General features: G+C 50.2%; 1 protein-coding gene and 1 non-coding gene across 3 annotated transcripts; one reads left to right on the forward strand and one right to left on the reverse strand.

The window, feature by feature from the left end:
• The first annotated feature begins 8,721 nt into the window (after window positions 1-8,721).
• On the forward strand, window positions 8,722-348,644 carry SLC39A11 (solute carrier family 39 member 11). Of its 2 annotated transcripts, none has more exons than XM_047081492.1 (10): window positions 8,722-8,816; window positions 12,371-12,489; window positions 17,157-17,195; window positions 53,547-53,705; window positions 109,721-109,862; window positions 204,550-204,720; window positions 282,055-282,124; window positions 342,660-342,758; window positions 345,714-345,872; window positions 346,912-348,644. In XM_047081492.1, exons 2-10 carry the CDS (start codon window positions 12,382-12,384, stop codon window positions 346,988-346,990), a joined length of 1,026 nt encoding a protein of 341 aa, XP_046937448.1. In that variant the 5' UTR covers window positions 8,722-8,816; window positions 12,371-12,381; the 3' UTR covers window positions 346,991-348,644. The 2 variants fall into 2 exon arrangements, with proteins under 2 accessions (XP_046937448.1, XP_046937449.1); XM_047081493.1 differs by having other exon boundaries at window positions 109,721-109,841.
• LOC124513633 (U6 spliceosomal RNA) lies at window positions 183,770-183,875 on the reverse strand. Its single transcript, XR_006962464.1, has one exon. It is a non-coding gene; the product is annotated as a U6 spliceosomal RNA (small nuclear RNA).
• Window positions 348,645-571,707: the final 223,063 nt, after the last annotated feature.

The raw sequence follows: 571,707 nt of genomic DNA on the forward strand, positions 1-571,707 counted from the left end.
CTGTGTCCAGATTTCCTTTCTATAGGGACACCAGTCACATCGGGTTAGAGGCCACCCTAATGATCACACCTTGACTTGATCACCTTCATAAAGACCCCATCTCCAAATAAGGTCCCATTCTGAGGGACTGGGGGTTAGGACTCCAACATGTGAATTTCGGGGGTGGAGGGAGACAGGACATTGGTCGATCGATAAGAGCCCCAACAGTGGAAGTTGAATTGGGAAGTCGGTCTACCTCCCTGTTAGGTTGAGAAAGTCCCCCTTAGCACAAAGAGATGACTTCCTCCCTCTCTCCTTCCCCCTTTTCTTTTCTTTTCTTTTCTTTTCTTTTCTTTTCGTTTCTTTCTCCCTTCCCCTTCCCTCTTTTTCTTTTCTTTCTTTCTTTCTGGCACAAAAGAACTCCTCAGCTATACTTGGTAAAGTGTTGGTGCCAGTTTTGTGGTCTGGCACTGTTTTGCTTTGGCAGTTTAATCAGAGAATCAACGTTCAGCATAGGAGGGACCTCAGAGGTCACCTGAGGTCCAGCTCTTACACTTGGCAGTTTCAGAGAGGAAAGAACTGGCCCAAGATTGCCCAGTGAGTTATTGGCAAAAGCAACAACAACAAAAAAACAAAACCAAACAAAGAAAAACTTGGAGCTCAAACAGCAGTGCCCCGATTCCTTGGAACCAGCCTGCGTGCTTCCTCCTTGATTTCTTGTGTCACTGCTGACACCTGTCAGGCCCTCAAGTCCAAGGGCACACCTGGCTTAAATGACAAATACCTCCCTTCGTGGCCACACGGGTGCTGTGGCGCACAAGCTCACAGAGCCAAAGGAGGGCTTTACTGAACAAGAACTCAGGTGTCTGAGAAGGTTCTTTGGCTAGGGGGGTGTTTTATTGGTTTTATTCACCTTTCACAGATGGTTTTTGGGAGAAATTTGAAGTGATGTGTTTAAGGATGAGTTAGGTTTCCCTACACTGATTTGTCATGGGGGGTGGGGTGGGAGGATTAGCGGGGGGAGGGGCAGGCATGGAAGAGACAGGAATCTTGGCCCATCTGGCAGAAAGGCTAGCGGGAAAATACGGCATGAATTCACTTAGGGATGGATCCTTCAGAAAAATGGAGAGCCTGGTCAGATGTCTGGGGAGCTGGTACCCGTCTGCCCAAGCAGCGAAGGGATGGGGAGGGTGGGGTCATCGTGTGTTTTTGCTAGGGGCAATTCCTGGCGCTTGGGGGCTTTCCCGCCTGCACGTGGTAGAAACGTTTGGACTCAGGGTGTATTGTTCCCTGGTGGCCGAGACAAAATGCCACAGCCTAGGGGACCTAAAACAACAGAAATGGATTCCCTCACAGTTCCGGAGGTCACAAAACCAGAAAATGAGCTGCAGGGCCACGCTCTCTGAAGGCCCTCGGGGAATCCTTCCTGGCCCCATCCAGCTGGTGGTGGCTCCTGGTCCCCCTTGGCTGTGGCCACATCACTGCGGGCTCTGCCTCCATCTTAACGTGGCTTTCTCGTCCCCGTGTCCTTGTCTTCGTTTCCCCTCTATCTCTTGTAAGTACGCGTGTCACTGGATGTAGCACCGCCTCGTTAATCCAGGATGACCTCTTCTCCAGACCTGCAAAGACCCTTTTCCCAAATAACGTCACATTCACGGGAACCAGGGGTTAGGATTTAAAGGTATCTTTTGGGGCGCCTGGGTGGCTTAGTCGGTTAAGCATCTGAGTCTTGATTTCAGCTCAGGTCATGATCTCATAGTTTGTAGGATCGAGCCCCGAGTGGGGCTCCGCGGTGACAGCACAGAGCTTGCTTGGGATTCTCTCCCTCTCTCTCTGCCCCTACCCTGTTCATGCATGCATTTGCATGCTTTCTTTCTCTCTAAATAAATAAATTTTTAAAAATTTTAAACGTTATCTTTGGGGGCAACCATTCAATGCACTACATGGGGCTTCTCGGATGACTCTGCACAGCACCCATGCATTTCCAGCCCCGGCCTTGCCCCCCCGCCCCCCAATCCGGTCTGATGGGACCTGGAGAGACTTGGAGGTGTGCTCCTCTCTCTGACTACGGACAGCTGAGAGACCACCTCCCCACCTTCTTGCCTTCTGCACGCGAGGGGGGTTCCCTTCCCACCATCCCATCTACTGTGGCTCCTGATTGGCTGGTCCTATGGACAGTTTGACAGTAGGAAACCACCGTCCTCTCTGGAAAGTTTCGTCCACCCCTCTCCTCGGGCCTCTATGAGCCTCAGCTAGTGAGATGACTTTAGTTTCTGCTCCTGCTTGGAGAGAGGAATAACGTTTATTGCAAGCCTGCCTCCCTCCCCATTCCCTGGGGCCTCTTAGGGTCTTTGCAAGCCCCCAAAGAACTCCTGCGTTTTGGGGTCTCATCCCACATTGCACCGAGCATATATTAAAATGCTCCCACATTCCATATTAAGTATGTTCTTTCCCCCACAAAATAATCAGGAAGATTTTTATAATTTTGCCTTGGAAATCATTTGGCTCCAGGCTGATTTAATTTATGATCGGCTGTGATTTCTTGGCCATTATTGTGCATACTTAGAAATTCTCCTGAAGTGAGAAAAGCTAACCTCTGATTGTTATTTGAATGTAATTAAATTTTTATGAACACCAAAGTCAACAATTAACAAGGTTTTATAGACATTTAAACACTTATGAATTTAAATTTCCAGGTTTTTTTTTCTTATTGAGCTAAAAATCTAATATTTTTTTCTTTTTAAAATTTTTTTTCCACGTTTATTTATTTTTGGGACAGAGAGAGACAGAGCATGAACGGGGGAGGGGCAGAGAGAGAGGGAGACACAGAATCAGAAACAGGCTCCAGGCTCTGAGCCATCAGCCCAGAGCCCGACGCGGGGCTCGAACTCATGGACCGCGAGATCGTGACCTGGCTGAAGTCGGACGCTTAACCGACTGCGCCACCCAGGCGCCCCATCTAATATTTTTTTCAATGCTTACCCATTTCATGGGCTGCTGGAAAACTTGGGGACCCCAGATACCGGTCCACTAGCTTCTGATGGCTAACATGGCCCTGCTCTTCCCTTGGCCTCGCCTCGTCCTTCCCGGAGTTTCTCCTTCCCAAGTCCCAGGCTTCTCCAGCAGGGTGTCCAGCCCCTCTCTGCAGTCTCCTGGGACTGCCCGTGTCCCCTCCCCAAGCCGCCTGACACCAGCACCTTGGACTGTCACTTATGTTTTCCCTCTGCCCTGAACGTCCTAGTTCCCAATCTCTCTGGGGACTTCTGTTCTTTGGATAACCCACCCTGGCCCAATTTCCTAATTTTGACATCATGACCTTCTTCAGTCTGGCCCCACCATCCCAGCTCCTGTGACAGGGCCAGCTTCATGGGCGTGAGACCGATTTGGGAGTGCAGGGTCTCGTGCTCAGAAAGGCTCTGCACTTGGTTTAATGCCCTGCTGTCACCATCTTGAGATTTCCTAATAATTTTATCTCCGAACTTGGGTTTTGTAAGCAAAATCTGCTGGGACCCTGGAGTCCTCAGTGAGCAGAGAGATGCAGAAGAAAAGAAGGGCTTTATTAGTTAGTCCTTTTTTTAATGTTTATTTTGGGGGGGGGGCAGAAAGAGAGGGAGACAGAGATCCAAAGCAGGCTCTGCGCTGACAGCTGCAAGCCTGATGCGGGGCTCGGTGTGGGCTTGATGTGGGGCTTGAACTCAGGAACCGTGAGATCATGACCTGAGCTGATGTCGGATGCTTAACTGACTGAGCCACCCAGGTGCCCCTTAATTAGTACTTTTTTTTTAAGCTTATTTATTTTATTTTGAGAGAGAGAGAGAGAGAGACAGCGCGAGATGGGGAGGGGCAGAGAGAGGGAGACACAGAATCCCATGCAGGCTCCAAGCTGCTAGTGCAGAGCCTGACGCAGGTGTTTGATCCCATGAAGCCCTGAGATCACGACCTGAGCCAAAGCCAAGAGTCTGACACTTAACTGACAGAGCTACCCAGGTGCCCCTTAGTGAGTATTTTCATGGCACTCTTCCGCCTACCTTTTGAATAAGTGGTCCCCTGTTTGCATTTTGTGCCAGGCCCTACAAATTGTGTAGTCTGTCCTGCCTAGTCATGACGGTGGGCAGGGGCCGAGTGTGGGTCCTGGTGGTTCACGGTGTCACCGGAGAAAGGCACCAGTGAATTCAGATGCTTCCAGGCAAACCCAAGTGTGTTAGTTTCCTTGGGCTGCAGAAACAGAGTACGGAAATCCTTGTCGTTTGAACCACCACAGATTTCTCATCTTATGATTCTGGATGTCAGAAGGGCCAACAGAAGGGCTAAGATCAAGGTACTGGCGGGGGCTGTGCTCCTTCCGGGGACTCTGGGGGCCAATCCATTTCCTTGCCTTTCTGGCTTCTCGAGGCCGCTGGCATCCCTTTGCCCTGACCTCTGTTCACATCCTCATGCCTCCTACCCTCCTTTGACTTTGCTGCCTCCGTCCCTTCCCTTGTGGGGACCCTTGTGATGACGCTCCGCCCACCCAGAGAACCCAGGGTAATCTCCCCCCCTCGAGCTCCTTTGCTCAACCGCAGCTGCAAATACCCTTTTTCAGTGGGAGGTCCCCATTCACGGGTTTCAGGGATGAGGAGGACGTGGGCCTCTTCTGCCTACCAGAGGAAGCTATTGGTTTTCCAGCTTAAATCTCTAAATATGCACCCAGGGCACATTAGGTTTTGTGGGTTCTGAAGTTTATACAATTTTAAGGGTCCTCTTTAAGAAAAAAATTAGAAATTTTTGATATTAAGATGAATATTACTTTAGTCTGAGGAAGAAATCACAAGACCTTAGATTGAGGCCCTTTTCTTCTGAGGCTTCTGGGCATTATCAGCAATGACATATGCCCTGGTCTGCTAGGTGGTAAACCTAGAACATTCTCCACTTCCTGCAACCTAGGTGCTCAGTTGATCTTGGAGTACCGGGGCCCCATAGAGTGTCTAGCATGGATCAGAGGCTTGTGAAATAGGCATTGAGTAAAGGCAGGCAGGCAGGAAGGAAGGAAGGAAGGAAGGAAAGAAAGAAAGAAAGAAGGAAGGGGAGGAGGAAGGAAGAAGGGAAGGAAGGAAAGAAGGAAGTTAAGAAAGAAGGAAGTTAGGAAAGGAAAGGAAAGAAAGAAAGAAGGGGAGGAGGAAGGAAGAAGGGAAGGAAGGAAAGAAAGAAGGAAGGAAGGAAGTTAGGAAAGGAAAGAAGGAAGTTAGGAAAGGAAGGAAGGAAAGAAAGAAGGAAGGAAGGAAAGAAGGAAGGGGAGGAGGAAGGAAGAAGGGAAGGAAGGAAGGAAAGAAAGAAGGAAAGAAGGAAGTTAGGAAAGGAAAGAAGGAAGTTAGGGAAGGAAGGAAGGAAAGAAAGAAGGAAGGGGAGGAGGAAGGAAGAAGGGAAGGAAGGAAGGAAAGAAAGAAGGAAAGAAGGAAGTTAGGAAAGGAAAGAAGTTAGGGAAGGAAGGAAGGAAAGAAAGAAGGAAGGAAGGAAAGAAAGAAGGAAGGGGAGGAGGAAGGAAGAAGGGAAGGAAAGAAAGAAGGAAAGAAAGAAGGAAGTTAGGAAAGGAAGGAAGGAAAGAGGGAAGGAAAGAAGGAAGAAGGAAGGAAGGAAGGAGGGAAGGAAGGAAGGAAGGAAGGAAGGAGAGACAGCCAAGAGATAATCATTCAGGTTGCCATGATGGGTGCTGGGCTGGGCGTTGGGTGATTCACTCCAGTCACTGTCTTAGGATGGGGAGCCTGAGGCTGGGAGGGTTTGGGAGGGGCTGGGGAATTTGTCCAAGGAAACTCATGTGCCAGGCTGAGATTCCTCTTGGCTGTCAGCTCTATGACCTCCTAAGAGAAATCAAGATCTCGGACAGCGAGGGAGGGAGAAGGGGAAGGGGGAAGAAGGGGTAGAGAAGGAAAGACCCAGGACCCACTGGGCTGGATCCCTTGTGCCCATCTCGTAGCTCTTCTCCACGTCCCCCAACCTGGGGTGTTTGGCTGCAGACACTGCCACTATCCCCACCCCCACCTCCACTCTGCCCCCATGCTGCGAGGGGGAGGCCCTGCCAGCTTGCTTCCCCAGGTCAAGCCACAGTAAAGGGCCACCATTCTGCTGCCCTGAGGCTCCTTTGCTGACTGTCAACATCACTTAGTTTTATGGCCTTTAGATACTCGGGAGGCAGCCCTCATAGCCTGCCTAACACCCGCCTCTCAGTGCCTGCTAGTGTGTGTGTGTGTGTGTGTGTGTTTACGGTTCACTGGGGGAAGGAAAGAAATTCTGAGATTTGTTTCTTGGGGGTCGGCCACCCAGCCTGAGATCAGCCCGAGGCTCTGCTGACCGGGGTGTTGATTTCGTCCTGCGAACCCTGTATGTCCGATGCAGGAAGAGTGCCCTCTCTGGAGTCAGCTGGGCTTGGGTTCCCACACTACCCTGTCAACCTGGGGTCCCGACAGAGCTTTCCTGAGACTCAGTCTCCTTATCTGTTAAATGGAGTGTCACAGCCCATTTGGGCTGCTGTCACCAACCACCACAGACTGGGTGGCTGATCCCCAAGAGGAACTGATCAGTCACAGATCTGGAAGCTGGAAATCCCAGATCAGGGGGTGCCAGCGTGGTGGGGCTGAGGGACCTGTTCTGGGTCGCGGACTCCTCATGTGTCTCCACACGGCGGAAGGGGGGGAGGGAGCTCTCTAGGGTCCTTTTTGTAAGGACACTAATCCCACGCAGGAAGGCTCCACTCATGAAATTCATATGTCTAACCCCCAATATGACTGCATTTGGAGATAGAGCATTTTGGAGGTAAGTAAGCTTAAATGAAGCCATAAGGGTGGGGGCCCTCATGCGATAGGATTGGTGGCCTTATAAGAAGAGGAAGGGAGAGAGAGAGATCTCTCTTCCTCCACCAGAGGACAGTGAGAAAGCAGCTATCTGCAAGCCGGGAAGATAGCTCTTACCAAGAACCAAATCTGCACCTTGATCTTGGACCGATCCTAGACTTCCTGTTTCTAGAACTGTGAGGCAATAAATGGCAGCTGTTGAAGCCAGCCCCTGCCCCACCCCCCAGCCCTTCCCTGATCGGTGGTATTTTCTTGAGTAAGACACCTGGTCTGGTTCTCTGTTGGGTCTGAGAATCTCCTGAGGGCAGAGAGCCCCTACGGTCACCAGGCCATCTCATTTCCTGACACGGTGCGCGAATGTGGTGCCACCCTCAATGGGGATGACAGCTTTTTACTGGACAAAAGATGCCAGCTCCTATTGAATCCTCTGGTGTGTGGCACTGTAGTTATGAACAGTTTTTCTGACCTGGTCACCCTCTGGTAGGTTCCTGAGACAAAATATAGGACACCCAGTTAAATCAGAATTTCTGGTAAACAACGAAGGTGAAATATGTTTTTAGCATACGTATGTCCCAAATATTGCACAGGACACACGCTAAAACACGATTTGTCTTTTATTATTTATTTATTTATTTATTTATTTATTTATTAACGTTTTATTTATTTTTGAGACAGGGAGAGGAGCATGAACAGGGGAGGGTCAGAGAGAGGGAGACACAGAATCTGAAACGGGCTCCAGGCTCTGAGCTGTCAGCACCGAGCCCGACATGGGGCTTGAACCCACGGACCGTGAGATCGTGACCTGAACCGAAGTCGGACGCTTAACCGACTGAGCCACCCAGGCGCCCCTATTTTTAAAAATTTGTAATTAAAAAATAATTTTTTTAACGTTTATTTATTTTTGACAGAGAGAGAGAGAGAGAGAGAGAGAGAGAGACAGAGCATGAGCTGGGGAGGGGCAGAGAGGGAGACACAAAATCCAAAGCAAGCTCCAGGCCCCCAGCCATCAGCACAGAGCCCGACGCGGGGCTTGAACTCACGGACCGCGAGATCATGACCTGAGCCGAAGTCGGACGCTCAACTGACTGAGCCACCCAGGAGCCCCCACGATTTGTCTTTTAACTGAAATTCACATTTAACTGGGCATCCTGTTTTTTTGTTTTGTTTTGTTTTTGTTTGTTTTTGTTTGAGAGAGCACAAGCAGGGAAGAAGGGCAGAGGGAGAGGGAGAGAGAATCCCAAGCAGGCTCCATGTTCGTTGCAGAGCTCGAGCCCACAACCCCTGGGATCATAACCTGAGCTGAAATCAGGAGTCGGGTGCTCAACCGACTGAGCCACCCAGGAGCTCCCCCCCCCCCCCACGCTGGTCTTTTCATAGAAGGCCTGGGAAGCAAAGCCCTTGACCTAGACCAATGGTTCTCAAAGCGTGGTCCCAGGACCAGCACATCAACAAATCTTAGTTCAGAACAGAAAATCTCGGTCCCGGCTCAGACTGGCAGAGCCAGAACCTCTTCAGGGTGCCTGCATTCTGTGTTTTGACATTTTCCCTGGTGATTCTGATGGGAGCTATAGATTGAGGGCCACTGATTCAGAGAACGATGTTAATACCAGGAGGTTCCTCTTCCCCCCCCTCCCCCCCCCCCCCACATCCGCTCACTCAGCTGCCAAGTGTAGTGACATAAATGATATCAGGGACGTTGCAAGGCGCTCTCTCCCCGTGGTGTCTGCGGCTTCATAGGAGACCGCAGAGGCTTGTACAAGCAGAATGTTCTCCGCTCGGCCTCGGGGCTCTGTTCCACCCGCCCCATCTGCTCCCGAGCCTGCAGAGGGCTGTGAACCAGAGAATTGATTCTTCAGGCGGGATCTGCCAGTCGCAGCCGGCGGGGAGGGGCCTGGCGGCTGGAGGGACACGTGTGCCGGGAGGGAAGCAGGAAGTGACTTCGGGAGAGGAGCCGGCCGAGCCAGCGGCAGCGGGGCTGATGGAAGTGGAGTGGGGGCTTGAGAGGGCACCGTAGTGAGTCAGCTCTTTCTCCCTTCAGCGCCTTGGTTGGGCCGGAGGCCCGGGGTCTGGGGCCCTCAGGAGAGTGTGGGACCTGGAAGGGCAAAATGGAGTTTGGAAGGCGGTGCCCTCCGGGGAGAGGAGGGGGTCGGGGGGAGAAGCCGGATGGCTGTGGCAGGTGGCAGAGGAGGGGAGGTGTGCCCGGAGCCCCCTCTGCCCCTGGCCGGGGTCGGCTGGAGGGTGTTGACCTGCCTTCCTTTGACAGTGGTTCACCGAATCCTCTTTGTTCGGCGGTTCATGGTGGGCGTGGGGGTGTGTGTGGGGGGTGTCCCTGGGGCCCTGGGGCCCTGGGGGGGGGGGAGCAGAGGCGGGGCAGTCAGTGTCCCCTCCCACTCATCCTGGGGAGCAGCACGGCCTTTTGAACCTGACTGGACATTTGGTGACGGTGCAGCCGGCCTGAGCATGTGCATTTGTAACCCTTCCCCGGGGTCACTGGCCCCCAGACCACACTTGGAGCAGTGAGGTATCAGAGAACTTTCCACAGTCCCATCCGCCCAAGCCTGAATCCCGTTGCTGGATTCAACTCGTGGAGCGAGTGTGTGTGTGTGTGTGTGTGTGTGTGTGTGTGTGTGTGTGTGTGCAGTTTCATTCAATGCTGTTCCCACCTCTCCAACATCATCAATACTTGAGGCCGGCTCTGGGAGGCAGGGCAACAGGTTAGCGAGGGAGAGAAAAGAAATCCTGTATCAGTCCGGGAGCCTCCTGTGCAGCTGGAGAAGAATGTGTGCACACATCTTTAAAGTTGGGGAGGGCAGAGAATAATCCTCCCTCTTGCAAATTAATCCACGTTTATGTATTAACATCCGGCCCACAAGGAAGTCTGAGCCCCATCGCGGGCGGTGCTGGGACTGGTGCCCCTGTTCCCAAGGTGCCACTTACTGGCCGACCTATTGGAGAAAACTTTTCGTTCACTTGGGACTCTGTGCCAGTCTTGCCAGTCCCTCCCTCGCAGGGCAGGGGAAGTCACTTTCAAGGCTCTGGGCCTCCTAGAAGTGCCAGGGTTAGAGCAATGCTTTCCATTTTAATGGGTGTGAGACTCCCTCACAGAACTTGATAAAATGCAGAGCTTTGTTTCAGCAAGTCCCGGTGGGGCCCAACGTCCTGCATTTCTAACTGGCTCCCGAGGGGGACCACCCTTGGAGCAGTGAGGATTTAAAACAGCACATGGAAGAAACTTCTCCCAGGGCCACCGGGTTTGCATTTTCAGTGGTAAATGCTGTGATTCTTGGGACGGAAAGGGCGTGCTTGGCCTTGCTGATCCTTTCCCTTCTATCTTGGGTGCTCAGGTAGGTGCAGACAGGCTGGGATAGTGCTGTCCCTCAAACCAGGCCCCCCCCCTGCCCCGCTCCCGGAACACCCAGAGCTCTCTTGGTGGCGAACCCACAAAGCCCACGTTGACTTTGGCCTGTTGGCAAATGTATGTGGTCTCCTCTTCTCTATAGCTGTTAAAAGGCACATTCAGTACTGAAAAAAAAAATTTGTGTTTATTTTTTTGTTTGTTTGTTATGACCTGTCTTAGATGATGAGTACTAAGGGGTGACAGCTGTGTGCCTTTCTTTGCAAACGCTGTTTTAAATTTTATCCACAAGCAGCCAGAAATAGAAGGTTGGGGGGGTAATGATCCAGATGTCTTGGTTGACAGAGAAACAGAAACCACTCATTTTAGGGGGACCTAACATGATGAAGTATGTAAATGGGTGGGTTTTTAAAAAAATATATTATTTTCTCTTTCTTGGGGGCACTCCCTTTCCTGAGTTTTTATTTTGACACGGTCTGAATCCATAGACGCTGTTTCTCTTAGAGGTTTCCTGGCAAGGGAGCTGGGCTTGGGCTCATCTGGGCTCACCTGGGGACCCGCAGCCTTCCTAGGTTGGAGTCCTATCCACGTTGCTGAGCCCCTTGGCATAAGGGCCTCGTCCACCCTCTGCCACGGTTTCCTTACGGGGTTAACAGAGTCAGCGTCTTTAGCTCTTGGTCCGCGCTCACAGAACTCTGGGACCTGGCTGGGCTGAGCCCCGTGGGGTCGTGTCCAGCCCTGTGGGAGCTGGAAGACCGGTGGGCAGTTGAATGAGCCCTTTGAGATGAGGCTGTGAGCCCTGATGTTTGTGTACCGGAACACGGGGCTTTTCAACAAATGGGTTTCTCTGCCTTGTAACTTTCCACAGCAAGACTCCGATCCCCTATCGTGTCAGAGCTAGAATTTAAAACGTGTTCAAGTCTAGAGGAGGTCCGCTGAGCGGAAACAAGAAGGAATGGTACTTCCCTTTCTTTCCTTGGTGGGCAGTAGTGTGAGTTCCGTTTCATTGGCGGTGTGCTCAGTTGACAGGGAAATGCTCCCTCTTCTAGCTCCCTCTCCTTGTCCTTGCTGAGTGTCCCATCAAGGTAAGCTGGCCCCTTTCTTTTGTTTTTAATTTTTTTTTCTTAATGTTTTTTATTTATTTTTGAGACAGAGAGAGACAGAGCATGAGCAGGGAAGGGGCAGAGAGAGAGAGGGAGACACAGAATTGGAAGCAGGCTCCAGGCTCTGAGCCATCAGTACAGAGCCCGATGCGGGGCTCGAACTCACAGACTGTGAGATCATGACCTGAGCCGAAGTCGGACGCTCAACCGACTGAGCCACCCAGGTGCCCCATAAGCTGGCCCCTTTCAATATGAGTGTTTTTTGGATGCCAGGAAGCCCCATTTCATAGGGGTGCCAGGTGTGAAAAGGTATCATCCCTGTTCTTAAGCAACTAATGATGTAAAAGATATAGGAGGCGAGTCCATACAAAGAAAGCACCGCAGGTGTGCATAGAGACAGGCGTGGAGAGGGGTCGAAGTTGGCGTTAGAAGGTGCTCTGGGTCTGCTGGCTGGAACGAGGGAAGGAAGGCATTCTGGGAGGGAACCTGATGAAGAGTGACTTGGAGGCAGGACGATCTGGGACTTGCCGAAGGTGCCACAAATGACTAGCTGAGCGGGAGTTTGGGGTGGGGGGGGTAGTGGCAAAAGAGTCGGTGGGGTATGCCCTTGGCAGGCCATGGGGAGCCATTGAAGGTTCGGTCAGGACTTAGGTGGGAGAGCTTCAAGAGGGAATCTGAGTTAGTCACCTGTATCTGGAGGAGACAGAACCGATGCTGGGCAAGGGCAGCCGGAGTAGGCAGGATATGGCAGAAGGCTGTAATCAGACCCTCCCCGTGCTCTCTTCCTCCCCGCTGAATAATCCACATTTTATGAACTATCTCCCCAATGTCCTAAGCTCTTCCGTGGGCTCCTCTGGCGTCTCCCTAGGCGTCCCCAGGTCTGTGCGTGCAGGGTTAGATGACTTCTGATACGTGTGGGGCTGGACGAAGAGGCCGGGTCTGTGCTGGGTCGTTGAGGCCGCTGAGGGATGGCGGGGCGGAAAGGTGCATAGCGCCAAGCCAGATCGTGGGCCGGCTCAGGTGGAGGGTGTCAGGACACCTTAGCACGTGCAGGTGTCCCTGAAAGGCGCCGCTGGTGGCTGACCCCCCTCTTGCTCCTCTGCACACAGCTGTATCCAGCATGCTCCAAGGCCACAACTCTGTGCTCCAGGCGTTGCTGGGGACCTTCTTCACCTGGGGGCTGACGGCAGCTGGGGCAGCTCTCGTGTTCATATTCTCTAGTGGACAGGTGAGTTGGCATCGCTTGGGTTCTGAAGTTTGCAGGGGGCGGGGCTCTTGGCAAGCTCTGAAACCACACAGGGCAGGTTTCCCCGGGTAAGGCCACTGGCCACGCCTCCTCACCTCTGTGGTCTTTCTAAGTCCTGTTTTTCCCTCCTCCTCTCCCTACCCGGCTTCCGCTCCCCTCCTGGTGTGAAGGGAGGAGGAAGGGAGCCCAGTTATTAAGCCTCCTTTAGCTCCTGCCTGGTTTCTAGCTTCCGGCTCGTTTCCTTCAGTCCTGGTGCAGGTGGTCAGTTTGGCGGGTTAGCCGTCCCGCCCTGTGTCCTTGAGCTAGCTGGGATGATTGAAAAGCCCTGGGGAAAGGAAGGGTATCTGTTCTGCTTCTCATTGATGGCCATCTTTTCATTCTCTCCCCGACCCTCTCTGGGATGGAGACACACAGACTTGTCTCCCCCTGCCCCCACAGACCCCCACCCCACCCCTCACCCTGTGCATCCTCTACCCCTGCCCCCGGCAACCTCACTCACCCTGGTGCCTCCACACCCCACCCCCACACACCCTGTGCACCCCTGTACCCCCACCCCCCACATTCTCCCACCCCTATACCCTACACTCCTCCTACATACCCCACACAGACTCCCCTACCCCTGCCCCTCCATGTGCACACCCACAATCCTCCCAGCCCACACCCTATCTCTCCATATGCCCCCACCCCACACATCCCATATACCCTCACGTACCCCACATGTATCACACAGCCCCCCCACTCCCACTCACCCCCCCCCCACGACACACACCACATACCCCTCCCCACTCCACAACCCCAGCCCACCTCATATACCTGAGATTCCCTCCTCTTCCCCAGCCCTTGACCCCCTCGGTCCATAGGCCTGGAGCGGTCAACCCATCTTTATCTTGAGGAATTGTCAAGTCCCCGCACCCTTCAGCAGGCTGCCTTAGAAACTGTAGGCGTGATAAGCGAGGGAGTGATTTAAGATCCATTTAAACATGCCGTGAGCCGGATCTGGAAAGGAAAACACAGCCTAGGAAGTTGGCAAGCCAGACGCTCTTGTGTTAGAGACCAGTAAGACGGGTGTTTGCTGTCAGGTAAGCTCTGACTTCCCCACCGCCCTCCCCCTCCTCTCCTCAGTGGGAGGTTTGGAGCCTATGAGACTTACAGCACCGGCATCCCAGCTTGCCCTTGGCAGGTAGTGAAACCTTTCAAAACCCAGTCCCTGAATGAGAGACACCCAGGTGGCAGAGGAGAGGGCCCAGGTCACCTCCTCCTCCTTCACGACAGTCACGCCAGGTTTTCTGGGGTCCCGTCTCTGTGCCCTTCTAGGGCAGGGCAGCCCGTGGTTGTAACTTCCGTAGTTACCCTGCGTTGAGGAGAGGTCTCGTCGCCCCCAGGCGTGCTGCCCTGCCGAGGGCTGAGTGAACGGCAGCACGACGGTGGATGGGGCCCCAGAGCCCCGTGTGGCCCGGGCCAACGCTCTGGGGGCACTTTGGGAGGGAACAGGTGCCTTCCCTTCTTCACCGACGTGCCCCCTTCTGCCGTGGAGCCTCAGAGCCCCTAATTTGTCTCGTGTTACTATAATCACCGAGGTCAGTAGGAGAAATTGCTGAAGACTTCTACTGTGTGGAGGCATGTTCCCCATGAACGTCACCACGTTTGGTGATTCACTAGAAGGACCCACAGCACCCAGAATATAGTTGTACTCATGGCTAAGGTTTAACATTGAAAGGATCAGCAGGAGAAGGATATAGGCGGAGTCTGGGGACATCCGTGCACAGGCCTTTGATGCTCCCTGCCTCCTGTGAGGGGCCCAACGAGGGCGTTCCTTCCCCCAGCAAGGAAAACGCAGTTAACACACGCGTGATGTGTCCGCCCGGGGCACCCTGTGGAGCCTCAGCCCCAAGGATTGTACCGGGGGTGCTCATGAAGGCAGTACGTGCTGCCGAAATTCCAGACTTGCGGAAGGAAAGCAGGTGTCCTGCATCCACGACCTTGTCTGGAAACCAGCATAGGCACCTTGACCCACCCTTACCAGGGAATGGAGGGGGCAGTTCAAGCACCACGTTCCCAGAAGCCAGCCAAGGACCAGCCTTGCAAGCAGGACCTTGCAAAGGTAGCAGGCGTGGGTGGGCTACAGGCACCCTTTCTGCACAGGCAGATTGCATGAAAAGTGGGGGGAGGCACGGCGTTGGGAGGCAAAGGTGGCCAGAGACAGGAGTTCACAGAGCTGTGCTCTGGTCCCCGCAGCAAACCTCAGCTTCCATTCGGCTAGGATGGGGGCCGCAGTGAGGGTCACCTGGGATAGTAGACACGCGGACGCTGCCCTCCACAGTTGCTCTCAAACGTCTCTTCGCTCAGGGGCGCCTGGATGGCTCAGTTGGTTAAATGTCTGACTTTGGCTCAGGTCATGATCTCACGGTTCGTGAGTTCGAGCCCCGCATTGGTCTCTGTGCTGGCATCTCGGAACCTGGGGCCTGCTTCAAATTCTGTGTCTCCCTTTCTCTCTGCTCCTCCCCCTCTCATGCTCTGTCTCTTTCTCTTTCAAAAATAGATAGACATTACAAAAAATTTAAAAAAAACGTTTCGCTCAAAATTTGTTTTCTTGCTTTAAAATATATTTTAATTGTAGGAAACTCATAACGTATGAAAAAACTTAAAGAAATAATAAAAAAGGTGCTTCTCAGAAAAAAAAAAAAAAACTCCAAGCCCTGAACCTGTTCATCCAGAGTTCAGTTATATTCGCGTATACATGAACTTACCCGTATCTGTCTCCTTACATGACAGGGATCAAATTTTATGTAATATTTTACAACTAGTTTTCCTCACTTGGTATCATAAACATTCTTCCTACATCCCTAAATGCTTTTTTGATTATTTTGATCACTTCGGTTACTTAACCGGGCGTGTAATACTCTGTTGTAAGGATGGTCTGCAGTTTATGTAGCCCTTCCCCAACTGTTATGTCTTTTCTCCTAATGTCTTTAGAAATACTTTTGTGATGAACATACACCTTTGAGCACCTAGCTGATTAGTTCCTTGAAGTAAATGTCTAAAAGTGGAAAAACTTAAAAAGTATAATTTTTCTCCTTTGAGGATCCAGATGAATGCTGATAGAATAATTTTTTTTACCTGACTTCTTTATTAGATCTGTCTGGTTTCATTAACTTATTTGGTTGGCCAACTTTGCTTATGTCATGGCACGCCTAGAGGAAAATGTCATTTGTATGGCTTCCTGGGGCCAAAACTTTCCGTCCACCTCCAGCCGCTCAGAGGTGGGAGAGGGCTGAGCGGTTGGGGTAATCACCTCAACCAGCCTGTAACGTGTTCACGGGGCTATAGATTATGTTCCTAACTTAGACTACAAAGTTAAACAAGTATTTTTAAATGGAAATATAAAATGCATATAGAAAAGCGCACATTTTGTTTTTATTTTTTTAACATTTATTTTTGAGGGAGAGAGAGCGAGCGAGCACGCACGCGTGTAAGTGGGGAGGGGCAGAGAGGAGGACAGAGGATCCAAAGCAGTCTCTGTGCCGACAGCAGCGAGCCCGATGTGGGGCTTGAACTCACGAACCATGGGAACCTGAGCCGAAGTCGACGTTCGACCGATTGAGCCTCCCAGGTGCCTCAAAAGGCGCCCATTTTATAAGTGTGCAGCTTGATGATTTTTCACGATCGCCTATAAAACTAGTACCCAGGTCAAGAACTAGAACAGCACCAGCCCCACAGCAGCCTTTCAGGATCCTTTCTAATCCCTACCCTCCCATCCCCAACCTCCACGGCCAAGAGCAATCCCTCTCCTAGCCTGGGCCCGTAGAGATTAGTTTTCTCTGTTTCCGTACATTATATAAATGGAGTAATCATATGGTATGCGCTCTTCTGCGTCTGGCTGATTCCACTCTGCTTATTTTCCAGTTTCCCCATGCCCCTGCCTGATTATGGGCTCCATTCATGCATATGTCGTGTGTGTTCTCATTGCCGTGTGGTATTCTGTTGTGTGAATACATCCTAATTGTTGCATCCGTGCTACTGTCGGTGGGGCGTTCGGGTAGTTTCTAGTTTTGGCTCTCACAAGTACTGCTGCTGAGAGCTTCTCTGGACACGTGTTCGGTGAGTCCAAGTAGGCGTTCCTGTTAGGTGATGATTTCACTACTCAGGGGCAGCACTGCTGGGTCGTAGGGTATGTTCATTTCCAGTTCGCTGGCTGCTGCCAGTTTGTTTTCCAAAGTGGTTGTGCCACTTTGTCCCTCCATCTGCAGCGTGGGAGAGTTCTGCTTGGTCCCCATGGTCCCTACCAACACTTACCAATTTCCATCTTTTAGGCCAGCTACTTACTAAAGGTTTACAGTTATCATTCACAGGAGAGCCAGGTAAAAGACAACACGTGGGTCAATGGAAGCCAAGCACCACTGAAAAAAACTCTGATTGGCTGTGGGATGGATGGAAGGCTAAAAACAAAAAACAAAAAACAAAAAACAAAACATCTTCCCCCTGGTTCTTGGCCCATTTGATAAAGGTTCCAATCCAGGCTTCTAGCTGGACAGGTTGACAAACTTAGGCACGGGCCAGTCTTTATTCGTGCGGCTCTCTTAGATCATATGGTTTCCTCTTATCCCCAGACTCATCCCTCAGACTCTGAAACATCTTGTTTATATTTTCAGAGGCGGATCTTGGATGGAAGTCTTGGCTTTGCTGCAGGGGTAAGTAGCGTGTCAGTAGGAGCGATGTAAAACGGAGACATGCTTATTCTAACATTTCTGTGCCAAGGGGGTCTTTCCAGTCTCTCTTCCTGCCACCTAGATGCATCTCTCTGGGCTCCAGGTGCTAATGGCCCCTTCGTATCTCTGCCCCTACTTACCGTCGAGCTTATTGAAATGCTCCCACCTCTCAGCGAGAGAGGACTGCTTGTAGGGCAGCTGTCTCAGGACTTGTGAAATGAGGTGGTTTTTAGGAAGGGCCTCCACGGCGCTAGTTAAATATCTTTTCTCTCTTTCCCTTCCCTTTAAAAGCCCTTTTTTAATTGACATCTCCAAACATGTAAAAAAAGTGGAGAGAATCCCAGGTAGCCATCATTCAGCTTCAAGCATTACCGATGTTTCGCTAATTTCATTTCTGCTGACTTCCCCCAACCTTCTTGAGAGGTTGGAATATTTTGTTAAAGCGAATCCAAGACATCGTGTAAATTCACCCGAAAGTTAAATCCCCATCTCTAACCGGATGGCTTGTTTCGTTTTGTTTTTTTTACAACATAATCCCCTCATCACACTTACCCAAATTAGCAACTCCTTGCTGTAAGTAACCTAACAGCAGATTTTCTCCCATTTTTTCTTAAAAAAAATTTTTTTTTGATGTTTTTATTTTATTTTTGAGACACGGAGCACGAGCTGGGGATGGGCAGAGAGAGGGAGACGGGGAACAAAGCGCGCTCTGGCGCTGACCGCAGAGAGCCTGAACCCACTTGCCTTAAGATCATGACCCAAGCCAAAGGTGGTCGCCTGGCCCACCGAGCCACCCAGGCGCCCCTCCTCCAGTTTTTCAAAGGGGTCATCGAATCAGCAGCTGAGCAAGATTTTCATATCGATTATATCTTTTAAGTGCCTTTTATTCTTAACAATCCCTTTTTTTCTTTCCTCACTCCAGTAGTTTGTTGGAGACACTGGGTCTTTTATATCCATAGAGTGTCCCACATGGTGAATTTGGCTGATGGCTTCCTCGGTGGGGGGCTGTGTACCTTGCTCCCCGGTTCCCCGATCTGTGAGCCGGGCGTTAGAGACTGGGGTTTGGGGAGTTCAGAGCCCCCTTCCCAGGCACGCGTATACAGTGGTGGGATGTTCCGGTTGTGTTCGTTACACCGGAAGTCCCGTACCACGTGGTTTTCTCTTCCGGGTGATCAGGATTTGGTTCCTTTGCCGCCTTTTTACTGTGATCTGCAAAAACTGGCCTGGGGGTGGGGTCTCCCAGAGGTCGCCTAAGTCAGCAGCCGTCAGACTGGGGTCGGTGTACCTTCCAGGGCACACAGAGGCCCTCCCGGTGGTGCACAGAGGCACGGAGAGTGTTCACGAAATCCGTTTCCAGGTCCTCAGCGGCCACAGGCTGTCTTTCCTGAAACCCACTCTGGTGAGGACACCCTGGCAGCCCGAGGTGCTCCTTGCCCAAGTCCCCTTCCGCGTTTGCCCTCTCCCACTTTACAAGATAGACGCACTCTTGCCATACTACACTGTCCCTAGGTGGCAAAATCTCCATGCATAAATGGGGGAACGCTTGCGATGTTGGTGCTGGAGTGGAGAAAGTGAGGCCTCTAATCACCGATCCCTGAGCATAAATCCTTAAGTGGTTCAGACATGTCTCGCCCTTTGACTGTGGATCTAATCAAATTGTTTGCAGAGCGATGCTTAAAAACCATTTTGGGATTTGGGGCCTGTAACTTGGATAAAATTCAGAGAACAAAATGACATTATTGTAACAAAGTATCTATTTTCTCCATCATTTATACGAACACATTTCCTCTTTGCTTATGTTTAAAAAAGAAAGAAAAAGGCAAGAAAAATAGAAACAAAATTGATTCCCAACTCTTAATCTAGTGATGACCACTTAATATTTGTCCATGGATGTATGAGTGAATGGAAAAAACAAGGGGGAGGCCTCATCCATGAAAATACACATTTCCAAAAAAAAATTATTTTTTAGTGTTTAGTAATTGTAAAACAGTGTATTATATTTTTGTTGTTAGAAATCTGTTCTCTACCACTAATCATTTTAATGGTAACTCAATCTGGGAAATTGTTACTTAAGCAGTTAGAGCCCTAAGTTCACGTGAATTTTCCTAAAAATTAAATTAAAATGTATATAGACATTTATATTACAAAGAAGTAGGATAAATAAATCATTAATAGACGTTCTAGCGTAAAACAGAAGTTGCTTTAGGGTAAAATTCTGTGGGGAAAGAGAATTGAAATTTGAGTCTGGGAGAAAAAGTAATGATATAAGTTTTGGGACTTTTCAAGAAGAGTTCGCTTTTTTGTGTGTTTAGGATGTAGCCTGTGAACCGAAGAGTACATAAAACATGAACATACAGTTTATATATATATGTTTATATATATATTTTAAGAGGATAAAATATTTGTCCGTGGATATATGAATGAATCACTAGAGTAAGAGTGGGAATCAAATCCCTATGCTGTTTAGATCCCAGTGGATATAATTAGTTGACTGATGAAACAGAAATCGATATTTATATGCCGGAAATGAGTTTGCACCTCTTGAAATTCAAGATGAAAACCTTTTAAATGTTAACTTTAAAAGGAGTGAGGGGTACCTAGTTTTTCAAAAATTCTTCTAGGGGTTACATAGATACAGAATTTGAAGAACTCTGTTCTGTACTGTCTTTCTGCTTTTGACTAGGCATTTGTGTCTCCTGTTCTAGGTGGCTCTTTTAGGGCAAAAGCCACTGTAAGGTTTATATAGCAAAAAGCAAAAAACAAAATGAAACAAGAAAGGGAACAAACAAGGAAAAGCAGAGAATAATAGTCTTCAGGACATGTAAGAATAAATTTGGTAGCATAATGAAACATGAAAATTTTAGATGTAATTTCCCCCCCCCCCCCAAAAAAAAATCATCAGGCCACTCTTTTGTGGTCATTTAAGTATGAGGATCTAAAATAAAATAGTTTTACTTCCGTTTTTTAATGTAGTTGTTAAAAAAAAAGATTCTAAAAATTATTTACGTGTGTGTGCTTTTTTCTTTTATTTTTTAAAGAAAATAGGATTTACTTTTCTGAAATTGACCTTGAGCTAGTTCCACAGGAGGAACTTCTGGAAAGTCACCAGATGCATGGAGGAAAGTAAAAGTGTGCTGTGGGAGACCGTTGAGACTCAAAACTCAGGAAATACCAGTGGCCTTGGTGACTAGTAATGGGTTCTCATAAATGCTTCCCCAAACTAGGGAGAAGGCAGTAGAGCCCAGGTGGCCTGAGCTGTAATAACCACTTGTACTAATCATGGGAATAATTTGTATTTAACACAGCCATTCTGTTGGCTAGGATAGTAGTTCTCAACTGGGGGGCGGTTTTACCCCCCGCTGCAGGGGGACATTTGGCATGTTCAGTTGTGACAACTGATATCTAGCGGGTAGGGGCCAGGGATGTTGCTAAATACCTTCCAGTGCACAGGACAGCCCCCCTCTCCTCCCCCCCCCCCCAAAGAATTACCCAGCCCAAAACGTCCGTGGTGCCACAGCAAGAAATCCCGGTCCAGAGCATTTTGATGTATCCTCTCTGGTCACAGAGTGGAATGTATAAAAATACAGATGTATTAGAAGTTAAAAAAAGAAGAAGAAGAAAATCATCCTGCCTCCCCCCCGCGCCCCCCCCCCCCCCTTGCTTCTCAGAGGTCACCGCTGTTAACCATGAGCAGCTCCTTGGAGAACTGTTTATTATGCACGTACAAAGTATCGGCATAAACATGCCACAGGGCTTGCTAGCCTTCAGCACGGCTCTGAGATGCTTTGAGTAAATATCTTGAAAAGGGAAAGCCAGCCATCAGTCGGTTGACTGGGGTCCCATTGTACTTTGCACAGATGTAACATGTTTTCAGATCAGCGGGATACATTTATGCATGTGTTGTATGTGCATTGACACCCGTCTCTGCTTTAATGCTGCAGTGATGTATCTATACAATATATAATTGTGCACCGAGAAAGGAGATTCCTGGGACAAAGGACGTGGTGTTTTAAATGTGCTTAGGGGTATATTTCACAGGTGGTTTTTTTCCCTCATTAGCAGGGCCTTGGAAGCATTAATCAGTTCTCCTTAAATGACTCTTCAGAGAACCCCATTTGCCTTCCGCCGCCCCCCACCGACTCCTGACTCCTAAAAAAGGTTTAGACTCTTTTAAGTCTTTCATAATCGTTGTCTTTTTCTTAGTACCCATGTCAGCCGTCACGTTTTGCCTGAGGTGTGAACTTAATGGGGAGAAATTTTACCGTTAAAAAAAAAAAAGGCAGAAAAAGAAACCTAGAGTATTACAGCATTAAAGCCGGAAGAGTTTTACAACTTAAAAAAAAAATTTTTTTTAATGTTTATTTTTGAGAGAGACAGAGAGAGATAGGGTGAGCGGGGGAGGGACAGAAAGAGAGGGAGACACAGAACCTGAAACAGGCTCCAGGCTCCGAGATGTCAGCACAGAGCCTGATGGGGGCTCGATCTCTCGAATTGTGAGGTCATGACGTGAGCCGAAGTTGGGATGCTTAACCAACTGAGCCTCTCAGGCGCCCCAAAGCTGGGAGAGATTGTAGATGGTTATAATAGCTAGTATTTATTGCACCTTTGTTGTTTACAAGGTGCTCTGCTGAGCACTTCGTGTCGACCATCTAATTTAATTTTCATAACGACTCCATGAGGTATGTAACATGTACTATTATTCACTCCCACTTTACAGCTGAGGAAATAGGCATAGCAAGTGTAAATGAATTGTTCCGGATCTCCCACGGTGAGCAGAGGCAGGATTTGAACACACAGTCTGACTCCAGAGCTTTCCCTCTTAAACCACAGTGCCTCCCGGCTGATGTCTGGTCCAATTGCCCCCCATGTAGAGGCAGGAAACAAATGCAGAGAGAAGAAATGACTTCTCTAGAATCGGAAATCACTAGGTAGGGGCAGAGCTAGGACCAAACTCAGCTGAGAAGTCAGGAGCTGCTGACATTTAGCTGTGTGACCTTGGGCAAGCTCCTTAGTGTTCCTGGACCTCAGTTGACTCTGCTCAGTTGACTGACATTGGGCTTGATGGTTTGTTAAGGGTTTCTTGGTTCTGTCCAGTTAAAGAGGCGGGTTCTGGCATGGGTTAGTGTATATCCTTTTCTCATAAGGCAATTGGGAAGCGTTCGTTCCACTTCACCTGTTCACTCACTCACTCACTTGTTCGATGGCGAATTTACACATGCAGTTGAAGATCTTTTCATCCGAATTGAGATGAGCAGTCGTCGTCCCGAAAGGTAAACATTTGGGGGAATTCGAAGAGGCCAAAACATCAAGGGTCACCATTCACCATTTTAATTTTCTTTGCTCTGGTTTTGATGTCTCTTTGGTGAGGTTGACATTCACTAGTAATCTCTGAATCAGTGTACATCCTCTCTCAAGGAAGACGTGCTTGTGTGGAATAAACAGGACCAGGAACCTGCAGAAGAGAAAGGCAGCCTCCCAATCAAGAAGCTTACTTGTAGGCAGGAAGAGGCAATTTAATATCTATTCTTTAATCCCATGGGGAGCTGGGTTCTCACGAAAGGCACGATTTTCTTAAGGAGGGTTTGGCTGAGTCTGTTTTTGTGCAGAACATGGTGAATAATATTTTCTCCAAATAACTGGCTCCCTGTTGGAAGTTAGTGATGCTCTCCGGTGACGGCCTCAGAGTCTGGAGGGACGAGGGTGACCAGCTGTTCTCCATTTCCATGGCGAAATGGATGGGCAGAATAGACTCAGTAGCATGAGGGATTCAGGGAGATTTCAGCCAGAGGCAGTGGAAAAGTGACCTGAGCCAAAGTCAGACGCTTGACCGACTGCACCACCCAGGTGGTGGTGATGTTTGTCCGTTTGAGGGCTGAGACTGTCCTCAGCCAAGAGGTGACGAGGTGTACTGGGTTGGCTTGATGGGACTTGGAGCCGTCTGCCCCGGGGGTCTCATGTGACCGGCTAACTGTGGCATGGTGTGTGGAGAAAACGGGGGGGGGGGGGGGAAGGGCGCCTCTCTAAGCAGGACCATTCACAGCCTCCCTCCAGGTTCTGTCACGATTGGCAAGGGGCCACCTGCCACTTCTTGCCTCCTCTGCCTCTTGCACGGGAATGCCGCGGGACACTGGCGCTCAATCTCGTAACCGAGGGCTTTGGACCCTTAAGGTTTGCGTGAAAAGCATGTTATTTGTAAAGGTCTCCCATGGCCAGTTTACAACGGGAAAACTTCTGTGTCTCCGCCGAATGTTTTCAAACCTTGCGAGGCACGAGCAGCAGACGCTGAAGGCACCGTGGGGGGCAAGCCTGACTTCCGGCTCGGCGCTCCTGGACCCCAAACCGTAGCGGTTCTGCTGGGCACGAGAGCGATGTGGTGACAGCTGTGTCCCCTGGCCCTCCCCTCACCTTCCGTGACATGTGCCGGCAGGATCAGGGCCTTCCTTCCCGGGACACATCCGGACCCTGACTCCAGGGGTGGCCGGGTGAGAGAGGAAGAAAGGAGGAAAGGGAAGAAGAACGTCCAGGAAGGAGACAGACCATCACTATTATTATTCGTGTGTCTTTCCTTTTCAATTTCATGCTTCAGATCTCCAGTGTCGTAAACAGTGTGGGGGAGGAAATGATACACGTTACCTCCCATCTGCACTGACATCTAGGTGGAAGAACCCACGTGTGTCGTCTCGTCCTGCTAAGCAGCTGGCCCGTGTGACTGTGGGGCCTGCCCAGAGTCGCCTGGATGCTTACCTCGCTTCCCTGCCTCGCCCGTCCTCTCTCCCTGCCTTTCCCGGGTGCTCAGGCTGTCTGTCCTCTCGCGGCCTGGGCACCTCTGCTTCCCCCTTGTTTCCTCTTCCTTTCCTTGCAGGCCTGGGCCCTGCAGGGATTGGGGCCAGGGCGTTCTCCTTGGGGAATACCTGCTCCTCTTTGTCTGGGGCATCCTTCCGTGTTCCGTGAAGGGGAGGGGCGAGTGTATGCAAGTGACCAGCAGCTTAAAAAAGGGCTTTGAGATTCCGTTTCAGTAGTCAGATGTGAGCGCTCCAAAGGCAGTAGCTCTTACACATCTGCCTGCAGGAGCAGGTAAACGTGTAATAGATATTCCTTAAGATGACTGGCTCAGTTTCACTCACTCATTCATGCATCCATTCATTCATTCAGCATTTATGGAGGATCTGTTGTATTTCCAGGCACTGTGCCGAGTGCTAAGGATTTGAAGGGGTGATAGGAGGTGGTCTCTGTCTTTAAGGAGGTTACGGTCTAGTTGTAGTGGAGAGGTGGGCACCCTGCCTGTTTTTGTCGGCAGAGATTTATTGGCACCCACCACGCCTGTCTGTCCGCATACTGTCTGCGGGGCTCGTGCATCATAATGCAGAGTGAGGAACTGCTCAAGGACCATATCGCCTGCAAACCCTGAAGTATTCACCGTCTGGCCCTTTGCAGAAGTTTGCCGACCCCTGATTTAGTGTTTACGGTGGGGTTTTCTGAGGCCTGTTGCAGTACAAACAGCCCGAGCAGATGTCCACAGCTCCGTGCTGTGAGGGGCTCGGGCTGGTGGTCTCAGAACGTCCCTGGAATGTCTGGTGTTCCTGAGCAGGTGATTTCCTGGGGGAGCTAGGTTTTGCGGGGCGCGGGGGGGGGGGTCCTCCCCAAGGAGGCCTGACCTTGGCTGATGAAATCGATGCTACTGCTGCCCCTTTGCTGGGGTGGGCCTTTGAAGAATCTTCAGGGGATAGCTTTGCAGGGCAGCACGGTGAATTATGTGGACCACTTTGCCCTCATCTTGTCACATAAGGCACACTGTGTTAGGACAGATGGCCAAGGACAAAAATGTGCGCTTTGAGATTGTGAACGAAAACTAGGTTTCCCAGCTCAGATCAACCTCAAGCTGGCAACCGTCCTCAGCACCCGTGGTCTAGCAGAGTGAGCTCACTTGGCCTCACATCCTCGGCAATTTAGTCCCAAGGAGCTTCTCTCTGGCTTTGGAGAAATTCCCTTCGTTCTGATGCAGTGGTTCCACTCGGGCTGCATGATAGAATCCTCTGGAAAGATTTAAAAAGCCCAGTGGCCTGGACACACCCTGGACTAACTACGTCTAAATCTCTGGGGCTGGGATAAGGCTTCAGTGGTTTCTCGAGCTCCCCAGGTGATCACAGCAGTGAGGACCCAGTCCGAATGGGGATGACGGTTTAATGAAGGATGGGCTGGTGTTTAGAAACAGCAGACTCCCTCCAGAAGCTCCAGGTAGCTGTGGGGCTAAGAGTCTGGCTTAACCCTGCGTGTGGGGCTGGGGCCGTGGTTACAGGGGCGCTGGGTGTGGAGGATGGGGCCTCGGAACCCGGACGGGGGCGCCCAGGGGGAGGCTGCTGCCGTGGCGGTCCACTGTGTGCCTGGCGGGTTGACTTTGATACCAGCCTGAGTTGGGAGGGGACAGGTGTACTCACACGTAGGTTTCCCAGTTGGTTAGGTGATACTGGTGTCCCAGCTGCCGGAATGAGAACTCTGGGCTCCCCGACACATGCAAAAGAAAGACGAGAGGCAGGATCTTGGCACCTTGGAGAACTTGAATGTGAGCGTAAATTCTCACCCGACGCACAGTCTTTGTTGGATCGCACGCTGTGTCTGAAAAAAATCTCAGTATGGGCAGGGCCTTCCGGGAGTCATCTAAGGTATCCCTGTGCCATCAGACAGGGCAATGTTTTGCCTAATCCAGACAGATGGTGGGGATGGGGCTTGTTCCCATAGACTTTTATGAAGCAAGTCTCCGCTTTTTTTTTTTTTTTTTTGTAACCTAATTGAGTGTTTAGCTAGCTTGTTAGAAACTTACCTAATCTAAATGTCTTCTGCAATTTAAATAAGAGAGAGTAGCTGACATCACCTTTCTTTGGCATCTTGGCACAAATCACATTACAAAGCATTTACTTAGGGTCAGTTCTTTTGCAAGATACTCCAAGTGCAAGGGGTCAAAGTCAATCTTGGTTAAGTCTTGTCCTGTGGCCTTAGCGTGCCAAGACCAAATCTCTACACGTGTTATTAACACAAGTGCTTTGTGCAAGGCCTGCCTTTGTGCAAGGATTGCTTCTGATTGCTTTTGAGTGTTGGCTCACTCACAGGAGGGGAGAAGAGCCGGTCATCAAAGCTTTGTCAAGCGCCTGTGCAGTTTTAGCGATGGCTCAGACATGTGTTCTGTTTGCAGAAGAACCATTTATTTTCTTCCTTCCTTAGGGAGTGGCTGCCCGGAAGGTGGGAGCAGGGAGAGGATGGGCCTCAGGCCAATCCATCCGCCATTTAGTGAGCACCTACTGTGTGGAAGGCATTGTGGGGGTACGTAAAGAAGCAAGATATAATCCCTCCCCGCAAGAGGCTAAGGCCGGCTGGGTTCCTGCAACCACGAGACAGGTCAGCATGTGGTTGTAGGAGGGTAATGTGTGCAAGGTGACAGGAAGCCTGGGGACAGGGAGGAGTTAGGGAGGACTGCTTCAAGGGTGAAAATGAAATTGGAAGAATATGTAGTTTGAGGATGGGCACGGAACGGGGAGGAAATGAATTCTGGGCAGAAAGAAGAGCATACTGGAAGCACGGGCATGGAAAACACAGGACTGTTGAAGGAATGGCGATTGGTTTGGCTGGAAGCTGCTGGCCGCAAGGTAGGTTGGGGCCTGGATATAAACAACCTGGGGCCCCGCGGAGGAGGGTTCGCGCTCTGTTCTCTAGATTGGTGGGGAGACCCTGGAGCTTTGAGGGAGGGGAGGTGACCGGAGTTGTAATTTCAGGAAGTGGGTTCTCTTGGAAGCAGATAGCACGGCAGCGGGAGGCAGGTTGGAGGCTCTGATGTTACTTCGGGTGGACTCCTGGACTCCTTAGAGGCCTCGAATCAGGCAGAGGCAGGGGAGTTGGGAAGGGAGAGAGCGAAGGTCAGTCCTGCTGGAGAACTGGGGACTTGGCAGTCCTTTGATTGCGAAGGTAGCCAAAGAAGTTCAAGCCCATCACAGGTACCGTGTTCCTGGGGCTCCTTCCCCTGGGGCAATCAGGGAGTTTGGTATCACCTCCTGGCTTAGGGGCTGAGGAGGGGGGGCTCTACCAGAAACAGGGAGGTGGAGTTTATATCAGGCTTTTCTCTTTTGAGTGGGTTTGTACTTTGGAATCTGTGTGGCAGGATGGTCTCCATGGCAACCAGCCACCTACACCTAGCTGTACTGATGGTGATGCTTCCTTCTGCTCACCGTGCTTTTGACTGAGAGTCACTGAGACACCCCCCCCCCAATAGTGGCTTAAACAAGAAAGACTCCTCTCATGAAGAAGAAATCCAGAGACTGTGGCTGGGAAGGTAGGTCCATGGAGTCCTGAGGGATCCAGGCTCCTTTTCTACTTGGTGATTTGCCCCAGAGGGAGGCATTTGCCTTTCTGGCCCAAGGTGGCTGCTGGAGCTCAGGGCATCACAGCTGCCTCCAGGCAGCAAAATGTCAGCCGGGAGGGAGATTCCCTGTAAGTCTTGCCTGACAGCTCCACTTGTAGCTCATTAGCCAGAACTTACCGGAAGACCCCATCTACCTGCAAGGAAGGCCAGGACACCCGGTCTTTCAGCCGTGCTGCAGTGTGCCCAGCTAAACAGTGGGATTGTGCTCCTAAAGGAGATGGGAGAATGGAAACTGCAGCAGGCAATTAGCACCCTCGGCCACACAGCCCATCACGGAGAGAACGTTGAGCATTGGATGCTATTCTTGATTTGCCTTCCCTGTGTTCATTTTGTATGTGGTTGTTCTTTCAAGTGAACTGGGTTATTTTTTTCTTTAGTTTCTTTCAAAACGGGGGAGTAAAAACATGAACTTGGCAAGAAATTCAAGTAGTACAAAGGGCATGCAGTAAAACATAAGTCCCTTCATGTCTGTCATCAGGAGGCCACGAATGACGGAAAACCTAACTCAGTCTGGCAAAGGACTGATGAAGGAAATGTGTTGGCCCGCGCATTTAAAATACCAGGCTCAGAACTGACCTTGGATAATACTGCCAGACTCTGTAGATCCAAGGACATCACTGGGGCCTGGGTTTCTCTGTCTCCTGGTCCTGTTTTTCCCTGTGTCTCCACTTTTGGGTACTGTATTGACATCCTCTCAGACTCACGTCTGTGGAGAGGAGGAGACCTTCTCCCCCAGCTTTAATGGCCCTTGGAATTGAGTTTCATGGGCAGGAAGTGACAGGCCTCACTTGGGTCGTGTCCTCTTCCCCGGACCCTAATTCCTGTTGCCATGGGGATGCGGTGTGTTAATTGGCCGGGCCTGGGCCACATGCCCACCCCTACTGGCCTCTTCCTCTTCCCCGTAGGTAAAAAGCAGAGACTAAAATTGATGAACAAGGAGGGGAGAGATGGTTCTTCTGAAGGAAAATGGAGGTATCCTTGCCCCAGTAGGTGTGATGGAGATTGGGTGGTCAATGTGCAGCAAACGTGCCCACATTCTTCAAGATACAGCAAACATCACCCACACTTCTTGTGCCAGTTAGAAACCACCCGAAAACATGGTGGCTTAAGTCAACAGCACTTTATCACTTCTTATGCTTCTGGATTGACTGGACTCCTCTGGGTGGTTCTTCTGGTCTTTCCTGGTGTCACTCATGGGGTCGGGGCATCTGGTGGCTCAGTGGGGCTGCGGGGTATAGGAGGACTTCACTCACAGTGGTGGAGACTCGGTGCTACCTGTTGTCTGGTCTCTGTCACGCACAGTGGCTCATGGGTCAGTGGTGCGGGTGGAAACTGTAAGGCCTTTGGAGGCCTGGTCTCAGGAATGTACACAAAATCACTGGTCGTGTTTTATTGGCCAAAGCAAGTTGCAAGGCCCGCCCAGATCGAGGGGGTGGGGAAATACTCCCTGGTCCTTGGTGACCACAACCTGCAAACTATCATGGCTCTGTGCTACCCTCTACCTCCTCGCTTTGCGGAGGTGATGCCTGTCGACAGTCTACCCTTCCAGGATCCACAGATCCTTTTTGTTGCCGGGTGCCATCTTGTTGTCATTTCTAGAAGTCCCGAGACCTCTCTCCTGGGTCTCCCTTTGTCCTGTTTTCTCCATCCTGCTTCTCAGCTTCTCTTTGGGTGTCACTCTCATCCAATGGGAGGAAATTCTGTCTTTCTAGGTTTCCATTCCATTCACAAACGAATACGCAAGGAAGGAATCTGAAGACCCCGTGAAACTTGATTCATGCTCTGGGGGCAGGAGAGAAGCAGAGCTTTTACAGGCCCAGATTAGTCATAGGTGTTCTGGTCTCCTGAGAGGAAGGAATTTGGGCTAAATTCTTAGGCAAGAGCCCCACTGTTCCGGAAGCAAGAATTAGCCGTTGGGTGAGGTGACATTCTGTGGCTAACAGTAATGTAATCGGTCTGGAATCTTTTCATATGGGGACACATGACCTTTTGAGAGTGGGTGTGTGTCCACAGTATGGAATTGGAAGGACCCGGGAGAAATACCAGTTCTTACATTCCGTGCTTCAGCATTGTTTGGTTTTGTTAACCTGTATGACTTTGATTTTTTTTTAAAGTTTATTTATTTTGAGAAAAGGGAGGAGGGGCAGAGAGAGGGCGTGGGAGAGGGGCTGAGAGAGAGAATCCACTGCCAGCGAGGAGCCTGATGTGGGACTCGAACCTACGAACCCCAAGATCATGACCTGAGCTAGAGTCGGACACTTAACTGACTAAGCCACCCAGGCGCCCCTGATTTTTTTTCTTAAAAAAAAAAAATTTTTTTTTAACATTTATTTATTTCTGAGACAGAGGCAGAGCATGAACAGGGGAAGGTCAGAGAGAGAGGGAGACACAAAATCCGAAAGAGGCTCCAGGCTCCGAGCTGTCAGCGCAGAGCCCGAGGCGGGGCTCGAACTCACGAACCGTGAGATCATGACCCGAAGTTGGATACCTAACCGGCTGAACCACCCAGGCGCCCCCTTTTTCCTTTTTTTTTAAAGGTCAAAAATTTCCCTTTCAAATTCAGGCATCAGTCTTATTCCCTCTTTGCAGGGGAATCTCTGCGTCATTTTGTGAACAGAATTTAAGAATATAAAGAGCATATTGCTGAGGGCAGGGTGGTGGAGTGAACGTCCATCCTGGTGTTTCTCTGATGGGCGTGTGGGTCGAGCGGCAGGACGGTTGCTGAACTGTGGATTTATCCCTCTTCTCACTCCCCCACTGCCCCCAAGCGTGGCGAGTGCAAGGAGACCAGAGAAGCTATAATCAGAGGCTGAGGACGCTCACTCCTGCCTTCTCCCAGGGCCCCTTGGAGAGTTTTGTCAGCCTCTGGCTCTCCTTCTACGATGCCTCCCATCCCAAGGAATGGGACCTCAGGAGTGCCTCCATCATACCTCCGATTTCCGAGGCAAGAGGAGCCTTCTTGGGCAGCTGATCCTGCTCGGTGATAAACAGTGCTGGGCTCAGACGGGGAGTCGGGAGCCCTGGGTCGCTTTTCTAGCTGAGCTGTTTACAGTCCCTGTGATTAGCAGCAAGTCTTGTAACCTCTGTGCATCTCGTGGCTCCGCCGAGACTGAAATCCTTCCCCTCCTACCTCGTGCAGAGAGTGGAAGGGAAAAATCAGGGCATGATAGTTTAATGCCTCTGTGCCCTCTGGAGCCAAGCGAGAACAAACTACCAGAGAGGCAGCCGCCTTACTAGCTTGCTGGTGGATGCTGCCCTTTGCTGTCCGGGTGCCCTGGCTTTTAATCCCACATCTGACTTTGGCCCAGGGCCACGATGAGCTGTTTCTCCACGCTTCGCCGAACAGCGGTGGGAATAGAACCGTCAGGCCCGATGGAGAGTCAGCTCCGGGAGGATTGTGCGTTTGACAAGCCAGTGAAGGGAAATGGAAGCCTTCACACTCACCTGTGCAGATTTTTTTTTTTTCTTTTTTTCTTTTTTTTTTTTTGGGAGCGTTTCTTTGGAAACGTCTTAACTTTCTGAAGCCCTGGACTTCTTGTGAAGAAATCAACCACGACAGCCCTGGGGCTAAGTGAGTGAGTGTTCCAGGAGGATAGAAAGGAAAACAAAAACAAAAGCATATCTATCAGACGCATAAGCAAGGGGAAAACGGGTTAGTATTGTATCGAAGAAGGAGGAAGGGACCCGGAATCGTTGCCTGTGCAAAAGCGTTAAGTAGATTACCCGTCTGAATTTGCGGAACCCTCTGTAATTACGCATGGAGAGGTCTGTGGGGTGGGGTGTGTCCATGAGCTGACTGCGGGGAGCACTTACATCTTACGGGCTCGTGAGTCCCAAATATTATCATCTGACAATGGTTTATTGCTTTATACTTTTCAAAGCATTTCCCCATCCATTACCTCAACCGACCCTCATAATAATCCTGTAGCTGTAGGCTTTCTTTTTTGCAAATAATAGATGAAGGGTGTGCCGTATCTCATGCTGGACTTTTCCGTGTGACCTGTTCCTGGGGTGCTGGGGGCAGTGGGGAAGAGAAGGGAGCCTCCGGTACCCTCCTGAGATCCCGCCAAGGTGTGCCAAGCACTGGGGGTAAAACAGAAAACAAAGCAACCCCGAATTCCTGCTCTCACGGGACTGCCGTTCTTGCAGAGAGAGTCACAGGCTACGCTCTACGCTAAAACATATAGGATGTCAGACAGAGGTGAGTGTGAATGAGAACAATAAAGGAAAGGAGGAGGATGGATACTGGGAGTCACGACTATTGCAGTTTTAAAAAGAATCAATCAGTGAAGATGCTAAGGAGGTGTTCCCGATGTGTGGAAGGCTCTCAGTCAAGTCTTTTGACGTATTGAACAAATAAACAAAGGCTCAAATGGATGGATGAATGGGTAGGCGGGTGGATGGATGCACAGATTGTGGGTGGATGGGTGAGTGGATGATGGATGGATAGACAGAAGAGGAAGGATGGGTCCTACCCCCGCCTCCCCCCGCCCCCCACCCCCTGCCTCCAGAGACCTGTGCTTCCTTCAGGAGCCTTACTGTGCCTCACTATTTTTATATTCCCTTGCCCCATTTCATGCATCAATGTGGTGCACCCTAAGTGGGACCTCACCTCATGTAAGACCCTGGTGAGGATGAGCCCCTCCCTGCTGGAGAGAACCAGCATCCCACCGGTTAGGAATAGGAGGGCTCCCGGTTCTGTGCAGGTTGGGTTGGGAGGTAAATTGTTGCTAACTGGTCAAGGGAGAATTTGCCTCTCGTTTACTCCTACTCAGCCTTGTCATCATGGACCTCATGTCCTAAGTCCTGGGAGCTTGCCTGCTCTGTCTTTCTGGGAGCCTGGTCTCTTCCACATCCTTGGCATGGAGACTTTGCTCCTCGAGGAACTGAGTGTCTCATTTCCCCCTTCTTAATTTCTTAACCCCTATCCAAGATGGCACTCAGTGCTCCTTGGCAAGCGTTTGTAGCTCTCTGCTTATTCTGTACGGTCCTTATCTCTAGATCCTAACTGCTTGTTCATTTCTCTTTCCTTAGTCCCAGACTGGAGGCACCTGGAAGGCAGGGGCTGTCCTTTCCACTGTTGAAACTTTGTCCCTAGTACAGAAACTCCAACATGGTTGGCACTCAAAAAAATATGTTTTTTTAGTGTATATTATTTTTGAGAGAGAGAGAGAGAGAGAGCGCGCGCGAATGGGGGAGATGCAGAGAGAGGGGACAGAGGATCCAAAGCGGGTTTTGTGCTGACAGCGGAGAGCCAGATGCAGGGCTCAAAGTTATGAACCCTGAGATCGTGACCTGAGCCGAAGTCAGATGCTCAAATGACTGACCCACCCAGGCTTTCCAGCATTCAAAAATATTTTTAATATAAGCATTGAATGAGTGTGGTGAGTGCATTAAAGGTTTTCCTTGGGGTTGGCTGCCTTTAGGGCCAGTTTCTCCAGACCTTCTGTGTGCACTGATGTACATCTCTGGAACATCAGGATGAAATCTCAAAATAGACAACGAGAAACCCTACCCTCTGGGTCTATAAGGAAATCGGTCTTTCTGATCCTTCCAACGAAGGAAGAAATTAATTGAATGTAAACTCATTACATCTCTGAAGCACTTTGAAAATTTCCCCATAATTTAATTACAGTGAACTTCTCAGGATGTAGTCATGCCAGGAAATGTCTCAAACTGTCAGTGGCGTGGGGTGAGGTAAGGGCAGGGGGATTGGGTACTGCGGGTGGGGCCTTATTTCTAGAGGACATGTGCTTTGGTATTATAACGAGCTATGGAGTCACCCTGGTTCGGTTTGATCCTGGTTTCTCTAATTAGTTAGTGTGAGCTGGGACTTTGTAAGCCTCAATTTCCTCATCTGTAAAACAGGTTATAACAGTGCTGTCTCCTTTACGGGGTTGTTGCACACACGAAATGAGTCAAAATATTTGAAGCTCTTAGCACAGTGATGGTCACGTAGTAAATCTTGATTAGTATTATCTTCTGTCAGGGGAAACGGGTGGAGGACACGCATGGAATTTGAAATTAGTAGAAGTTAGTGAACTTGGATATCAAGGTTTGGATCAGCTTTCTTTCAATATGTGACTCTCACATTACTGAGCATCCCTTAATCGCCCGCAGTTGATTATCTTACCTGTGCACACTCCTTCCTCCTTTCTTCCTGGCAGCACCGTCTTGGATGCTTTCTTTGTTCACGTATAACTTAAAAAAAAAAAAAAAAGGGGGATCATACCAGACATAATGTTTAAAAGCATGTTCTAGGGTGCTTGGGTGGCTCAGTCGGTTAAGCGTCCGACTTTGGCTCAGGTCATGATCTCACAGTTAATGGGTTTCAGCCCCGCATCGGGCTCTGTGCTGATGGCTCAGAGCCTGGAACCTGCTTCAAGTTCTGTGTGTGTGTGTGTGTGTGTGTCTCTCTCTCTCTCTTTGTCCCTCTCTGCCCCCTTAGAAATAAAATAAAAAAAATTAAAGTTTTTTTTAAAGCACGTTCTTTCACTTCATATATCCTGAACTTTTTTCATATTCTCTTGGATCACAAGAACTGCCCATGTTTGTTTTCACTTTTGATTGAGGTATGATGAAAACACACCCAACTGCACGCAGTAACTGGGATATTTTTAACCAATGACCTGTTGCTCATTTCAGTTGGACTTGAGGCTTTGAATCGTTGTTTACTTTTATCAGGGCAATAGATGTACGCAACTAGGAAGAGCAAATGTTCGTAAAAGGCTTATAAAGAAAAGGACAGCATTCCCTCCCCTGCCTCCCACGGCCCCTTCTCTTTCCTAAAAGTGACCGCTTTTGTCTGTTTCTTGAGAAATTTTCCCTCATATTTCTAAACAAATCTATTCTGCAATTTTTTTTTTTTTTTTGATTGGGAAACCAGTACCCTTCAGTCTGGTCATTGTTCTTTTTAGGTATCTTTAATAGTTTCCCCCGCTGGCCCTGTGTTCTCTCTCGATTAATCTTACTAGTTGGCCGTGGGGCCTCCTGGATGAACCTCTCGTTTTCCTCTCTTCTCTATTTTGTAATCTCTCTGCTGTTTTGTTCTGCACGGTGGGAAGTTTCATGGACCTTCAACTCCATAAAAGGAGCAAATGTTTTTTGTTGGTGTTTTCATAGTTTCAGTTTCTGAAAACTTTCTTGTTCTCCTTGTTTTTGTTTTTGTTTTGTTTTATTTGTTTTTTTCTTTTCCTTCCGGCGCCCTGTCCTTTTCAATGTTGTCTCCTTGAATTCCCGGGGTTCTCTCTAAGAGCCTTCTTTCTTCCTGTTTGGTTCCTGGGGTCGCCCGCGGGAGCATTTAAAGACAGTCTCCAGGGGCTCCTGGCTGGCTCAGTAGGTGGAGCCTGTGACTCTTGATCTCGGGGTTGTGAGTTCAAGCCCCACATTGGGTGTAGAGCTTACTTAATAAAAAAATAAGAATAAAATCAGTTTCCAGCTGGGTAAAGAAACCGTGCCTCGTAGTAGTACCAGCCAACATTTCGAGTGCCTCTCAGTAGTCCTTGCAACAGCCGGATGAGCGAGGGGCTGCCATTCCAGTCTTGCAGATGACAAAGCTGGGGCTTATGGAGGGGGATGGGACATGCCCAGGCCCTGTTGGGATTTGCCCTCAAGTCTGTGTGATTCTCGAGTCCTTGCCCTAAGCCTGGCGATACACGTTTCCCTGAGTTTTCTTTGATTACAGGGGAGGTCGAACATCTCATTAGTTCCTTGCACCCTTGGGCATTTCTTTGGTGACGAGCCAGTTATTTACAACCCTTGCCCCGTTTATGTCTCTAAGTTGTTATTTGCACTGGGGCTTCTGCAATCAGGCTTGAGTCTCCCCCCGATGCTAGTCCTCTCTGCACCTGCCACCTGTATACAGCAGCTTCCAGCCCAGGCCACCGGATGCCACTGTGGGCTCGTCACGGTCTCCTTGTCTGGGACATGCACTGATCCGCCCCTGCAGATCTCTAGCCGGTCACCTGATGGGCACCTCGCACTTGACAAGTTCAACCCAGGGCTCTCGACTGCTTTATTTCACTTCCTTCCCCATCCTGTGTTCCACATGTGCTCTCCCCTAGGTCTCCCCTCTCGGTCAAGGGCACCACCTTCCGTGAAGCTGCAGGGGCCCCAAACCGGGATGTCGCCTTGATTCCCATCTGCACTAGGTTGCATGATGTCACCATCCCCCCTCTCCGTCCCAATCTCTGTCCACCTAGAACCTGTGGGTATGGCTTTATTAGGAAATAGGGTCTTTGCAAATGTAATCAAGTTGAGATCATGCTGAATTAGGGTAAGCCCCAAATCCCATGTGACTGGTGTCCTTACGGGAAGAGACAAATGTGGACACGGGCTTAGAGACCCATGGGGAGAAGATGGCCATGTGATGGGAATGATTGTCTACAACCCAAGGCATGCCGAGGATGGCTCACAGCCCCGGAGGCCGGAAGAGGCAAGGAAGGTTTCTTCTCTAGGGGCTTCAGAGGGACCATGGCCTCGCAGAGTCTTTGATTTTGGATCCGTAGGCTCTAGAACCACGAGAGAATACAGCTCTGTTGTTTCCAAGCCCCTTGGTTTGTGGCATGTGGCTAGGCAGCCGCAGGAGACCCCTACGCTCTCTGTCACATGACCCTGCCCCATCCATTCCACCGACAAGCCCTGTCTCCCCCTCCAGAATACAGCCCAGACGTGACCATCATTCTTCACCATCTGGTCTGCACTGTGGTCATCTCACAGGTGTGCCGGAGTGGCCTCTCTGGCTCTCTGCCTCTGCTCCCGCCTCCCCGCCACCCTGTGTCTACACCCCTTCATCCGCTGCAGCCTGTGTGAGCTTCTGTAAATGCACATTTCAGCTCCACTGCACCTGCCGGAGAGTGAAATCCTAGCTGCCCCACGATCTGCGAGGACCCTGCCCTTCTCTCTCTCCTCTGGTACCCCTCCCTGCCTCAGTCACTATGCCTGAGTCTTCTTTTCTGTCCTTAAACTTGTTCTGACCTCAGGAACGTCTTCCCTTTACTTGGAACTGAATATCGGCCCCTCTGATCATTCAGATCTCATCTCAAATGTCCCCTCCCCAAAGAAGCCTTCCCTGACCACCCACGCAAAATAACTCCTCCCCGTCAGTGTCTGTCTCAGGGCAATGTTTTATTTCCTCTGTGTCATCCACTGTTCTCCGAATCTCTTATTTGTTTTCTTGGGTATTGTTTGTTGGCTCTTCCCAGAGAGAAAGCTCCTCCTGGGCAGAGTGTGCCTGTCTTGTGTATTACAGCCCTCAGTGCCCGACTCGTTAACTGTTCCCTGAATTAATTAATGCTGCCCCCAGAATTGTCTTCCTAAATCATATTTGAGATCCTTTCCCCTGCCCCTGAAGTTCTCCGTGGTTTCCTGTTTCTTACTGAATAAAGTTTAAACGTCTTGGCACGGTATTCCCGGCTCTCCTGGCCTGTTCCCATCTCCTTCCCGTGCTTCTCCCTATATGTGTGCTCTGCCTTGACCTTTGCTGTTGCCTGAACCTGCCCTACCACTCCTGGAATGCTGAGTTTCTGCTCTGATTTCCCAGCCCCAACCCGGGATCCCTCCGTGCGGACCTCCTTGGGTGCAATGCCTTCGGCCTCATGGTGTGTCGTCTTCTGCCAGATCCTTCTCTCCCAGCTCCCTGCTCACTGTCTCCCACAAATGCGAGGCACAGTTCTTTGTGCACACAGGCCCGTGAGCGCAAACGGACGCATCTCCATGTGTTATTGAAGTGGATTAAAACTTCGTGGGGCGCCTGGGTGGCTCACTCGGTTGAGCGACCGACTTCGGCTCAGGTCGTGATCTCGCGGGCTGTGAGTTCGAGCCCCGCTTCGGGCTCTGGGCGACAGCTTGGAGCTTGGAGCCTGCTTTGGATTCTGTCTCCCTCTCTCTCTGCCCCTCCCCCGTTCATGCTCTTTCTCTCTCTCTCTGTCAAGAATAAATAAACGTTTAAAAAAAATAAAACAAAAACAACTTGGTGATCTGGTGGCAAGGTTGAGGCTACTCTGGCTGCTGGGGACGCCTCCCCTTTGTCGTGTGTTTTACATGTGGCACCACCTGGGTACACAGCACATGCTTCATGCTTACATGTGTTGTGTTATGCACCTGCAGACACGTGTATATGCAGTTTTCAGGATGGGTAAATTGGGCTTCTGTCCCTGGGAACTCCAGAGTTTAGATCATAAGGCTTTGGTTTAAACTCTTCTCTCGGGGCGCCTGGGTGGCGCAGTCGGTTAAGCGACTTCAGCCAGGTCACGATCTCGCGGTCCGTGAGTTCGAGCCCCGCGTCAGGCTCTGGGCTGATGGCTCGGAGCCTGGAGCCTGTTTCCGATTCTGTGTCTCCTTCTCTCGCTGCCCCTCCCCCGTTCATGCTCTGTCTCTCTCTGTCCCAAAAATAAATAAACGTTGAAAAAAAAATTAAAACAAAAAACTCTTCTCTCAAATCCTTTGCTCTCATAATAGTAAAAATGGAGACATATAATGAGCATTATAACGCTTAGAGTTTTTAGGCCAGTTTTTGTGCTAAGCACTTAACATGCATTATTGCATTAATCCTTGTAGCAGTTACAGGAGATAAGCCCCACCTCAGGGACGGTGTTATGCTCTAGAGCAGGGACTCAAGAGCCACAGTGACTGGATTTGAATCTTGGCTCTGCCAGTTACTAACTGCATGCCCTTATCAATTACTTAAGTGCTCCGTGCCTCAGTTTCCCCAAATGTGGAATAGGGATAATAATAGCACCTAAATTTTTAAATGATTTTTTTTAATGTTTATTTCTGAGAGAGAGAGACAGACAGACAGACAGACAAAGTGCAAGTGGGGGATGGACAGACAGAGGGAGACACAGGATCTGAAGTAGGCTCCAGCTTCTGAGCTGTCAGCACAGAGCCTGATGCGGGGCTCAAACTCACAAACCACAAGATCATGACCTGAGCCAAAGTCGGACACTTAACCGACTGAGCCACCCAGGTGCCCCCTAAATTTTTAAAAGAATATATTCATTTGTTTATTTTTGAGAGGGAGGGGGCGGGCAGAGGGAGAGGGGAGACAGAATCCCAGGGAGGCTCCATCCTGTCAGCACAGAGCCCATTGAGGGGCTCGATCCCACAAACTGTGAGATTATGTCCTAAGCTGAAATCAAGAGTTAGTTGCTTAACTGACTGAGCCACCCAGGTGCCCCCCAATAGTATCTAGCTTTAAAAAAAATTTTTTTTATATGTTTATTTTTTTTGAGAGAGAGAGAGAACATGAGCAGGGGAGGGGCAGAGAGAGAGGGAGACACAGAATCCAAGCAGGTTCCAGGCTCCGAGCTGTTAAGACTATTAACTTTTAAAAAAAATTTTTTTTAAAAATGTTTTTATTTATGTTTGAGACAGAGAGGGACAGAGCACGAGCAGGGGAGGGGCAGAGAGAGGGGGAGACAGAATCCGAAGCGGGCTCCAGGCTCTGAGCTGTCAGCACAGAGCCCGACGCGGGGCTCAAACCCACAGACGGAGATCATGACCTGAGCCGAAGTCAGACCCTTAACAGACTGAGCCCCCCAGGTGCCATTATGGTCCCTAACTTTTCACCTGAGGAGGATTACAAAGGTTCCTGGGGCGGAGTCAATCTATAAATGTTGTTATGATCAATTCCATTTTACGTATGAGGGTCACTATTCCACTATTATTTCTGTTTTCTGTGTGAAGACATAGGAGCCCTGGAGAGATGAATCTCTTCCCCAGGTCTCCCAGGCTGGGAGCTTAGGTTTGAATCAGGAAGTCCGACTCCACAGTCATGCCTTCTGTCCATTATGCCGCACTGCCTTTCACCAAGAGGGAGGAAGACGGGAAAAGAGTGGACGGGTGGGGCTAGCCAGGGTTGCTAGACCACATAACACGTACCTATGTGAATTTGAATACCAGATAAATAAGAATTCTTTCATATAAGTGTGTCCCAAATGAAAAAATACTCACTGTTTACCTGAAACTCGGATTTGCCTGGGTACCCTATATTTTGGTTTGCTAAATCAGGAAACCTAATGGGGGGGCTCTTTCATTCTTCAGTCCCTTCCTTAAGATTGTGTCCCACCAGGGGAGGAAAGGGGAAAAAAAAAAAGATTGTGTCCCACCATTCCTGACCTGCTGTCCATTTCCCCGGGGTTGCTGCCACCATACTGATGGGGTGGTCCTTTGCACCCCCCAAGTGAGTTAGGGCAGGAAATGCGGAGAACCCATGTCGGCCTGAGTGGTAAAAATGAAATGTGATCTTGTTTGCAATAAAGCCTGGCATCTTTCTTTCTTGACCATGAAGATTGTGTCCCTAAGCCTTGCTGCTAATTTTCTTTGAGCCAGGAGAGGGGCACAGAGCCAGTGGCATAGTGGTTTCTTGCCACCGGTGAGGGAGAATAGTGAAGTCGAAGAAAATCTTCAACCAGATCTTTGAGTTTTTCTCGGCGTGACCACACAGCGGACTCTTCACTCCTCCGAATGTTGGCAGGGACTGCTTCCTCCGCAGCCAGACCTGGGACAGATTGATCAGTGTGAGTGAGTGGTGGTGTTGGGGTAGGGGAGGCTTGACCAACTGGTGTAGTCGTCCATCAACAGGCCGAAGGGAAGAGGGTGCTGATAAATTGGTGGCTGGGTGCCACGGAGAGGTTGCTTTGGGCAACGTCATGTTCTCGCTCTCTTGATGACCAGCTGGTGAAGAGGTCCAGTAAGGATGCCCTCCCCCTTTTTTAGTGTACATGGCATTAATGATTTTGGCAGGCCGAAGGATTCTGGGAGTCCTCCCTCATCTGGCTAGACTGAATCTGCTTTGAAAAGGCTGAGATAATTAGCATGCTTGCACCTGTCCATTATTCAGAATAACGGGTCGGTGGAAGAGGAATGGCAAGCTCAAACCAAAAGTCTAAATATTATTTGACTTTGGAACCTCGTGGTCTTGGGTGCGGCTGAGGTCATTGCCAGTAGGTGCCCCAGTCCCGGGGGGCATCTGACACGACGCAGTTGCTTGGTAAATGTTTGTTGAGCTGAGTTGTACTTGGAATAGGAACAGGAACGTAGGGTTGGAGCAGAACTGGGCTGGAGGGCTGACTTTTTCGGCTCTTTTCCCTCTGTTTGGGCAGGGCAAGTTAGAATTGGGTCGTTGGCCAGTAAATTGGAAGCCCAGATGTGCCTTGGGTGATTATTTTTGCTTTGCCCTCACCATGGAGACCTGTGGTCACTGAGAATGGATACTGAGAGGTCCTTTCGGGCATGATTAACGTATTTGCCTAATACTGCTGGCACTTCGTGTTTGATAATGGCCCGACTCCTAGCTCCGGGCATAGGCCTTGTCGGGTACTTGGTGATTGTGTTGGCCTATCCCCAGAGGGACCATGTTAGGGTGGACCCTAGACCCTGGAGACCCCATATACTGTTCATGGCACAAATGTGGCTCATCAAAATATGGGGGAGCCTCCCTAAGAGTCTTTAAAAAAGGAACATACGTCCAGATCTTACGGCGTCAGCCCAATGAGTTTTGATGGTTATATACACCTGTATAACCACCACCCAAAGGGAGGTTGAGAACATTTCTGTCACTCCAGGGAGAGCTTCTATTACCTACGCTAATTCTTCCTCTCTTCCCAGGCAATTACTTTATAATTTCCATCACCATATGGTTTTGCATATTCTTGAACTTAAGTGGTTGCATTTAAAAAATGCACAAGGAAAAAAAAATAAAAAAATAAAAATAAAACAGGGGCGCCTGGGTGGCCCAGTTGGCGGAGCATCAGACTCTTGATTTCTGCTCAAGTCATGATCCCAGGCTTGTGGGATCGAGCCCTGCATCAGGCTCCGCGTTGAGCATGGAGCCTGCTTGGGATCCTCTCTCCCTCTGTCTCTGCCCCTTCCTAGCTCGTGTGTGCTCTCTCTCTCTCTCTCTCTCTCAAAACAAACAAACAAATAAAATGAACAAGCCTATATATACAGTGTTGTCAGGTGTCCTTCACTCAGCGTAATGATCTTGAGATTCATACATGTTGTGATATCAGCGGTTTCCCCCCTTTTTATTGCTAAGGAATGTTTCATTTTATAAGTGTAGTGTTAAGAATGTATATCTATTCTCCCACTGATGGACATTGGGTTCTTTCGAGGTTTGGTCTACGAATAAAGCTGCTGTGAACATTCTTGTGTAAGTCTTTGTGTGGATGTATGTTTTCATTTTTCTTGGGACAGCTATCCAAGAGAGGAATTACCGGGTCGTAGGGTAGAATTTTTTTTTTTTTTTTAAGCTCGTATCTTGTCTCCTACTTTGGAGCGTGCATGCAAACTTGCAGGCCAAGACCTTGCCCATCATTTTCACCGAGTGGGTGTGGCTAACAAGAGTCAGGCCATTCAAGCCAGTCTGCATCAACTAATAACTGTAATTGAAGCGAAGTGTAAATTATTATAATTCTGAGTTGTTAGATTGAAGTCTGTAAAATCATATGAAGCTGGTATATTATGAGGGCTTTCTGATAAAAGAAAACTAAGTACAGATATGGCCCCTGTATCAATTTGATTCATGCTTGAGTCATGAGTACTAACCGACTTGCCAAGTTTGAGAGCTGACTCAATGCAGAATTCATGTGGCCAACCATCGTGGGGTCCTGGGGGGGTGGTGACTCAGTAGTCAGTGGGCCCGGCCAAGCTCATTCTGGAGGGTTCTGATCCCACAACCCTGGGATCGTGACCTGAGCCTAAATCAAGAGTCAGACACTCAACCGACGGAGCTACCCAGGCACCTCTTCCCTTTTTCATTAAGAGGGAAATTTTGTTCTGTGGCTTGGATTTTCTTCCAGTCTTCAAACTGTCTTTGCTATCATAAAATCAATGCTTAACTGCACTCATCATGCCAGACTATTCTGATCCTTAAGGAACTCTTCACAAATTCATTTATATGATTTCCAGAGCAGAAATCGTCTCAAAATGGGCACTTAAGCAGAAATGAAAAGGTTTGCCTGCTGTGGGCTAGGTGTTTAGCTGATTGTTTTTGATTATTCTATGCTGGTACCTCTGACACCAGAGGGAAATTAATAGCATTGCAAAGTATGGATCCCTGTGGCATTTTACACCATATTTTGAGAAAAAAAAAAAAAAAGCATCATATGGGTTTTGCTAGCTTTTGGAAACCGCAGAAGGGAAGTGGGTGATGTTAGTCTCCAGCAACGTGAGAAAGAGCTTGCAAACACATCTGCTGATTTTTAAATGTCTCCTGCAGCCCCTTTTGGCTCCCTGGTGTCCAGACTGTGATTAGGAGGCTTTGACAAAATCATGCCGTCTGGGGCAGGGGGTGTCTCATTATCATGCAGAAACATTTCTGGAAATTGAGTTTTTGTCCATAGGATCCTTTTCTCCCATTGGCTTTTTTTTTTTTCACTGTGACAGCAGGCTCTTCTATTATTAAAACTTTCAAAAATTGTATTATATATTTATTCATCACATTTACTTACATATTTATTTTAAAATGACATTGTCAATTTATTTTAAGATTGTCCCCCAAAGATATGTGCATGTGTAGTTTGAAAAGTTAAACTCTTGGGGCGCCTGGGTGGCTCAGTCGGTTGGGCTTCTGACTTAGGCTCAGGTGATGATCTCACAGTCCGTGGGTTTGAGCCGCGCATCGGGCTCTGGGCTGACAGCTCAGAGCATGGAATTCTGTGTCTCCCTCTCTCTCTGCCCCTCCCTCGCTTGCGCTCTCTCTCTGTCTCAAAAATAATAAAAACATTTTAAAAAATTAAAAAAAAAGGCAAGTTCTTCTACAGGGTTGATTAACAAAAAGCAGCGATCTGCAAACACTCCCCTCCCTCTTTCCTACGTCTCAGGGATGAGTGTCAGTGTTTATTTGCTTCCAAATTTCTCAGCTGCACACCTACTCGGCCACTGCTTGGCTTTTTCAGCCTCAAATGTAGCCAGTGACTTCCAGGTGTGGAAGATGAGAACCCGGTTTTCTTATCTCCACCTGCATCCAATGCTGTAGATATGTTGTATTTTTGGGGGGTTAGTTCAATAATCACAGCTTAATCATGGAATATTATTGAGCCATAAAAAGAATATAATTGTGACCCACACTGCAACATGGAGGAACCTCAAAAGCATTATGCTAAGTGAAATAATCCAGATGCAAAGGGCAAGATTGCACGTTTCCACTAACATGGAACACGTACGATAGGCAGATTCGTGGAGACGGAGAGTGGATTAGAGGTTATCAGGGGGCAGGGTGGGGGGAAGAGGACAGGAGAATGAGGAGTTACTGCTCAGTGTTTACAGAGTTTCTGTTTGGGGTGGAAAGTTTTAGAAATAGCGGTGATGGTTGTACAACACTGTGAATGTAATTAATACGGCTGAATTGTATAGACCTTTAATGTGGTAACTTTTATGTTACATATATTTTATCATAACAAGTAAGCAAATCACTTAATAAACAATATTGGTCAGTTTACATTAAGACTGTAAATATTCTTGGGGTGCCTGAATGACTCAGTCGGTTGAGCGTCCGACTTGGGCTCAGGTCATGATCTCACGGTTCCTGGGTTTGAGCCCCGCGTCAGGCTCTGTGCTGACAGCTCGGAGCCTGGAGCCTGCTTCGGATTCTGTGTCTCCCTCTCTCTCTGCCCCTCCCCAACTCACGCTCTGTCTCTCAAAAATGAATAAACATTAAAAAAAAAAAAAGTAAAAAAAAGACTGTAAATATTCTTCATGAATTTCCTTTCTTGTGCAGCTGTGTTTTCTAGCATTAGTAAAGGTCTTTTTTTCCCCTTTACTGGACACCAGGCTCCTGCCTAGAATCATAAGTCTGTCCTCCAGACATTAGCCAGGAGGTCTATGATTTTGCTCTTGCCTGGGAACCTTCTAGCCCCTGTTCTCCTTCGGGCTCTTGGCCCTGGGCCTGAACTGTAGCTCCTGACACAGGGTGCCAGGACGTAAAGTCTTCAGCCGGCTTCCCCCCTGACCTGTGCAGGAAATCTGGGGAGGCACAGTGCTCTGGAGAAGCCGCCCAGGGGGCGGGAGGTGGCCGGGGCTGGGGCAGGAGGGGGGCTGGAACGTGGGAGCACACTGGGCACTCCTGTTCCACAGGCTTTCACTTTCTCCTGTTTTCGGTGCGGTCCAGCCCCTAGCTGGGTGTGGAGTGGGGGTGGGGGTGTCCCCGAGTGTCTGGCAGGCCAGTTGCTTGGCCATATGAAGTTCAGGAAGAATCTGGGATCTGATGGCTTTCCAGCCTTTCCACCAGTCTTCTTTGCCACCCCATCTGCACCCCCATTTTGGATGGGTCTGGGCCCTTCCATCCCTGGGCTGCTCTGGGTTCTGTGGGGGGAACCACCTTAGGTCAGCCTTCTCAGGGTCTCTGTCAGTCCTTACGTGCCCCTCCTTTCCCTCTCCTTTCCTTTTTTGTGATCAAGATCCTTCCCGTCCCTATACTTTAAGTCCAGCGGGAATTCAGGAGCCAGCAGTCTGTGTTCGATCAGCCACCTGTAACCGAAAGTTCCACAATTTCAATTTCACGGTATTCCCAAATGGGCTAGGATTGACACACAGCAGCACGGTAAACATTGCTGTTTTAAACACAGTCAACACTGACAGTTACGTTTAGGGGGAAATCGTTCTCTGCTTAGACGTACTGAATAGGTGACATTGTGAATGTTACTGTTTCTGAGGAATTTCAGACATCTAGGGGATGGAATGGAGCTTTGGCGTTAAGAGCATGGCCTGGGTTTTAGATCCCAGCTCTGTGACTTCCTGCTGGGTGTCCTTGGGTGACTTACCCTCTCTGAGCCCCAAGGAGGGAGGCCGTAGGTTTCCCAGAGGTGAAGCTTGTGAGGCACACAGTCCCCTCCGGCTACCACGAGTAGTGCCTCCCCAGGCCGGTCATTTTGCTGACCCCACAAAGCAAACCGTGGGCCCTCTTGGCTTCAAGTCTTTGCTCGCACAGTTTACGATCCTTGGCTGCAGTGATCCCCCTCAATCTTCTCTCAGGCCTTGGTAACTGTTACTATTAATTTTTAATAAACTCTTTGGAAGTATTTTAGATTTTGAGAGAACATTCAAAAATAGCACAGGGAATTTCCGCAGACCCTTATCCAGTTTCCCCTAAACATCTTACATAACCACAGCGCATTTGTCTAGGCCAAGAAATTAACACTGGTACGTTACTCTTCCCTACACCCCAGACGTTCAGTTGGATTTCACTGTTTTTCCCGCTGATGACCTTCCTCTGTTCCCAGGATCCAGTCTGGGATGTATGTTGCATTTAGAGTGTCCTTGTTTTATTTTTTTTTCATTTTTTTTATTTTTATTTTTTTTATTTTTATTTTTGAGACAGAGAGAGACAGAGCATGAACGGGGGAGGGGCAGAGAGAGAGGGAGACACAGAATCGGAAACAGGCTCCAGGCTCCGAGCCATCAGCCCAGAGCCTGACGCGGGGCTCGAACTCACGGACCGCGAGATCGTGACCTGGCTGAAGTCGGACGCTTAACTGACTGCGCCACCCAGGCGCCCCCAGAGTGTCCTTGTTTTAAAGCGTAGTCTGTAAGGGAGGAAGGTGTGCCTCTCATTCAGAGCCCTACACGGAAAGCATAATGTACGTGGGCTTTGTTTTGAACCTGCCAGCTTTAGCTATGCTGCTAGGGGGGAAATTATCTTCTTGTTTGCCTCCCTCTAAGGCAGTCATGGGCTAAGGGTTTCAGTTTTTAAGGTTTATTTCGGTTTGTAAGGTCTGATGAATCTTGCAGAGAAAAACGTTCCACAAGATCATTTCTCCTGTTGATGAGTTGCCAAAGATTTCCCAGTGCTGCGTTTTCTTGGAGCAGCTTATATCCCAATGGTGGGGAATGGCCATGGGATCGATTACATTTGATTATTGCTAAAACCGATTCATCCCAGGCTGTCATCGTGGGATGCCTTGCCTGGGAATGAGGGAGGCACTAACTTTAACTTTGTCTTTACTCGGTAGCCCTTAGAATTTCTTAAAAGACCCCCAGGGGTCAGTGGAGGTGGGGGAGGGGTGGGGCTGACTTGATGTGGGAGGGTGCAGTCAGTTTTGTTACATCAGCTTGCTCTGGGGCTTTGGGAAAGCCACTGGATCCCTTCAGGTCTCTGTTTTCCCACCTGTCAAATGAAGCACTTGGACTGGGCAGCCTCCCGAAACCCCTTTCAACTCTGAGAGTGCAATTCTATCAGGAGATTGTATTCAATGGATTATCTGTGATGCTCTGAAAATTCTATACAATCTTCTTTCCACACCTAAGAAAAACTCCATTGCTTTAAACAGTGACTCATCCAGTGTTTGTCAAAGGACTGAAGACATTTGAGTATGAGCCTATATGGTACTTAATTTGGAAGGTAATTTAGGTAGTAGACTAACATTTAGGTAGTAGACTAAAAAATGAGTGTTGAATCACTTCCCGATTACGCCTTCTTTTGATTTCTCTGCTCCCCCATCGCTCCCCTTCACTAGCAGGGATAACAGAGGATTCATTTGGGCCATCCTGTATTGAAGAGCTGCTCTGCCCAGGACTGCCCGGGTCTGGGGTGCTAGGATACAGAGATGCTCACAGCGTGGCCCTAATCGTAGTCCCAGGGGAATATGGACACAAATAATGAATCCAGTGTGTTGGAAAGGGGCCACCCTGGAGGAAGGGTAGGCAGCGAGATGGGACCAAGCGGGGGAGCCTGCTGAGTGCAGGCAGACTCAGAGAAGAATCCGGCAACACCACTTTGACGCTTAACTTCCTGCCAGGAACTAGGTTGGTGTGGTGTATGCATCGGCTGGTGGAATTCTTTGAGACCATCTTGTTACGTAGTAGCATTGCCCCTGTGTTTCGTTTGCTCAGAACTGTGCTGCAGAGAGCTTAGGTTACTTGCTTAGGCTACCTCACTACCAAATGGCGGAGCCGACATTCAAATTTGAACCTGATTCTAAATCCTGTGTTTTCCTGTCCGTTGTATATGTGGACCCGGGTAAAGGGTGTTGGATGCTTGAAGAAAGGGCCATGAGAGGTAGGTCTTGTGTTTTGGCATTTTCGCTGATGAAAGTGCTTGGACCAAGGCAAGTTGGCTGGGGGTTTCAGCTCATAACCAGGGGCTGTAGGGCAAGATCATTGCACGAATGATCTAATGGTTAGGGCAAGCCCAACTGTTTTTGTTTTTGTTTTTGTTTTTAATTGAGACCAAATTTACATACCGTTAATCATTTTATAGTGCCCAAGTCAGTGGCATTTAGTATGTTCACAATGTTGTGCAACCACCACCTCTGGCTAGTTCCAAATATTTTCATCACCCCCAAGGACGGCCCTGTACCCATGAAACAGTTGCCTCCCCCCGCCCCCCCCCCCGCCACCCCTCCGCCCATTTCCTGTCCCCACCACCCCCTGTCCATCACTGATCTGTTTTGTGTTGAGGATTTACCTGTTCTGGATACTTTGTGTAAATGGAATCGTATATACTATGCGACCTTTCCTGTCTGGCCTCTTGTACTTTGCATAATTAATATTTTCAAAGTTCACCGATACCATAGTATGGACCTAGCGCTCCATTCCTTTTCAGGGCTGAAAAGCACTCCATCATCTCTTAAGGGACATCTGGGGCTGTTTCCATCTTTTGTCAGTGATGAACAAGGTGAACATCCACTTTTTTTTTTTTTTAACGTTTATTTATTTTTGGGACAGAGAGAGACAGAGCATGAATGGGGGAGGGGCAGAGAGAGAGGGAGACACAGAATCGGAAGCAGGCTCCAGGCTCCGAGCCATCAGCCCAGAGCCCGATGCGGAGCTGGAACTCACGGACCGCGAGATCGTGACCTGAGCTGAAGTCAGATGCTTAACCGACTGAGCCACCCAGGCGCCCCGAACATCCAGTTTTTTAAATCAAGTCTTGTCATCCATTCATTCATTCTTCCCTCTGTAGGGATCATGTTGAGGTCAGGATGGGGCTGAGACACCACAGGAGGCATGTCAAGAAGAGAGCCAGGGCGGGGCCACCCTTAGTCGTGGGGAGAAGGGCAGAGTACACACAGCTTCTCAAACATCAGCTGCCACGTTCAGGTTTCTGGACCCTGCAGTAGACCTACCAAACCAGCCAGGTATTTTAAAAAAATAAACAGGGGCGCCTGGGTGGCGCAGTCGGTTAAGCGTCCGACTTCAGCCAGGTCACGATCTCGTGGTCTGGGAGTTCGAGCCCCGCGTCGGGCTCTGTGCTGACGGCTCAGAGCCTGGAGCCTGTTTCCGATTCTGTGTCTCCCTCTCTCTCTGCCCCTCCCCCGTTCATGCTCCGTCTCTCTCTGTCCCAAAAATAAAATAAATAAATAAATAAATAAATAAACAAAAATAAAAAAAAAATACATTCAAAAGAATGTAGGGGCTCCTGGGTGGCTCAGTCGGTTAAGCGTTCTGACTTCAGCTCAGGTCATGATCTCACAGTCCGTGAGTTCGAACCCCGTGTCAGGCTCTGTGCCGACAGCTCAGAGCCTGGAGCCTGCTTCGGACTCTGTGACTCCCTCTCTCTCAGCCCCTCCGCCGCCCACACTCTCTCTCTCTCTCTGTCTCTCAAAAAATAGATAAATGTTAAAATACATTAAAAAGAATGTGTTTCCTCCTTAGCTCTTTTTTTGCAGGAGTTGTTGTTATCGAAATGCTCACTTCCTTGAGCTGCTTTGATCATTTAGCACAAAACTGGGCCACTTCGGCCGGTTTAGCAACCTCTGGCTTGGAGGATGGACTTCACAAAGCTTTCCCATAGCGCGTTTGATCGACTGGGTTTTATGTTTTCTTTTTGGCAGTAAAGAGGCAAACAAGGACTTTGGGGAACAGCGAGGTCCCTGCCGTGTACCCCAGAACCTGATTATGCACGCCTTTCGTAGACAAAGGTGGGAAGAGGAAGGTACCCATTGTCTGCTCCTCAGGCTTCTATCCCGTGTCTTCAGGGCTGGTGCTGCTAGACCCGTTTTTGCCTTTATAAGCAGGTTTGCATCAGTGGGAAGGCTTTCGGGATCTGTCATCTGGGGTCATAAAGGGACCGGCTGGCAAGGACTTTCCTGTGGAGCCCATTACCTGAAATCTTGAGCCCTCTCCTTGGCAACCTATCCCCTCCAGGCTCTGGTCCTTAGGGCTGAGAGTCCATCGGCATACGACTTCCTGCCTCTCTACAGCTAGTCAGTGTCACTACGTCCACATCAAAAAATGCTTAACATTTAAAGGAGCTTTTCTAGTATTGAGAGTTTCAGGCCAGCCAGCTACGTTGGGGGAATTACTAAATAGGACTTACCATACAGTCCAGCAGTGGCACTCCTCGGTATTTACCTGAACGAGCTGAAAAGTTACATCTACGCACAAACCTGCACGTGATGCTTAGAGCAGCTCTATTCATCATCGCCAAGACTTGGAAGCAACGAAGATACCCCTCTGCAGATGAATGCATAAATAAACGGTGTCCGTCCAGGCAATGGAATATTGTTCAGAGCCCAAAAGAAATGAGCTAGCAAGCCATGAAAAGACGTAGTGGGGGCGGGCACCTGGGTGGCTCAGTCAGTTGAGGGTCCGACTCTTGATTTCAGCTCAGGTCACAATTTCACCATCTGTGAGTTCCAGCCCCGCGTTGGGGTCCCCGCGGGCCGTGCGGAGCCTGCTTGGGATTCTCTGTCTCTCCCCTCGCCTGCTTGAATGCGCATGGGCTTGCCCTTTCTCTCTTTCAAAATAAATAAGCTTTTTTTTTTTTTTTTTTTAAAGAAGACACAGAGGAATCTTAAAAGCATATCACTAAGTGAAAGCAGCCAATCCAAAAAGGCTACACACTGTAGCGATTGATTCTGTCTGTATGACATTCTGGAAAAGGTATAACTGTGGAGATGGTAAAAGGATCAGGGGTCTCCAGGGGCTAGGAGGAGGGAAGGATGGATAGAGCACACGGAAGTTTTAGGGTCGTGAAACTACTCTCTCTGATACTGGAGGAGTGGATACTTGTCTTTATGTGTTTGTACAAACCCATAGAACGTACAGCTCCAAGACTGGTCTCAAATGTAAACTATGGGCTTTGGACGGTAATGGTGTATCAATATGGTGTAACAACTATGCCACTGAGGGGCGGGAGGTTGATAGTGGGGAGGTTGTGCAAGATGGCGGGGCGGGGGGGGGGCTTCTCTGTAATTTCTGCTCTATTTTTCTGTGAACCTGTAACTGCTCTAAAAAAAATTGTCATGCATGCCTTCATATGCTGTATTAGTTTCTTGTTGCTGCTGTGAGAAGCTACACAAATGTAGTGGCTTAAAGCAACACAAACATGCTATCTGAAAGTGCTGGAGGTCAGAGGTCATGAGCCCAAAATGGATACAGTCAAGGTGTTCTCCGGGGTGCATTCCTTCTGGAGGCTCTAGGGGAGAATCTGTTGCCTTGTCTTTTCCACTTTCTGGAGGCCGCCTGTATTTCTTGCTTCACGACCTTTTCTCCATCATCAAGCCAGCCCGACAGCATCTTCCAGTCCCTTACTGACAGTGACCTCTGCTTTTGTCATTACATCTTCCCTGTGACGCTTATTTTTTAAAATTATTTCATAATGTTGATTTATTTTTGAGACAGAGAGAGAGAGAAAAAGAGCGTGAGTGGGGGAGGGGCAGAGAGAGAGGGAGACACAGAACCTGAAACAGGCTCCAGGCGCTGAGCTGTCAGCACAGAGCCCGATGCGGGGCTCGAACTCACAAACTGTGACATCATGACCTGAGCCGAAGTCGGACCCTTAGCCGACTGAGCCACTCAGGCAACCCTGTGACTCCTCTTGTTGTCTCATGGAAACCCTGTGATCCCATTGGCTCCATCCAGATCATCCAGCATAACCTCCCCACATCAAGATCCTTAACTTGATCACAAGTACAGAGTCCCCTTTGCCATGTAAGGTGACATATTCACAGGTTTGGGGATTGGGATGTGGCTGTCTTCGGCGGGGTGGGGGGGAAGTCACCACATCTTTGTCTACCACATCTGCCCTTTAAATAACTTTTCTTTGGGCCTTGTGGTCGCTTGGGACAGGCAACCCAATACTATCTCACGACTGTTCTCTGGTCTTTTTTCTAGTTTATGTGGGTGGCAGGGATGGTGAGGAAAAGAAATGAAGGAAATCCAGTTGGGTCCCGTTGGGTATCTGGAAGGATGAAGAATAGTGATTCTCAAGGAGGGGTCCACCCGAATCATCTGGGCTGCTTTTCTGTTTAAAGCACCCCAGATTCTGGCATACGCCTGCCTTGAGGGGCACATCTCTTTTGCCCTGTACCTCGTGTCACTTGTCCGCGGGAACATTTTGTATTTCTCATCTGGAGGGGCAGAGGAAAGGTTGGCACACAGGGATGCTGAGGGATGGAAAGGAGCTAGGGCAGAGGGAGACGCACTTGGTGTGCAAGATGGGATGGGGAACCGAGGCTGAGGAAGTGCCCCCGACCCGTGGCATCGACAAGGATAGGGTGCAGGAGGGATTGAAGGATGAGACGAATGGCCTTCCTGGATGGTACCATTTTAGAGTTGCTGATGGTGGGGCTGTATGGAAGGCCCTGGAACGTGCAGGGAAAGAGGTTGCTGGACAGGTGCGTGCAGATCCTCCTTGGTGTGGAGTTCTCCACGAACAGCAGCTCTCAAAGGCTGTTGAATTCTAAAGCCATGAGACAACAGTCTGGGACGTGTTGGGCTGTGTCACGGAGAAGGAGCCCACAGGCTTCCTTGGACGATCTCATGGAACTGAACCGATGAGATATTTTCTTTCTTTCTGGAAGTTTCTGAGGCAGATACAATTTTCCGGGGGGTGGCCCTAAGACTTTTGCTAGGAGAATCGGGCCCGGGGCAATTGATCATGTGTGGATGATTGTTGGCAGAAGAGAAATTACTTTCTGCATGGGTTTATTCTTTATTGTTGCTTTTGTAATTCCTGGTTCTGTCACTCTGAGTGTTATTTTGGAGATGGGTGATGCAGGTTTTTTTTTTTTTTAAAGGCAAGGCATAATTAAATCATTTTTAGAAACCCATTCAACACTTTGCATGTCAGTGACGACTGTCATATGGTTACGATGGGTAGTGGGTGTATCTGCCAAGGAGATGTCACAGCATCTGTAAGAGTAAACAGCCATGTTTCGGTAAACACTGGAAAGTTTTATCAAATTGACCTCACTGAGGTTTTTTTGGGTTCAGCTTCATTTTTCTCTTTCCTTTCATGTTTCTGCCCTCATCGAGGTGATTAGGTCCTACTTTTCAGTTCAGGATCTGCCATTTATTGGCTGTGCGCCCTTGTGCAAATTCTTATTACTTCTAGATTCAATTTCTTTCTCTACAGATAGTAATAGAAAACAGCATCTGCCTCCCAGGTTGTGGCAATGATAGAATAAGGTATCAAAGATACATTTCCCTGGAAATAGCAGGCAGTCAATGAGTATTAGTTCCCTTCTTTCCTTTGAGAGATAACAAAGTTGGCAAGACTGAGCTGATATTGATCAGTGGTTGTCCTCAAATATTTCAAAGGGTGCCACGTGTCAAAGAGGAAGGATACCTTCTTTGGTGCCTCAGAGAGCAGACCTAGAAAGCTAACAGGTAAAAATGGAAGGGAGACAGACACGTGTGACACACATCTACTGTGACAACCAAAACTGTCTCTAGACATGGCCAAACGTCCCCTGGAAGGTACAGTTGCCCATGGGTGAGACCCACTGGATTAGAGGCTAGATGACAGCATCTAGGACTCCATTCTCCCAAGGTCAGCTCTAGTCTGCCCCATGTTTTGTTCCTATAGCACTCGTTCCAGGCATTCTGGTGGTGGCCTTTCGGTTTGAGATAGTACCTACCGTGGAAGACTGAAGGCCTAGCACATGTGTTGGGTTCAGTTCAAGTGCAACCAAAGTCTGCACTTGAAACACCTTCTGTGTGGTTGGTTTAATGGCTTATTGTTCACTGTGGTTTTGCAGGTCATGTTAGCGGCTTCTTACTGGTCTCTCCTGGCCCCGGCAGTGGAGATGGCCACGTCCTCTGGGGGTTTTGGTGCCTTTGCCTTCTTCCCTGTGGCCATCGGCTTCACTCTCGGAGCTGCGTTTGTCTACCTGGCTGACCTCCTGATGCCTCACCTGGTGAGTACCACTCTTCAGACTTGACATAGCCATTCATGTCTCTGTTGAGCAGCCAGTGATATTGAAATAGATATTTTAAGGCATTTAGGGCTTTTACCTAGAGGCACTGAATTGTGACTGGTTTTTTTTTCTCCCTAAAAGAAAATAAGCTCTTGGTAATATGACTAATCGTTCCCTTAGTTACATTTTGGTGAGTTCAGATTTTAAATGTCAGATTTCATTATAAATATAGAGTATAGCTGATGTCGTACTCTGTGGCACTGTGTATATGAGCGGACCTAGAAACCGGGAGAAGTGAGTGAATATGATCATGGTCTTGACCCTTAAGGAGCGTTCACTGTCATCAGGGAGATGACGACATACCCAACTCTAGCCTAAGACCATTGGCCAAGCGTCACATGGACGGGAGCTTATTTATAGGAGGATGAAGTGGGGACATTGGGTAGCAGGGCTCTGAGTTTGAATTCACTTCTGCCATTTGCTGGTTGTGTGTCCCTCAGCTCCAGTTTTCCTTCCTGTAGCTTGAAGATAACTCCCTTCAGGGGCTACAAAGTAAAAATTTAAAAATCTAGGGGCACCTGGGTGACTCAGTCGATTAAGGAGCCGACTTTAGCTCAGGTCATGATCTCATGGTCTGTGAGTTCGAGCCCCGCGTCGGGCTTTGGGCTGACAGCTCAGAGCCTGGAGCCTGCTTCAGATTCTGTGTCTCCCTCTCTCTCTGCTCCCCCTCTGTTCATGCTCTGTCTCTCTCTGTCTCAAAAATAAATAAACATTAAAAAAATGTTAAAAAAAATTTTTTTAATCTAAAAAGGCACCAGAATTGGGGGGTGGGGGTAGCCAGAGATGTTAGGCCTTTTTGGTAAACTAGGCCTGGTGGGTTGGGTTTGGGGGATGAGCGTCCACTTACTCATGCAGTAGCATGGTACGAACCACAGCCCGCCATCTGGCTGTGATCGCTGACAGAGAGAGCCAAGGTCAAGCCACGAGCTTGTAACTGAATGCCATTGGTTAAAACCAGGTAGTCTGCATATACTGTTGTCAGCGGAGAAAGGTCAGTGTCAGTAAGAACCCAGTAGGGGAACATACAGCCTCACCAGATGCTGTGTCCCAAGCAGCCCTAGAGGCAGGCAGAGGTCCTCCGTGAGATCTGAGCTAGTGCTTGAATTCTCCGCTCACCCAGAAAGAGAAGAGGAGGAGGAAGGACCCTATCGGGGAGAATGAGGTTGAAGGTTATTGCTTCTGTTGGATTCTGATGAGCTGGGATCAGGTCAGGCTCACAGGAGTCAGCTGGACATCTATCCCAAGAGGTACTCTGACATTGTCTTCCCTGCCTTCCTGTCCTCTTTCTTGCCTTAAATTCCTGACCGGAGAGAGAGAAGGACGGGTTCTTGGGAACCTGACCCTGGGGCTGGTGAGAAGCTGATTACTCATGTCCCAGAACGACCAGCCTCTGGACCAGAGAGCTGGATGTGATGGTTGGGTGGAGAGGCATGATATTGTCTTGGAGGAAAGACCGTGTATCATTTTTTTTTTTTTTTTTTTATCGAGAGCTTGAATGTCAGTGTCACTTTCTGCCCCCTGGACCCTTGGCTTCCTTGCTGTTCATTATGTTGCATGATAATGACTTTGAGAGGTCTCCTGTGTGGGCTGCCATATTCTGCTCTCAAATCCACCCTAGTCATGTGTGAACTTGCTGTTGGGATGTGTTCTACTGGCCCTGGCAGGAAGATCTGACAGCCAACGGCCTTAACTCTTGCAACAGCAGTCCAGGGGCTGGCTCAGCGGCTCTGCACAGCCCCCGCTGGGTCTCATTCTGCCCTTCCTACCTAGTCCCCACTGGGCTTCTAAGACAGTCTCTTGTAGAGGGCTCTTTGCACTCATGATGGGCCACTGCTCACTGGTACTGGGGGCGGGCAGGAGGTCCCCAGCTATATTTGATCAGCTGTCTGAACGTGGGGACTTTCTCTGGGCAGTGTAAATAGTCATTGGCTAATTTGCACCAGGCCGCAGCACATTTTTTTAACCTTTTGCTTGATGTCTGTTCTAATATATGCTTTGAATATGGAGAAGATCCCAGGGAAAAGTCTTGGACAGACTGCACAGAAAATTAGGAACGGCTTGGGAGTGGCGGCAGAACATCCAGGGAGAGAACTCGAAGGGGCTTGAGAAAGGACATAATAACCGTTAATGCTCAGAAGCTCGCTAATCAGCAGAAAGACCAGCCTGAGAGTAAACATCTGTTCTAGGGCAATAAATTAAAAAAAGTTTTTAATGGTTATTTATTTTTGAGGGAGAGGAGCGAGTGAGAGAGACAGAGCATGAATGGAGGAGGGGCAGAGAAGGAGACATAGAGTCTGAAGCAGGCTCCAGGCTCTGAGCCGTCAGCACGGAGCCCAACGCGGGGCTCGAACCCACGAACCGTGAGATCATGACCTGAGCTGAAGTCGGACGCTTCACCGACTGAGCCACCCAGGCAGGCGCCTGTGTTCTAGGACATTTTAAAAGAAATTAATTCTGGCCGTTGATAGGAGAAGGGGACTTTGCCCTGGAAGGTCTTATAAAAGGATAAGAATGATTTATAATTGCTATAGTCACCGAATACAGATGCTGCCATTGACGAGTGGTGCTTTGAAGCCCGACCCGCCATCGCTCTGAGACAGGACGAGGTTTCCTGGGTTTCACTGCTAATTTGCTTTCCAGACCCAGAAAGGGCAGCAGCTTGGATCTGTCGAAGATGCTTTCTGGAGTCTGAGTTCATGGGTTTGGACCTGGAGTCCAGGTGGTGGTCCCGCACTGATTGAGCGCCCCCAGGGAAGGTAGTGGTCTCAGGCAGCTGAGAAGGCAGTTTGGGAGCCCAGACTCTTGGGTTTATGGGAAGGAGATGGTTAGCAACCCACTCCGTTTCTGTTCATGCAGCCTTTCACATTTATCTGTTGCCCTTTTGCAGCCCAAGCAAAATATTGCTCATGAAAAGGGTTTTACTCCTAACAGCCTGTCAGGTTAACCCTGTTGTGGCTTTGTTAACTTCAGATACATCAAATCGCTCCCTGAACTGGGTATTTGTTTTCTTTTCTTTATCGGGAAGTAAAACAGAGAAAGCTCAGGCAGTAACTGTTCATGGGCAGTGAGCTCACAGAGGTTTACGGAGATTTTGCCAAATGGTGTCTTTGTTTTTTTAATTAAATTTATTTATTTTTGAGAGAGAGAGAGAGCGAGAACGCGAGCACAGGGCGGAGAGAGAGGGAGACAGAGAATCCCAAGCAGGCTCCGCACCGTCAGCACAGAGCCCGACAAGGGACTAGAACTCATGAACTGTGAGATCATGACCTGAGCTGAACTCAAGAGTCAGACACTTAATTAATTGCCTGAGCCACCCAGGTGCCCCTGCCAAATGGCGTCTTAATGGGAGAGGGGAGGAGGCTGGGGGTAGGCACACAGGTGCCACCTCCTAGACCTCAGGAAGAAGGCTGGCCAGAGGGGGCTGCTACATGTGACTGGGACCAGCCCAAGCCCAGGGCTCCCTTTGGAGGCCCCAGGGAGAGACAGAATGGATACTAAAGGGCTGTTTGCAGACATTGGCATTTTTATGATCTTTGCAGTTTTACTTCTATATGAAGGTAAGGATAGCAGCAGGTGGGAAGCCTTCACCTTGAATTTAAAGCAGTGATTTTCTACTGGTGGGTAGAAGGGTAGGGTTGGGAAGGACGGTAGGGTGTGTGTTTCCAAGGCCTCCTGTCTTTCTTTTTAATCCCATTACTATTACATCAATACAACACAAAAATCTCACCATAAGAACTAAAAAACAACAACAAAAAAACCTCATGTGAAATTCCCTTCATGCTATAGACTGTGTCCCCCTCTAATTCATGTGGCGAAATCCTAACCCCCAATGCGATGGTTTTAGGAGGTGGGGCCTTCTGGAGGCGATCAGGTCATGAGTGTGGTGCCCTTACAGTGGGCTCAGTGCCCTTATAAAGAGGTTGCCAAGAGCTCCTTGCCCCTCCTGTCAGGTGAGGACACATGGGGACACATGGACACAGTCTAGGAACAAGAAACCAGACACTGATTCTTCCAGCGCTTTGATGTGGGACTTCCCAGCCTCCAGAACTGTGAGAAATCCATTTTTGTTGCACATAAGCCACTCTGCTTATAGTCGTTTTTAAATAGGTTTTATTTTTTTAAGTAATCTCTACACCCAGCATGGGGCTTGAACCCACAACCCTGAGATCAAGAGCCATGCGCTCCACCGACTGAGCCAGCTGGGAGCTGCTCTTGTCATTTTTTATAGCAGCCTGAGTGGACTATGACATTTCCATCTTCCTGTCCTTTCCCAGACCAACCGTTGTTATTAGTTTAGGGGGTATCCTTCCAGATTTTTTTTTCTCTTTTCTTTCTGCAAGAAAATGAATTATGTTGTGTGTTTTAAACAGTGAAATAGAAACACGTTCCCCCTTTGCTTGTATCGCCCAGAGTGTGCTTTCAATCCGCTCTAGCGTGGTCCCAGCTCTGCCTCATTTAGAGCTCCCTTCTCTCGTGAATGTGTGTGCATGAAGTTTTATACCATTGGAAACTGTGCATTCTCTTGTGTGTTATTTAAAAAAAATTTTTTTTAATGTTTATTTATTTTTGAGAGAGAGAGAGACAGAGTGTGAGTGGGGGAGGAGCAGAGAGAGAGGGAGACACAGAATCTGAAGGAGGCTCCAGGCTCTGAGCTGTCAGCCCAGAGCCTGACGTGGGGCAGGAACTCATAGACTGCGAGATCGTGACCTGAGCTGAAATCGGCCGCTTAACCGACTGAGCCACCCAGGCGCCCCTCTTGTGTGTTATTTTTAAATTTGAAATGACTTTTATCTGCAGTCATTTTAATACCTGTGCAGCACCCCACCACCTAACTTGTATGTATGTAGTTTGCCGGGTGATTTCCCCATCATCTAGTAGCTAGATCCCTCCGTGCTATTACGTATGTATACATGTACATCTGGAAATGTAATTTTGTTTTGTGTTTTCTGAAAAACAAATGGTAACATACTGTCTATGTTGTTGCTACTTGCTTTTTTCAGCTTGCATTCTGTCTTGGCAGCCTTCTCCCTGGGAGCTGTGTGCTCCCCACCCCCTCCCTCCTCTCTCGTGAGGAGGCTGCCCGAAGACTGCAGGGGGAAGGGGAGCTGGTGGGAATCTGATTCCATCTGAGATCTCTCATCTGAGAGAGCCTGGCTGGTGGTCCTGCCCAGACAGGCTCGGGGGGCGGGGGGGGGCAGGTCAAGTTCATAAGCAGTGGGGGTCCTACCTTCTTCTCTGCCCCCTCTTTATCTCTGCCCCCAGTCTCTCTGTGTCCCCAGTCCTGTTAAGTGTCTCTTCGTGTTCTCTGTAATGGCAAGAAGATGGCTCTGCTGAAAACTTGAACGAGCAGCGTGTGCACATACTTGTAACACGCGTCCAACTTTTGCCGACGTCCACGTTGGTTGGCGGGAGTTGCTATGAGGGACCACCTATGACAAGTGTCTGGAAGTGACAGACGTTGCAGGAGGCGATTATTCCGTTCCCCTCCCCCCCCCCCAGGGAGGGTTCGGATGCTTTTCTTCTCCTTCACGGATTCTCTCCATCTTTTAGCATTCCGATTCTACCTCACCAAAGAAAGAACACCTTATAGAGAGAAGATGGGGGTGGGGCGGGGATGGCAAGACTCTCTTACAAAAAAAGGGGAACTGCCGTAGGAACCACCTGGGAGTCTGTAGCACAAGCCTGGCATCGTCCGATGAGCCCAACTAGCTCCGTAGCAAAGGTTGGCTCTCTGCCTCAGTTGCCAGTGCTTCCTTCTTTCTCCTACTTGGTTGGGCTGTGGCAGATGCAATTCTGTTTGACATTGGAAGGCGCATCCCAGGCTTGATCGGTTGTTGGCATCTTGGCTGGGCTGGGGAGAGCCCCCGGTGCAGGGGCTGGGGCGCGGGGTGGATGGGGCACCTCCAGTGTCTACAGAATCAGGTCAAAGAGGAAGGAGGTTTTGCACATGGGCACATTGCTTAACTTTCTGCGCTTCTGTGTCCATTTCCTAAGTGTGCCAGAACATAGTACAGACCAGGTGGCTTCGTCGACAGAAATGTATCTGCTTCCAACAGAAATGTATCTGCTTCCAACAGAAATGTATCTGCTTCCAGTTCTAGGGGCTGGAACTCCGGGATCAGGGTGTCTGCAGCGTGGGTTTCTTCTGTGTCTTCTCTCCTTGGCTCGGAGATGCTGTCTTGTCGCCGTGCCCTCACGTGGTCTCTCTTCTGAGCAGCTGCGTCCCTGGCATCTCCCTGTGTGTCCAAATTTCCTCTCATATGGACACCAGTCGGATCGGATCAGGGCCCCCCATCCTAACGGTCTTGTTTCTTTCTTAACGACCTCTTTCAAGACTCTGTCTCCAATTACGGTCCCATTGTGAGGCCCAGGGTTTAAGGCTTCAATGTAAGGATTTTAGGGGACGCAGTTCAGCCCATAACGAAGTTCCCTCAGTTTCTTTTGGTACTTACGGTACTAAGATTGAGAGGTGACTCGGGTAGGCAGACAGAGAGCTCATCCGTGGATGTCAGTGGAGGCCATCCGTTTAGGGGCTGGGTGTCTTGAACAAGAACCCGCTGCAGTCCTGCACCGGAATGGGCAGGCTGACTGAGCACGTACCCTGAGCAGCCAAGCCCACTAACCGGTACGCAGCACTAATGAATACTTTAGTTCATTAGTTCATTTAGTTCATTTAGTTCATTTAGTGGAGCCAACCCGTAAGGTAGCCAGCAACAGAAGCAACAGCGTGTGAGCCCTGGCTGGAGAGCACTGTGGAAAGGTGGTCTTTCGGAGGGCTTCCCTAACAGGGGTTTTGAGTCTTTTAAGGAACGGGCAGGAGATTGCATCGCCCTGGGGAGCTCTTGACGCACCGAAGCTGGAGGCCCTCCGGCACGCGGTATCTGGAGAGAGTGGCATTCAGGCCCCCCTGGGTCCCAAGGTGCAAGTGGGAGCCATACTTGGGCCTGCGATGCATTCTGCAGCCTCCAGCGACTTTCAGGAAGATGCTCGGGTGTCGATTTCGGTCCTGCCGGCGTGCACAGGGGCTGCAAGGGGCGTTGCAGCAGTCTAGCCTGGGGTGGTTGCTGCTGCTTGGAGAAAACCGCGGGTGTCGCCAGTGCGCAGTCTCGCGGTGCACGATTGGCCGTGGATACACGTACCGCCAACTCCCTCTCTTCCCCTCCGCTTGCCCCCCTCGCTTTCTGGGGTGGGTGGTGAATGCTGCAGAAAAATGCCTGTAGCTTTGCAGCCAGTGGCCCAGAGCACCGGGGACTGTGTGCTCCGGATTTTGACCAGAGGGCTCGGGGCCAACCTCCGTCAAGGCTGTGTCTTCCCAGAGGACCCTCGGTGGGTCTGGCATGAAAACATGCACGTGTGCGTGCACGGGGGCACACGTAAGCTGTCGCTCCGGTAGAGGCCATAGAGCACTGTGAAAGCAAGCGCTAAACGCTTCTCGTTTTTATAATAAACTTGAAGGGATTAAAAAAAATTTTTTTTAATGTTTATTATTATTATTATTATTATTATTATTATTAATTATTTTGAGCGAGAGACACAGTGTGAGCCGGGGAGGGGCAGAGAGAGAGGGAGACACAGAATCCCAAGCAGGCTCCAGGCTCCAAGCTGTCGGCACAGAGCCCGATGCGGGGCTCGAACTCACGGACCGTGAGATTATGACCTGAGCCAAAGTCGGACGCCCAACCGACTGAGCCACCCGGGCGCCCCATACACTGGCAGGGATTGATTCTTAAATGCAAACCCTTCCAGAACTTGCATTTGCTCTCCGTGCTTAGATTCCCTATTTTTTCCCATGAACTTGGGACTGAATACGTGTCTAGTCTAGCTGTTGAGCCCAGCTTATGGCACAGGGGATGGTGGCAGAGGGTTACAGGGCCGGAATTGGGTGCGCGTCTCTGTTAGCTCCTTCCTCCCACGGGTGGCAGCCTGTGTGTCTGTCACTCGCAGTGACATCCCTGGCGAGGCGCCTGGCGTGCCCTTCCCCAGCTTGGCAATCCGGCCACACCCCTGTTGTCCGGCTCCTCCGGGATGGGATCCGGGTGCCGATGGTAGGCCCCAGGGCTGGGGAGAGTCGAGCCCCAGGGCAGTCAGGGTTCTGGTGTCCGAGAAGAACAGAGGAGGGAACTGTGGGCACAGAGGTGTGGTCTGGCCAGTTCCTAGGACAGAGTCGGATGACAGCCGACTCTCCCCCTGTGGAGCCCCGGGGAGAAACGACAACGTATTTCTGTGGTAGCGGTGGTGTGGTGTTATACAGCACCCCCCTCCAGAAATGCTCTGTGCTGCCTGAAGTCTGCAGTTCCTTTCTCTGTCCTGTGTCTCAGGGGTGGCCGGAGGGGAAGGGACTTCATTCCTGTGTCGCAGGAGCACATCGGGGCTCCAGAATCACAGCCAATCCCCCCTGGAGCGTCCTTTTTCCAATCGGAGGACTTTCCTCACCTTGACCCGAGTAAGACAGAAGCGTTTCGACTCTAGCACAGAAGCTAAGTGACCATTACGAGCCCAGTGGCACTGGCAAACAGCTCAGAACACTGTTCTCTCCTGCTTACCCCACGGGATACCCTTTGTGTGTTCCTCCTCCGCGAAGCTTCCCTGACCACCCCGCGTCTTGGTTCCACTTGGCCCCTTCTCCCGTGTGGCCCTCGTCTTCCCTGTGCTGTGCTCATCTGTGGACCCGATCCCTTGGGGGCCTGAAGGCAGGAGCGTGGGTAAGGATGAGTCTGCTCTGGTCCCCTCTGTGTCCTCCACACCAGTCAGCACAGTGCCTGGCACATAGTAGGTCTCCAGGAGGCGTCTGATGGATGAGTAAATGAAGGTGTAGGGAAGATCGCAGGGGATCGTCTTTGTGAAAACTCCCTACAGCTTCCAAGTTTTAAAGGACTTTGTGCCCGTGAGTTATTTTCTGGAAGCGGATCCGTGCCCTCTGTGACTGGCCGCTTTCTTGGAAGAAAACAAACATGAGGCAGAGATAATTAAACGTGCAGGTGAAAAAACCAAAAACCGAATCTGAAATTTGAATCCGTTATACAGGTTTTCATGGCTGTACTTTCTTGGTGATGTTTGCCTAAAAAGGGGTATGATCAGGAAGTGTGTTAGAAGGGAGGTGGGAGGGGAGGTGGGAAGGAGCAGGGAAGTCGTCTTTGGTGCTTTAGAAAAAGACTAACACCTGAGCCTCCCTCTGGAGCCTCTGATCTAGATACCTAAAGCAACACATCCCCACAGAGGCTCCGATGTGCAGCTGATGTGGTGATGGCCGACTGAAGGCTACTCATAACTTGTTTTTTGTTCAGGTGTTTTTGAAAAAATTCACTGCACTTCAAATACCTTTCTCTTTCCCTTCTAAGCCAAGTTTTCCTATTGCAAAAGCCTCCGAAAAGAGGGACAGAAGGACTTTCTGCCGGTGATGAAGGGACAGTGTCAGGATGAAACGGGTCGCCATGAAACGGGTCCAGACTCGCCACAATCACCTGGGAGACCTTTTGGCACACGCTCCCCTTTACCACTGCCCTTACCACCTCCCCCTTACCACTACCCCCCTTACCACCTCCCCCGATTCTCCCAGCAGCCTTTTGCGAAAGCGGTCGCCTTGCTTCGTCTGACGCCCTGATCCTGACTCTGCTCACCACCCCGTCCATTTTGTCAGAAGCTGCTTGAATATCAAGCTTCCATATGGCGGTGCCATTACAGTTGGTGGCGTCCCAGGAGACCAGCTCGCTGAAGATGCCCGGAAGCTATTTAAGGCAGGACCTGTACGTAATGAGCCTGGGGACGCGCCAGCTAAAGCTAGGTTTTCTTGCTGAGAGAGTGCTAGTTCAACATCACAGTTGGGGGTAAAGGTGGGTTATTTATATTATATAATGATACTATATTTTGTGAAGGCATATTATATGCTGACGTAGAAGGATACTCCTCCCTAATGGCATTAGGTAATACTATGCCATTATATGTATTGTATCTTAATTCTATCTAACACCGCCATGCTCCCCACCCTAGTCTGCATTTCTAAGTGGGTATAAAGATTCTTTAGAGGCAACATGTTGTAGTGGAACAGGCATGGGCATTGAACCAAATCGCCCTGGATTCATAGGGCCGCCTGTCTTGCGACAGCTACTTATCTCTCTGAGCCTCAGTATCCTTATCTGTAGAATGGATAGAATCCTACCTGAGATGGTGGCAATAATGCTTACAGAGTACCTACCACACAGGTTGGCTGGCATACAGTAGGTGTTTAATAAATGTCAGTTCCCTTACATCAGGAAATGTGGAAGCTGTTGGGGATCCAGGCTTAGTAAAACGTGTGTGTGTGTGTGTGTGTGTGTGTGTGTGTGTGTGTGTGTGTGTTGGGGGAGATGTGTCTATGTGTTTGTGTATGCTTGCCGTCTTCAAAGGAGGAGGGTTTCATTGTGATGTTCATTGGTCTTGCCTCTGGGTTCTAGAAAGTGACATGTTCTCTCATAGATGTTTGGATATCCTATAAGCAGATGACCCCTCCTTTCTTCTATTGGGTTGAAAAGTTCTGCCCATAAAACTGGACCCTTAGGACCACAGCCCATCTTTGCCACTCCTGCTGTGGTATCTTTCTCTCAGATGGATTATTCAGAGGAAGAATGACCGGTGGCCACTCAGAGGCCAAAATGATTTGAGTAGGTTGAGGTGGAAACCTTCAACTTGCCTGATGCCTTCACTTTCCGTAACTAGATTTACCATACTCATGTAACAGGTTGCTAGCAGGTTGTGCCCCCGGTTTGACGTCTGGGTTGTCGCCAGGACTGAATTAGGCATTCCCCCCGGCCTCCAGCGTGTGAACCCCTAAACCCCAGGGTGATGGTATTCGGAGTGAGGTCTTTGGGGGATAATTAGGTTCAGATGAGGCCTCAAGGGTGGGGCCCTCAGTGGTGGGATTAGTGCTCTTCCGAGAAGCAGCACCAGAGAGCTTGATCTCTCTCTCTCTCTGCCACGTGGGGACGCAGGGTGGCTGCCTACCCCCCAGGAAGAAGGCTCCGTGGTGTATGTCTTCTCCATGCTGCCAAGCGGTTCTCCAACACCCACTGGGTACCCTACAATTCAACTCAGTTCTGACGCTATCTCCCTGGAGATATCTGTCTACCTGCCAGTGTCGTGATCGTCGAGCAGCCATAGATCGAGGTTCCCAATCCCTCCTCCTCAGATTTGATTAGTCGGCTGAAGCAGCTCACAGAGCTCAGGAAAACAGTTTGCACTTGACCCTTGAACAAAGCAGATGTTAGTGGTGCCAACCTCTCCCCCACATACATGCAGGCCCCATGTAACTTAAAAAAAGTTTTTTTTAATGTTTTTTATTTTTGAGAGAGACACACACACACACACACACACACACACACACACACAGAGGGTGGGCAGGAGCAGGGGATAGGCAGAGAGAGGGGGAGAGACAGAATCCGAAGCAGCCTCCAGGCCCTGAGCTGTCAGCACAGAGCCCGATGTGGGGCTCGAACTCATGGACTTTGAGGTCATGGCCTGAGCCAAAGTCGGAAGCTCAACAACGAAGCCACCCAGGCGGCCTTCCGTGTAACTTGTGAATCCTCCAAAACTTAACTGGTAATAGCACGCCTTCAGTGTTGACTGAAAGAAAGCCTTATTGATAATGCAAGCAGTTGATTAATCCGTACTTTGGATGCTGTATGTATTATGTGCTGCATTCTTCTAGTAAAGTAAGCTGGAGGGGAAAAAAAATATTAAGAAAACCATAAGGATGGGGCGCCTGGGTGGCTCCCATCGGTTGAGCTTCCGACTTCGGCTCAGGTCATGATCTCACAGTTCAGGGGTTCGAACCCCGTGTTGGGCTCTGTGCTGACAGCTCAGAGCCTGGAGCCTGCTTTGGATTTTGTGTCTGCTTCTCTTTCTGCTCCTACCCCGCTCACTCGCTCTCTCTCTCTCTCTCTCTCTCTCTCTCAAAAATAAGTAAATGTTAAAAAAATTAGAAAAGAAGAGAAAATCACAAGGAAGAAAAAATGCATTTACGGTGCCGTGCTCTGTCCACGGAAAAAAATCCGCCTATCATTGGACCCACACAACGCATGTTGTCCAAGGGTCAGCTGTACTTGTGAGATCGCTGGTCTGTTGAAAGACGATAAAACTCACAGCCAGATGGTACAGCAGTGCAGGGAAGGTACGGGAAGGTGCGGGGAGCTCCCCACACGTCAGCCCTCCGCGTCTCCCTGCCACCCTGGAAGCTCTCTGCATCTTGTGCCTTTGGGGTTTTATGGAGATCTCATTACAAGGGCACGGTTGATTAGGTCACCCATTCAACCTCCAGTCCCTGGCTGCTTCCCAGAGGTCAGGGGATGGGGCTGAAAGTTCCAGCCCTCTCTAGGTTGGTTCCCCTGGCAACCAGGTGCTTTCTAAAGGTCACCTCATTCACATAAACTCAGGTGTGTTGGAAAGAGGTTTGCCTTAATCCGCTCTTACAGCTTAGGACTTCCCAAGGGTATTTTTTTAAAGAGCTCCTGTGCCAGAAACAGGGACGAAGACCAGACACCGATTTCTTCTTACAAATCCCAGTATCACAAGGATCCTTGTCAGCACCCAATTCCGCGGGCACCCTGAGCTTGGACTCTCAGCCTCCAGAGCTGTGAGCAACAAATGTCTGTTGTTCAAGGCCCACAGCGTGTGTGGGGGGGGTTTTGTTAGGGCAGCGAAGACGGTGGTGGAGGCGATTGTCAGGGGCCTGGGGTGACCCAGCCCTTCTTCGCCCCTCGCAGGGGTCAGGGCCAGTTCCTACAGCCGCCTCAGCCCTGGCTCAGAGGTCCTGGCACCACCGTGTGTGTAGGACTCACCCCTTGAGATGAGGAGTCTGAGACCTTAAAATCATTGACTGATGGATCGATCGATTGATTGATTATGTTTTTAGGGTCTCTGAGACCTCAAATCTTCACTTGAGGGTAAATTTTGATTCCTTCTCATTTTCATTTCTCTCCTCTCTGGCGGCAAAAGAGCTACTCAACTCACACTGGCTTTCCTTAAGGCTAGGATTCTGTGTCACTCAGGGTCCAGTCTGGGAGAGAAACCACACTCGTCATTTGAACATAGAGACTTCACTATAAAGAGCTGCCGACTGGGTACAGAGTCGTTAGCCAGGGTAAAAAGAGGGCTCCAAGGCCTCAAAGGTGGTAGTTCTTACCACCTGGGGCTGAGGAAATCGAGGAAGAAGGCAGCATCATTAAAACTTAGAGGGGGGGCCCTCAGTGTCCAAGGAGGACGTGCCAGCAGGCTGGTGTTGATGTCGTGGGCTGGGGCCCGGTGAAGCTCGTTCCACAAGTACCGGGAAAAGTCCGGGTTGGATTTGGCCTACAGTACTGGAAGGAGTTGCCACTGCCGTGGCGGAGACGAGCTGCGGGAGGGGCAGCGGCCAGCAGACAGGAAGGAGCACGGCCCCTCTCAAGCCCTGTGAGGTTCCCTTTAGTCCCCTCACCGGCAGAAGCCACCGAAGAACGACTGGCGGGACCAAAATGTAGTTTGCAAGGCCTCAGCCCGAGGATTACAGAGGTGTAGAAGCAGACGCTCGGGCCGGTGGGGATTTCAGCCGGTGGCCGTTGGCCCGGGAACCCTGTGATCCTGTGTCTAAAAAGGACTGGGCCCATGGGTCAGGGTTCTGGGTTGTAAGCAACGGACACTGCTTCTGGCTGGCTGAACGGAAGTGGAGCTTGTAAGAGGCTACCGTGCCGCTCCCAGAATGTCGGCAAGAGAGGAGGGAAGCTGGAGAACGAGGCTCAGGGCTCAGATTTCGAGAGCACCACCCAAAACCAAGTCACCGCACTGCTCTGATGAGCAACGCACCGCTGGCCCCGGGGCAGCCCATGCGTCTACTTTGCCCCGCGCCCGAGTCTTGGCCAGATACACGACTTGATTACAGTGGCCGCTACTTTTGCATCAGCCAACACCAGAAGGACGGAGGAGGGATGGGGGGAGGGGGGAGATCCCCGCTCGATTTCACTGCCTTCTCAGGCAGCCCAGCGTGGGTGCTTTTGACTGGCGGAGCTCAGTCATGTGGCTGTGTCCCAGCTGCAGCTATGCCATCGTAAAACTGGGTGTCTGTAGGTTTTCAGGTCCTGTTATGGGAAGAGGTCTTCATTCTGTATCAACTGTCAGAAAGTGGGCAGTTCCCTACATACCACGGGGTTCAGATACAGCACAACCAAAATAAAAGAAATCCATCCACGGTCATGGGCAGTGTTCACCACAGTAGGGAGTGGGCTCCTGACTTCCAGTGGATTCTTCCAGAAGTGCACAATCCCCGACATGCTGAAATGGCTGAGAATTACCTCCTAGGAAGTGCTCATCACACACGTATCAACTTCCCTCTAAATGTAAGGGCTCGGGGCACCTGGCTGGCTCAGGCAGTTAAACGTCCGACTTCAGCTCAGGTCATGATCTCATGGTTTGTGGGTTCGAGCCCCATCGGGCTCTCTGCAGACAGCTCAGAGCCTGGAGCCTGCTTCCGATTCTGTGTCTCCCTTTCTCTCAGCCCCTACCCCACTCATGCTCTGACTCTGTCTCAAAAATAAATAAACATTTAAAAAAATAAAAAAAAATAAACATTAAAATATTTAAAAAGTATATGAAAAAAATAAATATAAGGGCTCAATAAAGCCTTGGTAATGAGAACCCTTTGATGGTTGAGGTTTCAAGGTGTTCAGCAGGTTTATCAATAATTAGCAGCCCAAGAGGGTCTTACCCGGCTGAGTGCTAAACACTACGAGATTCCTGGCTGGAAAGGGTCTCTTTGAGCCCTGCCTGGCTTTGATTCATTTCCCGGCAGGCCTGCGGAGTGGGAAGATCAGCCGTTCTTGCATTCCCGACAAAGGCAGGGCTGGGAGATGAGTACATTTTTGAGGATGGCAGGAGGCAATGAGAGACAGAAGGTGAGGAATGAAATTTGGATGATTGATCGCTCCAGAAGGGGACACCCGCGTTGTCATGAGGACCCTCGAATTCTCTTCCCTTGGCAGTATGCATCCCGGGATGCCAGGGCTCCAGCCGTTGGCCGGTGGCCTCCCCGAGGGAGATAGGGCTGTACTTGTGTTTGCAGACCTGTGCCTTCTATGAGTCACTATTGCCATTTTATCGTCTTGTCTTTCTCTGTGAGACCCCGAGCCACTTCTAACTCATGCCCCATTCCTACTGCACGTGGCGGAAAATGCTGCCTACCAGCTCTTGAAAAAATTGCTACTCTTCTCTAATTAACCCCTCACTGTGGTCATCGTCACAGAAATGTCATCAGTTCCTTTCTATCTCAGAGTCTGCGAATCCTGTGCAGGCTGGCTCTCCTTGCCTCTTCACTGAGATGCTTCAGCAGGGACCTCCCCGACCCTGACTTTTGCTTCCCTTCCCCACTCTGTTCCGTGCTCGATGGGATTGCATGAGTTTTTATCCGGGGGGGGGGGGGGAGCGGCTAATACCCCAACGCGGTCACATGTGTCAAGATCACACGTCGATGGCGTCTGGACTGGCAGACTTTTGCCCGTGTTTGTGGTCTCCCTTCCTGGGCCGTGACCTGGGCCGTGACTCTTCTGCCCCCACTTTTGTCCCTGCCCCCGACGGCCCTGTTCCCACCAGACCTTTTCCTTCTATGATTCATTTAGCGCCAAATTTTGGAACCAGGCATTTTGCTAGTGCCAGGGATCAAAAGCCTTATAATTATGTAAACAAGCAATTACAGTGCAGTAATTACTATAATGGGAAAGAGTATAAGGCGAGAGCACTGAGAGTGACTCAGTCTGCTTGAGGGATTCACAGAAGGCTCCTGGAGTTGGTACTTGTGTTTAGACTTGAGGATGAGGTTGGGATTTGTCAGGTAGATGGCCTTGATAGGAAGTGGGGTATGCGTTGCAGACACAGGTTCTGCGGGGGGTGCCTGGGGGGGGCTCAGTCGGTTGAGCGTCCGACTTCAGCTCAGGCCATGATCTCGCGGTTCGAGAGTTCGAGCCCCGCACCAGGCTCACTGCTGTCAGCCTGTCCGCGTGCAGAGGCTGCTTCGGATCCTCTGTCCCCCTCTCTCTGCCCCTCCCCTGCTTGCGCTCTCCCCCAAATAAATAAACCTTGAAAAAAAATAGCGATACACTGTAGCAGGCTCTTTGTTGCTGTGGTCCAAAGTGTACAGGAGCGTGAAACCTCAGCGCATACACACAACAGTCAATAAGGACTGATTTCCTCGCTGTCAGCAAAGCGTCTAAGTGGCAAGACTGCAGACGGGTGGGGTGGCTCTGCTCAAAAAGCCTGTTGTCTGCCTTCGCTCTGAGCCAGTCACCTGGCAGGGTGCAAAGTTGAGGGGCGGCTGTACTGGGTTGAATAGGAAACCCCAAATTCGTGTCTTTCCTAGAAACTCAGAATGTCACTCTCCTCGGAAATAGGGTCTCTTTGCAGATGTAATCAGTTAGGTAGAAGTCATGCTGGAGTAGGTTGGGCCCTGAGTCCAGTATGACTGATGTCCTTATAAGAAGAGGAAGAGACGGGCGCCTGGGGGGCTCAGTCAGTTAAGCGTCTGTCCGAGTGTCTGGCTCGGGTCATGATCTCGCGGTCCGTGAGTTCGAGCCCCACGTCGGGCTCTGTGCTGACAGCTCAGAGCCTGGAGCCTGCTTCGGGTTCTGGGTCTCCCTCTCTCTCTGCCCCTCCCCTACTCACCCTCTGTCTCTCTCTGTCTCTCAAAAATAAATAAACATTGAAAAAAAATTTATTATTTTTTTTTATTTAAAAAAAATTTTTTTTTCAACGTTTTTTATTTATTTTTGGGACAGAGAGAGACAGAGCGTGAACGGGGAAGGGGCAGAGAGAGAGGGAGACACAGAATCGGAAACAGGCTCCAGGCTCTGAGCCATCAGCCCAGAGCCCGACGCGGGGCTCGAACCCATGGACCGCGAGATCGTGACCAGGCTGAAGTCGGACGCTTAACCGACTACACCACCCAGGCGCCCCTGAAAAAAAATTAAAAAAAAGGAAGCATTTAAAATTTGATAACATTGAAAAAAAAACTTCTCTGTGACAAAAGACACCACCGAGTTATTAAAAACATTTTTTTAATGTTTATTTTTGAGAGAGAGAGAGAGAGAGAGAGAGAGAGGAACGACTGGGGGAGGGGCAGAGAGAGAGGGAGACACAGAATTTGAAGCAGGCTCCAGGCTCTGAGCGGTCAGCACAGAGCCTGATGTGGGGCTCAGATCCATGAACTGTGAGATGATGACCTGAGCTGAAGTTGGACACTTAGCCGACTTAGATATCCAGGCACCCTAAGATACCATCAGCTGAAAGCCGGTGAGATGTTTACGGTGCATATAACTGACAAAGTATTGGTGTCTAGCTTATATAAAAATCTGCAAATCGACAAGAAAAGGACAACCCATACTCAATAAAAAACGAACCAACTATTAGATTAGGAATTCAGAGAAGGAAGCCCTAAAGGACCAACAAATACATGAAAAGATGCTCCACATCCCTGGTAATTAGGGGAATGCAACTTACATTCTCATCCATTATATTTAACAAAAAATGAAAAAAGTTGGACAAAACTAAGTGTTAACCGAGGAAGATCTGGGCACATGGGAACTTGCATGTGCTGTTGGTAGGAGTGCAAATTGATTACAACCATCACAGTGAGTAGTTTGGAAATGTCTAGTAAAATCGAAGATTGCGCACATCCCGTGACCAGATAATTCCCATTTCAGGTCTGTGTTCTCTAAACGTTCTCACAAAGGTACACGAGGAGCCACGCATAGGAAGTTTCATTGCAGCATGTCTCATGATGGTGAAAAATTGGAAATAAAATACTAGTCATCTGAAGAATGGATAATGAAATTGCTGTAAATTCACAAGATGGGATGCTAAACAGCAGTTAAAATGCACGAGCCGCATCTATATATTGACATGGCTAAATGTCTCATGTTGAGCAGAAACCAAAAGTAAGTTGCAGAATGCTACATAAAGTGAAATAGTGTTTAAAATTTGAAATTATAGGGGTGCCTGGGTGGCTCAGTCACCTAAGTGACCTACTTCGGCTCAGATCATGATCTCACGGTTCGTGGGTTCGAGCCCCGCAACGGGCTCTGTGCTGACAGCTCGGAGCCTGGAGCCCGCTTCGGATTCTGTGTCTTCCTCTCTCTCTGCCCCTCCCCTGCTCACGCTCTGTCTCTCTGTCTCTCAGAAATAAATAAATGTTAGAAAAATTTAATGTTTGAAATTATATAAAATAACATTGTATATTTTTATGGGCCTATAGGAATATATAGGTGTGTCTATTATTTTTAAAAAAAATTTTTTTAACGTTTTATTTATTTTTGAGACAGGGAGAGACAGAGTGTGAACAGGGGAGGGTCAGAGAGAGGGAGACACAGAATCCGAAACAGGCTCCAGGCTCTGAGCTGTCAGCACAGAGCCCAACGCGGGGCTCGAACTCACGGACCATGAGATCGTGACCTGAGCCAAAATCGGCCGCTTAACCGATTGAGCCACCCAGGCGCCCCTAGGTGTGTCTATTAAAAGTGTAAAAACATGGCTATGAAAGGTACTCATGAGCTTGTCCAGAAATTTAATGCCTCTTAGTTGGGGGTGGTGGTGGAGGCAGCTCCAATTCTTTTTGCAAAATTTTATTTTAAAAATCTGAATCAACAGGGGCGCCTGGGTGGCTCAGTCGGTTAAGCGTCCAACTCTTGATTTTGGCTCAGGTTATGATCTCGTGGTTTGTGAGATCGAGCACCACATTGGGCTCTATTCTGATGGTACAGAGTCTGCTTGGGATTCTCTCTCTCCTTCCTTCTCTGCCCTTCCCCCACTCATGCTCACACTTTCTCAAAAAGAAATAAACTTAAAAAAAATTTTGAATCAACTATAGTAAAAGGTTTACCTTTGTTAAATTAAGGTAGGGAGTGCGTGGATTTCAATCTTGTTATTCTCTGTGCTTTTCTGCATCTCTGAAATAGTTCTTTAAGGAGCAGTGTTAAAACCTAAAGACAACATTGTAAATCATAAGAATAAATGACACTGAAGCGAAGGGGGAAACATTGTGTTCGACAGTGGATCGATCAGTGGGCTTCATGTTTTTACGTAATCTTTACCAACACGTCTCTCCCACATTTTGTAGTAATGGTCCCTGGCCTTTGGCGGTCATGTAATTCAAGTACTCTAAATTTTTGTGTGTGGGCTACAAAAAAATCTGCCAGATTTTGGTGTGAGAGAGAGTGCATGCGTGTGTCTGCAGGCATGCGTGTGTGTGTGTCCGTGCGTATGTATGTGTGTGCAGGTGCACGTCAGGGGAGGTGGAGGGTAATTACAAAATCCCAATATTAAAAGGAAGTAGGAAATGTCTACCTTGAATATATTCACACCATTGTACTTGAGCATCTCCTGTATTTTCTTCCTGGTCAGTTTTAGTGACAGTGATTACATTTCTAATTTTGATAACTACCGAGAATCAAGTTGCCCAAATTTGGGCAGGCTTTGAGTTTATAAAGTTTATTACCAATCGTAGTAATTTATCCGTAGTAGTCATCAAGGTCCTGCATTAGTGTGAATTTCAATGTTCTAACTTTGGAACCAAGGAGGACACGAGGGTAGCACACAGCATCAGTTCTTATCTTGTTTAATTAAGTTTTCAGCTTCCTGCTTGCCTTGAGATGGGGTATTTGTGATGTTACACTTGTCATGCAATGAGACGGATAAGCCATTTACAGTGTCATCTGCAAATAGTCTGATAATACGTGCGGCATTATCCATTTTTATGCTGGGTGATTTAGGATGAGTTCTCATCAAAAGAGAAAATTGCTCTGGTGATGAAGACAAAAGAAATTACTGGAGAACCTCTTAGAAGAACATTCATTGTCTCTTAGGTGACAGTAATGTCCCCCAAATAATTAAGTTTTATGATAATCCATATGTGAAGCCCTTTGCTGGAAGACCGGTATCCCAGGACTCGAATGCTGATGGATAGTCTATTGCAATGGTCTGTGTTTAATTTTCAAGGTGGGAATTCATTACTTTTCTCTTAATAAATGTGAAAGTCTACATCTTGAAACCGTGGAATAAGAAAAAGCTATCTTCACTCGTAGCCTGGCTTGAGCAGTAGAGGAGGTCAGGACGCATGGCAGACTGTCATTTTAAGTTAACATACTTCCCAAGTACAATGGTAATTTCCTAGAACAGTAGATGCCCTTTAAAAATTCTCTTAAAAGGCAAAAACAAAGATACCAGTCTGGATTGCTGAAAGGTAATCTATATCCTTAAGACATATCTCGCATATTCTTGTAAGCAGAATGATTTGACATAAATGGAATATTTATATGCTTGCTATTACCGAGTTAAAAGGCATGACAGTTCCTCCAGGCAATTTAAGAGAAGCTTGTACTGCCTGCTCCTTGTTCCTTGTTATCCCCGTAAAAATCACTTCATGGCAAATAAAAGGATTCAACAATTAGAGGAAAGGCAATACCAGAGTAAGGAAAACACTGTAAAAAGGAGCCAAGATCCAGCTGTGCTGTGGAATGCCAGCCTCTAGCAGTTAGTGATCACGGTCTGCTGTTCTCTTTGTTGTCGTTGCTTTGTTTTTCTTTTTGTTTATTGTGGTAAAAAAAAAAAACAAAACACAACACATAACGTGAAATTGCCCATCTTATTTTTAGGGTTCGGTACAGTAGCATGCAGTATGCTCACCTTATCGTGAAACTGATCTGCAGACCTTTTTCATCTTCCAGCTCTGAAACTGTATGCATTTAGCAGCGCCTCCCCGTTCTCTCCCTGCCCCCACCTCCAGCCCCCCGGGAACCACCCTCCTACTTCCTATTTCTATGAATTTGGCTACTTTAGATCTCCCGTGAGTGTGGAACCACATATAGTATTTGTCTGGCTTATTTCACTTAGGATAATGTCCTCAAGGTTCATCCAGGTTGTAGCTGGTGTCGGAATTCTCTTCTTCTTTCAGGCCGAGTAATATTCCACTGTATGGATATGCCACATTTAGTTTACCCTCCCATCTGCTGATGAATGTTTGGGCTGTTTCCACCTCTTGGCTATTGTGAGTAGTGCTGTTGTGAATGCGAGAGTGTTATTGACATCGAAGGGAAGGGGGAAACGATGTCTTTGACAGGGGATCAGCGGGCTCTCCTTCAGACCCTGCTTTTAATTCTTTTGAAACTCACAAAAGGTATTTCTGGGTCACATGGTGGTAGTTTTGTTTTTAATTCTTTAAGGAATTGCCGTGCTATTTTTCGTAGCAATGGTGCGATTTTACAGTTTCACCAACAGTGCGCAAGGTTTCCATTTTCTCCATAGCCTCACCAGCACCTGCCATTTTCTGTTTTGTTTTGTTTTATTTTGTTTTTGGTAGTAGCCGTCCTCAGTGTGAGATGACATATCCTTGTGGTTTTGTATTCCTCCGATGATTAGTGATGTTGAGCATCTTTTCTTCTGCTTGTTGGTCATTTGTATGTCATCTTTGGAGAAACGTGTATTCAGTTCAAATGTGTATTTGATTTTTGGGCTGGCTGTTTTCCTCTCTAGGCTTTTCAATGTAACTGACTTGGGGGAGACATTTTTTTTTCCAATATGGCACTTCCATTTTTAAAAGCGAAAATCATTGACGAGGTAGAATCTCCTGTAAAAAAAAAAAAAAAATTGACGGTTATAGTTAACCTTAAAAAAAGGCTTTGATTTCCTAAAATGAAAAATAGCTCTTGTTGCAAAATGAACACTTGGCTATTTAAAACAAAACACAGGTCTGGGGACTTTTTCATTTGTTTTAAGTCTGCTCAGCTAACAAAGAAACAGATCAGAAACTGGCTGCTACTTTTCATGGGAATCTCTTCTGGTTTAGGGACACCCCTTTTTTAAAGCAGAAAGCTGTAGTCATTGCAGTTGGGGATAGTAAATAGGTCATCCCTTAGTTTTTATCTGGGGCTAGATAGCACTTGCCGCGTGATTAGATACTAGGCACTGTTCTAAGGCCTGCCTGTGGGTTAACTCATTCAGTCCTTAATCCTATGAGCAAGGTTCTGTATTATTCCCATTTTACAGGTCGATGGAATCCCAGGGTTGAGGGGCCCTGGGAAGTTCCGTGGGCCAGTGCCTGGCGGGTGGCATCTCACACCTGACCCTTGGATATTCCGATTTAGGAGGCCTGAGGTGGGGCTCAGCTGCTTCTACTTCCAAAAAGCTTCACGGGGGCTCTTCGGACTGGGTCTGGGCCAGGTTTGAGAACCGGCCAAATGAGTCCGCCTCCCCAACGACCGTTTGGATCACTGCCCCGGCATCCCCTGCTAAAGGTTGTGCAGACACTGGATAGTTCCGCTTTCAGAGGTGGCTCCCAGGCCATCCTGCCTTCGGGGAACCTAGGGTCTCACTGGAGAGAACGTTAGTTCCTAGGTCTGCTTCGACATACTGGCACCCGTTGAGTGGCTTAGACAACCAAAATTTATCATTTCTGTGAGTTCTGGAGGCTAAAAGATGCGATTGAGGTGTTGGCACGGCCATCCTCCTTCCCTCTGGCAGTCCTTTGGGTTCTGATCGCATAACTGCCTTCTTCCCATGGCATTCCCCCCGTGTGCCCGTCTCTGTTTCTGTATCCACATTTCCCCTTTTAACAAGGACACAGTCATATCGGATCAGGGCCCACCCTAATGGTCGCATCTTAACTTGATCATCTGCCAAGCCCCTATTTCCAAATCAGGTCAAATTCACATGTACTGAGGGTTGGGACGATGATATCTCTTTTGGAGGACACTGTTCAACCCATAACAGGGAGGCAGGGCATACACAGCTTAGAGGCGTAGCAAATGCAGTGTTAAATGTCAGACATTGGTGTTGGCTGGGGCAAGTGCACGGGGTGGCGTGGAAATAAGAAGGGTTTGGATGGAAGTGAACATCTCAGATAAATACCACTTGACCAAGGGGTTAGAGCATCAGTCCTGTCAGCAGAGATGGGGACAGACTTCAGGGAGCGATGCTGTGACTCGTCCCTCCCTCCATGGGCACCTCTGCCTTTTCCTGTCCAGTCCCGGTGTGGCTCTCCCTCGAGGGCCCCATCAGCTCCAGCCGATCATGCCTGGTCCCCGGCGCCTGGTGGAGGGGCGTCGACCACGCTGAGTTGGATGAACTCCTTAGAAGGACTGCAGCCCTACATGAGTTACTGTGCTTGTACCCAGTCCCAGCCTGGGCCTCCCAGCAGCACCCTGATGCACTAATCAATGCAGGCAATATTAGAGGCAGAGACTTCTTTGTTCCTAACCAGAGAAAATCGATGCTAGAAGAGGGTTCTTGCTCCTGTGCACCATTTGCTGGACTTACTGGTCGGCAGAATCATTAGCTTGAGAAGCAAGTGAAATAGACTACGTTTCAGATAAATAATCGTCCTCCTCCTTATTTATTTAGGATTCTGTTTCGACGGGGAAGGTGGTGGATGAGTCAGGGGCCCATGAAGACACTTTGTGCCACAAAAGAGAAGCCACCAGATGCTGTGTGACTGTGCTTTCCTTGGCTCCCACAAAGGGCTTTGCCTCTCTGTGGTGGTGGTCTTCACGCTTTAGCTTCTGGGTCACCTGGATTACGGGCCCACCCCCAAGGTGCCTGGTTCCGGAGGTCTGGAAGGGGACCTGAGAATTTGCATTTCTGCCAAGTTCCTAGGTGTTGCTAGTGCTGGCCTAGGGACCCCACTTTGAAAATAGCTGCCTTCCTGAATAAAATCCAGGCTCTGTTCGTTGGCCCTGACTCAGTGGGGTTGTTTGAGTGACAGATGCTCTGAGTTTCTGTTCCCTGTAACACTCTGAATGCCTGTTGTCAGCTCACCCCACGTCACTTGTGTGTTAGTGCAAGTATTTATGCCAGTTACAGTTGTTGTAATCATTTCATTTAACCAAATATCACACAAACTGATGAAATACGAGGTAAGAAGGAAAAGAAGTTTGGATGACAGTTCAGTCGACTGCTGTGAACAGGTTTGCTAAGGTTGAATCACAGAATTTCCATTAAGTAAGGCACAGAAGAGACAGCTGTCAAAGACTGGGCAATGGTCCAAAATGTTGAGAACGACTCTGTTTTAAGATTTCCTCCCATGTGTTAAGTCCTTCCACCACTTTAAGGAAACCAGATATGAAGACTGTAAATGAAGTATTATGGGTAAGGTGTTTGCAGAATAGAGAAAGCCGAACTCAATCTATTAAGCTACATGCACTAAAATGGCCTCTGTGCTACATCATAGGGTGAACAGGTTAATGCACATTTATTTGCTTGAAATTGGAAGTTATTTTTGGGGGAGAGTCTTTCCTTCGTCCGCTTTAAAAATCAACCCACTAATAACCAGTTTTGGCTGCATGGGAAGAGAGACTATCTACCAGGTACGTTTAGGTCCACATGAAGAGGTCAGTGGTATAAGTTCCTGAGAATAGGATTACATGATGTTTTCTGAATTTTCCATCATTATAGGAATTCTCAAGTTGCTCTCCGTGGAGCCTGACCCGATTTACACTTTTACCAGCAATGTTTGAGAATGACTTTCCCCCACACCCTCATCATATGGGGTTTTTGCCTGCTTTTTGTTGACAGGGGTAGGTGAAAAGGGTACCTCGTGGAGTCCGAATGGGTATTTTTCTTCTTGTGAGTTAGCTTGAGCATGTTGCCGTATGTTCCAAAGACATTTCTATTTCCTTTTCTGTGAACTGTATCCTTCTCTTGTTTTTCTGTGCATTGTTCGTCTCATTTTGGAGTTGCTTATATACTGAGGAAATTATCTGTCATTGTTTCAATTGTTTTCTCTGTTCGTCTCTTACGACTTTGTTTATGGTACTTCTAGCTATGTAGATTTTCATTTAATTTATACTTGTTTGAACTTACCAGTTTTTCTTGAGGAGTGCCGAGTAAAGTTTTCCTCATTCCAGGATGATTAAAAATATCATCTTTTCTATCGCTTTTATTTCACTTTTTACATCTAAATAGTTGACCCATCCAGAATCCATTTTGACGTAAGAAGTGGGGTAGTGTTTAAGATACTTGTATTTCCAGACGTCTGCTAGAAGTCCTGATGCCTAATTTGTTGAATAAAGCACACCTTTTCTCCATTGATGTGAAATGCCAACTCTTTTGTTTATCAAATTAGAGAATATACTTACTGATTAATTTCTGGATGTTTTAGTTGTAAAGTGGATAACATACCAGTCATTAGCCTCGTGTAGCTACTTAGCACTTGAAATGTGGCCAGTCCAAATTAAGATGTGTTGCAAACGTAAAAGACGCACCAGATCTTGCAGATTTATAACATGTATAACATGTCAGTGATTTTCATATTGCTTACATGTTGGAGTGGTAACATTTTGCTGTTTCTTTTTACTGTGTTTGTTCTGGCTACTAGAAAGTTTAAAATTGCATTTGTGGCTCAGATTATGTTTTTACGGTGGAGCACTGCTTTAATCTTTTCTGTTCTATTCGTGTTCTGTGCTATTTCAATTATTGGAACTTTGTTTTATTACCTGTTAGACCCCCTACATCTCCATTCCTTTCCAGAGATTCTTTGTTGTTCTTCCAGCCCATTTTTCCATGTCAACTTCAGAGTCAGCCTTTTAGTTTCAAAAACATCCTCTAGGTATTTCTGTGGCGTTTGTTTCAAATTTATAGATTAATTTGAGCAGAAGTGGCAGCTTTAGGATGATGAGAGTTTCTGTCTAAGAACAAGGTGTGCCACTCCATTTGTTCAAAACATTGATTATGTCCCTTGGTAGTGCATTTTCTTTTGTTTCTATGGTAAATGAGATCTTTTCTTTCATAATACATTCTGTCTGGCTACTGTTGCATAGGAAAACTATTGATTTTTCCAAGCTGTTTGTACTAAACCACCAAACTGAATACTGTTATTGGTAGTAGTCGTTCCTTGATAATTCTCTGTTATGTATGTATGTATTATATGTTAATATATACATTATATATATTAATATATCCATAAATAGTGATGGCTTACTTCCCCCCCCCCAATTTTTATACCTTTTATGTCTCATTTCTTTCCATCTCTCTTCTCTCTTGTCTTATTACACCGATAACCCAGCTTTTAATTATCAGCTCTATTGTGCTGTTCCATTGGTTTATTTCTATCCTTTTTCTGCACTGCTATGCAGTGAAGGGTTCACATTTTATATTTAATGTTCGTGCTGTTCTTTGTGCCTCTTTCCTGAAGCATTAGCCTGAATGATGGGGTTGCGTGCCCGTGAACAGCAAAAAGCCTATGCATACATTGAAATTCTGGAAAATAGCCCAGTAATTCAGATTATTTGACACTGAAATTAGGGCGGAATGTGGGGAAGTTCATTAGCACAAGACACAAGACTTTTTTTTTTTTTTTTTTTTTTTAAGAATGAGATTGGTTTTATATTTGAGCAGCTCCCACATGAGCACTAATGTTCTTGTTGCTATATTGTTCTAAGAACATGCGGTCTAGTGGTTATGGCTGTTTCACCAGAAAGTCAAACTTGGAGAAGTAAGGGACTGTCTCCTCTGTGGGTTTACCTTTCATCCCCGGGCAGGGTAGAGAAGTAGAGGAGAGAGGGAAAATCTGAGTTCTCATGGAAGGTACAGACTCTCTGAGGAGACAAAAAACCACTTACCCAGAGGGTGAGAGGGCAGTTGGTGGCCTTAAAGAAGCCAGAGGGAGGAGGGGTTGTGTGCATCGCACATGAGTGTGTTGTGTGCTTGGTCATCTTCGAGCAGAGAAGGGGGGTGATGATGGCCAGGGGGCCAGGAAGAAGCACAAGTCTGGGGTGCCAAGAGGAGGAAAGGACTGGCCGGGTCTGGGGAGCGGTTCTCTTGAAGGAGAGGCGTCCTCCATGTGAGTGGGCCGGCCAGTTGAGGGCAGGGTTGGGGGTGGCGCCTCCTAGTGGCCAAGGCAAGAAAGGCACATCATGGGGGCATGGAACATGAGACCTCTTTTTGCTCTCACTGCAGCTGGAGGCCAATGTCAGTTATTAAGGGGGGAGCGGTGGTGAGATCCCATGGTCTTAGAACCAGAAGGGCCCCTGGAGTCTCTGCTGCTGTTCTCAATCCGTCCAGAAGCCTTCTTAACAGCATCCTTGGATGGAGAGCTGACCCCCCTCCTCCTACCCGCCGCTCCCGCCCCCGCCATGAGGTAACCGTTTCTCATGCAGTTCAGATTGTCAGAAAATTATCTTTTTACCCCAAAGTTGAGCGTCCTGTGAGCCAACAGTTTGGAAATCAGGTAATGTCAGACGAGATACCTGATTTTTGAGCCCTCTGATTTTTTGGCAACTTTGAGGCCGGCGTCTAGCCTGGCAGCGGTCGGCCGGAAGTGGGTGGCCGCTGCCCCGGCCCAGGTGAGATCTGAAGTCATCTCCCTCCCCCTCCCCTCCCCCCAGCTCTCAGCGTGAACACAGGTGTGCCTGGTAGGGCTTCTCACCTGGGCCCTGCCAGGCATTTGAGCTGTGACCCCCGGTTTTGATTTTGGGGGATGAATTCTATGCAGTGCTTGGAAGCAGAGAGCCTCCAGAATCTAATTTACCATCTTTTTTCAAAAAGATCAGACGGTCTTTTATTACTTGCGAACCCAGCTGGCTTTTCCTTTCCAACCTGTGTTGTGCGGTGCCATTTTCATGCCATTGCTCGTCTGATTTCTTCTGTCCCTGGACTCCTTCTGTGGCAGTCCTCTTTCTCTGACACCCAGCTTAAGCGACACTTCCAGAAAACCTCCAGTGACCTCAACTGTCTTCTGAACCTCCAACAGCATCTTTGTTTTTGTCCCCATCATGTAGCACTTTTCAGATACAGCTTTTGTTTTGTGCTCATTTGCATGCACGGGCTGCAGAGGGTGTTTTTTTTTTTTTTTTGTAATGCCTCTTTGTCTCCCCTACAACTGCAGTTTGGTGCTTTCAGAATGCTGGCTATTCAGCAGATATTTGATTATTGATTGGAAGCTCAAGGGGAGAAGACAAGGTTTGGAGCAGCTGCGGTGGGGGCACGAAGTTGAAGGCTGGATGAAGAATTGCCAAGACGTGTCTGGCGTCACTTGCTAAGCTTAGGGGACTCAGATCTCTCTGGGTGTGTTATTTTGTCCAGGAGCAACCTTTGGACTAGCAGTAGGCGCAGAGAAAGAGTGCACGGAGGGATGACGGGGTGGGGGGGGGGAAGAATGCACATTTTTAATGGATGCCCTTTGTGGCCAAGTGTGGCCAAACGCACAGGCAATTTTATTTAAACCTCAGAACCATGAGCAATATTCTCTCCTATTTTGCAATCACCGAAGCCTCAATTTGGAGAGGTTAATAACGTACCCAAGGCTGAACAGCTAGAATGTGGTGGGGCTGTGCATCGATCCCAGTGCTCTCTGACTCCAAAACCCCGAATCCTGCTTTCTCAGGACGGTGGGGACAATTGAGGGCTCATATCGGCGAGGCCAGCTTTGCAGAAGGCTGGGTGGCCGTGAGTCTAGCACAGAACTGCAAGAGGAGTGCTGAGAATGCCCTGTGTGGGGAGGGAGTCAGTGCAGACAACGTGAGGCCCAAGGACGAAGCTTAAAGGTAAAAATGACCCCCCCCCCGCAAAAAAAAGGTAAAAATGACCCAGTGGCCCCCGGTCGAACATTCTACCCAGTACAGAAATCTTGGCTTCACGTTAACAGATGGCCTCTGCTCTGGACAGTTCTGTGAACTGAAACCTACTCTTTCACAAGAGAGAATATTCTATATGGGGGCAATTTTAAGATGAAGGTAATCACTTAATTTCTCTGTTAGAATGAGACCAAGCAGTGGGACAAAGGGAGAAGGTGAGCAATAGATTCTGGAAAACTCTTTGGCTTCGGCGAGTAGGTTTTTCTCATGAGGCAAAGCCACATAAAAACTCTGTCACTTTTCCTAGGCACCGTGCTTACCCTCAGAGAGCTCTTTAGAGCTCTTTAATCACCAGATTCCCAAACAGGGATGCAGCCTTGAGTTGTGTTTCTGCTGAACATCCCAGTCTTGCTGGTGGAGGACCACTGGGAGGTCAGAGGAAATCTGATGCTCCGGAGAAGTAATTCTCTTTTCCTTTTCAATTCACGTGGGATCTTCTCTACAAGAAACACAAAAGAGACCTCCCAGCATCCTGTTTCTGTCCATGCTGCTGGCTTCAAGCTCTGTGGCTAAAGGTGGGACTCCATGTACTTATTGAGAAATAGAGGTTTGTAAGTACTTTGCCTCTTCGATTTGTTTCCCACCCCCTGGAGATTCTCCTGACTTTGGCAGTAACCTTTTTTACCACAGGCTTTCTGAGTCACTTGAGGGACAGAAGGCATTTTGCCAGTGGGAAAACATAGCTCAGGATGTGTCCATTGGAGACCTTCAAGGGCTTATAGCAGACTCATTAAAGCATTTGCAGAGAAAAAAGCCAAGAATGCAAAAGCATCCCAAATGCCAACCAGACTGAAGCCTCCTTGAGCTGAAGTGAATATGCTTGACCAATAAATCAGCCATTCGTCATGATTTTCTTTGACTGATCCTGGGCTTGATTATCAAGGGAGCAGTGGCACAGCCACTTTTGGAGTCCCCGGTTTTGTTTTCTTTTGTTTTGTTTTTTTAATTCTTGGATTCTTTTGGCAAAGACTCACCGGATTGCAACTTTGGAAAGGGAAAATAAGTCAAAAATGGGTTGTCAGATGCCCAGTGTGGGCAGAAAGGGATTTATTTAGTGCTGGTTCATATAGTGAAGGCGGACTTCTGAGATGATGGGTCTCAAAGCCTCAGTGAGGCGACGCTCCAGAAGCCTGTGCCGGGGACATTATCGCACCTGTACATCAAGAAGAGAGAGCTGGGGCGCCTGGGTGGCGCAGTCGGTTAAGCGTCCGACTTCAGCCAGGTCACGATCTCGCGGTCCGTGAGTTCGAGCCCCGCGTCAGGCTCTGGGCTGATGGCTCGGAGCCTGGAGCCTGTTTCCGATTCTGTGTCTCCCTCTCTCTCTGCCCCTCCCCCGTTCATGCTCTGTCTCTCTCTGTCCCAAAAATAAATAAACGTTGAAAAAAAAAAAAAAATTTTAAAAAAAAAAAAGAAGAGAGAGCTGTGCCTTATACCTCAAGGGCGGCGCAGGAAACAAGCTCATCAAAAACTCTTTTGGGATGGCTGTTGCTGAGATCACTAGGGATTCCTGGAGCAAACCCTTCTTTGAGGGCCCCCGGCAACATTGGTGGTCCTCTCTTCTTCCCGACACAGTGGTGGCCTCTCCCACCCATTTCCTGTTGCTTCAGGGTTAATGTTGGAGCCACAATCATGAGACTTACAGCCTCTTTTGTGGAGGGAGGTGGCGTGGTTGATGGTTATAGGAGTAGAGGTCTGGAATCAGATTGCTTGCTTTTGTTTCCCAGCTCCTCCAAGCTTTGCTGAGGGTCCAGCTCCCTGAGTCTGAGTTTCCCTATTGGAAAAATGAGGATAGAAACACAAGTTGTGAGACCTGGGTGGTTTCATCGGTTTGAGAGTCTGACTTCAGCTCAGGTCGTGATCTCACCGTTTGTTGGTTCGAGCCCCGCGTCGGGCTCCGCGCTGACATCTCGGAGCCTGGAGCCAGCTTCCGATTCTGTGTCTTCCTCTTTCTCTCTGCCCCTCCCCTACTTGTGCTCTCTCTCTCTCAAAAAAGAAAGGAAGGAAGGGAGGGAAGGAGGAAGGGAAGGGAAGGGAAGGGAAGGGAAGGGAAGGGAAGGGAAGGAAGGACAGAAGGAAAGAAGGAAAAAAGGAAGAAAAAGTGCCTTATGTTCAGTTAGTCTTAGCTGGTGTTATCTCAGTGAGACTCTTCTAAGAAAAATGACTGGCTTCTGATGTAAGCAGAGCTCTGTGTCCTGAGGTTTCAGGTTGCTAGCGCTTAACAAAATCCAACCCTTTACTGATCTTTACTTTTTAATTAATATCACTCTCCCTTTAACCTAAAGTATGGACCCGAATACCTGATTCTTCTTTGCTAAGATAGCTTGACATTTGAAAGGAATTTAACTATTCAGAGGACAACAGAGAAACAAATGAAAACCTAACAGCATCTAGCTTGCAGAGTGGGGTCCAGTCCCTCCAGCCACTGTGGAAAACAATATGGCGGTTCCTCAACAAGTTAAAAATGGAACTACCCTATGATCCAGCAATTGCACTACGATGTATTTACCCATAAGTTACAAAAATACTGATCTGAAGGGGCCCATGCACCCCAATGTTTGCAGCAACATTATGTACAACAGGCAGATTATGAAAAGAGCCCAAGTGTCCATCGACGGAGGAATGGGTAAAGAAGATGTGGTATATATACACAATGGAATATTACTTGGCCTTCAAAAAGAATGAAATCTTGCCATTTGCAACGACTTGGTTGGAGCGAGGGAGTACAGTGTAAAGTGAAATAAGTCAGAGAAAGACAAATACCACATGATTTCACTCAAATGTGGGATTTGAGAAGCAAAACAAATGAACATAGGGAGAAAAAAGGAGAGAGAGAGAGAGAGAGAGAGAGAGAGAGAAGCCAAGAAACAGACTTACTCTAGAGAACACATTGATGGTTGCCAGAGGGAAGGTAGGTAGGGAGATGGGTGAAATAGGGGATGGGGATTAAGGAATACACTTGTGATGAGCAGCGGGTGTATGGGAGTATTGAATGACTGTATTGTACACCTGAAACTAACATTAAACAGGAATTTAAAGAAAAACTTAAAAAAAAAAAGAGGTCCAGCCCCAGGACCTTGGGACCTACATTCTTGCAGATGGCCTGTGTGATATCTATGATCTGGTCCCAGAGCGGTAGCACAACCTTTCAGGCATTTTGCCTCTATTTTTTTCTTCCTCACTCCAGCTTTTCTCTCTGCAGGGGCCAATCAAGCTGTGGGACCCCAGAGCGTGAGGAACCCCCAGGGCACTTTCTCGGCCTGAGGATTCTCCTTCAGGTGCCAGACCTCAGAAGGCGTGGGTGCTGTTTGATGATAGAACGCGGCCCTCCCTTACACCTTTGTATTTCTTCCTGCTTAACTACCAAAAGACACTCGTGACCCCACAGTAGGAAGCCTCAACCTGGCGCATTTACATTTCTTCTTGAACTCTCTAGGTCCTCTGATGTGTTCAGTCTCTGCTCAGGGGGGCAGCCCCTGGTCCCTCCAGGTACGCTGGCTGCCATTTGCTCTCGTGTGGCGCTCCGGATGCACTCTGGCCGGGAGCCCAGTTAGGCGACAGCAGGACAGAGAAGGGGCTTCAGTTCCTAATGTGCTTTCTGGCCCTGCGTCTCCTTAGGGGTAGGAATACTTTGACAAGCAGATGGTTCCATCCCTCGCTCATCTTTAGACACGAGGCAGGCAGTCGAGTTGAGTAACTGTTATCATTAGGGGTGTCCTCAGGCTCTTCCAGCTCTCCTAGGGGTGCGTTTTGCTGTTTACACACTCATGTTGCCTGGCGGGTTCTTCCGGCCAGCCGTCGTTGGCTCAGGTGACGGTGACTTGAGCATTTCCCTGGGGTGAACCCCAGCGCCGTGATCACTCTGCCCAGAGCCCGGAGCCTCCTTCCGGGCCTGTAAGGTTTTCACTTTGAACGTCTCCGGAGACCCAGATGCTGGGGGAGCAGGTCCCGGGAAGCGGGCCTCCTCATCTTATCTTTAGTTATCACGTGTCTGGTGCGATGGCCACCCGCCTGAGGGCAAGAGCCAGACCCGACACCCCCTTGTGTGCCAGGGCTGAGGGCAGCGCCTTGTCCAGAGTCGGTGTGCAGTGAGCGTGGACGAGAGTGAAGATGAATTGTCACATGCAAGTGCCACTGGCTCTGTTCCCAAGAGGGCTGTTGAATCCATTCACTCCTTTCCATCTCCACTGCCAACATCCTGAGCCATCATTAGCTCCTTCCAGGGAGCCCCCTTGCAAAGGCCTCCCTGTAGGTCTCCCTGCTTCCACGGCCTGTGCCCCTGCTTAGTCTGTTCTCTGTACAGCAACCAGAAGACTCTAACACACGTAGATTGGCATGCTCCCAGCCCTGCCCCCGCCTAGAGCCCTCTGACTACTTTCCTTTGCGCTTAATACTAAGGACAGATGTGGGGCGCCTGGGGGGCTCAGTCGGTTGAGATCTGACTTTTGATTCCAGCTCAGGTCATGATCCCAGGGTGGTGGAATGGAGCCCCACATCGGGCTCCGCACTGAGGACAGGCACCTGTTAGTGTGCTCTTAGCCCAATTATCAGCCCCCAGCAGAGGGACTGACGACGGTAAATGCTCAGCGAATCTGATGATGGAAGGAAGGGCAGTTCAGATACGTGTTGTTCCTATGGTTTACAGTTGGAGGCCCAGGCCCCAGGATCTGAGGCTCAGCTGGGGTCTCTATGTGGTTTTGCCCACACCGCAGGCCAGAGGACGGCCTAGAAGCCTCCCAATGGGCCATTCCAGCCAGGAAGCCAGTGATGTTGGAGAACCCTGGGGACCGACACTCTGTTAGCTTTTCTCTGGTGGCCCCATGACTCACTGCTCATTTTCATTCCCACAGTTTTGCGGGTGGGGAGGCTCCCGGGGGCAAATGCTGATGGAGTCTATTTCCTGGGCACTTCTGCTCTCCGACACAGCTGGCTGGCCGATGGAGTTTTCCAGGGCGTCTCAGTTTATTGCTTTATTGAACGAAGGCATTCGTTCACTTGGGGAGCTGTTGCCCTTTGGATATTGCCACTAATGTGACTCTCATTTCCCCAAACTCATTGTTGCTGTGTAGGTTTCTATGACGGCTGTTTATTTTGTGTACGTTATATAAGGGGCTAGTGCCTCATGGTTATTTTCCACACGTCTTCCTGAGTCCCTTTCTCTGGGCACTGTGGGGCGCCGCCCTTTGCCTCTTTGTGTTCTGTGATGCTTTTGCAGGTGGTTAATCTAAACCTCGTTACTGGTTTGTCTCACGGGGCAAGGGGACGATTTCCTGCTGCCTCGTGATCTCCTAGATGGACTTTGTCCTGCAGGGACTAGGCCCCTAGGCCACACCTCTTTCCCTGTTGTTAGCTTTCTCTTGCCTGTCTAACAAATGACCACAAACTTGGTGGCTTTAGACAGCACCCATTTGTTAGCTCAGGGTTCTGTAGGTCTGAAGTCCAGGCCCACATGGCTGGGTTCTCTGCTGGTGTCTCATGGGCTAAAATCAAGATGGCGGCCAGCTGTGTTGTCATCTGGAGCCTGGAGTGCTCTTTCAAGCTCATTCCTGCAGGCAGAAGAGTGGGGTCTCCATTCCCTTGCTGGCCTTTGGCCAGGGGCTGCTTTCAGTTCCTTAAGGCCACTCAGGTTCCTCCTCACATGGCCTCCCACCTTCAGACCCACCTTGGCACCTCACCTCCTTCTCACCTTTGGATCTCTCCGACATCACCCCAGAAAGCTCTCTGTTCTGAGGGCTCCTGTGTCTAGAGGAGGCCCTTCAGGTCATCTCTCTTCTTAAGGAAAACTGGGCCATACACCTTACCACAGCCATGGGACTGAGAGCTCGTCTTAGGGGGATTAGGGCAGGACATCTTTGGGGGCCATTTTAGAAAATCTGCCTGCCACACCTGGCCCAGGAGTCGAAATGTATCATCCAGGGACCTAATAGAGAAACTTGCTTGCCTTCCTGCAAATTAAGGCCTTCTCCCCGCCATGTAGTTTTCTCAGCTGAGTTACTGCTCAGCAGAGAGCAGTAACTCTCTCAGTCAAGTTACCACCTGTGGTGTCCAGACTCCTGTGTTCATTTATAAGGGAGCTGTGACCTTGAAGTGAGGTCCTCAAAGTATGGTATGAGTACTCTGGGGACTCCTGGAGGTTCCTTGAGATCCTTTCAGGGGAAATGAGAGGTTAAAATAACCATCATCATCATCATTATCAGGGGAAATGAGAGGTAATAATAATAATAATAATAATAATAATAATAAATTGAGTCATGAAAAAGCAAGTTAACTTTTATAACAATACGAAGACTTTGCATTTGTTTCACTCTGATTCCCCTCAAAGAAGTCCTTGCTGATACCCGCTCTATTCTCCATACCTACCCTAGATTGACTGCCAGGACCTTTTCCCAAGAAATAATCTATTGTCCTTTATCCATTCTTAATTTTCTATCCTTGTTACAGCAGCTGAATGGATTCTTTGCCAAACATCCACTTACCCTATCTTCCTTTATAACAGAACTCCAATTTTGTTTGACCTCGTGATGAGCCGAGCTATAAAGCCTCAATCTGGCAGCCTTCCGTGGGGCTAGACCCAGGTGATGGGGTTGGCACAAGTCTTTTGGGAGGGCTTGCTTTCTCCTCTTCTCTTCACCCCTTCTCCTTCAACAATAGGGTAGCACCTGGGGTTGCGGGACACATGGCTAAGGGCACCAGGGTGGGAAGCCAGAAGGAGCCTGGTTCTTCCGGGCAGTGTGGGAACCACTGAACTGGCTGGATTGTTGACCCCCAGCCTTCTTGCAATGAGACAAGTAAGCCCTTTATCTGTTTAAGTCCCTGCGATAGCGTTTTGTTTCTTCTTTTTTTTAAAAAAAAAAAAAACTTTTTTGAGGGACACCTGGGTGGCGGTTAAGCATCTGACTTTGGAGGTGTCCGTGGTGGGGCACAAAGAGCTTAGTTGGAACCCTGTGTGGTCGCTCTCCAGGAAGGAGCCAGGTTGAAGGTGCTGGCCATGGCAACGCACAGCATCCTCTTCCTTCCTGCCCGACCTCCCACAGAGCCTGCCATTGACGTTTTGAGTTCTGGACAAAAAAAAAAGAATGTCCAACAGGAGGTCTGTCGAAAACCTGACCCTGGCAGAGAATGGGGTGGGTAGGAAGCCTGGCAACCAAATGTGATGGCTAGTGTGGTTTCCCTGGCTCAGACAGCATCCTGGTTCTGAAGTCAGCGCCACGTGGCCCCGCGCCGACTGTCCGTGGTTGATACGGTCTGGGAAGGGAGCCTCATAGACCCCAGAGAATAATCTGTATTTGGCAAATAGAGGAGAACAAACTCAGAAACAGCGACCTTTTCTTTTGAAGCTTCTCCGAGTGATGTAACGATGGAAAATAATTATTAAGTCTCCGTTGGCCCAGGGCCCCGAATGGAAACGGGCGAGGGTATCGATTAGCTCAATGGCTCTTTAAAGAGCTGGTGATATTTGCCCTCATGCCTCATAAGCAGGCAGCCTCTTTTCTGTCTCCGTACTTATTGGATTTTAGATGGCAACGCACACAAAATCCTGCTTTCACTGGGTAAATATTAGGCTTCTGGTCGGGTGGGGAGACAGCAGAGGGAATCTGTCAAATGGAAGGGTTGCGGGGAGCTGTCTATATTGTAGTGCCCAAACCCAGGCCTGCTGTGAACCCTCCCCCGCCTCCTTCTGTCCCCTGAGCCTCACCCTCACTTTCCTTAAGTGACAGGCCACCACGGCCGTCATCCACGGTGAAAGGAGAAAGCAGTGGCAGTAAGCACCACGACATGTCTTTTTCTCTTCTACCGCGGGACACGCCCTTACACGCTCACTTAGATCTGAGTGCGATTTTGTCGCAGCTACGCTGCGTACGTCTTCTTTCCCCTTCCTTGTGGTTTCCACCTCTAGGGCGGCCCCAGTCACAGTATTCCGTGTAATAATGAGGATGATGATAATCATAGCTGGTGGTAATCAGGGGCTTATTGCGTGCCACAGGTCCTGCTAAGCTCGTTACACAAATGTCTTTATTCTCCTTCTGGAAGAGAAGCTCCAGTCCCAGCAGGTTGGTTGAAAGCAGAACTTGGACCTGTGCACACTTGGCCCAAGGTCAGGATTTCAGCCCCTGTTTGCGAAACGTAGGTGCTTTGTAGATACGATCTCGACTCCCCAGACGGCTACCCTGGAGGTCTGCACAGCTTCTCTTCTTTAATTAAACAAATGACACCAGTTAGGTCTAGTGTGCCCAGTTATACCGGGTTGGGGGAGCCCCTTGAGGGAGCCCTGGGCTCCTGACCAGCAGCCCGTCTGGAGAGGTCCTCCTTCTGGGGAAGGAGGGGTCTGGCCCACGGGCGCGGTGCTCGCGCTCTGCCCCAGCCTTGGCTGCACGGGAGCTGCTCAGACACTCTGCTCGAGTCGAAGCCAAACCTTCCGGAACAGCTACTGATCACGAGGGCCGATGGAGGCCTCGCTCTTGTGATTTTAATGCCTGCTCTCCATCTGGATGGAAAATATACTTGCAGTCAGGAGGGGTTTGAGAATAAAGGGTGAGATTTTCATTAAAATTGGGGACGTTATGCCATTTCCTGTGGGAGACAGCACTGAACAGTCAACCCAAAGCTGCTTTCTGGCCACCTGAGAGAGAAACTGACTTTCAGAGATACGGAGGGGAAATGTGTGTGCGTGTGTGTGTGTGTGTGCGCGCGCGCGCGTGTGTGTGTTGGGCGAGGGATGGTGAATGCACACCTTGATTGTTTCTACCTCTGTAAGAGGCAATTGGCTTCTGAAAGTCTCATTTTATTTATTTGTATTTAAAAATTTTTTTAATGTTTTTTTTTTTCATTTATTTTGAGAGACAGGGAGGGAGGGAGACAACAAGTGGGGGTGGGACAGAGAAAGAGAATCCGAAACAGGCCCCCCAAGCAGGCGTCATACTGTCAACACACAGCCTGACGTGGGGCTCGATCCCACAAACCACGAGATCGTGACCCGAGCCGAAATCAAGAGTCAGACGCTTAACCCAACTAAGCCACCCAGGCGCTCCCAGAAGTCTCATTTTAACTCAGGCTCCCAGCTGTGCCCAAACCTCTTGTACACAATGGCCATAGTAAGCGGGAGCTACGGATCCCCGTTTTTCCGTCTCTCCCCTCCTGCCCCGCATGCTTTGGTAAGCAGAGATTGACGGAAAAGCATGAAATTCAAGACACGAGAGGTCTGGGTGATTCAGAGGCAGGGTACTCAGCCTCTTGGTGATGGATGGTGCTCCCCATCCAGCAGCCCAGGGGAGTCACTGAGTCCCAAGTCCCGCAGAGGTGGAGTGGGTGAGGAGACACAGTGGTGGGCCTGCTGGGCCCTGTGAGGAGAGCTTGAGGGAGTCCTTTCAGGAGAAATGACTTTCCACTGCGCTTTTTTTTTTTTTAATGTTTATTTATTTTTTCGGAGGGGTGGGGAGGAGCAGAGAGAGGGAGACAGAGGATCCGAAGCAGGCTCTGTGCTGTCAGTACAGAGCCCTATGGTAGGGCTCAAACTCACGAACTGCGAGATCATGACCTGAGCCAAAGTCAGACCCATAACCGACTGAGCCACCCAGGCGGCCCCTCTGCTTTGCTTTTGTTGGAGAGCCTTCCTCTTACCCTCTGGTGAGGTTAGGAGCCCAACATGACCCCAGGACTCACGGTCCTTTGATTCAGGCCCCCCTGGATTGCCATTCTCCCGGTTAATCCTCTGATTGCCTTTTAAATAGGCATAAAATGAGAGCCTTCTGGGGCAAATCCTGGTGTATTACAGTGGACCGAATTCTCTCTGTTGAGTTTTGCCCTCAGCAAGATGTCAAGGCTTGACTTTTCATGTAAATATTAAGTTGATGGGGCTGTTGTATATTTTCTTTTATTAGCGGCTTCCCTTCCCTGCCGCTCTGGCAATTCAACTGCATATACTCAGGATTCTCTTTGTTTGGGGCATAAAAGAGAAATCCTGTATTAGCATGGTGCGGCTGGTTCCTGAATGCACAGCTTCTGATGAAGGGCTTGTCGCCTGTAATAAACTCATGCTTCCTAGCCCAGATAAACGGTATTGGCGATGTAAAGGCAAGAAAGTTGCAGCCACAGGAAGCAGAAAGTCACAAGCTGGGCAGCAGGGTGTGGGGAACAGAGAATGTGGTCTGTTGGCATTTTTTCTCTAACCCCACAAAGGACTCTGACTTACTTAGTGATTCTTCTTATTTTTTTTTTAAGAAGCTGGCCTTTTAACTGTTGAGAGTGTAAAGGTCAAATGGTTGGGGACTTAAACAAATTTTTTTTGGGGGGGGACGCCTGGGTGGCTCAGGCCTGCATCTGACTTCCGCTTAGGTCATGATCTCACATGAGTTCGAGCCCCACGTAGGGCTCTGTGCTGACAGCTGGGAGCCTGCTTCAGACTCTGTCTGTCTGTCTGTCTCTCTTTTTCTGCCTCTACCCTGCTCGCACTCCATCTCTCTCAAAAATAAATAAACATTAAAAAATTTTTTCTCTCTCTCTGCCTCTACCCCGCTTGCACTCTGTCTCTCTCTCTCTCTCTCAAAAATAAATAAACACTAAAAAAATTAAAAAAAGAAGTAAACCATTGGCGCCCGAATGGTTTGGGACTTTTAAAAATCATTTGAGCGAAAGATAAATGCTCTGTAGATCCTGGGGAGCCCTGGCTCAAGTGTAGTAAGCTGGTGGTGCCGGGCACCCCTGGGGATCAGGCCCCAGGCTCTGGCAGGATCCATCCTTTTTAGGAGGAGGAGCCCCAGCAGCCGGAATGCAAGGCTTGGGGAGAATATGCTAGAGCCCATGGTATTCTGGGATGAACTCACCTCACTGTGGCCTCCTCGTGTCACACGTGCCCTGTGCGCTTCACGATCTTTACAAAATATTAAAGATTAGACCAACATCTGTTGTCTTTGATCACCAGCTATTCTCGGGATCCTCATTTCCCCAGAAACCGAGGGAGATGGGTTTGGTGCGTCTCCTTTTGGATAGTTCTTTCTGTATATTTACACGCATCTTTAAAATACCCATAGAAGATATAGTGTGTGTGTGTGTGTGTGTGTGTGTGTGTGTGTGTCTGAGAGAAGGAGAGAGAGGGAGAGGGATACACACACACACACACACACACAGGAAGGGGGCAGTGGAAGAAAGGGAGGAAGGAAGAGGGAGAGAGCCGATGAGAACACAGATGGCGAATTGCGCAGGCTCATATGCTCATGGTTCCCTGGCCGGAGCTCTGGAGCTCTGGAGATGCCCTGTTTTTTGTCCCAGGGGTTTGTTTTAGTGGACAGTTGCCACGGCCCATATCTTCTGTTCGTCTCACCCCGTCTCCCTCTCCCACATCGGACCCTCTAAGAAGTTAGAGCCCTCCCTGGGAAGCTCCTCCTCTGTGAGGCTGGATCCTGGTGGCCGCAACTGAAATCAGTTTGGTTGTGTCCTCCCTGGAAGCCGCTGGTTTTCCCATCCTTCCCTGAGGCCCCGCCCTGGTGTGGGGCTCCCTTAACACATCTAACCCTGAACCTTCCCTGTGGTCCGGCTCCCTGCGATAGCGTGCTTCCATAAACTGGGGGAATGTGTCCCAGGCAAAAGAAGAGCCGCCAGGAGGACTCTTCGGCCTCTCCCTTGGTGGCCCTGGCGTCCTGTGCTGACGTACAGGCTGTGCATTTCCGGTGGGGCAGTCGAGGTCTCTGGATGTGATCCCCTGCTCCTGCGTGGGGCTGCTGGGGGCCAGAACAACCCTGGCTTGGGAGGCCCGCCCCTCCAAAATATAATAAATAAAAGGTTTTTTCCCTTTTAGTTAGCCCTCTGGGAGGCCCAGGGTAGAATAATCCACCGTGGAGACTGGTTACATTCCTGCTCGAAGGGAAGGGCTGCGCTTGCAGAGCTGGTAGGGAGGGCTCAGGCACCAACAGCACAGGCTTGTGTGGTAGGCGGGGCCTCTGTGGATGTCACTTGTCCCACCCACCTGCACCCAAGGGCCGAGGCGGGTGGGCTGGTGGCAGGCGGGCGGATTTGACTCCCGGTTAGTGGGTTCCCTCCATGTGACCTTAAGCACTGCCAGTAGCCCTTCAGACCCTCGCCTAGTTCCTTCCACACGATTGTCCCGGACTTAGAAATGGGAGGGAAAGAGAACGTCAAATAACCAGCGTGCAAGGAGTCCGTCCAAACGGTTTCCTGCTCTGAGCCTTGCGCGGTCCGTGTTTACCTCCGCGGGGACACATTAATCAAGCCCCTCTTAATCAGTGCCCTCTTAATTCAATCGTGGACACATTCCCTCCCAGCTTGCCCCCTTAGCTCATGGGATTTGGGGGCAACAGCTAATATTCCAGATAAGCATTTGCTCCTACTCCTAGTGGCAAATCCCAACTCTGCTCTCCAGGTCCCCGGGGGAAACACGTTAATCTTGTCCTCTTGCGCCGCGCAGGTATGCAGGCTGCGGTTCCAGATCAGATAAGGGTGGAGGCAGAGGGCAGGGAGAGGGGCCTGAATCATAGTAGCTGCGCCCGGAGAAAAACAGCAACAACGGAGGGTGGAAAAGAACAGAGCAGGCAGAGGAGATCACTCCCTTTAGTCCAGGGGCCAGGACATAGTTAACCCTGCGTATTAACCCCTCTCCTTGATCCCACACTGCCTGATGAGGTCTCTCTCCAGCCCTCACTCGATGAAGCTGAGGCCGATTTGCCGGCCTCCTGCACCCACTCCGAGGGTGTGCGGTGGGAATAGCTCACACATCGTTCAACCTGCAGATACGTGTTGGAGAAACGCAGTCAACCCCTTTTGCCTCTTGATGAGTTTGTGTGTGTGTGTGTTTTTGTTTTTATTTTTATTTTTGGCAGACGGTTCTTTCCCCTGGTTGTCGGAGCTCTCCATGATGGATTGTTTTTCTAGTTTGGGAAGAGACATCTTGTGATTTTTCTCTTAAATTAGTCTACCTCTCCCAGGCACCTGTGGACACACCGACCCTTTGGTCTCCTTCCCGGGACGGCACTCTGATGTGGAGGCCAATTTCTGACTTCTGCCACGATATATTTGTTATCTGGGTCTTCCTGATAACAGGGACACACGCGTGCTCGCTCTCTCTCTCTCTCTCTCTCTCACACACACACACACACACACACACACACCCCGCTTTCTCACCTGTGCTTATTCATCTCAGCAGGGTGCTTTCTCTATAACAACAAGGTATGGTATCCCACTATAGCAGGTGTGTGACCTTCTGAAAATGCTGTCACCTTCAGAACATCCGTATCTGTCACCTGTGGTTATTTGCTCAGATTCCCTGTGTGGTAGGGAGGGCGTTGTTGCCCACAGATAATCCTCATGGGGGAAACGCCCCCTGCCTAAAAGCTCGTTGGGCTAGCTTGTGTGGGCATCCCGTCTTTCTCAGCCTGGAAGCCCAGGGAACCCATCCTCGGAAGGGCTGGGCATTCCACCTCTTGCCAGCCCTGTGGGTGTGGTGTTCCCGTGAGGAGACTTCGCCTGAGAAGGGACAGAAAGGCTATACCCTGTGCCGTTAGACCTGGCAGCCGCTGTCACCCTTGATGCCCTTTTGGATCTAAAGTCACTCCATTGTTGCCCTCTGCTGGGCTTGTCACCCCGATCTAGCTGGGCTCCACCTTGCAGCCAAGGGCTTCTTCCTCAAGAGGCACCATGTATATAAGTGGCTTGGCAAATTATGGGGAGGTGGGGGTGGAGAGATTATCCGTTCCATGGAGTGAGAGTAGATGTCTTTGTCTGGAATTAGACACTTGTAGATTTACCGAAGGTTGGGTGTAGGACAAGCCTTTGGCGTTATCCACTTCCAAGCCCCCTTGTTTCACAAGCAAGAGTTGATGTGTGTTGTTATCAGCAGCGCTTTCTTCCTGCTCAGGCTCCACAGCTCTTGGGGCGGCAATGACCGTGCCTCTCTCTGCAGCTTTCTGTGGTTGTCCGTCCTGGCTTCCGCCCTATACTTTCATCTTGATACCAACTTTTGTCGACCCTCGCTGGGATTTCTGTACCCCCTTCATCCTCACGCCTAAGTATCTCGTCCTGATGCTTAACTCTGAACATTGAACACACACACGATTCCTGCTTTCTCTTTTTCGTTTTAATAGGTTAATGATCTTATTGACGTTGTTAATGACGAAGAGTTTTATGCCCTTTTGCTGGTGTCCGAGGAGGGTTTGAGTGGCTTCAGTTGTATCCTTACCTCCCCCTGGAGGCCACTGGCTCCCAGCTGTGAGGTAGTTGATGGGAATTAGGAATCCAGCATGACCACGGACTCAAGCAAAACCAAGTGGCTCATCCCAGGACCAAACATGGCCTTATGAGCCCTGTGTTTATAACTTGAGGCTGATTTGTTCCCCTCAAACTAATTAGCATATCAGCACTGCCCTGCAGTGGCCCGGGACTGTCCTGGTTTGTTACTTAGCACTCTTAATTCGCTTTGTCCAAAGGTCAGCATTGTAGGGCTGACCCACAGGCTTGACTCACTCCTCTTCCCCGGACAAGCTCCGTTGCCCTTTGAAATCACTGCAGAGCTGTGCTAGGAAAACCAGCGTGCACCTCGAAGAGGCACCACTCTCCGGCTTGCCTTTGGACTTTCACGAGCCCCCCTTCCTCCACCAAAAAAAAAAAAAAAAAAGACTAAAAGTTGTGTTTTCCAGCTGTGCTGGTAGAAAGGTGAATATAATGCAGGGTGGATTCGTTATTACACATTCATTGTCCCTCATTTTTTTTTCTTCTGATTTTAAAAGAAATTAGAACATTTTCAGGGGCGCCTAAAAGTGGGCCACTGGGCACGGCACTTCCTGTGCCTAGTGGGTCAGTTGACCCTGGGGGACACTACAGATTTCTTCCCCTTCACAGCCAAGCCGAAGCCTCTGCCTCACAGAACCTCTGGAACACGCCGTCTTGCCATGGTTTGCTGAGTCTGAAGACTGTTCTGTGAGGTTGGGGTTTGACGGGAAGTTTGTGTTGCAGAGAATTGGTGGAACACTAGATCTTGCTCGTAACATATGGCTCCCGATTCAGGCATCGAAGGAGAAATTTAGACTCTAGAAATGTCAGGATGGACCTCTGAGGTGGTCCGTAAGGGCTGTGGGCTCTTATGGTGTGCACTCTGTAGAATCCCCACCCCTTTTTGGGATTTCATCCCTTTAGGTTCCTGCTCTGGTTATCCATCAGTTGATTTTGAGTTCATCAAAAGGGAGGTCACTCTGGGTGGGCCTGACCTAATCAGGTGAGCCCTTACAGGCGAGACTAGGCCCTGTCTGAGGTCAGAGGGATTATTGCCGTCCTTGAAGGAGTACGGCCATGCTGTGAATAGCCTGAGGTGGGGGCCGCACGGCAAACGTGAGGGTGGCATCGAGTCCCTGAGAGCGGCCCCCAGGTGGCAGCCAGCAAGTGAAAGGGGGACCTCGGTCCTTCATCAACCGGGAACTGAATTCTGCCAACAGCCGGTGCACTCGGAAGAGGGCCCCGAGCCTCAGATGAGATCACGGTTTTGATTTGCGCCCGGTGAGAGAGACCCTGAGCAGAGGACCCGGTTTGAACCGTGGACGCTGAGATAGGAAATGATGGTTGCTTTTAGCCCCCGAACGTGCGGTGATTTGTACAGCCGTGGCGGCCTCATACACACAGGCTGTGTGTCTGCCCTTGGTTGTTTGCTTTGGAAAAGAAAGAAAAGGGAAGATGTGGGTCTCCACGTCCCCATAGCAGGAAGCAGAAAATCATTCCCTCCAAGCAGGCTGCTTCAGAACCTTTTCAGCTGCCAAGTTTTCATCCAGCCCAGATACGTTGAATAATTAATTCTGCTCTAAGCAGAGTGATGCCTTGGATAAAGGCTGTTAAAAAAAAAAAAATCAAGTCTGTTCTTCAAAGGCAGAGCTTCTGTTTTGAAGTGGTTTGCGTGCCATTTGCACGCTATTTCCTTAGCACCAAAACGCACAGGGATTTCCATCCTCACGCGAAGAGCCCCCCTTCCCTCTCTGTCATCCTTGGAGTCACTAACCGCCTCCCGGATTCCACCCTTTCCAGCCTTTTCAGCCGGCTTCCTCTGGGCCGTATACTCTGGTCCCAGTTCCGTCTGGGAAGACGTGTGTCTCAGCCCTGGAGACACAATCATCAGGAGGTGACTGTTTTCAGAAACAGTTGGCGGCTTCAGACCCTGGCGGTCGAGCCCCCTGGGGGTCAGGTGCTGCTGAGCTGGTGGTGGTGCCTTCCCACACCCCGGGCCCCCGCCGTCGCCCTGTCCCCGCCTCCCCTACCAGGCTGCTCCCTGGCAGGCCGTGAGGAAATCGTGCTTTGCCCAAGTGGCTCCGGGGACAAACGCTGAAGCCGTGTTGAGGCCTCAACCCTGTTGCTTCCCTCCTGGTCTGTTGAAGCTGGTGCTTGTCCGTCCGATCCCCTGGACGGGTGGCTGACGGTTCAGTGGCCCCTGGCGTGGCGCTGAGGGCACCCTTGTCCCTTCTGATGACCACCTCTGTGTCTTGCTTTCCATGTGAGGCCATCTTTACCAGCAATAAGATTTCTAGGATTTTCTCTTGTTGCCTGGAGACGCGGTTTTCAGGTGGGGCCCTTACCCCGTAGAATCTCGCGTGAGTTTCCATCCGTCTACACCCGTGAAGTGAGTTTTCACGGGCCGTTGCATGTAGGTTCGTGGTTCCATAGCTCTGGGATTCTGCCAGGCCTGGAGAGAGAGCAGCACCAGTCGCCCCTGCGTGAACACCACACTCAGACAGCTCTCCCTGCTGGATGTGGCGGCAGAGACTTGGCACCTAGTGTGTGCGTGTGTTCACACACGTCCCACCCTTTGGGTCGATATCGGTGGAGTCACTTTTTTTTTAATGTTTATTTTATTTTTGAGAGAGAGAGAGAGAGAGAGAGAGAGAGAGAGAGAGAGAGACAGAGCATGAGCAGGGGAGGGGCAGAGAGAGGGAGACACAGAATCCGAAGCAGGCTCCAGGCTCCGAGCTGTCAGCACAGAGCCGGATGCGGGGCTCGAACTCGCAAACCGCGAGATCATGATCTGAGCTGAAGTCGGACGCTTAACTGACTGAGGCACCCAGGTGCCCCTTGGTGGGGTCACTTCTTGAAGTGTAGGTTGCCTTTAGTACATTCCTGGTTGACCGCAGCCTGGTGGTTGGGAGGACTAGCGAGATTTGGATTCAGAAGTTCCCGGTGCAAATCTCACACGTGCCTGTGACTCACTGTGATGTTAGGTAAGTTATTAGCTTTTATGACTTAGTTTCCTCAAATGTAAAATGGGGGTGCGTCAGTCAGCGTGGCACAAAGTACCACAAAGCAGCACAGACCGGGTAGCTTAAACAAAAGAATTCTATTGCCTCACAGTTCTGGAAGCTAGAAGTCCAAGGTGTTGGCCAGGTTGGTTCCTTCTGGGGGTCTCCAGGGAGGATCCATTCCAGGCCTGTCTCCATGGCATGTAGGTGGCTGTCTTGTCCCTGTCTTCACATTGTCTTCTCTGCAGGCGTGTCTGCGTCCAGATTCCCTCCTCTTGTAAGAACACCAGTCAGATTAGATTACAGCGCATCCTAATAACTTCATTTTAATTTAATTACCTCTTCAAAGATCTTATCTTCGAATAGGGTTCCATTCTGGGGTGCTGGGGGTTAGGATTTCCACACAGGAATTTTAGGGGTGAAGTTCAGCCCCTCACGGGGGTAATGATGCTATCTGTCGGTCTACATCACAAGAAGATACCGAGGATCCCATGTGATAATATAAGAGGGCATGTTAGGGGCGCCCGAGTGGCCTAGTCGGGTAAGCATCTAACTTCGGCTCAGGTCATGATCTCGTGGCCCGTGGGTTCGAGCCCCGCGTCGGGCTCTGTGCTGTCAGTGCCGAGCCCGCTTCAGATCTTCCACCCGCATCTTTCTCTGCCCCTCTCCTGCTCGCACGCACGCTCGCTCTCTCCCTCTCTCAAAAATAAAGAAAGAAACATTAAAAAAAGGGACATGTTAGAAGCTGAGCATGGTGTAGACAAGAGGCTCTGTACAAACAGAGTTGCTTTCTCTGACATTGGTTCCGGCAAGTCTGTCCCAGTAAGAGCTGCTGGATGGAGTCAGCTTTCCGGCTGCTATTCTAGAACTAGAAGCCTCTATCATCTGTACAGGGCTCCATGAAGTCATTTGGTCTGAGCTTGGCTCCAATGTGTAATCTGTCTGTTGAATCTGTGCTCAGCAATTAGCCCTCAACAGCCAACTCAGCACTGCCGAGTACCCACTCCATCGTCAACACGAACGCAGCCCCAGGCGCTGAAATCGAGCAGTAGGATTTGGTTATAAAAGAGTCACCCTGGTGATTCAGATTGTTGGCATTATTTGTTTCTGTAGATTATCATCTAAACGAAAATACAACATTAAAAATTTTTATTTTTGTTTTTTTTACATTTATTTATTTTTGAGAGGCAGAGAGAGACAGAGCACAAGTGGGGGAGGGGCAGAGAGAGAAGGAGACACCGAATCCGAAGCAGGCTCCAGGCTCCCGGCCGTCAGCACAGAGCCCCACGCGGGGCTCGAACTCACAGACCGTGAGATCGGGACCTGAGCCGAAGTCGGACGCTTAACTGACTGAGCCACCCAGGCGCTCCCAAAATTAAAAAACTTTCATATTAAACTTTTGGACCTCCGAGAACGTGTCCTTGGGTCCCCATCGGAGAAGCGCTGTTGTGTGCGAACAAGACTGAATTGTGGGTTTAATCCAGAGCAGTTGCGTATAGGCTAGATCCATGGAGGGCTGCGTGCCAGTTCACGGGCTCCCTGATGTCGGGTGCAACATTTTATGTGTCTGTGCACATGTGCTGTGGTAGACTGTGAAAATGGCCACAGAGTCCTCCCCCGCTGAACGTCCATACTCTGGCAACATGACACTGAATCCTCCCAGTAGGAGCTACGGTCGATTTGTCCACGCCTCCAGTGGTCACTGACTTGCTGTGGTCAATGGGGTGGGTGGTAGCAGATGGAATCCAGGCAGAGACTTGCATAGCGCTTGACGTTGGATGTCACCTTATCTTGCTGAAATCCTGAATTCACTGTATGAACGGGCCCAGTGTAGGCTGGCAGAGGATGACAGGCCACGTGGAGAAGGGCCCTGGTTTCCCAGCCAAGAGTCAGACGACTGCTGGCCGGCAGGCTGTGGACTGCCCGATGCATGTGCCGTCCTGGGCCATTCAACCCCTGGGCGAGCTGTGAGTCCAGGCGATACTGACTGAGCCTAGGCCGTTGACTGTAGACTTACAAGCAATAATAACTGTTGTTTTAAGCCGCTAAGTTTTGGGGTGTTTTGTTATCTAGCAATAAATGTCTGATACACATGCACTTCTTCTTTTTTTTTTTTTTTTTTCTGGGAAGAGTAATCTTGTCTTTTAGCAGATTTCTGGAGGGATCTGATATCCTTCTAAAGGAGAACATAGGTAAGAAAAAGTTGTATGAGAAAACCCAGCTGGGGGTTCTCAAACTGTTGAACAGCGAGAAAAGGCTCCTGTGTGTATTTGGGTGTATTTTAATGGGTGTATTTTCGTGAATTCTAGGACTAAACCTAGAAGTAGGTTAAGAGTGATGGATATTCACTGAGGATTAGAAAGAAAATACCTCATTATACATAGGTACTTGTATTCCTTTAGATTTGTATTATCGTTTTAAGGAAAAGTTCTATTTCGAGTTATAAGAAAACGCATCCTAGTTTGGAAAACTCCTCCAACCCCCCCTCTCTCGGTCAACCATGCTAGCAAAAGACCCAGCTCTTTGGAGCACAACCATACCGTCGCTTACCTGGGACAGCTATTGGAGGGCTCTCTTTGCAGGCTCTTGTAGAGCTGTGTCTGTGCAAAGCCGTGTGTTGCTTTAAAATCTGTTTTATATGATTAAATAGGCTTGATTACGAATAGTAATTTGGCATCAGAAATAGGAGAAGGTTTCGTCCCTAAAAAGATAGTCTGAGTAATAGCATATTTGCGTAGCTTAAATATAGCCAGAGGTCCGCAGTTAACTTCTGCCATCATGAAGCTTCGGGCCGAGGTCGTGGAGGAGAGAGGGAGAACGGCGGAAGGCATGGCCTTGGGTGGGTCATGGGCTTCAGAGTGGAAAGGTCTCCCCTTCGAGGCGAGAGAGCTGGGCTGCCCCGCTCTGAGCGTTCCTGCCAGGAAGAGGAATGGATTAGCCTTTGGGTGGCGGGTCCCAGGCCAGGCGGCTGCACATCCTCACGTGGCCTCGGGGCTGATATCGAAGACCTCATGCAGTCATCAAGAGGGCAGATGGGGGGAAGCCCTGCTTCGTGCTCTTAGCTAGAATGTCCTGAGTGCTCTGAAGTCTTTTCTCTCCCATTCTTCACGAATCCTTTCCCCTTCCCTTCTTTCTTTGTGTTGCATGTTATGCAACATTTCCCCTGCCCCCCCCCCTTGGAGATTTCGTAGTATTGTTCATCCCTTCCTGGAAATTAATGGGGTTAGTGAACACTGACGCTGAAGACACAGCTGCTGCTCTGAGAATCCCGTGGCTTTGACATAGCCAAGGACACCGAAAGTGACCGTGCGCACTTTGGTAACTGTTGTGACAGAAGCATGTGTGGGATGTCAGGGGAGCGCAGGGAGGGAGGCGTAGTGAATCCAAACTAGGCTGGGCCTATCTAGGAAGGCTTCGTGGAGGAGGGGGCTCAGTCTTCTTCAGCCAAGATTTTAAAAGTATTAAGCATCGAGTAATCAGAAGCTTGAAAACCTCCTCGCTGGCCACTGATTGGATGCCGTGCTGTTGCCATGGGGAGAGGGGACACAGGCTGAGTTAGAGGTGCAATCCTAGCGTGCTCGGGCAAGGTAAACCAGGAGGGACCAAGTCCTTCAAGCTGTGATTCTCCTTGTCTTTAAGGCTCCTGGTTATGACCCTTGATCCCTGAACACATTGGCAAACTGAGGTAAGAAAGATGACAGCGTCCTGCCTGAAAGAGACTGAGCGTCTACCCCACCCTGTGTCCCCGTGTCCCTGTTTGCTTGGAGGCCAGCCACTTGTCACCCTAAGCCAGCCAGCCCTAGGCAGCCAGGCTGCTGCCGGGCTCCCTGGGAGAGAAGGTCATCTATTATGTAAGTGTCATCCATATTCTGGCTAGTGATCAGGGGTGACATTTAATTTTTTTTCCATTATGTGGAATAATTTAAGATTGTGTTACGAGTGTCATTATTATTGCAATTTCCCGGTAATAAAAACAGCATCAATTATTTAATGTCACCTTGCGCGTCTGGGTTAAGTGGGGTTGATGGGAGCAGAGGCTGGGCGGGGGAGGAGGCCCAGCCCACGTGGGCTCCAGCTACCTTCCGAAACATCAGCTTGCCGTGAGTGCCGGTGGGGAGGGAGTGCGGCCCCTCTTGCGGTCCTCATCCCCCTTCTCCGCTGGGGCTGGGTGGCTGGCAGGGGCACCAGTAATCCTTTGACCTTTCCCTCCACCCTCCATTAGAGAGCACTGACCCGCGGGCAAACCTCAATTCAAGAGGCTGCACTCCATGGGGCTGGGGTGGCTTAGAGTCAGGACTCCCCCAGCCTGAATGAACATGGCAGGCAGCGCGCCCAGGAGAGTCAGAGGTCGGTCTGCTTTGCCCTCCCTGACGGTTATTAGTAGCAATGACATCCTAGTGGGAGAAGAACCAGGGACAGGTGGGCACGTTGAAGCAAACCCATCAAGCTTCTTACAGCGAGCTTTGGGGCTTGCAGACCTCTGGCTCCCCCATGTCACGTATCCATAGTTGTGCCCTGCCCGGGGGCTGCTGTTTGCTGTTACAGACTTTTTTGTCTGGACGTGACTACATGCTCTTGGCTACACTCTAGGCTTTTCCTTGTGGGACTGATTTCTCTGGGGCTCTAGAAACCTCAGGCTCGTGCCTGGGACAGCAAACCCTGATGAGTAGTCCCCGGATGGTATTTCTTAGAGGAGATATATGTATGATTCCTTGAAACCTGTGTGTTTTCTTTTTCTTTTATTTGAGAGAACTTGAGCAGGGGAGGGGCAGAGAGAGAGAGAGAGAGAGAGAGAGAGAGAGAATCCTAAGCAGGTTCCATGATCAGTGCAGAGCCTGACGCAGGCTTGATCTTACAACCATGAGATCATGACCTAGACGAAATCAAGAGTTGGACGCTTAACTGACTGAGCCACCCAGGCGCCCCAAAGCCTTTATGTTTCCATGTAAGGCATATTGTGGGGCTGCTTCCTTTCTCCCTCCCCCACTTTTATTTCATCCTTTCCTTTTCTCTCCATTCCTTCTCTTTTGCTTCTGGGAAGTGCTCATTATTCTCCAGGTCCTGCCCCTTTTGCACAGCCTTTCCAGAGTGAGTGGAAATTGTTGTGTTTGTTCTGGACCGGACACTCGCTCTGAGCCATTAACAACAACATTAGTAATAACAATAATAATTCTGTCACAAGAAGACAGTGATCTCAAGTTCCACGGCCCTTGATGGTGTTGCCTGGGGCCTCCCAGCAGCACCCACCCCTGCTTTCGGGACGAAACTGGATTTGGAGGGGCGTGTAGGGGTCGGGGAGGAGGGCAGGAGGAGGGCTTGGGGGAGGGGGTGGTGCAGAAGAAAATCAAGACTGGTGGCTTGGGAAGGGGCCTGTGTGTCTGGCACCTTGACATTTGGGAGCTGCAGGGTGACAGGGCAACCCCGAAGGGCCTGGAGTGCCAGGAGCCCGGCTGCAGCTGTCAGGGAGAGCAGGGGGACCCATCCCCGTCTGATGGACGGCTGAGCCGGCTGTCAGGGCTGCAGTGGAGAGCTGAGCAGCTTGCATTAGTCAAATGTCTGCCCTGGAAAGGATCATGCTCTCACCTTCCTGTCCTCGTGGGACCCTCAAGGATTGAGTAGGAAGCACAATTGGAAAAGCTTTGCAGAAGATTTAAAAAAGAAAGAAAAAGAAAGAAAGAAAGAAAGAAAGAAAGAAGAAGGAAGGAAAGAAAGAAAAAGAAAGAAAGAAAAGGGAAGGAAGGAGAGAAAGAAGGAAAGAAAGAAAAGAAGGAAAGAAAGAAAGAAAGAAAGAAAGAGAAAGAAAGAAAGAAAGAAAGAAAGAAAGAAAGAAAGAAAGAAAAGGGAAGGAAGGAGAGAAAGAAAGAAAGAAAAGAAGGAAGGAAGGAAAGAAAGAAAGAAAGAAGGAAAGGAAAGAAAGAAAAGGAAAGCCCCAGAAATGTAAGGACATGCTAACATCAAGTAAAGAGGGCTGTGTTCCCATCAGCAAAGCAAGAGGAGGATGCAGAGAAGGAATTTCTCACTGGGGTCACTCACATGCAGGCCAAGGCCTTCTGTGTTTAAGGCAGTGCTCCCTCCACCTGCAGTGTGAGTGCTCCAGGAGCAGACGGGGCTCTGCGGAGCGTGGGGGTGGGGGTGGGGGGCTGGCAGTGTCAGCCCTGCGGGACCGTCCCACAGATGCTTCCTGGCTTTCCCCCCACCTTCAGGGGCATTATGATAAAGCCACCAGAGCAGGGTCACCATCCCCCACTGGGACCATTCCTGGAAATTCCAAGGGATGTGTTTCTATTTCTGTTTTCCTCATCGGTGGTTGAGAATGGAGGGCAGGGACATTGAGAATCCCAGAAGGGAGTCTGGAAGGAGCCCCGGGAGGCCGGCCGGTGCCTGGGCTCAGAGGCATGTGGAGAGTGCTGCCGGGGCGTGGGTGTAGACGTCGTTCTTGGCTTCGCCCCGGATGCCCCCCGCGGCTCTCTGCTGCATGGCTCACCCCAGGCCTTCCGAGGCAAGGTGTGGGATGGGGCGCACCGGAGGAGGCTGGGGACAGGTGGAATATGCTGGGTCCTTGTCTCGCTTTTAGAAGGACAGCTTCTAAGTGAAGTTGGAGGGGGGATAAAATGGTAAACGCAGACGGCGGGGAAAGGGAACGCTTGCCTTGCCGTGTCTGGCCTGAAACACGGTCTCCAGAAATCCTGGCGGCTTCTTGCCTTAGTTTCCAGTCTTTGCACAAACGCCATGGTCTCGGAGAGGCCTCCCTCAGCATCTTGCCTGGAGGAGCACGCCGTCTGTAACAGTTTGCGACCAGCTGGTACACCTTCAGGTGCTGGGACAGAGCCCGGCTCACCCCGGGAACCCAGCGAGGACTCCGCTGTGCTAGGAACGCCGTGGGAACGGTTGGACCTCCTCTTTCTCCTTGTATTATCGCTTCCTGGCGCTCTGTTTTATATCCGGTATTAGTTTATTGTCTGTCTCCGGAAGGAGAGTGCCAAGATTCAGGAGCCCAGGGGGCTGGGCTACTTGGACCAGAACCTGGCACAGTTCTGGTATACAGTTGATGCTTAATAAGAGTTTGCCAGATGCCTGAAGGCGAGCGGCCTTCCAAGACAAAGTGGCAGAAGTCTTCCCTTCGCAGTGCAAAAGAGGGCCTGCGAGTTTCCGGCACCGCAAACAACATGGGGAGCTTTGGGGCCCTGCCCGTCCTAAGTTGTTCTTTTTTTTTTTTTTAATTAATTTATTTTTTTTAACGTTTATTTATTTTTGAGACAGAGAGAGACAGAGCACGGACGGGGGAGGGTCAGAGAGAGGGAGACACAGAATCTGAAACAGGCTCCAGGCTCTGAGCTGTCAGCACAGAGCCCGACGCGGGACTCGAACTCACGGACCTCGAGATCGTGACCTGAGCCGAAGTCGGCTGCTCAACCGACTGAGCCACACAGGCGCCCCTGTCCTAAGTTGTTCTAAAGCGTTCCCCAGCCTCCGCCTGTTGACGCTCGGCTAGATCACTCTTTGTTGGGGGGGCTGTCCTGGGCGGCACCCCCCTGGCTGCTGTCCGTTAGATGCCGGTACCACTCCTGTCCCCCACCCCACGCACACAGAGAAGAGCCCACTGCCAGTGTGCCCTGCCTGGGGGGCGAAATCACCGCGGTTGAAAACCACTGTTGTCGGCTACACCCAGCTCTGCCCAAGCTGCACCTTGCTAAATGGGCCAAGTAACCAGCCTCGAGCATCTGAACGCTGTGGCATTTCTGCGCAACGAAGCGGCTCTCTTTTCATCTGCTTTCCCCAGGTGCGCCTCAATCACGTCGTAAAAAGAAGGAAGACCAGGGCAGGAGAATCAGCCGACACAAGCTCGTAGCGACACGCGTCTTTCAGGGCTGCGGTGGTTCCTCGATGTCAGGGTGAGGTGTAGAATTGGAAATAATTAAAGCGTAGAAACAAACAAAGAGCTGTGACGATATGGCCCACGGCACAAGCACAGACACCAGCTGTCCCTCGGGGGTGCTGACAGGGGGTTTCAGCAGGGAGCGGGACTGGCCCTCTCGAAGTCCCTTCTGTCCCCATGATTCTGTCCATCTGTAGTGCCAGCCTTGACTGTGATATGCTGTGACAGGCTGCCTTGCTTTGTGCTTCTCCCAGTGACAGAGCCGGTGAGATCCTGTAGCCCCTAGGACTCCGTAAAGGGACCCGAGGACTCTAATGAGGGAAGCTCAGACACAGCCACGAGGCATTTTTGTTTCCCCTTTTAGAACAAGTTTCAAAAAAAAAAAGGTGGGGGGCGTCTGGGTGGCTCAGTCGGTTAAGCATCAAACTTAGGCTCAGGTCATGATCTCACGGTTTCTGAGTCCGAGCCCCGCATCGGGCTCTGTGCTGACAGCTCAGAGCCTGGAGCCTGCTTCGGATTCTGTGTTTCCCCTCTATCTCTGCCTCTCCCCTGCTCACGCTCTGTTTCTCCCTCTCTCTTTCTCTCTCACTCTCAAAAATAAACATTAAAAAAATAAAAAAAATTAAAAAGTCCAGGGGCATCTGGGTGGCTAGGTCTGTTAAACATCCAACTTCAGCTCAGGTCATGATCTCAACGGCTCGTGAGTTCCAGCCCCGCATCAGACTGTGTGCTGACAGCTTGGAGCCTGGAGCCTACTTCAGATTCTGTGTCTCTCTCTTTCTCTGACCCTCCCCCACTTATGCTCTGTGTCTCTCTCTCTCTCTCAAAAATAAACATTAATAAAATAAAATAAAATAAAATAAAATAAAATAAAATAAAATAAAACAAAACAAGGTTTAACGACTGTTGGCACCCTTATTAACGTGTATCATAGAGGGTGTTATAAATAAAATGATTAGAATAATATCGATGTATTGGACAAGTGGGAAGACATGAGGGAGGGCTTATGTTTTCATTTGCAACCATTAATTATAAAGAAATAATTGAATAAGCAATCTGAATTATTAGATTCTCTTTCTGATTCCTGGTCCACAGAAAACAGGAAGGTGCGTTTGTGTGTGTGTGTGTGTGTGTGTGAGACACAGTCAGCCATAACTTTGGTGAGATTCCTTCATGAAAAAAGCTTAAGCAAGAATTTTAGCAGTTGCTTGTAAATGGATGCATTTCACTGCATCATCAGCCTTCTCCTCTCCCATATCAGAGACACATATTTTAAATGGAAACTTCTGTTTGGAACTACGTTTGCCTGGGTTTCAAAAAATATCTGTGTTTTTTTTTTTTTTTTTTTGCCCATTGCGATGATTCTACTCCCCTTCCCTTAGCAACTAGCATCAACATGTTTGGATGAAAGTGGAGGATGAAAGCCATTTTGGGGGGGACTTACCCATCTTCCTCATTCCCGTCGAGATCTTACACATTGTAAACTGTCAGCAGGGTGGGGGGGGGGGTTCCGTGGATGGCTTTGGAAGAGAAGGTTGGCCCCATTATGGATTCATCGATCTGTTCCTACTCGAATATAGCCTCCATGAAAAGCTGTGACTTTGTCTTGTTCCCCAAGTCTGCACGAAGTTGGCGGTAAATAAGGTTTTGTTACATAAACAGGGGGCTCAAAATCCAGACTTTGCCTGATTGATGTAAAAACCGTCACATTAACTAGTTACAAAGCACAAGGGTGACATGGCTGTCTTAAGGTCTGTCTGGACTTCACACCAGATATGTTGGGTCCCCGGGACTGTCCCTGTTTCCTTCTTTTGAGGTGCTTTTGTTTGGCTCTCCTCTCCTTTTGATCTCATGAGAAACGTGAAGGTGGTCAGTTACCAAGAATGTTGACCTTATTCCAGAGCGAGGCTGCCATCTGAGAGAACCTGCCATATTGGCTTCTTTCGACAGTTCAGGAACGGAGCCCCTTGTGCCGTTGCCTGGCAGTGGTGAAGCGTGGGATGGGGCCCCATCTTTCCCAGTACGTGTTTTTCCCATTTCTAGGATCAGCATCGATCCTCCGACCCCAGAGTTTTTGTCACCCCGAAAGCCCCACGCCCAGAAAGTGAGTTGTCTTCCTTGTGAGCCGGCCTGGCCAGACATCTGGGTCTGGTGGTTTTGGTAGAGACCGGCCAGCTGCGTGGGCAGCTCTGAGCTGGAGGAGTCTGGGGGATGAAGGTCGTGGGGGTGTTACAGTGACATCACTGCTTCTTGTTTCAGGGTGCCGCAGAAGACCCCCCAACGGCCCTGGCACTGAACTTCGCCCCTGCGTTGATGAAGAAGTCTGACGCTGAGGGTCCCAGGCTGCTCTTCCCCGAGAGTGAACTTTCCATCCGGATAGGTAGAGCTGGGCTTCTTTCAGGCAAGCTCCCTGCAGACCCGGGGCTGAGTCAGGCAGGATAGGTGGGAAACGGCAGGTGTTCTGTCCATCCGAATTCCTCACCCCGCAGTTGCATGACGCTGAACTGGGGTCTGGCCCCATGCCTTCCTCTCTTGTCGTTCTCCAAACCACCTGCTTCCCGCACAGGAGCTCACAGTGCCTTTCCATCGTCTTTCCAGCTTGGCTGAGTGGGCAGGGACCTCTCTGATGGGGCAGGGCCGGTCTGGGTCACAGCATCTGGCGTTTGTCCCTCCGTCTCCCCATCCCTGACAGACCCTAAATGCTCCTTTCCACTCGTGTGACTTTCATTTTTCTTTTTTTTTTTTTTTTTTGATTCATCTGGGAAACTGTGGATGTTTCTCTCACTGATTCAGTTTGGAGCCAGAAAACTCTTAAGGTAGAGGGAATGCGCTCCCCGAGAGGGATCTCATCACAGTTCATAAATCCCCAGGGGGGAGGTGTGGAAGGGGCTGGTGCCCACTGACAAGGAGTGGAAGGTGCACGGGCAGAAGTACATTGGTTTCCGGTTTCGGGGTAAGACTGCCCCTCCTTGCCTCTTCTTTGCTCACTCACTCAGGGCATTTGGCCAATTTAAGGGTCCGTTAGCATGAGGAGAGGTGGATGCCTTTCTTTCCCTAGCCCCTGCCCTTCCCACTTCCTCTGTAGACCACGGACGTGCAAAAGACACCTCCTCCCCTGCACAGAGTTCTCTCTCTCTTTTTTTAATTTTTACTTTTTTTGGTGGGGGGGGGGTGGACAGAGAGAGAATCCCAAGCAGGCTCTGTACTGTCAGCACAGAGCCTGATGCGGGTCTCGATCTCATGAACTGTGAGATCATGACCTGAGCTGAAATCAGGAGTCGGATGCTTAACCGATTGAGCCACCCAGGCGCCCCCTGACGGAGTTCTCTCTTGAGTGAATTGGGCAGAAGCAGACTGGCTGGGTGATTCAAGGGAGAAAAGCCCTTTCACACTTCCGTGCTGGTATTTTAATTCAATCTTTTTGTCATGTGTAGGCTGCGACGAATCTCTAGACCTCAGGGGGAGTAAATGTTAGAGCGATGCTGGTTCTCCGATCTGTGTTCAGACTGTGCCCTGCATGAATTATTCATGGAGAACTCGAATATCTTCCCCACTCGGGTTGATCCTCTCTGCCTCTTACAGCTTCCTAGGGGGATGTAACCGGGAAGCGGAAACTCATCTAACATCAGCTCACGTAATAGAGGGCTTAGCACAGAAAAATCTGCCCCCTGCCTCCCATCACACGTGCCATTCGTAGTCCAATCAGAGCGACTCAGGTGTTGTCCACTGTTCCTTTTCTATCGGGGAGTCACGAACTGTCTGGAAACCGGATGGGGCACTGTCCTCCAGGAAAGCTTGTCACTTTTTGTGCCGAACCGTGGGAACACGTGTCAACTCTTACTGGCCATACCGGGCTAGCACTCCTGTGGACCCCTCTGAAGACTTTACAAAAGTCCTGATTCTGAGCCTTCTCTAGGATGAAAAAGTTGACCAGATTTTATTCTGTCCTATTTTTTTGGTTTTGTTTTGTCTTCAAGGCCACAGGGGGGAAGGTTCAGAGCGTGTCAGTGAAAACAGTGTCAGTCCCCTGTGCTAGACCTTGTCCAGTGGGGCCATGAGAACATAGAGCCAGCGGGAGTAGGCCGTGCAGGGGAGCCTCCTGGGACCGTGGGGTCTTCTTGGCAACCCAGGTTGAGTGGGGGTGGCAGCGGTGAGTGGGGGTGGCAGGCTGTGTGGGAGGGAGATGCAGTCCTATCCTCTGCTCAGGAACACCGAGGCCTGTTACCAGGCTACCTCCGGTCGCCATTGCTAACTGGTCAGACGCAAAGGCAAAGATCCCTTGCGGGGAGCACAAAGATGATTCGCCGAGACTGAGGGATCCCAGCCATCTCCAGAAAGGTCTCTCTTCGGCTCACTTGGACACGCCTGTGCATGTCAGGCAGTTGACAACCCTAAAACCGATAATGGCTATTTGCTGACTGGCCTCACGCAGATCAAGCCTGAATATGCATTATTTGTGCCATCTGGATGTGCCCTTAAGCTGGCTGTAAGTGCAACGTGGAGATCGGTTTAATGGGTGTTTAGTGAATAACATTAGCCTTTAAAAAATAATATTGGTGCCGCTGTTATAATGTCCCATAATTGGTTCAGCAAGAGGACAAGCCAGAGAAGCCACACTGTGGGAGAGAAGATTCAGCTATTCTGAGTGGTGGTGGCAACCCCACGGAGCCGGGGAAAGCATTTATGAGATACTTTTCCCATTTAGCTCCTGGTGCCTAATGTTTTACGATGGCAACTCTTCTCAAGGCTGGGGATATTTTGGGATTAGCTAGACCAGAAGTTCTTTTAAAACCATCAGTCAATCTCTCTCTCTTTCAATTCAGCTGTTTATTTCTCTCCCTCTCCAACTGGCTTTCTTTTAATTAAAAAAGTAATCACATGGATTAAAAACGGAGAAGTAATTTTTCTTCCAACTTCAACTCTTTTACGGTCCAGGCATCCATCTCACACACACACACACACACACTCTTTCTTGTGGGTCCTTTCAGAAATGGTACGTTCATACAGTTGTGCTTGGCTCATGGTTTCGAACCTTGTGTTTTTCACTAAGCAATACATTTTAGCCTTAGTTTCCTGGGATGCTCACAGATTCATGCCATTCATGTTATTGGCTATCATTTTACTTACTTAGTTCCCTCTTGATGGCCCTATAGGTTGTTTTCAGTCTTTTGCTTTTTTAAAGAATGTGGCAGAGAGCATTCCTATACGTATACCTCTGTGGGCAATTATGTTGTTGAGTAAATTCTAGAAATTAGGTTAGAGGTTCTGTATATCTGGGGTCCATGAATGGGCACCAAAGGGTTCATGTATCTCTTGACATTTCATACATAATAATAGGTGTTTTTAGAAGGCAAAACTCCAAAACATCCATCTTTCTTCAGGTGGTGCCATGACCCCGATGTTCATCTCGATCTTGGGTTTTTCTGCCTCAACCTTACCCATTCAGCTGCCCAGTGGGATTTTTATTATTATTATTTTTATTGGCACTCCTTCTAGGCTAAAGAAGGGTAGTAAAAAAGTGAATCAGTCCCTCCTTTTACTAATTGGTAGCTATCCATTTCAGTCTGTTGTTTGTTCTGAGGATGTTGAAACTCTTCAAGAGTGAGGTTTTCTGTTTGCTTGTTTGTTTTTCATTGATCCATTAACATAGCAGATGGAGAATTGTCTGTAATTCTGCGTTATCTGTGGAAGGAGCAGGAATGGGTATTATTTTCCAGTAGAGAAACAGACGGATTAAATTTGGGAAATTATTTAGTTACGACGTGGTACTTAATTTTCTGTAAACCTTTCCAAAGCTTATTGGAGAGGTAAGTGAATGGGGACTTGAGTCAGGCAAGCATAGGCTGTAAGAAACTCCAGTTAGAAACAGATTTTCCTTTAGTGTCCTGTTCTTTTATAATGGGAGAAATCACCAGGCAGGAATAATTCTACCTAGACAGCCTGGTAGATTCGAAGGCATGTTTTACAAAGCAAAACCAATGCAAACCTAATGTCAAGCGGGTTATAGGTTTGCCTGAGCTACTGTCACCAGCCCACCGGCACCCTTTATTTGTTTGCATTTTAGTCTAAAATGTCAAACTCCTTCTCGGTTATGCTACTGACTTGCTAGGTAGTACCCTCCTGTGGAGACAGAACTGATCTCGGGAGAGAGAATTCGCCCCTTCTGACTCAAGGTTCCCAAGTGCCTGATGCCCAGATTAGCACCTACCGGGCTGTCCGTTCACAACCGGGATGGAGTTCAGGTGTTCCCTGGTGTCCTTCTCCCTCCTCAGGAACCCTCATTTGTCCACTGGATATCATGCTGTCCTCTTTTAATCTTGAACTCTCCCGTTTTCCCAGTTAAGCATCATCCCTTAGATGCCTCTGGGAAAACACTGGACAACACCGCGGAACACGGAGCTGTCCAGCAACCGACAGTGTTTTATTCCTGCTCAAGTGTTTGCATTTTTTTTTTAACGTTTATTTATTTTTGAGACAGAGACAGAGCATGAACGGGGGGAGGGTCAGAGAGAGAGGGAGACACAGAATCTGAAACAGGTTCCAGGCTCTGAGCCGTCAGCACAGAGCCCGACGCGGGGCTTGAACTCCCGGACCGCGAGATCGTGACCTGAGCCGAAGTCGGCCGCCCAACCGACTGAGCCACCCAGGCGCCCCTCAAGTGTTTGCATTTTAACTGGGGACAGTCTCTCCAGGTGGATGATGAACCTGTTCGTTGGATTTCCACACTGGTTGGCCTTTGGAGGATTATACTTTTAGGTAGCTGTGGGGTACTAGGGGAGGGCTCTGTTCTCTTCCCCCTGTGCAGGGAGAAATCCCCTCTCGGAAGACAACTGCCTGTTCTCTCTCTGAGTACATCCATGTGTATTCAACTCCCAACTGCTAGATGTCCTTGGCAACGAAATTCCTTGTAGTAGCCTAATCCTAGGGAAGCAAAGAGGGCTTACTTAAACAGCTCCCAGGCTCCTGTGACAATCGCTTTTTCTTTATTCTGTATCTTCTGACTTTGAGTCTTCTTCAAAGGAGACGCTCCCTCTGTCACCAATACTTACAGGCAAATTCAGTAAACTGAAATCTATCAAGAGTCCGATGTAGCTCCTAGGAGAAATTCTGAGTGTTTCTTTGTAGTTAGGTCTCCAAAATAGCGTGGTTAGGGAAATCTCTGAGATGTTTGTTAGTGGTTTTGACTTTTTATCAGTAAGATCTCTAAAGCTGCAAGAATAACTTCACAGTTTTTCCCGTAAGTTTAATGTGCTGGCATGTGGTTTTAGCAGTTAGACACCTCACCTCCCCTGTAATTGGTTGGTTAGGGGACACTTCAAAGTCTTTTCCTGGCCTGAGAGTTGTCAGGGGCCTGGAAAATAGGCTGGCCCTGGCATTGTTACCTGCTTTCTGGACCAGGGCCTGCAACCTGGGTTTCTTCATTAAAAGGTTGGGAATGAACCAAACCTGTCAGCACATGGCAATAGCAATGTGCCACATCTTAATACAGGAAAATATGAAAGTATTTTGCAGAATGATGAAGAGCAAAGCATTCAACAAAAATAATTACCAGGAGCTCTCTGGCATCCTGGACGTTGAAGGAAATAAGGAAGTAATACAGAAATACCCTCTTGGAGGGGCTCCTGGGTGGCTCAGACGGTTAAGCGTCCGACTTCGGCTCAGGTCATGATCTCACGGTTCGGGGGTTCGAGCCCCGCATTGGGGGTCTGTGCTGACAGCTCAGAGCCTGGAGCTGCTTCGGATTCTGTGTCTCCCTCTCTCTCTGCCCCTTCCCTGCTCATGCTCTGTCTCTCTCTCTCTCTCTCTCTCAAAATAATAAATATTAAAAAAAAAAAAAAAAAGAAATACTCTGTTGGACAGGGCTCTGCGTGGGGGTATGAGTGACTGTTAGCATGTCCCAGCTCCTGGAGGCATTACCGGGTGGGTCCATTTTATAGATTCTTTTGCTTCTGAAGAGCGTTATGTTTCACCTGATAGTTAACACTCAAGTGTTGCTTAGCCTGTCTGTGCGCCTTCTTCTAAGGGAGGCAGTCAATTTGGGGAGCGCATTTTCACGAGGCTTAGAAGCAATAATGGCACTTGCTTAGACTTGTATAAATCTGCTCGGGCTGCCATAACAAAGAACCACAGACTGGGTGGCTGCAACAGCAGAAGTTTATTTTCTCCCTGTTCTGGAGACTGGAAGTCTGGGGTCAGGGTGTCTGTAGCACTGGTTTCCTCTGAGCCCTCTCTCCTTGGTTCGTAGGTGGCCGCTTTCTCCCCTGAGTCCTTCCCTCTCTGTGTGAGGTGTCCTTATCGCTTCCACCTAAATTGGATGAGAGCCCACCCTAATGACCTCATTTTAACCTAATTACCTCTTGAAAGATCCTGTCTCCGAATACAGTTACCTGCTGGGGTACACAGGTTAAGGCTTCAACAAAGGAATCTGAGGGGCACACCCTCAGCCCAAGGCGGCGCTTAACAATTTTTTTTTTTAAAGTCATCTTCCCATGGATGGTAACCAGTCTAAAGGAACGCCAGGTGGCAAACGTTTCTTTCTGTCTTTTAGATTCTCTGACGGTATTTCTGTCTCCTCATCTGTTAGACTCATAGCCGGATGGTCTGGGAACATAGAGAAAAGGGTACAAAAAAGAACTGAATGAATTTGAAAAGTTACTAGGAGTCAGCACCAAGAAAGAAAGTTAGGGGATTTTAAGTTTGATCTTGTTTTTTGTTTTTTGTTTTTTTTTTGTATTTTTTGAACGTTTATTTTATTTTTGAGAAAGAGAGTCAGAGAGAGAGAGCGCACAAGCGGTGGAGAGGCAGAGAGAGAGCTCCAGGCTCCGAGCTGTCAGCGCAGAACCTGATGCAGAGCTTGAACCCACGAACCGTGAGATCATGACCTGAGCTGAAGTCAGACACTTGACCCGCTGAGCCACGCGGGCGCCCCTAAGTCTCATCTAAGGCTGCTGGCGAGTGTGGCCACCTATGCCAATGAAGTTAAAGGGGTAGAACACAGCTACCCACTGCCGTCATCCCACGAAATGAGAGATGGCTTCGGGGGAGATCAATATTAATACACAAGTGGACGTGCAAACGTGCTCTCCTGACAGTATTCACCTGCTAGGGCCGCATACCGCAAACTGGGTAGCTTAAACAACAGAAATTTATACTCTCCTGGCTCCGGGGACCAGAAGTCTGAAATTCGTGTCATCGGCACCACACCCTCTCCGGAGGCTCTGAGGGAAGATCCTTCCTTGGCTCTCGTAACTTCTGGCGGCACTGGAGTTCCTTGGCTTGTGGCCGCACCGCGCCAGTCTCTGCTGCCATTGGCACCTGGCCTTGTTCCTCGTGTGTCTGCGTCTGATTCTCCATCTCCCATAAAGACCCCGGTTGCTGGCTTTAGGACCCACACTAATCCAGTATGGCCGCCTCTTAATGACATCTGTACTCACGCCTCTGTTTCCAAGGAAGGTCCCTTTCTGAGGTTCTGGGTGGACGTGAGTTTTGGGGGGACACTTTTCAACCCAGTGCACTGACCAGTCCCCGTTTGTGATCAGTCCGTGACCAGGCTCTGGGAACTCAATTAGCGTGGAGGGGCTTGTTTGTCAAGCAGAAGTGAGGGAGAGGGGAGAACACGAGAGGAGACGGGAGGAGGCTAATCCTGGCAGTAATAAAAACCCATTTAATTCATCAGGAGCCTTTGGAGCAGCTGCTGGGCTCTTTGTTTGAAATATTCATGAAGTGTCTACCGAGGAGTTAGGGATACAGTCTCCTTATGCAAAATTTAACATTTGCTGGGCTAGCAGGTTCTATCATATTTATAAGAGTTCTGACACATTCATTTCAGCTCATAAGTCTATTAAACTGGGAAATGCGTTTTTAATATGCTTTTGGGAAACAGACAAGTGGCTTGGGCAGTGCCAGCCCCCATTAGCATAGTCCTGCCAGGCTTTTATTACCCAGAGATGTAGGGGGCTGATGCCAAAGCCAGGCGACCTGGGCTCTCTCCATGTCTTTTTGTGTTTTGGTTTTCAGATGTTATTTTTTGCAGAAGCCCCTTAAGCTGGAGAAAGAAGCACAGGGTGACACCATCGTTTGTTTATTTATCGTTTTTCTTTTTGCTTGTTAGGGGAGGTGCCCGAGAAGGAATGGAAGCTGGTTGTGAGCCCATAGAACTGGGAAGTGCCACTCACTGAGACAGGCAGCCTTAGAGAAGGCAGGGGCTGATAGGGGATCATGAGGAGTAGGGTTTGAATCCATGTAAATCAACAACAATGACACTAGCATCTGGGATGGGGTCAGTGCAATCTTGCCTTAAAGAAAAGGAGTCTGTGATGAGCTCCATTCGACCTGGGCGTCCTTTGTTAGCACGCAGGGTCTGACCTCCTCTTTTTCAGGGGGTGCACACTGCAGTTCTGTTCTCCTTTCCTCTGTCTAGTGCATTTCCCTTCCTAGGGCCAGAGAAAGTAAATAGCGCCAAGTGTCTTAAAACTAATTCAGTTTGTCTCAACGAAACATGATTTCAAGGGTTGTGGCATTTTGGAGCTAGAGATACTAAGGGACGTGTCAATGTCTTCCAGTTGACGATCCCAGACAGAACTAACTCTCAGGACTCCTGGACTCCTTGATAATCCTCAACTAATTAATCATCAGCCAGTAGGGGAGGCAGAGGTGTTCACTGGAGATGGCAGGAGAGGATGTATAAGATGTCTTTTGCAGCTCTTAGACACGGAGGGTCAGACATCTGCTGTCTTTCCTAGCAGATGAGGCTCCCCTGGTGATTTCAAGGCACCGATCCTCAACAAACCTCAGTAAAGTTTGCTCAAGTCAGCCTTATTAGTAAACATTGATTATGTTCTTTCCAGTAGTGATGCTCCTGTTGTACATATAGAAACAATTAGGAGGGACACCTGGGTGGCTCACTGGTTGAGCGTCCGACTCGTGATTTCGGCTCAGGTCATGATCTCACAGTTTGTGGGATCAAGCCCCACATCAGGCTCTGTGCTAACGTTGTGGAACCTGCTTAAGATTCTCTATCTCCCTTCCTCTCTCTGCCCCCCACCCCCCACAACTTGCACTCTCTCTTTCAAAATAAATAAACAAACATTAAAAAAACAATTAGGAGGCACAAACCCTCAAGGAGATTCAAATCTTCTTGGAAGACAAATAGGCCATTTTAAATAGTTCAACAAAACATACGCAAGCTTCTGACAATCCCGTAAATGGGTCTTGAATATGTCCTTGGTGCTCCCCCACAGCACCCTTTGTTTTGAGCTATTTATTTTTAGATAAGGAGTGGGGTACAGTTTGAGGTTCAGCTTCTTTCGTATAGATGTTCAATTGTTGCAGCACTATGTGTGGGAAAGACCGACCTTCCCCTATTGAATAGACGTTGTGCTTTTGTAAAAAATTAATTGACCATATTGGTATGGGTCTGCGTTTGGACTCTGAGTTCTGCTTTAGTTTATGTGCCTATCCTTTTACCAGTATCACACTCTTAACTATGATAGGTTTATCATAAGTCTTGGAATCAGACATTATGCATCCTCCCACTTTGTTCTTTTTCAAACTTGTTTTGGTTATTCTAGCTCCTTTGCCTTTATATAATTTCAGAACCAGTTTGTTAAAATGTACAAAGAAATCCTGATGGGCTTTAGGCTGGGATTACATTGACTCTGTAAATCAATATGGGGAAAATTGACACCTTAATAATCTTCGTCTTCTATTTCATGAACATGGTATATCTTTCCATTTACTTACATTGTCTTTGACTTCTTTTGCAGTGTTTTGTGGTTTTCAGCATGTATATCCTATACCTATTTGGTTAGATTTATACCTAAATATTCCTTTTATGGTGCTATTACAAATGATACTGTATTTGAAATTTTGACTTCTAATTGTTCATTGCTAGCTCAGAAATATAATAGATGTTGTGTGTTAGTCTTGTTCCTGTAATCTGGCTGAACTCATTTATTAGTTCTGACAGTTTTTTTGGTAGATTCCTTGGGATTTTCTCTGTCCTGTCTGTGAATAGTGACCGTTTCATTAACTTCCAGCGAATCTGTATGCCTTTTATTTCTTTTTTTTGACTTACTTGCACTGGCTAAGGCTCCTAGTACGTTGTTGAATAGGAGTCATGAGAGGAGGCATTCTTGCCTTATTCCTAATCTTAGGGAGAAAGCATTCAGTCTTTCACTATTAAGTATGGTGTTGTCTATGGGTTTATGGTAGATGAAAGGCATACATATTTGAAAAGCCACCAGGTTCCTAAGAGATGTCAGAATACAGAAATGGTATAGAGCAGGCCAGAAAATAGGTTATATGGTGCAACTTGGTTTGGATTCTGACTCAGCCGTTGGGCAGCTACAAGACCTTGGGCAACCTTCATAACCTCCTTTTTACCCTCAGCTTCTCTATCTAAAATGGGGATCATGGTAATTACCGCATGGAGCTGCTATGTAGATGGACGTGGGTGATGCGTGTAAACTGCTTAGGACAGCACTCAGTGCTTTGTACGCCCTCAATGAATATTAGTCATCGTTATTCTATCTGGAAGGCAGGAAAAATGGCCCCAGAGCTCAGGGTGCCTGGATGTGGGATTTTTTTTGGCACAGACTAGGGAGATTTTGCTGCCCCTATTAAAAAGTACAGAAACGGGAGCCTGGGTGACTCTGTCAGTTAAGCATCTGCCTTCGGCTCAGGTCATGATCTTGTGATTCATGGGTTTGAGCCTCATGTCAGGCTCTGTGCTGACAGCTCGGAGCCTGGAGCCGACTTGAGATTCTGTGTCTCCCTCTCTCTCTGCCCCTCTCCTGCTTGTTCTCACTCTGTCTCTCTCTCTCTGTCTCTCTCTCTCTCAAAAACTAAATAAAAACATTAATTTTTTTTTTTAAAGTACAGAAAGCTTTCGGGGTTGTATGTGGATTCTCCAGTCATTGAGCACATCTGGGTCTGTAATACTCTCAAGGTGCTCAGACAGATGTACAGCATTTATATTTGGTCCAGTTTAGGGACAGAGGAGCCACCCTGGAAAAGAACAGATGATCCCTAAGCTGGAAGAAGAGGTTCCTCAAGGGGAAAAGAAAGCCCTAAGGAAATTAAAGGAGCATAAATGTATCGTTAAGGAAAAATACACCATAAGATAGATGTGAAACATTATAGAGAACCAGAAGGTGAGGAGGAGAGAACGTGTGTGTGTGTGTGTGTGTGTGTGTGTGTGTGTGTGTGGTGAAGAGCAAGGGGCTAGAGTCAGGGTGCGTGGTAGGTGTGGGAGTAACCTGGGCTCATGGTTCACTAGCATCAGAATGCACTTTGTCCATCTTTACTTTTTCTCTGCCCAGGACATAGAACAAGGTCTTAGATCAGAGAACGAAAGTTGATGGGATAAGCTTTGGAATTGTACAGAAGGCTGAGCTGCCCATCACTGGAAGGATTCAAGCACAGGCTAGGGGGCTAGTGGTCAGTGCATGTGCAGTGTGAAAGTTCGGGCCGAGTAACTTGCTGAGGCCCCCTTGCTGTTCCAGGATTGCTGGACCCTGAGCCTACCAAGAACAGCTGGGGGAGGCCTCCTCTGCCTGTCTGCCTCAGTGGACCTGAAAGTCTGGGACAACGGCTTCTGGTCTGAGATCCTGGAGTTTGCGCGTGGGAGCTTTGGCACAGGCTAACGGAAGCAGCATGGGTGTGGCCATCGGGGGCTGCAGGTGCCTTCTCTGGGCTCAGCTACGGGGCCTGCTGGGTGTTGCCATGGCAACCTCTCCCCTCCTTTCCCGCTGTCGACCAGTACCTCTGAGTGTGGTGAATCCCTTACTGACCCCTTGTGTGGTTTCATCTCGTCCCATCTCTTCCCTTGGTCTCTCCACCCCTCCTGGTGTCTCTCACTCACCTCCCTGCGTCTCACCGTCAGAACCTCTCTTTTTGTGCCCACACCCCTTCCCGTCCCATCTGTCAGGGGATCAGCCTGCCTGCCTTTCCTCCCCTCTCTCTGAGACAGCAGTGAATCTGCTAGCTTCTCCCTTGCTCCAACTGTGGGCAGCCCTTGGAGAAGCCTCTCGGTCTCTGTTGGGCCCGGTGGTGCCCCCGTGGCCCCAGAGTAGCGGTTCTGGGGTGCTGCAGCAGTCGGAAAAGCTCTTCAGAGACCCTTGCTTCCCTGTGTGTCTGGAGGTCCATGTGGGCAGATTCCACCCGCCCCTCTTTCTGGAGACTCAGATCTGGGTGAAGTTCTCCCCCAGGCCTTTGCTTTGGGTTGGCTTTGCAGAGCAAGAACCCATCAGCTACACTGCTAATTAAACTCAGCCAGGCGATCTGTTGTCAGGGTCCCTGCCTGCCATGCATTTGGGGCGGAACCCCATGAGAGTCTAGACACCCTTCAAGTTTATTATGGAGAACCAACCTCTCCTTGGAGGCATCATCTTTCTTAGCGTCTGTCTTGGTAATGATGCCTCAACCCGTCCATCATCCGGCCCAACTTGATTAGAGTTATTAACCACTTAGTGTCAAAATATCCTTTCTTCCTGTCTGTCTGCCACAGCCAGGGGATAAAGCTTTGCCATGTTAATTTTCTTTTTTTGCAGAGTCTTCTGATCCAACATTACTCCACCTGAGGAGTCTAATTGAACCATGCGTCTCCCCTTGGCGCTCTCCCCCTGTCTCGGCCTGGAAAAGAGCAGTTAGGGATAAGGGTAGATAGACTCTGTCCTGGCATCTAACGGGATCCTATTATCTGACCAAGACTTCAGGGCCGACTTTTGCTAGTGATTGGATTTCACAGTCCTGTCGCTCAGCCCAATTTTCAGCACTGGGCGAAGGGAGGGAAGCCTTCGAGGGCGCGCCGTTTAACAACAAAGGGAGGGGACCGGAAAGACTGCAACCAGGACGAGATTGAAACGGCTCTCCCAGAACTAACGAGCTGCTTCTGGCCTCCCCGCTGGCCTGCTGATGGGAAGTCGTGGGCTCCAAAAGCTTGTTTAAGATTCTGAATGCAGAAGGCTGGACCGAGGCAAGTTTTGATCATACGACCTGACCAGCAGAACAGGGCATTTTAACTGCAAACCTGGGCTCTGAAAGTCTGGTTAGGAGAGGGTAGCACGGGACTGTGGGGCTCTTGCTTTCCGTCCACCCTCTCTCCCCTTTTGTTCGGTGTGCAAAGGCCCCTGCAAAGGCAGAGGCATTTCAATATGCCATCGCATTGGGCACAGGGACACAGACAGCCCACACTGCTTCACCTGGGAAGGGACTCTTCACCACCGCGCATCGAACACCCTGATGTGTCTTATCTTCTCTGCACAATGTCTTCCTTGAACCGATTGGCAATTATCTTCTTTTTTTCTTTTTTTTTCTAATGTTTATTTATTTTGGGGGGGGGGAAGGGAGGGAGGGAGAACCCTGAGATCATGACTTGAGCCGAAGTCAGGCGCCCTGAGCCACCCAGACACCCTGGCAGTTATCTTCTTTGATCTGTAGGGAGCTTAACAGAAGCGAAATCCACAGTTTCCAAGGATTCCAAGACCCCCGGGACACCGCCGGAGGGGTTAGGAGGGGAAGTGAGTCGCCTGCTAGGACCAGCAAAGGGGACTGATGCCTGTTTTCCTACCCTTCAGAAACAGATACGCCTCTTAAAATGTCAAATTTCAGTATTTGAAAAATTGTAAATTAAATAGAAATGTTGGCTCAAAAGCAGGTAGCAATTCTTCTGAGGTTTCCGTGATGTCTGTCTAGATGCTCTGAAGTAGCTACTTACCTCTTACGTGGTGACCCTCGCATGGTGACCCCTTCCCCCACCCTAACCCACCTTCCTCAGAACATCTGTCTTGACTGTTTTGTGGGGAGGAGACCGCCCAAGCACCTGATGAAAAGCATACACTGTTGGGTTATTGGCATTTGGGGGTGGGATGGCTCTTTGTGGTACCACATTACGTGTTGCTTTGTGCCCTGGTCCCCAGCCACTCTATACCTGGAGTACCCCCTAGTCTGTGTGACAGTGGGGCAGAAGTGCCCCAGACATTTCCAACGGCTCCCTGCAGTGCTGTCTCCAAGGGAGCAGAAAAAAATAGGACAGGGTGGGTCTTGCACAAGGTTGCCAACTCAAAGAGTTTGAACTGTAGCCCAACCTCTGTTGCTGGAGCTGCCCAGAGGAAGGGGCGCCTTCCGAATGTACCGAGTGCTCTGTGGGCCACCTGCCGTCCTGCCCTCGCCCCTGACGAAGAACCCCTGCTGGAGACCCTCTCCCCAGAAAAAGCACACCTATATGGGTTCTCACACATTTTTACCTTCGATTTCTAGCACTTGGGGACTGGGCCAGCACGGTGCCTGGCACACACCGGGAGCTAAAGGCATGTCTGTCGACTGAGCAAAATAAAACCCATTTATGGTTCTATCTGGGGCCCAAAGACCCTTGGTGATGAGCCCCAGATGCATGCACTTCCCTCCCTTTGTATCACCTCCGTCTCCAGGGCATCGTGGTCTTGTAGTCATGCTTGACATGCAGACGGCGGGAAGTGGCGAAACGTCTAAGGATGTTCGGACCGCGAGACTGTATCAGACAGATGCAAAGAGGAGAGACACTGAAATCCAGCAGATAGGGAAGCTCAGTTTTTCCCCTTCGCAGCCACACCCTAGACTTTTTGGGTGTAACAACTATACTCTCTGCTTTCCCCCACCCACTGCCCTGTTTGGGCTCCTCTTTTCTTCCATCCCATTCTCATCTCCTATCCACACTTCTTAATGGGATGTTTTGGAATTGTGTGCTATTCTAGGAGCTTGGAGTAAGACTTCCTATTATTGTTTGTTTCTTTTTTTCTTTTTTCTTTTTTTAATGTTTATTTTTGAGAGAGAGAGAGAGAGCATGTGAGCAGGGGAAGGGCAGAGAGAGAGGGAGACACAGAATCGGAAGCAGGCTCCAGGCTCCGAGCTGTCAGCTCAGAGCCTGACGCAGGGCTCGAACCCGTGAGCTGCGAGATCATGACCTGAGCTGAAGTCGGATGCTTAACCAGCTGGGCCACCCAGGCACCCCTGTTTCTTTATTTTCCCACCAGGTTTCTGATGGGGTAGGAGTGGTCTTGGTATTGTAAAGATCCATTGTTTTCTTTTTCTTTCATAAGGCACTTGGATGTTTTTTTTTTCCCCCCATTAGTTCATTAAATTCATTCATTCCATGAAGCCAGCCACTCTGGCTAAGTCTAAGCCAGGAACTTGGTCTCTGCCTTCAAAGATTGTGGGAGAGGCAGATGCCTAAAAACAAGCCATTACACAGTAATTACAAATAGTCATACTGCAATTTTGATGCTTGATTTCTTTTATAGTCTCCGGAGGGTGGTTACATTGTCTAGGAAAGAACCCGATCATTAGACCTGGGATCCTTTTCTTTGCAGGAATTTTATCATTGTTTTTGGATCAATGAATGTTCAGGAGTACATCAAATTCAACCTTCTTGAGAATCACATGGTTTCTTCCTTTATCCACCCATGTTCTTTGGACTAAGGCATATGGTCCAGGATGATATTGCAGATACTTCCTTTCATTGATATTCTCTCTGTGTGTGTATAAAGGGGGAATGAGGGCTCCCCAGTGAGTGTGTGTGTGGATGTGTGCGTGTGTGTGCGCACACACACGTTTGCATGCATATGTGTGCATGTTGACATATTTACTTCCTGATAGAATCAAATATTGCTTCATGTAAGTGATGAAATTGCCTATTGATTTCATAGACTATTTAGACTCAATATACTTTGTTTCCTGAAACCTGATAGGAAAAGGAAAGGTAACTGCTCACCAGATGCATACTAACATGCTTGTGGAAAGGGGAACGCGGTTGCCGTGAGGGATTGGCATTCCCACTGGTTCTTGGCAATGAATGCTCACTTAAGAAATATGTGTGCTACTTTCCGTAAAGGTTTAAAATCACCAGGTTTTTTTTTTGTTTTTTTTTTTTAACGTTTTTATTTTTGAGACAGAGAGAGAGAGCATGAACGGGGGAGGGGCAGAGAGAGAGGGAGACACAGAATCGGAAGCAGGCTCCAGGCTCTGAGCCATCAGCCCAGAGCCCGACGCGGGACTCGAACTCACGGACCGCGAGATCGTGACCTGAGCTGAAGTCGGACGCTTGACCGACTGAGCCACCCAGGCGCCCCAGGTTTTTTTTTTTAAACGGTGTTTCTGAAACTCATGGGCTGCCTTCCATCATCTTTAATGAACATCACTAAGAGCCTCTTTAGAATGTGTGTTGAGACGTGTGTATACGAGAACACGGTGACAGGCTTGGGAATGTTTCGGCGAACACTGGTTCAGATCGGGGGTAGGGGCACCAGATAATGTCACCTGCAGGTCTGTGTGTTGGTTGCTGTTCAAATTGCGAAAAATGGTCCCTTCCATCCAGTGATTCGCATGCTGGCTCCCATGGGGCATTTATTTGCTACCAGAAGACTTTGAGGCTACTCTTCACCCCAGCCCCTTCTGCAGGCCCCCCCCCCCGGGAGCTGCGTCAGGAGCAAAATGAACCACTAGGGCCCGCGTGCCCCTGAGTGCCATTCTGAGGTGCTCAGTAATCCCCTTTTGGGTCGAAAGTAACAACTGATTACAAAGCAATAAAACCAATATGTGAACAAACACTATAGAACTCCTCTGAAGGGGAGAGTTTGGCCCCCTCCCCTCCGGAAGTGATCCCCAATTGATCCCAATTTGGGATGATGGCGTTTCTCCAAAGGCTCTTGGGAGTTCTTAGGAGGCTTCTCTGGGTTGATTTACAAGCCAAATTAAACAAAACAAAACAAAACAAAACGCTCCCTCCCCCCAAATCAGCCTGGTTTTGTTTTGGTTGGGCATGATTTTAGCAAAAAGGGCCTTCTCCAAACCGTTTCCTTCCCCCAGGACATTTAAAGTGATGATCCTAAAGTCAGAGGGGTTTGCGCTCCCTTGTCCCTGATGCTCTGCAGGGCTCCCAGGGGGCAGCATTCACTCGTGCCGGGTTTTCAGGACATTTTCTCATGTCTGTTCGGCCTTTGTGGCATTAGCTGGCCTCCTCCTGGTCTCTGGAGTTGTCGAGGTTGGTGAGAAGAGACAGAAGGACAAGTTCTAGGTATGATTTCTTGTCCAAAACATGGCTGGTTAAAAAAAAAAGTAGATTAAAAAAAAAATCATGGTTTGAACTCTTGTTTTCAGTATTATTAAGTTTCACCGCTCGATGACTCACAAAGATGAGGGCATCTGCTCAAAATTTGAAGAAGCATTTGTCTAGAGCAAACCGTGCTCTGGCGTCCTTCCCGGGGAAGATGAGGACATAAAGACCCGCGGGCCCACATGTGACCCCAGGCACATTCCTAGCGTGAGATTTGTGTACTGACAAGACTTCTAGCATCGGCTTCAGCTCTCTGAGTGTAATAGGCTGTACCTATTCAGCTCCGCCTTGTACCAAGCAGCTCTCCAACCTCAGAGGCTTGCAACCACAAAGGTGTATTTTGCTCCCAGGTTACGTGCAGGCCGCAGGTTGGCTCTTCTCCTTCTGGGTCCCCGCTGAGGAAGCATCCCCTGTCAGGACATGCCTGGTGTCATGGTGGAGGGGAAGAGTAGGAGAGCTAGTGGAAACCTGCCGTGCCTCGTAAGAATTCTCCTTGAGTGTGGTTTCATCTCCACTCACGCCCGTTGCCCAGCAAATCACATGGGAATGCCTGTCCTTGTGCAGGGAGGTGTACTTGACCTTTAGGGAGGCACCGCCAGTCCAGGTGGGATGGAAAAATCCTCTGTAGGGAAGAGCGGCATGAATAATTGTGCAGGTAATACCCTTTGCCACAGTCCTCCCTCTCGGTCACAAACAATCACTTTCGTTCGTCCTATACACAAAATAAATTCACTTCTGACCCAACGAAATGTGCCTTAAAATTCTCATCCAGTCATGGAATTGGCTGTGAATTTCAGGACCTTATGGTAAATTTCGGACATCTTCATCAGGTCTGGATCTAGCTGTTCTTGATCTGGAGACGCACCAACTAAAAACAGTTTCCTGTCCTCATGTCTGACGTGGTGGAACGGGAGCAGGTTGAAGCCTTCTGCTCGGAAGGAGGAAGGATGGCGGCCACATAGCCATCACTGATACATGGCAGTTCTGAAGTCCCACCAGACAGACATGTGAGGGTTCCCTACCCAGAGCATGGGGCATACTCCATGCGTGGGTCTGTTTCTGCGCCCTGCAGGAAGCTCCAGTGTTCTCCGTGGCCCCAGACTTTTCACTTCAGGAGATCTTCCTTCTTGACGATTCCCTTTGGGCACATCCAAAAAGACAAAAAAAAAATAGTAGAGCGTATCCCTTCCTTGGGGGCTAAGCAGCTTCCCTAGCCTGCTTCCCGCCTGTAGAATATTTGGGACTCCTAAAGTTGTTTCACGTGTTCAGTGGTCACCGTCTGTTCTGTGCCTGGGTAGTGGCACTTTTGGTGGCACAGCTCATTCTAAATCATTTTCAGTTTTCATTTTCACTTGATCTCAGTTATTCCATGGGCCAGTAGCCACACCCACATTTCTATGTGAGATAATCCTTTCCCAGACACACCCCGTCTCTAGGTTTAATTCTAGGCACTTGGAGCTCATCAAGTTTTGGTGAAACTGTGCCACTTACCACTCTTCCTGCAGACATTGCATCCAGGTAGAAGGATTTGCCGGGTGGGGGGTGGGGTGTATTTTAATCCATTTATAGGTCTTACCGTCGTGCCCTTGGTTTTGTGTGTGTCCTGAGGTTAGGTCTTAATCATCTTTCCTTCTGAGAGCATTTTTCTTTTTCTTTTTCTTTTTCTTTTTCTTTTTCTTTTTCTTTTTCTTTTTCTTTTTCTTTTTCTTCTTCTTTTTTTTTTCTTTATTAATATGAGATGAGAAAAAGTTGCAACTTCCAACTTTTTAAGTTCCAAGTTTTCTCGATTTTCTTTTCTTCTCTCCACCCTACTGGCGGTCAGCTAATACTTTTCTGACCTCTTCTCTTTCTTGTAGCACTTTGTCAAATGCATAATGACTAAAGCACGTTTTGTGCTTGATGAAGCAACATGTGCCTCAGTGGCTCACAGCGTGTGTAGGCTGCAGATGGGGTGTGGTTCTGCTCTGCATGAATTCTTTTTTTTTTAATTTTTTTTTTAGCGTTTAATTATTTTTGAGAGAGAGCAACAGAGAGCGAGTGGGAGAGGGCCAGAGACAGAAGGAGACACAGAATCCAAAGCAGGCTCCAGGCTCCGAGCTGTCAGCACAGAGCCCGATGTGGGGCTTGAACTCAGGAACCGAGATCATGACCTGAGCCGAAGTCAGATGCTTAATGGACTGAGCCACCCAGGTGCCCCACTCTGCATGAATTCTTATTCTGAAACTCAGGTGTGAGGGGCAGTCCCTGTTGGTCACACCTGGCGATCCCTCTTACACCGTCGGCCTGGATGCTGTGTACTTCACATCCAGTCCTGTTACCCAGGCGGCTCACATGGCCAGCCCTGACGATGGGGGAGGAAGGGAAGCGGAGACAGTCTAGAACTTCACATCACATGGCATTGAGCGGGGCTGTATAATTCTCCCTCAGCAAAGGGGAGGATTGAGTAATTGTGAATAAAAATTACAGTCTATGACCAGGCCTATTCGTTCAATATGAAACAAGAAGAAAGGTGAATGATGACACCAGAGCTTACGATGAAGTTCTACCCATCTCACCAAACAAGCAAAATTTGGGAGAGGGGGCAGTTTTGTGTTTTCTTGGAGAGATTTCTTTCTGGTGATGATTTTACTCACGGAGTTCCTAAAAACTCCTCGAGGGAGTGGCAGCACATTCATGGTGTTTTCATTCAGCGCAATGGGTGTTTTTTTCTTAAGACCTCTGTCTCCTCACCCTGGACGGTGCACTGCCCCACCCGACCTTCCAAGACTTTCCTTTATTAAGTCTTTGGTCATAGGGCTGTGTTTTAAGACTGACAAGGGATCAAACACCTTTTGTCTCTAACTCCCCTTTCCAACACAGAACTCTGTGTGCTCCCGATCGTGAAATCCCACTTAAATGGTTGTTTGTGGAAGCGAGAGGCGGCTGTAAAGTTGATGGGGAAAGAGACAGTTGGTGGAATAATACGTGTGAAACTCTGCTCTGGACATTTGGAGATTTGTTGGAACCATTGCTCTTGATGCAAAGCCAGGTGCTTCCGTAGGTCCTTTGATACCCAAATGATTACTTCTCCGTGTCACCCGGTGCCGTCAATCTCACAGGCCGTTCGTGTCCTGCACGTCCTTATAAGATCTCCTGTCTCTGTTGGGAGGTGGCAGGCCTCCGTTTATGGCTGGGAGGGTAGGGGGTTGAGGGACAAAAGGAAAAGGGAAGGGGCCCCTTATCGGTGGTGCTCTCCGGGCAGTTGGTGGACACAGAAGGCAAACAAGATTGTAGAAGCCAAAAGTCTGCAGGGGAGTATCCAGCCTCGGGTATCCGGCTGGCCCCTTTTATCTCGTTTTTACTAGCTTTGCTTCTCTTTACTTATGGGAATAATATGTGTTGCACTGGGACGTAGGTAAAAATGTAATAGGACTGGTGGTGATGTTTGACGTACTCCATAGTTTCCAGATTCGGAGACTCGCTCTCTTCTGTACTTGTAGCATCTCTGAAATTAGTATTTCTCTTCCACAACCAATGGCAGGTCAGAGTGGAACTGACATGCCGCATAAAATAAAGGTGTGTGTTCAAGTTGTCGTGTCCTAAGATTTGGTGAAATGCGGAAATAAGCACTTGATAAAGATTTAGTTCTTCTTTTTTTTTTTTTTTAAGTTGATTTATTTATTTCGAGAGAGACAGAGACCACGTGAGCAGGGGAGAACAGAGAGAGAGGAGAGGGAGACAGAATTCCAGGCAGGCTCTGCATTGGTAGCACAGAGCCTGACGCGGGGCTCAAACTCGTGAAACCAGGAGATCATGACCTGAGCTGACACCAAGAGTTGGACGTTTCACCCACTGAGCCACCCTTAGGTCTTAATAAAGAACGAAAAAGAAGTACAGATGTGTACGGAGGCCTCCTAAGTCATAGTGAGACGCTGGCTTTTGTGCTGAGGGTTCGAACAGGGTCTGACTGAAGTTTTAAGGGATCATCCTGGCTGTCCTGTTTGCTCTCACGCTGGTGTATCCCCTCCTACCCCCACTGTTTTCCTACCTACATACGTCTAAAATGGTTCCGGCGCTGTTTGGTGGGCAGAGAAATCCTAAGTTGATAAAACGATCCGTGAGAACTTGAAAATTGCCGTGCAGGCCAAATTTATTACTGCTGCTGTCTCTACCAAAATAGAAAATAACCCAAGCTCTGGCGTGTGGCCCATTTCTGGCCAGCATCATTCGGTACGGTGAAAATCTACAGCGGCACAAACATTTGAAGAGATCCTTGAAATTCATCGCGGCCAGATTTGTCCTTGTCAACTGAGCCCTCCGAAACCGAGTTTCAGCCAGACCTTGCATTCCCAGCAGGGCTCTGGGGTGAACCCCAGTGTCACAGACGCGGCCCTGGCCCCCGGTCACCCTTGAGGCTCGGTCTCCACCTCACACGGGGTCCTCATGGTCAGAGGACTCTGAACTTCTCTCCCTTAGGGTTGTCAGTTGCCGACCTTCTCTTGGTTTCTGGAAAGAAGATCCCCTTCTGGGTCCTTGGTGCGGCTTCTCATGGTTGCTGTGGACAGTGCACGTGTCTCCCTCTGTCTTTCTCCATTTTTATGCTCATGGTAAAGTGGTTTGCTCTTTATTTTTGTTTTTCCAGATAGCTTACCCATTTTCTGCCAATTTCTGTTCTACGCTGCTCCCCCTCCTTGTAAGAGTAAGGAGAGACTTCCTCTCCCTGCATTCCTCTCTTCCTTTTCATTTCTAGAGTGTAGAGCCTGGCACCTTGGGGAATGTGGAAACAGGCTGGGATGCGTGACATGGGGAAGGAGAGTCTGTGGAACCAGATCTGGAGGCAGGAACTGGGGTCCGAGCGCGCTTTATAAGGCTGGCCTGTCGTTGGGTCCGGGCCACTCCATAAGGTGACTGTGGCTGGATTATAAGCATATCACCGATACTGAATCTATTTGCCACCGTGCAGTGCATGCCAAGGGGAGACTTTGCGGGAAGTTGAGCTGAGTTGAGGGGGACGTTTCTTCCCTGATGCCAGTTGTTATCAACTCACCGAAGTTCTTCCCATGCACGTTTCCTGGGAGTGCCGTGGAGCCCTGGGGCTCTGGCTGAGGGTGGGGGGAATGCAGTGTGGCCCACGTGACCAACAGTGAGCCGGGGCCCTAGAGCCTGAGAACCGGTAACCTGTAGCCTCGGGCACACCAGGGTTCCCGTTTCGGCCTCACCCACCCAGTGCTATGTGGCTTTGGTAAGATAGTGTCTCTGGTCCTTGGTTTTCTCATCTGTAAGGTGGGTATGATAACATCCCCTTGCATGTTCACTGAGGATTAATTAAAGTGATGCGATACTGAATGGCTGCCCAGCGTTCGGTCCTCTGTTCGGCCGTAGCACAGATGGTATGAGGAAGCAGAGGAAGAGGGACCTGGGGGACATTTGCATTTGGACTGCCTGATGGCCCCTTGCCCTACAGCGGAACCAAGGCGGGGATGGCCTGGGGGTTTTGCCTTTGCGGCTTCTCTCCCTAGTTGTCTAAAGCGGCACCTGCTGGGTTGGTGAATAAGTGAGGCACTGGGCCAGGTGTACAATTAGATTAAAGAAATTTTTTTTTTAACGTTTATTTATTTTTGAGACAGAGAGAGACAGAGCATGAACGGGGGAGGGGCAGGGAGAGAGGGAGACACAGAATCGGAAGCAGGCTCCAGGCTCGAACTCACGGACCGCGAGATCGTGACCTGAGCTGACGTCGGACGCTTAACCGACTGAGCCACCCAGGCGCCCCCCAAAATTTTTTTTAATGCAATATTTTTGAAACTCCAAATGAATGCAAAAAGTCCACAATGAACAGAACGTCAAAATTTTAAATACAGATAGAGTTCGATAGTGTTAGAATTGGGGAGCTGAGTAAGGCAGGGCTATGTAAGTGCAGCGTCGGGTCCAGCTTTTTTAAAAAAGAAAATTTTTTTTCATGTTGATTTATTTTTGGGAGACAGAGCACCAGCGGGGGAGGGGCAGAGAAAGATGGAGACACAGAAGCCACAACAGGCTCCAGGCTCTGAGCCGTCAGCACAGAGCCTGATGTGGGGCTCGAACCCACAGAGGTGAGATCAGGACCTGAGCCCAAGTCGGACGCTCAGCCGACTGAGCCACCCAGGCGCCCTGGGTCCAGCTTTTATTTTCAAACTTTTGGTATTTTTTTTTCTATCATGGATTTAGAGAAATTTATTTTAATTTAATTTATTTTCTTAAATTATTATTATTTAAAAAAAATTTCTTTAATGTGTATTTATTTTGACAGAGAGAGAGACGGGGGGGGGAGCTGACTGGGGGAGGGGCAGAGAGATAGGAGAGAGAGAATCTCAAGCGGGCTCTGGACTGTCAACTTAGAGTCCGATGCAGGGCTCGATCTCATGAACAGTGAGATCATGATCTGAGCCGAATTCTAGAGTCGGGCATCAGTGCCTTAACCCGCTGAGCCACCCAGGTGCCCCAAGCGACAAGTCTTCTTAGATCCGTAAGGGAAGTGAGGTCACAGGCCAACCGCTGCCTCCCAAACTGTGGACAGAGGGACAGAGAGTCTAGCGGACCTCTGATCACGGGACTAGAAACCCACGAGCCGAGCCACTGCGGGAACCAGCTCCCGCATTCTCCAGCAGCCTCCCCGTGAAAGCGGAAGGTAGAATTTTCCGCGTGTGACAAGTGTGAAGGGAACGTTGAATATGATCACAATGCAGATGGCGGTCTTTTGTTTTAACCGAGAAAAGCGTATTGGCTGCCAAATCAGGGGCATTTGGGGTTCAAAATGATCAATCACCCGGCTTAACGCTTTCACGTTGTGAGGTGAGGACACTGAGTCCCTCTAGGAGAAACGTCTGGCCCCAGATTTGGCCCTGGTGCATCTGAGTTCAGCCCATCGGGTCTCCAGTCTTTTTCATCCACAGCGGGCCAGGTGATGGCGCTGTTGAGGCCAGGCCTGTGGATCCGGTTCCTTGGTGGCTTCCCCACTCCCACCCTCGTCAAGGAGCATTGGTGGGTGGTAGTCGTAGGTGAGAAGGAAGGAGCGGCTGGAAGAAGAACATCTACGCGAGAACACAGCCCAGATCTCTCACTTGTTAATCCTCATCCACCAAGGAGAACTCGTGGCACCCTTAGTGTCTCAGATTCCCATCTCGGTGATTCATGCACACTTTTATTTTGTACCCAGCCCAGTAAAGAGCAGCGGGTGGCTTTTAGCGATGCCCACCTGCCACCGGGGCTCTGGCAAAATCGTAAGGCAGATTAAACTTTATTTTGGAATATGCCTCGCTTCCCTCTTTGTAACCACCTCTCCCCATTCCCAGATTTTCCAGGGCCCCCAGATTTCCCTTTGGCTGTGCCAGCCTCTCCATAGTGAGATGCTCCATTGAAAACTGGTAAATGTTTTTGGGGCTTAATCCAGGAAACAGGGAAGATGGGTTACCTCTCTGCTTTTTTTTTTTTTTTTTAATTTTTAAAAAATATTTACTTAGAGAGAGAGAGGGAGACACAGAATCCGAAGCAGGCTCCAGGCTCTGAGCTGTCAGCACAGAGCCAGACGTGGGGCTTGAACCCACAAACTGTGAGATCATGACCAGAGCCAAAGTCGGATGTTTAACTGCCTGAGCCTCCCAGGCGCCCCTGACTCTTTGCTTTTTAAGTAAGTTCTCGAACATCTTTAGTTGGCAGCCTGTGGGAAATGTCAGGAGTCACCTGGTCCCTCCTGGCAGCTTTATATTGTCATGCAGTGGCTGGGCATCACAGTGGGGACACAGAGCTACTCTCCCCTTTAAGGTGACAGTTTCCAAAGGCAGGAACCGCCTTCATTCTGGTTACTGAGGTTCGAGGAGGCAGCCCTTGGCAAGTGATGACATTTATCCTCGTCCCCTTTCTTTCTTTACTCTTCCCACTGTCCTCAGACCCCTCTTTATTTTGCAAAGGTTCTAAGACGCATGCAATCCCATCACAGATTTATTTAATGAAATATAAAGTCTCCCCGTGTGTGTGGAGTGTGTGTGTGTACTCCTAGCTTGAGCGTGGGCTGTGTCTGCCCTTCTAGTGCCGGGCAGCCTCTCTGGGCACGTGTGATACACTGACCTGGGAGGGGCAGAGGGGATGGGGAGCCTCCCGGGAGAGCGCGTCAGGCGCTCACGGACCTGGGGAAGACAGCCGCAGTGGCCAGCGGAAGGTAGGCTCTGTCCCTGGAACTTGGCTCCCAGTCCAGTTCAGACGGTTGCCTCCTGCCCAAGTGCTAAGGCAAGAGAGAGAGGACTAGAGGAGGTATGTGAAATACGAGTGACATCCTGAGAAGTGGCAATGGTGCCTGGCTGAGCTGCCGCCGTGGTGACAGCATGATGTGGCCGGCTCTTGTTCAGGAGGCCCAGAGAGGAGCCCTGGGAAGGAAAGGGAAGTGAGGTGCTTGCCTGGTGCATAGCGATGGGACCCCAGCGCAGCTCCGAGGTCTGGCCTGGGGACCTCCAGGTTCCCCTGTACGAGCCTGGAGGCATGCCTTAGCCAGTGTGGCAAGAGTCAGTGACATGTGGTTATGTTTATGTTTAAGGGGATCAAATAGTGTTTTAAGGGCTTTTTTCTCCCCTTCTGTTCTAAGGTTTCGTGTGTGTGTGTGTGTGTGTGTGTGTGTGTGCGTGCATATTTCACTACTGTGGGTGCAATTTACAACATGTCATTTCTTGGAGATTAAATGTAGTGTTGAGATTAATGGGGCATTCAAATGCAATTAACTTCAGTGCTTGCTAATTGACTGAGCAGAAATTCCCATTGTTGCAGAGGATAGAGTGGCTCCCTACAGGATCCCCTTTGGAAAAAACAAAAGGCCAGAATTTCGGGTGTGCGCGTATTCCTGGGTGAGGCCAGACGTGTGCATGCGGCTTTCTGTCGGTGGCACTAGACTTCGGCATATGGCGATGTGGGTGTAGGTGGCTGGTTTGTGTTTGTGCAAAGAGACAGCGGAGGTTTCTGAAAAATGTCTGCTTAGCAGACTTAGAAAAAAAAAATGAATTCAGGGCATTTTAGTTAAAACAGCCACAGAGGTGTGAATAGGAGCGGGCTTTAGTGTGAGCAGCTCCAGGCCGCTGGTTCTCGGGACCATCTGGCACATGGCTGCTTGTCGCACGGGCTCAGCTTTTGTCCGGTGCCAGGATGAACAAGGTGCTGGCATGTGAGTTAGTTGTGCAGTGATGTGGCATGGGACGGCAGAGGGGCTGGCTGGAGAAAGGCTAACGTGGGCCGGGGTGGGGAGTGGGGTGTCTCGTCTGTACTGGTGGGATTTTAATTTACGGAGGTGACTGAGTGATGGCACTCTCTGTGTTCCTCCCTCCCAGAGCCAAGTTCCTTTTCATGGCATATGAGGCCCTGTGTACTCTGGGCCTAAGCTACCTGTCCGGCCTCAGCTTACACTCGCTCCACTCCACTCACTATGCTGCAGCCACAGGGCCTTTGCACGTGCTGTGCCCGCTGTTTCCAATGTCCCTCTGCTCTTCTCATGCCTGGCTCCTCTTCCTTCTTCACACGTTAGCTCATATATCACACGCCACCTCTCTAAACACATTCACCTGCTTCTTTCTCAGGACTTATTCTCTTGAAACAATCTTGGTTATTTACTTACTGACTTTCTGTCCACCTCCCCTATTAGAATGTAAGTTCCCTGAGGGTCTGGGTCTTGTCTGTCCACCTTTTATTTTTTTTACATCATATCCTGGTGCCTGGAACAGTGCTTGACACATAGTAGGCGCTCAGGGAGTTTTTGTTCAGTGATGGAGTGTAAGACCCGAAGGCCACTGTGGTTTATTCACGGTCTTTTCTGTACAATATCTAACGCGATATCAGTTCTTCCCAGAACATGGCAAGTCACAGAGGTATAAGGTGGCAGCACGGGATGTGTACCAGGAGAGTGTTTGAGTAGTGAAGTTTTTAAAAACTGCTCAATTTCCAAATCTATAGGGTAGGGGGAAGCGATACTCTATTTTGCATGTGTGGTGAAGATTGATTGCTAACGGCGTCATTGCCGCGTTACCTCTTTCGTAAGTGGGTTTTAATACCTGTGAAGCGAGAGAGAAGAATCTGGATCGAGTTTCCAGTGAAAGTCCCACAGAGACACGGCGGGAGGCGTGGTGCTGTGGCTGGTAGGATGTGATGCAAACCGCGTTTTAGAAACCGGGAGACCCGGGTTCTAGTCTGACCTCCAGCAACTGCCAGAGACACTTGAGTTAACGGGATCCGTGGACCTCAGTTTCCTGATTTGCAGGTAAGGAGTCCGTCCTAGGTCAGCAGCTCTTCGCCTCTGCCATTTCGGCCGTGCGGGGGACTCGCTGGACACTGAGGACCCTCTCCCCTAAAAAATACCCAGATGTACGATTTTGTCCCCTTAGGCTTTTGGACGGTTACAGAAACTCTGCAGCCCAGCTTATGAACCCCTGCATGAGCTCTTCCTAAAGACCAAGTTGGTCTCCCCAGAGTGTATTCCATGGAGACCCTTCTGTTGGATGTCAGTGGATAATGAGTGAAGAGAACTCTTGACTCAAATAAACTGGGAAAGTGTGATTCGAGTTAAACAGGTTTCTGAAGTGATGGCTTTCTTTCTTTCTTTTTTAATTTTTTTTAATGTTTACTTATTTTTGAGAGAGAGAGAGATAGAGTGTGAGCAGGGGAGGGGCAGAGAGAGAGGGAGACAGAATCCAAAGCAGGCGCCAGGCTCCGAGCCATCAGCACAGAGCCCGACGCGGGGCCCGAACCCTCAGACCGTGAGATCATGACCTGAGCCGAAGCCGGGCGCTCAACCGACTGAGCCACCCAGGTGCCCCTGAAGTTACGGCTTTCTAAAGACCCTCCTTGGGATAGTGTTTCTCCTTGCCTCCCTCACTGTAGAGGCCTCCTTTGCCAGCATGGTCCACATGACTAGCTAGAACTTTCCAGAAGAGAAACGGTTCTCTGAGATTAGTTTCAGTTGTCTGAGAGGTATAGTTTCGAGACACCTCAGTTCGGCTCCGGAGTCCCACATATGTGGTGGATGAGATGGCCCGACTGGTCTCCCGTGGCTTGGAGAATGTGAAAACGTTCCCAGTCATGGTTTAAAGTTTGGAGACTTCTCTGGTCAGCGTCCTTTCTTGCCTGAGTAGATATGGTCATGGGTTGGCATAGGGGCAGCCAGATGTTTCTGCTACCCATCAAACTGAAATTCGCCCTGTTCTGGGCCGCATGCTTTCGTCCCCCCATATTGAAACCCTGATCCCCATTGTGGTGGTATGGGCAGGCCAGGCCTTTGGGAGGAAACTAGATCATGAGGGGAAAGCCCTCACAATGGGATTAATGCTCTTGTAAGAAGAGACGGGAGAGAGCTCGGCTTTCTGTCTGCCTTCCGCCACGTGAGGGTTTGGTGAGAATGTCCGCAAATCAGGAAGAGGGCCCTCCCCGAGAACCAGATCTGCCAGCACCTTGATCTCGGACTTCCAGTCTCCAGAAGCGTGAGAGAAAAATATCTGTTCTTTCAGCCACCCTGTGGTAATTTGTTATAGCAGCCTGAGCTAAGGCTGACAGGCCAACACTTTGGGATTCGGATCTCACCTGTATGCTGAAGGCCGCCATCTTGGGGCCCCCTTACCCTCTGGTATGTAGCTCCCACCTGGTGTCGTCCTATGGCATCCCCTTCGCTCTTGCTCGAGGTCATTCCCATCACATGGTGGTTCATTCCCATCACATGCGGAAGCTTCTTGAGTGCCCTCCTTCAGAGTCCTGTCTACCTTGATGATCTGCGTGTATCCACCTTCATTGAGAACAAGCCTGGCAAACCAAGGATCTCTGGATAATTCTGCGCTTGGCAGAGGCTGTGCGGCAGTGTCATACAGCTAATCATCAAGTATCATGCTCAGATGCAACCACCACGTTGTTTAGGTTCTAAGGCGTTGAGTCTGGCCCCGTCCTTGTGGGAAGCAGGTCGCAGTAGTGGTTTGAAGGGGGCTCTAAGACCCTACCCCCAACATCTCCCTCTCGTGATGCCTTCTGCCTCTGGAAGACTACTATTAAAATGTTCCTGTTTGAGAAAGGATGGGGGTTCCTAGGCTCCTCCCACTCACACCTGTGGATTTGTTAGGCTGGAGAGTCAGTATCCCAGGAGGTAGAAAGCGCCTGTCCCGGGGGTCTGGCCGCAGAAGCCTCGGGTTTCAAGGAAACAGTCACGGCAGGGGCAAGCCCGGAGGCCGGAGGACAGCCTGGGGTCTCGCCCGTGGCAGATCCAGGAGAAAGGGACTTTGAGGGAGAAAGAGAGAAAAGACAGAAGGCAGGTTCCTGCACCAACCACAGTGCTTTCAAGGGCTAGCCTTCCCGGAGGTCTTGCCAGGAGCATCATGGAGTGCTCGGAGTGCTTTTTGGAGCAGGCGAGAGCCGAGCTTTCTGCTGCCCAGTGTTGGGGGCCACACGTAGCCTGTGGTTGTTGTCTCTATCTGCAGAGGACGCCGCGCCTGGACCCGCATAGGGGGAGCAGAACCGGAGCACCTGAGTCGAGGTGGGTTGGGAGCAGCTGAATCCGTTCGCTGTGTTCGGGGAGGAGGGGAGAAAGGACAGCTATTTTAGAACATGTGTGCGAGGCAGGAAGACCAGCGCCACTCTCCACTTGGGTTGTGCCGGCTCCGCGTGGGCAGGGGGTCTAATGCCATCCTGAGTCATTCTCTTCCGACAGCATTTTCCTTCCACACCCCTAGCAGGACCGGGAGAAGCGAGCGGGAGAGGCCCGCCGAACGGAAACCCGGGAAATATCCCTGCTTCCGAAATGCCGGCTCCCCGCTTCTCTCCTCTTGTGAGGGTGGGACTTTAATCAGCCCATCTCAGTTCTTCTGGAAGGCAGCCTCTCACCCTGTGGCTGTCAGAGGTTTTCAGGCAGGAGCAGGTGTTTTGATGAGGCAGCCCCGGCTTTCAGGTGCAGGAGTTGGCTCGGGGGCATCGCTGGAGGGTGGTCTGGATTCACCCCGTCACATTTATGTGGTAGGTTTCCAACTAAACAGAGTGAGGAGGAAGAGGAGAAACGCTGTAGTTATGGGAAAGATGGCTGCAGAGGGAAGGATTTTCTGGGACATAACTGGATTTTGATTTTAGGCCTCTAATGAGATTTATTTAAGGAAGCCCAGCCAGTGGATATTATTCTGAGTTGTCCATTAAAGCCATGTTTCAGTAAACAAGGTCTGTTTCAGATGAGTTGCCTTCTGTCATCAATTGCAGTCAGCACGACTCGGTGCATATCTCTCGCAGCACAACAGGCCAACTGAAATACCCTTGGCATGGACGTCCTTCTGGGCACCGGCTTGGGAACTGCCTGGCACCCACCTCCCAGCCCTCCGCTCTGGCAGTTGTCCATGTTGTCTTCCTGTAGGCTCAGACTCAGCTGAGCCCTGGGTCTGGGTCCGGTTTTGGGTGGGAAGGAGGTCTAGGAGGTGACCCTGCCTCCAAAGACACAGGTGCCATTCTCACCTGTGATGCCCGTGTGTCCGTCCTAACTTTGTCAGATGCCTTGGCCAGGCTTCCTGGCCATTAATGGCTCAGACCTCTGGCTGACCCCCTCTCCTCCTCTGGACTCGTAGGCAGGGTTCTGGACACACTCCCCCCAGCCAATTTCCCATCTGCTTGTGTTTGCATCACTGACCTCTTTGGATCTGATCTCTTTCCCATGTGACTCACAGGAACCTTTAGGTGTCCCCTTGCCAGGCACCCCCCATTCTGGCCCTTTGCATCTGCTCTATCTAGTTGTGAACTTAAAGCAAAGCATTCAGTTCTCACTCTCGATGCCAAGAGTGCTGGTCATGGGTTGGGCTGAGATGAGATGTTAGCACGGAAACCGTGTGGCCAGCACAGATGACTGGACGAGCCCCAGAAGCACCTGTCTTGGAAAAGTGAAACTTAAGAACGGAGCAGACCGGGGTCGTCTGGGTGGCTCATTCGGTTGAGTGTCCGACTTCGGCTCAGGTCATGATCTCGTGGTTCATGAGTTCCAGCCTCCCATCGGGCTCTGTGCTGACAGCTCGGAGCTTGGAGCCTGCTTTGGATTCTGCCTCTCTCTCTGTCCCTTTCTCTGCCCCTCCCCTGCTTGCACTCTCTCTCTCTCTCCCCCTCAAAATAAATAAACATAAAAAAAAAAATAGAGCAGAGCAGACCAGCATCTGCCAGGGTCAGATTAGAAGAAGCCAATCCAAAAAAAAGAACTGAGGGGATTTGGACTTGGGGCCTGGCTTGAGCAATGTGTTTGCCGAGATGCGCCTTTATTATCTGGACCATTGACTCCGAGAAGCATCTCCTAAGGACATGCTTGCTCTGTTCCAGGTCTGTGTTCTTGCTCAAAAGTTGCTCATTGTAGAGAGGACACCTGGAGTATTTGCAGTGCCTTTAAGTGGACCAAAACCTAGTGTTGAAATGATTTTCTGATGGGGCACCTGGGTGGCTCAGTTGGTTGAGCATCCAACCTTGGCTCAGGTCATGATCTCGCAGTTCATGAGTTCGAGCCCTGCATCGGGCTCTGTGCTGACAGCTCAGAGCCTGGAACCTGCTTTGGATTCTTTCTCTCTGCCCCTCCCCTGCTTGTGCTCTGTCTTTGAAAAATAAATAAACGTTAAAAAAAATGATTTTCGAAGACACATAAGGGGTTAACGTGCCTCTGTATTGAACAAGCACAAGTCATTTTGACGTACAGGCACAGGCACATGGGTGGCATGTGACATGGAAAATGCTGGCAGAGCTGGGGCTGGGACTTAGGGCGGTCTAGACCGTCCTTGGGACATGTGAGGGCCAGCCGGGCACCGTCTGTTCGCTTAGCCTCGACAGGGTTCCCTCTGTGCAGTCCAGGAGAGTCTCCTTCGTAGTGCAGAGGGGCGGGGCAGACGGTGGGAAAGGGAGCTGGTCGCACATCCCACTGAGGTTTGTCCCCTCCAGTTGGGGACATTGAGTCCAGTGTGGCATTTGTCCGGAGTCCTGTTGGTCCTAACTTTGGTGTTCTCCGGAGTGACAGATGGGAACGGGGAGCAGAATTCTGGGACAGACACCCCCTACTGACTGCACTCTGGATTGCCAGGCTGTCTGCAGAATGTGCCGGCTGTGGCTTTCTGCACAGGAGGGTAGCATAGTGGCCGAAACTCAAGAACAAGGGGGTAAGAAGCCAGAGCTTGCGGTCAGCCCCCCCCCCCCCCCACCTCCAGCTTTCCTGCGAACCCATGAGCGGCTGTGGCCCAGAGCAGCATCAGCCACTGCTGTCTGTGGCCACCCCTCCCAGCTCGCGGCCTGAGTCATCCAGAGTACGAAGGCCTGAAGACCAGTGACAAAGACTCCCTTCCGCGACCAGCTTGAGTTAGCTTTCATTGAATGCGCTTGGCCTGCCGAGCCCAGTTTGGGCAAGGAATCCCGCTAATTCAGCTTATGGGGAATCCCCACTTCCTCTGTCATCTGCCGACCTCCCACCAGAAAAGGATGTCTTCAGCCGAGTTTTCCCTCTTCTGGTCACCGGATGGGGAAAATCCATTTGACACAGTAGATACCAGGTTCCCTTGCCTGAAATGCCCTTCCCCCTCTGTCATAGGTCAGGCTGCTGTCACAAAGTACCATAGACTGGGGGGCCGATGAACACCAGAATTTTATGTCTCACAGTTCTGGAGGCTGGCTACCCCAGGTCAAGGTGCTGGTAAATTTGGTACCTGCTTGAGAACTGACTTCCTGGTTCACAGACTGTCTTCTTGCCGTGTCCTTTCACGGCAGAAGGAGCTAGCGGGCTCTCTGGGGTCTCTTTTGTAAGGGCAGTACCTCCATTCTTGAGGGTGGAGTCAAATCATCTCCCCAAGTCCCCATCTCCTAACACCGTCACATTGGGGATTAGGTTTCAACTTATGAATTTCATGGGGACACAAACACGGTCTATAGCACCTGTATTCCTGCAAAATCCTTCCTGGGCTTCCCATCCCTGGGCTCACTCATTACCTTGTTTGATGGAGCTTTCCTTGGTCACGGATTCCTTATCACTGTCTTCCCTCTCTCCAGCGAGGCCTGAGCCGTGTGCTCTTCATTTCAGGGTCCCCTCGTGCTGGGCAGACGCTGGGTGAGTGACCGGCGTCTATTGCCACGGCCCACAGCAGCAGGAATTGGGGCTGCCCTGGAGCTCGGGGGCTCCCGTTCTGTATGAGGCAGGGGTGGGAAGGAAGGCGGGGCAGTGGTTTTAGGGAGAGGCCAGCTGAGTTTTAATTGAGGCTGGTTATTGAGACCTCGGGATGTCCCCTATTTTGTCCTCTCTTCCTCCAGGCAGACAAGTCTTTTCAGACAAATAGAAAGAAAAGACTAATAAAGCCCAATTACTTTGAAGAATTTGATCGTTTCCCTCCATTATCTTGTCTCCCTATTTCCCCCTTCAAACGTAATGGGAAAAAACCCATGAAGATAAATGATCCAGTGCTCCTAGGCCCCAGGAGTGCTCGCGTCGGCTGATAACTCTGAGGCTTGGCTGGCCCTTTGCTCTGAGAGGCTGGCTCAGCCTCCTGCGGCCACGGTCCAGCAAACAAAGTCTCTGGAAGGACTCACAATTGCTGGGGTCATTACAAGTGGTCTTGCAGAACAGGAGCAAGCTTCAATTATTTTTCTCATGCCTGACAAGGGGCGTCTTAGAAGCAGGAAATATTACAGATGGGGATGTGCCTAAAAGACACCCTGCGTCAGGGTCTGAAATGGGCTTTCGTTGCAGAACATGCATCCAAAAAGCTAGACCAGCCCTGGCACGTGCGTTCCATCCGTGGCCCCTTCCTGCATATGCCGATGGAGTTTCCTAATGGCCCTCTTCTTCAAACCATACCTAACTACAATTTGTCATCTTTGACCAGGAGGGAAAAACACAAAATGATTCTCTGGTTCCTCTGCCTACTTGTAAGTCCAGATCCACAACCCCGTGGCCACGGGGAGAGAGAGAGCTCGCTCCAGAGAAAGGCCTTGGGTCTTGTGCGTGTCCCCCATGGGCAGAGGGGTACCCGCCAGAAGAGGGTAGCTTTGAAGCTAGCACTACACCTTCTCATGTACTTTTTTACTAGCTATATGTTGTTTTATTTTTTTAAGTTTGTTCATTTTCTTTTGAGAGAGAGAGAGAGAGAGAGAGAGAGGCAGGGAGGGGCAGAGGGAGAGAGAGAGAGAGAGAGAGAGAGAGAGAGAAAATCGCAAGCAGGCTCCATATTGTTAGCACGGAGTCTGACGAGGGGCTCGAACTGCAAACCGTATGATCATGACCTGAGCTGAATCAAGAGTCCGGATGCTTAACCGACTGAGCCACCCAGGGGCCCCTGGATGCCAAGTATCTTGCCGGCTTTCAGCGTGTGCACAGCTATTCCATCCGCATATGCTTGTTCTTGGCACGCCGGTGGCCCAGCCTTCCCTTCCCTTTGTTCACTTGTTTATTCACTCGCCCTTCCCTGAGCCGCTCTGTTAGTTTCCCAGCGCTGCCATAACTAATTACCACAAACTTGGCCGTCTTCAAACAACAGGCATTTATAGTCTCATAGTTCTGGAGGCCAGAAGTCTGAAATCAAGCTGTCAGCGGGGCCTTCCTGGCTCTCCTGGCTCCTGGCAACCTTGACGTGCCTTGGCTTAGAGGTGCCTTACCCATCTCTTGCTTCCATCTTCACACGGCCCTCTTCCCTGTGTGTCTTCTCTTCTTCTCTTCTCATCAGATTTAGGGTCCCCTGTACTCCAGGATGACCTCACCTTTATTACCTCTGCAAAGACCCTGTTTTCCAATAAGGTCACATTTTGAAGTTCCAGACGGACACAAAATTTTGTGGGGGGACCGACTACAGCCGTTAACTCATCAAAAAGCTTAACGTGTGCCAGTCACTACGGCGTCTGCTGGGAATAAGTTAGGGTACAAATGTAGAGGGGGCCCTGCCCTCCTCCCAGGGCTTACGGTCTGGCCGGGAAGACGATGGCTACATCGTCACGCACATCCAGCTGCGAACTGGAGCCTCTCTTCTCCCACCGGCGTTCCCAGCCCTGCCATCCAAGTAGCAGTCTTCATCCATGCCGCTGCCAGGCCGCTACTTCCTGTCCACGGAGTCAGTGCACGTCTCATCCTGTCGTCTTTGACCCCAGCCCGAGAGGGCGGGGCTCCTGTTGGCAGCCGCTACCTTCCACGGCAGCTCATGCCTCTGATTGCCTCGGGATTGGACGCCGAGTTGCGCACGGATCACCTTCAGGATGCAGTGGGCCTGCACCCTAGCGGAGGGGATCACTCGGGGTTCTGGCCCACATTGGAGTTCCAGCCCCTCACCCACCTCGTTGGCTTCCAGCCTCCATTCTCATAAATCTGCAAGGGGGAAATCGTTCTCGCCAGCCGTGCTTGAACCCCGTTTTACCAGTCGTATCAGCATTGCTGAAAATCTGATGGAGTTTCTTTGGTGGCTATGACCTCCTGCAACATAATCCTTCTGGGGGAGAAATGTGCTTTCTCTCTCTAATAGACACAGACACGTGGGTGACATTTTGAAGCTTGGGTTCTGCTTAGGAAAAGGAAGATGCTAAAAATAAGGACCCCCCACCCCCACCCCTGCACTGTTGCTGGTGGACGCCAGACCCTCTAATTGCTGCTGCTCAATAATTAGCGTCCACTATCCTGGCGGTAACTCAGAAACGCCTGGAAGTATGGATTCTGTTGTTTATTGTTGTTGCATTAACGACCACAGACACTGATAAGACTCACTAAATAATTGCTCCCAGTTCCTGACCCTCATCTCCTCTGCCCTGGAGGACTGTGTCTGCCTCCTCACTCGCTCTCTGTCCCCACCCTTCCCTCCTACAACCAGTTCTCTGCCCAGCCACCCCGTAAAGATGCAAATCGGATTGCGCTTAGCCTTAGACTTCCAGGTCCTTAGCGTCGGGCACCTGGCTGCCCCTCTGGCCTCATCTGCAGTCACCCTGCCCTCCTGTTTTTCTTGCCACCCTCCCCAGGCCATGCAGGTCCTCAAACATGTCAGTGCCTTTCTGCAGAGAGCCATCGAGCTTGCACTTCCTTCCGGCCATCCGCAGGGCTGGCTCTTCCCTTACTGATTTCTCTGCTCAGAGGTCCTGAGGGAGAGAGGCGAGGACTCCTCTCAAAGAAAGCTGTCGGCCACGCCCCTCCGCCTCTCGGCCACGCCCCCTCTGCCTCCCGGCCACGCCCCCACCGTGTCCCTCCCCCCTCCCCCCCCCCCCCCAAGCACAGAGGCCTGTTGGACAGTTCTTTGTTGCCAGCTCCTCTCCTGGACTAAATTCCACAGAGCTTGGGATTTCTCTATGTTGCCCGGCACCATAATCCCAGTGCTGAGACCAGTTCATCGTAGGTGGTGACCGTGGGCAAAGGAGGCTGTGGCATTGACGTGAGGAGGGGAATGAGAGAGACGGGCAAGTCTGTCAGAGCCTGGCCTTTCCGTGAGGACCCGTCCTCCGCTCCTCGAATTGGGATCCAACACAAAGGACACGGGGTTTAAGGAAGACAAAAGGTTAGGTGGTTGTGACTGTTGGCTTTGAGGACGAGAAAGCCGAGCAGGATTCAGGATCTAGTCGGGTTCAGGAGGCCGAATCCGCGGGGACTGTTTGAGCCCAGACACCATTAGGCACAGCACAGCGCTGGTCCTCAGGCGGTCGCCGTGTTTCCCTTTCTCAGGTTTGGGTTTATGAAAAGCCATTGGAGTTCCCGGCAAAGCCAGAGAGAGTGCAGCCCACTTACTGGGGCTGATAGGGTTCAGTAAAGTGGCTTTTACTTAAACAGGTCTGGACGCTCAGCACAGCCCTTCAGCCTGCGCCCCGTGGAATGCATGGAACGTCCCCTCTTGCTCTGGAAGAGACCCTCTCTTGGCAGTAGCTTCCCTGGGCGTTGAGCAGATGCTGTGGAGGAGAGCGCTGGGTCTGGAGTCAGATCTGGGTTCTCGACCTGGCTCTGCAGAAGAGGAAAGGGAACAAGGAGGGTGTGTGTGTGTGTGTGTGTGTGTGTGTGTGTGTGTGTGTGTGTGTATTCCTTGTTTGCTAAGCTCATGAGCTTTTCAGTGAAATTAGAATTCCTGCCTCTAAACCACAGTAGGTTTTCACTACATTTCTCATTGGGGTTCTTGGGTTTGGTTCGGGTTAGGAGAGAAGCCCAGTAACTTATCCCTTCCCTCTTTTGGGGACCACCTTGAGGTTGTCCTAAAATGTTAGCATGGATGACACAACGTTTCTTCCCTAACAGCGGTGGTAAAACAAGGAATGGATTCCCTGGGGATCTGACCTATCCCGATCGTTTCTACGCTCGTGAGATTGGGTGCTTCAGCCCCTCAGAAATTCCCAGTGTATCCCCGTTTTTTGGGAGGCTGCCAGTTGAAAACAAACAATTCCGTCGTGTTTCTGTGCTTTGTTGTCTTTCCACCATCCGTCCACTGGAGCTGGTTTCCTAAGGTGACTTCCTAATTGCTGAATGCTATGGACGCTTCTCAGTGCGTTATTAGACTTTCTGCATTTGGTTCGCTGGGCTCCTTATTCTTGTTTATCATAAAATTCTCTGTCCTTGCTCTCCCTCCCTGCTCTGTTTTTCCCAGTGTCCTGTCCTGTCCTGTCCTGTTCTCCCATCCATCCCTTACGTGTTGCCTTCCGCCCTCCCTTTGGCTCCGTCGTCTGCCCTCTTCTCTTGGGGGATATTTTCCATGCCAGATGCTTCATCTGTTCTCAGTACACGCTCACTTCCGGCTCTGTTGCCAGCCCACGCTTCTTCTTGAGTGTCACACGCACATTCCACCTGCCTGTCACGCGTCACCAGGACGCCGGACTCTGCCGTCAGACCCAGCTGGTCCAAAGCAGAGCTCATCAGCTCCCCCCAGACCCATCGCTTCCCTGCCATTTCCCCTAGTTTGTGCCACCACCTTTCACCTGCTTGCCTCAAGCCAGAAACTTGCCTCTTCTAGACCAGCCCCGCCCAGTAGAACTTGTGTGTCGATAGACGAGGTCTCTAACCGCACTGTGCAATATGGGAGCCACCGGCCACATGTGGCCGCCGAGCACTTGAATTGTGCCCAGTGTGACTGATTGACATTTAATGTCATTGAATTTTAACAACTTTATATGTAAACAGCTGCGAGCAGCTGGTAGTGCCCATACTGGACCACACAGTGCAGGGGGCTTTCTGTCCCTCGCTCACTCACCCCCCGTCCCGGGATTCCCTCAGTTTGGGCTTCTGCCTTTTTTCCCAGGAAGGATCTAGGACCTTCCATGGCCTGATTCTTTCCAAACGTGTGTTCTTGGAGTGGGCTTTCAGGGCTTTAAGCGTCATCTCCCCAGTGAACCCCTTCCTTCTCTTACACCCACGAGCAGACAGCTCTGAGCCCTTTCTCTTCTGTGTCTTTTTTCTCCCCCTACTTCTGTTAGGACAATGAACAAGTGTGTTAGCTGTGCCCTCGCTGTGAACCCTTCAGGAAAGGAGCAGCTTAGTGTATAAACACATCTTCTGGTGTCCTGTGTGGAGTACAGCACTAATAAATGTTTACGGGGCAAACAGAGGAGTGATGTGGATTGTCTCCAAATGTGGGCCCTTTGGCTTTGGGTTACATTTTATTCTTCTGGTAACGTGTTGTAAAAACTCCATCTATTGAAAAATCATGTAACTTGAAAACTCAGTTTTCGTTGTACCATAAATTGAGTTAGATTCAATGAAGACTGCTGATTTTAAGATACTGAATCATACATACACACCCCCCCCCCCAAATTTTTTTAAATCTCTAATGGGGCTTTGGGATTATGGGCACTTTATTAAGCACAAATAGTACTAATTCTTTTAAAAAAAAATAGCAATTTGTGTATGATCTATGTTAGCAATTTTCATTTAACTACAGCATTTGGTTAAATAAAATCCCCCTTTCCAACCATTCTTCACAGAGAATGCGTTTCTTAAACACTCTCAACTGGGTTTTGCTGAAGGTAGTGTTTACATGGAATTTGCTTTCCTCGGACTCAAAGCAGCCACGGTCGGGGGCACTGGCTCAGAAGAACAGAAAATAGCGAAGGAGGGAAGAAAACAGAAGGGGAGGATTTGTTATGGACGGGGGCGTTGGCAGCTGAAACACTTTGCCTCTCTTCAGAGGAAGGATGGAAAAGGGCTTTTCTGGTTGGAAACAGCATGTGTTGAGACAGACTTAGTCCCCGTGGGCAGTTTTCAAACCAGGTCAGGGAGCTTTCTTCCTCCTTGCGCGCTCAGATCTCGGGAATGTGTTTCCAAGCTGGCTTCTCTCCATCCCAAGGGGGTACCCCCCAGCGTTCCCCGCTGTCCGCCCATCCCTTCACATGCCTACCTCATTCCCAGAAACTGCCAACCGTGTTTGCCTCAAATTAGCCAAAGAAACAGTCTCCCGTTTTTAATCAATTAAGCAAAGATACGGATGTTTGTTCAGGTACAGTGCTAGGTTCCGGGAAGGCGGTGGCCGGCAGGATGGGCATGGTCCCCTGTTCACAGTACTCCCTAGATCTGCCTTCCGTGCTGCTGATCGGATCAAGTCCAAACCCTGGCTTTGTGCCACCTTCTGCAGCCCCGCCCACACGCTCTACTTGGGACGTCCCCTCTGTGCCCATGTTTCCTCCCCCTACCTGGCAATTCCACTCATCCTTCAAGCCTCAGCTTAAATATCCCTTCTCCATGAGGCTTTTCTGACTCATTGGGGCTGAGGCATCAGCGCCTTCTAGATTCCCCATTCCCCCCTCCCCTATATTATTAGCATTGGTTGTTTTGTATTTTATTTCATGAGTTCACACATCAATCTCACTCAGTGCTTGGTTCCTCACGTTCAAATCCTGTATCGTATCTGTCTTCATATCCCTGAGACAGTGCCTGGTATGTGGCAGGTATTTGGGAGATATCTCAAAGGAGAACAATATACTCATTGGAGTAGCGTGTACCCTGTCACTTAAGAGAGCTCTCTTACCGTCTTTCTGATGAGCAGTGACTTGTCCTGCCGTGTTTCCATCTTTTGTCCCTTCTGCTTCCTCGTACCCCGTTAGAATAGTGGCATCAAGGTCCAGAACCACGTCTTTCAATTTAAAATTAATCTCTTCCTAACGATGGTTCCTCTCATGTGTGTGTTGTGGGTTTGGACAGCAAAGTGAAGCTCCCCCTGCCTCCCCACCGCTTTGTACCCATTATCCCTCCAGCATAAGATTTTCAAGCAATCTAGCAGAGATGAGATTTAAAGACCAAATTGTGTAGCAGAGCTAGCCAAGGAATTTACTTCTCAATTGAGCTGCTGTGGTCCACATGCTTTCGTTCAAGAGTATCGGTTGCTTTTTCCTTTATTCTCTTATTTTGGGGGGGGGTGGCGAGGGTGGGGGAGGTGGGTAGAAGGTATTGTTGTGTTAGAACTCTGTATAAATGATCATTTTGACAAAGGAACAAAAGCCCTCATTCCAACTGGCACCATATTTGAAATCAAAGTCACAGCTATCATTATGAAGACCTCATTTCCTGGTGATTGATTTAACATAATTGCTTCTTGGAGAAGTTACCCTGGACAACACATCGATGCTGGCAAGGAGGGACAAGCCACACTCACTCCTCTCCCTCCCTCGGGCTCACATCTCTTGGATCCAACGGGGCCATTAGTTGGAGGGAGCAGTTTGGTGAGCAGTGGTGCCCGTGAAATCTCCCCAAACAGTGTCACACTGAGCTCTTTCTAACTCTGGAAATTGGGTGTGAACCAGCCTCGTGCATGGCTTGCGGACCAGTTGCTTCTGGACCACGTCATCTCACCTAGAATCCATGGAAATTTATAGCATCTTTTATCCCTGGGGATTAAGAGATTCAATTTAGTCTGCTGCTCACTTAGACAAGATAGGAAAAAATCACCCCAAATCAATGGCAAAATCGACGCCTCAATCTGGAAGGAGTGGTGCGATATTATTAAACTATTTCTCTTCCTCCTTCTATTACTACAGGAAGATAAGTATCTCATTTTTTTTCCTCTCCTAAGACTCTGAAGAGAAGGAGATTCTGTATTTTTCTCTGTCATCTATACCGGGCTCCCAGTAACGTTTGTAATTTGAAAAGAAAATTCTAAATGTCTTCCCTCCTATGGTCATGGAAGCTCACTTCCTTCTGTGCAGTCCTTGCTAAAAATCAAGATTCTTGTCTCTGCACTGGTCCTTCGTAGCATTTGTTCAGCAAATCCTTATTGAGCACCTACTGTGTCCCTTCCTGTCCAAGTTGAGGCTCCTTCTCTCCCCTTCTTGCCATGGAGCCAAGAGGCAGGGTTCACATCACTCTTATTTTGACCTTTAACTAAAAGCCCTTCCTCTCCGGGCACCTGAGTGTCTCAGTCAGTTAAATGTTGGACTCTTGATCTCAGCTCAGGTCTTGATCTCAGGGTCATGAGATCGAGCCCTAAGTTGGGCTGCAGCTGGGTGTGGAGCCTACTTAAGAACAAAACAAAAAGCCTTTCCTCTCTAAACTTTGTTTTGTCTGCCTTTAGCATCATTGTTTCAGTGAGCACAAGCTAACTGCTGTAACAAACAGCCCCAGGGGCCCCAGGAAAGGATTACTTCTTGCTCAAGCAGTAGTCCCATCTGAGTAGGTTGGAAGGGGTGTTTGGCTCCTTCCCTGCCCTGTGATCTTGGCTGTATTCTGGTCCTCAGCCTTCATTCATCTGGAGGCTCCTACCATCTTGAAGGTCTCCCCTAGACCCTCTGCATCAGGCCTGCAGACAAGGAAAGAACATAATTGAAGAGAATTTTGGGTTTTTAGGTGCCCAAGTCTAGAAATGTTACGTATCTCTTCTGCCCGCATTCCATTGGCCAGAACTGAGTCACATGGCCCACCCAACTGCTGGGAATGCTGGCAAGCACATCCCCCTGGATTCCCAAGAGGGAGAGGAGATGGGATTTGGGGACTACGTAGCAGCACCTCCCCACTGCTGTCAGCTTCCACGTGGACAGCTCTCGGTGCTCCCCTCATGGTGCTCCCTGGTGGTCACTGAGCCTTGCTCTCAGCTCAGACGGACACTTCAGTATCCTGTTCTCTGACCTCAGCATCGTGTCTCTCCATGCCCCTGGTCACCTCCCTGCCTCCAAAGACCTCTGTTTGGGACATGTTCTTACGGTCTTCGCCCCTCCCTTCCCTTCTGTGCTCCCTGACTCAGGGGCTGCTGAGAGCGATCACACACAAGTACAGGCATTAGTGCCGTTCCAGATTCCAGATCGCCCACCTGGCTGGCTTGGCCAGCTCTTTCTGTTGTGCACTTGGTGATTATTGAAAGGTCTGTCACACCCCCGAAGCCCCCGTCTCAACCTTCATCCCCCTAACTCTCAGCCAACAGCTTTGTAATAGACGTAAGGCAAGGGAACCCTCAGCTTCGTGCTCTGCTCGCTCCTGACTTCCCCATTTGTTCCCGGCCCGCTTTTTATCAGCCCCAGAAGACGAGGTGTCTGCTCCCCCAACTCAGGGTTGGTCCTTTGTTCTTCCTACCCTGTCTTCTTCCTCTTCTTCCTCCTTCCATCAATTACCCTTCTGTTCTCTGTATCCCCTCTTGTCCTGGCTCGTTCAGCCTGTCCAGACACACTGATATGTCTTTTATCTTGACAAAGAAGGTCTTCCATCAACCCAGCCACCCGCCTCTAGCTGCCACCCACTTTCTTGTGTCATCTTTCAAACAAAACTTCTGCAAGTAGAGATTCACACCAGCTGTTTTCATTTCTTCGCCTCCGATCACCCCCCCGACATGCGAATCCTAAACATCAAATCCAACGGGAAAATGTGTCACTTGACTGACGTCCACAGTATGCCGTCTGCGATGGTTAGTCTCTGCTGCTTCTCGAACCTTCCCTCCCCTCGCTTGCGGGACGCTTGTGCCTCCCAGTTCTCAGCCATCCTTTCCGGCCCTGTCTTCCCAGTCTCCCTTTGGGCGTCTACCCGTGAAATTAGGGCTTCCCTCTTGTATTTCAGCAGCGTCCTCTTTCCCTTGTACTCACGTTCTCCCCTGGGGAGCTCACCCAGGCTCAAGGTTCTGCTTAGAACTTGAGTACTGAGTCACCTTTCTTTCATGGATGCTGGAATCAAATGTCCCCTCTCAGTGAGGATCTTACTTGTTTGTCCTACAGCCACCTAAATGGAGTGGGTCTCAAATGGAATACCCAATGTCCCTTTTCCCTGACCTCAGCCTTCTCTGCCTACTCTGTTCCTCACATTAGGAAGAATATGATGGAACCAAACCTCAGCCTCTCAGGCAAGAAACCTCAGCATCATTGATTTCTTTCCTTTTTTTCTAAGCCCCCAAATCCACTTAGTCACCAAGCCCTGCTGATTAGGCTTCATAAATATTTCTTGAATCCCTTCCTACCATGACGGGTCTCGTCGAATCCCTCATGACAACTTGCGTGGACCATTCCTTAATGCACCTCCCTGCCTCTGGTCTCCCTCCACCTCTCACCCACCTGACCCTGTGCGTTTATTTGCTTTCAACCCTTCAGCGGGTCGGAGTCCATTGCCCTTTACTGGCACTGAATACAACACGCGGTTACCTGGTACAGGTCAAACGTTCTCCTACAGGATGAGTCAGAACAAAGCAAAACAGCCATCCTGGGGCTGTGCTGTGCAAGTGGGTCCTTGTGGCTCAGGCTAAAATTAGTAGTGACAGCATCATATGTGGGTTATGAAAGAGCCGAATTTTAAATAACCTAGATGAAAGTGAAAAGAACTTGTTTCAACTCTGCTGCTGAAATTTGTTTGATGACTCAAGAACCCTGTCTTGTGAATGCAGCCAACACTGGTGTCAAAGACCCAGAGGTGGAATCTGAGAACGCGCAGAAGCAGCATTTCTAAGTTAATGTGTTATTTTCTATGACGCTTTTTAAAAAATGTGCATTTACGACTAAGTTAGTGGATTAAATCGTACAAATGGCCATTTGACTATTCCATCCCCATCTGCGTCTTCAACAGCTTTGTATTTGGTTGGTCAGTTCCTTCCCTTTTCACTGGGAAAATGGGAGACTTGCCCTATATTCGGAATTAGTGCGCGTCTGGGCAGTATTTATTTTAGTATTTTGTTTGGATTTTGTTTGACTCTTGGGCCGCCTCTTGACTGGGTTTGAGCTTGATAGCACCGGGCCTCTGCAACTATACCTGGTTAGTCCCCAGCGACTCTTGAATGAAACAAGCTCAGGGCTGATTAGGTCGGCAAAGCGATACCGCAGCATGGGACTCTGAGAAGATCATGCCTTGTGAGATGTGTAGAAGCTTCTCTGTTTAGGCCAGCAGAGGTTCCAGAAGGCCTTCTGAAAGACCCCTTGTTCCTCAATCCGAGTCAACAAGCAGGCGCCAACCCCTGCTGTTGCCTTTGGGTTCTGGTAGGTGGTTTTGATCATATCTGTGAAAGATGCTGAGTTGAAAATTCACGTGTCAGAAGCCTGTACAGCCCTTTTCTTAGCAATGCGGTAAGATACCAAAGAAAGAGAAGGTGTATTTTAGAATCTTTGTGTACCTTATAATCTAATGGAACCCAAAAATGTAGAAAAAAGTTTAGTCTCAGAGTCTGGAGGTGAGTGTAGAAGTCCTCTGTCCCACACACAGTATTTTCATCTCGATGTCCGTGGAAAAATGATTCAGTCCTGACTCGTATGACTCTGGGAAGAATTTTCCAGTTCTTAAGATGGCTCAGTTAACAAAAATAGGGAAAAAATAAAAAGCCTATTTTTAGAAACCATGACTTGAATGCAAGAGAAATGCAGTTTCCAAGGCAGGACGGGAGCCATTCAGGGAAGTTTCATTTCTAAGTCCCCACCGGTAATGATCGAGAGACGGGGGAAAGTAAATACTTTTATTTATTTTTCACAAGTACATTCCAATTTGGGGTTTAAGTTTGCATTTAGTCAGGGCTGAAAGACAAATGGGAGCAGAGATCTGCTGAGGAGAGCTGGTATTTTTAATGAGTTCCCTCCCCCCTTTTCTATATTTGCTGTCACCCAGGCAAGCATGCCCACAAATAGCCACAATTTGTAAATTGTTCCTGACATATTTTCTGCTCTTTGAATTCCCTGAGTGCCTGCAACATAATTAGAAAGAAGCGATCTTTTCCATCAGTGATAGGAAAAAGGACATGGTTTCGGCATGCAAATAAGATGTTACCTAAACAGAAAATTATACGTGCAACAGCGACCGATCTCATCATGGAGACAGAATGGGAGCTGTTGACGGCAGTGGCCGCGGGGACCGTTCCTCCCTCTGCACGCTGACATTTCTCTCTGCTGCTCGCAGCCACCCACTATGTACACGGGCACAAGGAAGACAATGCAGACGAAAGAGCGGGACACAGAAGCCTCCGGAGAAATGCACGCAGCCTCCGCGGAGGGTTCCTTTGGCGGGTTGGAGGCTCTAGAGTTGAAAACCAGAGTTTTTGATGTGCGTCTTCCGCCCTGTTGCAGAGCCCCACTTCTGCACAAAGCTAAACACAAGAGCTAGACAAACTTTGCAAGCATACACCCTCTCATTTCAGTTGCTGACCAGTGGATGGATTAATTGGTTGATTCATTGATTCATTCATTCATCTACTCACTCGATGAGCATCTATTTGGTGCTATCCTAAACTCTGGGGAGAGAAAGGACTTACATCCAATGGGAGACAGTGGGGGATGGTTTCCTCTGGTTCCACGGGAAGAAAATAAAGCAGACTACTAGGATGGAAGTGTGACTGGGCTGGTTTTTTTCTTATATGAGGTGGTCAGGGAAGGCCTCTCTAAGAAGGTGGCTTTTGAGAAGAAGAGGGCACCTTTAGAGTATCTGTGGAGAGGGTATCCTGGTCAGAGGGAGCATCCTGGTTAAAGAAAGCATCAGTGAGAAGGTCGTGTTCCTGGGATGTGCTTGATGTCTTTGAGGGACGGCCAGGACACCGGTGTGAATAAGAGGGACACAGAGAACAGGGAGCCAGCACTGTGGACAGGTCTTGGACCACTAGGGCCTCCAGATTTCATTCCAAGTACAACAGAAAGCCATCAGGAGGTTTCAGTCAGAGGCATTACATGAGTTGGCCCAAGTTCTACAGAACTGACCTGGTGGCCGTGTGGGATCTGGAAGGACAAAGGTGAAATCCAGGTTACCGGTTGGGAGGGAATGTTTGCAGTGGAGGAGAGGGTCACTCGGACGGAGGAAATAGTAGTGGAGTAGAATATTAAAGTGATGGGAGGTGTTGATGGATGAGGCTGTGAGGGAAGGAGAAGGACGGAGGCAGACTCTTAGGCTTTTTGGATTGAGCGACTGGGTGAATGGCTGGGGGAAGAACAAGTCTGGGGTGGGGAGAGTCGGGAGTTTTGTATCTGAGATCGTTCTTAAATATCCACATAGCGCGGTTGAACAGGCAGATGGAGCCACGACTTGGGAGTTCGTAGAGATGTCCGGGCCAGAGGTGAACACTTGGGGATGTTGAAAGCTGTGGGCTTGGCTGAGATCGTCTCAGAAGCAGGTGTAGGCAGGAGAGAGGGGGGGACTGAGGACTGAGCACCAGGGACCTCTGTCCCGAAGTCAGCAAGTTTGAGAAGACCCCAGCAGAGGAGGTTGATGGGGAGTGGCTCCCGAGGGCATAGTAATGCCAGGAGGGGATCATGTCTTGGAAGCCAAATGAGGAATGTTCGAAAAGGAGGGTTTGGGGGCCACGTGAAATGTCGAAGGGACGAGCAAGATGCAGTCTGGGCAGTGACCGCTGGGTTGGGCCAAACGGAGACCAGTGATGACGCTGACAAGCGCGGTCTCACTGGAACGGTGGAGATGAAGGGCTGATAGGAGAGGGTCAAAGAGAGAAGGAGAGTTTGACAAGTGAAGACAGAATATAGGAGATTCTGCTGAGGAGTTTTTGTTGTAAAAGGGGCAGAGGAATGGAGTGGTGGCCGAGGGGCTGTGACATCGTGGCAGGATTTATTTTTACAAGGGACCTATTATGGAAGGCGTACACTCATAGAAGTAATCCAGCAGAGAGGGAGAAATTGATGACCCAGGAGAATTACAGGAGAATTGCTGGCTACATGAGAGGGAATGGGGTAAGAGTGAGGATGTCTGTTTCCTGGGGGCAGAAGGCAGAGCAGATGGTGTGGACACGGGAACACGGGTGCACTTGGTAGGGACACGCTGAGGAATTTTTCTTCTGATTTCTCAAGGAAGTCAGAAATTTAAAAAAATATCAACTGAGAGGAAGGAGGATTGGAGGACTGAGGAGGAAGAAAGTATATAGTAGATTCCTTTGGAAGTGGTAACATGTCTTCTCGAACAGACTCTAGTAGAAATTCCAGCCAGCCCAGAAAGCTTTCAAACCAGGCCAGACATCATGCCATTACGTTTTTCCCAGCCCTCTTCAGCTTTCTGGGAGAGATGCGGAGAAGGTGGAGGGATGACATTCCTGAGGCATGTGTGCGGGTGTATGCCTAAGAGTAGGTTGTAACACAGGACCACTGCTGGATGAGGAGGGAGGTAAGGACACAAGGTGAGCGTTGGAAGTAAAATGGCAGTTGGGCCAATGGAGTAGAGGTACCAGTGAGACCAGAGAATTATTGGATGGAAGGTTCAAAAGAAAGAGCTGGAAATATAGAAGGCGGGTGGTTGGCTATCGGGGACGCCTCAAATTGACATTTTGGAGGCAGTTCCTTTATTAGTAATACCCTTGGGGTTAGCGGGCTGAAACAGTGTGTGGGACAAGTTCATTGAAGGTGAGGATGAGAAAGTACCAAATAAGGGACTGAAATCAAGGTGTCAGATGGTGTATCTACATGAGCCAGGAACGCTGACATCGTGAATTATGACTTAATGATGGTGCTTATATCTTCAACAAATGGAGGGAGGGTCTAGGTGGGAACTGTGTGATTGCAAGAGGCGACCTTTTAGCCAACAGTATAAGAGGGTGTGAAAAGGGACCAGCACAGTTGATGGCGGCATTGGAAGAGGTTCACAGCTGCCTGGATGTACCCAGTGCTTGAGTTGAATAAATATGAATCTCGAGCATATTGGAAAAACAGGGATTTCAGGCTCCATAACAAGCAGAAGCTAAAGAGTCGCTGGTCTGAAAATGTTGGAAAAATCTAGAAGTCGGTTTGAGAATCTGAAGCTAGCTTCCAGGAAATGATTTCGATAACATACGAGTATTGTCAGAAGTCCTTGAGTCAACTAGATAAGAATTGCCATGTTTTGAAGGCACTGTAGAAACATATACACAAAATCATTCAAGTGCTAACAGTACTTGTCTGGTAGGCTCATTCGGTTGAGAGTCTGATTTCAGCTCAGGTCATGATCTCACGGTTCGTGAGTTCGAGCCCCGCGTCGGGCTCTGTGCTGACAGCTCGGAGCTTGGAGCCTGCTTCGGAACCTGTGTCTTCCCCTCTCTCTCTGCCCCTCTCCTGCTGGTACTCTGTGTCTCTTGCTCAAAAATAAATAAACATTAAAAAAAATTTTTTTTAAAGCTTCAGTTTTAATGCCTGAGCATCAATTTTACACCATTTCAATGTCACCCAGGGGCACGCCTCAACTGGCTCTGTCATCAAGAAGGTGCCATTCTGGGTTGTCTCTGATTTTCATCCAAATTCTTGGCAACAGCCCTCTGCAGCTTTAGAGAGGATTCGAAGAGGCTGCCGTATTGAGAACAGAGAGCTGGCACAGACAGCTGTGATACCATCCAGGCCTGAAGCCCAAGTGTACCCAGATTTACACCTGTTAACAGTGCACAGAGGGGCCGATAGTTAACAGCAGAGCCCTGGACCACGTTCTACGCGGGTTTCGCTCACATCTGCCTCTGCGTCCATGGAGCCAATCTGCCCAAGTGACACGTGGCACAGAGATGGACCCTCCGTAATGAATCCTCTATCCTTAAGTGGATAATTCCACTTAAAAGCGTCTTGTGCCTCAAGCAGCCTGTGAAATCTTTCATCAGGAAAAGCGGTCGACCCTCTCCTGCTGAAGTCAGACATTATTCCTTGCCAGCGATTCGAGCTCCCGATGAAACTCAGACTCCTAGATTAAATGGTTGTAGTAAGTAGCTTGAATGAGTGAAACAGCAGAGCAGGCCAGCTTAATAAAATGGTTTAAAGATATCCCTGTAGAGCTTCAAATCTCAGGGTCAGTCCTGGAGGAGTCAAAGCAAATACAAGCAGAGTAGTAAAATGAGCGATGTGTTCTGACATCCTCAGAGTTCGGAGATGTCTTTCTGATCGTGGCTCTCAGACTTTCTGGGCTTTTCCCGTCTCCCTCTCACTTGAGTTGTGGGTATATGTATGTAGTGTGTCTCTTAAAGAAAGAGTTCAGGGGCGCCCGGGTGGCTCAGTCGGTTGAGCGTCCGACTTCAGCTCAGGCCATGATCTTGCGGTTCCCGAGCTCGAGCCCCACATCGGGCTCTCTGCTGTCAGCACAGAGCCTGCTTCAGATCCTGTCTCTGTCTCTGCCCTTCCCCCACTTGCACTTTCTCTCTCTCCAAAATAAATAAACATTAAAAAGAAAGAAGTCGAAAAAGCGGCTGTTTTGATCGCTTCCTTACAACGTCTACTCTGCAGTGCTCAGAAAATTTAGTAGTGTTATTATTGACAATACTCACCACCTCTAGCCAATGTCTTGGGATGCAGGAATAAAACGGACTAACACATCCTCGCTTCTTCTTTGGTGGGAACTAGAGAAAAAATAAGTATGATCCGGCGCTGCAGGAGAGAAGCCAGTTCTGCAGCCTGTGAGGCTCAGCGCACACACTTATTTGGGCAGCTCGGATGTTCTCACGTATACCAGAGCAGATTTTATGAAATTAGGGGCCTCTCTTGTTTTGAAGACGATGGAGAAGGCGTCTCCGTACCATTTCCATCGGCCACTTGCACGGTTCTCAATCAACAGCAGGTGTGGTCGTATTTCCCAAAGTGATCCGTGCAATACAGCTCCACGAGATACTCATTAAAAAGAATACAAGGGGGGAAAAAGATTCAGCAGTAGAATAAGTTTGGGAAGTGACATATATTATGTTGTCTTTTGGCGGAAGAGCGATGCCCACTTAGAGGCTCTGGAAATCCTCCGGTAAAGAGACTTATTCGACGTAACTGAACTCAGGCTTTTGCAGACACTTTCTTTTTTTAAAAAAAAATTTTTTTGATGGTTATTTATTTTTGAGAGAGTGGGAGAGACGACGGAGTGCGAGTGGCGGAGGGGCAGAGAGAAAGGAAGGCACAGAATCCGAAGCAGGCCCCAGGCTCTGTGTGTCGGCACAGAGCCCGACGAGGGGCTCGAAGCCACGAACCACAAGATCATGACCCGAGTCGAAGTAGGGATGCTCAACCGACTGAGCCACCCAGGCGCCCCCTCCAGGCACTTTCAACAGCTTTACTGACGTCCACTCACGATAAACAACACGGGTTTAAAGGGCACAATCTGATGAACTTAATGCATCTGGACGCCTGTGAAACCCGCCACACGACCCACATAGTTCCTTCTGATTTTCTGATTTGTATTTCACGGTGTGGATATGTCAGCGCGTCTGCGCCTTCGCTCGCTGACATGCATGTAGGTTGTTTGCAATGTGGGGCCGTTACAGACAAGGCTGCAATGGACACACGCGCCTTCCTTTCTTTCGGATGCAGACCCGGGAGTGGAATGAATGGCTCCATCACGTGGGAGGTGTTCCTCTGACTTTTTACGCACCTGCCAGGCTGTTTTTCCAAAGTGGTTCTGCCATTTCCTGTCGCAGTCAACCGTGGGTGAGCTCACCAACACTGAGTATGTTCGGTCTCTCTAACTTTAGCTCCCCAGGTGTGTACTTGTACTTCCTTCTGGTTTTAATTTGCGTTTCCCTGGTGACTAACGGTGTTGAGCATCTTTCCGTGGGCTTACGTGGCGTCAGTGTCCTCCTCAACTCAGGGATTCCACCAGGCTGTGCCTAAGGTCCCTCTCCTTGCTCTGTATCCTGCGAACTCTCAAGACGGCCAGCTGAGAAGGTCACAGGGCTCACTCTGCTCCTCTCCCTCAGAAGTCACCGTCTTTTGTTGCCTGTTGCCCAGTTGGAAATGGTTGTTTCATATATTTTGTCTGTTTTTTGTTTTGTTTTCTTTTGTTTTAGCTGTTGCAGGTGGGAGAGTCCACCCAATCCCTTTCATCCCATCCTTGCCATAAACAGAGGTGTCTAAACATATCGCTTATGTTTATTTGACCGTGAAAATCAGTTTCTCTTGTCTGCTTTGTAATCCCACGGGACTTTTGTTCAATGGAACGCATATTGGCAGAGATGAGATTATATTCATATCCCTGGTCAGGGAGCCCTAGGATTTCAATTAATGTGCCAGATTTATTTTAATTAGAGTCGCAGGAATACTTCCTGACATTTTCATTACATGAAACGTATGTGAATGTACGTTTCGTGTTCCTACACCAGGTTTGAAATGGAGACAGATGTCATCTTTTCCATTTTAAAAACAGGGAAAGAATGTCACACACGTTTTTAATGAACAACTCTCAGGCATACTGATCCTTAGCGAATATAGGTCTTTATTCTGTTCATGTTGGAACCTCCATGGGATGTACCTACCACTAGGTTTCGGGACCAACGTGGATTTGGTCTCTCTCATCCATCATCATACTGCCAGCAATGTGAACTTTGTAAAATGGCAGAATCGATGCAATATGACTTTTCTATTTAGAAGCTTAACATTTCCAACAGTTGTGGGATAAAGTCCAAGATCCTCAGCATGACATAAAAGCTTTTACTATCTGTCTCTCTTCCATCTTTGTGACATCGTCTCTTATTTTCCCCCTCATGCCCCTTACATTCCAGCCACGCAGGGCTACTTTTATTCCAAAAAGAGTGCCCCAATCCTCTACGTTTTCTTGCCTATGAGAAATGTTCCTTTTGTCTACGGAACCCTGTGCCCTTCAAGATGGTTCAGGCATCTCTTCCGATCTTAAGGCTTCTTTGACTTTCCAGGCAGGATCAAGCATTCCTTTCCCTTGCTAGTCTTGTGCTTTGGCAAACCCAACACCTGTGTTACCGTTTCGTGTGAAAACCGTCTATCCACTGCTCTCCCCTTCCACCTCGTGCACTAGATACTGGGTCTTTTAAAGGCAGCCACCGGGTTTCTGTCCATCCTTCCATCGCCATCACGCCTTCAACAGTGGCTAGAATGCAGGGACCCTCAAGGATTAAGAGCACCAAGAACATATCTTCTTCCTAGCACAGACCTAGACTGTCGGAGAATCGGCGAATGTAGGCAAAGCCTCCTAAAGTGTGCCTGCCAGTGTTAGGTGATGGGGTGAATCACAAGATGTCATCAGGCAAAGTCGATAAGTCTGCTGAGAAGATAGGTTTAGGAGTCTGTGCCTGACGCCGTGATTTTCTGCAGTTCAGGACAGCATCCATCCGGGACCCTCGCTCAGGCAGCATCGCACCTGTTCCACTCTGGGCTGGACGGGGGCCCAGCATGCGTCTGTGGGGCATGTGGGGACAGCTGGTCAGTATGACCAAGGCTTCTCAGGGTTGTTCAGAGCCACTCGTTCCTACGGGCCACGCGCCTCTCCCTGGACGGTCTGTCCCAGAGGCGATTCAGCTACGTTGGGTTTTACGTCCAAGTCTCTCGATGCCCTCCTAAAATTCTCACAGAATGAGGTGGTAGTTTGGTTGTGGTTAAGATTTGTTCCTCGTTTTGGAAGAGGATGTGCATTTTGGTATTGAAGTTGGTCACTATGATTGTCCAGCACAGAATATTTTGCTCTGTGTTTAGCTTTAGGATGTGGGGTAAGGATGGGGTCCTACTGGCCCAGGACCCCCTCACACGGCCTCCTCCTGCTTCCCTACTACCTTTAGTCCCTAAGACAGGAGATGACAACCCAGGATTAATTAATAACCATTTGGAGTTGCAAGAAAATTTTGTGTGTACATATTTTCTAAGGGGATGGCTAGTACCTTTCAGCAAATTTTCATTTTCTTTTTCTTTTTTTTTTTTGAGAGAGAACAGGGGAAGGGCTGAGAGGGAGAAAGAGAATCTTTTTTTTTTTAAGTTTTATTTTAATGTTTATTTATTTTTGAGAGAGAGACAGAATGCAAATGGGTTAGGGGCAGAGAGAGAGGGAGACACAGAATCCAAAGCAGGCTCCAGGCTCTGAGCAGAAAGAGAATCTTAAGCAGTGTCCACACTCAGTTTGGAGCCCGACATGGGGAGATCATGAGATCATGACCTGAGTCGAAATCAAGAGTTGGATGCTTAACTGCATGAGCCACCCAGGCACCCTTTCAGCAAATTTTCAAAGACCCCTGTAATCACAGAGAAAGTTAAAAGTCACTTTTTTAGGGATGAGATGTGGGAGCTGTCTGGGGAAAGATGGAAGTTAACATCTATTTGGCACCCTGTTGATATGGTGACAGGCACCAGCAGGTGATCTGCCCTTGCTCTTTGAGACGGTGACATCTAGCAGCCTAGTGATGGGTCAAGGTGGTGTCTTCAGGCAGAGCCAAGGGTATAAACACAGAATGATGCCACCACCGGAGGGTTTTTTTTTAAAAGAGTTCCTATTGCTCAGACTCCTTCCTCCAATCTCAAACTTCTAAGACTGTTGTCAGGTGAAGCTAATCTTGATCTTTTCAAGAATCCACTTTGGAGACAGGAACATCCGGGGCTCCAGAGATTCAGATTGACCGCAGGTACTTCTGACGGACCCAGAACCAAAGCGGAAACCCTTGATAAATAGAACGGGGTTTTCTTTTTTAATCCCGGGACCGTCATGCTTTCTATGATGGATGAAAGAGCTACTCAGACATTGGCATTTCGCACCTCCAGTTTATCTTCCTAATTGAAATGTAAGGAGCAACAGTATAGGCCACTTAAGATGCGCAGAACATTTAGAACAAATTCATTATTAAGGAAGAGTAGGAATTACTTCAAGCCTGTTTCCAGAGGGGGGATGGGGAACTAACCATGGCAGAAAGGTTTGGAAGTGAGAATGGAACGGGAGTCACTAAAACAGGGAGAACAAGAGAGACCCCTACCCTTGTATTACCTCGAAATGCCACTGCTGCTCTGTGTGGGTCCACAGCTCTCAGCTGGGCCATACCTCCATGGACTTTGAAGGAGGATTTCTACGGTCCATCAGTGGAACCAGTATGATGGGCACTGCCCACCCACCAGCCATTTAGGAACGGGTTTTAGGAAAGAATCAAGAGCTATGAGTCATTCTCCCATTTATCTGTGTGAAACTGTTGGAAAAAGCAGCTCTTGAAGCTACACGTCTGTCCCATCTCCCGAGGCATATGAAAGCATTAATTAGGTGACGGCTTTGCTGCCCTCAAGTTGTCCTGGAGAAAAACCACCAATGAAGCCCTAAAAGTTCAGTCTCTGGATTCAGAGAATATTCTGTCATTTTAGATACATCCAAAAAAAAACGAAACAGGGTCAATCTTGGTGACTTCTTGAACTCCAGCAAATATGTAAGCAGAGAAGCTGATTAGCCTTCTTCTCTTTAGGCTGTCTATTCCAAGAATATGGGTTGCATGTGTCCAGTACATTTCAGTCACCATTCCTGGCCCTGCCCTCAGGGCCTGCAACCCAGTGGTGGAAACAGATATTAAATAAACTCATGGGCATAGCTATCACTTTTGAGGGCCATCATGATGGAAATAAGCAAGGTACTAAGGTCAGGACCAGAAGGAGATCTACTTTGTTTATTTCTTTCCTTATGACTGAATTATTTTCACAAAAATGATGTATGCTCTTTGTAGACATTTAAGCAATATAACAAATCCCAAGAAAAAGTCAAGAAATCCCCTCCAAGTCTCACCTTCCAGGGATGATCAATATAAACGTTTTGTAACCACAATTCTAGACATCTGTCTCTGCGTATTTATAGATAAAAGGATGGATGAATGGAAAGAATTTAATTAACATAGGAAGGGGAGTATGTGCTATTTTAAGTTTTCTTTTTTTCTTATTTTAGAGAGAGAGAGCACACACACATACAAGTGGGGGGGGAGAGGGGCAGAGGGAGAGAGAGAATCTTAAGCAGACTCCACGCTCAGGTTCGATCCCACGACCCTGGGATCATGACCTGAGCTGAAACCAAGAGTTGGGATGCTCAACTGACCGAGCCACCCAGGCGCCCCTCCCTGCTATTTTAAAATAAGTATTGAATTTCATTAATTTTGAATTTAGCTGAAGCAAAAGAAAGCATAGCTAAAGGAATTGCTAAACTTCAGATAAATATTTTTTAATAGAAGGTATTCATTCATGGAAAACATATAAAGGTAAAAAACTTGTATGGGAACCACTTGTATACGTTTTTTGACAAATATGTTCACTTGCTGTTGGAAAATAGGAGTGGGATTGCTGGGTCAGAGAAGATGTGTATGTCGTACTGTATAAGAAACTGCCAGACGGTTCTCCCGGGTGGCTGTCCTCTCTGACACATCTACCCAGGTGTGTGGAAGGTCCAGCTGTCCCACACCCTTGCCAGCATTTGGCGTTGCCAGTCTTGGTAGCTTTAGCCATTCTGTATTGTAGTGCGTGTGAAATGGCATCTGGGAGTTATCCTTCTATTTCCCCGATGACCGAGACGTCGAGTACATTGCTATTTGGGTAGATTCCTGTGAATGTCTGTTTAAGTCTTTTCCCATTTTTTTTTCTTTAATTGGGTCCTTTGTCTTTTTCTTATCGATTTGTGAACATCCTTCATATATTCTGGATACGAGTCCTTTGTTAGATGTATGGATTGGGAATCTTTTTTTTTTTTTTTTTAATCTGTCTGTGGCTTGTCTTTTCAGTTTTTTACTGGTGCCTTTTGAGGAGAAAGCATTTTAAATTTTGATAAGTTCTTAAATTTTTTTTAATCCAGTTGTTCTTTGGGGATATGTGCCTGTTGTATCTTCTCTAAGAAATCTTTGCCTACCCTGCTGCTTCGGATTCTGTGTCTCCTTCTCTCTCTGCCCCTCCCCCCTTGTGCTCTGCCTCTCTCTGTCTCTCAACAATAAATAAATGTAAAAAAAATTAAAAAAAGAAAAGAACTCTTTGCCTATCCTCAGGTTGTGAAGAGATTGTCCTATATTTTCTTCTAGTTGCTTTATACTTTTAGCCTTACATCTTTAATTTTTGTATATGCTGGGAGATAGGGGTCAAGATATCAGGTTTCTTTCTTTCTCTTTCTTTCTTTCTTTCTTTCTTTCTTTCTTTCTTTCTTTCTCTCTTTCTTTCTCTTTCTTCTTTCTTTCTTTCTTTTTCTTTTTCTTTTTCTTTTTCTTTTTCTTTTTCTTTTTCTTTTTCTTTCTTTCTTTCCCTCTCTTTCTTTCTCTTTCTTTCTTTGTTCGTTCTTTCTTTCTTTCTCTCTCTTTCTTTCCCTCTCTTTCTTTCTTTCTTTCTTTCGTTCGTTCGTTCGTTCTTTTTACGTATTGAAATCCAGCTGCTCCAGCACCATTTTTGGAAAAGATTTCCTTTCCTTTTGTCAAAGATCTACTGGCCACCTGAACGTGAGGCGGGTAACGGGTTGGATCTGTAGCTCTAGCAGGACTGTGCTGAGGGTCCAGGTCTCTTTGGCAAACTGCAGATGGCATGTGCCTCCCTTCCAGGCGGCAGGGCTGTTGCTCAGGAGGGCTCTTAACTACTGCTCGCTTCCTCTCAGCCCACATTCCACCCGTGCTTGGAGATTACGGGGAACGGGGCATACGCAGGCTGGGAGAAATCCCAGGACAGCTCTGAGAGCTCACCATGTTCCACGGTTAGGAACAGTTGTCTCCAGTGCTCACAAGTGCAGTCAGAATGCCTCCAGCCTGAATTAGGACACCCCCGTTCAGAGAGCTGAGGGGGAGTTCCCTGCCCCCTCCCCTTCTCTACTCTTTGATCACTTCCTCCCTGTGACACCATGTTCCTTCCTCATTTGTGAACCCCATGAAGAGTGCTCTGTCTTGCTTTCTCAGGCCCTGTACCCCCTACTAGTGGGGAGAGGGGTCTGACAGCAGACAGGGATGAGGAAATGAATGAAACCCAGCATCTGCCCAAGCCATTGCTGTGATCGAAACCTGTACTTTGTCTGGGGGCCGGTTTCCGATACTCTCGTTATTCCGGCTGGATTCTCCCAGAGAGAACTCCTGGAAACTGCCTCCCACCCAGAGTCCAGCTCCCGTGCCTAGAGTTCATTGGCTGGAGCCCCAACTTCCTGCTCCCCTTGGCTCCCTGTGGTGACTGTCACCAACTCCTGGCTGTGCTCTCGGTGCAGGCATTCGGCAGAAAGTCACCATCCCACCATCTCAACTGTCTTGAAAATGGCAGGGTTGATTGGTACAGAGGACAAGCTCTTGCCCACCATCCGTTACGTGCCAGCTGTTCGTGACTGTTAAGGTCCCATTAAATTTCCTCCCACTCTTCTCTTTCCCCTTTTCTACCGGATAAACTGGGAGAAGAACCTCAGAGAAATGGTCAGGCGCTTGTTTGTCAGCTGCCCCTGGCTGATGATCAACGGAGACACTTTTAATGACATACGTATTAGATGCCACACAGGAGGAAACGTTTTCGTGGACGGCTCTCTACCGAGTCCCTAAGAATTATGTTACAGACCTGGGCCAGAGGGTTGGATCATCTTCTGTCCATTCGTTGCAAAGCAGTTTGTTGCTCTTTGGAGTTTAATTCTCCTCCCGACAGTTACCTGGAGAAATCTTATCACCGCTGATTTTATCACCGTTGTTGTTATTTTGAAGATTTCTCCTTTTGACTAGATCTGCCGGAATGAAGCCGAGGTACCAAGAGGCATTTGTTACAAACATTCAGAACTAATGAACCGGGAAACAAAGGTAGAGGCACTGAATGAGCACGAATCACCATTTCTGATGATGCCCGTTCTCTGCAAAGGCTGCTATAGCAGGTTCATGCTGAATCCTAGACTGCGGGGAGCATGAATATTCTTGGGATTTCCAGACCTGGATTTCTGCTCAGAGGTGAGCCTTTAGAGAGGCACAGCCTCACTGCCTTTGGGTGCGTCCCAGCACCATCTCTGCTGAGTTTCCGTGGAGGCGGGGCAGTGGGGCGCAGCGGCCAGGAGCGGGCACCACGGCCAGGAGGCAAGACCTGGATTCCTGTGTGACTCTGGCAGGAAGGCAGATGCAAAGCAGGACTTGATAAGGGGGGGACAGTGACTTTTGTTCCTTTGTTGGATGTCCCAGGGATAAGAGGACGGTTGTAGGTAGTTGTAGGGTTTTTTTTTAAATTTTTTAATGTTTATTTATTTTTGAGAGAGAGAGGGCATGAGCAGGGGAGGAGCAGACAGAAAGGGAGACACAGAATCCACAGAAGGCTCCAGGCTCTGAGCCGTCAGCACAGAGCCCGACGTGGGGCTCGAACTCACAAACCACGAGATCATGACCTGAGCCGAAGTCAGATGCTTGACAGACTGGGCCACCCAGGCGCCCCATAGGTATTTCTTTTTTAATTGAAAATAAGACTGTGCAAAATATAGCACCCTTACCTTATCCTCTCCAACCTTTCCCTTCCCCTATGCTAATTCTAGCTTTTAGTTTTTTTAATGGAGAATTCATGGCACCATTTGCCACCATTGTGGGAGGTTTTGCGATTGACCCCTTTCCTTAACCTGATCTTTGCCCTATCTTCCGGTCCTTTCTTTGCGTCCTGCATCATCTGTCTCATTTGTTTCTCAACCCACCCATCAACCAAAGGGGTTGGAATTCAAGGTCAGCTCCGGAGCATGGTCTGTATTTTTCTTGTAATTGGTTGTACACCTTACACAGGTTATTATTTAAGGGTACAAGGGACCCTTACCGCCACGCCTGCTGGGGTGGAGCCAGCCAGTGACATAAAGTCTAGACCTCAACTGGACTTCACATGTGGATCTCCAGGGCCAGAAGCTGTCCTTGGTTTTCAGTCCATTCAGGGGAGGTTTTTAATAACTTGTGAATTGGGAATACCTTCTGAATGCTTTCTGAAGCCACTGAGAGTCATGAATACCTTCTGATCCCATGATAATAGTTTTTAGAGATATTTTGCCTCTTTGAAACAGACTTTGAAATCCATTCCTAAAAACTTTTTCAAATCCTGGCATTTGAGGAACTTGTGCTTTTTGTTTTCTGACCACTCCTGAGATTGTGTTATCCCTTCTTTTCTCTGCATCGAGACTTAATTCTTCCCCCCTGGGAGGTTTTATGTATAACGTTCTTCCTTCATTTGTAAATGCTCCTGGTGCCAAGGAGAAGCTCTCCGATCTGTAGTGATGATCTGTAGTGATGATGAATACCTGATCCCGTTTCAACGATACAGGTTTTAAAGTTCGTTCGTTCTTTGATTTATTCAGTAATTATTCATTGAGCATCTATGGGTCAGGTATTGGGGATACGGCCTAAACAGATTGACAAAGCTCCCTGCCCTCTGAGCTTGTGTTTATCGTGGGGAGCATATGTGATAAAGAGGTAGGACATGTAAGAGCTAGACTGCATGAGTGCTGTTTGAAGAAAAAAGAAGGCAGGAAAGAGGGTGCCGGGGCGTGCTGATGTCAAAAGTGCATATTGAGATTGCTCACTACAAAGATGGCCTGTGAGTAAGGGCCTGCAGGAAGTAAGGGGACGAGCCAGAGGGATGTCTGGAGCAAGAGAATACCAGATCGAGACAGAAAAGCAGAAGCCAAGGCCCTGAGGTCGGAGCAAGCTTGGCATGTTCAAGCTTGGGGGGGAGTGTGTAGGCTGGGGAGGGTGTGTATTTTTCTGAAATATGCCAAGAAAATGTACTAATGGGCTACCATTTTCCTGAAACTTACAAGAGAAGAGAGTGTCACGAACTCCTTCCACGGTAGGGGCAAAAGCCGACAGTGTGGGTGTGATGGAGCGGAAGTGTCCCCAAGAGTGTCATTCATTGCCACGGAGGAGCCCCGGTTCTGGAGAGGAGGGATCGATCGCCTTGTGCCATTTTCAAGATGAAGACGGTCCAGCCACTTGCCCTTGGGGTGCAAACACGAGTCTGCCACGAAGCTGGAATAAAGTGTGGACTCTGTCCACATCCATCCTGACTCCACTGAGTGCATCTGATGGGCTCCCAGTAGGGGATCTGAGTCCCCGGGGCTAGAAAAACCCCCCTCATCGAAAATTACCTGCGGTCTTTTCCTCCTGCCCAGCTGCAGAGTTTTTTGCATTCCAATTATCTCTCGTGGATAAGTGTGGGGAGAAAAAAAATAATTGATGCATTTCACTTGGGCGTCGCAAGCCTGTCACAAAGGAAAGGTCTGGACCTCTTTTTTCCCATTTCAGTGTGACGCTAACAAGAGTGAAAAGCATTGTATTTGAGGGTCTAATTGGCTGCCCTTCAAAGAAATCAGGGAAATGGGCCCGGTTGTAAAGCCACCCAGATTTTTGCCCTGTGAGTTACCGTTCAAAGACTCAGCGGGACAGGTGGTCAGGAAGCGACACTCGGAGGGGCCCAGGGGGAATGGAAGCAGGCCTGGAAGAGAGGGCGAGAGCAAGGTGGTCCGATGTGAAAGGCACAGATGATTGATCTCAAAGCCTTTTTTGGCATTTTCCTTCAAAAGCACACCCTGACACGCCCCAGCTTTCCTCCATAAAACTCAAGACTGGAATGTCTTTCTCAGATGCGTACAACGGTCTTTGAAAGTGTGCGAGTGGCTGTTCTCCCTTATCGAGACGGGGATGCTTTTCAATCTTTTGGTGAGACGGTACTTAATTAGGTTTTTTTCCTAAACCAGGTGCAGCATCAACTCTCATTATGCGTTTTCTCTTAGCTCACCTCCTCACCGAGGTCCTGAACGTGCTGGGGGCCCGGCCGGGGCCTGGGGGCTTATTTCATGGGTGCAGGGACATTGAAAAGGTTTCTGTAGCCTCTAGCTTTCTGTGATTGTGGCCTCATTAGCACTATATTCTAACAAACACAGTCAAACGTGTAGAACTCAGTAATGTGCTCCCTCAGCCCTTCTCTACTTGACTTCGGTTTGGAGGCTGGGGGAAGTCAGCCCCCGAGAGGAAGCCCAGGGCTCCTGCCCCCTCCCCTCCATGAGCAATGCACAGTTGCTCCTCGTTTATTCTCTTCTCGACCATCATAATCCAGCCTTTATATCCACCCATTTTGGGCCACGACAGAGCACGAGATGATGTCTCAAGAGAACAAAGAGGAAAACGTCCAAGTTTAACTTTGACCCCCGCAGGACGAGGTGCTAACACAGTAAGCGTGGGAAGTGCTCTAAGGAGAAGGGAGGACGGGAGCTAGGGAAGAAGCCCTGACTGCAGGTGATCATTAACAGATGAACACGCACAGACTGGGTAATCATCCAGAACGGCGTGAATGTAGGACGATGGACGCGTGCATGGCGGTGAGTGTGGATGTGCATGTGTGTGTGCACACGCGTGTGTGTGTGCACACGCATGCGTGCATACTCTAGTGGAAGGTGAGCAAAGGAAAGGTGGATGGATCGTAGGGCATTTGCCATCACTGGTTTTTTTTTTTTTTTTAATTTTTTTTTTCAACGTTTATTTATTTTTGGGACAGAGAGAGACAGAGCATGAACGGGCGAGGGGCAGCGAGAGAGGGAGACACAGAATCGGAAGCAGGCTCCAGGCTCCGAGCCATCAGCCCAGAGCCCGACGCGGGGCTCGAACTCACGGACCGCGAGATCGTGACCTGGCTGAAGCCGGAGGCTTAACCGACTGCGCCACCCAGGCGCCCCTGCCATCACTGGTTTTGAATAGCTTTTCCATAGATCTCTATCTTGCTTTGCAAGTTCATTGGCACAGAGCCTCCGGGGCGGGGCGGGGGGGGGGGTGCTCCAGGATCCCTCTGCCCGCCGATGAATCCCTCAGGAGGGTGGTGGCCGTGTCCAGAAAGGTGGACCGTTATGAAACCGCATCTTTCTCCATCTGGCAGCTCTCCGGAACATGAAAAATGCTCCACTTTGCCCGGGTGTAATTAAACTTAGGGCTGAAGTCTTACCCTGCAGCATTGCTGGTAAATTCAATAATGATGAATTAAGTGGAATATTTACAGCATTAATGTGAACAGGATTTAAAATCATATATACAGTTCACTTAATTACGTTCCTTGTGACTTCCCTCCACCCTCAAAATGTTATTTCAGCATGCAGCCTAATTGCAGCAGCTTTTCTGTCTCAAAATAGCTCCTGTCTCTTCTTTTCCTCTCTCCACGCTGATTTGCTCTCTGTATTTGTCTACGATCCTGTTGGAGATATATTTGCCTGCCTGGGTTTTTTGGTTGTGAGGTTCCCTTTTTTTCCCCCAGTGTATTCAATCTGCAGCCACTATAACATTTCTCAGCTTTATTTGGGGGTATAAGATGATTAGGCTATGTTTTCAGGGACAACAGTTAGAAATGACGGGGTCCTGAGCTCTCCAATCTGTGTCCTCTTTGCCTTGTTCACAATTGGTCGGAGACCCTGGCTGGGTTCTTTCTCCTGGGGAGGGGCCAGGGTGGGACCCTCGAGAATACAGACAGTGCCCCTGGTGGCCACTGTGCCCTCTCACCCGTCAGGAACGCTTCTGCTCATCTGCCATCTGGACTCTCTCTTTCCTCTCAGACTTGTCCCTGGTGGTTTCTTTGGGAGCGAAGGTGAAGCTGGTCAATTTTCTGTCCGGACTGGTAACTTCCGGCTCCTATCTCAGCCACTTCACCGGCACAACGGGAGGGATTTATAGGACCTTGACTTACCGGGAAGCAGTCTTTTCCCCTTTCCCCTGGTGCCTGAGCTTTGCTCAGCATCCCTGTGACAAATAGGTGCCCAGGTCCCATCCTCTGAGTAGCCAGCCTTGCCGAGGGGGGAGCTCTTCCCGGCACTTAGGCAACCACATCACAAGAGGGAGCTGCTTGGGTCTGGGGTGACAGACAGTGAGAAGTGGCCCAGCACCCAGCAGGGCACGCACAGTGGACTCTGGACACGTCTCTCTGCTTTGGAGCGAATAATCATCCGTGCTCCCTGGTCCCAGAGGCTTGCTTTCCCCGGGCAAACGTTTCAGTGGTTATTTCTGACCTGCTGTTCTCTGGTTCCACGGACAGCTGCCAAGACTTTATCACAACTGCGGCTTTTGTCTTGATCCGGGCAGTAGCCTGTGGTTGAAGGGGAGGGGAACCCACTTCATACTAGCTGGAGGAGGAGGAGAGAGTGCATTTTAAGGGCACAGAATCCAGGGGTGGGGAGATGCCCCGGGCCTCTGGGGAACACTGGGATTAGGAAGTGGGAAGCTGACGGCAGGCAGGCGGTGTCTATTCATTCCTCTCTGCCTCCCCGCCCAGGCCTATCCTTTCTGCTTGCCATTTGCATCCTGCAACCTGCAGGCCCGTTTTCTAGCTAGAGCTGTGCCCACCCCACCCCCCACCCTGGCTCCCAGTCACTGTGCCCACAGTTCAAGAGAACAGTCCGAGAATCTGGCAGAGTGGGTGAGTTGTACCTGCCTGGTCCCCTTGACTGTCCCCGGGGAGCAGAGTAGAGCACGCCTACCCCAGGCTCTCCCTCTGGGGGTGCCTGTGGGATGTGGGTCTCGGCTTCTAGCTCCCTTCGCTTTAGGACTCTGTCTGCTGGGTGGGACCACCGGCCTCCCCCAGCGCTGGGACAGGAGCGAAAACACTGATCTGGGGCATCGCTTTTCCTCTCCCCCCTGCAGATCTCCCAGGGACAGGCATCATCGCTGCAGCCGGGGAAGGGGGATCGCCGAGGATTTTGAGAGATAATTGGGTGATGGACATCATAGGCTCATTAGCAGGCCAAACTTTTCCCATTAAAAGACAGGTGGGGCTGCAGATCGGGGCTTTGGGCCCAGCAGCAATGTTCTCTTTGGAGCCACTGAACGGTCAGCCAAAAATCTGCCGGGGAGTGCAGCCACGGGAGTAGGGGGAGGGGGTTCTCTGTGCATCTGGAGAGCATCTGGGGCCATGGGGGACCATTCTCTCCCCTCCCTTTGCTTGGGCCTGGAGCCAAGATTGACAGTGGGTGAGTGGTGATTTGGGGGTCTACTCGGGATGCTTTGCAGATGAATGAATCGCCTCTGGGCACACCATTCTCAGAGGTAAAGCCAGGAATCATTTCCTGCCTAACCTTGCGCCACCCCCCCCCCCCCATGGCAATTATCCTGAGACCCTTGCAGGTGGCTAACCCGAGTCTGGATGGGAATATTTACCCAGTTGTCCTGTGACAGGATGCACCCGGATATTGTGTAAAGGCAGGGTGTTCGAGGTATTCTGCGGTCCTGCCTGTTAGGGAGGCATGGAGGGCGTTTCTGAGGCCTCTTCAGGGATGGACACCACAACCAGAGAGAGTTTCACATGAATACACCTGTCTTCCAGGACCCAATTCTGAGTGTGGTCTGCTCACTGCACCCCCCCCCCCCCCGCCCTCATTAGAATTACTTTTAGTCCCGATTGAAAAATGTGATCCCTTCCCTCCTTTCAACCTATTTAGGTAAACAGGGGAGGTGTTTTAAATGCAGATGTAGAAAAATCTGCAGGTTATGTTAAACAAAAAAAGCCAACTACAAAGCTGGAAACAATATAATTCCTTTTGAGTTAGAAAAAAAAAAGGAACTATTGGACACGATGAATGTCCTGGTATTAATGTGATATGTGATATTTTTTTCTGGAAGAATGCATCAGAAGCTTGATCACTGGTTACCTTGGAAAGAGACACTTGGCGGGGGGTGGGGGGAGGGAAACTCCTGGTTTTCATTTCAACCTTTTCTGTTTGCATTTCTAACCACATACCTCTGTTATTTTCATGCTTTTAAATGCCATCAGGGATTATCTGGGCAGTGGGATTACACCCCCATTTTCTTTTCTTCTCTATGCTCTTTTCGTGTTAAGAAAACCAATTTTTAAAAACGCACTTCAAGAAGATGAACCTGCCACCCACTGACAGTAGTGGATTCTCCAGGGAGGGAGCCCAGGGTTGCATATTTAGCATGCACTCCATTATCCCAGGATGCGGCAGATCAGAGAATGCCACCCCAGAACGTGCCACTGGCATATCGATTATTTGGAGCAGACGCTTGAGGAACAGCAGAGGCAGGAAGGACTCTCTGACCTCTCCCTTCCTACCTAAAAACATGACATAGGGGCGCCTGGGTGGCTCAGTCGGTTAAGCGTCCCGACTTTGGCTCAGGTCACGATCTCGTGGTTTGTGGGTTCGAGCCCCGCGTCGGGCTCTGTGCTGACAGCTCAGAGCCTGGAGCCTGCTTCGGATTCTGTCTCCCTCTCTCTCTGCCCCTCCCCTGCTCACTCTGTCTCTCTCAAAAATAAATAAACATTGAAAAAAGAATAATAAAAAACAAAACATGACATAAAATTTCCTGTGAGGAAGGTACCCTCCTTGTACCAGGAAGGGCAGAAGTTCTGTGCATCGCCAGAGATGCTTGTCATCCTGGAGAAGTGCCCACGAGGTGCCCAGTGAAAACAACCCTTGTCTCCTATCGGTTCCTCCGTGTATTTATTTACCCTCCCACAGTCTGTCATCCTTCAAGCCCAGTTCCCCTTGCTTTTGTCTTGTTACTTCTCTACAAATCTGTTGCTCTTTGTTTAGATGCTCCATAAGCCCCAAATTCTAATCACCCCTTTGAGTTACTCATCGCCCAGCTTCACCCACGTATGTATGTGCTGCCCACGTTAATAAACTCTGTTTTTCTCTTGTCAGTCTGTCCTTTGTCTGTTTAATCTCCAGGCCCCAGCTGCAGAACCTAGGAGGGTGGAGGACAGGTTTTCCTTTCTCTCCTGTAAGATTCTGATGCTTCCCAGATCCTTGCAAATGGACATTTTGACAAACAGCAGAGCAAACGTTGTCTGGTGATTTTCTTGTGCCTTTCACTGCTACCACTTGGGGATGGCGACGCTGGGGCTCACTGCTTTGGGGGTGCCTACTCGTGATGCACATTTCTGAGCCTAGCCCCAGAGAAATTGTTGGCGTCCTATTCAGGAACCAGCTGGAGAAAACTCTTTCAAAGAGCTCATGGGATGAGGCCAGGCTACCTGGCTGACCTCCCTATTTCAAGGTCAATTTTTTGTAATCATGGGAGTGAAATCCATTGTATACACAGTCCCAGGGATTATGCAAAATGTGCACACAAGTGGGGAAGGGGGACCTTTGGGTGCTATCTTTAGAATTCTGCCTATCTCATGAACGCTGAAGAGAACTTTTCAATTTTTTTTTTTACCATTAATATGATGTTTCGTAGGTAGAGTTTTGATAGATATCTTTTGATAGATACTAAAGATAGTCTCTTTTTATCCACAGTCATTTTGCATCTATGTTCTTTTTTTAAATATTTATTTATTTTTGAGAGAGAGAGAAACAGACATAGTGCGAGCGAGGTTGGGGCAGAGAGAGAGAAAGACACAGAATCCGAAACAGGCTCCAGCCTCTGAGCTGTCAGTACAGAGCCTGATGTGGGGCTCGAACCCATAAGCTGTAGATCATGACCTGAGCCGAAGTTGGACGCTCAACCAACTGGAGCCACCCAGGCACCCCTGCATCTATGTTCATAAGTGAGTGTGGCTTAAAATTTTTATTTATGTTTTGTTTCTCTGGTGTGAATATTAAGGTTACACCAACATCATCCATGGTCGAGTTGTCTTTCTTCCCCTCCCTCCCAACCGTTCATCCTCTGGAATTATTATTCTTTGATAATTTGATAGTGTAGAGGAGGGGGAAAAAAACCCAAAAAACACTTTACCTCTACTGTCTTATGTCCAGTGCCTGGGACCTGTGAATTAAACTGACAAAAGACAGACTAACAGGAGAAACACAATAAAATTTTATTGTTAATTTTATGTGCATGAGGGCTCCACAGAAAAGACCTGAAAACCCAAAGCACTGTTTAGGATTGAGAACTTATATACCATTTTGACATGGGGTCAAATTACTAGGCAAATTACTAGACAAAGAAAAAAAAATCTGAGCTTCTGGGGCCACACATTGTGGGGGAAAAATATATGGGGGAAACTAATGGTGGGTAAGGATTATTTGGTAAGGTTTGTGATGCAAACCAATCATCTCTGGTGTGTTCTCTTTCTGGTACAGGGAGGGGCAGGCACCATTAGGAATGGCGATGTATATCCTGCCCTTAGGCAGAAGGGGAGAAGGCAGAGAGTTCTTCCTGAACCCGCTGTTGCTCAATTGCCTTAAGCTAAAAATAATCCTTATGCCCAAACGGTGCATTTGGGATCCCCTTCAATAGTCTCTCAGTACTCCCATTTTGCTTCTAATGTGTGTGTGTGTGTGTGTGTGCGTGTGTGCGCACATCACACTACACACCAGAGGCTGTGCACCTTGGAGACGTGCTGGGGATGGTGGTATGGCGTTACCCAAGACGGATCGCGCTTCTCCCTCTTTTGTGTTGTTCTTTCTATTTACCACCTATTTTCTCCCCTCTTTTGGACTTCATTGGGTGTATTGACCTTTCTACACGACTTTCTCCTTTTCTTCCCCCACGCTTTATTTGTTTGAACGTTTTAAGTTCACTTTCGTGTTTGTGGCTACCTTTGACGTTTTAACAGGGATAGTAGACTTAATGATGTTCGAAATTGATGAGTATCTCTCTCCCCTCCTCCCTAGCCCTGGATGCTTGTAACTTGCCTTACCCCGGCATCGTCCATATTAGTTTTCTAACATTTTAGTTCTACCTTTTTTTTTTTTCTGGTACCTCCAAGTTAGTTACTAGTATTGTTATTGTTTTATTTTTTTTAAGCGTAGATTTTATTTTTTCAGAGCAATTTTAGGTTCACGGCAAAATTGGGCTGAAGGTTCAGAGATCCCTCGTATACTCCCCGCCCTCTCTCATGCAAAGCCTCCCCCATGGTCAATACCCCCGGACCAGAGAGGTACGTTTGTGACTTCTAAAGAACCTTTGTGGACGTATCATTAGCACCCGGAGTCCACAGTTTACATTAGGGTTCACTCTTGGTCTTGTACATTCTTTGGTTTTAAACAAACGTATAATGCCATGTATCTACCATTACAGTGTCATGCAGAGTATTTTCACTGCCCTAAAAATCCTCTGTGCTCCTCCTATCCCCCCTCCCCACCGACAACCACTCCTCTCTTGACTGTCTCCGTAGTTTGATTTTTCCAGAATGCCATACGGTCGAACACATACAGTCTGTGTTCACGTACAGCCTTTTCATTATTGCCTTCTTTCACTAAGTAATAGGCATTTGAGGCTCATTCATGTCCTTTCATGGCTTGATAGCTCGTTTCTTTTCAGTGTTGAATAGTATTCCCTTGTCTGGATGCGCTAACATCTGGATGTTTATCCGTTCACCTGCTCAGGGCATGTCGGTTGCTCCTAAGTTTTGGCAGTTATGAAGAAAGCTGCTATAAACATCCATGTGCAAGATGTTGTGAGGATGTAAGTTTTCAACTCCTTTGGGTGAATACTAAGGGGCATGATTACTGGATCATCTGGTAAAAGTATGTTTGGTTTTATTTTATTTTTTTTAATTTTAGAGAGAGAGAAAGAGAGAGAAAGAGAGTGGGAGAGGGGCAGAGAGAGAGAGAGAGAGAGAGAGAGAGAGACAGAATCCCAAGCAGGCTCCACACTCACATGGAGCCCAGTTCAGGGCTCAATCTCACTGCTTTAAGACCTGAGCTGAAGTCGAGGGTCAGATTCTCAACCAACTGAGCCACCCAGGTGCCCCTATTATATATATATTTTTTAATTTTTTTAACGTTTATTTATTTTTGAGACAGAGAGAGACAGAGCATGAATGGGGAGGGTCAGAGAGAGAGGGAGACACAGAATCGGAAGCAGGCTCCTCGCTCTGAGCTGTCAGCACAGAGCCCGACGCGGGGCTCGAACTCACGGACCATGATATCATGACCTGAGCCGAAGTCGGATGCTTAACCGACTGAGCCAGCCAGGTGCCCCACCCAGGTGCCCCTATATTAGCTATAATTCTATTCTGTATAAGTTTGTCGTTTATAAGCCACACTTCCTTGATAACTGTAGCTTTAACATAAATCTTCTGATTTCAAACAATGATTAAAAAGCTTTGAATAAGCATTTTGATAACAGTTTAATAAGCATAAGTGAGTCCTTAATTTAGGATCCTCTAATGATTCAGGATCTTGTAATGCTTTGGAGCCATTATCTCATTTATTCAGCCAACACATGTTTAATAATTTCTTGACATTTACCAGACATTGATTATTTTTATTATATAAGAGCACGAATGGAGATAGAAGGAATGAATAAACCTAGATTGGGGGGTCTATATTTTTCTTCTGAAAACTTCTATTAAAAAATAGAAAATAGACCTTTAAAATAGACCTTAAAAATATTATTATTATTGTCATTTTAGAAAGGGGGGAGAGGCAGAGAGAGAGAAGGAGAGAGAGAATCCCAAGCAGCTCTTTGCTGTCAGTGAAGAGCCTGACGTGGGACTTGATCTCATGACACTGGGATCGTGACCCGAGCCAAAATCAAGAGTCGGGTGCTTAACAGACTGCGCCACCCAGGAGCCCTCCCCCCGCCCAACTTTTAAATTTTAATGACATCCTGCTTATCAATTCTTGTTATTGCTTTATATGATCAGCAGTTGTGTGTATTTTCCAGCAATTCTGCCCATTTCTTTGTTCGCCATCGTTCCACGCTTCACACCCCTTTCCCTTTTCTTTCTTCCTTTATTATTTCCTTACTCAGGATCCAGAAGGATAAACATCTCTTCTCTCATCTAAAAATACCTCTATTTTGCTCTGACTCTTGAAGGAAAAACTGAGTTGCATCTAAATGCCTCGGTTGACAGAAAGTTTTATTTCCTCTGGCACGTTGACAACGTCATTCCGAAGTATTACTGCACTTTGACCGCGAGAGTTGTGTTACATGTCACGGTCTCTGTGAGCGTCACAAAGACGTATCCAGCAGCGGCCTCCTCTCTGTTTTCTGTCTTTCCCTCTGGTATCGTTTTCATTTGTCTTGGTGTTTCTCGGCTTCAGCATGGTGGGGCGTTGTATGTGTACGTGTGTGTGCGGGTGCTGTTCTGCGTAAGACTTGGAGAGCTCTTCTTTTCTTATCACTCAAAGACTTACCTCTTTATTTAGTTACACATTTATTTATTTATTTTTGCTGTTGCTTTTATTTTTAATTTTCTTTTTCTGTTTTCTTTTCTTTATTTTTATTTCTTTTAAATTTTATTTAAATCCGAGCTAGTGAACATCCAGTGTGATGATGGTTTCAGGAGTAGAATTTAGAGATTCATCCCCTACATGTAACACCCAGTGCTCATCCCAACAAGTGCCCTCCTTAGTGCCCATCCCTCATTTAGCCCATCCCCCCACCCAACACCCCACCAGCAACCCTCGGTTTGTTCTCTGTATTTAAGAGTCTCTTTTGGTGCCTGGGTGGCTCAGTAGGTTGAACGTCTGACTTTGGCTCCGGTCATGATCTCGCGGTTCGTGAGTTCGAGACCCACGTCAGGCTCTGTGTTGACAGCTCGGAGCCTGGAGCCTGCTTCCCATTCTGTGTCTCCCTCTCTCTCTGCCCCTTGCCCACTAGCACTCTGTCTCTCCCTCTCTCTCTCTCTTAAAAATAAATAAACATTTGTATATAAAAAAAAGAGAGTCCCTCATGGTTTGCCTCCCTCTCTATTTTTATCTTATTTAAGCTGAATACTCATTATTATTATTATTATTATTATTATTAATTTCTGGGAAGTTTTTAGCAATTATCTCTTCTTAGCAATTATCTCTTCAAATTTACCTCTTCCTCATTCTTCATTGTCTTCTGCAGCACTTAATAGATGTTTATTCTATGCTCTTATATATCTGCCCCACGTGTTACACTTTCCTTGACGTTCTCTATCCCTTTATCTCTCTGTGGGCTCTTCTCTGGTTCATGGATTAGACACTGAGCTGATTGTCACCCACTTTTTAAGTTGACTGTTAAGTTTTTTATTTTCTATTTTTTTTAATGTTTATTTATTTTTGAGACCGAGAAAGAGCGTGAACGGGGGAGGGCCAGAGAGAGGGAGACACAGAATCTGAAGCAGGCTCCAGGCTCAGAGCTGTCAGCACAGAGGCCGATGCGGGGGTCGAACTCATGGGAGTGTGAGATCATGACCTGAGCTGAAGTCAGATGCTTAACCGACTGAGTCACCCAGGCGCCCCAGACTGTTGAGTTTTTAGTTGCAATGACTAGTTTTTATTTTTGAATTGTCTCTGGCTTTTTTTTACTGTGTCTGCTTCCCTTTGTTACAGCTCGTTCTTTTCTTACAGGTTTGATTTCTTCTTTTATGTGTTTCGTGTCTTTAGTGCCAGGTTAGGCATATTTTATATTTTAAAGCCATGTTTCTCCTTGGTGCATCATGGACTCCATTTGTCGGTGTGTTGTTTTCTCGTAGGCTTTGTAACTTTTTATTTTTAATATTTTATTTATTTTTGAGAGAGAGAGAGTGTGAGTGAGGAGAAGGGCAGAGAGAGAGGGAGACACAGAATCCAAAGCAGGCTCCAGGCTCTGAGCTGTCAGCACAGAGCCCGACACGGGGCTCGAACCCACGAAGTCAGATCATGACCTGAGCCGAAGTCGGACGCTGAACCGACTGAGCCACCAGCGCCCTGGCTTTGTAACTTTTTAGACCAGTACTTCTCTAGTGGGGTGTGCTTTTGCTCGAAGGATTCCCAAGGCCCTGGATCATGGGAGGACCTTCAACATGGTTTTGCATTTGCTTCTGTAAGACCCTTTTATAGTGATGTTAGCCTAGAACTGATTTTTACAGTGACGTCCAAGTCGGGGTTTTCCCAGCCCAGCAGACACTAGAGACTCAGAACCCTGAACGATTAAGGTGAAAGCCCATGGTTCTTGTTCTTCAAACAGTTTTTCCTCCAGGAACCAGGCAGAAACATGTAATCATTCTTTTGTCTCTCTGTGCAGCTGGACGGATCTTTTTGTCCTACTTTCCTGCCCCCTTCCACATAGGGACAGAATTTCGTGAGCCTTGCATTTATAGACTCTCACCACCTGCCTCGTGTGGCACAAGGCCTCCTCTTTGCTGCACGAGGACAGTAACACTCAGAACCCGTTAATGGGGCCTCGGTAATCCCTAGGCAACATCTGAACCTGAACCGGTTTTGGTATTTAGGCTCTGGTTTATAGCTTCCTTGTCATCAGTGATCCCTTTTCTTTGTTGCAAGCTCAGATGTGCATTTAAAACCCTTTTGTTTATCGCATCCGTCATTTCTAGGCGTTGTGGAGGGAGATTTTGGTTGTATCTTAATGTTTAAATCTTGCTGGAAACAGACCTGTCTCTAGGAGAAATGTAAATTTGCACAGCCGTTGTACCGTGTCCTGTCTTGAGTTGTTCACGAGGTCCGAGGTGTCCCAGGCTCTGCCAGGCAGCAGGCAGTGCCCCTTACATACGTGTCACTTCCCGGAGCTTCACGATGAGTATCTTTTTTAAGACTTGTGACTTGACATTTCTGTAATGTTGACAATGAAATGAAAATGCGGATCCGCGTTCAAATTCGACAGGACTGATGTGAGTGGCAGGTCAGGACTTCTGTTAGGCTGTTCGGCAGGGAGGGAGGTTTTGAGTGGGGACTCCTTTTATGAGTGGGGAGTACATCTGTAACTATTTTGGGGTTGTGGGCGTGCTTGCTTTCCCAGTTCACCTTGCAGCTCCAGGTGTTTTCCGTATGCACCCACCATACTCAGGACCAGGAGGGAGACAACTCAGCATTGCAGTAGGTGGGGGGGGGGGGGGGTTGGAAAACTCTCCTGTTAACCCTTTCACCCTGGTGCCCTGGGTGCCCAGGGAGGTGGTTGATGGTGAGGCCAGCGCATTCCTGAGAATCTTTTTGGCAATCCGTTTCCTTTGAGACGGATAGGCTACTAACAGGAAGGAGTAACGCGATCTTAGGCTCTGCTTGAGAGTGGTGCTTGAGGGGGAAAGGAGATTCTGCTCAGTGGTTTATCAGAAGTCTTATCTTGGTGCATGATTTTCTTTTTAGGGGGAAGGGGAAACTTTAAAGCCACTTGGTGACATGAACGGACAGAGGAGAAAGAGATAGGAGAAAATCTAGGATGAGCATTAACTTCCTTGGGGCTTATGCTAAAGTGTCGCCCTGGTTTCAATTAGCAGAGCACCTCCTTCCCCATTCCTGGCGGATCAGCGGTTACCATGGCAGCAGGCACACTGCTCTCTGTATAGCCCACCCTGTGGCGCGCCAGGTCCTGTTTGCTGAGCCCAGACCTGACTTCTCCGCAGGCTCGGGGTTCTACTGGCATCGAGTGGGACAGATTTTGGTGGGGAGGTGGTTTACGGGTTTGAGATGTGCCCGGCAGCTCTGTCTCGGTCGGATATTCTGTTCCTGCTCCCGTGCTTCTGACTGGAACCTTACACGCGAAGGCATCACAGGCTGTCCCGTGGGCAGGCACACCTCCTTGCCACTTCCCTTGGACCCTCACCTGGTGTCTCTCCATGGGTTTCCTTTGGTTGGGTCCTCCTGGAACAGGGTTTCTCAGAATGGGTTCCGTGGGCTTTCCGCCCAGGCGCTTGTTCCCACGTTCCTGGTTTGGCGAATGAGGAAGATTGTGGAATCTGTCATTCTAATAGAAATTACGAGAGGAGGGGATACACCCCTAAGGGGATAAGTCTATCCGTTTGGTGCAAGGTGAACAAAACTGATAAGAGTCCTAAGTAGCATTCCTTGTAAACACTTGTCAGGGAATCTGGGCTGGACATAACAGCCAGGGAGTCCATTCTCAATGGGCTTCTTTTGTGTTTTTCTGGATCCCTCTTTCTCCTCTAAACTATGTTCCCTCGGGTGCCTGTCACACCTTCAAACTCCGGAGCCCTGCCTAGTTCTCCCAGAAGTTCCAAGCAACTGCACTGAAGAAAAATATTTTTTTTTTTAATTAATGTTTATTTATTTTTTGAGAGAGAGACAGAGTGCGAGCCAGGGGAGGGGCAGAGAGAGAGAGATTCACAGAATCCGAAGCAGGCTCCAGGCTCCGAGCTGTCAGCACAGAGCCTGTCATAGGGCTTGAACTTGCGAACTATGAGATCATGACCGAGGCTGAAGTCGGATGCTTTGCTGACTGAGCCACCCAGGCGCCCTGAAAAAACTTAGTATGATTTTTGTGGAAGTTATTTAGGTGATCCTTCTTTTTAAAATGTTGTTTTATTATAACCTGAGACCTACCTTCTTAACAAATTTTGAAGGGTACACACACACGTTATCGTTGACTTTGGTACGATGTTATATGGGAGATCTCCAATGGCTTATTCATCTTGCTTAACAGATATTATGCCCACTGATTAGTAATTCCGTCTTCAAAAATACGGAATGCTTTCACCCATTTGGGTGTCATCTTTGGACACGGGCCAGGCTTACCTTCTTGGCTTCTCTTCAATTTTAGTATATGCGCTACTGAAACGAGCAGGTTGGTTGATTTGTTTGCTTGCATATGTATGTACGTACGTATGTGTTTTTGCAAGTTCAAGTTTGAGAACCACTGCAGAAGACTCTGCTTGGCCTGGCCTCAGTTAGGTTCTTGTACCATCCAGTGGTTTCCAGCCTGTGAGAGTCTCACACACACACACACACACACACACACGCACACGGCTTCAACCCTGCACCTCTCTTTGTGGTGAGAGCTCCCGTGTCATTTGACATAATTGACATTACATTTTCCAGCCCTGTTTCATGGTGGTCCTCTTTTTTTTTTCTTGGGGCCTGAAGGGCAAAGAGAGAGGGAGACAGAATCCCAAGCAGGCACCATGCTGCCAGCACAGAGCCTAGCGCGGGTCTTGAACTCATAAACCGTGAGATCTTGACCTGAGCCGAAATCAAGAGTCGGGCATTTAACCGACCGAGCCACCCAGGTGCCACCACATTGGTCCTCTTTCACATTCGTGGTCTGCCGTAATCCAGACATCGCCTAGAGAGAATGTCCTTCTGAAGCCTTTGTTTTCGGCAAGGCATTTATTTTCTGCTTTCGCGGAAGCTGAAGGAGTACGGAGCTCTCAGCAGCCACGTCTCTCCCTTTCTCCGAACCCCCGCTGGATGGCATTTCCTTTCCCACTAGGAACCAAGCCATTCCTCACAGTCCCCTGTGGTCACATGAGAAGGTCTCTTCCCAGCCTGGCAAACATTTCTGCTCTGCCCCATTAAATCCTATTTGTTTCACCAAGCAGGGTCTGCCCTTGAACATGAGGGCCGCCTCACTCGTCCCCACACTGACCGTACTGGTAAGCCCCACTCCACGTGACTTCCGATGGTTTTTATTCCTGCTGTCTCAGAACCAGGTTTTGTTTTGGTTTGTTTTTTTTCGCTTTGTGCTTTAGCTTCAAGTGACCTCAGGTCAGAACAGATAGCTCTCTCTGTCAGTCTTCTCCTGTCTGACCCAGCCCTTCTGCCTCACAAAGCAGAGGGCTCAAGAGCTAAGCTTCCCACACGGGGGTCCACGCAGGGCGTCCTGCACGGCATCTGGGCTTCTCGGCATAGTGCCTGCCTGGTGTCCTTACACAGAGACAGACGCCCTCTGAAGATTTAGGGTAGCCCCTAAATCTTAACCAAACATGGTAGATAAAGAGAATGTGTTTCCCTCCTGGGAGCTACATTTGTTTCCAGAGACCAATTTTCCTCCTGGCCCTTCCCCTTCCTACTTACGTTGATGGGAAATCTGGGGAGTAAGGAATAGTGCTCATTCTTCTCGGAAATTAGCTGTTGGGTGCTATTTCAACGATCCAGTTTCCAAGGTGAATTTCTAAAAATTATATGTATACATTTTTTAAAAACATTAAATTTTAAAATGGAAATTTAATGGCCTAATGAAATAGCATTGAGTATATGATATTGTACATAGATCTTGTATGTATTTATGCACATGTGTGCACATGTAAAGTTTATCTGCCTATCCATCCATCTGTCTATCTATCTATCTATCTATCTATCACAGTTTTCTCTGGATAATAAACAACCACCCAGCACACTTTAGGGATGCTAGTGACCTACTTTGTCCCCATCTCTCTGGTTGTAACATTTTTTAGGAAGCGCAAACTGGTATTAATGTTAGTCTAAGTAAACAACATTAGATGAAAAATCTGCTATTCAAAAAAGAAAGAAGGAAGGAAGGAAAAAGAAAGAAAGAAAAGAGGACAAAATTACTTTGTAGTCCAAAGCAGAATAGACAATCTTAAAGGGCACCAAGCCCTTTCCGAGTATTGATGGAAAGTCTCTATTACCTTTAGCAGCTGGTGACCCTTCCTGAAAGTTGAAAATGTTGACATGACCATGAATCTTAAAAGGCTCTCACTTTATAGCCAAGACTGGGCTCAACTCTGCCAGCACAGAGTATTGGGATCTGAAGGTATTTGAAAACTCTGCACCAAATCCTATCATGATCCATTTTTTTCTGCCCCTTCATGGCCTTCTGCCCTTTTGGGCTTAAGTTAAGAACGGATTAAGTGTACTAGGCACATCATTAGCCTTCCTTTTTTCTTCTTCTTTTTTTTTTTTTAGTGTTTATTTATTTTGAGAGAGAGAGAAAGAGATAGAGGGGCAAAGAGAGAGGGAGAGAGAGAATCCCAAGCAGGCTCCCCACCATCGGTGCAGATGGGGCTGGAACTCACCAACCGTGAGATCATGACCTGAGCTGAAACCAAGAGTTGGGTGTTTAACCAACCGAGCCACTGAGGTACCCCAGCCTTTGATGCCCTCAGCCGGCCTGCCAGCCTCTTAGGCTGTGTCTGTCTTACTCCTCCCTGCCCACACCATCCATCCACCTTTGACTGACAGCCCCCAGGGGAAGTTTGGGAGAAACTACCAGACCACCTCCAATCAAATAAATTGGTGATAATCTGCATGTGGGCACACATGTGCATATTCTCTCTCTCTCTCTCTCACTCTCTCTCTCTCTCTCTCTCTCTCACACACACACACACACACACACACACACACACACACCTGCACATCCTGAAAAGGTGAATAAGAGGAACACTTCTGGGCTCACAGCCATTGTAGCTTTCTTCCCCATTGATCCTGGCAAGGGAAACAGGTGGCTTCTGTGTCCGAATCACTTTTCCCCATCTGGTGAATGGGGACGTGGCGGAAAAAGTAGCAGATTGGTACAAGAGCTGCTGGGCTTGTTGGCCACGTGCCCATCTGGTGGCACCAGCAGATTTTTCTGTTCACAGTCCACCCCCCACCCGCAAGTCCGACCTTGGCAGAAGTTTACCCAAATACGATGTGACTTTGTGTTCTTTGTACGATGTGTTCTTTGTGGAGAGGACCCATGAGTCTGGAAGTGTGGATTTTCTTTGTTAGTTGGGACTCATTCTTGTAGAGCTGGGTTCTTCTTAACACAGTGGGTAGCTGTGCTGAAGTTTACCCTTGCACTCTCCTAAGTGTTTCTTGAACAGATTAATGGCAGGATAATATTGCCAGGGAAATAGTTAGCTAATTAAGACAACAAACTTTTGGAGACAAACATTTAGCTGCATTTACATAATGTGTAAGTATTTGCATCTCGATGTGTTCATTGCTCTTTGCTTAGAAGCCGAGGCTGATTGGAAATGAGCCCACCCGACCCATGAGTGTCCTTGACATTGGCTTCACCTTAGGGCCGCGCTGACAACAGATTCATCTCTACCTATCAGCATACAGGTGCTTCTGCCCATCGCAGGTTCTGTCTTAGAATAGACTTGGTCCCGACCACGTCCTGTCCCCCAGAAAAGGGACTTTCTTTGCTGACCCTTGTGGAACGCAGTTCCATTTGCTCCCACCCTTGATCCGCTGGAACGTCTTCCTGGCAAGCGCTTCTGCTGAGGTGCAAGTTGTCCACTTGTCCCACCTCCACATAAGCCCTTGTTGTTCTTCATGTTGCTTTCGTGGAATCTGATCAGTGTCTGGAGGCTTCAGTCTCGGTGCGGGAGGCCTTCCTTGTGGCAAAGGAGAGGAAGGCACAGGAGGACACCTGTGCCTACCTGTACACCCTGCCCTCCTCCTAGCTTCCTTCAGGCTCCTCCCTTCCCGAACCTGCTCGTCTCTGGATAGGCTTTCGGAATGGGGTGACACGAGGGTGGCCAAGGACCAGGACCAGCTGGATTGAGGAGACTGGCTGCTTCTATGGGCTGAGTGGTTACTGAGGCCAGAACTCATGGCCAGGAGACCGTGCAGGGAACTGGGGATTTGCATGGGCAGCGAGCACTGGGTGGGAAGGCGGACCCGAGTCTGAGCCTGCAGGCCAAGTTCAAGTCCTCTTGGCCTTCGAATGTCTGTTCTGTTTGCAGCCCAGGGTGACATGTACAGAGCCAACAGTCACCCGAAGTGGGCCAGTTACTTCGCAATTACGGGGTTCTTACAGACACCAGGGTTCAGCAAGGCTAGGAAAATACAAGGTGCCCGAAGAGCGGAGACTGTCACGCGTGCTCGGACGTGGGTGATTTTGGAAGGGACCAGCCTGGCAGCACGGGCTGATGAAGTGGGGCATTCTCAGAGCCCGTTGCCGGGAAAGACACTGATGTCATGTGACCCAGCGGTTCTCATATGCTGGCCGGCCCGTGGGCCGGCAGCAGCAGCCCCACCTCAGAGCCCACAGAGATGCCCGTGGGCAGGCTCCTCCCTCGGGACATGCGGACCCACTAGGTCTGCTGCCAAGACTGGGAATCTGGATTTTTAAAGCTTTTCAGATAATTCTGATCAAGGCCTCTTTTCAGAAGCACCAGTCCAGTCCTTTCAGGAGACTTCCACGGCAACAAAGCTCCTAGAGCAGGTGTATCCTCCCTAAAACCTCCTGCTGTCCCCACTTGGGAGTGAGCACAGAGGATTCATGGCCGCAGTGCATGGTGGTCAGATGCGTCCTCAGGCGTCTGCATGGTAGAAGGAGGTGTTCGTGCCCCTGGTGCTTTAGAGAATTAACGGGTCGGGGGTCTTTGGGTTTTGGTGGAGGTGGAGGCTCCCCTGGCAGGGAAAGCTTGTGGCGGTGCGATGCCGGGTGGGGGGGGGGGCGGGGATCAGCTCCAAACTAGCAGTCAGGAGCCGGGGGCTTGACTCTCGGTCCTGCTGTGAACTGGCAGTGTTACCCTAGCGGGATCACTCTGTAGCCGAGGTTTTCTTATTTCAGTCAGACCTCTTCTGATTGCTGGCGACAGGAATCAACTCATCCAGCTGAAGCCGAATCAACTTTTATTTGCTCACTCGTGGGGAGAGGTACTGAAAGCTCGCGGAATCAAGGGCAGCTTCAGGAACAGGCCTCGGGCTCTGAACAGCGAGGGCAGTACCATCAAGACAGCCTCTGCACCCGGCGCATTTCCTTGTTCCTGCCCCGCGTGGCTGGGCTTCAGCCCACGGGGGCGGTGTCCACGGGGCAATATCCGTAGGCCACTGGCTCAGATCTGACTGGCTCAGATCATACGTTCACCCCCGAACTGACCACTGTGCTCTGCAGACTAGACCAGGCTTAGGGTCGGGGGCTGGGGTTGGAGAGGCCTCCTGCTGAACACCTCCGTCTTCCCTGTCCGAGCTCTGAATCAACTTTAAGAGGCGAAGGAGGCAGAGGGAAATAAAAATTCCACGCTCAATACCAAAAGATTGGGTTAGACGCAATGGCTGTGATGTGCATCAGAGTGGGATTCGTGATGGTGGACTGTGGAATTAGGCCAATTTACTCACCAACTCACAGACACGCTGGGGAATCCCGTGAACCTTGCAGCATGGAGGCCTAGACTGGAAGTCAGGCTGCCTGTGGGCACCCTGGCACTCAGGGCAAGGGGGGAGGCTAACCCCAAATTCATCTCTCAAGAAACTCACTCTGTCCCCGTGGGGAGGTATTAAGGGGGGCACAAAAGACCAGGAGTATTTAGGGCAAAGTCCCTCCTCATGGAAACAGAAGTAGGGGCAGCAGAATTTCATACCCCACCAAACCGCGGGTAGACCAACCAGTTAGTTCCATGAAGGAGGCAGAGCTGGGAATAATGGCTGGGCGGCTGGTTGAAAGGATGTTAGGGTAGGCCACTGAGCTAACCTCTTCCTTACCTGTAACATAGGATTTGCAAGAACTTACCTCCCAGGGTTGCTTCTAGAATTAAAGAAGATAAAAAGTTTTCCAGGTGACCATGCCTGTGGGGTCTTGCATGGTGCAGAATAGGCATTTCAATTGGTGATCATTGAACCTGATTCAGGGAGAGAGAGGAGGTCATGAGGCAGGGTCCTGAGGTTATCTTGGGCCGTCGCCTTTCACAGCGGGGTCGGTGTTTACATAAGCCTTTTGGGGGTTAGAGTGTCCTTTTTTCAGGTTGTCATCTACTGTCCCTCCTCTTTTTGCTTTTTTTTGTCCCCTGTTGAGGATGAGGTCGAAGTAATGTCTTCTGTTAGTAGGCAGCTCTAATAGTTAGCATGCTAAAAAATAAAGTCTGCAGTGAGATTAGTCTACCACCCACTGCATATTGTTTCTTGGAGATCCACGTACACTGAACTCAGGTTCATCCATTGGTTTATCAAGCCCAGGCAGGTCCGGTTGGGCCACGCAAAGCACGGAGTGTTGGGGGAAAGGACAGACAACGCTTGCAAATGTCAAGGCAAACCTTTGCGTGGACACCACAAGGTGTCCATAGGACGCAGCATTCTGTCATGGTACTCACTCTCTGGACTCTTCTTTCGAGTTAGTCAAGCTGACCAGTGACCTCCATTATGATTCACACATGGCTGAATTATCCACACCAGCCGCTGGGTGGACCCAGGCCATAAACTTATTTGGGGAACATAAAGGCTTAGGAATAATTCACATGAGGGCTACTGATGACTAAGAGAATTGAATCTTAAAGAAATCCTAAAAACCCTACTTTTTTTAAAAAAAAAATTTAAGTTTATTTATTTATTTTGAGAGAGACAGAGATAGCATGAGTGTGGGAAGGGCAGCTAGAGAGAGAGAGGGAGAATCCCAAGCAGGCTCTGTGCTGCCAGCAGAGCCCGATGTGGGGCTCGAACCCATGAAGCCGTGAGATCATGACCTGAACTGAAACCAAGAGTCAGACGCTTAACCAACAGAGTCACCCAGGTGCCCCGTTAAAAACCCTGCTTTTAGTAGCCTGGATCAGGGGCCAGCAAAGTACCGTCTGCTGGCAAGATCTGGCCTGTTTTTGTAAAAAAGAGTTTTATTGGAATGCAGACAAACCAACTCATTTGCCTGCTGTCTGTGGCTCCCCTTTGCGCTACAAAGGCAGAGTTGAGTAGTTTTCCAGGAAGCTGGAATGACCCACAAAGTCTAAAATATTTATTTTCTGGACCTTTACCTGAACATTTGCTGACCCTTGCGATGGATGTCCATATGGAAGGCATTTGCATAAATAAATGTTGGTTGGTCAATCAGTAGGATGTTTCGGAATGAGGGTCTTAACCTTTAATAAAACCATAGACTCTCTGAAAACATGTGCAAAATGTTCTGTGTTGTAGATGTGTGCGCACACTTTTCTGGGGGAAGAGTGTGCTTGGCTTCCATTACTCATTCCACAAATATTTAAGGACCTCCTCTGTGCTAAGCGCTGTGCCATTGTGAGCATGTGGACTCAGCCCTTTGCGCTGCTCAGGCATCAGAGGTGGTGGCCCTGTGCACAGACCAAAGATGCACTGGAAAGCGGTTAAATATTACGGAATTTAGGCTGTAGAAGACCCCCCTCCCCCGCCACACACACATACCATACACATGTTCTTTCTACTACACCATTTAAATTGAACCTGAAAAACAAAGGGCTCAGAAACCACCCTGAAGGTAACATTTATATCACAGAAATCCCAGAACAGTAAATATTGACCCTTCCAAGTTCAACCAACATTTAGCCAATTGTAAAGTGCCCGTTTATAATTCCTGTCCAGATGACTTTTAGTACTCTAAACAACCAAAGCTCACTAGAGGCCTGGAGGGTAACTGGTTGACCCAGACTTTGAAATGGTTTGGACAATTAACACATCTTTTCTTCTGACAAGAAAAAAAATCTTGAGTATATATTGTTAGTTCTCTGTTTGACTACTGGAAACTCTGCCTTGTTCCTTCTTGACCTCCAGTAGGTGATGGAGATTTGGCTGAGAACCAATGACTCGGGGGGATTATTATATTATGATATGGAGTATGTTCACACCTTACCACTACGTGAAGTCATGTTTCAGAACTGTATGATCCACCTAAAAACGTGTGTGTGTGTGTGTGTGTGTGTGTGTGTGTGTGTGTGTGTGTGTGTGTATTCATCTATACAGATACAGCATAAATATAAAAAAGACCGTCAGGATTTGTTGAAGGTGGTCCCCTCTGGGTGGTGAATGATTTTTAGTTTCCCTGTGCCCTTATCAGTATTTTCTCTATTTCCTGTAATGTCTGGGAATGTTTGTATTGTCAGAAAATATCATAATACATTTAAAGGGAACATAATGCTTTTCGTCTCAGGGCAGAAAGAGATGCCGATTCCTCTGGGCAAACAAATTTGCTCCTCATTCAGTGGACGTTCTTACTTTCTGAACAGTGAATGTGCCGTCTCTGAAGCTCATCTTGGGGCATTTCTTAGTCTAGAACAGAGTTGGATGAACACTGACATTGGAAATAGCCTCTCTCTCCTACTTGTCTGGGATGAGCGACCATGTAGGCCAGCGGCGGCAGAGCATAGAATTCGCGTTGGAAGGGGCCCCGAAGTCTACCTAGTTCAGCTCATTTGCAGTTGGAAGAGGCTGAGACCTTCAGAGGTTGGGACTTGCACAGGGTTGTGTACAGAAGACTAGGGATAGAGTTGACCTGAGATTTCTATGCCATGGGTTCATTCATTTAATTGTGCCTTTCTAAGGACAGCAGGAAACCAGGTGCAATTGTGTAAAAAAATTTTTTGATGTTTATTTATTTTCGAGAGACAGGGAGAAACAGAGCATGACTGTGGGAGGGGCAGAGAGAGAGAGGGAGACACAGAATCAGAAGCAGGCTTCAGGCTCTGAGCTATCAGCACAGAGCCCGACACGGGGCCTGAACCCACGAACTGTGAGACCATGACCTGAGCTGAAGTCGGACGCTTAACTGACTGAGCCACCCAGATGCCCCGACCTGGTGCAAATTTAATATAGACAAGTATATCAAAGCCATGGATGTCCAAGGACATGAATAGAGCTTCCCTATGGTAGTTAGTCTTCCCTAGTCCTTCCTTCCCCCTCTCCCTCCTTCTCCCCCTGTAAGGGCTTATCTTCCAAACTTCTCGACTGTGCTTGGTATTTCCTTTCCCCCCACCTTGGAGTCCCGGTGGAAGATGGAGCCTGTCTCCCAGGGTAGAAGTTGGACTTCCGGCCTCTCTTGCAGCTAGAGCTGACCATGGCTTGGCCAGTGGGGCGGACCTGGTAGCAAAGTTATCCCAGCAGAAGCGGCCAGGACTCAGTGCCAGTGACCTGAGCTGGGGCATTTGGCGTCCAGCCTTGAGGACAGAGGTGCTGCCACATGGGTGTGTGGTGGCATTTTGGTGGAGCGGGAGTCCTGGTCTCCCTTGGCTCTGTTGGGGTTCCAGGGTGGGTTCTGTGGCCTTCCTGGGTTAATTCCACGAGCCCCTCAGTTTTCTTCTGGTGACTGACTTGGCTTCTATTGCCCTTCCCTGAGGCCCGTGCCCCGTAAATTCTCCCCGCTGAACCTGCCGTGGGCAGAAATTCTCCCTTGCCTCCAGGTAAAGCTCTCTTACCTTCTTGTAACCAAGACAACCAACAAACCACACATCTTCAGGCCTGTGCTCATCTTTTCCTTCCTTCCTTGTTATCTCCAGCCACTAACTGTGTTCCCGTGTCAACTGTGCGTATCCTGAAAAGCAAGAAAATCCCCGGACCAAGAAACGTTTGTGGAATTTTAGATCCACATGAACCTTTCCAGCACCGCGGTTTCCATTCAGTCACGTGCCCCTAGGCAAAAGGAAGGTTTTGTTTCCCAGCGCCCTTTGCAGACCGTAATGCTATTGGTTAATACTGGCCATGTGTGCGCTCTCATGATTGTGGCACCTAACGGTGTCATTGATAGTGTCCGTGTTTGGATTCCTGGTGGCCAAGCCCTAGGACAAGAGAGGAAATGCGAGATAGAAATAGAGGAAGAGTTTAGGTCGACCTAGACCCTTCATAGACTCTCTGTAGACACAGGGGAGATAAGAGAATGCCTTGTTTGGGGGGGAATTGATTTTTCTCTCAATTCTTCTGCTGGTGGCTGCCTTTCCTGGTGATGGTCCGTATTCTCTAAAAGAAGAAAAAAAAAGGATTTTCATTTGATGTAAGGAGACCATGGTTTCTGTCAGGATGGTACAATTACTTTTTACCTTCTGGTCTTAAATTCCTTTGCCTTCCCCCCCTTCTCTGTCCCCCACCATGCATTTGGCAGTCATGTGTGTCCTTAGGTGCCCACATAGAACTAAGAATCAGGTGACTGAGCCACCTAGGTACCCCTGGACTGATGTAAATTTAGAGACTAAGGAAGTACTTGGATTAAGTAGTACTGAAGTGGTCTAAAATATTAATTTTCAAAATCTAGAATATATCAGAACTACCTTGGGGGTGAGGGTAGGAGAGAGCATATGGTGGATTCCTGGGCCCCAGAATCCACGATGTGCCCTCACCCACAGGTTCTAACCCAGTAGCTCCAGGACGGGCTCCAGGAGTTGGTGTCTTACAAGTTCCCACCATGACCCAGCAACGGATGGACTTCTACTCCACGCTTGGGAGATACAGTGGTCTAGGCTATTAATCTTTATTCTCAGAATTAGAGAGGACAGCAGAACAGCATTATGTCATAGGGGAAAGTGAACCAATGACAATTAAGTTAATATTTGCTGTTGGACAAGAGCCCTGAAGTGGGTGCTGTTCTCCTGGGTGCCTCCTCCCTGACCTGGTAATTGACAACCATGTAGGTTAAGCACACGCCTTCCTGCCCCGCCCCCCCGCCCCTGCCATCTTTCTGGGGTTGGCTGAGAGTCCTTTGCAAACCTCTTATAAGCACTGGTATTTTTCAGGATGCCCTTTTTCTCTCTCCGATGAGTGTGCTGGGAGTTTTTTGAAACAAATGTCTTTTGCGGGTGGACTCCCCCAAAGCTAGAATGATCTCTTTCCCACGGGAGCATTTGTGCTGAACACACACATGCAGGGTAGACAGCTCTGGAGCCCACCTGGGATTTATTTTTAGACCACATTCAATTCATCAGGAATGAGTTCATGTTGATTAATTGGTTGTTTGTACCTTTGCAGCAGAAGAACTGACCTGGTAGGTAATGTTATTGGATATTTTGGCTCCCTTGGCTGAGAATATAAATTATTACCTTAGATAGTTGGAAAAAGCCATGTTTTAGTGGGTGGTTTGCTTAATGTATGAAAAACCTCTCGCTAAGAGTGAGCTCATCTCTTCGGAGGTACATTTAATTTTTACCAGTTATGCAGATCCATTTGTGTCTGTGTTGTCCCTAAGCAGTTGCTTATTTGTAAGCATCAATAGGCGAGGCATGGGTTACTTACAGGTCCTGGGAAATATGGATTGAAAAGACAAGGGAATCGAACCAGCCACCCTACCCAGGCAGCATTTGACCCTCTGATAATCGTGTGGCTCATGACGTTTAGAATGATAAGTGAAGACATCTATTCTAGTTACAGAGATTATAAATCAGGTTTTTTGGGAAATGTTTATTTTCGAGAGAGAGAGAGAAAGAGAGCCTGCACGCGCTAGTCGGGGAGGGGCAGAGGGAGCGGGAGAGAGGATCCAAAGCGGGCTCTGTGCTGACAGCAGAGAGCCCGACGTGGATCTCGAACTCACGAACCGTAAGATCATGACCTGAGCCGACGTCGGATACTTAACCGACTGAGCTACCCAGGTAACCCCTATAAATAAGTTTTGCATCATATTTCTTAAACTCCAGATGCTTCTCTGCTCAAGGGTTAGTAATTAAGCATAATAAATACTTCAGTTATCTTTCCATGAAGTTTCCTTCATCTCCAGTGGGATCTTTTCCTGCCCTGGATTACGTGTGACCCATGCAGTGTCTCCTTGGACGGTTTTGCACTGAGAAGAGTGTGTGGCTGCTTTCAGAGTGGAATGCGGTTTGTGCATTCTCTCCCCACCTGAGAACTGAGACACTAAATGGGGCAACAAGTAGGATGGTCAGATGAAATACAGGGTATCCGGGTAAGTTTCAGTGTCAAATAAGAATGAATGCTTTTTACGATAAGTATATCCCAGGCAATATTTGGGATATACTTATACTAAAAAGTTTCATTTTATCTGAAATTCGGTTATAACTGAGCACCCCGTCTTTTTTATTTGCTAAATCTGGAAGCCCCAGCAGGGCTCCTGTTCCACACTAGATTCCTCTCGCCGTATGTAATGTTTGCGGAACTGCTGTTACTTACAAGAGGCCCGGGGTCATTGGGTAGCAAGAAGACTAGGGAAGGAGGAGAAGCTCTCATGTATCCTGCTTTTGAAAAAAGTAGCGTTTCAATATTGAGAGAGAAACACAGCTTTGGGGACCATACCAGCCAGCAGCATAAATGAAGCGGATGACCCCTCTCCCCCTACTTTTTAAAAAAATTATTTTTTTCAATGTTTATTTTTTGGGACAGAGAGAGACAGAGCATGAACGGGGGAGGGGCAGAGAGAGAGGGAGACACAGAATCGGAAACAGGCTCCAGGCTCTGAGCCATTAGCCCAGAGCCCGACGCGGGGCTCGAACTCACGGACCGCGAGATCGTGACCTGGCTGAAGTCGGACGCTTAACCGACTGCGCCACCCAGGCACCCCGTAACTTTTTAAAGGGAGGCTGGAATCCCAGGTTGGCCAGGTGGATACACCTGTCTGATGTGTGAGAACACCCACTGCTCCCAGCCGGGTCTCAGGTATCATCGACAAGCACAGGCACCTCACAGGAAAATTACCCGTGTCCTTAAGGAGTTAGTTAATCATGTATCATTAAAGAGGCCTTGTTTGGACAGAGGACCCTTCACAAAAGGGAAAATAAATACACCTGAAACTCTGAAAAATGTTCAACTTCACCTGTAGTCAAAGAAATACAAATGAAGGGAAATGTCATTTCCTTCATAAGTGGATACATTTATTTTTAAATGGAAAATACCCATGCTGACTAAGAAATGCCATGGTGAGAACTCGTGAACTTTCCTCATGGAAATGGAAATGGCATGGCCTTTCTGGAAATTAATTAGCCAAACCCACCACCGCCCTTTCATCAACACTTCAGCTCTGGGAATTTTGTTCAAATTTCTGCTTGTTAATACAGGTGAAAGGTTTTGCAGTGATATTTATAGAAAAAAAATTAGAAATGGCCTAAATGCCCAACATTATGAGAATGTAAATAATAATTTCTATTGCTGGAAATGCTTCTAAGAGTTTTCAGTCATATGGGGGAAATGCTTATGTTTAGCGAGAATAAAAAGCAGTCTTCAGTTGTATAATATGCTATCCCGGTTACGTAAAACCAGGCAAAAAAGCACGGAAGGAAGTATACCAAACTCCACATATATATGTTTTTAGGTGATGTGTTTATGTGTGATTTAAATTTTCTTCTGCCTATTTTTAGAGTTTCCAAGGTTGCTTTGATATGCACTTACGTCTTTATAGTCAGAATGCAGTTACTATACCAGCAGAAGTATTTACCAGCAGGAGTATTTTATTTGGGGCACCTGCCCAATGGTGGAGAGGTGGGTCGAATGCCTGGCCACCCCCCCCCTTGACTACTGGAGCCCATAAAACTTATGGAATGGGCAACATTTAAATGAATGCCATGCTGTTGGCTTTATGCCAGGACTTCACATTTGCAGCATATATGTTGGCATTTCCAAGGGGTTGTGGAGGATCTAAGGACACTCATGGGTGAGTAGCCTTGTAGGGCTCAGGGAAGCTGAGGAACTTCTCTCGGGTGAGGGTGCCACGAGCATCATCTTGGCTGCCCGGTTTTGCATCGAGAGATGGATTGCACTCAATTGCCAGCCTCAACGACTCACACCTTCCCATTTCCTAACACAAGTGCCCAGTGGGTTCTAAAGACAGCATTTAAGGCAAAAATGTTGAAGAGTCAAAATCACCCCCTTGAACATCCTTTTTCTCCCTTAAACCGCCAAGACTTGCCCCTCACCCAGAACCTCCAAAGCCAAGAATTCATTTTTCTTACCATTTCAACGAACACCTCTCTCTTTCTGGGCGATTGAAGCCAAAGTTTCTTTGAAAGGATAGTGATGAGGGGCGCCTGGGTGGCGCAGTCGGTTAAGCGTCCGACTTCAGCCAGGTCACGATCTCGCGGTCCGTGAGTTCGAGCCCCGCGTCAGGCTCTGGGCTGATGGCTCAGAGCCTGGAGCCTGCTTCCGATTCTGTGTCTCCCTCTCTCTCTGCCCCTCCCCCGTTCATGCTCTGTCTCTCTCTGTCTCAAAAATAAAAATAAAAAAAAAAAAAAAAAAAGAAAGGATAGTGATGGAAAGGAGAAAGGGAGGAATGGATAAATGGAGTTTTCCCATGTTTGTTTTCAACGGCACATACCTGAATTTGCAAAATGTGCCTGTGATACAGCTCCACTGTAGTTCAATGTTAGGAAACCAGTTGTTGGCCAACTAGGAGTTACAAGTCAGCCCGTGGAAGATTTAAGAACCATTGCACAAAGTTTCTCTATCTGCATTAGGAGCTTTTCCTCACATGCGGGGGTGTGTTTCCTGGGGTAGGTCAGCCCTCTGCTCCCATGGTGTATTTGAACCATGAAGCCATAAAACAAAGAATTAGTGCCTGAGGTCAAGAAGGTACTTTTCCTGGGTGGGTGCCCCTCCTAGGTGGGAGGGAGCAGAAAGAGTATGCCCCCATGTGGCAAGACGAGGCACCGCAGCTTTTAGCGTCTAGAAAACTGAATTAAACTTGAATAAAAAGAAATGGTTTTGCAAATGATGGGCTCAGAACTAAGCAAAATTCCCTTAAGGCATTAAAAACTAGAGTCACAGAGGCTAAGAAATGTAGAAAATGTTTCTGGAGTTTTAAGTGAAACAAGTGGAATATGAAACTGTACATTAAGATGTATAATCAAGGGGCACCTGGGTGGCTCAGCCGGTTAAGTGTCCGACTTCGGCTCAGGTCATGATCTTACGGTCTGTGAGTTCAAGCCCTGCATCAGGCTCTGTGCGGACAGCTCGGAGCCTGGAGCTTGCATCAGATTCTGTCTCCCTCCCTCTCTGCCCCTCCCCCACTTGTGCTCTGTCTCTCTCTCTCAAAAAAAAAAAAAAAAACAACAAAACAAAAACCATTTTAGTACAAAGGCACTGAGGCACAGATATAGCATTTCTCTGAAGCCTTATGGCTAATGATTGACAGAGCCAGAGTCCCATGGTTGACAAAGCCATGATCCCATGGTAGGCAGTGTGATCCCACATCTATTCTCTTTACCATTTGCACTGACCACAAATATGCACACACACACACACACAAAGCATGAACTGGACAAGGGGTAGGAACAAATGACGGTCATCGGGATAGGGACATCGGAGACTTTTTCTTTAATGTAGTTATGCTTACACCTTTACAAAAAGGAAGCAGTCTGAGTGTGGAGAGGTTTAGAGACAGTTACAGGCTTTAGTTTTGGGTATATTTGAACTGGAGGGTCATCTGCCAAGACTGTGAGAATGACCTGGCTCTTTCTTAAATTTCCATGTGATTGTCAGGAAGGGCCTCCATGGGCCTTGATCTCTCCACGTGCCGGGGTGGATACTCACCCATGTTGAGTCATTATTTCATGCTCAAATTTGGCATTAATTACATAAAGGAAGTCATGCTAATCCCATAAATGATTAAAGAAACAGAACCAAATTCTTAGCAAGCATTGTCACACTCATGTTGATAATTGAATTTCTTCCCCCAACTCATTCTGATTTCCTGGGAAACCAACAGGAAGGAAAAATAACAAGTAAATAGATTATCCTCTCTCCCTGCTTCGGACTGGCCTTTTGATTTTGTTTGTGCATACGTAGTACGTAGTGAATATATATATCACTGACTACTCTTCATTATATGTTTTGTAAATGGGGTTTAGAAGGAAGGTATTTTTCCAGTGGGTTGAAGTTTTCTGCACTTAGCAGATGAGGATTTGCCTATTTGTGTTAACTCAACCAGATCATTTCCAATGATATGTTGGGGATATTTTTAAAGCTCTTGTGGCTGGTGCTTTATTAATTAGTGTTGCCGCATTCGCTGGGAGCTGAGGTTTCATCCCTGGGCCCTGTTAGATTTGGCCAGTTACATCATCTGAGGGACACCAGACATCCTGTGGGCCCCATCCCGGGCCCATGGGTTATGAAAACAAAGGTTAACGTGGTTTTCATTTTGCATGATGTTCTCGGTCTGAGGTCCTTGAATCCATGAGGATTCAAAAATTATTTCAAATTGTCTTTGTTTTTTATTAATTTTTTATTTTTATTTATTTATTTTTTTGCTGAAGAGAGGATTATAGCTTTCACTGTACTTTAAAAAGCAGTTGCTGGGGCGCCCGGGTGGCTCAGTCAATTAGGCGGCCAACTTTAGCTCAGGTCATGATCTCACGGTTCCTGGGTTCAAGCCCTGTGTTGGGCTTTGCGATGACAGCTCAGAATGTAGAGCCTGCTCTGGATTCTGTGTCTTCCTCTCTCTCCGTCTCTCTCTCTCCCTCCCCGGCTTGTGCGCGCGCGCGCGCTCTCTCTCTCTCTCTCTCTCTCAAAAATAAATAAATAAACATTAAAATTTTTTTTTTTTTTTCAAAAGCGCTTGCTGATTCAAAATGGTTTAGAGCCACTGATACAGAGACTTCACCTTTTGCTTCACTGGGACAGGGCCTACCCAGGCATCAGGGTTTGCCATGACCCCTGGCTCGTGCCTGCCGGACCAGAGACGGCTTTGCTCTGTGATACGATGCTTTGGGATGAGAATCACATGTGTGATTGTGTGAATGTGTCACAGAAGGTCGCCCCACCCTTCAGTGGGAGAGATGAGCCTTGGCCAGGTCTGTCTGTTCCCCTGTGGTCCTTCTCAAATCCAGCAATGCCGTGCCTCTCCAGGAAAGGAGGACAACAGGCTCAACCCCGGCAGTGGGTCCCTTCTTTGTGTGGATTCTTAGATGCTAACGTCTCAGGTAAAAAAAAAAATGCTTTTTTGATAATGGGCAGCTTTGAAGTCTTTTCTTTTACCTTCTGAAAGAATCGTAACCCTGTGTTCCACGCTAGGTGTTGATAACTATTTTCTACTTGTAGCTGCTTTATCCTTGGACATAGCAGGTCTAAGGGTTTCAGAAGCGTTGTTTTCAGGTTTGTCTATGAGTGGGACTGACTATAGATACGAGACGTCCACTGAGCCTTCTCCACCTCTGGGGTCACTGGTTGCAAGCTCACCAAACCCCCTCTGCACGCTGAATGTATCCAACATAAACATCTGGGATTTCAAGTCCCTGAATGCCACGGCAGTGAGAGCAGTGAGCAAAGGAGCAGATCAACAGCCCCCCCTCCCCACCCCTCACACCCCAGCCCAGTCAACAACAGGGTGCTGGTGAAGAGGTGGCCTCTGGAGGCAAAGACCTGGCTTGACTTTGGAATCCATCTGGGACAAGTTGGTGACCTGGGACTGGTTAACTCTACCTCTCTGCTCTTCAAGCTTTTTTTTTGTTTTTAATTTTTTTTGTAATGTTTATTTTTAAGAGAGAGAGAGCAGGGGAGGGGCAGAGAGAGAGAGGGAGACACAGAATCCGAAGCAGGCGCCAGGCTCTGAGCTGTCCGCACAGAGCCCGACGTGGGGCTCGAACTCACGAACCGCGAGATCCTGACCTGAGCCGAAGTCGGACACTTAACCGACTGAGCCACCCAGGTGTGCCCCTCAAGCTTTGCATTTGTTAGAGGGAACCTTCTCTGCTTTGTGGGGCTTTTGTGAAGACTGAGGATAAAGTTCCCTATTAGCCAATGTCACTAATGCCATTTTGCGTTTCTGAATCGACATTGCCCGTCCTTCCTCTTTGCCAAATCCTACTTCGAAAGTGCCCAGACCTTTCCCCCCTCAACAGGTTCTTGTCGCGCTGGCACACCTCTTCACCCCACCCCAGGCTTGGCCACTGCCCCCGTGAAGCGGTCGTCCTTTGCTCATGGTGCTGGTGTTCTTGGTATGCGGTGGTCTCAATGGCCCTGCCAGGAGAGGCAAGGAGATTCATTGCTCAGGAGGCGTTCGTACTCTCTGTAGTGATTAATTTGGACTAATTTTCCTCGTTGCAGACCCATTAGAGGCTGTTAGCAAACAGTGGCTTATTTAACATGCACGTGAGCTGTTCACAGCATCTCAGGTCCCGTTCGGGCACAGCAGCTTTCGCACACGGGGACCCAAGGTGGGGCACGGGGACCCCAAGGTGGGAGCACGTGGCTTTACCTCTTTCTGCTTCTCCGTCGCTCCTATTAGACACTAGCACACGGCTGGGATTTGCTAACGGTGCCCCCATTTCTGTTGCTCTCTGTGCAAATTTGCAGCGGATTCAGAGTCTGATGCCTCCGTGGCCCTGACAGAAATAAGCACCAGCTTCAGAGTTTATTAGAGAGTGTACATTTCTGCCCTCCGATGCAAAGGAATTACTCATATCTTCTCTGTCTCTTGTCTCTTAAATTGTAAAATCCCAAGGGGAAGAGTTCCCCACCCCTCACCGCCATCAGCTCCCACTGGAGAGCGAGGTCAGGTCTGTGTGCTCAAAGGAAACCCAAGGAATCCGTGGTGTTTCCTGACTGGTCCCGGAGGAAGGCGGGTGCCCTCTGCCACCATATGGGGACCGCGCCGTGAATGTGTATTTAGCTTTGCCCCGTGCAAATAGTGTCTGGGTAGAGTGGCTTTCCAACAGAGATTGTTGGGGTCCCCAGAGGCCGGTTATATGAGCTGCGGCTGCTGACTGGGTGGGGGCTGGTAACCCTGCATATTCTGGAGGATCCATAGAAGGCCCCTTCTCCCTAAGGGCATTGAGATTTGGCTGTTGAAAGAGAGAGAGAACCGACGGGGACCTGGGGAAGCCTGAGTCTGCCTGCCCTTTGGAACTTGCTTACTCTTCGGGCTTACTTGCTTGATTTGAGTGAACAAACACAGAAGGATTTTCAAAAGAAGATTCCCCCCTTCCCCACCCCCCGTTTTGGAAATACAAAGCAATGTTCACTTAGGCGCGTTCATCCGAAAAGAGGATCAAAGACCCGATCAAGTTTCTGTAGCGAGATTCTGGTTGCTAAGATCAACCCCCTCCTACCTTTGCTTTATACCAAGAAGTAAGGAGAGGGGTGCCTGGGTGGCTCAGTCAGCTAAGCCTCCGACTTCGGCTCAGGTCATGATCTCACAGTTTGTGAGTTCGAGCCCCGCGTCGGGCTCTGTGCTGACAGCCTAGAACCTGGAGCCTGCTCCCAGTTCTGTGTCTCCCTCTCACTCTACCCCTCCACTGCTCACATTCTCTCTCTCTCCCCCTCTCCCAGAAATAAAAAAAAAATAATAAAATAAAATAAAAAATAAAAAGAAGTAAAGGAGAGCCCCATGGTCAGGGCGAAAGGAGTCCTTATGGTTGCCTGTTGTTTCTTAATTTGACTCTGGGAAAAATTTTCTGCAACTTTCCGCTTAGAGATGAGAATTCTTTTGCTTGTGGAAAGTTCATAGGGAAGGGAAGGAGCCCACCACAGAGAGTCCCTCCTACCCTTCAAGTTGATGACCATTAACTCCTGCAAGAGACATTCCCCGCCCCCACCGACACAGTGGAGAATCAGTCAGGCTTCTGCTGTTTCCTGCAGCCAGGGGAGCCACATCGCTTATTGTCCCGACCAGGACACTTTGAGAGTGAAAGGGGACACCAACAATCCCCCCACCCCCGGGGTGGCGAGCCCAAACTGGGATGTATGGTTGCCCTATCGTGTCCCGTCCAAGACCACTGAGTTGTGACTTACAGGTTCTTAGGTTCACTCGTGATAGTGAGACCCTCCTTTCCATTTGTGCCGCCATGTGCCTGAGATTCGCTCCAGACTCTGCTCCCCCAGGAAGCCGCTCCCACAAATGCGTCCCGTGCTGTGCACCGCAGTCTAGACACTGCCTCAGACCCAGGCGATTTGCCTCCATTGAGAGTGAGCAAATGACCCTGGAGACCATGGGTGGTTGGCACAGCCTGAGCCTAGGAAATGACATCCTTCAAATATATCCCCCAAGAGGAATGTTTGAAAGGGAGGTTGGCTCATGAAGTCCAGTGGCTGGGACCGTAGTCAGCCCCTGGGGCTCAGAATGTCCCGCGACACGCAGGCTGCCATTTGTCTGTCTGTCTGTCTGTCCGGCTGGCTGGCTGGGTGCATGATTTCCCATGTCTGTGTGTCTGTGTGCAGCCCCTTCCTTCTGTCATCTGCCAAGCTGCTTCCTTGTTCTCTTCCCTCGTGGGTCGTCAGGCTGCCCTCGCACGACCTTTCGGGCTGAGAATCCACACACGTCACCAGTCCCTTGGCCCTGGGGAGGGGATCTCTTTGGCTGGGCCTGGCACGCGGATGGGTTCCCATGAGGCGGTGTGAAGAGGAGAGGAGGGTCACATACCCTGCAATGCTGTAGGGAAAGAGGAAACACAGGACAGCCAGTGCAGTCCACACCTACGCACTTAGCCCTTGCGTGGAGCCTCTCATTTAAGCCTCACGAACCTCTGTGGGTTGGGTCCTCTTAGTGTCCCATTTTGTGACTCAGGAAACCAGGGCACAGAGACGGTAACCAGCTCGTGTAGCGCCACACAGCTGCTAGGTGCACGAGTCAGGGGTGAGTCGGGGAGCCTCGCTCCAGGCGCTGAGCTCCTGGCCACTCCTCAATATTGTTTCTTTTAAATAGGCGTTGTTAGGGTGGCCCCAGTTCCATCTTTTTTTATCCCTTCCAGTACCTGTACTTTGGGCGCCGTCTGTTCAGCGAATGTTTGCTAAAATGAATCAAGTGAAGGAAGGAAGGAGGAACAGGGAAAGAAACAGAATCCGCGGTCCCCTGGGAAGTCAGGAAGTGGACCATTTCCCGGGGTTGAAAGCTGCTTCCCGCTGCTGCTTGCCAAGGACCAGCGTGCACATTTTCAAAGTGCTCTCTCTCCCTGTCCCTCTCTGTTTGCTCAGACAAGAGTGAGAACGGGGAGGCCTATCAGCGGAAGAAGGCGGTGGCCGCGGGTCTTCCCGAGGGCCCTGCTGTCCCACCGCCTCCTCGAGGGAACCTGGCGCAGCCCCTTGGCGGCAGCTGGAGGAGGATCGCGCTGCTCATCTTGGCCATCACCATACACAACATTCCAGGTGAGGTCTTGCCCCCGAGCGGTCCAGCCACCTGCCCGAAGGTAAAGTCACGCCGTCAGCTCAGCTGCTCGGCTGGAACAGTCGTGACGTGGGTCCTTTTTTGACGGAGGTGGGGGACAGAACGCAAATCTTCCTTGGCTTTATTTGTAACTTGCGTTATTGCTGTGAGGAGCACCTTTTACAAGCCCGGGATGTCTCCGGTTCCGCGTGACGCTCTTTTATTATTTTTTTTAAGTTTATTTATTTTGAGAGACAGAGAGTGAGAGAGGGAGTGAGGGAGGGCCAGAAAGAGAAGGAGAGGGAGAATCCCAAGCAAGCTCTGTGCTGTCAGTGCACAGCCTGGTGCAGGGGCTTGAACTCTCGGACCGTGAGATCACGATTTGCTTGAGCTGAAATCAAGATTGGATGCGTAACCGACTGAACTGGCCAGGCGCCCCTGCTTAACGCCCTTTTAAAATACTGACTTCTGTATAGTGAGCACTGATAGTTGCCTTACGTGCCTTCTTGCTGTGGGACACCTGTCTGAAATGTCCTTGCGAGGCCTATCCTTTTTAGCATTCGGCAGTAACTCGTGTTGTGTCTTTGGATTTATTTTAATTGAAAAAAATGTGCTGGCATTCTATTTCAAAAATAATATCACGTTTCATTTAGAGTAACTAGAGAATGTAGATAAACATGAAAAAGAATAAAGATATTATAAAAAAAAATAAATTGAGGGGCGCCTGGGTGGCGCAGTCGGTTAAGCGTCCGACTTCAGCCAGGTCACGATCTCGCAGTCTGGGAGTTTGGGCCCCGCGTCGGGCTCTGGGCTGATGGCTCAGAATCTGGAGCCTGTTTCCGATTCTGTGTCTCCCTCTCTCTCTGCCCCTCCCCCGTTCATGCTCTGTCTCTCTCCCAAAAAAAAATAAATGTTGAAAAAAAAAAATTAAAAAAAAAAATAAATTGAAGGAAGCTGAGGCAGTCCTTGGGTCGGTCACATCTTGGAATTCACCAGTTAGTGTATCTGGACAAATGACTCGAGCTCTCTGAGCCTTGGTTTTCTCATCTGTGAAATGGGCATTTGCTACCACTGAGATAACTGGGGTATTATTTACAAAATGAATTGATTTATTTTGATACTTAAATAAGATGCTGTAATGTGCACAGACACACGTATGTTCACAGATTTTGGTACCGTACTTGGGCCACATGAGCAATTGGAACATGGTCGCGGTTGTTAGCATTAATAATACTCCTGTCCTCCTTCCCAGCTGTGGCTTCCTCAGTCTTGAGTTCTTCAGCATCCAGACCCATCTTCCTTGGGCCAGAACTCGAGTCTGAGGAATAACCTTGCTGAGGGAGTGTCCCAGGGTGATATATTATCTGAGCCCTTGCCCAGTTCATAATGCCAACCCGTTACCCTGTTACACAGCAATGACTCGACTGGACCAGGCTTGCTAGAGGCACATTCTTCTCCTCGAAGCTGGTGTAGATGTTGTTCTATTGCCCTCTGGCTTCAATGTTGTGGGAGAAAAGGCCACAGCCAATGTATTCCTCTCTGGGTAACTTGATATAACTTCTGCTTGCACAGAAGTCATTTTTAACTTTTACAACGTTTGTAACTTCTGCTTTGTCATTTTTAAAGAATCAAAATTTCAATGTTCTATATTCCCGTGTATACTGAACCTGTCTAGAACACTATGTGTCCAATTACTTTTTTTTTATTTGAGACAGAGAGAGAGCACACGCGTGCACACGTGCGCACACAAGTGGGGGAGGGGCAGACAGAGAGGGAGACAGAATTCCAAGCGGGTTCCTTGCTCTTAGCGCAGAGCCCCATGAGGGACTTGAACTCACAAACCGTGAGATCGTGGCCTGAGCTGAAATCAAGAGTCGGATACTTAACTGATTGAGCCACCCAGGCGCCCCAATCACTTTTTAAACTTACGTCTTCCCCTAGATGAGAAGCACTTTCCTTATCATTTCTGTCCTGGTCTTAGGAATTTCTATCATAGGATCATATAGGCTGGTTGCCTTCCAGTTTTTCTTCACAATCTCATTTCCCTCTTGGCTCTTTCCCTTTTGGCCATAGGCATACTCTCTGGTTTTTCTAGAGCTTACTATTCAGTATTCCTTTGGAGGAAGTCTTATGTGGGACCCCAAAGCACCAAGCTGACCCCAGTAGATTTGCCCTGGTGGATGGGTCTGGCCACATTCACCCCCAAAGTTTTAGCGAGCTCATTGGAAGACCAAAGACTTGGCAGAGGGCGGCTTGAAAAACCTCCACAGTCACCCTCAACCTATTAAATTCTAATCAGTAGAAAAGAGAAGGTACTTACCCTGCCTCTTCAGTCGTAATAGTTAATTGCTATCTTGCTGCCACTCAAGGCTCCTTCTCTAACCAGTTGAAAACGAATAGAGATCAGCCCAGTGGGTTTACAGCCAAATAAGGTAACTATACTGGCTTGAGGTATCCCGTGGTGATTTTCTGTCTCCCAGAAGAACACAAAAGTGATCTAAAAATCCGGATTTCATAGGACTGGGCTTTGAGAAGCCGGGCATAAGCTTTCCTCTGGCGGAGCCCTTCCCATCTCCCACCTGCCACTACCCTCTGTGTTCCCGTGTGCTCAACTGGGACTGTTTCTGGGCTCATTTTAACAGAAGATCAGGGAGAGTCAGAGTTCACATATTTACGTGTTCATTGACTTCAGTAAGAGCTTGGATTAAGGCCAGAAGCAAAAATGTGTTAGCAGGAGGAGGTGTGGGTGGACACTGACATTTGATGATTCGTAATCAGCACAGACTCAAAAGTTACTTCTTTCCTGACAACAGACCTTCTTCTGGATCTTTGGCGTTCCCAAGTTCAAGTTCAACCTGTGTCCCTTTTATGGTGAATTGGAAGTACCTTTTGACTGTATGGAGGATTGAGTGGCTCATAGGAACCTCAACTAGTTGGTTCATCAGAAGCATTGCGTTAACAGTTCATGACCTGGGGAGCGGCTGGCTTGCCTAGATCAAGAGGTTCAAGGGGAAATTTCTCCTCCTTTCCTGCCTTTTATTAATTGCATTTTATGTATGTATGTATGTATTTAAGCTTATTTATTTATTTTTGAGAGAGAGAGAGAGAGAGAGAGAGAGAGAGCGTGCACAAGCTGGGGAAGGGCAGAGAGAGACAGACAGACACACAGACAGAATCGGAAGCAGGCTCCAGGCTCTGTCTGAGTGGTCAGCACAGAGCCTTACACGGGGCTCAAACCCACAAACCGTGAGATCGTGACGTGAACCAAAGCCGGATGCTTAGCCGGCTGAGCCACCCAGGCACCCCAGAAAGCAGTTGCAATTTTAAATAGAGCAGTCAGAGTGAGTCTCACTGAGACCTTGCATTTGAGTCTGACATGCAGCTCTCTGGTGCAGAGGGAATGTTCCAGGCAGAGGGAGCAGCCGGTGCAAGAATGGCTGAGGCAGGAGCACGTGAGGACCGATGAGGAGTAGTCAGGAGTCCACTGTGGCCGGAACAGGGTGAGTGGGAGGCACGAAGGAAGGACAGAGAGGCCGGCCCCGCCCCCGCTGGCACTTGTAAGGATTTTCGTTTTCGCTCTGTGGGACCTTTGAACAGAGAAGCATATGATCTGAGTTGTGTTGTAAAAGATTCTCTGTCGGTGCTGAGTTCAGACTGGACTCAGGAGGGGGAGGGCGGCTGTGGAGAGACGGGGCAGAGAGGCCACTCACTGCAGGAATGCAGGTAATAGACGAAGGTGGCTCAGACCAGGGTGGTGGTGCCAGAGATGCTGAGCAGGGGTCCCATTCTGGCTTCTGTTGAAGGTGGAGAGGGGGGATTTGCTGGTGCAGTAGACGTGGGGTGAGAGACGAAGGCAGGAGCCAGGAAGGACCCTGAGGTTTCAGGGCTGACCGGCTAAGCGTGGAGTCGCCTTCGACTGGGATGGGGATGGCCCAGCGGGGGCAGGCTGCAGAAGGGCATGTCAAGAACTCCGTTTTGGACTGCGAGGTTTGGTTGTCGGCAGACCTTCGAGTGGAGATACCCATCAGGCAGTCGGATGTTCGAATTTGGAGATGGGAGCAGAGTCTGGGCCGCAGAGATCAATCTGGGCCGCCTGTGAATCATTGGCACGTCGATGCGGTTGAACCCCCCCGGCACCAGACGACATCACCAGGGTCTAAATACAAACAGACGAGTCTCCCAAGGCCCCACTGGGACGCATCCCTGGAGCCTCAGTCTGCTAACTCCGGTCGGAAGAGAAGTTCACTCGCCCGCAGTTACCCGCGGCAGCTTCCTGCCCTTTGATGGGAACCATTTCAAGAGCTTGTCTGTCGCCAGCTTACCTTTGAAAAGGTCTCTTTTTTACCATTATCCTTTATAGCTTATTAAAAATTTAACTAGAGCTTTCACGTTCCCCGCGACTCTGGGTTTTAGATAGACTTTTCACAGTGACTAAAAGGATACTTGATTTTTTTGAAGTTTTTTTGTCTTTGCTGGTTCAGTTTTGTATGTCCTGGGGATGATAGGGATGACATTTTGTTAATTTTTTTTTTAATGTGGAAGTAAAAAAAGGAAGCTTGTTAGTGAGTGTCTTGTCCACTAGAGTTTTCTGGTGTGTGAGGTCACACATGTAGGCACACGCACACACCCCAGGCCCTGGGTTTACACATGTGTGCAAGGGAGGACGTGTTCTTTCATTTTATTTTATTTTTTTAAATTTTTTTTAATGTTTATTTTTGAGAGAGAGAGAGAGAGTGTGAGCAGGGGAGGGGCAGAGAGAGAGGGAGACACAGAATCCGAAGCAGGCTCCGGGCTCCGAGCTGTCAGCACAGAGCCCGACATGGGGCTCGAACCCACCGACTGTGAGATCATGACCTGAGCCGAAGTCGGACGCTCAACTGACTGAGCCACCCAGGTGCCCCGGGGCAGACACGTTCTTAAACTTTTGTGGCTCACAGCTGTTCTTAAGAACCTGGGAGGAGCTGGGGACCCCCTCCCATGCAGCACGCAGGCAGCACCAAGTGTTCATGGACCTCGTGAAGACCGCCCACAGCCCTAGAGCAGGGAAGAATCCCCACTTTCGAGGAAAACACGCACAATCGTGCCAACAGTGGACGTGTTTCCGGAAGAAACCGTAATGGCCGAGGAAGACCATCAGACGTGAGCCCCTCCGGCCCGTGTGGCAGACCTCAAGTCTTTACAGGTAGATGTGCCGCCTCCAAGTTCCATGCCCCCTCTCTGGCTTGGCCAATGTGCGTCGAAGGCGGGATGGGGTGCCCGAGTCCTTTGGAAAATGGTGCCCTGGGGAAATGATGTGTTTTCTGCACAAGCAACTCTGTCGCCTTCCGAGCATTGTCTCTGAAAAGTGATTTTCATGCGGCATCATGCAGGCTGAAGGGCTCTGAGCCTTCCAGAGGTCCCCGGGCCTTCGGAAAACAAGCACCCTCTGTGCATCTGAGTGGAATTAAAAATCAACTAGCAAATCGAGTTCCTACTAATCTCTTTTCATGAGCAGCTTATGGTCTCGACAGTGTGCTATAGCATCATTTTGTATGCCAGAAAGATAAATTTAGAGCTTAAAGGGATCTTCCAGAGTTATCTTCTTCAAGCACTACTCCATTTGGTGACTCAGGGTGTGTGTGTGTGTGTGTGTGTGTGTTAAATTATCGCTGCAATTCCTTTCAGCCCTGGCATTGGATGATTCTGTGAAAAATAATACAAAAAGTACAATATTCATCTAATGTATTTAACGGTGTAAATCATTCCTTTCTTGGTGATGCCTTGCTATGTCCCGTCTCTGCTTCTGTAGTGATGGTTATCACCTTGAATGGCAGTCATTTAAAGGGGTCTCGCTCCCCCCACCCCCACCACAGATGGAGTTTCCTGTAAGAAGCCCCATGCTGTCTCCCTTTTAGGACCTCATGTTGCATATTGAAGCTCAGCGTCTATTCCAGCACAAGGAATGACTGGTGCACTTGGTACCTACAGTCCATCCTGGGATGGAGGGCTGTCATCTGAGAGCCAAGGGTCCCAGTTTCCCTTCTCCCTTGGCCACAGGCGGGCTAAGGGACGGCATTCAGCTTCTGTGGGTCTCTGTGACACAGTGGGCTCTCCTTTGTGGTTAAAATTATTTATAAACCCATAGAAGAGGCGAGATGAGTCACACGCTTTTTATTTTCCTCTCATTAAAGTCAAGAGCCAAGTTCACTTTGCTGGTTGTTGCTGTGACATACAGTGAACTAGGGTCACTGCCTGTGTCTCCAGAAACAGCACAACAATTGATTTTAATTATTTGGCTTGTCTTCACTCAACGGTTCCTGTTAGGCTACATTTTGTGGCTTTACATGAAATGCTTGAGTGGGGCTTTTTTTTTTTTAAGGAACAGAATCTCACAAATTTATACACTAAAAATATTAACCGTCGTTGGTTATTCCTGGGATTGTGGCTGATTTTTATTTTCTTCATGTTCTTGTGAGATTTATCAACTTATCTATCACAAATGACTTGTATGATAAAAAAGGTTTTTGGAAGAGGAACCTCTATCGCTTAACTGCCTCAACATCCCTCACCCCCAAAACACACACAAAAGGGTAGAAATAACAGTTATTCCTTTATGGCTGAGATAACCTTGTTTGGGTGGTTTTCATTACAGGCTGGAAACAAAACAAAGGATTTGTATTAGATTGCTTTCTCTTCTGTGTCTAATCTCTATGCCTCCTTCCTATAAACATTCTTGGGTTATCTGGTCCACCCATATAACCTACGCTTGGTTATCCTGTCCCTAGATAATCCAGGACCGTCCTGTCTGCAAAATCTCCTTTGTCATGAACACTGGGATTCCCAGGTTCCAGGTCTTGTCCCTGGCATTCACTTTACCCTTGTGTGTGGTCTCCACATGCTGGAAGGGCAGCTTCAGCGGTCTGGCAACTTAGAGCTTACAGGAAGGAGCCAAGAGCTAGAAAGAACAGCTTCCTGACTCTTCATTTTCCTGGGACAAAGACCGAATAGAAAATCCTGTTATTAGAAAGGAAGCTTTCCAGGGAAAACACTGAAGCAACAGCCTCTCCTTCGCATTGTTCTGTTTCCAGAAACTGGAGGAGTATTCTGCACAGCCAGGGACCCAGGCTCAGTTAATGTGTAAGCTGAAGACCACTCAAGACTGCAACTCATTGGCAGCAACAAAAGCCACCAGTCATACTGGAGGCTGCCTCTTGCCGTCCAGGGAGGCAGAAGATGAAGCTCACGGTTGCATGTGCAGGCATGGGCAGCCTGCCTCTCGCTACGGGGGGGGGGCTATGCTCTCTTCCTCCCGACGGATCACGGAGTTTTTCAGAGCCAGTTACAGAGAAGTTCAGGAAATGCTTCCGTGTTTTGAAGCTTGCCACATTAGATGTGAATGTCTGCGGCACCACAATGGCGTGTTGGTGCGATTGTCACTCCAGACGCAGCAGCTCAGATCAGCAGGGAGGTTTCAGCAGGGGAAACGTGGACTATCACCGTGGGCGCTCTGCAGATGCGGGTACAGTGAGCCCCCGCGCGGTCCCCATGCACCTGTCGCCATCACCACCACCTCCACCAAGGGAGGACAATCCAGGACCCAAGCAAATCGTTAGCCCTTTGATGTATCAAGGAGGGAGGTGTGGGGAGAGGGGACAAGCCCAGGATGTAGAATCAGAAAGGCCAGGGCGTGAACCCTGGAGCCACCAAATGCTTTGCCAGCTGGGTGACCTCAGCTAAGATGCTGGGAGTTTCAGGGTCCTGGCTGTAAAATGGAAATAATAATCCATCTTGGGGTTCGGTGTTAAGTGAGGTGACAGTGCTGGCCACCAGCAGGGCCACTCGTTATGTCATCTGCTGTGACGTGTATATCACGGGGCCTAGAACACCTCGTCCTCTCCCCTCCCCCCCTACCCCCTCTTACTTTGCCTTCACGCCGCTCTGATCCCGAAAGACGGTTTCGTTCTGGCCTTGGGCGTCTCCAGTGGAACATCTCCAACCACTTTAATTCCTATCTCCAGCAGGTGACATTCGAAGATGCTTCCCATTTACCCCAGGAGTTGGGAAACACTGTAATATTCTCCTCTAATTATCTGTGTCTCAGTGGGAAGCCTGACATTATAATTAACTTGGGCTCCTGTCTGGGATGACATTTTGCGCGGCATATTGTGTTCCTGGGTGAGCACCGTAGCAGAAGCTGGTAGTGTGCTCCCCGGTGACGCTGTTGGGTTTGAGCAGGAGAACTGGCACAGAGCCCCCGAGGGTGAAATCGTAACTGGGATTCCTGCAGGCCCCCCCACCACCACCTCCCCAGTGCAACAGGGCAGCTTTAAAATTCACTACCAACTCCTGCCATGGGTTACAGACCCCTGCCTGTGCCCTACCGACTTGCCGGAACATGTGAGCTATGTTCTGGAGCTGCATGAGGATTGGGGCGCCTGGGTGGCTCAGTCAGCTGAGGGTCCGACTCTTGGCTTCTGCTCTGGTCATGGTCTCACGGTTTCGGGAGTTCGAGCCCCGCATCGGGATTCTCTGTCTCCCTTTCTGTCTCTGCCCCTCCCCAACTTGGGCTGTCTCTGTCTCTCTCAAAATAAATAAACTTAAAAAAAAAATTTAAGCTGCATGAGGACTAGGGTTAAAATCAAGACTCATTTCCACATCTGCTAGATTATGTCATCCTCCCATCTATTATGTAAATTAAAGGGAGAAATTAAGGCAAGAGAATCTGAACATGTTTTTGTCTGAAGACTCAATGTTTCCGGTAAGTTCCAATTGTCTTTCTACTCTGGCCAGGCAGTTATCAGCCACATCACGGTTTTCCTAAGTCCTCCCAGACCTGCACTGTCCGGGACAGCAGCTAGTAGCTATAGGGACAGACAAGTGTAGGTTCTGGAGTTAGAAAGCCTGAGATCCCAGAGCCACCAAATGCTGTCCTATTTATTTGTCAGATTTAAACAAAATGCAGAATTTAAGTCCTCAGTCACACCTAGCCACATGTCAAGTGCTGACTAGCCATACACAGCCAGTGGCTACCACATTGGACAGCACAGGTACCGAACAATTCTGTCATCGCAGAAAGTTCTATTGGATGGCACTGGCCTGGACCCTTGGCAAAACAATGTGAACTCCACAGGTTATCTAGAGCCTACCTCAGCTTGCCTTGGGCCGAGTTCTATTTAGGGGAGACATTCTGTTTCCCGAGACAGGTGTTCTTGGTTGTGGGGTCGGGCGTCAAACGTATTTTACGAATAAAATACCTTACGTTTCAAAATTTGAAAATAAGTGGATTTTGTTAAAATAAGCTAAGGGGAGGACAGAGTCACTCCTGTGGTGCCATCATTCTTGTTCCCTTTGGTTCTGATCTGGCTTCCGATTTCTCAGATGGGGTGGGGGGCAGCTTGTGCAGAGAAATCACAGCAGGCTCGTCACCACGTCTAATGTCAAGGAGATGGAAAGAGCCACTCCAAGGATGATCTTGTCATTCTCTGCTCCGGGTGACACACACCTGCCCCCCGAGCAAGCCAGCATACTGGTCTGTGCCAGCTTAGCCCTCTCACAGAACAGATTCTCTTGCCTCAGCTCGGGTTTCGAAGGAAGGACATTAACTGTCACATGAAAATCACCACAGCATTTACTGTCACTTTTTTTTTTTTTTTTTTTTTTGCTGGGAACATTGCCTAGTTCATCCCCCAATGCTCCCAAATAAGGTATTTAGTTTAGAATGCACCGCCTGAGAAAGCTTTGCCTCGCTTGTGGAAACGGTATTCATAATTTATTGTGTATGCCTTTTCTTTTTTCCTCGGCTGCTAAGAACACAGAGCCCCATTGCCATCGAGATAAGAAGGAAGTGCATTCTGATGGTCTCATTATTGGAATTCTTCTCTTCTTGTACAACCTACTACTGTATTGTCTTTTAATCCATTTCAAAAGGAGGGAGGTTACTCATTAATTGGCACTTGCGATTTTATTCCTTTGTCTCCGGTTTCCTTTGTTTCCTGGGCACAGATTCGATTTCTAATCCAGATACCTGAAAAATACTTTTATCTGGTTTTAATGGAGACTGGGGGCCAGGTGAGAGGTGGTGCAGTCATCTGTTTATAATGTTCAACCAAACAGTCGACTGATAACGTCCTGTGTGTGGAGGCTGCTAGATCCCCCATGTCCAATAGGAATACAATGCAATCTGCGTCTCCATTGTTAGCTTCCTAGTAGCCATTTTTTAAAAAAATGTAAAAAGCAAGTGAAACTAATTTTTAATTTTTTTTTTTAGCGTTTACTTATTTTTGAGAGTGAGAGACAGAGCCCGAGCGGGGGAGGGGCAGAGAGAGAGAGGGAGACACAGAATCTCTAGAAGGTTCCAGGCTCTGAGCTGTCAGCACAGAGCCCGACGTGGGGCTTGAACTCACAAACCATGAGATGGTGACCTGAGCCGAAGTCGAACGCTCAACCAACTGAGCCACCCAGCCGCCCCGAGACTAATTTTTAATACATATTCTATTTAACCCAAATAGTCAAAATCTTATTATTTCAACAGACTCAATGTAAAAAATTGAGACATTGTACATTCTTTTTTTTCCACACTAAGTCTTTGAAATGCAGCGTGTATTTTACACTCTGGGCACAACTCAGTTCGGAGGCTAAATTTTTAATGGTTCAAGTGAAATGTAGTCCCCTCAAAACAAAGCTGTGTAGAGTGGAGAAAAAAAAATATTATATATATTTCTTCAGTTTTCAGATGTAAACTTAAGTTAATTAAAACAAAAACAAATCATTCATTGTCTCAGTCCCACCAGCCAAATCCCAAGTGCTTCGCGGCCACACGTAGCTAGTAGCCGCCGTGTCCGATGGCATGGATCTAGATGCTCTGAGAGCTACAAAACAGGATAAAAAACAGCCCTTGCCTCAAAAGAGCTTCCCGTCTGGCAGACAGGATGAAGTTTATACACACATGTATTATGATGCAGTGCAGAACGAATCCATTGTCACCGGAAGTCAAAGCAGTAAGTGCAAGCCTTCGGAGCAAGGGTGTCGTTTCTTTTGGCTCTGTGCGGTTTAAACAATAATATTTACTGCTCGCAGACTTGACATTGAAACCCAGGCCTTGTAGGACTGACTGGGTGCCAGTGATCCCACCCACAGCAGAGAGGATGGAGGAGGCCAGCGGGAATGCCCTGGACAGCGGCACATGGGAAAGGTCAAGGCCACTGGCTCAATGCCAGGCTGTTCTCTTTCTTCCTGCTAGTTAATGAGATTAGTGTCTCGAGCCTCGGCACTGACCTACCTTCTCATGCGCCGGGCAGATCATCTTTTGTGTCAGAATTACAATGTTGCTGCTGTGCTCGGCCCGGGCAGCTCCGCGCTGGGCCAAGGCTGCCATGAGAAATACCTGCAGACCCTTTCCTCCGCCTGGAGAAGCCATCCCGAGGACAGGTTGTTCCTGCATACTGGCCCGCTGCTTCCGTCCCAGAACTCAAAGGCATTATCATGTCCAGAGTCCCACGTGACCCATGTTGGCTTTGCTTTGATCTTTGCCCAGCGCTTGACTTGTCTTTGCTTCGCTGTAAAAAGGATTGTAGCTTCTCTCAAACTTTGATTTATAAAAATACCCGAAGCCTTGGCGGGCAGATTAATCCTCCAAGGAACATCTCATCTGCTGATGTGTCCCCGTCCCCTGTTGGGGTGGCCTCAACTCTTGAGAAGCTATAGCAGATAACAGGACTAATCAGGTGATAATATTTGAGGTACTAACTTTATAATAGTCCCAGCTCATTCATATTCATATATGCTAATTTTAGCACACATTAATTATGTGTTTAATAAGTCCCCTGTTTATTCTATTTTGTCTCCATTCCCTTGATAGCTGTTATGGTGTGGGGTTGAAAATAATTAAAATGTTACTTGTGTTCTGCAAATAACAATTAACCAAGGATGAATTCTGAAATCAAAATCCCATTGTCTTCCCCTCTCTCTGATTAAATACAGTGAGTGAAACGGCAGCCCAGTGTAGGTCTGTTCCCCGCGCAGTTGGTGTGTTTCCCTTTTCAGGGTGGTAAGTGCCAGAGATGGGTCCTGGCCTGACTCAAACAGCCTCCGTTGCCTTGGGCTCCTATCTTCTTGTGGACCTGGAGACACACATTCGGGGGTGGTGAGCTCCCACGGGGCCGTGGGAGACGAGGAGGGAGCCTGTTCTCCACAGAACACACAGGGGGGTGGAAGCTGGCAAGTTCTGTCTGTGGGAAGCCCCCAGGGGGGCTGTGATGGACCCGAGCTTCCTCCCACACCTGGGCCCAAGCCCCGTCTAGCCACCCGTCCTTCGGCAGTTCAGCACCTTGGAGAAGAGACAGCCCCCTGGCCTGTGATTTTTGCATGTTACCTGCCCAAAGGGTGGCACCGCGACCTCATGCAGGGTCTCGTCCTAGTCAGTCACCCTCTGGTTGCTCTTGCAGTGGCTGGTAGCTATTGGGAATAGACATCGGGCCCCATTTCCTGTTGCCTTGGATCTCGTGCCACATCTTGCCCTGCTCCAACGTCCTACAAAATACCAGCACATAGTCACTCTTCCTGCCCCTGAACTCTTTCTTCCCCGACTGCTTCTCTTTCCTAACCCTGGGAGTGGCCCCAAGCTGTCGATCTTTGCAGCCCATGCCCATGACTTAAGCCCCACTGTCAGCTTTGTAGAGCACAGATCCCTCAGCTTGAGCCAAGCAGCTATTATAAACGGGGCTCGAATGAGTGCTTGAAAAGAAATCCATCGCCCCTTTTGGTCAGCAATTCTACTCAAGAGAAAATGCACAAGGAGGGGAATCTCAAATAGATCTGTCTTGTTAACGGGCTACCCAAAAAACTAATTAGAAAATAATCCAGGGGTGCTTGGGTGGCTCAGTTGGTTAAGCATCTGACTGTTGATTTCAGCACAGGTCATAATCTCACAGTTCATCATTTCAAGCCCCGCATTGGGCTCTGCACTGGCAGCTCGGAGCCTGCTTGGGATTCAGTCTCTGTCCCTCTCTCTCTCTCTCTCTCAAAAATAAATAAGCTTAAAAAAAAAAGAATAAAAAATAAAATAACCCAAAGCTTATGGGATTTGGAATTTGGAAATTGCCTTGGAATGATAGCAATTTAGACTAGCCAAATTCTCCATTTCCACACGTAAGTAAGAGCTAGGAATCAGAGTCTATAGTTTTTATCTTACCGTGTAAATAACCGTGTGGTTTGTATGTATTACAACTTCAGCAAGTTGTGATTTCCAGACCCGCGAAGGAAGGTGAGTCAGTGTGGCCCCACCTCCCTGCCTCCCAGGTGACAGGAGGATAAACTTTGACCAGGGACATGAGCCTGCCTGAGGAGTAAAGGGACCAGAGAGACAGTGGTTTCCCTGACTACCGGATACAGTAGTTAAAAGCAGTGTTTGTCCACACCTTCCCTTCCACATCCCCATTTCCTCCGAGCCTCAGAGCGACAAATTCATCATCTCTTGCTCTGATTAAAGTTCAGAGCTGTCATTTCCAGACGTTTTGTTCATTTGCTCTTCAGTATATTCTCAGAAATGCTTCCCGGCGCAGAGATGTTAGAGAAGAAGCAGGGACGTGCTGGTGGGGAAAAAAAAAATCTCTGACTCCCATTTTCAGGTGCAAATTCTTAAATGTCAATACAGCAACATAGCCATCTTCTCCCGTCTGCTTTTAATCAAATGCTTTTCTCCAGCAGAGCCATTTGTTTGCACAATTAGCAAGTCCCAGAGGCATCTTAGCTTCCCTTTCTGTGCCCTGTTCTCAAGGGGCAGTCTCCCCTTCACACTAGGGCCATGTGGGGCTTTTCTGTCAGGAGTGGGGTACATGATGAACTGAGCCACTGACCCCTCCAGAGGTCAGGGGAAAACGCCCAGGGGAGGAGAGCAGAGAGGTAGAATTTTAGGCCCCAAGGACGGGGGGAGATGCCGGGTTGTGTATGGGGTTTGGTGGGGGTATTTGGGGCCGTGCACCTTTCCAAGCTCCTTGGGCTGTGCCCTGGCAGGGACACACTCTGCCCTGATTTGCCCCGTCCTCCCGGGGCTCAGGATAAGCTCTAGGTTTTGCCTCCCGGTGCATCTGAAGAGTGCCCTGTTGCTTAGAGACAGGGCACGACGCCTGGAGTGAAGATAAGGTTGTCAAGGAAACCAAGCCACAAATTCCCTTGTTTTTCTTCCAGTTGCTGGACAGAAGAGTAAAGGATTTTCGCTCTGACAACTGGGAAGGTATCTTCTTTTCTGTGTGTGTTTTAGACAAACACCAATTTGTTGTCCAAGATACAGCCGAGTTAGTACCTGAGTCGACAAACAGGGTTGAGTTTTGCTTTTTTTTTTTTTTTCTTTTTAACAGCAGTGAGTGCTTTCTGACAGAGACAGAATTAAGCAGCCACTGTAACGTGTATCTTTTTTTCAGGTGTGTGGACCCCAGGACCCAACCCCCTCTGTTACACCACTGAGCTTTTTTGAATTCTGAGTTGTCACTTATTGCCCCAGCTTTTCTCTTTTGGTGGGATCGTGAGTGTCTTTTTGGAAACTCGCAGCAGCAGCGGCCGCCCTTTCCGTCCTCCGTCTCTGAGTCATTTCCATGTTTCACATGGTAGGAATCAAGGAACGCAGACATCTTCCTCTTAACTCTGGTGTTCATAATTCAGGAAAAAAAGGCCTTTTGGGGTCATCCTCAAGGGATTCTTTGTTGAAGCCGCAGAAGTTCACATCTGCTCTGTGCTCTTGTGTCAGTGGACTGCAGAGTCGGGGGTCCACATAGTGGCACCCCCAAATGCTCCCTCCACTCTGGGGAGTTTGAGGTACAGGTAAAGGGTTCTTCATTTATTGGTGGTGGCAATTTTAGCTCCTCCTGGCAGCTTGAAGAATCACCTGTGAGCGTGTGTCCCCTAGCTTTCTACAGACTTAAACCTGTTCCTACTTGTTAAGGAGAAATGCATCCTTGGCCCATCTCCTTCTCTCCCCATCTTCTGCCTGTGTATTTCTCTTGAGCAGTGTTACCAGTTGTCTGAGTCCCTCTGATGTGTTTCTCCGTGCCATCCCCTGACCTTATAAGGAACTTCTGCACCACTCAGTGACATTCCTTAACACACACTTGGTTCTGCCCCTTTCCTGAGTTCTTGGGAACGTTTCAGCGCTCCATGGAGACATTGGAGGGTCACTCAACCAAGTGAGGGGGGGGTCAAAACACAGTTACTGAGGGGATGATCTGCTCCATTAGTGACCTAGAGAAAGGGCACCAGGAGCAGAGAGGAGGCACCAGTTAACTCTGGGTCAGGGATGCGAGTAGTCTGGGGAGCTGGGGAGGAAGGGCACACTAGGGCAGTTAGACAGTAAAAGATGCATAGGATTTTGATAAATGGAAAGGGGAGAAAGAGAAGGGGCCTGGGTCTCTCTGGACCCCCAGACATGGATTGTCCTTGGCTAAAATATCCCTCCAGTGGTAACACACTATTTTGTCTTGACTTCCAGTGTAGTGCTGAAGCTGTCTTTTCAGGGTTTTGCCCGTGATCCCCTCCTCCCATCCAATGTCCTGGTGCTCCCTTATTCACAACTGGCCTTAGCCAATATGCTGCTCGGGTCTGTCCAGAGGCTGCCACAACCCCACCCTTCTCTGCTTCCTCCCCTTCCCTCTGTCCCCCTCCACCATTTCTGGCCCATCTTTTCACCTGGCCAACTTCTACTCAACCTTCAATGCCCAGCTCAAGCATCATCTCCTTGGGGAACATTACTTGATCCCATCTGCCCAGCATGCCTCGGTGGCCCCTCCTGGTGACCCCAACACTCAGGACTCCGCCCACAGCCTGCATTTCCCATTCTGTTCCACACTGACTTTAGATTTCTAGACTCTCAAAATCCAGACAGACACCTGCAGGTAGTGGCTCCCCTTCCTCATTTTTGGGGTTGGTTCTGTTCCCACCTGAAATGGGGAAGGGCCTGTACAGTCAGTCCCTGGTGAGCAGGGAGGTGGGATAGGGAAGGAAGGCATGCAGAGCTGGGGGGGACCCAGGGCTGCTGGGCAAATGACCACAAACTCGGTAGCTTAATGAACAGAAAAGTATTGCCTCACAGTTCTAGAGGCTAGAAGTCCAAAGTCAAGGTGTCAGCAGGGTTGGCTCCTTGTGAGGCTGGGAGGGAAGGATCTGTCCACACCTCTCTCCTCTGCTTACAGATGGCCATCTTGTCCCTGTGGCTCTTGACATCTTCCCTCTGTGCATGTCTATTCCATAAGGACACCAGTCACGTTGGATAAGGGGCCCGACCTACTCCAGGCTGACCTCCTCTTAAGTAATTACATCTGCACCACTGTATTTCTAAACAAGGTCATGTTCTGACGTACTAGGTGTTAGGACCTCAACATATGAACTGGGGCGGGGGGAGGGAGTGGGAACCGTGACATTATTCCACCCATAGCACCCTCCTTCCAGGAAGACCAGACAAACACGTTCAACCTGCCTCTTCAAAACTTGGACTATGAACATAAGCCACATATCACCTAAATATCATCTAATTAGTCACTCAGACCAGCCTATTGATGGCACGACAATCTGTAGCTGACCTGAAGGGCAGGTAGCCTGTAGGATGATTAAATCATTAAACCCAAAGATCTCCAAGGCTGGAATTCTGATGCACTGTCACAAGGTGAAGACGGACAGAAACAGGGACCTAAGTACAGTCCCGAAATTAGATTCCTCACCCCCAAACAGGTGAGAAAAGTGTCTTCAGGAGGAAGGAAGTGAATTTGGATTTTAATTCCATAAGAAGCTTAATTGGGGGCGTCTGGGTGGCTCAGTCAGTTGAACGTCTGGCTCTTGATTTCTGCTCAGGTCATGATTTCTCAGTTCGTGAGACTGAGCCCTGCGTTGGGCTCTGTGCTGACAGCACAGAGCCTGCTTGGGGTTCTCTCTCTGCCTCTCTCTCTCTCTCTCTCTCTCTCTCTCTCTCTCTCTCAAGATAAATAAATAAACATTAAAAAAAGAGAAGCTTAATCGTTCATTCAATCACGTATTGATTGAAGTGTTTGCTGCTCACCTCCTTTCTGCAAGGCGCGAGGTACCACTGGAGTTGCTAAGTGAACCTGGTGAGGCCGTTCCTTCCAGGGCTCATGCTGTGTCTACTGTCACCTGGACAAGGGGAGGTACAAGGCAGGGTACCCTCCTCTGAGAATCCAATGATAGAAGAGAGCCCCACAGCCTTGGTCTTGCAGACAAGGACCCCCCCAGCATGCTGGGCTAGAAACTGAGACCAGAGTAGCATCCAAGATCACCGGGCCTTTTAGGCCAAAGCAGTGAAAATGGAGGGGGTGTTGGCTGCTTTATGTCTTGGGAGGACCACCATGGGGAGCAGAGCCTGGGTTTGTCCCATGTTCCCTCCCAAGCCGGAAGTAGAACGAACGAGTGAAAGGTATAGGAGAATAGATGTTAGCACAGCATAAGGAATAACTTTTTCACAGTTGGAACTATCTAAAAGTGAACTATTCTGGTTTATCTCGAGAGGTAGTGATGTTGTCATAGCCAACCTGCCCTTTCTGGAGAAAGAGACCCCAGGATCTGTCATAGTCAGCCATTCCTCTATCTGATGTAATATGACTGCCTCTAAAGAACCCTTGAAGTCAGAAAACACTCTCAATCAAGCTAATTGCTTTCTTTCCCAGACCACAGGGTTTGGAAGGAACTAGTTACTTATTTATTAGTGGATTCGAAGTAAATTTTCCTTTTGGAAAAAGAACTCTGTTCTTCATATTCCTCCACGTAAGCTCGGGCTGGGCTGTGGTGTATGAAATCTAATCTCCTACCAGGAAATGATTATTTATTTGAACGCTTCCTCCAAATCCATTACGTACTCTGGAGCGTGAGTTTGGGGACGATAGATTTCATAGCTGTGCTGTTGACACTTTGGGTTCATTCTATTCCACACGAGCCCTTCTTTCACGCGTGGCCGGCAGTGGGTGAGGGGATTAGGAAGTCCCCGCTGTGATTGACAGATGCCTCTGCAGATATGGATCGCCTTTTCCACTAGCCTGGGAGTGTGTTCTTTGCCCCTGCTGCTTTCCTTAATACGCTAGCTTTGCGCTTGTGGATAATTTGCGGTGTTCTTCAAGTAACTGTGCCACTGCTTTTCAAATGTTTTGCTTCTTCTAATTAAGAAAGGGAATTGGATGTACTCTTGCCTGGCTGATTTTTTTTTTTCCTCCTCTGCATGGGATGGGAATGGGAAGGAAGAGCAAAAGAAATAGCTAAGAGATGTTTAAGAAAATAACCCTGATGCCACCAACGATCAAAGCTGTGTCTGGGAGTTCATTCCTATGAGAGGTGTAGGGATCCACAAGTTCAAGTTCAGTCCAAGGAGTGCATTCATGGAGACGGGAATACTCCACAGCTGGGCACCCCCCCCGCCCCCCACACACACATCCAGAAACTTTTCTCGGCCACGGAAATGCAGGCAGACGATGTTGAATGGAGCACGCAGGATCCAAAGACCAACGTAAAGAACCTCTCTGCCTTCCCAGTTGGGATGAGGGGTTGGCTGCATATGCAGAAAACCTGAAGCAACAGCATCTGCTCTCATTTAGAAGTCCAGAGACAGGCAGTTCAGCACAGATATGGCGACTACAAAACACATTTAGGGACATAGGTCCCTTTTCATTTTCTGCTTTGCATATGGCTTTGATCTTGAGTTACCTCATAGTCAGGGTAGCCACTGGAACTCCAGTCATTACCCTACTCTACAGGTGGTACAGAGGACAACTCGAAACTCTTGCTTTGTCTTCTGGAAAGTTCGGGCTCACAGTGCTCTCCTGCTAAGGAAAGGGGGGCAAATGGATATTAGAAGGCAGGAATAGTCTCTGCTCTGCCCAGACAGTGGTCTGTTAGAGGCTCAGCACCAGTGATGTGCCTGAGCGACCTCGTGGAAAGGGAACCCCATTCAAGACCACTCCTTGCAGAAGCAGCCACATGGTGGCAAGAGCCCACCTGGGTTTGAATCCTGGCTGACCCGCTCACTGCAGTCTTTGGCAAGTTATCGAACTTTTTTGAGCCTCCATTCCCTCTGCGTAAAATGGAGTAATTATCCACGCCACATGGTGCTCCTGTGGCCAGGAGTCTACGTTCCAAAGCTGACAGGTCACCCGTGTCGTTGTTAATTTAGTGCTCTTACCATCACCTCCTCATGGGCTGTTTGCATCCCTGCAGTCCTACCTGGGCTGCACGTTTCTCATACATTCCTTCTAGAACCTTCTAAGTTTGTAAGGCAAATCACAGAACAGCTTTATATTCTGTTTATCTCTGTATCTAACTGCCCTATTAGTTCTCCCTTACTGCCCCTGGGTGATTTCATGGGCAGACATCTCAATTTCCAGTATGTTTCAGGTGGATAAACACTTTTCCTTATCCTGTTTGATGCTGATGAGCCAGTCTGGTAACTTCAGTCTCTCGTTCAGTATAACGAACATCCTTCTCTCCTCATCTGATTAGCCTTGGAAGCCCACAGTGGGGTCAGAGGTGGGTGGTCTGTCTTTTCCTTTGTTTTGTTTTGTTTTTTACCCTTTGATCTTGCTCATCTTGCTGGGGATGGCTCAGCCATGCCAGGGAACTGAAGGAAGACAGAAAGAAAAGGTGGTGGTGGGGTATAGTTGGTGGTATTGGCAAAAGGTCTTCCCTAAAGATGACAGTTGTAATTTAGTGTTGTGTACTCAAAGTGGCAGATTTTCAAGTGTGGGCCCTTCGCCTCATGGGTTTCTGAGGGCTTTTCCAAGCCTCCAATGGGAGTATCCACTGGTATAGGTAGGGTGCCTTGTGGTGGACCACGTAGGAGTTCCCTCTCATCCCCTGGTGGTCTTCTCTGCATAAATTCCATTAGAAGTGCCATTTGCCCTTGTAGGTGGACCTCTGAGGGGAGAACCTGTAGACGTTGTATCTAGTCACCTTCCAAAATAATCAAGCTGGTCCTTTGTCCTTTGGAAATGCAGGCTACTTCCAGAGTAGCCCCTTCTCCTCAGTCAGCCACTAGAATTCTCCCAGCCACCTTCTCCCCTCGGGACTCTTTCCAGGAAACAGTCAGAGAGCAGTTCTACAGGGAAGTATGCCAAGCCTGGCGAGCTTATTTCTTGGGGTGGACTTTCACTTGGCCTGAGTACAGAAAAGTTCCCTCCTCCGCAGGGCATACTCTGATAGCTCTCTCTGAGAGAGAGACCTCATGGTCTTTCCATGGGACCATTGGGAAGCAGCACCATTTTGGAGGGACTCCTCCCCATTAAGACCTGCATAGAGCGTTAGGCACCTTTGTAGATGAGTACTGTCCATAGAATTTTTTATGATGATGGAAATATTCCGTATACACAGTCTCATATGGTAACCGCTAGCTACCTTGTTGGATATGTGGGTATGCAATCTCGTTGAATTTTAACTAATGTAAATTTAAGTAGCCACATGTGGCTACTGTAACAGACAACACTGTTTCAGAATGAGAGGGTGATGCCAGCTATTTTCTTAGCAACGGGTCTATTCTACCACTAGATACCTTGCTCTGCTCTTTCAAGAAAGTCATCCCGAAAGCCTCTCCCAACCATAAATAAGGAGCACTGCCAGTGACAAGTTTTAAATGTTGGTTCCCAGAGCCACATTATTAGGGAGGTGGACTTTAGTCTCGTTAATGGGGAGTAGGTGTCTTTCTCTGAGCCTCCCTCTGCCCCAGTCTGTCCCGACTGGAGGCATTTTGCTCTTTTGAGAGTAATGGCTGAAGTCTTAGCTCTGGCATATCTTTTGACCGCCTATTAAAAAGAAATTCTTCATTTTCCTGGAGTAAGTATTCCTAGCAGTGCCATCGTGGGCTTTGGATGATCAGCTTCTGCTTTCCTCCAGGAAATGGTTGGTAGATTGGATGCTGACAAGGGTTGCCCAGGATCCTGGTGATGCCCGTGATCATAGGGAAGGACAGAACTAGTCCCAGAGTGTGATACTTGAATGCAGTTTAGGTCCAGCAGGATAAAGGACCATGCTGCTTTACCAAGTTAATCTAGTATAGTCTACAGTAGCAAAAAAAATAAAATAAAATAAAATAAAATTATGACTCTCAATGTGCGATAGCTCTGCTTATTCTAGTTAGGGAAAATGTATGTCTTATTAGACTTTTTTTTAACCTAGTTTTTTAGAGTACTTTAAAATGAATTAAGTTTTATTAATTCGGAGAACAAAGTAAGGTCCCACAAGGGATCAGGAAGGAGTTCTGTGTCAGTTAGGATTCTTAGTTGCAAGTAACAGAGGTCAGCTGTGGCCAGCTTAATCACACCCAGGAGATTATCAGAAGTATGAGGAATAACTCAGACAATGAAAGGGAAAATGGATTGCCAGGTCTTGGAAGACCATAGCGAGGCATCCTAAGATTTTCAATGATAGATACAAGCTAACGGGTGTCTTTTGAAAGAGCTGACATCACAATGACTCAGGGACAACCATTTTCTGCCTCTGTCATTCAGCTCAAGATTCAATTCTGGAAGAGAAAATCTGATCGACCTAGTCTACTGGGAGGGCCGGGGGTGGGGAGGTCATTCGCAAAGAAAAGCAGAGTGCCGTCTCCAAAGAGAGGAAGTAGGCATTCAAGCGTAGGAAAACGGAGCCCTTCCCAAACACATCGCCCCTTTAAATAGTGTCAAAATCGTTACAGACACCAGAGAGAGTTACAAGAACAGACTTTGCATTTATCTTTGCAATTTTTCTCCATGTATCAGACAACAGTAAAGTTCATCATGTAAAAGAGACTTCGGGAATTATTTCATTTACCCTAATTTGCCCACTTTGCAGGTCAAGAAGCCAAATGACTTGTCCAGGATTCCACAGCTGGGTAACGGTAGAGGCAGGACCAGAAGCAGGTCTCCAGAGGGAGTTATGATGTCCCTGCTGCCGTGCCACTCACTCTGCCTCTCCCATCGGCAAACACTTTTCAGTTGCTTGAAAGCACATTGTCTTTACATGAGGCTAACTGTTCCTTTTTCAGTCTCACCCTTGCGTTTCAGTTGCTTAGGCATCTTTGCAATAGATGTATCGAACCCTAGACTCTAGATTCTAAATCACTCAAGTTCATACTACTTTTTGTTGTTGCTCTGACTTCAAATAGCAAGCAAGATGTCTAGGATACAATGGTGACGATTCTCAAAGTTGACTCTGGGGGAAGATCTGCAGAGAGAGAGAGAGGGAGAGGCTGCCAGCCCATCAAATTGACTGCCCAGATACTTTCCCCCTCACAGATGATCTCTGGTTAGAATAAGATAACCTTGGAGGGTAACTCTCTCTTCAAACATATTATGTGTAGTTTTTCTTGTTTCTGGCCAAAGAGAATACAATGTCATTTCTGCAAAGGCCAAGTTTGGGTTGGGGCGGGGGGAAGGCAATTTATTCAGTGGCCCACTAAGTTGGCTGGTAGAAATAGTAACTCTCTCCAAAGGCTTGTATTATTAGACCACTTTGCTGATAGGCTTTTTATTGTGGATGCAGGTTCATTGCTTTAGATCCAATATATTTTATGGCAAAATAAGATTCTTTCATCTAACAGTGCCTGCCATATTCATCTCACTGCGATTGTTGAGTACAAAAAACAGGGGTGATGTGGTCTCCGACCCCTGAGAGCTTATCTGGTCCATGATGAGAGGGTAAGAGCAGAGGAATCCCGTGTCTGGTTGAAAAGGAGGGAAGAGATAGAATGTCTTTTGCTTAAGAAAAAAAAAAAAAAACAATCCCCACTTTTCCCCAGTGGTCAAAGAATTTTGGAATTGGAATGGACCTCCGAGGTAACATAGGTCACCCCCTGGTTTAAGAGAAACTCAGAGAAAGTGTGACCTGGCCAAGATCCACAGCGCTAATAGCAGAACTGGAGGAGCAAGGAGGTTGAACTCTATTTCAGTCAAGCATCTCAATGACTGAACCGCTGATATGCAAAGATGCCAGCCCCTCCCCTCACTTCTGAGATCCAGGGAGGTTTGGGAAGGCATCACATCCCTTTTTTTTCCTCCCTGAAAATCTTTTCCCACAAAGCTTTAAAATGATAATCAGCGATACTTTATTTTTTCTGCCTTATTTATTTATTTATTTATTTATTAATGTTTATTTATTTTTGAGAGAGAGAAACAGAGTGTGAGGCAGAGAGAGGGAGAGGCACAGAATCCGAAGCAGGCTCCAGGCTCCGAGCTGTCAGCACAGAGCCTGATGCGGGGCTCCCAACTCATGAATGGCGAGGTCATGACCTGAGCCGATGTCGGACGCCCAACCGACTGACCCACCCAGGCACCCCTCTTTTTTCTCCTTTTTTTTTTTTTTAAAAATTTTTTTTTTCAACGTTTATTTATTTTTGGGACAGAGAGAGACAGAGCATGAACGGGGGAGGGGCAGAGAGAGAGGGAGACACAGAATCGGAAACAGGCTCCAGGCTCTGAGCCATCAGCCCAGAGCCCGACGCGGGGCTCGAACTCACGGACCGCGAGATCGTGACCTGGCTGAAGTCGGACGCTTAACCGACTGCGCCACCCAGGCGCCCCTCTTTTTTCTCCTTTTAAAGTCAAGTTATAATGTATGTACAGTAAACACATCTCAAATATACAGCTGAAAGAGTTTTTGTGTATGTACATATCCCTGTAATCACTATTGAGATCAGGATGCAAAACATTTCTAGCCACATAGAAGGCTTCCTCATAGCCCTGCATAGGCAGTAACTTCCTCTAAGACATAAGTACTGTTCTAAGTCACTTCCCCCACAGATGGGGTCTCCCCATTCTTGAATATCATTTAATGGAATCATCCTGCATGTTGTCCTTCTTTATCTGGTTTCTTTCGCTCTGAGATTCATCCATGCCTGTGTCGTATTAGTTGATGAATTGAACATTTTTTTTTTTTTTTTGCTGTGTAATATACTGTTGTATTTATGTGCCACAGCATATCCATTCTGCTGTGGGTAGATACTTGGGTGTTTCCAGTTTGCGGCTACTAGAAGAAAAGCCACGCTGAACATTTTCCACAAGTATTTTTGTGGACATGCATATTCATTTTTCTTGTGTATATTTTTATGGATGGAGCTGCCAGGGAATAGGATAGACATATGTTTGGCTTGAATAGATTAACCAGTACGATTTTAGAATCAGGAAAGACATTTTCTTACCATAGTATTCAGTGATGATTATTACCGGTGGGTTTTTTTTTTTTCGTTTAAATACAAAAACAATAAAACAGAGGCTTAGAATTAAGCTGGCTTCCTTTAAACATGGCAGATTTAGCACATGCATTTCTGCTTCTTCCCCAAACCCCACTGAAATGATAGTAAGGACTTAAAAATGGGTACCTAGAAGGACAGAGATCTGGAGTGGTGAACAGATGTTGGGAAATGGAAAACAGAAGAAAAAGTACTAATTGACTGGCTTCAAATGGAGAAGGACCTAAGTACCTGCAGAATGGAAGCCTCCAAGAAGCCAGCTGAAATGTGCTAGTTAAATCCTGGGAAGCCTCAACAATCCTGGGAGTAGAATGGGGACAAGATGGGACAGCCAACAGGGTGGTTGATGGTAATCTGTATCAGGGGTAGTTAGACTTTTTTTTTTTTAAGTTTTAAAAATATTTATTTATTTTTAAGAAACACAGAGAGAGCATGGGTGTGCAAGGGAGGGGCAGAGGATCCCAAGCAGGCTCCGTGCTGACAGGAGAAAGCCCTATGTGGGGCTTGAACTCATGAACCATGAGATCATGATCTGAGCCGAAGTTGGATGCTTAGCCAACTGAGCCACCCAGGTGCTCCCGGAGTAGTTAGATCTTTGTCCCACACCCAACAAATGGACAGTCATGTCTCCTGCAGCATGGCAAGAGACACGTTTATTATCTATATAAACGAGGCCAGAGAGGCATCTGGCTTGATAGACCAGGAGAAAATAAAGATGATGATCCAACTTGGTACAGGGAATAATGAAACCAAGAGCACAGCATCCAGGGAGGAAAGGGGAGGACTCTTTGCTGGGGAAACTGAAGAGTCTTAGGCAAATGGTCTCCAGACACTGACACTGGGGAGTCTACCTACCAAAAAGATTTCATCCAGCGCCCGACAAGCCCCATCCATCCTGGGCCTCCAGTGAGCTTTTTAATGCCTTGCGTGAAATATGGCTTGGACAGCCAGAGTTACTCAGACTTCTGAGGAATGCCTTCCTTCTGAAAGATAAAGTCCAAAAGCTAATTTGGAGATAACAGAAACAAGGCATCGCTCACAAGAAAACATGAAAACAAAACAAAATGATTAATATCCTCAGAGAAGAAGAGGACATAATCACTAATTAAAAGGGATGATCTGATGAAGAAGGAGCTCTCAGAAATTAAAAACAGGAAACCTAGATTTAAAAAGTAGAAAGGCTAAAAGAGCAAGTTGGAGAAATATCTAAGAAAATAGAATAAAAGGCAGAATGCCACATGACGCGAGAAAGGAAGATAAGAAAATGAGCAGGTGAATCCAGTGGGACCAGCTACTGACTAATCACCATTCCAAAAAGAAAGTAGAGTTTCAAGAGTGCCAGAGTGGTCAAATAAAAATTTCCCCAGACTGAAGTAGACTAACTTTGCAGACTGGAAAAGAATTCTGAGTGCCGACCCCGTACATGAAAAAGGGACCCTTGCCAGGAAGCACCATCGTGAGCTTCTAGGGTGCCATCACCAGAGCTTGCAGAAAGGGGGACATAGTTCTGAGTTAGAAGGACATCACACATCCCAACAGCAGTGTTTCAAGCCAGAGGACGATTGAAGGAGGTTTTCAAGTTCCCAAGTTTCAAGCTTTCAAAGGCCTGAGGAATCGGACACTGGCACAGATCTCTTTCCTCATTTCCGTGCTTTGAAGGACCATAGGCCAGAGTGGTCCGGTGCAAGTCAGCACTGCGTCACCTCTCCTGGTCCCCACTCTTGGGGTGTCAACTTGACCTGGGAGCCCGCCCGACGTTCCCCAGAGCAAGCTGATTAAGGTGATGTGATGAGCAGGCCTTGAGGCTGTGTCTCACTGATCAGGGGAGGAAGGGAACACCAGCCGGGACTTCCACTCTCTTGAGTGTGAACGTGCCGTCCTCAGAGGTGACAAACAGAACATCAGGCATTTTATGTGGCCAACTCCACGCACCAATGGCAACGCTGCTGCCACCCAGGTTCACCCGTCAGCCTCCTTTGCACTCAGCCTTTGTGGAGGCCTAGGATGCCTACCAGGCTGGAGCAGTGGGTTAGGACAGGAGAGGGTTCACGTGCGGTCCGGAGGTGGGGGTGGGGTGGGGCTTGTTCACTAGTCCCATCAAGACTGCATGGAATAGAGCTGGGGGTCCTCAAAGAAAAGCAGGGAGCTGCCACCAAAAGTGGGGGGTAAGGATACTGAGTATACAAGAACCGGCTCCCCACCCCAAACCCCCAAAGCCTCTTCAATTAGTATCAAAACAGTTACACGTACCAGAGGCTGACTTTGTGTTGATCGCTGTAATTTTGTGTGATAGAGTAGTAAGGTTCGTCATATAAAAGGGACTTTGGAAATTACTTACTTTCCCCTTAAGATGACCACCTTATAGATGGGGAAATTGCATAACTTCTCCAAGCTTCCACAGCCAGACAGAGTGGCAGAGATGAGTCCAGAAGGAGGTCTATTGATGCATTGTGTTCCTGTCGCTGTACCAACCCCTGGGCGTCACTCATCAGCAAATGCTTTTCAGCTGCTTGAGAGCACGTTATCCTCTTGTGTGATTAACCAGTCCTTTTTCAGTCTTACGGTCGCAATTAAATTGCTCAGGTGTCTTTGTAATAGATTGTTTCTACCTCTAGGCTCCAGATGCTAAGTCTGGCCACACACCCTTGCCTGGGCTGGGCAAGGGGAGAAGGGGGAAGTGGGATGCACGCTCCCAACAAGGGTGTGTGTCCTCCTGTGGGTCCTTAGGTTGCCAGACCTGTGCAGCCACATCTTTCCAGAACGGTGGCCACTGGGCAGAGCTCTGTGCAGGACTGGAGGGAAAGAATAGGCAATGGTTCCAGATCCTTTGGACTTTATACTCAAGTGGGGGCTGTATACAGACAATGTTTACAAAGAAACATAGAAGCAGGTAAAATGGGGGGCGGGGCACCTGGGTGGCTCAGTCGGTTGGGCATCCAACTCTTGATTTCAGCTCAGGTCGTGATCCCAGGGTTGTGGGATCGAGCCCCCCATCGGGGTCCACCCTGAGTGTGGAGCCTGCTTAAGATTCTCTCTCTCTCTCTCTCTCTCTCTCTCTGCCATTCTCCTCTGCGTACATACACAGTCTCTCTCTCTCTCTCTCAAATTAAAATATATGTATAAAGAAACAGGCACAATGGCTCTGTTATGAAATGGAGGCATTTGTCTATAAGAATTCATTTCTCATCTAAAGTTGGTGAAATGGAGTAGGATTGATGACTGGTCTCAGAAGGGCATCTGACCCAGGGGCACAGGATCATCTGGATCCCAGGTGAATCATCTCCATCCAGATGGCTGCCACCAGCCCCCTCCAAAGCCACTACAGGAGAGCAAGTCCCAGAGGGTGAAGTAAGACTCCCTTTCTTCTACCAAATATCAATCAAGGGTCTGCTCTGTGTCAGCGTGGAGATGTAAAGTCGAGAAATCAGATGAGATGTGCCTGGCTGAGGAGGGGGGTCAGCTCTCGGTGGGTCTGTTTCTAAGCAATTGAGAGGCGATCCCGGAAGTAACCTCACACCTCTCTTGTGGGGCTTGCCTCTGCCTTTTAAACCCTTTAAATCCTTCACCCTGTGGAGCAGTGGCAGGTGACAACTGCCCAGAGCTCCACAGTCCACGCAGCCCCCCCGGTAGCCCCCAAAGTCGCTTCTTTGCACCTCCTGAGTGTATCGCTTCTTCTCTGCCTGAGAGGTCACGTCCAAGCAGGAGGTGCAGATGCGGAGTGTGTTCGTGGTCCTAAGTTGCTAGTGCAGAGACCCGTGGGGTCACTTGCCAAGCCCTAGGCTGGCTGGAGCCCGGGGCCCTAGCCCAGCCCTGCGGGCCCAGGAGTCGGGAAGCCTTGGAGAATCTCCTTCCAGCCTCTTCCACCAGCACTCCCCAGCATGAACCTCCCTGCAGAGGTGGCATTAAGCAGTGGTTGTGAGTGTATACCTTGGAGCAAACTGGGTTGGGATGCCGACTCTGCCACCTGCTAGCCTGGGCTGGACATTGACACCTGTAAGGTTCAGTCTCCCGGGTGTAGATCTGGACGGCGGGGGTTGCATCTCCGGAGTCGGCGCGGAGGACTCGGCGAGGCGGGACATGCCGAGTACCTGGCACTTACAAAGAGCTCGGTAATTGGGACTGCTGGCGTGACTAGCCTTTGTCCGGCCTTTTCTTCCGATATTCCCTGGAATAAACAGAACCCCACCCTTTCAAGCCCTCTTCGAATGCTACCTGCTTCTTGCCTAATCACCTTGGTGGAAGAAAGGAGGAAGTGTCCTTGACCTGCCAGCGATTGCTTCATTCCTTGTCTTATTCAATACTCCTACAATCCCATTCTACAGATGTGGAAACCGAGCCCTGCAGGGGCTCCCTATTGCCTCCAGCAGTAGACTAGACTGGTGGGTATTCCTCAGGGGCATCATTATTATTTATTATCATTCATAGTAACATAGTCCTGTGCGCTGCTTTGAATCACAGATGTTTGTGCCCGTGTGACTGTTCGGTCCTCAACAAGCTCATAAACCCCTGGTGGGCAGATTCTTGTTTTGTACTAGGCTTTTCTGGCAGCAGAGCAGTGTGTGAATGCACACACATCCTTGTACACAGGTACTTCCCAGAAACTCTGTTCTCTGGGAGTGATCTCCCCCACGCTCTGCAGAAAGTCGGGAAGTTTCAGCCCCACCTTCCCTTGGGAACTCTCGGCGACTGCCTTAGCCTGTGGACAGCTCCCTCCTGACAACTCTTGTGTGAATCACTTATTTGGCCTACGGCGTCTGCCATCTTGCATTACATTGTCATTTATCCTTTTTTGCATGTGTGTTGTTTCCCCAAGTGACTGTGAAAATCAAGAACTAGGGGTAATGTCTTTTTATAGACTGACCACTTCCATTATCTTGCACACGGTCAATGCTAAGTCACTGTTGAGTATGATGCGGTGATGCCGTTGGATTTTGATGTGTGTGGTTTGCCCTGGACACACCTGGGTACTCTCCAGGGTCTGGGTTCTGTTCTCCCAGCCTCTCATTTTAATGCGTTCTCCATCCTGCCCTCTCCCTCCCTTGCTGCCACTGTCCGCCTCTGCCTCCTGCCCTCCCTCTCATCTGGCATTTCCCCAGGGGAAGATAGAAAGTTTTGCCTGCAGAGGCCACATCTCAGGCTGCCGCTTAATTGTTGAAGACATCCCTGCTCCGTAGAGAGGGCATACTTCCAAGAATCTCGATGCTGGGAGACGAGCAGAGAGACAAGCCCCCATTCGTATAGAGTGACCCAAAGTACAGGAGGCAGGGCACACCCACTGGCTGGCTTCCCTGGGTGCGGTTGCTGGGAACCATGAGATGTGAAGCCCGTTACTCCCAGGAGGATGATGAGGGAAGCCTCGTCTAATGAGCAAGATGTGACTTCCAGGCTCCTCTGTCTCATTTATTGGAAAATAATTTTCCTGTTGTGGCCAGAGGCCTGCTGAGCCAATCTGAGGAGTTTCCTGCTGCCTGAGGCTGAGCCCAGGGCTCCTTCCTCATGACTCAGAGTGGTTAAGCTGCAATCCAAAGACACGGAGGCTGATGGGGCGCCTGGGTGGCTCAGTGGGTTGAACGTCCGACTCCGGCTCAGGTCATGATCTCACGGTCCGTGAGTTTGAGCCCCGCGTCGGGCTCTGTGCTGACAGCTCAGAGCCTGGAGCCTGTTTCAGATTCTGTGTCTCCCTCTCTCTCTGACCCTCCCCTGTTCATGCTCTGTCTCTCTCTGTCTCAAAAATAAATAAACATTAAAAAAAAAAAGACAAAGACACGGAGGCTGATTAGCATGGGGCTCTGGATACATTTCATTGCATTCCCTTGCATTGTAGGAAAGTCAAAAGTCATCCCAATTTTTACTTCTTTCTTATGGTCATTTTCTGTGTCCTACTTCTTTCTCCCCCTTCTTTATTCCCCGTGCATGTATCATTCATTCATTCATTCATTTATTTTTTTCACTCAACCCATAACGTTTTGTTGACCCTCTATTATGTACCAACTGCTGTGCTATTCAGCAGAGATGTAACATGCAACTGTCCTTGCCTTCAGGGGTTCTTGAATTTAGAGAGTTAGCGCCCTGCAAATCACACACATAATTAGTTACATGCCCTTGTGATAAGTAGTAAAAAACAGAGGCATGGTGTGCTGTGACCGCCGAGCCATCAAGCAGAGAATTCTGACCTCACGTGTTAGGAGGATGTGGCAGTTTTAATTTTTTTTTTTAATGTTTATTTATTTTTGAGAGAGAGACAGAGACAGAGCACGAGCGGGGGAGGAGCAGAGAGAGAGGGAGACACAGAATCCGAAACAGGCTCCAGGCTCCGAGCTGTCAGCACAGAGCCCAACAAGGGGCTTGAACTCACAAACTGCAAGATCATGACCTGAGCCGAAGCTGGTTGCTCAACCGACGGATCCACCCAGGTGCCCGGATGTGGCAGTCTTACAAACATGTCCATAAATTCTTTGACATTCCTCCCTTTAAGAGGTGGAGGCTAATTCTCCTTCCTTTGGAAGGGAAGTGCCAGATTTAGTGATCTGCTTCTAACCAGATCACTGGGGAAAAGCAGAAGTGATGGTTATGCTACTCTGGAGACTAGGTCATTGAAAGTCCATATTGTTTCCATCTTGGCCGCCCTGTCGATTTCTTTCCCTCGTGGATCACCTGCTCTGAGTAAAGCCAGCTTTCACGTCATGATCAGCCTTGTGGAGAGACCATGTGGTGCGAAACTGAAGCCAGCTACCTCCAGCCAGTAGCCGTAGGAGGGCACCATCTTGGAAGAAGGTCCCTCAAACCAGTCTGGCCTTCAGATGACCACAGCTCCACCGACATGTTGACTGCAGCCTCATGAGAGGCCATGAACCAGAACCACCCAGCTAAGCTACCCTTAAACTCTTGACCCACAGAGCTGTGAGGTAATACATGCAGTAAGTGGGATAATTTATTAACCAGTAATAGATAATGAATACATAGTGTGACGGAAGTTAATTCTTCAATACTCTACTTATCTGAAAAGTCTTCATTATCCCCCCACTTTGGACTGATGCCTTGACTGTGTATACAGTTCCATTCTCTTCCCCCAGAATTTGGAAAGCGTTCGTCCATTGTGTCCATTGTGGGTGTTGACGTGTCCAGTGCCTTTCTTTCTCCACCCCCCGACCCACAGAAGTCATGCGAGGTCATAAGTGTTAATTGTGTATGCTGCTGGATTTTGGGAGTGATTTGTCACACAACAATAGATAACTGATACAGAGGCAGAGAAAGGAAGGCGTTGATGGTAGGGATGCGCTCAACGAAGTGAAAGCTACACAGAGCCCTGAAGGCAGAGAAGAAATTGACCAGGTGAGGAGGAGGTTGGGGGACAGGCCCAAGGGCACAGTGCACAGGAGCCCCGCACCATGATGAAATGCTGTAATAGAAAGTGGGGCTCATTAGCTGGAGTAGAGAAGGATGGGCAGAGAGGAGTGTCTGGCAATGAAATCGGGCACCTAGGGGGAGCACCAGGGCCTCAGGGACCATGCCAAGAATTTAGCATTTCATCTTGTGAGCAATGAGAAGCAAAGGCTTTGGTCAGGAGAGCAGTGTTAGCGGGTTTTCTTACCAAACTAGCAAAAGGATTGCCTGGGACTTAAGAGAAAAGGATCCGGTTGTGTGCTAGTCTAGCCTGTCGATAACCAGCGCTGTGGCTGCACCAGCCTTTGTGGTTCTTATGATCGCAAGACGCCTTTCAGCAGAAACCATGGGGAATCTTCTAGGAAAAATGCTTATTACTTACAAGACCTGGGAATTAGGTAGCACACTGGCAGCCACAGGCATGGTCATGGGGGGTGGGGGGAGAGAGCAGAGAGCGAGCTATAGCACAAGAAAGCCAGGCCTTGTGCATTGGGTTCTGCTCTTATTGGGGTTGAAGGTGGGGCCTGGAGTAAGCCCTTTTCCTTAGCCTGGGTGATTTGTACTCCCGAACCCCATGGCTGTGTTGAGCACGCGCTTCTGATTTTCCCCCTCTAGGCGGGAGGAGATGCGGGGACCCACTGGCAAACAATCTATGGTGACTGTTCCCAGGTACTGGCAGCTCCCAGGTACAATCTCATTTCCCCAGGATGGGTGAGGGTGCTCTCGGGACAGCGCCACGAATCCCAGGCACAGCTGGATGTCGATAGCAACCCAGATCTTGGCAGGCTGCTATTACCAGCTGGAGGCACGACCGCGGGCCCCTCGGGCTTCCTTCCAGCCCGCAGACTCTGTCTTTTCCCTGTGCGCCCGCCTGTGCAGCTCACCTGGGGATGAGGGTTTGCTGCGTGGGAAGCCGCGAGGTCTGGTTCGTGTCTGCAGAGCAGGACTGTGTTTTTCTCCTGGCCCCGTGTGAAACCGCGGAGGTCCCCCTCAACCCCAGGGGAGCAGAACTTGTTGGCCTTCGCCGTTCCTTCCCTTTCTGTGCGCCCTTCCCATTCATCCAGACAGAGCAATGTGTATGTACGTCAAGGGGCAGTTTCAGGTGTATAACCGAAAATTTCATGTGTCATGTGTCAACTCTACTTCGATTTAAAAAAAAGAGGCATTTTCTGGGGCGCCTGGGTGGCTCAGTCGGTTAAGCGTCTGACTTCGGCTCGGGTCATGATCTCACAGTTCGTGGGTTTGAACCCCACGTTGGGCTCTGTGCTGACAGCTCGGAGCCTGGAGCCTGCTTCAGATTCTCTGTCTCCCTCTCTCTCTGCCCCTCCTCTGCTTTCTCTCAAAAATAAATAAACACTAATAAACAAATAAATAAAATTTAAAAGGGCATTTTCCCCTTTAAAAGGAGAAATCTATTACCTGTAATCCTTTTTCCTCCCTTACTCACCCATTCCTGTGTTCCACACAATTCGTTCTGTCATCATATCCTATGTATTAAAGAAAAATCTGTCTTGGGGCTCCTGGGTGGCTCAGTTGGTTAACCATCCAACCCTTGGTTTTGGTTCAGGTCATGATCTCGTGGTTCGTGGGTTTGAGCCCCGCATCGGGATAATGGCACGGAGCCCGCTTGGGATTCTCTTTCTCTCTCTGCCCCTCCTCCACTCACATGCACTCTCTCTCGCTCTATCGCTCAAAAATAAATAAATAAAAAATAAAATAAAAATAAGTGAATAAATAAACTTAAAAAAAAAAAAAAAGAAAAATCTGTCCGAGGGTCACAAATATAGAGCCTCAGTGGACCAGGCAGTTCATGGAAACTAGGCGAGCAGCTAGTGAAGACAATAGGGGGGTGTGGGCCTGTGGCCACCAGGAGAGTGCTTGCCCAGCAATGGGACTTTTTAAAGTGTGCCGTCTGTGGCCTGCCTCTGGTCCCTGTTGGGCTAGCACCCTGGGAGTCCGTGGCCCTGCATCTGATCATGGACCAATCACTCCCTCCACAGCCCTTTGTCTGGAAGCCTTACCAGAAACCCACCTTCATACTAGCTTTGCCCGCACTCTGTCCCCAGAATTGCCTTCCTTAAATGGCAGATGTCCTCATCCGTCCCGGGGCCAGGGCCTCTGCTGATTCACCAGAGCCCGCAGGGTACATGGCTGGTCTAAACACCTCGGGGTTGAACTTAAGCCCTTTGCAATGTTCTCCCGAAGCTCTCATTTGGATTTTGGTTTCCCCTACTCCGCTGGGAGTTTCTCAGGCCCCATTGTTTTGACATTGCCTTTGAGTCCCTGGCGCCTGGCAGGGTCCTGCCGGAGTCAGTGCTGTTTGCTGGGGGATCGAATGTTTTGTACACGCAGCGGACAGTGTTTGTGCCCTTGCTGATTTGCAGCCGGGTGTGTGGAGGGGTTGAGAAGGAAATGCAGTCGCCACGTGAGGGGGCATGTGACTCGTGGAGGAAGACCTTTGACCTTGATACCCAAAGCCTCCCTGACGCAGCCGCTGCTTTACCAAGTGTGCGTGGGCCCAAGAGGGACTTGGTGCGGTGAAAGGCGATGGGGCCTCTAGAGCAGATGGGCTTGGGTTCAAATCCTGACTCTGTCACCTCCTACCATGTGACCTCATGTGTGTGTGTTTTAAATTTTTTTTAATATTTATTTTTGAGACAGAGAGACAGAGCATAAGTTGGGGGAGGGCCAGAGAGAGAGGGAGACACAGAATCTGAAGCAGCCTCCAGGGCCCAAGCTGTCAGTGCAGAACCCGACGCAGGGCTCGAACCCATGAGCTGCATGATCGTGACCTGAGCCGAAGTCAGACACGTAACTGACTGAGCCACCCAGGTGTCCCGACCTTGTGTGTTTTAAAGCCGGAAATTCTGTGTGCTACCCTGACCTCTCTGAGCCTCAGAGGGCTCCAGACTTCTAGTCTTGAGTTCCCTGCTCTCGTTAGACGTGCTCCCCACCCAGCGGGGTGGGCTTCCCGCCCAGCCAGACCGGCTACAGTCCGCCTGGTCCCCAACCTGCCAGCATAGACGTTCCAGCAGGCCGCTCGCATCCTCCATCAGGAATCAAGAGCCACTTCACCCTCTTTCCGTTATGAAGCCTGCCTCCCGCTGTCCCTTCTGGTTCATTCTGTCCCTGAGTACAACCCCCAGTGGCCCTTCATGGCATGCAGTGTCTCCCTCTGCTGGCTGCAGGTGTATGTGATTAATAAGCTGCTGCAAATCTCATCTGTCCAGTGTCTGGTGTCGTGTGTTTGGCCATCTTGTTCTGTGTAGGGTGGGGAACCCCTCCCTCCCTCACTACCAGGTGAAGAAGAGGTGATCAGAGCACCTTGTAAGAACAGTCTGATCTCTCTGTGCCTCGGTTTCCTTCTCTGTAAAAGGAGAGGCTATCAAAGTGCCTCCATCATAGGGTCACCATGAGCATTGAGTGAAATAATGTCTATAGAGCACGTAAAACCGCTCCTGGAACACAGGAAGCTCTGTGCCTTTGCTATTATAATTTGCTATGATCGACCTGGCGCCTTGGCTCTCAAACTTGGGGCTGCATCAAGATCACCTGGAGGGTTTTGCTGCTCTCCACCCCCAGAGCGTCTCAATCAGCGGGTCTCTGGGAAGGGGCCCAAGAACTTGCACTTCTAACAAGTTCCGAGAATACTGATATTGCCCATCTGGGGACTCCACTTTGAGAACCGCTAACTTCATGGGAAGATCTACCAGGCAGGGAGCCAAACTCATCCTTGACTTGGGCTACGGGACTGTGTGGACTTGGTCTAGCTGTTTCTGTTTCAGCTTCCCTTCTGCCTTCTGCTCAGCATCCCACTAACTTTAAATGTGAATGTGATACGAATCCCAGAAATTCACTGCTTCCTCTGAAAGACGGGTGTTCTTCTTGTGACCTCCCTCCTTGGACATGCAGCTCCAGAACCTCTCCGTGGTATAAAGAACGTGCCGGCTGGGGAGAACATGCTACTGTCTGCTATCTCTCTTCCCGCACTTTGTGGTTCTGTTTTGGAAGACTGTCACCTCCTCCCTTGCCAGGTTCTGTCTGTCCAGGTCACTTGGTGGGTATTCCGGATGCTTGTTTGTCAGAGCTGGGCCACGGGCAAGCAGCATGGAGTTTTTATCGCAGTCAGAAAACCTCTGGGATTAGCCGAGCCTGGGGTCCTGGATGTACCAGTCTGCTCTCCCGGGGGCACAGGCAACGTTGACGCCACATGGTGCTCAATGCCCTAGCCTACAGAAAGAGGGAAATAAACAGATATCTGTCCCGGTTTGTTATTGCCAGCTCCCCTCTGTGTAGCCGTGGGTAAGTCGCCTCCCGTGGCTATAGAACAAGCACTTTGTGTTGTAGAATCCTAGACGAGGAATGGACTTGTTTTTTTCATAGCGGCCTGATTTCCCCCAGCTGAATCTTCTGTCCTCTGGGGGATCTCAGAAAACCAAACTAAAGTCAAATTCCCTACCCAGGCATCTCAGTTTGTCAGACCAGACATGGAAGGTGAAGCTTGCCCATGTTCATCAGTGATTTCTTCAGCATGGTGGGAGGCCCATTACCTATCAACAGATTTCTCCCCCTTCTCCAGTAATGCTTGACCACCGGGCCGTCACTTGTGGATGTCAGTACCTTTACACTGCTTCAGGGAATGAGCTTCCATAGATGCCCACATAAGGAAGTTTCTTTCTTTAAAAAAAAAAATTGTTTTTAATGTTTATTTATTTTTTGAGAGAGAGAGAGAGAGAGAGTGCAAGCAGGGGAGGGAGGGGCAGAGAGGGAGACACAGAATCTGAGGCAGGCTCCAGGCTCTGAGCTGTGGGCACGGAGCCTAACACGGGGCTGGAACCCACAAACCATGAAATCATGACCTGAGCCAAAGTCGGACCCCCAACTAGCTAAGCCACCTAGGCGAATTGCAACTAATTCAGATGCTTCAGAGAAAGGGTGGGTTTTACTTAGATTGCTGTTTTAGATCATGCCTCTAGACTATCCAGCATCTGCCATACAGTGGGTGACTGCTCAACTGAGCAAAAGGGTAGAATTGGAGGACAAGCCATTGTCTTCCAGGCAATAGGCCTACTTCTGGGGTGGTCCTCACCTTGGAGACACTGAACCTACTCCCACATCCAATCCCAAAACCATTCTTCATCTCACACACCCGTTACCCCGACACATTCTTCTTTGACTTGAGCCTCAAGGTGGCTAATCCTCCATTGTTCTCCGTGGCCCCCTGGCACGAGTGCAAAGTTCAATAACAAATAGCGAGAGAGAGTTTGGCTTGGGTGGGGTAAAATATCACCCTGCCCGTGAAGTTTTTCTCTCTGTTGGTGACCCCTGAGGATTTGATACTCAGTCACATGAAGATAACACCATCAGGAGAGACACAAGAAAATATACCAGGGTGAGACAGCTGGCTTTGTCACCCAGCCTTTCACCTGGAGTCCCATTTCAGTTGTGTGGTCTGCGGTGGCCGCCACATTTCACTCTGGCCGTGTCCCGTGCTCCCACCGTCCAACCTTCCCATAGCTTCCTGTCTCAGTGCTTGAGATTGGGTTCTCTGCCTCCGATGTCGTCAGGGACTTCTGGTCAAGCAGGGGCAGCATTAACTTCACTGCACACCCCTGATGCACGTCCTCTCCACCAGCTTTCCGATGGGGCTGTTGTTAGGCCATTGTAACGATAAATCCTGCCATCTCTCAAAATCATGTGTGTATCATTCTTTTTTTTTTTTAATGTTTATTTATTTTTGAGAGACAGAGACAAAGTGTGAGTGGGGAGGGGCTGAGAGAGAGGGAGACACAGAATCCGAAGCAGGCTCCAGGCTCTGAGCCATCAGCGCAGAGCCCGACGTGGGGCTCGAACTCACAAACCGTGAGATTGTGACCTGAGCCGAGGTCAGACGCCCAACCGACTGAGCCACCCTGGTGCCCCTATCATTCTTATACTCCCCTTCTCTGGGGTCAGGTTACTGAGCATGCCTAATGAAAATGTGGGACTCGAGACAGAGGTACATCAAAAAGAGCTGCAAAATGGAGGGTTAGCATAAACTGGAGCTGTGTGAAGCTAGCCAACTTCCTTGACTTTTGGTTTTTTTCTCTTCTGCATAGAGGAAAGTGGATAAACACTGATCTTCAGAAACTCTCCAGATGCTCATATGGTATCACACTCAGATGAGAAGATCATTAGAGAAAACTGTCAACCCACCGAAGCAGGGGAAGGATTGATTCAGCCAGAAGTCATGGCAGAGAGCTATCGGGAGATCCCAATGTAGATTGGATAGGAGGGAAGGGGCTAGGTCAAGATGTTTCTGACTGAGGGATTCAGGAGGCATGGAGGAAATAGCCTGTGGTGCTAGTTTGGGTCTAATCAATGGGGAAAGGACCTTGGTTTCCCAGACCCAGAGGATGCAGGCTAGAGGCTACTTGACTTACAAAATGCTGGGGAAAAAAATGCCAAGTGTTGGGGATGCAGTGGTTAGTAGAACGTGCTGTCCCTGCCCTAATGGAGATTTACAGTCCATGGAGAGGAGGACGCTGATGAAAGAGTCATACAAATAAATGTGAATCTTATGTACCTGCAACAGAGAGGTGCACAGTGCCATGAGGACACATAATAGCAGGACTGGCCCAGAGAAGCATCCAGGGAAAGAGGAGGAGAAGAATCATTGGGGTAGGCAGTGCATCGCAGGAGGGGAACAGAATGTACTAGGGACAAGAGGCATGGTGACTTTGGTTTTGGCAGAAACTTGGCCATGGAGCTGTGTTTAGCTCGAGTTGGGTTTTCTCCATACTTAAAATTACCGCTACCTTAAAATTACCTCTACCCCCAGGATTCAACAGATATTATTGGCTGAGTGTGTGCTAGTCTGAACAGTTAGAAGGAAGGGCTCCAAGAGGAGGGGAAGCCACTGTAAAACCCCAATATTTCAACTTAAAAGAGGAGAATTGCCTTGAAATTTTGGATGGCTACAGCAAAAGTGGCAAATGGTAAACGCCGGAGGTGTGTTATTTCAGGGTCTCTTGAGGCATGTTTGTCCGAATAAGCTGACACCAGGTCCCCTGCACTCTATCTTAAACATATGGAGGCTGCCTCTAGGACCCTGGTCTGTGGCATCCCTCACTGTCTCCAGTGTCACCATCCCTTAATCTCACTGTCCATCCAGAGGTACATCCCACCTCCTGTCCATACAGAAGGGAGGGGTCTAAGACAGATCAAGACATTGCTATGCATATCCCCCGTCATCAAGGAATATCCTGGGTGTGTTCTAATCTGGAAAAAAATACCCCAGAGTTCATCCTGAAATCTTTTTTTTTAAATTTTTAATGTTTATTTATTTTTAAGAGAGAGAGAGAGAGAGAGAGAGAGAATGAGTGGGAGACACATACGAAGTAGGCTCCAGGCTCCGAGCTGTCAGCGCAGAGCCCAATGTGGGGCCCAAATTCATGAACCATGAGATCATGACCTGAGCCGAAGTTGGACACTCAACTGACCGAGCCACCCAGGTGTCCCCTAAAATCTTCTGTTCCTGTAACCAATCTAGCATTTTGACACATGGGGAAGGCGGCTTATTTTGGTAACTAGAACTACTTCCCTATCTTGAAGAAAAGGCAAGATGTGATGTATATAATAAGACGTATATGTGGGAGGGCGTATGGAGCATTTGCCTTTGAAATTGGGTTATTTACAGTAAGACAGGAAGATAAATGTAAAAATTTCACTGGCACAGACTGTGGGTTAATTGTCTGGAAGAGCCAGGATCAAAGGCATCTGTAGTTACAGTATTAACTAAGAATAGAACTTTTCATTGGCTGTCCTAGCAAACTCAGACTCTTCACCGCAGCTCCCATATGTTTGTAAATGGGGTAGGGTGATGTTTCTGTCAGATTCTAGCTGGGCGCCCAGGCCCTGACTCCTGGTTTCCCATCCAAAAAGTTGCTAGGATCCAAGTTTGTACCATAAGGCTTCCGCATGTGCGTACTGCCCTTTCAGGGTGTTTTCCACCTCCCTACAGGTTTCTGATAATTATGATCCATGAATGGGGGGAATATCTTATCCGATGAAGTAAAGAAAACGAATATTCAGTAGCCCAAAGAGTGAGCTTTGGTCCAATCCAATTAAACACTTTTCTTTTTGGAGCATAAAATTTCATTCCTGGGCCAAGCTAATATGTGTTCCTGGCTCAAGGTGTTTTTCATACTTAGATGTGAGATGCATTCAGCACATCTGAGTGACAAGACAAGACCCGGAAGATTCAGATACATACGTACAATACCCTTGCAGCTCTTCGGATTCCACTGGGAGCACAAGGGAAACACAGGGAAGAAGGAAAGCCATTTTCCCAGGATTCCTGTACCAGGGACCCAGTGGGCCCCTGACGCCTCCACTGAAGTCCAAATATTGCAGCACTGGTTTAGTTTACATACTTGTGGGCTTTCCCGCCATCTTTCCTCAATTCTCTCTCTCTCTCTCTCTCTCTCTCTCTCTCAAGTTTTGTCACTTACTCTCTTGCCACATCCATTCTCCTTCTCTGTCTTCTTCCCATCAGCCTGCAAGTATCTCTTCCAGACTTAGAGGAAAGAGGGAGGGAGGGAGAGAAGACAGAAGGAAAGTGGAGGAAGACAGAAGGGGAAGGAAGGAGAGCGGATTATCCTCAGTAATAATTGCCCCTCAGGCTCTCATCCTATTTCCTTGCCTCTTTTCATCTCCAGACGTCTCCCAAGTAGCTTGACACCCTCCGACCAAAGCCACCGTGTTGACATTCTGGTGACACATTGTTTTTGCCTTGCCTTGTTTGTTTTCTGAGCACTTCTGAATGCTTCATTCATACCCTTTGCTTTTAGTCGCTCCTGGGGGTTACCCCCACAGCTTCCTGTTTCCCCCCCACCTGTTTCCACTTTGGAGCCACCCTGCCATCATGAGGCAGCCCTGCCCTGGCTCCTGAAAGCCCCAGAGTTCCACAGAGCCTTTCTCCGCTGGCTGAGGCGGGGCCGGGGAGGCACTGAGACTGCCTTGCTTTTTGGAAAGCGGCACTCATGGCTGCTTTTTCTGTTCCTACGTCTTCGTTCCATCACATTCTGACTCGGCCGTTTATAAACTCTGTTTCCTCTCCCTTCCCGTGGCACATTGTCTTCCACCCGCCGTTTAGAAGTTCATGTTCCATTTGATCTGATCGATCATCCTCTGGATTTATCGTCTTGTTCCTGGGCATTTTTGTTACCTGCCGCCGTGGTTTCAGACTACCCGTAGGTTGATGGCTCCCAAATCAATATCTACCATCCAAACTTGTCTCTTCTGCCCCAGGCCTTCCACGTGACTGGGGCAGATTCCCCTGAACGTTCTGTAAGCGTGTTAAAACCTTGTGCCTACGTCGTTCGCCATAAGCTCAATTTCCATTCTTATCAAAACACTTCATTTCCCCCAAGAAAGAAGCATGCTGCCCTTGATCTGTCTTCCCTCACGTATAATATCTAGTTGAAATTCAGATCCTCTCAATTATACCTTATACATGCCTGTGAAGTGCATCTCCTACCTCCCATCCGGTCCGCCTCAGTCTGCCTTCAGCTAAAATCAGCTGAGCAGGTGTTCGTTGGGCTCCGCTCTGTGCTTTGCCACAAAAGGCTTGTCGGATGTGTTCCATGTACTGCAAGGAAAGAATCCCTCGGACGGGTTATTTCAAAACAGTGTGATTGCCGTGACCGTGGAGGTGAATACGATCCTATGAAGAGGGCACGGAGGAGGGGTGTGGGGGAGGCCAGAGGAAGTCCCCCTGGAAGTAGGGATGTCTCTGCTGAGTCTAAAGGGGGATGAAAAGTAGAGAAGAAGGAGAGCATCCCGGGGAGGGGATAAACAGCGCTGTCTGCCGGATGTAAGGCAGCTCGGGCTCACAGTGTGGCCGCACACGGTTAGGACTGGCTGAGGGATGGTCCTGCGGGAAGGTGGGGCCAGGGGGCAGGCCGTGCCCCGCTCCAGAGGGTGTGGGGGCTTTATCCTGTACGCAGTGAGAACCGCCACTCCAGCGCACCCTTAAATTTTGTTTAATGTTTATTCATTTCTTGAGAGAGAGCGAGCGAGAGAGCGTGCACGTGGGTGTGAGTGGGGGAGGGGCAGAGAGCGAGGGGGAGACACAGAATCCGGAGCAGGCTCCAGGCTCTGAGCTGTCAGCACAGAGCCCGACCCAGGGCTCGAACCCACGCACTGTGAGATCATGACCTGAGCCAAAGTCGGACGCTCAACCTACTGAGCCACCCAGGTGCCCCTCCCGTGCACCCTTCACACAGGTCGCTAAGGCAGCATCGTGGGGAGAAACTGGCCATCTGCAAGGAGGTTGGGACCCTCTGGCCAGCACTTCAGGTGCAAGTTAAACAGCCCCAGTGTGGTTTAGGGTACAGGCTAAGTGGCTGTCCCAGGCCCCTGAAATATGGTGGCTTATGTAAGGTAGAAGTGTGTTTGTGTCTCTGTGGTTTATATACTTTATTCCAGTTACCAGGGAGGCCAGAAATAAAGTCTCTAGCTTGACAGCCCTGTGCTCAGCTAAACTCTGCTCCTGCGGACGGAGGGTAGGGTGGCTGGAGGGGGAATGGACTGTCTCCCACAGTAATGCCATCAGGGGTATGTGCTGGGGAGAGTCCACATGCCCTGGGCTTAGAGGTCGATTGGTATGGGAAACAGGAGAGAGGGCCCCTGTCCCGGGCTCAGGCAATCAGGTGTTGCCCTCAGGAGAGACAGAAAGCAGAGGAGAAGGAGGGAGGGAGGCACAGAGGAAAGACCAGGCGTTCCGGTTGGGATTTATTCACTTTGAGCTTCCTGTTGCTCCTCTGGGGGAGCCGTCCAGGTCTTAAACTTGGTAAGCCCGCCTTGAGCCAACCAGAAGGGAGGTCCTGGCCAGTGCCCTAAGAGCTTGGGCTACGATGATGAGCGTGGGGGGCGTCTGGGTGGCTCAGCTGGTTAAGCGTCTGACTTCGGCTCAGGTCGTGATCTCACGGTTCATGGGTTCGAGCCCCGCGTCGGGCTCTGTGCTGACAGCTCAGAGCCTGGAGCCTGCTTTGGATTCTGTGTCTCCCTCTCTCTCTGCCCCTCCCCTGCTCACACTCTGTCTCTGTCTCTCTCTCTCAAAAATAAATAAACATTAAAAAAAATTTTTAACTATAATGAGTGTGGGATGGGGGGAAAGAAATTTAGGAAATGTTTTCAAGAAAAACTGAATGCCGATCTAATATAGGAGGAGATAGAAAGGGCAGTTGAACTCTACGTGGAGGGATGAACTCGCGAAGCCCAGGGGCGGCTCTGACATATTTCTGTGCCCCCAGCACCTCTAGGACACGGCAGGGCAGGCGGGGGACATAGCATCAACACCCACCAAGTGAATGTTGCCCTTTTCATCCCGAACGTCAGCAATGAAATCAAAATTGAGAAGTTCTTACTAGATCTCTCAGAAAAGCTATATTTCTTCATGATGGCTGTGCCCCGCTCAGGAACAGCTGAGCTCAAGTCAGCCCCCAAACCAAGGACAGAAGCCAAGGCAATGACAGTAGGTCTTGCTTGGGAGGTGTTTATGGAGAAGACCTGGCTGGCTGAGCATTTACCCTGGAGTGATATCAGTTTCTCCTCACTTCTTTCTCACTTGGCCCACTTAGAGCTATTCCTTTCTTTTGCCTTTTTTTTTTTTAAGTTTTTTTTTTTCTTTTGAGAGAGAGAGAGAGAGAGAGAGCGAGCATGAGTGAGGAAGGGGCAGAGAGAGGGAAAGAGAATCCCAAGCAGGCTCTGCACTGTCAATGCAGAGCCTGATTCAGGGCTTGAATTCACGAACTGGGAGATCATGACCTGAGTTGAAATCAAGAGTCGGATGCTTAACCGACTGAGCCACCCGGGTGCCCCTCTTTTGCTTTTTAAAACTCCAGCATGCTGGAGTCCACAAAGGGTTTGGGTTGAAACAAAGAAATTAGGGTTTAGCCCTCCTTCACCTTGGGCCCTTGCTAAGCCCGGAGTGCACAGACCAGGAGGATAGTCACTGCTCAACCACCATGAGAAAGAATTCCATGCTGGCCTTGAACTTGGGCCCAGGGCCTTCGGGAAAGGAATCCTCTGATGCCATATACTCAGAGAAGGAGGTGTATACACCACAGGTAGTTGTGCCTCCTGGGCTCCCTGGACTCCTTGCCCGGTTACGAGGGGAGCAGCTGCAGGACCCCCTAGGAGGAGCCCTCTTATGTGCAGGGCCAAGAGCAGGCTTCATGGCTCTGGTTTAAATGCAGTTCTGGGTTTGGATGCTCCTCACCGTGGATCATGTGAGCAGCTAGGACACAGTCTGGGGAGCATCATATATCAGCAGCAATGAGCCAACTGAAGGTAGAGGCCAGAGATGTGAACTTCCCCTTGAACATGAGATGCTGCCACGATGGTGTCAATTGGGTGGGGGGTGAGGGGTGGGGGGAGCAATATATATCAGCAGCAACCAGCCAACTGAAGGTAGAGGCCAGAGATGTGAACTTCCCCTTGAACATGAGATGCTGCCACGATGGTGTCAATTGGGTGGGGGGTGAGGGGTGGGGGGGGCATTCTTGCCCAGCGGCCACAACACGTGGAGTAAAAGCATGGTACAATCAGATGAACCGTCTCCTTAGCGCTTATACGAGAAAAGCAGACGGCAGCCAAGAACTTCTTAGAATACCTCTTATGTCCCGGGATGTCTGGGGGGGCTCACGATGCCAGTCCCCCAAATGCCTTCTAAAGGCCATCCTGCCAACGGGAGAAACTGGATATTAAGCGAACATCTGTTTTTCATTCTGGAGCCCAGTGTAACTCATTCCCTGCCCCAGAAAGGGGGTGCCTCTGCAGGGCAGCAAGGCTGGAGGGGGTGGGGATGGTGAAAGCTCTTTCATCATGAGTGCCGCTGGGTAACAGGAAATTAAGGGTAAAGGCCTCCACATTCCAAGAGAGAGATCAGAAAAGTCCCGAAGCAGTGGGTTTGACCCATGAAAGAAGCCGGGTCTCTGCTCAGTTCTAAGAGATTTGGTTACCCGCTTCCTAAACCTTTATCAGATGAGGAAGGAAAAGCACATGACACACGAAAGGGCGAGGTCTTGCTGCATGTGAACCTCCTGAAAACTGCAAGACAGGAAAGCAGATCTCATGACAACGCACGGGGCATAAAATCGATGACATGTGTCATTCGTGCAAATGCCACCTCAATGAACAGGCCAGCTGGAGGGTGGCTCGAACGAGGGACCTGATATCCCCTCCTACCTCCAGATGTCTGAGGCCATCATGTTTCATGGCCTCACACAGTAAGGAAGGTCTCTGAGATGACTCTGGGTCATTGGCGCAGAAATTAAATTTAATTAAGGATGTGGGAAAATGAGGATCATCTTTGAGAACAACCTCCATCAAAATAAAGGACAGTATCAGTGCTTAAGGGTGGAGGCGCAGCTATAGGAAAACCCGTGTTGATTACTCTGGCTCCTTCGTGGTCTGAGTCCCTGAGTTTCCCTCCATCAGCGTGGGTACTGGTGGCTGGTGGTGGCCAGCCGGGAGGGACAGAGGCGTCCCCTCCACAGCACGGCGGCCCAGTGGCCAAGACCAAGGTCGGCAGATCAGGCCCTGAGTCCTGCCATCTCCGCAGAGCCATGTGAACTTGGCCAGGTTCCATTGCCTTTCTAAGCCTCATGGTCCTCTCTGCAAAATGCGGTTCTGACACCATATCCCTCATGAGGTGAATGAGGAAACGCACCCAGAGCACAGAGCCTGTCCCAGAAACTTCCATTACTGTTTGTATTAGTTTTCTAGGGCTGGCACACCGGGTGGCTTAAAACAAAAGTTTTATTTCCTCACAGTTCCGAGGCCATGTGAAATTAAGGTGTCCTGGCAGGGCCGTGCTTCTCCTCCTGAAGGCTTGGGGCCGGGGGTGGGGGGTGGGTTGGTTCTTCCTTGGTTCTTCCAGACTCAGGTGGCCGTGGAAAGTCCCTGGCAGGTAGACACATCACTCCGGTCTCTGCCTGTGTTCACATGGCTGGCTTCTCTCCGTGTCTGTGTGTCTCCTCTTATAAGGACATCAGCTACTGGACTCTAGGACCCACCCCAATCCAGTACAACCTCATCTTAACAAATTACCTCTGCGAAGACCCTGTTTCCAAATAAGATCACATTCCGAGGCTCAGGTTGAATATGAATTTGGGGCGGGCAGTATTCACCCCAGTGCAGGATTCCCTGGTGAGACTTAGAGTTTTCTAAGGGGGTCCTGTCAAACATAGAACTCGCTTCCCCTCCCCACTCCAATCCCGTTCACCTCACAGGACACGTGAGATGTGAGGCCTGTTGCTAGAACTTCCTTCATTTGGCTTCCAGATCCGTCCCCTATTAAAACGCACGTGGTTCAATGAGGATGTTGCCCTTGTTGTTTGAAGTCTTTTAAGATACTGAAGCCCAACGTGGGTGTGTTCATTTAGGCCTCCTCCCACATACTACTAGTTCACAAAGCAGATTCGTGTCACCTCGGCCAATCCTCTCAGCCTCCTGGAGATGTAGGCAGGACCCATATTGCAGATGAGAAAAGGCGGTTGAGAAAGGTCACGTACCATGAACTGTAAAAGTCGACTTCAGAGCCAGGACCCTTGGCTCTTGGTATCGAGGCAGGTGGTGACCAGGGGAGAGGCGGGATCCTTGCTTTACCAGACAAGCTTGGGGAGGTGATGTCACCTCTCCGAGCCGCTGTTATTCCACCTGGAGAATGGGATGGATTGCATCTTGTCTGAAATGCTGCTGTGAGAATTAGATCAGACATGTGTGTGTAGTATTGGGAATTTCCTGGCGAATGTTTGTTTCCCTTCTCCTCCATCTAGTAGTTATATTAGCAGCAACCTGTCTCTTGGTTTTGCTTGGTGCCTGCCTTGCATGGTCCCAGGAGGGTTTGCGTTCGAGAAATGGCAAGTGTGGTGGTCAAGGTGTATGGGAAAGGGAAGAGCGGAAGCAATGGTTGTAGGTCCCCCCATGATCTTGGCAGCTGTGTGAGGTAGGTGCCAAGTGGACTTCCTGGAGGGGGTGACTCCACTGCCATCTGGCATTTGCAGGCACGTGTCCTGGTCCTACTGTTTGTAATCACATCTCCTCCAAGCAGGGGACCTTGCCCATCTGTATTTCCTAATTCTTCCCAGACCAGCCTGATCCGAGGAGACATAACATGTGGTAGCTCTGTGGGACCTGCCTGGAAAAGGGGGTTTCATAAATAACTTAGAGCCGCAGGGTACCTCGGGAAGGGCTGGCAGAGGAGTTCTGTGTGAATATCCCTGGTCTTTCAGAAATAAGCATGGATCAGCGCCAGCTAGCACCAAGCCCTCCGCAGCAGAAGAGGAGAGCTAAACCCTCATGCCTAATTTCTAGCCCAGCCCTGCTGTGGGTCTTCCCATCATTGGACTCCAGAGGAATGTGCAGAGAAGTGTGCCAGCTTTGTTCTTCCAGGCAGACCAGAAGAAGTGCCTTGAGGCAGAGAATGGCCCTGAGCTCGGGGCAGGGCGCTTCCTGTGTGTTGAGGCTTGAGGGTCATGCATTGAAGTGAGCTGGTACCTTGTAGCCTGGCTCCCTGCAGCTGTGCCCAGGTGATGCCTCCATCTGATTGGTATATGCCCCCATGATCATCTTGCAGGATATAATCCTTTACGAAAGACTGATTCCCACAGGCTTCCGTTAGCATGTAGATCTTCCTGCTGCACTGGGTGGATATGAGCTCAGAGAGCTCACCTCTCTTACCTTGTCTGGTTGTGCTCTGGACCTGGTTCCCCAAGGCCTCCAATAGGCAATGCTAGAATCAACCTGACCTGCTTGCGACAAACACAGCTTCCCTGCCCCTTCCGTGTTTCATGGGACCTGGGTGTGTATTTTTGAGAAGGGCCAGAGATGATTCAGATTCAACCCATCCAAGGACCAGCCAGCTGTCTGCTCCTAGAGTGGTGGCCCGTGGGGTATCTCAGCTGCCTGGATACTGGGCTGCGGGGGTGGGGGGGGAGGGGCTGGGATCTTGAGAGGGGCTCCAGGCTTAGAACCACAGAAGCTCCTATAGAGATGAAGCCTCTGCTTGGAGAAGGCTCCGCAGAGCAGGGTCTCAGGGCTGGAAATGGATCTGATGAAAGGGAGCTGAGGAGAGAAGAGTCAGGTAGCAAGAGAAATGGGTGCTCACGTTAGCCAGAGCTGGGTTTTTTTTTTTTCTTTTTTCTTTCATGTGTAGCCAGGTGCCACTGCTCCCTTGACAACAAGTGCCTGAAAGTTAGACAGGCATGGAAGGAAAGATGGCCCGGCCAGGGTGAAACAGAGCAGAGGGGAGATGTCTCCTGCCTGAGCCTTGTGGAGAGAGAAAGAAGGGAGAAGACAGTAAGAAGGAAGTTCTCTGAACTTCAGCTCACTCTGGGCTCACAGGACATACCCCTGACCTTGGCTTAGAAAGAAGCACAAAGCAATGTGGCATCAATGGCAAATGTAGACAGCTGGATCCAGACAGACGGGGGATGTTCAAGCCAGAGGCCACCGTTTCTTTTTCAAAGAAGATTTTTCATTTTTTGAAATAAAGACTGGGACACACAAAACGGCCCATTTGTCATCTGTCGGTTGGGTCACTGCCTTGACGATTGGATTCTTAAGGCCAGCTGACATACCCAATTAACGCGAGGTTGGGAGACCCCCCTCTAGGCATGACTTCAGATGACTTTGTTTACCTTTATTTAGCGAAAAGCGATGAAAAGCGGTCTTTGCAAGGTCTTAGGTTATCCCAGGGCGATGCCGCCTTGGCCAATTTAATTACATGCTGCTCTGGAGCTACTGTTTTGCAAACGGAGGAGCTGTAACGGAAGACCTGTTATCTGGTTGCTTAGAAACTCTGTACTTTTACTACCTCAAGTCGTCACCAAGCCCTTCTGGGGAGTCAAGGCAGGCTGCCACCAGCTCTCCTAAGTCGTAAATTTCTCAAGAGCCAGGCGTAAACCGTGCAGCAAGACGATGGAGATTTTGGTGGTGATTGTCCCATTACAGACCATTTCAGTTCCCGCAGGGAACACGAGCCTCGTCTGGTCCCCGCTTCTGGCTCCGGCCGTCGGTTACACAAGTGCACCCTTGTTCGTTTGCATGTGTGCATTCCGTGGACCAAGTCACCATGCCCCGTGAGGATGGCTACTCCAGAGAGCCAGAAACCAGGAGCGACTCTGTGACCTTTTGCATCCAAAGAGGCACAGGGGCCCAGAGTGCCTAGTTGGGAGCCCAAGCAGCTTTGGCTTCAAACTTGTCCCCACTTACGGCCTTACTAACACCATCCCTTGTGCTTCAGCTTTGTAATTACAATCCGGGCCGATGGGGAGTACAGACGCCTCCCGGGCCAGGCTCCATCTGTGGGTCAGTCTGCTCCTACCACTTCAGAAGCTGGGGGGAAGTTTGGGTGTTTTGACCTGCAGCCAGAACACCCCTCCCTGAAGTGTGTATTTTGTTGATGGTTAGGCTTGGAAATCTACAGGTCGGTGATGGTAAAATTGTGCTCACGAGCTCTGGTCAGCCTGGCTCAAGGTCACAACCTGCACTTTTGGCCACACGGCTGTGGACGCCACACCATGATATCCCATGAGTGTGTGTTTCAGCTTGTCTATAGAAGATAACCTTTCAAAGCAGCACACCAGCCTAGGGTGAAAGCATGCCTGATAATCTGATCGTGCCAGGGCCTAGCTTCTACCAACTTATTCTGATCTGAGACTATCTGTGCATGTCTCCTTCATCTTCCCCCTTTTCTCTGTTCTTTTCATTGTTCCTTCTATTCATTTCACTCCTTTGCTTCACTGACTTGTGCACCCGCCATGAGCCAAGCTCTGTGCCGTGGGCAGCAGAACTGTAGTGTGGGTGATGAAACAGGAAGTCTGCACTTACCTTCTCTTTCTGTCTCTCCTCTCAGCTGAGTCCTGCCAAGCGGGTACTGGACTCCCTTATGCATTCGGTCTCCCCACCAGAACCACAGATAGCATTTTGTCAAGCAGGATCAGTCATTCTGCACCTGAGTTTTGAACAGTCACTGTGTGGCTTCCAGAGCTGTGGAGATGTAGAAGATGTCCAAGGTGGGATCCCCAAACCCAAGTAGCTTAGAGTACATATTAAGAATAGAGAAAAATAAAGGGAGAAGGTGTGTGCCATCGTGCTAAGCCTGGGGGTACTGGTGGGCTCGACAGTCCTGGAGGGTCTTGAACTTGGATGTGGAGGTAAAGGAACAGAGTGCTCAGGTGTAATGAGGAAGGAACAGTATGGTATAAAGAGTGGGAACCCCAAATACTGCCTTACTGTGGTGGAGGGATAACTGCAGATTCGGGTGGGGGTATCCGGAAGTAAAGTACAACTCTTTCCAAATGACCAAGTCAGTCTTGCTCAGCCCTGAAGATGAGTTTTGCAGTGAAGGCTTGTTGAATGAGCCCTTATCATCATCCAGTGTTGTTGGAAAGGGATCAAGGGGAGAAGGGAGAGCCCCGGGAAATAGCTTTCCATCTCAGGTGTGTCCCCAGGCCAGGTGAGTGAATGACCGGGAAGAATAAAGAGTGATGTGTCTAGATACTCTTACTTCAGTGAGAGAAGAGGTGGGAAGGAATGAAGGATGTGGCAGGTCGAGACAGAGGAAAGCTCCCGTCTCCACAGGAAAAAGAATGTTGGCTGGTGGAGAGGTACCCACCCTCTCAAGAGGCGGGGCTGAGGTTCAGGACGGCTCTCTCTGCACCAGCACTTTCTCTTTCCCTCCAGGTCTTTGGCACTGGCTCCATTTCTTTCTCCGATGACTAGTTTGTTGCGTTTGAAAAATTAACACTACGTGAGACCTCACATTTTCCTTGATTTGTTTGACATCTAAAGGATAAAGCTCATCCTCTCTGTAAACCGCACGTGGATTTTTCTCATTTCTGTGTTGCAGTTGGCCTCAGCCATGGCCGATGGGCACATTACAGTGCCATCTTGTTTTATTAGGAATCTGAGCCGTGTGCTTTATTATCCATTGTCATGTCTTCTCATCGAAGGCGTCTGGTGTGAAAGCAGAGGCAGCCACATGAAACTCTAAAGATAATCCGTCAGACCACAGAGACTCTCAACTCAGGCTCTGCCATCCAGGGCAAGGCTGATTCACAGGGAGTGTAGGCAGCCTCCCGCCAGGTGAGCCTGCAGGTGCAATCGTGCTATGACTCCCTGTTCCCTCCTCTGGGCCGACTCCTGTAAAGCATGACTCACCAAGCGACTCCCAGCACACATCTGTGCTTCTGTTTTCTCATCCTTCCCTAATGCAGAGTGCTGTTTTCAGGATTTTTTAAAACGAGCCACACATAAAAAGTACAGAACAAATACCTGGCATATAGTAAATGCTAAATGACGTTGGCTATTATTTTCATCATCGTTAATTAGAGCCAAGTTATACACTTCTAGTAATCCCTTACAGTTTGCTCATGTGAAAAATGTGGATGAGAATGCCAGCCTGCCTTGTAAGTGTAGGATACGCACATGCTTGTCATCAGTGGGGCTTAATACACATTTATTGAAGGAATAATGTAGACTTTAAAGTGTTAAGTTCTGAAAAAAAAATTTAGGGCAGCTTTTGCTGTTCTTCCAAATGTATCACGCTAGTTCCAAGGGCATACGTTGGTCTCTAGGGCATTGATTGGGCGTTTCGCTCTTCTGGCCAGTGTGACGGTATATCAGCTCAGGTCCAAGCTGGTGCCAAGAAGGGCTAGATGTGCAAGACGTCTGTTGGGAGAAACGCATGGAAGGGTAGAGGGAAAGGAGTAAAAAGGTGGAAGGCAGAGCCTTCAGCCTGTGATGCAGGTCTGGCACCTGTGGAAGGAGACAGGGAAGGAAGAGTCTTCACGTGTGGCACAGTTCCAGAGATGTTTCAGTCAAGACAATGTGAGGGGAGGCCCTTCAGCCATAGGAGTCTGCTGAGAAGAGTCCCACATTCTATACTGGTCACCCCATGCTCAGTCACTGGCTGGGAGCAGCTGAGAGAGGGGGAAATGTGGTGGTGGGTTCTGAAAAGCAGCCACTGGGGCCACCAGTCACTATGCTCCCCACAGCAGATCTGAAGGACGCATTTTCATGGCTACCACAGATCGTCAGTGGGACAGGCTGTAAACTCTGAAGGTAGGGAATCAGTTGTCTCTGCTTTTCTTTTTCCCTCTGTGGTTTCTACTATTCTGCCTGTGTTTGCTGAGGCTTTTTCAGGAAGAAGCAAGAGATTGAGCATGTTCTGGGAGTGGGCAGGGGGTAGTTAGAGGCAAGACAAGGGGTTATCACCAGATTGGTTGCCGGGCACTGTCCAGCAGCCCTAGTGCTGAATTCTGATAGAAAGACAGCTAGTTATGTGAGGAACCAACTGCTTCCTAGGAGAATTGGCATCCCAGGAAAACACTTAATGCATTGGCCACAACCCTTTGGCAGATAAGGAAACCAAGGCTAAGAACCAGAATGATACATCTTATCTGCCACCACAGTTGCCATTTTCTTAGTGGTCATATCTGAGAATTTGCCTTTGGTTTTTGGCTCCTGGTCCACTGTCTCCAGCTCCTGGAGGGTCACTGTAGTTTAGTGGAAGGGTAATTTACCTAGAAATCTGAGTATCTGGACTGGCATCTTGACTTTCAATGAACATGCTGAGTGATTGATTCTATAACATGTCAGCGTGGGAAGCATACTCTGTGCTGTTGGGGATGATGAAGGCATTAGGGGCATATCCCTGTCCCCAGTGTTCCTACGACTTTCATCACCAGCCTACCTTATCTATAAAGTGATGCTCCACAAAAATGAAGTGTTGGGGGGTAACATATGGAAGTAAAGCAGGTCTGTTTCCTATTTCCTTAGTGGTTTGTTTATCAAAGAATTGCTTTATTTCAAAATGTCAAGTAGTATTACATAGGGTGCAAGTTTTACATCTAAGAGGTCATACATGGGGGTTTTTCCTGAACCTTATATTTTTTTATTGTGGTAAAATATATATAATACAAAATTTGCCATGTTAACCATTTTAAGTCTACAGTTTTGTGGCATTAAGTACATTCACATGATTGTGCAACCATCACCACCATCCGTCTCCAGAATTTTTCCATTTTCACAAACTGAAGCTCTGCACCCATTAGACAATAACTCCCAGCCACTCCTCCCATCCTGCCGCCTGCAACCACCATTCTATTCTCCATCTCTATGAATTTGGCTATCCCAGGTGCCTCGTAGACTTGGGAGTCTTGCAATATCTGTCCTTTTATAATTGGCTTATTTCACTTAGTATAATCTCTTCAAGGTTCATCCATGTTGTAGCAGGTGTCAGAATTGCCTTCCTTTTCAAGGCCACATAATATTCCAGTGTATGTAACCAATGAGTCTTTAAAGGTTGTGAACCTCTTCTCTGTTGTGTCATAGATGAGAGATATGCTGGAAAGATGAGCACCATGCAGGCCAGAGGGTTGTTGACTATCATGGGCTCTCACCACCTAGTATTAAGGTGCTTTTCCGAGTTCAGAGCCAGTGGCTAATAATGTGAACTCTGGGCCACTTAGAGGAGGGTGGTGAGCAGTGAAGGATGGAGGGGGGAGAAGGGGTGTTTGCAAAGTTAGATCTAGAAGCCAAGAAAGAGTCCTGCTAACTCATACCCGGTCACCTCTCAGAGGCTGGCCAGGGTCCAGCTGCACTAATGACTATGCCATATGTCAGCGTTAGAGGGGTGAGAAGGGGCACAGAGAATGGAGAGCACAGGTCTGGTGGTGGGCGAGATGGAGAACACTGACCTCAGTTCCTGCCTCAGAGCAGGAAAACTGCTTAGGAGACTGCTCTCTGACTCTTGGGTTCCTTCAGGCTACACTGTGGGCCTAGGGGTGGCCACAGGGACAGAGGGTGCTAGGGCTCTTTGAAGGCAGGGTCATTTCATTTATCTACTTATCCTAATATGTGCAAGGCATTCACCTTGGTGCTGGAGATTCGCATGATGTTGCATCAAACAGACACAGTTACCCCTTACCGGAGTTCACGGTCTGGTAGGAGTGATGGATGCTTATCTAAGCCACCTCTTCTATGAGGCTGCAGTGTGGTCTCGCTGAAAATAGCTCCCCAAGGAATACTCTTCCCAGCCCTGGATTATTTTTCTTTATGACACTCCTCATTACCTGACCTTATCTTCTGTCTCTTTGTTTATCTGGTCTTCTCTTTCTCCTCTACAAAAGAGTCAATCTCTAAAAGGTGGAGACTATTTTACGTATTGATGTTCCTTATGCACCTAGAGGAAACTCCAGCCTGATGCCGATGCTGAATAAATACTTCCTGAATGAACCAACAAAAGAAATACTTGCAATAAACATGCAATTCAGCATGTGGTGAAGGACAAGTTGAAGGTGCTATGAGAGCACAGTATGGGTGTGCCTGACCTACTTTGGGGGCCAGGGAAGGTTTCTCTGAGGAAGTTACATGACCACTGAAACCCAAAAGACAAGCAGATGTTAACTAAGTGGGCAAAGTAGAGAGAGGGAGAGACATAGCCAGAAGAAGCAATGGCCCAAAGGCCCTGCAGTTGGAGGAAACATAACTACTTGCAAAGTCCAGGTAACTAGAAAACAGAGAGAACATGAGATTAGGATAGACAAGGCCAGATGTGCAGGTTACCATTTTCACTTCCTTCTAAGTGCAGAGGGGAACCACTGGAGGGTTTAGAGCAGAGGAGAGCAACATTGATCCATGTTTTCTTTCTTTCTTTTTTTTAATGTTTATTTTTGTTTGTTTGTTTTTGAGAGAGCAAGAGCATGAGCAGGAGGCAGGGAGCAGAGAAAGAGTGAGACAGAGGATCTGAAGCAGGCTCCACACTGTCAATGAAGGGCCCAATGTGGGGCTTGAACTCATGAACCGTGAGATCATGACCTGAGCCAAAGTCGGACACTTAACCCACTGAGCCACCCAGGCACCCTGATCCATGTTTTCAAAAGGTGCCATTGACCCAGTAATTCCCCTCCTAAGAATATACCCAAAAGAATAAAAACACAGGTATTCCAAGACATACTTGCACCTGAATGTTCACAGCAGAACTGTTCATAATAACCAAATGGTGGGAACCAAGCCAAAGGTCCATCAGCAGATGAATTATCAGCAGATGCTTATCCATCAGCAGATAAGCAAAATGTGGTTTGCTGCACAGTGGAATATTGCTCAGCTGTAAAATGAAGTGAGGCACTGCTAAACATGGCAAGATGGATGAACCTGAAAAATATGTGAAGAGGGGCACCTTGGTGGCTCAGTCGGTTAAGCATCCAACTCTTGGATCTTGGCTCAGATCATGATCTCACGGTTTGTGAGTTTGAGCCCCACATCGGGCTCTGCACTGATGGTGCAGAGCCTGCTAGGGATTCTGTCTGTCCTTCTCTCTGCCCCTCACCTGCTTGTGCTGTCTCTCTCTCAAAATAAATAAATAAACTTAAAAAATATGTATTATGCTAAGTGAAAGAAAGCAGACATGAAAAGTTATATCTTATATGATCCCATTTATATGAAATTTCCAGAAGAGGCAAATCCCTAGATCCACAAAGCAGGTTGGTAGTGGTCAGGGGTTGGGGTGAAGGGAAGAAAAGGGGGTCACCGTTTGGTTCTCTTTTGGGTTTGGGGGTCACACAGATGTTTCGGAACTAGATAGAAATGGTGGTTGTAAAACATGGTGAATGTACTAAATGCTACTGAAATGTATACTTTACAATGGTGACTTTTATGTTCTATGAAGTTCACCTTCAGTAATAAGAAAAGAAGGTTCCATTGGCTTCTGGTTGTTCAGTGTCAAAGGCGGTGCCCACACTGGCCGGCTGTCAAGGAAGTGTTTGCTGATGAGGATAACTATAGAAGGAGCAGCAAAGACAGCCTCGTGTCTTTACCTGCACGGCACAAACACTGCCCTACTTGGGTCCATCCTTGAGTGCTTGGAGACAAAGGGCTGGACCTGCCGTGGCCTTGAATCTATAACATGTGGCCATTGCTGACATATTGATCAGCCCATCTTCACCTTCAGACAGTAAAGGCAATGGAAGAGTACCTTCGTTCTGTTCACAGGTGGCAAAACCGGGCGCCTGTCTGGGATGCAGGCTGGGGTTAGCTTCTCTGGGCTTTGGTCAATAAGAAGGTAAAAGAACGAGTGATTTCTTTACTCCTCCTTCTAGAAAGTAAGTGAATCCTTGCAAACTGAAAGGTTCAGGGACTGGAAAATAAGACATTTACCTGGAAGACATGTTTAAAATGACTGAATTATTGGGTGCCTGGGTGGCTCAGTTGGTTAAGTGTCCAGCTTCGGCTCAGGTCATGATGTCACAGTTCATGAGTTCGAGCCTCATATCAGGCTCTGTGCTGACAGCTCGGAGCCTGGAGCCTGCTTCCAATTCTGTGTCTCCTTCCCTCTCTGCCCCTCCTCTGCTCACACTCTGTCTCTCTCTCTCTCTCTCTCTCTCTCTCTCTCTCTCTCTCAAAACTAAATAAACATTAAAAAAAAATAAAATAAAATGGCTGAATTACTAAGTTTTCTTCCAGCCAGGAAGGGATAGGGCTATGATTAGACCCTTTGGGCCCTGGGTCCTTCTAGAATAATTGTCTACCTCTAGTGCAGCTGAGTCAGAGATGGAGGTGAGCGCCTGTATCCCATCGTGCTTCATAGTTGGAAAACCTTCACATGCCTTTTGTCTCCCTGTGTCCTCACTATTTACCTTGGGGGGGTGGGTGCTATCACAGCCCTCCCTGGTCTAGCCCTGAGGTCACTGAGGCCCATTGATAAAAAGTGATTCGCTGAAGGACGCTCAGCTGGTGAATGATCTGAGGCCACTTGGCATCATCCTCATTCTTTTTTTTTTTTTTTTTAATTTTTTTTTTCAACGTTTATTTATTTTTGGGACAGAGAGAGACAGAGCGTGAACGGGGGAGGGGCAGAGAGAGAGGGAGACACAGAATCGGAAACAGGCTCCAGGCTCTGAGCCATCAGCCCAGAGCCTGACGCGGGGCTCGAACTCCCGGACCGCGAGATCGTGACCTGGCTGAAGTCGGACGCTTAACCGACTGCGCCACCCAGGCGCCCCTCATCCTCATTCTTAAAGTGACATCTCACTTTCCGCCATCAGGCCTCGTGACCTCCTTTGCCAAGAGGAGCTCCCAGCAGCGTGGCGATTCCCATCTGCTCTCTAGCCACCAGCAGTGGAGGATTCTGGTCAGGCTGATGGCCAGAGTCCTGTCTGGGCTCCTGAGGCTGATGAAAAATTTTCCATTATCTCGCGACCAGCACTGGGTCAAGTTCTGAGTCAGACTGTCCTTTGCAAGATGGAAAGAAAAAAAAAAAATCTCTCCTTGGGGAGAACCTTAGAACACAGAGATAAAGATAAAACTGACAAATATGTCATTACCAGATTAAAAAATAGCCAGCTTGTGGTTGACCTGCTTTTAAGAGTTTTCAGCTGCAGGGGAATATTGCTTTTTATTGTGATTTTATTTGAAAGGGAAGCTCCCCAGCCCTGACTGGCTCAGCTCCCAAGAGCTCCTGGGCACGGTTCCCTGTGTGTCAGCAGCAGGTACCCCAGTCAGCCTGACCCGATTCCACCATCACTGGACAGATGACCCTTTGTGGTGGAGCTGCAGGGTTTTGTGCTCGAACCTCTGCTCCCCCCCCCACCCCCCCTACCCCCCCGTCACTTATTTTTCTCTCCTATTTTCTGGGCTACAAATGGCACATGTGTAATACAACTTCCACAAGATGCAGCGTCAGACCCAAAGCTCTGGGCCGGGAACGCCGGAGGCTGGCAATATGCCCTCCAGGATTCCCTGGGTTTACGTCTGCCCTCCTCCCCCACTCACCCTGTCCGGCCCCAGCCATCCGTGGTCTGTCCCACCAATGGTGCCACTTAGGCTCTTCTTGTTGCACGAGACAGACCCTGGGGCTACCTCGGGGGAGAGAGGGGCATTAAAAGGGCATGTGCAGACTGGGAAGCTGTCGTTCCTCCTAATGACCCAGTGCCCGTAACCACTCCCGCGGTTACCCACCAGGGTGTCCGCTTCAGTTAGGGTTATGGATGAGCCAAGGGAAAGGTGGGGGTGAGGGAATGTGGCGCCACGCTGTAGAAATCTCCCCTTGCCCTGGGCGAGTACAGAAGAGCTGCACCTTTGTTTCTACCACAGCTGCATGGCTGTGAAGGTCCAGTGTTTGCAAACCAGTGCACCCCTCCCCGAACTCTGCTTTCTGTGAGTCACGCGGTTCCTGAGACCCCGCTTGGGGTGGGAGCACCTCCCCGTAAGGTCAGCCATCATGACAGCCCTTCACTGTGCTCCATGGAACTCCCTGAGGCAGATACCTGCATGAGCTCAGAGAAAGACAAGAAGACAGAGGGGAAAGGGGTCTGTAGTCGGTGACCCTGGGGTCCCCTACTGGACAATAGCACCACTCCTAAAGGAGATCAGGAGCTGAATCCACCTGAAATCGAATAAACCTTACCTAGGGTAGCTGGGCAAGGACAAAACAGGCAGAAACAATGGAAGCAAATGATGTGTCGTCACATTGCCTGGCAACCTCCAGGCTCTGGCAGATGGGCTCTGAGAATGTACTGAGGTGTGACCAGGTGAAATGGGGCTGCCTCACTGGACGGGGCACTGGTCATCAGCTTCCTGTCCTGGAGAAATCCACTGAGCCACAGCTCAGAACTCACCTCTCCACTCAGCCCTCACTGACTTCTCTGAGCCGCGCTGGCTATTCCACCCGTGAATGCCTTTCCCTTGAGCAGAACACTCATCTTCCTGTACGTTCCCAGTTCTGAGCAGACACTGTGGTGCAGATCAAGCTCTCAGTAAGTCCTTGCACGGTGACTAGGCCGGTATGACACGGATGAGTCAATTTCCTTTTATTCAAATAAAAATGATATGATGGTGGCGAGGGCGGGTTTGCAAAAGGCTCAGAAACCTCTTAATTATTTTTAATTCTCCCAGGCAGTATTTCCCTGAACGAGTCCCACAAAACACAGGTTCTGCAAGATGTAGCAGGTGTTATCTAATAAAAGGGTTCTGTTGTCAAATAATGTTTGGAAAACAAAGCTATACAGGTTTCTTTACTGTGGGGAATTATTCTAGCCTTTAAAATGTTAATGTAGACACCAAATGTTCAAGAGCAGAATATTCATGGTTTCCGAAACTCATTAGGTTGGACCCAATGAAATTGCTACTTTCTAGTAAAAAAAAAAAAAAAAGACAGTGGTTAAATTGCAGTAATTTCATAGGATTCAACCCAATATTTGACTATTGAATCTTTAAACATTGTTACTGGTGTTCCATGGAACGCAGTTTGGAAAACATGGATCTAGGACATTGGTTTTCCTTTGGAGGTGAGGGAGAAGATGGGGGATGCGGGGTTCAAGGAGGGAGAATCTTAAATCACATCGAAAGCCTTTTCACAGTGCACATCCCTAGACTCCTGTCCCAGGAGAGTCTGAAGTGCCTTTGGGGTTGTGAGTGGGGGTGAGTCTTAGAGAATTCTCTCCCTAGAGGTTCAGGGATGATTGTCCCCACCTCCACCCCATGGTAGCCGACTGAAAACCAGAGATGGAGGTAACAGCCTGTATCCCATCGTGCTTCATAGTTGGAAACCCTTCATATACCTGTTGTCTCCCTGTGTCCTCACTATTTACGTTGGTGGGGTAGGTGCTATCACCGCCCTCCCTGGGCTAGCCCTGAGGTCACTCGGGCTCTCCCTAGGCTGGCCTAGGGAGAGACCCCCTAGAAAGGCCAAAAACTTCTCTGCCAGAGTCAAGGCCTGTTTCCTCATCCCAAACAAGCAACAGCCTAGCTGGGTCCTAAAATTCAGAAGAGCCACAGTGAGAAATAATGAACATGATGATAACCAGTGGGACACGGGTGAGGCTGGAACTTTCTGGGCATTCTGGTTTTCTGTCTGTAGTCGAAGCAGAGGGTCGTGCTTGAATAAGGATAGCAGGAAGGGCTTCAGTGGGTCTGAGAAAACAAGGTCATGGCAACACACACTACTCCTTGGGGGAAACCCCAACAACAGCACACCCACAGTCCCCCGGGTCCTTATTGGAAGGCCAGCCTTTGCCAACTTGTCATCTCTGGAATATCCCAGACTCTCCTAAGGCTGGCTCTGTATCTGCTGTCCACATCTACTCATGATTTGCCCCAGAGCGGAGCTCTGGTCCTCGATTAACCGTGGATTCCCTGTGTTCTTTCCTCCTCATTGTGGACGTAGCATGGCCCCACCCTTCTCTTGCTTTGACCTTGCTCTTGAATGCCTGCTGATCCGTGCACTGCACTGTGCTTGCTTGTAAGAACTTTGCAATCAGCCAACAATTAGAATTCCTTTTCCCTGGGGATGAGTGGTGTTGGCTGGGAATTCTGGACCAAACCCACACTTGGATATTAGACAAATGGAGAAGAGCAGATTGTTGGGGCTTCACAGACACGAGTGGAAAGCCTTATATGACCTGGAGCAAGGTAGTTACCCTCTTGCTCTCATGTCTATAAGTATGTATGTATGTATGTATGTATGTATGTATGTATGTATTTAGAGAGCAAGTGGGGGAGGGGCAGGGAGAGGGAGAGAGAGGATCCCAGGCAGGCTCCACACTGTTAGTGCAGAGCCCGATGCGGAGCTTGAACTCATGACCCATGAGATCATGACCTGAGCCGAAGCCAGTCGCTTAACTGACTGAGCCACCCAGGTGCCCCTGCTTTCTTATCTTTTAAATGCAGACATTGGTCATATGTATCTCCACCCCATGGTCATTGGCAGGATTGTGTTTGAAAGTGTGAAATAAAGTGGCTAAGAAACAGCAAGTGCTCAAAAGACATCACCATCCCCTTTTATTACTTCTGAGGTTTGGCATGGCGTTCTGGTTCTTTCACTGAGATGTTTTGGCATGGAGTTGGGAGGCCTGGGGTTGAGCTTGGTTAATATGTTTTATTTTACTTGATTCGGTTGACTGTACCTGGGGCATGTACTCTATAGTTTGCATTGTTTCATAGATTAGGTCAGGACTGAGTATAGGGAAGCAAGTGACACAATGGGGCTGTGTGACAAAGGGGCAGTCGTGGCACTGAAGGGGATTCCAGTAGAAGGAATGGTCAAGTAAGAAGTTGAATGGGTGCCTTTGCCAGCAAATTATTCTCTATGGGTTTCCCCAGTGGAAAGGTTGGAAGGCAGATCACAGGGTGACCCTGTGGCATGGGAGGTGGCTTGAGTTCACAGCCACCAAGGGGGATCATTGATTTGAGTTGCCTACAGAGCTGGTTCTGAGGTGGCTGTAGGGTGGGGGCTGTGTTGCTGGCTTCCTTGATCATGAATATTCGATCTCAGTCAAAATGAAAGGATGTATCTTCTGGTGCTCACGTCAACCCTACTGATATCTCAAGGCATTTTTTAAAATGTTTCCAACAGGGGGAGAAGCTTATGCCAAACCAGCCACTTTTTTGCACTTAGCACTACCAAGAGTATAGTGCATGGGATGTAGGTGGCTGGGATTAGAGACGGAGCCACTCGGTGGCCATAGGACAGCTCAGTGTCCCACGTGGAAACCACAGCTGTCTTTCTGCCTTACAGCCCGGGCCCAGCTTCATAAACAGGGTCGAGCAGCAGGCTCAGACATTTCCAACACCCTCCTTGCAGAACGCAGACATGGTTTCTTCGATGTCTTTTCTGAAGAGCATATGTTAAAATATGTTCCGTGAAATCCATGTATCCTGGGATCTGCAAAGAAGAAAGCAAAAAAGCATTCCATGGCAAAAGACATTTGCATAATTGCATACTCTGTACTTCTGTGACAGATTCACACAACATGCATACCGATTAGTCTACTTAAATCCCCATACATTTATACACATATGTATGTGCACACGTAAGTACACGCACATGTATGTGCATATGTGTGTATACAGAAATATATATACATGGCTGTACATGTATTTAGGGTCAAATATATTTGACATGCACTTCCATGAAATGCTTATAAACATGCACCAGACCTTACACTCCCCAGAATTCACTTTGGGAAATGCTATCCTAGATCTTTCTCTGCGGGTTGTAGGTGAGTCAGACTCTTGACTAGAATTCTAGACAGAGCCGGGCTGACTTGAAAATATGTCCCCTATCAGACCTAACCTTAAAGGCACATCCAAAGCAGCATTCCAGAAGGAAAAGCCTGTCGATGTCAGGCAGGTAAATAAATCTGAGACTGGGCTAGATGTGAGTGTTTAGGGAGTGGTGACTCCTTCAAGGACTGGAGAGGACGCACCCTATCTAAAGGCATTCTGTGTTTAAAGCCTGTGAATCTCCTTGTAGACCAAGCTAAACTCTGCTGTGAACCCAGCACAGCCTGCGGAGCGAGGTCTTGCCGTCTTCCCCCTACTTCAGCCGCTATGAGAAGTTTCGGAATAATACAAGTTTAGGGTTGGGACAGATGTCGAATATTTGAATTTCCTGGGGCGATATCAACTGTGATGTCCCCTGAGTTTCTGTTTTGTGCTTCTGCCTAAATATGTCTGTTACACAAAGCCCTGACTCCCAGGGTGCGTGGATCTGTATAAATAGCTCTGATCCCAAGGGGGACCTCCTTGCATGGAGCCAAGAGCTGGCCACCTCTGCCTTCTCTTGGCCAGTTCTGTATACCTAAGTTTGGGATGTTACGCTTTTCTTAGACGCCATATCTGAGCTAAATGTTTTCTCTCATTTTGCACCCTTTGTGATTTCTTTATCGCGTGTCTCTTGAGCATACAGTGTTCTCGATGTTGTGTTCTCTCACAGTTTTTCCTTCTGTGTCCCCACTGAAGTTGTTGATGCTCACACGGAATGGACAGTGGCAACAGCCGAGCCATGTGGCTTAGCTCTTCCCGAGGGGTTGCACGAACCCTTTAACTGACACCCGAGTGTAGTCGCTCATCCAGTTAGGAATGCGGTTATCCGCACCACGATGCATTATTTTACCTTGTTCATTTGGTATCACAAGAACCAAAACCTATGATGAAATCCGGATACATTATAATACTGTGTCCTTTGCACCCCCCTGCCCTCCTAGTTACAATCCGCCAAAAGGGTTTTGCACTTCGTTTGAAATTAACTGTTCATGAATGCCCGCTGGTTCCTCTTGACTTCCATTCCTGTTTGTTTGTTTGTTTGTTTGTTTGTTTGATGGAGATTTGTGAACCAGACTTGTAATAATCTAGTTGTGGTTTTTTTAGCAGAGGACCACTCACAATTTCTTTGGCCGCCGTCTGCCATATTCCCCCCCTCCCCTCCATCAGCTAACTCTTAGCTCCCTGCTGCTCAGGGAGCGCCCACGTCTGTTTTGGATCTCCCTTATAGAGAAAAACCAGGATTGCACGTGCCAAGTACAAGGGCAGATCCTCCGTGGTCTGACTAAGGAGGACAGCCTGTGTGTGGGGCCTCGTGACAAAGCCAGCTGGGAGGATTCTCCTGGCACCTGCCGCTCTCTCTCCGGAGTATCTTGGATCAAATCTGACATTAATTAAAAGAAGGCCTCAGGCTTTGAGCACCTTGCTAACTGGGTTACATATTTTATTAGTTTCTGACATTTACGCTGGACTTTGAATTGGGCAAATGTTTCAAAGTGATTTATGAGACCATCTCTACCTCTGCGTGGCTGAGCAGCACCTTGGGCAGCCAGCTGTCACTGACCTGGTGAGGGCATGCGAGGGGATGACTGGGAAATCAGAAAGAACACCTCCAAATTAATACTATAATTGCCATTAAAAATGTTTTTAAGTTAAATGGATAGACTGATAAGAACATTCTAGATGAAAGGCCAACCTGGGAAGTTAAATAGAAAGCAGTCCTCCAGGTCACAGACACAAAGTCAAAGATGTAAAATGTGAGCAGGGATGCAGAGAAATAATTCTTAAGCTAAAGAAAACACACAGCCTTGCAGATTTTTATTTGTTTATTTATTTTGAGAGAGAGAGAGCACGAGCAGGGTAGGGGCAGAGAGAGAGAAAATCCCAAGCAAGGCTCAAACTCACCAACCATGAGACCATGACTTCAGCCAAGATCAAGAGTCAGACACTTAACCAATAGAGCCACCCAGGAGCCCCAATGTTGCAGATTTAAATGACCCACCAAATGCTGAGTATGAATGAACAGAGACCTCCCCCTCAGACAGGTCTTGGTGAGATTTTAAAACTCTAAACACGAAGATGAAAAAAATTTAAGAGCTTCCAGGGGGAAAAGTCAGCTCAACTACAAGGAACTGAGAATCAAATTAATACCAGACTTCTCAGCAGCAACACTGGATACCAGAAGGCAGTGGGACAGTGCCTTCAAGATACTGAGGAGAGGTCATTTGGGACCTAGAATTTTCTATCAGACCAAACTATTAAGTCACAGAGCAAAAAATCAAAATTATTTTTACACATGCAAGGACTCAGAAGTTTATCACCATCCATCCTGTGGGGTCACGGAGGCCCTCGAACAAAACAAGGAAGGAACACATGACATCTGAGGGAGGTGGCATCACAAATGCTGTGTGATCTCTCTTATACGAGCTTCTCTTTTTTTTTAAGTTTATTTATTTATTTTTGAGAAAGACAGAGAGAGAGAGAGAGAGAGAGAGAGAGAGAGAGAGAGAGAGAGAGATTGACCCCAAGACGGGGCAGGGCAGAGAGAGAAGGAGAGAGAGAATCCCAACCAGGCTCCATGCTGTTGGCACAGAGCCAGATGTAGGGCTTGAGAAACCATGAGATCATGACCTGAGCCAAGATCATAACCGACTGAACCACCCAGGCGCCCCCTCCTATATGAGAGTCTTAGAGGAGTCACATTCATGGAGACAAACCTGGGATGGTGGCTGATAGAGACTGGGCTGGAGGGAAAATGGGAGTTAGTGTGTAAGGAGGACCGAGTTTCAATTTTGCAGGATACAAAGAGTTCTGGAAAGACAGTAGTGGTGGGTACCCAACTGTGAATGACCTTAATGCCACTGAGCCTTAACATGGTTAAGATGTTAAATTTTATGTGATGTGTATTTACCGCCATTGAAAGAAACAAGGGGGTATTATGCTAAGTGAAATAAGTCAGAGAAAGATATCATATGTTTTCACTCATATGTGGAAATTGAGAAACTTAACAGAAGACCATGGGGGAAGGGAAGGGGAAAAAATAGTTACAAACAGAGAAGGAGGGAAGCAAACCATAAGAGACTCTTAAATACAGAGAACAAACTGAGGGTGGATGGGGTGGGGGAGGGAGGGGGAAATGCGTGATGGGCATTGAGGAGGGCACTTGTTGGGATGAGCACTGGGTGTTGTATGTAAGTGATGAATCATGGCAATCTACCCCCAAAACTAAGAGCACACTGTATATGCTGTATGTTAGCTAACTTGACAATAAATTATATTTAAAAGTAATCATAAAAGAAACAGTATAAGAAAGAGAGAAAGAGAGAAAGAAAGAAAGAAAGAAAGAAAGAAAGAAAGAAAGAAAGAGAAAAGAGAAAGGGAAGGAGGAAGTGAGGGAGGGAGGAAGGAAGGAGGGGAGGGAGGGAGGGAGGGAGGGAGGAAGGAAGGAAGGAAGGAAGGAAGGAAGGAAGGAAGGAAGGAAGGAAGAAGGTATCTAATTAAGACCCAGAAGATAAGATGAACACCAGAAAGAATCCAGAAAGAATCCAATGGGACTTGATTCTTGGGACTATTTTCTGCAAATGGGAAGAATTTAAAGGCTTCTTGGGACTATCTTTCCGTCTCTTCATTTAGCAACCTGATTTGTAAAGAATATACATTAGCACCCCACTATCATAAATTCCATTTTTATTTGGGTTGCTGTTTTCTGAGCTGGTCTGAGAACACACCTTGGGTGGAATATATCTGCAGAACAAGTACCAAATGCGATAGCTTTCATAGAGTCAAGGTGGACAGAAGGCAGAGGTGGGAAGAAAGTACACTGAATCCCTCAACCTTTCCAAGGGAGGCTCAACAGAGTAAGAAGCAATGGTTCTGTCAACTGACTATCTAAATCAAGACTGTGATACATTAGGGGCACCTGGGTGGCTCAGTCGGTTGAGCGTCCGACTTCGGCTCAGGTCACGATCTCACAGTTCATGGGTTCGAGCCCCATGTCAGGCTCTGTGCTGACAGCTCAGAGCCTGAGCCTTGCTTCCGATTTTGTGTCTCCCTCTCTCTCTGCCCCTCCCCTGCTTACAGTCTGTCTCTCTCTCTCAAAAATAAATAAATATGAAAAAATTGTTTTAAAAAAGCAAATGTATTAATATTTAAAGCTATGTAAAGTTACAGTGGCACCCACTGGAGAATGAAAAGTTAGAACTTAGAAAACATACGTCGCCTCATAGGAGGGGAACTAGGGAATGGAGATTTAGATGGGGAAATGTATTACTTTAGACTTTTTTGAGCATTTTGAATGTTTTCTTCCATGTGTAGGTGTATTGCTTTGATTAAAAAGTAGTGAGTAGCATGATTTAAAATAACCATTTTTTAGGTTCAAAGTAAGAATATAAAATGAAACATTTTGATGTGCCTAAAGTCTTTTTTTTTAAATTTTTTTTAACGTTTATTTATTTTTGAGACAGGGAGAGACAGCATGACGGGGGAGGGTCAGAGAGAGACGGAGATACAGAATCTGAAACAGGCTCCGGGCTCTGAGCTGTCAGCACAGAGCCCGACGCGGGGCTCAAACTCACAGACCGCGAGATCATGACCTGAGCCGAAGTCGGATGCTTAACCGACTGAGCCACCCAGGCGCCCCTGATGTGCCTAAAGTCTTAGGGAAAGTAAAAGGATGTTCAAATATATGGAGATGGTGGCAACAGAAATGGCGATAGTGCTAAGGAGGAGTTGAACAGGAGTCGTGGAAGGCAGCAGAGGACCGGTCTCCACGTCTCCAACAGGGCTAAGAGTATACCCATCTTATGGGGTTGTTGAAAGGACCAGATTAAAGACGGTGTCCAAATGGATGCTCTTGCTGACATTGATGCCATTCTCAGCCCTTTGAGTTCCCAGTAGGAGAAGAGGCGTAATGGTCAACTAAATGAAGAAGCCCGTGTGGTGCACTATGAAAAAGAAGGAACACATAGGCTGAACGGCTCAAGAGGTGTGTGACTTTGGGCATATTATTTGACTGCTCTGAACCCCGGTTTACCTCTCCGGAAAATACAGTAACAGTATCAATTTGGCAATCGAACTAGGGTTAAATTAGATCAGTTTAGGTGATGAACATAGTGTACCTGGGACTGACTTTGGCTGAATTATCGAGTCTTTGGGTTGCAAGTCACAGAGCGAGAACTCAAATGGCTTTAGGAAAATAGTGGGGGGTGGCAAGGACGTTGCCACATCTCACATACTCACAGGAAGGACAGAGCCCCAGCCGTGCTCCAGGCTTCAGGGATAAATGAAAAATAGATAAAGACACTTTGCTTTATCCATCACTGCTTCTCGTCACATGCCGGCTACACCGTCTCCTTCTGTAGACCAGCTTCTCCTACGCGATACAGAATGAGGATAATGATGGCTCCTGACCTTCCCTTCCTGTGGCTGCCTGGCCCTCTTCCTGCTCCATGGAAAAATCCCAGCTCTCACTTCGCCCACTTGACCAAGTGCCCAGTCAGCCGTGGCCAGGAGGACAGGTCCGTGCAGGATGGCCATGACCACAGAGGGCCCACCCTGAGGAGCCCGGAAGCCACCGCTGGGTGCACGGCGATCACAGGACTGGGGCAGAGAGGGCAGACACCATTTTCCTCCTCTGTTGACATCCTTGTGAAATGCTACTGCTCCCTCTAAGGAAAATACTACTCCCCACTGCCCCCGCCCCACCTCGCCCAGTACAGTCATTGTATTATAGTGCTGGCCATCAGTGTAGCGAAACACAACAGTGTCTGAGACATCAACAGCTGTTTCTTGCCTGGCTTTTAGAAATACTTTGGTGGTGGAGGGCTTGGGTGATTCAGTCTGTCGAGCATCCAACTCGTGATTTCGGCTCAGGTCATGATCTTACGATTCATGTGTTTGAGCCCTGCATCGGGCTCTGAGCTGACAGTACAGAGCCTACCTTAGATTCTGTCTCCCTTTCTCCCTGCCCCTCCCCATCCCCTTCTCTCTTGAAAATAATAAAAAAAAAAAAAAAAGAAGAAGAAATACTTTGGTGGGAGTTGGGTACGGGGAATGGTAAATTGAACCTGTGCCTTAGGTCATTCATCATTCTAAGAGAACTGCCAGCGTCTAATTTTGTTCGCAAGTCCTTCAAGGGGGGTAAAAAAAATTCTTTCCTCCCGGTTTCTTTCGGCCCTCAAGTCCACAGGAGTCACAGAACCATGAATCAGTCCCCCTCATACCTCCAGAACCGTCCAGCTTTCAGGCATGTCCCAAAGCTGGCTGTACCCCATGCGTGGGCTGTGGGGGAGGAGGCAGGCAGGTGGACCAGCTCACAGCTGCACTCACAAGACAGCCTGCCCCAGGCTGCCTGTCCCTGCAGCTCGGCAGCTCCATCCTCCTGGGACCAAGACTGCAGTGACCAGTGACTCTTCATGCTGAACCCCAGGGAGGACCAGCAGGTGTCAGCTACCACCTGAGGGCTTCAAGGTCCCTGGGCAGGGTAATTCCCACGGAGTACAGAATGGGTGACAGCAGCATGCCGCTGGGGGACAGCCGACTCCCTGCTCCCCTCGCTTTGCTTTGTCCCAGGAATCCCGTCTTTTTGTGGAGAAGAGCGTCCTTTTCATGAAGCCTTGAGAAGCTGGGCTGTTAGGGGTGTGTGTGTGTGTGTGTGTGTGTGTGTGTGAGATACAGGCATTTTCAGTGAGGCAGGTTCTCTGGCTGAATTCCTGCTATGGCTTCCTTCCAGTGGTTGGTGAACTATGAGCAGGGACGGTGCCACGGGGTGGCTTTGGCCATGCTTGGCCATGCTTTCCTCTCTTTCCTGGAACCCTGTCCTACCTCAGAGCAGTTTTCACCACCTGGGAGATTGAGATCGGGAGTGGGAAGCTTCAGCATGCAGCGTGGTGCCGGGGGGGGGGGGGCTCCCCATTGCCTGGGGGGATGGGCACCACTGAACAGAAATTCCACCTGCAGCCCTGGCTTCAAATAAGCCCATCATCGCAGGGTACACTTGTATTGGGAAAATAATTCTATAGATGCCACACTTTTGACCGCCTAGGATCCGTTGTCCCGCCTCTTCATGGTTGTAGAGTTTCTTGGGTTTTCAATGCTTCCTAAATCTCAAAAGGATTTGTTGGTAAATTATAGAACAGAAACTTGTGCACTTAAATAGTGTGAATTTGTCAGATTCAAGCACCTGGATGCTCCTCTGCACACCGGGGCCTCTGCAAGTGGGGAGAGGAAGCTCAGTGACCAGGTGCTTGGAGAACAGAGACCATGATGCTTCTCTGGCCCCCGCTACCACACCTGGTCTGGCCCCCCTACCACACCTGGTCTGGCCCCTCCACCACACCTGGTCTTGCCCTCTACTAGACCTGGTTTCACACCCCCACTACTGCACCTGGCCTGGCTCCCCTCCCACACCTTTCCTGGCCCCTCTACCACACCTGGCATGTCCCTGGGCCTGCAAGTTTATCCTTTACCTGGAGGGCAAGCTGCGCTGTGGCCAGAGTGGCACATGGTAAAGGGGAGCTGGCTAGAGTCCCGAGTCTGGGCATGAAGCAGGACTTGTGGGCTGGAATTGCCCAGCATTTTCTGTACCAGCAAAGGCATTCCCTTCCTTTTTCTCCACGGGAACACAGGGATCTGATCTTTGTCTGGTTGCTGAAAACTGAAGCAAATTGAAATTGACTCTTGGATGTGGATATTCAACAAGATGCCTTCACTTGTTTAAAGATGTGGCTGAGTCATCCGTCCTCCTTTCTACCAACAAGGAGATGCCTCCTTCTCTGCCGTCTGCTGGGGTTGGAGGCGGCAAGGACCACAGGACAGTAGTTCCTTCGGGTGCTTTGCTGGAACCCAACTGGAGACAGTAGACTATGCCAAAAAAAAGCACACTTGCAAATGTTAATTAGGGAGTGTTTATTTTAATTAGAGGGAGATCCATGATGGAATATCTTTACTTATCAACATCTCTTAATAAGGTCTTAAGACATGCCTATTGACACTGATAAGAATTTGAGCTCGCTTCATCTCTCCTGGAACACCTGTCTTTCCCAACAGTTGACTTTACCCAATACAAATAGCAGGGCTAGTAATCCATATTAGAAAGTGTGTCCAGCTACTTTTTCAAAAAATAACACTAAGTAGATCATTTTTATCCTTTATGGGGTGTTTGCCAGACCCCACAGGGATTCTGTGGCAATACCTGGCTGGTTGTACCAACATCTCATTTAATATGATCAGAGATCCTGCCTTGCTGCTTTCCCTTCTTGCCGGAAATCTGCATGTGGCCAATGACAGGCCAAGTGGGGGAACCAGTATATTGTGGGCCAGTCTCCCCAGAAGGCCCAGCCAAGTTGTGGGTTCAGAGTAGAAATAAAGACAGCAGGCATGTCCACGCCAGATGGGTGAACCCTCCCGACAGCCAAAAGCAAGTCCTTATGGCCAGGAAATCCCTCCCATAGTATGATGTGACACTGCCTCCTCATCCAGCATGTCACACCCCTCCCAGCCCAGGGACAGTGCCCAGATGGGCAGGAGCAGGGGAGGAATCAAAACTGGGCTCTCCCAGCATCCTTGAAGGCTCCCATTGCCACTGGGGGTGGGCATGCCCCCTTCCTCACGGCCCCCATTGCCCACACGGTCCCCTCCAGCCACAGATGCCCCAAGATGGTTATATTGCTATTTTTTAAAATAAATAACCCATGAGGACCTGGGAACATATAAGTGGCAGCTTGGCCTCGCTCTAGGACTGAGCCCCTATTTAATGTTGAAGCATCATGTGTCCACAAGGGCCAACACAAGGCCACCCTCTCCATTCTTTTCAATCCCGCCTATCACCACATCCATGGTCATCCCTGCCTGGGAGGCAGCTCAGCAGGGGCAAAGGCCACTTTTCTCCCAGGGAAGGAGTATTTTCAACCCCTGTTCAGTGAGGTATGTCATACGTTTCAAGAACCTCCTCCCTCAAGGTAATGTGTCCCCTTTGTCTGAATCCCTCCAGCTGCAATATGAGTCATTTTTCTCTTGTTCGGTCCTCAGTAGAGATGAGAACAAGTAAGTTGTCCTCTTTCACCTCATTTCTCCACCTTTGGGATTTGCTGTTGGTGGTGCTGGTGGCAGCAGCTGTTTGTTTGTTTGTTTTTTTAAGATTTTATTATTTAAAAACATTTTTTAATGTTTTTAATGTTTATTTTTGAGAGAGAGAGAGAGAGAGAGAGCGAGAGAGAGAGAGAGAGAGAGAGAGAGTAGGGGAGGGGCAGAGAGAGAGAGAGACATAGAATCTGAAACGGGCACCAGGCTCCGAGCTGTCAGTACAGAGCCCCATGCGGGACTCGAACCCATGAATCACAAGATCATGACCTGAGCTGAAGTCGGATGCTTAACTGACTGAGCTACCTAGGCGGCCCTCCAAAAAAATTTTTAATATATTTAAATTCAAGTTAGTTAACATATAGTGTAATATTGGTTTCAGGAGTAGGACTCAGTGATTCATCACTTAACATTTAATACCCAGTGCTCATCCCAACAAGTGCCCTCCTTAATGCCCATCCCCTATTTAGTCCATTCCCCCCACTCCCTCTAGCAACCCTCAGTTTGTTCTCAGTATTTAAGAGTCTCTCATGGTTTGTCTCCCTCTTTCTTTTTATCTTATTTTTCCTTCCCTTCCTTTATGTTCATCTGTTTTGTTTCTTAAATTCCACATATTAATGGAATCATATGATATTTATCTTTCTCTGATTGACATATTTCGCTTGGCATAATACACTCTAGTTCCATCCACATTGTTGCACATGGCAAGATTTCATTCTTTTTGATCACTGAGTAATATTCCATTGTATATATATACCACATCTTCTTTATCCATTCATTAGTCGATGGACATTTAGGCTCTTTCCATAATTTGGCTATTGTTGAACTTTTTAAAAAAAAATATTTACTTGAGAGAGAGAGAGAGAGAGAGCGCACAACCAGGGGAGGGGCACAGAGAGAGGGAGACACAGAATCCAAAGCAGGCTCCAGGCTCTGCGCTGTCAGCACAGAGCCCAACACGGGCTGGAACTCATGAACTATGAGATCATGACCTGAGCCGAAGTCCAGCACTTAACCCAATGAGCCACCCAGGCGCTCCTCTTGTTGAAATTTTTAAGTAGTCTTTACACCCAAGAGATTACTTGGCTAATCTCTTACTTGGGGCTCAAACTCACAACTCTGAGATCAAGAGTCACACACTCTACCGAATGAGCCAGCCAGGAGCCCCCACAGCCAGGTTTAATATTAAGCCCCCACAGGCTGTGAGCTGCTGTCTTAAATTTAATACTTTTTGAATCGAGGGGAAAAAGTCATAACATCCCTCATTTCCTTCATGGCCATTGTGTTGACCTTCTCTAAATGGCTTTTGGCTGTAATGTCTAGAACCGATAGCAAGGACGCTTAAACCAGAGACCCAGCTAGAGCATTGAAAGTTGAGTAATCAGGAGATCCCATGGCCCCTGCATGACCACCCTGAGATGCAAAGAAGGAACAGCAGAGGCAGTGGCTGGAGAACCGAGGCTTCCCATCAGCACATTAAGTGACAGACTGAGGGTTTAGTTCACTGCCCCCCAGTGTGAAAGCCACCCAAGAGGAATGTAATCATGAGCTGTGGTGAGAGAGTGACAGAGCCCAGGACAGGGAGATGAGACCCGCCCACAGTCTTTAGCCCTGGCCTGAGTGCCCCAGACACCCAAATCTGTATTTCAGAAGGCTCTGTCTTGCTGAGACCATCTGACAGCCGGGCCCACATGGAGAGGAGCATAACCAGGTAGGGAGAGGTGGGGTGTCCCCACAGCAGCTCAGCTGAACCAGTAACCACATTTCTCCTGACCCCATGCTGGCTTTCCCTCCCATCCCCCATGTGACCTGACACCATGAATGTCAGGCAGAGCTGAAATGTCACCTACGTCAACTGTTTTGGAGGCTGGCAAGGTCTCTTGGAGAAGACCTGTGAACTATTCCCCTCCCCTCACCATGCCCTTAAAAACAAAGGAATAGTAGGGGCACCTGGGTGGCTCAGTCCAGCTAAATGTCTGACTCCGGCTCAGGTCGTGATCTCACAGTTTGTGGATTTGAGCCCCGAGTCAGGCTCTCTGCTGACCGCTCAGAGCCTGGCGTCTGCTTCAGATTCTGTGTCTCCCTTTCTCTGCCCACTGCCCCCCCCACCGCCACTAGCACTCTGTCTCTCAAAAATAAATGTTAAAAAATTAAAAAGAAAACAACAACAAAGAAATGGCTAGCCCTCAATGGAAAAAGAAAATATTAGTTGCTATGGTCCGAACGTTTGTATCCTTCCCCACATTCATACACTGAAATCCTGCCCCCCAAGGTGATGATATCAGGAGGTTGAAGATGGGAACCCAGGGATTAGAGTCTGTTACAGAGGCTTAAGAAAGGTCCCTCGCCCTTCACCACGTCAGGACATGGCAAGAAGGTGCGTCTGTGAACCCGGAAGGAGGCTCTCACCAGACACCCCGTCTGCCAGCATCTTGGCCTCGGACTTTCAGCCTCCAGAACTGTTGAGAAATGGATTCGTGTTAGTTATTAGCCACTCAGGTTATGGTATTTGGTTATAGCAGCCGGAGCAGGCCAAGACACTAGTTTTTAACTGCTCATTTTCCTACCATCTACTTAAACTCTTAGAGCGTTCTAGAATAGTTTCAAAACGCTTCCCCTCGATGGGAAGCCAGTGGTTCTCAACCGGCCACGATATTTCCCCAGGGGACATTAGGCAGTGCCCGGAGACATTTTTGACTAGCACCCCTCATGGGGAGGGGGCGTGGCCAGCATCTAGTGGGCAGAGGCCAGGGATGCGGCTCAACGTCCTAAGATGTCTAGGCCGGCCTCGTACAAGACAGTGTCCGTAGCGAGAAAGCCTTCCCCGAGCACATCATCCTGTACGCGAAGCATCGTTATCCTCCTTCCATTTCTAGAGGAACCTTAAATAACATACCGGACCTGAGCCATAGCCTTTTTGTTATTCTTCTCCCCGGTAGGGGACAAGATGGGATGGAGACACAGGAGGGTGGGGAGATGGAGGGAGGGACGCACATGCACCTGCCGTCCAACCCCGCAGGAGGGCGGCGGGGGCGGCCCGGGCTTTCTGAGCCTATTCTCCGGCTTGGCTTGTCCTCAGGACGCTGCCTCGCCCACCATCTATCTGCCAGATGCGCCACTACAGATCTGGGATTTATCTTCTCTCTCTTTGCACCCGAGTTAATGGCAGTGGCTGTGAAAAGAGGCAGCGGCTCACTGATAATATTCCAGTCACTTGGGTTTCTTCTCTTAATTACCTTCCTAATTTGCACTTTTGGTGGAACACCTGGGGTGTGAGCACCAGTCGGCAATTTTTTCCTCTGCTCCTTCTCCACCCAGCGGGTTCTTTCTGCCATCTGTTGATCTTAAATATCTGCCTTAATTCTTTTATTTATGTTCTTTCCGCGCGTGTAATTTATCTTGGTCTCTCATTAGCTTCTCTGCCAGGCTCTATTCCACCTTCGGACGAGGTAGCAATTGCATTTCTTTCCCCATCACCTGCCCTTCCCCTGGCGGTGGGAAACTGCTTGCCCCCCCCTCCCCCCCCAGGACACAGCTTATGCTTTTGGAGCAGAGAGGAGGGACCCGCTTCATGTGCAGATCATCACAGAATGTTCCGCACTGTTGGCCCAGGTACAGGGTGGGGGCAGAGGGACTATGCATTCACTGCTCCAAACCCCTTCAGAGTACGGATTCGGATGCCAGCTCTTGCCACCCACACCTGGGAGAAAGCCACAAGTGCAGGTTGGCAAACGGGGGGGGGGGGAGTGGGGGACCTGGCTCTGCTGCTCGGGCTGCGTGCGTCCCTTTGGGCAGACGCTATTTTTTCCTGCCTTAACTGGTTACTCCCCTGCCCAACCTCCCAGAGCTACTGTGAGTCCAAGTGTTGGGGCTTTTGCTAAATAACCAGAAGGGGTTAGTTCGCTGATTAATATGGGTCCTGTTGCTCTGGGCTGCGCTATCGTTTACGTTAAAGTGACTGATTAGAGCAAAATCTTTAACAAAAGAGCCAACCAGCTGTTGTTTATACTTTAGGAAAGCACATTTTTTTTTTCAAAGGAAGGGAGATGCCCCTCTGATGTTATAAAACACCGCTTAGTCCCTCCCCAGCTTTGGACACCTCTCCCCAGTGGGTCAGGGCTCCCTGGTGAAGTTCTTTGACTTGGAGACCCGCAGTCACCGCTGAGAGCCGGCTGAGGGCTTGGCTGTTTGGGCACAAAACAAGAATGAGGACAGCAGCTTTGGAAACACTGGAGTCTCTGAGGGTAGGGGACTGGCCAAATGGAAGAAGCGTCGGAGATGTCCTCCAGCTTTCTGATCTCATGACCGTGGGCACCGGCAGCTACTGTGATTCAGATTCTGTGTCTCCTCTCTCTCTGCCCCTCCCCTGCTCACAAGAGACCACAGCTCTGTCTCTCTGTCCCTCAAAAATGAATAAATGTTAAAAAAAATTTTTTATTTTTTTTTTAAATTTTTTTTTAACATTTATTTATTTTTGAGACAGAGAGAGACACAGCATGAATGGGGGAGGGGCAGAGAGAGAGAGGGAGACACAGAATCGGAAGCAGGCTCCAGGCTCTGAGCCATCAGCCCAGAGCCCGACGCGGGGCTCGAACTCACGGACCGCGAGATCATGACCTGAGCTGAAGTCGGAAGCTGAACTGACTGAGCCACCCAGGCGCCCCAAAATTTCTTTTTTTTAAAGGCGCCTGGGTGGCTCAGTCGGTTAAGCATCCAACTTCGGCTCTGGTCATGATCTCATGGTCTGTGAGTTCCAGCCCCGCATTGGGCTCTGGGCTGACGGCTCGGAGCCTGGAGCCTGCTTCGGATTCTGTGTCTCCCTCTCTCTCGGCCCCTCCCCTGCTCGCACTCTGTCTCTCTCTCTCTGTCTCTCTCTCTCTCTCTCTCAAAAATGAATAAATGTAAAAAAAAAAAAATTAGAATTTACATCAGGAGCCTTAACAATTATATAAAAATAAATCAGTCTTTAAAGCCTCGATCCTGAAACATGCGGTTGCTCTGGTGGTGTTGATTGCCTGGCCACTTTGGCCCCAGAGCCTGTTGAACGCAGTGTCTCAGGGGCTTCTCTGCAGCCGGCTCTGGAGTGTGCTAGGCATGCTGGGAGGGTGCTGTCTGCCATCTGGTTTTGGAAAAACCTCCCCCCCCCACACCACCCCCCACCCCAACCAAACCGATAACTTCTGAGCCTGGCAGTGGCCCAAGAGTCATGCCACGTGATCTCTGGGGTTTCCTCTACCTCTAATGTCCTAGGATTCTGTATCCCACCATTGGTCATTATGAGGAATATGGGAAGATACTTGGAGGAGCATGAGAATCCCAAATTCTCAACCAGCAACCCCCATAGGGTCCCCACAGGAGATTGAAGCACAAAGGGTAAGGTGAGGGAAGAAAAGAGCCCTTTAGGCCTTAGCAGGGTGTTTGGACTCCAAACCCCATTGTGGTCCCTCGGTGAACCAGACTAGATAATGGGTGAGCTCTTACCCTTTCACGTGGGACAAGCGTGAGCAGCTCTTTTTTCTCCAGGTGCCTCCTAGAATCCTAGCATCCTTGGCCCACCCCAACTAAAAAGGACACAAAGGATAAAAAGAGGTGTTTCAGAGAGGCGGTGAATCCCAAAAGAAGACAAGCCCTTCTTACTCAGTGGATTTTTCCCTCTTCCCTCTTTATAACAAAAAAGTTCCTCCTGGCCCCAAAAGCCGTTGGTCTTGATTCTGACCAGTATTGGTAGGTCTCTTTCCTGTTATGATTCAGGGGATCTTTAAACTGTCCCACACATACCAGAAAATGTCTTAACATTATGGTTCTACCCCACTGGTCCCAGGCCACTGGACCATTTTTCTGTAATCTTTCCTTCTCCGTCAGATACTTGTAGACAAGCAGTGTTCTTCCACATTTGATCAAAGTCAGAGTGTTGGTAGCCTTGGCAGGCTTACTAGTCCCTCTGGAGAGGACTTGGGGAATCATCTTGTCCATCCCTAAGCTTAAGCTAGACTGTAGCCACACCATCTCAGAGTAGACTGTAACAGTCTACCATTTCAAGATGGCCCCTCGAATGTCTGGGAAGACATCATTGGGCCCCTGCACCAATCTCGGACTTCTTGTTGCGTGAGCTAAATAAAACCCTATGTGTTTAGCTTAGGAGCCCGTCATCAATCTCTTTCAGTAAAGGGCCAGACAGTAAATATTGTAGGTCTTTGGGCCATATGTTCTCTATCACAACTACTCATCTCTGCTGATGTAGCGCAAAAGCAGCCACAGACAACTTGTCAACAAATTAAGCATGGCAGTGTGCCAATAAAACTTTATTTGTGAACACTAAAATTATATAACTTTCATGTGTCATGAAATACTATTCTTTCTTTGATTTTTTTTCCCAGTTATTTAAAAACGTAAACGTCGTTCTTAGCTTTCAGGCCATACCAAAATAGGCAGTGGGCTGAATTTGGCCCCCAGACCATTGCCAGACAACCCCAGGTTTAAACTCCACAGTTATGTGGGTTTTCTGTTACTGGCAGCCTAATGCGGTCTCACCTGACATAGCGATGGTAATGAACCTTGTTCGAAAATTGCTCCTAACCCTTCATGCTTTTTTATTCCATTTCAGAGGGTCTTGCTGTTGGCGTCGGATTTGGGGCTGTGGAAAAGACGGCATCCGCCACCTTTGAGAGTGCCAGGTAAGCCAGCACCTGCTCCCTAGAGCCTGGCACCGTACCCAGTGGTGCTCTGGAAATGCTTATTACCTCGGTGGGCACCCATGGCCCCAGAGGGCCAAGACTGGTGGAAGTTGGTGGGGGAGGTCAGGTGAAGCTTGCCTGAGAGAGGGGTTCCATCAAACAAGCTGGTTTATGCCGTTTGTCAGATGAGCTATCTAATGGGTAACCGCTTTGAAAACACAACATGGAAATAATCGTCTGCGTTCTCCAAATCCTTTAAATGTATAAAGACTAAAGACAAAAAAAAAAAAAAATTAACAAAGCCAGCAACTGATGCTCTCAACTGCTCCCTCTTTTTGAAGCCGCTCCTTTCTCTTTCCGGACCCTGCGCTCTCCTAGTTTCCCCCCACTTCCTGTTCCTCTACAGATTCTTCTGTGGGCTTCTTGTCCTGCGACCCTCTCTGAAATGTTGCTGTTGCCTGGGATCCATCTCTGGGGCATCATTTCTTCTCACTTAGTGTACTCTCCTTGGGGAATCTCCTCCATTCCCGAGACTTTATTTTCCATGCATTTGCTGGTGATGCCAATGTTGATCTTCAGCCTAGACTGTTTTCTGGAACTTACACCTACGGGTCCAGCTACCTTGCAGACATCTCCACTCAAATGTTTTTCAGGATCCCCACGCTCAGCATTTCCAAAGTTGAGTTTATTGTTTCCTGCTGCCATCCTGCAAAAACCTGTCCCTCCTCCAGGGTTCCCCATCTCCCCCTTGCACCCGGTTGCCCAAACCAAACTCACTGCTATCCTTGACTCCTCATGTCCATAGACAGTCTTTCTGCAGACAATCTGTGCCTTCTAAGTTCTTCTTCTCTTCTACCTCCCTGGCCCCACACAGGGCCTAGGCAAGGCTATCGTCTCGGGACCACAGAGGCTTATGGCTTATCCTGTAGCCATAATGGAGATGTGTTCTATGTGGTCCCTTGTGCCTACAGGACCATGAATACTACAGCCTTGGGCTGGAGGAGAGCAGGGAGGAGCCTTCCATCCAAGGGTGGCAAACTCAGGTGCCTTCAGAAGACTAAGGGGCAAGAAATTGAGTGGAGACCATCCTGGGGTGGAGACAGTTAGGAACAGTGAGGACAGAGGTGAACCTCAACTGGGCAGCACATGCACTATCTCAAGGCACAATTATTTTAAAAATATGATTAATGTTCAAGAGATGGTCCCGGGGGCCACTGGTTTCTGACCCCTGCATCTAGCTCATTTCTCTGCCTTCTTACCTACTTTTTCCCCCTGTGGCAGTGGCCCCACCTCCTTCAGTGATCGACCTGGTTTCTATTCCCCTGCTTGTCAGGAACTCATTTCTCACAGAGCCCCTTTCCCGCCCTCCCTCGGCTGCTGAACTTACGTGAGGCCTCTTTATGCCCCATCCCCTCCTTTTAGCTCCTCAGCCAATGTGGGACCCCTGTGTGTTAAGTGTAGTCTCTGCTGGTCTTTATTTATTATTATTATTTTTTTAATCTTGGGGGAGGTCAGAGAGAGAGGGAAAGAGAGAATCCCCAGCAGGCTCCACATTCAGCACGGAGCCCGGCGCAGGGCTCAGACTCACAACCCTAAGATCATGACTCAAGTTGACAAAGTCAAGAGTCAGATGCTCAACCGACTGAGCCACCCAGGCGCCCCCCTGTAGGGCTTTAAATTCTAATGCTACATGTTAAGGGACATGTGTGCTCCTTGAGGCCCCAGACGTGCACGTGGGCCGGCATGTTCCAAGCCGAAATTTCCCCTGTTCTCAACTTCTTTTTCCCACCTGTCAAACTGGTGGGTTCCTCCAGCATCATCCGTTCACGTGATACCTATTGTGAAAACCAAATGAGCTGGTTGATGGAGGGTGGGGGGAGGGCAGAGGGGAGCTCATAATGTAGAAATGTCGCCAACATCAAGGGTTAATTGTGATTCCTAATGCCCTGCAGGCTGCTTTTCTCACCCTGGGAGAGGGGAGAGGGTCGGGGAGTATGGCTCTTTTGCCGTTTTGATCTTGGCCTCGCTTAGACCAGGAGAAACTTGCGAGTCAGCAGGATCCCAGGAGCTGAGCCTGTCGGCATCCACAGGCCGGGTCCTCCTAGAGCTCGGGCACCGTGCATGTTGCAGGGGGTCGGTGGCTGGCAAGTGACAGCCCTGCCCCCAGCCAGGCTTTCAGTCCAGCCACGTCTCCCGCGACATCGGGATGTCCACTCGGACGGCCCTCTATTCTATTACCTGCACTTTCCGCTAATCTTTATAAATATTTCTGAAGAAAGTAGAGCAACAATCTTTCCGACCCAGCCCCTCTCTTCCCTTGAACAGACGCTCTCTGAGTTACATAAACCCTCAACAGGACCTTCCAGTTGGGATTGACCTGGGGCGGCAGTCTTGGTATTTTCAGCCTCAAAAAACCCCCTGCTAATGGAGCCGCTGGGGGGTTCTCACCACCCCGTGCCCTCCACCCACTCTCAGCCACAGCATGTGGGGCTTTGCTGTTGTCACCACTGTGTCCAGAGTATCTTGGGAGGGAGGGTTCTCCCTCCAACAGGCCCTCCCCATCAGGCCATCCCCCCCCCCCCATAAATCCACATACAGTTCGTGATTTGGGTTCTTCCTTTTCAAGTGCCCGGGGGCAGGGGGAGGGGGTGAGGATGGTGATGCATAAGAGCCCCCAGGCAAGGCACGAGGGAGAAGGAGAAAGAACAAGGCTAATGCCGGAAGGCAGGCTGCAAAAGCAAAGTCATTCGATGATTAAACGCATCTTGTACAAGAGACAGGTTTTGCCTTTTGAAATCCCAGCTCCGGGTGATGAACGAGGGGCACGCCTAAGACATGACACAGAAAAGCTTGAAAACAAAGGAGTGAAAAAAGGTGGAAGGTGCACCCTGGCCAAAAAGAAAGCAGGTATTACAGTCTTGGAATCAGACAAAACAGACTCTCGGGCAGAAAGCCACGTAAAGAATGGAGGTCAGTACTTTGCAGGAAGAGGAACAGTGCCCCGGGCTGATGGGCACCTGTATGCTCCTGGCAACCTAAGTCTCACACTGGGGAAGGAAAATGGTCAGAATTTCAAGGGAAGTCAGACAAAACCGTCGTCATGGTGAAGGGTTAGGATTCCCCGCCCGGGCACTGAGAAGGCAGATAAAAAGTTAACACGACATACATCATGGATGTGCGTAGAGCCCCAGCCTGGCGATGAAAAAACCGACATTCTTGTCAAGCCCGCGTGCGCATGGTTCCCAAAATTGATTAGCGCTGTGCCGCAGAGAAAAGTCGGAATGCCCCCCAAATCAATACCACTCAGACCACATTCTGTGACCGCAGTGTGACATAATTGAAAATCAATACCAGAAAAGATGGCCTAAATAATTGGTTAGTGGGCAGTGAAACCAGTAACACCGTAAGAAGGGCACAGCGTAAGCTCCAAGGAAGGGATACAAACCGAGTTACTAAGAAACCAGTGGATGAAGGGCAGGCTCTTCCTTCGTGTCAGGGGCACTTCATAGAACGGTGGTACTTCATCAGGACCGGGGGGGATGGTCAACTTGAATTGGTGGGCACGATGGGGGCAGGTAATATTGTGAAGAAAGGCCCAGGTAGGTCCCAAGGCATTTTCAGGGCCGGCGGAGAGGTGAAGTCACCGAGATGGAGCTCACATGGTGCTTTCTGGAAGGTAAGCCTGACGGCTAAGAAAGCACATCATGCACCGAGAGGTTGGCAGCTAGGGTGGGTTCTGATATGCAGGGAAAGGAAATGATAAAACCCAAGAGGTGGTTTGAACCGTGATCTGGCTCCCGTGGGATAATTTGAGGCGAGGACATAGATGGACCCGTGTTGACCACCCACAGCTGTGTGCCCTCAGAGCAGGACGAGGGATGTGGGACTGAAGGGAGACCACAAGGAGGGGAGGGAGGAAGAGCTTTGAATGCAGACCCACCAGACGGCATCTGTGGGCGGATTTTGTTGTCCTGCGGAAGGGAGAAGGGGGAATTCAGGTTTGAGCGTAGAGAGACCTAGATAATCACGTAGGGCTCCGGGAGGGCCCGGAGGGCGAGAGGATGCATTTGCAGGTACTTGGCAACAAGAGTTACCTGGCATGTGCCTGGGGCCCACGTGGACCAAGCTAGCTGCTTTTCATTTAGCCTAGGGGTCTCAGCAAACTGTAGCCCCCGGGCCAGGTCCGGCCCAACACCCGGTTCTGGAAACGGCGTTTGCTTCGAACACAGCCGACACTCATTTGTTGACATATTGTCCGTAACTCCTTGTAATAATGGAGGCGGGCGGTTGCCGCAGAACCTCAAGGCCGAAAGCTGAGCGTCTATACTCATCTGGCCCTTTGCAGACCAAAGTATGCAGACCTCTAATTCGGCGGAAAACCGTAATTTTACTGCAGATTCATCAGCGAATGCTCTGACACCAACTGACTCTTGTACGACCTCTTTCTTGTGCCCTGTTAATAATGCATCTGGAAGCCACATATCTGCAGCCACCACGGGAGAAAAGAAAGGTATAAAATAAAGACTCCCAAGGAGGCACGATCCTTAATTGAATTTCTCCACAACCAGGACTCAGGCAGGACGCAGGCATGTAATTTGTGTAGGGCTGCTGCTGCCACCCAGTGTTCGGATGCTGTTACTTCACCTTTATGGCGCCTGTCCCCATGCCTTCCCTCCATCCACCCTCCTTCCTCACTGGATAGCTGGTGTGGCACTGTTTATCCCGAATTCAGTGTCCTCTGAACTGCGAAGCATCTCAGGCAGCAAAGGGAAGCCCGTGGTTCAAGGGAAACATAGCTTTCTTCTCTCCAGGCTGGTCCCGTCGCAATTTCTTCTGTTGTCACCACCAAGAAATTCTTCAGACCACATGTCCCTTGGGAGTTTGCTGCTTAAACAGTTTTCCTTTCTGAAGTGGCATTACCTCCAAAGAACATGTTCCCGACGGAGGAAACGTGCCCTCGGCTCTCACTTGACTCAGCGGCAGGCATAATGCAAACCAGCGGGGAGAGCAAGGCTATTTACACTTCACATACAGACCACTTCCTATTAGGCTTTGACTGAGCACACACGTTGGGTGGCGTTTGTCACCCACGGACATACCCTGACCGGCAGGTGCAACAGGCTCTGGGTAGCCAAGGAGGCTGGCTGCAGACTCATGGTCTTTGTGGATAATCCACAAAGCACATCCCCAAGACACGCCTCGAATGTGTTTCTTGTGTCCCAACCAGCTAATGCTAACCGACATCTAGATACTTGGGAAGGGATGCCTGGTGGATTAGTCTGCATCTGGACCTAAGGTGGCTCACTAAGTTGCACAGGAGGGACATCAAAATAAATTTGAAAGTGTATGTCTGCCTCCCTTATCAAGGGGTAAATCATAAGTCAGATATATACTTTCCCTGGCTTAAAAACCAACACACGTGTTGGTATATTAACAATCATTTAAGACAGCAGTCATTAGTCAACCAAGCAGCCATTTGTTTAGAAACAAAAATGGTGGGGCGCCTGGCTGGCTCAGTTGGTCAAGCACCCGACTTCGGCTCAGGTCATGATCTCCCAGTCCGTGAGTTCAAGTCCCGTGTCAGGGTCTGTGCTGACAGCTCGGAGTCTGGAGCCTGCTTCGAATTCTGCGTCTCCTTCTCTCTCTATGCCCCTCTCCTGCTCTCGCTCTTGTCTCTCTCTCTCTCTGTCAAAAATAAATAAACATTAAAAAAAATGGCAGTAGACACGTTTTCCTGGTCATTAGTCAACAGTAACCAGTCGATATGTCTTTATGTGGAAGACCCATTACCTATGTGCATCTATCTGTCCAATTAATCCCCCTACTTTGGATCCAGAAAATTATTGAAAATGGGTTTGCCAATTAAATGTAGAGAAGGTCAAGAGCAGGCCTCACTGTTGTGGTGGGGAGGGGTCTCGGAGAACTAAGTGTAAACTTCTTTAGCATAGTCCACTCACACATCTACCGTAACCGCCTGCATGGGTCAAGCCGCTCTTACAAAGTCCCTAGATCACCCTGTGGCAGGACCAGCTGCCAGACTTCCAGAGAATTCTCAAGAGACTCTCCATGCCTCAGGGTGCCGCTCTTGACCTCACGCGCCCGCAGCTCTGGGTCTCACCGTTCCAGAGCCCAGCCCGGTCTCTCTGGAGACTGGTCTTCAGGCTGAGAAGTGCAGCCCCAGCATGAGGTCAGGAAAGGTGCCCGGGAGAGGAGATCCTTTCACCCCTTGACCCAACCACTGCCACCCCTTTCACAGCAGAATAATACACACGCCCTCTCCCGCTCCCCGCACCACAAACCCCACCGCCACACGCTTCATTCACCCCAGAAAGCGAATTCTTGTGCTGTTCTGTATGTGTGACGGCGGACTGTGCTCTCCATTTTATTTTATGCAAGCAAGCCCTTCTCCTGAACCCATCAAGCTACCTTGCCCGGGATTCTAGAGTCATCTATCGGCAGCTCTTTCTCTTACATGCTTCTTTCCAGTCCTCCCACACACCGATCCCCTTACCCCGTATTCTGACGAGAGAGAGGAATTTGCAAGTGTGGGCAGGCAGGCAGCAGGTGGTGGCCAGTGCCCCCGTGTGGTGGCTAGCCATCATCGATGCCAGGTGACAAAACAATGACAAAGGGACAAAAGCAGTCGAGACACGTGGATGACTGAAGCAGTGTGGATCTCAGACAGAAGTCACACCTACAAAAGTTTAAGACCCGGTGTTATATACATACGAGTTTATAAAAATGCTGTGTGCATTTCCCGAAATAGTTACATCTTTATATTCCTGCCATGTTGACCCCAGTAGTTCACTGGATTCAGCCCTGACGGTGCTCCGCTGTCGTGTTATTTTCCCGCATCAGCATAACGGCAAAGTTTTTGCGTGGTCCCGGCACAGAGAGGAGGGTGGATGTGGAAGTCACCGGAAAAGAGCAGGAAGTCCCTCGGGGCCGTGACTGTCGGCACCAGTAGGAAAGCAGTGGGGTGAACGGGCTCAACTTCAAGACACCCAAAAATTCATTCGATTTTTCTTTATGTTTTATTTTGCTGATGACTTCAAAAAACAATGTTATGAAAATTAGTATATTAGTCCTGGAAGTAAAGAGGATGGGCCTAAAAGCCTGCCAAACACATGGACAGAGCCAGACTCGGGCCCAGTACTTCCTTGTAGGCAATTGGAGAGCCATTCCCTCCACAGAGCTGTTCCCGAGCACGCCCCACAGGGTTTTCTGTTCTGTTTTGTTTTAATTTTTTTTTTTTAATGTTCATTTATTTTTGAGAGCGAGAGACAGAGCATGAGCAGGGGAGGAGCAGAGAGAGAGGGGGACACAGAATCGGAAGCAGGCTCCAGGCTCTGAGCCATCAGCACAGAACCCGACGCGGGGCTCAAACCCACAAACCGTGAGATCATGACCTGAGCCGAAGGTGGACGCTCAACCGACTGAGCCACCCAGGCGCCCCCTTCTTTTTCCCTCGTCCCCACTGACCCTCAAGAAGTGCCCCTCCCATCCTCAGAACCCCTGGGGGTTCTCCAACAGTCCTCCTGAGAACAGTCTCCAGGTGCTTTGCTCCAGGAGGCCTGACTGAAAGGAGCCGGCAGGGTTGGGGGCTGGGGAGCGAGGGCGAGAAAGGAATGGTCTCCGTCCTGTCTCCTTGTCCACACCCCGGCATTCTTACCGCCCTCTGCCACTCTCTCTCCTGGCTCCTTCTCCCTTCCCGTGGGTTTTTATGCTCCCAGCAAGAGCAGAATGGTACAGGAAACAATGAAAAAAGTAACAGTATTTCGCCAGTAAGCCCCCTCCACTTCCCGTGTTCTGTCCCCAAGAACCCCCAAGATTTTTCTTGGACTGGGTTATCCTCTTGAGGGGATAGCAGCACCCCCACCCCTTCAGACACTTTGCCTTCCACATCCCCAGGTCTGTGCAGACACACAGATGTCATCGTTACCCGCACACCTGGGGACTCCCCCGCTGATAACGAAGAGAATCTGGAACCTAATAGCCACTTGCCTGCAAAATATGCCCATCGTGGGGCCTGGTGCCCATTCATTCCCTGCACCGGGTGCACAGATACGTGAACAGATGGAGGAGTGAAAGTCCGTGTACTTATCATTTACCTGCTACCTGAGATTGTCCACGAGAAACCGTTTAATGTTAGTTTGGCTTCACCCACGAATCTGGCAGACTTTCCATACTTCCCAGGACAGCTGGGATAATTACCATTATTTGAGCACAAAGCCACTAGAAAGGATACAAAGAAAAACCCGATCGGTTTTGGGTGTTCTGGAAGTCAGGGTTCTTCAGACCTTTGCTCGCCTTTCCTGGCACACATCATCAAGTCTAAGGTGACCGTCAGCTATGTCAGAGTGACCTCGTCGGGAGGCCCAGTGACGGTCATTCATCCCTCCCTGCTGGTACTGGAGAGGGGAGCCATGTCTCCCCCTGGCAGATGGTTTCCTTCAAAGGTTGGGGACATTCTCTGATGTGAACCTCCAGCAGCAGCATTCTGACTCCCACACCCATCCATCCACACACACGGTGCTACAGAGACAGAAAAATGCTCGTGAATGTGCTCATTTCAGCACGCGGTCCTTCCACTGGTACCTCTGTGTCAAGCAGAGGGGACCCAGGCTAGCAAGCCCCTGGCAGTCTGACCGTGTCCTTGACTCTTACTATCTAAACCTCAGTTTTTATGTGCATTTCGTGAAGAGAGGCAGGTTGCATCTGTGGTTCCGGGACTGTCGGGCTTTGCGGGACAATAAAAATGTCGCCTGTGTATGTGGACGGACGGAGAGCTGTCACCTTCTCTGTTTTGCAAAGTAAAGGCATCGATAGAAAGCTGCGATCATAGTCTCTTCCTGTCAGTCAATTCTTGTATAAGGTATCTCTTAGTTAACAGTGTACTTATCACCAAAAATCAGTTCATAAGGTCAGGAAAAAACAAAATCCGTTCTACTTTTCAGATAGGAGTTTACTTCTCTTTATCTTTCTCTGTCTCTCTCCATTCAAATTCAGAGCAACTTACAACATGAAAAACTTGTCCAACACCACTCGATACGTAATTATGTTCTTCACACAAATTCGTCAGTTTGAGCCCCCCACCCCCCACCGCCGGGCAATGCAACAAAGTGATCTTGAACATCCCCTGTATTCTACTACTGTGTATCATGCTACCTTGAAAATCTTACTGTATTTTATCTGTGTTGAAAACCAGTTTCCGCAGATCGGGATGATATACTTGCAAAAGTCATACTGATTTTGTTTCTGCTACTGTGTGGAAATGAGGGATCCAGGACGGGATCATATCATAGGAAAAAAAGATTGGTTTTTAGTGCACGTCTGAGTTATGGGGTGTAAATCTTGATACACACACACACACACACGGACTGCTTGTGTGCCCCATGTGGGATTCAGGGTGTGATCTGAGAGAAGGCAAGGAACAGTGACACAGTCAACCCCACACACTTGTCTACCTGTTTTCAAGCCCCGGAACAAAGCAGGTGTCATTCACCGGGAGGGAGATAGGGCGCCCTCTGCCCACAGCCGCTCGCATGCGCGGGGCACAGTGAGACCTGTGAGAACCAGTCGTGGGGCCCTGGTGCAGCACCCGCCCCTCCCCAGCCCAGCAAGCCCAAGAACACACAGAACATTGGAGGACCTGGATCCTGGAGCTAGACCACCTGGGTTCAGATCTTGACTCTGCCACTCCCTGGCCATAGAACCTGAACGGGTTGCCTTTCTTCTGTGCCTCAGTTTCCTAATCTGCAAATTCCCACAGTAATCAGTAGTCGTAGAAGTAGTCATAACGATAATAGCGTCTACTTCAACAGACTTAACTGGATTTCTTATACACGAAGAACCTGGAACAGCGCTTGGTATACAGGAAGGCAGTGTAGGATGTGGGATTTTTTTTTTTTTTTTTTTGCATTGTAGGTATTGTTTTTTTGTTTTGTTTGTTTTGTTCTATTTTGTTTTCCTTTGGCCTGCCCATCGCAGGCACTACAGATAGATGCCCGGCCCATTCCTGCCCCTGCCTGGGCTCCAGGATTGGAGCTCCCAACCCCCTGCCTACCCAGAAAGAGAACTGGTTTGGAAGTGGCATCCACAGTCTGCGTGGGACCACGCAGGCCTGGAGGCCCTAGTCCAGCAACGTGGGGGGCTCCAGGTGCGTATAGCTGCTCCCGATGTTGCTTCTGTTGGCCTGAGTCTCGGGCCCCATGCCTAACATCCTTTCCCCGATCCCCCTTTGGGGATTTTGCCGTCATGTCTCAGCACAGACGTGACATTCGTGTTCGTTGGCTCTCGCTCCGGAACCGCTCAGTGTCCTCAGCCGTTAGTGTGTACGCACGCTTTACCCCATCCTGTGCCCTCGCCCGGAGCACGGCCTGGGCCATCTCCTCTGCTGTCGCGTGGGACCCAGCACCAGGCTGGGCAGAGTCGGCTCTGCGCCAGGGGGTCGACAGCCTGCCTGGAGTTCTGTACGCGGTTCCATAATGGACAGCACCCGCCAAGGGCACTAGCTGCTTCCTCCTGGCCCCGCGAGTCCCTGGACTCACTCTCAGACCTTGAGTTGCTTGTCCCAAGCTGTGCAGGAGGACGGACAGGGCGGCGATGGGAACGGAGGAGAGAAAAGTGTGTGTCGTCTCCAGAGCCTGGGAAAGCCACAAAGAAACCACACTGCTGTTCTCAAAGAGCTTTGTAGGGTCCCTGCCTCCCCGCTGCCCCCCCGCCCCCAAGCCCGCTGCAGGCTAAACAGAGTGCACGTTGTGTAGAGATCCGTCCCCCGTGCCAAGATGTCCAGCCCTGTCGCCGGGGATGTGGGTGGGGGTGGCTGGAGGCGGTGGGGGGGGCGGAGGGGGCCACGGCACAAATGGCCCCTTGTGCTGCCCACAGGGAGAGGCCGCTGCTCGGCAGACAGGAGGCAGTGCGGCTGCCTCCCTCCTTGTTCAGACAGCGTGACTCGCGTGGGGACGTCGGAGGGGTCCATCGCTGCCCCGTTCGGCCTCCCCCACAGCTCGTTACAAGCAAGGAGAGGCAGAGAGTGACAGTGTTTTCCAGAGCAGACGCTAAGGGATCCGTAGGCACGGCTCGCTTGGGGTGGTGGTCTTCGTGCCACAACCCTTGCTTGGCAAGCTGCAAAAGGCAGCTTGGGTACGTGCGTTCGTTTGCCCTTGTGACACTAGTAGGGACAGCTGTCGTTATGGGCAGTTTACATGCACCACTTAATCCTCGCTGCCATCCCAGTATGGAGAGGGGGACGCAGAGCCTGGGAACTTTCTCGGGGGTCATGCTTCCGGCAAGCGGAAGGCTCAGGGTCTGGCTGAGGTCTGGCCGATGCAGAGGCCCATGCCGAACCGCCTCCCCACCCCTGCTTCCAGCAAGCACGAAAGCTGACGTTTACAGGGTGCTTTCCACGCGCAGACCCTGCGCCCGCTGACCTGTGTATTGGCCGGTCCTCGAAGCCCCCTGCGAAATGACGGGCCCCAGTTTACAGCTGCGGGATGCTCCTGCAAGTAAGGGGCAGAGGCCGGATTCGAACCCAGGGAGCCTGGCTCCGGAGCCCGTGCCCTAAACCGTTGCCCTCTCCTGCCACCCGGGTCAAGTACCTGCCAGGTCCACAGAGGCTGGGAAAACGCCCCCTAAGGCGGTGCGGAAGATAGTCTCGGCTTAGTTGTAAAAAGGTGTCTGACCCCTTTTGTGGATGCTTTTGTGTTGGCTGTAGGAGGTCTGAGTCCATTGTCAAACCCCTCTTTGACATCCTGTCTCATTGGACATTTTGGGGGTTAGGGGTGTATATGACTGTCCCCGGTGAGGGAAAGACTTTGTCTAGCCGATCTTAGTGGCAGCGAGTATTTCTGTCAAAGGTCTTGCCGAACACCGCTCTAGACGTCTGCTGCTGTAGTAAGAACCCTAAGGCTTGCCTGGTGTCTCCATGCAGCCAGTGGCTGAGGGAAGGAAGGGGGAGAGGAGGAAGATCCAAAGAGAGGGGACAGAGATAGTCTGTATGGCCATTACGTCACGGTCCACTTCCCCACCTCACCTCCCAGAAAGCATGGACAGATAGGCCGGGACGCTGGGAGGATAGGACCAGTTACCTGTCCTGTGAGTGCCCGAATGAGGGGAGGTGGGGGTTGGCTGTGTGGAGGCCCCAGGTTCCTTTGGGCAATGGTGTTGTGGTAGAATTGTGTCCCCCAGAAAGTTGTGTTGATGTCCTAACCTGTGAATGCAACCTTCGTGGGCGGGAGGGTCTGTACAGAGGGAATTTGTTAAGACCAGGTCATGCTGCATGCGGGTGGGTCCTAAATCCAGTATGACCAGTGTCCCTCCAAGATGAGGAGAAAAGACACATACACTCAACGCTCACACAGAGGAGAATGCCCCTGGACAGCACAGAGACACCGAGGGAAGACTTCGGGCACGTGAAGGCAGAGGCGGAGATTGGAGTGACGTGGCTACAAGCCGAGAAGCGCTCAGGGGCAGTGACAGCCACCCGGAGCTGGAAGAGCCAGGGGGGTGTCCTTCCCTGGAGGCGTCGGAGGGAGCCCGGCCCTGCTGGCCCCTTGACTCGTAGCATCCTGAACAGTGAACATAAATCCCTGTCTCGGCGGCCATAGGAGCCTAACGCATAGCGTCTCCACACTCCCCATCTGTACCTTCTCCGTCCCCTGACCCCACTCAGCTCTCTTCACCTCCTCCCACGGAGGACACTTCTGATCCCCATTCTTCTCTATCTGGACGCACGTTTCCCTCACCCCTCCGGGAGCTTTCCTTTTTTTTTTTTTTTTAAATTTCAGGAGGAGCTTCTGGTTCTGTTTCATTTTATTCCCGAAGTCTCTCTCGGTTCAGCTTGGACCAAATGGGAGAAAAGCGGTGGTTTTCTTCCTTCGTCCGCAGCCGCCTGCAGACGCGGGCCCATGGGAGAGTCAGGGCTGTCCTCGTATCGGAGCTATTAAACTGTTGTAAGAAAGAGGCCTTTGTCACAGGGAACACGGCACTCGGCTCAGAAACAGAGACAGATTGTGCCAGAAAACAAACAACAACAAAAAAAATGGTTCAACCACAGAATTCTTTGGGACTTCAGTCATCAGCCTATCGCTTGCTCTTAAAAGACAAATTTTGGGGCGCCTGGGTGGCGCAGTCGGTTAAGCGTCCGACTTCAGCCAGGTCACGATCTCGCGGCCCGTGAGTTCAAGCCCCGCGTCGGGCTCTGGGCTGATGGCTCAGAGCCTGGAGCCTGTTTCCGGTTCTGTGTCTCCCTCTCTCTCTCTGCCCCTCCCCCGTTCATGCTCTGTCTCTCTCTGTCCCAAAAATAAATAAACGTTGAAAAAAAAAATTAAAAAAAAAAAAAAAAAAAGACAAATTTTGCCCAGACCCAAGGCTGGGGGCCCTCCCCGGACCATCTGCACCTGGCCTGCACCCCACTCCCTGCTGGTGTGACCCATGCCTGCCTGTCTGCAGGCTGGGGAGTCAGAGCCCCTCAGGGGGCTGGGCAGGAGAATGAGGACCCGAGTTCACTATTATTCAGGACAGAAAAGGGAGAAGTGCTTGGAGAAGTCAGGGAGGCCAAGTTACATACGCCTTGGCCCACCAGAGTGAAGATTTGCGTAATTTTGCATTCAATCTGAGAGAGCCTCCTTTTATGCAGGAGAAAAACGGAAGTAACATGACTTGCCCAAAGCCACACCCTTCACTAATATCAGACCGTACCTGCCTGCCCGGGACCAGTGGCCAAAGTGCCCCATGTCCCAGCGTGGCACTCGGACTGCCCTGGGCCCTGAACCCTGAGAAAGCTACTCTTGAGTCTGTTGGTCACAGAGCCCCAGCCACACTCCGCTGGCTTTCACCCTCCACCATCTCTGATCACATCAGGGTTAACATCTTGGTGCTACTCAGGTGGCCAGCATGAAGGGCGCTCCCCAGGCCACCGTGCCACAGAGAAAGTGAAGACAGCAGAGGAGGGGCTTTCCCCGGGCCTCAGGGAGGGGTCCGCATCTGGTTACAGAAGCCGGTACACTCGTTAAGAACGGTCTCTTTCAGAAAGCAAGGCAAAAAGAGGGGCTCGGCGTTCAGAGGAGACAAAGGAAGTGGGGTTTATCGTGTCTTCCTTCTCCAGGACCCAGAGCAGCGCTTCCTGAACCCCGGTTGAGGACCACGGCGTGACCATCACACCCCAGACACGGTTCCACACCTCTGCTTCCGGGTCGGGTCCCAAAGCAACATGTTCAGCGAGCCCCCCACGTGCTGTGGAGGAACCGGCACGAGAGCCACGGCTCTAGAAGGAAAGCAAGGGAAGAGGGGCGTAGGGGCCCCACACCCCTGTTTCAGCTGTCCCCCATGAAGGGGGAGATGCTTCCCCAGCCCGGGTCTTTCCTGAGTCAGGGGGAAAGAGAGGCACCATTTCAGAGGACGCAGCCTCTGGCCTGGGGTCAGAGACAAGTGACAACAGCAGAAACGCCTGCTTTGTTTTATCCCCAAGACAAATTATTACATAATCTTCAGGACCTTACACAAAATGAAGACTCGGGGTCCCTTGTTCAAATAGCTGGAGGAGAAAAAAAAAGGCTTTTTTTTTTCTTCTTCTATGATGTCTCTGTCAACCTGTCATCGTGCTTTATTAAAATCGCGTCATCTTAACATTTTTTAATTGCAGTAAAATACACATAACATAAAAGCTACCACCGTAGCCGTTTTAAGTGTGCAGTCCGGTGGCATTTAGTGCATTCACACTGTTGCACAGCTGTCCCCAGCATCCGTCTCTAGAACTCTTCCGTCTTGCAAGAGGGAAACCCTGTCCTCACTAAACAAGAAGCCCCCACCGCCCCCTCCCCTCAGCCCCAGAACCCTCCAATCTACTGTCTTTCTCTGTGAATTCACTACTTACCCCCGGTACCTCCTGTGAGTGAAATCATACAGGATGTGTCTTTTTGTGCCTGGAATGTTTCGCATAGGTGGCAGGTGTCAGAAATTGCTTCCTTTTCAAGGCTGAATAATATTCCCCTGTGTGTACACACCACATTTTGTGTATCCATCCGTCCGTTGATGGACACTTGGACTGCTCCCACCTCCTGGCTATTATAAGACCCTGTTTTCAATTCTTTTGGGTATATACCCCGAAGTAGAATTGCTGGGTCACAGGGAAATTGGATTTTTAATTTTTTGAGGAATTTTTCATGGCATTTTTTTATTTACTATTTAATGTTGGGCTCCCTCAGGCACAGGGCTTCTTCCTGGAGGAATGTACACCCTCACAGGCTCCCGGGGCCTGACCCCTTGACCGTGACCAGGTGCTTGGGGGGAGGGGGGGGGCTGTGCTTCTGACCTGACCTTCCTGGTGCCCAGGCCCCTGAGTGGCTGCACTGTTCGTGTGGCCCTTTATGGCAGAGAGCGGAAAGAAACTGGGAAGAGAAAGTGAGGATCAGGGGTTCAATGAGGCCAGGTGAGGTGAGTTTAAATATGTGCATGTAAAGATCTGTGATTCCAGACTTTTCTCTCAGCTCTTTGGCCAAATGAACCTTTCACTGTTGGCCTCATGCCTCCAGCCACGTTTCCTCTTCAGGCAGATTGGAAGCTCCATGAACCCAGATCTGAACCTGGGGTAGTGACAGGATGGGCACACTGTGGGCTTCAGGTGGTCCCACCTTCCTGCCAGTTTTGGGGGAGCGGCCCCCCCCCCCCGTGATCTCAAGGGGGGTCTTATTCTCTGGAGTCTAAACACAGTGTTCCCCCCCTCAAGCTTTCTTCCTGAAGCCTCAGTTTCTGCATCTGTAAAAATAGGGTTGCCTTGGGGGGAATAAATAAAAGTGAAGGTTAAGTTCTTGGGTGGTGCTCTGCTATGTAGCCGGTACCACTCTCAGCAGCGGGGCTGTGACTTCGCCTCTTCTTCTGCGGCTGGAGCATGCAAAGGCAGGATGAGGTAGAATCTTCTCCATGGACTAGGAGCTGGAGGGGCACGTCTCTCTGCTCTGACCTCAGGTTCTTCACGGCGTCTGCTTGTTGGTAACACGCCAGCAATCTGTTGTTAAAAAAGGACCATGGGGGCACCTGGGTGGCTCAGTCGGTTGAGCGTCTGACTTTGGTTCAGGTCATGATCTTGTGATTTGTGGGCTCGAGCCCCGCATCGGGCTCACTGTTATCAGCGTGGAGCCCGCTTCGGATCCTCTGTCCCCTCCTCTCTGCCTTTCCCTCCACTTGTGCTTTCTCAAAAATAAATAACATTTAAAAAAAAATGACCATGATGTCATCGCTATGGCTTGTGTGCCATATAACGTGTGGATATCTCAGTAGCTCCACATGACCAGTTGGGGCTTGTTCCCCAACTGAAGACCAAAATAAAAAGGGACCTGACATAACATGCCCCTCAGTGTGCCAGACAATGGTTTAGAAATTAACATTTATTATAACCACTATAAATATACCTAATAACATTTTTCGGTAACAGCTTTATTGTGATATAATTCACTTACTATATAATTCACCCATTTATAGCGTACAGTTTTTAGTATATTCACAGAGTTGTGCAGCCATCACCACAGTCAATTCCAGAACATTCCATCACCCCAGAAAGGCAGTCTATACACATAAGCTGTCACTACCCCCTCTCCCCATTTCCCCTCAACCCTTGAACCCCTGGCACCTGCTAAGCTACTTTCTGTCTCTGTAGAATTTCCTGTTTGGGACATTGCATATATGTGGTCCTCTGCAACTGGCATCTTTAACTTAGTGTCATGTTTCCAAAGTTAATTCATGTTGCAGCTTACATCAGTATTTTACTTCTTTGTGTGGCCAAATAACATTCCATGGTACCGATACACCACATTTTGTTGATCCATTCATCAGTCGATGGACATTTGGGTTGCTTCTATGTTGGGGCAATCGCAAACAGTGCTGCATCAGACATCTGAGTGCAAGTTTGTACATGGACGTTATTTTCCGTCTTCCTGGGCAGATTCCCAGGAGTGGAATTGCTGGGTCGTATCATAAATCTGGTTAACATTTGAGGAACTGCCAACCTGTTTTCCAAAGCAGGTGCACCATTCTCCATTCCCACCACCAGTAAAGGAGGGTTCTAATTTCTCACATCCTCACCGATACTTGTTATTATCTGACTTTTTGATGATAGCCATCCTAGAGGGTAGTGGGAAGCCATTGTGGTTTTCATTTGAATTTTCCTGGTGCTTAATGATGTTGGGCTTAGTGGCCATTTGTGTATCTTCTTTGGAGAAATGTCTATTAAAGCTCTTTACCCAGTGTTTAAATTGGAGTACACAACTTTATTAGTGAGTGTCAAGAATTCTTTATGCATTTGATATACATACAAGTCCTTTATCAGGTATATGATTTGCATACGTTCTCATATATATGGGTTGCTTTTTCACTTTCTTGATGGTGTTCTCTGAAGTACGAATTTTATTTTATTTTTTTAATGTTTATTTATTTTGGGAGAGAGAGAGCATGAGCGGGGGGAGAGGCAGAGGGGGGGGAGGGAGAGAGAGAGGGAGGGAGGGAGAGAGAGAGAGAGAGAGAGAGAGAGAGAGAGAGAATCAGCAGGGGAGGGATTGGTGGGGGGAGAGACAGAAAGAGAGAGAGAGAATCCCAAGCAGGCCCCGTGACACCAGTGCAGAGCCTGATGTGGGGCCAGAACCCATGAACTGTGAGATCAGGACTTGAGCCAAAATCAAGAGTCAGACCTTAACTGACTGACCCACCCAGGTGCCCCTGAAGTACAAATGTTAAAAATTTTGATGAGTCCAGTTTATCTCTCTCTTTTGTTTGTATTTTTGGTGACAAATCTAAGAAACCATTGCTTCATCCTGGGTCACAAGGATTAACTCATTTTCTTCTAAACGTTTTATAGTTTGGACTGTTAAAGTATTTAATTCATTTTGAGTTAATATTTGTATACGATATGAGATAGAAATTCAGCTTCATTCTTTTGCATGTAAATGTCCAATTGTCCAGCACCATTTATTGAAAATAGTCTTATTTTCCCTTTGATTTGACCTGGCACCCTTATTGAAAATCAGTTTACTACAAATGGGAGGTGTTTCCCTCCCCCTCCCCCTCCCCCTGCCCCCTGAACTCTCAACTGCATTCCATTGATCTCTATGTCTGTCCTCCTGCCAGTACACCACAGGTTTGACTACTGTAGCTTTGTAGTAAAATTTTAATTTAGGAAGTGCTAGTCCTCCAACTTAGTTCTTAACTGTCAAGATTGTATCAGCAATTCGGTGTCCCTGTTGTTTCCTTATGAATTTTAGGACCAGCCTATCAATTACTGCAAAAAATCATTTGAGATTTTGAAAGACTTTGCATTAAATCTGAAGATCAATTCAGGGAGTGTTGACATCTTACCAATACTAAGTCTTCCAATCCATGAACATGGGATATCTTTCCATTTGTTTTGGTCTTCACTTTCAGTAATGTTTTGTAATTTTCAGTGTCTGAGTCTTTTACCTCCTTGGCTAAATTTATTACTGGAGATTTTATTCATTTTGATACTATTATAAGTAGAATTATTTTCTTAATTTTGTTTTCAGATGGCTCATTGTTAGTCTATAGAAATACCTTGTGTGTGTGTGTGTGTGTGTGTGTGTGTGTGTGTGTGTGTGGTATATTTATCTTGTGTCCAGAAGCCTTGCTGAACTCATTTATTATCTCTTGTAATTCTTTCTGGTGAGTTCCTTAGGATTTTCCATATATGAGCTTATGTTGTCTTCAAACAGAGATAATTTTACTTCTTCCTTTCCAATCTAGATGCCTCATTAATTTTTCTTATCTTATTATACTGGTAGGACCTCCAGTATAATGTTGAATAGAAGTAGTGAGAGTGGACATGTGTGTCTTGTTCATGATCTTAGGGGGAAGGCATTCAGTCTTCTACCTTTCAAGTACAATATGTGATGTTAGCTGTGGTTTTTTTTTTTTTAATGTCTTTTTATTGCCCACACAGGTGAATGACAACCTGAATGGCTAAAGGTCCTGATTTGCACTTTTTTTATTTGAAGGGGGACAGAGGAAGAGGGAGAGAGAGAATCTTCTTCTTCTTCTTCTTTTTTTTTTTTTTTGAGAGAGAGAGAGAATCAATCTTAAGCAGACTTTACACCCAGCATGGAGCCTGACATGGGATTCAATCCCACAACCGTGAGATCATGACCTGAGCTGAAATCAAGAGTCAGATGCTTAACCAACAGCCACCCAGGTGTCCCAGCTGTGGGTTTAAAACAATTTTTTTAATGTTTATTTATTTATTTATTTAATTTATTTATTTTAGCATTTATTCATTTTTGAAAGACAGAGAGAGACAGAGCGCGAATGGGGGAGGGGCAGAGAAACAGGGAGACACAGAATCTGAAGCAGGCTCCAGGCTCCGAGCTGTCAACACAGAGCCGGACGTGGGGCTCGAACTCATGGACCACGAGATCATGACCTGAGCTGAAGTCGGCCGCTCAACCGACTGAGCCACCCAGGCGTCCCTAATGTTTATTTATTTTTGAGAGAGAGAGAGAGAGAGAGAGAGAGAGCACGCATGAGTGGAGGAGGGGCAGAGAGAGACGGAGACACAGAACTCGAAGCAGTCTCCAGGCCCTGAGATGTCAGCACAGAGCCTGACAGGAGGCTTGCACTCACGGACTGTGAGATCATGACCTGAGCCGAAGTCAGATGCTTAACTGACTGAGACACTCAGGTGCCACCCCCCAGCTGTGGGTTTTTAATAGGTGATCTATATCACATCAAGAAAGTTCTCTTCTATTCCTAGTTTGTTGAAGGTTTTTATTATGAAAACGTGTTGGGATTTTGTCAAATGCTTTTCTTGCATCTATTGAAATGCTTTTTTTCTTTTATCCTATTGATACGGAATATTGCACTGATTTTCAGATGTTTAAAACCAACCTTACATTCCAGGGATAAATCCCACTTGGTTATGATGTATAATCTTTTTTTATATGTTGCTAAATCTGGTTTGTTAGAACTTGACTGAAGAATTTTACATCCGTATCCATAGGAGGCATTGGTCTGTAGTTTTATTTTCTTGTGATGTCTTTGTCTGGTTTTGGTGTCAGGTAACACTGACAATTAGTCCAATTAGATATTGGGGATAAGAACAACTAGAACTCCTCCCCCCCCCGCGCCACCCCGCCAATTTTTTGAATTTGTGCAGGTAGGTAAATGTTAGTGCCTCTCACAGATACTGAGATTCCAAGGGAGGAAGAAGGCAATGATGAGTTTGATGATTAAGATCAGGGTACGAGAACAATTTGGGTTTTACCCCTATTGACGTAGCAACTGCTGTTTTAAGAAAACTGGTTCACAAGCTCCACTTTCTCCAGGCCAGTTGGTGGGCCTGGCACCTACCCTTGGCAACTCTCCTATCTATCTACCTTCTGGTCCAAGAATGTGGGCGTAGTTCCTGCTTTATAAGATACCTGTTCAGGACCTATGCGAGACCTGCCATCAGATACCTTACCTATGCTTAATACCTTGTTACTCCATTTCTGAGCTGGGCTTCAGGTCTCTGGCTCTGAATTCTTCCAACCTGGATCCTGACCCCATTACCTACCGGGTTTGTGGATACAGAGGTCCTCCCCTCGCATTGCATGGGTGGTGAGCCTCATCACCCCAGGCTCTGATGGTATAATGTGTCTACTTGAACCTGCTTCTTCTCCTCTACCTTTCTTTTTACCTGGACTCTTCAGACTGTCTTGTCTGCTTTGAATTTTCAGTTGCTTACCTGCCCTTGCTCATTGGTGCTGCCTGTTACCACTGCCCCCTTCTCTCCAGAATCTTGACATTTGTTTCCCCAACTGGACTTGCCTCTTCTTATATCCCATCCTGATACCAGCTGACCTCACCTCTCCCCACACCTCCCACGATGTCTTACCTGTCCATCTTGTTGGTCCTGGATTTCCCTGGCCTGCCCCATGCTGCTGCTGCTCATATGTCAACTGTGACCCCATGGTATTGACTTCCAAGGTAAAAAACCTCAATTCCTTTTCCTCTGTGGGTAAGTTAAATACATGAAAGCATATCCTTTGACCAAGGGTCTTTGTAGATGGAGAAACAAGGAAGTGCTGCAGCTTTCCAGGGGAGGATTACCTTTAAGCTCTGTGGAAGGTTCCTCATATCACCCAGCAAAGCCTTGGAAACCTTTCAAAGCAGACTGAAAACTCAAACCTCAGAATCACAAACACTGCTTTCTGGTAGGGTCGTAGCCAAGGTTTTAACTGGACCCAAGCCATCCTGCAAATGTTCTCTCTGGGTTGCCTTTCTATTTAAAAACATGAGAAGGGGAAAACAATAGATTACAATGATATATAGAGTAAATAGTCAGGGTTGGTGGAACAGATCACCTCTTTCTTCTTCCTCCTCCTCCTCCTCCCTCTTCCTCCTCCTCCTTCCTCCTCCTCTTCCTCCTTCCTCCTCTTCCTTCATCCTTTCTCTTCTTCTCTTCTTCTTCCTCCCCCCTCCTACACCCCTTTTTTCCTTCTCCTCCTTCTTCTTCTCCTCTCTCCTTCTGTCATGCACCTACATACTCACGTACTTCCTTCATTTTTTATGCATAGCTCAGTAAGGCTGTCAGCCTATAATTTCTTTGTCCAACAACCACTGTTCATGGAATACACTCCTCTTTGTCAAATTTTAATTAATTATAAGAGAAAACATATTTGGCTCCGCTCGTCTGTGTTCCAGAGGGACCTTAAACAACAGGGCGAGGGCCAGTCTACATATCAGTTCACCTTGGACTGGTCTGATACATCTGGACACTCCAAACAAAAAAGAGCTCAGCTCTTTCCTGGGCAAGGAAATGGGTTTAAAAAGAAAAAAAAAATCTGATTGTCTTAGCCTGGGTTTCTTAGAAAACAGAGCCGAAGGCAAAGTTTACATGCTAAAGCGTATTAGGAAGTAAACTCCCAGAGAAGCAAGAGTGAGGGGAAAAGGAAGCGAATGGCATGAGGAAGGCAAGGAAGTAAATCTGAGACATATCAGTGAGCTGGCCATAGCGTCTCAAAAACTAAAATCTCAGTGCTCGGTCATGGTTATGAAGAACATCTTTATTGAGATGGAGTGGAACTGCTGAGTCTCAGAACTGTCTGTTGGAAGGCGCAGAGGGGGCGAGAGAAGAAATGCACACGGGATTTATCTCATAATGCCTTTGCATCCCCTGCTTCTTTGGCCCAAGCCCACTTCCGCCATGCTTCTGACTTGCATTACCCATCCCTCCAGGCAGCTGCTGTGGGTCCAGTCAGGGGGATGTGGGCACTGAACCTGTTGTGGGTCCAGCCACCATGGAAAGAAACCGAGTCTTTACTTCTGAGCATACCTAGAGCATTCCTGATGTTATGAGGTAACGAGCTGCAGGTGAGACTTCAGGAATGGCATGCTATGTTAGTCATGGTTCTCCAGAGAACCAGAACCAATAGAATGTGTATACATAGAGAAAGATTTATTATAAGGAATTGGCTCATGTCTCATGGAGGCTGTCAAGTCCAAACTTGCAGTATGGACTGATTCCTTATAGGTTTCTGACCTGTCCCACAGTACCACCTACATGTTCCTGCCCATACACATACACATATTCTCACTCAGGGCAGGCCCGCTTTGTTTCCGTTGTAATCAGTGTAACAAAATTGTTGATGATGTAGTTGAATATAACAAAATTGTTAACGATGGTGAAGTTGACTTTCTCTGTTTCATGCCAACTCTTGGAAATCTGGGATGCATTTTCCATTTACAGCACATCTCAGTTTGGATTTACCATGTCTCAGGTGTTCAATAGCCACACATGCCTCATGGCTACCATATTGGATAGCACAGCTCTTGAGCAGTGGTTCTCAACCTTGGCTGCATGCTGGAATTTTCTGGGGGCTTTAAAATACTGATACTGAGGTCCTCCCCATAGTGATTCTGATTTAACGGGGCTAAGTTGAGGCCTGGGCTCCTCGGGAGATTTTTATATTGAGGCTGGAGAACCACTGGTCTACAGGGCACTCTCCCTCAGAAGTTGAGTTCTTTTCTCCCACTCTGGCCAGACCTCTTTTTCCCTGATCCCCATGGGACCCACATTGTAAACAGAAATTAAGCAAGCTCTAACTTGGGTCGTGGGCAGAAGAAAAACAGAAACAGGATGGTATTAAATTCGTCTGACAGACGAGAGTGAACAAGCTGAATGCACTTGTCTTCTCTGGGTCTGTTTACCAACAGGCTCGGTAATTATTTGCTTTTGCCAGGCCCTTTATGCTTGCAGTGTGTTTCCTGATCTCTCTTTGCCAGAGCACTCTCTGAGGATTGAGACTCATTTATGAACCCTACAGATTTGGCAGGATTTCACCCTACATTGCACTGGGAGCTTCCAAAGGGAACAGAGGCATTCTGTAAAGAATCCTGGTTCCCAGAGACAACTGCAGGAATATATGTGGCGAGAAACCAAGGGTATCGTGACTTCTGCAGAACTTATATTTCTCTGCCTTAGACAAGCAAACTCTCCTTCTCCACAAATAGAAACCAGTCCAGACAAACCACAGAGACTCGGGTTTCCAAACGCATCCAAAAAAGATTGTTTCAGGGAAGTGGACAAATGAGGCATGAGTAATTCGATCAGCAGGAAAACAAACACAGTGACGCCCCACATCTGAAACCCAGGGTGTCGGCGGGCAGCTGTTAGCCAGTTCCAGCAGCTCACAAACACCTGGGGCCCCATCTGCCTGCTTGGTCCCTCACATTCAAATTAGACTTCCCAGGGAAGGCACGGACCTGGAGGCCATGTATCTTGGGAAACAGAAAATTGCTGAGGTCCTTCTGGAGGCTGTGGAACCAGAGAAAATATATATGGAGAATGGGATCATTGGGAGGATCATGAGTTACTTGAATTTTACTCTGGAGAGTCTCAGTCCAGAACTCATAAAGTAAATAATTGGCTCAAGCGAGAGCTTTTTGCTTTAGTGAACACACTGGGGTAAGGTGCATATAGCTCAGCCTTTGCCACTGAGGTGGCCAGCCCTCCAGCTGCTAGGATGCCAAACCCTTTATGTTGATCTTCAGGTAGAGGAAATGGGCCAACCCATCCACTCTTATCCATCTAACCTGTCACCCAGAGCCTGTAATTGCAAATGCTAGTTGGTAACAAGGGTACAATGTGGCTATGGATAAGAGAGTCAGTACAGCTCAATGAATAACTCACACAGGAACAAATCCCGTGAATTTACTAACGACGTTCACAGATAATCACCTTGCCTACCAACATAGTTCACATAAAGTCAATCACATTTCCTGTGCATCCCTAGAGTTTTATATTCTCCTTTCATATAAAGGTGTGGGGAGAGGGAGCAGGATCTTGATGACCAATCTTTTCCTCACTCTGTTCCCAACCAGTATAGTGTACTTGTGTGCAACTTTTTTAACAAGATATTTTTAGTGTTCATTTATGTCAATGGTAAGAGACAGAATGACAGTACATATCGTCCTAAGCTAAAAAGAAAATTTACTGGGTTTGCAGAGCTAAAAAGTCCAGGGATCCTGGCTTCAAGCACAGTTTGGTCCAGGGGCATAAATTATATCATCAGACCTCTGCTTATTTGTCTGTCTGTCCCCTCTGCTCTCCTCAATGTTGGCTTGATTCTCAGGTTCTCTGTGGTAGCAAGATTGTCTCCTGCTAACCGCTCCAGCCCTGTGTCCTCCAGGTTCAGGTTCAAGAGAAATAGGCTATCTCCCCCTGGTAGCTCCCTTGAGGTCTGATTAAACCAAATTATAGCACATAAATTGAACCAGCTGAACTAATTACTGTGACAAGATGATTGGATTTACTCCTGTCATCCAGAGTATGATCTCAGTTTGCTCCCTGGAGCCCAGAATGGAGCCTCAGCTGAATCCTGTGGACTGAGAGGGGACAAGGAGGTTTCCCCAGGGGAACGGCCTGGCCTCTCTGAGAGGCGCCTTCATACTCTTGTTCTCTCATGCTTTATTGCATTGGGCCCCCTTGGATAGAACACACACCTGCAGAGGTTACGCTTGGGCGTTTTGGGGGGACAGCGTCCTTGCATGCTTCGAGGCCACCATCAGACTGAGGGCCTCGCAGGACCCCCTGGAGATCATAAGAAGTGGGCTTCGTAAACTGCCCAGAGCTTCACAAAGTCAAGTCCTCTTTTTACTGCTGTTCCTCAGGACCCGTGGATTTGGCTCCTTCCTTTACTTCTTTAGTCTTAAATGCCTGAAGAATCGGGCTGTTATTCCCCAGAGAGGCAACCTAGCGCAGTGTCACGAGCGCGGGCTCCGAAGCCACCCTCCCTGGGTCCAAGTCTGGGCTCTGCCACTGACCACCTGGGTGGCCTTGAGTAAGTTACCTCTGTGCCTTGGTTTCCTCATCTGTAAATTGGGTACGATAAGATGATCTCCCTTGTATTAATGAGTGTAATACATGTCAAATGCTCAGAATAGCATCTGGCATATTTGCAGGTACTCCGTGGTAAAAATCATAGCTTTTACTCTTATTATTTTTTTTTAAGTTTATTTTGAGAGAGACAGAGATAGCATGAGTTGGGGAGGGGCAGAGAGAGAGAGAGAATCCCAAACAGGGTCCGCACTGTCAACACAGAGCCCGATGCGTGGCTCAAACCCACGAAACCAGGAGATCATGACCTGAGCCGAAACCAAGAGTCGGATGCCTAACCGACTGAGCCACCCAGGCGCCCCAGGTTTTACTCTTATGAAGTGAGTTCCTCTGTCCGGAGCCATGAAACAGAAGTTGATTTCTGAGCCTCTCCCAAAGACACACTGCGGTAGAAGGCAGAGCTTTCCAGCGTTCATTCCTGAGTCTATCTTGTTGGCGATGGGATATCACCATTTTTTGAAAAGGATTTAAAAGCTGAATCTGTCTGGGACTCAGTCTGGCCTTTAGCACATCAGAAAAGCAGTTCAGAGTGAGGAACTCTTACCCTGTGTTCTTCACGGGCCTTGATGTCAAGACCAAGGATGCCGGTGACGTGCCTGGGGCCCCATGAAGCAAAGATGCCTTGAAAACCTGACCCGTAGGTATTGCCCCAACGGGCATTACCTTCACCCTGCGAGAGAATGCTCCTTTAAAGGCGTTCTTCTGCTTGCTGTGTATTCTTATCACAATAGCTCCCCCACCTCTTGCCCCCACGGAACTGCTGTAATTAAAAGGCCATCAGCTCTGCAGATCATGACTTGGCCAGAAAAGTTTCTGCGGGTTGGAGCTTGAGTCTAGAGGGATTTGATTTTGATATGCAGGGTTTATGTTGTCGTTTCTCTCTCTCTGGAAGCACAGACACAACAGGAACACCAGTCCTACAAGAGGGACTTTTCACTGCCTTATGGTTTGGACAGGATCCACTCCTGATGGAAACCCCCTAACATTTCAGGAAAAGCCTATGCAATAAATCCGAGCAGGAGGAGCAGGCGGAAAAACGAATACAGGACGATCCACAGTCTGGTGACGGGGTGATGATGGGGCTCAAGAGATCAAGCAGCCCATTTCAGTCTCCTTTGCTCATCCCAGGCTCTCAAACCCACAAGGACAGCTGAAGTCCATTCTCAAAATTCCTTGGAAAAGAGAAATCCACACCCTCTCCCAGGCACGCTTCCTGCTTGTATGCAAACGTGATTGCCAGAACTCGGCACCGTCGATCACTGGGACAGATCATTCTTTGTCGTGGGGACTATCGTGGTCATTGCAGGTCATTCAGCAGCGTCCCCGGTCTCTACCCACCAGGTATCAGAAGCACTGTTGGGGCCCAAACTGTGTCTAGACCCTGCCCAGTGTCCCCTGGGGGGACCAGATCTCCCTGGTTGAGAACCACCCCCCGAGGTAGTACATACTTCAAACACTGGAAGGCCTACTGTGTGCCAGGCTTCTGCCAGGTGCTGGTTGAATCAAAACCAGTGGGCTCCTGTCCTCGGACTCAGAAGAACAGAGCACTTGCAAATGAGTGTAAATGCAGACAGCCTGGATTGGTGCATCTGGGGTAAATCAGTCATATGTTCGTGCCAAGAAACGCCTATGTTCTGTAAACGGCGTTACTTAACTGTCTTCCGAGCGAGCTCTCGCTGGCCCCAAGGCCTTCCTACTTAGCCAGCCCTCAAAGCCATTCCGCACTCCCTCCCCAGTGCAGAGGGAGTGGCTGCTCCCAGTCTCCTGAAGAACCACACTTCAGAGGCTTGGCCAGCGTCCTCTGCGCCTCCCTCTCTCCAGGCAAAATTCCAGGTCTCTAACCTCCTGGGAGGCATTGTGGGTAATGCCAAAATCGTGCCAAACATCTGGATGAGAACGGCAAGATGTGGCCAGTTCCTGCAAAGTTTCCACGCTGTGCTGCTGGGGTAGAACGTGAAAGCATCTGTCCCCAGCTCCATGCTGTGACATCCGCGCTCAGTGGAGGGGCCCTGCGTCTCAGCTCCACCTCCCTCTCCACACTTTCTTGGCCTCCATCAGCTCACCTTGGAGCCTGAAGTGGGGACTGTGCCATGCCGACTCCTTTGGGCCCTTCTCCCCCACAGTCCCAGCCCCACTTTTGGGCTATTGTCTCTAGGAGGTACTCAGAAGCCAGTAAATACCTCTAGATGTTTGATGTTATGTATATAAACAGTCATATGTCCCCCTGGCCTCTTAGGTTTCACTCAGACTGTCCCCAGAGTTAGACAGAAATGACTTTATGATTCTGAGACTTAGCACCCTTCTCCAGCCCAGTTTTTGACCGAAAACTATCAATAAAACCTGAAATGAGGTCCCTGTCCCAATCGAACTCAAGAGAACAATCACAGATGCAAAACATAACTTTAAGTTAAAAAAAAAGCAGCTGGCCCAAGCCGTGCCCCACTCTCGGCCAAGAATCCAGCGACATCGTGGAGCCCGGCCTTGGAAGGGCCACAGAGACCTTTGACCTGAAACCGGGGTTTCCACATTCTTGACCTTCCTCTCCCAAGACCTTGTGTTCTTGAAGAAACCCTGTAGCCTAGTTTCTGTGTGGCCTTGGGTAAGATATCGGACGTACAGCCTCAGAGCAGGCTAACTCCCCATCCGGCTTTCTCCGAGGACCGAGTTTTTAGGTGTGGGATGCCACCAACACCCAGATTCTGGAAGTGGCCTCCTGAAGGGTGGACATACGTGGCACACGAGAAACCTGGTCATTCCAGGACTTGGGCAGCCCGTCCCACCCCCCCCCCCCCCCGCCCCGCCACTGAAGATGGGTCATGGGTGGTGCAGTTAACAGAGCACAGAGCAGCACAGAAGGCTTTTGTCCCCTGCTCCCCTAGCTGAGAATGTTCCCAGCACCGGCTGCCCTTGGCAGCCTCCATCTCGGGGCTGGCTGCTCCCTCCCCAGAGACCTTTTAAAACCAGGATAGATAGTTGCTTGTCCTGAGCGGTCATACCACAGCGCCAAGGCGAAAGGTGGATGGGACCCTCTCTGCAAATGCCTGTCAGCCTCAGGGGGCGGCTGCTGTTGGTGAACGATACGAACGAGCGGTTCCGTCACACATTGTGGGAGCTCTCTGAGGCGTCTCCCTGCTCCGTCCTGCTCCAGAATTCTCAGGAGGGGCAGACTAGATAGATTCCCGAGGGGCCAGAGCTGAGCTGCTCCTTCACCCCCAAAACCCAGCAAAGCCTGCAGGGATTTCATTCCCGCCCCCCCCCCCCCACCCACCCAAAGATCCTCCCCCAAAGGTATCCCTCAGTGCAGACAAAGCCCACCTAGATATTCACACTGGAGGAGTATTTGAATTCTAGGAAATCATATCGTTGGAGCCAGGGACACCCCTGCTCCTGTCCGACGCTATTTCCCAGCACCTAGGACAGTACGTGGCACAAATAAATATCTGTTGAATGAATGAATGAGAGGAAAGGAGTTTTAAGGCATTGCCTTTCAGCCAAAGCCCTTTTTCTTTTCCTTTTACCACGGAGTGTTTTAAACAACCATATGGGAAGGAAAACGTTATAATGAATCTCCATATGCCCATCACCAGCTTCAGTAATTATTCAGCCAAACTTGCCTCTTTTTTTTTTTTGGCTTTTATTATGGAAATGTGTAAACATACATAAAAACAGGAGACTACTATAATAAACCCCATATGTGCATCACCCAGCTTCAACTATTATCAAAATGGCTTTTTTTTTCCCCTTCTCCCTTTGATCTGAAACCCAGCCAACCCAGCGCCCGCCCCCCCCCCCCCAGCCTCCCAGCGTAAGGCTGTGTGCATGTAAATGCAGACATGGAGGCATATATAAAAGCACCTCCTCCCCCAGCAGGTCATTATCTGTGTTTATCTTATCAGGATACTCCTAAACCAGGCCCACTTAGAACAAGGCGTCCCCAGTTCCGTTTATAAATCCACCGTCCCAGGCGGAAAACAATCTGAAAGGCAGCATTGTTCCTGGACAAGGCTGTAACTGTGATAACGGAGCTTGTGTGGCTCCTGTCTGCTAATAAATCGTCAGCCCCCGGGGTTGTGGCCGGGGACCTTGGCAGAGCACTGTGCCCTGTGTCTTCTCCTTCCCAGGCCCGTCCCGGACACATACAGATCAAATCAGACAGAAGAGCATTTACTGAGCTCCTGGGGCTCGGTCCCCACCGTGGGACACACCCCTGGCCATGACTCCGTGTTTCTCAGAGTGTGGGCTCAGCTGGGGAGATGGAATCCGGGGATCTGCCCTGTGGTGTAATGGGCTCCTTGTTCTGGGTACTTGGCTTTTTGGTTTCCATGAGATGGTTAGATGGCAGTGGGCATTGATGGTGACTATGGAAGTTGAGCGGACCAGCGTGTCTCCTGCCTCTTCTTGCAACCCAGCCAGACTTACCCTGGGCCCTTATTGGCAGCAAATTAAGAGACACCTTCATGTAGGGGTGGTCAGGGAAGGCTTGGCCGTTAAAAGTACATACGCAAAAGTACTTTGCAAAACCATAAAAGGCCACGTGGAAGTTGATGTCATTGTTACGAGGAGAAACAAACAAGACTTCTGTGGGTAAAGTGAAGTGGAACATCCCGGGCACAGACAGTCATCGCCAGCCCCGGGCCAAGGTCCTGAGTTCCGCGTACAAAATGCAGATGCTTAAATATACCTCACGAGGCTGCGGCAGTAATCAGCTGATACTATACACGAAGCATCTAGAACAGTACGGGACACGTAGCAGGGCTTGGAAAGGCAATGGTAACATAACAATAGTATTATACTATTTATGTGTAATATAATTTGCAATGTGATTATCAAAAGCAAGTTCACGGAGGTGCTAAAAATAGGTGAGTAGGTCTGTGTGGGTGAATTGGAAAACTCTTGATGGGAAACGACGGGAGATTGGAAGAAGTTTTATGCGGAAATCGCGGAGTTGGGGGCAATGAGGTTGTACGAGAGAGTATGGGTGTTTTATGGTAGGCAGTGGGAAACCCCTGAAGGCTCTTGAGCGAGGCAAGGATGGATGATGAGGAATGTCCACGAAGTCCAGCAGGAAGAGGAGCAGACTTTGGAGTCTGATCGGCTGAACCATGCAAATGTCCTTTAAGCCAGGAGCCTTGGGTCTTTGATGTGTAGAGTGGGAATTAACAGTAGCCACCTTGCATCCCGCCACTCTCCTGGTAGACCTCTTTGAAATGGTGACTGTTATTATTTGTGCTCTGGAAAGATCATCTGTCAGCGTGGTGGAGAATGGGGGTGCTTTGAAGGAGGGAGCAACTCGAGGCAGAGGCTAAGGCCGGGACTCAGGGGAGGACCCAGGGGGGAAAAACTGGGGGAGGACCCAGGGGAGGATTCAGGTACAGGCCTAAGCTCTGCCACTCCTTCCCAGCCCCGAGACCTCCGTTGACATGCCAGCTTCTCTGAAAGGCCCTGCCTTCCCGTCCACCCCTACCCCCGTTTCTCTTGATCCCACCGGCCAACCTGTTTCCTTCTGAGCCCTTCACAAGCTGTAATTACATATACTTTCCTCTCTACTTAATTACTATCTGTGTCTCCTCACAGACTCTGCCCTGCATCAGGGTCTGTTTCACCACACCCGGCGTCCAGGTGTTGCAGATGTCTCCCCCCCCCCCCCCCCCGCCACCCTCTACCTAGTCTCCTCTGGCTGCCAAAACAAATTACCACAGAGCAGAGGGCTTAAAACAACAGGTTATGTCCCAGCTCTGGAGGCCAGAAGTCTGCAATCAAGATTTCGGCAGGGCCATCCTCCCTCTGCAGGTTCCGGAGGAGAATCTTCCTTTGTCTCTTCTAGACTCTGGTGGCTCCAGGCAACTCTTGGGTTTTGGCGGTGTAAGTCCGGTCTCTGCCTCCGTCCTCATGTGGCTTTCTCCTCTTCTGTGAGCCCTTCCTCTGTTTGTCTCTTCTCCGGACACTTGTCATTGATTTAGGGCCCTCCCAGATAATCCTGATCCGTATCGTCTCCAGATCCTTAACTTAAATGCATCCACGACGACCCTTTTCCCAAGTGAGGCCATGTTCACAGGTTCTGGGCATGGCGTTCCTCTTTGGGGACCACCATGCAGCCCACGATGCCCTCCTTCGTGCGACGTTCTCCTGGAATAAAGATGCTTTGAACAATAATGACTTGCCAAGTGCCCACTGGGTACAAGGCACCGTCCCAGGCACAGAACCCAGCCACACGTGACCCAGGACACGTCCGTCTCTCACGACGCTTGCCTTTTTTTTTAGTGGGAAGGGACCAACAATGAACAAATGGGTATAAATGTGCCAGCTGGTGGCAGACATGCCGAGGAGAAAAATCAAGCCAGGAATGAGGCAGAGCACATGAGAGAAGTGATGGAGACAGACTCTGTTTAGATGGGCACTCAGGAGAGGCCTGCAGGAGAGCAGAGGCGGGGTGGAGGCGGGGGAGGGAGGTTGAGGCAGAGACCTGAGTCCAGTAAGGAACACAGGTGGACCGGAGGTGTGTATTCCGCATTTCTACCCTTCTTGGCATTCCTGATCTCTGGCCTCTGTTTAGGCCATTCTCTTTATTTCCAAAGAGAACCAAAGGATTCAGTACCAGACCAAGAGAAAGGGCAGATTTCTCTCAAGAGAGGAGAGAACAAAGGACGGGCCAAAGGAGGCCCTACTGCCAACCACAGGGAGGCCAGCCCTGCACACATCACATGCCTGGCCTTGGCCTGGAAACAGGGAGCAAGAGTGAGGCTTGCATCGGGAGGAAATCTCAGGGTGGGTATCCGCAGAGTCCCCACCACCTCTGGGCCACAAAACGAGGGCAGCCGACTCTGCAGGGCAGCCCAGGGACAACCGGCCGGCTGGCCCCAGCCCCAGGCCTTCCTGCAGGTGGCCCGGGGCTTGTTAAAGAGAAACCACCATTTCAGACCGTGCCGGATAGACCCCGACATGACCCCACAGGTTCCCCTCTGTCCGTCTGTGCCCTGTTGATCATCTGCCTGTCGCCGTTCCTCAGCCAGCCACAGATCCGCTGGAGAGGACACAGTGGGAAAGACAGAGCCACCCGGCAAGGGTGGGGTCAGCAGACACCCCTCCGCCCTCACAAAGCACCAGCCACAGCCCCACAGCAGACAGGCGGGTCTGGCGGACGCTCACAAAATGGGGGGAGCCCGTCTTCAGCTGGTTCCGGGTCTGCAGCCCGACAACCTGCCTCTTTCTTGAGGAAATTCAAAGCCAGGTCAACTACCAAACCAGGGGGGCTCCACAGTGATTGGGGCTGTGAAGGGGAGCTCCATGGAGGTGCCCCAGAGGCCGCAGGGACTGTGGTATCTGAGTGACGTCAAGGAGACCATGCCTTTGATGCCCGGGAAACAGGAGCCAGAGTAGGAAGCTGCAAAGGACACCAGAGCTCAGGGAAGTGTCCAGAAGGAGCCAATTCCCACATTTCTGACTACGGTTTAAGTAAGCAAGAAAACTACGCACTCTCCAAACGAAGCAGTATCTTTAGTCTGAAGGCACATGTTCTACAGCCCAGGAATGACCTCACGGTGGATTTTGTGAGGTCGGCCTCACAGCACCCAGAGAGCCCTGCCTTGCAAGGTCTCAGGGGCCAGCACATCTCAGCGAGTAAGCGACTGTAGGCAGGGGACCCCCCAGTACCACCTCCTTTAGTTCTTCTTCTCCCCTTCCCTCAAACTCCCTGAGCGTGGCAGACTGTCCAGATGGACACTGTCCCCTCAAGAGTCAGAACAGGAAAGGGGCACCTGGGTGGTTTAGTTGGTTAAGCGTCCGACTTCGGCTCAGGTCATGATCTCACGGTCGGTGAGTTTGAGCCCCACGTTGGGCTCTGTGCTGACAGCTCGGAGCCTGGAGCCTGCTTCGGATTCTATGTCTCTTCTCTCTATGCCCCTCCCCCGCTTGCTCTCTGTCTCTCAAAAATAAATAAACATTTAAAAAAATTAACAAAATTCTGACAAAAAGAGAACAGGAAGGTGGGCATAGCAAGCTGACCATCATCTTCCTCCAAAGAGCCAGATAGTAAACATTTTAGGCTTTGTGGCAATTACACAGGTCTGCCCTTTTAGCCCCAAAGCAGCCGTAAATAGCATAAATGGATAGGTGTGGCTGGGTGCCACTAAAATTCCGTTTACAAAAACAGTACGGGTTAGATTTGGCCCGTGGCCATAGTTTGCCGACCCCTGATGTAGACAGCAGAGAGCTTTGGAGTGTTTTTGAGCAGAGGAATGGTATGGCCAATTCTGTGCGTGGGGAAGATGGCTGCGGCAGCCGTGGGGAGGCGGAGACGGGCCCGGGGCAGGGAAGACTGGCGTTCCCTTGGCCTGGGGTCTTGGACTGGGCTCTGTGCCACTGAGCGTACAGCAGTTTTCCTGAGATAAGGGAAGGCAAGATCTTGCCTTCGGGAAGGCGAGGTGCTGGGTACTCTGCGACCACCCAAGGAACGGACGGTTTATTGATCTCGTTTTTAAATAAAATATTTTAATAACGTTTATGAGTTCTGGTTACGAGGCCAGGGCCCTCCCGGCATCTGGGCAGCATCTGGTTCAAGGGCTCTGTGCGGGCAGCTCTGCAGGTCTTCACGCCCATCTGTTTGGGTTAAAGATGGGAGGGGCCGAGGGAAGGAAGTCCCCCGGGCCACAAGCGTGCTGGAAGGTCGGTGGTCCACGCAGCTCTGGAGAAGCAGGGCCTGCGGGGAGCCAAGTGTTCACGCACCCTCTTGGGGCTGAGGGCCACCGGAGAAGCAGGGTGGGCCCAGGCGAGGGGTGGCCGAGGTACCTGCTGAATTGGGTACCTGGATGGGGGAGGGGTTGCTTTGAATTCTAGTAGTTCCCTGTTTTGTTCCATTTTCGTCTGGGGACGCTCCCTACTTTAAAATTGATCCAGGTGTTTGGTTTACATGAAGATATTTGGCATCTGATGAAGCCCACGGAATGCTGAGTTTAATATTCTTTTAGCGCCAGGTGAACCCAACTTGCGTTACCGCTATCACTTCCTGGCAGACGGGTCTTGCCTGAGAAAGAGGACCCTGCTGAGGTCAGAGCCCAGTTCAGGCGATGAGGGCAGGTGAGGCAACAGGCCGTTGATCGTTCTCTCCACTCCCCTTCTCCCCACGGCCCCCATTGGACTGTGGGCATGGTGGCTCATGGGCGCGGAGTAAATGTGTAAATCCTTGCTCTCCTCACCTCACGCCATCCCATCACTCTAGGAGTTGAGCAGGTTTACAAAAGCCAACTCAGGACAAATGGCTAGGTATGCAGTTGAGACAGGCATGGGGACAGATGGCAACCTACCTGGTCAGGCCAGATCTCGGGGGTTTGGTGGGAGAGGCCTCCTCCCTGTTCCCTGATTCCTCAAGCCCAGGAGTCCTGCCCCCTCTGTAGGCCACTGACCACATTGTGACAGTGTCATAGCTGGGAGGGCGGTACCTGGTCCAGGAATCCATAGGTCCGCAGGGCCCCGTGCATGTCGCGGGGAAAACTTTGGTGAACAAAGGATATCTGCACGTGGACGTGACTCAAGCGTGAGTCAAATGCAATCACTGGCTTTATTCATATTTCATTTCTACATGTGAGTAAATCTCAAAAAAAAAAAAAAAAGCCACTGGTTCACTCTTGCAATGTTAGTGGAATTGATCCCGAACAGCTGAAGTTATTGAAGGCACTGTTTCAGTTGCAAACAGCTTTTTTGATCCAGTGACTAGAATGTAAGTGTTCTGGGGTGGGGGGGGGTGGGCAGCTCTTGCACTTCTGGCTAATAAGAAATTCTGGAGTTAATAGTCGTGTCTAAGTCTGATGGTGGAATGCCTAGTCGTCAGTTTCCAAATGGTTGTGCTAGTTAACCATTTTTAAAATTTTTTACATTTATTTTTCAAAGTTTATTTCTTTTGAGAAAGAGGGAGAGGAGAGGGAGAGTGCGTGAGGGGGGAGGGGCAGAGAGAGAGTGAGAGAGAGAAGTGCAAGCAGGCTCCACACTGTCCGTACAGGACCTGACGTGGGGCTCGAACCCACGAACCAAGAGATTGTGACCTGAACCAAAGTAAAGAGTCAGATACTTAACTGCCTGAGCCACCCAGCTGCCCCAACCACTTTGTTCGGAACGTAAATCTCAGAAAGGCTAACGCCAGGGTCACGTATAGATGTATACGGATGCCTAGAGGATACTCAGGACACAGTGTGGTACATTTTACCCAGAGAGAAGCAGATACAGAGAAGGGAGTGTCTTGCCCAAGGTCACTGCTAGGAGATAAGTGAGCCAGGATATGAGCTAAAGGGTTTACTCTGTCTCTTACCCCATGCTCAGGGTCCTCAGCGAGGACTGCACTTCTGGATCACTTGGGAACTTGGTCCCTAGGCTTCATCCCCAGGGAGCTGGTACCTACGTTTTGAAAAAGCTCTCAGATCCTCCCCCATCCCTAGGCTGCCCTTCTGCTTAAAGTCTCCTTTGATAGAATCAATCCTTTGAGATAAGGCTTTAAGAGATCTTGAGACGTGCTGAGAAGAAGAGATCTCACATAAAATGGAGTGACCCATTTCCATACTTGCCCCTTCCCACAAAGGGCCTCTCTCCCTTGCATGTTTGGAATGTCTGATCTGGTTTATCTGCTCTGGAAGTTGCCATGTGACTGCTGCTCCCCAGGGCTGTGTTTTGGGTGGTTCTACTGCACCTACTGCCTGCCTGAACCCCCCCCTGGCCTGTGGGACATAGTTTGGCTATTAGAGGGCCTTGTGAAATCTATCTGTGAACTGCTCCCACCGTAACACTCTCCTCCCATTGCTAGCTGAAGCCCTGCTAAACTCGGGGGGTGGCTAGGGGACATCCAGCGGGGCAGCTAATGTGTCCCCCTCCACACACACACACACACACACACACACACACACACACACACTGCCTGGAAGGCAGCCTTCAGAGGGGATACTGGTCTTGGGTGGAGGGCAGCCCAGCTGTGGATGCACTCATGATGGCCTGGCAGCCACCGATTGGCCTGGCCAGGGTTGAAGTGCTTGTCCAGCATGAGGTCATGGCTGCAGAGTTTCCAGTTAGAAAAGTTGCATTGTCTGCCCAGGAAATATTAACATCTTTCCTTTCCTCCAGCAGTGCCTGGCCACTGGGCGCTCCCACAGCCTGGCAGGGCTTTGACTTCCAACAATGATGATGCTTTGCATTTCCCCTGGGCCCTTCATTCAGGCATCTTAGGGCCTATTCTTGTTCTGCGGGCGCCTGCAAAGCACAGCTTCCTCATTCAGAGGGCGGAAACAGGCCCCAACAGGCCTGGGAGAGATCCGCGGCCTCAATGCATACTTGTCTTCCCTTAAGTTCACAGTTAAGCAGCGCAGAGCATTCGACAACCAGCTCAAGTGGCCTCTAAAGCTGTTGGGCTCTTCCCGACGTGTAGCCAGCTTGGGCCATTCAAAGGAGTCATGCAATCCTTGCACACAAAGGGGCCCTCTGATGCCACTGGTTGTAAGCGGAACATACCCAGGTTCCAACCGGTCGTGGCTCTCCAGGGCGCGTGTGGCCTTGGGGACGTCACTTAGCCTCTCAGAGCCTCCGTTTCTGCTTGTGTCCATTTGGAATAATTACACCAACTTGGGAAAGATTTGGAGGTTCAACAACAGAGCACGTAGAACCTTGCACGCGGTCTGTGCAAACGCTCGCTCAGTGCTACTATTTTGTCATCCTTATCATTGTTAGCATGCAGACCTTCTCCTTCCCATGCCTCGTCCTCACAGGGGCTTTGGCTCACTGCTGAGTTTCTCTGTAATTTCAGCCACGGTTTCCAAACCCTGTCCCACAGAGATCTAAGGTCTCCGCGGTAGAAGCAGGAGCCGGGCTTTGCTCTCTTCTGTTTTAAATATTGCGCTCCTACCCAAGAGCTCATCCGAAGAAAAGGATTCCCCAGCCCGATGAATTTGGAAAGTAGCTATTCTAGAAGGTTCTTGAGAGTTTGTTTATTCCTCTGGCAGGGTTTACTTGCCTGGCCATGAGGCAATGGGACAGATGCTTGGCCACTCCTTTCGTAGCAAGCAGCAGACAGAGGGACCAGCTCGCCTGTATTGGTCCCATCACGCCCCTGACTCAACGACACTGTCATGTAAACTTCCTTTTACTACAACTCAAGCCTGTCAAATAGGGAAATCGGCTGGCTGTCAGTCTGCTTCTAAAGCCCCTTATAAAGTCAAAAGTTAGTATCTCAGGTGGACACCCTGGGTAGTTCTATCTTGGGCCAGCGCGGACATTCACAGCAGCAGCTGGAGAACAAGTGGACAGAAGCCTGGCCTTGGGAGTTGGCCTCCTCCCGGCACAGAAGCCCCCAGGTGCGCATGCTTGGAGGGAGCGCCACTTGCCAGGCAGACCCGGGGCATTGTTTGGAGGAAAGGGCCCTCCAAGGTGTGGAGGGGAGGGCCACGGGCAGGAGAGGCTACTGCTGTCTTTACCAGCAAGAGCCAGCCAAGAATAACACATCACGTGGGGGTCCCAGAGGCAGGTGGAGGGCGATGATGGTGGGGTCCAGGATCGAGTATTATTTGAAAGTATGGGCAGACCATAGTCAGCTTTGCGAAGCTTTGTTACCACATAGCAGGATTCTAGACACCGGACAATGTCTAGCGGGGCTTCGGCTCTTGGAGGAGGGGCAGGCGACAAAGAGCACGTAAAATGAGGCACCAAAAAGACCTCAGCGTCAGGCAGTAAAGCATGTCAGCAGTGGAGCTGGGTTGCAGGGGCTTAGACTAAAGGCAGATAACCTATTTGCAGAACTTCAAAGGGGTGTTGGATCTCACATTATTGGACTAGAGGCTCCCACATGTATCTTGCGGTAAACCAGTAATGGCCCTGGGGGGAGAATCATTCCTACAGGTGGGGATCAAGGGGTCCAGCTGTGGATAGATTTGATGCCGAGGATGGAAATCTGGCTATTTCAAAATCAGAAAGTTGCCCGTGCTCCTCAGTCAGTCCCAGTCCCCAGCTGAGCAGTTCGCCTCTGTAGCTGTGTTACAAGGGAAGCCAGCCAAAAACACCTGAGAGGCCCGGTTCAACCCCGTTGTGAAAACTAACCTTTGCCACCATCCTGACATCAATTCTCTTGGGGCTCATTGCATTTGGAATAAAGTTCAAGTTCACTCCCCCACCGTGTCCCGCCCCCGTCTCTCAGTAGACTCCAGCCACACAGGACCTCTTCAGATTTCTTGACCACACGAAGATCTTGCCCTACAGACAGGCCTTTATTCTTGCCTTGCCCTCTGCATGGAGCATTCATTCTCCCTAAAGTTCACTCTCTAACCTGCTGGTCCCGTCCCGTTCCTTCTTCAGATCTCGGTTTCAATTACATCTCCTCCCAGAGTCCAACTCTGGGCACCCTATCTAAGTGAGGGCCTCCCTGAAATTCCCCGTCGCATCCCACGGCCATGCCCTTCCCAGTCCTGACCACAGTTCCTCTGTGTGGAAGTGTCTGCTTACGTGTTTGCTGTCTGTTCCCTGCTCTTGTGAGAACAAGGAATGAGGCACCTAGGAAGGGCTTGCTAAGTTCTTGCCGGCTAAATGAGTATCTGTTTAGCAGAATTGAATGGAAGCATTTTCCCCTCTCAGCACTGCTTCTAGCCATTGCTTGGTCCATCCTGCATCAGTGCAGCTGGAATCAAAGGCCACAGGGTGGTTCAGGAACTTGATGTGTCATCACAGCCCTCAGGTGGCCAGCGACAAGCCTGTGCACAGACATGATGAGAAGTTCCAGCTCCTGGGGGCCCAGGCTGCAAAAAGTCAGGTTTACAGTAGCTTTGTACGGTCTGGAGGAGAGTCCTCTGAGTTATCCTTGACCGTTGTTGTCAGGACTGGCCGTGCTGTCCTGCCCCATCCCAGGGTGGTGGCTCTGTCAGCTTCCCTGGTCAGAGCGAAAAGTCTTCTGTCCTGGCTTGTCGGTTCCTTAGCATTTGCTGCTTATTTTTTATGATGTGCTACCTTGCTCGTAAATTGTCTGCCTGTCCCACGAGCTTGGGCAGAGCCTCCAGACCACAAGCCGGACACTTGCACCATTGACTTTACCAGGATGTGGTGCCATTGACGTTCCGCTGACCTCTGGCGTGGTAAGTCCAGATGCTTCCCAGGGGAGGGAGTGGGTCAAGGAACCCAGTCTCTGACTCATGAGCTGTCCGGGGAACCTGACAAATCCACTTTTGGACACAGCCTGCAGATAACCTTGAGCTAATAGCAGGCCCCGGGAAATAACCCTGTGGCTCCTTGGGGGCCATAACTAGAGCAGAAAATCTCTCTTGTGAGTCACTATAAATATTTACCCTCGAAAGTCTGATTGTGAAATTTGCTAAGCTCTTGGATGGCTCTACTCCTGGGACTCAAAGGGCCCCTGCCAGCAGAGCTCAGATGGGTAGTGCTGAAATGAAAAGGGTGAGGCAGGAAGCTGGGAAGAGCCCCAAGCTGCCAGATCTCCAAGAGGAATCCTGGGGCTTGGGCTTCTCTAGGAAAATGCAAGTGATGGAGTCACAGATATTCTGGGAGCTTTTCCTCTGGTGGCAAATCTATTGGCTGCACTCGTTTCTTGGCTATGTGTTTACCTAAATGGAATCCCCCCACCCCCCACACCACAAGATCAACCCTCTGCCTCTCAGTAGGAGCTTTTATAGGCCAAGGGCTAGGTGCAGAATCCCCTGCTGACCTGATTCTGTCCTCACCACTATCCAAATCAGCCTTGACGAAATGGAACACCAAATCCAAAGCAATCATGGCCCTGGATGGCTTTCTTCTTTCTTCCACGGGAGTGTCTGTTTTGTGCATTCGTCGGCATATCCTTCCTTCCCGCCAACCGGGACCTAAGGAGAATTAGTTACATGGGAAGATCAGAGAGGGTCTTTTGTCAACGGTCGCTTGTGGTGAATTAGAATGCACAGGGCACCCAGAAGAAATGCAGGGAGCAAAGCCTTCTTGGGAATCCACCAATAACCTGGCCACGTGGAAGACTTTCCATCTGAGGGTCTGTGCCCACCCTTTTCCTTTCACTGCTCCCAGTACAGACCAGGAACGGAAACAGCTCCTTGTAAAGACGGTGGGCAAGAGTCCCTGTCATAGATGCCCGTCCCCTGCAGAGTGGCTAGGAGTTCTGGCAGTGGACAGTTTTCATTTGGTTTGGCTTTGCTGACATTTTGTTTTTGTGTCAAAGAAACGGGTGCCTCAAGGTAATGCTCTAGGTCTTAGGTTATTCAGATTTGAACTTTTACCGTGTGCTTGAGATTGACTCACAAATCAGGCAGTTATATAAATAAGGGGCTGATAAGAAGATAGCTGAGGCTTGGTTTGAGTCAATAGCTTCCTAAAGGGTGGAAATCATCTCCCAGTCGGAGGCAAAGAGCCCAGCCGTACAGCCCCAGTACAGGCAACGGTCTGGAAGTGGAGGTTCCCTCAGACATAATGGGGGCTCCACTCCTGGCTTAAAGAGATGAGGAAGAGCTCTTGGAGGCCGGTGAGTTCCTTGCAGTCCAGCTGGGAAGAAGCTAACAGTCAGCTGACATACCTGTCTTGCCTGGAACGGGCTCTGCCGTTGGCTCAGCGGTCACATTGGGCGGTGGCGGAGTGGGGGAGATTTCAGCAGGGAAAATGGCGCTTTCTCACTCGTGACGAGATGTCCACAGCTCTGCCAGAAGGACAGCAGGGGCAAAAGATACGTGGAGGATGGGACTCTCCACTTCTCTCCTTCCTCCTTGCCACCCTCATCTGGTCTCTCGTCCATCCCAGCCACTCCCGCATCCCTGTGACGTTCTGCCCATGCCAGCCCTAGCGAGTGCATGAAAACACGATTCTAGTAATGTGGCTCCTACCTGGGTGGCCCACAGGTGCTCCGAGACAAGCCCCGAATCCTTACTATGTGGCTCAGCCATAGTTACGGGCCCCTCGTAATTGAAATGGTGTTCAAACAAAAACTCATACGCCCATGTTCATAGCAACCCTACTCATGATAGCCACCAGGTAGGAACCATCCAAATGCCCATCCGTGAACGAATGGATAAACAAAACGGGTTCTGTCCACACCGGGGAATATTATTCATCCGTAAAAAAAGAATGAAGTACCGACAGACGATACGATACGGATGAACCTTGAGAACATTGTGCTAAGTGAAAGGAACCAGTCACAAAAGGTCACATATTGTATGATTCCATTTATATGCTCCTGAGGCAGAAAGCAGATTAGCTGGTTGCCAGGGCTGGGGAGACAAGGGGATGGAAAATGACAGCCAATGAATACGGGGTTTCCTTTCGGGGTGATGAAAATGTTCCGGAACCAGGTAGCGGAGACCGTTGCACAATATTGTGAATGTACTAAATGCCACTGAACTCCGCACTTCAAAATGGTCAGGATGGCAAATTTTATTCCATGTGAATTTTACCACAATTAAAAAAAAAATCCTTACTGTGCCCTCCAAGCCCACCTCACATCAGGCCATTGTCCCCTTGCTCACCCCACTCCCCAGTCATGACAAACACCTGCAGCTTCCTGCCACGGGGGTTCCATGTCTCTGCCTGGCCATCCTCCCTCAGGAGACTCTCCAGAACCCAGATGGCCTGTCTTGGCTGTCCCTCTTCGGTTCCAGCAGCCGTGCCCTTCCTGGAAGCACGAATTCCCCAGGGATTATTGCCCTTTGGAGTCGTCAGGCTGTCTTGTCTGGAGAGAGAGAAGAGGAACTCAGTGGTGGCTGAGGATTGATTAATCCTTGAATCGCTTCATGATCGTGACCCCAGCGGCTGAGGAATGATCTCCTCGGAGTTTCAAATTCCTCCCGTCTCCACATTTTGTCTCATTACTCATTTCTCAGTCCTTTCATGTTCCCTTCCCACTGTTCTGAGGGAAGGCCTTTTCCCGTAGGGAAAAAAGAACCAAACGCAAACCATGTTATAAATGGTGATTCAGTTCCTGCCGTCCCCCACGAGCTTTACGTCAGCCATAAGGTACTCAAATACTTGTAAGCCACTCATGCATGAGTTAAATGGGCTTTTGTGAGCTGAGCCGGGCACCCAACCCACCATTTGTAGCAGACCTTTGTAGGGAAACCTGCTGGGAGCTTTAAAAAGGTGTAAATGTTTTGTATTCCAAAAATGCCATTGGAATGTGGACTCCCTGCCTCTGTTTGTGGGATGTTAGTTGATGGATATGGTTGTCCCTGCCCTGAGATGCGCGGAGGGAGAAGGAGCCCGAATGAGCTTGGAAGTCAGGCTAAGAGGCGAGGGCGGAGGCTTGTAGGTGGTGATGTTGTCTCCGAGATGGCCTTGGTGGTGGCGGGAGAGGCCCTCGGTGGGCCTCCTCTGCTCCCTCCCTCCTTACGCGCTGCCCGTGCTCGCTGTGTCCCAGACACCCTCGAGGGAGCATGGCTAAAGACTCCAGAAATTGGAGACATGGTGGCTAGCTTCATTTCCCCCTTATCACTAGCCCCCACTGATGCTGCACCTGCTGTATCCTGAGCTTGCTGTGCAAGGATATGGAGGGGGCTTTCTCGTCAACACTGACACTCTGAGGCAGAGGCTCCTGTGTAACAGGGGCCGGCTTGTGTCTCGGGGGATGTTCAGAACCATCCCTGGCTTCTCCACACTAGATATCAGTAGCCCGGCTCCCGCTGCGACACCAAGTCTCCGGACGTTGACAATGTACCCTGGGAGGCCGAGTCACCAGCCTCCCTCCCCTGTTGAAAACCCTTGGTCTGGGGGAACAGGAGGGACTGTCATTTTTATGGATGCCTGCATCCTTTCTTTACTGGAGCCCAGAGCTCACGCCCACCCCCCCACCCCCCCAGCAGCACCAAGACCTGACAGGTGTGATGTGCCCTTGGCTTGAGCTGGGACATCCCAGCTACTGCCTGCATGGTAAAAGGCGCCTGAGACAGGGTGGGTGTGTGCATCTTGGAAGGCTCTGGAATAGTTCTGTTTCCCCAGAGCTCTGCCAAGAAGGCCCCGCTGGGGCTTTTGATGAGCCCACCTCTCCTCCTGAGCCTTTTCTGAGCCCGGCTTCCCCACCCAGCTGCTGCCCGCCGGGGGCTGGGGTCGGGGGAGGGTGGATTCATGACATCCTCATTGCACAGAGCTGCTCGTGCATTTTGGGGCAAACCATTCTTCCCTCTACGCTGCAGAAGCCTATTCGTTCTGATGGTGACAGGTAAATGTATGTCTCTGTGTCAGCAGCTTTCAAAGTGTGGCCTCCAGCAACAGCAGCATCGCCTGTTAAAAGTGTACGTTCTCAGGCCCCACTCCCATCTACTGGATGCCCTGGGTGGACCCAGCAGTCTGTTTTAACAAACCCTCTAGGTGATTCTCATGGACCCTCAAGTTTGAGAACCACTACTGCCCAAGAACTTAGCCTTCCTTTGCCTGGATGGCAAACGTGTGCCATTTAAAGATAGCCCTGTCACCTCTAGTCTTCAATACGCTCAGCTCGGGTTATAAACACAGGCAATTTGGGATTCCCCCTCCCTCTTCTCCTCTTCCCTAAAGGAGATCTGAATTCTCAGCATTACCCCTCTCCTCACTGAGGGGAGCATCTGGTGAGGTGCTGTCCTTTCTCCTTGTAGCTTCACTGTGAAGCTACATAGCACTGTGTTGCACATAGCGCTGGGCACAAAGTAAATGCTCAATGAACCCTGGCTACTTCTTTCATCACCATGCTGATCAGTAGCCATGTATCAAAAAGAGTTAACACAGCAGGCTTGAAACAGCTCTCCTTAGGGAGGTCTATTTGCAGGGCTGGAAACTTGATAAGGGTGTCTCTCTGTGCCTAAACTGTTTGTGCAAATCGTATTGTTTTACGCTGAACGCCTGCTTCACTTCCGGGAGTCTGGAATGTGGTAGTGTGTGGCAGTCGGAGGGTGCCTATGTGACCAGCCCCCAGTAGAATCTTTGGGCACGGAGGCTCTAATGGGTGCCCTGGGGAGACAAGAATTTGCGTGCATTGTCACAAATTCACCCCTGGAGGAATTGAGCACACCCTGTGAGCTAGCAAAAAACAGAACTTCTGGAAGCTTGTGCCTGGTTTCCACCAGATTTTGCCCCAAGTATGTCTTTCCTTTGCTGATTTTGCTTTGTATCTTTTCACTGCAATACATCTTATCTGTAGGTACGACTGAATGCTGAGTCCTGTGGGTCCTTGCAGTGGCTCATCCAATTGGGGTGGGCTTGGGAGACCTCCAGCGGAAGAAGTAGCAGCAATGACAGTGGCTGACGTCAGGAGGCTGCACCTAAGGGAAGCTGCACACAGCACCCATCACATCCTAGGGTTATGAGTGGGAGGCAGCCAGGGTCCTGACCTTAGTGGGTTGGAAATGGGGACTTAAGGGCTGAGAGGGCCAGGGGACTGGAAGAGGCTCAGTACACAAAGCCCAACATGAGATGGGCTCGTCACATCTTTTCATGTCAACACTTTTTTTTAATTTTTAGTTTTTAAAAATTTTTTTGTTTATTGGGGGGGGGTATTTTAAGGAGGAATTTAGTGAAGAAATGGGCAGAAGACATGAATAGACACTTTTCCGAAGAAGACATCCAGATGGCCAACAGACACATGAAAAGGTGCTCAACATCACTCATCATCAGGGAAATACAAATCAAAACCACACTGAGATATCACCTCACACCAGTCAGAGTGGCTAAAATTAACAGCTCAGGCAACAAAAGATGCTGGCGAGGATGTGGAGAAACGGGAACCCTCTTGCACTGTCGGTGGGAATGCAAACTGGTGCAGCCACTCTGGAAAACAGTGTGGGGGTTCCTCAAAAAATGAAAAATAGATCTACCCTATGACCCAGCAATAGCACTGCTAGGAATTTACCCAAGGGATACAGGAATGCTGATGCATAGGGGCACTTGTACCCCAATGTTTATAGCAGCACTTTCAACAATAGCCAAGTTATGGAAAGAGCCTAAACGTCCATCAACTGATGAATGGATAAAGAAGATGTGGTTTATATACACCATGGAATACTACGTGGCAATGAGAGAGAATGAAATCCTGCCATTTGCAGCAACATGGATGGAACCGGAGGGTATTAAGCTAAGTGAAATAAGTCAGTCAGAGAAAGACAGATATCATGTTTTCACTCATATGTGGAACTTGAGAAACTTAGCAGAAGACCATGGGGGGGGGGGGAGTAGTTACAGAGAAGGAGGGAAGCAAACCATAAGAGACTCTTAAATATAGAGAACAAACTGAGGGTGGATGGGGTGGGGGAGGGCAGGAGGGAGGGGGAAATGGGTGATGGGCATTGAGGAGGGCACTTGTTGGGATGAGCACTGGGTGTTGTATGTAAGTGATGAATCACGGGAATCTACCCCCAAAACCAAGAGCACACTTCAATGTTTTGGTTTTTTTTTAATCTTATTTTTTTTTAAATTTTTTTTTCAACGTTTATTTATTTTTGGGACAGAGAGAGACAGAGCATGAACGGGGGAGGGACAGAGAGAGAGGGAGACACAGAATCGGAAACAGGCTCCAGGCTCTGAGCCATCAGCCCAGAGCCCGACGCGGGGCTCGAACTCACGGACCGCGAGATCGTGACCTGGCCGAAGTCGGACGCTTAACCGACTGCGCCACCCAGGCGCCCCTTAATCTTATTTTTGAGAGAGAGAGAGAGAGACAGAGTGTTAGTTGGGAGGAGAGGGGCAAAGAGAGAGGGAGACACAGAATCCGAAGCAGGCTCCAGGCTCTGAGCTGTCAGCACAGAGCCCAACGCAGGGCTCGAACCCCCAAACCGTGAGATCATGACCTGAGCTGAAGTTGGGTGCTCCACCAGCTGAGCCACCCAGGCGCCCCCTTGACACGTTTACTTACACAGTTACTTTCTGTGTCAGGCAAATAATGTTGTAGTTGGTTCCTCTTACAAAAGTATTACAATTTTATTTACAAAAAAAAAAAAAGGCATTTGAAGGAAAAAAGGTGGGTTGATCTAAAGTGAGAAATCGTGGTGCACATTGTGAGGGTAGGCCGGCGTGACCAGGCCGGGGGGCCGACCTTTAAGACCTTGGCTGGATGGGATTCCAGGAGACAGGAGACACCCGGCTGGGGGAAGGCAGTCAGAGGAGACCTGAGTGCTCTGGGAGGTTTCCAGGCTTCCTAGGGAGGTGCCCAGCCTGTCGGCATTGACACCCCTCCCAGAGTGGCTTAGCATGTAGAAGCTATGGAGGCAAGGGAGGAGGGAGGGCCATCGAGCATGCTCGCTGTAGCAATGGGGGGAAGCACAGTGGCGTGTGGACAACTGACTCACTTTGTGTGTATGTGGAGAGGGAGGGGCTCTTTGTGTGTGTGTGTGTGTGTGTGTGTGTGTGTGTATAATAAGACTGTTGTTCTCTCCATAGATAGAGAAACATTCACACTCACATAAACACACACGCGTACCTTTCTTCCCCACTGAACCACTTGACATGGCAGGGTTCTTTATCTCTATGTACTTCAGCTGTATCTTTTAAGGATAAGGACATTCTGATTTAAAAAAGTAGAGGAGGGGCGCCTGGGTGGCTCACTCATTAAGTGTCCAACTCTTGATTTCCGCTAAGGTCCTGATCTCGTGGTTTGTGAGTTTGAACCCCACATCAGGCTCTGGGCTGATAGTACAAAACCTGCTAGGGATTCTGTCTCCCTCTCTCTCTGTCCCTCCCTCACTTGCTCCCTCCCTCTCAAAATAAATAAAAATAAACTTTAAAAAAAAGTTAAAAAGGGGCGCCTGGGTGGCTCAGTGGGTTAAGTGTCTGACTCTTGGTTTCGGCTCAGGTCAAGATCTCCTGGTTTGTGGGTTTGAGCCCCGCCTCAGGCTCTGTGCTGATGGCAAGGAGCCTGCTAGGGATTCGGTCTCCCTCTCTCTGCCCCTCCCCTGCTTGCTCTCTCTCCCTCTCTCTCTCTCAAAAATAAACAAGTAAACATTTAAAAGATTTTAAATGAAATAAATTAAAAAATAGAGGAAAGGAAATGAACACTATTCATAAAGAAGGTATAATACGCAGTACCTGGCACATAGACTCTCTAAATATTTGATGAATGGAGGGGAGGCAGAGCATGCAACTCTTGATCTCGGGGTCGTGAGTTTTGAGCCCTATTTTGATGGTAGAGATTACTTTAAAAAAACTGTAAATATTTGGTGAATGACTAAATTTGTACATTAAATTATTTGAGAAGTCTCAGAGCAAAGCAACCTACTTAACTTTGAGGGGAAAAAGGAAGAATAAAGACATTCTCTCACATAACCACAATATGATTTTCCCACCCAGGAAATTCCACACTGGTCTAATGAAATTATCTAGTACGCTGACCCTCTCCAATTTTTGTAATCACTCCCAAATGTCCTTTATAGATGTGTCTGTGACATTTTATGTGTTGGCTTTGGCGTTGCATTTGGTTGTCACATCTCCCTAATCTCCTTTAATGGAAAGCAGTTTCCTGCCTTTCTGTCTTGGATGACACTGATGTTCTTGGACTGGCTGTTTTCGATAGGAAACAGTGGAGAAAGCAACCTTCTCCATAATCTCCTGTTCACATGGGACGGTTCTTTTTTTTTTTTTTAATGTTTATTTATTTTTGAGAGAGAGAGAGAGAGAGAGAGAGTGCATAAGCAGGGGAGGGGTGGAGAGAGAGGAAGACAGAATCCGAAGCAGGCTCCAGGCTCCGAGCTGTCAGCACAGAGCCCGATGCGGGGCTTGAACTCATGAACCGTGAGATCATGACCGGAGCCAAAGTCAGATGCTTAACTGACTGAGCCACCCAGGTGCCCCAAGAACATTAATATTTGAAACCAACGGGGTATTTTACAATGTTCGTGATAGGCACCCCCTCTCCAACCCCTGCATTGGAAGATTGGTACTGGACAGCTTCGTGGTGTGAAATATTGCCCTTAATCACAGGTTACCCCCCCCCCCCCCATAAACTGAGAGTACAGGAAGATCCACCCTCGCTCTGTAAGATTGCTGTAGGAGTGGGGGGCGGGGGCAGCACATGTGGGTGAAGTCCTTAAGCTCTGGAATCAGATCTGAGCTGGAATTTCAGCGACTTGGGGGCTCATGAATTTGGGAGAGATATTTCACCCTCTTTAAGCCTCAGCTTCTACATCTCTAAAATGGGTTCGTGGCGTTTCTTGTGCCAGAGTAAAATGAGTTGGTTCATCCACAGCGCTTGTCTTTGGATCTGGAGCAAGGCGGGATCTGCTGTTCTTGCTGTGGTCGCCGTTGGCCTGTGATCGGCACCTGCCGCTTCTCACAAAAGCGGCTCTGATGAGGGTGGCTGCTTCGCCCACCCCCTCGGTGTCATTAGCAGCATGTACACAGCAGCAGACGCAGAACCTTCCAGCTGAGGATTATCCACAGCCCACCTCACTGGCGTGGGCTTCTTGGACACGCATCTTGCACTCGGAACATAGTCGTCCCCCAGCAGCAAAGCTCAGCGTCCCCAGCTAGCCAGGACGAGGAAGGAAGAGAGTTCTTTCTCGTTAGATTTCTTTCGAGCGCCCTGCCTGGTTTTCTTCGTGTAAGTCTGCACTCAGAGGCAGCGGGCTATGATCTATGGGCCACATGCTTTCAGTGCCGTGAGGCTGGAGAGCCTAAGACAGCGGTCTCACGGATGTCGAGTGTTCTGAGGCTTGGGGAGGTGCTGTTGTTCGGGGGTGAGGGTCCAGGGCTGGGCCATGACTCCCTGGGTCTTGCTCCTGCCTCTTCACCTGCACCTTCAAGTTCCGTAAAGAAGGACGATGAGGGATGACCAGGCACCCTAACCCCAACGTCTTCACCCATCCTCGTGTACTCCTTGCAAGCCTCCCATGTTGTTTGCGTGACACTCTGACTCCCGTGCACTGCAACGCTTTGAGTTGCAGCTCGAGGCTTCCCATGCTCCAAGTCGTCTTGGCCATCAAGCCATTGACATCACCGGCCGTGCAGTTGGAAGTGGGTAGAACCCCACGTTTCCCTGCACGCCTCTCCCGCACTCCCTGCACTGTGGGTCTTTGCTAGCTGAAGAGAGCGTAGGAAGTTCGGAGCCCCTCAGACTCGTTTCATTTGCAAGGAATATCATTCCTCTTTGTTCCAGGGGGCCCAGGCTGGTTGCCCCACAACAGACTGCGTACTGACAGGCGGCTTTCTCCGCCCAGCTGCGGTTATAGCTGCATGCAAATCGCCCGCGATTTCTCACCAGAGCTCAAAGCTCCCTGTTCGGTTTGCATTAGGCGTGCAGTTCAATTACTCTCCTTGAAGGAGGAGGAGCAGGTGGTGTTCAGCTTTGAACTCCGTCCACATGCCCCAGGGATAAGTGAAGGTATCGTTTGGTCTTAACAAGGGAGTGGGGGGAAGAAAAATGCCTGTTCTCTAAGTTTTGCATTGGCCAAGAGCCAGGCCGAGAGAGCAACGTGACCGAGACGGCAGTCGAAGGCTATTGAGAGCTTATGTTATTCAGCAACAGAGCATCGGGCTTCCAGTTCCGTGCCCAGAAGATTGTTTTGCGGGTGGAAAAGAAAGGAGCCTTTCAGCCCCTCTCATTTGGCCTGCACCGCGGTTTTCGCTGAGCACCCGGTTCGGAGTTTCCTCCTGGAGCGATTGGTTTATGCTGTCCAGATGTGCACAATGCGATGGTTTTTGTTTTTCGGCTTTCCAGATGTGCATGGCCAAGAAAACGGGCTTTGGCAAGCACGGAGGCCGGTCTCTGCAGCCCCTGAAATCCAGAGAACCCACAATGCCGCCCTTGTGTAGGAATTACAAAGCTTAGGGTCTGGAAAAGAGCTTGTGGGTCGCCCGATTCAGCCTCCTTGCTTTAGAGCTGGGGACACCGCGGCCCAGGGAGCTGTGACATGCTCGCTGCTGATTGATTACCTGCGGCTGGCAGCAGGCGAGACCTCGGCCTTGCTGGAACTCACGGCCCGTCACTCTGCGCATGCCTGTTTCATGGCCGTGTGCACCTGGCACTCTTGTAGTGTTCACCGGGACACCTAGGTGAACAGAGATTCCTAGCGTGTTTCGATGCCGGGTCAGACACAGGGGAAAGAGTGAATCATTTTTCACCTATGAAAAAAAAGTACATTATACAGTAGGTTAGATGGTAGAGATTTCTATCAAAGAAGGAAGAAGAGAAGAAAATTAGGTTTAAAGGGGAATGAGAGCGCTGGATGGTTTGCAATTTTAGATAAGGGGAGGAGGGAGATTTCACTGAGGAGGTGACTACCTTACAACTGCTGAATAACAAAAATAGCTCAAAGTTTGGTGGCTCAAACCAATAAACATTAGCTCATGTTTTTTTGTGGGTTAGGAATTCGAGAGTGGCTTTGCTGAGTGGTCCCTGCTCTGTGTCCCTCTTGAGATTGCAATCAGGAAGTCAGCTGGGGCTGCTCTCATCTGAAGGCTGGACTGGGCTGGAGGACCTGCTTCCAAGATGGCAGACCACATGGCTGCTGGCTGGAGGCCCCCTTGTCACACGCGTGCCTCCATGTGGCTGCTTGAGGGTCCTACGACATGGCAGCTGGCTTCCCCCAGAGCTAGTGATCGAGAGAGACAGATGAAAGCCACAAAGTCTTTTGTGACCTAAGCCTTGGAAAAGTCATATAGCCCAGTCTGGAAAGAGGTGAAGAAGTGAGCCACAGATACCCCAGGAGGAATATTCCATTAGAAATGCCCAAAGCTGGAGAGAGAGAAGGGCAGAGAGAGAAGAGCAGAGAGAAAGGCTGAACAGATAGAGTAGAAAGAGCCAGGGAAGAAGAATAGAGGAGGTCAGAGAGAAGACAAAGGGTGGGGACATGTAGGTCACGGCAAGCTAGGAGAAGGGCTTGGGTGCTGCCTCTGGGTGAACTGGGTAGCCACAGCAATTTTGAGCCAAGGAGCAGCGTAAGCAGGTGTAGTAGGTGTGGCGAGAACAGACTGGAGGGGTAGGGAGAGAAGCAAGGGGACCAGTTAGAACACTGCCACCGTAAACCACGCAGGAGATGGTGGCAGTTCCCACCTGGGTGCAGCCGTGGAGGAGGGAGGATGTGCCTGGATCTACATAGGCTTGGAGGATAGATCCTACAGGTTTCTCTGTCGGGTTATGGGTGAGGAGTGAGAGTAGCCGAGAATGACATCGAGGTTTGTGGTCTTCGTTCCCTGAAGCCATCACTGGCCACTTTTTCTCCCTGCTTTCTGTGGTTTTATATGAAGAGATGGCTTATGGGAAAGGCTTGGAACCCAGCACCGTTTGCCTTATTGCTGTGACCCGCGCTGTGTTCTTCAGTTTATCGTTCGCCCTTTGTGGGACCTTGGTTATTACTGTCTACAAAATGGAAAATAAACTTCTACTTCTCAAGTGAAAGAAAGAATACATGTTCATAAAGGCACTTAAAGCTCTTTAGAAGAGACTACTAAAGTGCTGGGAAATTTTTTAATGGTTTGTAATGGTATTTTTCATGCTGGAGAACAAAATGTTTTTGTGGCACGCCCTCCCCTCCAATGTTGATCCTGTAGATGGAATGACTGATGCAGGCAGTGGATAAGAAAATGGGGTGAATCATGGCAGGGGGATAAACTCGGGTGTTCTAGGAAAGGCCTTACACCAAGCTCCAAACCTATGGCCCCGGGGAAGCCAGCTTCATGCCAAGTTTGCAAAGTGTTCATCACCCATAACCCTCCCAGGATCCTCCAGTGGGGTCTTGTAGGGCCACCTAAACTATTCACAGAATGTCCCCAAGCAGGCATGACTAGGCTGAGCCATTGGAAGTGAAGACAGTGGCTCCTCATGGGGCCGGAGCAGGGGGAGCAGGGAGCCCGGGGTTGGAGGCTCCTGGGGTTCTCATCATGTTCTGTTTCTTCATCTGGGTGGGGAGTTCGTGATGATAATCAAGTTTCTGAAAATTCTTCAAGCAGAACACTTATCGTGTGTGCTCTTCTCTGCATGTACATTCAGCTGCAATAAATTGTCTTTATTAAAAGGCAGTGAGTGTGGGGGGGACATCTGGGTGGCTCAGTCAGTTAAGCACCCGACTCTTGGTTTTGGCTCAGGTCATGTTCTCACGGTTCCATGAGTTTGAGCCCCACGGCAGGCTCCACGCTAATGGTGTGGAGCCAGCTTGGGATTCTCTCTCTCCCTCTCCTTCTGCCTCTCTCTCAGCCTCTCTCAAAATAAATAAGTAAGCTTAAAATAAAAAAGGCAATGAGGAGTTTTCTTGTCCCCACCCGGGACCTGAATTCCTACCTTGAGAGCATCTACATTCTCTACTAAAATGCACTGGTCTTTTTTTTTTTTAATGGATTTTATTTTTATTTTTTAGAGAGCACGAGAGGGAGAGGGTCAGAGCGAGAGAGAGAGAGAGAGAGAGAGAGAGAGAGAGAGAGAATCTCAAGCAGGCTCCATGCTCAGTGCAGAGCCCGATGCACGGCTCGATCCCACGACCCAGGGATCAAGACCTGAGCCGAAATCAAGAGTCGGAAGTTCAACCAGCTGAGCAGCTCAGGCGCCCCCAAATGCACTGTTTTAAAAAATCAATTACTTTAGAGGAGAACCCACCAATAAGTTGTTGCTATTGGCCACTGACACCTCCTACCAATTAGTAGGTGAGAGAAGGCATAGCTGGGCTTTGTCTGTTTGGGGACTCTATGTGATTAGAAGCGCACAACATTCACGATTTGTGTCTAGTTTTTCTCTTTTTTTCTCACTCAAAATTTTGCCTCTGAGATGCGTCATACTGTTGCACGTAGTTATAGGTCATTCATTCTCGTTGCTGTATGCCATTGCACGGTGTGACCGGAACGCTGTTTCTTTATTCGCTCAGTCTTTGATGGGCGTTTGCTGAGTTTTCGGTTTGGGGCTGTTACTGAGAGAACCTAGTAGCCTTTTTATGAATACGTAAGCACGTTACTCTTGGGTACATAGCCCCAGGTGCTTTTTAAGTCTCACGAGGCAGCCTTGCACCTGGCCTGTGCATAGAGCTGATTTATTTGCCAGGAGACATGGCAGGTGAAGGTCCCCGGGGTGTCCCTGGGGGGGCGAGAGATTTCCCCGCCTGCCCCCCACCCCCCCCCAAATCTGGGAGGCTTCTCTGCTTCCCTGCAAGGAGAGGTGCGCAGTGGTGGCCCGAGTCACCCCTGTACGCCTCCCTGCCTTGTGGCTTGCTTCCTGGGGCTCTTCCCCGCCCTCTCTGCGAAGGTCGGCAGACTTTAAGGGAAAGGATGGGTCATTCCAGCCTGTGGCAATAAAGCCTCCCAAAACTGTAAGAAGGGGGTGGGGAAGATCCCTTTCGTGCTAAACCAGCTCCAGGGAGCGGGTAGGGCCCAGCAGCCCCGCGGGGAGCCTCCAGCCCCTACCCATCTGCAGGCTCATCAAACACCTCAGCCGCCGGCAGCCCGAGTGGGAAGCTGGTGATGTCACCGCCGAGCCTGAACAGTCAGGCCTTTCAGGGCAGGACGATAACAATCAACACGGTGTGTGAGGGCCTGCCACGCAAGAACACACACGCTCACGGCACAGGGGAGGATCTGCAAGAGCCCGGGTGAAGCGGGGCTTGTCAGGAATATGCTGTTCTTTCATAACCAGCAGCGCAGAGATCATAGCCTGGAGAGCAGGCTGCCCTCGCGCCTGCCACCTCCCAGAGGAACCCGTGACGCTCCCTCCCACCTCCCCGGGGACCCCTCGCCTCCAACCCCAGCCCTAAACCCGCCGCGGAGCAATAATCTGCGCGTGGGGTTCCAGCAGGAATGCCCCGGCGCACGACTCCAGAAGGGTGCCGGTCACAGAGCACACGACGCGCACGGCAGGTCCACGATGGTGCGACTCCGAGGCCCCAAAGCTACTGCCTTAGGAATGGAGGAGCAGAGGCCCCATCATTGCCCAGTGTCACTTTCACCTTGAATCCCAGGAGTCTGTCCCGCCACGGCTAAGTTCCCTGAAAGACTCAACTCCACTGAACCAAGAAATTTCTCAAATAACGTGGGTGGGGTCGGATGTTGTCCTTTGCTTGGTCTGAGCAATGTTTTCTGACGTTCAGATACTTGCTGAGGAAGAAACCTAAGCAGTGGTTGTCAAGCAGGGACCACTCAGCCCCCCCCCCCCACCCCCCAGAAGACGTTCTGCAGAGTCTGGAGACATTTTTGGTTGTCAGGACTGGGAGGGTACGGCTGGAATCTAGTGGGAAGAGGCCGGAGATGCTGTTAAACCTCCCACCATGCCCAGGACAGACCCTACAGCAAAGAGTGACCTGGCCTAACATGTCCGTAGTGGCGAGGTTAGGAAGCCGTGCCGTGGATGAGACGTTCCAACCCCGTTAACTCTGGGGGTCTCTGGTTAACACCTCTTCCATCAGGTCTGGTGTCCTTGCCTCCAGATCGCCCCAAATCGCAGATCACCACTGAGTGGGCATACGGCATCACCTGCTCGTCTGCTGGGGACGTGAGCCCAGGTGACCATCTCTCTCCAAGATGGTGTGATGGGTCTGTGTGAGGCTCAGAGGACCCGAAGTATGTGACCACTGTCACTTCGTGGCCGGGTGACCTTGGGGATGGCCGCTCGTGCATCAGTTTCCCCGTCTGCAAAATGGGGATAGGAAGGGTAGAAAACACTTAACAAGGTAGTTGAGGTTAATTGTGTTGCTACGTGTAATAAAACACCCACAACCACGCCTCCCATTTTATCACCTTCAATAAATGGCAGGGATGATTGTCATTATCTTTATTCCAGCCAGGGGACCTTAGGCTCCCGTGATGGGCATGGTAAGCGGAGATGAGACGCGAGCTGATTTCGGGGGCGGGCTGTTGCCATGGGGAATGCGCGCCCTGTGCTTCGTGCTGCTGCCCTTGCTGAAAATTTTCCCCAAGTTCAAGGCCTGAGATAATTAAGTGGCAGGTTTGAGTGGAGACCACCAATACACGAGTTTCGAGGGAACGCCTCCAAAGGGGGGCTGGAGGCCCCTGGGGCGCAACTCCACACCTGGCCTTGGGAAGACTCGGGTGCAGCTGGGCCGGGGCACTGAGCACTCAGCACTGAGCAGACTCTGCAGACTGTGACGCTTTCTCGTGCGCAGGAACGGTACAAGATGGGTGTCTAGGACGCCAGCGCCCGCGTGCCCGCGTGTGTGTGTGTGTGTGTGTGTGTGTGTGTGTGTGTGTGTGTGTAGGCTTTGAACTGGGGAAGGGGTGAGAAAAGAAGGCCTGGATGACCCTGGCCTACCACCTCACTCCTACGCTTGCTCAGTTCCTTCTTCCCTTGGGACACGCGTCTCCCCATCTCTCTCTGTTGATTAAAAGGATCCCTGTCCTTCAAAGTCCGTCTTGAATGTCACCTTCTGTCTCGGATCATCTTCTTCTGCGGGAATCGTCCTCCCCTCACACTTTGCGCTGCTCTTCCGGCTTTGAGCCAGTTCCGTGCCGTCCTGTCCTTCGTAGGCAGGTGTTTTGCCCTCTCTTTGATTGCAGACTCCCTGAAGATGGAGGGGGGCCCTTCCTACCATCTTTCTTCGTGTGTGACCTGAGCTCTCACACATGGCCAGCGCGCAGCGGTGGATTCTGGAGGCGCCCTTGAAAGGGGGCTCCCTGCTGGCCGACAGTTGCTATTTCTGGCCTTGGTTCCGACCAGCAGGTCACAGAATCAAGACGGTTGAGGAGCATGAGCCCGAGAAGAAGTTTCACGTGAGGCTGGGAAGGTCACCAGGCGCTGGGGAGCAGCAGAGCCCGAATGCCGCCTTGTTCGGGAACCTCGGGCAATTTGAACAGTAGGACCGTTCGAGGAGCCCCAGCTCTGGGCTGTGTGTGGTTGGCACTTTACAGCGATTGTCCACAGAAGAACCCCGAAAATGGGGCATTTATGCCCCTTTTGTGGAAAAGTGAAGGCCGAGTTTCCTATAGCTTGCGCTGGGTCACAATGGTGCACCTGGGGGGTCCCACCGGGTCTGTCAGGCAAACCTACTATCTGTCACGCCACCTCTCCGTGCCTTGGTTTCTCCCTTAACCACGAAGGTGTTGGACAAGGGACCTCCAAGGGCCTCTGCAGCCAAGTGTTCTCTGGCTTTTACTCTGGGGGCTGAGTGGGAGGAGGACGCAGGAGATGAGAAGGCAGGCCTGGGGTGGGGGGCAATGGGATCCGGCTTCTAAGAAGAAGCAGAAACAGCTGCCCACGGGGATGGCCTTTCTTCCTGTCGCTCACCTCTCAGGATTAGCGGTACCTGAAGATAAGGGCAAGGAGGGCCCTTCTGACAGCAGCCTGGACGGCCAGCGTTGCACCTGACAGGCCCCGGCCCTCCTCCACTTACTCTCTCCTCCCCACCCCTGCTCTCCCCATGGATGTCCTTTCCCTGCCCTTCTCTCCCCTCCCTTGCGAATCCCAGTCAGACACAGATGACGGGTCACCGTGGGGCTTGGCTTGACCCTGAGACAAAGGGGTGCCGTCAGGGCACAGCCTGTGGTTTCTTTTCTTAATGAGCCCTTCGTCCCCACCTCCTTCTCCCTGCCGCTAATTTGCTGCAGTCCAGATTAGTGGCGGGGTCTTTGTGCTTCCTCTGGGAAGAACAAAACACAGGACACGGCAGCCTCACGGTCTTGGGAAGGACAAGGTTTGGGTTTCTCCCCTTGCTTTTCAAATCCGTTGGGAACCTTCATAGCCCATCCTGGAAAGGAACCCTCTCATCTGGGCTTTCCCTGCCCCAAGTGGGATGAAGGGGGGATGGCCCCCCAGGTCCCGCTACCTGGAGAGGCGGCAGGAAGGGCCCAGGCTCTCGCGTGGAGCCAGGGAGAGCACAGTAGGGCTGCAAGAGGAGTGAGCGTCTGGGGCTTCCTTCCTGGCAGACCGCCCTTCCCCCCTCATTCATGGGGCTCCATCCTGCTGATCTCGGCCCCCACGACTAAGCCAGCTCCAAGCTTGTCCATCCAAGGGACCAGCCCTGCCAGCCTGAGCCCCTGCTCCCCTTCTCCTCTCTTACCCTGGGCACCTGGGAGCCGCTCTCTTCTGTCACTGCTGTTGCTACTCCTGTCGCCCCAGCAACCCTCCACTTTGATGCTTCTGCTCTCTGTTCTTCCATTCTGAGCCCCTCCAGGACTCCCCCGTTCAGGTTTTATGCACAGGAAGCATCCAGGCTGCTGGCCACCTGGTGCATTCACAAGGAGCCGCTGGTGTCCTCAGCTCCCACGTGGGGCCACCCCCGTGACGCTTCTCAGCTGAGTGTCAGGATAGCAGGAAGGGGTCTCCTGGGCCGGAGGTGGGCGTGGCGACGAGCCTCATCCTCACCCATTTTGGTGATGTCTTAGGTCACGGGTTCGCCACACTGCGGGCGCGTTCTTCAAGTCTGCGGACCTGGAGCCCGACACCATAGCGATCAATTGCGGCCTCCGAGGGTGGGCCCGGGCATCGGCGTTTCGGCCAGGGCTGGGAGCTCTGGATTTTTTAATCCAGTCCTGAGCTGACGCAAATGATGAAGTGGTGCTACAGAGGGTGTGGAGGGGACTGAGCCCTTCCATGGGGTCCCCCCCACCTAGCTGACATCTTACAGATTCAGGGCATACGGCAGAGCAGGGAACACGGTGGGCTAGCGTGTGTGTGTGTGTGTGTGTGTGTGTGTGTGTGTGTGAAGAACAGAACCAAGTTGGGAAGGGATGTGTATGAAGATGGGAAGGGCAGAGACTCTGTGGTCCGACCCTTGCGGGGGGGGGGGGGTGAAGGGGCCCAGGAGCACTCAGGAGAGATCTGGTGATCTCCCAGCAAGGTGGTGCCCTGCTGAGGACGGCCTGGCAGGTCTCAGAGGGTGTAGCACCTGGTTGGGCTGGGAGCCCCATGTCAGAGTCAGGGCAGGGCGGAGGTGATGTGGCTTGCCAGGGATAGAAGAATGGGGTTTCTGTGCTGCTTATCAGGATGGTGGCTGCTGGACAGGATGTGGAGGAGGCTCCCACAGCCCGCCTGGCGGATGGCTGCAGTCAGTGCTGCGTCATGGTGAGGACTTTGGCCGGGCAGCCCCACCTCTGACTTGCTGGTGACATGGGGCTGGCAACCCTGGGGTTAGGCTGGGGGTAAGTCGTGTGCCTACCTGTGAACGGGGTCGGGGGGGCAGGCGATGCTGTTTCTACGTCAGACAAGGGACTCGAGATCTGGTCAGACACTTTGACCTTCCTCGTTGAAAGAAACCTTAGATTCAGGTCAAGAAAGCTGGTCGTATTCACTTATCCATTCGGGGGCGGGGAGGGGATGCTGAAAAAGTGTGGGGGGAAGAAGGGACCACCACTTTGAGGGTCTATTTGAGAAGACAGGACAGGGGCTCATGAAATACTGGCAAGATGATATTGACAAATGAAACCTTAAGGTTCATTTCTTCCACAGAAATATATTTTAAATGTCCCTTGCTCCTGAAGTAGGAGCTCAGGGTCAGTGTGGGCTATGACAGTGATAGCAGAAGCCTCTAGAGCCCAGGGCTCTCTGCCCAGGGCTGGTGGGAGCATATGGGGTCCTGTAACTTGAGCAGGGCTTGACCAGATGATCCAAGGCTGGGTTTGGGTTCCTAGACCCAAGATCCAAGAGATGAGAAGTGAGACTCCTATTTTTTTTAAGTCTTTCTTTCTTTCTTTCTTTCTTTCTTTCTTTCTTTCTTTCTTTCTTTCTTTCTTTCTTTCTTTTCTTCCTTCTGCCCTCCCTCTCTCTTCCTTTCTTCCGTCTTTTCTTTCTTTCTTACTTTCTTTTTTCTTTCTTTCTTCTTTCTTTCTTTCTTTCATTCTTTCTTTCTTCCTCCTTTCCTCCCTCCCTCTCTCTCTCTTTCTTCCTTCTTTTCTTTCTTTCTTTTCTTTTTTCTTTTTTTCTTTCTTCTTTCTTCTTCCCTCCCTCCCTCCATCCCTCCCTCTCTCTCTCTTCCTTTCTTCCTCCTTTTTTCTTCCTTTCTTCCTTTCTTTCTTTCTTTCTTTCTTTCTTTCTTTCTTTCTTTCTTTCTTCTTTCCTCCCTCCCTCCATCCCTCCCTCTCTCTCTCTTCCTTTCTTCCTCCTTTTCTCTTCTTTCTTTCTTTCTTTCTTTCTTCCTTTCTTTCTTTCTTTCTTTCTTTCTTTCTTTCTTTCTTTCTTTCTTCTTCCCTCCCTCCCTCCATCCCTCCCTCTCTCTCTCTCTTCCTTTCTTCCTTCTTTTCTTTCTTTCTTTCTTTCTTTCTTTCTTTCTTTCTTTCTCTCCCTCCCTCCCTCCCTCCTTCCCTCCTTCCCTCTCCCTTTCTTTCTTTCTTTCTTTCTTTCTTTCTTTCTTTCTTTCTGTGGGAGAGGGCAGAGAGAATCCCAAGCAGTCTCTACCCTGTCAACACAGAGTCTGATGCGGGGCTCAAACTCACAAACTGTGAGATCATGACCTGCGCTGAAACCGAGTCAGATGCTTAGCTGACTGAGCCACCCAGGCGCCCTGAGAAGTGAGACTCTTGACCCTGATCCCAAGCCCAGCCCCCAAGGCCAGCCTTTTTTCACCCTCCGCAGATAGCAGGACAGTTTGCCCCTGAGCCTGACCAGTGACCACAGCACAGCCCCTCCCCCCTGCCGCCACGTGTCCCACCGGAGCAGAGGAGAGAGGATCTCAGTGAGCACCACAGGGGCCCAAAGAAGCGTGGTGCCAGTGCCGGACCCGCAGAGAGTCGGCGCGGAAGCCAAGCCCAGGAGACCTGTGTCCCTGTTGGATTCTATTCGGCACCTCCCCGCCCCATTTCCGAGGTTGCCTCTCAGTAAAATGCGATGTATCTGTCTCCAAGCCAGAAGGGAATGGAGACCCAAAGGTACCGAGCACCTCACATGTGCTGGGAACCGTACAGGCATGAGGTCATTGGGCCACACGGCAGTCGGCCATCCTTCGTAGGAGACGTTACCATCCCCACGCAAGCCCGTCTGTAGTATTCATAAGGCTCTGAGACCTACAAAGTCAAAGGATTTGCACAAAGTTATACGGCTGAGTGGCAGAGCGCGGGTCGTCCTAATGTCCAGCCAGCATGCTCTCTGCTCACTGTAGCGCCATAAAGGTCCAGTGTCCCTGGGGACCGGGAGCAGCACCAAGGGGTGGACGGTCTGTATCAGCCCTTTCTCCTTGCGTCCTGCACCTGCACCTATGCCCTAACCCTGCTCTTTCCTCCGCCTGGCACAGGTCTCACCTGGATCTCTGACACCAAAGGGCATCGTTGGGCCTAGGCGAGGGGGTCCTGCGTGTGTGGGTGCTCAGTTCCAGACGGTTGCCTCCACGTGTCTTCTTGGTCTTTCAGGAATTTGGCCATTGGAATCGGGATCCAGAATTTCCCGGAGGGCCTCGCTGTCAGCCTCCCCCTGCGAGGGGCTGGCTTCTCCCCCTGGAGAGCCTTCTGGTAAGTGCTCCGAGAGTGTCAGCTGTCAGAGGCCAGGGTCGTGTCTGACGTAAAGTCAGAGCGGTCCTCTGTATGGGCTTCCTTCTTCAAGAACCATCTCCTCCGTCCCGGAAGTGTCTCCGGAGCTTCTGGTCAAACGCCAACAGTCTGTTTGAGTCCTGAGCCCTCAAGGGTGGGAGGAAGCTCAAGAAACTCATCTCTTGACCTTCAGCTTTACATAAACCAGCTCAAATCGCCAGGTTTCCTATTTCAAAATGTTTCCATTGTAGCCACGCCATGCCCATTCAGTGTTAGGGCTCTTTCCCCTCCAGTAGGAAGTAAACCAATGTCTACCCTAAATATCACATGCCTTTGCTGAGGCCCATCTGACCACAGCCCGTCTCCAAGAGTCACACACTAGCCCCTGTCACAACCCTTGTCACTGTGAAGGCCAGGATCGTGTCCATAGGAGATGATGCCCTACTGTACTCAGACTTTGTGTTTTCATGGGCTCCAGAGGCCTTTCTAGTCTCTTCCTTAATTTTACCTTCTCAGTGACACATAAGGTGAGTCCTCAGTTTTCAGAGGAGAGAACTGTGGCCTAGAATGTCAGGTGACTGGTTTCAGTGGTGATGACTCCAAGACCAGAAGTTTAATCTTCTGTCCCTCAACTCAGGACTCTGAGCCTCAGAATACTTCTCTGTTAAAGCAATCACTGCTCTAGAATGTATGGTGAGGGCATTTAAAAAGACCGCTAATAACAACAATTTAAAAATGCCTTCCATTTTATGGGGCCTTATGACTTACAAGTTCTTACACATACTTAAATTATCTTATTTCCCCCCTCCTGTCTCTTTCTCCATTGCCGGAGTCTACGGAATAGAGGCCTAGGTGCGGGCAGGGCGTGATGGCCTTAGAGATTTGATTCAAATGTGAGTTCCGGGAGCCCAGTAGCTGTGACTGTTTTTTTTCATATGGGAGGGGCCCCCCGGACAGGAGGTGAGGGACCCTGAGCTTAAACTTTTTTTCTTCTTGCTCCAGTCTGGGCCTGACGTCCAACTCACTTTTTCCCCAAGTGACAAAGGCAACCCAGGAATTGTACCCACAGCACAGAGCTACGAAGTCGGCTGACCCGTGCACAGGGCACAGGTCAGGCAGCGGTGGCCCCTTACAGGGTTCTGCAGCGCAGACAATGTTTCCCCCATGCCCACTGTCTGCCCCCGGCCAGGGAGAAGCAGAGAAGCGGGGTGCAGGGCGGGGGTGGAGTTCACAGCCCTGTCCTGTCACTGGGGAGGCACGCTGGGCGGGGAAGTGCCCCAGTGCACCTCTGGGTTTCTTGCCCCCGTTTTACAGTTGGAGAGATTGAGGCTCACAGGCAGTATATCTTGCCAAATGCCCACAGCAAGGGATAGCGGGAAAGATATCCCAGCTCCCTTGTCTAGTGGTGTCCAACCCGTATCAGGTGACTTTTGCAGGTGGTGACTTTTGCTGCGCTATGGGGAGCAGGTACCAGCTCATCTGCTCTCAGCGCTCACCTGGGCTACTGTTTTACTCAGGGCTCATATGATTTCAAGCAACAGAGACCCACTCTCACTAGCTCGAATAAAGGGAATTATTTATATTTTTTATTGTGAAAGAGAGTGTGCATGTGCACAAGTGGAGGAGGGGCAGAGAGAGAGGGAGAGGGAGAGAATTTCAGGCAGAACCCACCACGGGGCTCGATCCCATGAACCATAAGGTCATGACCTGAGCTGAAATGAAGAGTTGGACGCTTAACCGACTGAGCCACCCAGGTGCCCCAGGGACTTAAAAAAAAAAAAAAATTTTTTTTTTAATGTTTATTTATTTTTGAGAGAGTCAGAGACAAAGACAGAGTGCGAGCAGGGCAGGGGCAGAGAGAGAGAGAGGAAGACACAGAATCAGAACCAGGCTCCAGGCTCTGAGCTGTCAGCACAGAGCCTGATGCGGGGCTTGAACTCACGGACCGTGAGATCATGACCTGAGCTGAAGTTGGACGCTTAATCCACTGAGCTGCCCAGGCCCGCCCCCCCCCCCCCCCCCGCCGCCAACCGAGGGATTTTTTTTTTTTAAAGAAGAAATCTCAGCTTAATTCAGGATGGGGTAGTGGGGACAGGCCGTCAGTATACATCTAGTCAGGTAGGTCCACATCTTCAGTAGAGATGCATGGGTGCAGCTCCTTCAGAAGGGGGTACAGTTGTGACCCAAACACACCAGGCACAACTATGCTAGGGAAGTGTCTATACCACTCCTAATCAGTGTCCTCTCGGTCAAGAGACAAGGTAGACATCAGCTGACCAATGGTTAGCAAGCACGTGGTGGATCTGTCCAATGGGTTATTGCTCAGTCGTAAAAGAAAGGAATGATACGTGTTATGACATGGATGTACCTTGAAAACATTATGTGGGATGAAATAAGCTAGTAAAAAGGACCACATATTGCTTGAGTCCGTTTATACGAAATATCCAGAATAGGCAAATCCATCGAGACAAAAAGCAGGTCAGTGGTTGCCAGGAGCTGGGGGAGGGAGGGGTGGGGAGTGGCCGCTGAGGGGTGTGGGGTTTCCTTTTGTGGTGATGAGAATGTTCTGGAACTAGATAGGGGTGATGGTTGCACAACCTTGTGACGATACTAAAACCACTGGACTGAACACATTAAATGGGTGTGCCATATGGTATGTGAATTATATCTCAATAATGCTATTATGGAAGACAGACAGTGTGGAAACCTTAAAACTCTACCAGAAACCCGGGGGTCGGGGGGGGGAGCCTACTGTGTTAGAGGAGGTCAGGGAAGAAGGAGGTGGCTAAAAACGCAGTGATTTGCACTGCTGTGCGCGGATATGACGTGGAATGAAATGCATCCGTTTTCTGGGGCTGAGTCAGCAGTCTGAGCACAGAGTGCCTGGTATCTGCTTGACTTTCCTCATGGTGGCACTTGTCTCTGGTCTCTCCTCAGGTACGGGCAGCTAAGCGGCATGGTGGAGCCCCTGGCAGGGGTCTTTGGTGCCTTTGCCGTGGTGCTGGCTGAGCCCCTCCTGCCCTACGCCCTGGCCTTTGCTGCTGGTGCCATGGTCTATGTGGTCATGGACGACATCATCCCCGAGGCTCAGATCAGGTTGAAGAGCATCCCCTCCCCCATTCGTGCTCGTCTGTTTCCCAAGCCCGGGGCCCTGCATACAGATCTTGCCTTTCCTCGCTTGCTGCTCCTTTCTTTGCTCCCACCCCTTTCTGCCGCTTCCCGAGATCGTCCCCACTCCCTTCTCAACTGTGTTTTCCGAAACTAGAGAGAGGAGTAAGGGGCAGGTGGGTGGGGATGGCCCAGGTGACACCAGGTAATGGCATACAGACACTCTACCTCCCCACCCCCGTGACACAGACGATTAGCTTTTGCATATTGTCCCTTTCTCTCCCCACCCTTCTCTTTCTCGATTTTTCTAGGGCTAGAATCTCGGGAGAGGTGAGCTCTGAGAGCCAAAGCTATCCATCCATGTTCTTATTATGTAGCCATAGGCCAGGTGTCCGGGAAGGGGGGGGGGGCTTCCTTTCTCTGTTTTATTTATTTATTTATTTATTTATTTATTTATTTATTTATTTATTTTACATATTTATTTATTTCGAGAGAGAGAGAGAAAGAGAGAGAGAGAATCCCAAGCAAGCTCAGTGCCACCAGCACAGAGCCTGACGCAGGGCTCAGTCTCACGAACCGTGAGATCGTGACCTGAGCTGAAATTAAGAGTCGGATGCTTAACCGACTGAGCCACCCAGGCACCCCTGTTTCATTTGGTTTTTGTAGCTAGTTTAAAGGTCAGATTCAATAATATCATCAAGAATTTAATTGCCACTCTTTATCATTCGAGCATTTATTCCAGAGCCATAAGAGGTGTCTCTGGGCAAGTTACTTCTGTATGCCTCAGTTTCCCCACCAGTAACAAGAGAATAACGGTAGTACTACTGATCTTGTGTGGTCATCCTTTGGGATTACATGAATTACTTTGCCTGGCATATAGTAAGCCCCAGTAAACGTTACATGTCAATATTATTATCCTTACTAATCGTAGTGGTACATTTTTATTGGAATTGGACATCACAGAGGATGCTTGCAGCTTGGACAGTGTCCCAGAGTACATTAAGGTCTTCCTTTCCTTCCCTCCCAGTGGTAACGGGAAACTGGCATCCTGGACCTCCATCCTGGGATTTGTGGTGATGATGTCACTCGATGTCGGCCTGGGCTAGTGCTGAGATGCCTCAGAGCCCAGGAAAAGCAGCACAAGGAAACTGCAGTGGCTGGCTTCTACGGGACCACACGCCTCTTCCTTTACATTAAAACATTTTTCCTTTCTCTCCTTTTCATCTCATTATCCTGATTGACTCTGATCATAACATGACAATTTTTACTTTTCTCTTGAGGGAGATAATAGTTTTATTTAGAATGTCAAGGTGTCACGGAACAACAGATTTTTGTTTCTGGCCACTGAATAGAATCTTTCTTCGGCGGGATTACCAAGGACACACAGATCAGGGAAATCTCTGCTTTCACACCCTCAGTCTCTCTCACTGGACTCTGTGGCAGCTTGTCAAGTTCACCTGGAGGAGCAAGCTGCTAAGAGAGAAGCTTCCAAGCATTTTTTGCCTCGTGACTCAGAGCAGAATGGTCAGGACCTCTCTCGTCCATCCCTCCTGACCTCTCACCATCGAGCATCTACCCGTTAGACCAGAACTGGAACATCATGGACAGAGCAACCAACTTTCCAAGGTTCAGCCAGCCTAAGGAGGAATGCGACTTCCTCCTGTGTCCCCCCGAGGGACACGCTGGATGGGAAGGGACACAGACAAAGGGAAGAAAATCAGTTTGTCTTTTTCTTTCTTTCTTTCTTTTTTCCTTTTCCAAGGCAAAGATTGACACTCTTGAAGTTAAGGGAATTAGGGAATTCGGAGAGCCACGAACACAGTGAACCCTGTAAAGGCAGAGAGCAGCTTTGCTCAGAGACCTCTGCTTTCTATGGATTCCAAGAGCAAAGTGGTTTGTCATGGTTTCCAGATCCCCTAGACATTTCTTTCAATATGTTTATAGCCTCCAGTTTTCTAAGAGACTCGGGGACTCCAGCAGGTGGCTGGAGCCCAAACCCTCCTGGAGTTATGGAGGGAGCCACTGAAGCTAACTTCAGTGAGAGAAAGACATTTGGAATCTGCAGTACGCCCTTCCCGGTTGACCATTCCGTAACTTGTAACCTGACCCTGCCGGAGTCTTAAACTGCCGCAGGCTTTGCTGGAGTGTGGCCAGAGAGCGCAGGATGGGAGAGGGAAGAAGGGGTGGGAAGAAAAAGAGAGATTTTCACGTCCCCCTTGTAAAGGAAATCTTGGCCAAGTCACCATTCTGAAATGACCCTAAAGAATGACTTAAAGTAGACCAGAGGCCAGCCTGCCCCTTCCTGCCGAGAGCTTCTCCAACAGGGGCCACACACTGTCTGCTTCAAACAGAGCTAAAGCCTGCCGTCCTTGTTGGTCAAAGGAGCATGTGCGACCTTAAATGGGCTCTGCCAACGTGGCCGGCAGCCCGGGAACCAGGTATTCGGGCACTGTGTTGTCAATGCCTGCCCTCTGAGTTTACATGTTGAATTGCTTCCAAGGGTGAAGAGCCTGCTCTGTGAATGCTCTGAGACCCCGAAGGCCAACCTCATGCTGGGTCTATGTATGTTCTTCTGAAGCACTGATGATCAAAATTGAAGACACATTCAGAGGGTTTTGATTGGTTGAAATTAATTGGTTTGGTGGTTGGTATATGTGTATTTTTTGATGTCTTTGTATGTAGTTCTGCATAACGCAAACTCTCTGATGGACAAGACCTCATAACTGTGATTAATATCAATAAAGGGGATATTGTTGTGGATGAGCTGTGTCCAATCCTTCTCCAAGTTGCTTCTTTCCAGGGTTGATAATGTAAGAGCTTACTAAAGTCAGTCCTAACATCTCCCCTACCTGACGTCAGCAGAAGCAAAGGAAAGAGCTCCGATGAGATGGGCCAGTTAGATTCATGGTTACAAGCCACAAATCCAACTCCAGCTAATTTAGGTGGGTATTTAATGGAAGGCTGTTGGGAGCTCTCAAGATCCATAGGAGAAACCATCTCGAAAGTGGGTTGCATCCAAGAAGTCTAGAGGTCTGGGACCACGACCCAATCACATCTCAAAAACAGCTTGGTTTGGGTGCCATGACCCCTGGATACTGAAAACTGCTACTCAAACTGCTCCTCCTTGGTTCTACCACCACCGCCATGGGAATGAACCAGTCTGAACTGACCCTGATCCTTTGCGCCCCGGTTCCACATTCAAAGTTCTGGGCAGTAACATCTAAGCTGGCAGCATTTATATCCTGTGTCCATGAACTAGCTGGTCCTGCCTCCCTACCAAGACTCACAAAATAATGGCTTTTCAGTTTTTGGAATGAGTTCAGATAGTGGAGACCCAAAAGAAGAAAAAAATATGTTTATTACGTTTATTACAGCCTCACTCTCTTGCTATTCCACATCTCCATACATTCAAACTTCTCTGTTCACCCTTAAACAAAACTTCTGCTAGATAATGGAGCTCTCCATCATGCAATGAAACTTCATACTTTCCCTTTCTAAAGGGAGTTACCCTAAGGACCGGCTGCCCCAGTATGGAGCATTCCTTTCTTGGATTCAAAAATTCTAAACTGGTGGGGTCCAAAGGTGAAGAGAGTGTGTTATTAGGTAAAATGGAGCAGGCATCATCCCCACACCCCCGTCTTCCATACCCGATTCATCTGGCTTTGGGGAGAAACAGCCCCACATATCGATCATTGGTTCTGAACCAGTGTCTTTTTTTTTTTTTTTTTTTTTGGACGGTCTGGCTCACACATGGCATGCAATACCTTAGGGAAAATCACCTGATGTTCTATGTTCCTATGCTTCTCACACTAGCACAATAAACCCAGAATCTCTCTAGCAATGAGACGTCAATGAATTCAGACTAGAATTATGTTCTTCCCTCCATGGTTGAGTACCCTAAAAATCTATTCCTACACATCTTTCCCCCAAATTTGTCAATAAAATTAGGAAACTCCTGAAATAGTGTTGGCTTCAAATCCTTATTCTCCCCGGGTTGAGTTTGCCACTGCCCTTCCTTTGGGGGCATGCTGGGATATAACTCATCATTTCTGGAGACGATACAGGGTGTTGGGCGAGGAGAACTGGCTTTCCCTTGCAGGGTGACTCCTTCAGGCAAAGCAAAAACACAGTGAAGTGTTTCAGAAGACTGAAGGAAGGGGGTTGTTTCAGCTGACAAAGGAAGCTCTTTGAGGATTTAGAATTGAGAAAATTCCAAGGTTTTTGAATCCTCCCATATATCTCTGTTTTCCTTTTCTGGGTCCTACTGCTTCCTGACCATTGCTTTCTATGAAAAGGGTATAACTGGGGCGCCTGGGTGGCTCAGTCGGTTGAGTGGCCGACTTCCGCTCAGGTCACGATCTCGCGGTCCGTGGGTTCGAGCCCCGCGTTGGGCTCTGTGCTGACAGCTCAGAGCCTGGAGCCTGTTTCAGATTCTGTGTCTCCCTCTCTCTGACCCTCCCCCGTTCATGCTCTGTCTCTCTCTGTCTCAAAAATAAATAAACATTAAAAAAAAAAAAGAAAAAAAGAAAAGGGTATAACTTTACCAGCACAGACATTCAGCCAATCCTGGGGATTGGATTTTGCATTTGCTTTTTCTACTTTTCTCAGCCTTATGGATACAAGAGGTAAAAGGATATTTAAGAACTGTCATAAGATAACTCTAGGTTTAAAAATTTTTTTAATATTTATTTTTGAGACAGACAGAGACAGAGCATGAAGGGGGGAGGGTCAGAGAGAGAGGGGAACACAGAATCCGAAGCAGGCTCCAGGCTCTGCGCTGTCAGCACAGAGCCTGACACGGGGCCCGAACTCACAGACCGTGAGATCATGACCTGAACCGAAGTCAGACGCTCAACCGACTGAGCCACCCAGGCGCCTCGATATCTCTAGGTTTTAATCTTTTCCTTGAGCTGGTATTTCAGTACTGGAGTTTGCTAGTGTGTTTTCAAGCTGCTAGCCCTGCCTGATGGGACTGACTCTGTCTTCATATCCTTGACCGTTTGGTGGCAGAAACTTGTTCCCTCAAGGCTTTGCCTTCGATGGACCCTTCATTCCAGAGGACTGTAAGGAGAAATTGAGAGATGGGGGTAAGTATCAGCATCTGGCTCTTCTCTGGGGACCTAACAAAGACATTCTCACCCCACTGTTCTAAAAAAGTTTTTTTTTTTCAATGTTTACTTATTTTTGAGAGAGAGAGAGAGAGAGAGAAAGCATGAGCAAGGGAGGGGCAGAGAGAGAGGGAGACACAGAATCAGAAACAGGCTCCAGGCTGTCAGAACAAAGCCTGATGCGGGGCTCAAACCCACAAACCATGAGCTCATGACCTGAGCCAAAGTCAGACACTTAACCAACTGAGCCACCCAGGCGCCCTTCACCCTGCTGTTCTGAGGGAAGGACCAAAGGGCCATCGGGTAAAAACTGTGGGCCAGGCAGGGTGCTACGCGCATCACCTCCTTTACAGCTCCTTGACTTCCACGTTACTGCCCCACTTTGCCAACAAGGAAGGTGAGGTCCAGAAAATCTTCCTCTCTCCAAAGTGGTGACAGGCAGTGGCAGGGTTGGCTCTACTTTGCACTAAGAATGCGGTAAGTGACTTCCCAGACCCTCCTCCTTGGAGCTTTCCAGGCCCAACGTTCTGCACCCCTCCACCCTCTAATAAAATGTTGGTTGAACCTGTGAAAGTTGGAAGCAAATGGGAGCCCAGGGGCTGTTCTTTTCCTCTCTTCCTTTTAAACAAGTATGATTACATATAACAAAGGCACAGACCGTAGGTATGCGGTTCCACGAATTTTTACCTCCGCACCCCTGGGCCGAGCCCTGCGGCAGGGTCTAGGGAAGCCACCGGCGTGGGGTTCCCCGGCTCTCAGGTCTCTCCCCCTGGCTACGTGCCCTGGTCAGCCGCCTGGCCCGCAGGTGCCACCCGCCCTCCCGGCCAGAGGAGGCTGGGCTGCCTGCGCGGGCACACGTTCCCCGGGGCGCGGCCCCGGGTCACCAAGAACCCGACGCGGCGCCGGGGGCGGGTCCCCGGGCGGGATCCGCGGTCGGCGGGCGGCTGTTTACCTGCGCGGGGCGGGGCTGCGGCCGCGGGCGGGGGCGGGGCCTGGGGCTAGCGCTGGGCGGGGCCTGCAGCAGAAGGTGCTCCCGGGAAGCGCTGGGGCCCGCCCCTCCCGGCAGCCCCGCCTGCCACGAACCCGCCAACGCCATCAACCCGCTTGGTTCCAAGGAGGGCAGTCCGTCTCCACCGAAGGGAACCCTGGCTTCCTGGGGCTCCCTGCTGTGTGCAGGCTTGTCCCTCGCAGGGGTGGACCCGGATTTGGGGTTTCCGAAGTTTATGCAATTCGAGGAGCACTCTTTGGGGGGAAATTAAAGGACAAACACACCATTAGGTACCGGACTTTGGAAAGGGCGCCTGAGACCAGCGGCCCTGCAGTCGAGGCTTCCCTGGCTTTAAGGTAAGTTCACCTCTGGCCCCCGAGCCGTAATTTACCCTGTCTGACGGTGCTAGGGCATTTTGAGGTTCCAGAACGTCAGGGGTTTTATTGAGCGAGTTCACTTTGTGATCATCTTCCTAGTATAGCCCAGCCCTGCAACTGTGACAGCGGGTGGTAGTGTGTTCACAGGCAGGAGGAATACCTCTCAAAATTGTGCTTCTCTGTCCTGGAGCGGGAAGAACTACACCTGCCAGGCCGAGTGTTTCCTCCTTCCGGCCGGAAGCGGGAAGAAGGGTGGCCCCCGGCTGCCAGTGAGCGCTGGGGGAAACAGAAAGCCTAAGCCTTAGGATCCTACCCAACCCTCTTCCCTTCTAGTTCTCCTCTTGACAGTGTCTGGGCTCCGCCAGCGACTTGATAGCTCAGGGGCCCTGCATGGCCACCGTCTGTCCCCAAGGGCTGTCACTGGGCCGCTGCAGCTTCTGATGGGGCTGCTCAGCCTCAAGACCCCCAAGCGGCCTTGGGGCACCTGGCTATGCCCTCTGTTCCAAGACATGGAAGACATAGGCAGATGGCTGAGCGAAAAGAGCAGCTGGATTTTGTTGGCCCAGGGAAAGGCATAGGATTCTTTTCATACAGGGTAGACCTTGGGACCTGTATCCCAGCAGCCCTTGATTCTTATCCAGATTTAAAGATCAGACCAGAAATTGTGTGGGATCTCCTCTGATGTAGTCTCTACTCTCTCGCAAACTATGAGCCACAAAGTTAACGAGTGTCTTTGCTGGCCTTGTTGTCTAGCAGTAAGGGGTATGGATCTTGGAGTTGGTGTTTGGAGTTGGTGAGGACCCAGCCCTGGGGTTTAAGGCCAGGCTTAACTCCCTTCACTGATGGCAAGAGCCATGGCCTCCAAGAAGTCCAGGATGTGTCAGAAGAATGAGAAGGTAGCCTGGAGGGAGCATGCAGAGAGAGCCAAACTTTAGCGAAGGTTTGGCTTTCTTTGCTTTCCAAGTGCTCAGTAAAGGTGTTGGAAGTGTACCCCCTTCTCTGACCTTGCCTTTTAGCGATAGGGTTGGATGTGCACTTGGGTCTGCAGCCCGCATCGGTCACTACCACCCCGTGGAGGGTGTCCCATAGAAAAGAACAGTCCGCTGTTTTCAGATTAGTACTTGGGTCTAAACTTCATCAAAGTTTCTCCTGAACAGGATACCTGCTCCATTTCTGCTTTTTCAGTGAACAATGCTGAAAGAACTTACTATGTGAAATTAGGGGGAATATAAAATTGGTCATTCACTAACAAGTCTATAATATAGGTTAAAAAAAAAAAAAAGCCTGCTCTTGGCTGTATTCTCTGGGGGCTCTACTGGGGAAGAGTTCACTTCCAAGAGCACCCAGGTGGCTGGCAGAATTCAGTTCTCGGTGGTCGTCGGGACTGGGAGCCCAGCTTCTTGCTGACTGTCGGCTCTGGGCTTTCCTTAGCTCCCAGGGGCCACCTGTGGTTCCACCTGTAGGGGCCACTCACAGTTTCTTGGCACACGGGCTTTCCCAACATGGCTGCTTACTTCATCGAATCAGCCTCTGGGTGAGTTTGCTAGCAAGAGGGGATCAAAGTAGCAGAATCACAGAAGCGAGACCCTGTCACCTTTGCCATATTCTCCGGGCTCAGAAACCCAGGTCACATGAGTTGACTTCATACGTTCGCCGTCTTTTTCGTCCATCGTGGCGTACGTGACGCAGCCGACTTCGTGTGGGTATGATATGACTTTATTCTCTCTCTTGCGCATATGCGTCAGAGTGGTGCAGTGAGAAAATGGAAGGGTTGAGTGAGTGGGGGGGAGACTGCAGTCACGGATGCCCACCTGGAGAGATGGACTGTGTTGCGTGAGACCCGTGGGTCCTGGTCCATCTGCCTTCCTCGAGGGATGTCCATGGGCTGATCCCCCAGAACTCTGATCCAGAGTTGTGGCCAACTCTTGGCTTCTTTACGGGACCCAGCGACAGGTGCTGGGATGCTGAGTGCTTGGAGAGGAGCATTTGCAAGTCTCTCCCCCCCTACCCCATCTTCTGTCATTAGCAGAACAGAGCTAAGTATAAATGCTTCAGAGTCAGGGTGACCATTTCCATGCAGACATGGGATAGAGGCGGTGATGCCTTAATTTTGGACACTGTCTTCAGTTTGGTCTAGAAACTTTTACAGACCAGCTCCTATTACATATTTCATGGCAATGGCCATGTAAGTCTCAGCCATTGGCCGTACTTTGTAGGCAAGAGGGAAGGAAGGGAGACACAGGGATGACAATAACCAAAAACCAGGCTCCTACCAGACCTGTAAGAGCTTATAGACCTAGAAATCTCCCAAGGATTTATATGCACATACCTGTATGTTCAAAACTTGTATAAATAGACTTGTATAATAAAAACACAACAACAAAAACCTTGTAGGTCAGAATCAAGAATTAACTTTCTTGGTTGGGAACCGAAACTTTAATGTAAGGGAGATATTAGATGAATAGACTTTTGGGTCCCCGGCAGAGATTGAAACGGGCTATGCCTGGGGCGGGGGGTGGGGGGAAGTAGGTGATGGGCATTGAGGAGGGCTGAGCACTGGGTGTTGGATGGAAAGCAATTTGACAATAAATTTCATATTAAAAAAAAAAAAACAGGCTATGCCCTGGAAACTAGAAAGGTTCACGAACCTATAGCATCCTCCTTCCTAGAGCTGTTTCTTTATCCACTAGGTTATGCGGCTTGAGGAGGAGGGCTGATAGAGGCGTGTGTATTTGTTTAACGCAGAATTGTTGGCAAATGTAAAATTCTTGGCAAACCTGTCAGGTTGGCAGGTGCTGAAACGCTTTTTCCAAGCCAGCAAACCTCTGCTGCCAGTTTTCCATCATCATCTTCGTGGCGCCACCAGGCAGAGTGCCATCTGTCTTAGCTCTTGGTAGACCCAGGCACCAGCCACACTGACAGCCTCTGGAAGGATGACACAGCTCTCAAGATTAAAGGGAGGGCCAGGGTTAGAGCTTTTCCTCAATGGGCTCTATCTGGCCAGCTGTGAAAGACAAGGGTGAAAATGGGGAGGTGGTTTATCCTCATCTGAAGGTTTGGACTGGGGGGTAGGGTTGGGATGGGAGGGGCAGGGTAAAGAAGAAGGAGAGAGGGATGTTGATGGGGATGCCGACTGGTACCATTGGCATCACTTGCACCACTGGATGGCAGAGGTCACGGCTGTGGGAAAAGGTAGGATCCTTCAAGGCAGCTTCTTTAGAATCCATAGCACTGATGGTGTGTCCGTGTAAGATGACATTGCTGATAGTGTGGCAGATTGTGATCAGCCTTGGCAGGGAAGCTCTGAGCAGGGCTTTGTGGTTTGGAAAAGCGCAGCAAACAAGTAAGGCACAGGGCGGCCTCAGAAAGCCAACCTCCTGTGCCCAGGGCTGCCATCACCACCCACACACAGGCTCCTCTTACCGAGAGCCCAGCTTTCATTTCCTCCCGACTTTCGTTGATGGCGGAGCCTCGTCCCACCTATTTGGCCCTTGGGAATATTACCCATCAGCACCTGGTGCCTTGCTTTTTTCTGCTGGGTCACTGACCCTCTGCGTTGCCCGTGTCCCACGAATCGGTCAGCACCATTCTTCACTGAGATTTTGTTGGCAGGTATAAAGGGGAGTCGGGCCAGCCCAGGGTATGATATGGCTGCCTAAGTAAAGGAGGGTAGGATCTTATAGTCGGAAGGAGAGAGAGCACCTATGCATGTGGGTGTGGCTGTTACAATTCAGGGAGTGAACGGGTGACTTCTGATATTCTCTCTCTAATCTTTATCTTCACTCGCACCATCCACTAAGAACAAAAATAGCAAGGGGAAAAGATTCAGTGGATAACATTAGCTTGGGCAATGTACCAGCTAAAAGTGGAACGCTCGCAAACATCCTACAAATGTCAGGCTATGCAGGACGCTTTACCTGGGATGGTTACCAGTGGTTTGGCCGCCATTATAGCTGCCCTTCCTCCTGCCGGTAGAAGTATTGTGACCGTCCCCTTCTGAACCACGACTACAGCTTTGGCCAAACGTGTCCTGTGTTTAGGAACTGCCTCAGTCCATCTGGTCTCTGCTGTGATGTAATCTGTGCTACAGCAGGAGTATTTGGGAAGTAAGTGTCACGAGACGTTCCTCTGGAGTCCCACCAAAAACGAGTGGTTTACTGTCCAACACTGGAGCTCACTCAACTTTTTACTGTCTGGTTAAAAAAAAAAAAGAAAAAAAAAAAGCAAAGCCAAGTCCATTGTAACGGCTCTAATTTCAGGGCAAGGCCAGATCCGATCGTTTGCTTTACGACGCATACTGAAGCCTTAGGTGGGCAGATTTATTCTTTCCTCCGTGTTTGGATCTTTAACATGTGTTTTTGTTCACATTTTATTAGGGAGAATTTTGAGCCTCCACTTCAAGTAAACAGAATGGTGTCATGGATCCTCTTGGACCCATCACCCAGTTCCAGCAACCATTAACCAGTCTGGCCCCCCTCACCTCTCTCTTTCTCATTATTCTGAAAGAAGGTAAAAAGAAAATCCCAGACATTTGTCATTTGATTCATAAGCAGGTTGGTATGTGTCTCAAAAAGGAAAAGGATTGCTTTTTTTACGTGACCCTGATACCATTACTATACCAAGAAAAAAAAGTGACATTATGTAATTTGCTTTAAAAACCCACATATACCTTATTCCCTCTCTTTAAGTTGAGGAGTGGCCTTTGGCCAAACACAATAAAATCTTAACTGTTTAACTCAAATAGCCTATATTTCTAAGGGAATTTGTGCTTTTTTCAAAACTCATTCATTAGCTCATTTCCTTTCCCTAAATAAGCCTGTGGGGTAAAGCGCAGGGAATGAGACCTGGGCAGCAGGGCCTCAATCAGCACTAATCATAACTCTGAACTTGCCTTGCACCCATGGCCTAGGCAGCTCGTGCCAATGGCCCCACCCTAGAGGGACAGCAGGTCTGGACACCCCCTCCTCACCTGTCCCCTCCGTCTGTGCTGAGTGCCAGGCCCCGGCTAGGCGTCTGCAGCTGCGGAAAAGTTATTTGAGGAAAACACTTGTATATTCCTGGCCGGGTGGCTGGCCGTCATGTGGATGGAGAGTGGGAAGGGAGGGGATAGCCAGACAGAATAAGACAGCCGAGGATGGCTTCCAGGACTTGTCAAGAAGCATACTCACCGGGCAGCATCCGCACAGGCTGCCTCCAGATTCTCTTAGACCACAAAGTCCCCCAACATCTGTAGAGCCTGCCACCTCTCTCTGGCTGCCAAGGGCAGTGGCACACCTTTCTGGTTGCTGTTGAATTTGTAGGGCATGTCATTTGGAAATCCATACTTCCATTTTCCCTCTTCCCAGGCAGGGTTCTGTTTTTCGTGGGTTTTTAAAATTTTTTGTAACGTTTATTTATTTTTGAGAGAGAGAGAGAGAGAGAGAGCACGAATGGGGGAGGGGCAGAGAGAGAGAGGGAGACACAGAATCTGAAGCAGGCTCCAGGCTCCGAGCCGTCAGCACAGAGCCCGACGCGGGGCTCGAACTCATGGACTGCGAGATCGTGACCTGAGCTGAAGTCAGACACCCAAGTGACTGAGCCACCCTGCTGCCCCGGCAGGGTTCTGTTTTTTAAACTGCCAGGCACATGAGCTGGGGGTGTGCACCACCTAACTGCTCATAAAGTAGCTAGAAGATCCCTGTGCCTACACGGAAAAATGATTTTCTTTTCATGTAGCTCTCTCGGGGCTGGTTTTAAGAAAGGACGTGTCAGAGTTTCAGGCGCACCTTCTCTGGCCCTGGTTGGCTTCTGGGGATGAGAGCCTAATGCCCCCCCCCCCATCCCCCGCCCCTACCCAGGTCCCCACCCCGGGCTTTTAGGTTGACTGACACTTTGCGTGTCAGTGAGAGCTCGTGCTGGAAGCCTGGGGCTTTGCTGGAGAATGTGGATCTTAACTTGCATTGTGTTCATCGAGGGCCCTGACAAGTGCCGATGGATTTGGCTTCCTTGCAAAGCCCCAGCTCTGGGCGGGGACAAAGGGGAGCATTGTTAGGCAGGGCAGGCCTCTGCCTGTGAGCCCACTCATTTGCCTGACGGTGGAGACAGGTGTATCACGCAGTCAGCGTGCCAGAGCGACGCTGGGTGATTAAGATCTTGGCTTTGTTCCCCAGGGCCAGGCGTAGAGAAGCAGATGTGCAGAGAGGGACCGCCATGGTCACTCTCCCTGGAAGCTGCCCCTCCCTGCAAGCTCTTCTTCTCTTAGCTTGCCCTTCTGAGTTCTGCTCCTACAAATGGCATCGTGTGGGGACAGGGAACTCTGGATCCTGCCCTGACTTCTTGCCCTTTGTGGCTCGAGGGGGAGCGGTAGGGCATTGGCCATCTTCATGAGGGAGACACATCTGGATGTCGTTGAACCAAGCTGAGAGAGCGCCTTCTGCCGCCCCACGGTGGCACCCAAAGAGGCCACGTCATATCTCCTGGAAGGGGACCCTTCCAGCCTGACCCACCCCAGCTGGGGGCCGTGCATGGATAGGTAGTTTCCTCGCACCTTCTGGGTTGTTGCCATAAATGTGTAAAACTATCTTTGTCGTTTTTAAAATTAAAATGCTATTTTAGGGGCACCTGGGTGGCTCAGTCGGTTGAGCTTCTGACTTCAGCTGAGGTCGTGATCTCACAGTTTGTGGGTTCGAGCCCCGTGTCGGGCTCTGTGCTGACAGCTCAGAGCCTGGAGCCTGTTTTGGATTCTGTGTCTCCCTCTCTCTCTCTGCCCCTCCCTTGCTCGTGCTCTGTCTCTCTCTGTCTCAAAAATAAATAAAAACATTAAAAAAATCTTTTTAATGCCATTTTATTAAGTACCAGATACATAATGCTTCCTAAATCAAGCCGCACGATAACATGTTTAATGAGTCAGTCATGCCCTGCCCTCTCCTTCCTCAAGTGTGAATTTGCTCCCTCTGAACACCTTTTTCAAGTGCAATTATATGTTTCTTTTGAGATTTACTTCTGATTTCCCAATACCATGCTTGTCCTGGCATTTCTCCCCATTTTGGTTTCAGATACTATCTATTGACTTCTTACGTTGGAAAGTGAAAGTTTCCTTACTTGGCCTTGTGTTTGGGTTCGTGCAGTAAAAGCCTGCTGTGTCTTAACCAATGAGGACAGATTTCTCTCAAATTACTTAAGGTGCCGTCGAGGCTCAGTCTGGGATTGGAGCAGTGGTTCCGAGGGGTCACTGGGGACCCTGCCTGCCTCTTGCCATTCTGCTCTGTAATCCTCAGCACGTGCCTGCCTTCCGTCCACTCTTCCCTTTCTGCGAAACAACAAACTCTACCTGCCTGGTACAGTAGACGGACGTGTCTGTGTTCCAGTCCCCAGAACCCATGAGTATCTTAGGTTATAGGCCTGAGGGGAATCAAGGTCGCAGGTGGAATTAAGTTTGCCAGTCTGCTGACCTTGAGATGGGGCGATCACCCGGGGTCATTGGGATGGGACCAGTGTCAGCACAAGGGTCCTCATGCATGAAAGATGCGGAAGGGATGCTGAGGTGATGTGTGGAGAATGACTCTCCTGGCCATTGCAGACTTTCGGGATGGAAGGGGACCGTGAACCGAGGAATGCGGGTGGCAGCCTGAAGCTGGAGGGACAGGTAGGTGGGTTCTCGCCTGGAGCCTCCAGAAGGACGTCGGCCCTGCTGATGCTCTGTTACCTTCTTAGGTCCCCTGCTGCTGTCACATAGTTTGGCACTATTCAGGGTTCTGGGGTTTTGTGTGACCTTGCTCTCTCCTTTCTTCTCCTGCTCCTTCCCTCCTTGGAAGGTCTTCCTTTCATTTCTAATGGGCTGGAACTTTGTGATCTTGGTGTGGACCTGCCTTCGTTCATCACACTGGGCCCTTGACAGGAAACTTTCAACCCTGAAAACGTGTGTCTGTTTTCTTATATCGTTTGCCTTCACAGTTTCTCCCCCTCGGATTTCTCCCTTGGAATTGTTATTTGTTGCATCTCGAAACTCCTGGCTCTGTCCTCTTTGGTATCCATTCCTCTTGTGTTTACTATGCCTTTCTCTGTCTCTGTCTCTCAACATAATCTTACAATTTTACCACTTTTTCTTTTGTAAAAAATGTTTATTTATTTATTTTGAGAGAAAGAGAGTGAGCGAGCAAGGGAGGTGCAGAGAGGAGGAGAAAGAAAGAATCCCAGGTAGGCTCTGTGCTGCCAGCCCAGAGCCCGATGTGGGGCTTGAACCCACAAACTGTGAAATCATGACCTGAGCTGAAATCAAGGGTCGGACGTCAACGCTCAGCTGAGCCACCCAGGTGCCCCTCTTTCTTTTTTTAAATGATTTTATTTTTAAGTAATCTCTACACCCAGCGTGGGGCTCAAACTCACAGCCCCAAGATGAAGAGTTGCCCGCTCTACCGACTGAGCCAGCCAGGTGCCCCACCACCACTTTTTGATTTTTGTTGTCACATTTTTCATTTTCTGAGAGCTCAAATTGCCATGATGATCTGTCTTGTGGCCTGCTCTTCTTAGTTCTTGGATGTAGTGCTTTCTTCTGTCTCTCCCAGTGTTACAATGAAAGGAGCTAGTAGGTTTTACTATGTTTTTGTTTTCTTCCAGTCCCTGCCTTGGTTTCCCCTGGGTTTCTTTCCTCTTCCCCTACCCCATTTTGTTGTTTGGGTCTCTGTCCTATTTGGGACTTGCCCCCAATGTCTGGTGATGCCTCATTGAAAGCTCTGTACACAGGGGTGGAGATGGCTGGGACCAGATGGCTGGTCGACTCCACTGGTCGGTGTTTGGGCAGAGACTAGACCTTGCACTGTGGAACCTCAGTTACCACTATCTTTTCTCTTGGGGTGATCCGTGTTACCGTAGCAGAATCTGGACGTGTCTTGTCAAGGGGGGTCGTAAATTGGTCACTGACGTTCACGGTGCTAGGTGGAGGGGCACATAGGCGCCTTTTGTTATCCCTCCCTCGGCTTCCCGCTTTGCCCCTGCTTCTGCAGTGCCCACGTCTGGACCCTCTGGGTCAGTTTCTCCGGAAACTGAATTGCCAGTCTCCCATGGGGTAGAGGGGGAAGTTGGCCGGCTGCACAGGGTGGGCGTATGCCAGGGATCTGGGGGCTCTAACACCCATTCACAGACGTCCAGGGAACGTGCCGTTCTCTGCCCACCCCACACCCTGCCTTTGGCGGTAACTAGTGTTTCCAACTCCTGTGCCGTTCTGGTGTGCCAGGGTGCAGGTTGGCTGCCTCGTGTGGCCTCCTCCTCTGCAGACAGCTGGGCTTCAGTTTTCTTCACGCCATTGAATCCTTTTTTGACTTTCGGAATTCTCTTATGTCCTCTCCTCTCCTGTTCTCTTTGTTTTTCTGACTTTTTTTTTTCCTTGTAAATACCATTGCTATCATTCCAGTGGTTTCAGGAAGGAGGGGAAGGAATCACACATGCTCAGCCTACCATGTTTTACTGGAGTCTTTCTGATCTTTTTTGGCCTTATCCCAGTACCAAACGCCAGTAACCCGGTGCGACAGATCTCTACACGTCACTGGTAGGAACTGAAACCCAGAGATGTTAAGAGTAGCCACCGACACAGCCAGTGTTGGGTTGGTCGTTTGGGGCTCATGGCTAGTAATTAATGGTGTAGGATATGCCACACACTGGAGATATACACATAAGACAGATGGGGCGCCTGGGTGGCTCAGTCAGTTGAGCGTCCGACTTCAGCTCAGGTCACGATCTCACGGTTCGTGAGTTCGAGCCCCGCGTCGGGCTCTGGGCTGATGGCTCAGAGCCTGGAGCCTGCTTCCGATTCTGTGTCTCCCTCTCTCTCTGCCCCTCCCCCATTCATGCTCTGTCTCAAAAATAAATAAACATTAAAAAAAAATTAAAAAAAAAAAAAACAGAAGACAGAGTTGCCATTCTTAGGGGAAAAACAGGGCACGAGAGAATTATTGAGTCCTTACTGGGATTCATGCATTATCTTGTGGAGTCCTCAAATCACGCTTTCAGAGAGGTTGGGTAAAGTTTAGAGATACAAGATAAGCTCCCTGGGTGTCCCTCCTGAAAGTGACCGGGGTCTGGAATTTAAGCTCAGGTCTGTGTGACTCCACAGCAAATGTTCCCTGCTCTGACCCACTCTGCCTTTATTGTTTTGACTCTTTCTAGACCTGACAGCTCATGGCTCTGCTCTCAGAATCGCATCTTAACATGTAGCCTTCAGGTTTTCTGCACTGCCCTTCTCAGCTAGTTTTTGTTCTTGTCCTCATGTCTGCCCATCAGTGTCACAAAACGGCTGCTGCAGCTCCATGAATCACGTCCCCATCTGTAGGTTGAACAGCATTCGCCCAAAATTCATGTCTACCCAGAACCCTAGAATGTGACCGTTTGGGGTCTTTTGCAGATATAGCTAAGGCAAGGATCAGGATGAGATTATATTGGATGAGAGTGGGACCTAAATCCAATGAGTGGCAGAAAGGAGCACACGAAGACCGAGTCAGGCTGCATGAAGCCAGAGGCAGAAATTGGAGTGATGGGGCCACAAGCCAGGGGAATGTCAGGAGCCACCAGAAGCTGGAATTGGTAGGGAAGGGTTCTGCCCTGGAGCTTTTAGAAGAGAAGCTGACACCCTGAATTTGAGCTTCTGGCCTCCAGACCACGAGACAATAAGTGTCTGTTGTATTAAGCTGCCGAGTTGGTGGTCATTTGCTGTGGCTGCACACGGAATCAGATACACCAATCCACGGCTGGAAGGAGAAGGGAGGTCTGCACCTGCAGCCTCCTTCCCTTTTGTTAGGAAAGCCAAAGATCCCCTAGAAACAGGCTTCCTGTAACATCTCCTTGTCAGAAATAGGTAAAATGGCCAATCCTAGCTGCAAGGAAGTCTAGCAAAACAAGAGTAGGGTTTTGTTTTTCCGTATTTGGAACGTTCTGAGTTTTGGTGACTGCCCGTGCTCTGGCTGTAAAGAAATGACCAGGACATGCCAAGGAGTCACCTTTTTGCTTCCCCAGAGCCAGGTGCCTATGGAACGTCTCCTCTCCTCCCTGTGGTCCCCCTTTCCTACGACCTCCTTCCCTCTTGTTTTCTCCTCTTTCTCTAACAGCCTCCATCCTGTATGTAGCTCAAAGCAGTGCCTTGAATGTTAACTAAGATAATATGCAGTGAACTTGCCCTCTGTGTCATTGGTGCTCAACACAAGCGCACAGGAAGGAGGCTTACAAAGGTAAGGGTAGATATAAAGTGTGAAAGTTGGGAAGGACTTTGTGAATGCTGAGAAACGTGCCTCCTTAGACGTGTCTAAGAATCGAATGAGGGGCCGTGTGCCTTTGGTTAGTACCTGCTGCTCTCCTGGAAGCTGGGTCACGATTTGGACCAACACTTCTCACACTCGAATGTACATTTAAAAATCACCCACAGAAGGGCGCCTGGGTGGCTCAGTTGGTTAAGCGTCCGACTCCTGGTTTCAGTTCAGGTCACGATCTCATGGTTTGTGAGTTCGAGCCCCACATCGGGCTCTATGCTGACAGCATGGAGCCTGCTTGGGATTCTCTCTCCCTCTCTCTCTGCCCCTCCCCAGCTCTTCTCTCTCTTTCTCTCTCTCTCTCAAAATAAATAAAAATAAACTTTAAAAAAAACCCAAAAAACAAAAATCACCCACAGAATTTACCAAATGCAGATTCCCAGATTCCCGTGTGCCACCACCCTCTCCCTCCCTACTCCTTGCTCATGGAATTGTACGGAACAAGGCCTGGGAATCTATATGTCTACTACGCTCCCCCACCCAGGGTGGTCCGTCCACTTCCCACGAGCTTCATTCCGGTCCCATGATTGTGAGCTTCCGGAAGCACGGCCTGAATTGATTATCAGACGCTTTTTGAAAGAAGTGGGAGGCAGCTCTCTGTTCCTGGCTTTTGGACAGGGATTTGGGCCTAACTGGCCTTCAGTCTTTGAGGAACTTTCCGCAGAGGGGGCTCCGGGAGTTTGTTTGGCCCTCCTCGGAGCCGCAGGCACACGGGGACCGGGGACAGAGCGCGCGCGGTGGCCGCGCGATGGGAGCGATGAGCCGCAGGGTTCTGTTATCACAGGGTCCTGTCAGCCCCTGTGGGCCTGCGGACACGTCTGCACAGCCACCTGCTGGGACAGAGGGATAGGAGCTTCCTGCTTTCCGAGCACACGCCTCCAAGGAAGTGGGGGGAGAAAGCTGGTTAGAAACGGAGTTGGCCACTGTCACCTTTTAGCATTCCAACGGTGATTCTTCCTCCGCCTTGGCCTTCCCCGGACCTGAAGAGCGTTCCCGTGATGCCGTGGGAATTCCTACATCTCTCCGCTGCCCTTCTACTCTATCTAATCTCTCCATCCCATAGCACACCTCCTCTCAGATACATCCAGTTCCCTCTCTGTGACCCGCTCTTAAACTTTCCTTTAGGGGCGCCTGGGTGACTCAGTCGGTTGAACATCCAACTGGCTCAGGTCATGATCTCATGGTTCGTGAGTTCGAGCCCCGCGTCGGGCTCTGTGCTGACAGCTCGGAGCCTGGGGCCTGCTTCGGATTCTGTGTCTCCTTCTCTCTCTGCCCCTCCCTCACTCATGCTCTGTCTCTCTGTCAAAACTAATAAATAAATGTTAAAAAAAATTTAAAAAACTTCTTTTATCAGCATAAGGCACCAAAGGCAAAGCTCTCAGAACAGCACCCAGCACGGTACGCACTAGGCAAACACCGCCTCTTATGTGTTGTCTGATGCCCCCCGTGCCCCTCCTTGCTGACCTCATGCTCACCCAGGGCTTCCTCGCAGCCCCGCGGCCCCTGCCCCCAACCGTCCACCTTCCTCGCCCACTCTGCGCCCCTGCCGTTCCCAGCGCTGTGGGGTCTGGCCCGGTTTTATTGCCAGCCCATTTCCCGGCTACACAAAGGGGGCCTTTGTTACAGGCCCTTGCAGATGTTGAGTATTTGGAAAACATTCCAATCAGAAGGTGTTTGTCCTCTGGATGCCCTCGGAAGGGTCCGGGACAGGGGTTCAGGGGTGGCGATCCCAGGCCTCGGGAGCTGGGACTCCCTGAGAAAACGCGGCGAGTCACGAGTGCTTTTTGGTGTCATTTCCCGTAACCCTTTAGTTTGGTCCCAGTCGATTTCCTCCCCACTTATGTGATGTGCCAGCAAGGCCCCTCACCCCGCCTGCTAGTTGACTTCCAGGGAGTGGGTCGCGTGCCTGTCTTATTGGATCCAGCAAAGGAGAGAAGCACAAGGAGCTGTGACTGAATTGTGTCCCTAGAAGTCATGTATTGAAGCCCTAACCCCCAATGTGACTGTATCCGGAGATAGGGCTTTCAGGGAGGTAACTAAGGCACTGTCTTAATCCAATAAGATTGGTGGCCTTATAAGAAGAGGAAAGAGGGAACTCGCCCTCTCTCTGCCATGTGATGACTCAGGGAGAAGGCGGCCATCTGCTCTCACCAGAACCCGACCACACTGGCGCCCTGATCTCGGACCTCCAGCCTCCAGAACCCTGAGAAAAAAATGTCTGTTGTTCAAGCCATTCTGTCCGTGGTGTTTTGTTACAGCAGCCTGAGCTGACTAAGACCCAGGGCAAGAATTGTGATTGACAGCTTCAAGCAGACGGGGGCCTTTTAAATGGCACACACAACCAGGACTTGGTGTTGTGATTCCAAACTCCGTGCTCTCCCATTACAATATGCCTCCTTTGTTTTGTTTCTGGAAGAAAAAAAAACCAGGAAATATCATCTCTTTTGGAGGCTCAACCTGCAAGGTGGTGATTGGATAATCTGTTATGGTGCCTCCTGGCTCTAGGCACCTGCCTCGTTCACCTTTCCCAAGTCAGGAAGCTGATTCATAAACAGAAGTCAAGGCCCAGAGAGGTTAGGACAGCTTGCTGCAGGCCACACAGCAGGTCAGCCAGAGAGAGGGCAGGACTGGAATCTGGCGCTAGTGGGTCAGCACAGGGCCCTTTACTGAACGTCTGAAGTTATGGAAGCGAGGGAGTCTCAGCACCAAGGTTCAGCCATTCCCAGCCAAGCCTGGCCAATGCGCCGGCCATACCAAGCTGTGCTGGGTATCCCCTTTCCTGCCTCTTGGGGACTCTGCCTAGTTAGAGGCTAGCTTCTCTGTTTCCATAGGTTAGCTCCCCCCTCTTTCCTGTGTCCACTCTCTGCTCCCCCCTGGCCTGAGAACCCCACCCCACATTCGTCACCAGCAGGTGCCCCCTTTAACCTCTCTGGACCTCTGTTCCTCTCTTTACAAAGCACCCATGCTCTTCCAGAGGGCCTTTTATAAAGACCAGGGAGCGAGGACCTCAGGAGAGATGGGCTTAGGAGATAGTGGGTGTGGGAGAAGTGGGGCAATTGGAGACTGTTGCTGGGGAGAGGTTCTCACACTGGCTGTGCGTGTAGCTGCTGAAAAGTTGCTTTTCGCTTTGGAGGAGTGTGCATAGTCACCATCATCCTAGTACCTAGTTGGGGGTTGTTGGGAGGATTAAGAGGGTTGTTGAGGTTGTTAGTCCCCCAAACACATCCTACAGGACTGAGCGATGTCCTGGGATGTGGGACTGTCTGTGCTAAAACCAGGAAAGTCCCAGGCAAACCAGGATGAGTTAGTCACTCTGCCTGAAACAATGCTCTAAGGGGAAGTTACCCCCTGTTTTTCAGGCAAGAACTAAATATGATGGGTTGCAGAGGGCCTGTCATAGCTTGGATTATTGTTTTGTTTGTATATACTCCCCCACCCCTTCCCACTAATCCTGCATCATGGCTGTTGGCCTTGGCCATATCACTTCTTTGGCCGATGGAATGTTAGTGGTCCTACCAGGAGCAGAGGCTTTAGGGTTTGGCTTAGTTTGGTTTCCTGTGGTCTATCTCAAGAAGAGCATGTCCCAGATCTCTACTAGCCCTTGAGTCTTGGATCTAGAGGAACACAAGTGGAGTGGATCTGAACCCAACTGTGGTAGATCATGTCGATAATTAACTCTCTGCCTTGCCCCATCAGACGAATCATGCCAACCTGAATCCGTGCCCCTTTGTACTGGGAGGTTGCTGTTTATGTCTTCAGGAGGGGGACCTATTTCTATTGCCCTCCACTGCCTTGAACCTGGGCTGGGCACCTTGTGACTTGCTTTGACCAGAAGGTGGCCAAAGTGGTATGTGGGGCTTCCAGAGCCCTTAAGAGACCTTGCATACTGGACTGTCACTCTCCTGGACCCCCGAGCCCACCATGTTGCGAAGACATCCTTCTAGATTCCTGAGGAACGAGAGGCCACATGAAAGAGAACCAGTGATCCCCAACGGATCGCCAGCACCAATTGCTGGACACAGAAGTGAGACCACCTCGGACCCTAGCCACACGAATGAGCCCAGGCAAGATCAGCAGATCTGCCCGGCCAGCTTAAAGAACCATCAGAAAGAAAGAAATCATTGTTTTAAGCCACCGAGTTGGAATAGATGACTGTCCACCCACAGCCTGGGATCCAAGCTCAGCCAGCAGGCAACCTCAAGTCACGTTGCCCCGTTGGGTCCATCCCACACTGGCAGAACCACAGTCAACCAGCAGGCCTGCGAATGTGGTATTCAATGCCTCTCATTGTAAGACAGTAGTGTTCCATCGTTTGTCACGCTATCGGTATTGAACTTACGTTAACATGGGGAGATTCAACCGAAGCGAGGCTGGCTCCAAAGCCCAGCCTTTAACAGATTACAATCCTGTGCTGTCATCTTACGTCCCAGAAATATTGCCCTGGGTGCCCAGGGACATCCCCAGCCTGCCCGAAGCACCCAGAAACCCTGTGTGCGGCCCGGGTCCCCTTTTATCTTATGGTCCTCATTGTAGGGGGCCTTCCACATTGTTAGAAAGAGAAGGGGGTGAGGGTCACATGCCAAAAAGAAGTGATGGTTGAGGAACTCTTTTTACAAACTCTGTAAAGCTTTGCAAATAATCAATATAGATTTAAATATACATTAAGACAGCATAGATTATACCCAGGAGTGCCACAGCAGAGAGAGGCATAAAAAGTTGAGGAGCGGAGAAGAACATCGCAGAAAATCTGGACTTCAGGGTAGGGAAGCAGCAGACTGCATGTCACATAATAACCATTTTGGGGTACCTGGGTGGCTCAGTCGGTTAAGCATCCGACTTCAGGTCACGATCTAGCCCCGCGTCAGGCTCTGTGCTGATGGCTCAGAGCCTGGAGCCGGCTTCAGATTCTGTGTCTCCCTCTCTCTCTGCCCCTCACCCACTCATGCTCTGTCTGTCTCTCTCTCTCTGAAAAATAAATGAACAACATTATAAAAAAAAAAATTTTAATGAGTTTCAACCACACAAGTAAGCAGCATGTGTGTGAAAACTGCAATGGAAATAAAGGGAATGATAAACGGAATTTGGGGTATTTGTCCGGGAAGAAGAGGAAGGTCTACACAAAGAATGTCAGTGGTCTTAGATCTTCATTAAGCTGGGTGGTGGATTCCAGGTGTTCCTGTGACTATTGCAAAAGAGTAACAGCACCCACACAGGAAGCGGCAGGATATGATGTGTAGACTCTGGGTTTGAACCTCAGTTTGCCACGCACCGGGGTCTTGGGCAAGTGACAACCTCTTTATGCACTAGCCTCCTCATCGGTGAATAGAAATTGGTGGCCACAGTACCTACCCCGGAATTTATGCCATAAGAAGTGCCTGTCAGGTACCCGCCATGAGTTACGTGTGCTATTTTTTATATATCAACTCTCCTACGGGAAATGAGATGGAGTTGGAGAGGGTGCTCATCTGTGTTCATTCATTAGCGCGGATTAAGCGTCTGCTCTGAACCAGACTCAGGGGCTTATACGGATCTGCGGAAATAAACTGGTGAGTTACAGGGGAACGTCATTTACTGATTTGCAAAGCAAGAGCCTGATGCCGTTGTCGCAAAGCCTTGCACGGAGGTGTGTCAGCAGAAGGGTTGGGAGGGGTTTCATGGAGGAGGAAGGGTTTCGCTCAGCTGCTTCGAGCCCCCTCTGGGGCTGGGGCTGAATGTGCTCCCCCAGCCGGTCTGGGATGGCTGTGGATTCCACTTTGGCCTTGAATGGGAGTGATTGTCTTGTGCCTGGGGAGGAGCAGGCCAGTGGAGTTCAATAATTAATTTGCCACAATTAAACCAGAGACTTCTGTCTCCAGCAGCAGATAAGCCGGCCGAGAGCTAACAGCGGGAAGGGAGGGGCGGCTTTGACAAACCGGTTGTGAAGGGAAGGTGGGGCTGATTGACTGGTGACAGTGGCCGGTCATTGCTTTATGGTGGTAATAAGTCATCCTCGGGCATCTGAGGGATCTAGGCCCCAGCTGTGGGGATAAGGGGGTAAGCCCCTGGCCAGGCTTTCTTGGCAGTCTGATGGACCGTTAGGGAAGGTTTGGGGGCCCTCGAGGTGGAGGTTGGTTGTCAGTTTACCTTGGTCCTTCGTGTCTGGGCTAGGTGGACCAGATGCGCCAGCTGCTATGTGGACGTCGGGCGTCTCCACCAAGAGGCAGCTAGAGTCGGGAGAGGACTCTGTCAGGCAGACATGGCGGTCAGCCCAGGGGGACTGGCTTTCCCTAGGAAGCAGGGACGGGAGTAGGCAGCAACAGGTTAGACTCCAGGAAGAACTTTCCTCCGGAAGCAGTGATAATCAGAACACTTGGCCTCTCTTGAGTGCTTGCTTCGAGCCCAGCACTAGGTACTTGACACATAGTCACTAATTCCTGTAACCCACAGGGTAGGTAATTTTACTGTCCCTTTATAGAGATGAGGAAGTGGAGTCTGGCTGATGTTGAAACACCTTGGAGTTCTGGTAGCTCCAAAGCAGCAGAGACACGAATGGAAGGAACCGACAGGTACTGACGAGACTTTTCTTGCAGCTTCTAGGCTCCAGGTATCCTGCATCCCCAAAGGTGCCCATCAGAGATGTTTCAGGACAGTCTTATCTCTGGAGTCTTCCTTGGTCCTCTTGTTCTGACATTTATCACCTGTGGCCATACATGCGGTCATCACATACCTGCATGGGCCACACGCACATATACGACACACACATGCTCGTGCATAGCACATGCGTGCACCCACATCACATAGACACGTCACCTGCCCCCCCCCCCCAACACACACACCTTCGAGGAGCTGGTGTGAGGGCAACAGAATCGTTGGACCCACAGCAGCCGGTTGTCGGCCCCCGGGGCAGCTGGGGCGGATGGTGTCCCTGGAACATGCTGAGGGCTGTGCTAGACCACAGCCACACTGGAAAACAGATCTCATACTGGCCCTTGAAGTTGTCCACACTTACTGCACACTTGGCCACAGTAATTGGGTCGCGCTTCATCTTTGTAGGAGGTCTGCTGGGAGCCCTTCAAACTCCAGAAAGAGCTCATTAAACTTTGCATTGGTCTTGAGATGGGAACTGGGGACCATCCCTGCCCACGCTGACTTTATTAAATTGAGGCCCAGTGAGGGTGAGGGTCATGTGTGAGATTATTTGGCTCGGGAGCAACAAATTCGGTGGGGACGAAACAACCCTAAACGCAGCCTCACAAGCCCCCAGCGTGCCACGGTTGTCAGAGACTGAGACAAGGGGATAGGTGGCCACAGCCCATTGGTCCTGAAATGACTTGGCTGCTCTGTTAACAGATCAGGCAGTGACTGAAGGATGCTGGTGTGATGGATGCACCTCCTCTCCTCCTTGGTGGGGGTCGTGTTTGCTCTGTAGTTCCGTTCCCAGAGTTAGTCCAAAGGAGAGTTCTAGGAGTTTGCTCCCTCGTTCGCCGTGCATTGATGGAGCTGTGATGGGCTGCTGGGCTGACTGACTGACGCCATCCACAGAGTTGGAGGTGGCCTCGGCTGGGGCCTGGGTTCTGAGATGTCGATTTGCAGTAGGCTTTCTCAGTGTCGTGAGGTCTGAGGCTGGATCGTTCTGTCTCGTGGGAAGCTGTTCTATGTGGAAGGGTGAGAACGAAAAATGTCTTAGACGTGCCCAGTGCTCCCTGGGCAAGGAGGGAGAGAATGTCTCCATCGAGAGCCGGGGCTATTGGTACCTTTGAATTAGGGGGTATGACTGTCTTCAGGCCAACAGTCACCCTGCCTCTTGTCCCTTCTCCCTCTCTATCCATCCGTGCCCTCTCCATCTGTCCAGCGGGCGTCGTGAAGGCAGAGGATGAAGCCTTTGAATCGCGAGTCGGGAGGAAAGCAAAACTCGTGCCCTACCTCGCACGGCCTTTTGCCACCAGCAAAAGCGAGCCGGGAGTGGGCATGGCAGCTAGGCGAAATGGGGCTTTCTTTTCTCTTCCCTCAAAGTCCTCATTCTCTGCAAGGTCTGCGAGTGGCCAACGGAGACCCGAGGCCGCTCTGCAGGCAAGGACAAGCCGCCAGCACAAGCACCCCTCTGTCCTTTTCTCCAAAGGGGGTTTGCCTTCCTCCTCCTCCTCCTCCTCCTCCCCTTCCCCCTCCCCTTTTAGAAACTCCTGTGTTTTTCCCATCCGTCCACTTGCACGGCCACCCGTTCCCCCAACCCCCTCCCCGAGTCCTGGTACACCTGACTTATTTATTTATTTACGGCTGGAGTATTTGAGCCGAGGGTTAGTTCGGGTCTATTAAGTTTGCTCCTTTTCCTGCCTGGGAACCCGGGTAATGAGTAACCATAGCGTGCTACAGGCAGCTGGCTCGGACAAACCCAGAGACGCTGTGAGAGCTGCATAAGGGAGCGTTTGTTCTGTCCCTTCTCAATAGTTCCTTGTGCAGGAGGCAGGGGATGGGAGGGAGGGAGGGAGGGAGGGAGGGAGGGAGGGAGGGAGGGAGGGAGAAAGAGACAGACACTAAATCACTGCACTTTTGACAATTCCTCTCTTCTCTCCTCCTCCCTCCCCCCATCCTCCTCCCACCTACACCCACCATCGTGGACCCAAGGCTTCCCGAGTCTTCCCATTGGCTCATCCAAACCTTGCGGGGTACTTTTTGGCGCCTTGTAGATGACGCGGAGCCTGAGGGCTGATTTTTACCATGGGGAAGGTTTAGGCGCCCTGGGTCTCCCTCTCAGTATGTAGATGAACACAATGCCCATTGTCTTCCAGTTCACTTAATGATCCCATAAATCTCTAGATATCTATTCCCAACCTTGTGTGCCTGGCTATGCTATAAAGCTGTTTGAAAAGTGCTTTCATAAAGCAGTTCAAGTATATTATGGGATTAGTCATATGCGCCACAATCAACGTGGGGCTCATTAGGGCTGTACTAGGTTCGTATTATTGTGGAGACCGAGAGACAGACCAAGAAATATATTGCCTCTGTGGCCCTTGGAAAATCTCCCAAGTGGTAGTCATATCCATTCATTCCATGTGCGGGTATTAAATATGTATAATAAACCAGCCACTTGGCTAGGTACTAGGAGCAACTGAAGAAATGAGTGGGGCATGATTCTTGCCTCAAGTTTACAAAGTGGTAAGAAAAAGAGGAAAGAACGCATGTCTGTGGATTAGGGTTATATAGAGTCGGATGGGATATGTTCCCTACGAGGGGTACAAACAAACTATCCCAGGAGACTAGAGGAGGGAAAGATCAAAATCTTCAGTAGCATGAAGGGAGGCTAGACTCTAGGAGGTAAAAATGGAGGGTGGCCCCTCCTCTAGGAAAAAGAAAAGTTTTACCAGAGATATTGAGGCAGGTGGGACTTGGAGCTTATTTGGGGGACAAGGAGGGGCTGGGCTGGTTAAGTCATGGGCAGATAAATCCAGATCTGCGTTGGGTTTTAATGAATGAGGCTACGGTGTGTGAAATACATACAAAAGGGAAGACATTAGCAATGTGGAAACCAGTTAGAAGGGGCTCCTCTGAGATAGAAGCAAATGAGAAAAGAAAGAATGGGCAAGACAGTGAACCATAAGACGGTGGGGGTTAGGAACTATGGAGACTGCAGCGTGGAGGGGCACTGAGCTTTTTGCCTAGGTGGCCGGGAGGGCCGAGCTGGAGAAACATAACCAATCGGGAGGTCCGGCGAAGGATCAGAACTGAGCAGCGAGATGAACGGTGTGGTTCCTGTGTGTTGGGTGTGAGAGGCCAGCAGGGCACCAAGGAGCAGGCTCCTGATAACCAGTTGGAAAGAGAGTTCTGGGGTTTGAATGGAAAGTCACGACTGCGATCTCTCGCTAGCTGGCCAGTTAATGCTTCCGTGACGGGGGGAGCATTCTTGGAACACAGGACTGGATCTCTTCCCTTGGCCTGTCCCGGTCCTCTCCCCACCCTGCCCCAGGAGCTGCCCTATCTGGATTGCATCGGCAGGCTCTCTTGGCCTCTGGATTCCAGCTGGGTTCAGCCAGTGGAACAACGGCGAGGGATGGAAAGCAGCCATAGTTCTTGGCACGTGGGTCTCCCTGTGTTGCTGCCTTCTCTAGATTCTGGACACAATTGCTCCCCTTGTCCCCTCTGGCTTAGTGGGGAGAGGGAGGGGGTCAAGCCTCATTGCTGGCAGGTGCTGAGGCCCTGCACTCTCCCTCGTTGGTTTCCCCGAACCTTATCCGTCCCCTTGTGCATAGTCCCTGCCTTCAACTCTCTTCAGCCCTGCAATTGGGAAGGGCCATCTGTATCCTACGAGGACCCTGAATAATACAAAAACTGGAGTCAGGGACACGCGGAACATATCCTATCTCTTTCTCTTGGATGATACTCCTAATCAAGAGAGACCTTCTAAGACATGGACAAATAATCATTACAACTGAGGAAAGCTCTGTCAGCTGAAATGATTGGCAAATTTTCTAGGATCCGTCCATCATGGGATCAGCTCTTGATCACCTGCTTTTTAACATTTCCAGATTCTTCTCTGTCATACTGTCTGCCACCGACTTCCCCGGGAAGCTTCAAAGCTCCTTCTTGACGCTAAGATGAGTTGCTATTTGAAGTCACAGCCGTGAGCCACCTATAATGGAGCCAGCATTTCCTAAGCAGAAAGGAATTCTGAGCAGGAACACTTGCTTTTTGCTCAAGTTTATCAAAACTTCTTCCAAAACTTGGCGAATTTCCAGTAGAAGATAGCCTCTAAGTATCAGTCTGTTTGAAAACGCATGCGTGTCCTTCACGTGGTGTTTGCTTTCCTGCCTCGGTGGCGGCTCTCTTGTCACAGTCTCTTTGCACATGGTTCAGGAGTTCATAGACTTTTTCATTGCAAGCGATAGACACCCAGATGGAACTAGCATGGGCCCAAAGAGGAATTTCTTGGAAGGGTTTGGGGCAAAAAAAATAAATAAATAAATAAACCCAAATGAAAGAATGGAATATCCAAAGACAGGTTGGAAGGAATACAGTCTGTCATCAGAACATGCGTGGAACTGCTTTTCTCTGCACGTTAGCTGTCTTCCTTCTCTTTGCAGATCTGCTTTCTTCATATGGTAGGGAGAGCGGTCGTTCTCAAGGAAGGGAGGAGTACCAGGCAAATTAGTGTTCACCATACACATGGTCGAACAGCGATTATTTCCAGAAGCCAAGTAATCAACTTCATTTACGAGGCTCCACACACACCATTTGACGTATTCACAATTTAATAGACAGAAGCTATCAGTTAAGCAAATAAATCAATCAGGTAATTGGCAATGTCAACGTAGGAACAACTCGTTATTTTCTGGTTGCCGATGGATGCACCTTAGTTATTTGATAGGGCGGTGACTGAGGTTGTGTGATAATGGATCATAAATGAGATCACACAGGTACAAGCCTCGGTGTATGTGACCTTGGGCAGGTCACTCAACATTCCTGACCTTGTTCGCTCATCAAGAAAAATGGGAATAACGGTACTGTCACCTCAAAGTGTTGACACAAAGCTTGAATGATGTCATGTTTGTAAAATGATGTTGCAGAGCCTCTTGAGAGTTCAAGTTGGAAGACAGAAGAAACCGTGATCCATAAATCCCAGCACTGCTCAGGTTTCTACACACCCTTTATATCTCACTGGTTCTCAGAGTCATCTTGCAAAATAAGGAGAGGTGGGGAAAATGGCCCCCGCGTTTGAGATGGTACAAACAGGTCCAGAAAGGTTGAGTGGCTTCTTGAAGATAACACAACAGAGTCGCTACCAGAGTGGGCTATGTGTTCAAGACTTCAGCCTGGTGCCATCAACGCGACTGGTCATCAGTCAAGGATGGCTTCTGTGACACAAATCCTGATGTAACCTGTAAGTGTAGACACTGAGGACATGTTTGACATCACATAGCAGCAAGTCCAGAGGTAGGATGGGCTCCAGGACTAGTCAATCCGGTGGTTCAGTGATGTCATCAGGGACCCAGGTTCTCCCAGCCCCAGCATCACCTTCATCCTGAGGTTGGTCACTGAAGGGTTGCAAGGTGTTCCTGGAAATTGAGGCTACATGCTGGTCATTTTAGATCAGGAAAGAATATTGCCCCACCCCCTCATTGTACAGGTGAGCTTTGAACGCCTGGCCAAATGTCACATGGTAGACTAGAACTGTAATATGTGATTAATGGGAAATCAAGTGCATATTTGGAAGTGCACCTCAACAGGGACCCAGATGGCTAGGGATGGAGGGCAGACTGTGACTTCTCAGTTCCTGGCTTGTGTTTGAAATTTCTAGGTCTCCCAATCTGCCATTAAATATGTTTTCCAACTGTTTCGAATATTTGCAGTGATACTGGCTTTATTCCATTGCCACTTTAGGTGACACTGAAATTGCAGTGTTTTCCAAGTGTGCCTTCATTTGCAAGGTTCACATAGAATGCCAGCATGCAATCGGGCCCTCACTCAGGCAGGTGTCTCGTTCCACAGGGAGAGCTTGTATTTCCCTTCTCCCCTTGGTTCCGTGTCTCCCGCAGCCCCTGGCCATCACCAGCCTACTTTCCATCTCTATGAATTTGCCTGTTCTGGACATTTCATACAAATGGGGTCATGCAATGAGTAGCCTTTGCATCTGATTTCTTAGCATATTTTCCTTTTTTTTTCTTTTTTTTTATTAAAAAAATGTTTAATGTTAATTTGTTTTGAGAGACAGAGCGCAAGTGGGGGAGAGACAGAGAGAGAGGGAGACACAGAATCTGAAGCAGGCTCCAGGCTCTGAGCTGTCAGCACAGAGCCCATTGTGGGGCTTTGAACCCATGAAGTGTGAGATCATGACCTAAGCCAAAGTTGGATGCTCAGCTGACTGAGCCACCCAGGTGCCCCTCTTAGCATATTTTCAATGTTCCTTTATGTTGTAGCATGTATCAACCCTTCATCCCTTTTCATTGCTGAATAATATTCCATTGTATAAACGTATCACATTCATCCATTCATCCACTGATGGATGTTTGGATCGTTTCCACTTTTTGCCATTATGACTAATGTTGCTATGAGTGTTTGTGTACAAGTTTTTTTGTGTGTGGACATATGTTTTCACTTCTCTTGGGCAGAGACCTGGCAGTGGATTCGCAGGGTCATATAGTAACAATATTGTAATCATTTGAAGATTGCTGGACTGGTTTCCAAAGTGACGGCTCCATTTTACCTTCCCAACAGCAGTGTCTAAGCGTTCCAGTTTCTCCATATCCTCACCAACACTTGTTATTATCATGTCAGCTTTAACTAGACAAAGTTTTACTACTTCCTTTCCAGTCTCGATACCTTTATTTTCGTCCCTAGTTGCTGTGGGCTACAAACCCCAGTACCATGTTGAGGAGAAGTAATGAGAGTAGACATCCTTGGCTTATTCCTGACCAGGACACATCCCATCTTTCACCACCGTGGTTCGCTGTGGGTTTTTCATAGATGGCCTTGATTAGGCTGAGGAAGTCCCTTTTGTTCCTAGTCTGAGTGTTTTATTGGGAAAAGGTTTTGGATTCTGTCAGATGCTTTTTCTGTGTCAACTGAGATGATCAGGTAGCTTTTCTTCTCTTCTCTCTCTCTCTTTTTTTTTTTTTTTTTTCAGTTCATGTAGTGAATTGCATTGATGGATTTCCTTGTGTTAAATCAACTTTGCATTCCTGGGGTAAAATCCCACTTGGTCATGGTGTATGATCTTTTTTATATGTTGCTAAATATGGTTTGCTAGTATGTTGTTAAGGATCTTTGCAGGTATATTCACAAGGGATATTGGTCTGTAATTTCTCTTTATTGTTTTGTCTTAGTAACAAGGTAATACTGGGTGTTACCGGGAATCAGGGTAATACTAGCTTCATAGAATAAATTGGGAAGTGATCCTTTCTGTTCTGTTTTTTGGAAGAGCTCGTGAAGGATTAAATGTTTGTGAAGATTTTAAAGTGTGGTAGCTTTCATCCATGAAGCCATCTGGCCCCGGGCTTTACTTTGTGTGAGGTTTTTTCTTTTAATTACTAATTCAATCTCTTCTTGTAGGTCTACTTAGATAGCCTATTTTTCAGATGATTTTTGAAAACAGGTAGGTTAAAGGTCAATTTGCCAGATAAAGTAATTATTAGAGAGTTATACTCTCCGTGTGAAAATACTGCCGTTGACAGTGTTGAGCTTCTAACTCGGCTTCAGGTGGTGAAACCATAGAATGAGCCCCTCCCCGCTCTTCAGGGCCTGGCTCTGCCTCTCATGATCCATGTGACGGTGGGAAGGTCACTCTGTCTCTGAGTGCCCGTTTCGTCATCTGCACCTGTCTTGCTGTGTGAGCTTGATCAGTTGCTTACCTTCTCTGGGTCTCATTTTCTACGTATGTAAAATGAAGCAGCGAACACATTTGTTAGGAATGTGCCTTCCACGTCCGGGTTGACTTGGGAGCCTCTCCATAAATACTTCATTGAGTAAATGAATGAAAACGTGACAGTTTGTTATTCTGTCTCCTCGCCTGGGCCTTTTCTATGAAGCCTGTGAAAAAGCCTGATGGCTTATGGCCTCTTCGGCCACTTGTACAGAAAGCCGACCCCTCATTTTCCCGCAGGACACCCAGACTCTGTTAATTAAGGGCTGAGCCAGAACTTGAATCGAGCCTCTTCCTTCCTTCCACCTGATATTTCTTCACTGGACAGCCATCCCTGCAGGTGGTCTGATTTCTGGCATGCAGAGGCGGGGGCAGGGAAAATCAACAGGTTGTACAGAATAACTGATGTTCAAAGCCTGCTCGGGCACCTACCCACCCCATGACCTTGGTCACGTTCTTCGGCCCTCTCGAAGCCGCTTTGCCCATCTCCGTGGGGAGGAAGGACGGTAAAGGTTGCAGTGGGGCGGCAGGCTTAGAGACGCGTGCCAGCCATTATTAGCTACCCCTCCTTCCTGCCTCTCTCTTCCCCCCTCCTCAGCGAAGCAGAAGGAGGGGACAGAACTTTCAGTGTGGGATGAGGTAAGTGAGGAGGCTGATTTCAGAACCTCTAGCAAACAAAGCCTCAGTGTTCCAAGGGGAGCGCCCGTGTGGCTCCTCCTTACTGGGGGGTAGGAGGAGTGGGGTGGGGCCGACGTATTTTCCCAGAACTGCTCACTCAAGTCTCCCACCCATCTGACCTGCTCCCTGGAATGGAAGAAATGACCCGAGAGAGAGAGAGAGAGAGAGAGAGAGAGAGAGAGAGAGAGAGAGAAGAGAGGGCATCTCAGGTGAATGCCTGGACCCGTGTCTTAGAGAGTATTTGCATTACAAAGCTTCTTGCAAAATCTGGGTTGGGCTTCCTGCTCACCCCAAGGAGGAGCCCTGTGCAAGTCCCAAGCTCTGCGTGTCCCCTGCCCATAACCATACCCCCTTTTCAGGGGCCTGTTTGGTTTTGCTAGTTCCATGAAAGGGAAAAGGTGTAGTCTAACTGCGTCCCATGCCTTCTGTCGCCTTGTGCTGGCATGCCTGGGTGTCTGGGGCTTTCTGCAGCCACTCTACTCCCGGGGGGGGGGGGAGAATGTGGGTTTCTGGCTGAGCAGCTTTTTGCCATCAGTGGGAGACGTGGGGGAGAGCCGCCTGCCACATTTCACCCGGACGTGAGACCCTATGGCACCGGTTCTGACAGAGCGTGCTAGTGTGAGAGCGTGGCCATGCCTCCCTTCCCCGGCCTCCGGCACCTCCTAGCCTCTGCCTCCCCATCGTCCATGCAGCAAACTTCTCTGGCTGCTTTTAAAGCCAAAGTTGAGGCCGCCTCCTCCAGGAAGCCTTCTCTGACCACCCAAGTGGCTCACACTGCCGCCTGAGATGTAGATGTCTCTGTGCACATGTAATTCTAGTTTTGATCAATTTTATCACCTGTCCTTAGAGAAGCCTTTTCAAGTCAGACCCACTTTTTCTTCTGTTACAGCCTTTCCATCCTTGTGTATTTCTTTCCTTATTTATTTCGTATTATTCTGCAATTATTTAATTTAATTGGGTTGTTTACTCATTTATTGTCTGTCTCGCCCGCAAGGAAAGGCTTTGTAATTATTCCCCCAGTGGTTTGCATAACACCTGGTGCTCGGTTGGTGCCCAATATATGTTTGTTGGATGAATGAATGAATGGTCACCATCGTTCAGCGTAGAGACAAAAAGCCATCAACTCTCATTCTTCATGGTACTTCAAGGGCAAACGCCATCTTTTTTCTCATGAGGCCATGAACCAGCAAAAATACTGACCGGTAGTCGGATGCTGGCATGTAGGTGTAGCCTAATTAATTCTACCCTCTTGGTCAGCTTGCTGTAACGTCAGACTTTTGGGCGGAGCTTTGTGGGTGAGACTTCTGGGGGTTATTCAGTATGTGTGGGGGATAAGTGTTCGTCCACCTGCCAGGGCACTATTTACCTGCATTTACCTTGTTAATGATGTAAGCTTGTCAGTCACATGAAACCAGCCTAATGTTGACTGAGCCCCAATTAAGGAGTTTTTTTTTTTTTTAAAGTATATGATACAGGGGCGCCTAGGTGGCCCAGTCAATTAAGACTCCGACTTTGGTTCAGGTCATGATCTCACCATCCGTGGGTTCAAGCCCCACATCGGGCTCTGTGCTGTTAGCACGGAGCCCGCTTTGGATCCTCTGTCCCCTCTCTCCCTGCCCCTCCCCCTCTGGTGCTCACTCTGTCTCTGTCTCTGTCTCTGTCTCTCTCTCTCCCCCCCCCGAAAATAAATGAACATAAAAATTTTTTTAAAAAAAGCGTATGATGCAGTTCTCGACCCTAATGTCCTTAAAATTAATTGGAGGAGTGAGACATGCACACGTGTAAGTAACCAATGCTGAAAGACCACAGACTGCCAACATCAAGTGAATGGAGTGGATAACGTTGTGAAGGAAGTACAGAGAAGAAAACCGTCTTTGGAATGGGGGGCAGGGAAGACCATCCCAGAGAAGCTTGAAGGACACACCTAGCACAAGGCATGGCAGAGAGGAGCCACTCAAGGGCAAACCTGAGGAGCATTCCTGTCAGATTGAATGGGCTGAGTAAGGTGGAGGTGGGGGGGGGGGCGGTTCATCAAGGTGGGAGGTTATAAGGATTTGATCTAGGGTGGGAACAATGGAAAAATGGACATAAGATATGTCAAAGCATGAATCAGGACGACTCAGGGAGGTGGAAGGCGGAGAGCGGAAGGAATAAAAAAGGAATCGGGGCGTCTGGGTGGCTCAGCCGGTTAAGCATATGACTCTTGATTTCCACTCAGGCCATGATCTCACGGTGTGTGAGTTTGAGCCCCACATCGGGCTTTACATGGGCAGCACGGAGCCTGCTTTGAATTCTCTCTCTCTGCCCCTGTCCCACTCACTTTCTCTGTGTCTCTCTCTCAAAATAAATAAGCTTAAAAAAAAAAAAAAAAGGATTTGCGAGTTCAGCCCTGATGTCCGAGAGACCTCGAAAATCAGGGGCATAAATAAAGAATCCAGAAATGCAAACCAGTTTGTGGATGGGGTCTGACTTTGGATTCTTCTCAAAGCAGACACATAACGTGGGTACCGTAAGTCATTGATCAGAGCGTTTGAGTTCAGCAGCACCAGCGGAGGACGAGGGGAGAGTGACTAGGAGGGAGAACAGGCAATCAGATAAATGGTGGGTTAATGAGAAGTTACGCCGAGGGCGTCCAGGGCTGAATCTCACTGGAGACCCTCTGGGCAACTGGGTGAACTTCAGAACTGCCAAGTGGCAGGGTGAAGATGAAGTGTTTATCCAATGACTTTCTTCCTTCCCTCATTGCTTGAGGGCCGTCCTCGGAGATGCTCTTGCCGAGAGCTAAACAGTCCCCAGGGGCATCAGGAGACAGAAAACAGGACCACAGCTGGCTGGGGCAGAGGCGGTCACTTGCTAGAAGTGCCCACCGGTGGCGTGGCTCTGTTGGGCGAGGCAGCGACAGTACGTGGGTCAAGGTGCTTGTTCTTAGGCAGCCTGGGGTGGAGACATCCAGCAGGCAGGTGGGAGACAGAGCTGGGGTCGAGCCACACTCCCTGGTGGGCAGGACTGGTGCAAGAGGAAAAGGCACCCAAGGAGGGAGACGAGTGGGCAGCTCGGCCCTGGAGCCTGGCACGTGCCCCCCTTAGTGTGGGGCGGGGGGACCCGTGCAGACCCCAGCACCTGGCACGTTACTGCAGAAGCCTAGGGAAGGAAGGATTTCGGGAAACTAAGAAGGCCCGGACAAGCTCCCTGGAGGCAGAGGAGGGGCTGAGTCTGTGTGATAAAGGCAGGTGGACGGAAGTAAGCAGGTGGCAGGCCAGGCTGTTTGGCCCCAGGCAGGTCACCCTGTGTCTCATCTGTAAGACAGCAGTGATCCTCTTTCCTAGTTTTTCAGGTCACTGTCTGTCTGAAATGTTTAAGTGCTTGGCACGGAGCCTGCCATTTAATTAGTGCTTGATGAAATTTTTCAGAATCATTTATTATTGAGAACTGAGCATGTTACCAAGCAGAAAGCGAAAGAATGATAGTCTTGTGACCTGGAGAGAGAGGTGTGGGCTCTGATGACTCCTCGCGTGGTTGCACATGTGACCGCACACAAACTTGGAATTTTCCAGAAATCTAATGGCTTGGCTGATCCCTTCTGAAACTTCCTGGTGGTTCTAGAGCACTCCCTTCCATTTAATGACAGCATTTTTTTTTTCTGAAATCTGTCTGAGTTTGCGTCTCTTAGTTATTTTAATCTCTGCAACCAAGCAGAGAAAAACCGGCAAGCTGGGTTTCGTAATTAGAGCCCACAGATATGCCCTGTCTACTTCTCAAACATACCGCAGTACCTTTGGCTCTTCCCTTGTGCAGTCCCTGCTTTGATATCTTCAGGTGTCGGCACCAAGTTCATCTGCGTGTTTTAACCCGCCACCGTGAGTGTCCTGGGATCTCAGTGCACAAGACGGGGGCCGTTGGGTCGGTCTTGGACTTTGTTGAATTTCTTTCATGTCAAACTATTTCCAAATGCTCCGTCTCCCTTGCACTGTTCAACTTATGAAGGCTCTCTAAATCATATTGCTAATAAGAGAAAGGATATTGTGGAACGAGAGGTGGGGCATTCCATTTGTTTAAAATCAACACTCTGTCATGGGGCGCCTGGGTGGCTCAGTCGGTTGAATCTCCTGACTTTGGTTCCAGTCATGATCTCGCGGTTCATGAGTTCGAGCCCTGCATCAGGCTCTGTGCTAACAGCTCAGAGCCTGGAGCCTGCTGGGATTCTGTCTCTCTCTCTCTCTCTCTCTCTCTCTCTCTCTGCCTCTCTCTGCGTGCCCTGTCTCTCTCTCAAAAATAAATGAACATTAAAAAAAATTTTAAATCAACACTCCGTCCAAGCCTTTTAATTTTTTTTTAAATTTTTTTAACGTTTATTTATTTTTGAGACAGAGACAGAGCATGAACAGGGGAGGGGCAGAGAGAGAGGGAGACACAGAATCCGAAACAGGCTCCAGGCTCCTAGCTGAGGGCACAGAGTCCGACGCGGGGCTCGAACTCACGGACCGTGAGATCATGACCTGAGCCGAAGTCGGCCGCCCAACCGACTGAGCCACCCAGGCACCCCATAAGCCTTTTATTTTTTAAAGTAGGATTGTGTATGTATGTAGGATTGTGCCCACTTGCAGAATAAAAAAAATGTTTAAATGTACATCAGATGGTGCAGTTTCTGGGGCCGGGGGTGCAGCCTGAGAGCGTGCGTTTCGAGATGCCCTCCTGCGTGGCCTCCTGATGCTGATGTAGCTCTGTGCAGTAGAACTTGGGCAGCGACAGAAATGTTCCATATCTGCGCTGCCCAGTACGTTAGCCTCTAGCCACCTGTTGCTACTAAGCACTTAAAAAGGTGACTAGCGAAAGTAAGGAACTGAATTTTAAACTATTTACTTCTAATTACTTTTTCGATTTAAAGAGCCACACGTGGGCTGGTGGCTTACTGTAGGAGACAGGGCAGTTCTCAACTGTTAACTTTCTGGGATTATGTCTTGTTTATCTGTGTGCCTCTTCGGGATTTGCATGTTGTAGGAACAAGCATGATGACACTAGTGTTTCCTTATGTTACACTCAGGTTGTGTTTTAGGGACTCCTTTCATGTATAGGATCTTATTGAAGCTTCCCAATGGTCCTAGTATTGCCCATGTGGGTACTGAGCGATCGCTTTGTCCTAGTCACCGTCCCAGATGTTTTCCAGGCACTAAGTCATTTGTGCCTTGAAACAACCCAATGAATGAGCCCCATTCTACAGATGAGGACATTGAGGCACAGATCCATCAGAACCCTGCTCAAGTCACTGCACTGGGGAGTGATGTCAAAGCTGGGCTTTGAGCCTAGGATCTAGTCTGGCTCAGACCGCCCACATTTAGCTTGATGCTTTATTGCCTTAGAACATACCTTCTCTTCCATAGGTGTTTCCTTTTTAACAGGTGCAACAGTGCTGCTTAGACTTTCCCAAAGGCGTGACCGGCAGACCAGTGCCCAGCTACCATGTTTTATGTATGTTGATTGATGGAGACAAGGTGACTGGTTCTGAGCACTTCTGTCCCAAGCCAGGTCCCACCGTCACGCTGGCCCTGTGTCCTGCACTCAGGCCGTTTTCCATCCATCACCTGGCTGGTCGCCATCAGCCCCAGGACCTTAGGCAGTGCCTCCTTTCAACAAGGAAGAGTAGAATGGGTGATGGAAGAGTGTGGGCAGGGCAGGGAAGGGGCAGAAGGAAGGACAGGAGGACAGGTGGCCTCCCGAATGGCTAACATTTATGGAGCGCCTGTAACTGTCAAGGTCACGCTGGGTGCTTCCTACTTATTCAGACACTCTCACAGCAGCTTGTACAGAGCACCTGCTGTTCCTAGAAGGAACCCCAGGGCGGTGGGTACCAGAGTGAGAGGATCAGCCCATGCTGCAGGGAAATGTATAGACAGACACACCATCTGGAACTGTGGAGGAGCTGGGGATGTTTCTGAGCCCTGCTCTGCTATTTGTTTGCTCTGTGACATGAACCGAGTCGCCTAACTGCTCCCAGCTTCGAATTTGCCTCTGACAAGTGATTAATACAACACCTGCTGCTGACACCTTGGGAAGTCATATGACACGATATGTCACAAACATTCGGGACAGTGCCTGGCACGTAGCAAGCTCTCAGGAAACGTCTGCATCCATGGCATTGGTACAGGTGCTACCCCTAAAAGCAGGTGTGCAACTGGCTCTAAGAACCCCAGTAAGAGACTACCATGTGCCCTTCCCCCAGCAAAGCAGACAGGAGGATCCTGATAAACAGGAGATAAATGCATGGCCTGCAGAAACTTGGTCTAGAGAAGACTCAAAGCGCTTGGAGGTTGGATGGAGGTCTCTCAGGTCATGGGCTTTTAAGAGGACTTCCTGGACGAGGCGGCATGTGAGTTGGCCTTGAAGGCTAGGTAGAAGACAAGTCCGACGTTCTGTAGCTAGGGCTGGGGGCGTTCTGGCTAGAAGAGGCACAAGTAGCCACAGTGAGGGCTGGAGAAGTCTGGGGTGCTTGCAAATAGCAAGTATTCCAGTTTTTTTGGAGTTCAAGGGGATTTGTTGGTGAGTGTGGGAGATACAGATGAAGAACAGGGTTAAAGTCAGACTGCAGAAGGCTCTGATGCCAGGCCGTCGAGTTTATATGTCATTTTGTGGGCAGTGAGGGGCTTCTGGAGGTACTTTTCCTCCCCAGTTTTCACTTTTATTTACTTGAAATTTCACACGCATTCTACATTTAATATGGAAAGTCAGAGGTCCAAGAGTAGCCAAGAAACTCTTTTTTTTGTAAATTTTTTTTTGACGTTTATTTATTTTGAGAGACAGAACAGAGCGTGAGCTGGGGAGGGGCAGAGAAAGAGAGAGGGAGAGAGAGAATCCCCAGCAGTGAGGTAACTCACGAACCGTGAGATCATGACCTGACCTGAGATCAGGAGTCAGACGCTTCACCAACTGAGCCACCCAGGCACCCCCAGATTTCCTTAGTTTTGACCTAACATCCTTTTTCTGGGCCAGAGTGTCCCTTTAGCGTCCTCTGGGCTGTGACAGCTTTTCAGATTTTCCCTGTTTTTGTTGACCTTCACATTTTTGAGGGGGACCGGTCAGGTATTTTGTAGACTGTCCCACCATTGGAATTTTTCTCTTAACTAGATGATGAGGGGGTTACACCCACCCCTCCGCCTTTTATCCTTTACTCTTGAAAGGAAGTCACTCTAGGCAGCCTACACTTAAGAGTTCTACGTCCTTGAGGGCAGAATACCTACGTAAATTTTTGGAATTCTGCACAGATTTGTTTATTTTTCTTCATATATTTATTTATTCAATTATCTAATAGTATCAGTATGGACTCATGAATATTTATGGTTTACTTTGGGTTATAATCCAATAGGACTGGACTTATTTTGTTATTCAGATTGTTCTCAACTTCGGACCAACGTTCAGTTGGTTTCTGTGTCCCTTTGATGTTCTCCCATCATTGTGTGGGGTGTGTGTGTGTGTGTGTGCGCGCGTGCAAGCACGCGTGTGCATGTGCGTGCACATGCTTTCTTACTTCCTGGCACTACAGGATGCTCGAGGCTCATCTTGTATATTTCTTGCCCCAATCCTAAAATCGGCCATTTCTCTGAGGAAACCTGGTTCCTTTTATGGGGCAATCGTGATAGAAACAAACCATGGATCCAATGCTCATTGCCACCTGGGTGTCATTGTTTCTACATCCACATACAGCAGAGGGAGCCGGGAGATCTCTGTGTGTATACGAACCTGTCTACATACACATGTCTGTAAATATTCTCCAGGACTGTGAAATGATAAGTGCCTGTTGCTCTAAGCCAGCCAGTTTGTACAGCAGCTCTAGGAAATTAGTACGAGTCCCTTCCCCTCCTCTTCAGTGAGTTCCCCTTTCCTTTTTTTTCTTTCAAAAAAATTTTAATGTTTGTTTTTTAGAGAGAGAGAGAGAGAGAGAGCACAAGTGGGGGAGGAGCAGAGAGAGAGGGAGGCACAGAATCCGAAGCAGGCTCCAGGCTCCGAGCTGTCAGCACACATCCGGACGCAGGACTCAAACTCACAGACCGTGAGATCATGACCTGAGCTGAATTCAGGTGCTTAACCAACAGAGCCACCCAGGTGCCCCTGCCTTCTTTCTTCTTGACCCTCATGGTGTCCTCCACATGGCCAGCTCTCTGCCTGCCTTTGTCATTTTGTGTTTTGTGTGCCTCTTTGGCTCCTTCCTACCCATTCCTTCCAAACTCCACTCAGAGACCAGCCCTCTAGATGCCTTGGCTCATGCCCCTGAGCCGAGTTAGGTCCCCTGTTGCATACGGCCCTTTGCACATCCCCACAGTTACCGCCGTGTTGTATCCTCCTCTTACCTGACTGTCAGCTTCTTGAGGGAGGACTCCTACCTTTGTGCTTCCGGGGTGTGCAGGTGCTCAGGTGTTGGATAAATGAGGAGGCAGCTGCAGAAACAGAAGCCTGCGATTAAGTGCCTGGCAGCTCCAGAATGTGATCTGGGAGCGTCTCGGATGGCATTTGGTTTGCAGAAGTTGAGCCTTGAAACTGAATTTGCTTAGCACTTAACAAGTGTAAGGAAATTATAGTTGTTGAAATTAGAGATGGGGAGATCAGGCCGCCCTGTGCAGGCGGGTCAGCAACGAGTGTGGTCGCCTCCCTCTACAACCCCATGGAAGCAGTCACCAGTATCCTCTGTGTCAGACGAAGTATCCAAGATGTACATGGGAACTCCTCCGTGAAGGTCACACACAGCTAGTTCGCGCAGGCTGGGACTGCAGCCTAGCTGGGTTTGTCTGACTCCAGGGCTACCGAGGTTTGTCATCCTGGGCGGCATTTAGGTGCTTGAAGTCACCCACCTTGTGCACAAAGACCAGCCTAGACCTAACGGAGGTGAGAGCGAGGCCGGAATCCCAGCCTTACCTAAGACGGAAGGGTGCAAGGGAGCACAGCTGTTCCGTGTGGACCCCAACCGTTCCCACAGCTGTTCTGCATTTGCTGTGACTGGGTGAAGAGAACTACACCTCCCAGGAAGCAGCGCGGCGCCCTGGCTGCCCCCTCCCTACGCCCCGCCCCGGGGAGGCTCATATATAAGGGCGGAATGGCCCGGCCTCCGGCAGAGCGCAGGGGCGGCGAGAGCGCGCGGCGCGGTCCTGGGCTTGGGGGAAAGCGGCCGCCAGGGCTGGCCTCCGCGGCTCCGCGCCTCTCCCCCGGCCTCTCCTGCCCCGCGGCGTCCAGCCTGCGCCGCCAGGGCCCCGCGGACCTGCCAACCCGAGGCCAAGAGTGGAATTGCCCTGCCGCTTTCCCGGGCTTGGCGGAGCGGATCCCGGCGGGGAGCTCGGCGCTCGCGATGGCGATGCGCAGCGAGGAAAGGCGAGGAGCTGCGTGCGGGCTGGGTGCCCTCGGAGCGCCGGGAGGCGGGGAGCGTCCGCCGCCGGGCCGGGGGATGCTGCCGCTTGGGAACCCCCGCGGCGAAGTCCCTCCATCTCCGCGGGGCTCCAGCACAGAGGTCGGGGCTGCAGGCCCTTTGGCCTTGGATGGAAAGTGGGAAATGGGGCGCGGGGCTGCGGACCCCCTAACGTGGATTACTTGGTGCGTGTCAGCCGGGCTCAGAAGACCCACGACCTCGTCTCCATCCTCGGATTGATTCATTCCACCTGGCAGTCGGGCCGCTTTACCTGGAGGTAAGTTTCCCTGCGATTCGAGGGAGGGGGTTTGAGTGGACTCGTCTGCCCCCTGCCCCCCTACCCCGCGACGCTTTCTGAAGGTCTTGGAGTAAAGTTTTGTCGTTGTACTGACATCTTCGCAGAGGTCGTTTGGCCGTCCTTCTGCCTCCAGGCGGAGCCGACTGGCCGGGTCGCGGTGGTCAGCGTTCATGCCGGGCGTGCGGGGTCATCGCCGTCCGCCCCCCAGCGCCGCCAAGCCTCTGGCTGCCCCGCGGGACAGACCCTCCGCGGGGGAAAAGGCCCCTCGCCCTTACCTTTTCCCTTGTCGCCCTCCGGGGCCCGTTACTTCGGGAGCGGTGCCGCCTCGGGGAGCTCCCGACCTCTGCCCACGGGCGACCCAGAATGCGGCTGGGGCGCAGCGCCTGGCGGTGGCGCCCGGGCCGAGCCCCTCTCGCCGTGCGGGGTGGGGGCTGGGGCGTGTCTGGATGTCCCTGTCGCCGGTGCCTTGGTGAGCGGCTTTGCTGCAAGCTTCCCCCCCGCCCCCAACTCCGGGTCAGGCGGACGCCAGGGTGGTGTGGGCAGGGCTTTCTGGAGAGGTGGGAGACGGCAGGATTTCGGTCCACCGCGTCCACCCGCGCCCCTACCCCGTACGCCCCCACCCCAGCGCAATCTGTTTCTGGAAGGGGTTTCAGGGCCAGCGTGGCGGGGGGGGGGGGGGCGGGGGCACTTAGTCTTGAGTCCTGAGCTAACCGCTCTGAATCCACAGCTCCTTCCTCTCCCTGTCCTTTTGTGTCGGTGCTGTTTGGGGCAACTCCGTGCCTGTCACTGCACTGAGTAGGCGCGGAATACTGTTTGTTGAATGAATGACTGAGCGACTCCACCTTGATGTACAGATAAAGCCGGGTCCCTCCTTTACCTTCTCCCTCCTTGCCACTTGTCCTCAACTCCAGGACAACCTCCGCCCCCCCCCCCCAAGATGGCTTCCTGGAGATGCTTTCCCAGATGTGGGACTCTCTTCCTTCCTCCCAACCCTGTTGGCAGCCTGTTGGCCATGGTCCTTTCCCACCCAGAAGTCCCTCCTGCGCAGATAATTTCTGGAAGCTGTCAGGGGTCTCCCTCAGGGTGCCTTGCCTCCAGTGAGCACCTGCTTGGGGAAGAAGGGAGGGCCAGGTGTTGCCGGAGGGAAAGAGGTAATATGTGTTAACACTGCCCCCTCCCCCCAGGAGCCTGTGCCTGTGGCCGTGCCCAGGTCCCTGGACCTGCCCACGTTGGTGTGGCACCTTTTCTTTTGGCCCTTCCCCACCCTCGCCCCCTGCCAGCCCCTGGGAGACTGTTAAACTGCTCCACGATTGACTCGTAGCTTCACCACGGCAGCTCACTCTGACCTTAGAAGCAATCCGCGCACTCTCTCTCTTTAGGAAACTACAAAAAAAGTGTAAAGAGCAGGAAAAAAAATACCCAGTTCCAAGTAGTGCTGGCAGCTTGACGTATTTGCTCACTGCTGAAATCTTGCGCTAGAGACAACTTCGTTCGCTGCTTTTTTCCTCTCGGTTTTACTTAACAGTCCCCACGTGATGACTGGGTTCCACTGCCCGCGTCAACTCCCGATCTGCTTGACAGTTCCCCTACTGTTGGGCGCTAAGGTACTCGTAGATTTTTACCCTTAGAACTAAGGCATCAGTGGGGCGCCTGGGTGGCTCAGCCGGTTGAGCGTCCAGCTTCGGCTCAGGTCATGATCTCGTGGTCCGTGGGTTCGAGCCCCATGTCGGGCTCTGTGCTGACAGCTCAGAGCCTGGAGCCTGTTTCGGATTGTGTCTCCCTCTCTCTGCTCTTCCCCCGCTTGCGCTCTCTCTCTCTCAGAAATAAATAAACATTTAAAAAATGAAGAAAAAAAAAGAACTAAGGCATCATTGAGCATCATTTGTACATAAAGATGTGTCCACTTTTTGGATGATCTCCTTTGGAGAATTCCCAGAAATCACTCTGTCTGCTTTTAGTCAGAGTCATGGCTGCAGTGGACATTCCCATGGTGGGATTGAAGAGAGCCCCATGTCCCCATCAGATAATATCACAACTGGGAGCCAGAGTACAGGAGCTGGGAAGACACTTGCTGAGTAAATGCAGTGTTTCATTTCGAGTTTCCTGAAGCCCAGGGTTGACCAGCACTGGTATGAGAGTAACTTAAAAATTTGTGTCCAGGATTATGATGTAAATTATTTTAGCAAGGCCCCAAGCTAAGATTTAGTAGGCAGCTGGATTAAAAATGCTGTCCTTTTTAAAAAGAATTAACTTTTGGGGCGCCTGGGTGGCTTGGTCGGTTAAGCGTCCGACTTCGGCTCAGGTCATGATCTCACACTTTGAGTTTGAGCCTCGCGTCGGGCTCTGTGCTGACTGCTCAGAGCCTGGAGCCTGTTTCAGATTCTGTGTCTCCCTCTCTCTTTGCCCCTCCCCTGTTCATGCTCTGTCTCTCTCTGTCTCAAAAATAAATAAACGTTAAAAAATAAAAAAAAAATGAAAAAAAATAAAAAGAATTAACTTTTGATTTGGATGGAAATCTACATTTATAGGAAAGTCACAAAAATAGTACATGGAGGTCCCCTATACCCTTTACCCAGCTCCCCTAAGTGTTAACATGTTACGTGTCCACAGTGCTATGGTCAAAGCCGGCGGACTGACACTGACAGGATACTTTGAACTCACCTTCAGGCCTTATTCAAGTTTCTCCACTTGTCCCACTAATGTCCTTTTTCTGGTCCAGGATCCCATTCAGGATCTTGCATTGCAGAAAATTCTGTCTTGTAAAAAAAGTGGGAGTGGAGAGGGATTCAGAAGACCCTCTTCTTTCTTTTCAACCACTTTATCGAGGTGTGATTGACAGACACAAAGCTGTACATATTTAATGGATATCACTTGATGAGCTTGGTAATAAGTATACACCTTGAGACCCTTACCACAACCTAGGCCACAAACATCCATTGTCTACAGAAGTTTCCTCCCGCCCTCTTTATTATCATTATTATTTTGTTGATAAGAACACTCAACGAAAGATCTTCCCTCTTAGCAAATGTTTAAGTATACAGTGCAGTATTGTTAACTGTGGACGCTGAGAGGGAACACTAGGCCTTGCTCATTTCTGCAGACCATCTTTATTCTGGAGAAGGTTTTAAATGGGGACTGCTTTCGTCTTCTTCCCCAGGTTAACTTGCCCCATCCCCTCCCCCGTGACAGCACAACAGCTGAGACCCTTCAGAGCCTAGAGGAGACTGGAGACCTGACTGTGAATGGCCGAAACTCCTCTGCGCACCCCTCCTTCCTCCCCCTCCCCCCCACCCCTCCACTGGGAGTGAGTCGTTTAGTAAAAATTGGGTTATAGCCTGATCTGTCCCGACACGTCTTCCAAGGGGTAGGTGGATAGATGACATCCGGTGTGCGTGAGAATGAGCTGCCGAGCACCGAATCGGCGGCTGGCAAGTCCAGCGTGCAGTGCCTGTGTGGGTGACTCACGCGGGCCCAGCAGCAGGTGTGCTGGGGCTGCTAAGCGTGCAACCCCGCCAGAGACCGTGTTTTCTGGTTATCCGGGCACACATAAAGGTTGCTCTTGCCTCAGACTGGATGTAGGGAATTGTCAACCGGTCTGGGGCTTAGGAAGTGATCCCCTTTTCTTTCGGGGACTTCTTTCTCCTGCCAGGGGTGAGGAGAGCCAGCCCGAAGGGGTTTGGGAAGCAGCTGACACGGATGCAGGCTGGCTGGCCCTCGTGTGTCTTTGCAGAAGAGAACATCTGAGTTCACAGCTGAGGAAGCCCAAGAAACAGGCCCTGCTCCTGCCCCTACAGCAGAGACCACGTTAGCCTGAATCTTCTGCCAACAGTGTGCCATCAAATTAGGGCTGTCCCTTCCAGCTTGGGGTGGCTGCCCGCACAGAGCGTAGGTGCTGTTTATTGGGAGAAGGACGTTTTGAGTTGCTTGGATCTCAACACAACAGACTTCAGTTGTCCAGGTGGAGTTTCTGTGTTGCCCTTAGGGTATGGTCGCCTAGAGTGGGTTTTTCTTTTCCTCTTTGAAGCGCTTCTGGCCTTCCTTTTCTATCTCACAAGCTGGAAGAGACCCCTCCTCTCCCTCTCCCCGTCTCCCATCCTGCACTGGCCCAGACGTTTTCCATAACCAGCGAGGAGCATAACAGGAAGTCTTGGTGGGAGAGGGGTTGGGGATGTTGTGACTAACCAGCTCTGGAACAGCCCTTCTGTCTACACCTGCCTTCTCTGTCTCCTCAGTGACTCCTCACGGGCCCTCCCTCCAGAGCCTCTGCTCTTCCCAGTTAAGACCGTTCACTTAGCGCTACTCCACCGCGGTCCCTCAGGTTGTGGTTTGCCTGAGAACAGATCGCTTGAAGACCTTGTTAAAAATAAGTACTGATAGCAGCCATCCTGCCCTCCCCGACCTTAACGGTTCGGTTTCTGTACAGGTGGGGGCAGGGGAGGGCTCTGAGGTCTCGCCATTCCAGGACAGATGGATACCTTTAAGAATCAGAGAGTTGACTGACGTCTTGGCCAGCAAAAGTCCGAGCTGAGTTTTTTTCCCTCTGAAACTTACCAGGCACAAAGCTGCACGCTCGCTCGCTCGCTCTCTCTCTCTCTCTCTCTCTCTCTCTCTCTTTTTTTTCCTCCTCCAAGAAGCCTTCCAGGCTTACCTCCACCTGGTCTGGGCCTCCACATGCACTTAACTTAGTTTGTTGGTTTCGAAACGTGAAGTCTTGAAATCAGGTATCCTTTATGCTTGGTTAGGACAGAAGTGGCTGCCTTTGGGTGAACGACAGAGGATCTTCAGTTCTGGGCTTTGGGAACAAATTAGATCTGCAGGTTCTCCCCCCACCACCCGCCCGGGTCTGTGAATTCCCCGGGAGCTTGGAAGAAGGTGCCTGGTGATAGGCAGTTTCCCGGTCTGCCTACACAGACCACTGCCACTTCTGTTTCTGGACAGCGTCATCCTAGGCTATGTCCACAATCGCCGTGGAGCTGGTCGGTGTCCTCCACGGCAAGGGAGCACCCCCTTCGTCACGTGGTACGTGCACCCAGCTCACTTTATGCGAGGAAGACAATGGTCCTGGACGAAGGCCCTCGCTTCGAACTATGCCGTCGGCCAAAAAGACACCCTATTCAAAATCGCTCATTCTGCAGACCATGTTTGTGCCCGAAAAAATGTCTATACAAAACCAATCTCGGTTGATCACATGACCCGCGAAAGGCCTGGAGGGAACATCCAAGCGGTGGAATGCTGAAAAGGCTAGTTTCTGTCAAAGCATTCTTTCTGTGATGTGAATCATCGCCTACTCCCGCATTTGATTTGTTGGTACAGGTTTTCACATAGAAGCCTTGAAACCAGGTGCTTTCTGTCGTTGGTTAAGGCAGAAGTGGCTGCACTGGGGCGAAGGATAAAGTTCTGGGTTTCCAGAAATCAGTCAGACCTTCAGTCTCTCCCCTCAGCTCTGTGAGCACAACACCCCCGTTTTACCCTTTTAGTGTGGGCATGCGCCTCATTCACACTGCCTTTCCATCTTCCCACCATCCGTCTCCAGAACTTTGTCAGCGTCCCCAACTGAAACTCTGTGCCCTTTAAACACGAACTCCCTGTCCTGCCCCTGCTCGGCCCCTGGCAACCACCATTCTGCTTTCTGTCTCTATCAATAGGGACTTCATGTAAGTATAATCATAGAATGTTTGTCCTTCTGTGTCTGCCTTCCGTCACTGAGCATAATGTCCTCGAGGCTCCCCCGTGTCGTAACAGGTGCCAGAATTCTTTTCCATTTTAAGGCTGAATAATTTTCCGCTGTACGTGGAGGCCACGTTTTGTTTATTCGTCCATCCGTCGATGGCCACTTGGGTTGCGGCTGCCTCTTGGCGATGGTGGCTAATGCTGCTTTTGAACCTGAGTGTGCGGAAAGCTGTTCGAGGTCCTGCTCTCAGCTCTTTTGTGGGTATGCCCGGGAGTAGGACTGCTGGATCCCAGGGTCATTTCGTGTGTGATTTTTATTTATTTATTTATTTATTTATTTATTTATTTGAGGAACCACCAGACTGTTTTCCACAGCAGCTGCAGAATTTACATTCCCACCGGCAAGGCAGAAGGGTTCCAGCTTTTCCACATCCTTGCCAAAATGTTTTTGTTTTTTGGTAATAGCCATCCCATCGGGTGTGAAGCGGCACTTTAATTTTAAAGGCAGATTGACCGGGATGGTTACATATTGCCCCCCACCCCCCACCCCGGTTTACACTCAGCGTGCCCGCGGATCTCCTTTTTATCTCGGAGGAAGAATCTTCACTGGGAGCGAAGCGATGGGAATAAAGAGCAGCTGTGGGCAGGCAGCCGTCAGCTCCCAGCCAGCTGCATCTGTTCTTGGTAAATTAAAAGGTCTGGTGATCTAGTGAGTTCTTAAGTCCTGATAATTTGCACCGGAGTTGTTCAAGCGATTCTGTGTCCATATCCCGTCTGGTACCAGCCCCAACCTGGTGAAATGGTCAGGTGTCATCCCCATTTTTCCGGAAGAAAATGGAGATTGGCATTGCCACTGGAGAGCACTCTAGGGGGAACTCTATCCTCCATGGTCAAGTTTGTGTGGCTGTGGGATTTCGTATGTGAAGTTTGCTGGCTGTGGGGTTTTTTTTTTTTTTTTTGAAAGAAAAATTTAATTCTTCTTCTGTGGAACTCTTTTCTGCACGGTCACATGGCTGAAGAAATGCCTTTCTGAGCACATGGGTGCCATGTCAGATTCCTGTCGCAGCTCCCGTGGAGAGCCCTGGTTAGTAGCTGGGTCAGGGTGACCAGCTCCCTCTTAGGGTTTGCTTCCTGAAGCTGTGTGTGAGTCCCGAGAGCTCAGTCTGTTCTGGTTGGTCATTGGACATCCCAGGTGTGCGTCCAGCCTCGAGGGGGTTAGGCGTTTGCAGTAAGTGATGTTAGTGGACTGGGGACCGACTGTTCCCCAAGTTTGTCTCTCCCAGCCTCTGCACCTTCCCCCATGCGGCAGAAGGAAGGTGACTTTGTGTCCCTGGAGCCATAATGAATGTAGTTCTATTTCATTTAATTTTTTTTCATTCTGATATTCTTTTTCTTATTATTTTAGAGAGCGAGAAAGCATGAGTTAGGGAGTGGGGCAGAGGGGGAGAGAAAGAGAATCTTTAAAAAAATTTTTTTAATCTTTATTTATTTTTGAGAGAGAGAGAGAGAGAGACAGAGCATGAGTAGGGGAGGGGCAGAGAGAGAGAGAGGGAGACACAGAATCCGAAGCAGGCTCCAGGCTCTGAGCTGTCAGCACATAGCCTCACGCGGGGCTCAAACTCAGCCACCAAAGCACCCTGAGAAAGAGAAGCTTAAGCAGGTTCCGTGCTCAACGTGGAGCCTGATGCAGGGCTCGATCCCACAACCCTGGGATCATGACTTGAGCTGAAATTAAGAGTCGGATGCTCAGCCAAGGAAGCCACCCAGGCGCCCCTGTTTCTTTTTTATTTTTTAAATTAAGCAGCAAGAAACAAAGCTCTTATTCCTCTGGATGGGGTGACAGAACAGGATGGTCCCAACCCCGAGGAGGAGGCTGTCTTCTCTCTGGGAGGGGAGGGGAGGGGAGGGGAGGAGGAACCTGCCCCTGACATCTCCCCATGGCCCTGCGTGTGACCCTTCCTCCTCTGACTTCACACAAGACTTGTCTAGTGGCCCCAGAGTCACCCTGAGGGAGGCTTCTCTGAATCTAAGGAATCTGTGGCCACTGGCAAGCCAGTTGGGAAATTGAGATGTTTGGGTTTTTAATTAAATTTCTTCAGTAGAGACCAGGAATGTGGTTAACCAAAGAGCTGAGATGGTCCCGGTTTCTAATTCCACCCTGACCACTGTGCTTTTCCGCCTTTCCTGGAATTGCTCTCTTGGTCACTTTCCGCTGACCTGGTTTTATCCTGTTCTCCTCCCTTCCCCACCCGAGCCCCTCATGCTGCCTCTGAACTAATGTCTTTCCTCTCCTCCGTGTTCGTTCTCTCTGCCCTTATCATCCTGGCATCTGTCCACCGGGCTCTGACTTGGAGAAGATGCTTGTGTGGCTGCATTCATGGCTCACAGTCGAAATGGCCATTTGATATCCCTGTCCCCTAAACTAGGACCTTGTCCTGTTCCTTCCGCCCCCCTGCGTAAGGGTTCAACAGATGGAATCCACCAACCAGTGCCGGCCACCAGAGCAGGAGTGTTCTGTTGGGAAAGAGCGAGAAGCCAACCTTTCACAGGCTCGTAGCAGGTGTTCCCAGCATCTCTTTCTTAATCCTTGTAGGCCTGGAGGTGGGCATTATTACCTCTGATGTCAGACGTTTAGAGACTTGAAGGAACACCCTTAATGCCCAAGAGCCTGGCAGGATGGAACCATGGTTCCGTGTCATGCCTGACACTGGGGTCCCATCCTGACCTAGTCACCACTGTCTGTGTGACATTGGACAAGTCACTGGGCCTCTCTGGGCTCACTTCCTCATCCGTAAAAGAAGAGTCTGTTTTTAGATTGGGTGCTTTTGGTTGCGAGTTAGAGAAACCAATTCTAACTGGCTTAAACAATCAAGTTTGGGGTTGTTCATCTACCTGGAAAGTCTAGGAGTTGTGCCTTGGGGTGATTTGGCTCTCAGTTTTTCTCCAGTTCTTTTTGTTCTTAGGTTTTAATTCCCTGATGGAAGCAGGAAGGGCAGGGGTATTGGCACACCCCTGTCTCTACAGATCCAGAGCAAGAGAATGCCTTCATTTCAGCTTTCTGGAGAGCTGGCCCGGCAGCAGGGCTCACCCCTGGACCCATCCCTGTGGCCCAGTGGGATACACTGATTGGCTGTCCTGTGGTCACATGCCTCACAGCGCCTCTGCAGGTGGAGGCGGCTTCCCTCCACCCAAAGCCGCTGGGATGTGCAAATGGGAGTGAGGGCCGTAGGAACAGGGAAGGACGCAGAGAAACATCGGAAGTTCGCTATGAGTAAACTGGACTACCGGATAATCCACCAGAATGAATGGTGGGCAGGGGGTTACTTGTGTTTCCCGTTGTATAGCTAGGACCAAGGGGGGTGGCGGGGTGTTGTAATGCTCAGTGACAGGAGGCAAATGGATGGACCTCGCCAGTTCTTCCCTCCTCTGAGCTTCTGGACCCGAGATTCTATTTTTTTTTTTGACCGGACATTCTCTTGCTCCATCAAGAAATGGGATTTGGCTCTTGGACCTCCAGATCTGGCCTTGCAGGAGATTGCCCATGTCTGGGTTCTCATTTACCTGCAGGAAAGGGTCGTTACTGGAATAGCAACTTGACGCTTGGTGTGGCAGCTGTCAGCTGAGAGGACACATTTTGTCCTATTCCTGATATGAAAAGCCCAGTGATGGGAGATGGGGCTAATGGATGTGCGCAGACTTCTTGCGAAGCTCCTGCATGTGGCAGCCTGGGGAGGAGCCTGAGCGCCCCGTTAGACCAGACAGAGGGCTTGTCCTGGCGCAAGCACATATGTGGACTTCTCTAGATGGCCACACATTCACATGCCAACTGGTGTCCCAGCTTCCGGGGGCTCCGTGTTAAAGAGATGGCTCTGCTCTCCAGGCCATTGAACTCCAGGTGGGAGTGCTTGCTTTGTCTGCATGTCAGACAGGTAGGCTTTGAGGAGCACTGATTTATGCTCGTGGGTCCTGTGAGCTCTAACGGCCGCCACGCTGCCCTGGCAGGTGCTCTCGGCTGCCCTCGTTTGCCGTGGTGAGGGGGAAAGTTCATGGTCATGATGAGAGATCATTTCTACCCCCAAGCACGAGTGTGATTCGGCTTTTTCGCAAGGGTGGTGCGGTGGAGGAGAGGGGGTGATTATCATGATTAAAGTGATGGAGGTCCTCAGACGTGTGCTAGCTTCCGCGTTTAGTACTGCCCCGTTGAATAGACGAGGAAGCTGAGGCTCCCAGGGCTTCCGTCACTTGTCCAGAGTCACCCTGCCGGCCAGTGGCAGAGCCAGACCTCCATCTGCTCCAAGTTGGCACTTGACTGCATCTATCTCGCCTCAAGCTGCAAGCGCGGATCCCTGCTTCTTTTGGAAAGTGCTCAAAGTCACGGATCAGATGGATTTGATAAGGTCTCCGTAGCTGTGATTCATCTTTCACCCCTTCCTCCGGAGCAACCGCAGACAAGTTTAAGACAGTGCTTCCTTGTCCCTTCTCAGTGAAGTCAATGTTAAAAAATTTACACCAAACCAATCGAAAGATTCTTCTGCCAGAGTTTCGCTGATGAGGAGCTATCGTCAACTTCTCCCCAGGTTCCAGGCCTTTCCCTGAGGTCTACCTCTTCTGTTTTGCCATCTTCCCATTATTCCCGGCGGATGTAGGACCTGGCCGGGAGAGCTAGAAACCGCTGCGTGCCATGTCCCAACCGGCAGGCATGGAGTCAGGATCCACATGCAGGTAAACCACTACCTTTCCCTATAGTGTTGTCCTGACTCTGTTCACGTGGGAGATGCTCACGTCCCAGACCCGCATCAACGTCCTCAACCCCCTTGTTGCTGAAAGCCCACCAGGGATGCTCGGGCCACATTGTACCGAGTTGGGTTCCTGTGACTTTTTTCCGTCTCCTGCGACCGCTGGCATTTAGGGTGATGATGGTGGGGAGGCCTAGCGTCCTCGCTCAAGGAGCCTCACGAGGTTGGGTGCACACGTTTGAGGGGGACAGGGAGGTAGATTGGCCCACGATCAAGGTGTTTAATGGAAGTGTTTGTGTTGAAGGATTGTAACTGTCCTATAACAGGGCAGTGTCGTGTGCACTTTACTCCTTGAGCTCAAAGCTGAGCTGGGCTTTCAGACCACACCTGTGGCTGGCCTGTCCTTCTGATTGACGTTGGAGGGTAGAAATAGAGCCTGGGTGGCCTTGGGGCTGGGGAGGGGTGGCAGTCAAGGTGTGTCTAGTTCACTGGACCAGGTGGACTGCATCTTGGATTCCTCCTCCCACTTCTTTTCTTGCCCCTTCTTGGCTGGTAACCTGTGTAAATGTTACAGAAATGGACGAGCTCCATGGCTATATCTGCTGCCGTTGTCTCTCTACTGTGATGTCGCTGGATTTAACTGGGGAAGGCAATTTCCACTTTCTAGTCGAGGAGTCCAGTTCTCTTTGGGTTTTCTTCTCAGAAGTGAAGAATTTGGGCTACAGAGGGTAGAATCTGGGGAGTCCAGGCTTAAGTGCAGTGACCTGTGTGAAGGTGGTTTATGAGTGTGACTCACGAGTCTCAGGAGCTCTGTTGGCCTGAGGAGGCAGATAGCAGCAGGGTGTGGGGGAGGAGGCGGTGAGGTGCCCTCGATGGTTCTTCCTGGGGTCTGCATCGGGCTTGACTCAACCCACTCTTCCCTGTGACCCGTTAGCCACTCCTTTCCTTAGGGGTTGGGTCCTTCTTGTCTCTTTCCCTGGCTGTCCCTGTGCTTAGTCGGTGACACTCCCAGGTGGAGGGGACCTAGGGTCCAATACTGCTGTTACAGTGGTTGCTCAGGTTGTACTTAAACTCACCGATGGGTACTCACCCTTTCTTTTTTCAAATTTCTCTTTTATCCAGTCTTTCCCGTCCCTGAATTTGTATTACTAATGATCTAATATATACCGCCATGACCGGTTCACGTACGTGGATTTTTCTTCTTCAGTAAAATCAGAAGCGTGCTTTCCCGGCGCCTGGCCTGATGCCGACTCCAGTGAAAACAGTGTGTGCTTGATGAGGTGACAGGGGCCCACGCCACCCTGCCATTTTGCTGCTGTGTGTGGCTGTGGACGCTGGGTCCGTGGACTCGGGCTGGTTTACCCAGACACATTGCGTTGGAAAAATGGCTTTTCACATCTTGCTTTTGGAAGGCGTTGCTGGTCTTTGCTCCAAGCAGTCCTGGGCATTGCGCACCTCTGTCCCTTGTGCCTACAAATGGTGGCTCAGCCAGGAGCGCTGGTTTTGCCTGTTTTCAGTCTCCTAACTTGCCTTGTGGCTTTGGGCAGGTTCTGCCACATCTTGGGGCCTCAGTTTCCCCCCCCTTTGTACCTTACTGTGTACTCGATGGTTCCTTGATTAATTTCGGCATAGAGGGTGCCTCCTTGTCTCCCTCGCTGTTGTTGGCAGATTTCCGTGAGCCAGGTAGGCGAGAAGAAACACCCAATTGTTCTTGGTGGACACATCATTCCCAGCTCTTTGTGCTGTACCGCCCAGCTTCTTGGAGAAGTACTCAATTAAACATAAATGAAATCAAAACATACAACGGTCTCGTGGGGGCAGTTTTTATAAAACATCATTTGTGATAGTTTGGGATGCCTTCAGAAATAAGTGAGGGTGACCTTGTACCAAAATAAACATCTAGAAGAGTAAATTACCCTCTTTGCCCTGTGGCTGGAGAGAATTTTATTTATTTAAGGGCCTGTGGCTGCTTGCCTCCCCCTTTCCACAGTGAACATTTGGACCCAAACTGCCTTCAAAGGATCGATCCTTTAGTACAGTGTAACAGAGGCCCTTCACTTAGGTAAAAATGAGATTCTTTTCTGCTTGCGGGCGGTTCCCGAGCTGGATTCGGGAAGCAGACCCAACTGCTGGGCACACAGCCGTGTCACCAGAGTTCTGCTCCGTGGGGTTGCCTCTTTGCTAGCATTTCTGTTGCTTTTGAGGCTGAGAGGCCTGGTTATAACCTGAATTGTTCTGGGAGGGAGCCGTCCTCGCCACGCCCCCTTTTCCTTCCCGCCCTCCCCTCCCTCCCCTCCTCTTAGGGGGAAAAAAAAAATCCTTCCCCTTTTCTGCATCTGTGTCTTTAAGAATTCCCTCCATTGTAGCCCTGGGACAGAGACCCTTCTGTGAAAGTCTGTTGGAGGCCTGTCCTCTGTGACACCCCGCCCCCCGTATTAAAAGACCATCGGAACAAGCTCCCCATTCTCCTCTGGAGAGGGTCCCTCTGTCCCAAGCCAAGCAACTCTTAAGGGAGCGTTTATCCTGGGACACTCAGCTTACAAAGACTGTTGCAGCTTCAGATAAACTCACTCAGACCCGCGGGGAGGAGGACAAAACCCCCTTTCTTTTCACCCCTGCGGGGAGACCAATAGAGACTTTGTGCTGGAGAGCAGGGGTCTGAGCAAACAGAGGAGGGGTCTGTGGTGGGGCTGGTGGGGGAGAGCCTCCTGGGTTATTATCTTATCAGTTTATCTTACAGGGGGAAGTCTCCGCAGGGGGCAGTGGACTGTAACTCTCCCAGAACCGCTGCCTCAACTCTGGCTCTCCCCTCCACTCCCCTCCAGGTCCGCAAGACTCTCTTGGGCAAGTTTGTCTTGGTTTGCCTGGAGGGATCCGTTTTTTGTTTTTTGTTTTTTCTAAAACCTGTTGGGTAGGGCAAAACTCACCCGCTTGGTGGGCCAGGCCCCAACTGTGTGTGTGTGTGTGTGTGTGTGTGTGTGTGTGTGTAAAGGTTCTTGGTCTAGGGGTGCCAGGGTGGCTCAGTTGGTTAAGCTTCCCAGTCTTGCTTTCGGGTCGGGTCACAATCTCACGGTTCATGGGTTCAAGCCCTGCATCAGGCTCTGTGCTGACAGCACAGAGCCTGCTTGGGATTCTCTCTCCCTCCCTCTCTCTCTCTGCCCCTCCCCAACTTATGCTGTCTCTCTCAAAATAAATAAATGAACTTAAAAAAAAAAAAGATTCTTGGTCTAAAGGTCTTCGGGTGGCAAGCATCATTGGTAAATTTGGCCTCCTGGGAACGTGTGTGTGTGTGTGTGTGTGTGTGTGTGTGTGTGTGTGTGCGCACTCATGCGCCTCATCTGGAGGTATGTGAGTGCCCCTGGCCCCCACATGTGGCCATTGCCATAACTCTGGCGTAGCCTTTGTTATATGTGGCGAGAGGTAAACCACAAACGTCTGTGATTCGCTATTCGAATTGGAGTCCGAGTCGAACACTGCAGGTGCCTGGCCTGGCGTCACCAGGCAGTGGGGCGCCTGAGGTTCCGGCCCTGCTCTGGCTGAGCCTGGAGCTTCTGCCTGCTGCTGAGCTGGAGGCCACGCGCGAGGGTCCAGCACAGCGAGAGGGCCAGCGGGGAAGAGCTGAGGGTGCCAGGGTCACGGCAGAATGAGGGTGCTGCCAGGCCCTAGCCTTCCCGCCTGGCTTTGGTTTTGTCCTCTGCCTCCTGCCGTTCCTGCTGCCTTCCCCCAGGGTTGGAAATCTACTCACGGCTCTGGGTCCCGGTCTGTCTCGCACCCACGTAGGCCTGTGCCCTTGCAGTGCTCGGCTCCCACGCGTGCCCGCTGTGGTGGGGAGACGGCAGAGAGGCTGGAGCCTGCGGGGCCCAGTTGCAGCCGGGAGGGAGATGCCTGGCTGCTTGTGCACACAGGCTGGGTCGAGGCGCCTTGCTGGAGCTGGAGGAAAGCGCCTTCCCCACTGATGTCTTAGAGAGGAACTCTGACCCAGCTCCCGGCCCCAAATCTGTGACTTGGTCTTCCCATTTTCTTTTCTCAGGGTGGGGGACCCTGGCGGCCGACCTGTGTGCGGGAGTTGGGGGGTGGGGACAGGAGGGATGGCTCCTGAAATTCCCGAGTCACCTGTGTTCTGTCTCCGTGCGTGATCCTCCTGCGATGCCCCGAGTGAGCGCCTAGAGGGGGCAGGGTGGGGGTGCAGGGGCAATGAGAGAGGCCTTCTTCTCTGCAGGGCTTTATGGCCAGGGCAGTCGGGGTCTCGCATCCCAGGGCAGGAGGCTCCTGGGCCTTCCCCTTGTCTGGCGGAGCCTGTCTTGGCCGCGGAGGGCTGGCTGCACCCTGGGCCTGCCTGCCTCGTGAACCAGGAGGGTGAGAGTCGCCCTGAGTCACTGCACATGGACTTCCTGCGCGGGGGAGGCGGTCTCAGAAGCAGGCGCTAGGCACCCGTGGGGGCGGGGAAGAGGGGTTTGCAGAATTCAGGATGGAGCCAAGAGGGCGTTGGGCGAGAAACAAACCGCGCTCCTTTGCATGGCTGTGCGGACCCACCGGGACCGATGACGGCAGGAGGGAAGGTTGGCCGGTGGCAGGGTTTGGGGGGACGGCATGGAGCAAAAGAGGGGAGCCCAAGTTCTTGTCTTGGGGATGGGGGTGGGAAGGGTGGTGACCTCGGGGGCGAGGACGCGGACAGCGGCCAACGTCAGCCCTGCTGGGGAAGCAGCAGCATCGCCATCTCGGACATCGGACAGTGGGTCTCTGCATCCTGGGGGCGTTCCTGGACTCCCAGGACAGGACCAGGAAGTGAGTACTACTGGCTTGAAGTCCCCCCCAACCACAGGATCCAGAATAATCCCCAGGGATTTTACACAATGGCAGCGTGCGCCAGAGGGGACCAGGGCCGGATGGGCAGATCAGGGTCGCTCCTGGCAGGATGTCTGCCTTTGTGGGGGTGCCCAGGTTGTTTCTGTACCTTTGCCACGGTGTGAGCCCTCGTTTCGTACAGGCCGGTGTTTCTGAACCACTTATTGCCGTAGATGGAGGCGGTGGCGCCACGGGATCTATCGATTGGCCGTCTGAGGGAGGGTGAGACGGGCCTTAGGTCCAGCCGGGGTCTCCTTGTTTGCTTGCTTCTCTCCCTGGCGAGCGAGAGATCTCGGATCGCTCACCCTGCCTCTCTGTGCCTCCGCGCGTTCCGTAGGTAAAATACCGAGGATGTGTTCCCAAGTTCCGTCCAGCTCTAGACATCACGCGATCCCATGTTTTATGATGTGCGTCCACGGGGGGCTGGGAGTGTGTCTGGGCATGTGCACGGGCTCACTTGTCCCTCGGTTCTTGTGCACCTTTCCCTGTGGCTCAAGTCACTTCTGCCCCGGAAGGGTGTCATCCCACCTCTCCACCCCGTCCCAAGGAGAAGGGGACCCTTGCCTTGGTGACGGTGAGGATGTGAGAACCCATTGGCCCGTATACAGCCTGGCAGAGGGCAGGGAGGGACAGGAGAGTCAGCTTGGGATCAAGAGTCAGGCTGCTGGTCTCCTGGGGGGACTCACCTCCATTGCGTCCGCCCCGATGGGTGGTTGGTGAACGGGCAGCACCGAGCGTGAGGTCCCGAGGCTCGGAGCAGGCGGTCGAGGAGGTAGGGCGGCTGCTGTCCCTTTCTGGCTTCTTTTACACCCGAGGAAAGCTGGAGGCTCTGGGGATTGTCCGGTGGGCCTGGGACGATGCTTATGTGAGTCTGTGTCTGGGCAGGGTGACATGTGCCTCGTCCTTTGGCTCGTTGTTCACACACACTGGCACAGCCCACATTCAGGCAGCCCAGAAGAAGCCCTTTTTACTGGTATCCGACCTTCCTTGGGCACCAACACGCCCTCCCCCAGCGTGGCAGGTCGGCCTTACTGATCTGACTAGGAAAAAGGTCGGCTTGGCTTAATTCCTCCTGTCACTGACTTTTTCAGTGGGCGAGGGAGCTTTCTTGATGAGGCGTGTGTTTTGGAAAACGGATGGAACATCCTTATCATCGGCGCTCTTAACTGCCACCTTTGTGCGTTCCCTTTGGTTCCAGGCCCGATCAGAAGGGAGGAGGCTGGGTTTGGGAGTTGCCCACAGGCGCAAGCCTCTCTTTGGACTGAAGCTTCACCTGGTAACACGTGGATGGCACCTTGAGCACAGGGCAGGGCTCTCCCTGCCCTGGACTCGAGCCTCCCATTCTTGCGTTGGCGGAGGGTGACACTTAGCACAAGGGAGACTTTGGCGGGAAAGGGGGAGCTGGGCGGGCTAGTGGGATAAGCAGCAGGGGGTGAGGGAGTGTTGTCGTTTATTAGTGAAAACAATACAGGGTTTGTCTCCAGGGTACGGTGGTGCCTGGGGAGGCGAGTCATGTTGGTCCCAAGCAAAAAGAAAATCTGACCCCAGGGAGCAGGGAGAATAGCACCTTGTTTAGGGAGGTCAGGGCAAGTGAGGGACGGGGAGGCAGGGAGGAGGCGGATGAGGCGCATTCCCAGGCAGGGACCATATGTCTCGGGAACCTGGCCCCCTAAAAGGACCGCAAGCTGGGTGGGATTTGTGGGGTGGCTGGCCCCCAAGGCCTTGCGTTCTGGGGTGGGTTTGGGGGAACCGTCTCCTTATCGGCTCTGCTCCTTGAGGGTGGCCTAAAGAAGGTCCCCCATTGGGAGGGAGGATGGCTAGAGGGGTCTGCCTTCATGTGGGGGCCCCTGGTGGGCTCCCATCTTGCTTCCCACTCAGCCCGATTGCATGATCTGACTCCGGGCAGAGAAGCCCTCCGAACCCGGGGGCAGGCCCTGTGGGAATCTCCCGGGGCGCCCCTCACCTGGCCGCACTGTGGGGCTGAGACCTTAGGGGTCTGGGGGCTGCAAGAGGAAGCACAGAGACCTCCCTGCTGCAGTGTTTTCTGCCTCGGACCCTCCGTGACCACGCCTGTGCACTTCCCCCAGCTGTATCTTTCCTGCAGACACCCTGCCCCCTCCTGTAGACGTGGCTCCCCAAACCCAGTGACTCACTTCTGTTTCTAGCTAACAACTTCTTATCTTTTAAAGCAGAGGGGCTTGTAGACGGTCCCTTCTCTCATTGGCAGAAGCACTCCCCTGTCTGGTGTGACCCTGCAGCTCTTGGTGACTTTGCCCTTGCTCACGTGATCCGTGACTTCAGCAGGCTCAGCAGTCCCTGCCCCCCCCCCCCTTCAACCCCGACCCCCTGCTCTCTGCTGAGGGATCTTGTTCCCAGAACAGCAGCCCTCACTGCCCATAAGGAGCCCCGAGCTGGGTGAACTTGGAGCGCCAGCCATCTGCCAGAGGGAACCGCGATGGAGAATCCCGGTGGTGGGTGTGGACACTCAGCTCTGACACGCTCCTCGCAGGGTGTGGGGGGTCCGGATCACACTGGGGCCGGTACAACCCCGTTCTGAGAGAGGGGCTCTGCATTGTTGAAGTTCGGTGGTTGAGGGTTAACAAGAAAAGCTAATACTATTAGCCGATAATAGTTGCTGACACTCCAGCACATTCTGTGTTCCGAGCATCCGTCATTCTAGGACACACACATACAGCATACGTGTAAGCTTGCTCAGACACACGCGTGCACACGCACACTCCTGTATCCCTCACAACGGCCCTGTGAGGAAGCCGTCATTATTATCCGTATTTTACAGATGAGGAAAGTCAGGCACAGAGAGGGCAAGTAACCTCAAAGGTCACACAGCCATCACGCGGTGCGAGCTGGCCCCAAAGCCAAGCTCTCGGGCTCCGGGGGTTGCGATCGAGCACCAGGCTGTGTTCCCAGGGAGCCGGAGGACGGCTGTGTGCCAGCTCCGTGGTCATGTCCACCCGCCCTGTAGCCTTGGAAGGGCTTTGTGTAGCCTCCTTCTCCAGTGGCAGAGCCTGAGGCTCACGGAAGTCAAATGACACGGCTCAGGGTCACCCGCTTGCGTCCTTAGCTCAGCCAGCTCGAAAAGCTGGCGCCCCCGCGCAGAGACGAATGCTGTGGTTCCCGCTACCCGTATGCGGGTTGTCTTGCAGGAGGTTTTGGATCATCCGATCCCTGTATTTTGTTTGAGGGAGGGTCTGGAGAAGCCGGCATCATCCCCGGCTCACTGAGGGGGGCGGTGGTGGGAGGAAGAGGGGTTGGCTCTGCCCCCTGCCTGCGGGGTGCCCTGTCCTGCTGTTTTCCTGGCTCAGCCCCCACGGTCCCAGCCCCTGGGCCTTGCACACTGTCCATGCGAATCCCCCCCCTTCTTTCCCCCACTTCAGATGACGCGTCAGCCTCAAGAGGCGGCCCCCTTCGGCCCATGGGTGCCAAGTGGGACCTGTTTGTTCCTTGAAGGAAACGCATCTTCCCTATTAAGTGTTAGGGGTCCGCCTGGCTTAGCGGGGCTTCCTTCATTGCAGGAGCTAGGGTGGGAGGAAGGGGAGCAGAGGCGGCCCTGGGCTGGGTTCCTGGCCTTGAGCAGCGGGTCCGGTGGGTTTTCTGAGGGAGGAAGGGGGGGATCAAGGATGCAGCGTTCTGTGAGGCTGCTCCCTTCCCGGCCTCCCCTGTGAGTCTTCATCTTTATTGATTTGGGGTGTGCTCCCCCTGCCCCCTCCCTCCCCCTCCTCCTCCCCCCCACTTCGTCCCCGCCTCGTCCCCCTCCTCGTCCCCTCCTCCTCCTCCTCATCCCCCTCCTTGCCCCCCTCCCTCGTCCCACCTTGTCCCCCCCCTTGTCCCCCCTTGTCCCCCCCTTGTTCCCGTCCCCCCATCCCCCCCTTCATCTCCCCTTCATCCCCCCTCATCCCCCCCTTGTCCCCCCTCATCCCCCCTCATCCCCCCTCGTCCCCCCTCCTCGTCCCCCCCCTCATCCCCCCTCCTCGTCCCCCCCTTGTCCCCTTCCTCGCCCCCTCCCTCGTCCCCCTCCCTTGTCCCCCCTCATCCCCCCCTTGTCACCCGCTTGTTCCCCTCGTCCCCCCCCTTGTGCCCCCTTCATCCCCCCTTCATCCCCTCTCATCCCCCTCCTCGTCACCCTCCTCATCCCCCTCCTCGTCCCCCCTCATCCCCCCTCATTCCCCCGACCCCCCATCATCCCCCCCTTTGTCCCCACTCGTCCCCCCTCCTCATCCCCCCATCACCCCCTTGTTCCCCCATCCCCCCTTGTCCCCCCCTTCATCCCCCCTCATCCCCCCTCCTTGGGCCCCCCTCTTCGTCCCCCCTTCCTCCCCCCTCCTCCCCCTCCTCTTCCTCCCTCCTGTTCCCCCATCCCCCCTCCTCCTCATCCCCCTCATCCCCCCTTCCCCCTCATCCTCTTCCCCCCCATCCTCCTCCAACTCCACCTCATCCCCCCTCCACCTCGTCCCCCCACCACCTCCTCCCCCCTCCACCACGTCCCCCCCTCCTCCACCACGTCCCCCCCTCCTCCACCTCGTCTCCCCTCCTCCTCGTCCCCCCCCTCCTCCTCGTCCCCCCTCCTCCTCGTCTCCCCTCCTCATCCCCCTCATCCCTTGTCTCCCTCCTCACCCCCCTTGTCCTCCTCCTCCCTCTCCCTGCTCACCCTCCCTTCTCTCATCCTCCCTTCTCCACCTACCTCCTCCACCACCCTCCTTTCCTTCACTCTCCTCCTTGCCCACCCTCCCTCCCTCTTTATCCTCCTCCTCCTTGCCTTCCTCCTCCTTGTCCTCCCTCCCCCTGTTTACCCTCCCTCCTCCTCGCCCTCTTCTTCCTCCTCATCCTCCTCCTCAGCCTCCTTGCCCCGCTCCTCGCCCCCCTCATCCCCCTCCTCGCCCCCTTCCTCGCCCCCCTCGCCCCCCTCTCCTCTCCCCCCTCGCCCTCCCTCCTCTCCACCCTCCCCCTCCCTCCTCCTCCTCGCCCTTGCATGGCTACCTCTCTTTAAAGGCACCTGATGATAACTGAGCACCTACTGTGTGTTGGGTTCTGTGACATTCTCTCCACGTGCCACATCACTCCTCCTGACACAGACGTTGGAAGTGATTCCATTTTGCAGCTGGTTCTGCTGATGTGGTCGAGATGTGCGATATCCTGCCCAGCATCCCAGCTGGTGAGGGGCCGAGCAGGGATTTTAAATCAGGCTTGGGGTCTGGAAAGCCGTGTTCTTCCTGACCCTCCTGCCTCTGTTCGAAGCTGGCTCAGCCCCTAGCTCCCCTGAGAGGCCCTCTGGGGACCCCTTCCTCCCAGGCCATGGCTCCACCTTTGGATTTTTCGGCACTGCGAGTTTTTGACCCTGATGATGAGATTTTATCCTCAGCCACCGTGAGTTGCTTTTTAAATGTGTCCACAGGTTGTAAGCCTGAAAATACAGGGCACTTTTTTCTATTACTTTCGTGTCCCTCAGAGCATTCAGTACAGGGCCAGGCACACCGTAGAGATCTCTTTAAGTCTTGTTAAATGGAAAGGAAAAGCACTAATGTGGTGTTGAGTGTGTAAGACGTGTCACCTTCTGGTGGCATGACGCATGCTGGTGAATATTGTTAGCATCGTCACAGATGAGAAGACAGGAAAGCACGTGCAGGATCAAACTGCTGATGAGGGGCTCGGCTGGTCTGAGCCGGGAGCCCACGGGCTGCCGCCCAGCACTGTCGGCTGGGGCTTTTGGCCCCTGGGGGGCAGGAGAGCAACATTCGCGGTAAGGCTTGCTGGCCCTGGGGTGGGGTGTGGGGTTCGGCTCTGAGCATGATGCCTCATTCTTTTACCTTGAGCTGCCTACCTGCACACCAACTCTTTTTTTTTTTTTTAAACAGCTTTGTATTTTTTTTTTTAATTTTTTTTTTCAACATTTATTTATTTTTGGGACAGAGAGAGACAGAGCATGAACGGGGGAGGGGCAGAGAGAGAGGGAGACACAGAATCGGAAACAGGCTCCAGGCTCCGAGCCATCAGCCCAGAGCCCGACGCGGGGCTCGAACCCACGGACCGCGAGATCGTGACCTGGCTGAAGTCGGACGCTTAACCGACTGCGCCACCCAGGCGCCCCAACAGCTTTGTATTTTTAAATGTTTGTTTAGTTTTGAGAGAGAGCACGCGCTCGTGATCACGTGTGCATGCGCTAGTGGGTGAGCGGGAGCGAGAGAGAGACCAGGATCCAAAGTGGGCTCTGTGCTGACAGCAGAGAGCCTGGTGTGGGGCTCGAATCCACGAACCTCGAGACCGTGACCTGAGCTGAATTCGGACGCTTAACTGACGGAGCCACCCAGGTGCCCCAAAACCGGCTTTATCAAGAAATAACTTAACATCATACAAAACTCATCTATTGTAAATGTTCAACTGAGTGAATTTCAGTAAATTTGGAAGCTTGAGTGACCGTCACTGCAATGCAGGGGTTTTGTCCCACAATTCAGCTTTGAGATATCCATCAACCACCTCTCCGCTCCCCCCACCCCCCGCTGACCCCCTGCAGATTTCCTGCCAGTCCCCACTCCCCTGGGCAGCCCTAGGCAACCGCTGATATGCTCTGTCACTTTGCCCTATGTGGGCATTTTGTATCCATGCGATTAGACAACATCTGGCTTCCTTCGCTTAGGATGATTCTGAGAAAGTGGCCGCCACTGAGTTTTCATTGAGGTGCGTGTGTGTGCGTGTGTGTGTGTGTGTGTGTGTGTGTGTGTGTGTGGCAGCAAATGGGTTAACCGGAAACGTGCAACACATTTATGTTACGGTAGGAGGGTGGGGGCTGTACCTGGGGATGTGAGGAGTGTCTTGTCTTCAGTGCTTCCTTCCTGCCTGGGCTCCTGATTGCACACGCCCCACCTTGCCAGCCAGCTTTAAAGGACCTGGCTTCCTCCTTCCGGGCGGTTTCAGCTTAATTAAGTCATAATGACAGACGGAGAAGCTGTTTCCTGGCAATTAAAGTAAGTGGAAGATTGGAACCTGGGCCAGCCCTCCTCTCAGCCAGGAAGGACTTGACCCTCCCGTGGCCTTGTTCCCGCTCCCCAGAGGGGGTCTGGGAGGATGTTGGCAAAGTCCCTCCTCTCTCCAGGGCTCCCCTTTGCTGCAACTGATTTTTCTCTTCCCAGGCTGATTCTCTAGGCTGTTGTCTACCAGGGTAAAAAGGCCCCGTTTCATGTATTTTTAGGTTTTTTCCCTCCCCACCTCCCCAGCTCCAATCCAAGGAGACAGAGAGAGGAGCCGTTTATTCATTCAGCGAACTGGTCTTGGGTGCCTAGCACAGGCAGGGGAGGAGATCCAGCCCCAGACCTCTGGAGGCTTCCAGCCGGGAGGGGGAGAGGAGGCGTGAAGTGGACAAACTGAGGCCGAGAGAACAAAAGCACCTGTTCCCAGACAGGGGCGACCACAGTGCCGCCTGGGATGGTGGGGAAGAAAAGGACATAGAAACCCGACGGCTCGGCTGTGGGAAGCGGGGAGGGGAGCTCTGGAAGAGAGGACCACGGTGTGGGCTGGCTGCAGGTGGAGGGGAGGCGCGTGGCCCCTGCAGGGCTGTGCCGGGGCCGTGGCCAGAGAAGGTGGGGATGCTCCGCTCCCAGGATCCCACATCCGCAGATGTGCCATCAGAAGGCCGTGACCGCTGCTAAGCTGCAGAGCCAGGAGGAGAAAGCGGGTGGGAGCGGCCTGGTCCCACGCTCTAGATGGGGTGGGGTCTTGAGGAAGCCTGCCGCGCCCCCAGACCCGCAGTCAGAGCTGTCGTCGGCTGCCGTCCCTGTGAGTTGTGCTCTGGTGACTTGCCTCCTATTTTACACCACTATTCATCCAAACCATACATTTTCTTCCCAACCACTGTGTCCTTAAGCTGTCCGCAGCGTCCCGCCTCCCTGCCGCGCGCTTGTATTTTCCCGTCCGTCCAGCCCACTCCCGGTCTGCATCTGGGTTTCGCAGAGTCCTGATCTCCGAGCCGGTGGTCTGATTCTCCTTCTCAACCCCTCCTTCGGTTCTCGTCTTTCCATGTTCTTGCGTTCCTCGTCTTTGTGTTTGCTTTCATTGCCTGTGTGGTATTCTGCCAAACCAACGCCTCGGTTTGCTTCATGTGTAACTAACTAACTCTTCAGCAGAAGGCCACCAGCTTTAGTTTAGGCTCATGTAAATGGGGCTACGAAACTTCTTATATTGTGCTTTTTGTGCCTTTTGGTCAAACTGGGTATTTCGGTGGCAGGATGCACGCTGCTGGCGTATTCCTGGTCTCTGGGGTCTCGGGTCTTTCTGCTCTCAAGACGCACATCTGGGAGGCGTTAGGAGAGTCTTCAGTTTTGCTCTTGGACCTGCCTGGCACTCGGCTGCAGCTGAAGAGATGTTTCTTCCCCTTGTGTGGATTTCCAGGCTCCAGGTGGGGTGCAGAATTCTTAACCTTTAAAGGAGAAACTTGAGTCCCAGGCTTGCTCTGTGTCCCCTCTCCATGTCCATGTTTCCATGTTGGCTGAGCCCCTCTCTGTCCCTGCCTTCCCGTCCTGGAAGGACCACTGGGCACAGGAGGGACGGGGAGAAGGGAGCGGCTTGCTCTGGGATTCCTTCCAGGCGTTGAAAAGTCTTCCTCTTTTTATAGCCCTGCCCGGGCTCAGGGGCTCTGAGCGTTGAGCAAACACCCCTTGAACAAGAAAAGCTGCTTTGTGCTCCCAGTGCCGATGGCCCGGTCTCAAGTGTCACCAGTGGCCCTGACTTGAGAATCACTAAGGGGCAGTGCAGAATGTGTGTGTGCGTGCATGTGTGTGCGTGTGTGTGCATGCATGCAGATGTACACAAACACGTTTGGGGAGGGGGGCACTGAGCTTTTATTCCAGGAGAGCTCTTGCAAGTCCTGTGGGAGAGGGAAGGTGATGGGAAATGTTCCGGAGGTCACTGTGACTGTGAGCGATGCAGACACTGTTCCTGTTTATTCTGACGGCCATGGACATTTTAGAACACTATCAGAAAATGAACCCTTGATGGTGGCCTAAAGATGGAATATGTCGGATGACCCCTTGACGTGCTTGACCAGACATCCATAGTATGGGTCCTATTCTTCTGTCATTTATTTATTTATTTTTTAATGTTTTCATTTATTTTTCAGAGAGAGAGACAGACAGAGCATGAGCTGGGGAGGGGCAGAGAGAGAGGGAGACACAGAATCTGAAGCAGGCTCCAGGCTCCGAGCCGTCAGCCCAGAGCCCAACGTGGGGCTCGAACTCACGGACCGCAAGATCACGACCTGAGCCGAAGTCAGACGCTTAACCGACTGAGCCACCCAGGCACCCCTGCTGTCATTTCTATAACAGGGGAGATTTTCCTGTGTCCCGGCCTACCTGGTTCACGATCCTTCATGGCATGAGGGCCCCTGAGTCAATGGGCCATTGTTTTCTTAACAAGTCCCCGGTGCTGGGCCTTTGGATTTCCATTTTTCACCCCGAGGCTGTCATAAACATTTTTGTACTTTTTTTTTTTTTTTAAATAATAAGAGCATCTGAAGTGACTTGGGTCTCTGACTTGACAATCGTAACCCTTATCCAGTTCCTTAAAACTCGAGCGAGGCTGGGGAAGGGAGCAAAGCTGTGCCCCTGTTCTCTCACTGACTGCAGGTGGGGCCGTGTCAGAAGCCAAGGCTGTGGGAAGTGGCCTTCACTGTGGCTGGGGGGGGGGGGGTGGGGGGCGCGGGGTCTCACTCTCTGTCTTTCGCGGGGGCCCTACACTCTTCCTCTCCTCATCCTCCTTCACTTCAGGTAAAAAGCTTTCTCATTTTTCAAAGCTTGGAGCCTCATTCCTGCCTGTGTTCCTCAAGCTTACCTCCGTTCCCTCCCACCCACCCCCTCCCGAGTCTGCTTTTCCCGGGACACAAGGCTGGTTCTCCCCTTCCTCATGGAGGAGGGAGGGTGGAGGGAAGCCCAGCAGCCAGCGTTGGCCAGAGGGCCAGGTGAGATGGGCTTATGGCCAGGACCGTGGAGACCCCCCCTCACCTTGCCTCTAGAATCCCCTAATCTAAGTGCTTGATCAGCACTTGACTTCCGGGCCCTGGATGGTGGACCAGAGGGAAGGATGTCAGGGCGGCAGCCAAAGAAAATGTCTGTCTGTATGCACATCTGATTTTGTGCGTGCTGAAAGTTCAGTGTCCCTCTCTCTCTGACCGAGCTGAGCGCTTTTAACTGAAGTTTGGTGATGTCAATCATAGAGGTTTATGCTTGTCCGTTCCGCTCTGAGTGCCCTCATGCCTACCAAGGGGAGAGAAGAAATATAAGGTAGCATACAACAGAATGATCCTCAGCCATAGAAAGAATGAAGTGCTGACCCTTCCTACAGTATAGACGAACGTTGAAAACATTGTGCTCAGTGAAAGAAACAGAAAAACAAAAGGAACGCGCGTTATCTGATTCCATTTACATGAAAGAGACAGAAAGCAGACTAATGATTGCCGGGTCCTGGGAGAGGGTGGGGGTGAGGGCTGTGACTGCTTAATGGACGTGTGGGTTTCCTTTTGGTGGGTTGACGATGTTCTGGGACAGAGAGTGGGGATGGCTGCCCCACACTGTGGACATGCTCGGTTGCCTCTGAAACGTACACGTTAAAATGGTGAGTTTTGTTAGGTGAATGTTATACCAATAGGATGGAAAGGGCACACCCGGGACTTTGTGATAGGATTTGTCTCAGGAGAAGGCTCAGAGTTCCATCCGCTTGGTTTTCTGCCCCCATCCAGTCCTCTCTGCTTCTTAGGAGTCCCGGCCCCAGAACTGGATGAGGCCCTTTGCAAGGTGGACCCGATTCTGGAAGTCTCTTGGCAGCAGGAAACTATGTGAGCAAGGTGGAACCGTGCCCTGGTGTGGTGAGCGCAGAAACTCTACCCTCAGGGCAGAGGAGGAGGGGCTCCTGCGGAGCTTTCTGGGGTCTACTTGGAAGTGTGGGTAAGCCGTCCTGGTCCTGCTAAGAGACGCAGATCGTCCCGCTAAGAGACGCGGATCGTCCTGCTAAGAGACCCGGATCCTCCTTTCCAGGCTGCTCCCGGCCTCATGCAGACTTTGCCAGGCGCTTCTGCCTTCAGGGGCCCCCTCTTCCTTAAAAAAAAAAAAAAAAAAAAAGTAACTTTTATCACCACGAACATATTAGTATATATTAAGACATTTTCTTCAGCCTAAACGTTTGTGTTCTTTTATTCCTCTGATTTCAAAATAAAACATTTTCATGGCCCTTAAAAATACCATAGGTTCTACCACTGTGCCTCTGGGCCTAAGTTTCCGTGACCAACCCCTTTTACTCTGAGATGAAGGTCCCCAGAGAGCGTCCTCAGCACCCCACAGGAGCTCAGCACCCAGACTGCCCCCCGCCGTCCTCCGTATACCTCGACAAGGTGGAAATGAGGGGAGTGGCTGGAAAAGGACTCCCGTATCTCCATGCACAGGCCCTGCTGAGCCATGGTTTATGCATTAGGTGGATGTTGTTCTTGGACAAAGACTATGGTTATGGACCCAAAGCAAAGCTTATCTCCAGATCGTTTTCTCCCCGCATTTGGGTTCATGCATCATGGGGGACACAGGGAGAAGCAGGTGCTGCTACCTCCCAGGAATGATGGTGCGTACACACTGGCTTGGCTCGTGCGTAGCCCAGAATTTCAAGGCAGCGTGCGATGCAGGCCGCTGATGGGGACCAGGCGGGAGTTCACAGGCACCTGGGGCTGGAATGAAGGCGGCTTTCCTGATCGAGGGGTGACGTGTATTTGGGACCTATGTAGGTTCAACAGATTCCTCTTTCTTGTGGGTGCGGGAAAGGTCGACGTTGTCCTTCTCTGCCCAGAAACCATGTTGGGGGGATTGTTCTTGACGTACGATTTTTATTAGTACAAGACAGAAGTGGAGTAAGGACAGAAAATTGGAACCAGGGTATGTAACCGACGTTTCTGTTCCTATTGTGGAGTAAAAGTTGGTGGCTGCTTCCTGCTCTGTTAGTTTTGCAGGCCAGTTCGGGCTTTGATGTCCCCGGTGCCCGGGGAGTCAGGCTGGGTGACCAGGAGGTCATGCTGCGCCATCGGCCTTGGGGGCAGGAACCCTGCCTGCAAAGTGTCCGCTTGTCCTCTGGGGCTTGCACACCTCTGTGAAATTTGGGGCAGGGGCTTGGTTCCTTTTGTGTATCTTCCAAATTTCTGTGGGGCGGAACCTGCTGAGAATGAGAATAGGACGCTGGCCGTGGTGGCCGGACCACGGTGCCGGGAGGGACCCTGACTTTCAGGGCTCCCGGTGCCTCTGGGGGTGGGGAACATGCACTTGAACCAACACCCACACCCATTCCTATCTTACTTTTTAAAAATAATTTCTTTGAAGTTTATTCATTTATTATTTCTGAGAGAGACAGAGCATGAGCAGGGAAGGGGGAGAGAGAGGGAGACGCAGAATCCGAAGCAGGCTCCAGGCTCCGAGCTGCCAGCACAGAGCCCGACACGGGGCTCGAACTCACAAACCGTGAGATCATGACCTGAGCCAAAGTCAGATACTTAACTGACTGAGCCACCCAGGCTCCCCGAAAATGTGTTTTGAGTAGAGCTAGTCTTGGGATTAGTAACCTTTTCATAGTCCTAACTGATAATCCAACATTGGGCAGACATGAGGAAAAAGTTTTGTTTGTATTTGTATTTATTTATAATATTTATTTTTGAGAGACAGAGAGAGACAGCATGGGTGGGGGAAGGGCAGAGAGAGAGGGAGACGCAGAATCTGAAGCAGGCTCCAGGCTCCAAGCTGTCAGCACAGAGCCTGATGTGGGGCTCGACTTCATGAACCGTGAGATCATGACCTGAGCCGAAGTCAGACGCTCAACTGACTGAGCCACTCAGGTGCCCCCCGCCCCCATCTTACTTTTTATAGAGTGAGATACAGCAGTGTATGTAGCCTAAGCAGGAGCATAAATTGCAAATGTTGTAAGAACTGGGGGAGGAAGTCTCAGGGCAGATAAAGGGACTCCAGACCTCCGAATGGTGGCTTAACTACCCCCCTCGCCCCCCCCCCCCCCGTTTGCTGGCAATGAGCCAAGGCTCCTGGGGACCCGCCCCTGGGCTCCACCAGCAACATTCACCCCAAGTTTATCCCAGCTCCGGGTCACCGAGGCCAGCACTCCTGAGAACGGGCTCCCGTTTGCCTTTTGGGAGGTGCTGGGCTACCGTGAAAAGCACCCCGTCCGGGTGACACTTGCCCAAGCTCGGCCCACAGCCGGCCCAGATCTCTGGCCATGGAGGTGACTTTGCACTCTGGGGATTCGTGCTCCTCATCTGCAAGCGGGGTGATGGAACCAGCCCCCCCAGCTGCTGCTGCTGGTCTAACTGAGGTGGAATGCGCCTGTGCCTGTCGGTGCGTGGGAGAAAATGTCCTGCAAAGTGATGTGGTCACAGGTGCTCCGTGGCACCACCTCCTTTTATCCTCAGAACACTCGGCGAGTGTGGGAACTTCTACAAATGCAGACTGAGCGGCCCACGGTTTGCAGCTCTGGGTGTCCCCGGGTGCCCACTCACTGACCGGGCCCGTGCGTGAACACGAACGGGCGGGGGATGCACAGGTGCCGGGCCGAGAGGGGCCTGCCTCTTGCAGCATCATGTAGCTCAGATGGTTATGGGGTCTGCAGTGGGCCTTTCTCTTACTGTGTTTCTTGTCCCTGGAGCCTGCCCAGGGCCTGGTCGGGGCCGGCCAGACTCTTGGGCTATGGTGCCCTCTAGTGTATACGTTAGGTTGTTGCAGGCGCTTTTCCAAATCGTACCAACTTCAGGCTGGGGCTGAAAAGCTGAAAATCCAAGCTGCCTTTTCTCTCCCCAGGTGGACATCGCTTTAAGGAAGTTGTGTTGCAACTTTGCAAGACGTCAAACATACTTATGCCTGGCCTGACAAGGCCAAGTGAATTTAAGGCAGTTTATTTTCAATCTTATTTTTATACATAAAATAAAAGTAGGGAAAATAAAGGTGGAAAAAATAAGATGAAGCCACGAACAAAGCTAGGATCAAGTGGTCTGCTGTAATCCCTAAATGCGTCATGGGTACGATCTAGAGTAGTCTAGAGCTTTCTAGATCACTTCTATCATTTCTCAGTAGATTTCATTGTCCATATGCTTTGATTGGTAGAGATGCTCAGGGCCTCTGGACTCCCTGCAAAATGCCATGTGGCTGAGGCATCGTATTCTTACAGGAATTCTGAACCTCAAGGAACTTCTGGGCTCATTCCGTGTCATTTCCCTTCAAGGAGGCCTGCGGTGTAAACAGCAAAGAGCAAGTCTGTGACTCAGAGGAAGGCCAGAACAGGGCAGCGACAGCCGGTGTGATGAAAAATGGATACTCTTTTGAATATCCAGAGTGGTGGTTCTCCAGGCTAAGTGCCTTTGAGCTGCATGGAGTGCTGTTAGAACACAGATCCCTGCTTCTACCCCCAGAGTTTCTGATACAGTAGTTCTTGGGGGGAGGGGGGGCGGGAGTCTGCATTTCTAATAAGCTCCCATGATGCTCCTACTGCCGGTCGAAGGACCCCACTGGTCTAGAGAGAGTAGATGTATACTTGCTGGCAACGGAGTTTAATGGTGTCTATTCACTGGCACAACCTTGGAAGCTTTGCTCTGCCAGACCAGGGAGGGTCCCTCTTTGATGCAGGTGTTACAGCGGAAACCCCCTGCCGAGACAGGGCGAACATTTCACCTTAAAATTAAGGGGCTCTCTCAAGAATGGGAGACCTTGTCTCTGCTCTAGCTCGACTGTCTCTAGAAAACATTTGCGTGTCTGTTACACACATGAATAACAAGAATGACAGACTCCAGTTCCAAGGTTTGGATATAGGCTGTGGTATTTTAGCCTAGAAAAAAATATTTTTTTCTTTTTTTAAGTTTATTTATTTTGAGAGAGAGAGAGAGAGAACGTGAGGGTGTGCGCAAGCAGGGGAGGAGCGGAGAGCGAGGAAGAGAGAATCCCAAGCAGTCTCCATGCTGTCAGCACAGAGCCCAACACAGGGCTCAAACCCACAAACCATGAGATCATGACCTAAGCTGAAATCCAGAGTCGGATGCTTAACCGACTGAGTCGCCCAGGCGCCCCCTAGCCTAGAAAAAAATTTTAAAGCAGTTGTTCCTAAACATTCACCTTGACCTTAAAACAAAAACAAAAACCTCTCAGTACCACCAGGATAAAACCTTGCCTTGTTGCCATGCAAATTCCTGGTGTCTCCCTCAAGATACGGGTTGCCTCATGTTCTCCCTGCATAAGGGGGTGGTCCGCTGTGACGGGTTCTTCGAAACTGGCTAGAGGTTGAGACACCCTCCCACCAACTGAGCCTTCAGTTCTTGGAACTGGATACATAGGGCAAGTATTCATTAGGGCTCCTTCTAGAGCTCCCCCAGTAAGACCATATCCTGTCCATGTGACAGGTGGGGGGTTGAGGCATGGGGTAAATATACCCCCTCAAGAGGGGGGAACGACCACCAAAAAAAAAAATGGCAAACATTTATGAAGCACTGATTGAAGTGATGTTTCCCCTGTGAACGTATTTAATCACACAGGGCATCTAGTGAGCTCGGCCCTCCTCGCCATCTCCAGGAGCCGGATGAGGAAGTGAGGTCCTTGACTAGGCCAGGTGCCCGAGGTCACTCCTATAGCAAGTGACAGAGCTGGGATTCAAACCCAGGCAGTCAGGTTTTCAATCTGGAGCTCCTGAGGTTTAAAAATGGGGGCCAGAACCCCTGTTTTCCACAGTGGTGAGTCAAGATGAGTTCTGCGAACCCTGACTCTGAAGACCGAATATAAAGATCCATCTCAGGTGTGTGTGCATGTGCGTGTTTGTGTGTGTGTGTGTGTGTGTGTGTGTGTGTGTGCATGCCAATGGCCAAGGAAACACTGCCTAGCCTATAAAAAGCTTTGCTGTTCGGAAGTCTGAGGCAAAGAACAGTGTCTGAGCTAGGGATGGCCACTCCGTGCCTGGACGCTTCTCCTTGACATTGGTAGGGTCTGTCGCCACCTAGTGGTTCTTTGCTGTATCAGCTCTCAGTAGAACTCTCCAGGGCCTGGGACCGCGAACGTCTGACAGAGGGCCCCTTCCACTCCTTCCAGTTGGGCCTGTCTCTTCTATGGTTCTGGTCTTGAAAGGCACAGGGGGGTGCTCGTGGGAAGACAGTAGGGGGTGCTCGTGAAGCACCCACATGTGCTTCAGGGCCAGCCCTGAATCAGAGGCACACCTGAATGCCAGGTGACTTTGTCGGGTTACTTAACTTCCCCCACTGTCTGTTTCCCATTTATAGGGACGCTGACGCTCGAGGTGGTTTGGGAATTAGAGATAATGAGGTGGCCGGCATGTACTAGCTGTTCAACTGTCTTTCGTGATGGACCGTGGGTCTGTGGCCAGTGAACCTTGTGTATACAGCTTTCAGACATCATCCTGTTGTGTAATTCCTGGACGGGTGGTGGACAGGATGGTAATGGTTCTGACCAGTTATCCACCCGTTGTATCCAGTACAATTTCTTCTTATTCTGGAATAATTCTGAATTTACCAAAAAGTCGCATCGGTAGCACAGAGAGTTGCTCTAACGTCTTCCGTAACCCTGGTATAGTTGTCAAAACTACGAAGTTAACGTGGGTGCAATGCTGTTACCTAAACTACAGACCTGATGTGTATTTCACTAGTCTTTTCGCCAATAACCTTCTTCTGTTCGGGGATCCAATTTGGATTCCCGCAATGCATTTAGCTCTCTCTGAGTCGGTGCAGTTTTTAATGACCTTGACAGTTCTGGAGAGGACCGGTCGTGTGTTCTGCAGAAGGCTCTTCAATTTTGGTTTGCCTGATGTTTTCTCATAATAGACTGGCATGTGGGGAAGAATACCACAGAGGGGCGAAGTATCCTCATTGCATCACATCGTGGGTATGTGATATCCACGTGACTTCTCCCTGGCCATGATATGACCTTCATTACTCAGAAGGTGGCTCAGCCAGGTGTCTCCATTTCAGACTTGCTGTTTTTCCCCTTCCATACTCCGTTCATTAGAAGAGAGTCCCCGAGTTCAGCCCACACCCAGCAGGAGGGGAAACCAGCCTATCTCCCGGACGGGGCAGTACCTGTGTGTGTTGCTGGGAATTCTTCTGTAAGGGAATTTTGTCCCTCTCCACCCCATTAATGTATCTGTTTGATCGTTTATTTATATCAGGATGGGCTCATGGATGCCTGTTAAAACACATTTCTCCTTGTCTTGATTGTGGAATAATTCTTTCCAAGCTTAGAGGGATAATCCCTAAGTTCTGGTTTTGGGGTTTTGGGTGAATACTTCTTGATCATTTCTTTTAGTGCTATGTTTATAAAAAGCCCGTAATAACGTGTATGTCTAATTACCACTTGGATTTGGACCTTGCGGGGTCTTTGGGTAAGAGAACTGGGTTTCACGTGGGAGTCTGTTGGTGGCAGTCGAGGCGATACCCCCGTGGTGATTGAGGACTGCGGACGTCTCATTTGTGGGAGGCAGCAGGGTGTGGGCTCCACTCCCGCGGGGAAATCCCGGTGCTGCTCACACTGAGTGTGCCTCTGCGGGGGGGGCCTGCCCTCGTCCCTGCCTCCAGCTTTCCATCTGCAAAGGCAGAGGCCGGGACTGGACTTCAAGTCTGTATACTGCTGGGCACATAGGTCTTTGTTGTTACTCTCCCTGAAAACGTGCTGTGAGCAGGGCTCTGGCATCACGCATCGCTCTATGTTCCTGATGAGGAAGCCCATGGGCCACACTGCTCAGGGCCCTCTGCAGGGTCATGGCCAAACCTCAGTAGGACTAGATCTAGACCATCACTCACATATCACATTCCAGCCTGAATGGTTTCCGTGGTATCCACAGTAGCACATCTTGGGGGGGGCGGGGGGAGGGCTGACCTCGGATATGTATGGGGCCACCCATCCCTGCTTCCCTTGTCCTTCCTCCTGACCTCCCAGCGCCCCAGCATTAAGTGGTGGTCTGGGCTGTGAGGCAAGACTGACACCAGGGGGAGAGGGAAATTCAGAGGGCGTCAGAGGCCTCGCGATCCTCCAGGGTCTGGGAATCAGTCTCCGAGGTCCTGGCTCCATCGGGATTGGATGACCAGGTGCCTGGGGACAGCCCGACTCTGGAGGGAAACAGGGCGGATGTGCACATCAGGTGCTGGTGCGTCTGAAGGTAGGAGCCATCCTTTTCCAGGTGTTGGAATTCTCAGAGCTTCTGCCATGGCAACCCGCATCCCGGTTTCAGGGCATCTAAGAGGCCCCCTTATTGTTCAGGCTGTTGCCTGGTGAACACGGGGTTAGCGGTTGGCGGGGGGGGGGGTGCCCTCAGCCTCCAGAGTCTGCCTCATTCTCCCTGGGTGGAGGTGGCCATGCACTGCCTCGGTCCGCCCTTCGAACCCGGGATGAGTGTGCATGACTGAGGGGGCATGTGCACACGGGAGCTGTGTGTGTGTGTGTGTACATGTGCGTGTGTCCACAGAGAATGAGGGTGTGTGTACATGGGTGTGGTTTTGTGAGCGCACGTGTGTGTGGGATGTGCACGCCTGTGCGTGGGAGTGTGCACACGCATGTGTCCGTGTATATGGTAACTGAGTTCAGGTGTATGGGTGTGCATGCACACATGTGTGAACGTGTGGGCGTGGGCATCGAGTATGAATGTGTGCATGTGCACGTGGGTACGTGCGTGCGTGTGGGGTTTGTACAAATGTGTGGGGGGGTGTGCGTGCAGGTGTGAGTGTGTATGATGCACGAGTGTGTGCGTGCTTCCAAGCGTGTGGACGTGTACATGTGTGGGGTATGTGCACGCGTGTGTGATTGCACGTGTGCAACTCGTGTGTCTGAAGGCCACTGCTTCCACGTGATGCCGCCTTTCGATGCATCCGTGTGACCTGCCAAGCGTCACAGTCTTGCTCGTCCGGGGACTGTCTGTTCTCTTTATCTGCTGCTTTAATTAGTTTGACTTCATAATAAAACATTTTTTTCTTGAATTTTTTTTTCAAGTTTCCTGTGACCATCCCACGAGTCACTTACATAGGGTTCCTCCCATGATCCATTTCGTGTTTTCCTGTGGCTAAAATTTCACTTCTATTAAACACAAACGGGCACGATGTTAACGTCCTTCATGATCGGCTCAAAGCTGTGGGACAGAGCACAGCATGGGGCCAGTGCGCCTAAATGTGCGTGTGTGTGCGTGCGTGCGTGTGTGTGTGTGTGAGGAGGTGAGTGTAAAAGGAGGAAATGCTAATGGGGTGGATCTGAGGAGGTGAGGGAAGAACTGAGTGGGGCAGAGGCTTTAGGAGCCGGAAGGAGATTCTCTTTTCCAACAGGATTCCGACACCACCCTCCCCCAGGAGTTTATGGGATGGTCGGGCTAAAGCCAGCATAGTTCCAGGCATGTAACATAAGATACACCAGGAATTCCCCGGAGAGGAGCCTCACCTCTCTCAGTGGTGGGGACAGGGGAGGAGCCGGCAGCCGTGGAGTTTCTGTGGGATTGTTGGGAGGGGAGGTCAAGTCCAGCCCAGTGGTTTATTTCAAAGGGGACATTTGCAGGTGCACTGGGGTTAGGGATGTGGATGTTGGGGACAGTCCTATAGCCACCCCTCCAAGACCGCTTATCTAGGGGTAACACTGGAGGTCTGGGAGCGAGATGACCAGGAAGGTGTTCAGGACGAGCAATGTGAGGGAGAGTCCTGCCGAGGGTTTGGCTAGCAGCGGAAGGACCAGTGCTGACCTAAGTGACGTGGCCTTGCTGCTCAGGCCTCACCAAGGAAGTTGTTCTTCTTCCTACAGTGGGGAAGACTTTAATCAAATCAGGAGACGGAGAGCAATTTAGAGGGTGTCCTGGTTAAGTGCCCCTAAATTACATTCATCTAGGACCTTCTGAGCAAGAAGGAGCTGGACTGCAGAGAGCAGAGACATGAGCACTAGCTGCGGGGGGGGGGGGGGGGAGTGTCAGACATGGCCTAGGGGGTGCCCTGCTTAACTTTCTAGACCGAAGGGCGGGGGTCAGCGGCAGGGTCGGCAAGGGGGTGGCCGCGGGGGCCGGCGAGAGCTTGCCAGGCTGAGGAGAAGAGTCAGACTTCCGTGGTGAGTGGGCTCTGTGCGTCTACAGTAGACTTATAATTTACCCATTTCTGTACACTAGAACAGAACTACTTTGGTACACAAAGTAGATTCTTAATGCTTTACACGCTGCCGGGCAGGGGATGTGGGGGTGAGGGCAGCTCGGGAGGGCCTTCCGCCCTGAGTCACGGTTTTGACCATGATGTTGCAGGTGTTGGGTAGCGCCTGAAAGGCTTCGGACAGGGGGCTTTGGGGAAGGTAAACCTGCACCCCGTCTGTGGGGGGGGAGGGTTGTGGGCAGGGGAGGACACTGGTCACAGGCTGCTGTCACCGCGCCATGGTGTGAAACTGTGACCAGGACGCTGGCAAGGCGCAGGCTGGCCTTCATGCTGGGGGGTTGTGCCGACCTGGCAGAGAGGTCGCTATTTCTACGGTTGTTTGTTTATACCCTGCCTTCATTGAAAAGAGAGTCAAGGTGGTAAGTCATCACCTTAGAATCTAATTTTCTTTCTCTTCACTCATTCAGCAGATATGCAAGTACCTCCTATGTGCCAGGCACCGTTCCCGGCACTTACTTGCTGTATTCGTGACCTAACGCTGTGTAACAAACCACCCCAAACTTAGCAGCTTGAAACAACATGTATTCTTAAAGTTTTGTTCATGTTTATTTTCTGAGAGAGGGAGGGAGAGAGCATGAGTGGAGGCGGGGCAGAGAGAGAGAATCCCAGGCAGGCTTTGCTCTGTGCACGCAGCGCCCAGCTCGGGGCTCGATCCCACGAATCGTGAGATCGTGACCTGAGCAGAAATCCAGAGTTGGTCACTTAACTGACTGCGCCCCCCAGGCGCCCCCCTCCCCTTTATTTTTTTTTCTCCAGAAACGTGTGTCATCTGAGGTTTCTGTGGGGGCAGGAATGTGGGTGTGACTCAGGGTGTCAGGGTGTCTCTGGAGGCTGCAGTCAGGGCGGTGACTGGGGCTGCCGCCATCTGAAGGTTCGAGCGGGGCAGGGTCTACTCCATGCTCACTCGAGGGTTGTCGGCCAGATCGAGTTCCTTATGGGCTGTTGGCTGAAGGCCTTGTGTCCTTGTCACGTGGATCTCTCAATAAGACAGGCCACATTGTGGCAGCTGGCTGAGAGAGACCAGGAGAGAGGACGAATGAGAGAGGGTCCAGCACGTCGGAAGTCACAGCCTTTGGTATCCTCGACGCCTGTGCTCTTGGAGCGCTGCCCAGCCAGCCTGGACGTGGAGTGCTGTCCTGCCCCTTTGTTTGTTTTAAAGTAAAAGTAATTAGTATTTGCCAGGTAATAAACGTGTTTTGGGCAGGATGTGCTAACTGCGAGACCTTGGGCAAATTATGTGAGTCATCCGTGAAATGGAAAGAATAACACCTGCGTCTTGGAGAGAAGTAATAGAAATTCTGGCTTATGGCATAGTAGTGCTAAAATCCTTTCCATTCGCTTATCATATCCTCGTATAGAAAGGTAATTAGAGTAGAGAGCACATATAATTAATACACAGTAAGTATGTCATTCCCCTCCAGGGTGATGTGCTGGGCCACGGGAAGCAGAAATGAATAAAGATGGAATTGTGTCTCACGCTCAGCTCGTGCCGGTGGGGGAGGCAGATACCTAAACGGATTATTACATCGGATGGGTGCGGGCCACTGCTCAGCTCTGCATTAGCAGTGGGGAGTGCACGGAGGTGGGAGCCACCGTCTGGCCTTGCAGACCAGAATGCAAACGCTGCCCTCGTGAAAAACCCGAAGGCAAGGCATCCACCTACAAGCTTCAGGGACGGGTGGACCCTCCCTCACCTGAGAGTTTTGGCCTGAAGAATCGGGTCATGGCCTCCGTATGACTTACAGGACTTTTGTAGGATTGTGGCTTCCTGCTTTGCAGGGAAGCAAGAGGACACAGGTTGAGACACATTCATTTCCCATCTGTAAAAACCTGCCTCACAGGTGACCACCTCAGCGTCCTGCACCCAGGAATAGCCTTACCTGCCTGGGCAGGAGGCCCAGGGCTCAGGGCCCACGATACTTTTCGGAGCCCACAGAAATGTTTCAATTTTAATTTCTTTTTTTTTTTTCAGTTTTTTAAAATGTTTATTTATTTTTGAGAGAGAGAGAGAGCACAAGCAGGGGAAGGGCAGAGAGAAACAGACAGAGCCTGAGCAGGGGAGGGGCAGAGAGAGAGGGAGACACAGAATCTGAAGCAGGCTCCAGGCTCTGAGCTGTCAGCACAGAGTCTGATGCGGGGCTTGAACCCATGAACCTTGAGGTCATGACCTGAGCTGAAGTCAGACGCTTAACCGACTGAGCCACCCAGGCGCCCCGTGCTTGTTGTTTTGATGAGGGAAATGACTGGGTGCTTGGCACGTAGGAGATACTGAGTGAACGCATGTTGAAAATGTCTTTCCCGAGACCATTTAATTGTGCTCGTTTTTACTTTGCACACACTGGTAGCCTGCCCAGACTGTGGATACACAATGAAAACTAACCGAAATCCACAATGACAGAGGAAGACACAAGAATTCTTGTCTATTGGCTCAAAATGGCAGAGACTCCCTTGCACAGATTACGCCCCAAGCTCAAGGACCCTGGGAGGCCACATGATGAGCTGGGGGCTGCCCGGTGATGACGGGAACCGGAACATTGCAGGGGGGCCGAGTCGGGGACCCCCTAGACCACCCCCGGTTTCAGTGGCTCACTGGAACTCACAGGACTCCACATACAGCTATACTCACAGCTCTGACTGATTTCAGCGAAAGGATAAAATGCAAAGTCAGTCGAAGTCAGGGGGAGACGAGGTGCAAGCTGCCCAGCGTCCCTCCCCTGGGGAGTCCCCCAGTGCCGCTTCGCGTGCGTGAATTGAGAGGTGCTGTGGTCAGTGCCAAAAGTGGGCGCTGGATTTCAGACACTCGCTACGGAAAAGTAGCACCATCGCTCATGAATCATTTTCACAAATTTGGTTCGTGTTGAAACGAGAAGACTTGAGATGTATTGGGTTCAAGAAACATTATTAAAATTAGCGATGGCTGTTTCTTTGGAGCTCTTGCAAGTGGCTGCTAGAACATTCTGGATGACTTGTGGGACTCACGGTCTGCTGCTTTTGGCCCCTGTTGGCCTATGTCAAGTACTCTCTAAGCCAGTCCCTCCCCTCCACCCACCGCCACCTGCTCTGAGGGAGACCCCGCCCACATCCCATGATACAGAGGAGGAAGGCTCCGAGAAGTGATAGAGCCGGGACTTGTCCCAGGGTGTCTGGTTCCAGAACTCGCCCTCCGCACTGGACTCTCTTGCCTTTCACGATGTCACTGTTCTCGGAAAGCTCGCCATATAGCCTGGGAAACCGTAAATCAACACTAACGTCGTAGGGTTTGCATAGTGCTGTGATGGGCATGCATAGGGCATGCCCAGGATACAGAGGGAATTGGTGTATCATTGAGGAGTCATCCTGGAGGGATTCCAAGAGGAGGTGACATTTGAACTAGGTTCCGACGGTAGTCGGCAGAGAAAGGGGTGAGCGTTCCAAGTGCTGGAATAGCGCGTGCCCAGGCACAGAGGGGACAGGCACCAGGTGCCATGCTTGGGAAATGCACAGTCTGGGATGTCTGAATGGAACGTAATCGTGCGGGGGGCCCTATGGGGAGATGCGGCAGGCACAGGGGTGACAGGAGTCTGATAATCCTGGGCTTTGTAATGCGGTCGAACCTCACACTGATGGCAAAGGAAAGACCTTGCCTCTTATGTAGAGAAACAGCGTAATTTGAAATGCGTTTGAGGAAGCTCACTCTTCTGATGAGGGGGACGGGTAGGAGGCGGGGCAACAGGGCTGCGCATCCTGTAGGAGGCTCTTCAGAGATCCGGAGCAAGATCTGGAGAACCTGGGCACAAGCCGGAGAGGAGGGCACGGGCTGAGGGAGGGAGATTCTTGGTGTGGTTGATGGATTCCAGGGAGATTGTTGGTGTGGTGGAAGGTGGATTCAGGACGAGTCCTGGATTTCTTGTCTCCATGCATCATCACCTGTGCCATGCAGAAATAAGCAGAGGGAGGGCACAGGCTTGAGGGTGATGATGCCAAGAGCACTTGTAGACAGGATGAGGTCCTCAGAGGGACCGCGGGTGAGCTGATCTGCAGTAGGTGCTGGAACTAGTCATCTAGTGCCCCGGACAGAGTGACGAACTGGCACTCGGGGCCGACACTGGCCATCAGGGATCGCGGAGCCCTACTACGTGCTGGACATCCTACTGAGCACTCCTCATGTATTCAAGTTTTTAAATAACTTAACGGTGTTTCATCCCAATTGTATAGAAGAGAAGACGGGCTCAGAGAGAGTGACTGATTTGCTGTCGGCCACACAGCTCTTACCAGGGACAGGGTTGGGGGGGTAGGGGTGAGGAGGGGTTAAACCCCGGGTCTGGCTGTCTCAGAGGGTATGTGCTTTCCTCTGCCACGCTCAGCTGGACATTTAAGGAGCAGGTGACGGGAACTCCATCAGCGAGGAACACGGAGAAACAGTGGCCAGCGTTGAGAGGAACACAGGGATGCCAGAAGAGAGTTTTCTGGAGCGGAAATGTGAGGGGTGTAATTCTTCCAGGGGGAAGGGCTACAGAGCACTCATTGTACTTGGCAGCTGGGGTGTCATTGGTGACCTTGACTCAGAGCAGTTTCGGGGACAAGCAGGGCATGGCTGTCAATTGCAGAGGCCAGAGCAGTGGCCGGGAGGGGTGAATGTAGAGTGTTGCAGGGAAGCCAGCGGCAGGGGAGGGTGGGGGAGAGCAGAGGCGGATCTTCCCTGGAGGTAATGAAGCAACAGCCCCCCACCTGCATGGGCCCTCTGCTCTGCATCAAACTATGTATGTCTAACCTCACATGTGCCTTTAACCTCATTATTTTTCTGAAAGAAGATGCCCCTCCCTCCAGAAAAATGTATAAGCTTCAGGTCCCATAAAACCCAAGTCTACCCCTGGGAGACAGGGGCTGGATGCAAAGAGTGGGTTCAGGAACCAATAAGCAAGGGAGTGGGTTCGGGGCTCGGAGATCCAGGTGTGGCCTTGTGACTTACCAGCTGCAGACCTCGGGCAAGTTATCTGGGTCCTTCCCTTTCCTTTTCTGTACAACAAAAACCATAAAAGTGCTCATCTCCTAAGGTGGTTTGAAGATTAAATGAGATAATGTGTATAAAGGAATTAGCACAGTCATTCACACGTAGCCAACCGCTCAATGCCTTTGCAGCGATTTCCTGTCAGATACTATTTTCCCGGTTGGTGTTCTAAGGATTTGTAACTTTTCCTGTGTTGGGTTCCTCCCGTGGTCTGTGAATGGAGAGCATGTGTTTTTCTCTTGCGTTGCCCCGTAATTTGTTTCAGAGGACCAGATTCAGTCCCGGGAGGCACACGGATGGAATCACGCACCACGTCCCAGGGGAGACGTGTCCTAGTTTGTGGTCCTGGCAGGGCCAGGACCCAAACCCAGATTCTCTGGGAACACGCCAAGTGGCCTGTCTCACAGCCCTGGGGCCACACACCTGATGCGTGGCTGCTGTGTGCCTGTCTGCAGCCCCGAAGGGTGTGACCGGTACTCCTCTGCCCATCAGAGCTCCCCTTTGCTCTGGCCCCCGCTCTTCTTGGGAAACAACCCTTTTTAAGCTTGGAGCAAGTGGCTGGAGGAGAGGGTGGGTCTGGGATTGCAAAAACAGCCCCAGAGCATCCTCTAGGGCAGCCGGTTCCTGGCCAGCCCCGGGTTGCGTAGTGCGCCCGGACAGCTGGTGTCCGTCTGCAGGCTCCTGCCTGCGGGCCTGGAGTGACAGCTTGGCAGGCCCAGGCCCTGCTCCGGACCCTCCCCCGGAGCCAGTCAGGGCTGGGAGCCCTGGACCTCTTTCCCGGTCCCTGCGCGGCCGTTCCCAGAGTGGCCGCTTGATGGCGCTGTGGCTCCACTGAGCGCCTTCGCCGGTGGCCGCGGGCCGCTGCTGCTTCAGCAAGCACAAAGCCCCTGCCGGTCCCAGCGGCTCCCCAACTTACACCCCGCATGGAAGAAGCTTGGGGCTTTGGCGTTGTCTCCCCTGCCCTTGTCCTGGCAATGCCCAGGACCCTCGCCACCGACTTTATTCTTCCTAAAACTTTTTTTTTTTTTTTTCTTGTTTTGATTTGTTTACTTGCCTGCACCACGTTTCCGCGGTCTTACTAATAGCTATTTACCAGGTCCGGGGCCCCAAGCCCCGGGCCTGCCGAAGAACTACAATTTAATTTAATCTCTGCTCTGATTTGGGGGAGGAATTGAACGGAGCCATGGCCGGGCTGGCCTGTTTCCTCTTTTCAAGCTTTTCTGTGGCTCTAACTTCACTCCAAAAAAAAAAAAAAAAAAAAAAAAATCCTTCTTAGGTCTGGTGCTTGGGAGAGAACGGTGTTTGAACACAAAGTTCAAGCAAGCCGCTAGCATGGAATGCAAAGAAAATTAAGAAGAAGAAAAGAAGCTCTTTAAAAATGGGCTTTTTATCTGACTCCAAACATTCTGAAGTGCACATGTATAAAATCGTGCAAAACGCAGAGAAAGAAATAGAAAGCATTCGTACTTTTTCACCCGGAAGTGCCTTCTATTTCAGTATCTTATTCCAAGATATATTGTCACTGCACGGATCTGTCTTCTGTAATCCGCCCCCCCCCCCCCGGATCCGTTGATTCATCGGTTTGCTTGCCCAATTTTTAATTTAATACACGGAGCACGGTTCTCCTTGGCAAGCTGGCTTTTGAACGCTCACTGAAGCAGGTCTGTGTTTGAAGTTTCGCACACAGACGGTGCTCGGCTAGGTTTTTGTGTGAAAAGGTCTCCGTGGAGCCGTGATTCAGACGTTCGGAAGAGAGTGATTGAACGCTAGCTTCCAGGGAGGGCAGAACTCTGTAGATGTGGCTTTCCTCAAGGCCAGAGTTGCCCTGTTTCGATTTGCAAAGCGAGCTGCCCCATTTAACTCAGCAGGTCTGAGGACACCCAGAGCAGGGTGCTTGGGCTCCTGAGCTTTGAGCTTTGCCTGGCAGAACCTCTGGGCATCTGTAGGCAGGCGGTGGGGGGGGGGGGGGACTCTGCAGGCTGAGAGGCAGGCTCAGGGCTCACCGAGTCAGGCCCTCGTTCCTCTGGAGGATCCCCGGACAGATGCAGAAGGCCCGGGTGCGTGTGCATGCGCGTGTGTGCTTATGTGTGCGCGCGTGTGTGCACGCATGTGTGTGTGTGTGTGTGTGTGTGTGTGTGCATGTGCGTGTCAGGTTGCTGCTTCCGGCTCTGCCTTCCCTCCCTGGGGGCAGACACAGCAGCCAGCCTGTCTGAGCCGACTGGCCTGTCCAAACCCAGGACTCTGCACGCTTGTGCTCCGCCCGAGAGCAGCAAAGGGCGGGGGCAGAAAGAAGGCTGGAGCTGGCATTGCTGGGTCCCCGGGGTCCCCTGTTCCCAGGGCAGCGGGACACCTAGCCCCAGGAGACAGAAAAAGGTTTTTTATTTGTCTTTTCTCTCTCTCTCTTTCCCCTCCTGCTGTTACTCTCCTTCTGCCCTGACTGGCTGCCCCCTGGAGGCACAAGGGGTCCCGGGCTCTCTCAGGACTCTGGGAAGAAACCGCAGGGGATGGGGACAAAGGAGACAGCACTCTGGTCATCAGAGCCTTGATGGCCCAGGTGCCCTTCAGGTCCCCTGTGCCTGCGGTGGCCCTGGGGCAGGAACAGCGTCCCGCAGCCACACTGACCAGAGCTCACACCCTGGCTTTGCCTGCCTCTAGCTTTGTGTTCTTGGGGGAGTCACACAACTCTCTCAGCTTTGGTTTTCTTATCCAGAAAATCGAGAAACTTTGGCCAGTCCATAGGGTTGATGTGAAGAAAGCTGAGGTAAAGGAGGGTAATTTCTTTAAAGCTGCTAGCTATTAAATGCTCCCACGGGCCACACATCGTGTAAGGATTTTGCTTAGATTCTTCTAGTTAATCCTCACAAGACCCCGACGACGTACGTGGCATTATGGTCCCTGTGGTGGGCAACAGACACCCAGACAGGTCGTTGTTACCGTGCCCAGAGTCACCCAGATGGCGACACTGGAGCCTCCGAGCTCGACTGGGACACTTTTGCTGAATGGCTCTCACCCCACCTCCCCCGCATCACTTTCCCCTTCTGCCCCCCACCCCGTGTGCTCCTGTGTGGGAGGCATCCAGTCAGATGGCAGCTCATCCCACCCCATGCCAAGGACCTCCGGTTTGGAGCCTTGTGGCTTTCTTCTTCTAGAAGTCATGGGATCCACTTCCTGTTTCCGAAACTACACCAGATACGACCGTGGAGCTTTGAATAAAGGAGCAGCATATTCAATAATGAATATGCACAACTGTGGTCAATAAGATGTGAAAAGTCTCCACTGAGGAAGAACACGCCTTCCAAGGTGTGTGTGTGTGTGTGTGTGTGTGTGTGTGTGTGTGTGTGTGTGTGAACATGCGCTTGTGCGTATGGAGACTCCTCACCCCTGCAGGTGGAAAGAGCACAGCAACTGGAAGACGTGACCCAGGGCATCAGGTAGGGGCGATGCCATGAGATGATGCATCTCTCCGGAAGGAAGGCAGGGGCAGGGGCGCGTGGGGAGGAGGACAGGAAGAGAAAGCCTTCTAGAGCAGGATGAAAGGCCGGGGTGCCTTCTGGGGCTCCCCCGCCCAAGTGCCTTCTGTCTCCTTGCTGCTGTGGTTTCTTCACATCCTTTAAAGAAGAGAAAGTCCTTTCATTCGACTCTGGGGTGGGAGCGGGGCGGGGGAGACTTCACAGGGCAGTGCCTGAGGTGACACTCCGGTGTGAGTTGCCATTAAAGCAAAATCAATCATGGAGGGAGCGCGAGCGCCTTCAGGCCCACCCACTGGCGAGGATGACGATGGTGGTGAAGGATTGTCACCTGGTGGATCGGCGAGAGGAAGGAAGACACACAGCAAACGCGGGGACGCGACTCGGCCAGGGTGACATTGCTTACTGTCTGACGGGCCAGGTGTCTGTAGTGAGGGGCCTTCTGATAGCCAGGTGTCGGCCAGTGCGTTTCCTTCTCGGAGCTGGCCAGCTTGATGCAAGATCCTCTCCCTAGGATTTGCCATCTGAGGAATCTTTCCACCGTGTGTGACAAGGCGTGAGAGAGAGCACAGTACGGTTTTAGAAAACACACACACACACACACACACACACACACACAGTTGTAAACGGAGTACATCTCCAGCTGTGATGAGAGGCTGTCATCGTCTGTGAAAGCCAGAAGTGGCCCCGGGCAGAAGGAGATGGCCCCTTGACTCCCCTTCCCATGTTCCACCCTGAAAACCCACTTGTATGGGTCCCACGTTCCCCTGATGCTCCCACAGGTGACGGTACCCGTTTCCACTTTAGGAAGCTGGTGGTTGGCCCGAGGATTGACGGCCGGGGTAGAGACGCGGCCTTTTCTTGTAGCTCTAAAAATAACCCCACAGCGGCGGTTTTGGGAAAGTGTGGGGAAAATGGTCCTGGGCGCATGGTGGCATTTCTCGTCTGTCTCAGGTGGTGCGGCTGAGGCTTCTGCTGTGTTAGCTTGATTATCGCTGGCGGGAGCCTCTCGTGTGCCTGTCCCAGAGACCCCTCTGCGTTAGGAGGTGTGTGTCATCGTTTGTGCCTGCCGCCTGCAGCTAGGGTAGGGTGACAGGCCTATGCTGAGAGCAGTACTTCACCGAAGCTATGAAAGGCTGCCCTCCTGCGCTTATCGTCAAATACTCCATGTTAATACCGTAAGTAACAGCTTCTGCTTATTGACTACACACTATGCCCAAATTTCACAATTCTGGATGGTAGGTATTATTTACATTTTATGAATGAAGAAGCATATTCAGAGAAGTTAAGCAACTTGCCTGAGGCCACACAGCTTTAGGGGCAGAACTGAGCACCCGACTGTCATCTGTCTGCCTCTCCAGATAGCGAGTGCCCTTCCTGCTTAGCTCCAGGTGACACTGAGGTCTAGAGGCCGGGCTATGACGCACAGGGAGGGCTCAAAGCAAGTAAATGACTGACTTGCTTAACCTTACCCTCCGGAGGCGCCTGGGTGGCTCAGTGGGTTAAGCGTCTGACTTTGGCTCAAGTCACGATCTCACGGTTCGTGGGTTCGAGCCCCACGTCGGGCTCTGTGCTGACAGCTCAGAGCCTGGAGCTGCTTCAGAGTCTGTGTCTCCCTCTCTCGCTCTCTGCCCCTCTCCCCTTCAAAAATAAACAAACATTAAAACAAAAACAAAACCAAAAACCTTTACCCTCGAATGAGGCTGCTGCAGCTAGAAACGCCCCATTGGACTGACACTGCAGCCCACCGCCCTTCTGGAGGATGAGGAGGAGGGGGGAAGTGTCACATAGCCCCCTGGGCAAAGATGACAGAGGAGCATGTGGTTGTCTCCTGAGATTTGATCTTTGTTGTCTGGCAGTTTTTCAGAAACCAGCCGGACAGCTACGTGCTGTGGTTGGACCCCTCTGGGGTTTCTGCTTCCCCATGGGATCTGCAAGCAGGAAAGTGTCTAAGACGCAACCCGCTGACCTCGTGGTGACAGCCATGTGCACATCCCTGAGTCAGATCAGCTCTGGATGTCGATGTCGCAAGCGGGAAGCATGTGCCGTCTGGGGTTTGTACGTCGGCAGCCCTTCTCCCCGCCTGTCGACTCGGGTCCGGGGTCGGCTTCATCTGCCGGGGTTATTCTGAGTGAGGAATCTCCTCCTTGGCTTGAGGGGTCAAGAAGCCAGGATCCCCCTGCGGGGGCTTAGGACTTGAGCCTTCAAATACAGTCAGGCCGGCACCCCTACCCCTTCCCACGTTCCTTCCTGCAGTTAGAGGCCGCTTTCTGAAGATTGTAAGTGAGCAAGAGTGAAAAGCAGGGCGGTTGTTTGCTTGGGCGAGACAGACGGTGGGGAAATTTGCTTGAGCAAATTGTAGGCGGCACACCATCCCCGTAGACTGCCCTCGGGTTGAGGTGTGGGCATGACACTTGTCAACATCTGTGCCTGCGATGAGTTGTGGTATGTGTTTTGTGTTCCAAAAAATGAAGCCTCTTATCTGGAGATCTTCATGGAAAGAAATCGATTCATTTGTTAATTAATTCAACAAATATTTGTTCGGCGTGTATTGTTGGCCTGGCGCGGTGCTGCTTGCCGGGGATACGGAGGTGCGTGCAGATACGTGCCCTCGAGGACAGTCCTCAGATGGCGGAGAGGGAGAAGCTTGAACCAGTAAGCATAATGGCACAAAGTTTGTGCTAAGTGGCTGGAGAGAGAAGTCTGGGCTTCTAGGGATCCACTGAGCGATATATGACTCCATCTGTGGTCAGCAGGAAGACTTCGTCAGGGACATTCATTCGGTGAGCCTTGAAAGTTTAAGAGGTATTCAGAGAGTGTTGCATGGAGGAAGTGAGAGGAAGGGCATTTCAGGCAGAGGGAACAGCATGTGCGGACGCACAGAGGCTTGGAAGGGAGCCTCTTGGAAGGGAGTGTTTAAGGAATAGTACGTACAGATGCACAGAGGCTTGGAAGGCAATGTCTAAGAAACAGTAACACTGGGGGCGCCTGGGTGGCTCAGTCGGTTGAGCGTCCGACTTCGGCTCGGGTCCTGATCTCACGGTCTGTGGGTTCGAGCCCCGCGTCGGGCTCTGTGCTGACAGCTTGGAGCCTGGAGCCTGCTTCGGGTTCTGTGTCTCCCTCTCTCTCTCTGCCCCTCCCCTGCTAATGCTCTGTCTGTCTCTCTCAAAAAACGAATAAACATTAAAAAAGACTTTTTTAAAAAAGAAACAGTAACACCAGAGCTTGGCCATACGCTGGAGGTAGAGGTTTTGGGGAGGAGAACATGAGGTGGTACATATAAAATGCATAGCTCAGTGCCAGGCAGGAAGGCTCCAAGAAAAGGTTAGCTCTTACTATCTTTCTGGTATGAAAATGACATCATTACCTCCCTTTTCTCCACCCGTCAGAGTTTATCTTCCTTCATTTTGTATTCTTGGTGTATTTTCTTCATGAGATAATGAGAGGCTCTGTGATGGCAGTTGTGAAAGAAAATCTTGACATAAATACTATCTTCATGAAACACTGGATGTTCTTTTGAACATAGTCATATCATGTGTTGCTTCGGACAGATGTGATCCGTTCCCTTTCAAGAGTGATCATAACTAAGTGTGGGTTGAATTGGATGGCTGGAATTTGAGTTCTGGAGACTTGGTATTACTGTGGGTGACCAATGTGTTTGGACGGTAGAAGGAAATTTGTTTTTAAATCGCTTTTCACACGTTCTGTGTTCTTATGCACGCTGACTTTGGGCAGTGACCCCTCAGAAAGCATTCCTATGTATCTCGGAGTTTGCAGGGGGGCTTTTAAAAAAAACTTTTTTGAAATGTTTATTTATTTATTTTCAAGAGAGAGCACATGCGGGGGAAGGGAGCAGAGAGGTTGGGGAGGAGAGAATCCCAAGCAGGCTCTGAGCTGTCAGTGCAGAGCCCGATGTGGGGCTAGAACCCCTGGAACTGTGAGATCATGACCTGAGCCAAAGTTGGATGTTTGACCGACTGAGCCACCCAGGTGCCCCTGGAGGGGGGCTTTATTAGGAGGATGCTGAGGTCAAGGGAGAGGCCATAGTGGGTGGATCCAAGGTGAGCTTGGAAGAAGGAGAAGACATTCTCTTCCTTTAAATAATTTCCAAAGCTTTAAAAAAAATACTTATTTTTAGGAGAGCACAAGTGGGGGAAGGATTGAGAGAGGGGGACGGAGGATCTGAAGGGGGCTTCTGCGCTGAAAGGCTGACGGCAACGAGCCCGACGTGGAGCTTGAACTCACAGACCACGAGATCATGACCAGAGCTGAAGTCAGGCACTCAACCGACTGAGCCCCGCAGGCGCCCCTAAATAATTTTCAAGTTTTAACGTCGCAACACTCTCGGGAGATTATAGACACAGAAAAGAACGGAAATTCTCATAAGGTCTAGCGATTTGGCCTGGGTATTTCTTTGTAGCCTGGAGTTTTCTTGGAAGTCACCTTTATCGATTCTCAAAATTCCTGGGAATTCTGCAACCTATTCCCCCGTGAAATGTCGCATTTCACAGTGTACCCATTGTGTGTTTCCAGTGCCCTCTTGTCCCAAACCCCAGCACCGCCTGAGAAGTTACAAAGGGCGCTTCCTTCCTGACCCTCCCCTCTCTATTAAATTAATTAATTAAAAGGCACAAACCCTTGCAGCCCGAGAACATTCTCTGTTTCTTTCGGTTGACTTCCGTGCACTCAACAAAAATCTTCCCACCATTTGGGTGACTTCACCGGGCTGCAACCTGCAACATTATTTCAGGCTTTGTTCTTAACATCTTGTGCTCCAGATAGCGCCAGCAAGGGAGTTTGTCTGTTTGTTTGTTCGTAAAGTGCCTACGTGGTTGGAAAGGAGGGAGGGAGATGGTGATGAGAAAGAAGGGTTGGCCAGGGAGCCGACCTCCTGCAAGATAATCAAAATGAAAAAAGAAACAAATGTGTTGAGAGGGAGTTACTTTAAGCGTCACATGAGCTGCAGGATTTGGGCCAGGAGGGGGTTGTGTTTTCAAGCGCAAGGGGTAACCGAACTTGGGTCCTCGCTTGGCGTATCTCTTCTGTGGCCTCTGGGTCCACAGCAACCAGTGAAAAATCTCATTAGGAATGTTTTCCCCGTCCCCGGTCCCCACCCCTGTGAGATGACCTGAACACCGAGTGGATGGAGCAGATGGAGCGGTTCCCAAATAGCAGAGTAGAGACAAGCGGAGGGAGTTTTGTCCTGGTGGGGACGGGCTGCTTGGGGGGGGGGGATCAGTTTTGGAGGCCAGGTATTCTCCTGTTTGGCTCTCCCTCCATTTTCCAAATTCTCAGGTTAAGTAAGAGCAAAGTGAGAAGAATCGTGGAGTTTGTACTGTGTGCGCACGACTGGCTGTGACTTTGAGGGTTAGGTTGACTAGATATTTCTTTTAGGGGTGTTTCTGGAAGCGAAAATGGGAAAGTTGGTAGCGTCTTGTCTGAAAGAATCAGGGAATGGACTTACCTTTAACTGTGCCTGTGCACAAATAAATCTTCCTGCTCCTGATTGTGTGTGTGCGTGCGTGTGTGTGTGTGTGTGTGTGTGTGTGTGTTTACATACACCTGGGTCCATGCTTCCTGGCTGGCATATCTGTTTGTGCATAAATATGTGCAGAACTATAAATAAAAACCACAGACGAATGCCTTTGAATGAAACATGAGGGCTACGCTCTCTATTTTGTGCAGGAAACGAGGCATGCCTGTCTCGTTCAGACACCAAGTCTGAACAGCAGCTCTGGGAAGGGACGGACAGGGGGTGCTGGGGCTCCCGGGGCTCTGTTTACCCAGGAGGCATATTTTCCTTATATGGAATTTAAGGAGGGATCCCTCTTTGATGCTCCAAGGTGACACGGTGTGAACCTCAAAGACAGACTGGTCATTCTCCCACGTGTCTTCCTATGGGTGACATTTGTGGGTTTCTGAGGCCACTAGAAGGCCTGTCAGACCGGCTGTGCTGAGGAGTGACCCTTGTGAGCAGGTGTAGTACCCACAGTTAGCACTGTTTGAGCACCAAAGGTGTACCGAGCCCTGGGCTAAGAGTGTTATCTCAGCACTCGGAGGACCCTGGGAGGTGGGTCATATTGTCATCAGTTTATACACATAAAGAGACAACTGCTAGGAGGGCCCACACATCACCAGTGTCCCCCAGATTGACGTAGAGCTGGGATAATAACTCCGGATGGCAGAGTGTAAAGCCTGCATTTATCCTTCCCTCAAAAGAGAGGATGGGGTGACCGGGTGGCTCAGTGGGTTAAGTGTTGAACTCTTGCTTCCAGCTCCGGTCATGATCTCCCGGTTCGTGAGTTCTAGCCCCGAGGGGGGCTCTGTGCTGACAGCGTGGAGCCTGCTTGGGATTCTCTCTCTCTTTGCCCCTCACGTGCACCCACGTGTGTGCATGTGCACTCTCTCTCTCTCTCAAAATAAGTAAAACAAAACAAAACAAAACAAAAAACCTTAAGGGATATATACTAAAGAAGCTGAATAAATGCTTCCTGAGTGGATGAAATGTTCTAGCAGTTTGAGAAGTTAAAACACATACGCGCTCTCTTTGTGTTTACCATGTAGTAGACATTAGCTGTGCACCTGGAAGCAAGGTCTAGAACTTGCTCTCCATTTCTTCACTTGTACACACGGGGAAAGTCAGCACACACATTCATGAGGATTCAACGGGGTAAGGGTCGCACGGCTCTTGGAACAGAGGTGCCTAGTGCCACCGCACTTGCCGTTACTATGGCGATGGCTGCAGTTACCGTCGGGTGCGGCAGGAGCACGTGGGTGAGTGCAGGCAGAGACAGCCAGCGTCACGGGTAGAGGGTGGCACAGAGGAGGCCGAAGGCACCCAGGGAGGGGGCACCAGCCGACGGGGTGTCTGGTGTGCACTGGACCAGGGTCCCAAGGATGGCACGGATGACAAGACCGATACCCCAAGGGTGCAGGGACATGTGGGGGTGACAGGAAGGAGCCGGGCCTTGCCGGAAAGGTCCATTGTCGGTGAAAGTGCCAGCCGAGGAGAGCACGTGAAAACCCTGCTGGGCCAGGAGGCAGAAGGGGAGCCCGGTCAGTGGCTCTGAGCTGAAGAAGCATCTAATGAATGGATGGTATTGGGTGTGCGAGGGGCAGCGTGGGTATTGAGATGGAGGAGGGGAAAGTGAGATGGGCTCTGCAGGCACCCGGTCCAGGCCCCCTGTGCAGCGCAACGCCCTGGTTCCTTTGCGTGAGCCCGGGTACGTGGAGGCGGGCGCGTGAGCCTGGGTGTGCGCTGTGCGGGCGGGGGGGGGGGGGGGGGGGGGGGGATGGTCACGTGAGCATGGGTGGGCGCTGGGGGAATGGTCACGTGAGCGTGGGGGTGGGTGCGTGAGCCTGCGTGTGAGCTGTGTGCGTGTGGGGGGTGGTCCCGTGAGCATGCCTGCGCTCCGCAGGGACGGGCATGGGAAACAGGGTGCCCTCCTTGGAGGTGAGCACGGGAGCGTGGGTGCGCTCCGCAGGCGTGGGCAGGTGAGCCTCGGTGCACTCGTGGGGGTGGGTATAGGGTGGGGGACAACAGGAACGTGAGGATACCTCACAGTTTAGGTAGATCGGCTACCAGGGCTGTTTAGAGGCAAGACGACGTCGGGAGAGTGGACAAAGCTGGTTGGTAGAGTGCCAGACAGGAGACTGAGGGTTTGTGGGCTCAGGCAAGACGAAGGGAGCTGCGCGTGGGCCGGGGAGGTCTTAGGGAGACCTCTGTGGCTGCGCCCCAGAGCCAGCCTTATTAGTTCGTGTCGCCAGTGCACATCACTTTCGGCTCAGCTGATGAATAGCATCGACTCAGCGTCGGGCTCTGAGGCTGAATCCGACACACATTTGTACTGACCCAAGGGTGGAGCGTGACCCACCCACCATCCCGGGGACTACATAACATTAAAGCATTACGTTTCCCCGAGGAAACAGCAGCAAGGCCAGTGGGGGCGTGAGGGATGACAGAAGAGGATCGTACACGAGACCAAGAGAGCAGTTTCCTGATTGCGTAGCCGGGAGATGAGCGGGGGTGATGGACGTGGAGAAACGGAGTCTGGAACCTTGCTCCGATTTGATAGTTGTGGAGGGCTGGCCAGTCCCAGATCTGTTGCAGGCAGCAAGCATCCTGATTGCGGGAAATACGATGCTTCTTTTTGGTGTGCTTCTGGATGAGATAAAGAATTGCAGGGTGGATGGTAGAAACTAGGAACCTTCAGTGTATTTGCATCCCCAGGTGTGCAGACGGGTGGACTTGTTTCGAACCCTGTGGGCATCACAGAGGCTGCTGGCATGTTGCTTGCATCATGCATGTTGCATCATGCATGTTGATTGCATCCCGCAATCAGGATAGACTGGAGCTATGGAATTCAGAGATGGCCCCAGCTGGGAGGCTGGCTGGCACACCAAGACGTTGAGGTTCCACGTGGCCAAAAGAGGCAGGGACTATGGGCTGAAATCAACGGGATGAAACTCAGCAGTGTTGGGTCCTACACAATTGTATAAGGGAGGAAAAGGGGTGATACCTTGGAAGTCGATCGTATGATTAAAATAGGAAGCTGCATCAAGACAGTCACAATGTCTGAGGTAAGGAAAGGAATAGTCAAGTGATTCTGGTCCATACAGAGCCCTAGGGGTAGCTGGTTATTTTGGGGTCCAGTAATTCGAGTGTATTTGGAGGAGGGTCTCCAGGATAGTGAGGGGGTCTGAAAAATCATTCTGTGTAAGAAATAGTTGTCATATCACTGTCGTCCACTAAATATGTCGAATGAGCGAATTGCCCGAATGAACAATACCAATGGATTTTGCTGTTTGAAAGGGTGCCATGTTGAGAAGAGAATGTTCATAAGACGTTCATGGCGTCCTATAATTCAGGAAGAGGACACGTTCATTAAAGTTCTTGAGTGACAGATTTCAGCATGATTTGGGGGGAGTTTGGGGACTCTCCTTCCTCCAGATGACCTGGTAGAGCCAGCTTGGGTAACAGGAGTGTGGGGCTCAGGGGAGGAGAGGTAGGAGCTTGGAAAAAGGAATTAATTGTTGATTGGGACCTTTTTTGACAAACAACCTGGCTCTTGTTGGGCATGAAATAAGCCTGTGGAGACTTAAAATTTGTGTGTGTGTCTATGTGTGTATATGTATTACTTTTTACTAAATAATGCATCGAAAATAAAGACTGAATGTAGAGCTTGATGAATTTTTACATATGTATACTTCTGTATAACTACCATCCATAATCAAGATCTAGAATATTTGCAGCAACCTGGAAGGTACTATCGTGCCAGTTCTTACCCACTTACCCCAGATATTTCATGGTTCATCGTGGTGTTTTGTTGCAGAAAGGAAGGGTTGCGTGCTCACAGCTAGGCGGTCGACAGATGAGCCCATCCAGCAAAGAAAGAAAGAAGGGCTTCTGGTAGAGAGGTGTCTGAAATGAAAGTGAAATGGAGCTCGATTCTGAGTTGGAATGAAGTTTGGTGGGTCCTAGAACCTTTCTTTTAGGCTGAGACATTTAGGCACTGCATTTTAAGAAAACTGTTTTGCTCATGTGTAGACTTTTATCCGGCCAGATTTCCATCCTGAGGGTTTTTCTTTCTACTTATCTGACAAACCATAAATTTTATTTCCTTTAGGGGCAAAACCAACCTTCGAGTGCACTCATGGCCCACGTTTTAAGAGTCGGCTCCCTTTCTATCCTTGGTCTCTGGTTAAACACATTTTCTTTTTCTTGGAGCAGACTTCGCACAGAGGGGCTGACGATATGTATTCCTCCAGAAGGAGCTCCCGCCTGCCCCGCAGGAGAAGAGAAAGTCAGGTTCCACCTCATTCTGCTCTGGTAGCTGTGTCTGTCCTGCTAGAAGTCTTATTCCTGGTGCGCGGGAATCGTACTCTACCTAACCTTGGTCACTTAGCGCTTCTTGGTTTCTAGTTTCTTTTCCTCTGCCTCCTTTAAAGAGTGGCAGAGTTTTGGACTTTGGACAACTTATAATGCCGGAAATCATGTTGATTTTCAGGAGTCTGTTTGTTTCCAGAACAGCAGCCCGCTTCCCGGTGAACTGGCTGGCGATTGGTTGATGAAATGAAGGAAGTAGCCTCAGAATGCTGGGGAAGGCTTTAAGGCCCGTGGTGTTGTCTCCTTGTCTTGTGTTTGGGACGTCAGAGACCGAGGCATAGGCACCAAGACTTTGATGATGTCTGTTGAAGGAATCTCCTACCTCTTGCCCTGTTGGGAACATGGTGGTTGAAAACATAAGTTTCTCTTTGAGCACAGGAGTTTCTTTTTTCATTATTTATTTACCTATAATTGTGGTCACACTCATACATAATATAAAATTAACCATTTTAACCCTTCTTATGTGTAACATTCAGTGCCATTAAGCACATTCATATCGTTGTGCAGACATCATCACCATCCCCCCACAGAGCTTTTTTCATCTTGCGAAACTGAAACGCCGCCCTGTTAAACAAGAGCTCTCCATTCACAGAGTCCCCCGACAGCCACAATTCTACTCTGTTTTTCTGTGATTGGACTGTTCCAGGGGCTTCGTTGAAGTGGAATTATACACAACTTGCCCTTTTGTGACTGGCTCATTTCACTCAGCATAATGTCCTCAAGGTTCATCCATACTGTAGCTTCTCTCAGAGGTTCCTTCCTTTTCAGGGCCGAATAATATTCCACGATGGACACACCCCATTTAGAGCATTGTTTTTATATATTTTTTAATTTTTATTTATTTTTCAGAGAGAGGGAGACAGAGTGTTACTGGGGGAGGGGCAGAGAGAGAGAGAGAAGGAGACATCGAATCTGAAGCAGGTTCCAGGCTCCGAGCTGTCAGCACAGAGCCCGACGCAGGGCTCGAACTCATGAACCGTGAGACCATGACCTGAGCCAAAGTCAGACGCTTAACCGATTGAGCCATCCAGGCACCCCTGGAGCATAGTTTTTAATGCGAGTGCATCATGGACCGAGTCTTCTTAATTTCACGTATATGGAGCACCTACTGTGTTCCTGACCACACACCCATTATCTTGTGGCCGGGGGTGGGGGGGGGGGACTCCCAGGTGTAGCATCAGTGTTTTTCATGAGGAAACAGAAGTATGCATGGGTGAAGGTGAGCTCTTTAGGGGAAATACCGCCTAGAGCTCCTCCTTTCCAGTGTTTGCTGCACAGAAGGCTTTGAGGTATGGTCTAATAGTTCTCTTTTGGCAAGCCATCTTTCCTAGATTTCCAGAAATATGATTAGGATTGTTTTCCTGGGCTTCAGAGCCACAAACAGTGATGTGGTTTTAGGCATAGGCTATTGGCAAGGCTGATGAAATGTGGGATCATTTCATTATCCCCCTAAGTCAGTGTTGCCTGAAGGCTTTTAATGTGATGTGTAGGTAGGTAGGTAGATACAGGGGTTTTTTTTTTGGAGAGACTCTAAAACACCACGCTAAGGGAATTGGAAATAAGAGGGTGAACAAGCCGAAAGTTAGACCCAGCTCTTCTGTTAATTCATTTTGAGACTCTAGGGAGGCTTTTCATTGCATTCCCTGGTTTTCTGCTTGGTCACACGTGAAGAATAATCCTACCCTCTCTGTGTCACAGAGGTCTTCATGGGGAAGGGTAGTTCAAAGCCCAGAAACCTTTTAAACAGGGTCGTCCGTCAGTTGAAATGGAACTCCCAGCCCATCTCCAGTCTCTGGATCTGTACAACAAAATGTGTGCTCAGGTCACATGCATTATCTGTCTCACGGTTTGCCTTGAAAGGCTTATTTGCCAAACGCGTTCACCTGTTCATCGAACATCCACGGACCGATTTCCCTGTGCTAGGCGCTGAATGAGTGTCCCAATGGAGAGAGGGGTGAACAAAACTCCAGACATTAAGGGTCAAACTGTTTTGAGGAAAAAAGGATGATTACCAGATGATTATAATGCTCGGAGGCTAATTCATACTTTGCAGCCTGTCCTTTCCCTGTCCCTCCAAGAGACAAAGAAAAAAAAATGAAAAAAAGCTGAGTTGGACTCTTAGTAGCTCTTTGTCCCTTTTGGATGAGTGTCCGGTGTGTTCCTCGTGCTCACAGATAATCCTTCAAGGTCTTGGATGCAAACAGTTTTTCTGTGTCTCCATAGTTTTCTCTATCAAAGGGGAATATCAACAGGTGTGGATCCTCAGGGCTCGGTGGTGACTGCAGGGGGGTGGGGCAGGGGGTGTGGGGCAGACGGGTTTTGGTAGATATTTGGTGCAGGGGTCCTTGCTGTCTGAGAAGGAGACTGTCTCAACCCAGACATTCCAAGTTCATCTTGCAAATGACACCTTCCCCTTGGGACTGAAACTGTGGTCGCCACAAGTGTTTCCCAGATTACCGGTCCCATGCTAGGTAAGACTCACGTGATGAAGAGCCAAGAGGTAGTCATAAAGATGCACTCTTCTGAGTAGGGATAATAATTGCACCCTGAAAATGAAGATTTGGGGCAGAGATTCATGTGAAGGAACCCTTTTGTGAGGTGATATCTTGGCCGGTACGGTAGGAGACAGATCTCATTCGTGTGCTGCTCTAAGTCATGGAATGAGAAGAAACAAACTGTTGATAACTTGGAAAGTGCTGGATGTACCTCGGGGAGACCCACCACTACCTCCTGGGGCGTCTGCTTCCCCACTGATGAAATGAAGGAGGTTGACCAGATGCCCCTGTGGCTCGTTGGTTTCTGATTCCTACACCCTGTTTCTGGCAGAGTTTGCCAGCTCAGCTCTTGGGCATAGCACGGCCTCTGGTACATGCCTTTGGGACCCGTTTCAAGAGAGTGTTGAATACACAACCCTGAAGACTCTTGCAAACCTTTCTAGGTAACACTTACTTCATTGCGCTTTTAAACACGAAACAGAAAGAACACGCCGCTTAGCAGGCTCACGGTAATCGGGGCTGACAGATGTCACTCAGAATTTTATTATTGAAAGCCACAATGATTTTCCAAATAACCTAAAAATGTATAATCCAACCTCAAAATAGTGTCCTGTAACACAGGCCAGGGAACCCTGTAGGAAATGAAGTCAGAATCTTGGCACCCCTGATGTGCTTGTTCAATTGCTTTGAAGACTTTCACGTCCTCTCGGGAACACAGGCACGTGAAACCATATCAAGTTGCTCAGTGTGGCTGCCAAGCTCTCAGAGGACGGAGAGCGCCTTGGGTGTCTCACTCTGGTACCTAAGCCAAGGTGACACCTCTTCTGGTCCCCATGAAGAGCTTTCTCCCCTATGAGAGCAGGGGTGGATAGAGAGCCACGTTAACACACTTAAAAAATTAAGCACCTTGGGGCGCCTGGGTGGCGCAGTCGGTTAAGCGTCCGACTTCGGCCAGGTCACGATCTCGCGGTCCGTGAGTTCGAGCCCCGCGTCGGGCTCTGGGCTGATGGCTCAGAGCCTGGAGCCTGTTTCCGATTCTGTGTCTCCCTCTCTCTCTGCCCCTCCCCCGTTCATGCTCTGTCTCTCTCTGTCCCAAAAATAAATAAACGTTGAAAAAAAAAAAAAATTAAGCACCTTTCAGTCTGTAGGTGGTTCTGTTTTACTCGGAATCTCGGGCAGGTGACTCATAGAGACACAACAGGAAACGAAAATGTGTTGAGTGCCTACGATGAATCCAGGGTGCTTCGTGTACCCCTCATGTTGTTTACGTATTCCTCATAGTGATTTAAGTGTATATGAAATATTATTAATATGTATATTAACTACATTAACACAGGATGAATTGTCAGTAATGCGTTCATCATAAACAGTCTTGTGGGAATTACTGTCCCGTTCTGCAGATGAGGAAACTGAGGCCCAGAGAGGTCAGGGAACTTAAACCCCGTGGATCACAGCTAGGAGACAGAAGAACAGGAGTTTGGCTCCAGGTGGGTACTTGGGGTTTTGGAGTTGGCATGAGTCTCATTGCTGGCTAACTGTCCTGAGCCAGCAGCCCTGGGACAGTGGGTGGGACCAGCGAGCTGTCTTTCTAGGACTAGGAAACGGGCAGAACTGGTCTGGCCTGCAGGGGGAGGGAGGACAGGTCTGGGCCCCGCCCCTTCCAAGGAGCTGCCAGAAGCCACGCCCCCTGTCCCAGGTGGGCAGCCCCCGCAGCCCATCCCGCTGGATGCTATCTCTCCAGATTGATCTCCAGGAAGCCTCTCCCGCGGCTTCCGAGCTGGGGGAGAGGCAGGCGGGGCTGCCAGCATCCGACTGGCCGTTATTTGGTTTTCTCTGACTAGATCTTTGTTTCTGTGAAACCCTTAGCTGCTGAGGCTCTCGCGCGTCGGCTTAATCGCTGCCGCATGGAGCGCTAGCCTGGTTAAGTAAACACCGCTGGAATATTACCTGTCTGTTAACCTGTCAAAATTGCTTTACAGCCCCCTTTTATCTCCCCCCCACGGAATTTCCCCTGGAGTGTTCTGCCTGCTCTCTGGTTCCTTTCCTCCCTGCCCTCCATCCTGCAAGGCCTCCCCACCCCCTGAGTCATTAAATATTGTCAGAGTTCCGCCACTTACCGCTGCCCTGTTTGCCCAGTGCAGATAAATTGCTGTTGACTCTGTGATGCAGACCAAGGACACCAGGCTCCTAGCCCCAAGAAAGTAACCAGGATGCCTGCCAGGTGGGCGGAGGCTGGGGGGTGGGGTGGGGGGCTGGGGTCTGGAGCTGCCCCAGCCTGGGGGACGCTGCCTGGGGAGGGAGCCCTGCCTTCCGGTTACCCAGTTTGCCTCCAGGCCAGCCGGCACTCTGCTCCTGGCACGCCTTCTTCCTTCCCTCTCCGTCCACCTCGCCCTCTCTCTAAACATGGGGTTTATGAATCTGAGGGTCTTAGGGGAACATCCAGTTCTAAGTCTCGTAGAGGCTAAGCCCTGGCTCCATGATTTGGTCTCATGCTCCATTGAATATGTTCAAGGATTCCTTGGAGATTCACTTCTTTCCCCAAGTTATGGTAAAATACACATAACGTGAAATGTACCATTGTAATCGTTTCATTTTATTTATTTATTTTTTTTTTTTTTTGAGAGAGAGAGGGTACAAGTGAGCGAGGGGCAGAGAGAGAGAGAGAGAGAAAGAGAGAGAAGTGGGGCTTACCCGAAGCAGGGCTCCTGCTCGCCCGATGCGGGACTTGAACTCATGAACCGTGAGATCATGATCTGAGCCGAAATCAGATGCTTAACTGACTGAGCCACCAAGGCGCACCTGCATCGTAATCATTTTAAAGTGTGCAGCTCAGTGACATTAAGTGCATCCACGGTGTTATGCAACCCTCACCACCATCTAGTTCCAGAACTCTTTGACCCCGCCCCCACCCCAAAAGGAAACCCCGTCCCCGTCCCCGTCAGGTAGTCATTGTCCACTCCTCCCTCCCGCCGTGAGCCCCTGGCTACCACTAATCCACTTTGTGTCTCTATGGATTTGCCTGTTCTGGGTATTTCTGGATATGTCACGTAAACAGAGTTACACAAGTTGTGGCCTTTTGTGTCTGCCTTCTTCCCTATGGTTCTCAAGGTGCCGGAGACTGACTTCTGTCTTCTGCTCAGGGTGGGGACTCCTCCAAGGGACAGTGGGACAGTTGCTGGGGAACCTCTGGGTCTTGTGCCTGGCAGGCGTGAGCCTCTGATCTCTCCATCCCTTGCCTTTTCCACCGGAGACTTTCCAGTGTCTCCTTGGGGAGGACGTTTTGACTTTCAGTAAAGCCACCGGGCCTTCCCCGTCTGCCAGGCTGGGCAGAGGCAAGCCTGGAGCCTGCCAGGGCCTGGGGGAGGACTTCACGAAGAGGCTCCTCTCCCGAGTAGCCCTCCATGCTTGTGATCCATCCAAGGGCTACCATTCTTTCCTCCTTGGGGTCAGAAATCTGATAAGTCCTGGAACCGTTTCCTTTCTGGACAGCGAGCTCAGCACATGGCGTGGAGAAGATCTAACTTTTCATCGGAGAGTCAGCGGCGTTAGGGGCGTGGGCTTTGGAGTCCTCTGGGCGTTTGAATCTCCTCTGTCATCTCTTAGCTGCATGACCTCAGTTTTTCCACCTGTAAAATCGGGATGACAATGCCTTTTCCTTTAGGGCTGTGATGATTACATGGTGATTGCGTGCATTACTGACCATAAATCGCTTCACGTTGAGTGCAGTGCGTGATGTTTAGGACGTGTACAGTAATTGGTTATTCATAAAATGTAGGATAAATGAATCGGTACATCTCCCCGCCTTCCCCCCCCCCCCCATCAACCTTTGCCAATCTAGAGTTCTGGCAACTTCTAGAAAATGCACAGGGCTTTAGGGTATCATTTAATTAGATGCATTTGCTAGTTTTCAGGTTTCTGAAAAGCTCTCAACTTTTGGTTTGCGACAAGGAGGAAACCTTGCTTCTATTCAAGTCAGCAACAAGACAGGGTGTCACCATTTTTTTTTTTTTCGTTTGCTTCGCCATGTTTGGAATCTCTCCCATTCTGAGGCCATTCCTGACTCATTCATGTTTTCCATTCCAGTAGCCTGACCCCTGGGACGTTGGTGACACGGCACTCATTAATCACGTGTGACACAGAGGGGCTGTAGAAAGTGTGGAAGAATCGCTACGTGCCCTGAGTGCCCGGTCCCTTACACGGCTGGGGACGAAGGGCTCCATTTCATTTGCAGCCTGACATGGGGGCAGTATAATCTTTGTGAGGTTTGTTGAACGCCTACTAGGTGAGTGTGTGAAGCAGGCTGCAGGAATGTCGGTGGGCACGTCGGTGGTTCTGTTTTTTGGCTGTTGTGAGGGATCGGTGCTTTGTGAAACCTCTCTGGCCTCCCATCTGTGAGTCCTTTGCCCTCGGCCTGTGTGTGTCTCATGACACGAAGGGAGACTGTGGCTAAGCCTTTCACGGTACCCTGGTTCCACTCTTGTCTGGCGGGCGCTCCGTGGGTTTTCCAGGAGAGCTGGGCACAAACAAGTTGGAGCTTCTCAGAACAGCCGCTGAGCGGCCTCCTCAGAACTTTCTTGGGAACTTTTTGTTTTTTATTAACACCTCAGTCAAGCAAAAAGATGCCGATTCCCTTATTTTCTCCCTAACTTTGTGTGCATATATATGTGTGTTTGTTTGTTTCTTCAGGAAGGATGAACCTGTAGATTTTTTCTAAAAGTCATGTTTATTGACATATGACTGACATACGGTAACACTCACCCTTTTTTTGGTGTTCAGTGAATTTTCATTTTTAAATACTTCTTTATTTTCGAGAGAGAGCGTGAGCAGGGGAGGGGCAGAGAGAAAGGGGGGCAGAGGATCCAAAGTGGGCTCCACGCTGACAGCAGAGTGCCTGATGCAGGGCTTGAACCCACAAACCATGAGATCGTGACCTGAGCCAAAAGTCGGACGCTCAATCGCCTGAGCCACCCAGGTGCCCCAGATTTTCATTTTTGATGCTATGTGTCCTTCCTGCGATATCCCCTAAAATCTGGTTTGGACTCACATTTACCTGCAGATTCGAGTAACTGGGAAGACAATGCTTGGTACCCAGCCCTGGAGATGAAATTGTTTCCGGCATGATTAGAAAGTGGTCCTAGGGAGACAGATAAAAAACAGATGAAGGACATTTTTTGCCTTGACGGGGGGTGGGGGGGGGGGGGGCGGGTACTGAGGAACAGTTTCTGGGCGTTTGTCGCGGCATTTTAAGGAAGATACTAAGCAGAGAGCTGCGTTGTATGTGAGCAGATGAATTCGGGTGGACTCAGCCGGAAGCTTCCGGAGGCTGACCTGGGCTCTGAGTGCTTACCTGGAAGGCCCCTGAACCATCCGCACCAGGGATCCATAAAATGGGAGGGCGGGCCTGGTTCAGCCCCTTGCTGGGTGATCTCATCTTGCCTTCAAGAGACTGGACCTCATTTTCTTCTTTGGCTATAAAAGGAGCTTCCTGGGGCTTAAAAGTCTAGGCAGAGGTTTTGTCGTCTTCTCCCCGTGTCCGAACCCCCGCTCCCCCCCGACCGGCACTGTACTGTGGGGGTGTGAGCCCTAGTGACCCCCAGTGCCTTCCAGTTCACTGGCTCGCTGATAACGTTCCAGTGGGTTTTGTGTTGCGTTGCTTGGAGACGGGTGGAACGAGGCCAATCACGATTTAAGTGGGGGCTCCTGAACTTTCTGGGGCCACTAGGTTTGAACTGGGCTCTGTCCTCTTACTTTGCTGGTTCGTTCGCTGGCCCTGCCTGCCTCCTGAGGAGAAAACAAACAGAACTCCGTCTACACTCAGATGAGCTGCCTTAAACAAGGGAGGGAACAGAAGCAGAGACCCACTCTGCCCGCGCCCCCCCCCCCCTCCCCTGGCGGCCTGCCTTCTCTTCTGGGGCTGAGGCGGGCAATTGTCTTGCCTTCAAGCCATCAAGAGACTGCAGCCAGCCTCTGAATGTCCACTCGGGGAGTATGGCTGGGACTGCGATATGCCTGTCAAACCCAAGGGAGGGTGCTTCAGAAGGCTCCAGAGAGTGGCTTTGTCTCCTCGCAGCAGCTCGTGGGCTTGCGGCCATATCCTGGCTGAGCCATGGTGCATCCAGCTTCTCTGGGGCCAGGGCTGAGTCACCACAAATCCCCCACAGCGTTGGCAGCGGCTGCTTAAAGAGACCCCGCCTGGAAGAACAGGAGCGCTCTGGGGTTTCTCTGGAATCGGGCTGGATGAGGGAAGGCAAAGGGTCAGAATCTATCAGAATCTTCTAGCATGAAGGAGTGATCCCGGGGCTCCTGCAGTCAACCTTTCCACCGCCTGGTAGAACCCCTGCCCCGGCCTGGGCTGCGCACACGTGGAGTCAGGCCCCTCTGAACTCAGGTGGCCAAGTTCACCTCCCTCTTGAGAGATGGGCACAGGGGGCTTGGCCCTGCACGTCACACCGTCTCTTCGCTGCAGCCCGGAGGCCTGGGAGGCCGGTCCAGGGGTGCCGTGGCTTTCCCCTTTCTGCCTCCTCTCACTGCCCACCTCTGAGTAGCCCAGTAAGGAGGGCAGATGAGAGGAGCCCCAGAGTTCCATCACTGCCCTTGATGCCTGGAAGGGCGGAGAGGCAGGGAACAGACTGGGAGTCAGCCTTGGGATGAGATGCCCGCCCATTTCCTCTCTGCCTGGCTTCAGGGTGCACTGGGCACTCAAGTCACTTGGTGGGTCCTGGCTGCCCAGGAGATGTGATACCTGCCTCGGGTCCAGGGAAACGGTTAGGGGGAGGCTGACAGCAGGTGAAGGGAGAGGGGGATGAGTTTTCTGGACACCTGTGTTCATACACATAACCCCACACACTTCTCTGATCGATCCTGGCTACGAAAGTAAACCGTACTCTGGATGAGAGAACCAAAGCACGTTCTGAGGTATGAAGAGCCATCAAGTTCCTATAGATGTGTGCTTTGAATTTTTTGTTCTTATTTGATAGAGTGTGAGCTGGGGAGGGGAGAGAGCGGGAGGGAGGGAGGGAGGGAGAGAGGGAGAATCCCAAGCAGGCTCCACACTGCCAGCGTAGAGCCCGGTGCGGGGCTCGAACTCACGAACCGGGAGATCATGACCTGAGCGGACGCTTAGCCCGCTGAGCCACCCAGGTGCCCCGCCCTGCAGACCTTTGCTTTAAATGCGAGTGCATACATCCTTGGAGGGATTACAGGTGCTAGGAAGGCAACTAGGCATCTTTGAAGGAGGAGACAAGGACTCCTGTGGTTTTGTTTATCCTGTGACATAGCACCGGGGTGGCATTCTCGTCCAGGGTGCCTGAGTTGGGAGTCCTGGCTAAAGCCTCTGTAATCCAGCCTCTGGAGGGACTTACAGGGGGTTCTCCGCCCCTGCCCCACCTTCCCCTGTTCCCTCCTCCCTTCCACCTTCTGCCCCGCCTCCACCCCCACCCCCACCCCCAGCTGACTCGGAGTCACCGCTGCAGGAGGTTTGTCTCGCTTGCTGGAGTTGTGTGTGTAGCTCAGTGACACTAGGTTATTCCTAAATGTCAGGCCTGATTCGCTGCAAGTTTTATTTGATGTGAACATCATGTTTTATTTATAGTACGAGGGTCCGTCCATGTATCTGCCCTCTTACAGTTTGTGCTTACAGGGGCGTGCGTAACTCTTCACAATTAAAAGCAAACAAACACACGCAGCACCGAGGGAGTATTGCTTACAGCTCGGGGCTTGGGTTAAAGTGTGGTCACTTGACAAAGCCCGCTCCAAGATAAGGCATACACGTGTATACGCTCACACAGTTAGAATCGTGAGGTCTGTTTGATCTTCTCATGGCTTGGGTTTTAATTTAAGCTTGAGGGCACCTGGACGGCTCCGTGTAAGCATCCGACTTCAGCTCAGATTACGATCTGGAGGTTCATGGGTTCAAGCCCCGCGTCGGGCTCTGTGCTGACAGCTCGGAGCCTGGAGCCTGCTTTGGATTCTGTGTCTCCTTCTCAGTCTGTCCCTGTCCCTCACCCTCTGCCTCTCTCTGTCTCTCTCTCTCTCTCAAAAATAAGCAAACGTTAGACAAAAATCTTTTTAATAAAAACCATAAAAGATAATAATTTAAGGTTTGATAGGTTGAATGACCCAAATGTCAAAGATCTCCCGGTCGGCCTAACACAGCTCCGTTAGCGACGTGTGCTCGCCTCACCCTGGAAGACACACACTGGAGGAAAGGTGCCTTGGTTTTTAAGGCTTTAGTTTCTTCTCTGTGCGGTTACTTGCTCCTGTTAAGTTACTCTAGTACCTGCTCAGCTAACGAGGGGAAATGTCCCCTTTGTGTGAAAGGCAGGTTTTGTTTTCTGCCTCACAGCCAGATTCTGTATGTTCCAGTCCCCTCCTTCCCAACAGCCAGTGGACTGTGCGGGAAAGAGGGGTAGGAGTGCATTCCGGGCAGACCCTACCCCTGTAACCAATTCCATTTTTCTCTTCCCTGGGAAGATCCTCTTATCGTTTCTGGGAAGAATTCAAAAGTGAAGTGGGTTTTACCAGCTACGCAACCAGACCGCACAGGCCCCAGGGAGATGACGAGCCTCAGACCCTGGGCATTGTTCTTCTTGGGGGAAATGGAACCTGGCATCCTTTGCCACAAAGACTTGATCCCTCCTGACCTGAAGGTGTGGCCTTGACCAGAGTGACAAGATTGCAAACACTGGGAGCGAAGAAAGTATCTCATGTTGCAGCCCTTTTCCTCCCAGAATATTCTGAACTTCCTGTCGTTTTTCATCAGTTGCATCGAGAGGAGAGACTCTGGGTTTAAAGCAGTGTTTCTCCCCTTTAAGAGGTTGTGTTGTGTATGAATTCAAGCTGAGCTTGGCATGGAGGAGCATTCCCTCTGACCAGTAGCTTGTTTTTTCTTTTTCTTTCTTTCTTTCTTTTCTTTCTCTTTTTGCAGGCCAGGATGGCACTTAAGAATTCCCCAGCATGGGGTCTGGCTCCGTTTCCAAAACCTCTCCTGCCACCCTCTTTTCCTGGCTTCTCAGATATATAATGCTTTACAGGGCTAAGCATGGGGACAGAGTGTTTTGCATTGACGAACAGGAGTCTCAAAATAAAATACGGGCTTGTTTGGAAAAGCAAGGTGATGGTTCCAGTTAGCATGCTGGGTAGGTTCCTGGTTTGGGTTCTCTGTGAGCCGTTTTCTAGATACGAAGCCACTTTGTAGTCTCTACTCCTTCCCCTATTTCATTCACCATAAAAAAAATAAATAAATAAATACAAAGCATACAACTCTGCTGACCATGACCATCACGTCCTTTTGTCCTTCCTCTTGCATGCATTAGTGCACAACCCTGCTCAAGTTTTCCTTCAGGGACCTCCAGTAGACACTACAGAGAGATGAGAAGGAAATTAAACTCGGTGGGGGTCGCCCCTGCACCTCGAAAGTAATTCCATGATTGAAATGCCGAAGATCCGAAGATACCTCTCTCTGTCAGACCCGGAGAGAGGACGGTTGGGAGTAGCTTGCGCTGAAGGGAATGAAGGTTTAATTTCTAGGTGGCTCTTTGAAATGAGTCTGGTTTGCAAGGGATGTGTGTGTGTGTGTGTGTGTGTGTGTGTGTGTGTGTGTGTGTGGAAATGCCTGTCCTGAATGTCTGTTAACTCTTTCCAGTCTGATGGGTTTTTTTTCTCTAGGGTGAAGAGTCTTTTTATTGTCCAAATGAATTTAAAGGGACTCATCTATTGGTCATAAGGCAAATGGACTCAGGCTCTCTGGAGGTGAGGGTGGCAATATACAAGAAAAGTCTTGAAGGACATACTCTTGACACACTCTCAGCACACTTTTAGAAATGGGTTCTGAGGACGTTGTTAGACACGCACAGCCTGGGTGAATTCGTGCATTTAGGGAACAGTGAAAACCCAAAAGCAATGGGTGTGCCCTTCAAGGGGAGGGGATCGCCCGTCCAATTGAGTGGGACCTGTGCTAGGAAGCTATTGAACATAACGCTGTTGGCTTCTGTTCGTTGACTTAGAAGTACGTTCATGATATGCACTGTTCAGTGAAAGCAGTGTGTTTACAAACGCTAGGAGCCCTCTAGTGTGATACCCCAGACTGGATCCCGCAACAGGAACAAGAGATGTTGGCGGAAAAACTGGAGTGATCCAAAAAAATCTGTAGTTCACAGTAGCGTGTCCATGTTAATTTCTTGCTTTTGACAAATATACCGTAGTTATGTAAAATATCCATGACATTTTTTATCTTTCCTGGGTGAGGGACGTATGGGAACTCTGTACTGTCTTTGCAGCTTTTCTATAAATCTAAAATTCTTCCCCCAAAAAAATGTCTTTTAAGAAAAAGCATCTGAGCACGCTTAACACTTTGGAAGGATTTATAACCAAAGAACAGATTACCTCTGAGGGTTGCTGTGATTATAGATGATCTTAATTTTCTAGTTTGCAATGAGAATTATTTTGTGTTAAAAAAAAAATCAGGGAAGTTTATTCCCTCTGGGGAAAGAAAGTAGCACCCGATAAAATTTTGTCTTTTTTGTTTGTTTGTTTTGTTTTTTGGTATTATTGCCTATGGCTCTCTTCATTAGATTTCATGGATCTTTTAGGGTAAAGTTTTAGTTCATTCTTCTGGGCACAGCCAGGCAGGCAAGATATGTCACGATCAAGAGCTTTGCTCTTAAAAAAAAAAATTTTTTGGGGGCGCCTGGGTGGCGCAGTCGGTTAAGCGTCCAACTTCAGCCAGGTCACGATCTCGCGGTCCGGGAGTTCGAGCCCCGCGTCGGGCTCTGGGCTGATGGCTCAGAGCCTGGAGCCTGTTTCCGATTCTGTGTCTCCCTCTCTCTCTGCCCCTCCCCCGTTCATGCTCTGTCTCTCTCTGTCCCAAAAATAAATAAACGTTGAAAAAAAAAAAAATTTTTTTTTTTTAAATCTATAAAATGGGGTTAATGACTCTTTTCTCTTAAGGCCATGGCGAAAGCTAATCAAGTGTGCACGGTGTTACTCATAATGGGTGCCATGGTCACCTAGGGGACTCTGTGCCTGGCAGCTGCTCGCATTGGGTGTATCTTACCCCGATATATCTTTTCTGAAATCTTCTACGCTAATCGTTACTTCTGTGATGGATGAGTGTGTGCATTATATTTATTTGTTAATTCACTTAATAAGGATTTATGGGCTGTTACTCAAACATTAAGTATTTGAGGATCATGATTATGCTGTTCCCTTCCTATCCCACTGTCCCATGCTCCGTGCCCAAATAATCTTTGTGGGTTGTGTTTGTATATGTTGTGTCTAAATTAGGCCAGTTGAGAAAAATCCTTCAGAGGTGTGACTTTTTTTTTTCTGAGCCCAGATTCTCTCATAAAGGTGCATTGACTTCACATGTCCTCACCCTACCTTACCTGCAGACACACTCGAGGAGTCTCCCAGTGTCCCCTGGGGAGATGGCCATTGTCATCTTTCCTGGTGGTGACTGAGAAAAGACATTTCTGTAAACTCGCATGTCCAGGAAGGGTGGCGCCCCCCCCCCCCCCCCCCCCCCCCCCCGATCGTCATCTCAGAGCCTCAGAGCCGACCCGGAGGTCCCCTGCGGAGACTGGAACACTCTGCACGTGGCCCTGGGAGCCAGGCCACCCCATCCTGATCCCAGCCTGGTAACTGCTTACTTCTCAAGCAAGGTCACCACAGTCTGTCTGAGCCTCCCTCCGCTCCACAATACCATCCTGGCCACTTGGGCTTCCTGCGATTCTAGAACATTTGGCAAGAAGAAGCACCATCCTTCCCGCCGCCCCCCCCCCCCCGCCTCCCCACCCAGAACACAAAGCAAAAAAACCTCCCAAACCAACATCACAGGCTTCAAAGCTTTGAACATACCATTTCAATAATGTTTATTTAATATTGGATAAAAATATACTGCTTTACCTTTGAAAAAAATAATTAAATAACCAGGAGGGCTTCAAAGCATTTCCTTTCCCCTCTGCTTTCCAGGAGGAGAAATATTTTTCAAAGTCATTTGCATATTAAAGAGCCGGGCCCCAGAAGCCCTTCGTGTAGGGGACTGAGATCAGCAAGTCAATCAAGTATTTCTCGGAACACCCGTTTGGTGCACAGTTTGAAACAGAGACCCCTTCCCCTTCTCATAATGTCCCCTTCTCCCTTTCCTTTATTATTTGTATTTTGTTTCTCTTCAGGCCCGCATGTGTGCGGAGAAACTTAATCCATTTGTTTCTGATTCATTGACACTTAACTCACCCAAACGCCGTGTAGAGAGAGAGGTAGTCCAAGTCCAAGATGTGCTTCATCCCAAGGAACAGGAAATTGCGTCTTGGGCGCAGCGATCAAACGCAGACCCAGGCCGCCGCGACCGGTCTTAACCCAGACCGCAGAGGGACTCTCTGCCTTGGGAGGCTCTAGGTCAGCTCTGAGCCCTCTGAGTCTTTCCCATTCGCTCCTCTCTCTGCAGCCCCTGAAAGCCTCAGCAGCTCTGAAAACTCACCACAACGAGGTGCCTTTCACATGAGGCTGTTTTGGGGTGCCCTTTCATTTCTCTCCCCCCCACCAATATTTTATTATGGAAGTGTGTAAATATACGTAAAAGTTGGAAGAAAGCATTTTACAGCAAGCGCCCATAGACCCTCCACCTCCATGCCGTGCTCGACTTTTGCCAGACTCCGTATCTCACGGCCAGCCTGATTTCCACGCATCTCTCTGCCCCATGTTCTTCGATCCACTCAGAGTAAGTTGCTAATCCCCCCCAAATACCACAGCACGAACATCATTAGCTGGACTTCGGTATCTGGTTAGAGATCTTTTGCTTCCTTTCAGGCAACCTTTGCGCAAATCTCAAGCGTCCCTAGGTATGGGTGCTCCCAGCACCCAGCAGGTTCCCCCATGTGACTTTGCCAGCCCCTCCCCACCCGAGGCCCCCAGTGGCAACTACTCTTCTGTTTTTTGTTTTTTGTTTGTCCCTAGATGACTGTGCCCATTCTAGGAGGAACGCCACATAAATGAAGTCATTCCTTACCTATTCCGTCGTGTGACTCCTCTTTGACTCAGGGTAATGTTTCAGAGATCCATCCCATTCTTGGACGTCCAGGGCTTTTGTGCCCTTGAGGGCTGCCCCATTGAATGACGGTTCATTCTTCCATTCTCCCACTGATGGGCACCTGTCTTGTTTCCAGTTTGGGGCTGTGTTGAACTAAGTTGACTGGACGTTCTTGAACAGAACTTTGTGGACACACATTTTCATCTCTCTCGGGTTAAATGATTATTAGGAGTGGAATCGTGGGCTCAGGGAGTAGCTATCCACTTAGTGCCATACGAAACCATCAGACCCTTTCCCAGCGTGCCTGTACTTCCGGTGACCATGTACAAACAAACCTTCCAGTGGCTCTTCTTGTCATTAGCATTTGGGGCTGTCACTTTTTATTTATTTTTTTTATTTTGGATTTTTTTTTTTCTTTTCAAACTTCTGTTTAGATTCTGGTTAACCTATAGTGCCATATTGGTTTCAGGAGTAGAATTTAGTGATTCATCGCTTAGCATGCAACACCCAGTGATCGTCATAACAGGTGCCCTCCTTGTCACGCATTTAGGGGCAGTCACTTTTGAGAAGTTTAGCCATTTTGGTAAGTGTGTGGGTAGATCTTGCGTTCTCACTGTATATTATGTGTGTCTCCTCTGCATAGACACAGAGCAGAATGTAATGGGGGAAGGAGGGATTCTTTTTTTAAAAATGTTTTTAAAACATTTACTCAGTTTTTGAGAGACAGAGGCAGTGTGCATGGGGGAAGGACGGAGAGAGAGGAAGACACATAATCCAAAGCAGGCCCCAGGCTGTCAGCCCAGAGCGCAATGTGGGGCTCCAACTCACGAACCGTGAGATCAGGACCTGAGCTGAAGTCGGACCCTTAACCAACTGAGCCACCCAGGAGCCCCTGGAGGGAAGAAGGATTCTTACATGAAGAAGTACTTATGAACCAGCTTACCTCTGGGGACCTCAGGAGCCTTTCTCTGTCTTGTAGATCTGTGCTCCCTCCTTAGGGGACAAACACCCCCATGGCAGGGGCTGCGTCTCCAGTCAGCTTTCCAGCAGTGCCCTCGGGGATTTGTGCAGGTGCGGCTTGTTCCCTGAGGCTCCAGACTCACCCTTGTCACCAGATTGAGCCCCCTGAAACCTGGGCTCCCTCAGCTCAGCTGGGCCCCCATGTCCAGCAGAGCGAGAGACCCACGGTAGATGTTCAGTACGTATCTGAATAAAGGGACCGAGTGGCCTTTTCCTTCTTGCAAGTCGCGATCCATTTATTCAACAAACGTTGTCTAAGGATCTACTTACCGTCTCCAGTGCTAACCCAAGGCTGAGGACGGTTTGGAAGTAGATAGACCTGGTTGCCTGGCCTTGCGGAGCTCTGTCTGGGAGCCCCTTGACTTCCAGGCAGAAAGTGAGTTGGTGCCGTGACAGAGTCATGGGAAGGAAGGGCCCTCAGCCGGCACACTGTCATTTGTCAGCTGTGTGACCCGGCCCGTTGGCTTGTCCTCAGAGCCCCCATGTGCTCCCCCGTGCGATGGTTTCTACCTCACAGGATGATTGTGGGGATCAGAACCCCTGCCTCGAAGGTCCTTAGCATACTGCCTGGTACAGAATGACACTCAAGAGGGGGCGGCTCGTACTCGCGTTACGTTTACAGGTATGTCTCAGAAGAGACAAAAGCCATTGAACCCTAGTAGGTAAGTTATGTCTCCCAGCAAAGGTGTACATTCCTTAAAACCTGGGATCGAGGGGCGCCTGGGTGGCTCAGTCGGTTGAGCGTCCAACTTCGGCTTAGGTCACGATCTCATGGCTCGTGAGTTCGAGCCCTGCGTTGGGCTCTGTGCTGACAGCTCGGAGCCTGGAGCCTGCTTCATATTCTGGGTCTCCCTCTCTCTCTCTCTCTGCTCTCTCCTGCTCATGCTATCTCTCTCTGTCTCTCAAAAATAAATAAACGTTAAAAAAATTAAAAAAAAAAAAAAACCTGGGATCGATCTGTCTGATTTTTCTGGGCTCTCCTCTTGTATATGGTGCTGAGTCTGTGCCTGCAGACCAAATAGACATGCCACGGTAAATGGAGATTAATGTGCAAGGGATTTTTTTTTTCTTTAATTTTGAAAAGGAAGCCGAAATCCCACAATGGGTGTGGCATCATCGGCTCTGCCCACAGACCTGGATAGTGTCAGACAGGCCCTTCAAACCAGCGCTTTTAAATTGCGTTACAACACGGATGCTTCATGAGGATTTGCTGATATTCTTGGACGTGGGACCTAGACTTCTCTTCCTGCTGAGCCGCAGGCTATTGGGCTCACCCGGCTGAGTCTCGTCTCTTCTGAGTAGTTGCGATTGTAAATAATCGCTGTGAAATGCCTACAGGGACCAGCCTGTGCACAGGATAAAGTCCCAGTCCTGCTTCTAAGAATATGAGTGAGGAGGGAAATGGTGAGTGGATGTGACCCGGGAAGGGTCACCCCGAAGCTGGCCCCTTCTCCCTACAACGTGCGCCTCCCCGGGCTCCCCAGATAGGGTCACCCTCTGCTCTTTTCTTCACCCACCTCGCCAAACTGGGCCGGCTTCCCTTCTGGGTCAGATATCCTCAGCGCACTTCCAGCAGCTGGGCCTGATGTCAGAGGCAGAGAACTGTCTGGATTCCTGTCCCAGCCTCCCTCCCCACCGCCCTTTTGATCCAAGATTGAGTAAGAGACGTTGGCAAGGACCGAGAGAGACAACTCAATTGTTTCAACTTGCAGAGAAGGGGGAGATGGGTTCTCATCTGCAAGATGACTCATGCCCCCCTCCCCCCCCAACCGGCCCCCTCCGACCCCGCCCTGCCATTAGAAAGTTCAAAACCAAATACAAAACCAGCAACAAACCACAAGCGAATTGCCCCCTTGTCTGGGTACACACTTGGCATTCAGAGACGCCCTTGGAGAGAGGCTGCCCAGGATGAGCTCCTTCTCACGGGCTGTGTATTTCCAGCTCTGTTTTGTGGGGTCAGGACCCTGATTTTCGGGGTGTGCGCTTTGGAGGCAGGGCCACCAGGTTAATTGGACCGTCTCTCATGCAGCTCGCTCCCCCTGCTGACTTGCCCTTCCCCCACCTCTCCCCCCCCCCCCCCCCAAGTCCCTTCTCAGTGGAGCTCTGAGAACAGCTTTTTCTCTGTTTCCTGGACTCTGAATGCGGTAGCTGTGGTCCCCGGGCCTGCAGCGCGGGCATATCATGTAACTCCTCTAGGCTTCATTCCTATGCAGGACAGGTAGGCTGCAGGCTCTAACACGCCGCCAGCCAGGCTCCACTGAGGCCTCGGCACCAGTGGAAATTTTAAAAAAAGAGGGAGCAGGAGGGGAGTGAGTGAGAGGGATTATTTTGTTTCAACGTGTTTGAAAGCGAGATCTGTGGCCAGTTGGGTTTTTTTTTTCCCTCCCCCCCTTCCCCCCTTATTTACACAGTCTGTTCGGAGGCACACCAGGGCCTGTTTGGATTGGGTGTTTGCTTCGGAGACAGGCCAAGTGTTTCAGCCCTGCCCGGTGGCACCAGGAGGCCCAGTCGGTCACAAGACCTCACAGGGCCTCCTCGCTCTCTGCTTTCCTCCTTTTCCCCGCTCTCCCTTCCTCGCAGCGGCTCTCGCTCCGTAGCAACCCTGGGCACGTAGCAGCCTTAGGGAGGCTGTCCGCTAAGGGGACTTCACCTGCAGAATGAGGGCTTTCTGAGTCCCGGGCAGGGGTGTGGGGGGTGTGGAAAGACAGAGAGGAGGGCTGGGGTGCAGACCCTGGGGTAGATGCTTCTCTAGAAGGTCTGGATTCACGGCCCCTCCCCCCGCCCCCGCCAAACTGGGGTCCATGAGCAAACTTGGCAGTGTGTGGAACAGTTTCACATTTGGGGAGCTAAGCCGTGGCCTGGGCCTCTGGAAGTGTGCGTAAGGGGTTTTCTCTCGGGGATGAGGAGCTGGGATAAGGCTTGTCTGGGGAGATAGTGCAGAGCAGAGCCAGCCCGCGCTGTGCTCCAGGTCTTTGCTAGGCCGAATGGGATCCAGCAGCAAGCTGTAGCAGCGGGAACTTGCTAGAAAGCCAGGCTGTCAGGCCCCACCCAGACCTAGTGAATTAGAACCTGCTTTTACCACGATCCACAGGTGGTTCACGTGTGTGTTACAGTTTGAAAAGCACAGTTCTGGACCTGCAGTTCCCCAAAGGGGGGTTCCTGACCTCCTCCTCCTACCTCGAGATGCTCTTGGACAGAAGGATTCTGCGGTCAGTGCCATTGGAGAAAGTTGTAAAATGCACCTTCCACCCTTGGAAATTAATTTATGTATGTCTGCAAGAAGAAGTCTGTTTAGTTTGCTTGAACTCAGGATTTACCAAATTTGATTTAGATCATCTCCCACCATTTCTGTCCCGAGGAGCATGAGTTGATGTCCCTTGGAACTAATGGTGTGTGGCTTCTCCTTGGAGGAGCACGGATCTAGTTGATAAGACGGTTCATCCCAAGGAGCTTACGTGCCTTCGCTGTAGAGGGAGGAAGAGAGCCTAGTGGTTACGACGTAGACTCCGCTTAAGGACCTGGGTTCTAATCCCGGCTCAGCTCCTTTACTAAAGGAGTGGCTTTTGCCATGTCACACAGCTGCTCCGTGCCTTGGTTTTGTCCTCTGTGAAATGGGAGGGATGACGATACCTAACTAGATAGAGGTCTGGTGACGCTTAGACCATTGAATGGTGACTTAAATGAGAACGGCACCTGGGATGCAGAAACCCCTTAGTAAGCGTCGGCTTGTGCATCATTTTGTGTCTTACTTTCTTGGGGTCCCTGCCCCACAAGTAGTCTAGATGAGCCATCCCAAACCCAGCTGTGCATCAGAATCCCCCATGGAGTTTCTGGAGCCCCATGGCAGAGCCACTGAGTCGGTCTCTAGCAGGGAGACCTGGGAATCTGCATTTTGTAAGCCCCGGGACTGATTCCAGTGCAGTGGGCTTTTCCTTAGGTGGCTGGGGTACAGCTGCTCCAGAACCAGTCTTCTGTAGCCGAGGAAGGCCTGCCCCAATTGCTCATGCTGCTTTAAAGCTAACACTTCCCCAGGGAAGGTGCAGTCTGGTCTGGGGGCCTGAAGTCAGCAGTAGAACTTTCTCCCTGTACTTCATTCTGCTCATCTATCCAATGAGAAGGCGGTGCAAAGTGTGGCCCTTGGATCACCAGCAGCAGAAGCATTTGGGACTTGCTAAAACTGCACTCTCAAGCCCCAGCCCAGACCTACCGAAGCGGAATCTGCATTTTAACGAGAACCCCGTAAAGATCGCGTTAAACAGAAGCAATGCCTCTCCAGAAACAGTTGAAAAAATCAGTTTGCAGAAGTCAAAATGCAGTAGCCTTTTTTCTTAATGAGGAGAACTCGGTTAAGCTGAGGACGGTACCATGTTGGGGGACATTGGGACAGTGACCAGCTGTTATCCATCCAGCTGGAGAAGAGGAAACAGGCTTCAGGAGCCCCAGGGACTACAGTCAGATTGGTGAGAACCTTTCCTGATGTTGAAGGTTGCAAGTTCCTAAGAAGGTTTGCAGGAGTAAGTAAGCTTTGGGCTGGCTTCTCTAGTATCTATTAATATCAGATTGAGGGCTGTGTGTCCATTTTACAAATGTTTATCCAGGTGCCAGCTGTGTGCTAAGCTTGGGTACCAGTGGATGGCAGGGATTCTGTATTGCTGTTTGTATTCATACTCCCTCAGGATAAGCACGTATCTCTGTGCTCAGAGCTTTGCATGGACCAGCACTCTGGCATAGCTGATGGCCTTACGGAGGTGTATCAGCTATCTACTGCTGCGTAACAAACCACCCCAAAACTTAGTGGCTTCAAATAGTAACTATTTGGTCATGATTCTGGATTTGGAGCTGGGCTTGGCTGGGCAGTTCTTCTACTAGTCTAGTCAGTGGTTACTCAGGAAGCGTCATTTGGCTGGAGATTGGATGGGGCTGGGCTGAGCTGGGTCCCGGGGACACTGGGCCTTTCTCTGTTTCCTCATCATTTCGGGACTTCTCTTCCTTCACATGGTGTCTCCACATGGCCCCTTGAGTAGGGTGGTGTGGCTCTCAGATCTCCTTAAGACCTAGGCCTGGAACCAGCACAGCATTACTCCTGCCACATTATGTTGGTTAAAGCAGGTCACAGGGCCAGCCTCCATTCAAGGGTGAGAAACCGAACAAGGGTACAGTGTTAGGAGGCAAGGTTCACCGCGAGCCACCGACCTCATGGTTAGCGCACAAGCTGCTGCCGCTGGTCTCCCGCATGCCAGCTGATGGGAAAGGTCTCATTTTGTATCTAAGAATGACAAGGTTGTCTCTGAACCAGAGGGCCGACTCTCTGATTAGATTTTACTATTCCCTTGACCTTTCTACCTAAATAATTGGGGTGGCTAAAAACCCTTGCTAAATGTTTTTTATTAGCGACAGGTGCCATCGTCCCTCTGGTTATCAGAGTCTATTAAGAAGTGGGATTCAACCCTTTCTCTTCTGTCAGGCTCCCGACACAGTTTCCTATCCAACCGACCACAGAGCAGCGTATGAAGAAGGAATTGGCAGGGCTTGGTGGCTGATTTCTGTTGTTACTACCTCACAGAAGCTCTTACTCATGGTGGGTTTATCGAGAGCACTTCTAACTGACCCCTCACCCCACTAGCTCCTGTTGGGTCTGTTCGCTCCTGAAATGACCACTGTCGTCTATGGTGGGTTCCAATGTCCTACAGATCAGTTGGAATTCCTTGGGTATAGATGAAACCCTTCCTCAACCCCAGAGGTTCACCCCTTTCTGCTCTGAATGGATGGAGCCTGTGATTCATCCAGGGTGGCCTCCCCAGCACCCCTCACCTTGGCTAGCTGAGTCTCGCTTCTGCACGCTTGACTTGGTTGCCCACTTCCCCTTTCCTCCTCTCTTGCTGACTGGAATCACTCCCGTCTTCGGAAGTCCAGTCAAGTCCTGCTTTCTTCATGACGCCTTCTCTGAACACTTGAGCCACAAATGGTCTCCGGTGGTTTCCGATCTTGGAACGTGTATGGTCTCTACTGGTCATTTGGTGCCACTCACAGTCTGATTTATTCTCTTGATCTCTCTCTTCTGTGACATTGCAGCCATTGAAGCCATGCCTCTGTCTTAACAAAAATAATCGTAAAACAAAGCGCTTCCTCAACAGCTTCCTTACAACATTCAGAGCCATAACCCCTGTAGGGAATGCTTCTTAAACGTCTTTTCTCTGTTGGAGGGATGCACTTTTCGTTCTAGATCAAGCTCTGTTCTCTGCATGCTGAAGTTACCCAAGATGTTGCCCACGAGGCTGCCAATCATTCCACCGGGAAGCAGTCCATGTGGCGTGAAAAACGTCTTTGAGGCCGAAGAATAGAGTAGTAAGAACAACAGAGGCTCTAGAGGCCAACTTGCCCCAGTTCAGATACTGGCTTTGCCTCTTCCGAAAAAACAAAACCAAAAAACAGTGTTTCTCGACCGGGAAGTGCTGTAGGCGTTCAGGTGGGGAGGTCCTGTGTGATGCAGGTATTCGGCGTCCCTGCCACCTACCTACCGGATGGCAGCAGTGCCCCATGAATTGTGACAACCCAGAGTGTCCCGCGCCATGTGTCCCCAAGTCCCCCCACTTTAAAAAGCGCTGAGCTGAACCTGACTAATTTCCTTGGGTGAGCTCTGTATCCCGAGACTCTGCAGTTGAGCCTTGTAGGGCTGTTGGAAGAATTACCTGCGTTCATGATATAAAGTGACTGGTACGTAGCTGGTGTTTGTTGAGCACTTAGGTTATTAATTTATTGAATAATCATCTTGGCCCCTCGGGAAGTCGGGTTTGGGAGCCTTACGACCTGAAGCAGGCCTTGCCTTTCGCCTCTCCATCTGCCCTCTGCCCAGGTGGCTTCAGCACCTCTTTGTGCCTGTTTCCTCCTCTGGGGACACCTGTCTCAACCTGCCTGTGGGGTGTGGTGACATTACACATCCGTGGTAGGAACTCCAGAGCAGCTGTTGGCACACGTGGGACTTGGCAGTTTTGTCTCGGGACCTACAGGACATTTGACAGATGTTTATGGAGCACCCACTGTGCGTCTGCTTAGCTTAAGAACTAGAAAGTGGGGGTTGAGGCCAGGGGAAGGTAAGGGCAAATGGATTCCCATGCACGTTGGTGGCTAGATTGTTTCCACCTGCTCAGTCCTGGAATCGGCAAACGGATGTGCGCGTGCGTGCGTGCGTGTGCGTGTGTGTGTGTGTGTGTGTGTGTGTGTGAGAGCGATGTGTTTAATGAGGGCAGATGCAGGGAGATGATGTCGGTGCGCCTCGGTCGGGGAAGGGGTAGAATAGGAGAGGTAAGCGGCCTGCTTCACAAACGCCGTTGTAGGCAACTCGGGAAACACGTGTGGAGGTTGCGCTAGCAACGAGGTAGATATGATTTGCTAAAAACGGGAATGTCTTCTCGCCGATGACGTCTTGCGCAGGTAAATCGGTTTCCAGGTTGTGCTTCGCGTCCCCACGCGTACTGCATCCCAATGGATCCTGCCCAAGTGCAGTGCGGCTCGGGGCCAGAGACGACGACCTACGGTAATGACACGACACCTCATCGCCAGATGTAGAGGGAAGAACAAAAAGACCTAAAAAAAAAAAAAAAAAAAAGACCTGCTCCCCCCCTTCAGGTGCGAGGCACCTTGTCCGAGGCGTTCATGACGTTCAGGGTTTTAGGTTCAATGCTGACTTCACCAGGGTGACAAAAAGGGTCGTCGGGAAGGAGGGAGCCCATCCACGGAGAGAGAAGGGATGGATGGGTTCTTGCGTGTGCCTCGCTGGGGCTGTCGTGGTCCATTGTTTCCTTCAGGTCTGCTCTGTGCGGCCTCTTCTTGTGAACGGTATATGCTGAGTCCGTGTAAGTCAGAGGTGGCCCTACCCAGAGGTGGCTCTTGTAGCGCATCTGATCTATCAATGCGTCTTGCTGGGCTGACAGCGTTTGGGTTTTTTTTTTTTTTTTTTTTTTTAAAGGTTCGCTACCAGCATTGCAAATTGCAGCATCTCATAAAAAACAATCCAGTTTTCCAGCTTCCCTGGAAAAGTCGGAGAATCTGGCGGCAGCGGGCTCCTCTTTCCCATATGGCAAAAATCAGCGGGCTGAGTAATAAATGTCCCTTTAAGACCGGACATTCGCTCTCAATTTATTCCAATCCCCACCACTCCTGACCTGGTCCCCACCATGCCTGGCCCTCGTGGCCTGATTTAAATTCCTGCTGGCCCCGTAGGCATTCAGGCCCGTGATCCCAGTCCAAAGGCACGCCACCCCCGCTCGGATGCTGGGGAAAGTCGAGATGCCGCGGCTGCCGGTTTCCTGGGGCTGGAAGTGGCTGGCAGGAATGCGAGTCTGTGCTGCTGGGTCAAAAGGCCAGGAGTTCAGAAGTCTCCTTCCAGCTGTGCCCTTGACTTTCACGATGACCTGTCAGCAGTCATTTAACCGAGGTCAAGCCGGGTGGCGCTGTGCTGAATACCAAGACTCACTCCTTCATCTGCAGTGGAATCATTTAAGAAGGCAAAATGTCACTGTGTGAATTTTTACTGACATCCTTCTCCTTGCCCATCTCGTCCTTCTCCAGCGTCTTATATTTTGGGGGCAACAAGTGTTCTGGAAGGTCAATTACAAGTCATTCTAATGGAGGGGCACCTGGGTGGCTCAGTCTGCTGAGTGTCCGACTTTGGCTCAGGTCACGGTCTCATGGCTCGTGGGTTCGAGCCCCCGCATCGGGCTCTGTGCTGATGGCTCAGAGCCTGGAGCCTGCTTCCGATTCTGTGTCTCCCCCTCTCTCTGCCCCTCCCCTGCTCATGCTCTGCCCCTCTCTCTCTCCCTCTCTCTCTCTCAAAAAATGAATGAACATTAAAAAAATTTTTTTTATAAAAATTTTTTTAATCATTCTAATGGATATGATCACTTTAGAAAACTGCTTGGCAGCATTTACCAAAGTTGAACATATATGTGTGTGTGTGTATACATATATGTGTATATGTGCATATATATGTGTGTGTGTGTGTGTGTGTGTGTGTATGTGTATACACACACGCGTATGAACATCTCTCTATAACCCAGCAAACATATGTTCACATTTTGCCAAAAGATATGAGCCAATATTGAGAGTTAGATGCTTAACTGGCTGAGCCACCCAGGCGGCACTTTCCTATTGTATATTTTATTGCAGTAAAAAATTAAAGCTAAAAAAGGCTAAAAACGCAAAAAAAGAAAAAAGCCCAACCTAAGAGACACCGCGCTGTAACGTCCAAGTACCAATGCTGGGAGTTTTGCACAGAATCCTGTTTCCATCAGGTTCTTGTTTGCAAGCAACAGAAATGACCTCTGGCCCATTTAAGCTAAAAAAAAAAAAAAAAAGGGATTTATTACAAGCACGTTGCGCTAGCTCAGCATCTCTGTGAAGGGAAGGAAACCAAGCTCCAGGCTTTGCATCCAACAACAGGTCTCAAATGCTGGTCTGATGACGGTGTCACTTGTACCGTTGGGCACGTCTGTCAGAGGCTATGCCACTGACGCTGGGCACAGGAGACTGTGCTAGAATGGCTGCCTTCCAGAGCAGGTGAGCGGTCCTGTGTCAGCTGTGCCCCACCTCGCTGGACTGGGTCTCTCAGGACTTCCAGGGCTTTGTAGCACTCCTTAACGCTCAAGGTCAGGCATGGGCGTGAACCTAAGCCTTGTTGCTCTTTGCCCTGGAGGCAAGGGAGCTGGGGGGGGGGGAGTGGAGAAGGAACCTGCATCCGGAGCTTCCTGGCCACAGGGAGCTCTGCTTCACCAAGCGGGGCAGCCCCCAGTCCCAGGAGATTGACAGATGTCCCCAGTGTGACACCTGCCCGCTGATGCCATTGGAAGGGCACTTGTACCCACTGCAGGAATTTTCTGTGTTTATCTGATCACATTTCATGGTGCCCAAGCCTTCCTATTGTTTTAAAAATAAATTTATGTATCCCTAAACTTATCTTTTCCGTGGTCATAACTGCTCTCTATGTTTAAAAAAATTGTTTAAGTTTATGTTTTATTTTGAGGGAGAGAGAGCAGGGGAGGGGGAGGGCAGAGAACGAGAATCCCAAGCAGTCTCTGTACTGTCAGCACAGAGCCCAATGCGGGACTTGAACTCACCAACCATGAGATCGTGGCCTGAGCTGAAATGAAGAGTTGGATGCTCAGTTGACTGAGCCACCCAGGCGCTCTGGTCTCTACATTGAAAATATGTGTGCTCTGGATGGGTTGTCAGTTGATGTGGTTGCTTCTTTGTACTTATGCTCTTTGTCATGGATTCCCTGGGAGAAAAAACCTAGTCTTACTAAGCATGAGGATAGTAAGATTGTTGAGAGAAAGAACAGAGAGGAAGCTGTTCAAATTAGTGGCAATAATGAAGGAGAGAAGGGATCCATGCCCTAGAGAACCTGGAAATAAAATGAGATAATGTACGAAAGCACTTAGCACTGGGTATGGTTTGTAGTCAACACCCAGCAAATTATCATGACAAAGCGATTATTTACAGACGCAGATGAACACTGTGATCTCAGCCACCAGATAATAGGGTGGGACCGGCAGGCCTGACAGACTGTGGGAGAAGGGTCTCCTCCCTCCTAAGGACCTCCCTCCCCCTGCCCACCCCTTCAGCTGAAGATACATTAAACAGATGAGGAAACCCAAGTCCTAAAAAATCTGGTCGGAGCAAAGCAGCTCAAAGGTGGGAGGCAGGACACATGAGCCCCCAGAGCCCCGTGGAGCCGACCAGGCAGGTGTAACCCGGACCTCTCTGGTTGTTGCAAAGCGGGCATTTCCGGGAGCTGTACTTTGCGCATCCCGTCGAACCGGAGCACCAGGAGACGAGCAAGTCTCTTCACCGTATGCTAATCTGTACTCCCATCGTGTAAGGTCCAGAGTGTGGACACTACCCAGGTGCCCTGTAGCTCTCTAGCGACCGTCCTGACGCGTGCGCCTGGGGCCGAGCTGGGAGAAACACGTGGGGGGCCCTCCATCTGCAGAGCCTGGTCTGCCGGGGCTGGAGGGACCCAGGAGCGCGCTGGCGGACCGCTGAGGAGCCTGCTGTGCTGAAGCCTGTGGATCTGAGGGCCGCGGCGTAAACAGGCTGGAAGGAAGAAGGCGGGGTGCTAGGGGGGAGCACCGCGTGTTCCCAGCCTTCCTCTCCGTCCCCTCCCTGGGTCGTCTCTCGTGCCTTTGCTCGTGCCACCTTCCAGACGGCCTGACGGGGAGAGCGGCCTGTTTCCAGGGACAGGACGGGCTCCAGGACGGGAAGATGCCTCGCTGGAAGCAAAACCTTTGCCTGCGCGGTTCTGGACACCTGAGCCGGGCCCAGCGGGGAAAGCTCCGTGACTGCAAGAGGTTAAAACTTGCCCCTGTGTTTACTTTTGTTGGCTGCAACAGTGCATAATAATCTGTCAGCACGTCAGGTGCGGATTTATTTGTGCATTAAAAATTGCCTAGAGCGGACGGATGCAGACGCTCTACAGCACGCTGGAAAATGTGCCTCCAGCACAAAAACAGCCTCTCCAAATATTTCACCCTTTTAATAAGTGCATTTAATTAAAGTCATATAACTTTTTTTATTATATTAAAAAAAAAAAGCCCTTCACTTGCTGAAGCTGAAAGTAAACTTTAGAACACAAAGGGTGTGCTTCCCTGGTCCCTATTCTTTAGGACGGAAAACTCATCCACCGGTGTGTTCCCTCTTGCCTTTTCCAGGCTCCCTGGAAGGAGGGTATCCTCATGGCTCCGGTGAGAGTGGGGTGTCCCTGCAGCCTAGAGGAGTGTCCCCAGTTGGCATGGAGACACTTACATAATGTTTTATTTTTTAGGTTTATGTGTTTTTGAGAGAGACAGGGACAGCATGAGTGGGGAGGGGAGCAGAGAGAGAGAGAGAGAGAGAGAGAGAGAGAGAGAGAGAGAGAAAGAATCCCAGGCAGGCTCCACACGGCACAGAGCCCGACGCAGGGCTTGAACTCGCAAAACCACGAGATCATGATCTGAGCCAAAACCAAGAGTAGGTCGATTTAACCGACTGAGCCACCCTGGTGCCCGGACAGTTACACTGTTTTGTTGTGCGTTTCGTGTTCCTTGCCAAGCACGAGGGTATGAGCTTGGCTCTGTGTTCGAAGTCCAGGTACATATATAAGAGGGTGGTGTGGCATCAGCCTTTTAGAGACAGATGACTATTTCTCACATTTATTTTGAGGATAGCCCTGCCCAAAGGCAGGAGGATAGACTAAGTGACCTCTTAAGACCTTGTCTTCCAGTAGGGGGATTATGATTTTGGGGTTGGGAGGGGGGCAGGGGGAGAAAGAGGGAAGGAGACGGAGAAGACAGAATCCAGATGAGAGATAAGTATTAGTTTGAGTTCCTGCATTTTCCTTATTCCCACCATAGCTTTGAAAGTCTCTAAATGGGTTGAGACTAAGTTTGGCTCTGAGTGGTGACAGCAGGGCTTTGTAGACTTGGTCTGCGTTTGCCAGCGGATTAGGGAACGTGTCAGTGTGAGGGTGGCGGCGGCCCTGGGGCTGCCGTGTGGGGGACCCAAGGTTGGCGAGGTGGGGCCGGGGAGGGGTGGGGGGAGGAAGGGCGGGGATGTGTGTGGCGTGGCGGCAGGGGTGGCGCCGGTGAGGAGGGGGCTCGGGGGGCTGTGTTTGGGAGTCGGGAACCACAGCATACCGGGCAAGGGCGGCCTGAAGCCCGCTAATTATGCAGCCCGAGGGAGCAATGTGGACCTGCCCGAGCCGCCCGGAGAGGTGGCATGGAAAACCTCAGAAGGGGTCTGTGTGCCTTGGGTCTGACCAGGAAATAGCCTCAGGGGCTGGGCTGCTGAGCCTGGGTGGGAAGTGGGGGTGGGGGGGGGAGGGTGGGACCGGAGGGGATGCTTTGGCTGCTTGCTTACATGTCAACAGGAAGGGTTTTCAAAACCAGCCCTCTGCAGGTTCTCCGTGCAGGACAGTAGGCAGTTGGAGAGGTCCCCGGGAGCTTCTGAATTCCAGGATGCCCATTCCAGAAATTCTTCGGAACCAACCACCTTGGTCTTCAGCATTCTGGTCCTCACTGCTCCCCTGGGAGTGCCCATTAGGTTCTTTCCACAGCCACAGAAACAGAAATCTCCCGAGTTGGTTACTCAGAAGGCCACCCAGAAAGAGCCAGGTAACCAAAGACCAGGCAGGTTTCTTTTAAAGTTATTCTTCTCTTAGCATCTTCTAATGCCACGGGAGCATTGCTATTTAGGATTGTTTTCCCCGTTTGCAGAGGGTAAACAGATTCAGGCTGCCGTTCTCCACCTTCTTTTTGAAGTAGAAAACCTCGATACCCAGCCTGGGTTTAATTTTATGACTTTGCTACTTTTTCCCCTGGCTTTAAAAAAAAAAAAAAAAAAGGTTTTAATTGAAATGATCATGTATTGCTGTTGCTGGTTTTGAGCATTTAATAGCTCTCCCGCTCCCCAGAAGAAAATAAATTTCATTTTAGGAATCGTTATTCCGGACGTAAGCCAAAGGTATGTCCCAAATATTGTGCTTTGCATTACGGAGACAGTATTACACATAGGAGCTGGTGAAATGCTGTGTTTGTGTATCTTTATATATCCATGTAATATGCACTGTGTGTTCACAGAAAATTAGAAATAGAGGAAGAACCCAGAGAAGAAAATAAAATCGCTGGGGTTTGCCATAGGCTTTGATAATCTGTTTTTTCCCTCCTTACTTAGCAAAATCATTAAATACCCTTCTACAGTGATGCTCCTGCCATTTTAGTCTCGGGACTCTCTTACACACTTAGATTTTTGAGAGCCCAAAGAGCTTTTCTTTTTCTTTTTTTAAGAAATTTTTTAGTGTTTATTTTTGAGAGAGAGACAGAGCGGGAGTGGGGAAGGAGCAGAGAGAGAGGGAGACACAGAATCTGAAACAGGCTCCAGGCTCTGAACTGTCAGCACAGAGTCCCACGTGGGGCTCGAACTCACGGACCATGAGATCCTGACCTGGGCCAAAGTCAGATGCTTAACCGACTGAGCCACCCAAGGGCCCCCCCCCCCAAGAGCTTTTCTATGTTGGCTTGTAGTTTTTGATATTTACTGTATTCGAAATGAAAGCTGAGAAAATTTTAAAAGTTGCTTACTCATTGAAAAATCAGAATAATGCATGCGTTGCATTTTTGACCTTATAATACTTTTATTTGCCAAAGCCAAAAATTGGGAAGAGTGGCATTTTTTCCCTGTGTTTGCTAGGCTCTCTGTTGTCTGGCCGGATGGACATATTTGCTTCTGTGTTCAGTCTGTAGACGTACATGTTGCTGTGACGTATGTGCAGAAAATCCAGTCGCATCCACCTAGGTTTTTACACAAAGGGAGAAATATATTCATAGCCTTTTTAGATAATTGTGGGTATTCTTCTTTGATATTTCACCCAAACTCTACAAGTGGTATTTTTTTTTTTTTAAGTTTAGTTGCAGTATAAATTTGAAACCATCTTCATGAGCTGTCATTCCGTCACCTTGAGGTCATTTTGTTCTTTTCCCTGTCTCGTGAGGGTAGACTTCTTTCCCAACATGGTCCTTGGGCCAGAGTAACAAAATGGTGATGGGTGATATTTGATGGAAAGCTTAGGGCAAAGAGCCACCCAAGCGTCCCAAATGAATGTAGACTGAGGTACGAATAATATTTTTGGCTTTGTTTGGAAGGACAGAGTCTCTTTAAAATTTTCACATATCCCTGTTACTCCCAATTTTTTTTTTCTTCCTATGCATGCCTTCCTGCATCAAAACCCTAAAGACTTCTCTTTACTTATTATCCTGCCCGGAAAAAGCTCTATCATGTTACAGAACTAACGTCTGGAAAAAGCGTGAATAATGGAGGGCCTCACTTACACCTTACGGAGAGACCAGAGCTTGCCGGTTATTAAAGGTCCCCTCGTGCTTGTCTGGGCGAGCTAGAACTACAACTACCTGTTGACCAAATGGTGTCACTCGTTTTCACAGAGCGTCCTTGGATCTTTGTGTTCCTAAAGAAGCGGTCCAGTTGGATCTTTCCTGTGTGACCTCGGGGTCGTGAACGGCCTCAGGTGTGCCAGGAACACTGCAAGGCTTGGTGGCGACCATGGACTTGGAGCCGCTGGCTGCCCAAGGGAGCACTGGACTGCCAGTCAGCATGACCTCTGTGTGCGGAAGCATCATCGGTTCCCCACATCATCACTCACCATGCATCTCAACCTGTGTGGCTTGAAGAAAGTGCTAGCAGTGGGAGGAGCAAAAAAACTGGTCACTCATTAAAAATTTAGGGGCATTTTAGGCAATATGCTGTAGCCGACAGGAGCACGGGAATCTCCCTTCGGAGAAAAATCCCATTTTTTCCAAAGACAAATCATGATGTACTTCTGGCTCGTGGAGCAAGCGTGATATGTATAAAAGTCCATGGCGGCCTGAAGGGAGAGTGTAAGAAGACTTTTTTATTTGCAAAAAAAAATGCTCTGGAATTAAAATACAGTAGAACATTCTAGACTTTCTCTGCTTTTGAAGATAAGTACTGTGACTTTATTCATCTCATCAAAATATTTTAAGAACCTTCTAGGTGCTAGGCATTCTCTTTGCTGCAGTCTTAGCAGGAAATAAATAGAATGAGACTCTGCCCTTAGGAAGAATACATTCAGATTGGGGAAATAGGTGATATCCAAGGACACAAACATACAATCCCACCGAGCAGTAAGGGATGTGAAGAAAAAGAAAGCAGGACAAGAGGTGAGAGAGGGATATGTGGAGGATTCAGGAAGGACCATTTTGATGGAGTTGTTCCGGAAACCCCTGAGGAGGTGATATTTGGATAGGGTCAATGTTTAATAAAAGTGTGGAGGGGTGCCTGGGTGGCTCAGTCGGTTAAGGGTCTAACTTCGGCTCAGGTCATGATGTCACAGTTCGTGAGTTGGAGCCCCGCATCCAGCTGTCTGCTGTCAGCGTGGAGCCTGCTTCAGATCCTCTGTCCCCCCACGCCCCTCTCTGCCCCTCTCCTGCTCTTGCGTGTGCGTGAATGTGTGCTCTCTCAAAGATAGATATTTAAAAAAATTTTTTTAAATAAATAAAAGTGTGAATGAATGAACACACAGCTCAAGCCCAGAGTGCCATATCTTGTGCTAAATAAGCCATATGCATGGGCAACATGGCTGACGAGAGGTGGGGTTGGATGTGAGCATATTTGTGTCCTAGGGCCACTGGCCCCAATTGCCACTAACTGGGCAAAACAGCAGGAACTTGTTCTTTCATGGTTCTGAGGCCAGAAGTCCAAAATCAAGGTGTCAGCAAGGCCATACTCCTTCTGAAGGTCCTAGGGAAACATCTTCCATGGCCTCTTCCAGCTGGAGGTGGCTACGGGCTTTCTTGGCTTGGGACAGCCCTGCTCTAGTCTTTGCTGCCATATCTTAACATGCTCTTCTCCTTGATGTGTCTGTCTTTGTCTCTTCTTGTCTCTTGTAAGGACACCTGTCATTGGAGTTAGTGCCTACCTGGGTAATCCCAGGAGGACTTGGTCTTGAGATCCTTAACCTAATTCCATCTGCAAAGACCCTTTTTCCAAATAAGGACATATACATAGATTCCGAGGGTTAGGATGTGGACTTGTCTTTTGGGGGCCACCATTCAACTCAGGAAAGTGTGCAATCTGGGAAAACCACTTCAACAGGAGGTTTTATTTTATTTTATTTTATTTTATTTTATTTTATTTTATTTTATTTTATTTTATTTTATTTTATTTATTTTATTTTATTTATTTATTTAAATATAATTTATTGTCACATTGGCTAACTAACATACAGTGTCTACAGTGTGCTCTTGGTTTTGGGGGTAGATTCCGATGATTCATCGCTTATGTACAACAGCCAGTGCTCATCCCAACAAGTGCCCTCCTCGATGCCTATCACCCATTTTCCCTCCCGCCCCCCCACCATCAACCCTCAGTTTGTTCTCTGTATTTAAGAGTCTCTTATGGTTTGCCTCCCTCCTTCTCTGTTTGTAACCATTTTTCCCCTTCCCTTCCCCCGTGGTCTTCCATTAAGTTTCTCAAGTTCCACATATGAGTGAAAACGTATGATATCTGTCTTTCTCTGACTGATTTATTTCACTCATCATAATACCTTCCAGCTCCATCCACGTTGCTGCAAATGGCAGGATTTCATTCTTTCTCATTGCCAAGTAATATTCCATTGTATATATAAACCTCATCTTTATCCATTCATCAGCTGGTGGACATTGAGGCTCTTTCCATAATTTGGCTGTTGTTGAAAGCGCTGCTGTAAACATTGGGGTACATGTGCCCCTAGGCATCAGCACTCGTGTAACCTTTGGATACATTCCCGGTGGTGCTCTTGCTGGGTCGTAGGGTAATTCTATTTTTAATGTGTCGAGGAACCTCCACACTGTTTTCCAGAGCGAATGCACCAGATTGCATTCCCGCCAACAGCGCAGGAGGGTTCCCGTTTCTCCACATCCTTGCCAGCATCTGTTTCGACAGGAGGTCTTAAATCAAAATTAAACAGAGCCCCAGACCAGAGCCCTGGTGCTTCTTACCTCCAAGCCGGGTGGGGTTGTGATGCCGCTGAGTTGCAGTGGTGATGGGAAAAGCAACTACGGGCAATGGAGACACGTGACACTGCAGTGTCTGCTGTGGTGTGGAGCCGCTGGGTGGGCTATGAGTCTACCAAGCTCAGTGGGCATCCGGTTAGACCTTGCTACCCAGGGGGAGCGATCGCGGCAGTAAGACACAGGGCGGTGGGTCTTCGTGGGAGTACCTTAGAGAACAAATAACAGTTCTTCCAAGATGGAGAAACATACTCTCAGAGGAACAGAGCAGAGAAGTAGTTAGAGCGGAGGCGGGGGAGGGGCAGTAGCGTTCTGTCTGGACATTTCACCAGCACCAGGCCAACAGTGCTCATGGAGGCAGGAGACCGGGTGATCTGCAGAAGTCAGCAGCTTGGGAAGCTAGGACCTCAGCCTAGGATGAGTTTTCACTGCATTGAGCAACCGTCTCTTCCGGGAACGTCCTGGCTGGGGGCGTTGCAGGTGTTCCAGAAGCGACTGTGGCATTGAACCCACCTCCAGAGGGCGGCCACTCTGCTTGAAGACGTGATTGCTTAGTCTTTCCTCAGTCAAGTCTTTTGCCAGAGGAAGGCAGGGAGGGGCAAGTCAGGGTGCCCGGAGTCTGCCTGGATTGGGGGTGATGTTTGCTCAACCCCAGCTGCTGCTCCAGGTGCTAAGTTAGAACCTTGGTAATTAGCGGGGCTAATTTATTTAATCATGTTTGTACTGTTTTTCTTATTCCAGTTGTTCTTCTTGCCCTGACCCTTCAGGTTTTCCTGGATCCCCTCCCAGGTGTGTTTGCTGGAAGGTGGTGTTGAGAGAGGTGGATGCTCGTTGATGCCAGAGATCAGAGCAAGCTCTGGCTTGGCGATGGTGGTGGGGGATGCTCGTCTCCTCCATGTTCTAGGTCAGAGTTTCCCAGCCCTGACACCGTTGACATTTGGGGCCAGATAATTTGTGTTGTACCGTGTTGAGCAGCATCCTTTGGCCTATACCTGCTAGGTGCCAGCAGTGCCCCCCTGTCCGGTTATGACCATCAAAAATGACTCCAGACGTTGCCACGTGCCCCCTGGAGGGGCCACAATTGCTCCCAGTTGAGAAGCCCTGATGTACTGATCACTGATGTATTTCACTTGGGCTCTCTGGATGAAAATTAGCCTTCGAAGTCCATGCCGTAGGTTGAGATGATGAATGCCCTTTCCTCAACCATCTCCCGTTGCTTTTTCTGGGCCTTCCCTGACTTGACAAACTGAAGCCCTCAGCCAGGGAAGGGGTTGGCTTAGGGGACAAGAAGCTAAACTCAGTGTCCTTAAACACAGGTTCTTTTCTCCAAGATGTACAATCCCTACGCCAGATGAGGAAGGAAAAAAGAAATCTGTGGCAGAGAGAGGGACCACTGGTCGCAGGGTTAGTGTCACCAGGGAGAGAAAAGAACCAGAAAAGCCACTTGCGTGTTGAAGGTAAAAAACTAAGCTTCACCAGCTGCCCACATGGAACTGATCCAACATGGCGGCCAAGCCAAAAGGGGAGGGCGTTTGCAGTTTCTGTGTTGGTGGGTTCCCCAGAGCTGGCTCTCTCAACTTCACTTCTTAAAGGGGTAAGCCAGGTCCTACAGGTCCTTAAAGGCCTCCTGTCCAAGAGTCTGATTCATTTTGGGGTCCCCCACTGATGCCAACTTAGTGCTTTATATGCAGAAGACATGTTGGATGTCTTTGGCAAGTGAATTAAGATTGATACACTCTTTAAAAGGATGCAGATAATCTGAGGCAGCTTTGCAAGGAAGGGAGGAGGCAAGGTAGGGGGAGGAAGGAGAGAGCAGAAACTGAGAACCATTAGCATAGAGCAGCGTTGTCCTATAGAAGTAAAACTCAAGCCACATGTGTAATCTTAAACCTTCTAGTAACCACATTTAAAAGAGGACAAGGACAGAGGTGCCTGGGTGGCTCAGTTGGTTAAGCGTCCTACTCTTGATTTCGGCTCAGGTCATGATCTCACGGTTTGTGAGTTCGAGCCCCGTGTCGGGCTCTGTGCTGACAGTGTGGAGCCTGCTTGGGATTCTCTCTCTCCCTCTCTCTCTGCCCCTCCCCTGCTCTCTCTCTCTGTCTAAAAATAAGTAAGTAAATGAAATAAAAAGGGTATTGCTTTGTTATAAAAAAAAAAGAGGACAAGGACATAGATGCAGTCAATTTTAATAGTATATTTTATATAACCTGTTATATCCCCAATCATATCATCTCAGCATGCAATTGATATCTAGTAGTGAGATATTCTACTTTATTTTTTGATACAAAGTCTGGGAAATTTGGTGTGTATTTTACACGACATCAGTTTCAGTCTGGACTTGTCACGTTTCCAGTGCTCATCGACGAGTGGCTCCTGTACTGGACAGCGCAGGTCTGGAGAGGAAGTTGAAGTGGTTAAATTTGGGGAATAAACTGTTCTCTGTAAACAGGAATAAAAAATGAATTTAAGGACATAGGTGGACAGATTTTATCCACAAGGGCTCATTACTGCCTTTCTCTGTAGCACCTCCGTCTCCCGTCTCCCGCAAAGAGGGTCTGTTCACAGGAATCCATTGGTTGTCGCTCTCCCCTCCCCCTGACCCCTTTGTAGCCCCCTCTATTCGCTTTTGTTTCAAACGAATGAGCACACAAAAAAGGGCCCTGCATTCCACTGGGCCGGCTAATTCACGCATGGCATGGCTGCGTTTTCTCAATTAATCAGGAGCCTGCCTTTCTCCTACTGTTTTCTCAGCATCTTTAATCAGGAGCCTAGCTTGACTCTAGCTTCCAGGATCATTTCGGGGGCCAAACCGACACCTGCCCAGGTAAATAAAAACCAGTGCAGGCCTTTCGGGGTCTCTCCTCCTATACTAATCAGAAACCTCCAGAAGACTTGGCCTCAGAAGGGATGAAGGGCCACGTTGGGGACGGGGGAGGGATGATGGTGGACAAGTCGTCTCCCTTCTGAGATGCGGATTTCAAAAGGGGCCCTTGGCTTCTTGGAAATGTCTGCGTTCGGCTCCCATTTCCATTGCCCCATCCATTGTCCCGTCCTCAAAGATGGAGACCTCCGGCTACCTTGATTTTGCCTTGGCTTTTTCCTCTGGCCCAGAAGGCCATTTCGTTCTCTCTGCTGGTATCCCCATGACGTTTCCAAAATGCCTCGTGGTCAGAGTTTTCCAGGTAAGCCTGATTAGGCAGCTGCCCGGGTGGTATGATTTGATGGGGCCCTTGTTCCCCAGTCTCCCCGCCCACGCCATTACCTCAGTGTTCTCAAACCAGGGCCGATCTTGCACCTCAGGGCATCATACGCAATGTTTGGAGATATCTTCTGATTGCCACCGCTTAGCAGGGAGAGGGGTACCCCAGACATCACAAGCCTGTCCCCTCAATAAAGAATTATCCATCCTAGGAGCTCAGTGAAGTGTCTGACTCTTGATTTCGGCTCGCGTCACGATCTCATGGTTCTCGGGATTGAGCCCTGCATCAGACTCTATGCCGATAGCACAGAGCCTGCTTGGGATTCTCTCTCTCTCTCTCTCTCTCTCTCTCTCTCTCTCTCTCTCAATCTGTCTCAAATAATAAGTAAATAAACATAAAAGAATTATCCAGCCTAAACTGTCAGTAGTACCAAAGTTGAGAGACGCTATGTCAGCTTTCCTCTGAATTTTCAAAGACCTCTCTCTCAAAAATAACCTTTTAATCTACAAAAGCCCCTGGGAGGGGCTGGCTACACTTAGGGATATAAATGACTAAATCACTACCTTGCTTATCACTTAGCACCCTCTAGGACTTCATGGGCAACCAGCTGAGAATAAGACCTTCGTCCAGGCTGGGTGCTTGCGGGAGGGGTGGGTGGCCCTGATGGAGAGAGGGAGGGAATGGGAGCTGAGTGGCCACCTGAACTAAATGTCACAACTTCCGAATTTTTTAAGGGAGGGCGTATGTTTTCTCGGTAAGGGTCTCTTTCATTCTGCCCCAGGCCTTCTTCCACGCGAGAGCAAAGCCTGTGAAAATCCAGTTCAGGATCCATTACTTGTGTCTCTACCGTTAGGATAATGAGCCAGCCTTCCCGGAGGTCGCCGGGAAGGTGCTTGCGTAGATGAGCCAAGGCGAGCACTCAGCACTTGCCACTGCTCTTAGTAGGGTCAGAGCCAACCAGCAACGTTTGTTAGGAGGTCCCAATGGGGAAAGAGGAAAATCCAAAAGAAAAGAGGTCGGCCTCCTGGTCTACCAAGCCTGAGTGTGGGTTGACCGTGACATGTACTCAGGGTGGGTGGAGCCTTTGCGCCAGGCCGCCTGGTCTGGATTTCATCTGATTCCACGAGATTCTCACCGCTGACAGAGGCGTAGATTCTGCGGAAACAGACGTTTCAGTTCCAGGCCATTCAGTCAGGTAACCTCTGATGTCTGGCACCAGGGTGGGTATGTCCTGGGTCCAGGTACTGAGCTACTTTCTGAGCATCCGGGGGTGTCTGGAGCCTGAAGACCCTGGCACCACCTTGACTCTGCATTGGCCCCACCCAGAGAAAACTCCTCCTAGAGGAGCCATCTGGGTGACTTGGCCGCTGGGGAGTTTCTGCAAAGGGTTTCCGACCTCGTCACGGGAAATCTGGAGTCCGTCACGCCTGACGATCTCCTGCCCACATCTCCCCTTCTTGTATCGCTGTTGGGAGGATGAAAAGGCATGTAGGGCCTGAAGGGAAGGGAGAGAACATAAGTCTTGGATACTAAACCTCCCGTTGTTGAAAAGAAAAATCTGTGGCTTTCAAGATACATGCTCGGCAGTTTCTGTCCCTGTGTCATCTGAGATGGCCTTTCTAAAAATCAGTTTCTAAAATCAGTCAATGCAAACTTTTTCATTTTAATTGTGAATGTTCGCACTTGTTCTTGGTTAGGAGTTTTGGTTTTGGTTTTGGTTTTTGGTTTTTTTGCCAGACTCCAAACAACTGGGGTGGCTGTACTTATGGGGGGCATAGTTCCAGACTTGGGGCTGAGAGATCTGTCACTAGCTAGCTGTGTGATCTCTGGCAAGTCATCTAACCTCTCTGGGCCTCAGTTTCTCCTTCATAAAGCGGAGTCCCACTGCCCTAGCAGGGGTATTGCAAGGATCAAATGAACTAATGTCAGCGAAGGAGCTTTGTGAAGAATGACAGCAGATGTCTAATTACCTGCACTGGGGGATGTTCTGTTCTCCCCCCCACACCCAGGAGACCTCGTAGTCTCAGGCAGGAGGCTTCACCAGCAGGCCTGTCACTTCTAAGACCTTCCCTCACTTCGTAACCCCTGGCCTCCTGGGTTCAGAGCAGTCACTTCTTGGAAAAGACCAGAACTGGGTGGGAGCAAGAAAGGGGAGGAATTTGGAGTAATTGTAGTGGTGGTCTAATTACAGATCCCGGTCCCCATTAGTCCCCAAGCTGTGTCCAAGGATGTAAATCATTTGTGTCTCCCTTAAGGGGATCGATTCTCCCATCCCCTGTGCCCCCCACCCACCATTGTCTGCAACATTCCAGTTTTTTTTCGCTAAAGGTGGGATTATTCACATTAATAAATTCTTTCCCCCAATAAAAGCCAGATGGGAGCCTAGGAAAACCCACATCTGCCAGGCCAGCCCTCTTCAGGCTGCGGCCACTTTCCTCTACTGCCCACTCAGCCCATCCCTTTTGTTCTTTTACCGTTTGGTTCAGCCCGTAGCATTTTGCCACCCGGACTCACCGGCTGTCCCTCGGAGAGGAAAGAGCAGAAGCAGGAGAGGGTGAGCAAACCCAGAGAGGAAGAGATTAGAAGGAAGGGGAGGCATGGCAGCCCATTAAAGAGAAATAAATTCTGCACAAGGGAAGCGAAGGTCCCTCCCTGTGTCTCCGTAAATCACCTTGTTTTATGGACGGGATGCAGAGGAAAATGGGGACGCCCTGACTCTGATAACCAGTGTCATTTCTCCTACTGATGTCTGTCTGAATTTAAGGATGTTCCATCTGAGAGCCACCTTGAGCTGCCAACCGCTGGGGCTCCTCTCCCTAATTTACTGTCACCATTATTACTCCAGAATCAGAACCGCAGTTACTTAAGGAGAGCATTTTAAGAGCTTTATTAGAAAAACATGGCTGGTTTGTTTCTACTGTCTGTTTTCCCCCAAGACCCCCTAAATCCTGAGCTTCTGCCTAGGCATTATGGACACAAGAGTGTGTGTGTGTGTGTGTGTATGTGTGTGTGTGTGTGTGTGTGTGTGTGTGTGTGTGTTGAATTTTTATTTCTTTCTTTTCTTTTTCTTTTTTTTTTTTTGAGAGAGAGAGAGAGAGAGAGAGTGAGCGAGCAAGCAGGGGAGAGGCAGAGAGAGAGGGAGGCAGAGAATCCCAACCAGGCTCTGTGCTGACAGCAGAGTCCCACGCAGGGCTCGAACTCACAAACTGTGAGATCCTGACTTGAGCTGAAATCAAGAGTCAGATGCTTAACTGACTGAGCCGCCCAGGCGCCCCAAGAATGGGATTTTTGTAGGTTGTTTGAAAGCGCCTCACTTTTAGATGTTACATTTTGTACTAAATTGTATACTTTTAGACTCAAAGTTCATTATGACCTCAGGGTCTCAGCCCTTGCTTTCCTTCTTCTTGTTAACTGGTCTTTCAACCGGAAAGGCATTCTTAAAGGTCAGAACGTACCAATCTATGGCCCCAGGGACCTGGGCATGGGTGTGATTGTTTTGTTTTGCTTTGTTTTACTTATATGTTGTTGCTACAAAGGTTTGAGTGTGTTGCCAATACTGAAGTTGTGGGTATTTCATAGGAAATTTTGGATCTCCAGCTTTACTAGGAAAAGGGAGGCACTTGAGGAAGAGCCAGTATTCCCCGTAGGCTGCAGACCCTGAGAGCTGCAAAGTGCCACCTCCTTGGGGCCGTCACAGCTCTCCCACCCTCCTAATTCATTCGTTTTTTAATTTTTAAAATTTTTTTTATTAAAAAAAATTTTTTTAATGTTTTTATTTATTTATTTATTTTTTATTTTTGAGACAGAGAGAGCATGAGCAGGGGAGGGGCAGAGAAAGAGAGAGGGAGACACAGAATCCGAAGCAGGCTCCAGGCTCTGAGCTGTCTGCACAGAGCCCGACGCGGGGCTCGAACTCACGGACCGTGAGATCATGACCTGAGCCGAAGTCAGACGCTTAACCGACTCAGCCACCCAGGCGCCCCCCTCCTGATTCATTCTTATGCTCAGCCAGCTTGACTCGTTTCTGTGTTACCCCTGCTCCCGAATTTGAGACCCCTCTGTCTTAGGAGAAGCCTTGAATCACCTACTGCAAGAAACGAGGTAGATGATGGAACCCATGTATGCAATTGGGGTGGCTGCAGGGTGCGCAGTCTCAATTGTGGACTTACTTGTCAGGTGCGGGTGTGTTGACCAATCTGGGGGTATATGGGTGAGGGTATAATCTCCCCTCACCGGTAGCTGTGTGTCCTTGGGTACATCATCTCCCCTCTGTAGGCCTCACCCTTCTCTTGTTGAAGGTGAACTGGCCGGAGTATATTAGTAGTTTTTTAAAAAATGTAGCCACTTATGCCTTTATGCCAACAAAATCTCGCACGAACGTCAAAGGTATGGGGAATGGTTGATTGTGGCCGCTGGAGGGGGACCGGCGGGTCGGGAAAGGCATGCATGGGTTTTCCACCCTTCCCCAGACTCCCACAGCCCATCCTTCACAGGGGTGAGACCTACTTGATGTGAGCCAACGTGAACCCTGCTGCCTGCCGGGTAGTCACCTGTAAAGTGCTCAGAGCCTCTTCCAGGGGTGGCCGCGTGAGAAAAAGAAAAGTGTACTTATGTATCCTCGTAGCACGTATATGCTCACAGTATACAAGTGGCTGCTACGTGCACAGTGTTTCTGCTCGGCCCAGAGGTGTGAGATCTGGTCCCTGTCCCCACGGGGGGGTGGCACACTGGTGTAACACATGGCAGAACATGTGCACGCCAGGTTAGTGATCCAGGGCACTTTGTTGGAAGACCCAGGCAGGCAGAAGTGTCTGGGAGAGGTCTAGAAAGTTGTCAGAGAGGGATAGAGGCTGCAGAGGACCACTGACTTTTGTAGCAGAGCTGAGGTGGGCGGGAAAGATGGCCATGTCAGGTGGAAGCTTGCTTTGAGCAGGGGGCCCGAGGTGGGTCAGGGCACGCGTTCCCAGGAGTTGGCCGGGGCCGGAGGAGCGGAGTGGAGGAGATGGGGTTAAAATGGTGCGTGAGGTCAGGGCGCCTGGGTGGCTCTGTTGGTTGGTCCTCTGACTCTTGTTTTAGGCTCTGGTCATGCTCTCGTGGTTCATGAGTTCGAGCCCCGAGTGGCCCAGTGCTGTGAATGCAGAGCCCGCTTGGGATTCTTTCTCTCCCTCCCCCATTCATGCACTCGTGTTCTCTCTCTCTCTTTCTGTCTCAGAATAAATAAGTAAACATTAAAAATAAATGGTGGGTGGGGTCAAAAAGTGGGAGGATCTCGACAGCCAGGGCCTGGGAGTTTGCAGAACTGGGAGGGCTTTTGAGCTGGGCAGGATTTAATCTGTGCCCCCCCCCCCACCACCACCCCTGACATTAGGATAAGGGGAGAAATGGCTGGTGAGCAAGGAGCTGGTCACTGGACTGTGGAGCAGTAACAGAGCATCAGCAATGGTGGAAAAGTGGGCGAGGAAGCAGGTGACATTGGGGGAGGAGGTGAAATTGACAATGTGGGGACTGAAGGCTTGTGGGGGAGAGGGATACATCCAAGATGATGTCTAAAATGTCAGCCTGACCCTAAACTAATGGGTGAGTGGTTTAATTTGCATTTACTGGGTATCACCGATGTGCTAAGATCTGGATGTAATGAGGAAGCTGAGACAGAGAACACAGTAGGGATTACCATGGGTTTCTGGAACTTCCATGATGTTCGTGGGAAGATGTCTACCTGGCCACTTGGAGATGGGAGTTCAGAGGTAGGACGAGAGGCCCAAGGTAGTGCTTTGTCTCCACATTTGCTGGGTTCCTTCTTTGCATCAGATTATACCAGGGATAAACTCATGCATCCATTTTCATTCCTTTTGGCCCAGCCAATGACCGATGGTGGCAGATAAGCACGCGAACACTGAAATTATGCAGGGGTGGAGCACAGGGTGGAGTGGGGCCCCGGGAGACTGGGGAGACTGGGAGTGTACATCTGCACCCAGGAAAGATGTTACTTGGGACAGGCCTATTGTGGGAGGGCTGGTAGATGAAGGAAAGGAGGCCTGAGGACAGAATCCTGGAGGACGCAGTGACAGTAAGGTGGATGGAGGCTGATGAGCCACTGGGGACACAGGAGGAAGCCCCAGGAGTGCAGGGTGGTGGAGAGCAGCTCCATGGTGGGGACAAAGGCTGGTAAGAATAATAAATACTCATAATTGCTGGTTGCATGTGCACTATGGGTCACATGGTCTTCTAAACGCATTACATGTACCGCTTACTTCTTAAACAGCGGTAAGCACTGTTTCTACCCCATTTTACGGATTGAGGCCCAAAGAGCAAGAAGGGGTAGCTGACCCCCGAGATGACGGTATCTTGCATGTGGGGGGGGTGCTAATATCCCAAAGACTCACTTTCTGATGTGAACAGCGGCCATCGGTGTTGCCTGAAATAGAACTCACCCAAGCCAATGCTTCTTCTGAGATTCTTGAACTCAGTCGCACCTCACCCGTTTCCACCTGGCCTGCCCTGACCCTGCCACACAAACGCCAACATGCCAGCAGAGGCCAACGGGGAATGCTGTGTTACAAATGTGCCGTCTGGTTGGTTAGAGGACTTTTTGGCTGTTCAAACAAGCCCTCTGGGACCTCCGAGTTTCTCACTGCAGGAAAGGGGACTTGGTCTTTGTGCCTTGGGTCTGAGCGGGATGAGGCAGGGAGGTAGGATCCCGCAGGTGTGGTTGCTGGCCAGGGTTTGGTATGTTTCGCTGAAGTTCACGGCTAATGACAGGGCACGGGCAGGTAGGAACATGATTGAGCCCTTCGGCTCGCACATGTGTGGTTGGGCAGAAGACAATCGCAGATGTTCCTGGAATTCCCAAACCGGATACAAAATTGCTAGCAGGATGCAGAGAAAGAGGAAGGAGCCAAGTGCTTTACATAATGAGAAGCTTGCCTCCCTCCGCATCGGCCTGTTGGAGCGCCCCGGCGGGTCGGGCCTCCTGAGGATTAGGAAACCCGCGTGCGTGTCTGCAGGGCAGAGCTCTGCTCCAGCAGCCGGCTCTCTCTCGCTTTGGTCGGTTTCTATCCAGGATCCGTGGCTTTCCACCGGGTGTGGTGGCCTCATGGGCAGCCAAGGAGTTCTCTTGCACCCACATGTGCCTTGGTGTGCCCGGGATGGAGAACAAATCGGGCAGTGGCTCTGAAAGGAACTGCGAGCAGCCACCCAGCTCTCTTCCCGGCTCCGGCCCCTTTCGAATGGAATTCTCTCTGGGGGGAGCAGCAGAGGGGGGGCTCCGCTAAGTTTGCATCTCGCTGAGAAGGTCGAGGCTGGCAGCAGGAAGGCAGGGGCCGGGAGGAAGGCAGAAACAAGGAATACTTGGGAGACCAGAGTGTCTGGAAATGGCCGAGGCTTCTTGTGGGGAGTTGCTTGCGGGGCAGATGCTACTTTGGGGATCCCAGTGAGCCAATTCCTGCACCAGGGCTGAGAGTGATGACCAGAGATAGGCTCATGTCCCTGCAGTCTGTCCCTTCACTGCACTTCTCTATGGCCCAAGGTGGCACTTAGCTTTTAAAATGTACCCCCCCCCACCCCAGTGCTAGATGATTCTTAGAGGTCCCTTCAAGCCCTGTTTCACTTGGGAGAATGTTTGAGAAGGAATTGGTACAGGAAGGAGATGGGTGTCCCTCCCCACTCCATGGCGGCTCTGATGGGAGGCTTTTCTGAACTCATCCTACAAAGCTCCAGGCAGATGACTTCCCGGACCTCCTCTCCTCACATCCTTCTTAAGGATGCCAAACTCGTGCCTCCTTGTCTCTATCTGGAGTCAGATTTCTTTTTAAGTTTTTTTTTTAAAAAATTTATTATTTATTTTAATGAAGACAGAGAGAGTGCAAGGGGGGATAGGCAGAGAGAGAGAGAGAGAGAGGGAGAATCCCAAAGCAGGATCTGCATTGCCAGCACAGAGCCCGACGTGGGGCTTGAACCCATGAAACCATGAGATCATGACCTGAGCCGAAATCAGGAGTCAGAGGCTTAGCCGACTGAACCACCCAGGTGCCCCTGGAGTCAGATTTCTTAGATGAATACCCTTACTACGTGAGCTTGGCACATTGTCTTTTCCCCAGCCTCAGTTTCCCCATCTACTAAACAGGAATGATATTTACCTACCTCGGGTGTTACCACCAGTGAGAACAGAAAGCAGTTTTCTTTGTCGAGTCCTTCTGTGTAATCAGTGTTCAATAAATGTTAGCTATTGTTACTGTTATTTTTTTTTTCAAAAGGAAGAATTCGCAGAGGGTTTCCTTTTCCACGGGCCCAAACCCACCTGCTACCTGTTTTTGTGCACCTCATGAGCTAAGAATCATTTTCACGTTAAAAGTTTTCTTAAAAAGTAATGTTTTCTGCCACGTGAAAATGATACGACATACAAGTTTCAGTGTCTGTAAATAAAATTGTATTGGATCTCCGCCATGCCCATTCGTTTGCACGCTTTGCCACTACCAAGGCAGAGTTGAGTAGTTGTCATGGAGAGCACACAGCCCACAAAGTTGGAAGTATTTACTGTCTGGCCCTTTGCAGAAAGTTTGCCAATCCTGGTTCTAGATCCCTGATTATTTAAACAGGCAGGGTACGTGTGGGCACTCAGAACAACAATTATAGGGCTTCGTGCACATTGGAGTAAAGCTCACTAACAATCAGGAAAAGGAGATAAAGCTTTGCTATGTTAAGCTAAGAGAAGAGGGAAGAGGGTCAGAGTTTTGGAACTCCTACGGTGGTATTTATGACACGTTCTCTGAAATAAGCTCGGAGTTTCGGGATAGTAGGCTGCGAGTATTAGCAAAGTTGTATGTTCTGAAGTCCCCTTAAGGAGAGGAAGCCCCTGGCTGCTGAATGAGTCAGTTCTAGTGGGGGCAGAGCTGCAGTGGGAGTGGGATGGGAGAGAGAGCAGGGGGGGAGGTACAACATATTCGTCCCCCCCACCCCTCCTCCTTTTGCAAGCGGGGCCCACTCATTCCACCTTGCCCTAGGAAGAATTTATGGCAGCTGGGACCCTCGAATGTTCAAAATCACAAATCACAGAAGAAACAAAGCTTAGAGACCGGCTGAGAAGAGTAAGCTGAGTAGATAGAGTGTTACTGGTGATTTTGATTAATTTATTGTTTTAATATTTATTTTTGAGAGAGGCAGAGTGTGAGTGGGGGAGGGGCAGAGAGAGAGGGAGACAGAATCCAAAGCAGGCTCCAGGCAATGAGCTGTCAGCACAGAACCCGATGCGAGGCTCGAACTCATGAACCATGAGATCATGAGCTGAGCCAAAGTCACCTGCTTAACCAACTCAGCCACCTAGGCGCCCCTCATTGCTGATTTTAAAATGGTGACCCTCGGAGCATCTGGATGGCTCAGTTGGCTAAGCGTCCAACTCGGCTCAGGTCATGATCTTGAGGTTTGTGAGTTTGAGTCCCTCATCGGCCTCTGCACTGACAGCATGGAGCCTGCTTGGGATCCTCTCTCTCCTTCTCTCTGTGCCCCTTCCCCTCTCACTCTCTTTCTCTCTCAAAATAAACAAACATTTGGAAAAAAAATACTTAAAAAAATAAAAACAAAATAGTGACCTTGGACCTGAGCTTCAAATTTTTCAACCGAGGGAACGGAACGTTGTTTTCCTGCCTTTTTCTCTGAGCCCACAGTGACACCGTTCCCCTTCTCCTCCTAGGACCTGCTGTGTGTGCTTGGGTCCTATCGACCAAGAAAAGAGGCAGAACTGAAATAAACCTGAAGCATTTGTTTGGGATCTTAGAATTGCACTTTGGGGAGCACAGATTCAGGAAGCATTTGTTTGGGATCTTAGAATTGCACTTTGGGGAGCACAGATTCAGGTAGCAACCCCTTGAGGAGGACATGGGGGCCAGGAGGGCTTTATCGGCAAATTACCCAAGTATCAGGAAACTCACACAAGTTGTTTTCCAAAAATTATGATTGGAAGATATAATGACATTTCACGGTTCATTGGTTTTCTGAGCGCATCGTGACGGTCACTAGAAGCATATGTTTTGCACAGTGTCCGACTTTTATCAAGAACGTGCATGCGGCAGCCCTCTGTTCCGTCATGTACCTTTGCCCAGTTCAATAGCTAAGTGTAGTTTCTGTTTCAAAAATACAAACCAGAATGAAGTGTTAGTCCCAAAACAGAGTCTCTCGTGTCGAGAAGTTTTACCCAGGTTCCCAGGGTCCCCGGTCTGATGGAGGAGAGAAGGCAGGAAGGAGCAGAGGCTGCCCTAGGCAGGTGTGAATCTCTGCACCAGGGCCGGTTTGGAGCAACAGCCAGTAGCCCTGACTCTGGCTGTGGGAAGGGCTCAGGGAAGGCTGAGTAATGGAAGCTGCAGGTTCATGGGTGTCCCGGCGGGGAGCTCAGTTTATGAATCACACCCCACAGCGGCTCTCCGCTCGCATATTCCCAGGGGAGCCAGTGTCTGGGAGACCGGGAGGAGAGTTTCAGCCACGTGTGGCCTCGGAGGAACCTGTTCCCATGGGTTACGCCCAGATCCTCAGCATGAAAAGTCCCAGGCGAAAGAGATGGGGCTCTGAACCTCCTGGAGTATATGTGCATGTGCATGCGTGTTTTAAAGGACGCGTCTTGTCCGTTCTGGGACCGCATTATTAGCTTCTGACTGTGTGTCCGTCGAGGGTGGTGAGAAGTCTCGTCTGCACGATCGTGGGGGAGGAGGTGGCTCTGCTGGACCGCCCGCCTGCCCGCCCGCCCGTAGCCATCCTAGCATTTTTCCCAAAGACGCTCCCTCCACAAAACCCTGCTCCAAACCCACGATTTGCACGAAACATTGCCTCTTCGACCGCGATGTCTCCTCATTTGGCATGCACACTCGAATCGTGTGGTTAGAGGGGCTGGCCACCTTTAATTGATTTCAGAAGGGCAAGGCCAGCCGTGTGCAGTCAGTCTGCTTACTGTCTCCCAGCCTCTGACGACTTTTCCCATATAAATTGGCCCGTCAGACCTTCTTACCGCAAGGATAGTCGATAGAGGCAGGGGAGAGCTCACAGTAGCCTCATGCCCCTGCACTTTTTCTTACAAACCTGATAAACACGCCGAGCCAACCAAACCCACAGGTACCACGGAGGCTTTCCCTTTGCACTCTTACCCTTCGTTGATTAATTAAGGCGTTCTTTGATATTTTTGTAAAATCTTCGTTCTCACCTGTTTCGCTCTCCTATTGAAAAGCCCTCGGACCGTCCCTGCCTTCTTGGGTAGCAAGAATAGGAAAACCTATAAAATATAACGTCCCTTACAGATAACAGAACCACAAGGGGGACAAATCTAGTATATGCCTTCTAAACAATTAACTGAAAAAACCAAGGAGCTGAGATGGGGCTCCAGTGACGGTCAGTGGCGTGGCATATGAACTGGGGACGTGATTTTGTGGGGGAAGCCCACCCATCCGTAATGTTTGCAGCCCACGCTAGCGCACAATACTTATTTAAAACAAAACCAAGGGGGCGCTTGGGTGGCTCAGTCGATGGAGCATCTGACTTCGGCTCAGGTCACGATCTCACGATTCTTGGGTTCAAGCCCCGCATCGGGCTCTGCGCTGACAGCTCGGAGCCTGGAGCCTGCTTCCGATTCTGTGTCTCCCTCCCTCTCTGCCCCTCCCCTGTTTGTGCTCTCTCTCTCTCTCTCTCTCAAAAATAAATAAAAAACAAAACAAAGTTTCCCCAAAATAATAAGCAGCAATTACAAACTCATATTTATAAACTCATTATTTCATGAGCCTGTCTGTGTGACAGCCCCTGTGGGTACCTGTGGAGGTTCATCCTAGCATAGATGGGGAAAATTTCCAGTGAGTTCCTCATTTCTTTGTGTTCTTTGTGAGTGGGTGTAGCTCCGGTGACCTTCCAGTTCCTCAGAAGCGGAGAGGACCTTTGCGGATGCTAAGCTAATACCCAGGAACTGGGTTTGGTTTTGTTTGCCCCACCCACTCCCAGTAGAGGTACAGATAGAGAGTGGCCACGCCGTGGGCACAGCCAACACAGAAATGACCAGCGCTGTGGGGATAGGAGGCCCGAGGGCCGTGGTGATCCTTGGATCCCGGAGCGGTATCTGCATCACATTTGAAAACCACTTTCCTTTTTTTTTTACCCCCCCCCCCCCCCATCGCAGACGACTTTCTCTTTCCTTCCTGCCACACTCCTCCTAAACGCGAAAACTTGTACCCTGCGAACCTCCTCGTACAGGGCGATTTGCAGAGCCTTTAAGGGTGCCGGACTGACCCCGCCTCCTTCGTGGAGAGCTGCCTGGTGGCCGCAGCTCAGCAACTTTCTAGCGTATTGTGTCTTGAGACAGGTACGAAACACTGGTCAGGTTTTTCATTTCCCAAGGCTGCTGCTTTCTGACACGCTCAAAGCACTTAGGGTTGAATACAGGTGGGTTTCTTCCCCTCCTGTCTCTGTCACCTGGACATCACCATGGCGATAATCCTCCCTGAAACAAAAATAAGGAACAGAACCGGTTGGACAGAAAGTGTGACCGCAGACTCTTCCATTGACACCAAGTGGTGAGGGACCTGGGGGCTGCCCGGGGCTCCTCCAGGTCATGTCCAGAGGACGGGGTGGTAGGAAAGGTGAGAAGCCCGCGGCAGGGAACAGCCACAGATTGGAGTCCCATCGGGTTGCGTTTTTAGGGGAAGGCTTCAGTTGGGTTCCTTCGCGGATTAGGTGGGATTGCTTTCTGCAGCGGGCTGTCCTGTCTGGTCTCCCTCTGCCCTTGGGAGAAACAGAACAGTAGATCCGTAATCTGTCAATGGAGCTTAGCTGGGCTGTGAGTCACAAGGTGGGGAGGGAGACCGGGGATTCTGATCTGTTCTGCAGAGGCTTCTGGGCTGTACCATGGTAGAGGTTTGGCTCCTTGAGAAGTTTAGGAAGGCAGGTTTCACTGTGTCAGCACTGAGAAACCAGTTTGGATTTAGGAAGCAAGGACCCACAGTAGGTAGATGAAGAGAGGTGGGTTTCATTCTCTGCTGAAAAAAATGTATTTGCTCAGTCTCCTGGAGAGCAGTGAAGCTGGCTTCTGGTGGATGCAAGGGTGAGCCATCCATCGGGAGTTGCTTTTTTTCCCCCTCTTCTCTGTCTTAGAGCCCTGCGTGGAATGTTCCGAAGGGATTGGCAGGTTCTAAGAGAAAATGCTGTTGGCTTATGGGATCTTCTCATTGGTGGCACAGAGCAGTGACCTGGGATTGCTACCAAGGAGTGTTTGACTGTCTGATTTCTCTGAGATTCTCAAAAGAGAGAAAGAAAAAAAAAAAAAAAAAGATCTGCGCAGGGTGATTTCTCATGTAGTCTCCCTCGGGGCAGGGAGGTGGTCTGCTAACCTGGCTGACCTTTAAGTGTTCCCTGGTCCTAAAGTATGAGACACATGCATTGTTGCCTGACTTGGGCTGATGGATGGGGCAGTCACTCTTTTCCTTCACCCAACAGATAGTCACTAAGTGCCAGGTGCTAATCACAAACAAAACAGAAGAACAAATCTTGGCATCACTGGAGGGAAAACAGACTTAACGGATAAACAAATAGAACCAGAAGTAATAAATGTTATGAAAAAAATTAGGGATAAAGGGATAGAGTGACGGCAGGTATTGTTGAGTGTGGCCAGGAAAGGTTTCTTCAGGAGATAACCTTTGAACAGAGATCATCAGGCAGGTATCTGGGGAAAGAATGTTCTAGGCCAGTGGTCAGTAGATGATGGCCCTCAGGCCAAAACCCACAGCCACTTGTTTTTGTAAATAGGGTTTTATTGGGACTCAGCCACACCCACTCATGTACGTATTGTCTGTAGCTGCTTCCTCACTGTTGCTGCCGGATTAAGTAGTATCTGGCCTTTGACAGAGTTCTCGGACTTCTAATCTAGGCAGGAGCAAAGTGCAAAGTGCACGCACTACTCTTTGTATCTACTGTCTTGGTGACAGACGCCTAAGTTGTCCCCAACTCTTTGGCACAAGACACAGCTCTTCAATAAGCATCCTTCCCGTGTCACTGGGTTTACCTGTGTGAGATTCCAGGAGTGGTGATGTTTTTTATATTAGGATGAGCAAGGGAACATAAAGCTGTGGACAGGAGGTTTTAATCACATTATAAAACCTGCCTCATCCTGCCATGCATCCTGCCACCAGGGCTGTGGATTCTCTCAGGGGCAAATGTGGCTCCTTTGGACTTTGTTTAGGGACGGTAATAAACCCCTGGTTCATTCTCAGGGATTTGTATACATTATCAAAAGGGACCGTGTCTGTGCAGACGCCTGGAAAATGAGAAACGGCTAATAAATGTTGAGGGTGAGAGAGAGGGGTGTTCTTAACCTCAGACTTGAGGTTGGTAACTTATCCATAGCACAGGTTTTAAAAATCTCTTTCTCAGGACGCCTGGCTGACTCAGGCAATAGAGCATGTGACTCTTGATCTCAGGGTGGCGAGTTTAAACCCCACCGTGGGCATGGAGCTTACTTTAAAAAATAAATAAATAAATAAATAAATAAATAAATAAATAAATAAATAAATAAATAATCAAAAAATAAATCTATTTCCCGCCTTCCCTCAACACCTTCCAATCTGGACTGAGAGCTTCCTAGAAGCAGTGGGATCTCTACTTTCTCTTCCCACATCCTAGCAAAGCACTGGAACGTAATAGGGTCATAACAGATGCTTTTTATAGGAAGACATGCCATTTCCTCTTAAGCTATCGTAATAGCTACCTTAAGTAGGAACGTTATTGCTTTAAAAAAATCGTTTAAATCCATTACATTCTAAAACTGAAGGGAAATGAGTTCAGGTGCTGGTTTTTTTCCTTCCGTTTTTGTGTTTGGAGGGAGTATATCCTGCTTAACAGACAGTTGGTATAAAGCTGAGCAGCTTTGTTTCTTGGTTGCAGAGAACACGGATGAGGGCACAGAATGATCTATTCTTCCCCTGTGCTTGGTCTTTGCCCACACCCATTCACCAGCTAGGAATGCCCCGCCTGGGTCCTATGTGCAGACCTGTGCTTTTTCTTTTTCTTTTTCTTTTTTTTCTTTTATAATTTTTTATAAGTTTATTTATTTTGAGAGAGAAAAAGGACAAGTGGGGGAGGGGCAGAGAGAGAGAGAGAGAGAGAGAGAGAATCCCAAGTGGCCTCCGCACTGTCATCGCAGAGCCTGATGCGGGACTCGAGCTCACAAACTGCCAGATCATGACCTGGGCTGAAGTCGGATACTTAACCGACTGAGCCACCCAGGGGCCCCAGGCCTGAGTTTTTCTTACATTCCCAGACCCAGCCCTTCCATAAAGAAGCTCTTCCTCGGCCCTCAGAGATTTTCCTCTTGACTTCACAACGTTTAATAACTGTGTCATTCCTTTGGCAAAGAGTCACATATCACCCTGTGGTATCTCTCTCCGTGGTTGCTAACATGCAGGATTCTCAGGGCTCAGATCGTGGCTTTGTGTCTGGCTGGTCCTTGCAGGGCTAGCACTGGGCTTCCATGTGGCAGGCTAAGTGAATATTGATTTAATGATTGATAGGGCAGCCCACTGACGTTATAACCATTGTAGGTTGCCGCATTAATATCTGTCACTAGCCTACATTGCTTTGATTCTCCAAATCACAAAGTAGATCCCCTGGGTGCATGGCCTTCAGGTTTCTTATCTGCACAACGGGGGCAGGAAAAGCTGCTTCCCCAGGCTGTCCTCAGGAATGCACGGGAGCATCGTGCTCCAGGGACTGAAGGTGAAGACGCCCAGGCAGACAGGGCTCGCTTGCTGTGAGGATGTGCTGTCCCGTGTTTCCCTCGGATCCTTTCTGCTGATGGTTCAAAGAACCTCCTCTTGTGAGTTGTCTTTGTCTTTGCTGTAGATGTCTGATGCTGGTCCCTGACACAGAGAAGTATTGGAGGCACAACTTTCACAATTAGACTGTTTTTTTTTTTCCCGGTGTCTGTGTAATTGACAGTCTTAACTTTGCATGAACCAGGAAGTTTGGCCATTTAACTTCCTGGTGATCTGGGGACAAGCAGGTGAGGCATGAGGAATGCAATGCCACATAGGAGAGAGAGGCATGGAAGGAAAACATCCCGTGGAAAGCCCAGAGATGGCCACACCAAGGAGCCCGTGTCGCAACTGTTCACGGCCTGCGCCCGGTGGGTGCTGGGGCCATAGGTGGTGACGGAATAGGCTTTCCTCATGCCTGCTGGGCGGCTGCCAGTGTGGGGTTTAATTATTTCATTTATATAGCTTTGCTGCCACCGATTTGTAGCGATTGGAAGCAGCCCCCTTGTAAGCCCTTTCTTTGCCTTGGATTGTGACGCTTTCTTTTTCCTGTGTATTGCCATGCACGGCACCGTGTTGAAGAAAGTGAATAGCGTTAGGAGGCCTTATACTCTAGGCCTGTTTTGCTACAGACTGAATCTGTCCCAGGGCCCAGAGCCTTTCGTCCTGGGCCACAGTTTCGCCTTGGAAGGCCCTTCTGGGACCTTGAAACATTTCTGAATGGGCTCCACCCATGTTTCCCAATGACTGCCCTGGTCCCATCCTTTTTCTAGCTTCTAGGCAGGCCAGTCATGACAAGCAGGTGTCCACTGAGTTCTGGAGATCTGATAAGTGGGGCATGACCCCTGGGAACGGCCCGGAATGAAAATGATTTCTAAACATTCTTGTTTGCGACTTCCAGAAATGGTTGAATCTCTTGTCCGTCAGTCAGCTGTTTGTATGTTACAGGTTTTCTTTTACTGGGGCCATTTTAGTTCAGTCTTTACTATTTAAATCTGTTGTTGTTGTTGTTTAAAGTGAATTGAATGAAAAACAGTGATTCTCAAATGGGGGGGTGGGTGCCTCCCCTCACCCCACCCTGGGAGACATTAGACAATGTCTGGAGATATTTTTGGTTGTTGCCACTTGGGTACAGCAGTGTTACTGACATCTGATGGGTAGACAAGGTCAAAGATGCTGCTAAATATCCCACAATGCGCAGGACAGCGCCCCGCCCCCCCCCCCCCCCCCGCCGCCGGCAAAGAATTATAACCAGCTCCCCAGTGCCCACGGCTAAGGTTGACAAACTCTGATTTAAAGAAAGAAACATGACCTTAAAATAGAATTTACTGAACCCATTACCACTTCCCATACAAAGTAAATCTAAAAATAATGAGCACAATGAAATCTCAACCATGTTTGTAAATTCAAGGGAGATGGCGCTCGTCTGCCGAGCCTCTGGCCTCGAGATGATCTTTCTCTTTACCACGCAGAGAAATCAGCACGTGAAGCCATGTCACAGACCTGCCTGCATGGAGCTGAGCCTCTCTCCTTACACGCAACCAGGATTCAAAGAGAAAGGGAAGGGGGTTGCTTCGATGCTACGTTGTGCCATCTGCTGGGCCCCCCGTGATGGTCCCCATCCCAGACTTTGGGGACTACTGCCTCAGTGCCGTGGACATAAGTACAGCTGCCCAGAGTAATTGCCCACAAGGATCTGCTCCCTGCCCCTCTGACTCCATGGGTGCTAAGAGCTGATCATTACACATGGATTCCCATTCTTTTCTCTCTTTTTTTCACAGGCAGTTATAATAATAATAGCCCCCTTTAGGCACGGGCTTTTTCATCTTCAAAGCACTTTATAAACATGAGCTAATCTCCCTGCTCCCCAGTGAGGTCAGGAGTCCCACGTTTTACTGGATGCTGCCACCAGGGCGAGAGAGATGAAGTGAGTCACCGGCAGTCCGGGCTGGGAGTTAGGCGAGGTTAGAGCCGGGATTCAACTTTACTGTTGCTGGCCTCCTGGACATGTCCTTCAGCGAGAGCCACACCTTTCTCTTGGCCAGCCCTGTCCTGGTGTTTGAGCCAAACCTCAAATTCAGGCGGGTCTAGAGAGAGAGAGAGAGAGAGAGAGAGAGAGATTTCTTTTCCCCTCCTCTCCGTCAGCTGCTCTCACAGGGGCCGCTAAATGCTTTTCTTACAAAAAAAAAAAATAATAGTAATAATAATTCCCCTATGGCAGGTAAACCCCCCAAACCAGGGAGTTACTTTAAGAAAATATTTTCCTTGTAGACCCTGTTTCCCAGGATGGTGGTAGGGGCCGATCCGAAGCAATGCTTCTTTTCACAGCCTCTGTTTGAAGACGTCTGTGGTTGGCAGGGCCCGAGCGGAGCCGTAAGGACCGAGGGTGTCTGGCCGCGGGCCGTGACCGCTTCAACAAGGACCACCATGGCGCACGCAGGCCCTCGGTGCCTGTGGCCGCTGGGGTATTTCCTCTGCGCTCATCCCAGACACTCCTCGACCTGGCCGGGAGGGGAGCCAAGGCGAGGTGTCAGGGAGAACCAGGGCCAGCTTGAAAGGCAGAAGCTACAGGCAATGGCAGCCATTTCATACGATTTCCCAAGGGTTAAAAAAAAAAGAAAAAAGAAAAATCCTGAGTGTCCGAGAGACATGTGAGCCTGCCTGGATTACCCAGGGTCTCTGAGTCTCCTGGGGAGACAATCCAGTTGGAGGTGCACGGGGTCCCGTGCACGGGACCGAATAAATCTAGAAAATGTACAGTGAGTCAGACAGAGCCGGAGGGTGGGAGTGACTTTGTGGACGTTGGTCAAGTTACCGGTTTTGGGCTGAGTGAACTTTTTGTGGCCCAGAGACCCTCGTGTGGCTGGCATAAGGCTTCCGACCTTATAGGTTGCTTTAAATCTTGTGGATGGACGCTAATACCTTTTGTATTAGTCAGCTTCGGCTGCTGTAACAAAGTCTCCGTAGACCGGGTGGCTTAAACGACATTGATTTCGTGGGGTTCTGGAGGCCGGAAGTCCAAGATCCGAGTGCTAGCATGGTCAGGTTGTGGGTGAAGACTCTCCTCAAGGCCGCCTTCTCTCATCACGGGGGCTGGGGGGTGAAGAAAGCAAGCTCTCTCTCCCGTCTCCTCTTGCAAGGGCACGAGTGCTCTCGTGGGCCCCCCACCCTCGTGATCTAACTACCTCCCAGAGGCCCTATCTCCCAACACCATGACACTGAAGCTTAGGGTTTCAGCATAGGGCTCTTGGGGGGATACAGTATTCGATCCGTAGCACCTTTCCACGTGACTTGGGGGTTTCACAGCACTGAGTATGGATGGAGAAAAGGATACAGAGCAAATGACGACTCAGACCCCAGAGCAGCAGCAGAGCCTAGACCAGGTTTCTCCTGCATCCTTTGATGACGTAGATCACCTGTTACTTGTAGGATGTGAAGAAGGACCACGCAGGGGAGCAGGGCTGGGAAGCTGGAAGTGAGCCGGCAAGGAGGGAAAGGATGCTCCTAGCACAGGGTCCCCAGAGCTGAGGTGACATTGGGAACCTGGGCTTCGGTTGCGCCTGGTCCACAGCTGCCGCCAGCTTGTTTGTCCCATAAAGGTCAAATCCGGCTGTGGGACAGTGGGCAGCAGCCCGTGTGACATCTCGCTCTTTGTTGACAAAGGATCCAGTTCCCCAGAAAACAGAAGTATGGCCCCATGAGGCACCGTGGCCTCCTAGCATTTCAGTACTTCTTCATGCTTCCTGTTTCCATGGTTTCTAACTAAACCAGGTAAATGATATGCAGGTAGATGGGGAGGAAGACAAGGGGAGGGGGCTCCCGCTGGGGTAAATATACCCCTATCAAGGCACATGGCCTGGTCTCCTCCTGTCCTCTCCATTATATGCGGGCTCTTCCTGTTTTTCTCTCCCAGTGGCTTCTCTGCTGCTTTTCCCTTGTCCCACTTAACCCCTTCCTGCCCCAAATCACAAATACGAACCAGAGAGCCCAGAAGTACTGCCTCTCAGGCGTGTTCCTGCCTCATCCTTCACTTTGACCCTTTTCAGCCCATTCATTCTCTCTCTCACCAGCTCCGCGAACATGTCCGAGGGCCTTTCTGAACTTAAAAATGTTCTTGGACCTGGCCGCTTACTTTCTTTATTTTTGTTTTTCCTTCCGTCTACAGAGAGGTAAAGATTTCTGTGAATCCTCTCTGATTTTAACAGCTCACCCATCCTTCCCTCTTGGAAATCTCACTCTGGCTTTTCCCACTCTTCCGTGTGGTTCCCTCCAAACCGCTTCAGATCTAGTTGCCTTTTCTTAGTCCTTCTGTGTACAGACTCCCCATCCCACCTCTGCCCACTGAGGATGAGCTTCAGCCCTGCATTTCTATTCTATAGTTCAATCTGCTGCCAGGGTTTTGGCCACACCCCTCATTAAAAAAAAAAAAAAAACAGCTCTGAAATATGCATCTTTGGTCTTGGAATTTCTTCAGATGTCAGCTCTGTGTATCCCTTTTTACACCCATCTCCTCAAGTTCATTACCTTTGCCCCCACGCTGGGCTCTGCCCTAGGTTTCTTTCCTGTTGGGCTACAATAATTTGTCTGCACATCAGTATAAAGTTTTGTTACCTGTTTACCTCTTGGCTGGCATTCAGCTGGCCACTATAATTTAATCTATACCTGCAAGGTTGGCTCTTTAAAAACAAGGTCATTATGTCTGTCTTGTTCCTCTCTGGACTTCCTGGGAGTTCGTTACACTCTGCTGTCTTAATAAATGTATGGTAATTAAATTAAAAGTATTGTTCCCTAAACTTGTACAGCATTTACGATCCTCTCTTCCTCTTATTCCCCCCTCCCTGCCCCCCTCCCCGCCTGGTTCTCCACAGCCCTGCCCTCGACAGGAACTTGACACCTTATCCCCAGAGCCTCTCATCCTTTTGAATGTGAAGACCCACATTAATATTATGTATTTTCATAGGCTCCTCTTGACTGAGTAATGACTTAATATTTTATCCACTAAATATTTGAAAAACTCAACATGTTTGTGTAAGGCATTATGTTGTCAGTCTTCTAACAATGCTTAGCATGTCTTCATCTTGTGGGACACTGGCGTTAATTTTGTGGCCATCAGGTGACTGCCAGCCTCGACTTGGGCAGTGGTCCCCAGCTGGTTTTCCTGGCCACGTGCCCATCTCTCCAGTCTGTCCCACTCACTAGTGGGTTGTACACATTTTTGCATATGCTACTTCCTGTTCCTGCCCTAGACTTCATCTTGACCGTGAGCTCCCTAACCTGCCATCTGGGTCCACCACTGGCTTTCAGACTCTCCAGCCTCAGAGCCCACTCCCCTTGAACATACATAGTCCATTTGGGGAACTTTTCCCCCCACCCCCTCAGCAGACACTTGGGCCCCAGTTGCTTGATCTTGGCACCTGCTGTTACCTGTGTGTGGAAAGCCCCACCAGTCCGTGGTGTCCAATCCTCTGCTCCGAGGGTCTCGTCCCACCGATTCGTGCTCAAAGTGTGTTCGTGAGGTGTCTTGCTTTTGTAAACATGCACGTGTGCACGTGCCCACACGTTTTTAAACCTTTAGTGTGGAAATAATTCAAGCATTCTAACAATAGTACCAGATACTCCTACATCCTTTACCCAGATTCACCTGTTTTTAACACTTTATCCTATTTGCTTTATCATTTACTCTATTTTTTCCTTCCTTAACCGCTTGAAGGTAAGTTACATTCATCATGGGCCTTTACCTCTCAATACATCGATGTGCATTTCCTAAGAGGGATATCCTCGTTTGAAGAGCGACCGCCTTCATAAATTTATACTGATGTGATACTCTCGTCTGCTCTTCGTCCGTGGTCTGGTTTTATCAGTTGTTCTAATAATGTCCTTTATGATACCATTTCCCTCCGGAAGCGAATGCAGGCTAGAGAAAGCGACTGCGTTGGGTTGTCGTGTCTCCTTGGGCCCCTTTAATCTGGAACATTTCCATAGCCTTTGTTTTTTTATGACATGGGCATTTTTGAAGAGTACAGTTCCCCCCGCCCCTGTCCTCCATTTTGCTAATGGAAAATTCCTCATTTTGTGCACGCAGTTTTCTTGTGGTTCAGCTGAGGTTATGTGTTCTTGGACTACTCAATAGGTAGTGTGGTGTCTTTCTCAGCATGACACATCTACAGGTACCCAGTGTCCATCTGTCCAGGATTGGTGATGTTAATTTTGCCCACCCGTGTAAGGAAGGTATCATCTGGTGTCTCCAATGTGTAATTACTGTGTTGTTTTTTTTTTTCTCTCTTGCAACTAATAAATGGTCTGTTGGGGAGATACTTTAAGGTCAGGCAAAAATTCTCATCGAAATTTCCTCCTAGAATTGGCATCCAGTGATAATTCTTGCCTGATCCAATCACTGTGATGGCTACAAATGATTTTCTACCTCCACTGTTCCCTCAACATTTGTCATTCGGTTCTTGGCATTCTACTATTATCAAGAGTCTATCCGCCTCCCTATTTATTTGTATAATAAATAAATGAGTCTGTTCACTCTTGGCAGGCACTCATGGATACCTAAGTATTCATTGGTTTATAATTCACTACTTTACTTAATTATTTTGGTGCTCAAAATATCCCAGATTTGGCCAACAGGAGCTCCTTCAAACTGGTTCCTGGGTCCTTATACAAACACACTTTCACTATATTGTAGCCCCTTAAAAAGATGTAAGCCTCTTGAGAACACATTAATATTGTGAGCCACATATGATAGTAACTCAGATGTGGCAGAAAGAGAGAGGGAGAGAGAGAGAGAGAGAGAGAGGTGACCTGTGTCTGTTGGATACTTTTTTGGGTCCCTTCGTGCTGCTGTTAAGTAACGTCTATGGTGCACGGATCTGAGACATACCTGCTCAAATGATTTCATGGTTAGAGACTTTGAAGTGTCATAGCACTGAAGGTTCTACTGCCTTGCACCAGGGAACTTAAGAGGGCCAGTCACTGATGGTTACCTCTTCTCTTCCCTTTGGTCCCCTTTTTACCAAGCCATGTTGTTTCTCCTTAGGCAGGAGGGCCGGGTGGGTCAGCATCTTCTTTGACATTGCCATGAAAGAGACCAAATGAGAAGCATCTAGTGGAGATGATTTTTGACCAGAATTATAAATTTAAATGCGTTCAGGGGCCACGGAGGTAACCCAAGTGAATGAATAAGGCTGGTGCTTTGGCATAGCATAGATTACCGCACACTGGAGAGCACACGCCCTGCCTTAAAGAGACTGCTGCTTCTCAACTCGCTGCCTGCTCCCGTGTAGGAATTCAAGGATGGGGTTGCCAGATCGTCTCGTCTTTCAGGACCATCCCGGAATCCGGATTTTTGTGTGCGATCTAAAAATCTCCCATCTTTGCATCTCATCACCCGATTCCAAGAGAATGTCGAAGCACACTTCGGGCCTGTATGCCGAGCCAGCTAGCGGCACGCCTCGCGGCGCCCCCCTCACATTAAAGTACAGAGGTGGAGAATTAATGGTTGTTGGCCTTTCACGCATCTTCCTGAGGATGTAGTTCAGCGATTCTGTGGCTTCTTATCCAGAGGAGGAAAGCTTTAAGGTCCGTCTTAAAGTCCCATTTCAAAAACAAAACAAGGTATAAAATCCATATATGTACAACCCAAACTGTGCAAATCCCAAGCGTCTGGCTAATGACCTTCCCCCGGAGCGGCAATGCTCGCTGGCTTACTGGATCCAGTTTTCATGCAGATGTGGGTTTGTTACTCGGTGTTTGGAGATGAATTATTAGCCTCTTCCCTGGGACCGAACAAAGGTGGATTGTAGTGACCACTGCCCCCTTGTTGAGCCACACGCCCAGCCCGTCACCTTGCCAAGCCATTTCCAGGGGGAACATCTTCAGTGTGTGCAGTTGGTCGCGACTTCACAAATATTTCCACTGAATTGTTACCAAGAAAACCTTTGCCTTATGAATTTTTGTTTTATTACTTTGCTTAAGCAAATACGCTCCAGAAAGACATGCGGTAAATGCACGTCAGTCAAACGCTATGTCTACCGCTCCATCCCTCTCTCTCTCTCTCTCTCTCTCAATCTCCCTCTAAAGAAAAAGCAAAAGAAATGCCAGCTGCTAACACATTGCGTTTTTCAGAGGTCCGTGTTGTTTTCTCCCCTGCTCCTCACTATGGACAGATCAGTGAGACTTCAGATTTCAAAGGCCCTCAAGCCCCGCTAGTTTTTTGACCCACAGAATCACATGAAACCTATTGATCCCATTTTTGGACCGGACAGACCTATCTGTTTACACTTGACCCCTTTGCCTCTTTTCTGAACACCTCCCCGTCTCCTCTTTCTGGATAAATGATACCAGGAAAGTGGATCTCATGATAGAGATTTTTAAAATTCTTTCTGATCTGAAGACCTCCCCCCACCAGGCTTGGGTCCTAGCCAGAACTCTCAGAGAATACCACTCAGACCCCCTGGGCCAGAGCGGGGGGCCGGACTGCGCACGGCTCTGAATAAGGGGCCACATCATTGCATTCCAGTCCTTACCCTAAAATTTCCACAGGACGTTGGCCTCTCTTTCCTGCTCAGAATAGCATCCCTACCTTGAGGAAAGCTGTCTCCTGGTGTCTCATTGAAAAGGGCAAATGAGTCTCCCTCGGCTATGGTTTTGCAGAGTCAGCCTCACGGGGCACAAACCTGAAATACAGTGGTTCGTGCCCTGTGTTTACTTTTATTTCCAGCCCCATCCGGAGGCCAAAATTCATAAATTTATCGCCAAGCCTGACAACAGTTTACTGACTTCGTACGTTGAGAGAAGGGGGGGAGAAATGGTCTCCTGACTTGTGGCGTGTAAGATGGATGGAGAAGTCGACGACGGGCAGGGCAGACCGTGAGCCCCAACTGTGCTTGTTAGCATCTGAGGCCTGCCTGCAGGCAGTGGAGGTGTGAGTCGGCCGTGTTTGTCTTGGGGGTTTAGCCCAGAGAGCTCCATGGTGCACCCCCCGTATATACATACACAGCCAGGCATCTCTTTAACCCTCCAGAGACCGAGGGAGGGAAACAAGAGCTGTTCAGAGGTGGAGGACCACAGATTCGATAGGGGGAGAGAGGCAGTGGGCACCCAGCCGTGTTTACAATTGGGCAGTACAGTGGGTGGGCCAATTCTTGTGACGTACTTGAGGCTTTAAAAAATGGTCATAAATCTGATGTCTGTCAAACAGGGCTGGCATTTTCTTTTCCTTTCACAACCAGGTTTTGTGTGGCCAAAAAAAAAAAAAAGAAAACGATTTTTTAAAAGAAGAAATCCACTAGGCTCCTGTGAAGGGGGGGGGTCCCTCCAGATCCCACCGTTAGGGTGAACCACCCCCGCTCCCCTCGACCACCACTGCCAGGAGCACATTGGAGTATCTGGGTGGGAGGCTCACAGGGGGAAGGCGGTTGCCAGAAACGCTGGGGTGGGTGCCGCGGCACCCACGGAACCGAGACCTGAAGCTCTGTGTTCAACAGCTTGGCTCGTCGCACCAGAGATTTGCCCAACTTGCTTTGGGTCAACCTGGAGGACCTTAAAGAAGCCAAGAGCCCTTTCAGGCAACTGCTTTTTCTGCCCCAAATAAAGCAGGAACCAAGGGAGCCACTCGGGAGGGCCCCGGGCTTGGGGGGGCGGGGGAGGACGTGCTGTTTGTGGCCGCCAGCCACGGACCCTCTGACTAGAAAGAAATGTGCTGGGGGTGTCCTTTTAGCAGGCGGTTTGGCTCTCCGGGACCTCACGTCTGAGGTGAGCCCGCCAAAGAAAAGGGCGCTTTTTGTGGTCAGAGCCTGGGGCTTGGACGAAACCCTTGGACGGAGGGAATATGTGCCTGGGGGAAGGCGTGGCCCCACTGAGGAGGAGAAAAACCCCCCTGTCTGGGAGGAGTGCGGCTGCCAGGCCTCTCCGCTCAGGGAACAGTGGGCGACTGTTGGAGAGCTTGGCCTGCCCCAGCGTCCAGGTGTGCCCTGGCCGGTCAGGTATGTCATCTCACGAAAAGAGGCACGAAGGTCCTGGTGCCCCCCACCCCCACCCCTTTTGCCCCACCGTCGCCCACCTCTGCCTTCCCATTCCAGAACTTTCTGTTCACGCGGGAAGTGCCCCCTTCGTGATCACCGCGTGTCCCACGGCACTGGGCCCTCCGGTCCGAGGCCGGCTGCAGGGTGCCGAGGCCTCCTTCCCCTCCTCGCTCCACCAGACCTTCGTGTTCGTTTTCCACACGGGGCGGTGTCCCAGCCAAGCTGTGAGCCGTCTGAAGAGCTCACTGCTTTTCAAGGCATTTTTCCTGGCCGCTGGCCACACTTGACTGCTTGGTTGTTTGGGCAGGGTTGTTCAAGGCTGTGAAACCAGTCGGGCCGGAGGGGGAGGCTGGGGCTCAACCCCGTGCGGTGGGATTTCCCTGTAGGGTATGGGTAGGGGGGCATGGACGTGTCTCCAGCAGGGACCCCTGGAAGAAACCCAGCCACCCCATATGCCAGTACTTTTCCACTGGCGGGTGGGGCTGGGAAGAGGAGAACTTTGAGCCCCAGTGACCTAGCAGCCTAGGGATTTTCCAGGCTTGCCTTGGGGGGTTATCCCAATGAGGGACAAGGAATCCGGAAGCCTTTATCTTACTTATTTAATTTATTTTAACTAAGCTTCACTCACGGTGATAAAATGTTGAGTGGTCATGCTCGAGGCCCTCATCAATGCCTTCCCAGAACCCAGTGGACCGGAGGGGTAAAATCTCACGGTTCTGCTTGGTCCCTTTAAGACCTGTTGCTGTATGCCTCAGTTCAGCGGTAGGTGCTAGAATGAGGCATTGGTCTCAAGGACGCTCTGAGTTTCCTACCTTACCTTGAGGTCATGTCTGCAGTTTGCGTTCCCCTGGCTTGTATCCTCATGGGTCTTGTGTTCTCTCAAGCCTAGTTATATTTTGCTTTAACTGTTTCAGAATTTCCACTCTGCAGTGTGGCCTTGGAGTGGGGTCCACCCCAGTTATGCCTGGGGTCCAGCCAAAGGCGGGAGCTCCCCTATGTTAGCTCACACGGCTCGTGGCGTTCCCTGAGAGGGGCCCTCTGCTGTCACTGTAACTCGCTTCCCGCCCCCACATCGTTCTGTGCTTCTTCCCAGAAGCTTCTTGATTGATAATTGAATGCCTGTGTGTACTTATTCACGACCGGTGTCCCCGCCTGGGACTGTGTCCGCTGTATGACTGACGGAGCCCCAGCTCCCAGCACAGCGTCTGACACACCGTGGACGCCCAGTCACTATTTGGGTTAATGCCTCCAGGACGGGTGCTGGGGGAACGATGTACGTGGGTACAGTGGGACATTTGTGCATTCTGGCTCCTAACGCTTCCGTTGGCTCTGGTGCGTGCTAGGCCACTCCCAGAAACGGGAGAAAAAAGGAATGCTATTTAACATTCTAGCCTGATTCTTGATCTCTCAAATGGACGGTTGTGATCAGAGGTGTGGGGTTATGGTATGTTTATGTTAGATGGAGACACAATGCAGCACGATCATGGGTTCTGTTTATTTGTTGTTGTTGTTGTTGTATATTGCAGAGGTGGGTGCTTAAAGGGGCATTTTTCTGATCCAAAAAGACAGGGCTGCAGTCTCCTGGCCACGTGGCAAGTATCTAAAAGTCCTGAGTTCTGACGTGGTGTTAGTACAAGGTGAGCCGTTAGTTCCTGTCGCTGTTGGCTAGTGAGAGGTGACCCCGGTCACCTCCAAGGCCGCCCATGACGTGACCACGTCACGTGGTGCTTTCTGCAGAAGGGCTCAAAAGGCTTTGTGTGCTTTGAATTACTCACCAGGGCATCCTTTTATTTATTTTTATTTATTTTTAATTTTTTTTTTCAACGTTTATTTATTTTCGGGACAGAGAGAGACAGAGCATGAACGGGGGAGGGGCAGAGAGAGAGGGAGACACAGAATCAGAAACAGGCTCCAGACTCTGAGCCATCAGCCCAGAGCCCGACGCGGGGCTCGAACTCCCGGACCGCGAGATCGTGACCTGGCTGAAGTCGGACGCTTAACCGACTGCGCCACCCAGGCGCCCCCAGGGCATCCTTTTAAATTAAGAGTTTGGTTTTGGTCACGAATTGTCAGGTGCCTCCTTATTGGCACTTTGGAGTCAGTTCTAAGCATCCGCAAGTAGCTGGAACCTTCTGGTTGAAAGGCCCAGTTGGTATGAACGTTTTTTAGGGGGGCTAGGACATTTTTTAGGGGGAACAGCACGCATCCTACAGACTCTGAGTTCTAGGTGATAACACCTGTGCTCAGCTACCTGCGTTCTAGGCCCTGTTCTGCCTCCACCCTGGGGCCTCCCTCGATGCTGAAGCTGGGCACCCATATTTCACAGCTAGCGGCTGAAATAGTGTAGACAAGCAGAGAAGAGAATGCAACAAGCAAAGAGCTAATGTATATAGTTTGTGAAGATGTACATTTGGCAGGCATATTAGGATGTATGTAAACACTGATGGTGACGGGACGCCTGGGTGCCTCAGTCGGTGAAACCTCCGACTTCGGCTCGGGTCATGATCTCACGGTTCGTGGGTTCAAGCCCCGCATCGGGCTCTGTGCTGACAGCTCAGAGCCTGAAGCCTGCTTCAGATTCTGTGTCTCCCTCTCTCTCTGCACCACCCCCCCCCCCCACTCGTGCTCTCTCTGTCTCTGTTCTTGAGCAGGTATATCTGCATTTCCTGCCCTGCAGGGAGATTCAGGAGTGCAAAATACAGTCACCAAACTAGCAAATCAATTTAAGATGATGTGTTAGTTTGCTGGGGCTAATATTACAAAAAGTACCACAAATAAACTGGCTTACACAATGGAAATGTATGGTCTCACAGCTTTGGAAACTAGAAGGTCAAAGGGCTGGTTCCTTCTGAGGGGTTTGAAGGAGATGTGTTCCATGCCTCTCTCTTGGCTTCCGGGGGTTTGCTGGCAGTCTTTGGTGTCCCTTGGTGTGTTGAGATATCACCCCGTCTCTGCCTCCACTTCTACTGTGTTGTCTGTATGCAGATTTCTCCTTTTTATTAAGACACCGGGCACATCATGGCAGGGGCCACCTTCAGTAGGACCTCATCTTAACCGATTACATCTACCACGACCTGATTTCCAAATAAGATCACATTCTGAAGTACTGAGGATTAGGGCTTGGACATATGAATTTGTTCAGTGGGGGGCACGATTCAACCTATGACAGATGACAAATGACCAACCTTTACAACCGAGCTATAGAGGGAACTCGGATCCAAGAATTTTCAAATTACTAATCTCACCTCATGTCTTGAGGTTAATGTTAGGCACCCAAGAAAATGTCCAGTGGGGAGTTAGAAATTGATGGGGGAAGAAGGGCAGAGTTAACCCTTCCAAACACTTCCTAAGACTTTTGTGATTTTTGCCGTGTCGCCACACAATTATTTTCTTTTTATTTTTTTATTATAAATTTTTCAAAAAAATTTTTTGAGAGAGAGGGAGGGAGCACATGAGTGGGTGAGGGGCAGAGGGAGAGACAATCCCAACCAGGCTCCACTCTCACTCCCCACGGAACTCAACATGGGGCTTGATCCCGTTACCCTGGGATCATGACCTGAGCCAAAGTCGAGAGCTGTCCGGATGCTCAACCGGCTGAGCCACTCAGGCACCCCCATACTATTGTTTTCTTAATAGTTTTCTACGTGGTTTCATATTTGAAAGTAAACATACATTAAGAGAAAAATCCACATCAGTGTCAGAAATGGAATCAGAGGCCATTGGACATAAGTGGAAAATACAGTGGAATCATAAAAGATGGAGATATTGTGACTTTTCCCAAGTCTCTGTGCCTAAGAATTGCTCTCTCTTCTTATAGTTGGAGCTGCAGAGGTATTACTGAAAACACCAAATGGGGATGCTTTTCCTCCTTGGAGCAGTATGGAAAGAGCGCAGAAAAGGGAGAAGCACTTCTGCGTGACCCGGTGTTATTTAATGCCATATTAGAGCGTGGCCAACATTTATCTCAGGTACCCCTAGGGGGTGCATCACCCCTGGTGTGGGAAACACTGGTACAGTCAGGGTCCTCATCTCGCAGTCTAGAACTTTAAGGCCTGTGGGAAACAGAGACCCCTGACAGCCTTCAGATCCCATTGCTAATCTGTGGCCAACCTGACTCTAGTCTAGTGGTTCTTAACCAGGGGCCATTATGCGTCTTCCCCCAGGGGGAATATCTGCATCTTCCCCCGGGGCACATTGGACAGTGATCTGGAGACATTTTGTATCTTCCCAGCTGGGGGTTGCTACTGGCATTTGGTGGGTGAGGTCAGGGAGGCTGCTCAACATCCTGTACCCTGCAGGGCACAGGACAGACCCCACCACAAAGAATGATCCAGCCCCAAATATGTCTACTGCTGAGGTCGAGAACCCTTCTCTAGGGGCGGGCTTCTTGGCTCTCGTCTTCTTTTTGCCCCCTTGCTCCCTGCTGCCTCTTGCACTTGACTGCAAGTGCTGTCTGTTTGCAAAGCTAACCAGTAGCTTTTGCTGTACCAAAGAAGGAGTGGAAAACATCATCTTCTCTAATTTATGAGGCTTCTAAGCCATTTGGTGGCATAAGTTACCACCTCCAGTTCTCCCAGCAATCTCTTGACCATGTATCGTTAAAGTTTGCCTGTCATTCGTTGGAAATAGCGTGAAATCGGATGGTGGCAGAATCGGACTGCCCTACGTCCTCCTACACACAAAACACCAGAATGATCTCTCCATCCCCATCCTAAATAGAGGAAGTTTTGGGAAGTGGGGTTTCTTAGGGTGGGACTCTGAAGGATTTTACTTACAACCAACGGCACAAAAAGGTAAGTTGGCTTATGGCTTATGCCTTCAAGGGGCGTCCTTGTGAGGACAGTAAGACAGCTCCACTAAGTTCCTATAACACAGATCCAGCTAGAAATTCGCAGGAACCATGAGAGAATGGTGGCGGGCGGCGGGGGGTGTGTGGCTGGGCCCAGAGCAGCTAGGTAGAAGGACGTGAACGTCCACCAAGTCATACGGGGAAACCACCTGTGCCAAAGCTTGTACTGATGCCTGTGCAGACGCTGTTCTATCCAGTTCTTTCTGAAACATCTAAGGCGACGGGCATACCCAGTCTCTCCCCAGTTACAAACTCGACCCTTCACCTCCGTAAGTTGATAAGACTTTGCTTGTGCGAGTCTCGCTGTGAGGCATGGTTCTGCAACCTGTGTCTGTGCATTGTGAGCCCAGTACAGTTGGGTTTTGTGGAGTTTCTGCATTAGACTCTGAGCCCTTGGTGGCAAGGTGTGTTTACTCCATGCTCCTCTATACGCACGCCCTCATGTGCAAATCACCGCTCCCCAGCAGGCCGGTTGGTTACGTGTTTGGGGGTTTCTGAGTCTTGGCAGGAGGTCGGACCTCTCCCAGTTTGCCCTCTGTCTCTCCCAACCCCTCCCCACGAGCCTTCCTGCCTATCGACTGGCGGACTCAGCTGTGTCCCGGAAGGTCCTGGGTCTCACTGGAAGCCTGGAATGACCTCTGACTCTCAGTTTAAGTCACTCTTTCTGAAGATCATACTCCAAACAGAAGTCCGTGATGCCCGGTCCTGAGATGGGGGTTGGTTGCCGTGGGATCGGGGAGCCAAGTTAAACAAGCTTGTGATCTATCCGGCTTCTGGTTACTACTCAAGGCTTTAAAATCAGCTGAGCTCAGAAAAGGAGGCATCATATTATGGGGCTTTAGTAATTCCGTTTAATATTTTAAAATGTCTGCACATTCTTTCCCGGTCTCCGTTAAATAACCTCTTTTCTGTGAGGATTTCCTGATAAGCCTGAAGAAATCGCAACCGTTGTCCACGAGTTAAATAATCTTCCAGCTCACGGCTTGCCTTTCTTCTGAAATCACAGATCTCTTACCCCACTCTCTGCCCCAGCTTGGTTCTCATGTGTCCCCAGACATCCCCGGGAGACAGGAAGGAGGAGGAACGATGGCCCAGATTTTGCCGATGGGGCTGGTAAAACGGCATAAAAGCACGGCCGGGGCCATGCTGCCACCGGGCTCCCATGAGGGCCTCTTGCTCGCTTGTCTGACTTTGAGCCCAGCCAAGCACCTCCCGACGGCCTCATTCCCTCATTCGGGCATCGCCTCGGCCAAGCTTTCTCGCTTTTCTCTCCTTGGCAATTAATTGATCACCTACTGCCTGCCTGCTGCGTGGGGGTGTCCGTGCATCATGTGCTTTTTACTGATGCTCGAAAAGGTGTTAAAAACCCAAGATGGTACAGCGAGAAGGTGCCAGCGTGATTCCCGCGCAGAAATGCCTGCCATCCTCCTTGCCACCGAAACCAAGTGAACCTTCTGGCTAATGACCCTGCGACCGTTTCCTCCTCTCCTGCCGAGGTGCCCCCACCCTACCAACCCACGGAGGTGGGAGCCTCCTTCTCCCCCAGCTCTTGTAGGTATCCGTGCATGTGTACATATGTATGACATATGAATTATAATATATAATACGCACACATAATACATATCACAAGATAAAAGTGTCAGTTGTTTTGGACCTCTTCTCTCCTACCAGGTTTTCTGCTCTGGGGAGCCTGGGACCTTCCTTTCTGTGCTTTGTATTTCTTTCAAAAAATTTTTTGTATTGAGTTTATTTATGTATTTTGAGGGGGGGGAGGGGCATAGAGAAAGAGGGAGACAGAGAATCCCTAGCAGGCTCCATGCTGCCAACACAGAGCCCGATGCAGGACTTGAACTCGCAAAACTGTGACATCACGACCTGAGCCGAAACCAAGAGTCAGAGGCTTAACCGACTGAGCTACCCTGGTGTCCCATGTGCTTTGTATTTCTGGTGCCTGTTACTAACATCTGGCACACAGTAGGTGCTACGTTGACATTGACATGCGTCCGTGGTGTCTGGGGTTTGCAGTGAGTTTAGATAAGGTCTGTGCCTGTGTGGGTTGTATTTTGTTGTCGTAGGATTGCTGGAAGGCTTTGTGGTGGTTTTTCCTTAAGAAAACCCCTCCTTGGGGCGCCTGGGTGGCTCAGTTGGCTAAGCGTCCGACTTCAGCTCAGGTCATGATCTCGCAGTTCGTGGGTTCAGGCCCCATGTCGGGCTCTGTACTGACGGCTCAGAGCTTGGAGCCTGCTTCAGATTCTCTGTCTCCCTCTCTCTCTGCCTCTTCCCTGCTCACCCTCTGTGTCTCTTTGTCTCTCAAAAATGAATCAATGTGAAAGAAAGAAAGAAAGAAAGAAAGAAAGAAAGAAAGAAAGAAAGAAAGAAAGAGGAAGGAGAGAGAGAGGGAGGGAGGGAGGGAGGAAGGAAGGAAGGAAGGAAGGAAGGAAGGAAGGAAGGAAGGAAGAAAATAAACCCTTCCTTGGGCACTTGGGTGGCTCAGTCGATTTAGCACCTGACTCTTGACTTTGGCTCAGGTCATGCTGTCACGGTTGGTGGGTTTGAGCCCCAACTCGGGCTCTGTGCTCACAGTGTGGAGCCTGCTTGGGATTCTCTCTCTCCCTCTCTCTCTCTCTGCCCCTTCTCGACTTGTGCGCACGCACTCTCTCAAAATAAATAAGTAAACTTTAAAAAAAAAAAAAAAAAAAACCAGAAAAGAAAACCCCTCCTTCCCTTCAGCGTGGTGGCTGCTCTCTGTGTCGGGCGGGCAGGCAGGTCACAGTGTGGTCCTGAGGAAGGGCTGGGTGGTGAGCGTGTACTCCCTCACCAACCTCGTGCCGCACCCTGGCCGGCCATGTGTCGTCGGCCTGCCCCTGGACACCGGCTCCTGGGAGAGCTTCTTTGTGTTTCCACAAAAGACTTTGTGGTGTGGGCAGGCCTGTGGTGTCAAATGGCAAGTCGAGTGCTTTCGGGCCTCAGCACGAGCGGTGGCTGTCACACTTTGTGCCCCGGGACCCTGCGGGGCCTTGGAGGGGCTGTGGTGGCCCCCTGGAAACAGGAAACCTGGGGGGGGGGGCGGATGGCTGGAATGGGCAAGGCCTGGCCTTCTGTGCTCCTGTCAGCCAGGACAGATCCAACTCTGTTTTCAGTTAAATGCCGGGTCCTGATTCGTGTGTGTCAGGGAGGAGTGAAGGCTTTTAAACGTGGAACATCTATCATGCCCCAGATCCTGTTGCAAATGCTTTACCAATATTAATTTAACCTTCCAAACAACTGTATAGGTAGATATTATACTTACTGCACAAATTGTTGACGGATGAGGAAACTGAGGCACAGAGAAGTCCAAGACTTCTGGTAAATGGTGAAGGTGGGATTCAAACTCACACACTCCAGCCTAGTTCTGGGTTCTCCCGCTTTAAGAAAGAAGTTTGAGAGCTTAAGAGCCTAGTCCCCACTGCCCTCGGACTCCTAAGTTTGCCGAAATAGCACCCCCCCCATTGGATATTTGTGCAGGAAGTAGCCCTTCGTTGGTGGACAGGGGGTGTGCAGCCCATGGTAAAGTTTGGGAGGTTCTGTGGTGCGTCCCAGGGGAAGCTGGTTGCTGGGTGTTGGGAGAGGGGAGGAAGTTGGAGACAGCCGTGGCAGTGCCCTGGGGCACTTCCCTCTTCTCCAGCCCCGACCCCAGCCCCAGGGACGTGGGGGCCTCTTTCTCCCCGAGCCTTGCTGTACAGCTATTAAGTGGGGATTGGCCAATCAATAAATCAAGGCACCTGAAAAATGAACTGGGGAACCACACCGGCTCTCTCCCTCTTCTTGATTAACACAAACAACCTTATGAAATGTCAACCTGTCAGTCGTTTGGAAAGTTTGTGGCATGGAAAGGCGATTACCCAAATGACTTTTTAAAAGTATGAGAATTTGCCTGGCTGAACGGTTTTTAATTAATGCCCCGAGTTAATGTTAATAACTATTCATAGCTCAGGGAGCTGGACTTGGGGTGGGTTTAGGAAACATTTGGTATCTCTGGCAGAGGCAGAGTGTTGACCTGGCTGGCAAGAGCGGGGTGGGGGCTGTTGGCAGCTCTTGTAAAGCTAAAGGGACCTCGGGGTCCCTTTGGGCCTCAGAGGGGAGGAGGCTGTTTGCAGGGAGGGTGTGGGTTCAGGTAGCATCATGACTTTTCGTGGCGACTATCAGGGTCGCTGCTTCCCAGGTAGCCTCTAGGGTAAGGTCTCCCCAGATACATACCCCCCCCTCAGGGCATTCTTTGAAAAAAAATGTGGCTTGGGGTTACACCATTTCAACTTACCTCCCTGATTTTCTGTGATCTCATATTCCCTTAAAATATCATCGGAAAAGTGTTTTTGAGTTGAGCATTTTATTTTCCATTAACCACGGTGAAACCGACGCACGTGGAGGCCAAGACTTGGCGGGAGGGCGGGGGACCGGGAGCCTCGCGCACCTCGGCCCAGCAGCCCTCAGCAAACACTTGGCCCCACTCCGCCTTGATGCTCCCCTCCCGAGGGGTACTTGGGGGGGTCCTTTCTGACACCATATGCGGAAGGTGTCCCTGGGGGCAAAGAGGTGGTTTTATTTTTTTATTTTTTTTTTTTAATTTTTTTTTTCAACGTTTATTTATTTTTGGGACAGAGAGAGACACAGCATGAACGGGGGAGGGGCAGAGAGAGAGGGAGACACAGAATCGGAAACAGGCTCCAGGCTCCGAGCCGTCAGCCCAGAGCCCGACGCGGGGCTCGAACTCCCGGACCGCGAGATCATGACCTGGCTGAAGTCGGACGCTTAACCGACTGCGCCACCCAGGCGCCCCCAAAGAGGTGGTTTTAAAAGAGAAAACCGGATGGGCTTGTAAACTTTCTTTCCCGCCCTCCCCCTCCCCCTTTTAAGCCCAGTGGGTTAGGCTCTGTCTTTAGGTTCATGTCAGAGACTCTGCTCAGGGAAGACCCAGGAGAGAGTTCAGAGTAGCCCTAATGTTAGCGGTTCCAGGTGGAGGTGGGGTGGGAAAGGCTTGAGAAGCCAGCCTCCAAGGGCACTAAGTGAGAGAGTTTTGCTGTTGTGCCGTCACCCCATCTTTGTCTTTAATTTTTTTTTAATGTTTATTTAGCTTTTTTTTTTTTTAATTTTTATTCATTTTTTGGGAGACAGAGAGAGACAGAGCATGAGCAGGGGAGGGGCAGAGAGAGGGAGACGCAGAATCGGAAGCAGGCTCCAGGCTCCAAGCTGTCAGCACAGAGCCCAACATGGGGCTCGAACCCACAAACTGCGAGATCGTGACCTGAACTGAAGTCGGCCGCTTAACCGACTGAGCCACCCAGGCGCCCCGATGTTTATTCAGGTTTGAGAGACAAAAAGAGACAGAGCACGAGCAGGGGAGGGGCCGAGAGAGAGGGAGACACAGAATCCGAAACAGGCTCCGGGCTCCGAGCTGTCAGCACGGAGCCCGACGCGGGGCTGGAACTCACGAACCATGAGATCATGACCTGAGCCAAAATCATACGCTCAACTGACTAAGCCCCCCGGGCTCCCCAGGCACCCCCATCTTTGGAGGACTGCAGGCCAGAGTATGGCACATAGCAGCAACAAAGCTCCTCTCATTTAGGGTTTATACTGGGCTCCAGGGATCCCAACGCAGGAGGCATGTTGCCCGCCCTGAAGGAATTTAAGATCTCTTTGCAGCGGGCAGGAGTGGGGGGAGACAGGATAGGGAACCTCTTCCTTCTTTCACCTCATGTTCCGGGCACCTGTGGGGCGGCCAGTAATACTGTGGCTCAAGTGCGAGCCACCACCGAAGGCTGGAAAGTCCGGCGGCTTCTCGTGGGAGGTGGGACCAGGGCTGGGCCTCAAGGGAAGGTGTTAGGGAGAGGCAGAGGGAGGCGTTGCAGGTGTGGGGAACGAAGATTAGATAAGAAGCAGAGAAATCCTGCAGACGAGGCTGGGGAGAGAAGAGGAAGGACAGAGCATAGATGGCCTCTGATTTCAGGCGGGCGCGTGCGGTCTGCGTGGAAGGCAGTAGGGAGCCGCTGATTAACGGTTGAGCAGAGTTTGGTAGACGTAGTTGGTATTTTAGAATGATAAACTAGGAGAGCGATACAGAAGGGTCTGGATCAGGCAGGTGGAGAGCCCACACGGGGGGTTACTGCAGCGTGGAAGGCAGAGTAGCAAGGTGGCCGTCAGCTTTCCCCTTGGAGCCAGAAGAGCTTTGGTGCGAGTGTGGACTCCACTGCCTAGTAGCCTCGTGACCGGGAGCGAGTTGTAAATCTCTCTGTATGTCAGTTGCCTTACCTTGCACGCAGGGGTACTAATAGTCGTTCATTTAGCCAAAAGAGGGCTGCCTCCTACAATGTATGCTGATCGTACAGTGGAGAACCAAACAGATATCATCTCTGCACGCAGGAATCTCATAGCCTGGAAGTAAGATTGTAGGCAGACACACAAACTAAAATGAAATAAATACATCTGATCATTTCAGATTAGGTTAAGTGCCGTGAAGAACACAGTGGGTTTTACTGCTTGGGTGGCCCGTGTAATAGAGTCATCATGGACGGCCTCTGCAAGAAAGTGGCAGTCTAAGCTGAGACTTTGGAAGTTAAACAGAGTGTTTCAGGCTGAGGACACCGTACGTGCAAGGGCCCCGAGGCACCAAAGAACTTTGCAGAGCTTTTCAGCCCGGACATAGAGCTCGTGTATAGAGGGAGAGAGAACAGGGTGAGACGCGGCACAAGATGAGGGAATTAAGTAAAGGAACACATGTAAAAGGCTGGGACACAGTAAACACTCAACAAATGACATTTTTATTATGGGGATGTTCTGGACCTGAGGTTAGAGAGAGCCTAAGCTATGGTCAGGGCCATGGGGACAAAAGAGAAGACAGATCGTGAACACCACCTGCAGAAGAACTGAGCAGAGGTAGGGTGATTCACGTGATTTGGGGGAATATTGCCCATGTGGATAACTGAGGGAGTGAAGTGAAATTCATTTCACAGAAAATGGAGAGGTTCTGAGGGGAGCCTGGTTGAGGGGATCAGGAGTTCCCTTTGGAGGTGGAGAATTCGAAGTTCTTTGGGAATCCGTGAGCAGCCTGCCCTGCGGCTTGCACGCTGGGGCTTGGGGAAAAGGACAGGGGCAGGGATTTGGGAAGTCTTCAAGAACGGGAGGAAAGGACGGCCGTTCAGCTGGGCTGAGGCCTGAGCCGTGGGGTCCCCCTGTATGCTGGACCCAGGAGGAAGAGGAGGTTAGGGGGACGCTCCTGACCCTGGGCACCCCGAGTGAGGCCCATGAGGGCCCTGGTTCTCAGGCTCAAATCCACCCTCCCTGTTCCACGCTGTCATGCAGCGGGCCCTTAACTGCTGGCGTGGCCTCCGCGTCTCCATGGAGCTTGGCCTCTGTTTCCAGCCTGGGCTTATGTAACAGGCTCCGGGAAGTGCACGGGGCCGTGGGTCCTGAACCAAAACGGCTAGTGTCATCAGAGCCCTCTGTCTATAATGGCACAGGTATTTGGAAAATGCCACGGAGCAGGTCTGTTAACCCTCTGGCCTGCAGCCTGTCAGCTGAGTTCGGATGCTTGGTCAAGTTTACCGTTCAAGCCAATGTTGACTGTATCCTTCAGTGGAAAGTGCCGCTCTCCTGTCAGTGAAGTCTGCGGGCTGTTCCCCTCGCCGCCTGGGTGTGTCTGACCCCTGGTCTGTGGATCACACGGGAGGTCCCAGGGGGCACCCTTGCCAGATCTGGTCTCAAACCCCAACTTTGGGGCGAGCTTGCAATATCTCTTTCTGATTTCACAAGCAATCCTGCAACTTCTGTTTTGACTGTTGTTTTTTGTTTTGTTCAGAAAGAGAGTGTGAGCGGGGGAGGGGCAGAGGGAGAGGGAGAAAGAATCTTAAGCGAGCTCCGCGCTCCGTGTGGAGCCAGACGTGGGGCTCGATCGCACCACCCGGGGATCATGACCTGAGCGGAAATCGAGAGTCGGACGCTCAACCGACTGAGCCACCCAGGCGTCCCTTGGCTGGTTTTTAAAAACTGCATTTATAGCTTTATTTCTACTCGAAGATGATGAATGCCCCCCCCTTTTTTTTTTTGTATTTTTTTTAAATACCAAGACTTTTTTTTTCTTTACCAAACGATGCCTATTCACTTTCGACATGCAGAAATGAAACAAATTGTCCATAAACTTACCCTCCAGAAATGGCAATGGTTAACCTTTTGCTTTTTCCTTCCAAGTTTGTTTTTCTTTCTTTTTTTTTTTTTTATTTTTTTAAATGTTTATTTATTTTGGAGAGAGACACAGAGTGTGAGCAGGGCAGGGGCAGAGAGAGAAGGAGACACAGAATCCGAAGCAGGCTCCAGGCTCTGAGCTGTCAGCACGCAGGGCTCGAACCCACAAACTGCCAGATCGTGACCTGAGCTGAAGTTGGATGCTTAACCAACTGAGCCACCCAGGCGCCCCTAAGTTTGTTTTTCTAACTTTGCAATTCTGTAACCTATTTATTTTTACACTGATAGCAGTTATATTTATCAGTTACTTTCCATTGACCAGGTAATATGCTACGCAGTTGAACAAATGGTTTAATTTAGTAGCAAGAACCCATTTGTGAAATACAGACCAGCGCAGCCCTGTTTTACATCCTCAAATAGAAATAACAAGAATGGGGGCGCCTGGGTGGCGCAGTCGGTTAAGCGTCTGACTTCAGCCAGGTCACGATCTCGCGGTCCGTGAGTTCGAGCCCCGCGTCGGGCTCTGGGCTGATGGCTCAGAGCCTGGAGCCTGTTTCCCATTCTGTGTCTCCCTCTCTCTCTGGCCCTCCCCCGTTCATGCTCTGTCTCTCTCTCTGTCCCAAAAATAAATAAACGTTGAAAAAAAAACTCATTTAAAAAAAAGAAATAACAAGAATGGTCATGGCTAACCGTTGTGGAAGGCTTACTAGTGACAAAGAATGGTCACTACTGCTGTCTCTGCTTTTCAGGTGAGAAAATGGACACCCAGGAAGGGGTCCACAGTGATACAGCTAGCTGGTGGTCAAGCTAGGATTTTAACCTTAGACTCTCTGACCCTAGAACCCAGAAGTGTGTGACATACGTTTGATCGTTTGCCAAGACTCTGTGTCGTCCGTCTGCGATGGATTTGATGGATACTCGACATCCTCTTGCCCGTCTTTCTGGGCTTAGAATGGTCAGTGCTTCAAAATAAAGCCCGCGTCAGCAGAGTCACTGTTCGGAAAGAGAGACGCTTTTCTTGGCTGCTTCCCTCCTCCTTCCACGACCCCTCAAAGCAGTCGGCATGGAATGGATGTTTGTCTCCTTCTTAAAAGTATACCCTCGTCTCAACCTTTTTGGAGTCGGAATCTGAGATTTGGCTGGAGCTCTTTACAGAGATTGTAATCCAGCTGACGGTAAATTTGCACGGTCTGGCGCCCCTTTCCTCCGCTCTTAACTGGGTCACCTAGAATCCTTATGGATTTGGTACAAGAAAACCGCATGTCTGTTGCTTTAAGTCAGAGGCTGTTGTTTAGAACGGGTTTGTTTTCCCATAAACTCATTGTCCTGGGTGTATACACATATATACATAGCCACACACAAAGACACAGTCACTCACTCACCCATATGTATGTTTTTGAGCTGAGGTTGTCCATATACAATAAATTCCCATAAGAGCAAACGTTCTGTGGGCTCCACATCAAAGCCTACGGAAGCACGTGCTTTTTCTCTGAGCCGGGGCAGTCTCCTAGAGAGGCACACCAAAATAATTTCTGGGGTAGATCATGCTGGCATCGAGTGGTCCTCTGCCTCTGTGCTCATCAACTCCTTATTTCTCAGACAGACTTCCCTCTGCAGTAGCCACTAAGGCGTGAGCACTAAATCCCGCTCTGTTGACCAGTGTTTCATCTTTCATCTGTAGGGCTGACTTAGGAGTCCAGGTAGGGAATTTATTGCCCCAGAGGAGACCCCCAGAAAGGTACACTGGGAAAGAGAGGGAAAACCTCACTGTCCTGCCACAGTGCTTTTTTCGGTTCGGTGAAGGATAATCCTCACGTGGTGTCGGCTTGCCCTGACCTTCCGGTAACAGGTCTTTGGTGATCTGGCTGTGTATGAGCTAAGGAGGTAGGACCCGACTCTTAAGAGGCCTCTCCTCTTGGAAGGCTCCTTGGAAGGGAGGTGGGAAGGAGATGGACAGAGAGAGAGAGGGAGAGAGAAACAGTGTATTTAGGGAAATGTGTATATATGATTGTTCTCCAAGTACACATTTCACAGTTGAGCCAGAATAATTAGGAGGTAAATTGCCAGCTGGGCATGTCAGTTCTTTTGTTTACTTGTACTGAGTTAGTGCCAACTAATAAAATAAAGCCCTTGATTTGGGTTTGGGATGTCCCAACTTTCCTTTCGTGAAAAATTAACTGACTGCCTGTCTACCTACCTACCTACCTACCTACCGATCGATCGATCTATTGATCGATCGATCTCTGTATCTATCTGTCTGTCTCTTCTAGTTGTGCTTTGTTTGATATTAGCTAGAGTGACTTCGTTTGTGGGAAAGATCACTGGTCAGCTTGCTTGTCTAAAAGCCAAACCTGGATGGGGTGGGGAGGTGAGGGCGGGGGCGTGGGGGTGGGCAGCAGAGGTCACCTTTCTACCCATCCTCAGCAAGAAAATTAAAGAAGACCAATAAACCCTAATCCTGACCTGGGGGCGAATCCCAATAAAGATCCGGGTTAATTTTTCCTGCCGATACAGCCCTTGAATTCATTGTACGAATTAGACGTTCTGTGGCCCTAATTTGCCAGATCAGATTGTGTAATTATCTTTTATAGGCCTGGGTGTGAGGTGTGCTCAGTGTTTATGCTGCAGGGGGCTGAGTGCGTGTTTGGGTTTCAGAGATGCCTCTGTGTCTGCCAGGCTGAGCTGCTTCCACAGAGCGGGGGTGGGAGCTTGTCTGCCTGGTCCAAAGCAGGCCCAGCGCACCTGCATGGAACAGAAGGACTTGGGACAGAGTCAGCGGAGGGTCGTTGGGAGGCACTTGGGGGAAGGTCTCCGGGCTGGGGTGGGGGTCTCCGAGAAAGGGCATTCAACAAAGGATCTGCGTAAAGGGTGGCAAGGTTGGAGTTTGGAAGGAAGTCAGACTCCGAGCTGGATGAGCTGCTCATGACCTTAGGCCCTTCTGCCTTCGTGAGCCCCTTCCCCACCCCTCCCCCCCAAAAGTTCAAAACGACATTTTATTACCTAAAAACAATTGTTTAAGTTTATTTATTTATTATTTATTTATTTATTAATGTTTATTTTTAAGAGAGAGAGAGAGAGAGAGCGCAAGCATGAGTAGGAGAGGGGCAGAGAGAGAGGGAGATAGAATCCGACGCAGGCTCCAGGCTCTGAGCTTGTCAGCACACAAGCCTGGGGCAGGGCTCGAACCTCCGAACCGTGAGGTCATGACCTGAGCCGAAGTTGAACGCTTAACCGACCGAGCCACCCAGGCGCCCCTTATTTATTTTTGAGAGAGAGAGAGAGAGAGAAAGCGAGCACACGAGCGGTGGAGGGGCAGGAGAGAGAGGGAGACACCGATTCTAAAGCAGACTCCAGCCTCCAGCTGTCAGCGCAGAACCAGATGCGGGGCTCGAACCCACAAATTGCAAGATCATGACCTGAGCCGAAGTCAGACGCTCAACCAACGGAGCCACCCAGGCGCCCCTAAAAATGACATGTTATGATTGCAGTGATTTTCGTGGATTGGGGTCCTGGGCACTGCATCCTGTGCTCAGTGAGTGTCGGCCTCAGGTACCTTCTTAGAAATGGGGCCCGGGGGGTTGGCCAGCTGACAACTCCCTGGCCTGTTTTGTAGAAGTCACTCCCCTCTGATACGGGAGCCACTCAGAAGGTCCAAGAATTCTCCTAAACTGCAACCCTTGTTTTGGCCGAAGAGGGACCCGTCGCTTACAAAGTGTTAAAAGCCGGTGTTTGATCTTGCCCTCCCCTAGTCTTCTGCACCGTGTGGCCTTCTGTTGTCTGCGAGACTGACAGCGTGGGTGGAGAGGAGAGACCAGCGTGGGCTGGCGTGGCCTGGACGTGTTCCAGACTCCTGTCTTCTTGTGGCCTCACCTGCTGAGCCTTCAGTGGCTCAGTCGCAGGTATCCGGGAGGATCCGCCCCTTCCATCTTGGGCCGAGGTGGTTGGGCCAAGAGCCACTAGGTGGGGTTTGGCTCAGGTATCCCTGGAGATGTCTGGAAGGAACTGGTCAGGGTAGGGGGTACAGATGGAAGGGAGGGACCTTTGGGGGTAGGCTGTGGGTAACCCGGTGCAAGCTCAGAGGTTTGGTGCCGGGCGTGGCCGGCTGCCATTGGCCACCTTCGAGGGAACACCATCCACTCCCTGTCCTGCCCTAGTCTGCACCGAGGATGGATAGGCAGCTGGGAGGTGGGTGTGTGGCCACAGAAGGGCTCCGTGTGGCAGGTGCTGAGCCAGTGTGCCGTGGGCAGGGAGAGGCTGTATCCATGGTCCCCCAGGCTTCCCGCCTGCCCTGGATAGGCACCTTGACACAGAAAGCAAAGGGGAAAACCCCCAGAGCAGAAACAAACTGTTCCATTGAACGCAGTGTTTCTTAGAGTGTGTTTCAGGCTAGCGTTTGGATTGCTGAGAACTGGATTAAGTGGGGAGGGGGAGAGGGGCAGCTGTCTCTTGGGATGTGGCCCATCTGGCACTCCACAAGTCAGCTGGGTAGGTCTTGGGGCCTGCTGGAGAGGCGGCGGGGAGAGTGGGGCAGGGTGGGGTCAGTTTGCCCGAGGTTTCTGCGGAAGGGGACGTAAGGTGTTTGAGGGCATCCCTGCTGGGCCCTGACTACTGAGCATGTTCTGTGGGACCACCAGCATTGGGCCGGCCCAGGAGCGTATTAGAAAGGCAGAATCTCAGGCTGCCACCTCAGACTTGTTGATTTGAATTTTAACGGATTCTCCAGTTGATCCTTACATTTTGATGCATGTTAAACTTTCCTGGGGGAACTTAACATGTTCCTTAACCCAATGCTCAGACCTTACTTTATACCGACCAGAGCTGCTGGGAGTGGGACCCAGGCTGCAGTAGGATTTTCCAGCTGCCAAGGGGAGTGATTTCAGTGAGTAGCCTGGTCTGGGAGCCTAGGCAGGGAGAACCATTCCTCCCCCTCTGTAGGGTTTAAGGCCCCCACTCCCCAAAGTCTGCTACTACATTGGCTAAATCGAAATGTCATGGGGGCAGGGTGAGCTTAGACCTCCTTGTGTTAAATGTCCTATGTCCCCTGGAAGGGTGAGACTGGAAGCATTTCCACTCATCTGCCCTTTGACTCGAATGGGGTTATCGGATGCTTTCCACCTAATGAACTGAACACAGGTTGGGCGTGGGGGTGCCCTTACATAAAGTAGTAACAGGAGTGGGAATCCATTCTGGTGCCCAAGTTGAAGTTGGAGGATACGTTGTGGTTTGCTTTGCTTCTTTTTGATGAACTTTCTAGCATGGGTGAGTCATCTAGTTATGTCTCAAGTATTGCATGGCTCAGCGGAGCTAAAATTGTTGAGTTCCTTGCCCTGTACTCAAGAGCCCTACATTGCATTTGAGGTTGCTCTTGGGATAAGTTCTTGGGCATGGTGGAAGAAGCTGGCTCGACAGATGCGTGTCCCCAGGACTGGGGGAGGGAGTTGTGGGGCTCAGAGGATGCCGATCTGCTGGCGGGCATTGGTGGACGGGGTTGGCCACAGAGTACCAGCATGGACCCTGTCTTCCATAACTCTAGAAACCGCGGGAGTGATCCGAGCCCCAAGATGATGTATGTGTGCATCCAGCGAAAGAACAAAACACCACCCAAACAATCCTTCCCCTTGTGAGTGAAGGTTACAAGTTTTCTGTTTCAAATCTGATGGTATTATTTTTCCCCCTTTTCTTTCTTCTCCCTGTTTTCATTTGCCAACCTGGGGGTCTAGAGTGATTTCTTTGAGCCTAATGATGGGGAAGCTTAGAATAGGGCTATTATCTTAAACACCTTTTGAAATACTACTCTTCCTGGTGTCTGAATCAGGTTGAACAGAGGTTGGATTTAAAGATTAAATATCTATTTTAGCAGCAGCAGCAGCAACTATGCTCAGGAATTATATGGATGGCATGGAATAGCCTTGCTCTCTAGAAGCACGTAAAGGAATAAATGAAAGTGAAGCTAATAACAATGGTAGGGGGCGGGCACAGAGCTAGATGGTCCTCCTGATTTATCCCATCTGATGAATTCAGACATACCATAAAGTCAGAACATACACAATTCAGTAGTGTCATAGGAGTCTTTGAGTAAAAGGACCCTCAAAACCAGAACAACTCAGGCCTGTGGCAAGAGATGATTATTATTATTATTTTTTTTTACTAAAGATTCACTGTGAATGTAAGATTTAACTTGAAAAAAAATTGCTATCCAATGTAATATCCGTTTCATTTTATTGTAGGTGTTGTTTATTAAGATGATAGCCTGTATTTCTTTGACAGTATTCTTCCATTTGCCATGTCTGTGACGGACATAGGAAATGGATTTTTGCCTGTATTCAAAATGAGTGTAATTTTATTTTATATTAAAGAATAACCAGGGGCGCCTGGCTGGCTCAGTCAGTTGAGGGTCAGACTCTGGATTTTGGCTTAGGTCATCATCCCTGGGTTGAGTGAGCCCTGGGTTGGGCTCTGTGCTGAGCGTGGAGCCTGCTTGAGATTCTCTCTGTCTGTCTGTCTGTCTGTCTCTCTCTCTCTCTCTCTCTCTGTCCTTCCCCCCCTCCCATTCACTCTCCCTCTAAAATAAGTGGGGAAAAAAAGAATAAACAACTGTTAAACTCCTATGTCCTTGGCAGGCTGTCTGGCATTCAGAGACCACTCCCTCTACATTTTAAGCTTGAAGATGAGTTTTATTGTCTTATTTCCTGGTGTAACTCTCCCTTCTTTTTCTAGGTGAAACCAGAGGTTTGAGGCTGGCCTGCGTAGGTGCTCCGAACCAAGAAAGAAGGGCAAGACACAAAGGTGAGCTGCAAGAAGGTAACCCCTTCTTGCTTTGGGGGTTTTGTTCCTTCTACAGCCAAGTTCCTCTTCCCAGACACCCCGAATGCACCTGTACCTGCACGCCAGCCCACAGGGGTGATTGGCAGGCAGGAGCCTTGCAGTTAGCTGTCGGAGAAGGTCCAGGGACACAGGTTAATAAATACTAACGTTCATTGCAATTAATTCCAGGCAGGCTGTGTTCTCACAGCTTCTACCTGGGTGAACTCGTTCCCACCTGTCACAACCCTAGCAGGTCAGCGTGTTCTACCCAGCCTGCAGGTGAGGAGATAGAGGAATGGTCAGTCGCCCAGGGTTGCCTTCCATCACTTCCTCCCTTTGTGACTATAGGCCGATGGCCTTCACTTCCCTAGACCTCAGTTTTCGCCGCTGTTAAATGGGGACGATGCAAGGAAATCCCTGCTATGTTGGGTCATGAAATGAGAGGATACAGAGTTAAGTGCTTGGCATAGTGCCTGGGATGTATTAAGGCACACACTTGATGTCAGTGGGGTTTTTTCCCTCTTTAGCTCCGGATGTGATCTGGGGTGAATTGGTAAGCCTGTCACCTATAAGATGGCGATGCTAATACCTTGTCGTCAGGGGAGGTCACGAGCTAAATGAGACAGTACAAAAATACAAATGAAAGTCCAGATCATAATAGATGCCCTGTCTGTTCCCTTCCTTATTTATCTTATTCCTTATGGATCATGTAGAAGGAAGATATCCAACCGCGTTAACTCCCCCATCCCCTAGAACCCTGAATCCTGACCGTTGCTCCCCAGTGATTTTCGGAGTTGATCCTTCCCCTCCCTTCTCCCGGTCACCCTGCTGATCTTGACTTTGGTTGCACACACCGGGATACTCACTGGGGCGCCAACCTTTAGATTTCCAGTCTTTCTTTCCGCACATAATCCTACCTGTGCTTTCTCTAACCTGCTTTCTTAAACCCAGTATTCATCATGGCTACTTTCTGATTGAAAAAAAAAAAAAAAGATAAAACAAAACAGAAAAGCAACCCTGTCATGTTTCTCTAGTTGTTATCTGAGCAACCAGACCTCACTGGATACTTAATCTTATTGCTACAACTCCCCACTCAAATCCGGATCCTTTTAGCCAAACTTATGTGCTTCGTGTCCTACCTCCAAGACTGGAATGTTTCCACGCCACCCCCCAGCGCAACCCCCCCCCCGCCCCGCCCGCCATATTGCCATCTATGTGCTCACCTCCTCAAAACCCCATAACCATGGGGGCCCAGGGCACTGGAACCTCATCTCACCTTTGCCTCCCTCCCCCACTGGTGCCTTCACAGCTGGGGGGGGGGGCGGAGTGGGAGCTTATTTTCCGTTGGGTGTGGGTGTTTCTTCAATCTCATCCCTCCCTCCCTCCCTGCATGTCTTCTGCATGTCTTAATACATGACCCAACACACCGGGTGCTCAGATGGCAGTGGGGACGAAGGGTGGGAGGCTGGGCCTGAGAAGGAGTCAGTCAGGGAAGTCAGTGTGGCCGCCGTCTACAGTTCGGGTGACTGGCAGGGGAGCGTGAGTGGGGGGCGGGGTGTTAATGAGTGACTCCGAGGGGATTTCCAGGCCAACTGTGGGCACTGCCTTTGTGAAAACAGCTCCCTCTGCCTTAGCCCGCCCTCTCCCCTCCCTCCCCAGGTGACCTCAGCCTGAATAGCAGTTCGTTCCCTGAGATACACAGCCCTCCATGCCCTTGGGAACGGCAGCGAGTTCCTCATTCTTTCCTTCATTCGCTCGTGCATTCATCTAACGGAGCGTTACTGGGTGCCCGGGCCGTGCCGGGGCGCTCAAGGCAGAGGACGCCATCCTGCTGTCACAGAACTGGCCGAGAGTGTGGGGAGGGTGGATGCTAAACAGCAAAATAGTAAATATGTTAATCACCTAGTACCTGGGAAGGTGCTGGGCTCTGCAAAACAACAGAGACGTAGGCAGGAAAGGCAGGCCGAGTGTGCGGGCAGGGGAGGGGAGGGCGGGTTGCAGTGTTGAATAAGGCAGGGCTCCTCACTGAGGAAGGGACCTCTGAGCACAGGCTCGAAGGAGCTGGCCGCGTGAACACTTTGGGAAGAGCTTCTACAGAGGGAAGAGGGGCGTTGAGACCCGCCCACCTGGTGTCTTTGAGGACAGGGGCACCGGTGGGGTTTGAAGGAGGCCCTGGCCAGTGAGAGCCTGGGGGGCAACAGCCTTTCCCACTGAGGAAACTGGGAGCCACATGTGTGGAAACAGAGAGGAGCAGAGCAGCTGAGGGGTGACGGAACGATCGGTCGGGCTATCGGGGTGCCTATCCCTGTCCCGCCCAATCACATACGTGTGACAACGGGATGACATTTAAGGTGGGGATGAGCTGAGAAGCTCCGAGGCCATTTCTCAGGAGCTGTGATTGCCCCGTTTAGGCTAGCCTCTTGCCCTGGGGTGGTGGCTCCCTGTGAGGGTCAGTCTCCTCCCCTCCCTGCCTTCGAAGCCATCGGGCATCAGACCGGTAGGCTGCAGGCTCGGCTCAAAGGGAAAGAGGAAACAGAGGGAATGGGGGAAGAATTCTGGGAAGAGAGAGGCCAGATGCCCCCGTTTTTCCCGTCCAGTAGTGGAAGGACAGGAGAGGGAGCAGGCTGCCCTCAGGGGACACCCGAGAGGCTGATCCCGGCCATCCCTGTGGTCTCCCTGCCGCCCTTCAGGGGGCTCTGCCTGGTGCCCTGCAGCACCTGTGTCTTCCTCACCTCTTCCTCCTGCCGTCAGAGGGAGCCTGACGGTGACGGGGCTGTCCTCACTCCCCGTGTGTCTTTCCTGTCCTGCGGTCAGAGTGACCGCCCGGCTGGGGCAGGCTCGTTGTGCCCCAGAGCTCACCCCTCAAACAGCGTGTCTCTTAGAATGCTCCCGTGGGGACCTGAAAACCTGACACCCAGGGAGGACCTGCTCTTTCCTCGGGTCCAACCATCACGCGTGTGTGGTGGGGACAGAGAGGTGGCTAGGACGCGGACTTCTGCCGTAACCGTAATTGAGAGTGAAAAGCCGGGGCTCTGGGAGAAAGAACGAAACAAGCCCCAGTTCCGAGCGCCAGTGGGGATGACCTCAGCCGGGGGACGGGAGCCGTCCAGAGGACTCGCGGATGGAACTTCCCCTCGGGGTCCAAATGTGAGTCACCGTGGCTCGCGTCTGTGCAGCGGGCTCCGTCCCCGGGCCTCCCACTTTTCACCCTGGGACATCATGGTCACTGCTCAGGCCTGATGACTCACTTGGTGTCCCTGAGCCAGCCACGGCGGGGTGGAGCCTCTCTCTCCTGGCATCTGCACCCTCCGTGCTGTGGACGCAGCTTGGCCGGCCATGTCCTCGGACAGTATGTGCGAGACGTGTGTGGCAGACAGAGCCCCTCACGCCGCACGGGGTTGAGCCACAGCTGCCAAAGCCGATTTCAGAATTCAGTCTGGAAAGTCCGGGGGGCTCCGGGCCGCAAAGAGCACGGCAGCCTCGCTCTCTGAGCCCCGGAGTGAGTTGCACTCCGACACCTGAGAGGTGGGGGACACACGCCCGCCCGCCCCAAGGGAGCGCCCCGTCGCCTCCTCTAGACGAGCAGAGTTCACCCAAAAAGGCCAGCGGCTGGCGGGGTGTCAGATTTCCCACCACACCCGGCACTCAGCCTCTCCTCTCATCTTTCCCCCTTGGTTTTCATCTTCTAATGATAGAAAGAGTGTCATCTTTTCTCAACCTGTCAGTCTCACACCTGCCGGGAGCCCCTGGCGGTGAGGCGCCCAGTGCTGTCCAGTCTGATGTCATCTGTGTTTATCGTCTGTTTTAGAAACCAGGTAGCGGGAGGGACTTTCTGAGGATTAAAAAAAAAAAAAAGTAAATCCCCAGACTATTTCAGTGAGGTGTTTGGTTTGTTTGTTTGTTTTTTTTTTTTTTTTTGCCTCCTGTTTTTTTCTTTTTCATAATTTTCATTTTTCCCCCTCTCTCTTTCTCTTTTTAATTAAAAAAAATTATAGGAAATACCATGCAAGAGTGGGGAAGGAAGGGGCACCTGAAGAGGGGTCCACCCTCCCCCAGGTGAGGTTGATTTGGTGTATCTCCAGAAAACACAGAAAGGTGGCCCTGCCGGGCCAGTCCTGCCTCCCACCTGACGCAGGGCGTAGAGAGTATGTTGACAGTCATGGGACTCAGTTTACCACCCACAGCCTCTGTCCTTCCTGAGGGTGATGGAGCTAACTTATGGCCTCACAGTTTTGTCCTTTGGCTCATCATCTAGAACTTTCCACTTCTGGTCATCCTTGTGTGCAAATGGAGGGGTGGGCAGGTAGGAGAGCGCTCTTTAGGGTAAAGGTCAAAGGTGACAGACACCTGACCCACTGTCAGGCCTGGGTGACCACCTGTCAAGTACCCCTCTCTCAGACATCTCTCCAGACTCCTTGTCCCTACTGAGGGAGTGGGGAGGGATGGGGAGGGGCAGAGGCTGGGGCACGGGGACACTGTTTGGCCTAGACCTTGAGGGTCCACTTCACAGGGCCCAGCTGATGCGGAGAAAAGGTGGTCGAAGGTATAGGCACGGATGCCACTTGGCCCAGGTGTGAGAACTTGTGTGAAAGGGTCGGCCTCCGGGTGACTCAGTCTGCTAGCAAACTATAAAAGGGAAGTGACTCACTGTCAACCCTGAGCAGGAACTCCTAAGGCCAGGCCGCCAGCACCTGTCTGGGACGTGGTTAGTTATTAACGCTGCCAGTAAGAGTGTCATGGGAACCGGACGCTGGCCTAGATTGCTGGAGGTGGCTGGACTTTTTCACAGCCTGCACACCTTCCACTCCCTTCTTACGGCTCCCCTCCAGCTTGAACCCAAAGGCAGAAGAGCTCTTTGTTGCACAGGGTCTCCCAAGGGGCCTTGAGGAGGACACAAAGTCCCACACGGGATGAGGAAGGGGACAAAGCAGTGGTTTGGTAAGGGGCAACCTTGGCTGGAAGGTTAAGTCCACGGAGCCAGCCTGAACCCGGGAATTCCAGAAGGAGTGGGCTGTGGATAGGGCTGGCCCTGCCCTGCCCTGCCCTCCCCGCCCTACAGGTGCTGCCCAAAGGGTTCTGGTTCTGGGACCTCGATCAGCTCTGCCGTGAATGCCTTGGGGCGGTATGGGCTGGTCTTTCCAGCGGCCCTGGGAAAGGAACCCTGCCTCCTCCCACGGAGGCCGACCCGAGGATCATTAACTCCTGCCCTACTGACCTGTGGCCCCAGAAGAGGGTAGTGTTGTTCTTGCTCTGCTCTTCTCTGAAGTCACCCAGCCACTTCCTGGGGCCGCTTGACACAGCTTGGTGAACTCGAGGGCCCGGCTCTGACGACCTCTACGGGGCAGGTTGGCAAGGCTGTAGCTCGAGAGCTGAGCCCGGCACTCGTGTCAGCTCTGCGTGCCCTTGGTCTTTCCCCGTGCCCGGAGAGGTACACACGGGCTGCTTCTCCTCCCAGATCCCAAAAGGCGTGCTTCGCCGCTCTCGCAAGGGTGGCCCGGCCTGGACAGGAGTCATGCCTGCCTCTGCCGGTTCACCTCCTGCTGTGAAGCAGGGGGAGGAAAGTTGATTGAACAGGAAGAGGTGGGAGTTTTAGGGAGTCATGCTCCCCAGGGTCCAGAAAAGAAGCCCAGCACCGAGAGAAGGAGGTGCCATCATCTGATCTTTATGGTCTCCTGTGTAAAACCCCAAAGTACTCGTGGGCAGAACATAGGTGGTGGGGATGCCATTTGCGAGCCTGGGCTGCAGAAGGAGCACTGGGCTGGTGACCGGGACATGTACTCCCTGGGTGGCCCTGAGCAAGTCCTCGAAGCGCTCAGGCGGTTTCCCCATCTGTAAAGTGGGAATAATAACAACACCTGTCCTGCTTACTTGACAGGGTTTGTGTGAGGCCAGCTGAGATCACCGAGCACGTGACAGGCTTTGGGAGTGGTTAAGGGCCACCCAGATCGGGGCCGAGGCACTGTGGTTCTTATGGTGATTAGCAGTCAAGCAGGGCCTGAGGTCTGAGCTCCCCTGGGAGGGTGGCTTTACGGGCACCCACCTGCGGCTTAAGAGCTTTTTGGGCCTCCCACAGCTGATAAATCACACCGGTAGGTGTTTTTAGTCTGGGCTGCTGCTGCAGAAAATGCTTCTCTGCCTTCTCTCCCTTCCTCAGTGGGCCAAGAAGGAGCAAATACAGATCCCAGGGCCTTATCTCTTAGGCTTTCCCCAGGAACCCACCACCTGCCCCTATACCGACTCTGGTTGTCCCAAGTCTCTTTCTCAGTCCACATAATCACTGAGGTTCAGATTGAGGTGTCTCTGGCCACGTGATTTGCCCTGGTATGTCACTGGCTTGCCATGAGGGAAGAGACAGGCACACGGGAGTGTCCGATCGGTATCTCATAGGGCGGTTCATCAAGGAGGTGCTCGACAGATAGTCGTTGAATATACAGATCATCTAATTCTTAGTTTAATTTGCTCCAGAATGTCCCACACTTTCATTGAAAGGAGGAATGTTGAGATTTAAGGGGGCCTGTCTGGTGAGGCAGTAAACATCTATCGAGTGCCTTTTCCTTGCCCAGCACTGTGCTAAGTGGATTGGGTACAACTCCTCGGCTCTTGCAAAGCCGTACTCTCCCTGGCCACCCAAATCGATCTCCTCTGCAGACCAGGATCTCCTCTGAGTCTTTCCAGGCGGGTGTTCTCTGCTGGGAACACTGGCGTGGTGCAGAACCTCTCTCTCGAGGCTGCCCTGCCCGCCATCGGCAACTCCAGCTGCCAGGAAGTTCGTTCATTTAAGGAGACTCTGTCTGCCTCTGGGTCCTTCCAGGCGGGATTGACGTCTGGGACCTGGAGGACTCCAAGAAGGCCTTGCGGAGTTGCCGAGACCCAAAGAAAAGGCTGTCTGCAGCGCATCCACGAGCGTCCTGCAGAAGCCACGGCCACCCACAACCTCACATTGTGACCGTGTTTGCAAATAGGGTCTCTGCAGATGTGATTAGTTAAGGACCCAGTGACAAGTCCTCAGAGGAGAGAGAGGGAACAGAGAGACGCAGAGAAGAAGGGGATCTCAAGACGGAAACAGAGACCGGAGTGAAGCATCCACAGGTCGCCGACGGCCGACAGCCAGCAGCAGCTGGGAGACCAGCCTGGAACGGGTTCCGCCTCCCGGCCTCTGGAAGGAACCAGCCTTGCCGACACCTTAATTTCGAACTTCTGTCCTCCTCAACTATGAGAAGAGAAGCGTCTGTCGTTTCATGCCACCAGATCGTGATCATTTGTTACGGCAGCCCCCGCATGGCGCGTGAGGCAGACATAAACACGCTCTGTGATGGGTTAGGGAACAGGCTTGAGGTGAGGAGTCCAGGGGACCAGGCTACCTGTCAGGAGGGTCTGCAGGCTCGTGGGTCCGTAGCTGGAGGGGCCGTGATGCAGGCTGAAGTGTGTGTGGAGCAGAGCCATTCTGCCAGGAGACGGTCTTCAGAGCCCAGAAAGGTACCGACCTTGGATTCTGACTCTCTCTGCCAAATTGTGACTTACGTGATGCCAGAGGTAGTTATAAGATGCTTACCATTAGAAAATTTTATGAAAGGGGGCGCCCGAGTGGCTCAGTCAGTTAAGCGTACGACTCTTGGTTTCGGCTCAGGTCATGATCTCGTGGTTCATGAGATCGACCCTGCGTCGGGCTCTGTGCTGATGGCACGGAGCTTGCTTGGGATTCTCTCTCTCTCTCCCTCTCTCTCTGCCCCTCCCCTGCTCTCTCTGTCTCTCATTCTCTCGAAATAAATAAACTTTTTAAAAGGTTTAAAAAAAGAAAATTTTATAAAAGGCAAGGAGAATATTCAGGATCCATACTCGATTATATCAATGCTCTCTTTTTAAGGAATAGCATCACGGTGTTTTTATGGTCACATAGTATGCCATAGGACCGTGGCATAGCTATTTTGGAACCCTTCTTTGATGTTTCCAGCGGTGTTTTCTTTTGTGCCGAAAGGCTCTGAAGAACGTCCTGGTAAGAACTTCACTCATGTCCATTCTACTTTCCGGGGGCTGCTGTAACAAATCACCAGGAACTTGGTGGTTTAAAACACGAATGTGTTGTCTTACGGTTCTGGCGGCCAGAAGTCTGAAATCTTATGAGTCTCATGGGGCTCAAAGCAGGTTGTGGACAGGGTCTCTTCCTTCTGGAGGCTCCAAGGAAGAGTCCTTCCTGGTCTCTTGCAGCTTCTGGCTGCAAGAGGCTGGCACATTCCTTGGCTTGTGGCCACATCACACCAATCTCTACCTCTATGGTCAACGTCCATTCTCCTCTCTGTAGTCAGATCTCCATCTGCCTGCCTCTGATAAGGACCTCTGTGATAATCCAGGATCATCTCTCCATTTCAAGACCCTTGACGTAATCCCACCTGCCAAGTCCCTTTTGCCATAGAAGGTAACATTTATGGGTTCCAGGGATTAGAACGTGACTCTCATTCTTCTGGGGGAAGGGGATGTTGTTATAGAGCCTATCCCTATGTCCATGACTGCTTCCTCATAGTAAATTCCTGTAAGTGGGAATACAGGGCACAAGGGTCATACTGATGCTGTGTGAAGTGTTTGGAGAAGGCACTCCGTGTCGAGTAGATTGACTGGTGTGGTTTGCTGCTGTCCCTTTAAGAGCCCTTCTTAGCCCTCCTCGGAGTCCAATCCGATAGGGAGGCTGTGGACTGAAATCCCCATTACAGGAATCATTTAGAGTCAGCCTCTGGGAAGCTCGGGGCTAATGAGATAATTCCCATTAGGAGAGGAAGGAAGTGAAGGTGGCCTGACATCCTTTCTGTCTCTAATTTATATGATTCACTGAAACCTCCCCCTCTTCCCCCGTGGGGCCCCCCTCCTCCGGCTGCCCCTTTGAATTCTGGTTCCGCTGTCCACCCTCATTCTGCCAGCCGGGGCTCTGGTCTCCAGCAAGTCCCAGCATGCCGAGGAACCTTGGGAAGGTTGCCTTCCGCCCAGATGAGGCATTCAGGCTCTTTCCTCCGCAACTCTGCCAGAGAATCTGTTCTTCACCTCTTTCTTCCCTTTTCCCAGAGCCTCACCCAGTTCCCCTCTCCCCCCATCCCTGCCCAACCGGTGACCCACCGACCGGTGTCTGCAGGACCCAAGAAAGGGAGAAGAGCTTTCAACAGAGCACAGGCGGGCCCCAGGGTGCCCAGAGGTACCAAAGCGGCCAAAATTTTGTTTGCCTCCCCCTCCTGTCCCCCTCCCCCCACCCCATACTTTTAGAGTTTTAGAAGGGAGGGAGAACGAGAGAGAGAGAGAGAGAGAGAGAGAGATCTCTTCCTGTTTTGTTCCACTGCCTACACTTTTGGTCAAAGTTGTCTCTGTAAACATGAAAATCCAGTTTGGGTCTTTAATAGGCAAAGTGTGAAGTAGCCCAAGGTCCAGGGTGTTTGAGGTTCAGATCCAACCCTGGGAACCCATCTGGGGGCTGCAGAACACAGAGAGGAAGACCCCATCTCATCACGGGCATCGTTGCTGCTGTCAGAGTTCATTTTGTGACACTCGCTTGCTTTTCTGGGACCTGCTGCTGGGGACAGTTCCAGCCTCCCCTCCCCCAAGCCCGGGAAGGGTCCCTGGCGCCCAGGGGGAGGTGTGGCTCCTTCTTGCCCATCCCCCGTTTATTCTTTTCCTCCCTCTCATCCTCCCTGAGGGAGGCCATATGGTGGAGTGTTCCGAGTCAGGGCCAAGGGCCAGAGCCGCGCTGGCCCCGGGGACAGTCCAGCGGTCCTGATGTGCCGTGTGGGTGGCCTGTCCTGTGAACTTGCTGCCTGACCTCCCCCGGCCTCTGAGAGCCCAGCTGCAGCCTTGGTTAACAGCCTGGCCCCGCAGTGACGGGAGGGTGCCGAGGCCCTGCTCCCCCACCCCCCACCACCCTGTCACCTTGGCATCCGTGCCACATGCCGTGCAGGCGGGGCTGGGGCTGGGCTGGGCAGACCATTCAGAGTCCCCAGAGACCCCTTTCTGTTGGGTTGGCCTAAGCTGGCTCTTCAGGCTGTAGTGTCTCTAATGGGGGGGGGGGGGGGTAGAACACGCGGCCAAGGGTTTGAGGAGGAGTCAGGGACTCCAAGTTAGGAGGAGGAGAGAAGCAAGGGCAGGACCCAGGAGCTGGAGGTGGGCAGAGGACATCCGTCTGTCCATCCTTCCTTCTGTCCATGTGCTTCCAGGTTAAACAGCGTCAAACCTAGAGTCCTGATTTACATCAACTGGGTTGGAATCCAGGTCGCAGCCCTGTCCTGTCCTGTCCTGTCCTGTCAGTGGCTGGGCCATCCTCTTCGTGGTGGGGGGGGGGGGCGCGGGGGGACGGCTCCAGGAGGAGGGGCCCTTGTCACCTGCTCCCTGTACGGGGGCACACGTTGCCACACGCTTTAGGGGTGCTGGAGGGAGCATGGAAGGCGTCGAGGTAACGGTTAATCTAAATGCTACAGACAGCTTTATTGATTTAACAAAAGGAGTACCAAGGATGGGTCTGGAGTTTTTATACACCCCTTAGGTCTGGTCTACACCAGGAAGATAATCGAGGCAGTGACTTACAGTCCTTCCTTCCCAAATTTTTTAGTAGAGATCGAGATAGATACAATTACAGGGACAGATTTACTTGTTGAGCCGTTAGTCTTTCACTCCGTCCTCACAACATGGATCCTTCTCTTATTCCCGTTTAACACCTGGGTTGGAGAGAACTGAGGTAACTTGCCCAGGATCCGGGACTCGAACCTCGCCTTGACTCCATTTCAACAAGCTGAGGTGTCCTCAGCGAGATGTGCTGCCCGACGTCTTTTCCTGTTGGTAGGAGTGACTGTCCATGCCTCACCTCCCTCCCGCACTTGTCGGGTAACTAGCCTCTGTTTCTGGTGATTCACTTGTTCGGTCATTCATACATTCATTCACTCATTCATGTGCCTCTTCAGGGTCAGACACTAAGGGTCCTCTGAGCACCGAGAAGGAAAACGTGGTTGCTGACGGATGCCTCCAGCTGACTGGTGACCGACCTGTGAGGTGCTGAGGAACATTCAGGGCCCTCGAAGCCCGCCCGCATGGGTCCTTGAGTGCACGGGCTCTTTTCTCTCCCATGTGGTTGACAGTCCTTGGTGTTCTAGATCCAGACAAGCCACAGGTCCCACAGTGTCCTCACTGCAGGCTGGCTACGGGCCCTCAAACATTTGGGTAGACAGTAGAGTCCAATAAGAGACTTTAGGGACCAAGCGAGGGGACCTATCCATTTATCCCTCCTGAGGAGAGAGGGTAGCACGCGCCCTCCTGTGGAACCCCATCCCTGGCATGATTCACAGAGGGCAGAGGAGCTCCTGCAAGATCTCCACATAGGTGTCCCTCTGTCCCCTTGGTCCTCATGGTTGCAGCAAAGCCGGACCCTCTCTGGCCCAGTCCCCTATTAGCTACTGTTAATGGGCCATCTGAAGAAAGAGAAGAGAAGGGCCTTGTGATTGGCCATTGGGTGGCCCCTGAGGGACGTGCTGCATGATAAGGAGAGGGCAGAGGGAGTGTGGGACTGGGGTCTGTATTATCTTTAAAGTCCATCTTCAGGAACAGTCTCCCGAGGATACACAAGGGATCCAAGTCGGCTGGTTCAGAAGGGTCTTTGATCCACCTAGAAGTTAATGCTTTTCCACGGAGAACCGCAAAGCAGCCCCACCCAGGGCAGCCGAGATAACAGGCTGGTGCAATCACAAACCACCAGTCTCTCGATAATGCCCAGTTTTATTGAGGTCTGGTTTTCACCCAATGGGAACACATCCGGCGAACATCAAAGGGAGCAGGCGTCACCTTGTGCAAAGAATCCCGAGCCCTCAGGTGTGTGTGCTGGGAAGAGTGCGTGTGGGGCTGTGTGTGCACAAGGCTGCCCGTTGGCAATTACCTTTGTATAGATCAGAGGCCACCAGCCCCAAGGGGCCTTGGCCAGCCGTGAGCACCGTCCCCTTTTTCCAGCTGGTCCAGCTCCTCGGATGTCCCTGCAGGTGGGGACTTCACATCTTACATGTGTAAGGGACGCCCTGTGTCATTTTGTACTTGAGTCTGCCTCGGAGGCGGTTGGTGTAAGGATTTTGAGGGTGCTCTGAGGAGACAGAGCCCGAAGGCATGTTATTTGGGATCTCAGGCTCGCTCTTTTGGAATCTTTTGGAGGTCTCTGCACTACAGGGAGCAAACCTCAGGGGTATATGTCTCACCCATAAGGGTGGAAGAACAAAGAGGAAGCGCACGGTCGCATCTCTGCAGGGGGAGGGTTGGTGCATGAATTGGTCGAGTGTGGCCCTGGGGGAGGGGCATTTCCCCCGCTACCCCCAGGCGGTGGTGCCCCTGGGCGTCGTGCACTGGCCTCTGGAGACAGGAGCAGGGAAACACCCCCATACAAACAGAACATCTGGAAGCTTTTTAAAGTTTATTTTTTAACACATTTGCAAGAGTCAGGACATTTGCACACGAGGTTTACAGGCTGGAGGGAACCAGGAGTTTCGTCAAGCGGGAGACACATTTTGACTCTGGAGAAGGCCAGTAGTGTAGGGAAAGGAATGGGGGAGCCCTGGGAATGCCCGGTGTCAGCAGCAAAGTCCTATATGCTTTAGGCTAATTGGTAGCACAGGAACTTGTTAAGAGGCCCTGGGAGCAGAAAAGGGACCCGAATCCTTCGCCTCTTCGGCACCCCTGGTAGAGAGCGGCTGGATTTCTTCTACTTTGTTCCGATCAGCTGCATTACGTGGTCAGGACAGAAATCAGGTCCTCTGGGAAAGAATGGGAATGTGCTGGCCGACTCCATCCCGTTGAACCTTAGCTTCTGAGAGCCTCGCTAGGTGGGGAGGGGGGCTTTTTCTGTGACCTCTTCATCTTTCCATCTAGGCTAGCCACTGGGGGGCTGACGTAGGCAGGGGACAGAAAGGCCCACTCATCCAGGTGCCTCTGTGAAGGGATGCCTAAGAAGGTCAGAGCCCTGTGAGCTGCTCTCTCGCCCTGCACTCCTCTTTTGCCCTCCTCCCTCCCTCCCTCCCTCTCTCTCTCTCTCTCTCTCTCTCTGTCTCCTCTGCTCTTCACCTCCTCCTCTTCCTCTTCTTCCTCCTTTTTTCTCCCCCCCCCCCAACTTCCCCTAGTGACATCCTAGACTTAATGGTTTGGGCCAAAGGAAACAAGGAAGAGCTTGGCTCAGCATTTCAGCAGGGTAGGCAGGGAGTGAAATCATGGAGGAAAAAGACAGTCCCAGCAGGACAGACAATTTACACATGACTTCATCTTTCTTTTCGAGGAGCCAGAGCATCAACCTGTTCGGCCCTCCCTTTCTTCATTGCTGGTTTCTCATTTAATTCTTTCCTTCCTTTCTGCTCCAACCCAGTGTGGAGCCCCGGCCAAGCTGATTTTCAGGGCTCCGTTAAATAGATGGGAAATCTCTCCTTGCTCCGGGGGCATCCTTGTGGGAGGATTGTGGTTTCAGTGCCTGGGGAGTTTACCCAATTGGAAGGAGAATTAATGCTCCCCGTTTCTAAATAGGCCCCACTGCCATCCCACTGTCTTTATTAAGACAGTTCTTTTTGTTGAATGAGCTCATGTTTCTAGCTCGTGGGAGCTGGTTCATTGTGTGCTGTTTATTAGGGGAGGAAACTGAGGCTTTGTGTGGTTATTCATGGGAGACACTGAAAGGTGTCCACCCAGTTCTGATGGGAAATGAGGTGACACAGGGAATAGGAATTTCTATTCCACCCCATCTAGTCACCCCCATCTGGCGACTAGGATGCCGGTTCCCAGGTCCACAGCAAGCCATGCTTATTGTAGCTTCTTGTGTGCTTCCCATAGTCAGGATTCAAGTGTGTCCCCTTCCCCAGCTCGGAGAGGTGTCTCCTCCGGGCCCACTGGCCTTCTGCAACGTGCAGTGCTTCTCGGCATTGGCCGCACACTGGGATCACCCAGAGAGCTTTAACTACCTCCTGATCCTGCCCTAGTAGATTCTGATTTCTCCAGGTTGGGGCCAAGGTCCAGCCACTGGAATACTGAAAAGCATCCCAGGTGATTCTAATGTGTAGCCAAGGTCAAGAATGAACCACCCCTGAGAGGCAGCCTTTCTCAACTGGGAGAGGTTTTGATGACCCCCCCCCCTTCCCTTTCTTACCATGCCCAAGACAGTTTTGATGGCCACACGGGGAAGAGGGTGCTGTTGGCATCTAGTGGGTAGAGGCCAAGGGTGCTGCTAACCATCTTACAAGCTACAGAACAGCCCCCTGTGGTTTTGATTCAGTAAGTCTGGGGCAGGGCCTGAGAATTTGCATTTCTAACAAGTTACCCGGGTGCTTGCTGAAGCTGCCGGTCCAAGGTTACACTTGGAGAGTCACTACTCTAGACTGACTGTGAATCCTGTTTTTCTAGATCTGTGACAATACCGCCTCCATCGTGGTTACTAGAAAACTCTAAATTGGCAATGACTGACTAAGACAGAAGAGCATTCTCTCCCACATAACAGAAATCTAGAGAAAGGCTACAGCTGTTTTTCAGTTGACGGAACTGAGGCTTTCAGAGATTAAGCCACCAGCCCGAGTGACGGTCACAAACGGTGTAATTTGAGAGCCTGCTTAAATCCCGGACTGCTTCTTGCCTCAGTTGCTCTCAGAGACCGGACCTTTCCCTTCCGAGCCTGCAGGGTGTCTGCTAGACGATTCTGAGCCAAATTTGGGACCCCATCCCTTCTGACCAGCTGCATTCCGTTGTCACCTGTATCCCTAACGCAATACCCTCTTCTGTGGATCTACCGGGAGACAGAGGCGTGGTAGGCCCGATTGACAACATTAGTTTCCCGCGGCTGCTGTGAAGTTACCACAAGCGCAGTGGCTTGAAACAACACAAATGTATTCTCGTACGTTCTGGAGGCCCACTTCACCGGGCTAACCTCAAAGTACCCACAGGCCTGGTTGGTTCTGGAAGGGCTAGGGAAGAATCCATTTCCTGGCCTTTTCTAGCTTCTGAAGGCCTCTGTGTTCTGAGTCCTTCCTGAATCACTGCAGGTTCCTGCTTTCATTTTCATATCTCATTCCCCCTGCCTCCCTCTTATAAGGACACCTGGGGTGACACGTGGGGCCTACCCGGGTCTTCCAGAATCACCTCTGTATGTCAGATCTCTTCTGCCACAGAGGGGAACATTCACAGGTTGCCCAGATTGGGACATGGGTGTCTTTGGGGGCTGATATTCCGCCAACCACAGGGGCTATCTTGCTCTTGCCCCCATCCTCCCATTCTTCCTTCCTTGGCCCCAGTTTTTCCTCCATCAGCTGTTCCCCACACAGACTCTCCATACATTTAACTTCTGTCCCGGGAGTTTTCAAAAAGGCTAGAGACTGGTTCTGAAGGGCAACACGGTGTGTCAGAGGTTTGTCTGATCAGCTCCCAGCGGCCTTGGCAACGGGCACGAAAACATTCACGTGGAGAAAGGATTGGGGGAAGGGGATCCTGCCCTGGACGTGGCAGTGCGACTTCACCTGGGCGTGATGCACGCTGAAGAAGCATAAACAGGAGATACAGTTGTCGCGTAGCAAGCTTCGCAAAACCGTCTGGTTTGTGGGTAATCTCTCAAATCTCTAGCTGCCTGCTAATCCCTGAGCCCCCTGTTTGTTGCCTTTCTCTAGGCTAACGGAGGCGTGTCTTTGGCCAAATACAAATGCTACTACCCGGAGCAGAGTTATGTGGGGAGGGAGGACGGGGGTGTGCTTCTCTGTGGGGCTGGTTCTTCCCTAACCTTACTCTCCTTCCCTGCAGTGATCCCCTCATCGCCCCCCTCCCATCCCAACCGCCACCCCCACCCCCCCGCCCGCCTTGGCTGGGTCCGCCTGCTGGGATGAGTCTGGGGTGTTGTATGTTTTACTCTTTATTTTATTTTGCAAATGCCTCCCAACATTCCCCTCTGTGTTTAATGTCCCTCTGCCAAGTGCATGAGGTTGCCCGGCAACAAGAAGGAAGTCCCAGTGTGATTCACCCGCTGTTGCCAATTAATTTGCTAGCTGTGTGCGTCTCCCTGGGGAAAAGGCTCCTCCTGGCCCTCCGTGAGCCTGTGCAGAGGGCCGCTGCCCGGGAGGGGGAAGGAGACCAGAGAAAAGTTAGCACAACCTTGGGGCCGTTCGGGGGTGTTTTCGGGTCCAAATGAAAGAGTGTCTGGAGAGCCCAGGCCACACCTGGGTGAGACTTACGGTTTCCTCTTGGCCGCCAATCAGAGAGCCTCCTGGAGTGCCAGAGCGCCTCTGCGTAGGCACATTGGCTGGCTTTCTGCGGGTAGGTGGCTCTCACACGCACACTCGCCCTTTGCGGTTCTCCTGCAGAGCAATGTCCTCTGAGTTCTCTGCTCAGTGCCTCCCAGCCCGCGGGGACCTCCTCCCGTCTCTGACAGTTAGCACCTTGTCTCTGGGGATCACGGCAGCTGCACACATCCCTGCCTGGGGTGTAGCCAAAGCCCGCAAGAAGGAGAACACCCCTTCGTAAAGGTGCACGGGGCTAAGCTGTGACGTCCGTAGGTCCGCAGAGGGGCGGAAGGGGGCCTGTTGGCCCCCGGAATCCCCAGCGTGCGTCCCTCGAGCTTGATCCGTGTCCCTTCTCTCCCGAGGCCTGCGAGGGCCGGTTTGCCTGTGTGCTTCAGCTGGCCCCGTCTGGGACTTGGGTTCCCCGTACGGATTTGCAGTTGTCCAAGTTGTTCCGTGTGAGTTGACAGTGATTGCTGCTGTCGTGAGGGAGGCCTGGGCTATCTGTGCCTGTGAGTAGGCCCGTGGCTTGCCTTGCTGGGCCTCGTCAATTTTAAAATGGGGAAGTCCCCCGGGGGCATTTGGTGGCACTAGCTATATTTCTCCGAAAAGGGAGCCACAGGGGGTGGCGGGAAGTGACAGAGGTATGCAGAGCCCAAACCCATCTTCGTTCATCTGCAGTCAGCATCAGGAAAGAGAATGTGTTAAGCTGTGTCTTTCCTTTTCCTCTAAGGAGCCCCATGTGCCCTGGATCATTTCCTCATTAGTTGTCAAAGGATTTGTGAGAATAGACAGAAGTCTCAGCTAAGGTGAACACTGGGATAGGGACCAGGCCCTTGTCATCCTGTACTGAGAACACCGGCACCCTCTGCGCCTCAGTTTTCCCACCTATAAAGTGGGTGACCTAACACCTCCATGCTTCTTGAACCACGTCTCACAGACTTCATAGTGAAATGCTGAAAAAGAGAATTTTCTACTTGTTCTGGGCTGGCTGTATTCGGTGTGTTTTGGTTTGTTTTTTTAAGTCAGCTGTGGGTATCGTGGTGAGGTCTGTGTGGAGGGTTCCCCGTGATAATTCTGCGTAGGAGTTCCTTGAGTGGTGTAAATACGCCTTTCTTTTTTTTCTGTCTTAGCTCAAATAGCGTGGTTAGCACTGGAGGTTCTGTTCACCGGCTAGAACATTGTGGACTCAAGACAGGAAAGTCAAGCTCACTGCTGAAAGAGCAGAAGCCAGACTCTAACTCTGATGCTGTGTTTCGGTCCACAGGCCTGGAAAGGAGGGGCGGCTAAGGGCTGCTCTTCCTTGCCCACACGTCCCGCCAGGAAGCCGGGCGGGGCTGGCGTGTGCCGCCAGGATCCCCGGGAAGGACCCGGCTAAGATGGGACCATCTCCTAAGAGGCAAGAGCTCTGGATCTGATTAAGACTTCCTCTTCTGGAGAATGAAGAACGTTCTAGATTGGAGAGGACATTGGAGGAGAAAGTAAAGACTCGTGCACTGAGGAGTAGTCTGTGTCTGGACCTGCGTGAGCCGGACGTGACCTGCATATAGCTGGCGAGACACCATCGTCACAGACCTCGTCCTTCCTTCTTGTGGGAGACATTCCCTGTACCGTCGCCTGGTCTTAAGACTCCGCCCCCCGCTCCGCGCCCCAATCTCCGGGAACCACAGGGCTTTCTACCGCACCCTTTGTCTTGCCCCCCGGCTCCCCCGTCTGCTGTGCCTTTGGACGCAGTCATTCTTGTTTGCTCCATTATCTTCCAGCCGGATACAGAGTGAATAGTTAACTACACTTAGGTCAAATGGGATTTTAATTTTCGTTCCTGTTCCTTCTAAAGCGGCCAGTGTTTGCGTTGCTCTGTGAGCAACGTTGGAATAGTACGTCCTCTCCCTTATTTGGGATCTGGCCCCCTCGGGTTCCAGAGCGAGGCAGGTGAGTGCCAAAGTTCTTCAGGGCTCTCCAGTGTCAGGGACACCGGAGGGGGTCCTGCAGGGGAGCTGGCTCAGGACGGCTGGCGTCCTCCGTGTCCAGCTTCTGTCGTTCGGATCACACGCAGGTGTATGTCTGGAAGAGTGAAAAAGACGATTTGTTCATCCCAGCTACCTCCTACCTTTTTTAACCTGTATTTTTGACACATAACTGACATACCGTTATACTCGTTTCCCACCTGTCTTCTGTTGAGGCAGACGCACCGCCCGCTATGAAGACCCCCTCCCCCCCCCCCACCTCGCAGGTGGCAGTTGGGACCCATGCCAGAACATGGTGCTTCCTTACAGACAATCTGGCTGCCAGAGCTGGTGTGTTTATTGAGGATCCTCATCCCCCAGAATGCCGATGACACTCCTGATGGCAGGCTGGGCCCCGTGAAACACGAGTCAAATATTCTGTCACCACCGTGTGCATGGCTAAAAGCACTTCTAGATTCGCTCTTGTCTGCGTTGCACAGCCAACGATGTCTGCACGTCCTGCTTCCCCAAAAAATGGATGGCTCATTTTTGTAGAAAGAATTAAAGCTGTACATATCCACCTTCTCTATGTTGTAGGTGATGGGTTTCTGTGACCGCTTAGTGACTTTGGTGTCTTCTAAGGGGAACAACGGGGACCTTCTTGGCATCTCAGATTCACCACAAAATGAGGGAGGGGACCCTCTTGAGGAAATTTCGTGCTGTTGAAATGTGAGGCTTGTCTGTGGGCTTTGCCTTCCTTCCTTGACATGCGCCCAGACTCCTCGTCCTGGTTAGATTCCTTCAGGTTTCAAGGAACAGAGATCCACTTACATCACTTCCGTGAATGAGGGTTTATTCCAAGTGGCATTGGAATGGAAGTAAGGTAGACAGGAAACAGTCTACCCAGCAGCTGCCCGGCAAGACCTGTCTAGAAACCCAAAGTCATTCAAGATATCCATTCGCTACAGAGTTTCCAGGAAGAGCAGGAACTCTGACACCATGGTCATTTTGACCTTCTGTTCAGCGGCAGGAATCACTGCTCCTGCTTCTCGCATTCGGAGCTGTTCCAGTTTGCCCAGGGCTGAGCAGTTTTCCGGGACGCACGACTTTCAGCAATGAACCTGGGACAGCCCTGGGCAAACCAGAATAACCGTCACCCTAGTGGGTGACTTGATGACACTGCCTTTGCTGCTGCTTTACCTGCTGTAGCGAGCCGATGCTCTCGATTAGTCTGGCCAGCTGCCATCCGGAACCCTTGTGTCTGACCACGTCATTGACCACCGGATAGGCTACAGATGGATGCCATTGGATCAAGCACCAATCTTGACCAAATCTGGTGTTTCCAGGGTGGTAGGGTTCCATGATACTGAATAAAAACCTGGGTGTCATGAACCAGTCGAGACCACATGCTTCAGAAGAAGTGCTGTGGATAGTGGATATGGCAGCCATTCAAAGTATCAAGGATTCCTCTCCAATACAGTCCTACTTAAAAAGATGAACCTAACCTTTCATATTAAGAACAAAGCAAATCAGTAGGAAACAAAAACAGCTACCGGGAACAGGAGAAAACAGACTACGATGTGTGCATGCACATGCGTGTGAGATACACGCACATACCACATAGAATAAGCCAAGAAGAAAATTATGCATCTTTGCAAGATGGAGGCTAAGAGCTAATAATCATTGGGATGGATGGGGCACCTGGGTGGCTCAGTCGGTTGAGCATCCGACTTCAGCTCTGGTCACAATCTCGCTCGTGGGTTCAAGCCTTGCGTCAGGCTCTGTGCTGATGGCTCAGAGCCTGGAGCCTGCTTCAGATTCTGTGTCTCCCTCTCCCTCTCCCTCTGCTCCTCCTTTACTCACACTCTGTCTCTCTCTCTCTCTCTCAAAATAAATAAACGTTAAAAAAATTTTTTTTAATGATTGGGATGGCATTGTCTGGAGAGCAAAGGAGTTGGCTGGAGGACTTCCTGAAATTCCTTTGAACTCTAGGATTCTTTGAAATCTCAAGGGTATGTAAGTTGGACCCAAGTGTGTACTTTCTCCCCAAAGTCTCCCAGATAACCTTTGAGTTCAACTCCGATCATGTTGAATGGGACCTCCCAGCTCACTCTTACCTTTCCAGACACTGACTTTATCTGGGATAAAGGAGCGGAACTTGGTGGTGGTCGTGGGCGGTAGAGGACGGGAAGGTTGTGTCTGCCCAGTTTTCGGTGTTCATGACAAGTAAGAACAATCTGAAGGCAAATTACAGGTTCTTTTCAGGCTAGGCAGATCCAGGCTTTTGGGATTGCATGCCATTCTGAAGTTGTTGCTTCTTGTCAAGGGATCAGGCCTCCATCTTTGCTGTTGAAAGATGGGCACGAGTGTCTGCGGTACTGGAACACGAGCTTTCGGCTAATCCCGTGCCTCTTGCACGCTGTGGCCACAGGGAGGTCTTCGCCTACTGAGGTAGAATGAGCACGCAAAAGTCTAGGAACCAGTCTCTCGTTACTCCTGTGTAAAAATTGAGATTCCCCTGTGCACCTGAGTCTTTGCCCTTGTTCAGACTCTCTCCACCTTCACCGCCCTTGAAGGAACACTAGCCCAGCTCCTTGGGCGCTGTTTTTCTTTTTAAAAAGACGAACTCATTTCAGACATTTCCTTCGTTTATGTCCCACGTACAGTCTTTGGTTCCAGAAGTCTCGCTGTTGTGCCAAAGGCAACAATCTCCTCTTTCTCTCTCTCCTTATCTTCTCATTCACATAGAAACACAGAACCCCAGAGCTCAAAGTGGTCTGTAGCATCACCTTTATCTAGATTTACCTCTGACTGATGCAGGAATCCCCTTTCCAACATCAGACGAGGGACCGTCCAGGCCTGGGGGAGGCAGCCATTTTGGCAGAGTGGGAGAGAATGGTGAGAGAGGGGAGGGTGGTATTCAGCCTGGTGGAGAAGTGGTAGGATTTTGAAGAGCTATTCATAGACTGTCAAGAGACCCTGAATGTCAAGTTCTTAATGAGATTTCAAGGCAGATGCTTCTTGCCCTCTCCCTGACGCACGTCAGTCTCTCACTTCTGGATCTCGTGTGTCTTCTGCTGATAAAAACCACAGAGTGGGGAGACCAGGAAACCTGAGTTTTCATCTCAGAGAGCCCCTCACCTTCAATCCTTCCCTGTAAAATGGAGGGGTCGGGCCATGTGATCCCCAAAGCCTCTTTTGTCTCTGACGTCCACAGGCCGTCCTATTTAATAGAGTCCATGACTTGAAGATTTGCTGGGGTTTTTTGGCTCAATATGAGAAGAGTAAATCAGATGTTGTCCAAGGTACAGTGTAAAGCCATTTCATCCACATCCTGAACCAATTCATCTTGCTGCAACTCATTATGAACAGAACCTCAAATTAGCACCCCAGCCCCAAGATTTTGTTCAGGCTTCCCTGTGAAATTTTTCCCATGGCACTGAATCTTGACCCACAGGGACTTTTGATCATCTACAAAGGGAAACCCTGGTGGTGATGGAGAGATAGGAGCTTCTAATCGTGAAGTAAGGCCCTCTGCTCGGGAATACACTTTAAAGGGCATCACATTGACCTTGGGAATGGCCCTTGACCTTGGACAAGACCCTTCATGCCAGGCTGGTGGAAAGCAGGGCTGGTTTCCCCTACCTCTGCTTCAGAGTGAGACCTTTGCCCAGGCTACATCTGTACCCTCGTCCGTCAGCGTTAGATCCGTTTCTGTGGGTCTCAGTTTTCTCCTCCACCAAATGGAAGAAGGAAGTTGGTGATCGTCTCGGGTCCCTCCCATGTGTCAAGTTCGAAGCCTCCTCTGACCCAGCTGATGCCTGCCTTTTCTCTGCCAAGTAGCTCCTCTCCCTTGATCCTCGGCTGCACAAGCCAAAAACCAGGGCTGTCCTGGGAAGTCCATTACCAAAGAATACTTCAAAGCTGTTTGCACTGGTTGTCAGTTGCACTAAACTTGAGTTTGTTGAGGCAGAAGATAAATAGACATACAGACTGATGGCAGGCACGGGGAAGGGGGAACTACTATTTGCCCGGGTGACAAGGAGCAGGGGGGAGACCTGCCTGCAGTTTTGACCAATAAATAAAAACTGGGCGCTCTGTGTGGCTACAACTGGAGGGGATTTATTAGTTTGCTTAGTGAAAAGCAAATATTAAGTCTTAAGTTGACCCGTCCTGGGACCTGCCTTTTGGCTTTTGTATGCCGTCCGGCACCGATCACCATGTACTTTGGGTTATCGAGTTCTGTCAAAGGGTGGGGTTTTTTTTGGTTTTGGTTTTGGGTTTTTTTTTTTTTAATTGTTTTCCATCTCCTCCTTTTCTCTGTCCTTTGCCTACCTTCCTCCCTGTTACTGTAACCTCAGGTCTGGGTTTTAAAGGCATGGGGATAGCAGGGTGTGGAAGATGCATCGTCCTGGTCATGAAGCTGTCTATATTCAGGGCTCCCACCGGCCTAGGGACTGCCCAGTTCCCGGAACGGAGGCTCAGGGGGGAAGGGGTTGTGAGCCCACCAGGTGGTCCTCGTGGGGCCCCTCCGTCCTCAGCCCTGAGCATAATTATGGGCAATAGGAAAAGCTACGCATTCATATGTGACTGTTCATGCTGAACAGTGATTTCAGCCAGATGCACTGAAAGACGAACCACCGAAGGTAGCACTGTGAGTGCTAATTGGGGTCTGACCGGGGTTTCTCACGATCCGTGGAGCGAAACGTCCAGACCAGAGGGGCTGGACAGACACCTGATCTCTCCAGTTTCCAAGTATGAGCTGCAATGAAGCTCAACAACATGAAAGATTCTTTACCCTTTGCCTCAAGCGTCCTCGGTGCGAGCCAGTCTGTTCTAAATCACTGCAGTCTGTGGCTTCTCGGGCCTCATGGGTGCTGCTTGCTGATAACCTGCCACGGTGGGTACAGTCCACCAGGGCACAGGGCTGCATGTCAGACCCTCAGGGCCCTGGCCACTCTGGCAACTGCCCACAGAGGATGCACCTTAAGGGCCAGTTCAGGATATAATGGTTCACTGCCACGACTCCTGTAGCCAAGAGTTGGGAACGTTCTGGAATGGCTTAATTAAGAAAGTTCCTTTCACATTCGAGTGGTGATTTTTGATTGAACTCGGCACGATTTTTAATCCTCTGGCAATTCTTCCTGGATGAGTCTGTTTTTAAAAAGGTCGATGTTGGGTACCCAGGCTGCTGAAGTCCTACCGATCCTTCAAGGCTCAACTCAAAGGCTCCCTTCTCTGGGAAGCCTCCCTGAATTCCTTCTTCCCTGTCAACCAGGCACATGTCCTTTTAAAGCAGCTGGCATTGGACGGGTACTCGAGAGATGCTGATCTCTCCTTCCTGGACCCCGGCACTTTTCATATGTCTTTTACTGAGCTTACACTCAACTTATTTTAACTATTCCTTCTTCCTTTTTACTGTCTCCTTCTCTCCCCCGTCCCGACCCTTATAAGAGCAGGACCTGGGTCACTCCTTATACATTGAAATTTATCCCTGAGATGCCCCCTCATGTTAATGATCACATGGCAGGCACTGTGGTTGACATTTAATCCTCAGAAAACAGAGCCACATGGATCAATCGCTTGGACCAATTCTTACATGTGAGGGTTCAGATCAAAATTGAGGCCATTAAGGGGCCTCGAGTTCAGAGCTCTTCAGTTGCTGCATGATGGCTTGAACATGGCAGATGTACAAGAAGGATGTCGAGTTGAGTTTTCCTACTAATGACCCGTCACTGTGTCGCCCACCAAAACTGCCAGTTTCTTGTTTGCCCACTATTCATCAATAAAGTGTTTTCTTTTTCTGAACAGTGGAGGAAATGTGCTTGTTGCGTGATGGGTTGTTTTCCCTGTAGAAACTTTTCTTGAAATAGAATGTGTCTGTTTTTTGCTGATTATTTGAGAGGTAGGTTCATTTTTAAAGTAGGAAAGAGAAATTGAAACTCAAAGTTCTGGGGCACCTGGGTGGCTCAATGGGTTAAGCATCCGACTTCGGCTCAGGTCATGATCTCACAGTTGATGAGTTCGAGCCCTGTATCTGGCTCTGTGCTGACAGCTCAGAGCCTGGAGCCTGCTTCAGAGGCTGTGTCTCCCTCGCTCTCTGCCCCTCCCCCCCCTCATGCTCTCTCTGTCTCCCAAAATGAATAAACATTAAAAAATATAATATAAAAAGGAAAAAAAAGAAACTCAAAGTTTAGGTCAAAATTTCTGAAGAATTTCACAGCGTCTAATAGGAAAAACACACACACTAAAGGAAACACACACACACACACACACATACACACACACACACACACACACACACACACACACACACATGAGATGCTCCCTGGCTTCAGGATTTTACAGTCTTAATCTCATTTGCCAGATGAACTCTTCATTAGGGTTCCTGAATGGATGGATAATGCTGCCTGTCCTTTACCCTAATGCAAACATTTCCACCAAGTCATGGGCAGAAAAGTTGGCTAATGGTGATTAGATCCCCTGCTACAGGGGATGGGCCTGGGTTCAAGGGCTTATCACCTGGGGACAGAAGGCAAAGATGGAAGAATTGTCACTCAAAAGCAAGCAGGCCCCAGGGAGAGAGGCTGTGTTCCCATTTGCTCTCTGACTACCCCCTTTCAAGGGCAAGAGCATAGGAAGGAAAAGAGAAGGGGCAGAGATCTATGTCGGAGGTTGACTTTCTTTGGGAAGAGGGGAAGAACTCAAAGCCCGCCCCCTCTTCTCACTTCGTACAAACAAGTAAAATTAGAGTTTGGGGCACAGTGGATGCCATCTGTGGGCTGCAGTCACCAGCACCGATGTTAGATATTTGAGAGATGATAGGACGTTCAGCGGAGAAAAATCAGGCAGTTCAGGAAATAACATGTTCGGTGTTCTACTGTGCTTTACAATTTTAAAGGTGCTCGTTTGAATCTCACGGCCACAGCGGGAGAAGGTTTTGAGACTTCGTTGTTACGGGTGAAGGGACCACGCTGAAGGGGTCGGTGACTTGCCATAGAGCATACCCCATGAGGACCCTGCCCTCCATGCCATGTTCCGGTTTCTCTACGGCCACCTCAAGGAGGGACTGAAAACGCAAGCCGTATCAGCCCCAGGTGGCTGCTGTAACAAAACACCCCAGATCTTTGTTGTGTCCGTGAGTTTTTCCATTCACACCTCCATGGTATGTGAGGCAGCAGTGGTGGGGGCAGAAGGCTCCTTTTCCTGCAGAAATTTAGGGACTCTGACTCCTATTTTAGGACACAGCAACCTCAAAGAGAGGCTGAATGGCACAGCCTCTGGCTTCAGACCGTCTGCACCGAACCATCCCAACCACCCTAGTCGTGAGATCTCTCGGAAGTGTAGGAAGACCTCTAGTCGGTTGCCTCCGTGGGCCTCAATTTCCCGATCTTTAAACTGCTTCGTGGGGTGGCAGCAAGGTGTAAGTGAGTTATTGCAGGCAGAGCACTGAGAACGGTGCCAGGGACTCAGCACTCAGATGACCCGGGGGATCTGCTCGCCAGTTCAGTCAGTGTAGGCTCTACATACACGGAGCCAGTGGCCCGCCTGCCATGACTCTTGGCCCAGATGATCTCTGTGCCTGGATGGGAAGAGAAACGTCAAGTGTGGACTCTGCCATGGAGTCTGTGTTTTCCTGATGTGCCATGGCATCGCTGCTTCTCTCTGGCTGTGAGCAGGCTCTTTGGCCTGTTTGGTTTGATACTGGGGATAGAGCTGAGCTGCTGGCCGGGGGTATTGATGTGGGTGATGTCTGGACCCTGACTCCAGGAACACTGATTCTCCTTCCCGGGCACACTCACCACCACATTCCCGTCATCTCACCCTATTACCAGTCGCGCTTTCTTCCCCAGAGGCCAAGTTCTCTCCAGCATCTGTCCGTGGCCTCTGCCGACTAAGGGGCCTACCAAATGCCCGAATGGACGTGCACGTTGGGTACTCAAGCCCCTTTCTGTTGCCTCTTGCACCGGGGCAGAGAAGAGGTGATTTCACGAGCCAGACCGCCTTCTCCCTGTCTCCACACCTAGACTTCAAATCATACCCCTCTTCCGTCTCAGACCCCTGGCTGGGCGTGGCTGCCTGTAGCTGGGAGACCTCAGTCGTCCAGGATTCTGGCCACAGCTCGGTCTGTTCCGTCTTTGAGACTCTCCTGGCACCACTGGAGAATGGAAAAGCTGGTCTGTTTACAGGACACGGGGCCAGAGCAGCATTAAAAACTAAGGGGCAAATAAAATGTGGTAAACAAATTTCCTTTCCAGTAAGGATCACTCCTTTCCCCCATCCCTCCAACACGAACCATTTTCCTCCTGTGTTTGGATAAACTTTCATCCTGTGCAATTACCATTCCCAGGGAGGGGCCGCCTATTTCCGTTGGCTATTTATTTTGATTTTGACCATTCCTCTGCTTTTTGAGCATCACACACCTAATAGTGAAGAAAATACGCTCCCTATCAGGACAGAGGGAGCAGCTCTACCCTACCCTTCCTTCGTCCTCCCGAGTTTCCCCCTTCCTTCCCACTGCACCCTCACCTTTGGATTTCATTCACTTCAGGGTATAGACACGGGGGACGGTCCGCGCTGGCCAGACGCTGCTCTCCTCCAGGAGAGCTGGTAGCATTAGTTAAGTGAGAATCAGGAAGGAGGGAAGGAGGTGGAGCAGAGGAGAGAAATGGTTTCCAGGAAAGCTAGAACAGATACAAAGGGGTTGTGTGTGGGCTGACCACCTCTCTACACAAAGCTCTTCGAATCCCCCTCGTGAGTTTTTATGTGAGCGGAAAGCCATTGAGCTCAGGTTTCCTGACCCCGGCAGGTAGCTTATCGTAAAACAGTTCATCCAGAGGGGGAAGAAATACCTGGTTCCAATACCTTGTTTCAGCACTTAAATTTCGTTATTGTTGTTGTTGCTGTTCTGAATGAAAGGAGAGAGGAAAACCTTTTTTTTTTTTTTTTTCTTTCTGGCTCTGAGATACATGAAACTGCAGGGACGGGGTGGGGACACCAAAAACCAAATCCCCCTGAACCAGTTTTGAACGACGATTATTCTTGTTTATAGATGCACCGCATTAGTAAGGGCCCCTATTTGCGTATTTTAGACCTACCCTCTGCCCTCTGCTGTCCTGGGTTGGCGTGAAGGAGGAGCACCCCACGCTGTCAGCAATATGTGTGGGTGGTCCCCACTTTCTATTAAAGTTCACTTCACTTTCTAAATCCCTTGCCTTTGCCCGGTTGGACGAATCGATATTCTTGGAGGTGCTGAATTCAGAGAGGCCATGGAGAACAGAGTGGCGTGGCTCACGGACAGGTCATGGCATCAGTTTGACTCCAGATTCCGTAAGATTGAACTCAGTGGAGGCTCCAGGAAGTGGCCTGGGGTGGAGAGCAGGGTCTGCTGCACCCCCACAACTTCCCGATGGGCTCCCACCGGCCTCCTCTGTTCTTCCTGACTGCCCACCCCCACACCGGACCTCTGACAACATCATAGAGCTGTCCCAGGGTCCCCTGACCTAGGCTTGGTACCGGGGTTGGGAGTTGGTGGCGTGATGAAGGGGAAAGCTGGACACCCCCCTCTGAAGTATGCGGGCCTTCTTCACAGCCCCGTCTCCTGAGGCCTGAGGATTCTTATTCCAGAAGGTCTGAGGGCCTCACTAGTGAAACCTGGTTGACACTGGAATGATTTCCTGGTGTGCGTGCTGAAGAGTGAAATACACAGAACCACGTGCTTTACCCAGATCCCCAAATGTGCCACTGTTGTCGTGCCGCGTAGGTAGGAGCTTTGGGTAGACTCTTCCAGAATGCAGGAGGAATGTCTGCCGACCCCCAGTCTGGTGCCCAGTCCTCCTTGAGAGCAACAGGAGACCCTAAATAAAAATTAGCACGCAACAATCTAATGTAAGACAGAGACCACAGTGGTCCTTGTTCTCAGATGTTGGTTTCGGGAACGCTGAGGTGCAGGTGGGTCAGTGGAGCCCCCCAAGCTCACTCAGCAAACTAATGGTGAGCAGTGATGGGAGCAGGCCTCTGAACCCCTGCCTGGCATAGGACCCCCTGGGTACCTCCGAGGGTAAATGCAGGGACAGGAGACCAGAGGAGGCATCCGAGATGCCCGAGAGGGAGGAGGGGTCCAGCCCAGGCAAAGTGCTGCAGAGGCAAAATCCATTTGTGGTGGCTTCGCGCCTGCCGTCAGGCTCGGGCGCTCCGGGGTCAAGAATGCTTTGAATAAGAGGCGCTGGGGGGAGACCAGCCCTCCATGGGGGACGCCGAGCTCTCCGGGGAGGGGAAGACTTCATCCGGGCTGTGGCCCCATTCTCAGTTCTGCTCTATTTAGAACACTTTTTTTGTGGAAAGCAGATTGCTGAGGAGGGCAGCGGCAGGCCAGCGGAAGAGGATTCCGCAGTGCTTCCAGAGTAGGGGGTTGGGGGAAGGCCGAGAGAAAGGCCAGGACTGGAGCCGGCGGACTGGCCCCATAGGATTCTCCCCTTCCTCCGTCTCTCTGCCCATCACCCTCCTCCAGCCCAGCAGCCCATCTCCAGGCAGGGCTTATGGAGGCAGAGTAGAAGCGTCCGAAATTATTTCTACTTCGACAGGTGAGACAGGCAAGCAGTGCTTTGAATTCCATGCATCCCTGGAACAGAAAGCCCCGTTGCAGTAAACATGCCCTCTGTGGTGTGCACTGTTGAGTGGGACTTAGCACGCCTGCCTGGCTGCAGGATGGCATTATGACGTGGTCTTCTTCTGGAAACGTGGGCGGCCTGAGTTAAAGGCCATCCCGGCACATCATGGACGTGCTCGCCGGCGAAGATGGCATGTGAGGCGATTGACATTTTGACTTCAGGGCTCAGTTGATCCTCCCCCGGACCCCCACCCTGCAAAGGGACAGCTGTGTCAAATACAGATTAGGTCCTTGCAGACTCCGTAGGCCGAGTTGGGGGTGGCCAAGGGGTCTCTGAAAACAATGTCTTTAAAAACCATTCCCCGATCCCCTACCTTCTCCTTCGTCTTTGCCTTGCAAGAGACGCCTGGTGTCTGAGGAGTGACTCTCATTGGCCCCATACGCGGCTCACTTTGGAGCCCAGTGAGACTGGTGGCTCTACCCACTGGACTCCAGTTGGCATCTGGATGTCCCTTCTCCGGAGACTTCTTCCTTGAAATGGATCCTAGCTTCCCAGCGAAGGTGACTTTGAGACCACTGGTGACTGTTGGCGGAACTTTGGAAGTAGCCTAGCTGTGTGCTTGCTAGTTCGCTGCTAGGACCTCCGAACCGACAAGATCCCGGTTGTGTCGATCTCGGTGCTGACAGGTGGCTTTCTGCTGAGGTCCTGGTAGCACACGGCTATTAACAGCCAGCAAAGGTTCACATGCCTGAGATGCTACATTCCTTTCCAGATGGCCGGCTGTCTGGCCCTCTGAGCCTCCACCACGAGCTCGTATGTGACTTTCAAACTCGGCCGTGCTCCTGAGTTTAACCAGTGGTTCTTGACCAGCGGTGGTGTTGCCCTCTGTCCCCAACCCAGGGGCCATTTATGCTGTCTGGAGACATTTTTGGTTGTCATCGCTAGAACGGAGGGTGCTGTTGGCATTTAGTGGGTAGAGGCCCGAGGAGGCTGCCAAAAATCTTACAATGAACTGGACAACACCCCACACTGCACAGCGTTACCCAGCCCCGAATGTCAATAGTGTTGGACTTGAGAAACTGCGCTTTAAATCTCCGCTGCAGGGTTGAACCATGTGCCAACTCTGGGCCCCCGCCCCGCCACCCCCCTCCCCATCACTTTATTTACCAAAGGGGGAAAATATCTGTTATTTTTTCCGAGTGCATTTCCACCTGTATCTTATCAAGAACGACCAAGTTCAGCACACCCTTGATTAGTCACTTCCATTAACAGCGTTTACTTTGGGGTTTGTGTTTATTTTTGAGATGTAGTCTCCTTCTCCCCGCCTTCTTCCTTACGCACCAGTGGTGTGCAGCCAGCTTTCTGGCACCGACTTGTCCACACGTTCGTCGGCCATCCATAAACCCCTCCGGCCAACTTCTGAGGACGTCTCTCCCCCTCCCTTCCTCCAAGGGGGTCGTGGGGGCGGGGAAGTCTGCAACTATCTGAGGTTCTCTTAAAGCGGCAGTTGTCTTCCCCCACCCCCCAGTTTCTCAGATGCGCTTGAAAATCCTCTTCATTAGTGACTCCGTTGGCCAGCTGACCTGTGACAAAGCTGAGACTTTATTCCTAGCCACCCACATTCCGTGAAACCAAAGACTCTTGGTGGTTTTCTGCATTGAGTCAGAGGCAAGGAGGTTTTTGCTTTGCGGGTCCCTCCTGTTTCCCTGCACCCCTCCTCTCCTCACTGCAGGCTAGTCTCTGGACTATATTTAAGTGTTTCTGAGTCATAGAGAACACTGGTGCCTGTTCCTCGCCACTCACCCACCCATCCGCTCTCCGAACGGCACCTAGCACTCCGTCCTCAGCTGGAGGGATTTCAAGGCTTATGGCTGAGTAACGAGGAGCTCAGAGAGAGCTCCATTCCGGCTTTGGACGTCTTGTTCTTTGCCTGAGCATGGCCCCCTGCCTCTGCTTCCCTGAGCTCCAGCAGCCAGAAGCTCCCCAGAGATGACTTGTAGACCTCTTTTTTGTTTTAGGAAAGGTGTTTTTTTTTAATGTTTATTTATTTCGAGAGAGAGAGAGAGCGAGATAAGGAGACGCAGAGAGAGAGGGATACAGAGAATCCCAAGCAGGCTCTGTGAGTCAGCGCAGAGCCCTACTCGGGCTTGATCTCACTAACTGAACCATGAGATCCTGACCTGAGCCGAAAACAAGAGTCAGATGCTTGACTGACTGAGCCACCCAGGCGCCCTGACTTTTAGAACCTCTTAGCCCATGGGGTCCCTCTCCATTCTGGTGGGTCTCCTTAGTGTTGCACAGAAGTCCTGGCCGGATATGGATATTTGCAAAGAAACACCGGCCCAAGTTTGCTCCCGGCAGGGAAGGCCCAGAGTACCCTTCCTCCTTCCCCCACACTCCTTCCTGGGACATTTATTTGAATACCACCGGGGAGTGGGTCACTTTGGGGTATTTATTTGTTTAAGCATGGGTGGTTCCTACAGAGGAGGGTGTCAGGTTTCAAGGTTGGAGGACCAAGGCAAACAGAGAGTGGGTGGTCTGGAAAAAGAAGTGGGCAAGGGGCAGGGGGCGAGAGAACCCATTCACCCTTTTATGTTTGTAGGTGGAAATGCTGAATGAAGCGTGACCTGACTTGTGACCCAGTTATCTCTGTCTATAAGAGCAACTTCGAAGGTGGGGGGGGGGGGGGCATGTGTCCAGACTCTCGGAGCAGGCTTTTCAGAGACTGTTGAAGAGTATTTGGAAATCATGGGGTATTTAGGGGCAATACCTCTTAACTAATTTATCCTGAGGGTTCTGGTGGTTCCCAGATCACCTTGGGAAGGAGCGGAAGTGTGCAGGCTGGACTGCAGACCCAACTCCGCGATTCTGGAAGATTCCTAAAAAGCTGGGTGCAGGAGTGGAACAGCATGCCAGTGTTGACCAGAATGGATGTTCCTGCCTTGTGTCCCAGGGCTCGCCTCTTTTCTGGTTTAAAGTAACCAGAAAAATCTCTCTGATTAGTTTTTTTTGTGGTTCACATCAGGCTAGACTGACAGAGCTTGGAGTTTGACTTTTGGCAGGTCACTGTCAAAAACAAAGACAAGGTGAAGGAAGACCAGAAGTGGAGGTGACATGGCAGCTGTCCGGTCCACGATATCCTGAAACCCGGCAGCCGTGAGTAACGGCAACGTCACGTGTTGTCCCTAAGGCCATTCCAGTGTCCTCGAGTACAGGATTGGCAGGGGCAGTGGCAGGCTCACCATTAGTCTCCACAGATGGGATCCTAGTGCCCTGGAGGGTCTGCCAGGAGGGTACACACCAGGGCAGGTGGGGGGGACATGGCGGTATCCAGTGAATGACATTGTTAAATACGAGAGATGCAGGAAGATGGTAGTGTGTGGCATTGGCTCATGTCCTACCAAGGGAAAGAGGAGGTGGGGCTGACAGAGGAATGTGGAATGAGGTCAAACACCAGCATTCATCTCCACTGTTCCCTCTGGACAGAAAAAAAAAAAGACTATCGCTAGATGAATAGCTGTACCAATTGGAAACCTTGTTAAAAATTGATGATGTGAATACCGAAGTGTTTAGGGATGAAGGGTCTGGATGTCTGCAATTTACTTTGACGTGCATTTAAAAAATGAGATGGGTTGATGGATAGATCCATGCATAGATCTGTGACGAAACGACCATAGCAAAGTCTCGACGATCGTAGAATCTAGGTGGCACGTATGTGGGCACGATATTTCTACGTGTTTGAACATTTTCAAATAAGATATTGGAACAGAGCGCCAATGCCTGGGCCACCCATGGTGATTTCGATCCAGTGAGATGGTGACGAGATCTAGGAATTTTTCAAGCATTGCAGGGAATTCTGATAATGAGCCAAGTTGGGTCAGGCATCTGTGGAATACGCGGGTGTACCTCCAACTCGGATGTACACAGGAATCCCCGGGAGGTTCTGTCGAAATGCAGAGGCTGACCCAGCAGGTCGGGGGGTGGGGGGTGGGGGGTGGGCCTGGGAGTCTTCACTTCTCGTAAGCTCCCAGGTGATGCTGATGCTATGAGTGCATAGACTCCACCTTGAGTAGAAGAAAGAAATGAGAGGGTCCCCCCTTGTTCTCCCCATCTGTGTAGTCCGGTGGGTCTCAACTTGGGCTTCGCAGTGGAATCATCTGGGGAGCCTCAAAATAAACTGATGCATGAGGGTCTCACCCCCCAGAGATTCTGGTTTAAGAGGTTTAAAAGCTCCTCACATGATTCTGATGCGCAACCACTGACTTAATGTCATGAAGTGAATCCATGGAATATTGAATTTTAGGAAATGAGGTTTTGCACAGAAAAACACCAAGGACCCAGGTATGCAGAGTCTCTTTCAACAACAGCGAGAGACTCAAAGCCACTACCCACCCTGGAGTCCACTTCATTCCCATCATAATGAGAATTCTTAGAAGCTGGCATTTATTAAATGTCAGGTGCTCTACTTGGTTCCATCATTGCTGTAACCTGGTGAGCAGGTAATGCCATTCATTAAAGGTGGGGATGAGCTTGACTAGGTGGCTGGTCCAAGGTGACCCAGCTAATAAGTCTTGGACAAAGATTTGAACTAGGGTCTGCCTGATTTCAAAGCCCATATTCTTCAGCCATCATATCATTCCATTGTCTTGAACTGTGCCAAGGTGTTGGAAAACTATAGCCTGTGGGTCAAATCTGGCCAGCTGCCTGTTTTTATAAATAAATCTCCCCCCTTTATTTCTAGATTTTATTTTTTTTTTATTTTTTAATGTTTATTTTTGAGACAGAGAGAGACAGAGCATGAACGGGGGAGGGTCAGAGAGAGGGAGACGCAGAATCCGAAGCAGGCTCCAGGCTCCGAGCCGTCAGCACAGAGCCCGACGCGGGGCTCGAACTCACGGCGCATGAGATCATGACCTGAGCCGAAGTCGGCCGCTTAACCGACTGAGCCACCCAGGCGCCCCTCTAGATTTTATTTTTAAGCCATCTCTACACCCAGCATGGGGCTTGAACTCACAACCCCAATATCAAGAATGGCACACTCTACCGACTGAGCCGGTCAGGCGCCCCCGTAAATAAAGTTCTCCTTGAACGAAGCCATGCCCTTCATTTATGTATTGTATCTGTTATCACGCTGCAGTGGCAGAATTAAGCATTTGTGACAGAGACCCTATGGCCCCAAAACCAAAAATATTTACTATCTGGCTTTTCACATTAGAAGTTGGCTGACTTTAATGGATTGGTGAGGCAGCTGATGCAGAGCCAGGGTGCAATCTTTGGCTGGGCTCCAAGCAAAAGGAATAGCCTGTGGAGGATGAACTTGAACTCATGATCACTGCAGCTCTGTTTCTGCTCAGACTTTTCACTTCAACCTCGTGGCCTGCGTTTCGCTCCGAGGGTTACTTGCTTCCTCTCGACATATTTTATTTTGATGCCAACATTTCTGATCTGTTTTCTTAAGAGCAAGAGGTCTTGATCCCAAAGCCCGGGCCATCACACAGGTCTCTGTGGAGTGGGGTGAGGGAGGCCAGCTGCTGGCCACCTCCCCCTCCCACACTGTGGGGGGCCTTCGTGGAAAAGCTCTGAGCCCTGCCGCTCCTGGGAGGTGACAGCAGCTAAGCAAGCGGCTTCTGTCCCAGTCCCATCCCATCATCCATCCAAGGAGAAACCCTACCAAGAGGTCAGGAGGGCAGGGGGAGGGGAGGAAATGCCAATCAGTCCATCAAAGCCCCACCCTCCCATGGCTTCTAGCTTGGTGAGCGGGACCTGAGGACCCTTGGCCCACCCCCAGGGGCCGAGGGCAGGGCAAACAGGGGAAGTGCATTTGGTAATGATTCTAGATTTCCTGTTTGGTTTCTGCCCAGGGGGCTTTGGGATATGCTAACTTGTATTATGTGTGTATACATGCGTGTTTTGTTCTTCTTCTCCCTGCCTTTTTTTTTTTTTTTTTTTTTTTTTTTGTGCCAGTTTTCCTCTTCTAGGGCCTGTTTGCATTTTTTTTTCTTTTTTGTTATTGTTAAATGGTTTGGGGGCAGAACAATGGGCCAGTTCCCAGCCTCCTTTGGGGAAAATTTGTGGAAAAGGAGAGATGAGAGGTAGGGAGAGGCTAGGATCTCTGGCCAGGGTGCCTGGGGATTAGGCTTGGGTGTCAGATAGGCTTGGGGTATCCTGTGCCCCTCGGACACACATCGTAGTAAAGCTGTAAAGAGTCTGTTTAGGTAAACACACACTGAGTGCCTACCGTGTGTATGGGATACAAAGGCACAGGCAGAAAGCCCAATCTTGCTTTTAAGAGATCAAAGGGAGAGAGAGAGAGAGAGAGAGAGAGAGAGAGAGACTTCCAAGTAGTATAATAAGTGGAATGGCAGAAATAGGCAGGGATCAAGATGGGGTTTGGCAGGGGGCGGGGGGATGTCAAGATCCTTCTCTTCCAAGCAGGACTGAGCCTTAGTGTTGAAGGCAGCGAGGGCACCTCTCACCAAACAACCCTCCAAGAAGTCGTAAGACCCAGCCTCACTGCTAAGCCTGTCCCAGCGAAGCCCAGAGCAGACGGACAGCCTCAGCAGCCACCATTCGCTCTCTGGGATCCAAGCCTCAGCCTCTGCAGGGCCAGGAGGCTGGGTCCCTGGGCTGCTTAGCCTCAGGGAGCCTGGCGCTCCCGGGGGAAGGAGCCTGCACTTCCTTGGGGGCACGGAGGTGATCGGCCTCCTTTTCATGAAGTGAGGACTTTGATCTCGCCAATCGGGGAGAAAAAGAGAGCTCTCCTTTTCAACACCTTCCAATATTTTCCGCCCTTGCTGTGCCTGGCCCCACTGTCACCTCACCTACAGGGAGACAGGATGTGTTTCCAGCTGGGCCCTTTCTCCTCAGGATTTAGACTTGGAGTGAGTGAAGCTTATGATACTGATTGTGGCTGTGGCCGCGTGGCTTAGGTTGCCCTGAAAGGAGCAGGTGGAAGGGGGGGGGGGCGGGGACACAGGGTTCTCCCTTGCTCTGCTCAGGTTTGCCCAGAGGCTGGGGGCTGGGGGATGTGGGGCTGGGGTAGCTCAGTACGCAGGACTGCAACTCAGCGGGTCAGGCAGGAGTCCATTGCTTCTGAAAAGCCCGTACAAGGCCAGTCTGCCTGTGTCATTCAGCCATGCCTCTGGGTTTTCAAGCTGGTGGGGTTGTCATCTCCCCTCTTGACCTCCTGTCCCCGCTCACCGGTTGTTCTAAATACTAAATGGTTAAAAAGGAAAAAAAAAAGAAAAAAAGAAATCTTGGGCAGGATGCTCTGATGTTAATCTTTCCGGTTTGTGTGTGAATTCGCCACCTGAACTTGTTTCAGAATCGGGCAAACCCGAGCAGTCCGTGAACTCTGAACTGAGGGAGGGCAGAAAAACAAATAGAATGCTTGCCTCCGTGTGCAACTCAGAAGGCCCAGCCCATCAGGCTGGAGCGCGCCCTGGAGCCTTTGTTACCCCCATCCTGACAGCACGTCCTCAGGCCAGCGGCTTTCAGGGACTCCCCCCCCCCCACCGCCCCCTCCCCCTGCCGCAGATGCACGGTGGGGATGAGGTGCAGGTGTGCTTTGCTTCCCGTGAGAAAGAGTGTGGCACAGCTGGGTGCCAGAATCTTCTAGAAGTTCTGGGGTTTCCCCAGAAATGAAAGGATCTCAGAAGCAAATGGATTTCGGGTTGCTTTCCCATCTATCAGCTCAGTTTCTCTGAAATTTCCTTTCACACAGAGTCCCATGCCCAAGCCCCAACCTTGTAGACAGGAATGTCACATTTGATCATTTTGCCAAGTGAGGATTCTTGTTGAAAGGTGAATAATTACCCCCCAATTGATCTCTTTGGAGAATTCATATACATATATGTATATACATGGTCTGTAAACATACACCTTTTGTGAACATACATAACGTATAAAGAGTTTTACCAAGGACTGAAGCCCCCTATGTGCAATAACAGCTGGCCCCCCAAGATGCACATGCTGTGCCTGGAAGGGTGGCCAACTTGTCCCGGCTTGCTGGGGAATGTTCCTGTTTTAAGCCGGGAAGTCCAACATCCAGAGAACGCCCCCAGACTGGGGCAAATTGGGAACTCTGGTTGCCATGGAGCCGGGCATTTGAAGTCCATTATCTCACACATCCTTATGACGACACTGTGCATTGGATGGGTCTGCACAGAGAAGGAACCGGAGACAGACATGTCGAGTGAGTTTCTCAAGGTCACACGCCAGGTCAGTGGCTAGGGCAAGGCCTACACTTAGGCCTCATTCTACAAGCGTGCATTTTTTATGGGGACACCTCAGATCTTGCAAATACAAGTGGGGAAAGCCCTGCTGAAGATCCAGAATGATGGGCTGTGGCTCCTGGGGCTGGAAAAGGGAGGGCAAAGCCAGGAGGAGGAGGAGAAGGAGGAGCCAGACCTCCAGGATCTCCAGCTTGGCATTCTTAAGGAGGATGGAGGGCTTGCCTCGAGGACGCTTGCGGGGCCTTCTACAGAGGAGGACGCGTGAAACTCCTCCCTCTGGTCCGGCGTGCAGCCCTCGTCTTGCAGCCCGGCCCGTGAGCCTCCTTATTTGGCACCAGAGGAGCCTCGATTGGAGACGGGAGAATTTGCCGGGAGCCCCCCTCACAGGAGCAGCCCGCATCCCTCTCCCCCTCCGCCCCCAGCCCCATCCCAGCCCAGCCCCTTCTGCTGCCCCAGGGGCTTCCAAATAGGTTCTCCTTGCCTGTCGGCCAGACCTGCTGGGCCTGGTGAGCAGAGAGAGGGAGAGCTAATTACGGTTTTCTCTTTTCAGTGCCCGTAGCTCTGCCAAATGAGGATCCCCATTCTGTAGGGACCCTAATCCTCTGCGGGTGCCCGGAGGTGCCGCACGCAGATTTCCATCTTGCTCATTATCGTGGGCCCTTTTCCAGAACGCGTCCGGTCCTGGCTTCCGGGACTCCGCCTGCCGCGCACACCTGTACTTCCTGTCGCCTGCCTCCTGGAGGAAGGGGTGCTCGGTTTTCCGGGGGTCTCCTGATCCCCAGAGTGGAGCTGACAGGAAACCAGGCCAGGTCATTCCACCGACGTGGCCCGAGGAGCAGGGGCCCTCTTGGGAGTTTCCTCGTTTAAAAAAGAAAGGTATGGCGGAGGACTGGGGCGTCAGTATCCTGGAGGACAGTGGTCTGGGGTAAGCAAGAGTCACAGAGGACGCAAAGGCCAGCAGGAATCAGCCTGGGGAGAACTTCCCGGGCTGCTGTGCCGCATCCTAAGGGGGAAAAGCATAGCTCCTGTCCGTGCAGCTGGGTATGGCTCCCGGCACCCCCTGTCCCAGCCCCCTCTGCCCCGATCCCGTTCCCATTGAAATAATCACAGGGTAGGCCCGGCCTGGTAGCGTTGTCATGACAACTGTCTAATTTCTTTTAATCCCAGTGTTCCTTCCTAAAGGGACCTCCTCCAACCCCCACTCCCCCCTGCAACGTGTTTTAATTGTAATAACCCCTGGGTTTTCGGGAGGTAATGACCGTGTGTGGGGAGCCGGCGTTGGCCTGGCCCCATCCCCAGCGTGGCCCGCCCAGCGGCGCCAGGCGGCCCCTCCGCCTCCCAGCGGGAGTCCTGGAGGAGCCCAGGGCAGGCTCAGGCAGGGTCTGCCAAGGGGGTCTGCGGCCTCGGCAGTGCTAATGAACGCAAGCCGGGGGAGCCTCAGCCCTGCGGGCTTCGTGTCCCGAGGACATTTTATGGCACACCGCCCCTTACCCCCATCTGCACACTTTCCCCCACCTCTGTGCACACCTTGAAGGGAATCCACGGGCCATTACTCTGCTCCGGGCCCCAGCCAGCCACGCTGCTTCAGGGATGTGACCCTGAATGTGTGCTCATGTCCCCCGGGGTCCTGTTACGAGGCAGTTTCCAAGTCTCCATGAGGCCCAAGATCCTGCATTTCTCACCACCTCTCGGGGGGACGCCCAAGCTGCCTCACTCCAGACCACGTTTTCAGTAGGAAGAGTCTGGAGCACCCTTGCCCAACAGATCTTTCTGCAGAGACGGAAATGCCCCATATTTACACTGCACGGACGTATTCGCTAGGAGCCTATTAAGCCCTTGAAGAGTTGCTATAGCACCACTGAGGAAGGGGACTGTCAGTTGTATTTAATGGTCACGCGTTTAAATTTACATAGCCACGCGGAGGCTGGTGGCTACCATGTTGGAGAAGTGGCAATGCTCTTTGAGTCCCCGACTCTGCTTGAACCGTCTCTGCAAAAGGTGTCCCTCGGATGCAGTCACCTGGCCAGCGCCTGCATCTGCTCCCTGGACCCTTCCATTAACCCTGCGCCGCGGGGACCCAGCTCCTCTGCTGCACACGTGCTCCTCTCTGGCTTCTGTCCTGCTGAAAATGGACCGCAGAGAAACGAGCATGAGATCTGGTGGCCTTGCTTGGAAGTGAGAACCTGAAGTCTGACCAAAGCCTGCAAAGGTCTGCAAGGCGCCCAGCTCTTCTGGGAAGCCCGTTCTTTTCGAAGCGGCGCTGAGGTTCCCCGGGCCGCTACGGGCTATCGGATACTGTCTTGCGACTGCTCTTTCGCTGCTAATAACTTAAGGGACAGTTTGGGATTGATGCAGGAATGCCGCGGGTGCTCTCGGCCCACATTTGCTTCCACCATAGCCTTCCCATTCGCACGCTGAAATATTAGATGTTCAGTTGGGAGTCCAACAGCAAAATATTTCTGAAATTGTGTGTGTGTGTTTTTCTTCTAATTTAATGTGCCAGACAAGCCTCCCTGTAATTAAAACCAGAAACAAGGACCAGACTTAGACAGAGATTTGAAGGCTGTAAAATTCTAGGACAGGTTTATGTAAAGCAATTAAAAAGGGAGTTAAAAATTGTTAAAAAATTAAACACTAATTACTTTTTTTTCTCCTCGCATTTCTGCTGAGCTGTTTTGGCCGTGGAGCTCGAAGGACGATATAAAAAGGAGAAAGTTTTGCCTCGTTGCTGTAAATCATGTTCAACAAATGCTTCTCTGCGTTTTGCAGCCGGACCCATCTGCTCTCAATTAGCCTAAATCATGCCTTTTCAATTAAACGGGCTTAGGGAAGTCTGGTAGCGAAACGGGCATGTGTGTGTGCATGCGTGTGTGTGTGTGCGTGCGCGAGCGCATGTGTGCGTGTGTGTGCGTGTGTGGAGGGGGGCCGGGAGGGGGGTGGTTGTGGAGGGCGGGAGAAAGGTGAAGTCTGATTTCAGGCTGCGAGGTGGAAATATCTTTTAAAAGGTGTGATCCTATTTTAGTGTTTTCCATATAAAATGGGGTATTATTTGCCGTGCTGCAGGGAGCAGTGAAGGGGGAAAACACCGTGAAGGAGGTGAGCCTTGAGAATTGGGAGCAAATTAATTCTCGTGAGCTGAGTGTGCTGCCTAGAAGACACGGCGTGGGGGACTCCGGGGTCGGGAACAATGGCTGCGACCGGGGGCCCCGGGGGTTCACAGACAGAGGCTTCCTTGGAGGGACAGGGGGCTGAAGTCCAGGACCAGGTGGCCTGTGGAAACACGGAGCAGGGAGGGAGGGGAAGGTGCTGTTGTCTTTCAAAACAGAGAGGACTTCTAACACCGGGGTGTCCTGGAAGGCCCCCGTCTCCAGGGACTTCCTGGGGGGTACCTGTGTCCGACTCCACTGTCCTTTTAGAGACCCACAGGCCATGCGGCTCTGCGTCCTGTGTCCTGGTGGGTTGTGGCTCCCCCAGAGGCCAGGGCTGTTGAGTTTAGGAGCGGCGGGACGGGAGTGTTTGTGTATCTTTGCACGTGGGACCCCTCTGTGTGCTCACGTGCCCACCTCTGGCTTCCCAGCCTGCGATGGTCCCGAACCTTCCCAGCTCCTGGCTCCGTCCCAGCGCTCGGGTTTGCCAGGTGCGGCTGCACCTGACTGACGAGGCGATGCTCCGGGTGGCAGTTTGCGGCACTCGTGTCCGATCTCCTGTGGCCTCCTCTCCCCGGAGGAAGAAATGCGTTTGCCTTGACTCAGCTTGGTTGGAGGAACTTGTATTCTCTCCTCCCGTCCGCGGTGGGAGGGGCGACAGATGAAGTGTGTGGTCTGCTGACGAGTGTTTATTTTTAGTCACCCAGCCTCCTCCCCCGCTGGTCCCAGCTCCCTCTGCGGGACTGCCCTGAGCAATCAGCAACCTGCCTGCAAACCTGCAACTTGTTTGGGGTTTCGGAGGGGGATTTGGTAACGGAAGGTCTAGTGACAGGAGCTAGGTCTTTGACATCCAGGCTGATGTTGACGTTAACTGTAATGCTAATAACTGTAACACTGATTGAACATTTACAGTGTTCAAGCACTGGCCTAAACGTTTCACCCCAAATCCCTCATGATCAGCCTCACAGTCGAGCTCTGACGATAGACCGTCCGTAGCTCTATTCTTCGTTAAGAGGAAGCTACGCCACAGAGAAGTTACGACATCGGCCCAAAGTCACACAGCTTGGAAGCCCAGAGCCAGGGTTTGAACGCTGCTCTGTGCCCTTGACCTCGACACGACACGGCCTCTTAGAGTCAGTGAGGCTCTGAGGGTGTCCGTGCTGTCTGCTGCTGTGCTCCCGGGAGGAGGGTGTCAGGGACCGGCGGTGGTCTTGGGTATGATGGGTAGAGTTCTGACTTTGGAGTCGGGCACACCTACGTTTGAATCCTAGCCGTCCCCCCCGCTACGTCGGTAACTGCTTCGGTCGTCACTTACTGTCTCGGCCCGTGTGTGAAATGGGGCAAAGCCTGACCTCCTCTGAAGGGTGATATTTCACATGTGCTGAGTGTGCCCAGCGTGGAGAAGACACTCCACAAACAGTGGGCTCTTTGCCTTCCTTCCTGGTGGCCTGATTCCATGAAGCTTGACCTGGTTTCTTTCTGGCTCTTGGCCTGTGATTTCCTGTAGGATACAGTTTCAGGTCTCTTTCCAAGTGATTCTCTCTAAACAAGACCCGGGTGGGAGCAGGTCCACACCCCTCCGAGGACTCTGGCCACGAGAAGCTTGCCTTTCCCCAGGAAAGGCCACCTCCGGAACCCAAGGGCTCTGCCCTTTGGGACAGCTGGAAGGAAAGAGTGAGGCCCGTTCAACCCCTGTTCTCTGTCCACAGCTTCTCAAGGCTGCCTGGCATCCCATGGGCTGGGCAGAGGAGGGCAGGGCCGCCTGGCCTGGTTCCAGAACAGCCCAGCAGGCCCAGCCACGCAGACTGCCCTCACTCTGAGCCCCTTTAATCCGGTGGCTGAGTGCAGTGATCCGTGCCTGGGGCTTCTAGGAGCCTCCCCGAGCCAGGCACCAGTGTTCCCAGCCATCTCCGAGGGTGGCGGAGAGGTTGCTGCCTGGCTCCAGGGAGCTGGCAGGATGTGGGAGAAGGATCCAGGGGCCAGAGGCTTCAGTTGGATGCACAGAGGTGCCAGGACCCCCGGGAGGTCCTGTCCGGGCCACGTGAAGGAGGGTGTGAGCTGCCCGTGCGAAAGAGTGCCCGGTGAACACAGGACGGGTGAGCTGCGGGAGCCCACTCTGCACGTGCCGCTTCCTTCCCGTCCCGGGCTCACCATCATCATCTTCCCCCCGAGGGTGGCACATGGCAGTCCCCAGGCTGAGCCCGGATGACCACATGGTTGAGCCTTGTTCTGGCCGCCCACTCCCTGTCCTCCTGTTCCCTGACGTCAGGACGAGCTGAAAAGCTTTTCTGATCAACAGAGGTGTGAGTGAGGGTGGAAGGGGGGCTTCTGTTCGGGCAACATCGTGCATGAGGAAAGCAGGGGCTCTGGTGTCACATGAAGCAGGTTCCGACCTCAGTGCTGTCACTCGGGGCTGGTTGACCTTGGGCAAGCCATTTAGCCTCTACGAGCCTCCCTTCCTTCGTCTGTTAGCCGAGGACAAATCACACCTCTCGGTATGATTCAGATGATCTAAAACAATGTATGCAAAGCCCCTGGCACCGTGCCTGGCACAGGTTAACAGGCAAGGAGTGAATTGTTCTCTGTCCTGTCTCCTCTCCGCAAAAAACCCTATGCTTTGCACCCACTCACCCCCATGTGGTTGTCACAGACCTTCCTCTGTCAGACCCCATTCCACAGGACCCTGTCGGAGCCCAGTGGCCGAGCTGGGTCTGCCCCTCCTTTGGGAAGAGCCAGGCTGCGTCAACACGCTCCCCGGCCCGTAGTCAGTCACAGGATAGGGTCGACAGCAAACTCAGAGCTGCCTGTCACACGCTCCTGGTGGCCACCTGGGAGGTGGCCCTCTTTCTCGTGTGCAGACACAGTCTCTGGGCAGGGCCGAGCCTCACCGTAACTGTGGAGAGAAGTTCGGCGTCTGGAATAACACCACCGGCCTTGGGGTTTTTGCTGTGTCTCCTCGTCTGGGAAGGTAGCCAAGCCAAACCGGCATCTTGCTCTCCAGGGGCCTGCAGAGCCAAACTCTGGTGGTTTATCTGCTGGTCCCCAAGCTCTCACTCCGTGGAGACACAGTCCTGAGGAGCTCAGTTTTGGGGTTCTTCCCCCAGCCAGCACGCTGTTTTCATGACGACGGCTGCCATCAGAACCCTCCCTGCCGCCTCAGCTCTCTGGGTCTCGGGGAACTGATGCCAACCTTGGATAAAAGACCAGCTACTGACTTGGGGGCGGGGTCCCTGGAGACCCTGGTGCTATTCCCAGGAGACTGCATCTACTGGCATGACCTGGAGTGTCTGGTGGGTTGGGCCTGGCCCAGACGGAGCCAGCAGAACCCTGATTGGAAAGAGCATCTGTCTGATCCAGGGGTTATGATTCCAGTCCAGCATCACCTCCTCCAGGGAGCCTTCCCTGAGTTTTAAGAATGTTTAAAATACTTTCCCTGGGCTTATAGTCTGCCCTGTGCTTCCCCCATCACATGAATCCATTTGAATGGTAATTATCTCCTTGTCCATTTAGCTCCCTAGGCCATGAACTCCTTGAAGACACAGACTATATCCTAGGGGTCGACCAGTCCTTGGCTTGCAGGGAGAGGTCATCACGGTGGATATGACAAGGTTTTTAAAGATGAGCCAGCTACCCCGAATGTGCTTAAGACTCGCGGGGCAGAGCCTTGGGCTTGGCTGCGTGGGTCTCAGGTATCTGGGGACTTAGCTGTGCTGGGAACATAAGGTGGGCAGAGGACACAGCAGTCAAGCACTGCTGCTGGGGCTGATGTAGGGTTAGACATAGAGTTAGATGTAGAGTTAGACATAGGGTTGGATGTAAGGTTAGATGTAGGGTTAGACGTGGGGTTGGATGTAGGGTTGGATGTAGGGTTAGACGTGGGGTTGGATGTAGGGTTGGATGTAGGGTTAGACGTGGGGTTGGATGTAGGGTTGGATGTAGGGTTAGACGTGGGGTTGGATGTAGGGTTGGACGTAGGGTTAGACGTGGGGTTGGATGTAGGGTTAGACGTGGGGTTAGATGTAGGGATGGATGTAGGTTTGGATGTAGGGTTAGATGTGGGGTTGGATGTAGGGTTGGATGTAGGGTTAGACGTGGGATTAGACTTGGGGTTGAATGTAGGGTTGGTCGTAGGGTTAGACGTGGGGTTAGATGTAGGGTTGGATGTAGGGTTAGACTTGGGGTTAGATGCCACGTGGCAGGACAAACGCCCAGTTTCTAAAGCATGAAATGGGCTGCATTTGGCCAGAAAGCCACTCAGCCCACCAGCTCAGGAGAGCAACAGTGCCCTGGTGGGAGGGAAAGATGGCCACGTGGTATGGCCACACCTTCCAACACAGCTAGGGCGAGTCAGGCTCTTGGGCTACTTTGAAGGGCAAAGATTAAGGGCGCCTGGGTGGCGCAGTCGGTTAAGCGTCCGACTTCAGCCAGGTCACGATCTCGCGGTCCATGGGTTCGAGCCCCGCGTCAGGCTCTGGGCTGATGGCTCAGAACCTGGAGCCTGTTTCCGATTCTGTGTCTCCCTCTCTCTCTGCCCCTCCCCCGTTCATGCTGTGTCTCTCTCTGTCCCAAAAATAAATAAACGTTGAAAAAAAAAAATTTTTTTTGAAGGGCAAAGATTAGAAGTGTAGCTCAAGGTCCCAGGTCTTAGACACCCAAACACTATTTTGGAGTCAAGAGTTTGGGTATTTCGAGGTCCTCTGCCGGCAGGTCTGGGTCTCTGGGGTTTTTGTTGTTGTTGTTCTTGTTGTTCTTGTTGTTGTTGTTGTTGTATCCCAAAGTAGAGGGTTTGGGAGGTGACTCTTGGGAGGCTCAGACCACAGAGACACTGGCAATAGTCAGAAAAGGGCTATCCTTGGGTCCAGAGGCCTTGGCCTAGTGAGGGCTTTACCCCCGCATCACTGGGTGACTTTGGGGTAGTCCCTTAACTGTTGTGCACCACACCTCCTTACTGCTGTTGAAGTATTCTGCCTCACGTAGGTTCCAGACTTGGCATGAGAGTTATGTCAGATGATCCATGTTCAAAAGTAGCTTCCAGAACAATATACTGAACCTGTCAGGTGCTTTTGGTATTTAAGCGGCGGTGGTTAGCAGGGCTCAGGAGAGCTCAGCCCTGATCCCCACCTGCACCCACCCCACCCCCGACTATCACCATTAACTGGGTTCTCTGGAACTTTCTCTAAACCAAGAAGTTGGTCTTGCCTGTTTGTTTTGGCTTCTGAGGGAGACAAAAGCCTCATGAGAGGTGGAAAGCCTCTTGACAGCCAGGCCGATGCTCAGGACGCCTGGCCTGGATGCCGCCTCCGGGAAATTAAGGCCCTTGTGACCGGTGCCGCTGCACGTGATTTCTCTGTAGAAAGTAGGTGGGCGGGGAGTTTGGCAAGCTTGCTGTGCCATCGATCCTTCCAGCTCCTCCTGGAAAAAGCCTGGTCCATGCCCCCAGGGACGCAATGGTCCCTTTGAGCTGGGCCAAGTTATTGTTGAACCTGTTCCTAGGTTGTCCTGTCCTTAGCCTGTTGTCCTGAAATACCACTTAAGCCAACACCACTCTCTCCCCAGGGCCTTCTGACTTAGCCCAAAGCCTCAATTTTAGTGTATTGGCAACTATTTATAAAGAAATAGCATTTTATACATTCAACTTGAGTGGACACTACAAGCCAACCTATAGAGGAAGTTGATGAGTCAATTAATGCAAAAAGTACAGAGAACAACAGGCTTTGTTTCATCTCAGGGACTGAGAAATACGAATTTGGACACAAAATGTGGTATAGCAGAGGGATTACGAGGCGAGACTCAAATCCGTGGACGTTTTCAGATCTCAGCAACCCCTAATAAGCTTCTTATTTTTGGAGGCCCCACCCCTCATCTTATCAAAAGTCTTAAAATGTCCCCACATCCCACATTTAGTATAATTTTATGTGGGGGGGAGGGGGGAAGGAACAAGAGTTTTATTATTTTTTTTTTGAGATTTCGGAATAAAGGTCTATTCTCATGATTTAAACTTTATTATATTCATTAATAACTACTTGAGAATTGAGTTAAATTACCATTGGCCAGTTAACAAGGTTATTTTGAGGATATGTAGCTAAACATTTGGTAAGAATGGATTTTGTAAAAGTTCTTTTCTTTATATTTTGGAGCCAATGCGTTTTTCTTTTCTCGAAAAGAAAGGGTTCAAATGTTTTCTCATGGGTCCACAAAAAGCCTGTTGGCTTAAGTCCCTGCACTTATATCTCCTAGAAAAAAGTAAAGTCTTGCTGAAGTTGGAGGGCTGGTTTTGATTCCTGCCTTGGTAGAAACTGTTATTCACTGTGTGATCCATTCCAGCCTCCCTGTCTCCATCTGTAAATGGGGCTGATTTGCTCTTGCTGTGACAATTAATAGAGATAATAAATGAAAGCACACAGCCCAGTGCCTGACTCCTACACAGAAAGCTATCCAGTTCAATATGTTAGCACTAAAAATCATATATGTGGGCGGA

Source organism: Lynx rufus, unplaced genomic scaffold (genome assembly GCF_022079265.1).
Source record: "Lynx rufus isolate CCGP_SWC_20201006 ecotype Redwood Valley unplaced genomic scaffold, mLynRuf1.p SCAF_18, whole genome shotgun sequence".
Lineage (NCBI taxonomy): Eukaryota > Metazoa > Chordata > Mammalia > Carnivora > Felidae > Lynx > Lynx rufus.

What these genes read in the sequence shown, in the direction of transcription:
- SLC39A11 (XM_047081492.1), top strand. Translation starts at nt 12,382, where the DNA reads ATGCTCCAAGGCCACAACTCTGTGCTCCAGGCGTTGCTGGGGACCTTC. An exon ending in GCCACCTTTGAGAGTGCCAG is followed by an intron (nt 282,125 to 342,659) that starts GTAAGCCAGCAC and finishes TTGGTCTTTCAG; the next exon opens with GAATTTGGCCATTGGAATCG. An exon ending in ATCCCCGAGGCTCAGATCAG is followed by an intron (nt 345,873 to 346,911) that starts GTTGAAGAGCAT and finishes CTTCCCTCCCAG; the next exon opens with TGGTAACGGGAAACTGGCAT.